Raw genomic sequence first — 576,716 nt, 5'->3', positions numbered from 1 at the left:
TGTCATCTTAATGAAAAATGTCATAAATTCCCTGAAGCATTGTGGAATACATAAACTTTGAATCATAGCTCTAAATCTCTCCATTCACATAAAGGATCATGGGATTTCAATGACCCAAATGGGTCAGTACCTTTGATTTATAAGTCACCTAGTGGGGCACTAACCTCAGCCCGTGCTTGTTTACCTTTACTGTTATTTGGCTATACAGAGAGTAGTAGTGCCCATTATTCTTTGCTTTAGGGGCTCAAAAAGGAAAGGAAATACAAGGGTCTTGTTTCAGTAACATCAACGATTATTGAAGATGTGAAATCCAGCACTTGTAACGTATAGTGCTCAACCAAGCTGAATGACAGATAAATGTTGGGAAGAAATAACCAGGAAAACTGCAGTTCATTTTGTCCATTAGCTGAAGTCTCTCTTGCCACATTCATGGGACTGATCCAATATTAACATTTCTTGTGTTCTTCAAAAGATAATGTTCATCCTTTCCCTTGTGGCCAAATCTCATTCAGCAATCAAAGCAGCGAAGTGATAATTAATTGCAATTAATATAGTAACCCCAAGAAACCATGAGTGGAAATGAAGGATAAGCACTCTACAGTTTTATGATAAAAAGGCAGAGAAGGAGCATGCAGGCCATGTACATGATAAGAAAGCAGGTGCATGTAACACCCAAAAGGAGAATGGGAAGAGCCTGATAATCCTGATGGAACACTGGCTGCCTACCCACTTTTCAAGCACCGCATGGGCAGCTTGATAACACCACTCTGCAAAGACACGGTGTCTAAAATCACAGCTCTTACTCTGCACCATGTAACAGAGTGCAAACCACCCTGGGGGAATGGTCAGCACATACACCTTTGGCTTTTCACTGGCCTTTCAGCACGAGTTCAGCCCTGTTTCCCTTGAAGTGCGTGTGTCTGAGTTAACCCTGGGTTAACAAGGTCTGCTTGGAGGTTGGTTGGCTGTGCTGTATGCAGAGACTTGGGATTCACATTTACATAGGTTCTAGCACATGGGATGACAGATATTCCAGAAGCCCATCACAACAAATTTATTTTGCTGCTCCAAGTCCCAGAGTATCTTTTGTTTTTTTCACTCTAACGTGTTGTCTTTCTGATGCAAACAGAAGTATGATCAAGTACAAACAGGTACACAGTGAGAAAGCAACAAGGTTTTCCTGGAGGGTGGAATTTGTGCCCCTGCAGTGAGTGTTATGCAATGCACCTTCGGCTGCCGTCTGTATCCTAGCAAAATTGGTTTGCTATCTCGGGAGTGGGCAGACATCTACCAGCTCAGCAGATGTATATGCTTCCAGTGCCACATAGCATATAATGTAAAATAAAGGTGACCTTCCAACCTGGGAAGTCTGATTGCCAGTTCATCTTGAACTTCAGTATTCAAAGGATGTAATCACGTGACTGTCAGACTTCTGAAGAGAGGTACATCAAGTTTATTTGCAGCTTGTGAGCCAGGATGGGAAGAATAATAGTGAGAAGGTTAATCCTCATTAGCTTTCCACCAAAAGCCCTACAGAAGATTTTAAAAATTGATGATACATGTAACTTAGCTTTGTCATTGTCAATGCTCTTAACTTACTATAAACGTACAAAACTTTCCTTATGTATGCTGAAATGCCAAAAGCACTTGTCATGAATACTCATAGAAATCATAATACAGTTTTAATATTTTTCATTGAAAGAATCTAATACAAGGGGACATGTCAGAAAAGAATATAATAGCTTCTAAACATTGTAAAAACCATCTCCTATTCTGTTTTAATTCAAGAACTTCATTTTACTTTTATACATCTCAGTCATTAGTGGAACAAAAATTGTGCTTTGAGTTTAGTACACAGTTAATTTGAAGTGCTGCACTCTTTTGCTTCAATCTACTCTTTTCACCTTCCCCTGAATACAGCTCAGGATTTATCTTAGTTTCTCAGCTAAATCCATCCACAGGAAAATAAAAAATTCAGGATGTCAAAAGATTATTTTTTTAAATACCTGAATAGCACAGAATCTAGGGCTCCCGTAGCAAAATTTTCTCAGATAAAGACAGCATTTTTCTTATAGTTTTAACAAAAGTGTCAAAAGTCATGTTTTTTTTCACCTCAAACCAGCTGGTTTTCTCATCCCTGCAGGGTGCGGTGAGTGACTGAGTGACTTTGCAGACTAAAGCGTCTGCTGTGATGCTGCCAGTCGCCTGCCCTTGTACTCGTGGGCGACTTCAACTTGCCGGATGTCTGCTGGAAATACAACATGGCAGAGAGGAAGCAATCTAGGAGATTCCTCGAATGTGTGGAGGACAACTTCCTCATGAAAATGGTAAATGAGCCCACTAGAGGAGGGGCCCTGCTTGACCTGTTGTTTGTGAACAGAGAAGGACTAGTGGGAGATGTGAGGGTCGGTGGCCGTCTTGGGAGTAGCAACCATGAGATGTTAGAGTTTTTGATAGTGGGGGAAGTAAGGAGGGGCAAGAGTAGAACTTCTGCCTTAGATTTCCGCGGGGCAGACTTTAGCCTGTTTAAGAGGCTGGTGGACAGAGTCCCTTGGGAGTCGGTCCTGAAGGGCAAAAGAGTCCAGGAAGGTTGGACGTGCTTTAAAAAGGAATTGCTAAATATTCAGGAGCAGGCTGTCCTGGTGTGTAGGAAGACAAGCCGTCGGGGAAAAAGACCGGCCTGGTTAAACAGAGAACTTAGGCTAGAACTTAAGGAAAAAAAAGAGAGCCTACTTGCTCTGGAAGAAGGGTCGAGTAACTTGGGAGGTCTATAGGAATGTTGCCAGGTCGTGTAGGGAGAAGATTAGAAGGGCCAAAGCTCAATTAGAGCTTGATTTGGCTGCTACAGTCAAAGATAGCAAAAAAAGCTTCTACAAATACATTAACAGCAAAAGGAGGGTCAAGGAGAGCCTCCACCACTTGCTGAATGAGGAGGGTAGTGTAGTGTCAGGGGATGAGGAAAAGGCAGAGGTGCTCAATGCTTTCTTTGCCTCAGTCTTTAATGTCAAGACCAGTTGTACTCAGGAGACTCAGCCCCCAGAGCCTGAAATTAGGGACGGGGGGCTGTGTGAACCTCCCGTAATCCAGGAGGAGACGGTTAGTGACCTGCTGTGCCAATTGGACAGACACAAGGCTATGGGCCCGGATGGGATTCACCCCAGAGTAATGAAGGAACTGGCAAATGAACTGGCCAAACCACTCTCGATTATCTGCCGGCAGTCCTGGTTAACTGGAGAAGTTCCAGCTGACTGGAAATTAGCAAATGTAACGCCCATCTACAAGAAGGGTCGGAAGGACGATCCAGGGAACTATAGGCCTGTCAGCCTGACCTCGGTGCCAGGCAAGGTGATGGAACAGATCATCCTGAGTGCCATTACACGGCACATGCAGGACAATCGGGGCATCGGGGCCAGCCAACATGGATTCATGAAAGGCAGGTCCTGCTCGACCAACCTGGTCTCCTTCTATAACAAAGTGACCCACTTAGTAGATGAGGGCAGGGCTGTGGATGTAGTCTATCTAGACTTCAGTAAGGCATTCGACATTGTCTCCCACAGCATCCTCCTAGACAAACTAGCTGCTCGGGGCTTGGATGGGTGGACTCTTCAATGGGTTAAAAACTGGCTGGATGGCCGAGCCCAGAGAGTGGTGGTGAATGGGGAAAAGTCCAACTGGCGGCCGGTCACTAGCGGTGTTCCCCAGGGCTCAGTTCTGGGGCCGGTGCTGTTCAATATCTTTATAGAAGATCTAGACGTAGGGATTGAGTGCACCCTCAGCAAATTTGCAGATGACACCAAGCTGGGTGGGAGTGGCGATCTGCTGGAGGGTAGGAAGGCCCTACAGAGGGATCTGGACAGGTTAGATAGATGGGCCGAGAACAACAGCATGAGGTTCAACAAGAACAAGTGCCGGGTCTTACACTTCGGCCACAACAACCCCATGCAGCTCTACAGGCTGGGGGAAGAGTGGTTAGAAAGCGGCCTGGTAGAAAGAGACCTGGGGGTGCTGATCGACAGCCGGCTAAACATGAGCCAGCAGTGTATCCAGGTGGCCAAGAAGGCCAATGGCATCCTGGCCTCTATTAGGAATAGTGTAGCCAGCCGGTCTAGGGAAGTGATTGTCCCTCTGTACTCAGCACTGGTGAGGCCGCACCTTGAGTACTGTGTTCAGTTCTGGACTTCAAGAAAGATGTTGAGGTGTTGGAGTGAGTCCAGAGGAGGGCGACCAAGCTGGTGAAGGGTCTGGAGGGTCTGACCTATGAGGAACGGCTGAGGGAGCTGGGGTTGTTTAGCCTGGAGAAGAGGAGGCTCCGAGGTGACCTTATTGCAGTCTACAACTACCTGAAGGGAGGTTGTAGTGAAGTGGGAGTCGGCCTCTTCTCCCGGGCAACTAGCGATAGGACAAGAGGACACAGCCTCAAGCTTCACCAGGGGAGGTTCAGGTTGGACATTAGGAAGAATTTCTTCTCAGAAAGGGTCATTAGACATTGGAATGGGCTGCCCAGGGAGGTGGTGGAGTCACCATCTCTGGATGTGTTTAAAAAAAGACTGGACATGGCACTTAGTGCCATGGTCTAGTTGACATGTTGGTATCAGGGCAATGGTTGGACTCAATGATCCCAGAGGTCTCTTCCGACCTGATTGATTCTGTGATTCTGTGATTCTGTCTATAAAATTTAGCAGTTGTTACAACTCCTAAGTGAGACTGGGGCTGGAACTGCTGCTGGACAGCAAAAACTGTGATCCCCTGGTGGTCAGGGACATCTCCACCATCGTCTGTTTTCTCTGAGGACTGAGTGGCTTGTATTCTTTTACCTGTTTTCAAGTCTAGCTTATGACTGATATATTGAAACAAGCCGAGTATTAAGATTTGACCTGGTCTGCAGAGAGTCCAGATCATTAGGAACCATAAACTAAGCTGTGCTATAAAATTCTGTGATATACTACTTACAAAATTTTGCTACACTGATTCTGCTTATAAAAATCCTGTGCTACCCTGATCATAAAATTCTATGCTATGCTTATCATAACCTTCTGTTAAAAAAATAAAACTTTCATTGTAACTACAACTTAGTGCCATCATCATTCTGCCAAGGATTACCAAAAGAATCTGTCTGTCCCCATAGTGTCAACTGACATCATCTTATCTACAGAATTCAATAACTTCATTCTTTTAGATTGCAATTTTCTTTTAGAACGCATGGTCTGAGAGGGATACCCAACGTCTAATCCATTAAATCCCAAATTTATATTCTGTCAGCATTACTCAGGTAGAAGTGTAAAAACAGCAACAAGTAGACAGAATCTAATTTAAAAATACATATAAAAAGAAACTGCTTCCCTTCCTTGAACTCAAAAGCTTCACTGTATATTTTCAATGCCATTTCAGTTTAATTCAGTACGTTCAATGAAAACTGAAAATATGTTGAATGTTCTCTGTTCCATTCTACAATAAGCATGTAATAAAATGTAAAGCTTTACAAAGTCTCTGAAATTTACATCATACTCTGAAAAGAAATACCTCAGAAGGTCAAAAGTTGGGAACTTTATGTCTGCTACTAGTTGACTATACAGAGAAAAAAAATTAAGGCAGAAATTCTACACAGAAGAAATGTTTGCATATTTAGATAAATAAGATAAAAAGTTGGTTAAACTTGCAACTGGTGTAGTACTTTCCAACCCAATGCTGTAAAAAAAAGATCATGATGACCTCTAAAATGATAGAAACTAAAGAGTCTCTAGGAAGTGTTCCAGCAGCTGTAAGAACAAAAAGTATGCCATATATACAGCAACACACAGGAACTATATTGCCCATACAATAATTTCATTTGGAGTATTACAGATAAACCTGAAATGTCACTGCTGGCTCTCATCTTCTCTCAAGTTATTTGGTCTTTGAGATTAACAGTTAAGGATAATTCCTTAGTGGGAGTTGTCTTCTGATCAAGCCAATGGGAGCTAAGTTGTTTGGATTTTTTTCTTGTATAGCTTACAAACTTGTTAAACTGACTATGGAAAAGATTTATGGTCAGTTCTCAAGTTGTAGTATTAAAAAGCCATCAATCAAATTTAAGCATCATCTGAAGAGAAAAACAGATACAGTATAATCTCAAAGCTAAAACTTGCCATGAAGACACAAGGGAAAAACTGCTGAAGTAACAACAGTAAATGCAGTATCACCAGTTGACCAATTATTAGCAACAGCTGAATTAAAATGAGTGGGAGGAAAACCAAGCTTTTCCAGAGCAAGGTTTCCAGAACATCGAAACTGACGCGCTTCAGAAAAAATTGAGAATTTCCAAGTGAAATAATTTCACTTCCTAGTGAGCTGGACTTCATATCCTTAAAAAGTAAGAGAGGGAGTGAATATATGTGAATATTTATGTTGAAACAGGTAGGTACTTGTTAGCACTGAGGGAAACAGCGTGGCAAAATCAATGAGTTTCTTCCCAGTTTGAAATTACATTTGCTGCAGTATGCAGCGTTGGAGGTAATATTAACCTGCTCACCAAGACTACAGAAATGAAGATGAGACCCCGTCATGCTTACTTGTACTGATCTTTAATTTTAAACCTATTCACTTTTTCATGATAATTCCTTTGGACTACATTGTGACACCTTTAATGACAGAATTAAATCTCTACTCCATTTACCAACTAAGAGCACAATATTGTTCATTTTTTGCCCACAACCTGCACAGGAGGAAGACTGAGGGCACTCACACAACAGGCTCTTATCGCTTTAATGGATAATGTATTCTTATCGTAGTGGCACTCAAAAGTCCCATTAAAGTTTCAGAAATTTAACACCTTGCATAGATTTTTCATGGATTTATCTTGTAATTTAAAAAGTAAAGTCCAAATTGTATTACTCACTGAATTAAAAGTTTCCCATGAGCACTTTAGATAATCTTCATCCATCAGTCATGTAAACACATGCCAGTTTGCTGGTTGAAAGTATTTTTAATAGAGTTTTTTCAAGTTTTTAATATATTTTATATTTGTTGCATTTTTTAAAAAAGTTTGGCTAAATACGTCTATATTCCTTTTTAATTTGAGATCACATCAAAGAAAATAGGATTTATAAAAACAAACTTATTTCTATTGTCCTGAGGGTAGGAACACGTAATTATTTAATCATATGACACACTTCAACCTGAAAAGTTTCTGCCCATTGGCTAAGCCTTCATAAATGATTAGTTTTAGCCTAGTTCATCTGAGAGGCAAAACATACACATTTTAAATATCTTCGTTGTGGGTCAACATGACAGTCTTTTTCTTGTGGTTAGAGTATGCACAGAGGGAAAGTTGGAACTTTTCTGTTCATATTTTTTTTTTAACTTCTAACACTTATACAAAACATGGATCAAAGTGGTAAGGGCTGAGTAACTTTGATTTGAGGCAACTGAATGAATTCGCTTCCTGAATAAACTTACACTATATAAGTTTCCATCTGAGTCAAAAACAGTATCCAACCTTAGAAAAGAAAGCCTTGAGCCTACTGATGAATTACATCAATAAAAACAGGACTGAAGGTTATATAGATTTGCAGTATTGAATAGTTAGCATTACTAGAGCTCTTCAAAATTTTAAGAGCACTTTAGTTTTGAAGATCAAAATGATCATAATAATGTGAAGTGCTCTCCTAATTTTAGATCAGTCTATAGTGCAGATCCCCAAATTCTTATTACTGCTAAATTTCAGCTGCTCATTTGTTATAATCAACATGTTGGTTTGGAAAAGTGTTGCACTGCCTTTTTTACTAAAGCTCCAAACCTCATTCGAAATATATGGTGAAATTAGCTGGGCCTTTTGAAGGCTTAAAAATGAAAAAACAACGGATGAAAAAAACAAGCCACCCAACGACCTTGATAAAAACTTATTATATCAGCTGAAGTAAAAAACGAGACATTTCATATAAATTTGTCATACATTTTTAAATAGAGAAATTAAACAAACTAGGACATAGTTGACATGATAGCTGAATTGGAATTAAGATGAGAGATAGATTCTTCTCAGTAGTGCCCACTGTCAGGAAAAGAGGCAATGGGCACAAACTAAAAAACATAAAACACAAAAAATACTTTTTTACTGTGAAGCTGGTCAAGCATTGGAACATTTTTCCCAGAGAGGTTTTGGGGTCTTTGTTCTTAGAGATATTCAAAACCTGACTGGGTATGGTCCTGGGCAACCTGCTGTAGATGATCCTGCTTAAACGGGGAGGTTTGACGAGCTGATCTCAAAAGGTCCCTTCTATCATCTGGACTGCTGTGTCCAGTTCTGGGCTCCTCAGTGCAAGACAGACATGGAAATACCAGAGAGAGTACAGTGAAGGGCCATGAAGATGATAAGAGTCTAGAGCATCTCTCCTATAAGGAAAGGCTGAGAGAGCTGGGATTGTTTAGCCTTAGGAAGAGAAGGTTCAGGGGAGAACTTATGAATGTATATACATTATCTGAAGGGAGGGTGTAAAAAAGACAGAGCCTGGCACTTTTCAGTGGTGCCAAGTGGCAGGACAAGAGGCAAAGGGCACAGACTAATACACAGAAGGTGTCATCTGAAAACCAGGAAACATTTTGTTACTGGGAGGGTAACTGAGCACTGGTACAGTTTGCCCAGAGTGGTTGTGGAGTCTCCATCCTTGCAGATATTCAAAAGCCATCTGGACATGGTCCTGGGAAACTGTTTTTTGGTGGCCCTGCCTGAACAGAGGATTGGGCAAGATGACCTCCAGAGGTCCCTTCTAACATCAACCATTCTGTGATTCCATTTGTAAGTACCAGGTCCTGCACAGCACCTTTCATTGTTGTCTTCTTCATTACCTGTGTCAGGAAGCTGTCAATGCTCTCTGGAAATCTCCTAGACTGCTTGTGCCCTGCTGTGTTGCCCTTCTAGGTTAAAGTGTGGTTAAAGTTCCCCATGAGGACCAAGGCCTGTGAACTTGAGGCTTCTTCCAGTTGTTTGAAGAAGGCTTCACCTACTTCTTCTTCCTGATTGGGAAGGCCATAGCATATACCCACTACAAAAACTGCCATATTGCTATGCCCACTAATCTTGACCTGTAAATTCTCCACCGACTCCTGACCATGCATTCCTGCTGCTCTCTCACAAAAAGTGTGACATGCCTCTCTTGTCACTTTCCCAGCCTGTCCTTCATAAAGCGACAGTATCCACCCATTTAGGCACTCCAGCCCTGTGAGCTATCCCACCATGTTTCTGTGATCCCAGTGAGGTCACAGCCTTGTAACTACCCACAGAATTCTCATTCCTCTTCTTTATTCCCCAGCAATGCCTATGTGGGTTACAGTTCACATAATGGGAACACTGAAACTTGGGGTTAACTTTAATTCTTCAGTCTGTATGCCTTGGACATCACTTTTTAAGAAGATTTCATCTTCAAACAAGCCCCTTGCCCATGGTACTTAGCTTAGGGGCTCCCAGTGGACCAATACTGAGGTAAAGAATAGCTGCAATTACATTTTTGAATCTAAGAAGAGGGATGATGTCTTTTAAAATTTTGTCAGTATATAACTAATATATAATGGCTGACATTCTGCAGCGGCTTAAAGAGTTGTTGATTGATTAATGCCACAATTGCAAATAGACCAATCAGTTTAAAATGCAGTTATGGCAGAGATACTGTAAAGCAAGTCCCATTATATCTATAAGAGAATGCAAGGGAGACCCAGGTAATCAGTTGCCAAATTTCGCCAGTCATTTGTCAATGGACGTTTTCTTAAGCTGTAAGAGGAAGCAATGTGTGTCACATAGCGGAAACCGTTAATGACTGACTCCAGAGATCCACCAGACCAAACCTTAGCATAATGCGCAAGAATGGGTCTATGGAGATGACAAACTCCTCTAGCCACTGAGGTCTAAAGGAAGGCACTAAGCTTATATGCTAGACATTCAGCAGTGGCCTGGGTGGCTGTACCTGCACCCGTTTTCTTGAGTTGTCAGAAAGACAATGAAGCTCTGAAAAGCACATTTGGCTTGGTCTGGTGCAATGATTACTTGGCACAGTAGCACTGACTGTAAGCACTTCCTGTTTCCTCCCTTGAAATATAAAATTTACCTTATATTTGGAGCTGCTTTACATTCATGCCAGTGCAGTGTCCTCCTATAATCTGTATTTGTTGTGCCCAGCACGAGTGAACTAAACTCTTTAAGCTAATATGAAGGCAGGTTCTTGTCTCTGGATTTAGAGTGGTAAATAAATGTGACCGTGGTTGAATGGGTAAAGGAATAAACTGTAAATAAAGCTAAGAAACTCCTACAAATAAGGTATTTATTTTCTATTTTCTGATATTTTAAAAGATGAAACTCTGAATGACTAACACCATTCCTTTTTAGTTTTATCTCAGAAAGAGTTGACTGTGAGGATTTGCATTTTCATTTGCTACAGAGAGAGAGAGGTAAGTCCTTCTGGCAACATTCACTGTTAGAGAAGGTACTTCTGCTGGTGTGCCTCCCCAGAGGGATGCCAAGGGCTGCTGTGTTAGTGCAGTCTCTCACTGTCCTTAACTCCTGGGCCTTTGAAGATCTCACAAGGCCTCACTTAAGGTTTCATTTGAGGGATGAGGTCTCACTTGAGGAATATGCTCATGTGGTCCTGAACTACAGCTGGAAAACTGACTGGATGTACATCATATCATTGAAGACACCTGTTTGTTTGCAAGAAGGTATTTTTTTTGCTGGGGAATTATCATCCTGTGTTTTCTTTGTGCAATTAATAATAAGGGACAATGTATCCCACATGTCATAACCAAAGTATTTGCTGAAACAGGAAACAAGAAATGTGCAGTGACATTCAGTCTATTTATGATTGAGTATATTATTGAATATATAAGATTTGAGCACTCTTAAACTTTCTGTGCTTCCCTTGGGCACTTTGGTAAAGTAGATATCTATCCACTTGAGTTTGGATTGCAGGTTTTCATGGAGCTTTTGACAGATCTAGGCACTGTCTCCCCAGAACAGGTATTGCTCAGCATCAGTGGATAACTACATTCATGCTCCCCACCTAAACCTTAAGACACAATACAACTTCCATGCATGCTGAAAAGCTGAAAACCAAGAAGTTGCATAGTTCATGCTAGCCCTAAAAGGGTTAACAGTTTTGGAATGTAATAGGTGGAATTTTGTTAAGATTCAGATGCTGAATTTAGGTACTAACTAGGAGAGACTGAGACAGATTTGATTCCCACCCTTCATACGCACTGCCAGGAAATACTTAGTGGTTTATATACGGAAGGAATGGAAAATGAAAGGCTTACTTCTGTGTCTGTATTATTTATTACTTTACAGAATCTGACTGTATATGCCCATGCCTGTGTAGAGGTTTTTTACTTATGTTAACAGCTCTTCAATAAATCTCAATTTTATGATTTTTACAGCAGTGTAAAAGAGAAAAGAGAAATTTTTAATGGACAGTAGGTTCACAAACATTACCAATGCATGTTCTTCCATCTTCTGCCAGCTTGTAAGGATCAGTACAGAGACATTTGTAGCTGCCTTTAGTGTTAATGCATTTAGCAGAAGAGGAGCATGGTGGATTAATTTCATTTTCACATTCATTGATGTCTGCAAAATGAGTACACAGTGATCAATAACCATTACAAATTACAGAGAGGAATTACTACCTTCTCATACACACCTTCTACAAGTATTCATAAATGAAAGGTATTGTACACTTTCAATGACACATAGATACTGCCAAAGATCCTCATTGTTACTGTTTAAAGCAAAAAGCTGGGTTTGTTTTGTTTGGATTTTCAGGTTTTTTGTTTGTTTGTTTTAAAACTGGAAACTATGAAAAAAGAAAATGTTGTTTTGGTAATCCGCCAAAAATGACAAATGGCAATTGGCTGAATTTTGGAAAATGCAGACTGTAAACTTGAGAGCTCTTCTTGCACACGTTTATGTCCTAAGATTTCGAGTTCCTCTACAAACTTTTTCCAAAATGTGCTCTAAAGAGGTAGTGACAATAATAACACTGATACATTTCTATACACTTCTAGGCATGATTTTGAGGAGACATAGATTCAGGTCAGCTTTGGATACAAAATTTATAACAGTAATCTGTGATATCACTGCAAACATGGTTGTTTCTAGATGCTATATAAATTCTGTGAAATGACAACGTCCTGACAGAATGATGAGGAGATGGACAATTATCCACTGGAAAATGTACATAAACGTATTGTTCCTGAGGCTATTCAAGATCTTTCACTGTCACATTCTGATTACATGATGAAATGGGAGTCAGTGTGACATGCGGGAAGGAAAGTACTCAATGAGGGAAAGAATGGAGTCTTTTCCATATTTCTGCATCTTTCTTCTTTCTGTGTGATATTTACTTGCAGGACTTGACTCAGTTGCCTAAAGATAGGTGTCCAGCTCTGTTTTAGATAGTTTCCCATTAGTCCTGTATAATACTTGCCACCTTGCTCAATGTCTCTGACCCATGGTCCTCGGAAGCACTGCAAGCCCATATGTGGGCAACTAGCTGAGACTTCAGTGTCTTTTCCTTTTGGTTATGTTTCTTTCCTTCCCTATCACAATGTTTGATCAGCTACTTCAGGCTAAGTAGCTCTTTTTGATCAGTATTAGAAACTGACCTTGTAGGAATGATTTACTGACTTAGCTTAGTATTGTCACTCAGATCACTTAGGGAATTCTGTCATTGGAAATAAAATCAAGTCTGACCTTCTCTTAAATTTTAATACAAAGCAGTAGCTGTGGCCAAAGCTAGCCATCAACTGAGACAGTCAAGAGACTAATCATGCAGGGAATAATCTTAAACTTTAGAACACTTAAGAAACACTAACTCTCATAACACCTCTCTGAAGCAGGAAAATAATCTGTAACTGTCAGTGTTTAACAAATAAGAAATGAAAACAAAAACAGTGGACAGACCCCAAAGTTAATGAGTTGCAAATGAACTCAGATGAGAACTAGCTTCTTGTGTCTCTCTCAGGAGGAGTATAAAGTTGGGTTTTATTGTTAGCTGCACCTAAATATATATGTGTTTGTCAGAATAGCTCTCGATTTCAAACCTCATCTCCTCTGTGACATCTGTTTCTGGAAATTTAAGCTTAAACAGGAAAAATAATTTCCACTTGCTCTGCACCTCTTCAGGATGAAGATTCCCGAATAAGTATTGCTCCCTTCAAGACTACATTTTGTGTTAACTCCCACTGGCTTCATCATTGCCTGGGAAGGAAAACCCTCACAGTCTTTGCCTGCACTGTAATTCAAATGTGCTATTTCAGCTTTTGTAGATCCATAGTCATGCTATCTGTTAACTAGCTCACTCTTTTTTCCATCACTAAATAGTGCATATCAGATCTTACCAGCCTACTCTACTACTCAAAGAGAGCAGCACTTTATTAAAGCAAAGTAAACAGAGTTATTTATCAAGAGTAAGATAAGACTTAATATAAAGGAAGGTAGCATAGCTTAGCACTGAATGACTTCCTGAATCAATAGAAATGATTTCTGTCAAAGCCAAAGTTAGTAAGCAGGAATTAACAGCTCTCAGATTCCTATGCTTTTGCCAGCAGGCCACTCTGTCTTTTCCAGAGCAGCATATAATTTTGAAACCATCTGCAGAAATGCTAAGCTCTATCCTCCTCATTATATTACTTGATTTATTCCTAATTTGTTGAACATTTAAAAGAATGAGAACACATTGCACAGACATGCATGGAACAAAGTGCTTTCTACTGTAAAACTCAAGTAGCATCTGCATAAGTGGATTTTGATGGTTTTCTTTTAATAAAGGCATTGCTTATTTAATGTATGCAGCAGCTTGTTTTCCTATAGCAGATATACAGTCTTTTGTTTACATTATTGAACATATTAAAAGAAACTGGGACAAGGAATGATTCATTCATATAACTTATTTATTCAGTTTGCTGCCAGAGCATTAATCTATTGAAAAGATTTTATTATAATTCATTTAACAGCTTTAGTTCTTTATATGGTATATATGTGGGTGGAATTCAGTGGATAAATAGGATTTGAATAAAGGGAAGAGCTGCAAATTTCATTTGACTTTTTCCATACCAGGTATACAATTAGAATGAATAGCTTTCTATTCTGCTATCACAGAAATACTGATAAGCAGACTTCATTGCAGATCAGCTGCAGCACTTGCATTCAAATTAATTTAGCACCATTCATAATATATTCCTAAATATGGCCTTTTCAGGTTTCATTTTCTCTCACGTTCTTCTAAAGCTGAGCAGATTGAGAGTGTGTGTGTACATATATATTTATATCTAAAAAATATATATATAAATAAATATATATATATATACACACCATTTTAAGCACACACATTTGAAATGTGAACAGAGAGAATTCATCCTTCATAGCTGTGAAGAGTGAAGGTCTTGTAATTAAATATTTGCCACATTCTTTTTCTTTGTATCCTATTCTATTCAACAGTAAAAATAAGGCAAAAGGAAGAGAGAAGATAAAAAAAATTCAAATAACAGAAAAGTATTCCCCTGAAAATGTGTGTAAAATGTTGAAAGACAATAACTTTTTACTGATTTTTCACCTGCTCTACTTTTGTGCCTACAGAAGTAATTCACTTCTGGCAAATCTTTCCACAGCTATTTGTGGGAGGTAGGTTGGAACTGAAGTGGTAATTAATTTGTTTAATTTCACTTGTTCTCTTCACAGTATTTTTTTATTTGTCATTTTTGCTTAACTTATTAGGATGATACATGAACTACTGGTGCTGAGCTTATTTTGTATCTAGAACGTCCATTGGAACAGTGTTAGGAAAATGTCAACTGTCTGTCTTGCCGTTATGTAGAATGTCGGAAGAAGCAATGTATAAGTCTGATTTGCTGCTTTTTTTCCTGCTGGTTTTTAATTGACTCATTTTTGCTTAATTAAGTAATTTTTAGTGACATTTTCCTGTCATCCACCTGATTGCTGAATCAGGATGGGCAGAGATTGAGATAGCAATTCTGGAGTAAGAATTATACTGCTACCTACAAACCCAGAATGTTAACTACAAGAGAGCATAGGAGAGAGTTCACTTCTGATGAGCTGTGCTGGACTTAAGCTTTTAGAAAATTCAGAAACAACAACAAAAAAATAGATACCTATACAAACAGGGGCCTCAAAGTTCCATCCTTTACTTGTGCAGGTTAATTGCTCTTCTCCTTGTAATTGAAATCCGTATCGACATGAATAAGTCAGTGTAGATATTCCAAATTCTGAACAGTATACAAAATCACCATTTTCCACACTATTTGGTGTTCCACATATTTCCTCTATAAATAGAAAGACTGTATTACAAGCTGTTAAAAATTTGCCACCTTATTCTTGAAAATAGACATTATTCTCCATTACTGCTATAAATTAACTTCAGTGAAATTACATGTTTTAAGGTGATTAAGAATTTAATTGTTCATTTCTGGACAAGAATTTATATGGAATACCTCAGGTTTGACTAATAATCCTTTTAAAATTATCTTTAACTTCTAACAATATATTCTTGGTCAATGTTTTCTGCCTAAGAACTCCTGCCCTAATTGTCATAATGTCTGGATATCTCACAAGCCATTCATGTTATCAGAGTGAAGTTGGCAAACACTGTCTTTTTTACAGAGGAAGTTGAGAAGGAAGGAGAGAAAGACCTAGATCCCATTTCTAAGAGGTAGAAATACTAAAGATCTGCACAGACCAGTAACTGAAGAGCTGCCACAACCAAGGTCAGTGCTCTAACTGCTGATTACTCTTCCCTCCCATCAGAAAAGACTGGTAATTACCAGATTACCTTCCTGATAGAATTCTTGCCAAGCTTCTAAATTCATCCCAGGTATGTTGTCACAATGCTTAAAATCCTGTGGAAACTTTCCAAGTTGAAAGGCATCTGCTGGCACTTCAGAAATCCCTGTATTGTCACAAATCACGCGGGACAATGAGTGTTTTTTGAGTTCATGCTTTTGAGCTTCTGTGAAAACATTATCATTTTCCCACCAAAATCTGTAAAGATTGATAGAAACATTTTGAAAAGATCAAATTCAAAGAGGTGATTATTCTTACTTTCACAGTACCATATGTAAAAGACCAAAAATAAGAATTACAGAAAAATGTAGGTGGATACAACAATAATAAGAGTAAACACCATGATCTGCAGACTTACATACCCAGCTTGAAAGTCGTGAAAAGGCTAGTGTGAGTCTGACGTACTGGTTAATTCATATGATGTGTTAAAAGTCAGCTGGTTAAAACTATTAAGTATTCACATTTGTAGAATTACTATTCATTGAAGATACAGGGCCACAAAAATGTTACAATCCCGAGAGAAAAACTTGGAACTAATTTGTTTGAGCTGCATGCTTAATCTTATGCACACCAGCATTCACTGTGCACTCATAAATTTTTTTAAGCATAAATTACAAGAGTAGCCATAATAGTTTTCCCCATACCATAGCTTTTGAATTCTGCTTGCCATTACTGAATGGTTGCTATGAAAACAGATATTGCTGAATGTCCCTCTGTTTAACATGGGGTTCTTTATTTGCTAAGAAAGCTGTAGATATGCAGATTAATTATAGTAGGAAATTGTAAGACAGTAATTGTGCTTTTGATCACACAAAAAGGTAAGCTAAGAGGACTGTCTGGAACAGAAAGGAGCTGCTTTTTCCATTTTGTCAGATTGAGAGTGCTGTGGCAGAACAGAAGAACCAGTTGGTGCTACAAAGGGGTATCTATTAAATGATATATATTATAATATTATATATAATATATATATGTGCTTACACACATACATACATGTTTAAAGATAAAAAGAAGGGGAAAGAAAACACTGGGGAAAAAAGAAAAGATAAACATTTTGTACATAAAGACACGACGTGAATGGCAAAAACATATTTCTGGGGGGTTTGACAGCATATCTGCATTAGTACATGAAACAGTGTTAAGCACTGCTAAACTGCTAAGGTAGTTCCATGTGGTACTCAGGCCAATTAAGATTTTCCCAAATGCTCGGCAGGATTTGTGGTAACATGTTCTAGGACCATTAGCAGTAGAGTATGGACGTGATCATACTGTACAAATTAACCTCAGGTTTAACATAGGACTTGGACATCCATAATACTGGGGGAACAAGGCTGGGGTTTCTAGAAAAGTCTGTGTTTTTTGTGTTTACATTTTTCTGATCAGAAGGGAACAGTAACGTTGACCGTGGACCCTGTGCAAACTGGTGCATGTTAGCATGTTGGGTTTTTTATGAGCCCCCTGAAATGGTACCATGCAAATGAGAAGTATGATAGTCCTGTTTGTCTTCTGGGGAACGTGAGGGCTGCTAGTGTGCCCTGGGGGCTTTTCAGGGCAAACTGAGCCCTGCTGCCAACAGGAGTGTACTGGTTAACTAAGGTAAGTGCATGTGAAATTTTGGAAAACTGGCTTTATTTATAGGCAAATAGTTACCTACAGAAGGACAATCTGGGGAGAAACCTGCCCTACTTTGTCTATATTGGAGGAGGAGGCAATCTACAAGACCAGGGATGGAGTGAATGTCCTACACCTGAGAAGCACCATGTCAAGAAGTGCAGGAGAGATGAAGGGGCTGGAGAGAGAAAAAAAGAAAGATGCCTTCCTCCTACCCTTCACCTGTACACTGTCCCCAAACTTCTCAGAGCATCCTGAAACTCATTGACCACTCCCAGGTCCCTTCCCATAACCAAAGCTATCAGAGACTTTGCTCCACTCAGCTCTTCCACACCTGTCATTTTCTCTTTCATGTACAAAACCTATTCTACTTTCATCACAAAATTCAGTTTTATCTACACTGCTAAGAAGGCTTGAGCAGAAAATTATTTTTTAAGCTACCAAGCAGATGATAGGTGTTTACTCTAACAAAGGTTGCTCCAACAGATCTGGATCAAGCGACCAAAATTTTCAGGTTAATTTTACAGGTTTAGAGTAAAAAAAGAAAGAAATGAAAGAAAAAAAAAAAGGCTCAAGCCCTCCTATGCAAGGAATGACAAAATCAGCTTCAGCATTTTTGCCCAACTATTACAAACTCTGAGGTCACAAAATGGTTCAGAGTAGGAAGAGATAGGAAAAGAAAGTCCAGGCTGATGGAACAGAAACCATTTGTTCCAGGTGATTTGGATGAGGTTAAGACAGTGCCTGAGTTTAGTACACTGGAAAATTAAATCCATTATTTATCAGGTTACTGACAAAAGGTTTTAAGGCTATCAGGATGGAGTTCAATGAGTCAAAAATTCCACTTAGCCTTGATTTCTGAACTTAAATGAGTATGTTAGAAGAGATGTTTTAAAATCCTTATTTACTGACATGTCAATTAGGGTATCTAGTAAGCATTTAGTGTTACTAGTGCAGATACAGATTATGTCCAATACTCTATCTGACAAGAAACTGCAATGAATATTAGACTTTTCCATTCTTATACTTACTGTGTGACAACTATAACATGTTTTTATGTACTTCTAACTTCTCTTAGTTAATTCCTTATCAGAGAGTTAATGACAATACTATTTCTCATTTAAGTTAGCTGACACACTTTGTGGCAGAAACTTGGGGAATACTTTTATTATTAGAATTATCTTTTTCTCAATTTGAAGTTAATGTTAAATTATGTTTACGTTTGATTAATGCTAGTAGTATCATAAGACACTGAATAATAAGAAGTATCATAAGGCACTGAATAATGGGAACAAGGCTGGAAGGGCCTCGATAGATTATCCTTCCCCAGATAGGGCCAAGTATGTCTGTATGATTCAGAAGACTTCCAGGCATGTTTTTAACACAGCTGAGTGGAATGTTTGTTGTCTATACAGTTTGTACTAATAAGATATCACCTTTATGACTAGCATCACTTTTTCCTGTAAGCTAATTAATTAACATATTTTAAAGTTCAGATTTAAATTCTGCCTCGGATGCTTATTTACATCATGGTTTCTTTTAACAACAGTGACTTATGAGAGGAGCTTAAAGGTGAGCCTAAGGATCAGACGTACTTAAAACACCACTGCTAGCATTGTGTGAGCAGTTTAAAATTAGTCTTCTCATGAGATTCAAAATTGCTGCCACAAGTACATGATGGAAATGAAAAAAAGGTTGGTTTTATAGTTGTTTTAGGAGCAGAAGCAAGATATAAGCTGCATCTTGCACCCCTTTGTGATCTGAAGCTGAATTTCTCCTGCCTTCCTGGTGTGGAAGGTTGAACTGACACAAGATCATGGTGGTGGTTGTGCAGGGCTGGGTGAAGGGACATACTATGCTGTGTCCGATGAGGCAATTCTGGGAGCACTCTGCAGTCCCAGTTCACATCAAACTAGGTACATGGTGTTTTTATTATCCCCTCTAGGAAGCCTGAATTACAGCTCTCTGCCTTTCCTTTCTGACTTTGCTGTGGTAGCCGTGGAAAATGCTGAGGTTCTTCCAGTTAAGGACTCTGAGCTCAGTGCAGATAGCTAAACCCTGCACAGTACTGCATCCACACAGAAGTTAGCTGCCTTTGGCACAATTAACTGTTGCTGGCACCTTGCTTTTCCACCAGGAGTGCAAAGTTGGGCATCTCAATACCACAATCTCCATCTAATTTGTAATTGAAATTATATGCAGACTAAAGAAGAATAAGCAAAAGCTCACCCAACAAAACTGAAGGAGTGAAATTAAAAATGTGGAAGTGGCAGGGAATAATTTGTTTGAAGCCTGTTTAAGTATCATGTTGTCTTATGTTCTGGGAAGTATCCTCACATATTTGTAAAAACTCCATTGCTTCTGCATATTGCACAAATGATTCAACAGCATGAATAGACTCACCGGTCACCATCCCTTAGTGCTTTCATTTGCTTTCCAATTATACACGCAAACAGAGGACCGGTTCTAGCACCTGGAAGAAGGTCTTCTACCAAACCACCAAGCCAAACATCAATATTGCTGGGATTATGGTACAATTCCATGATTTTTTCAGTGACATTGTGATTGGTTATTACTGCATTCAGGTCAGTTTGAGTTTCCAGTTTTGGTAAGCCACAGAATTCTCGCCAGTCATTATAACCTGTAAAAATTATATTAAAAGGAAGATTAGACTTGGCTGTTAAGCTTGATATAGGCAATTAATAAATTTATAAGCACGGGATTCTGACAACCTTAATCATAGTCATAGACAGTTATGTCTAAAAAAGGCATATAATTGTTGGTTAAATTGATTGGGGAAATGATGGCAGGATCTGAAGCTACAGGATTGTAGTTCATTGCTACATCATTTTCATGAAGGAAAACAAAGGTTTAAAACAATTCTTCTATATTTATGTAATGAAAACATGATAATAGGAGCATGCACTTTGTCTTGAGATTTCCAGACTAGGAATATAGGAGTTAGGTGAAGCGTGGGCAAGAAAAACCTGAATGAAGTTAGTAACTGTGAGGGTGGTGAGACACTGGAACGGGTTGCCCAGAGAGGTTGTGGATGCCCCCTCCCTGGCAGTGTTCAAGGTCAGGTTGTATGGGGCTTTGAGCAACCTGGTCTAGTGGAAAGGTGTCCCTGTCCATGGCAGGGATGTTGGAACTAGGTGATCTTTAAGGTCCCTTCCAACCCAAACCATTCTGTGATTCTATGCACTAAAGCACTTTACTAAGGACAGTGTCCTAGGGTGCATGTCCAGCTCTCTGGAAAGTATATTTCTTTTACATTCTTTTACATCATTGGAATTAATCCCCCCAATCTCCCAACAAAACTTTAATTTCTGGTCTGGGAGATCAGCCCTCCATTTCTACCCTCATGTAGCTGAGAGCTTTAAATTCCTGGCTGGAGTCAGACTTCATTTCTACTGTCCAGGGCCAACAACTTGTGTATTCCTAGCTGTGAGTCACACAAGAGAAACAGAGAGGGTTGTCACCCAGAGACATAATGCCCTTTGGCAATCAGTCAGTCCTACCTCCATGGGTGGGGCATTGGGCTCAGAGCATAGAAAGGCAGTCAGCTTTATTCCTTATTCATGCAGACAAGTGGTCTGATCAGGTAGAGGGTCAGGACACAGTTTTAGAAACAAAAAAGAAAGAGGCCCTATCTACCATGCTGAGGCTTGCTGCTTCTCCTCTCAGAAGCTGTGGCATTTTTGTAAGAGGTTTTTACACAGGACTGGGAACCTAATGTATATTTTAACAGCTGATGCAACCAAACTGAACTAAACTCCAGCATTCTTCCTCTAAAACAGTACACCCATGGCCTGATGGGCTAATGCTGCTTGACTCTTAGTTCAATCTTACCCTGGGTTGACTGGAGTAAGAAATCCAGTGCAAAAACCAGGCACGAACATATAATATTTCTCAAAATAAGGTGTGCACCTAAATAAGCCATCTACGCTACTTCTGGAGACACCTCAACACTTTCTACGGTCGGTAGAGCCAATGAGGTTGTGTCTAAGTCATCCTGTCCCACAGGCTGGGAGCAGCCTGCCAACGGCAAGTAGCAGCTGCAGGCAGAAACTTCACTCTTCTGGAGTTGGTCCCAGCAAGAACAAGCCTCAGGTACCTACATCAAGCACACCCAAATCCACTCACTAATACTGTCCTTCCAGATTCCAGACTTAACAGGTTATTTTAATTTCAGATGCTGGGGAACATTTTATTTCCATCAAAATTTAAAATATTAGTTACTTTTCTGATTACTAAAGCAATTACTTAAAAGCTTACGATTACATCCCAAATATAAGCAGTTATAATTCAGTTACCAGTTGGAAGAAAATTCATGAAAAATCAATAGACCTGGGAGTCCGTGATCACGGCCACGCTGTAAATTTAATGATGATAAATCAAGTGAGCCGTTATTGGACAACACAAACAGTTTTTCTGTTAATTCCTCATTCAATAGTTGATCTTGCACCTGCAGTTTTGCTGGATGTGCTAGAAGACCCCTTAGTAAAGGATCCAAACCTCCTTTAAACACAAAAATAATATAACGTTACAACATATATATAAACCCTTATAACTTTCTTAATAAACATGAATGCATGTATGCTTCTATGTCTTTTAAACATTGGCCACAGGCTTTTACATTCAAACATATGCAAAAACGCACTGCAGGTTGATATGGAAGTAGTAGTGCTATGAAAAGGTTCCATCTGCTTCTTCAGGTGTAAGAAAATTCATCCACAAAAAAGATATGAAATATCTTCATCATCAATCATCAATCCATTGTCAATCTACAAAACTGGTTTAACGTGGAGAACTACTTTTGTCTGATTCAGAGAACTATTTAACTCAGAATAATTATTCCAGTTCATGTTAATGCTCTGGAATCTGTTTAACAGCTTAAATCAGTGATGTAATTAAATAAATGTTCCTACTCCTAATTCAAGATAAGTATCTTTGAAAAAAGTTACAATATTCTGAAAAAAAAAAAACAGTTTAAATGAAACCATACCTTCTTTAATGAGTCTCCAGGGACTAAAGAAAACTTCATGCAAAAGAAGATTTGGGAGTTCTGGATCATCTAAATACTGTGCATTCAATCGCCTTACTATTGGTTGGATTGTTGCATGACCAAAACGAAAAGCAGCTGTTGAAAATACGTTAGAAACCGTAGGATTCATTGTGGGATCATAACCTGTATAAAGGCCAATATACAGATTAAAAGCATCTGGACCAATGATTTTGGGAATGTAATCTCTTAAAGTAATAATCTGAAAGAAAAGAAAAAGAAACGTTTATCATTCAGTGTTTTTATAGATGAATAGTAATGATTCCCACATGCTAAATGCCTTTTTCTGCACTCATCTATCCCCAAGCACTTGGCATGGCTAAGAGCAGTATTAGCTGGTAAACAATATCGTTCTTTTTTTTTCAGTAAGGGGACAAATGACTGTAGAGAATCAGTGTCACGGCTCAGTGCAGTATGACAGCCAGGCCCCTGCTAGCTCCTACCATAAATGCTAGTCCAAAGCCTCCTGAGTAGAGATTACCACTGTTGTTCACTTCCAATCCATGGGGCTAATCCAGCTCACAGGAGTTGTGCCGAGATTTAAAGCCCTGATTGTAACGATGTAAATTATAATGCCCTTAAAAATGGCAATGAAAGCATGAATTACTATAAAATCTTTCGAGAATGGTTGTTGATATAAACAGATTCAATTTTCAGATGTATATTTGTGACACAAACCCTCTTTACTGAATTTTTGAAATACCAGCCTTTAAAACACTGGTCCCCAGAATCATGTGGTAGACGTTTTATGCTAAACTCAAGCCAATTTATAGACTTCTAAAAAAAACACTTCAAAAATGAGAACGCTGATAAACATCTTCAGTCAAATGCTTTTATAATGTAATAGCATTACAGTTGCATGAAAAGAGCATGAGTAATCATGCCCCCCAAAAAAAGAGGAAAATGATCTAATGTTCCAAATAAAATGAAAGTGCATTATCGGTTAAAGATTACGCTGAATTCAATAAAGCATAAAGGGATGAATATGAAGCATAATGAACTCAATAAAACACCTTATAGATTCAATATAGTGTGCAATAAAATAAACAGACAAATGTACTTTGAGCTTGATATAGTGCATATTGAAAAGCTAGTTGGCATAAAATGACCTTATGAAAAACTTGTATCTTTATTTTAGTCACGGCACAGAGATAAGCAAACTTTGTTTACTTTTCTCAGAAGGCAGAGGTAACCACCTCTTTACATTTTCAGGTTAGGTCATGCAGTGAACAAAATATTTGAAAGACAATAGGTTAGAATTCCTTTTACAGCTCCTTTAATACAACATATGAAGAAAAGAAAATAATTGCTAGAAATTAATACTGACACTGCCATTTGAGAAGTTAACCTTTTGCTACATTCACAAAGGTTTTGCAAGACAACTATTCTTTCTAATTTTAGATTTAGAGTTAGTTTTTACAACCAAAGACTTTACATAGGACTAGGTTAGCCACAGATAAAAACATCCTGATACGACTGTCATTTTTTGGCTCATTGTAAACGAAATCTTAAGCTAAGCTGCTCGTAAAGGCCAGATTCCCCGAAGGAAAGGGCAATTTAGATTTTTCATTTGCTCCAGAGGTCAGATCTTAATTTCTTGTTTCCTTGGTGGGGGAAGAGGTGTTGCCATTTCAAAACATGAAAATTAAAAGGCTAAGGTAAAAAGGGGTCTTATGCTTGCCTTGAGCTAGGAGGGGCATCTGTTTGATGGAAAGTTCCAATGGCTAAATAAGGCTCCATCAAGTGGAGGTGATTTTTAGACAATACAGACTAAGAAGATGTTACCAATACAGTAGAAGATCATGCTGCCAGAAAGAATCTGGAGTCTGACAGAGAACCACATCTAAAGTACATCAGCATGTAGCATCCAGTCTTTGTGTAGTCCCTGAACATACCTTGCCTGAATATGTCTGTGCGAAGTCAAGGAGAGGCTCGTTACAAGTTCTCATAACTGACGCATAAATAAGTTTTAAACAAGGTGTAAACAGCTGACAAACAACAAAATTATTTTTGTTAAAATTCTTTTGCATTCACTCCCTGTTCTGAGAGAATGATTTGAAAGATTTATTTCCTTTCATATTTGGCATAAATAAACATAATATTTTATTTCAGTACAGTGTTCCTTCAACAACTGAGATTCTCCTGTGGAAACAAAGGAATGTGCTTGTCTGAAAACACATCAGTAAAATCGGAGCCAGAAAGGGACTACATGGAAAAGAAATTGCAAACAGGTACAATGGATTTCTCTACCATTTATTACTTATTTTGATTCTACTTATGAATAATAATTTAACTTTCAGGTGTTTGCAGCAGCATAAGGGATTTATGTGGACGTAATGAGTTTGAACCTGCAGGGTACTGGGTGGTTCCAACTCCTTGTGAGATTTGTGAGATTAGTGGTAATCCAAGCTCCTCTTAGGAGACATTCAGCACCTCATAGCATCAAATCCAAGCTCCACAGAAGCCTTGTGAAGAAATTAATTTAAATCGATAATGTCAATATTTCTACTGTCTCACAGCAGTTATTGTTTCAACAGTATAATTCAGTGAAAAATGATGACAAATGGGCACTGTCTTTTAAACAGAAGCCCATATGCTCAATATTTAAATGACCTTAGTAGTCTATATGACCAGATAGTAACAGAGTGATTGAGAGCATTTAAGCATTATTCATTTAGTCATATCAGAGAAAATAAAATTCTGATTTCCTAGCAATTCAACCAATCATTTGGTAAGTATCCAGACAGAAACAGAATCTGGGTGGCTACAAGACTATCAGAAAAGGCTTTGTACAGATTTTACATCATATCATGAATCACGTATGCACTACGTATAGAAAAGTAACTGAATCCCGACCTGCAAACACAATAATACTCCATGTTAAACAGGCTGTTAGTGTGAAAGGCAACATCCTTCTCATTCGGAAGGCAGAATTACAACAGGGGTTCCCAAGGGTCCTTATGAACTCAGCGAGCATCTTGGCTGAGTTTGCCCCCAGGCTGGGCCACCTCCAGCGGAAGTCAGCCATACTTTAGATTTTTGGAACTAGGTTACATAATTCTAGATTATTGTTGAATTTTTTTTTCATGTTAAATGCTATTTCAAATTAGGTGCAAAAGATACAGAAATTCATATTACTTCTCATAAGCTTCAGCAGACTTTGCTTGCCAAAACCCCTCCAGTATTTTCCAAAATAGGTGTGAATGGGGCACGATGGATGGAAAAGGAAAATAAAAAAGAGGCTGGAAGAGAGTATATAAAAATATGTGAACTATCATAAGAATAAGTAAGACCAAAAGTCCAACTTGTCTTTGCCATTGGCCAGAGCTAACTGCAAAGGAATAGCATCTCACTGAGATAGTGAAGAGCCAATTAAATGAAGCTCTTGCACTTGGGGAAGATTGAAGACATAATAGAGAACAACCAAACATAGCAATGATGTTTAATTCATTAAAGTGTTATGCACAGTTAGTTTGAAGTTCTCACTGTAGCTATTAAAGGATTTACAGATGATGTTGAAGTCCTAAGCTTTTCCGTAAAGGGTGATTGTATGATAATTCAATTTTTAATAAATAATGAACACATTAATAGAGTTCCGTTAACAGTCTGAACTATACTCTTTATAAACATGAGTTATGACAGTGTGCAACACACACTCTTTTATAATATCTATTATTTATCTATATATCCTTTATGATTTCATAGAGTTTAAGCTCTGAGAGTAGTTATCTAATTGTCTCATTTCACAAACAAGTTTCATCCAAGTCAGCCATGTTGAAGCCATTAATTGTAGTTAAATTAAATATGTCAGCCACAGAAGACATTATTATCATTAATATCATAATCATGATATTAATAATGACACATCATTAGGTTCCTTTCTGCCCAACTCTCTAGCCTGTCCAGGTCTCTCTGAATGGCAGCACAACCTTCTGGTGTATCGGCCACTCCTGTGTCATCAGCAAACTTTCTGAGTGTACACTCAGTCCCTTCATCCAGATCATTGATGAATAAGTCAAGACGCGCAGAGAACACAAGAAGATATGGAAGGAACTGAAAAAAACACCTATGTACACACTGAAAACTAAAGGCGGTTGTCAAGTACAATTGGGATCAACTGGCAGTAACTCCATTAATTCAGAGACGGTTCTCTGATACTGTAATAGACCAAAGAGAATTTGATTCAGATTGATCTGCGAAACTCCTGCTTCACTCTGACTAGTGCCACATCATCTGGCTTTCACAATCCAAATGGCACATCAGGGGAAATCGTCTCTGGTAGGAACAGCAGATGTACATGCAATTGCATCCTCCAAACCACGTATATATGGAATAGCAATGTTAAGACTGTAGCAGTTGTATAATTGAGTATTTTTTCCTGTTTTGTCTACACTTTTTGTTTAAAGGAAAACAAATTTAAGCTATTTTCTTTCAAATAGCTTAAAAGGAGGAATCCTAATTCCCTATATTATGTTTTCTCAGGTCAAAACAACAGGAACAAGCAAAAGCAGCAGATCATTCCATTTCAGTTAGTAAATGGCAATGAAAAAATGTCTTTTTGCACAAAACCCTAGGTAAATCAGGGTATGTAGTTTTAATGCTGTATACTGCAGTGTTAATACTTTAGAGTTAAGCATGTGTCATTCCTGTAAAATACAAGGGGAGAGTTAACGACTGTTGTGGTGTATATAAACTACTACTTATCAGTGCAACATGCCTACAATGCAACTTTAAAAATCTGCTTTGTCCAGGTTATCAACAGACAGTTGTTATGCTTGATAACTTTGTCGAGTTTCTATTATGAAATGTTTGTCACTAGAGATATTTATGCTGCCAAAAAAGCATTTAGGAGGGAAAAAAAGGGTCTAGAGAGAGCTTTTTTTCATTCTCCTTATTCTAGAAAGAAGGGAAGGCTTTTTGTTCAATTCTCTGTAATTATGCACCCATAGGTAAAAATTATACGTGAAAGTATTCATTCCAAAAATAGGGAATTTTAGAAATGTGTAGCAACTGAAACTAAATTTTAGAGTTGAAATCTCAAGGTAACTTCAACTACAGCTGTGATTATTGTGCTGGTTAGCATACCACATTATTAGAGGTACTTCAATAATCTCTCTTAAATGAATGTCTCTAAATCAGTTAGATATAATTCAAACACACTTCTAATGAGCCATAGGCAAATCTCATTAGTCTGTGATACTGGTAGAGATAATGAGTAGCCCAGATTCATGCAGCGTATTGCCTTGCACAAAGTGTTTTCTTTCAGGCCATAATCACAGAATCATAGAATGGTTTGGGTTGGAAGGGACCTTAAAGATCATCTAGTTCCAACCCCCCTGCCATGGACAGGGACACCTTTCCACTACACCAGGTTGCTCAAAGCCCCGTCCAACCTGGCCTTAAACACTGCCAGGGAGAGGGCATCCACAACTTCTCTGGGCAACCTGTGCCAGTGTCTCACTACCCTCACAGTAAAGAATTTCTTCCTAATATCTAATTTAAATCCAAACTCCAAGCCTGTGTGTGAAACCTGCCAAGATGAGCCAACGAAAGAAACTAAACCCTGAATGTCATGCAAGCTAAAGGGGCCATTGCCTACAGGGGTAGGGCTCGTGGGGTGCAGGGAGGAGATGACTTTGGGGAACTGTGTAGAATTTCATTAGCAATGTTTGAAGGGATTGTGGGAATGTGTGAAACACTATGGGATGTTCAGGGAAAGGACTAAAGGTGGGGAAAGGTAGGGGTCAAGGTGGACTGGGGAGGAACAAGCATGGGAAAATAGAGGGAAAAAGGGAAAAAAGGGGTTGTCTGAGTGTGAAGAGTTAGCTGATCAGTGTGCTCGTCTGACTGAGCCCTGTGCTTAATCTCTGTAGTTAAAGCTATATTCTCCTGAAATCCTATTTCTGACAACCCTCTCTGTGGGTGTCCTCTCTATTCTGATTGTGCGTGTGTGATCATTAGTGAGTTTCCAGACAGACCAGAGATGATGAGCAGCATAAGAAACTTGAGGACCTGCAAAGAAAGTGAATGGGACACCGAGGCTCAGAAGCCTGTGGGTCCAGGCATCATGAGCTGGACCAGCTCTGGTGCCAGCCACTGTGCAGATGTCTGGGAGACCCCCACGTTGCCTGTGTGTATACCTCACTAATGGGCTTCAATCCTGAGCAGCCACAGAGAACATGGGCCAGGCCATCCGTGCCATTATTTGTGTGAGAACCAGTAGAGGTGCTATGTGTGTGTGCATGTGTATGTGTGTATGTGTTTGGGTGGAGAGGAACCTAATGAAATTCAACAAAGGCCAGTGTAGGGTCCTGCATCCAGGGAGGAATAACCCCATGCACCAGTCGAGGTTGAGGGTTGACCTGCTGGAAAGCGACACTGAGGAGAAGGACCTGAGAGTCCTGGTGGACAAGTTGCCCATGAGCCAGCAATGTGCCCTTGTGGCCAGGAAGGCCAATGGTATCCTGGGGTGCATCAGGAAGAGTGTGGCCAGCAGGTCAAGGGAAGTTATTGTCCCTCTCTACACTGCCCTAGTGAGGCCACACCTGGAGTACTGTGCTCAGTTCTGGGCCCCTCAGTTCAAGAAACATAAGGAACTACTGCAGAGAGTCCAGCGGAGGGCTACAAAGATGATTAGAGGACTGGAACATCTCTCTTACAATGAAAGGCTGAGGGAGCTGGGTCTGTTCAGCCTGGAGAAGAGAAGACTGAGGGGGGATCTTATCAATACTTTCAAATACCTTACGGGCAGGTGTCAAGAGGATGGATGGGGTCAGACTCTTCTCAGTGGTACCCAGTGACAGGACAAGGGGCAATGGGCACAAACTGAAACACAGGAAATAGCATCTCAATATGAGGAAAAACTTCTTTCAGGGTGATAGATCACTGGAACAGGCTGCCCAGGGAGGTTGTGGAGTCTTCTTGTCTGGAGATATTCAAAACCCGCCTGGATGCGACCCTGTGCAACGTGCTCTAGGGGAACCTGCTTTGGCAGGGGGTTGGACTAGATGATCTCCAGAGGTCCCTTCCAATCCTAACCATTCTGTGATTCTGTGTGCATGTGTGTATATGCACTCACATACATGCCTACTGGGCATAAGTGTTTGGTCTTGTACTGGCTGGACCTGAGGACAGGGAGCCACAACACCCTCCCATCTATTGGGCTAGTACTAGAGGAATCCATCTGGGTCCTGATGCCATTCCGGTTTGACTGCCTCTAAAACTGTGAGCAAGCAGATTGTATTTTGTGCAAGAAAAATCCTTTTGAATGTTTTCATTTTGTTTTGTTTATGATAGGGTCATGTGGAGGTCTGCAGGATTTGAAGCTGTCCACACTGAATACCAGAAATGTGAGGAAAAAAAGGAGTTAAAGCCTGTGTAGATAATTCAGGGGTGGGGGACGGAGGGGGAGAAAAAGGAGAAATATTGAGTAGAAATAGTTTTTCCTGTTCTCAGGTCTAACATAAACATTCTAATGGACTCTTCTTCTGTATTTTACTATATTTGTTTCTCTGCTATCTCCTATGAAGAGTAGCCCTTGAAGTTTATGCGTTAATGCATCATTGAGAACTTCACAGGCATTTTTACACAGGGAAGTTATTCATTTATATAATTCCTGTGAGAAAGTAAGCATTTTGAACACTATGTAAATACAGAAACGGTACATTTTAATTGTTTCCTTTACCAAAAAAAACCTACAAAGGAATGCATCTGAAAAGGCTTCTTCAATAGACAAAATAGACACCAGAGAAGCCTGTTGAAAGATGAAGCAGAGTAGAAACTGCTATGAAAATCAAAGCACTGAGGGGTCTGGACAAACTAAGGTACATTGCATACGGGAAAGTGGAAAACAGAACAAACTTTAAACATGCCAAATTTGAAGTGGAGAAATAGGTGGCAAATAAAGAGTAACATCATCTCCAAAGCCACTTGCAGTTTTGTGATCGATTCTGTTCAAAGATATTCACTGCAATGTATAGATAAACAAATAAGCAGCCAACCTGATGCAGAGCACCGACAATTTTTCGTGCTTCTTGGTAGACTGTCTCAGCGGTCCAGTGGCCGTTGATGTTTTTGAGGGCTCTGGCCAGGCGGTTGTGCTCTCTCAGCCACAGCGTGTGCATAGCTGCCAGAGACGTGACCTCGCTGGATCGGCTGTCCCCAGCCATAAAGCATTCAATCCTCTCACCTCTGCTTGCATTCGACTCCTGTGCACAAGGTGATGGGACCCGGTCTGTAAAAGGCAGATACTCCCGATGGTTATCATAATATTTAATGTTTACTCTAAGAAGGCCTTCTTTGCTTGTTAAATTCCTCAGCTTTTTTTCCATGGCAGGCGTACTGCCATAGACAGTAGAAGCATCAAGGAAAGAAGTTAAGCCATTGATCTGTTGTCTTGGATTTAGTGCTGATAGATTTCCAAAGAGAATACCATGATCACCAGTGCTGCATGCCGGAGATGAGCGGTAGAAGGGCAAGCAATCTATCCTTGCAGATAAAGTATCATTGGTGGTCACCTGCATAACAAAAAAAAAAAGGGTATTTTTCTGAGGTGAAGGTAACAGTTGTGGATGTTGAATTAAGGCTTGTGTAAATATTTCCATCATCTGTCTCAGTTTTCAGTTCAGATCTCATCTACTGAAGTGACATATTCTAAGCCTGTAGAGATTGTTTTCCTTCGCATCAGATTTAAGCAAAAAGATGATTCAACCTTTTTTAAGCAAAGACAGAAATAAAACCCAAAACCTTTACTCTGTCTTAAGAGCAAGCTGCTAAGGTAACCCCTTTTGTATAGATCTACACCTAAATTAGTCTGCTTCACTGTCAAAATTGATCACAATGAAGAGGTGAACATCTGGTCAAATTACATTCTACTGAACACCAAGTGAAACAGCAGGTTTACATGTATACATAAAAACGTAATGAAGAGTTTTAATGTCTGCAGCAGCACGCTGTAAAAGCTTTGTTTCAATACTTATTTTTAATCCAGTTTCCTAACTAAAAAAGGCATATGTAATTGTTCACTCTGCTTTCTGCCAGCCCCCCACAGTCTTTCTCCCACATTATTTTACAGCGACAGGTGTCTTACAAGTATTAAATTCTGACTGTCTTTATAAAAAGCAAAGGCTGCACATAGCCTCTGCCAAATGAAAGACTCCCCAGTCCTTTATCGGTTTGACCCACACACAGCTGAGAGACTGAGGTCAAATGGTTATCCATCATTTGGGTGCAAGTCAACATGGATGTAGTCTGAAACAGCCTGCCACTCACTCAGCTAGTCCAAATATAGGTAAAGGGAGTGAAAGAGACGTGGGAATTATCAAATGGGATCTTGGGGTTTAGATAAGAGTATTAGAAGAGAATACAGCCCAAACCAGACAGCTAGAAGTTTTGTCACAGGAGAGCACAAAAAATAGTATGTGAATAATGTAACAGATGTGGGGAGGGCAGCAGAGATGTTGGAGGAGGAGAAAAAGGAAGAGGGAGAAAGGTTTTATTCGCATTGTAGGATATCCAAGAGGAAAGCTCAAACAATCGATTCTATTTCAAAGAACAGAGTTCATCACTGAACAGAAAACTGCCATGTTTCAAAATTACTAAAATCTTTTTGCATTCTCTAATGCAGATTTGGCTTTACAAACTCTCTTTTTCTGAAAAGCACATTATTTCCAAATTCTAACTACTGCACTGTGCACCAACAACAAGCCATAACAGCCTGTGAGTTCCAAGAGTTTAAAAAAGATTAACCTCAATTAAAAATGTTATAACAATCATGGAGTCTGAGTTTCAGGGAACATAAATCTAGGGTTTTCTTATCAATTGTTCAACATGAAGTACGTACAGATAACACTTACTAAAGCTGCTGAAATATCCCAGAAAAAAAAAATCTCAAAAAATTTGACTAAGGTAAAATAAATACTTTGTACAGACACCTGAGCTAACCCTTCTTATTTGTATTCTATCTGCTTCCTTTTCATTTTTTCAGAACTTTTTGGCAGAAGACAGAGAATACTGCAGATGTTATATAAAATGATGTAATTTCTTCTTCATTCTTCTAGTAATATAGAGATCAGTCCATGAAGATAGAATAGTCATTAAATTGGGGGCAAAAGAAACAAGGCAACTTTGGAAAGGAATCCAAGAGCTTCATATAGTAACATTGTTACCTCATTTATTATACCAAGTAAAATTTTCTTACTACTGAGAACTCACATCAGTAGGGATTGATACCAATAAAGCATTTAAGTTAGTAAAGAGTTTCATTTGTTTTTCAAGTTTTGTTTGGTAAAGAAATTTTACCAGTATTTCTTCACTACCTAGGTTTTAGCAAATCAAAGTAGATTATTTTTGAAGGAAATATGTAATTTATTTACCTTTTTCTTTCTTTCTCTGATTGCTCAAATCAGTAATTTCTCTGCCTTGGATTTCTATTTAGTATTTGTCTCTATTATTAAGTCTCTTGCTATTAGTGTGGCTTCTTTTTATCTTCAGCTGGTAATGTAAGCGGGAAGCTCATCTCATGCTACAAATACCTGAACTTGACAGACACAGCATTGTATGTGTTTGAGTGCCTGCTGCTTCTAGTTATCAGGAAAACCTGGAAGAATTCAGCTATCACTGGGAAAAAAATGTATGAGACGCCTTTAAGCTGCTAAACAGCAAGGCTCACAACAAAACATATCAACAGTGAATGAAGTTCATACTGAATAATCTTTAGTTAACTGCCTCTGCAATTTCAGTTCAAACCGTTCTGTGCCCCAGTGGAGAAAAACAGCAGTAATGAACATTAAGGGACTGGTGGAACTGCATAATGCAGTCTTTTCCCCTTTTCATGGGATAAGTAGTGTGCAGCCAGCAGCTGAATGTGCAAATGAGATGTTCCTCACGTTATTATTCAAATGACATCAAAAATAACCTGATGAAAAAAAAATACCCTTTTCTGCTGAAGTGGGTACAGAATCACATTTTTTTCCAGAACTAGTGAATAATATTCATACAATTTTTTTCTTTCCTTTGTACAATTCTAGAGGGAAAAAATCCTCACAACAAAATCCTCTCTGGCCACAATAGTTTTCCTAGTATAGCTGCATGTTGTTTTAAACTGTTATTATATACGCACGATCATGGTGAAATTTTTTATGTGTAAGAAAATGAAAGGCACTAATTGTTTCAGTGTACCACAATGTCTAAACTGTTATTTCAGCTAAGGAAGAATCTTTCTTATTGTGAACTTGTTCTGTGGGAAATGACCTTGTAAAAGGATTTTTGCTGTAGACTTAACAGAAAACCTAGCTTATGGTCTATGAAAGTTTGCCAATAAGGGAAACATGAATGTTTATTTGTGGACATGAAACTCGGAGGTGAGTCAATGGCCCTGTCTGACAGTGAGCTGCTACCTCTGAACCACAGAAGAAAAAGGCAGGCGCTCACTTTGCTGATGGCTGTGTGCACATCAACTGATCCATTCATAGCTGAGACAGTCACTTGTATGTTACATGTCACCTTTTGCAAATCACCTCACTTTCCTGTGGCTCTGTTTCTTTTCTGTCTTTTTGTATCTGAACTGTCTGAAAGGTTTTCAGGATTGTATCTTACTATGTGTATGTGCCATGTCTAACTTATTGTCAGCAATGTAATTAATACTGAATAAAGTCAGTAGGCCTTCTATGAAAGTCTTTCTAATGCCTTATTATGTCTCAGCCCTGAAATAATCATCTGAGGAATGACGGGTTATCTCCACAACCTGTTCCATGTGACAGGCTGCTGTAAAAGAATTATAAACTAAAGCTAGTGATTTTTTCATTTTTTTTTTTTTCACACTATGGGATTATGAAAATATATAGAAAAAGAATGTTCAGGCTCTACCAGAAGCTACAGGCTCAATGTGAGAATCGAGTGAAACTCCATAGCCTTTACTATGAAAATGTCCAGAACAGAAAATCATAATGGTTCCTGCCAACGTATGAATCATTTACCTACACTTGCTATTAATATTTCAATCCTTCATTGAACTGCACTGACTCAGAACATTTTCCAGACAGCTTCCCTAACCTGCACAGGCAGGAGCTTCCTCCCCCTGGTGAAACCCAGGGAGGGCGTGCAGCTGTAAGCATGGTTGTCCTTTTCCATGGGTGGATTCTCCCTTGGGTGCCACTGTTCTAGGATCTCAGCAAGAGTGCAAACTGAAGCCTCTATGTTTACATTGTTGGATAATATGCTATTGATTTCATGGTCTTTGGAAATCAGCCAGTTTCTTCATATACAAAATGAATGTATAAAACTAATCGTGGCAGTTTTCCAAATATTTAATAGGTGGAGATTAGTTTTAATTAAGATTTCAGGAAGAAGGTCAGTTCTAGGGAGTAACAGCATTTTGTTTCAGTGTTCAAAAAATAGTTCCTCTAGTCACACTAATAACAACAACCTCCTTCCTCTTTTTTTTAATACAGTGTCTATTTGCCTTTGACAAAAACAGTCACAAAATACTAGACAAATAATAAAAGCAAAAGAACAACCATCTTCATAACTGTCCCTCTAAGCTGTGAATAACAGAATAATAACAAAATGGAGCTGAAAAATTCATGGGGCTGTGATCATGTAATGGATCCACAAGTTGAGAAACTTATCTAGTACTTAACAGGGTTGTATCTGAATTTCTTTGTATGTCCCCCCACCATGGTCATTCTGAGTATCAGACACTAACTCCCAAAGGTAGCCATGGGTATGCCTTGACCCCATTCCCCTGCTAGGCTACACCGCTGAGCAGAAGCAGCTCCCAGGCTACACTCAGTGTTAGATTTAGCACATGTACACATAACTTGCCTTCAAGAGCATCCTTGAAACATGCTCTGTGATGAATCTCTTCACAGCTCCAAGACAGAAATCTGAAATATGTCTCTTGTTTAGAGCACTGGAGGATGCACTTGTGGGTCTATGCCATGGTGATCTGTGCAGCTTCTTTCTCTTTGCACCGTAATGCCTCTACCACATGAATAATATTAGCCTTGGAGTCCTTTTTTGAAGATCCCTTAAATTGCCTCATTTTAAGCAGATTGGATTTCTAGGCTTGAACTAGTCAGAGTTCAATGATTAGACTTCTATGGTCCCTGTGATCCACATTTGGTTCAAGTTATGGGCAACAGTATGAGTCTCTTCTCAATTTAAAAATCTATTTAGTAACAAAAAAATGTGGGGTTTTTGCGCTTAAAGATCAATAGTAATTGTGCTGTTTAAAAGAATATTATCATAAACAAAAACATAAGCTTCCGAAGACTTTTGCAGTTTTATATCTACTGCAAACTGACTTTTAAAAAGTGAGAGTCAATACATAGCCACATTGTGTCATACAGTGGAGACACACTCCATGTCCTTCATCACATCATGTGAAGCACTGCTGGTCAGGGACTGGACTTCTGCCCTAGCCTCTCCTGATAAGACTTTGGGAATGGGAATTTTTCTAAGGCTATTACTTAATAGCATAAACAGAATAAATAATTTCTTGCCTCATATGGAAATTTGAGATGTAGTAAACTAGAGATTTTTGTCACAACTATGGAAGACTCATTGTAATTATGGCCGTTGTCTCTAAACTAGGTTAGCCAGTCACTCGGTGTCCCGAAAATGTGATTCTTTAAGAAGTCTGTGCTCTTTGCAAATGCTCTCAAGCTATGCTTGCAAACTTGCAAAAGTCCATATCTCCTGGGTGAGAGAGACTAGATTTACCTGCCTGTGGTAAAATTGCAGGCAGTCATGAATTTCACTTAGCCTTCCCTCTGTTTTAGATTCTGTCACGAAATGGAAGATGAGCCATCTTTCAACACAGGACCTGATTCGGTTCCCATTACAGTCAGCCAAATATTTTCCTTTATGTTTAATGGAAGCGGAATGAGGCACTTAAGGCAAAAGGAGACTGTGCCATAGCTATCAATTACTGTGTGTTGAAGGGAAAAGTTTTCTGTTCTAATGTAACTTATTGACTACATTGGATTCAGTGCATAGAAAAGCTGGTCAGTAATCAATCTCCAACCCTAAGGAAAGTCATTTCAGTTGCTCTGGATAGAGATGGGGGCATCAGTCCAAGGCCTGTAATGGGCATGGGGCTGTCCTGTAGCATGAGATGGACAGGCTGCACTTTGAGAAACAAAAAAGTGTTTTGACTTTGCTACTTAATTTGAGCGAAAAAATGATTATACTTTTAAATTAATCAGACAAGAATACAGGATCCTATATTTATACCAATTTATGTTTCTTCTAACCCTCTAACAAGCTTTGAATTCATGTTTTCCTTCTACTCAAAGCAAAGAGGTGATGTATGCAAGTTCCAAAACCTCCCTGAAGATCATTTTATACATACCTTGAAAAGATAGCTCTCTTCAAAAGTTTGCATTAGCTGCTGGAAATACCTTTGCTTGCACTGAGTAAAGTTACAGTCCTTTCACTTTATCTGTCTGGCAATTTAAAAACAGCATTATTTATGACTACTTCCCTATTTTCCCCAATGGAACTCAAAACCTTGAAGCATGAGAACAATAACATTGGACGGGACTAGTAAGGTTTCTCTGCAACATAAACCTGAGAGGTAGAAAAATTTTATGCTTGTGCTAAGTACCTTAGCTATAGTTTGTTATCTCTACAAAACATTTTAAATATCTACCTGTTTCTTTTAATAGTTGCATTTGGTTTCAATTTTTCTGCCACTGTCTGCTCTAATATTTCTGGATGATCTGTCAATTTGCTTTATAATTATTTCACTGTATGTGTATCACTAATGTGTTTTACTTTACTCACCTGTTTAGAGCCTCTTATTTCTCTTAAAGAAATCAATTTAGAATCTTACCTTTATTGGAAAACATGGATTTTGTTTTTCACATGTCATCTGGCACTCCATTCCATTTAGGAAGGTGGTTCTACTTGTGCTCTGGGGTGTGAATGCAATGTCATGGTCTACGTACTGTCCCCATACCATAATAATATCAGAATACAGGTTGTCTTCAGTAACAGCCTCATTAGACACGTGAATAATTTTTCTTGTCACTTCACGAACCTGGGAAGAGAATTAATTTACCTTGAGTGTCAAGTAACGTTTACTTCTCACAAAATGATAAAACACTAAAAAGCAGGGAGAACAATGATAAAAGCTATCTTCCCCCTCCCGCCCTTAAAATACTTTATGCTGTAAAGTACTTTTAATGGATTGCCTAAAAACAAAACAAAACAAACCCCAACAACAACAACAAAGCTCAACCTCTGACAGACTCTTATTTCCATTCAGGAGCAGAGATACCAGCACCACAAGCAGATTCAAAGACATTTCAGCCAGGTTTTTCTATACATTTACCAAATGAGCAGTGTATCTTTGATCTGTTCCTTTCCAGAGAATTTTGAAAACCACACATTTCTTTTAGACTGTCTAAAAGTTTTCTTTATATTTATTTTGTTTTCTGCTCCTTTAACAAAGGATGTGGTTTGCTGGGCAACCTCAAATCACTGTGGATACACAGAGGCTCTGGGCTGCTCTGTACATAAATGGAGCAGCTTATGCAGCCCAGGAGACAAGCTAGGTTGCAAACACATGGTAGCTGAAAGCTCTGCTTCATTTTCCCGGGCAAGGAGAAGCCAAAACGTATTTCTGAGGCACTTCTGTGAAAGCTGCATAGAGATATAGATGCTCTGAGAAGGAACACATGGAGACATCTATGCTACATGTCCAGCCTGTAATAATAACCAAGCAAAACATCAGAGCAAAATCAGCGGTCAGTTTGTGATGATTAGGGTATCGTTAATATCACAGATTCCTCCCTCATGGTGCAAAATATTCCCTTGCACACAGCAGCTGCCGTAGAAGTCAAGCAACTGAAAGACCAGCACATAAAATAGAGTCTGTAATAAATATAAGGGTTATATAATGAATATATAAGGCAGGTGCAGTTAAATAAAATTGCTAAGGACAAGAGGCAACATGGGACTTGTTAGGCTTTATCTTGAAATAGTCGAGAGCAGAGATACATAGAGCTCATCAGGAATATCAGTCTTTATATCTGTATTTTAATAGCTTTGGTGGCCACAAAGCTTTTTTCTTGCAGTTAGTAAGATTTTCTTATCACTGTTAACTTGCACAGTTACACTATGTTCTAATATTGCTTTATAGTAATCCTCACACTTATCTCTCACCTTCACAGTATTTGCATGTTGCTTTTTAAAGGATATAGTTGGATAGCTAAAAGTACAAAAAAAGACAATTATGTAAATGAGGCAAAACATCTATGGCACTAGTTTTATCCTATCTTACTTTGAACTAAAGCAGAGAACCTTGCTGATGGTCAGTTACGATCAGATTTGGTGAAGTCATGTAGTTTTGTTTTCGCGTGTTTTACTTCACAAGCATATACCCTAATGAATCTAGAAAAAGGCAGTTTGTACCATCTACTGGAAATTTACATCTGTAAATGTCAGGTTTTCATCTTTAAGCGCTAAATTGCGCAGCTTAGAGACAATGTTATTTAATTAATAACATGAGTTGCAGGTGACATTAACACTAAATTCTCTTGCTTATCCTTATTAAACATATGGTGGTTAAAATAACAAGACTTTGAGTCCATTAAAAGTCAGGTTTCAAAGCAATGATGACAAACCAGAAATAGTAAATCCAGCCCAAATCATTGCACACTGCACTGGGGACTTTTTCCCCCAGTCCTCTATGCAAATATTTTTCCTCCAAACTTCCCTCTATAGCAGCTCTGCTCTTTTTTAAGTATATGAGCTGCTAAAATCCATAAATATTGCAATGCATTCTTAGCTCAGTAACTCGGACTAGCTAAAAAATGAAGTTATGATTTGACAGTAATACTTGTTCGGTTAAGGTACGCTAACCTAGGAGAAATGGTATACACGCGTACACACATACGCATGCTAACATGTCTGTGTGCTTTATATTTCTTTAGCTAACACAACCCTGTTTTCCCTCTCCTCCTTCCCTGAATAAAGGTACCATTATTGAAAGAAAGAATCACAAAATCACTGTAAAGTCTGGGCTGGAAGGAAACTCTGGAGACCACGTGTTGCAGCTTTCTGTTGAAAGCAGGGATTAGGTTATTCAGAGCCCCATCAAGCCAGGTCTTGGGTATTTCTCATGAGGGGTATTCCAGCAGTTGTCTAGGCAGCCTGTTACAACATTTGATTGTTCTCATAACAAATTTTTTTTCTTGTATCAAGACAAAACTTCCCCTGGAGCAACTTGCAACCATTGCCTCTTGCTGTGTTAGTGTGCATCCTTGTGAAGACCTCCCTCTTCTCTGTAACGGCCTTTTCAGCATGGGAGGGCTGTGATTAGGTCCACCCTGCACCACCTTTTCTCTAGGCTGAGCAATCACGACCCTGGGTCTGCTGGCTGCCCTGTGCCTGGTGCAAGCCAGGCCAGGCACGAGGCCGGTTCATGCCCTTCCTGCTCTCCACCACGGTTCTTTTTGTCAGAGCTGCCTCTCAGGCAGTCAGTGCCCCCCCGCACTGCTCCTTGGGCTTACCCCAGCCCGGGTGCAGGGGTCCTCTCACTATTTGTCTGACTGAACTTATGCTTTAGCAAAGCTAGTGGCTTCTTAACTGAGCTCAACAGATGCTTTTGCTATTTGATTTATTGATGCAAATGGAGGTCTGTGGTGGTGGGTATGGTTATAGCCCCGTGTAAGTGTTTCAAGTGATCTCATGGTGCACTTTCTAACCAAAGGTAGATGGACTCCGTTGTATAGGACACTGGGATCCCATCCTCGAGGCTGGCTGAGTCCATCTTCATAGGCTGGTGGAAGCCACCTAGCCAAGGCCGTGTTGGATGCTCCCCATCTAGGATGTTCCCTGGGAAAAGAAAAAAACAAAGCCCAAAAAAACAACAGCAGCAAACCCCCCAAAAATCCTGCATCTCTGAATATATTCTCAATAGAAAATATTTACATATTTTATAAAATATTTATAATAAATTTATATTCTATATATAAAATAGTCTAAATATAAAATAATATAATCATCAGCCACAGAGTAATACTTCATTGCAATAAAATGTTCATGTAATGATTTTTAAATAAAATACTGGTCTTCATGTATGTCACCATCAGTTTAACTCGAAAGGAAAAAAAAGAAAAATTAAATTGCTAATTAAATATTACTATCTTACTGATGCTTATAATGTAAGTAGGTTACCTTTTGACATCTTTGAAACACAATACTTGCCCCATTGGTGATTTCCTGATAGTGTCCTCATTCCCCATAAAGTCAGATATACTCTTAAGTGCCTTTACTGGCATCTTTTAAAAGATGTTTAGAGCAATAGCTAGGAAATCAAGAATTAGGAAAATATAAAGAAGCCCTAGAATAAAGGTGAAGTAGACTTAAAGGAAAAATGGATACTAGTCATACAGAAGTAATCATTTAGCAAGACCCAAGGAGGAAGGACTGAGGAAAGGGGAACGATGGCTGAAGTTGCTGAATTCAGTGGCAATGCTCCCTCTCATTGCATCTATACTAATTACTTGGGTAAAGCTTTGGGAGGGCCTGTACACAAGCCCAAGCACTGGTCTGCATTTAACTATGCTTGTAAGTTGCTAACACTAACTGCAGTGTGTGTTTGGCTTATGCCAACTAGCATTTCTCTGAATGACACCTGGCTGGGCACACATTGGAACTAGTGCATGTCAGTTTGCCATCCTGCAGCCAGCCTGCTTGGAAGAGGAAAGGGAAGTAAAAGAGTTTAGACAAAAGTCTAAGAGTAAAAAAGGTAGCAAGAGTCAGGTCATACTTGATTTGAGGGCCAGGAAATGATTCCTGGTGATTTTTATTTATTAGTGTAGTCAGTGAGTCTTGAGCTTAACCTAATTAATTTTCCATGTATCATGAAAATTTCTAATATATTTTTCCTAAGAGAATATTTTAGGGTTTTTTTTGTTTGGTTAGTTGTTTTTTTAACATGGCCTGTTCAATATATTTCATAATTGTTAAATATATATAGATATTAAAAAGAAGGAATAAAATTTTTGCAATGTACCCAGTTGAGCAAAATTGTAAAGTAAACCACAAAGAAACAGAAATATTCCCAGAGAGTTAGTAGAACTACATGGTGTTAAAACATACATTTATATGTCTACTGGGATGCTAAAGAGGGAACAATTATTTTATTAATACTTCATTGATCTCTGGCACACTGAAGTGGCTCAATTTGCCAAGCTATATGGTACAGTAATACACTTAATTATTCACAATAATTCACACTTGATGGTTGAAGTATGCTTTAATAAAGCATTCAAATTAGTTACAGTTGATTTGCCTTTATTGAAATTGCATAAAATACTGCACATAGTGTAGTGCTATTTCACTCAATTAAAAATAATGAAATGTTAATTTAACTGCTTAACCAGTGATTTTTCTCCTGATTACTTTTATATTTTAGCAGATCACTGGAATGTTACTTTAGTAAAACCCTTCTCACATGCCTTTTTATTATTACATTAAATGTGTTAATGTCTTGGAATCTTGCTTGAGTTAAAAAGGTTTTTATTCAGGGCAGCTGAAATAATGAGATTTTGGTACCATACAGCTTTATAGAGTAGTCAAATCTGATTACTATACATTCTGTTTATGGGAAGCGTGACTTTTCATTCACTTGTGAAATACTGGAATTGCACAGTTTGGATTTTGTTTTGTCTGTCTTAGAAGGAACCTGGAGTTTTAAGATGCAGCTCACTATCCAGATTTATGTCTTTTGAATGTTATTTTAATGTCTTGCCTAGTTGCAGGTAGAAAGAATGAATGCCATATGGCGATTTAATAGTTGGATTTTGTCATATTTTACATCTCTTTGAGCTGCCATGGACATAACTTCTGGCAAACATGGAAAACTTCTGAAAAATAAGTCTGTCTCTAAACTGAACACTTAGCTTGTATTAAAGTGAAGCAGCTATCCTAAAAGAATCATCTCAATTCCTTCTTATAGTCTATGGATTCAGTCAGGACTGCTCATTCTTTCCACTAGGTGAGCCATATTCATACCCCTGACTCTGATGGTGTTAGAGCTTCAGACTAAGCATCAGGTCCTTACTTGATGAAATGGTTAATGACACAGCAATGAAATAGAAATGCTGTAGATAAAATTCCTCCTAGCTGCCCAAATATTAGACATAGAAAATGCAATCTAGTCATCTAAGCACCCATCCATCAAGCCAGAGAGACAGACAGCTCCTGGGTGCCATCCTGTCATCCCATCCTATCTCACTATTAGGAACAGCTGAAGCTGCAGCCTCACAGTAGACATGTAGCTACCTTGGAAAGCTAAGATTAGGTGAGGTTAATTGCACTGTGAGATTCCATTCCTGTAGTACCTGTAGTTCCTTCACCTTTGAATTCCTCTCATTGCACCAGACACTAAAAACTACAGAGATCAATGCTAGTTAGTTGGGATAAAAAAATGGGGGAAAACGCTATTTGGATGTGCCTTGTCTCTCATTCTTAATTTAAAAATAATGTTGTAAATTTATTTAGCTTATTATCCACACATATGCCTTCAGGCAGAAAGAAAAGTAAAAGCTGTTGGTATCTGTTATTAGTAGATGTGGATAATGATATCATTGCTGGGAATGTCTGACGTAATGTTGATATTCTGCATAGAAGGCCATGTTTATGCTATTCTGTTAATGCCTTTGTTCTAGGAAGTTCACACTAAAACAAGGTAATCTCAGTGCTGTGGAATAAATATTTTGTAATCTATCTGATTTGTCCCAAATATGTGAACTGATTAAGTAAAACATCTCTAAAGAAATTCCATTCCATAGATTGAAATAGATTTTTCTTACAGGTAAACAACTAATTCCACTGTGAATATTGTTTTTAAATTTCACCTATGAATTTAATTTCAGCAGCATTTATTGATCTACAACACATCTGCACATTCCTACTGGGTGACTAAAATTACAAATACAACATAGGTCCTGATACATTTTCTGCCTGAAAGTGGCAGCTGTAAAGCAAGGAAAAGTTCAGACTGGTACTTCATTTACTGTTTGAGTTCTTTGAAGCTGGCTTATATTGTAGAATACATTGTTTACATTATAGTGTAATGGGTTTTTTAAGCTGATGTATTTCAGTAAAGCTTGCGGTATTTCAAGGGGCTCACAAAGTTTTAGGCTAAGATCTGACTTGCTGGTTTCAAAGTCTTTGGTTCTGTTTTTTTTGCTGCCTTGCACCTTTTACAGATGTTTAGAGCACAGTCTAAAATATCACCAAATATGAGTGATCGGTTTAAACATTTATTTGGTGCGAGCATAAAACTATACAACGAACACAGTGACTACAGACTGACCAGGCTCAATGGATCATATTTGCCCTAACCAGCTTTAGAAATCAGACTGAAATGCCTATACATATCCTAGTATTACCATAGTTCACAGAATCACAGAATCACAGAATGTTAGGGATTGGAAGGGACCTCGAAAGATCATCTAGTCCAATCCCCCTGCCGGGGCAGGATTGCCTAGATCATATCACACAGGAACGCGTCCAGGCGGGTTTTGAATGTCTCCAGAGAAGGAGACTCCACAACCTCTCTGGGCAGCCTGTTCCAGTGTTCAGTCACCCTTACAGTAAAGAAGTTTTTCCTCAAATTTAAGTGGAACCTCCTGTGCTCCAGCTTGCACCCATTGCCCCTTGTCCTGTCAAGGGATGTCACTGAGAAGAGCCTGGCTCCATCCTCTTGACACTTGCCCTTTACATATTTATAAACATTAATGAGGTCACCCCTCAGTCTCCTCTTCTCTAAGCTAAAGAGACCCAGCTCCCTCAGCCTCTCCTCATAAGGGAGATGTTCCACTCCCTTAATCATCTTCGTGGCTCTGCGCTGGACTCTCTCTAGCAGTTCCCTGTCCTTCTTGAACTGAGGGGCCCAGAACTGGACACAATACTCCAGATGCGGCCTCACCAGGGCAGAGTAGAGGGGGAGGAGAACCTCTCTCGACCTGCTGACCACACCCCTTCTAATACACCCCAGGATGCCATTGGCCTTCTTGGCCACAAGGGCACACTGCTGGCTCATGGTCATCCTGTTGTCCACTAGGACCCCCAGGTCCCTTTCCCCTACGCTGCTCTCCAACAGCTCTGTCCCCAACTTGTACTGGTACATGGGGTTGTTCTTGCCCAGATGCAGGACTCTACACTTGCCCTTGTTATATTTCATTAAATTTCTCCCCGCCCAACTCTCCAGCCTGTCCAGGTCTCTCTGAATGGCTGCGCAGCCTTCCGGCATCTCAGCCACTCCTCCCAGTTTTGTGTCATCAGCGAACTTGCTGACAGCGCACTCTAATCCCTCATCCAAGTCATTAATGAATATATTGAATAGAACTGGTCCCAGAACCGACCCTTGCGGAACTCCGCTAGACACAGACGTCCAGCTGGACTCTGTCCCACTGACCACTACTCTCTGGCTTCTTTCCTTCAGCCAGTTCACAATCCACCTCACTACCCGATCATCCAGACCACACTTCCCCAGTTTAGCTGCGAGGATGCTGTGGGAGACCGTGTCAAACGCTTTACTGAAATCGAGATAGACCACATCCACAGCTTTACCATCATCTAACCACCGGGTAACATCCTCATAAAAGGCTATCAAGTTGGTTGAGCAAGACTTCCCATTGGTGAAGCCATGCTGAGTGCCCCTAATGATCTCCCTATCCTTGATGTGCCTAGAGACAGCAACAAGAACAAGTTGCTCCATTACCTTTCCAGGGACGGAGGTGAGGCTGACTGGTCTATAGTTACCTGGGTCCTCCTTCCTGCCCTTTTTGAAGACTGGAGTGACATTCGCTTTCCTCCAGTCCTCAGGCACCTCTCCCGTTGCCCACGACTTAGCAAAGATGATGGAGAGTGGCCTAGCAATGACTTCCGCCAGCTCCCTCAGCACCCGCGGGTGCATCCCATCAGGGCCCATGGATTTATGGACGTCCAGGTTGCTTAATTGGTCCCTGACCCAGCCCTCATCAACCAAGACAGATTCCTCCTCTATCCTGACTTCTTCTGAGGCCGCAGGGGTCCAGGGCTCCTCAGGACAGCCTCCAACAGTATAGACAGAGGCAAAGAAGGCATTCAGTAACTCCGCCTTCTTTTTATCCTCTGTCTCCAGGGCCCCCATCTCATTCATCAGTGGGCCTACATTGCCTCTAGTGTTGGCTTTACCTGCAATGTATTTGAAGAAGCCCTTTCTGTTGTCCTTGACCTCTCTTGCAAGGTTTAATTCCAAGGAGGCCTTAGCTTTCCTAGTTGCCTCCCTACATCCTCTGACAACAGACTTATATTCCTCCCAAGTGGCCAGCCCCTCCTTCCACGATCTGTACACCTTCTTCTTCCACTTGAGTTTGCCCAGCAGTTCCCTGTTTAACCATGCAGGTCTCCTGGTACCCTTCCTTGACTTCCTACCTGTTGGGATGCTCTGATCTTGAGCTCAGAAGAAGCAGTCCTTGAATGCTAACCAACTATCTTGGGTCCCCTTACCTTCTAGTACCCTGTCCCATGGGATTTCCCCTAGCAATTGCTTGAAAAGGCCAAAGTTGGCCCTCCTGAAGTTCAGGGTTGTGATTCTGCTAGCTATTCTGTTCCTGCCACATGAGATCCTGAACTCTACCATCTCATGGTCGCTACAACCAAGGCTGCCCTCAACCTTCACCTCTTCAACCAGACCCTCCTTGTTAGTGAGGATCAGATCCAGCAGCGCTCCTCTCCTAGTTGGCTCATCCACCATTTGCATCAGAAAGTTATCATCAATGCACTGGAGGAACCTCCTGGACTGGGGATGGCTGGCTGAGTAGGCCTCCCAGCAAATATCAGGGTAGTTGAAATCCCCCACAACAACCAGGCCCTGTAATTGCGAGACTGCTCTCAGCTGCCTGTAGAAGGCCTCATCACCCTCCTCATCCTGATCCGGTGGCCTGTAATAGACACCCACAACAATATCACCCCTGCCAGCCTGCCCCTTAATTCGCACCCACAAACTCTCAACTCGCTCCTGATCCGCCTCTGGACAGAACTCTATACATTCTAGCTGCTCACTCACATAAAGAGCAACTCCACCACCTCTCCTTAGCGGCCTGTCTTTCCTGAACAGGACATAGCCATCCATGACCACATTCCAGTCATGCGAGGCGTCCCACCAAGTCTCTGTAATTGCCACTAGATCATAGCCCCCCGACCGAACACGGATTTCCAACTCCTCCTGCTTATTCCCCATGCTGCGTGCATTGGTGTACAGGCATTTCAGGGAGCGAGCTGGGCACACCGATTTCATCCCAGATTCACCCCCTGATTTCACCCCAGGGGGATGGGGGGCCTCCTGGTCTACCTCAACACTAGAGCATTGCCCCAGTGGTGCAAGCCCAGCTACCACCACATCCCCCTTCGAATCTAGTTTAAAGCTCTCCGAATGAGCCCTGCTAATTCCTGTCCCAGAACCCTTTTGCCCCTACGACATAAACCTTTCCCATGTATCACTGTCACGCCTGTTGTCTTATAAAACCAGCCATTATCAAAGAACCCAAAGCCCTGCCTGTAGCACCAGTCTCGTAGCCAGGCGTTAATAGAGAGAATCCTACTATTCCATCCCACGTCATCACCTGAAAATGGAAGGAGGGAGGAGAAAACAACTTGTGCCCCAGACTCTTTCACCAACTGTCCTAGGGCCTTGTAGTCTTTCTTCATCCCCCTCAGACTACGGGATGCAGCTTCTTCCCCACCTGTCTGGAAGATCAGCAGGGGGTAGTAGTCTGTGGCCTTCACCAGGTTGGGGAGTTGCCTGGTGATATCCCTGATTCGGGCTCCAGGCAGGCTGCAGACCTCCCTGTGATGGGGGTCAGCTCTGCATATTGGGCCCTCAGATCCCTTTAGAAAGGAGTCTCCAACCACTAAAACTCTTCTCTTCTTCCTTGTGGAGGAGGTAGCTATGTGCCTGTCAGGTTTTTCTGACTGTGGTGGGACCTCTGATATAGGTTGCCTCTCCACCACATCCCCGTTGGACCGGCTGTATTCCACTAGGGCTTCATATCTATTGCTCAGGGGCACCTGTGGAGGCAAGGTAGGCAAGGAGGGCACTCGCCTTTTGCCACGGCCATAGACTTGCCTCCACTCACTCTTCTCTAGGTTATTGTTTTCCACCTGAGAGGGGCAGAGTACAGGGGTCCCTCGATCCTGGGAGCTCTCCGGCAGGTGCTCCCATTTTTGTTGCAGGGAGGGCAGAGCCTGGCTCCACCAGTCTATCTCCATTTCAGCCTCCCGAATGCTCCTAAGCCTTTCTACTTCGGCTTGAAGCCTTTCAACCTGACTTTGCAGCTGTGCCGCTCGGCCAAGCAGATCATCTACTTGCTCACAGCGCACACAACCCCCTGACACCACAGAGACGGTGTAGCATTCCCTGCAGCCTGCAACCTGCACCATCGCCTCCTTCCGTGGGAGCTCTGTCTGGGTTCCCACATCCATTTTGGTCTTCTTCCGCCGGGTAGATACCATTGTTCTTTCACTGAACTGGGAAATACCTGTTGGTGGCACCCCTGGTTCACAGCTCCTTGGCACCTTCTTCGCCTTGTGCACTGGGAGGGAGTCAGTGCCCTCCCCAACGAGTTGCAAACAACTGCAGCCTCTCCTGCCCTGGGACACACCCAGTCACTGCAGATTCACACAGGCACTGCTGAGTCTCCCTCTCCCACTCCCTTCTGGCCAGGGACTAGTCCCTGCCCTCCAGGAGGCTCTTTATCAACGATAACAGGGGGTGGAGTGTTTAAATCGCCCGCGGTGCCTCCGGCTACGCCCCCTCCTCTCCTGATTCATTGCCGGGAACCTCCGGGTCCGGGTCCGGGTCCGGGTCCGGGTCCGGGGTCAGAGGGAAGCAGCTCGGGGCTGATGCTCGCGGGGGGCTCAGGGGGGGCCCAGAGTACGAAAAACCGCCCGGTTAAGCCCGATGTCGCCCTCGCCCCCGCACTAACCTCAAGTCACTGCCGCCGCTTTCGCTGCTGCCGCCGCTTTTCGCGGCGCTTTTCGCGGCGTAGTTACTAAAGAGAAAAAGATGTTTTACCTTACCCACAGCAGAGTGTGTTTCTCTCCATCTCTGGAGAGAAAGACTACAGCTGCCATGACTGCAAATTAAGAGCTTCAGCCATGCGCCTATGCTCAGCTGCATGAATCTTGGCCAATGTCTTCAAGCCCTGATGGAGTTGTCAGTGCAAATATTATACTAGTTGTTAGTTCAGATTCCAAGCAACTCTGCAAATTCCTGGGGGAAATTATGGTTATCCACATAGTCAGAGTTATAACATTGATGCATATCAGGTTGTGTCCTTTCAGCAAAGAGCCTATCAGGCATGTTCCTTGCAAATGACTTGTGATGTAGCAAAATAGATTCATCTCATAAAAACAGACCGATTGAATAATAAAATTGCAGAATTTTACTGCTGTTCATTCACCACCTTGCAGAGTGCCTTAACCTGTGCAACGCTAATGTCCTTCCATTTACAGCTCTGTAGCCCTTCACTTGTAACATCACAGTCTGCCTTTCAGTTTGTGACCTTATGCCTATGTATCCAAAGGCTGCTGAGTATAAATGTCATTTACCCTTGTATTCAAAAGGGCTCTTGTTCTCAGTTTTACACCCTCATTGCATTGGAGGATTCTGAAAAAACAGTTACAACTGTTATGTTCAGTTTTGCAGGAAAAAATTGCCACATATAGTAAGTAACAAGTAGATAATAATATTAAATAATAGTCTTTCAGATAGCCAATAAGCATATATTTATATAAATAGATGTATAAAAATAAATATATCACACAGAATTTTTAGATGCATGCTTGCTAAATGTTAAGGTTATGGGAAAATATAAAAATGAGAATCTACTTGATTTTCTTATTGCTCCTGTTGAATTAAATATATTTTCCTGCTCGATATAATTTTATCCAATTCAATCAAAAATGAATGCTGGTTTAGAATTCAATCTGTTTGATTTATATAGAAAAAGGCATCTACTCAATCAGTCCTCCCTAAATTTCAAGTTTCTTACATAATCTCAGAAGCCTTCCTAGGGAGAGCCTATCTGCAAAAATTAGTGTATCAAAGTTTAGATGAAGAGGTTCTTCTCCTTGGAGCTTTCAGAGGCACCTCATTTTAGACACACGTTGATGCCAAAGTTAGCTGATTGAGGTCACCTCCCCCAGTTTTTCTAGGAAAAAGTAAATATAGCTTCTTGAGTTTAAAGAATAAGAAAGAAGGATTTTTCAGGGCACAATTCTTATCATACATACCTGTTATTGCAGGCACCAGTGATGAGTCGATATTTATTAGCTAAGCAATTGTTTGGACATTTTGGTGGCAACATATAAGGCAGACATCCAGAAATATTAGCAATCATAGTGAGCAGATCAGCTGATAAAAGATCTGAAAAGAAGAACCCAAACAAGCAATTTCCTCTATTGCTTTATAGCTGCTACAAGAGAAAAAGCATTATTGTCAGCTATGACTACAGCAACCCCTCTCTTCTTCCTAGGAAAGAGCACTTAGTGAGAAGTGCTGCAGGAGGCAGTCTCGGGGACTTTGAGGAGACAGAGGGTGAAAGGGAAGAGCTAGTTTTATTATCTGATGCACAGAGAATGAGAAGGAAGTAGTCCAGTCATAGCTGAGAACTGAGGTTGACCTGCTCCTTTTTCTCCTTCTTTAATCGTCTCTTTGCTTCCTTCTTTCCCTGCATTGTAGTCACATTGTTTGGCCAGTCCCTGTGCTTACAACAAAGGTGTAAAAAATGCCATTCAAGAACAGAAGTACATACCAAGGAGAAAAAATGTGGGACTGGAAAGATGCAGAAATATAAAGACACTACAGCTGACTATATAATTAAGTGTGGAGTGGAAAAGGATCAGAATTATTAGTTGGAATTTGGAAGCTAGGTAAAATCAGGGAGCTGTATACCAGTAGGCAGCATGTTATTAATATCTTTGTAATATGATCCCAGAGATGTCTCCCAGTGAGCATTCTGCTGACGAGAGACAAAGTCATGTTGTCTAAGCTCCAGAGAGCTGGCACCCTCTCTCACCCACACGTGTATTTAAACACATGTATGGCCAGTTGGAGGTAGAAGTACACGTGGAAGAGGAGCAATATCCTTCCTGAACTCAGAAAACTCTTGCCATTCAAACTGACTGTTACCATCACATGCTGAAAGAAAATGGTAGAGGCCGCATCTAACTCTTGCCCTTGTTTCCCCACTGGCTACTACAGATCACCCAGTCCCACCACCTATCTGTTCTGCCCATCCAACTCTGAACTAAGCTGCTTTAGTCCGTTAATCAAGACAAAAAAGCAAGCCAGAAAAACAAACAAAAAAAGGTTTAAGAGCCAAATCAGCTCAAAAAATGTTCTGTTGAGTGGCTAGAACCTGTGCAAGTTAGGAGTGAGAACAGAGAGAGAATGGGCTGTTAGACTGGCTATGTAACCTGTCCTTATGTACTAGCTACTCATGCCAAATTTGTGGATACCGCTGCATTTCTATGTTAGTTCAGATTCCAAGTTATGCTCAGAACCCAGCTTCCTACTTATCTGTGCTGCCTAGGTATTGACTCACATGTTTTCTTTAATGTCAATATAGTTCTTTAATTCACATAAAACTACTCTTTGTTATTGCAAATAGACTGTAGAGTGTCTGTTCATCTTCCATTAAAGTTGTTTCAGTTTTGAAAATTAACAAGAATTTTGTGCACTTTTTCTACGGTTTAGAAATTAGATTTCTTTTTAAACTGCAACAGTGGAAAAATAATTGTATCTCTGTGTGTGAATGTCTGTGTATATATATAAATATAAGCATGCATACCCACATATAGATATATTTTTAGTTCTACAACTGTCCCATTAGTTTAGTAAGCCAGATGTTTCCATAAGGAAAAAAAAAAATAAAATAACTGTGGACCTTTATGTTTGTCTACAGCACTCTAACGCTTCTATATCTTGAAATATAATGTCATGTTATAATAATGAGAGAGAATACAAATTATAATTCTCCAGTTAGTGCTGCTCTTGAAAGAATCAGATTATAGAAAAAAAAGTCAATGTTTCTGAATTATTGAGCTATCCAGACACCAGACAGACATCTTAAAACTCATCTCTAATTAATGGCAACAAGAATTTTACTTTACTTAGACAATCATTGAACTTTCTGGACTATCCCTCTCATTCTCAATCTGACATTAAAAAAACTAGTTAAAATACAAACAAAGTGAAAATAAATGTGTAACAAACAGCAATGCATTATAAAATTAGTTTTGGAAATAAGAAAGTATTTTCTTAAAAGAGGGATATTAATAAGGCTGTGAATGTCCAGAGGAAGTCTATTTGAAAATGCCAGTGCCATAGAGTGATAGAATTTGTATTATTTTATCTATAGACTCTAGGCCCCAGAAGCACTAAACCCAAAGTGCCAGGGAAGATAGATATTTCACTGGAAACAAGAAGCTTACAACACTCTGGATATGCAAGCTGATTTATAGGCAATAGAAATATATAGTCATGAGTTCACAGGATGCCAATAGCGAAGTGCTGCTCTCTTCAACTACAAGAACACAGCCCACATTCCAGCAAAGGAAAATGTAAAACAGTGACTATGTGAGGAGCTTTTAAGAACAAAAGAGAGGGCATCCTGGCCCCAGGGTGCAGACAAGATATGTAGTCCTGTCAAAGGTAAAACAAAAGTGAAGCTAACCCAAATTTAATCTAAAAGACAACATTCAAGAAATCAATAGGGTGTTTTGCCAATGTCAATATACTATATTTACCAGTTGGATGCAATGAACGTTTCTGCTTCTGGCAAACTTTTTGTTTCAGCACTTGAATTGACATTTCCATTCGTTCAGCAGCTTGGGAAATATCTTGACTCTCTTGTTCAGGAAATTTTGAGAAAGCCAGCAGCAAAGCAGGAGTTGCTATCCCCCTTCCTTGGATATTTCTATAATTGAGATAAAATACAGGGTTTTTTTTAACGTATAAAAAACGTTATATGTTTTTAGAACTTATTCATGGCTTTATTTGTCTATGTTGGATATGTTCCGAGTTTAAGGTATATTTTAATTGAGGGGTATGCTGGTAAAGCAGGGAGGAAGATTACTTAGTGACCTTGTTCTGCAATGAAAATTCTGGGAAGAAAGAGAAAGTGCCCTTCCATGGGACACATACAACAGGGTTAAGCTTGTGAGAAACTTTCAGGATGAGGAAGAAACTGTTGAGACAGACAGACCCTGCTGCACAAAGTGGCTGGGAAGACCTTGTGCAGGATAATCACAATATAGGACTCCTGCTGTAGACACATCTAAGTGAGTAAGCTTTGTTTTTACGTAACATTTGATAGCAAAGACCACCTTGGTCATTACAGGTGGATTCATTAATTCCTTAGCACCTAGGAGTCAAGTAACTGTCCACAGTCATCTAGATGCTGTCTGCAGTTCATGATAGAGACATGTCTCCTCTCAGAGATTGTCCAAGCACCTGCCTTGCACTGACTGGTTGCATATGGAGTTTCAGCAATTAGTTCAGTAGGACTTCATTAGACAGATATACGGCTATATATGTTAGTTATACAGCCTTCCCTTACCCGTAAATTTAAGGAGCTCAGGTTTGATAACTTCTGTAACGTAAAGTTAAACACTTAAACATAAGAAAAATCCTTTTACTGTGTTAGTAGTCAAACACTGCAACAGGATGCCCAGAAAGGTTGCAGAGTCTCCTTCTTTGACGATATTCAAAGCCCAACTGGAAAGTGCGTTGAGCAACTTGCTCTAGATGACGTTGCTCTGAGTACAGCAATGGCCTAGATGGTCTCCAGATCTCTCTCAACTATGTTGTGATTCATTGCATGCTTTATTTTTCACTCAGCACGGGCCGTCTTTCCACTGTCCTTTTTATTGGCAGAGGGGCCTTGGGAAAAATGCATCACAAAGAACTTCCTTTTTAACTGGAGGTCCCAAGTCCTAAACTGACTCCTACAGCTTAGAAAACACACTCCAGGTCTACTCCATTTCCAGACATGGTCATAGGTTGCAGACATCCCTGAGGGCTTCTCTGCAGCATAGATTTATTTGGACATGCAATTTTCATGAAAACGTTGTGCTGTCATATTCACTTAGGCTTGTTTAAAGCACAAAACAAGTTTAAAATGGAAACAACGGTTTTGATTTGGACAAAGCAAACGTTTAAATTTCTGTTTGCAAAAATAGAAACGTGCTTATGTAAAAAGCGTTAAGAAAATACAACTCCAAGGGTTTGTCTAGATGCTAATTTTGTCCTTAATTGATCCAAAAGAGCCTCAGCTTTCTCATTTATTCTTTATACAGAAACTATTCCTTTCCTTTCAAGAGCAGAGTTCAAGAACTCTTGCAACTATGAGAAAGAGCAGTGTTTCTCCTCAGCACCATGTTTTTCAGGTTTTCCATAGATAATCAGGAATTTGGCTGGGAATATGGAGTATTAAATGTCCTGAGCTGTGTTCCAGTTAAAAAGAAAAGAAAGATGATATAACTAAATGCAAGAACTTAGGTTTAATATTTTAATATCCACACGAGGATAATATTGGTCATGAATCATTTAAAAAAAGCTTATATGAACAGGCAAACATGTCTGTACAAATGAGTAAAATAAGAGCATTTGTACAAATTATCTAGGAGCTAAGAATCAAAAACAACCCACCCCCCAGAAAAAAAAAACAAAAGTGAACCACCATCACCCTTAAGGGCAAAATATGTTCCATTTTGAGATATTTTCTATCTTTTGTCTAATCTCACAGATATTGTAAGATCGTCATAGCAGTTATTATTTTGCCACATTTCCTGTCCATTCCACCCCCTGCCCTTATTCAATGTATGCATGCCAGTCCCTTCTAGTTCTTACCCATGCTCTGAAGCTGAACACTGTGTAAGTAAGTTACAAACTGTCTCATTATTTCATAATGCAGAAATATCCCCATAAAGCTAATAGAATGACCCATGATAGTATCATTATTAGGAACATGAAATCAGACATGAAGTGTCTTTTATACATATTTAAGAATGTAAGTCCTAGTGCAGACCATGGTGTTTAGACAGAAGGTTCTTTGTGTTTGCCAGACTCTCAGTTACTGAGTCTCATTACAGTTCATAATTAAGCATATATGTATACAAAACCCCCACTATACCATAAAATAAATTCTCTGGAGTATAAGCTACACTTTCTTAGTGACAGGACAAGGGGCAATGGGTGCAAGCTGGAACACAGGAGGTTCCACATAAATATGAGGAAAAACTTCTTTATGGTGAGGGTGACTGAACACTGGAACAGGCTGCCCAGAGAAGTTGTGGAATCTCCTTCTCTGGAGACATTCAAAACCCGCCTGGACGCGTTCCTGTGTGATATGGTCTAGGCAATCCTGCTCCGGCAGGGGGATTGGACTAGATGATCTTTCGAGGTCCCTTCCAATCCCTAACATTCTGTGATTCTGTGATTCTGTGATTCTCTTTCATCTTCAGATATTTTGAGTCTGTCATTTCCTTCTGTCTTAAATTAATATATTTATAGAATACCTTGTTTAGAGATTTCTAGCCTGATTTAATGCCTTAGATATTTGTCACCATTCAGGAGATCTCTCAAAACAGTGACCTTCAGCAGAATATAAAGTGATAAAGTTATAAAATTATAAAGACTACAATTTCTTCTTTCCTGTAATGTGTATGTACATGGCCAGTCTGCTTTAAGACCAAATTGGCATGGACTAACTGATCATGCTTAGCGAGTTTCTGCAATTATAACTTATGTCCATATCTCCCAGGTAACAAGCGATAGGATGAGAGGAAATGGCCTCAAGTTGCGCCAGGGGAGGTTTAGATTGGGTATTAGGAAAAATTTCTTCATGGAAAGGGTTATCAAGCTTTGGAACAGGCTGCCCAGGGAAGTGGTGGAGTCACCATCCCTGGAGGTATTTAAAAGACGAGTAGATGTGGTGCTGAGGGACATGGTTTAGTGGTGGACTTGGTAGTGTTAGGTTAATGGTTGGACTTGATGATCTTAGAGGTTCTTTCCAACCAAAACTATTCTGTGATTCTATGATTCTATATAAAAAGTCAACTCTCCTGGAGCTCTGCAAATTGTGACTCATTTTCAAAACACAGAGATAAGTCCTTTAGGAAAGTCTAAGCAAAATGGGAGTGATTGCACCCTGTAAAACTTGGCTGATGTTGTCCAAATATTGGAGAGAAATTAATTTTGTATAGCATAGAAATGTAGTCAGAGCTACACAGAAAATGGTTGAATTTTTTAGATTCATGGCTAGTCATCCTGAGGCACTTTCATCATTCCTACAAAGGGATCACTCTTATAGCATAACTCAAGCACAAAGGAGCTTTCTCTAAGTTGCTCACTACCCACAGTTCAAGATAAATATTTTATTTCCTTTCCCTTATCCTTTCATTACATCTGTTTTAGATGGAAGGGGAAATGTGAAATTCACTTCAACAGTCCCATTTAAGGCAATAGGGTTTTGACACTGATGCCAGAGGAGTCATTCCCATCTCACTCTGCACTGGAAAAAACATAATTAATGTTCAAAAATATGTAATGTCCATAAAAATTACAATTTTTTGAGCCACATGTTAATGGAATGTGGTATGCAACTTAGATCTGAAAAACATTTATTTTCATATTTCTTATTTTTCTCACCTTTTAAGAGAGCAATTTATGTGGTGATATTACACAAGTTTATATTGGTTCAGATGATCATAAACATAATCTATCATTATATGATTTCTCAAAGAAACAGACTGATTTGAAACTTCTCTATTATGAAAGCTTTTTGCTGAATAGATCCTTCACTTTATTTTTTTTTTTTTTTTACCTTTTCAGTGTATAATGTGCAGCATAATCCACCAGACTAGAGCCCTTCTGGATAGCCTCAGTAATGCAGCTATATTCAGTTTCTTCTCAACAGGGAAAAAAACAAAAAGAAAGGAAGAGGAATATGTTATTCAATAACATATTTATTAAAATATTTACATGTACAAAATATACAGGTTTGTAATATTAAGGTATGTGTAATTATTCCCCATATAAATGATCTCCCTATTTCAGTGTTCCTGAAACTCATGTTGTGGCTTCTGACCTTTCTGAAAGATAAGGCGGGGTAGTACATCAATTCTTTGCTAATTTATAAGGCTTGAAGAGTTAGACTTTCTTTCTGTTTCTCCCAGTATAAATCCAGCTGTGCATATATTATGTAGCACCAAATGTAACAGGTCCAGCTGAAATGTGTTATGTTCTATGTAAGCAGTTATGCTCCTCAGGCTTCATATGTATTTTGCATTAATCTGTCCTTGGATTGACAGGACAAATCCGAGCCTCCCTCACAGGTAGTATGAGCTGGCCTGAGCCACATGAAGAATTCAAGTGCATATTCAGGCATAATTAACAAACTTTAAGACCTTCTGGGATCTGACCAATGCATGAAAGTCTTATTCTCATTTCTCCACCTATGTGTGATGGAAAGATATATGTGAACCTAATAATACTTCAGCTGTGCTATTTTGCATAGTGCTATCGCAGAACATGGATTATTTCTCTTTTGCGTAATTCTAGTTTTAAATTAAATGAATCAGTCATATGTAAAGTCCAGTGGTTTAATTCTCATCTGTATTTTTGTGGTATTGCCCCTTTTTTCTTAGAAAATGATTCATAAATAATAATAGATTGCTAACAATCATTTATGTACAATTGCTCATCATTTATGTAAAGTGTAATTTTAGGTGACTTATGTAAAGGTAAATTTAGGTGACTACAGATAAAATGTAGTATTTTATCTGTAGTCCATGTTGTGCCATTTCTGTGTTCTATTTTTTGAATAGGGCACTCAGCTCAAGGGAGAACAATGTGTGATGAGGAGTAATCTTCCCTAGGAAAATTCTACTACACTGTACTAAAGATCTTCTCAGCATCTAAGTATAGCAGTAGTTATTTCTCTTTTTCACCTATGCATGATAAAATATTCAGATGATTCATTTAATGTTATCATTCATATTTCTGTTACATCTGAAAATGTTTTTGAGTCCATGTTAAAAAACAAAACAGACCTTTATGTGCCATACAACAACTAATTATTTTAGAATTTAATATTGCATGATTTTTAATCACTTTTAGGGGTTTTACCTCCAAGAAATATATTATGCATAAAGTATTGCTCTTCATGTGGTGTTGATTCAGACTCTGATCTAAAAGAGAAGATCCACCTGCTATACTTGAATTCCACTGTCTCTCTTCTTTTTCTACTGAGAAGTATGATTTTGGTACCAATGCAGTGTTTTCAAAAATGTGGTTCTTGCAGTGATAAACATTATTTTGTATTGTTCCCATCAGACCAAGGGACACTTACTATATAAAAGAATCATATGCAGCCCATCATTCCATTTATTTACAGTCCATATATATTCATTTTGTATTAACTAACATACAATATAACCTCATTTCAGACCATTTCTTTCCAAACAATTAATATGGAAGCTCCAAGTAGAGAATTCACTATGGAAAATAAATCTGATCCCCTGTTTCACAGTGACGGTCCAAAAACAATTTCCCATCAAAAGGTGATTAGTTTTTTGTTTAATTTATTTTGGATATAATTTTATTTTATTTGTGATTCTACACTAACATCAGGTGAAAACTTTCCTAAGGAATCGTATCACCATCCCTTATGAATCATATCTAAAGCTATATAACTTAACAGAATGTAAAGACTGAAGTCCTCTTTCTTCATCATCTCTGCCCTACTTTAATGTAAAATTGGTCTCTGCAGAATTCTCTTAAAATTCAACCTAGTGTATGCTATATTTCTAGGCTACTAGATCTAACTGATTTAGATTGAACAGATGCAAATAAAATAGCTCTGATGTTTAAAATGGCAAGATTATATTGTTTGAACATAGGCACTACTGCAATCTGAGGTGCTCTAAAATCTCCCTGGCATCCTCAGGGTGCCAGCAGAGAACAGATGCACAGGAGATGTGCACCCTTGTGGGCCAGCAGCAGGGTGCCAGGTGGGACATCCTATGGCAACTGACTCCAGCTCAGGATAATTAATTGTAGTGATTGGCAGCCTGGGAGAGAAATCCAGCAATCATGCTTGTGAACATTTCATCTGACGTACAAATGTCACTAAGAAAGTAAAATCACTCCTAGTCGAAGAATACATAATTGAGATACATTACACATACAAAGTTTTCCTTTATGAAGCTGCATTTTAAAAGAAAACATCCATGGAGTAATTTTCACAGAAGCCAGATAAAGTATTTTGCACATAAAAAGAGTTTAAGCTAAACTGCCATTGCTAACTGTCTGCAACGCCACTGCATTTTCAGCTTAACGGTAATCACCGACAAAAAACAATAACATGTATTTTTTCTGTTACTTACCAAAGACAATATCTTTGCCTATCTGAAGGAAAGAAAAGAAAACAGCTGTGAAGGCTGTAACTGCTGAAATTCCCAAAATAATGAACACTTTCATCTGCAAGAGAGAAGAGATAATTGTTGACAAAATACATACCTTCATCCTCTAATTATAAGCCATACTATAAATAATTTCCCACATATGGTAAATCTTACTTTTAAATGAGATTCGTAGCCACATGCTTTTGAAGTTGAAAATACTAATTTTTAGAAATAACTGTAATTCACTTTCTCTTTTTTTTCCTTCCTTCCTTCCTTATTACTTTTTTTTCCATTTTCCATTTTGAGAAACTTCTAGCACAAGGAGATACATCACTTTATAACATAATATTAGCAACACCTAGCTTACATGTGAAAAATTCAGCAATATTTTAGCACTCATTTTGAACTTCTCTGTGCACTAACATGATTTGATTGGAAATTAGTCACTGCACATAAGACAGTGAAACTGGCCAAACTAATAATGACATTGATCAGACCCCTCTACACTTCTATCCCTGTATACCTGTGATATCAAAGCAGCACAATGAATATGCTCACATGTCAAATGTGAGCTACATTCTCCATTTCAGTGCACCAGTTTTCTGGTAGCTATTACAGCAGTACAAATACATAAACTATCCAAGAGGTAAAATTTTCCACATGTGGCATGTTGATTGGAGATTGAAAGATTTAAAATATTTTTAGTTCTATATTCTATCAAGATAAGAAAATTAATAATTAACAAATCAGCTCTAAACATTCAGGGAAGAAATATTGCCCATAGAACCTCAACGTGAAAACACCCCTTCTTTTTACATTTCATGAGTTAATATGATTAATTTCTTCTGGAAAATGGCAAGCAAAAGTTTTATAGTCCGACCTTTTCTCTGTTGAGCAGATTATCTTCCACAGTTCTGTACTTTATTGATGGCAGTAAGTGTCCTGAAATCTGAAAGTGAAGTACTTTCCAGGGGCCCAGCTTATGCTATCAGCTTTATGCACTGGTACTCACTCAAGCTTTAAAAGTGCAAATGATTTCAAAATCTTTTTGGCCACAGTATGTTCCCACAAAGCAGAAACTGATGTTAATGGTTGATTTGCTTACTTTTGTCCTGCTAGGAACCAACAGTTACCTGTGTAGTCAGTTTTGATATCAGAGTTAGTTTCATGGAAATGTGAAGGACAAATATTCAGACTTAAAAAAAAAATATTGCCATGTTATGCATTGAAGTAAATTCTGGGTACACTTTTCACTAGTTCTCTTTGTCAATGTATTTGACAAAGAAGGCAACTTTGTGTCCTATTTTACGTGTTCTAGCATTGGTGCTTTACCAAAATGACCTTCTTAAACTCAGATGATAACCCCCAGATTACCCACCAACTTCCTTACAGCACTTTTTTGTTTGTTTTATTGGATATTTTATTTCACAATTCTGAGCCTACCTGTTTTTATTTATTTACACTTTTCAACCCTATTGCTTCTTCTAAAGTCAGTATTTTGACCTAAATAATCTAACTGGCTGTTTTTTTCCATTTCCTATATAGGCAGAGAGACCAAAATCAGAGCTGGAATCAGGATTGAGGATTCCCTCATCACTTCTTTGCTAGTCGTGACAGGGAGATCACAAGGTGGAGCCAAAGATCAGAGTTTTGATCTCTGCCATAGGTGATAAGTAAAGGAAGGGTTGGGTAGCAGGGAGCATCCTGGAGCTGGTGACTATGGTATATGGAGGTGAAAGAAAACCTAGAAGCATGTGAACTGACTGGAGGTAAAATGCAAGATTGTTATTATTATTGTAGCAAACTTCAACTCAGGAATATCATCCATAATCCTGTTCCCTAAAAAAGTGAGTGGACATGGGTGAAAAGTAAGCAGAGAGTAAAGGGAAACAGACCTCTACTAGAAAAGTAGGTTTTTGCTCCTTGGTTGGGGGCTTTAGGATTGCAGACAAGTCAAACTTGCAATACCTCTTTAAGCCCATTCCAAATTGCAAATCATTTAAGGTTGTTTCCTTACCTAAGAAAACATAAAGACAAATGACTTCTTCCACAGCATAGCAAAGCATTGAGAAAAGCAGATCCATTCCGAACACCTAATAGAATAAGGAGCTTTCACCTATATCCTTTCATATACTTCGCAAGCATCACAGGTTTCATTGTTGAGAGTTGAGGGGCTTTCTTAAAGTGAAAAGCAGGTCTGATTTTCTTTGCAGTTCCATGGTCAAAAATCAAAGCTTCCCCATTTAGTTCAAAAGGAGCTTACCTACATCAAGGTTTGTTTAAATAAGGATCTCAACCTTTGCTAATTGGTTGCAGTTGAAGTATTTGTCAACAGTGGGCTTTAAATGGTTACATGCAGTAAATTGTTCTGTGATGAAAAATTTGAATGGCAGTATCTATTTTGTGTTTTCCAGATTTTAATTTAAGAGTGTAAATGTTTAAATCCCCACTGACCCTCAAACACAGTTTTAGTTAGAAGGTGTGGGAAGTCTTAATTACACCGGCTGGATAAGACCGACATAGTTTTATTCCTGTTCTCACTGGACCTCATTCAGAATCCTGTTATAAAAATCTGCTGAAAGAGATTAAGAGGGCAAAGTTTAGTATTCAAGAACAACCTTAATTTTTTGAATCAGAGAGTAATAGATTGCCCACGTCAGTGCAGATAATTTGGATTAATATCTTCCTCAATGTATCCCTTTTGTTCTGAATTTCCTGTTAGCTGTCTGTCTTCAGCCATTCTTTCTGCAGAAAGGGTGTCGGACCTTTCTGCCCAGCAGTGAACTGCACAGATCAATGACTGCCTAAACATGGAGTACAAGACAAGTATAAAACAGACCTTATGCTAAACAGCACTCTTAAGAAAAGGAGCAGTGAACCTTAACAGTTAACTATATTAATATTATAAAGTTTTAAATTGACTCATTCAATTTGTTATATTCCCAAGATTCGAATCTGCACATGAGCAGTATTGTATCTGTGTTCTTAAAAGTTAAAGACCTATAAAGTAAATCTTTGAGTTGTTGATAAAAAGATAAATTCTGTTCAAGGAAATACCCCAAAGCAATAGAATTTCAAAGTACTCACACATATGAATTTCTGCAGACCTACTATGGTATTTAGAAAAATTAGTCCATACTTAAAATATTATGCAATTGCAACTGATGTTTGATACAGGGAACAGACACATATATATATAACCTTGGAACAATTCTTACATTTGCACTGTAACAGCCTGCAGCTCTCCCAGGCTCTCTGAGGCATCATCAGTTTTTACAAGCATTGGATTAGAATGAGAGACCTCCAAGATAAATCTGTGCAGCTGCAGGAGCTATTTTTGATAGCAGATTACAATATTTTGTAGTATTTAGTGGCAATTGTGGGCTCTAGCATGGCGTGAAGGACACACTGTTAATATGGATGTTTAATTTATAACAGAAAAGTTAGTCTCTGATCTCTTCTGGCTATTAAAATTCCAACACTCTTTTGCAAGAGGAGAGGCAAATAATGCATATAACTGCACAATACTTCAACAGAAGCAATTTTGCTGAAGCTCCAGGTTAACATCATACAAACAACAGCAATGTCTCATTCTAGTTAGTTCAGCAAAATGTCACCATGTCAAAAAATGCAAGAAAAAGGTGAAAGAAAAGTAGTTTACAAGGAGAGATCAGTTTAGCTGGGTATCATTGATACCATGACTTCTAGTCATCTTAAGCACTTAGTTTTTTTCTAGAAGTAATTCCATTATATTAGAAACATTTTTTGCGACTTTTCTCTTTAGTTAGAGAAGACCTTGCAGAGGTCTCTGAAGCCAGGAATGGAATGAAGAGGGTGAACAGGTAATGATCATTCACTGTCTGTTCCAGTAAAGAAATAGAGGTCAAGTAGGTGGCAGGTTGAAAACAAACAGAAGGCGGCAATTATTTAGACAACACATAGTTGCACCACGAAACAGCTTGTGTCAAGAAGATATGGTAAAAAAATCTTATATCAGTTTATAGAAATGTTTTGACAATTTTGTGGAATAAAAATGGATACCAAGGCCTATGAGATTCCAGATTTGCACCAGGAACTCCCTGAATCACAACTTGACTGTGGCTGGAATTTTTCTTCTTTTACGCTCTTCTCTTAGCACCAACTGTTGCTTTTTGTCAAATGCAAAATACAAAGCTAAATGGCTCTTAGGACTAATTTCTATGGTTTATATTTATATTTGAAGCTCAGCTTAACTGGTATACGTAGTTATCTTAAATTAAAGAATAAATAATAAGTGAAACAATACACTTACAAATAGTGGCCAGATAGTTCTATAGTAACTAAATAGTTCAGATACTATTTCAGTCTTTTTACAAGACAGGGAATGATAGATTGAGGGAGGTGAGTTATTTAATTTTCCTCAGGCTCTGTGATTAAATTGTTGTCACTTGATTAACAAATAGCTAAAAAGATCAGGAAATAAACTGTAGTAGGCCAGTAAATAACTAAATGGCTGTCTATAGTGACTAATAGCACCCAGATTAGTAGTAAGTACTATAAGCAAAGAAGGAAGAGAAGAGCTTTGGACCTTTACTCTTGCAATAAGTAGGCTTGAAGAAGGAACAAGTAGCTTGCTGATCTGTAAGAGTCTGATGGTCTGTGGCTGAATAAACTATTCATCCATCTGGATGACTCGGAGCCAGGTTTTCCAAATGCTATGCTTGTCCTCTAAAATAATGTCTCTACCTTTGCAGATTAGATATGGTCTCATCCTGAAGAAGAGAAGTTGTCCCAGGCTGGTGGTATGTATCTTATATTCTTGTCTTTCCTTAGGCTAATGGTTTGCCTTGAGTAAGATCAACAGGATTTGATCATTACCTACTAATCTTAGTGTATGATGAATTGATCTGAATAAATTGTTTTTCTCAGAAACAGGTGGAATATAACATGTAAATAACTGGGATTACTGAGATTCAATGAACATTAACTGAATAAATCTATAGACCATGACATTGTCCCGTTAAAATGTTGATTTAAACCCAAATTGACATTATAGCTCATGCAAGGAAACAATATTTAAAACTCAAGTTACAGAAAGTATCCCTAAGGATTTTTTTACATGTGCTGTGGTTTATTATACGTTGTCATAAATGCAGAACAAGACTCTGTAAAGTAAATTTAGCTGCAGAGGAGAGTCCACTCAATTTCTTGTGTCTGAACTCGTGCCAACCCAATTCAATCATTGTTTGAAAACTCTGCCTTAACTAAAGAGCAAATTATGATTTATGTGGAAAAATGTGGAACAGATGAACAATTTTTAAGGTCTATAGAAGGTCTGAAATTCAGCTGCTTGAATCACAAAAACTTTTTTTTAAAATGAGACAGAAAATTAATCTTTCATCTTGATAAAGTACTGATTTCAGACCACTCTCATTCTCTTTCAGACAGATCATTTAAATGGCAAGCTTAATGCTGAGATTTCTGCCTTCTTACAATGCATGGCCTTCTTGCAGAGACCACAGCGGTATCACATAATGAAGTTTATGTCTTGGATTTAAGGATGGTAGGTAGATACATCATATGTCATGTAGCCATAAAGCTGATGAGATACTAACAAGATAACAAGCATGATCTTTCTTAACTTAGCAGAAAACAGAAATTGATTTAGGAAAATAAAAACAATGACCAGATAATACAATTATGACAGACCAATTTTAGTATTCTGCCTGCTGTGAATGAGGCTCTCAGCATGGTCAGTGACAAATCCACAAGAGGATTTAAGATTCCAGAAGAGAAATTGGGAGGTGCCAGTACTGAGAGTGATTCATTGCCATAATCAAAGTGTCCACAGAGGGCAGATGTTCTTGTCCTCCTTTTGTAGTGCTTTGCAATAAGTGAAGTATTCTGTGAATATTTCCATGGTGGGAACCATGACACATGGATCTCTCACGTCAGAAGCTCCTTGGATAGCAGTAGGAACTGGATCAATGTCTTTCACCTCCTGCCTCCCAACACTAAGTTACTGTGAAAAGCTAAGCAGTGGCAACATGTTTTCATTTTGCACCCATCATTTGAAAGCAAGAAAAGAGGTGGCGTAGTCAAAGTGCTCAAGAAAAGGACATGGACACCTACAAAAGAAGAGGAACAGAATCATGACTGGACAGAAGCTCTGCCTTGCAGTGAGCAGTGCAAATGTTATACTATGGAACATGTTTTATGGCAGTTGTGTGTTCTCAACTGCTCTTACTAGCTGGGTCAGGTGTCTCAGTCTGACAGCATTGGCACATTCCCATTCCAAAGAGCCTTATTCTCTTTCCACACTGTCCAAAAAGCCTGGGTTATTCTAGGCTGGATACTTTTCCCAAAGTTAGGCATTACAGCTGTCAAGGTTGTGATGTGGAAGCCCCTGTGTGGGCACAAATGTTCCAATAACTTGGAGTAGCAGCACTTGAATTCCTCCTCACACTTAAATGTTTTCTGCTCATCTGGTAGGTTGCATTTTCCCAAGCGTGGCATTGACTTTCCAAAATTATTATTTATTTTTTAATTATTTTTTTTATTAATTCAAAGATAAAGACAATGGTAGATATTAACACCGTAAGAAATCATTTCAGAGGTGGAATTGTTAAAGAGTTTGGAGAAAGAAGTAATAAAGGAAAACAAACAGCCAGAGAAAAATTAGGCTTCTCTTCAGTAAATCAAGTAATAAAAGAACTAAGATGGTCACCAGCTCATTAGATGGATTGTTCACTAGACACATCCTACATTATAAACACATTTTGTTAATTGAAAAACACATTTTAAATCTAATGAGATACTCTTGAACTGTTTTCATCCAAGTTCATATTCACTGAAGCAAATGAGTATGCTTCTGAAATAATCTCCAAATTTCCATTAGTCTGTCACAAATCAGGAAAGTAAATGATCTGAAGAAGTTAAATGAAACATTCTTCATGAGGGCTGACATTAAGAGGTCACACAGCACTACTCTCTGGGACATTTAGTGTTCAAGTGAGCCTTATGACTGACTAATATAAACATCTTGGTTATTTGACGTCATGTCAAGGTTCCACAAAACTTGAGCTGTTATTTTTAATGCCCTGCTGAGTTTGAAGCATTCTGTAGCTACATAAAGTATGTTTTAGAAAACTCTCAGACTGAGCAAACAAGAGATGTTACAGCTTTCTCATTTTTATGTTGAAATATCTAGATGAAAAAGGCAAAAGAATTATCAAGGACGCATTAAATAGTAGCTAATGACAAGAACAAAACCCATCATATTTAAATGAATATTAATGGGAATCAACACTTTGTAAGAAATTAAGCAGAAGTTACCAAATAGCTGAAGGAACAGGGAATAGAATGTGTGTGAGTATGTGTGTATTTCTATATAGGTATATATATATATATATATATGAAATTACATAAAGATAGACACAACAAAAGAATTCATTTTTCACTGAAGTCTTCATATCTGAATTGATGCGAATTTAATAATAGATACTGTGGTAGACTGAAAAATCCAGCAAAATTATTTTAATGCAGCCCAATATAAAGCAATATCTTTGGAAATAAATTGTGCAGATAATATACATATGATGAGAGAAACTTGAAAAGCTGTGACTCAGGAAAAAAAAAGATATAAAGGAATTATCACTGATAAGTTTATCAACAGACCTTCAAGTTAATGCTCTGACAAGAGAAACTAATGTGTGCCCCTGAGATAAAAAAGGAGAATTAAAAAAAAATAATTGATCTAGTGTCAATGCGTGGAATTGATAATACTATTACAAGTTCATCATGTCCACTTCTGAGGTCTGGAGACTGTGAGTAAGCTTTAGCAATGTGAGGCTTAAAGCAGTGAAGGTGCTTGGTTTGGTGACAAAACACCGAGGATTGACATCTGGTGCTGTTAGGCATTTACACTTAAACCCAAACACTATAGGGAGCAAGTTTTCAATTCTGCAGAAAAAGGTATAGCAAGATACAATACCTGTGAGCTATACTGGAGTTAAACAACCTTGGCCATGAAGTAAAACACAACTGCAAGTGACAAAAAATACAATTAAAAATTGAAAGAGGTTACAAGGATGTGCAGTGAGGAAGAAAGAGAAGAAGGAAAGCTTTCTGCACAGGGCCCCGGCCCCCTGGGCATGCCTTGGTTCACGACTCACATATAATCGCCCTGAGTACCAGTGACTGGTATTGTAGTACCAGTGACTGGTATTGTGGCACCAGTGCTGTGCAAGAAGGAGCAAAAATGCAAGAACTGACAGAAAGAACACCAAATTTGTGCTTCCCCCGTGTTCTCATCACTCCTCCTGCAGACTGGTAGCTAACACCTACCCACTGCCCTTCCCGTCCTCCCCAGCACGTGCTCCTGCCCGGCTTCCCGGCCCTGCTCTGCTGCGGGCAGCGAGGAGCTCTGGCTGGGCAGCCCCCTGTTAATGACCACTCTGCTAGAAGGCTTTTTAACCACCAGCTTAATGCAGGGTATATAACAGTATATAGGCAATTAATTATGGGCAGTCTGGGACGAGGTCTTGCCTGGCAGATCAGCTGATACCTACTCATGTGTATATTACTGTAAACCACTTGGATATATTTTGCATATTGCTAGGAGTACTACAGTTAGAAAATATCTAAGTCTATTTTTCCTAACAATGTCTTCAGTTATGCAGTTGATCCCTGATGCACAAGGTTTGCTGACGACACCAAGCTGTGCGGTGTGGTCGACACGCTGGAGGGAACGGATGCCATACAGAGGGACCTTGACAGGCTTGAGAGCTGGGCCTGTGTGAACCGCATGAAGTTCAACAAGGCCAAGTGCAAGGTCCTGCACGTGGGTTGGGGCAATCCCAAGCACAAATACAGGCTGGGCGGAGAATGGATTGAGAGAAGCCCTGAGGAGAAGGACTTGGGGGTGATGGTTGACGAGAAGCTCAACATGAGCCAGCAGTGCGTGCTTGCAGCCCAGAAGGCCAACCGCATCCTGGGCTGCATCAAAAGAAGCGTGGCCAGCAGGTTCAGGGAGGTGATTATGCCCCTTTACTCTGCTCTTGTGACTCCCCACCTGTAGTACTGCGTGCAGCTCTGGGGCCCCCAACATAAGAAGGACATGGAGCTGTTGGAGCAAGTCCAGAGGAAGGCCACGAAGATGATCAGAGGGCTGGAGCACCTCTCCTATGAAGTCAGGCTGAGAGAGTTGGGGCTGTTCAGCCCGGAGAAGAGAAGGCTCCTGGGATACCTTCTAGCAGCCTTCCAGTACCTGAAGGGGGCCTACAGGAAAGCGGGAGAGGGGCATTTTACAAGGAGAAGTAGTGACAGGATGAGGGGTAGCGGTTTTAAACTGAGAGAGGGTAGATTTAGATTAGATATTAGGAAGAAATTCTTGACTGTGAGGGTGGTGAGACACTGGAACAGGTTGCCCAGAGAAGTTGTGGCTGCCCCCTCCCTGGCCATGTTTAAGGCCAGGTTGGATGAGGCTTTGAGCAACCTGGTCTAGAGGAAAGGTGTCCCTGCCCGTGGCAGGGAGGTTGGAACTAGATGATCTTTAAGGTCCCTTCCAACCCAAACCATTCTATGATTCTATGATTCTTGGCTGACAGAAAAATAAATCTGTGCACTGGTAAGGTCAATGGTATTTGACAGCAGAATTTTTTGCCTTCTGAGAGTATCACAGTTCCCATGAGAAATAATGAAATTTGTGTTAATGAGAAATAAACACTTGGGAGAAATGTCATTTGGTGGGAAGCAACTTTTGTAGATTTTTTTAGTAGCACACTGGCAACATGTGCCCCCTAAAAGAGCTCTAACCTTATGGTTTCATGGCACTGCTGAATGCATTCAAAATACATACCTATGTTACTGTAATATAGGTGCTATAAGGTCACACCATGTTTTGTGCTGTGTAATTTTGCAGCATTTTGATACCCAGCTCTTCTTTCTAGTCTTCAGTAATGTCATCAAGGATCAAAGAACTTCTTCTCATCCAAAAGGCACACACAGAAGATGTGGGTGCCTTTCTCTGGTACAAGGTACCAATGCCATATGATGGAGCTTGTATATGAACACTGGAATGGAAAGCTGCTTCTGTAGAGTAAATTCAATGCACGTGAGACACTACAGCTTTCATCCGTACTATTGGAAATCTCCTATTCAAATGAAGATGAGTGCTGCTAAACTGCCTGTAAAAAAGTGCCTGGCCATGCTAATTTTTCAGCCATGCTAATTTTTCAGCCATGCCTAGGGGCTATTCAACAGACTGTTGGCTGGCCTGCGGTAAAATCGTATCAGAGACAATTTTCACACTTTTACCTTAGGGATAATCACAACTCAGATCCTGAACATTTCCTGATATAGTTTAATTTACTAGTATTGAAGTAACGAAAGGGTCTTCACTAGAGGAAAACAGCTCAGGAAAAAAAGGGTGCTCTCTAATCAGTTTTTGAAAGTGATTTAATGTGGCCAGCATGGAAGACAGAAGCATCTTAGTCTCTTCACTGTCTGATGAAATAGACCCAATAACATGCCAAGGCTGTCCTGATGACCACTCTGTAGGACAAAATGAACTTCCCAGAGCACTAACAGGAGGACGCTAATCAATTTGGTGTGGGTATTAATCCATAAATAAGGACACACTATACAACAGGATCAGTAGAAGCTTTGGGATGTGACTAATATAATGTAGTACCTTTGAAGGACCATGAATAAGAAATGACTCCTCTACCTGCAGATATTATTAAGCAGAGTCTGAAGTCATGTGTGTAACTCATACAGATGTGTTTATAATCTTCACATACCATTTTAAACCAAAAAATATTATGACACCAGGTAGCTTTTCTTAATATGCATAAATCTAGGAATAATGTCCATATTCTCTTCCCCCTGAGGCATAGAGAAGTTTAGATCCTCCTCTTATTTTCACTTGCTGCCTAACTGCGATAGCACCTAAGTACCTGAGTTTGCATTAATAAAAAGTCATCACATTTGTGTGCCTGTGCAACAGCGTAACTACCCAGCAGTGTAACACGGGGCCCAAACAGCCTGTGATCTCAGGGAGGCAATCCTCGTTCTCACAGGTTGTTTCTTCTCAAGTCTATCCATAACAGACGAACACAGGGGTCTACTGTCCCTTGTTGTCAACTATTCGGGCACAGGGGAGAGCTATTCACGCACAGGGAAAAGCAGTGAAGAGGAAAGGAAGATGCTGATGAGCGCAGATCTTGTATTTCCTAGAGATTTGGCCACCAGAGGAGTATGCCCTGACTGCTCTGAGTTAACTGTCACCTCCTGAGATCTCATCTGAGACAAACAGCTTCATTTCTCGAGGCAATGAATATATCTGCCTTATCCAAAAGGTGAGTTTTACGCAAGGTTGCATAAAAGATATTAAATACTCCACTTGCCATATCAACATTAGCTTAATATGAGCAAAGTTCTTGCAGCATAGGAAACACATCTTGGGTAATGTGATGTACTTTCACTGTCAGAGAGATTAGCACAGGCTGGGAAAGACAGATGCAAGGAGATAAGAAGGAGGTAGAAGGTAGCAGAAAGAGCAGGTGTATCTTTTAAAGGGGGAACATGCAAAAATTGGCAACAGTAATGGGCAGAAAAAGGCATAACTTTCCTGGAATTCTGCCTGTGCCCGTCGCAGTAATTATATGGCAGGATGAAGCTGCCAGCAGCAATGTTTGTTTTCTGTGCAACAGCCAGGCTGTGGTACGCGTAATTATCAAGCAGATGGTTAGAGCCCCACAGGGACCCTAGTTTGTGACGACTTTTGCACTCCACTGCTTGTGCCATAGCGTTCTTTTTAAAATAGTGCATGTGCCAGGTCTGGGTAATGGTCTAACAGATGCTTCATCTTGGTTTCAGGACAGCAGATGCAGGAAAGTTTCTCTGAGAGCCAGGAAGCAGACATTCATGAAGCTATGGTTGTTCCAGTATGTACAACCTCGTACAGGTGTACATATGCTCCTTTAGCCCTGAGAATGCCAGGGACATACAGATTCAATGTGGGAGTTCAAGGAGGAGGAAGGTGCAGAAGACAGTGGGCTCATCTCTTCCCTTGAGAGCCCAATACTTTGTGTCTCACCTTATACACTGAAATGACAGGTTTGCTCAATTTTTGGACTGGAGAATTTGGAACTGATATCTGGATGCCAGGTGCTGTTTTAGAAGATGCTGGAAGGTTGAACAGGCACAGGCACAATGTGCCTTAGTTACATGGGCCCTCTTACAGAAATATGAAGGGTCCTCTGTTGAAAGTATTATTAGCAATGTCCTATGTCTAATAGTATTTTTTTTTGTATTTCAGAGTATCTTGTATTGATCAACTACAATAACTCTCAAGAATAAAAAACCTGCTCAGAGAATGAAATAGTGAAGAATGAATTGGCAAAAGACAGTTAGTCAAGAGGCTTTTGGTATGCTTGGATACAATACTTGTGTAAAAATAAAGTTGAGGCCTCTCATTTAAATCTGCTTCATGTGTCAGTGTTAACCTGACTGTGTGTAAGCCATTACATTCAGGCAGCTCATCTGTCTCTGCACCCTTTACAGACTGCTCTGACTCCCTGCTTTTCCTTGCTATTTTCTGTTCAAATCCCCAGTTACTTTCTCCTCTTTTCTTTTCAGCTGTATTTTACCTTGAGCTCATTTATCACCTGAAGTTTCAGTTTTTCTCCATGTTCCCCACGTTGGCCAAAGCTTTGAGTTACAACTGTCTCACACTTTCCTTGAAGTGAGTACACCTAATCTCTAAAGTGAGTTGGATAAGAGCACAAATTACAACAAAATAGCTCTGAAAATACGTAAGATTTAAATATGCTGGGCAAGACATTCAAATAAAAGGCCCTCCCCTTTTGAGGTGCTTCCTTCCAGCCCTTATCTTTTTCTAGCAATTTTCAGTAATTTTACAGTTGTAACAAACTCTATCAACTCATCTGCATGACCAGGAAACGTCTTTCCTTGGAACCCCTTTTTGATCCAGCTCTATTCAGTGTTTTTTCCATCCTGCTTCCTCCCCCCACTCCCCAGTGCACACCTCAATATTCTCAGTGTTAATGTATGAAAGGGGACACTACTCTGATTGTCAGTCAAAGGTACAGGCATTTGACACTTTTCCAGGACAGGACACCCTCCCTCCATCCCTTCCCTCACTTACATTTACCTCTCTCACTGTCTTCATGCAGGTCACTCTTGCTGATCTCACATTTCTGTTTCCAGTTTTCCAACCCTTTTCCATGCCCCCACCCTCCATTTGCTTCTCCTTTCTTCATCCCCCTCTCTGTTTTCCTTCATATTCTTTGTTCCTTACCTTACTACTTCTGTCCTGGGTCTCTTTTAATTGTCACTTAACCACTCTCCTGATTTCTGTCATAATTTTGTACCTAACAAGGAGGGTCTTACATGCTTTAAAAAACATGAACAAGTAATATGTGATTAGTTAAACAAACATCCTTTAAGGAAAATCTTTTGATTTTGTAGCTCTCCCTATCAAAATGTCAGACTGGTGTAGGTCTGCAGAAAGGACCTGGGGCTGCTGCTGGATTGGGAACTACAATCCGAGAGCACAAGAAAACACTGTTCTGCAAATCTGAGCTTGTTGCAGCTTCTTAGGTAAGAAAGGGTGGGCTCTTAGACTGACTACCTCTGTGCTGGGTAGGCAATAAGTATTTCATGCAATGGGAGTTTCACAGACGGCATAGATACTGAACAAGTAGTCTTAAACTCTTCTTGCTCTATTTTCAACACCATCAAGTAAAGTTCCCCCTTCAGATGCACAAAAGCTGCACCTGAATCACAGAATCACAGAATCACAGAATGTTAGGGATTGGAAGGGACCTCGAAAGATCATCTAGTCCAATCCCCCTGCCGGGGCAGGATTGCCTAGACCATATCACACAGGAACGCGTCCAGGCGGGTTTTGAATGTCTCCAGAGAAGGAGACTCCACAACCTCTCTGGGCAGCCTGTTCCAGTGTTCAGTCACCCTTACAGTAAAGAAGTTTTTCCTCAAATTTAAGTGGAACCTCCTGTGCTCCAGCTTGCACCCATTGCCCCTTGTCCTGTCAAGGGATGTCACTGAGAAGAGCCTGGCTCCATCCTCATGACACTTGCCCTTTACATATTTATAAACATTAATGAGGTCACCCCTCAGTCTCCTCTTCTCTAAGCTAAAGAGACCCGGCTCCCTCAGCCTCTCCTCATAAGGGAGATGTTCCACTCCCTTAATCATCTTCGTGGCTCTGCGCTGGACTCTCTCTAGCAGTTCCCTGTCCTTCTTGAACTGAGGGGCCCAGAACTGGACACAATACTCCAGATGCGGCCTCACCAGGGCAGAGTAGAGGGGGAGGAGAACCTCTCTCGACCTGCTGACCACACCCCTTCTAATACACCCCAGGATGCCATTGGCCTTCTTGTCCACAAGGGCACACTGCTGGCTCATGGTCATCCTGTTGTCCACTAGGACCCCCAGGTCCCTTTCCCCTACGCTGCTCTCCAACAGCTCTGTCCCCAACTTGTACTCATACATGGGGTTGTTCTTGCCCAGATGCAGGACTCTACACTTGCCCTTGTTATATTTCATTAAATTTCTCCCCGCCCAACTCTCCAGCCTGTCCAGGTCTCTCTGAATGGCTGCGCAGCCTTCCGGCATCTCAGCCACTCCTCCCAGTTTTGTGTCATCAGCGAACTTGCTGACAGCGCACTCTAATCCCTCATCCAAGTCATTAATGAATATATTGAATAGAACTGGTCCCAGAACCGACCCTTGAGGGACTCCGCTAGACACCGACTTCCAACTGGACTCATTAAACAAGGTTGCATACGAACAACAAAGTCCAGCTCCCAGAATAAAGAACAGGAAGACAACCTCTTCTCTTTGAGTACTTAAAAATTAGCCTACCCATTTCTCTGTCAGGTGTAATGCTACCAGTCCTGTGTTCATGGACTGCAATGAAGACTGAGTATGACCTAGTTTACTAAAAGTGAACTGTGAACAGCAGCTCCTTTTTTTTTGGAAAAATTCAGGAAGTTTACAACTAACTGCAACTAGCATTAAAAATCATAAGAAAAGAAATATTATTACTTTAAAATTAGCCACTGTCTAAACATGTTTTCTGTAGTTGAAAAAAACTCCATTTTTTCCCAATCATCAGGAATTTTTTTCTCTTTTGAGCTACATGCTTCAGAAAATAATTCAGCTTTGTCATTCCAAGCATGAAGTAGAACAAACCATCTGAAACAGTTAATATAATTTAGTGCAAAGCAATTACATCTATCGCCAGGAGAAGCACAATTTACTACCACAAGGAAGTGAAAAAGTCCAATATGTCATAATAAATGCAATTTAAGCTGCGCATAACTGAGACCTTCCTCACATCTCTGCATTTTTCTCTTTGGAAAGGGGACCAGAGCTCAGGATTACACCTCCCCAGATGAGTGCCCTGTCTGTCGGCTTACAGAAGCTTGCACCTTAATGTGTACTTACTCTCCCTCCTCAGCAAATCTGCCTCCTCCCCTCAATAGTAGCACAACCTCAGCAGGAGGCCAAAAAGTGCTGCCATTCACAGCAGCCTCTTGAGGTGAAGAAAGCAGCTTTGACACTGCACCCAAGGGCTCCGGCACATGCTGAGGCAAAGAGGAGTATCATAGCATCATAGAAATATTTGGGTTGGAAGGGACCGTAAAGATTATCTAGTTCAAATCCGACTGCCATGGGCAGGGACACCTTCCACTAGACCAGGTTGCTCAAAGCCTTATCCAACCTGGCCTTAAACATGGCCAGGGAGGGGGCAGCCACAACTTCTCTGGGCAACCTGTTCCAGTGTCTCACCACCCTCACAGTCAAGAATTTCTTCCTAATGTCTAATCTAAACCTACCCTCTTTCAGTTTAGAACCGTTACCCTCGTCCTGTCACTATATGTCCTCGTAAAAAGTCCCTCTCCCGCTTTCCTGTAGGCCCCCTTCAGGTGCTGGAAGGCTGCTAGAGGGTCTCCCTGGAGCCTTCTCTTCTCCGGGCTGAACAGCCCCAACTCTCTCAGCCTGTCTTCATAGGAGAGGTGTTCCAGCCCTCCGATCATCTTCGTGGCCTTCCTCTGGACTCACTCCAACAGCTCCATGTCCTTCTTATGCTGGGGGCCGCAGAGCTGGACGCAGTGCTCCAGGTGGGATCTCATGAGAGATGAAGCCTTGATGCAGCCCAGGATACGGTTGGCTTTCAGGGCTGCAAGCGCACACTGCTGGCGCATGTCGAACTTCTCATCCACCATCACCCCAAGTCCTTCTCCTCAGGGCTGCTCTCAATCCATTCTTCGCCCAACCTGCCTTTGTGCTTGGGACTGCCCCAACCCATGTGGGAGTAGTTGCTTAAAAAGCTGTTGGAGTTGTTGGAATAGGAGTAGTTGCTTGAAGAGTGTGTGGCACCCCTGGCTATCTGTCCTGCCCCTCCTGTCCTTCCTGCATTGCTGCTGCTCAAAGGCTGGCACACTAAACTAGCCCCCTTCAGGGACTGCTGGTGTTGAAATGCCAGACTGCAGACCTACAATTCAGGCACATATTCTCCTCTGCTGCCTCTTCTCAGAGGGTGGCCCTAAGCAGAGAAGAGGGATAGGCAGGAAACGATACCATTTAAAAAACTAGCTGCTCTAGGAGCTCACTTGTTAAAAGAACATTTCCCCCTCTGGGTCCAGTGCTGTGATCAACAGGCAATTCAATAATGGGGTCACTCCGCCTCTCCCCACCTGGAAGTACATATTTAAATAGAAATGGCAGTTGCAATGTCATTTTGTGAAGAGGCTGGTCTGACTGCACTCTAAAAATGCCTCACTGCTTCTACGACAAAGTGACCCGCTTAGTAGATGAGGGCAGGGCTGTGGATGTAGTCTATCTAGACTTCAGTAAGGCATTCGACACTGTCTCCCACAGCATCCTCCTGGACAAATTGGCTGCCCGGGGCTTGGATGGGTGGACTCTTCAATGGGTTAAAAACTGGCTGGATGGCCGAGCCCAGAGAGTGGTGGTGAATGGGGAAAAGTCCAACTGGCGGCCGGTCACTAGCGGTGTTCCCCAGGGCTCAGTTCTGGGGCCGGTGCTGTTCAATATCTTTATAGATGATCTAGACGTAGGGATTGAGTGCACCCTCAGCAAATTTGCAGATGACACCAAGCTGGGTGGCAGTGTCGATCTGCTGGAGGGTAGGAAGGCCCTACAGAGGGATTTGGACAGGTTAGATAGATGGGCCGAGACCAACGGCATGAGGTTCAACAAGAACAAGTGCCGGGTCTTACACTTCGGCCACAACAACCCCATGCAGTGCTACAGGCTGGGGGAAGAGTGGTTAGAAAGCGGCCCAGTGAAAAGAGACCTGGGGGTGCTGATCGACAGCCGGCTAAACATGAGCCAGCAGTGTGCCCAGGTGGCCAAGAAGGCCAATGGCATCCTGGCCTCTATTAGGAATAGAGTAGCCAGCTTGTCTAGGGAAGTGATCGTCCCTCTCTACTCGGCACTGGTGAGGCCGCATCTTGAGTACTATGTTCATTTCTGGGCCCCGCACTTCAAGAAAGATGTTGAGGTGTTGGAGCGAGTCCAGAGGAGGGCGACCAAGCTGGTGAAGGGTCTGGAGGGTCTGTCCTACGAGGAATGGCTGAGGGAGCTGGGGTTGTTTAGCCTGGAGAAGAGGAGGCTCAGAGGTGACCTTATTGCCGTCTACAACTACCTGAAGGGAGGTTGTAGTGAAGTGGGAGTCGGCCTCTTCTCCCGGGCAACTAGCGATAGGACAAGAGGACACAGCCTCAAGCTTCGCCAGGGGAGGTTCAGGTTGGACATTAGGAAGAATTTCTTTACGGAAAGGGTTATTAGACATTGGAATGACCTGCCCAGGGAGGTGGTGGAGTCACCATCTCTGGATGTGTTTAAGAAAAGACTGGACATGGCACTTAGTGCCATGGTCTAGTTGACAGGGTGGTGTCAGGGCAACGGTTGGACTCGATGATCCCTGAGGTCTCTTCCAACCTGGTTGATTCTGTGATTCTGTGTGATTCTGTGCACTACAGCATCCAGCCTTTCCCTGGACCAAGCAGCCTTCCTCCCAGTTTTTTGCCCTCTGCCTACATGGAAAGCACATCAGCATACATGGAAATTTGGGATATCAAGGATGTTTAAAGATTTACAGCCTTCAGATCTAGTGACAGATATAGGAAATTTTTTTCTGTGGTTCCTTTTTCAGTCTCTACTTTCAGTTTTGTTGCCTAAGTATTTGGATACACTTTTGTGAAACTAGGATACCTCTTGACTCAAAGACTAAGAGATGGGGTGACTTTCAAATGTGCTAGGTACTTACAAGTTGTCTTTGATTACTCTGTATTGGCATTACCTAAGGAAAAAAAGCTCAGCTCCATTACTAGCACATACTGATTTTCTTTTAGGTTTAAATTAAGGATTTATTTTTCATTCAGAGTATCTTCTCTTCTTCTTGAGATATTGTTATTTCCTTTTGGAAGAATTTATTTCTACAATTAACAGTCCCTACAGGTGGATGATTCCACTATTAATAATATGAGTATTGCCTACATGGTGGTAAATATGTTTTCTTCTTAGAGGCTAGATACACTAGAAGACTTTAAAAAAAATAGTTTATTAAAATTTTCTGAATTCCCTTTTTCCAAACATCTGTCAAGTAGAGTTGACAGTGATCCTAATGCATCACATTTTTCCTCTGTTAGCAAAGCAAGGAACACGTATACAAGAAATCTCAAATTACAAATCTGAATGCTGCCCAGCTTTCAAATCTGTGGACATTTTGCTGTTTAGCAGCTCTTGGTTCAGGATTTCAGCACTGATCTCTGAAACAAATGTACATCATGGTCATTAAGTCTCCCAGTAAATCTCAACTAGCTGCATTTAAACCATGGAAATGGGAGTGCTCCTAATGCCTTATTCTAGATTATAGACAAAGGCCAGTCTCTGACTCACTCTTGTCCTGTCTAAGACTGAAAGCACTTGTTATGTATCCCTCTCTCCATACCTTGATTTCTATGGTCAAAACTGGTCTTCATGGCTGAGGAAGCTGCTGTGGCCAGGACTTCTCAGTGGTTGATCAGGAGAAGGACTGCAGGCTGCATCATGGATCACATCTAGGTTTCATCATAGCAACTAGATCAAGCCAACAATGATTTATTAAACGAAAGGTAAAATGTGACTAAGTTCTTCACTGATCCATTTACAAAACTTTCATTTTGAAAAGCAAGAAACCCACCAAATCACTGATGATAAAATATAAACCTCAAATAGCTGCTAACAAATGCCTTACACATTTCATAAATGAGAAAAAAAAACAGCGATGAGCAATAAATTATTTATTCAAAAACATCTATACAAAATAACACTCTTGGAGATAAACACTTTTACATTTTTAAAGTGCATCTCTTCATTGCTACAATATTTGATTTACTAATTTACACTGTACATTCTTAATTTTTAAAAAAAAAATAATTGGTGAGTATTTTTCCAGTTGGATGTTAGTAACTGTGACAGGGAGCATATATTCCATTATAGAAATCATGTTTGAAATGTGTACATACACAAACTATTCACATCCAGATGTAAAGACAACACCGTGACAATAGCAAGAGTATCACTAGAAAGTGGAATTACAGTATACTGTACGATAATAGGTTCTCTTGTTATAAAAGGTTATTTGAAAGTGCAAAATATATACACTCTGCCTTTATATTACTTCCTAGTTTAATCTTTACTACTTGTTAAATAAATTTCTGACTTCCTGAACTGAACAGATAAAATTTTACACTATGTAAATCTACAATCATGCACATGTTGCAAGGCTGCATTTCCAATAAAAAAAAGAACAAAAGCAAAGCTACACACTCAAAAAATACCACATTTCAGATGCCTTTTTTAATTTGCCAATTGAAATACATAAAATGTGTAACAAAATATATAATGTATACCATTTAGATGTGAAATATTATGAGTATGAAAAAATAGTTAATATTTCTTTGTTAATTATTGGATTACCTATAAGTAGCTCCCTATACTAAGATGATCACATTTACTGCATCATTTTGTTGCACATTATTTTGGCCCTCAATACAACCTTCCACTAAAAGGGAAAGAAACCTGCAATATGCAAAAACTCACAGAAAATCAACAAACATTTAATTGCCACATGACCAAGATGAGTAATATTCAAACAGTCTCTATGTGTCTGTATAGAATTTGGATATCTATTTAGGTCTGGCTCTATTATGAACTGCTGAACGAATGCATTTTTAGGACAGAGCTAGTGGACTGTCAGGAAACATTTAATAAGATACAGCTATTGGCTGCAATAGACTATACTAATTCAAATGTTTTTCTTCTTAAAAAAGAACCTCTGAGTTTATGTTATGTAAAGCTTTAAAACCAAAAATCTTGTGCTAATTACCTGGTGTAGCTCACTTTGATTTTTTTCTCTTGTGCCAGAGACTTCGATATATTTGATCTTTCAAAATTTATGTCAATTATTGAAGAAAAGATGAATTTTCCCTTTCAAGAAACAAAGATTTACAGAGTGGAAATAAGAACAAAAGGCAATTAGAGGGGAAAACCTGACTGCTAAAGTCAGCACTGATGATTTAATCCTAGAAGCCCTGAGTTCTTAGGGAATTTCACTGACACCCACTGACTTTCAAAGGCACGTCTGGAAATGGTTTAAAACATTTCCTATAAAGTGTCCACTGGATATTCACACATCTTCTTCTTCTTTGGGTGAGAAAAAGAAGACATTAAAAAGAATATCTGAAGTATACACTTCTTCCAATGAACAACAGTACTCAGCAATCAGCCTTATGCTGTATTGTGGGTTGCTGATCAGAACGTGAACCAACTCCAGACATCGTTGTTGGTGACACTCATACACAGGAGAAAAGCACTAATTTCATTAAAAACCTCCACACTTCACTTCCATAATGTATTTTTGCAAGTTTTCACCAAGAAGTGGCAATTGACTTTTACTTCGCAAGCAAGATTGCATGATGGAGGGGAGGAGAAGCAATGGCTACATATTTCAAACTGATCGTTTTGGGACGGAAATTCCCACAGCTGTGGTGCATGGCTCTGTTACTGATGGTGTTTGCCATCCACAGTGGACAAATTTACTGTGATATTTGAGACAGAAATTCCTGGAAATGTTGATATAAAAGTACATATGGGAATGCTATTAATATCCATTTCAAATACACATAACAACTACTTTTCTCAAATACAGAGACGTCAGTTAGCTTTCTCTTGTTTTCACTTACCACTTTCACAAAGAATAATGTCTCCATTTTTTTTTACAGTTAAGTGAAACCTGAGCACATTCTGAGAGCTTTAAATCCCCTTAATTTGAAATCATAAGTGATTTATGGAATGTTATCTTTACCAGCCTAAGCCACTTGTCATATTTCTGTTGAAATGCAACTAGTATCAGACTAATAAACTATGAAAGATGTCAAAACACTTGAATTAAAATTAAAACCCCCAATATTATTGCATAATATTTCATTATTCTTCTTGGATTTTCCAGTGGGTATAAAGGGAAATAGAGATCTGAGCATCTAACATCATAAATTGTTATTCCTTTGTTTTTTATAATCATGGCTTATATAACAAATGCTAAATTTTTTTAATGTAATGGAATAAAGATAATGTAATAAGCATAAATAATTAATCATTTATGTACTCCAGATGGTGTCATGTCAGAATAAAATTTCGAAATAACTGACATTTTCTATTGTCAATACAGTGAGCTATCAGAAAGTTCCAAAAGGGGCTAAACTTCTATCTCCCTCTATCTTTGAGAGATTAAGAACTCCAAAATATGGGTTGGAAATAAGAACATTTGAATAAATTGATTAACCAGGCATAACATTTGGTTTCCAGGGGGAATGAACAGAGGCACTAGAACAGATATGAAAAAACCCCAGCCACCCAAGGATACTGATATAGGTGAATAGAGTCAATGGCAGAAATATGACTAGTGAACAGGCACCTGCTGCAGGACAAGCAAACACAAAGGAATGAGATGAGGAAGCTTTCAGTGACCAGCAGTGATCTGACCTCTTGGAGAATGGGATTTCATCCTCAGAGAATGTTAATAATGTTCCCCCAAAGTGATGGATGACATTATAACCTGCGGAACAAGGTAGTGAGATAGCCATTTCCATGCTTCAAGAAGAGATACAGACAGTACTAGCATTTGCAAAATAACTCACTAGCACAAAAAGAAAAAATCCCAAAATAAAACACACAAGGTTTCACTTTCTCTGATAGGACCACTGTAACTTAATAACTGAGCAGTATTTCTGCTCAGCATATTCCCAAGCATGTTGTTCCAGTGGGGCTCATCAGTTTGGATTTTTTTCTGTTCACATCCCAAGTTTTTCATTTGAGAGAGTGCTTTCACAGTTTAAATACAATTTCTTTCCCACCATTGAATTCATATTTAAAATTACTTCTAAGTATCAGTGGTCTAACTGACTGTTTATGGAGTAGAGTATGCAGTCCTTTATTACAAATGTTGTATACAGCTATGGCATAAAGAAAAGTGATTCAACAGAAATAAGTTACCATGTATAAGAGGAGGTTAGAAGTACTTATATATGCTTTTGCAAAGCTTTGTGGTCTACAGACAAGAGCCTTGTGAATGCATTTATCTCATGTACAAGACGGTTTTACTTGTTTTGTCTGTCTGACTGTAATCACGATATATCACAAATATTGTTTTCTCACAAAAAAATTAATTACATAAACATTAAATGTTTGAAACTAAATGACATGTCATTCCAGATGAAGTACACTTGTCTTTCATTAGAAACTTCAAATTAGCCCATTTTTGCTTGTACAGGGTGAAGAAGAGACAACTGCATAAATTTTAGGCATGGAATTAACCCAAGACGTTTCACTCTGTAAGTCTTCTGCATTAGTAGGCATCACTTTCGAAGCGGAGAGAACAGTGGTGGATGCTGTAACCATCATGCTGATGAACAAGCTGAGGAAACACAACTAAAATGGTGGAATAATACGGAACCAAGATGATTAGGGAACACAAAGAGAAAGAGGAGAATCAGACACCTCTCATTTTCAGTACTTCCTGACAGCGAACTAGTTTCTGACCTGATCTGCAGTACGGGAATTGTTAACGAGAAGATGGTATTTCTCCATGCCTGGCTGGTCAGCCTGAAAGCTCTGCTGTTATTAAAATGGAATAACCTGGAAACACCTTTATAATCCAGGGCCTGTTTTCTGAGATGAAGCATGGTAGCTAGCAGGAAAACCGACAGGCTGAGAATTCCCCAAGTGATGGATCCCAGAGCCTCAAGTCTCTGTTGTCTGATCTTAGGCAGATCGATTGCTGGTTGGGAGGAATTGCCAGATGCACAACAGTTATGCTGGGATGCACGGAAATTCACTTCGTTAATTCATCCCAGTAAGCACACTTCCAAATTCAGCTTATAATTCATGTTAGGATATCAGAAAAAGTTTTGTTTGTGGAAACAGATCAGTTCAACCAGGGAAAAAAGCCAACAACAAAAGTTAAGTATAGACAATCAAAACAAGTATGAGAAAAAATCAAATTAATATATGCTTCCCTACCCAGATTCATCCTCCTTTTCCTTCTAATGGTTGAGAACCTTACCTTTGTTTCAGAGATTTACAGTTCCTGGTCTCCCTTCCTTTCTCATATTGCATTACCTCTCCAGCAATACTCTAATATGTTTCTGACTAATTCAAAGTTTTACTGAATACCTTCATGAATTAGATGCTATAGAAAAATATATCTGAGAAAAAGGCTCTTCTGCAAAGGGTTTGTGCTTTACTTTAATGCTTCTTCTATTGTCAACAATATTTGTGCCCCTTGGCAATCTTGTTTGTGCTACATAAAGAAACTGAATAAGTCACTGTGCCTTTTCCACTTTAAATGATCTGTTAATCAAATAATTTTCTTTTCAGCTCAAGCTCAGCCTTCCACTACTTACATTTGTGCAGGGACAATTGAGTTTGCCCTTTAAAGCTATTACAGTGACATCAAGTTTCCTATTCCTCACTGAATTTCACCAGAATGGTATTTACTGAAGTGATTCATTTTATGACAAAGAACAAGAGACCCAGCAGTCTGCTGAACACGTTTCACTGCTGGGTGCTAAAACGACTCTGTGTATGTAGAAGACTGGGGCTGAGGCCATGCTTGCTTGCTAGCACCTTGCTGACGTAAACTGCTTGTAAACCTTTTTGCCTAATGGAGGTTTGGGGGGGTGTAGAAAAGATTTAGGAACTCTGTGCTAAATGAAAGCATTTTTCCCCCCCTTAAAGACAGCTTTTCAGAACATTTGCCCCATTTCGTTTCATTTTTAATTCCAGGAAGGAAAGCATTTTTCTTTCAGGTCTAAACATAAAACTGTTCCTCACTCTGAAACAAAAATCTGAGACAAAATGCATATAACAAATGTTGAATCTTTGCTTTCTGACGCAGCATAGGCAATGTGCAGGCTGTAGGGCCTCCTGGAGCAAGGGTGGTGATGGTCGTGGATAAGGCCACGAAGGAGTTGTTAGGTATGCATTTAAAGAGAGAAACATTAAGCAATGACGCAACTGAACAGGCAGATGCTCTGAATGACCTCTCACATTTGAAAATGTTATAGTATTACAGTTTAAAGTCTGACTTTCCTACTCTGCGTAACCATGTTGCCATGAGAACAAAGTAAATGGCTTAGTTTGATATGAGTAGAAATTACTAGAATTTAAAAAATAAAAAAGATAGTTTTCAATAACTTTTCAAGTGCATCAGCCGTGCTTATTTTCTTATTCTTCTTCTACTCATAATGTAACTCCTTCTGCTTGCTCTTGTCACACTAAGAATATTTTGCAGAAATTTTTCTATATTCTTAATTTTGTTTCAAACCCATCACTGAAGCACATTTCTAGTGGGGTTAATCTATTTGACCTGCAAAGTCAAAGGATAGATTCACAGATAAACAACCAAAGGTAACCAAGCTATTACAGCTTAATGGCTTCCACTCATCAGCTGAGGCACAGCAATCACCTCTATGTGCACTGCCAGTCTGTTGTAGATATTAAATGAAACACTCTCAGTAACCAAATCTGAAGGTCTAGGAATTCAAACCAAGTGCCTGTAGTGAGTAGACAGTTGCATATTTAGCAATTTTAATTATTAGGTCCATTTGGGGGAGTCTACATGATCACTGACATGTAACACTAGAACAGCTAGATCGTTTTCCCACTGGAAGATCTGTTCATAGCAAGGGGGGGAGCTGGTTATGGATCTCTGTCTCCCAAACTGCCTCTGAATGAACACCTAAGGATGTTTAACAGCCTGGAGTCTGGTCTCTGACGTTGTCACTAACGACAGTTCACAGAGGAACTACAATTTTATCCATACCTTAACCTGCTTCCTAACTATGTACCCTTTTTATGGGTGTTTTAAATACATCATCTTGTTTTTTGTTAGCTGGAGGTTGCAAACATTGCAAACAGCACAAAGTAATTGGAGTTGGGTTATACTGTTAGGTGCTAAAGTTTAGATTTTAGAAAGCTTATATACAGTGCTTTAAAATTATGGGGACAAAAGGTCTGTCTACACAAGAGAATTTTTGAAGAGTTGAATCAGTCTGGGAAATTCCTTCCTAAGCATTTGATACTGGTCCCTGTTTTTTCTAGGTTATGCAAATCTTAGATACAAAATGGTAGTTCTTATGTCCATATGGTTTGGATAACATCTTAATATAACAAAACCACATGTCTGATACTGAGATATTCTCTCTTCCTTATTCTATAAAAATGTTCCTAGTTTTTGCAATATTTAATGAAACACCCATTCCCTCAGTTTTAATTTTATTTGATGTTAAAACTAATTAAAGCACATCTACACACAGTTCTGGCAATTTCTAAACACTGAAGTGTCAAAGAATTGTGAACACTGACCTGCCCTATGTAAATACTTGTGGGTATTTTTCATACAGTTTGAACTCATAACATTCAATTTTGGAGGGGAAGTTTTCATGCCAGAGACATAATTAATCCTATTTATCTCTAGAAAATGCTGGGTGTGCTTTGCATGTCAAATTAAAAAAAGGAATGTGGGAAAAAGAGTAGGATGGAGTATGCCACTAAAAATTCAAAATCTTAACTTTCTTCTTATTTGTCAAAAAAAGAGAAATAAAAATAACATTAAAAAAAGAGAAAAATGACACCAGTGAAGCAAATTGTTGCAGAACAACTACAGAGTTTTCTTTCAGGCAGTTGAATTTTTTTCAGAACAAGAGATGAGAATGTAACTATAAAAGAACAAAGACTGATGGATTTTTTTGAAAGAGTTATGACAAATGAACACAACATATAATCTTCCAGAAAAATGACTGTTACATACAGTTTAACATCCAGGCACTTTTAGCCAAAATACTTTTGCAAGCACTGTTGGAAAAGTTGTGCAGCTGTGGATGGTAGAGAAAATACTGTGCTTATTAAAAAGAAAATTGAAAATAGATTTTTAAAAATAACACCTATACCTTGCCTACTTGCCTGTACTGTTAGGAAACAAAATATCAGTCATGTCAAACTAGGAGAACATTTCCTTTGAAGGCAGTGGAGCTAAGCAATTCTGAGTGCAAAGAACCACTTGATTTTGATTGGCAAAGGTATTTAGATAAGAAAGCAAAAAACCCCAGGAAACCTACATGCCTCTTAGCTAGATTAAATAAAATCATAAGAGAGTATGTCATATAAATGGATTTACTGCTGATGAAAAGCCATCTATTGTTGAGTAATGTATCCTAATTAGCAAGGGAAAAGATGTACTGCACTGCTGTACACACACACACAAAAAAAAAGCATATACCACACAAAAATTAAGTAAGGTGCCAGTTTTTCCAAGAGGAAAATCAGTAAAATATCTTAATGATTAAAGCAGAGAAACCTTGTTTACATATGAGCATTCAAAAACTATGGTTTGTGGGGTAATTTCCTGATTGAAATTGCAGATCCTTCTCCATAGGATATAAAACCAGTATGTGAGAAACTTATTAAGAGACTAAAAGGAAATGAAAACAATATTGAGGGAATACAAATGGTTAATGTGGCAACAAAAGGCATTAGAAATACTTGGCTTTATAGAATTAGGATGAAAAAGACTGTAATGAAACACACATTTAAGAGTATTTTGAGATCTTAGTAAAACTCAAAAAAATTAAAGTGCAAAACAAAGCAACAAGCAAATAAACTCAGGACTGTGAAGAAGTTAACTCTATATAAACTAAAATGACCATGAACTCAGAATTTGTCACTGTAATAATAGCATTCTCGCCTACTGTATGGAGCGAGTTAATTGAAACTCCTCAGTGCCTCGATTCAAAGGAAGGTGAAGGGCAAATTAAATACAAGCTTGGTTATGAATCTAGTTCCTTTTCCTTTCATCCTGCTACGAATATCCCAGTGATGGGGAGAAATAAATCTGTAATAATGCTAAAAACGCTGATAAAAACATCACTGACTGCCACAAAGAACTAAAGCCCAGAAATGTCTCTGACATTCAACCCCGCAGCTGTTTTGATGTTACTGTTTCCTGCTTCTCTCTGACTGCATGTATTTCCCCATCTGAGTTCTATGAAAGCACTAGTGTATCTTGAACACTAAGATGCAATATGTGCCAGTAAGTGCTGGGGCTTTTGTGGAAGCCACTGTGCTTTTAGTAGCACGCAGATAGAGAAAACTGCTACCTTTACTCCAAAAATTCTTCACAGTATTGCACGTAGCTAGAGTACAAGATAAATGCAAATCGCAGCACTTCTCCAAGTCTTGGTGTAAAACATTTAAGGAACAGTGTTTTTTTACAGTTTTATCCAAAAATAAAATAATCTCACTAAGCACATTGGTTCAGTAAAGGACTTCTACTTTAAAACACAGGGAAAGCTTTATCCCTAAAGCCAATTAAATATTCATATTAACTCAGCTGGGGAATATTTGTCCAGCTTCTTCGAAAAAAGAAAACCGTGATCTGACTGTGTACTCTGCTTATGGATGTTGTAGGGTATGCTAAAGGGTAGTAATTTAGCTTGGTTCTGAATGTTAATTGAACAAAGTGCTTAAAGACACAGTAGAATGTCTCCAATATTTTTTTTATGTCTAGCTTGATGTTCCAAGAGTCGGTGTATCCCCTGGGACACAGAACTTGTCTACAAATTAATACAACTTCTACTGCCTCGTTTTAGAAATATTTTCTACTAAGCACTAGGTAGTAACTGCTAGCTGGAAAAATAGGCTAAGGCTTTTTCTTACCCCCTCTGCCTGTTTAAAGGGATGACAAACTTCTTATTTACACTCCATTCAGTTCAGGATTGTTTTATTTTATTCTCATAATCCTCCAACGTTGTTCATGAATGCTACTTTTTGTTGTATTAGTGTATAAACCTGACACTAATACTATCTATAGGAAACTGAGCTGTCAAAAAACTATGCTATAGCATAAGAAAATCTAGGCTAGTTGATGGAGAAAGATGCCTTTTCAGAACGTGATTCAATCCACTAGTGTTAGGCATCTACTGCAGGAGGGAGTAAAAAAGCACTCCCTGGCACTGCCAGTCTCTTTCCAGTGATCACAGAGTTGAGACCAGCTGATTAACACAGACTGGACACCTAATTTCTACATTAATTCATTAACAAGCATAGAGTATGATGTTTCCATCATATTTGAGGATTTAGAGACATGCAAAAACCTGGCAGCTACCTAGCATAGAAATACAACAGAAATAATGTTCCAAGAATAATTTGTAACCAGGAAAGAAAAATAAAGTTCTTCTTACATTTAAATTCTTTTCTCTGCTTGGCTGTCTGGCAGTCCTGGAGATCTATGTAGCTGAGACCCTTCTGCCACTCACAGCTCCTGATGTAGTGTAGGCTTGCACAATAGACCATGTTTTTCCACAGAAAAAAAGTCTGAGATACACCTAGAATAGAGGCCTGAATACCTGCATAACTACAACTCTCACAGGGCACCATGGCAGCCTTTCCAAATAAAAGATTACAGCTTACAGTCCAAATAGTTTGCGTTTGATTCCTCACTGAAAAGTCAGCAGTGTTTTCTGCAAGAATGAATCCTTTTACTGACAATGTAGGCAGCTGTGCGCCAAGGGAATATTAGAAAAGAAGAGTTTTTCTTCCCCTGTGGATTATTTAAAATTGTATATCTTTTTGTCATTTTTCAGGTTAAGTCCTGTTTAAGTCACTGGGACTTACAATAGCAGTGGATTTTGGCTATAGTCCATGGAGTTTAATAACTTCAAATTTAATGAAAAGATTCTACTTGTAGAGGTTTTTCTGGTTGAACCAGATTAAAATACATCTTCTATTTCATCTTGCATGCTACATAAATCCCTTTTGTACTTTCTAATAAATTTACTACAAGGCCTTTTACTTCACATAAAATAATCTCTTGTCTACATGCTTCAACACAAAAGTACTTAAACAATTTTGAAGCATAGGTTAAGAAACAAAATATGATTACATGATACATTTTACATTATTTTCTTTGAAATATTTTTCTCATTCAGCAGCCATAATTCAATGAATAGCAATTTTAAGTAATAGAACTGCACTGAAAGAATAATTTCTCCATGAAATTCCAAGAGTGATAGTTACTTTTAGCTTGCAGGCTAAGTAAAGGAGGCTTTTAAGACTGCACAGTCTGTCCATCTGTCCATCCCTCCCCTGCTTCCATTTTTGCAGTGCTTTGGTCCATTTCCCATGCATTGGAAAGAGGGACAGAAATCGCCACTGACTCCTCTTCGCCTCTGATGAGAGCATGGAGGAAAGGGTTTCCTTTCTAACGTTCACCCTCTCTGCCCTCAAAATCTTACTGGAGGATATGGGAAACCATATTAAAACAAAAATCAACCACAGCACAAAAAACACATTGCCATTGCACAGACCCTACTTTGTGATAGAGGAGATATGCAGGTGGGTGGGGAGGTGTCATAAAATACTACAGTATTTTAGTAGAAACCTTTATGGAAATCCACTTAAAAAGAAATTCATGCTTTTTAAAATACTCCTTATGCCACTACAAAGATCAGACTACACATTAAAGGTTTTGTGGAAAAGGCATATTTTGTCTGAAGTTACTTATGAATTAATGTAGTTCAGATATAAGACAGGATTTTAGAGTTATGGTTGCAAAGTTTGTCAGAGCTTAGCCCTCTGCCCTCAGAAAAATTCTTGTTTAAGCTTCAGGCCTACTGGCTCAAGGGTGGAAATCACTTTGAAATACTGTTTCTTAGATCCTAGTGTGAAAAGAATTAAGTCAGATTTCCAGAGCCTGAGCTTTGGATCAGCACAGCCTCAATCGTATAATTCTATGCTTTATGATTATCAGCAAAAATAAAATTAAATAATATAGGTCAGATACAGCTGGTGATGCCCTGCTCCCACTGAAGTCAGTGAGATTCTCTGGCAACATCTTAATCTATAACTAAAACTGCCAAGGCCTGTTTTCTGTCCCTGAGGCCATCTGGCAGGCTCTGGCCACTTCCCCTCTATTAAACTCTCTGGTGTTTTAAACAGGGTAGCACAACCAAGCCACTTACTGGGAATAGACCTGAGCTGACTCCAGTTTATGACTGTGCACAGGATTTTTTCTGCAGATTTTAATCACTGCAGAGCAAAGAATGCCAGAAACTATTTCAACAAACAGTATGATTCAAGTCCAGTGCCCAAGCCCATGCTGTACCACTCCTTAATTCACATGTCACTGATGACCCTTGCTCTGATTTATATCAATGGTACTGCTCGTGTGCTCAAAATCATGTTTTCAAATGGAATTATTTTTAGTCTTTTAACCACGTTTGAGTTTTAAATTAAAGACAAAGAAAATCTGGACATATAGAAATTATCCTATTTTTATTCTAGTCATGAGTGGCTATTCTTGATTTTGTGATGGTGCACAATTTCCTCTCTATGTTTGTATGCTTCTTTCCTCAGCCTGCTGTTTATGGCTCTGCTGTAGCAAATGGCTCTCTCCTCCTACCCCTTATTCAATTCTGGTACCACTTTGTCTCCCTAGAAAAAATAAAGGAAAACTATTCACAAATGAATAAAGAGGTAGCAAGACTAAAGCTTAATATATCACAACTATGTAACAAAATTTATTTTCTGTTTTGATTAGCAATTAAATATTTGACATTCCAGCTGCCCAGTCACAATAAAACAACTGTCCTCTGCCTCACTGTGCAGTTCCTGAGGGGTGACTGTGGAAGGCACACACCCACCAGCAGATCTGTTTACTGTTTGTGAATCCTACTATTTCGAGGTCTTTAGTGAGCTGAAATGTGGTGCAAATACTCAAGACTTCTGAGGGGGAAAAATATACGCATGTTAGATGACACACACTCTGAAGGCAATGATAAAATAACATGCTTTACTGACAATAAACAAATGTAATAAATGAACATAAACAACCAAATAAATTGGAAGCACAACATTTTCACATATGAGGTATATGTTAACCTGTTAAGAGAATTACAAAGAAATGTAAGGTGCTATGGAAGTCCTATACAACCTATATAACAGCTGAGTAACTAGCAGTCCATTAGCTTTTCCCAGGCTCTGGCAACTTCCTCAGAAGACTGGCCTTTAGTCCCTGCCCTGAGATTGTTGCAGAATGTGAAAGGAAGGAAAAAACAAGTGAGCTCACAAGAATCTTCAGGCTCCTCATTAAAAATTACTTGGAGAATAATTTCTAAAATACAACCCTAAAATCCAGAGGGTAAATTTATAAGAACTTTTTCTCTAAAATTTCTTGAGATTGATTTGGACATATCAGAAGAAATCTATGGCCTTGCAAAAATATAGCTCACCAAAAGACTAAAAGAATTTAGAAATTCCATGAAACAAACAAAATTACTTCAAATCAGTATAAGCAACTTCATATAAAAATTATAAAGGTGGCTAATGAAAATGTGCGATATTCATCTGCTTTGCAAAAAAATATTTTTTTTTATTAATGCTCATTTTGGATTGCAGAACTTTTTCATAGAAATGAAAGATTATTTAATAAACTAAGATTAATTTCTTTTAAGTTTTTATTTACAGACATATGTAGCGTTTTTAATCACATGATACTTAAAATATTAAGTCTAGAGGCCTGGCTGTAGTATCAGTTCAGTACTAGCTGGTAGTCTTCTGTACCATAGACTTTGTATATGAGAAAATAGCAGAAAAACAAAATTGAAGGAATTCCATAATTTTTCATACTACATACACTCTGTCATTTATAATGACATGCTAATAGCTGAGAACTGATAGTAAGAAAGCTATTCTAATTTTAATGCTATAATTTGTGAACATTCAAATCTCAATAAATGCAAAGAGCTGAAAATAAAATGTAAAGCTGAAAATTAAATGAAACACTTTGAATAAAAACATCTTTGAGAAAGAAAATTTTTTGATTGATGTTTTGGAAAAAATATAATTAAAAACTGAGATTATATTTATTAAAAAATACCATATTGACTATAAATATTTATTTACAATTAACGAAAATATTTCTCACCTTTGCTAAATATTGTTTTAACAGGAGTTAGCACTCCTACTATGCCTCCTTGCAAACAACATTAGAACTGTAAACACCACTGGAATTGCAAACAGAGTCCATACTGTTCAAATTAATTTCTCTATGCTTAACACTTAGCAACAGGTAATCCTTATGGTAGGATCAAATCACCTACTTTAGGCACTATATTTGTGCCTAAGCTTTAGTTGGACTAATAAGCATCCATTTAAAGTAAGTGCCCGAGGCCCCATTGCAGTCTGCCAAGACAGCTAACTACTTAAGACCTGAGAGGGGGAACTTCTCTGACTAAATTTAAGCACTGAAGTTATGCAAAACCACTCCTCATCTGAGAGTTTTTAAAGGCACCTACCTATTTTCCTTAGGATACAGCAACTTTAGGCTTTTACTTTAGCAGAATACTTTACTAGACTCCTACAATTTAAAGAGGACTATGATGAATTCTCTCCATATCCATTGTATCTATTTAGGATATTCTTCTTGCTTGATTTTTTGATTGTTTTATTTTCTTGGAAAAAAAATTTGCCTGTTGCTGCCTCAAAACTGCATTTGAGAACAACTGAGACTTCTGTCACAGAAACCTGCAATATTTGGTATTACTTACAGGAAATATGCCCTAAAATTAAAATGTCTTCATTTTATATGATTTTTCAATAGCAGGAAGTATTATCTGTGAATATAAGAAGATGATTTCAGAAGAAAGATTAGGAATATGTCAAAAGTAGAACCATGTTATTTCCTTAGTAAGGACAAAACTGACTTTGCTTGTGTATAAGTCAGGGTTAGATCTGTGGGAAAAAAAAAAAGGTACATGGCCCAGAAAAATCTTTATGTTTTGTTACGTTCACCCTACACTGGGAGCATCCTCCTCCAAACAAAACAGTTATTAAAGAAACTGTTTTCAACCATACAGAGCATCTATGAATGAATAAATGAATGATTCACGGAAGCTTTATTAATAGATAAGAAAACTCTGTGGCAAGTTTTCTGAGTGCCTATAGTTAGGCTCCTTAGCAGACTCTAAAGCTCTTCAGTTGATCTACCATGCTATTTAAATGCACACTTAACATTACCTTGTGCATACACTGGGGCTACTTAATATGCTTAGAGTCAAGCATGTGCTTGAGTCTCTTCCTCGATCTGAAATAGAGTACTTGGTGTTTTGCCAGAGCTAAACTCTCAGGCCTTGAAAGAACTGGATCATGGAACTATTATTTTTCAAACATATCAAAGCAAGATAAAAGTCCGATTCATATGGCAGTTGTCTTCAATACTTAGTTCTTTTCTACAGTGAAGGCCGTAGAAATTGTCTGTGCGCTCAGCGCTTTTCAAAACAGAGTTAGAGACCAAATTTTGGATGTACATACACTTTTCAAACGTTATTCCGTGTTTCTACGTAATATGGGGGAGTATGTATGACCATGAGAGCAGAAATGAAAATGCCACCACAAATATTATTGAATGAATATTCACTCAGAATTTTATATTAATGCTGAAGGTGACAAACTGATTCAGTTTGACGTAATATTTGTTAACTCAGATTCAAAATGTTTAACGAATTGTGAAAAGTCTTAACATTACAGATAACACAACTATAGACTTCTTATAAAATCACAAAGTTGCAATATTGTGCATGAAATAACTACTTTTTTTAAGAAAATAATTTATTTTCCATAGTCACAACATATAATCTGACATCAGTTACTGTACATATATTTTCTTGCAATACTCTGACTCTCTATGAATACTGGATCCACAGATGCCACTTTTGCTGCTATAAAGGAGTGAATACAGTGTAAAACTGCTGTCAGATCCTGAAATTCAAGCTCCTGAAAAAGGAAGTAAGAGAAAAAAAAAAAAAAGAAGAGAAAATGTGAATTCATATTCAGGTTTATAAACATTTTACGTAAATACAGAACAGACTAGTCAGCAAACACCAATGGATTTTAAACGAAAATTTGAATCTTTATAGGGAACTGTAAAGTTAAAAGAATAAAAGATGTATATCTGTACCTTGTTCACTGGCAGTGCCACATGTCAATTTAGTTTTCACTCTGTTCTACTTTATTGTTTACATTTTACCTAGCTTGGGCAATGAAAGTGTTCAACTTGCAAGAACATTCAAATATTGCAACATAATTTAAAATATTTGATAAGTTAAGGATATTTGGGGATAATGCGGTGTCAAGTCACAGCTGGGGAGGGTAAGGAGGACTCATACTTTGGCAGCCTCTGAAGGACAGTCAGATAAGCAAGCTGGAAGGCCAGAGGTATGGTGGAAGGTAAGGTAAAGTCACACCACAGCCTACGTATGGAAGGATGGCTGGGTATGAAATTCATATGCCCTAATTCACAAAGAAAGGCAGTTCCTCTTAATCAGTTCTCAATTTCCCTTGACTTTTTATAACACATTTCATCTTCTGTGCACAAGTTAAATTTCTTTTTCCCAATCTCCTCAGACAGAAATGGAGTGATATTCTGACACAATGACAACAAGTATAATACAAGAAACCTGTTCAATTTACATGAAACTACTACTTGTAAAGTAGCTGGTTATTGAAACACAGCTGGTAAATATATTGTTGGGACATTTGGGACAGTTTTTGGTTTGGGGAGAAGGCATTTGTTTTCAACAACGAGTTGGCTACATAGTAGTTTATCGAGGCACACTCTGTATGTTTGCCCTTAAACAAAAAGCAAAGCACTGGACTTCTGCTTTCCTGTCACAGTATCTTCTGGCACCTTCTCAACAAAATTGCCTCAAACAGAATATTTGGAATTCAAGGTTACTGTTCCAGAAAAGCTCACCATCACACCATTTTGCTATCAAAGGCCATGCATTTACTAGGCAGGAGTGGTTTTACTACTAAAGAATGTCTTAAATTGTTCTGAAATTACTGACTGGTTTTCCTATAACTTTCCATGAAAAAATAGCTGAATTCACAAAAAATGCATAGCCATTTTTAATGCGACCAGTTGAAGTAATAAACAATTTAAAACAGGTTATTACAATTCAACATCTAATACAAATTACAAACTGACACATCCAAGATTATAGAAGAACAGTAAACACAAAACACTCCTAATTAAAAAAATAGGGGCATAAACCAATATAACCGATAAGCAGAATGTGCTATTTATCATCATTCATACCTAGTTAAATAAGGTGAAAAGAAGATAACATTGAGGGAAGAGGCAAAACTCTCTCAAACTTCTGCTTTTGCATACTTGCTAGTCAACAAATTAAGAAAAAATTATCCTAAAAGAAGAAAAATCTCTTGAGAACTTGTATCAAACTAAGCACTTGGGTAACTGTTAATAACAGGCATTTGGTTGCTGAAGTAATCATTTGGGCCTCATACACAAAATTAGATCTCTTTGTGAAAGAAAAGTGAAGCATGAATGTTGGTTAAAAACCTTTGAGGAATTTAAGCCCATGTAATCTTTATTCCGATTTTCTGGCGCATAAACCCCTTGCTTTTTCTATTTTGATTGATAGTTATACAGCAAGTATGGGAATGAGTTTCTTAAAATATATTTTATTGACAGTAGATGTCTACTGTAAATATTAATATAAAATTAATATAAACACTTTCTGAAAAAAAATAGTACCATTACTTAGCTCTCATTGTCTAAGTCAACTCAATATGAAATAATACAGGCCTCAATATATCAGTTCGCAGCTCAAGTCAAAAGTTTACATCTCCTGAACTACCATCTTTAAAAACAATAAATTTTAAAGTATAAAATCACTCACATTAATCTTAGATTTGTTCCAAAATGAGCTGACATCATCCAACAATTTCACCTCAGGTTCTGGCATTCAACACACTGACCGAATGCAGCCAAACTAACTGAGGAAGAGAGCCCTTCACAAAGCTTTCCATTTCTCTACTCTGGCTTTATGCACTTCTAAACTATACATCTTAGCAAGATAAGCAATCAGAGGTAACCTAACACAGACTGAAGGCAGGATTTCAGACTGCTCTAACAATGTCATTCTGGGTTAATGTCATTCTGAGTTCTGGGATAAGAAAAGAGCAAAGACAGGAATGGCTCATCACTGGGAGTCTGTCCTTCCCAATGCCCCTACTGCAGAGTCCTCTTTGTTTCTATCAGAGTTCAGAGTATGGATCAAACTGCAGTAGTCCCTCACGTATCTGAGAGAAGTTGTCTAATCTGTTGTGAATAACCTTTTGAATATTAATAATATTGTACTCGTGGGCGACTTCAACTTGCTGGATGTCTGCTGGAAATACAACATGGCAGAGAGGAAGCAATCTAGGAGATTCCTCGAATGTGTGGAGGACAACTTCCTCATGCAAGTGGTAAATGAGCCCACTAGAGGAGGGGCCCTGCTTGACCTGTTGTTTGTGAACAGAGAAGGACTAGTGGGAGATGTGAGGGTCGGTGGCCGTCTTGGGACTAGCGACCACGAAATGTTAGAGTTTTCGATAGTGGGGGAAGTAAGGAGGGGCAAGAGTAGAACTTCTGCCTTAGATTTCTGGCGGGCTGACTTTAGCCTGTTTAAGAGGCTGGTGGACCGAGTCCCTTGGGAATCGGTCCTGAAGGGCAAAGGACTCCAGGAAGGCTGGACGTGCTTCAAAAGGGAATTGCTAAATATTCAGGAGCAGGCTGTCCTGGTGTGTAGGAAGACAAGCCGTCGGGGAAAAAGACCGGCCTGGTTAAACAGAGAACTTAGGCTAGAACTTAAGGAAAAAAAGAGAACCTACTTGCTCTGGAAGAAGGGTCGGGTAACTTGGGAGGTCTATAGGGACGTGGCCAGGTCATGTAGGGAGAAGATTAGAAGGGCCAAAGCTCAATTAGAGCTTGATTTGGCTGCTACAGTCAAAGATAACAAAAAAAGCTTTTACAAATACATCAACAGCAAAAGGAGGGACAAGGAGAGCCTCCACCACTTGCTGAATGAGGAGGGTAGTGTAGTGTCAGGGGATGAGGAAAAGGCAGAGGTGCTCAATGCTTTCTTTGCCTCGGTCTTTAATGTCAAGACCGGTTGTCCTCAGGAGACTCGGCCCCCAGAGCCTGAAATTAGGGACGGGGGGCTGTGTGAACCTCCCGTAATCCAGGAGGAGACGGTTAGTGACCTGCTGTGCCAGTTGGACACCCACAAGGCTATGGGCCCGGATGGGATACACCCCAGAGTAATGAAGGAACTGGCAAATGAACTTGCCAAACCACTCGATTATCTACCGGCAGTCCTGGTTAACTGGAGAAGTTCCAGCTGACTGGAAATTAGCAAATGTAACGCCCATCTACAAGAAGGGTTGGAAGGATGATCCACGGAACTATAGGCCTGTCAGCCTGGCCTCGGTGCCAGGCAAGGTGATGGAACAGATCATCCTGAGTGCCATTACACGGCACATGCAGGACAATCGGGGCATCGGGGCCAGCCAACATGGATTCATGAAAGGCAGGTCCTGCTCGACCAACCTGGTCTCCTTCTATGACCAAGTGACCCGCTTAGTAGATGAGGGCAGGGCTGTGGATGTAGTCTATCTAGACTTCAGTAAGGCATTCGACACTGTCTCCCACAGCATCCTCCTAGACAAACTGGCTGCCCAGGGCTTGGATGGGTGGACTCTTCAATGGGTTAAAAACTGGCTGGATGGCCGAGCCCAGAGAGTGGTGGTGAATGGGGAAAAGTCCAACTGGCAGCCGGTCACTAGCGGTGTTCCCCAGGGCTCAGTTCTGGGGCCGGTGCTGTTCAATATCTTTATAGAAGATCTAGACGTAGGGATTGAGTGCACCCTCAGCAAATTTGCAGATGACACCAAGCTGGGTGGCAGTGTCGATCTGTTGGAGGGTAGGAAGGCCCTACAGAGGAATTTGGACAGGTTAGATAGATGGGTCGAGACCAACGGCATGAGGTTCAACAAGAACAAGTGCCGGGTCTTACACTTCGGCCACAACAACCCCACGCAGTGCTACAGGCTGAGGGAAGAGTGGTTAGAAAGCGGCCCAGTGAAAAGAGACCTGGGGGTGCTGATCAACAGCCGGCTAAACATGAGCCAGCAGTGTGCCCAGGTGGCCAAGAAGGCCAATGGCATCCTGGCCTCTATTAGGAATAGTGTAGCCAGCCGGTCTAGGGAAGTGATCGTCCCTCTCTACTCGGCACTGGTGAGGCCGCATCTTGAGTACTGTGTTCAGTTCTGGGCCCCGCACTTCAAGAAAGATGTTGAGGTGTTGGAGCGAGTCCAGAGGAGGGCGACCAAGCTGGTGAAGGGTCTGGAGGGTCTGTCCTACAAGGAACGGCTGAGGGAGCTGGGGTTGTTTAGGCTGGAGAAGAGGAGGCTCCGAGGTGACCTTATTGCAGTCTACAACTACCTGAAGGGAGGTTGTAGTGAAGTGGGAGTTGGCCTCTTCTCCCGGGCACCTAGCGATAGGACAAGAGGACACAGCCTCAGGCTTTGCCAGGGGAGGTTCAGGTTGGACATTAGGAAGCATTTCTTCTCAGAAAGTGTTATTAGACATTGGAATGACCTGCCCAGGGAGGTGGTGGAGTCACCATCTCTGGATGTGTTTAAGAAAAGACTGGACATGGCACTTAGTGCCATGGTCTAGTTGACAGGGTGGTGTCAGGGCAACGGTTGGACTCGATGATCCCAGAGGTCTCTTCCAACCTGGTTGATTCTGTGATTCTGTGTTTCTGTAATACGCTCTTAATTGTATAAAAGATCATCTACATACAGTTGAAAGAGGAGCAGTATTGCTAAACCTATGTTTTATGTGAAGACAACATTGTATTTTCTCCAGTTAATACTGCAGGTCCCTCAGTCAGTGGGATTATGTTCAAGAGTGGTGCTAGTTTTGAAAGTTGTTATAGAGCTGGGTAGCCAAATAGGTGGCATGTAAGCACTCCTCATGCAGTTTACGAGCTGGTTTGCTTCCCTTGTGCTCTCTGATGTCTTCACTATTTTATGTTATCTGTGGGTGTGCGTGGTCCTCTGGGATCATAAAAGAGGAGCAGAGCTCAGGAGGTGTCCCCTTGCAGGGCTCGGCTAGATGTGGTCAGCTATGGTGATATCAGAGAGGTAGGGTTCACCTGAGGCATCACGCACCAGAAACTCCCAGAAATGCAGCCTATCGCAGTAGTATTTGACATAGGAGACCAGAAATGAGTGTGAGGCTGCAGTGCTTTGTGTTTGATGTCTGCGCTGGCTGCCTTCACAATCCTGAAGCTGGCTAGTCAGGCGCAGATGTTGGGGAATAGTCATGTACATCCAAAGCAGAAGTTGGGGTACAGATTTGTGCAGGCTCCGGACAGAGGTTGCTCAGAGAACTGGTGTTCTTGTGGTGGATATGGCTTGCATGCAGATTACAACAGGGAAAGGGGAAGAGGACTGGGGGTTAGTTTGGAAATATGGATTTGGTAAAAGATAGGGATGGCCTTCTGCCTTCACAGAATCACAGAATCACAGATTGTTAGGGATTGGAAGGGACCTCGAAAGATCATCTAGTCGAATCCCCCTGCCGGAGCAGGATTGCCTAGACCATATGTAGATGTTGCATAGTCAGTGGACATGGAGACAATACATCTCTTAGCAAGAGATCATCTGGAATATGGTTTTAGAGTGGAACTTGGCCTCTTTAGGTTTAGAATGTAATGTGAATTTTTCCTAGAAAAATAACACTAATGTCACTTCTTTCAAACAAATGCATTGCTCTGATAATTTACTTTTTTTTCTTTTCTTTTTTTTTTTTTTTTTGAAGTAACATTTCTTTCCATACTCAGACAGGGAGATGACTGAGTAACTGATCATTTTATTTGCTCTCTATCCTCTAACACCACCCTTCTGCTTGCTTGCCTTACCTGTGATTATGCTTTCTTCTTTAATTAAGATTGTCACTTGATTTTAGGTGTATTTAGAAGAATCTGTGCATGTCTAATATTTCAATAATCAAAGCTATTTCAGTTTACTATATGTATCCTAATAAGTGGATTAAGTACAACACAGGCACTAGAAGAAAGACAGCAGGAGGAGAACATAAAAGATTGGATTAAAGCAGTGGGAGGACAAGACTGCAAAACTGCCTGCTGGTACTGAGAATATAAAAAATGTGCACACTGCACTGGCCTCGATCACTAAAATGTGCACAGACAAGTAAGAAAAATATATGTTCTTGTTTCATCCACCCACCTGTGAGAGCCGTATTTATTACATATCATAAAGAGCTTGACAGGCCTGTTGCATCATTACCACGCACGCACTTAATTTTATTGATTACTTCCGAGAGCTGAATGACTATTTGAACGAGACATGAGGCTGTATCACATAAAAGGCAGATAATTGAGACACTGACAGATAGTGTTATTGTGCCCTGGGCATTTCATTACTTCTTTAAGGACATTGGTAAGCCTCACTGTTTATTAGTTGTTGACAAGGGCACAATTATTACTACTGTATTCTTCAGCATGTTATTTCAACCAGATTGAAATGATAGCCATATCTTTTGTAAAAAAACAACAGATAAAGATATCTAGGCTTTAACTCCATTCCACACAGAAGTCAAAACAGGAGAGGAAATTCTAAATTCAGTTCTATATCTCAGAAGTATACTAGGGCTCTTTGCCATATCATGGTTGAGAAGAACAAATGTATTAGTATTGCGCAGCTTGTTAAGACCATTAGAAACACACAAAGATAAATTATCTGCTATGGTATGAAAGCTTCTTCATCTATAAACTTTTATTTGGCCTCCTCTTTGTGACTGTTATTTGCACAAAGAGCAGAAGGGTAACCTAAAATGGTGCTCTTGCCCTGCAAGCATAAGAACCAGATCTGTGATGCCAATGTTCAGTGCCAGTTGAATTGCAACCCTATCTATCAACTGTACTTAAGTTTTTTAACGTATTCTACAGGGATCTGTAACAGTCAGATGGCTTTTCACTTTCAGCTTGAATGATTCCACATGCTGCTGTCTACTGCTAAATCTGGAACACTTCTAAATGTTGCATTGGCAGATGCAAACTTTGCTAATGCACGAGAAACCCATCTGAAAAGTTGTTTTGGAGATGGTTATCTAGGAGCAGCCAACTAAATTCACCCATTCCAGCAAATATTAAAATATATTTCCAAAAGCAATCAGACTGCAATACTGTCACACAGGCAAAATCTTAACTCTTATCTACCATCATCTTGCAAATGTTTTTCAAGCTCTCAAGATGTTCAGTAGTAAACTGCCAGACTTCAGCAACAAAAGACACATGTTAATAAAAATATAGAGGGGATTGAGTCCTAGATTATGCTCTATTGATGCTAGAGATAAATGTTGCTGTAAAGAGAGTGCAACTCTCCTTAATTTGCCATACCTCTCAACAGTACTAATATGGAATAATATCCTCTCAGATGAATACAGTAAATCTAAAGAAAGAAATACAGTTGCTGACCTGTCCTTGATCACTTTCCTGAAGTTCTCCTGTTTTAAACAGGATAGGATTTGCTGCAAAACTGCTGCAGAGTCTAACTGCAAAATCAGATCATATTGTACCACTGTACCACTGTGAAAATCCAGAAGAGTTGAGGCTTGAAGTCAGTGAAGAAAGAATACTGAATGCACTCAGATAAATATGCAGGGCTCTTAAGTTGTATGTGTAACAGACGAGAAATGTATGAAACCAGCAACATTTAGTGGAAGTTTCAATATGGCTCACAACAGTCTAGTGACACTATGATTTCTTTTCTTTCTTTCTTCAGTGAAATATTTGAGACCAAGTTAGTAAAAGAGAAAATGTAGTGAAGAAGGACAAATAAACGCTCTTTCCATTCTTAGGGTGAATGAATTGTTAAAATATGATTCCATCTTTTCTTTTCCATAGAGTATAAAAGGAACAAAAAAGTAAGATGAGACGAAAAGGGAAACGCTCAATCAAAATATGCTTGGAAAAAAAAAAGTCTTATCTTCCAGGTAGTTACAGTTTAGCTAATGGAGATAAATCATCAATACAATCCTGGAAGTATTAATCTTAATTTTTATTTTGTTTTTTCTTTTAAAGCAATTTTGAAAATTCAGGGTACATGTCATGTGGGCTAAGAATATCTACTATTATTAAGATTGCTTGTATTTTCTCAGTACTGGATCCCGTTTTCAGGCACATAAGGTATATACAACTTTGCCAAATATAAAAAGTTTTGGCTGATATTTACGATACCGGTTTTCTGCAACAGATTACTTTTCAAAAGAAAATTTTAGCCAAAATGGTTTACTTATTCCTGAGAGACTGAAATTTGGCAGGAAGATGAGTTTTGCATCAGGGGGTTGCTTTTTATCATTCCTGTGAAATCTGCTCACACTTGTCCATTGGAAAATTTAATTGGAAAATTTATATTATATAAAGATATAATTTTCACTGAGCATGCTCCAGCTTCAGACTTCAACCAGGTATGAAATTAAAGAGGTGTGAATCTGGATCAGGCAAATTTGGGTATGTTACATTCTGCCATTTCACAAGCAAATGATGGAATCTACTTCTAGAATTTCTTTTTCAATCACCCTTAACATTTTTTATGGTAACTTAACTTAGGTACTATTTACCAAAATTATTTATGAGAACATCATGTGGGACTATGTTTAAGCCTTAATTAAGTCAAGACAGATCACAGGTATTGTTTCCCTCTAGAGTAGTTAGCCTGTCATAAAACAGAAATGAGGCAATTTTGTTATGGTCTTTTCTCAAAAATCCACCTTGATAGTTTCCAATCACTTTATTATTCTCTTGATGAGTACAAATTATTTATTTAATAATCTTGGTGTTTATTTAATAATCGTGTTATTTTTCTGCTATCAAAATTAGGCTGACTGGTCTGTAAGTCTCTCTGTTTCCCCTTGATTCCCTTTTTTAAAAAAACAAAAAACCAAAAAAAGCTGCTATGTTTTCTCTCTCTGTAATCCTACCCATCGAGATGAACTTCTCATACATAACTTCCACTACTTCCTAAATACTGCAAAAAATAATGTTTAAAAATATTTCAACTACCTTCCTTCCATATTCTGGCTTGTGTTTATAACCCCTTGATCTTACTTGTAATGTGGGATGTAATTTCATTTTTTTGATAACTGGAGCAAACAAAAAAGCATGTAACCTATCCTTCTCATTCACTATTTGCTCAGTTTCCACAGTAAACTATTAATTATTACCTGCCTTCATGCCTTCAGCTCTCTCCTACTAGTATTCAGAGATTTTTTTTCTTCTTGTTTTCATGACTTTTTTTAGTTGTAACCACTAAGAAAAGACAAAAGCAAGTATCTTTTGCATATGAACTTCTTAAGTGTAAGAGGCGCATGCATAGTCAACATGCTCCATCTGGCTGCAGAACACACAGGTTTAAGATCCCCCTGCCAAAGGGACATGAAAAGGCACCTCCACCTCAAAGAATTCCAAACTGCTGATCCAAGGAAGAGTTGACCACAGCCCATATAAACTCCACATTAATGCCACAATCCAGGAATACTTCATAATCAACCACTCTCCTGCCTGTTTCAAAATAGTCGCAGAGCTACTCCTTTATACGGATCCATTTACATGCTGTGTTGCAATTTCAGAATTTTTAAGTCCCTCTTCTAAAAAAAAAGTCTGATTTCCTACAGAAATGAAGTGAATCACATATGTGTGCATGTGTGCAATTTTTGCCCTATTTGTCAAAGAGGTGGACACCTCAAAGGAGCTGAATTTCTAGAAGTGTAGCACAAGTTGTTGGCAGGAATTGGGAGGTCCTGTTATTGCCCTGCAGAGAAGTGAAGGCAGGGAGAGCATTGCCCTTTCCTGCCTTGACCAGCAGCCGGGGCAGGGGTCCCTTGGCCACCCATTATACATGGGCTATCTAGCCAGGTAATACACACATACGTACAAACCAGCTGCAAAAGGTTCTTCCCCACTGTCACGCTGGACAAAAATATGCTGGGAGTTGGCAGTAATATGAATGCATTGCAATGACTTTTGGGGGATTTCAAGGAGTCAAAGTGGAGTTACTACTGGAAGTATTAAAGGCAGGGAAGCACTGAAGTGGGAAACTATGAGGGGAAGTTGTAGGGAATATGAAGGACCTGAAGGAGAAACAACTGACGGGAATCTAGGCCTTTCCTCTGGCCTTTAATGAGCTTTTCCTGGGCTCTTCCAACATTTATGACACGTGTGCATTTAGGTACATACACACTTATAATTCTGTATGAACCAATCACATATCATCTTCCATCTGATAATTTCAAGGTACCTCACAAATATTCATGAAAACTTTAACAATTACAAGGTGTTTTCATTAGAGCTATGCAAAAGATTAATTTTTAATGTTTTAACAAATCTGTCTGCTGGACAAAATTTGCTGTAAAATTATCATTAGGACTCACCTTTATCACTATTGTACAGAAAATCAAATTTTCATAAAAATGCTAAAATTTACTATTTTTCTGTATAAAGAAAGAGTAAAATGCAGGTAAAACCAATTAAAAACAATTAAAGTGAGCACAGAAATAAAAACAAAATAAAATTTAAGAAAACCAGATTGTTTACCACAACAGAAAGAAGAATGATCCAGTATTAAAGCAATGGAATTCCATTGCAAGCAACGGAATGGGAGCCCTTTGCCAATCACACACATGGATTATCTAATGATTTAATACACAGATTCAGAGATTCAGATTATGGTTTTTGCACCAGTACAATCTTTCTGTCTGACCTGGAATAAGTTATGTGAGCTCTCTGCAACAGATAGTAGTCCTTTTCTGTCTCCAAGAAGTAATGTGAGAAATGAAGTGGGGATAACCTGCTACTATAGTCAAATTATTATAGCATTGTACCTTTTGTAACAGATATTATACTATCTTTTACAGTAGAGCCAACAGATAACTCAGGTTAAGTTTGCTGATGAAATACTGAATAATTTACTAATATAGGTGTAAAAAGAAAGACATATTGCATTGTCATAACTTTATGATAAAGAATGTTAGAGATTTTCTTTTTAAAACTTTTTTTAAACATTAGAAAGATATGTAATACATAACCTTTGTGTATGGTTACTATAGAAAATTATCACTTTATAAGTGACTTTAACCTGTACAACCCCAAGTAAAAGTATTCGTGAATTTTCATAGATCTTTAGATATTTTCCTGTTGTTTTCATTGGCTCTTGACCACCAAATCCCAGTTGAACCTCACTCTTACCTTCCTCTTCTTTGTCACATCATATCAAAATTCTCCTCATTCTTTTTAAAACTGCATGACTGAAAAATTATCTTTTTATTTATTTATTCAGCATCAAGCTTGGGATCACAGGGCAGAACCAGTGCAGATTAAGGCATTACAGCCAAACCTCCAGAGGATGATTCAAACCACAATCCTGAATTAAAAACTGCTGAAGTTCAGTTGGGAATCTGAATTCTAAGTTTCACAATTTTATTTGATGATTGCTAGAGAAAAAAAAAAAAAAAAAGAGACACCAGTAATATCTCACCTATAGTAGTGACTGGATGTCTCCACAGCTTAATTCCAGATCCTGCAAAGCACTGAGTGCTCTTCATTCATGGTAGAACCAATAGGTTTCAGGACTTGCTTGGCCTCTTGCAAGAATATTCCCTTTTTTTAAGCTAATAAATATTACAAAATCTTTTATTTTATTGGTAAACCTTAAGCACATATTTGCTTAAAATTTTTAGTCTACTATATAGCTGCTTAAAAATGTATTTAGCATTTAAAGTTTTTTTTTCTTTATCCTTTTTAAAAGCAGTTTTTAGATATTATATCTCTTATAGGTTGACTAAACGACTTAACAGAAATCATCTTTCTGAAACAGTAAAACACCACCATAACACAGCTCAGTAACAGGCTTGTACAAATAGTTTAATAAATCTATAGATACTACATCACTTCTGTTTATTGTGGAGTTTCTAGAGAATAGGAAAAAAAAAGATAAACTGTGATGGGAAAAAAAAAAGATAAACTGTGATGTGGAGTTCACCATATGCATGTGCAGCAGTAAATGGAATTTTTGATGCCTTGATAGTAATTCCATTTCATTGTTTACTAAACGGAGAAAGAGGATGCTGCTTACCTTTGTCTCAATTTGTTTGGTGTCTAGATTCTGAAAAAGCAGCTTTACTCTTGTTTTCCCATCATCTGAAGAGCCTTTAAGCTGAGAGAATTTAAACCTCCACAGCACGTTCTAAAGAAAAAGAAATTTGATTAAGGACTCCATTACACACTCTTACCTAGAACTATAGATTGATGATCAATGTTTATGTACTAAGATGATAAAGAATTAGGGCAGTAAACATAGTTCATGATAACAGGCTGGTTGCAGAGCACATAAAAGTAACAGCTCTCTATCATATGTGATACAGATGTGAAAGCAAAAGATGCAATATTAATATTCACTAATTAAAAAATTATTTAGAAATTCTCTGAAATGTAGATGTTTCAGTTGCCTATGTAATATCAAAATCCATGGCAAAAGCTTAATTCTGGAAAGATCCATGAGGATATTTGCATTAGTTTCACTATGAACACAATTCCATACTATATCTTGTTCTTTCATATTTCAGCTGGCTCATCTGCATAATGTAGATAATAATGTCTTACACAGATGTTGCAAAGCTGAATTTACTATGGGTGTTATGTGATTTGAAATCCTCAGAAAAATAAGCTATAGAAATGAAAAAATGTTATTATTGAATGCAGTCTTGCAAACCACAAAAAATATGTTTTACGGTACATAGTTGTTTGTAAAATATATAAGAATTCTAGGCTTCTTGGTCTACAGGTTTATGCATGGTATCTTACTATTGTTGGTAAATCCTAGATTGACAGGTATGTTTTGATAGTTATGGAGATATTTTTTAAAAACAAATATTGGGAAATTAGTTTTGAAACCAATGTCATTTTCTATATTTATTTGAATGTTTTCTATTGATTGCCTGAAAATGTATAGGTTTAAGAAAACACAAGGTAACAATTTGCATTTGGACTTCCTGCGGATCTTTCCTTATATAATCTTGATGAAAATTCTATGCACGTGTTGAAATGTGATTCTGTCCCTGGACACTGCTGAGGAAACACAATTTACATACTTTGAAGGCTATTTCAAAAGCACACACAGAAAAAAGTTTGCTATGTTCCATTTTCCAATATACCTCACCACAAAATACTTTTTTCATGTAGACCAGTGCTACCAGTGGTCTTCAGAACCCTACTCATAGTTTGAAATGTAACGTCCTATAAATAAGTCTTTACAGAAGGCACAAAAAGCCTGATTCCATCTCCTGGTTCCCTGTAGACATAAACATCATTGACTTCTTAAACAAATAAAACAGATGAAGAAAAACCCAACTATGCTACAGCATTGCGATGGTGCTTAAACTTTACATTCACAAATGTATTTTAACTGGGTCCAGAGGGCCTAATTAGACCACCTGAAAAGTATCCAAAGCTTAAATGAGTTTGGATCTAAATAGGACAGATGAATGTTTGCTATGTAATATAACTGCTAGGGTGGAGATGAAACAAGAACTCAGCGACAGTTTAGCAATAACAGGCATTGCTGCAGTCATCATCTCTCTCAACAGTTGACACTGAGTGGAAAAGAAAAGAAGTAGCTGGCTCTGGAAGCTGGAAGAAAATGCAGACTTTGGAATCCCTTTATCTTGGATGAGCAGCTGGAGGCACAGGATAGGGAAGATGAACCAACCAAGCCAACTAGTTACAAAAATCCCTACAATCAGATATAAAGCAGCTGAAGGCCACAAGAGTATGTCTGTGATGGGTCCAAAATGGCAAAAGCTGAATGAGTCAAGCCCATGATGACCCTGGAACAGAACATGTATGAAATGAAGTAATTCTTTCAAATAAATTTAAAAATTCACCAAAACTGTACTAGAGACGAGCTTTCTAAAAGACACTTAAACTCCTATGCAAAATTTCTTGTCCTTTTTTTTTCATCATTTGTAATAAGAAGGTCCTTTTTATATGATTTTACAGGATGTAATAAAGAACATTTTTTAATGAGTACATGAGCTAGTTGCCCGAAATTTGAGTTGTAGGGCAGACAGTGGACTGGCCTTCATTTTAATAAGCCTGTGTGAACACCTGCTGTGGCATAAGACCATTCTTAGCATCAGTAGGTGACTTTAATTTGAAATTTCATTATCTCAAAGAAAAAAGTTTTTCAACAAAACTGCTGTCTCCCTAATGAACTGTTAATTGCTTGACCACTTCAACAATCTATTCAGTGTTGGTAGAAAATATTCTGAAAAATTTATGAGTTTTGGCCAAAACAGTCAGCTCCAGCTGACAATTATGGGAAGTAAGATGAACTGCAGAAGCCACCCATTACTGCCTTACTCAGGCTTGAGGATGTAGAGGACATCACTGTCTCTCACACAGATTAACAATAAATGTCTTCAGCTCTCCAGAATTTTTACAGTTTAACAACAGAATCAAGCTATTTGACATTATTCTGTATTTCTCCTTAGGTAAGCAATAAAAGTTGATCTAAATCCTCCTCATCATCAGTACTGAAGGTAGGTACTGTGGCTCAAAGTCCTGTCTTTTCTACAGGTAATACCTTGGTTCTACCGAAAGCAACAGGAACAAGATTTTAATTATGGCTCATTATCTGATCTTGAAAAAAGCAGTATCAATAGAGAAATTAATAATTTTAAAGGTGGGAGTACACCCAATCAATCTTTGCATTTAAAAGAAACATTTTGTATAGTCTAAACTAATGAGATTACTTTCCATAGTGTACAATTGTGCAAAAAGCACAATTTCAGAATGCAGTATCACCTGAGGCAGAGAAAGGTATGTAAACATATTTCCTGAAATTTTATGCCACCTCATAGGATAGCACACTTAATGCAATCAGTCTGAATTTTCAAATAACAATGATCTTCATCATTACTTCTCTGCACAAAGATTTGTGCATTTTGGTCCAAAAACCCCAAAATACCAACACACAAAAACTAGATCCTGTGTCAATATTTCAAAGTGCAGTATGTTTCCTCTTAAGTCAGAATGACTGATTGAATTTCTTTAATACATATTTAAAAAGTCCTTTCAGTTTGGAGTTAAAGATCGTATTTCAGAGGACAGACTTTCTACTGTACAGCTCTATTAAGGCAGAAATATTTTTTGTATGTATGTTTACATTTACCGGCAAATAAATGTATAAATCCATTTAGAATAATTTAAATTAAAGTATCATTTTAAATTACATATAAAATAGTACAATTATAGACAGGGCTTGGAAGTTGGCATGTATCATAAACCAGCCCCTCTAGGCACTTTATATGTGTCCACTGTTTTGCAAGATAAGTGAATTTAATCTTATAGACTATGACTTTGAAATGCATTTGCCCTTGTTCTGTTTATTTTAGACATGGCTTAAATTTCTTATGATGGAAGAATAATTATTCCTATTTTTATCCGTAGCTTCAAAACAAACAGAATCAGGTGACAATTTTTTTTCATGAGGGGTGATTTTTTAAAAATCTTGATGTTTCTTCATTACTAAGACACCAGGTTCTCTGCTAAATATAACCTTCCTTTGCTTTTATTACTTGAAAAGGAAATTACTTTTTTTCATATCTTTCTCCAAAACTTATCTTTATGGGCTAAGGCACAAGTATAATTGTCCCTTTCTAGTCCCAAACTGACTACATTTTAGTAGTGCTGTACAAATAACAAGTACAGTATGTTTGAGGAAGAAATACTCGACATCAACATAAAAATTACTGTTATTGATCAATATAAAAAATTATGGTTAATGATAACATCAATAATAGTAAAACAAAACAGAGTTATGTTTTCTTTCTTTTTCCTCTTACCTTTGTCTTACTGTCAAAACAGGTAAACCCCAGAGCAAAGTCGACTGTGAAACATAGGGTATCTCCTTGCCAACTGCACATATATGTTTTAGACTGGAAAAAAAAAAAGGATTATTTTTGAGAAAACAACCATTATTGTCCTTTATCATATAAAACCAGTATTTTATGGTTTGGGTTTTTTTTGTGTGTGAGAAGATGCTCAGTTGGCAACACTGGTACTGCTTTATATTATTACATTTTAAAATTGTCAAAAAATTCTGAATGCAGGTCAGTATCAGATCTGTCAGCTAGATATTAACTGGAGTCTTCTGTATTTTGAGTCATTCCAGAAAATAACTAACATATTCTTGGAAACCATCCTTACAAAATGCAACACAGAACAAACAAAGCCAAATCTGACTATTTCAAAGCCTTTGGAAAACTGCTTAGACCTGACCTATTAGTGACTTCTGACATCATGTAACAGTGCCTAAATGTTTACTGGTTGCAATCTAACTATGAAAAAGCTATCTGTCTACTGGACCTCTCCATATGATTTAAACTTTGTAGACAGTCTTTTTTTATTTTGCAACATTTTTTCATTTGTAAACTTGGAAGACATGCTAGTGCAGCACTATGCTAGTTAATGTTAGTGAATGTAATTTAATAATAACTAATAACTATCACTTATTAGTTAGCACTGATACTTGCTAGACTGTGCTATATATACACGAATTCTTTGATCACCTTTCAGGTTAGAAAGAAAAATTCTGTTTTATTAACAAACTCCAGAAGTTCTGTTTAAACTTCTGAATAAGCTTTACAGTAAGAAGTCAATTAACCTTCTTTACATGTGTTTTTAAGGCTAGCTAACTTGGGCATATGACAGATTCTGAAGGCACATTAAAAAGCTTCTGCTGCTGATGTAATATGAAACAGCTTGATGACATCCACCTTTCACAGTTAATAGCAAAAAGCCCACTGCCTTCAGCATGAGTAGAGATTAGATCCTATCTTCAGCCTTTCCTCACCTCACCTTACCAGTTATTTTAAAAATTATACCCTTGTGTTTTATGAAATCTTTGTTTTTTTTTTTTTCTTCCAAGGGAGCTTTACTTGGCTCTCATTCATATTTCATAAACTGCAATGTTGTCTCAAACTTATAGACATTTGTTTATAGGAAATTTTTGATTCTGGATAGTTTCTTTAAATTCAAGAAAATGGTTTTAACACAAGAATGGCCTAATAAACTTGCTTAAGTTGAAAATTGTCCATTTAATTGCTTTTTAAAGATTTTTAGTACAATCTAAACTTCTGTATTTAGCAATTGTGAAGGTTTCCTCATTACACTCTTAATAAAAATATTTATACTAAAATAAGCATTTCTGAGTTGCAGATATGACATTTTATAAAGGATTTTGAAAGGGCTGGGAATGAAATGCATTTCTTAGTATAGATTAGTATTATAATAATCTCAACAATGACAGAGATGTATATTATTTCTGAATAAATTATTTTGCTCACTGGTGTTCAAAGATCATATTATTTGGCGTTTAAAAATATTTCAGTGATTGATATTCAATTAGAATGACATTTAAATATCCCTACATTTTGTTCAGTAATTATAAGGTGGTATTAAGCACCAGTCATAACTTAATTCTCCATTATTTTCCATTTAAAAAAGGTTATACTAGCTGAGTTCTGACTCAGAAAAGCAATTTTTAAAACATAATAAATTAGATTCCCCCAATGGGTAAGCATCTAATTGCTCAGCCACAAATGGTGAATACTAAAATGATCTACTCACAAATAATTAGCCTGGGGTATTTTACAAATATTCAATACTTTCAAATAATGGAACTGGTTCGGAAATTATTTGCAGACAAATACTAGAGACAAACAGAATATGCTTCATTTTCACTATGATAAACATATAAATACTTGTTTATACTTACAAAACACTAATAGCTTTTTCTTTACAACAGAATTAGTTTGGGTTTGGCCATATAAATTTAAAAGCCAGCCTATGGCATTTGCTCAATGTCTTTGAACAGGGGTCCTGCACCTGGGTCAGGGCAATCCCCAATAACAATACAGGCTGGGGCATGAAGGGATTGAGAGCAGCCCTGCAGAGAAGGACTTGGGGGTACTGGTGGATGAAAAGCTGGACATGAGCCGGCAGTGTGCGCTCGCAGCCCAGAAAGCCAACCGTATCCTGGGCTGCATCAAAAGAAGTAGTGGAAAGGTGTTCCTGCCCATGGCAACAGGGTTGGAACTAGATGATCTTTAAGGTCCCTTCCAACCCAAACCATTCTATGATTCTAAGCACGGCCAGCAGGTTGAGGGAGGTGCTTCTGCCTCTCTACTCTGCTCTGGTGAGACTCTACCTGGAGTACTGTGTCCAGCTCTGGAGTCCTGAGCACAGTAAAGACATGGACCTGTTAGAGCAGGTCCAGAGGAGGACCACAAAAATGAGCAGAGGGCTGGAGCACCTCTCCTGTGAAGAAAGGCTGAGAGAGTTGGGGGTTGTTCAGCCTGGAGAAGAGAAGGCCCTGGGGAGACCTTATTGCAGCCTTTCAGTACCTAAAGGGGGTTTATAAGAAAGATGGGGACAAAGTTTTTAGCAGAGCCTGTTGCAATAAGACAAGGGGTAATGGTTTTAAACTAAAAAAGGGTAGATTTAGACTAAATATAAGGAAGAATTTTTTTACAATGAGGATGGTGAAACACTGGAACAGGTTGCCCAGAGAGGTTGTAGATGCCCTGTCCCTGGAAACATTCAAGGTCAGGTTGGACGAGGCTCTGAGCAACCTGATCTAGTGGAAGAAGTCCCTGCTCATTTCAGGTGGGTTGGACTAGATGACCTTTAAAGATCCCTTCCAACCCAAACTATTCTATGATTCTACATACACTCACTATCTTTCCCATAGACATAAAGATTTCCCAGAAATAATTCAGCTTTGATCTATCCTCCTCATTTAGCAGACTGTCTCAGGATCCTGGAGCTCCTGCCCTGCCGATGGCAGGTTCAACTGGAGCTATTCTGCAGAACCAATGGATGTTCCAGCTGTTTCTTGGGCAGACGTGTGGTGGCAAGCATGACACTATTATGCTAGCACTGCACTGTAAATGTAGGCAGTATCATTCAATGCTAATATCATTATGCACTAATTACCATTATCTCACATACCGGCAATACCAGTCTCGAGCAGTCCTGAGCTCTCTGCCTGCCTATCTTGTCCATGCCTCTGCACTGGGTCCCATTCACCAGAGTAGCTCATGTGGGAGTGAGCAAGTCTCTTTGCTCCAAAAGCTGAAAGGAAAGGTTAACAGCAGGCCACAGCGTTTCCTTCTTGCCAACGAAATTTCTGCCTCTCCTCAGCAAATCACTGATACAAAGCCAAATTTGTGTGTGCATGAACTGCAGGGGACTGAGATTCCTGGAGGGGAGTAAGAAAGCTGGGTAGGATAGAGAGTTAGGAAGAAGAGAGTCCTGTAAGCTAAATGATGGAAAAAGAGGGCCTGCATAAAGAAGCAGGAGGTGTTGGCGAGAGTGTGTAAGTACCCTTCTACTGCAGTCTTCAGAATGAAATTAAGTCCCCACATTTACACTAGGGCAAGATTTCAGCCCTCTAACAAGGTCACATCAGCTGGTCAGTAGTTTGCATTTCACTCCCGTCTACAAAACTCTTGACACTTCCATCCCAGCATGATCCTACAATTAGCTAATATTACGAGGCTTGGGGAACTTAGTACTTTTTGTTGTTGTTGTTGTTGCTATCCATATCAATTAATATCTTCCATGACTGTGAACACATCTTGAAATCTGCAGAAGGTATTGAAGGCTTGGGTCAATTACCTCTTAATTGAAAAAACAGAAAGGCTTCTTTCCATCAGTTTTTACAACAAGAAGAGGACAAGGGACAGGTTGCTTCAGTACTCTAAAACAAAGACCGATGTAGGATTCTGTCTAACGATGAGAGGAGACTTTACAAATATGCTCAATGACAGGCCAATTAATTTCAAAACCAGCTTTTATGATCACCCGTTATGATGACTCTTTCCCTCAGAAGGAGGGAATGTGTTTGTGAACAGATCTGCTAACCTAACAATGTTTTAAACTTGGTTCATGGGTGTTAGGTACCCAAGTCATGAGGTGAGTAAATGCTAAAACTGGAGAATGAATGCACAGGAAAAGACTACAAGAGGCACTTTCTTATTTCCACTCAGAGAAGAGGGCATAAATATACCTCCAATATCTGTACAGCAAGAGACAGAGCCTGGGCAACAAACAGAAAGGGGGACCATTTCACGTGTAGTCACTGCCCTATGACACGGTTGAAAGCACAAAGACTTCGTGGGTAATTAGCACTGTTGCAACCCAGACACAGGCTGCTTAGGAAGGAGAGGCAAGGAAGAAAAAGATTCTCTCTCCTCTTGAGTTGTGTTTTATGTGCAGGGGTCCTTGGCCACACAGACCTGTAGTATGAAGATAGAAGGAAGTGAGCATGCCTGCCAGATCAGAGGTCTTCTGATTTCAGCACAGAGATGTGGCTCTCCTGGGTAGGCTGCAGTCTTAAGTTTGGTTGTGTCAGGGACTGTGCAGTCCAAATGCTTCTAAATAAATCTGGACGTGCAATAGATTTTTGCAGTTACTGGAATATGAGCTTATTGAAATGCTTTAGCTGGGGGGGGGCCTAAATTTGCCTAAGTCCTGTCATGGCTGTCCAATGTAGTACCTCTGGAGTTTTTTAAGACATACGATCTTTTAATGTTAATCTGATGTGGGATTGCATTCTAGCCCTGAAATAGGTGTTCTACTTGCTTATGTTCTTCAGGTAAAATTCATTAAAATTGTGATTACTAATAATGCCTGTCAGCTGAGATATTACATTCTGAGATCATCAACAAAGATTCATAGTTAAAAAACCCCATTTTATATAAATTTTAAAGAATCAGGTTAGTCAGCTATCAACCTTTTCAGTCAGTATTCCTTTTCCCAAGATTTCCTTTATTTCCCTGGCAAATAAAGTTTCTAAGGAACAAATGAGATTCAGTGATGTTGCTCATGTAAGGGCAACACAGAAAAATGACATATTCCTTTTAATGGAGTTTACTTTTATAACTCTAGTGTTGTTGTTCCTAATACCTCATCAAGCTCACAGTTTCAGAAATTCAGCTGACACCTGGCTACATTGTCGTTAATTATTGTCTTGCATGAGGAAAAACCTCACTTTTGCTTTAACTACAGCGTTCATATGCAATATATTCATTCTGGACTCAGCTATGGTCTGTTGAGCAGGAATTCTAGTGGTTTTGATCAGCCAAAACACAGAAATAAATACCTGTCTTCTATTCTAAATGAATTCAAATTTGGCATATACATGATTTTGCTTGTTTATTTTCCAACAAGCAATTGGAAAGTAGACAATGCCATTACACTTTACTGCTTAAACTACACATTTCCACTGCTACTCTGTCAACTACTTTATAGATGTATACATACGTTTGCTCTAAGATGAGCTGTAAAGGTTTATTACATGTTAAGTGGGAACACAGACACTATTTCTCATTATACTCATGTTATAGAATTCGACACAATACTTTCTAAAAATAAATTATAAAAATAACCAGACAGCAAAGCATTTGGGCAAGAACCATATCCATATCGATATGCATTCAGTATACATATTGCACGGTGTATTCCTATTATTCATTTATTCACTTTAAGTGAAAATATGTGCTATGCCTTTGTGTGGCAATAATACAACATCAATTTACTAAATGATAAAATCTTAATAAAGCTTTGACTTTGCTTAGAACAAGGGAGTATTTGCATTAAAATTAAATTAACATTGTTTTACTAATCTAATGAATATATTTTTGGAATACTGTTTTCCAGAGACAAGTCATACCTTTTACATCTAAAATAACACATCGGATGAGAACACAGTTTTATTTGTTCAGTAAAAATAGTACCTACTTCATATATTCTAAAACAGCCATTACTATCTGGTTCTGGTCTTTCTCCCTTTTTATAGCTAGCTACCAATGAATATAGATACAAGCCATGAACAATAGTGCATGTGTTTAGCATGTATAATTTAGTAATGACCCCAAAATCTACTAAAGTTAACAGCAAAGCTCTTTTGAGCCATTCAAGATTTGTCTGTTGCTATTTAATGTAGAAAAAAAATAAATTAAAGCTTAGCCATATGCAGATCAAAACTAAGTGACTAAAAATCTCAAACAGAACAACTAGAAATACCCCAAACTGCGCACTTTTTCCTACTAAACGAGATGACTTTTCAACAAAGTTCATGATCTCATAAAGTCTTAAGAAAGTGAATGGTATACAGATCAGGAGAAGAGTGGAATTCTAGTGGGCTAAATGTATATGAAGTGATTTGTTCGTCATTCTCTATTAAATGGGAGATTAACATAATAATTGAATTTAGTTGTAAGAGTTTTCCCTAGAAAGCAAATACTGGTCAACATTTAAATCATATTAACAGAAGACTCCAGGCTTGCCAATTTGAACTCATAAAATTTTAATAGCACCCAAATATCACTGACAATTGTTTCATCTTATTTTTGAAACCAAATCCCTCCTCATATTACATTTAATCTTTTTTTCAGTCTTTCTATCCACGTGGGCATCTGTAAAAAATGGGAGGAAGTTTGTATGAGTCGTCAGAGGAACTTAAATGCCTGAAACAGGCACGTAAATGATGTGCTCTTTTGTTTTGCATTAGAAATAAAATAATGCACAACAGCATTTAAAGCACATTGAGGGTAAGGAAAAAAAATTATACCAACAGCAGACAGTTTGGAACACAGATTCTTGCATGAAAACTTTATACAGCAGCTTTATACAAGCTATTATATCATACAGGAGTGACAGGAGTAAGGTTTTTTAATGCATGCAATGTATTTACCAACTATAACGTTTGGTAAAAGCCTTAATATGGGACGAGCTAGGTCAAAAATGAGCTTTTTTGAAAATTCCACTTTGAGCACAAGAAAACACCAAGTAGGATGTGGAGATGATGATATGAGCAACCAGAGCTGTTATGGTTGTACTGAGAAATATATCTCAGCCCACATACAGAGAGTGAACTAGGAAGCATACAAAATTAAGGCCCTTAATTCTGAAGACAGCCTGCAAAATCTTCTTCAACAGTCTTTTCACGTAGAATTACTTGTGCAAAACAGAAGTGCTTTTTAAACTCTTCGACATTCAAAAACAGAATCACAGAATCAACTAGGTTGGAAGAGACCTTTGGGATCATCGAGTCCAACCTTTGACCTAACACCACCGTGCCAACTAGACCATGGCACTAAGTGCCACATCCAGTCTTCTCTTAAACACCTCCAGGGATGGTGATTCCACCACCTTCCTGGGTAGCCCATTCCAATGCCTAATAACTCTTTCTGTGAAGAAATTTTTCCTAATGTCTAACCTGAACCTCCCCTGGCACAGCTTGAGGCTATGCCCTCTAGTCCTGTTGCTACTTGCCCGGGAGAAGAGGGCGACCCCCACCCCGCTACAGCCTCCTTTCAGGTAGTTGCAGAGAGCAATAAGGTCTCCCCTCAGCCTCCTTTTCTCCAGGCTAAACAACCCCAGTTCCTCCATCTGCTCCTCATAGGACATACCCTCTAGATACTTCACCAGCTTTGTTGTCCTCCTCTGGACTCACTCCAGCACCTCAATGTCTTTGAGGCTGAATTAAAAATGCACATACTTTGGCTTTCTCATATTTAAAAATTCCGATTGTTATTTTAGGATGAAAATTTTTGTATTATAGATCATGATTTTTTTAAAGCAAATCTTTCAGAAGACATTTATAAAGTACACTGAAAGCATTCTCCCTCTGAATACACAATATATATGAGAAAATGAAATGAGAATGAAATCTGACATTTATCACAAGCATGAGAGTTTTCAGAAATTTCATCCCGAACAGACTTTTGAAGCTCAGGTGTATTCCTGTTCCAGATAACTGTGCAAAAGGATCAGTGAAATAATTTCTGTGAGTGCACAAATGAATAGCATCTTCACTTAAAAAGATCTGTGCCAGATCCACTCATTTGGCCATATCTTTAAGGAATTCATCATGTCAGAATTAAAAGGTTACAGAACTGTGACAATTATGGATAGATATAATTAAAATCACTTTATTGAAACAAACCAGATCTGATTTAAAATCTTGTACATCCCTTTAAGATCTGCAGTTGCTGCAATGGAAGGAATTGCATCTAATGCCCTAAAATGACTTTTTGTTACTTACTTGACTGTGTAAGATGCATAGGTATTAGTACACAAAAGTACATTCTCTTGCAAAAAATCGTGCTGTTACCCGATGATTTCAAGAAGACATTATACCTACTTTTTTAAAACTTTCATGCATATCTGTGGTTCAGCATGTATGTATGCAAGAGACACACTGGCACTAAAAGATTTGTCATAGGACTCAAAAAATGGCTCATTATACTTTCACTGAATTTCAAAGAAAGCTTCTATTGATTTCAGTAGAAGTGGTGCTAGCTCAGTGCTTAGTGCTTTAGAAAATAGGACCTATGCTTAATATGTTCATGTTTTACATGTTGGCTTTCTCGAGATGCTGCTACGCTTGAAGCTTTTGCCTTTAGGTCATCTATTACAATCTGAGCCACACTTGTAAGTAAAATTACTGCCACACAACAGCTGTTTAATGGAAATAAATATCTATCTGATCTAATCTATTTGTAATTTGCAATGCTTGTGACATTATAGCAGCAAACTGCAGAAATGGTTTTCTCAGTAGAGCTCTCCTTGGACAGGCTGCCTTTTCAGAAAACTTCAGCATAACTGGCATTAAGCATTAAACCACTATCACAAAGAGACTAGGGCTACATGTGCATGTGGCCTGAAGGAAACGTTCCTCTGCAGGGAATTGTGTTCCTATAGGAAGACTGATACATCAACTAATTTCTCCTACACCACTGTAAGATCAGCTATTACTTGGCAAAACAAACAGATAATGCAGTTATGGATGCCTACTCATGGCCATGGCATTCTCATAATAAGAACCTACAGCTAATGTAAATCTGACAGAAGAAGACTTGCTACCTTCTCTGCTGAACAGCCAGTCTATGGCTTAAATTGGTTGTAGGAAAAGGCAGTGAGAGAAAGGGAAGTAGGAGGACAAAATCAAAGGCCAGCAGCTTAGCAGTGGACATCCTCTAGCAGTGAAATTTCAAAGTGCATTCTTTAGCCTTGGCTTATGTAAGGAAGAGATTGTGCTTCCTCATCTCTGTGCCTGAGCAACAGCTTTGTGGGTTTGTAGCAACTCATTTTTCCATAAAGAAAAGCAATATGTAACAGTGACTTGAATGTTTAACAGTTTCCTACCTGTAGATTGTCCCAAGTATATTTTCACATACCAGAGACAGATTCTCAGTAGCAATCAGTAACCAGGCTGACACCGTTCATCTTAGTGGATCTCTAGTCATCTACTTCAGCAAAGGCACTGACTTGCTTTTGATACAGTTTGTTAATATATAATAAAGGATTTTTCTTTTCTTGTCTTCTATAAATTGTTGAATTTTGCAGTTGAAAAAGGATTTTAATTAGAAATAGTAACAACAGACATTCCTGAATACAAAATTCAGTTCCAAATTCTACGGTACTATTTACTCTATATTGAAATGCCATGAGAGTAACTTCTTGACAGCTTTAATAGTTTCATCCTTATTCAAGGCTGTAAGATCCTCTAGAAAATAATGACAAAACTAGACTCATACCATAGTTGTTATCTAAATCTTTGGATTTATAAATAAATATAAATATATTTTTATATATATATAAAAAAGTCTTTGGATTTACCCTTTCAATAGGAATAATTTATAATTTTAAGAATATACTATTGGTGTAGCTTCACAAAAATCAAAATTTTATATTAATCATATTTAAAATTTAGATTACAGATAGATGTAGCCTCACGTTCACAGGCCCTGGTCCTCATGGGGAACTTCAACCACCCCGATATCTGTTCGAAGGACAACACAGCTGGGCATAAGCAATCCAGGAGGTTCCTGGAATGCGTCGATGACAACTTCCTTCTCCAAGTGATAGAGGAGCCAACGAGGAGAGGTGCCATGCTGGACCTTGTTCTTACCAACAAGGAGGGGCTGGTGGGGGACGTGAGGCTCAAAGGCAGCCTTGGCTGCAATGACCGTGAAATGGTGGAGTTCAAGATCCATAGGACAGCAAGGAGGGCACGCAGCCAGCTCACCACCCTGGATTTCAGGAGAACAGACTTTGGCCTCTTCAGGGACCTGCTTCGGAGAGTCCCTTGGGATAAAGCCCTGGAGGGAAGAGGGGCCAAAGAAAGCTTGTTAGTATTCAAGGACCACCTCCTCCAGGCTCAGAAGCAATGCATCCCGACAAGGAGGAAGGCAGGCAAAACCACCAGGCCTGCATGGATGAACAAGGAGCTCCTGGATAAACTCAGGCACAAGAAGGAATCCTACAGAGGGTGGAAGCAAGGGCAGGTAGCCTGGGAGGAATAGAGGGAAATTGTCCGAGCAGCCAGGGACCAGGTTAGGAAAGCTAAGGCCCTGATAGAATTAAATCTGGCCAGGGGTGTCAAGGACAACAAGAAATGCTTCTATAGATATGTCGGTGATAAAAGGAAGACTAGGGAAAATGTGGGCCCTCTCTGTAAGGAAACAGGAGACCTGGTTACCCAGGATATGGAGAAGGCTGAGGTACTCAACGACTTCTTTGACTCAGTCTTCACCGGCAAGTGCTCTAGCCTCACCATCCAATTTGCAGAAGGCAGAGGCAGGGACTGGAAGGATGAAGAACCTCCCACTGTAGGAGAAGATCAAGTTCGAGACCATCTAAGGAACCAGAAGGTGCACAAGTCCATGGGACCTAATGAGGTGCATCCGCGGGTCCCAAGGGAATTGGCGAATGAAGTTGCTATGCTGCTGTCCATCATTTTTGAGAAGTCATGACAGTCTGGTGAAGTTCCCACTCACTGGAAAAGGGGAAACATAACCCCCATCTTCAAGAAGGGAAAAAAGGAAGAATCAAGGAACTACAGGCCAGTCAGTCTCACCTCTGTGCCTGGCAAGATCATGGAGCAGATCCTCTTGGAAACTATACTGAGGCATACGGAAATCAAGGAGGTGCCTGGTGACAGCCAACATGGCTTCAGTAAGGGCAAATCATGCCTGAAAAATTTGGTGGCTTCCTACGATGGGGTTACATTGGCGGTGGATAGGGGAAGAGCAACTGATGTCATCTACCTGGACTTGTGCAAAGCATTTGACACTGTCCCGCATGACATCCTTGCCTCTAAATTGGAGAGACATGGACTTGACGGATGGACCACTCAGTGGATGAATTGTCTGGATGGTCAACTAAAAGAGTTGAGATCAACGGCTCAACGTCCAAGTGGACACCAGTGACGAGTGGCGTTCCTCGGGTCTGTATTGGGACTGGTCCTCTTTAACATCTTTGTCGGCGACATGGACAGAGGGATTGAGTGCGCCCTCAGCAAGTTTGCCGATGACACCAAGCTGCGTGGTGTGGTTGACACGCTGGAGGGAACGGATGCCATACAGAGGGACCTTGACAGGCTTGAGATCTGGGCCTATGTGAAACGCATAAAGTTCAACAAGGCCAAGTGCAAGGTCCTGCATGCGGGCCAGGGCAATCCCAAGCACAAATACAGGCTGGGTGGAGAATGGATTGAGAGCAGCCCTGAGGAGAAGGACTTGGGGGTGATGGTTGACAAGAAGCTCAACATGAGCCAGCAGTGTGTGCTTGCAGCCCAGAAGGCCAACTGTATCCTGGGCTGCATCAAAAGCAGTGTGGCCAGCAGGTCGAGGGAGGTGATTCTGCCCTTTACTCCGCTCTCGTGAGGCCCCACCTGTAGTACTGCGTCCAGCTCTGGGGCCCCCAGCATAAGAAGGACATGGAGCTGTTGGAGTGAGTCCAGAGGAAGGCCAAGAAGATTATCAGAGGGCTGGAGCACCTCTCCTATGAAGACAGGCTGAGAGAGTTGGGGCTGTTCCGCCTGGAGAAGAGAAGGCTCCCAGGAGACCTTCTAGCAGCTTTCTAGTACCTGAAGGGGGCCTACAGGAAAGCGGGAGAGGGCCTTTTTACAAGGAGAAGTAGTGACAGGACGAGGGGGAATGGTTTTAAACTGAGAGAGTGTAGATTTAGATTAGATATTAGGAATAAATTCTTTACTGTGAGGGTGGTGAGACACTGGAACAGGTTGCCCAGAGAAGTTGTGGCTGCCCCCTCCCTGGCAGTGCTTAAGGCCATATTGGATGAGGCTTTGAGCAACCTGATCTAGTGGAAAGGTGTCCCTGCCTGTGGCAGGGGGCCTGGAACTAGATGATCTTTAAGGTCCCTTCCAACGGAAACCATTCTATGATTCTATGAAAATACGGAATATGTGAACAAGATTTTGTTCATTAGCCTTGTAAATTGGCACATTCTCTTGCTTTTTAAAAAATTGTAATAGGTGCATTGCTTGATTCTCATGTTATCTGAATTGTTGAATTATTAATCATTTTAACAAATGCATTTACAATTAATCCATATGGTTCTCAGCACCTTTCTTTGGGTTGGAGAGTGGTAGGTTTTTTGCATCAGTGTAAAAATGAATTAGAATCTAAAGCATTTCTGAAGATGACCAGTTAAATTGGAATTGTAATGAGCTTTCCATATATAATGAAAACAATCTAAAACTTAATTGTGTAATTAAACTGTGTGCTTCTGGTAACAAACTGATAAGTATCTTTTAATGACTCTATAAATTTAACCTAATCTAACTTCTATTTAATATCTCACCTGAATTTAAGGAGGACATTCACTTTGCTTATTAGTTTGTTTCAGAAATTAGTTCTGAAATTAGCATACAGTGGTGTTCCCATTCTTAAAGGGATTCCTATAGATAATTCTGTTTCATATATGCTTCGTCATCATCATGGAATATAAAATTAAGATAGCATTGCTGTCTTATTAACTATATTAACTGTATTAACTGTATTAAACAGTATTTAACATTTTTGCATTTTAAATGTATTATTTGGAGGTCACAAGGATTACACTGTGAACAACCAATCCTGTTTTACTCATCCTCTCAGTTTATCATGAAGAATTTATAGATTTATAAGCTAGAAATGACAATTATTTCTTATTCAGACTGCCTAATTTCTGCTACATTTTGTTTATTTAGGTGGACTTCTTTTGCTCAGTCTCAGAGGATGATTTACCACCATTTCTCATGCACCACTTAATATCCAAAGATGCCTAGAAACAATGAGTGTGTTTGTTTTGACTGCAGAGCTACTGAGACAACCGAAGTCTTCTGAGCATCTCAGAAATCCAGTAGTCAGAAGAGTTAGATTAGCTGTGATAGAAAGATGAGCTGAAAGATACCTAATCTCTGCCCAAGTCCCAGTGGGGACGCAGTCTCTAAGATTTATTGAGATTACATCTAACTTGAGCGATCAATTCAAAACGCCACGGGAGAATGACTAGAAAACAGTTTTTGTGTAATGTTCCAGAACAGAGATCCAAGAACTAAATTTCTTTTAGGCTGCCTAGATCTGAACATCACAAACCTTTTTCTTCAATTTTCTCTAAACCCAAAATCTGCCACTGGACTTGTATCTTTCACACTAAAAAAATGTTTCAGATGGGGATAATTCCACGCTTCCTTGCAGCTTGGCCACCATAGAGTGGGAATGCAAGGAATACATATCACTGACTAGAGCACATTACTATTCACATTCTCAGTGGCTTGTGGAACACACAACTTTGAACATATATAAAGGAATGTTTCCAAAATATGCATTGATATTCAGTGGCTAAAAAATTGTTTAGAAGCCATTTGAACTTTTATGTAAAGGTATTTCTCCAGCTGGCTCCTAATTTTGAAATAATGAGGAATTTATTGTTATCTCTAGTGGACTGAAAATAAAAGCCCTAATGCATAAATTAATTTTGCCCCCTTCTGGAGCTGCTCAAATTATGGAAGCTATTTGTCAATTTAATTTGGTGAAAATGTAGGTTTTTAAAATGTCAGTGCAGTTTTGTGCAGTTCTTTCTTTTTGATCTCTCATCGTTACAAGTGACCTAACACATCATAGAAGCAAGTAGGTGATTTGAAATATAAACATCAGTTTTCATGTTATACACCAATTATTGCTTAGGACATGTTAGGAAGTATGAGACATGGTGGGATAGCTTACATGACTGGAATGCTGTAATGGACGGCTACATATTTTTTAGGAAGGACAGGCCAGCAAGGTGAGGTGGTGGAGTTGCTCTTTATGGGAGAGAGCACCTGGGATGTATTGAGCTCTGCCCAGGGGTGGATGAAGAATGAGTTGAGAGCTTGTGGGTAAGAAGGGGTAGGCTAATACGGGTGACTGCTGTGGGTGTTTACTACAGGCCACTTGATCAGGAAGAGGAAGTAGATGAGGCCTTCTTCAAACAGCTGAAAGTAGCCTCACGATCACAGGCTCTGGTTCTCATGGGGAACTTCAACCACCCTGATACCTGCTGGAAAGACAACACAGCTAGGCACCCACAGTCCAGAAGGTTCCTGCAGAGCATTGATGATAACTTTTTGACACAGCTGGTGGAGGAGCCAATGCAGAGAGGTGTGCTGCTGGACCTTGTACTAACAAATAAGAAGGGACTGGTTGGGGATGTGAAGGCTGGGGACAGCCTTGGCTGCAGTGATCATGAGATGGTGGAATTCAGGATCCTGCATGGAGGAAGCAGGGCAATAAGCAGGATTATAACCCTGGACTTCAGGAGAGCTAACTTTCGCCTCTTCAAGGACCTACTTGGAGAAATCCCATGGGATCTGTCTCTAGAAGGTAGGGGGGTTCAAGAGAGATGGTTAATATTCAAGCATCACTTCCTCCAAGCTCAAGATCGGTGCATCCCTATGAGTAAGAAATCAAGCAAAGAGGGCAGGAGACCTGCATTGATGAGCAAGGAGCTTCTGGCAAAACTCAAATGGAAGAAGGGACTTTATGGAATGTGGAAAAAGGGACAGGCCACTTGAGAGGAATATAGGAATGTTGTCAGAGTGTGCAGGGATGCGACGAGGAAGGCTAAGGTCCACTTGGAATTAAATCTGGCAAGGGCTGTCAAGGACAACAAGAAGGGCTTCTTCAAGTACATCAGCAGCAAAAGGAAGACTAGGGAAAATGTGGGCCTGCTGTTGAATGAGGTGGGTGCCCTGGTGATGGAGGACACCGTGTCTGTCATCTTTCATAAGTGTGGAACACTGCTTATGCTCACAGATCAAAACAGAGATTAGCTTGACCGAGCAATATTGAAAAGGAATTAATTGTTGCTTACAAAACAGAAAAGGAATTGATTAATTGCATTTGTTTTAACTATTGTTTCTTTTTTTTTTTTTTAGGAATTTTAATCATGGTATTTTAGTAGCACGATATTTGTGGAAAGAAAATTGAAATGGGAATCCTATAGAAACAAAGCTCCAGGTCTGCATGCACAATTATTCCCAATGATTATTTTTGCATTTATCGAGGAACAGACATAATCAACAAGCAATTCTGAGCCACAATGAGCCAGTCTGGCTTACATGTTCAGCATCAAGAATCTCACTACAGAGAACGGTTTTTTGTTGTTAACTCTTAGGAAAATGAGTAAATGTTAAAAATGAATACAAAAAGATAAAACATCCACAGAAGGATACATGTTAACTGAAATATAAAGAGGGAAAACATGGGATAATTGCATCATATATTTATGTTCATTATAAACTGGTTTTGGATTTCCAATAACATTTACGTAACATGGATTTAAGTGAAATATTATTACAACATTCATGAAGAAATGTGGGTTTTTGTAATTTTTAATGTATATTCCTCAAAGGAGGAATTTGTATCATTCCAGGAACATGAATTTTACTGCTAACATCTCTCTTAGCACAATACATTCATATCCCTGTCCTCAACAAATATATATTATATTTTTATTTCCAGGGTTTATTTGTCTGTCAAGATTAGTCACTGAGTTACAGAACAAAATGGAAAGAAGTTCACTAGAAGTACTTACCTTTAAGCACAGAAAATAACCTGCAGTAAAATTTCTTGATTATTGTGTTATGATTGAGTGGATTCCAACTTCTGTCCTATTTTAATTTTTGCAGTAACTCATATTAAACAACTTTTTTTTTTGTCCAAGCAAAGTAAATGGCTTCATGAAACTAGGTTATTCAGCTCTGTGTGTGAATATACACACATATATATATATATATATATATAAAGAGCTTGCAGCATCTGCATCACAGCTGGAAGCATGAAGGGAAATCTTTCTTTCATGTTTAAAAGTTGCTAGATAAATGAGGAGAGTATTTAACCATTATCTCCTCACTATACACCAACTGTAGGTATTTTAGACACTGTGGTAGATTACTTTCCCCTTGCATGTTTTTTTCAGTCTCCTGAGAGCTATTCCACCTTGTGAAGCAGATTCCTCTTCTCTGTCTTCTGCCATCCATGTAACAAGTACAAAGTTTCAAGATGCCAAAACAGTTAGTCCAGCTTTTGTACAGCTGACAGTGAAATGTATTAGTCACTCTTTCCTCTGTCCACTACCAAATACTATTGCAATATCCTTCTTTATCCTCCCATTGAACAAGACTGAAGATCCAAAGATCCAAATCATCCTATTGAGATATTTCTGCATTAATTTAACAATTATATCCAAGACTCAGATGAGTCAAGATAATTTCCTTTGGAAACAATAGTTTGAGGAGAAGGAAGAATACTGAGAAAGTAACTTAAAAAAGACAGCGTGGAAAAAACATGGAATAAAATCCCATAGTATTAACAAGACTACTCTGAAGGGACAAAGAATTATTAAGGGATCTGGAAAACGTGCCAGCCTTCTATTTTTGAAGATTGTCTGCACTGTAAAAAACTTCAAAAAAAAAAGAAGAAGAAAAATAACTACATCTGATCATCATTAATTAGTCTTGCGCTGTTTAGGATGTTCCAGGTGAGACAGAGAGGCTTGCTGGGATTTGTGGGAGATAACTGAACTTCTAGTTACCATTGAGAGGACTTCGCTGCCTATCTTCCTCCACTGTAATGCTGACTTTTATTACCAACCTCACAGAAATACTTTTTAACAGCACTTTTTTTCTGTTTTTCAACTGCCTTCCTGCCCTACTTCTGTTGCATTTTTATTGCCCCCATCTGTCCAACTTATGCCATTGGCGACCACACTATTTTTTCTAGGAAGAAAATATAGATATTTCTAGCATACGGATTTAACATAAGTTTGCTTGCTATCATTATTTGTAAATAGAATCATTTCATCAGGGTCACTGAATTTCAGTTTCTTGGCAGAATCCTTTTTGTAAGCATTTGCAGCTTGAAATACAGCTTTAAGATAGCTGAAAGGGGAATGATATTGTGAGGGGGATTTCTTCCTGCTTTATTGCAGTCTTCCTGTCATTTAATGCTGCTGCCATTTTCAGAAGAAATGTATAAAAGTATCACACAACATGAGCAAATAAAATTCAAAAGCACCTTTGAACATACCATTGCACCTTAACATTTCTTTTAATAAACTGTGTAAGGACAGAATCTTCTCAGAAATACAATTCTTCTTATAGAAACACCAAACACAAAGAATGTGTACAGGATAAGGTTAACCATAACTCTGTCAAAGACAAGATCCTAATGACCCTCAACAGTAAACAGAATCAAGCCGCATTTAAATATGAATGGCTGAAGTGACACGGTGCAATTCAACACATGCCATGAATCTTGTCCAATCATTTATGAATAAAAATGAATTTCCAACTGCAATTATGGTCCTCCAAAAGAAACATTTTTTATGGACAATCTACCCCACCAGTGACAACCTTCTCTTTTCTGGATACTGAAATGCCAGTTATTTTTCTATGGCTTGAAATAATCTATGTGATGTTAAGTTGCACCTCATTCATGCCGCTCTTATCCTTCTGAAAAGAAGGGCATTCAAAGCAGCATTTATATTTTGAAGGAAGAAAGAAAATAGGGGAGTCAAAAGATTTTTCACTGCTGGAGAGTGACGGCAGCACTTTGCATCCTACTGACACAGTGGTTTACAACAAACTTGAATGCATGCAACTGAGCGAGACATATGGAAACACACATATGGAGACTTAAGCACTATAATCAGGATTTTAATTGAATGCCTCTCCTGGAAGTTTCAGATAGGTTAAACCACAGCTAGAAGAAATATTAATGTCTTTTGTGTGATATGGATCTAGAAGACTGTTGAATTTAAATGACAAAAGATCATTCCATAAGCAAAGAATGGTTCCTTAATTTTAAGATTGTCAGGATGTAAAAGAACAACAAGGTCCTCTGAAAAGAGGTTGTAGCGAGGAGGGTGTTAGTCTCTTCTCCCACGTAACAAGCGACAGAACAAGAGGAAATGGCCTCAAGTTGCACCAGGGGGAGGTTTAGATTGAACATTAGGAAAAATTTGTTCATGGAAAGGGTTATCAAGCATTGGAACAGGCTGCCCAGGGAAGCAGTGGAGTTGCCATCCCTGGAGGTATTTAAAAGATGAGTAGATGTAGTGCTTAGGGATATTGTTTAGGGCTATTGTTTAGTGGTTGACTTGGCAGTGCTAGGTTAATGGTTGGACTCGATGATCTTAAAGGTCCTTTCCAACCAAGACAATTCTGTGATTCTGTGGTTCTGAGATTTAACAATAAATACTTCAGCAATCGAACCAGATACAGAACCAGCTGATCTCCACACTTGTTATACTGAATTTTAGTTATATATTATGCTTTTTATATGGATAATAAATAGGACAATTGAATGGTTGGTCAGTCGCATCATAATTTCTTGAAGACTTCATGTGAGAAAATACTTTATGCACACTCAATATGAATTATTAATCCCTCCCTGATGCCTGGCAACTTTTCAGGAAGAATCATTTTTTTTTCCAAAGAAAAGTACTGTATTCCTTCTCAGAAGTGCAGGAGCAACAGCATCACCATTACAAAATCTTTTTCGTTACCCTGTCAGTCCAAAGAGACAATTAGAAGGGTTCTAAGCAAGCACGTGCAAACCTCATTAGAATCCCAGAGAACTGGAAATTTAGAAGAGCTGATTCAACACCTGTGCTTGGACTCCTGCTCCTTGCAAGCTGTCCTAATGCAATGCTGTGATCCAGTGCTCTCACTATTGTAAACAACTTTAGGTGGTCCCTGAAAACCCGAACATACCAGATCAAGCTTGCATTTTGCTAAACTGTGAAAATATGTTTTTAATTGGAGAAGGCCTATACTCTTAATCCATACATTCCCATACCACTGGTCCAGTTCACCTGGGAGTATGGTTCCTGATGTTCAGCAAATAACTTGTTTATATAACAGTATAGAGATGCTTTAAGTTGCAACTTGAATCAAAATCAATTTATCTGTCTTCATATCACAAAATATCTTCTTTAGAATAAAATATCTGCTTTAGGATAAGCACAATCATTCTTTCGACTCCACTCACTGATTCTAATGGGAGCTTAGTCACCACAATGCTAACAGACACCCACATTTAGACAACTATACCAGGAATCTTGATCTTAGATTTAAAACCACCTAATGGGAAGTGCACCCTCAGATCTGAGAAAATAATTGACTTGAGACAATTTTACTAGCCAGTAGAAAGTGATGATTTGCTGTTTAATTTTGAGAATTTAAGACTATCACAAACTTTCCTCTCACTTTTACGCTGAGTTTTCAAACTCTTCCGATGTTAACAAGGATAATCCCAATTTACAATTAACAATGTAAATGCAAAATATTTTTTCTTTGAAAACAGAACCATTATGTAAAACATAACATATTTACCTTATGTGAGCGGGAAATAAGCTTTCTGGAAGAAAATGTTCAAGGTGGACTAAACAGTCTCCACAGAAATTGTTTTACATTGTGGTAAAATGTATTCATTTCCAGTTTGTTATAATCAAGGTCAACTTACACGTTACTACTTCCAGTTTTCAAACTGTCATAACATGCTCACAGACTGTTATTACACAGTCATTGACATACAAATATTGATGTGATGATGATGCTTTCAGTGTATTAAAATGTACTCAGATCCTTAGTCATGGAGCACATCAGTCTGATGCAATTATTAAACACACAAATTATCTAAATATTTGTTATACTTATTTTACTGATGAAATGGCTCCAGGATTTAAATTATTCATTACTTACCCCTGTTCTTTGAACTTCCAAGAAAATAGCTCTTTGAAACGATTTCTCCCACACTGCCAGCTCGCTGCCCAGCTCTGCATTGAAATAATGACTCTTGCCATGTCCAACCATAACACTGAAACAATATGGCCTCTGGTCTTCAAGATCAAAGTCCTGATGAATACCTAAATACAAGTTTGCTTGCAGCCAGCAATCATCAGCAAGCCAGAGCTGAAAGACATGTTTCAGTATGTGATTCTTCATCTAGCAAAAACCAAACAGTTAAAGCAACATTGCATTCTGTAAGTAATGGGTACTTGGATATGTTATGTCTTTATGTTAATAAATACCTTGAAGAAACGTTCTGGGAATTAAGTAATAATTTCAAAGACAGCTTCTCTCTTTCCTTATTCACTTTACCCTGTATCATGTAACCTGAGCTACTTCTGTAGTTCCGAAATGCTGTCAAAGTTACCTAAGCAATACATACATAATTTAAAAGGAGTTTGTACCAATATATTGCTTGCAATGAAAAGGAAGGAAATCCCTGAATTGTTTGAATACAATTCAAGAGCTGTGTACCAGCTCTACAGGAGAACATAACTACTCTGTTCTAATCAGGTTCCAACACGCTAAACACCAAGGAATGCAACAATTTATCAAGCACCCAAGGGTTAATTCTGGAAATGACATGAGCTTTCAAATGTCCCCTAATACCTGCCAATGCTGCTCTGCAGCTACAAGGTGACTGAAGTGAGATCCTGCCATCATCTTCAAGATGAAGAAAAGAAACTTTGCATTAGCCTTGTGTAATGAAAAATATGCCTGTAACAGCATGTTTTGTAAAGGAAAACAAATTCTTACAAGAAACTTCCCTAATCTTTCAAGACTTCATTGATTAGCATGAATGTAGACAAAAAGAAAACTAAATAAAAAAGCTACTGTTTACACCTCTGAGTACTTTCACTGACTGAATTTCCAAATTACGCATTTTTTTTAGTTTCCGTTTATCAGATACGTCCCTTTCCTACCTTCACTTCTCTGCGATGTCATGGGGCAGAAAAAATTGAAAGACCAAAAAAGTAATTTGCAAAGAGAAGGTTATTTCTTATTTTCTAAAGTCACCCACAAACAGAATTTTTTTCTTTAGCATTCCAGGTTAGGTTTAGGAGACTTGAATCTAGTCAAGCAGATCTGAGACAAAAACAGTCTTGTTTGACTGGACTTAAGTGGCTTTGAAAAGACCAGAATGCAGCTTTGCAGTGGTACCCAAGTCCCAGAATCCTGTTGTCAGGATAAGCCTTATAAAGACTTAGAATTTATTTTTCCAGAGCCTTTAATAGTCTGTCATAGACTATTGAGGCTATAGTTGAAACTCCATGCACAGGTAAACAAACAACTGGAATCTGAATATCCAAGTGTAATGTAAAATATTCTGATAAATGTAAAATAAATGCTTAAATGTTCAGGGACTTGTGTCCCTCCTGTTCTAGGTGCACACACAACTGCCCTCACAGGGCAGCAGTGAAGATCCACTTTTTAGTAATGAAAAGCAGAGCAAACATGCTCCGCTAGCACACCCTCCTCTGTACTGGTCTCATATTCACAAATTGGATCAAAATACTCAGATGGGAACTGAAAAATTTGCTTGTGCTGGTGAATTACTGAATAACATAAAGCTGGCAAATGTAACCTTATGCAATTTACTCAAGTCTAGTCTGTTAATCTGCGGATGTTTTGTGGGGCACCTCAGAAGCAGCACATAATGCCACCAGGTACACAGCACTTTGTTGTCAAAAATGGCCCTGCAACCACCCGAGGAGAGAACAGTCTTGAGGAAGTTCAAAGTTATTTTATGATGCTCCTTTGGACTGGTGAAAAGGAAGCTGAACAAAATACCTGTGTATCATCTGGTGTTCAGCAGCCATGGAGCGACAGGTATTACACCTACATCTGCTTCAAGACTCAGCACTGCTCATCCTGGCTCATAGACTACTATATTAATATTTTTTTACTTTGTATGTGAAAATGCGATGCATGAATATACCAGGCAATAAAAGATAATAAAATGTTTTAAAGACAGATGGCTTTTAAAAATGCATTTAAAATTTTCGCCCCTGAAAAATACAGGTTTTCAGTAACAGTTCTGGTAAGTATGGAGTATGAGGCAAGGTATAGGAAAAAACACATGAGACAAGAGATCACATTTTCAATCATCTGGTTGTTATCACTAAATGACCATGAATATGCAAGTATGTGATATATAGATGAATTTTAATTCACATATTTGCGTATGCATGTTTGTGTATGCAAGTGTGTATTTATATGTATGTATGCATACACACACACACAAATCTAAAATATAGCAAAGATTTTGTTTTAAAGTGCAATTTCCATATTGGATTCTTATTTTCCGTGTTTAACTCTTGTATCATAATAAACATAGATTAAAAGCTTACTATTAGGCTCGCCTTAAAATCCATCTTTTGTGAGGAGATATAATAGCACTCTCCAGTACAGCTTTGCACTAGTTCCAACCAGCTTTTGAAAATCCTTAATATCACCCTCCCCAAATGGCAGTTTTTACAACATAAACTCCATGTGTCAGTCTGCAATGTAGAAACCTTAATCTCTTAAGGTTTTTTTCTATCTTTTTGGATTTGCTCAGTTTGCCTCATTGTCATTTATACCAAAGAATCAACAGAAAAGAGGTTGAAGTGTTGAATTTGAGCTTTTGCACTTTAGCTAATGTATTCATGAAGACTGGCAATTAAGCATTCATTTATTAAAATGTCAAGAATATTAAAGAGTTGTCTTGGGTAGTTTATTTCCCACTTCTTTTTCTTAATGGAAAAGTATAATAAAATTTGCTTTAAGGATAGATTGTCCTTGAAATTACCAGAATATTCAAGGAAGAACTGAGTTTCAAATCAGTAGTAACATTTCAAAGAGAAAAAAACAAAACCCAAACCATAGCAAAATGTTTTCAAAAGGCATAATGAGTATATATTTCACTGCTGCCTGACTTACTTATCAGGAAAAAGTTAATTTTAAAAAAGATTAAGGAGACAGAACAAACAATCTGCAACAGAGCCTCTGTTCTTTGCTGCTATCTCAATGATGGGCAGGACCTGCAGTTGCCCATGAGTACCCAGCTGGAGACAAGGTCACATTAAAGTAATGCTATGCCCACAAAAATATGTCTGTGCTCCTGCAGCCTGCATTCAGGAGCTGAGCTCAAGTCCCAAACTCCAGGATTGCTATTTTCCTGGCATGGCACTACAAACGACCCTTCCCTCTCCCACTTTGGCCAGAGACGGGAACTTTCCTCCCCTGACCAGTGACAGCAGGCTTACAACAGAGCAAACCCAGGCAGTGATGGGCTGCAAAACTGACAGCTGACATCAGCAGAAGCTCTTTTAGCAGCTGCTTAATGGGAATGACACCTCTGTAAAATGCAGATGTCAACTCATGTTTGAAAGCTATTTTTTCTAGACTTCTGTCAAGTTCTGTGTGCTCCTTGCTCTGTTGGTTGTAACTTCATCATGTTTTCAATTTATCTTTTTTCTTTTTTTTTAAATCACATTCAACAAAATTGGTGTAGGAAACATGTCCATGTTGTTGAAAGTCAGTTTGGGACAAGTAGTTTGAGCAGTAAGGACATGGACACTCCCTGCCAGCCCATTCTTTGAAGAATTTGGTCATTTAGAACTTCAGAGAACTCCCTTTCATGCTGAACAGGGCAGTAAAGGGGAATGGAGCGTTATTGTCAGGTCTATGAATTTTTTTTTTTCACTTTTCCTTCTGTAAATTTTCCTGAATAATTATGTTGCATCAGAATCCCCCCCCCCCCACCTCAAATTTAAGCAGTCCTCTTTCTGCGCAAAGTCAAGATCTGTAAAGGTAACAGAGCAACAACCTTCCTTCTCCGCAACATTAGTACATGGTCAAAGGAGGAACAGCAGAGAGTAGGACAGCAGGTGGTGAGAACTAAAGCTGACTTGTAATATTTCAGTGAAACAGCATTTTATCTGAAGAGACCGATCTTTTTTGTTTGTTATTTTTTTTTTTTCCCCAATAATATGTTTGTTTTTACTCTTTCAGGCAAGTAGGCTCTCATCTAGCCTTATCTCACCTGCAAAGCAGTTTTTGATTAGCTGGTAGAGAATTAAATTAAAGTATCTGATGCAACTTATTAGAAAATATCTTATGTAAGTCAATTATTTAAACAGACTGCTAAGGTTTTGCCTGAAATCCTTGCTTGGGACAAGCTAAACAGAAAACATGACACTTTCTGTAGGTGGTGGAAAAAAAATGAAGAATTCCATGGTACACAAATGCACCATGTTTCCCTTTGTAAGGTAAAACCTACTACAATGCCACAAAAAACCCCCCCACAATATCCACCTTCATTATGCTTATCTGTGTTTCACCTATATTTCATACGACCAGCTCTAATACTGAAAAAATTCTTCAACTTGCTCACTTGGAGCTTAATCCATTTTCCATATTCTCTTACACTTGCATAGCTAATGCACTAACCATTACAAATAGGTTTTTTTAACAACAGATGAACTATTTGAATGTTAGCTACTCCTAGTTAAGATTAACTTGAGCTTATCGTTAACAGGAAAAGGCAAGCTTTCTTACTAAATATCATTGTAATCGTTAGGAAACCTACCTTGTGAATTTTAAATAGAACCTCACAGAGGTTATAGATTTTTTCAGCTCGTACCCAGTCTAGTGTGCTTACCTATAATATCAAAAGAAAAAATTAACAACACATTCTTTATTCTAAAATCATGTACAGATGAAAAGAACTAAAAAGATTTCATCCATCATTATTCTACTGGATGCTCTAAATACAGGCATATTACTACATTTAATATCCAGCATTTAGAAAAGACTTTCAAATAGCATTCATTTTTTATAGAAACAGCATCCACAGGAGTATTTCTATAATTAAAAGTTATTAAATAATATTTTCCCCATTCTTACTGAAGTATGATGGAAACCTTCTTGTAATCTCTGTGGTGTGTTACATAAGGATATTTATTTTCCAGTATGCTAACACAGAGAGCCCAGAGTCTCAAATCCAGAGTGATTCCGCTTCGTGTCTCAACTTAGGAAAAAATCTTACAATCAACACACCGAGATGTGTTCCTAAATTCAGATCTGAATTTACATACAGTAGGGCACCAAAATCTTAATATTTATATTACAAACTGAAAAGGACTATGTGACTGCAATATTTGAAATTAAGGATGTCAACTATGTGCTTAATACTGAATATGAAAAGACATGGGTTTTGTTTTCTTTTGATTTTGTTACTTTATCCTGTTGACATGACAGGTTATTAAAATTTGACAGAATGATATTTGAAGTTCTTCCCTAAATTCTAGTTCATGATATAATGTGATAAACTATTTTCTTTTAAAAACAGTACATAGCCTATGTAGTTCAAGAAAAAAAAAAGAACACAGGAAAAATACAAGGGGAATACACATTATTTTGATTATATATTTTAGCGCAAAATCTTAGCTCTTGGTGAATGCACAGGAATGGCTGCATAGGTATATGAAGAAATTGACTATATTGTAACTCTGAAGCTTTTACCATACCGAAATAAGTGTTTTGGTGACTCTTAATAGCAACTTGGATACTTTAAAATACTTGGGCAGATGAAGTTTTGTCCTGTTCCCGCCCCCCTCCCAAAAGGAAGAAAGTGGAAAAAATGAAATTAAATTATTTAGGTAAAGCAAAATTTGGCTGTAAAACATCTGGCTTCTGTGGGTGAAACTAACTAGGAAAAAACTGTGAAATTCAATAACAGATTCTTTTTCTCTGTATTCTCAGTAGTGCATAGTTCACCTGTAATAATCTGTCTTGTTCCTACTATTTTGTATGAAGATCAACATGATTTTTTTAAAATTTATTTTTAAGTTGCATTTCCAGGTCTTCATAGATTCTAAACCATTAAGCAAAGTGGTAATAAAATGGTGAAAATCAAAACCACTACAACACTTAGGAGCAGACTGATGTGACTTCTACTGGTTATTAAATGTTATTTCAGAGAGTGCTGTTGGAGGAGTAATGTGAACTTGGTGTTAGTTTCCTCCTAATCTTATATGCTCTTATGTCCACTCCAACTGAAACTAACAAACATTACTATTAAGTAGAACTCACAGCTACGTGTTTCAAAGCAGTGTTTCAGAATTTACCTGAATTCTTTCTTCTTAGTGTGGAAAGCATCTCACCTAAATTTAGACATCAGAAGTATCTAATCTTAACAACCTAATCTAATTCTTAATAATCTAATCTTAATTTCAACATATTGGGGAAGAATTAAAAATAGAAAAAAGGCAGTGCTTTCTCCCAGTTTCTCTAACTTTAGATTAGACCTTTAACTTCTAGATGGTTATATTTAGATGAGATGAATCACCTATTGCAAATGGGACTGAAGCCCTCTAGAAGAGAAAGTTCTATCATCACCACATCTTTTCAGGATATAAAGGGACTTATATTCTAGGGTTGTCCATTTGAGAGTTTTTATATTTTAACAATCAAATTACAAAACATCATTGAATACAATGCATGTAGTAGAATATGTAAAAGCATGTTATATACTATCTCTTTCTGTTTCATTATAAGCAATTTCTCATAACAAATTAAAGCTCAAAACATTACATATAGCTACCTTTAAAAGTACTTAGTACTACTTTAAAGGAACTTTGTCAAATTTAAATCTAATGTTAGCTGTTTTAGAAAATTAATGTAAAGCAATTTTAGATATTATACGTGTCCTCCCATCATTTCATAAAATGTAGCAAAATTTAGGGTCATACATTTCTAATGTTTAGATTTCTGTCACTCTTTTCCTTCTAGTAAGGTCCATTCAATATTTTATTTGACTTATTATAAGTTTAGAAACAACTGAAATGGAGAAATTATAAAGTCGATTCGTAAAAAATATACATTTAAACACACTCACATAGAGCAAGTATTGCAAGTCTTTGCTTAATCCTTATTTACAGGGTAATCTTTTTTACTTTGATGGCTGTTTTGAAAAGAAAATAATGAAATAATACAGGTCTTGACCCATTACTGTTGATCCTCAAAAGGGATCTTCATGCTTCTTGCAAAATAAGGTTTACAGCCTAGAATGGTGGCTAGTCCGTTATTTGGTCTTGAATTTCTTGAAGGGAAAGATTCTTTTCAATCTCAATTAAAAGCAGGAGCATCCTTCACTCCTGTTACTGGCTAGACAAGATACAAAAGCATAAGCACTGACTTAATCCGCTGTTTGTGAACCTGAATTCAGTGACACAGGCTATAACCTGAAAGCTGTTGAGACGTGACTAAACTTTCGTTTGCTCACATCGTTTGTTTTGATTCATGAAGATTAATTTAAACTGTTGGGGTTCTTTGCTGCTATTAATGATACCACAATGGACAATGGTGACACTGCTGTGACATTACATTCACTCTGAATACTTCAGCCTTCTCCCCATTATACTGTGCATCTCTTTCATCCTTTGACTCTCTGTAACCTCTTATGTCTTTTTCAGCAGAGATAGCTAGTGATGATGACAACTGTCAGCACCTATATAAGCCAAGATTTTCTTTTACTATGTACGTCAGAGAAAGGCTACCATACTTAAAGCCAAGAGTGAAACAGTCTGAATATCATAGTGTGCAAGGTCATCAGGAGAACATGAATGACATGTTGAGAGGGATTTTAAGGAGGGGAAACAAACATACTACAAAGGGATACTAGAATCTAGAGAGACAGCTGACATAATTTATAGTTTTTTTCAGAAAATCATAGTATGTCTATGTTTGAAATGTTATTGTTATAGATGTCATTGTTTTAAAAAAAATCACAAATGATTATACATTTCTAGTCAAGGAGGAAAGCTGGAAAGAAGCGGAAAAGTTCACAAAAAGTGCAATATCCTTCATTCGCTTTAAAGGACGTTTCAGTTTATTGCAGGCTTATCCATCATCACACATTAAATCACTGGGAAATGATAGGTAACTAAGATAAATGAGATGCTGAAATATATTCCTTAGTCAATAAAAAAGTTTTTCTCATTATTTCCCCTTGAAATTGTTCCTGTAGGTACTCTATACACTGGAATTTCTTGGGTTTACTTTAGCATGACAAGATGATTATTTTTTAGTAAGGTATTTGACAAATTGTTTCAAAAGAGTTATATTCCAAATGGGTCACTTAATAAGACAAACTTTCATTCATATGAATTCAGTTCTGACGAAGTGTCAAAAATAGTGTCAAAATACATGAAAGTACCAATTAGCATTCACTGAGCTTCCACTTTAATTCTTGTTTGTCTAATATGTGAATTTATGACCAACAGTAGCTGAATGCTATTATTATTGGAAGACCAACTCCTTAGCTAACTCAATGCATTATGTGATGCATTGAATACTTGGTTTTGCAGATATTTGGCTATATGAATCCTTTCAGAAAGATGGTAAAATAACACACTTGTAAACTCACATATAACACTGAGCTGATCACAGAGTCAATAAAAATGAACAAAGATAGAAAAATAGAAACCTGAAGTTACAATTTTAAGTCCATAATGAGAGACTGAGATAAGTATAAAGTATAAGTATAAAGTGCTAATTTTTGCAGAAGTACTTTTTACTTCAGCATGAGTAACTGTAAGTTCCTTGTATTTTAAAAACATGCATTATAGTGGATTTCTTAAAATAAACTACTAAAATCTAGTTTTACTTAGACCAAGAGATTTCAGCATCAGTTCAGGCTCATATTCCAAACATACTCAGCTTTAAATGTGTGTGTTAATAATTGATTTTTCTTTATAAAGTTATGACTTAAAATAGAAAATAATAAAGTTAAATTCATTTTGACACATACATGTAGTAAACAACAAACTGAAAAACAGTTACTCCCCAGAAAAAAATTCTGCAATTACAAAATACGTTTAAAAGACTTTCACGCCTACTCAGAGATCAGCACTAAAGGATTGACTAGACATGAGAAAAAAATATGGGCTGCATGCAAAAGAGAATCATACTTCAAGACTCACTAAAGTCAAAGGGAACATAACATACTCCTTGAATCTCTATGAACACTGAATTGGATTCTAGAAATTTCCAGTGCTCTCCAAAATATTTAAAAAAATGAATACTTTTAAAGAGTAAAACTCAAGGAAAAAAAAAACGTTCAAAGTGGCTGTAATACTTATTACAGAGACTGCTGCATTATCTGACAATTAAGCAGAAGCATCCAACCCACCTAGAAGTACTAAAAAGGTCTAGGCAAAAGATGAAATACTTTTAGGTCAAGAGTAATTAATTTCACTGGTCTCTTCACTCTTCAACGGAAAAAATGAACCAAGTATAAGTTTAAAAAATTATTAAAAGATATTAAAAAGGAAAAAAAAAAAGATTAAGAAATGTTCTTGAGATGAACTACGATATAGCAGTATAAGAAGCCTAAAGACAAACTCAGCCCAAACCAACTCAGACTCGATGGTACAAAACACACACTAAAGCGCCGTCATATCCTAGCAAATATGTGAACAAAATACGTGAACACTTGTGTGTGGAGTCAGAAAGTTCATGAAAAGCATTCATGGTTAAGTCTATGCTCTTCAACTCATTGCCACCTCTTTCCTAATACGTTACATTGACATTATGCATAATGTAAACTACAAATATAAGTATTTAGAACTTACACACCAGTACTCTCTAACATTTAAAGCACTGCTCATGTGCTAATTACATTATGCAAGCTTTTCTTCTCTATCACGTTTTTCAACGGTGGAACTATTTCTGTTACTTTCATATTCTTGTATTTATTCCTTTTCTTAAAACTATAAGCAGCATATACAGTGACTGCCTAGCTGCCTTCACGCAAACCACTTCAGAGCTATTTATTTAATCATGTTGACAAAAATAGTTTTGCAATTAAAGGTAAGACATCACCTCCAAAGATATGGCTACTTTGAGACTGGAATTTAAAAACCATATTGAACTATGAAGAAGACACAAAAAATCAAACAGTACAATCCTCCCCTACATATAGCACATATTCCATAAAAACAAAAGATTTCATTTTTCTGGAAATTTTCAATGACACAAAAAATAGTTTCATTTTGAATGACAATTTTGAATAATGTCTCTCCAATTTCTTCTAGGATATGAATTCAGAAACTTTTAATGATCTGAAAATTGACAGAAATTTATTGGATGCTTTTAGAATGTCATAAAATACTGCTTGTATATTAACATTGACATAAGAATAATTTCTATTTGTGCAATGGTGTTTTTCACATGTGCAGTTTTCAGAAATGTATCACAATTCTAATATAGCAATCTCTAAATGGAATCTGTGAATTTCTTCAATGCAGTCAGATAAGCCACTTCAGGCATGCAGAAAGACCATTCTCTTTTAATCACACCATTCTTGATATTTACTTCTATGGTGAAGCTTCTACATTTTTGGAAACACCATCTGAGATATTGTTGAAATGGAGTATAAATAGAATATTATTTGCCATAGTAATTTCTTCCATATTACAATATCCACATTTTCCCACAATTTTCTTTATTTTTGCCCACGGGTAACTATGTTTTCCATTCTTATGAAAGTTAGCAGCTGTATTTACATTCATACCATCTTCTACACACAACAAAATAGAAAAAGAGTAGAAATTGTACCAGATCATTTTACAAGCAGTTGTAAAGTTATGGGTAAGGTCATTACAACTAAAGATAGCTGTATGACTTGGATGGTCATCTACTCTGTGCACAGTACATTGATACACTGATACGCTACATTGATTCAGGATGTAACTAGCAATACCATCAAAGAAACATCTCTGAAATAAAACATAATGTTAAACTCTTATCTTCTAAAGATCAAGCAAGTTAAAACAGCTGCATTTTCATGATAGAACAATCCATTTTTTTATGTGTCACTTAACATAGCAAAAAAAAATCAGTAGGAGTAATGGTAAGAGCAGTACCATTAAATATCTCTAAAAATAGTGAAACAGCTCCATGCACAGCTTTGTATGGGGACTTGTGTTTCCAGCTGCAGAGCTGGGACATGTGACACAGAACAAATGCCAGGGCACAGCATGGGTTGGTGGCTCCTTGGGTGCCGTGGGAGCTCCCCTGGGGTCTAGCAGGGCAGGGTCCTCTCCAGCCACGGCCCATCCCATCGCCCTGTAGTGGGTTGACTCATCCAAGAGCTAAGCACCCACACAGCCGCTTGTTAACTTCTTGTCCCCCCACAGTGCGATGGGGGAGAGAACAGGAAGCGCAAAACCAAGAAAACTCGTGGGTCAAGATAAAAAGAGTTTAATAAGTGATGGAAAGAGGAAAAAACCAAGAGATACAAAGGTGATTGCACCCTGCCCACCCCAAGCAGACTGATGCCCAGCCAGTCTCCAAGCAATGGCTACTTTTGAAGACCAAATCCCCATTTTTTATTGCTGAGCGTGACATTTTATGGTATGTAATATCCCTTTTGGCCTATTTGGATCAGCTGTCCTGGCCGTGTTCCCTCTCAACCTCTTGCCCATCCCCAGCTGGAGGCAGCCCCAGCTCTGGGCACCAAGCTTGGGGACAGGCTGAGGCTGGACCTGGACATGGGCCCATGGGTGGGCTTGGGTCATTGGGGCTCATGGCTGGGCAGGACAGGGCTGGGGGGAGCTGAAGACCAGCCCTGCTGCGTTTCTGGGGCAGGGGCTGACAGCCATAGGGGGCTGCAATGGGGTCCTGGGCTGTGGGAAGGGTGGAGGCAGCCCCAGGGAAGGGTGTCAGGTACAGTCAGGGCTGGAGGTACCCTCAGGACACTGATAATCAGCTTCAAAGTGTGGCTTTAGATGCAGGTTTGAATTCTCCAGGTGAGTGGCTGCTGGAAACTGCCAATTTCCTGTTTTATTTTTTTTTCCCTGATATAAAACACCTGTGGAATTATTAAATAGCAAGAGAACTGGTCAACAGGTTTTATGATTTATAGGGTCTACACACATATTTGTGTATCTGAGTTCTGGGATGACATAACATATTGACCAAAGGGGTCCCCTTTGTTCATTTTTTTGAAAAGCCACTGTTTCTACAAAAAAAATGTGCATAAACACAATAGAGTGTAAAGGATACTGACAAGTAACATGGTACGAATACTACCAAACATTCATCCTCACTTGTTTGTTCTTAGTAGAGTGCTGAACATGATAAATGAAGTAGTTTATCCCCAATTAGTATCATGTAGATGGATAGTTCTAATTGTATCAAAAATGTTTCTTCAAAAACAGGTCTGAAAACAATAATTCAAATTTATAAAGGAAAAGCATTCATGTGGTGTGTTATTTATTTGTTTAATATTTTTGTATTGTTTTTGCATTTTAATTGGATTGTAGTGATTGAATCAAATTTTAGTTCCTTGACTTAACATATAGACAACTTTGTAGAGGGGCAAAAAAACAGCTTTTCCCAGATGTGTTGTCTCATTTTAAAAAGAACACTATTGGCCATTTGAAAATGCTGAAGTTAACAGGAATAATTGGATTTAGAATTTAAATCTAGAGAGAGAGAAAATGTTAATGATTGCTTCTCAATGACGTTCATAAATAAGGTTTGAAGAGTATGTACTTCCCAAAGGTACTGCAGATGGTACACATGTAAAGGATCAGAATTTCTTTGGATCAGCTGAAGAAATTGGGAGACTGACCACTTTCTGAGCAAAACCGTAAGGAAGCTGTAAAATTGAAATTGCATTCTAATTCCACATTTTATTATTTTTGGTTTGTTTAAAGCAAAGGCTCTCTGGAGAAAAAAGAAAGAAAGGACAAAACAATACAATGTGGTAAGTATGGGTCACTTTCTAAGAATTTAGAATTCTACAGCTCATTTCTGTTTCATTCGTTTAAATTAATTTTTATTAGTTCTTTTAGAGAAGTATTAGATAAGTCATCTGTTGTGAAATAGAACTCTCATTACTACCTATGTCAATTACGAAAGCAAGATGATGTCATTTGTTCAAACTTAGCATTGGATTCTCTGTAACAGTTCAATCTCTCGCCTGTGTGCAAAATCCACAAGCATCTACTAATAGTATGGGTGGTGTATTTCATGATGTATCTTGTCTCTAAGAAAACAGAGTAACTACCAACTCATTACGTCTGTAAAACACCTTAGAATAAATAAGGTAAGAAATATAGGGCCTAACCAACCAGAGAAAAATCTGAACTTGACAACTTTAAAAAGTAAAACACTTACTCCCTATTAGGAACTTTTGGAACTATCCAGATATGGTAAGATTTTCAGAGGACCTTGAAAGAGTTTAAGTATTAAAGCTTATTGAAATTCAGTGGCATCTATGGCTTTAACTTCTTTTGAAATCTCAGCTGACAACTTCACTTGGTAAGGAAAAACAAACCCAGACATAACAAACAGGTTTCCATTTACAATGAAACTGTCACAAAAATATTCTTTTATTACCGGTGGAGTGCTGAAAATGTAGAATGATGAACCCTTCAGTGCCAGAAACTTGAATTTGTAGAGCTGAGATGAATCAGTTCCTTCATGTCTCTCATTTACCCAACCCATATGTATGACCTGTAAAAGAAAATAATTGAAAATTAAAGTTCTGTTTTTCAGTGGAGCATAAGATATTATCTGAATAGGTCAAGTCTTTCCACAAGAGAGAGTAGTCATATTAGAATAGGATGCATCATCCACTTCACATTTGCCTTCCCAGAGTATACGGTATTATGCCAGTGTGTCAGAAGTTCTTGAAGAGACTTAAACTTGCAGTACAGGTGGTCTGAATCTTGTCTGAAATAATCACCATTTTAAAAGTAATTTAATCTCTCAGCAGAAAACCTAGGTGTACTGAAACAGTTCAGCGAGCAGTTTATAAAAAACATGATCCTACTTTATCTATACCACAGACAAAACTTGGACATACCTAAATTTCTGTTATATGTACCTCTAAAGAAATACATTTGAACAAATCACTAGATTTTTCTGAAATCAAAGAGCTTTCTGTATGCTCATGTTTGCCACTGTTAACAAAATGTCTTTGTCATGCTGACTGTCTTTCAGAATCACAGAATCACAGAATGTTAGGGATTGGAAGGGACCTTGAAAGATCATCTAGTCCAATCCCCTTGCCAGAGCAGGATTACCTAGATCTTATCACACAGGAACGCGTCCAGGCGGGTTTTGAATGTCTCCAGAGAAGGAGACTCCACAACCTCTCTGGGCAGCCTGTTCCAGTGTTCGGTCACCCTCACCGTAAAGAAGTTTTTCCTCATATTTAAGTGGAACCTCCTGTGTTCCAGCTTGCACCCATTGCCCCTTGTCCTGTCAAGGGATGTCACTGAGAAGAGCCTGGCTCCATCCTCTTGACACTTGCCCTTTACATATTTATAAACATTAATGAGGTCACCCCTCAGTCTCCTCTTCTCTAAGCTAAAGAGACCCAGCTTCCTCAGCCTCTCCTCATAAGGGAGAAGTTCCACTCCCTTAATCATCTTTGTGGCTCTGCGCTGGACTCTCTCTAGCAGTTCCCTGTCCTTCTTGAACTGAGGGGCCCAGAACTGGACACAATACTCCAGATGCAGCCTCACCAGGGCAGAGTAGAGGGGGAGGAGAACTTCTCTTTACCTGCTGACCACACCCCTTCTAATACACCCCAGGATGCCATTGGCCTTCTTGGCCACAAGGGCACATTGCTGGCTCATGGTCATCCTGCTGTCCACTAGGACCCCCAGGTCCCTTTCCCCTACGCTGCTCTCCAACAGGTCTGTCCCCAACTTGTACTCATACATGGGGTTGTTCTTGCCCAGATGCAGGACTCTACACTCGCCCTTGTTATATTTCATTAAATTTCTCCCCGCCCAACTCTCCAGCCTGTCCAGGTCTCTCTGAATGGCTGCGCAGCCTTCCGGTGTGTCAGCCGCTCCTCCCAGTTTGGTATCATCAGCGAACTTGCTGACAGTGCACTCTATTCCCTCATCCAAGTCATTAATGAATATATTGAATAGTACTGGTCCCAGTACCGACCCTTGAGGGACTCTGCTAGACACAGGCCTCCAACCAAACTCTGTCCCATTGACCACCACTCTCTGGCTTCTTTCCTTCAGCCAGTTCACAATCCACCTCACTACCCCATCATCCAGACCACACTTCCTCAGTTTAGCTGCGAGGATGCTGTGGGAGACAGTGTCAAACGCTTTACTGAAATCAAGATAGACCACATCCACAGCTTTACCATCATCTATCCACCGGGTTATGTCCTCATAAAAGGCTATCAAGTTGGTTGAGCATGACTTCCCCTTGGTGAAGCCATGTTGACTGCCCCTAATGATCCCCCTATCCTCAATGTGCCTAGAGACAGCACGGAGGACAAGTTGCTCCATTACCATTCCGGGGATGGAGGTGAGGCTGACCGGTCTATAGTTACCCGGGTCCTCCTTCTTGCCCTTTTTGAAGACTGGAGTGACATTCGCTTTCCTCCAGTCCTCAGGCACCTCTCCCATTGCCCACGACTTAGCAAAGATGATGGAGAGTGGCCTAGCAATGACTTCCGCCAGCTCCCTCAGCACCCGCGGGTGCATCCCATCAGGGCCCATGGATTTATGGACGTCCAGATTGCTTAATTGGTCCCTGACCCAGCCCTCATCTACCAAGACAGATTCCTCCTCTATCCTGACTTCTTCTGAGGCCTCAGGGGTCCGGGGCTCCTCAGGACAGCCTCCAGCAGTATAGACAGAGGCAAAGAAGGCATTCAGTAACTCCGCCTTCTTTTTATCCTCTGTCTCCAGGACCCCCACCTCATTCATCAGTGGGCCTACATTGCCTCTAGTGTTGGTTTTACCTGCAATGTATTTGAAGAAGCCCTTTCTGTTGTCCTTGACCTCTCTTGCAAGGTTTAATTCCAAGGAGGCCTTAGCTTTCCTAGTTGCCTCCCTACGTTCTCTGACAACAGACTTATATTCCTCCCAAGTGGCCAGCCCCTCCTTCCATGATCTGTACACCCTCTTCTTCCACTTGAGTTTGCCCAGCAGTTCCCTGTTTAACCATGCAGGTCTCCTGGTGCCCTTCCTTGACTTCCTACCTGTTGGGATGCTCTGATCTTGAGCTCGGAAGAAGCAGTCCTTGAATGCTAACCAACTATCTTGGGCCCCCTTACCGTCTAGTACCCTGTCCCATAGGATTTTCCCTAGCAATTGCTTGAAAAGGCCAAAGTTGGCCCTACTGAAGTCCAGTAGAATGTATATAATTTTTTTATATACACTTTATCTCATGACGATTTATGTTCTCATAGAATTAGACATCAAATTTAGTTGTTACACAACTTTGCTCTAACAGTACTAAAATACATGTCTTTCTATTTCAGATAAATTAATTTTAAGAAAAAATAAAATTAAAAAGTAAAACAACATGCTTCCTTTTTGAGGTAAATGCAAATGTATAAAGGAATAATGCCATAGTGCGGTAGCAGAATATCATGAATGTAATTACCCACCAAAAATAACAAACATAAACATTTTAGGCTTCATTTTGCATACATTAAGAGGAACGTATTGCCCTTCTCAGAATCACAGAATCAATCAGGTTGGAAGAGACCTCTGGGATCATCAAGTCCAACCATTGCCCTGACACCACCATGTCAACTAGACCATGGCACTAAGTGCCATGTCCATTCTTTTCTTAAACACATCCAGAGATGGTGACTCCACCACCTCTCTGGGCAGCTCGTTCCAACGTCTAATGACCCTTTCTGAGAAGAAATGCTTCCTAATGTCCAACCTTGAAACAGGTACTTGAACCTAGAGTGATCCACCAATCTGAATATACAGCTCTTGCTGATAAGCTCGCTCATTTTCAAATAAGTTTACACTTATGGAAAATATTAAGTTACAAAAGGGCAGAAATGTCCCAGCCCTTGTAAATATACTGAGCCCACAGAGCTTTGCTGGAAGTCACTGGAAACAGCCTGAAGAAGGCATTCATTACATTGCATGAAAACTTCAGCATTTGTTCTATGGATAGAATTCTGAAAAATGTGATGATCTCAGGAATGCTTTTCTAGTGAAAGCCCTGTGGGCGTACCTGTCGTTATTACCAACAGAGCACAAAGGTGGAAAGAATGGACAGGGAGTAGCTAATAGTATAGATGTATGCTCATACTCTTCTATCATGAAAATCTCACACATTGTTTTCTAATTTTATTTAATATATCAATTATGTCTCTTACCAATCAATTTATTCAGAAATAAATAAGAAACCTATATGTTGAGCCAGACAATCCTTCTCTATACTCTTCTACCAAGCTCCAGCATTAACATTTTAGAGATCTAAGAAACAGCACAATAAATACAGTAGCCCTTCCAATTCTCACTTTGCTATTGTGTAAATTTAATAAATCTCACCAAAACATTGTTTCTATAGGAGTCAGCAAAGGTTTAGAAACAGGATGTTCAGACACTTCATTACTTTAACAAAATATACTACAGTATTGTTGATAATCTACTACAAACAATATTATATATTGAGTTTATCAGTGTGGTAATATAATATCAAATACTACAGACAAAAAGAATAATGTCCAAATCACAGGGCACAAATGTAATATTTTCCTTTACATTCAAAAGTCATGTTTGCTGACTTGCAAATGGACACCATTTATTAACCTGTAACAGTATTAAAATCTTTACTAAAGAGGTAATTTACTGATTAAATTGATAAATTGATAGGGAAAGGATATGTCTCTCTATTATCTTCTTGGTTCATCATCATCATTATCATCATTTATTCTTACAGCAGCACTCACCAAATAATTTTGGAATTATTCACAATGTCAAATGGCAAAACTAAGAGATAGCTTGCAGCTTGCTCAGGTCATTCATCAAACTGTATACTAAAGGAAACTTGACACATTCTGAGAAATATAACTATATATCTTGTTGCAAACCAGAGATATTAATTTAATATATTAAAAGAAGGAAAACATGAAGTTCTTCGTTGAAACTCAGGGCAGGATGGTATCAGAAGACTGGAATTCCACTTGTCAAGATTGTGTTTTCATTTCAAAATACATATTTGATTTCCTATGATTGACAGGAAAAACTTGATTTATCTAGTTGACAGAAACCACGGGCTGGCCCATAAGCACTGGTCTGAAGTACCAACAGTAGTGCAAAATACATATTTTCTTGGAATAAAATTCTAAATTTAGAAAAAGGGCACTGAATTTCTCTAACTGAAGGAAAATGAAGTCTGTCTTTCAATGAAAATGTGCTTTATGTCAAAGTTTTCCATCTGTGAAATGGGACTAATTTCCTTTATTTTACGGAATTCATGTGAAGGTCCTATCACTGTTGCATTCTTATCTATGGCTGCAAGATGTGATAGGAGTGTCAAATGTTATAGCCTCGATTTAACGTAGCACTTTATCTTCTGGATAATTCTCTTCAGTATGTATTTACCTGCAAACACAAGACCGCATTTTCTAACTAGCTGCAGACTTACTTTTTGGGCATGAATTCTATGTGTTTTACTGAAATGGAACTGTATTATTACTATTTTTATTGCAATCATATCATACTGTGATCAGTCTACCTGTGGTAGATCAGGATCAAGAGACTTGGTTTGAAATATACCCTTCTCCACATGACAAACAGTTTTTTATAATTCTTAACAGCTATAAACTCAACGTTAAGTTGTTCTGTATGCTGAAATGTCTTTCAACCTCAGACAAAAAAAATGATACAAAACCACATTAACTGGACTAGATTTTGGGAGAATGGTCTTTCTACTCACTGAATTATTACAACATTGTAATATCACTCTTGATCTATATAGATTGTGATAAGGTCACCTACCCATTCCACTTCAACAAAGTCTACACAAAACCAAACAGCAATACTTCAGTTACATTTTGAATACATTGCACAGAATATTACTGTTTGATTGAAATGACTAACAAAAACTACAATTCCATGAAAAAAGAACTTCAATCAGAAAAAAGCAAATTATCATCAGCAGATCATTCAAAAAAAGTCTTAGAAACCTTAAAAAACATGAAAAGACAGTTTTTGTTTCTAAATTTGATTATAATTCCCAAGAGATATCAGACACTGATTAAAAGTTTTTCAGTTTTCATTTTCTTTAAAACATTACTTAGCTTTGCATTGTCAGTATAATTTGTGGAACAAGGTAACAATTATATACCTCACAGTAGAAATAAGAAAAAATGGTCTGCTGATTCATATCGTACAAAAGAAAATAAAAACTTATCTGGAAAAACTAGCTGTTATGTAGTAGTTCAATGTCATTAAAAAAAAACCCAGCTAAAACCCTTACAAAAGTCTTTTAAATACTAAGATTATGTTTTGTGTAGTAGCATCAAGGAACACTTACCTAAGTATTAAAGGTGCTAGTAAACAAAATGCTGCAGCATTTCCTGAAATTTCTAAAAGACGCCTATAAAATGAATGCCTACATCAACTTGTTCCCTTTTTTTTTAATGAAGAAGGGAAAAGGTTCAACAAGTAGCACATTTGTAGAACAAATTAAAATCTGGAAAAGAGTATCTCTGCAGAATATTGAGTCTCAGTATATATATACATTTAGGAAGAGACACAGAAGCTTTTTGTTTGTTCATTTGTTTTAGAATTTTTGTATATTTAGGAGAAAAGCAAGGGCTGAGTTAATACACATTGCTCCACCAGATATGAAGGACTGAACGAGGTGATAGTTACTTTCTTGGGGAAGAAGCAATAGTCAGGCTAGGTAGCTGAAGAAGGATTGCTACTGGAAGATAAGTGATGAGCTCAGTGGGTTTAGGGCTGTGTTACTGTCATTTGCATGGGTTGGGGATAACAGGACAGCAAGCTAAAAAGTAAGTACTAATGAATATGAAAGAGAAAGAGGAAAAGACAAAGCAAAAGACATTTAGGAGGAGAAAGAAATCAATTTAGTAAGACGAAAAATAAAGAAACAGGAGAAAATCTGAAATTAAAATGAAAAGAATAAAAGGAAGGACACTATACAAGTACATAAAGAGGGGGAAATCAATAAAAAAATATATGGGAGGAAAAAAAGAAAAGAGAATCCCAAATGTACGCTTGCCTCTAAAGACACAAAGTCCTTAAAAAAGTAAACAAGGAAAACAGAAGAATTTCCTTTATCAGATTCAGTGTTTGATTAACATACATATATTGAAAAAATAATAAAATTATGCATCTTTTAATAGATATATTACAAAATCTAATATATTTTTTATTTTCTTTCTGCACATCTTTCTTACCAACTGGTTTATTTAATGGTCATTTAGACCACAGAAATGCAGAAAGAATAATAATTCAGTTCAACGAAAGTCTGTATGGAACAAAAGCAACCAAGTGTGGGTACTATTTGTGGTTCATAAATTGGCTGTTTGTGGTTCGTAAGTAGGCTACTGAGATTTTAATTTGGTATAAGTACATGGGTAGAAATATTAGTCCCGGGATAAAAACTGTTCTGTTATTTGGATTGAAACCTGCTATCTGAAATTTTAAGGAGTGCTCATAAGGCATAACACTACAAACTGTCCCAGTCTCAGCATTGCTTTCACCACTTTATTCCCATACTTCATAATCAATTTGAGACTGCTATTTGAAACTGCGTGGAAAAATTACCCATATATCTGGAAAATTACCCATACATCATCAATGTATTATTAAGTTTCTAACATGTTCTAATATACTTTCCAAAAGTTCCTGTAGGAACAAAATGAGCAATGGCATGCATTATGAGGAGATAAAACAAGTCACTAACAAAATGTAATCCAATCATAGCAGACAAATGAAAGTTCTTATTTGCACTTATTGTTTTCCTACAGCAATAAAGCATCTGGATACTGCAATGACTGGAAACTTAACGTGTTACATTTAATAAAGCAATCAGTATATTTTGTATATAGTACTTTTAGTTAAATAGTTATGAAAAGTAAATGACGCAAAACACTCCAGAGGGAAATGAAGAAAGAAAATCAAGTAGATCTCTGATGTATGAAATGTCAGAACAGATGGGTACACTTATGTAATTAAAGTGGGATAAGAATCTACAACAGACACCAGCTTAGCCTCTAAATTAAGAACCAGTGTTGTACCATGAAGCACAATGGAACAATACAAAATTAAGAAAGCAAAGAGAAGTACATCTTGAGGTAGCTTAAGTAATTATTTTTGTTTTTTTTTCCAAAGCAAGTGGTAGACTACATGTTTTGAAAAGTGCAGATATTGGGGGGTGGGGGGGCGGGAAGCAGTTCTTTCACATACATAATTATTAACTAAAAAAAAAATTAGAATTTGGCATGTTAGGAGTTTTGATGCATTACAGTAATGGTTTTCATGGTACATCGACTGCATTCAGTTATGTCCGAATGGCTACTACTCAAAACTTGTTTCAGAGATGAAACTACAGAGGAACTTAGAAATAACACTCAAGTGTTCTGTGTGCTTCAGCTCAAGAACGAAATTCCTAAATCCAATCTGGGCATATTTTGAACGCCACAAACAGCAACATGTCTCTACTAACCCGAAGGGAACTATGATGACAGTATCTGAATTTGTGTATCTTCCCAGGAACTGGCTGCCTGTGCAAAATTTGGATTACAAATCCTAGTATTAATTGTTTCTCCTCTTTGTTTTAACAAGGAGGCTGGGAAGACTGGGGCTGATATCACTAACCTTTTCCCATTATAGCCTTCTTGTTCAAGATAGGATCCAAAACACAAAACTCACTCTTGAAGACAAGTACCAGTAAGTTGCCTTACTGGTTATGCATTCTTGTATTATTTAGTAAATCAGTAGCACTATTTGTGCATCAGGAACTAACCAAACTAAATAAAAGTGGAAAACTCGTGTCCTTCACATTTTTTTTTGTCTTATGTCTATTTTATTTTTTAGCAATATTACAACAACAATAAAATACACCTAACAAGCTATTCTCCTCTTCACGAAATAAAGACTCGGATTGTTTCTTCTGCAGTTTGGGAAAATCAAAAAAGAAAACCTTTCAAACTACAGCTGTTTGCCATAGCTTTTGCAAAAGAGTCCTCAAAGAGGAAAGCTCAGTCTGAAAATTCAGTCTCAGCTTCCTTCTACATGTTATCCCCCAATCAATAAAATGATAGTTCTGCTTAAAAATGTGTTAACATAATTTTAATTGGATTATAATCCTGAAGAAGGACTGATCTGATAGTAATAATCCAGTGAAATCACAGTTCTGTAATATTGAATGGAAAAGCAATGAGTTCTAAAACCTGTGAAAAGCAGATGCCTGTGCAGAAAATTATATACTATAAAATCTCTCTCACAATCCACAAGGCAGAAATATACAAAGAAAAGGAGAATAAAGAAGAGTTGTTAATATTTTTTTTAATAGTCTAACAGCTCAGGGAAGCTCAGGAAGACAGCTTAATCAGAGACCATGATTCTTCACTGAAGACAGAATTGCCTTGTGCCACTCACTGCCAGAAACACCATAGACCCAGCTGACAGCTGGAAGATGTGGCCAACATATCAGGGTAAGAAACACTGCTTAAATATACTCTTTCGTACATTTTTGCTTAAATAGGTGTTGCGGTTTAATCCCAGCTGGTAACTAAGGACCACACAGCTGCTTGCTGACTCCTCCCCCTCCAGCCCGCAGTGGGATGGGGAGAAAAATCGAAAAAAAGTAAAACTCCTATGTTGAGATAAGAACAGTTTAATAATTGAAATAAAATAAAATAAACTACTACTACTACTACTGATGATAACTGTATGAAAAGGGAGATAAGAACAACAACAACAACAACAACAACAACAAAAGAAATAAAACCCAAGGAAGACAAGTGATGCACAACGTAATTGCTTACCACCTGCTGACCAGTGCTCAGATAGTCCCCAAGCAGCAGTTGCCCCTCCCGGCCAACTCCCTCCAGTTTATATACTGAGCATGACGTCCTATGGTATGGAATATCCCTTTGGCCAGTTTGGGTAAGCTGTCCTGGCTGTGTCTCCTCCCAGCTTCTTGTAGAGAAGAAGCTAGGAGGACAGAGGCAGTACGAGAAACCAAAAAAGTCTTTGGCTCAATGGAAGAATTCCTTGGCAACAACTAAAACACCAGCGTGTTATCAACATTATTCACAGCACAAATTCAAAACATAGCCTCATACTAGCTATTACACAGAATCACAGAATCACAGAATGTTAGGGATTGGAAGGGACCTAGAAAGATCATCTAGTCCAATCCCCCTGCCGGAGCAGGATTGCCTAGACCATATCACACAGGAACGCGTCCAGGCGGGTTTTGAATGTCTCCAGAAAAGGAGACTCCACAACCTCTCTGGGCAGCCTGTTCCAGTGTTATGAAGAAAATTAACTCTATCCCAGCTAAAACCAGCATAATACGAATAGATTTTCTTTGTCTGACACATTTCTATAGAGTTTCTAAAATCCAGTGTTTTTAAGCCTTACAACTTCAAAGGGTAATCTAATATAAACTATTTCATCACACAAAAAAATGGGACATACCATGAACATACTGTGAATGTATTTGTTTCATAAAGCATAGTGAGATTTCACGAAACATGTTCAGAAATGGAAACACAGTTTTCAGAATTCTATTATGTAAACATTTGTTTTGTCGAGTTTGGCACATCTCTTGACTTTTTTTTCAGTTTGGTTGTCTTTAAAATCAGTATAGTAGTAATAGTTATTTACCTCACAGAGGCACTACATATTAGCTAACTGACTGGAGGCTAAAACGTTTAAGTGCTTTAAAGTGGTACTTCTGTTAGAGTAAGTTTTTTCAGTGGAAGGCCTGAGATCCCAGAAAAAATCTCTGAAGCAGACCAAGAGAATTTCATTAGGAATTGCATACTGACCTCCCATATAAATAAAGTTAAAACAGTTACCAAGAAAGATCTCAATTCTATCTCTACATGATCTCTCCATGCTTAAAGGAATTTAGTCCTCCTCCCTTTCTACAGGTGTAAGTTCACAGAATCACAGAATCACAGAATGTTAGGGATTGGAAGGGACCTCGAAAGATCATCTAGTCCAATCCCCCTGCCAGAGCAGGATTGCCTAGACCATATCACACAGGAATGCGTCCAGGCGGGTTTTGAATGTCTCCAGAGAAGGAGACTCCACAACCTCTCTGGGCAGCCTGTTCCAGTGTTCAGTCACCCTCACTGTAAAGAAGTTTTTCCTCATATTTATGTGGAACCTCCTGTGTTCCAGCTTGCACCAATTGCCCCTTGTCCTGTCAAGGGATGTCACTGAGAAGAGCCTGGCTCCATCCTCATGACACTTGCCCTTTACATATTTATAAACATTAATGAGGTCACCCCTCAGTCTCCTCTTCTCTAAGCTAAAGAGACCCAGCTCCCTCAGCCTCTCCTCATAAGGGAGATGTTCCACTCCCTTAATCATCTTCGTGGCTCTGCGCTGGACTCTCTCTAGCAGTTCCCTGTCCTTCTTGAACTGAGGGGCCCAGAACTGGACACAATATTCCAGATGCGGCCTCACCAGGGCAGAGTAGAGGGGGAGGAGAACCTCTCTTGACCTGCTAACCACACCCCTTCTAATACACCCCAGGATGCCATTGGCCTTCTTGGCCACAAGGGCACATTGCTGGCTCATGGTCATCCTGCTGTCCACTAGGACCCCCAGGTCCCTTTCCCCTACGCTGCTCTCCAACAGGTCTGTCCCCAACTTGTACTGGTACATGCGGTTGATCTTGCCCAGATGCAGGACTCTACACTTGCCCTTGTTATATTTCATTAAATTTCTCCCCGCCCAACTCTCCAGCCTGTCTAGGTCTCTCTGAATGGCTGCGCAGCCTTCCGGTGTGTCAGCCGCTCCTCCCAGTTTGGTATCATCAGCGAACTTGCTGACAGTGCACTCTATTCCCTCATCCAAGTCATTACTGGTCCCAGTACTGACCCTTGAGGGACTCCGCTAGACACAGGCCTCCAACCAAACTCTGTCCCATTGATCACCACTCTCTGGCTTCTTTCCTTCAGCCAGTTCACAATCCACCTCACTACCCAATCATCCAGACCACACTTCCTCAGTTTAGCTGCGAGGATGCTGTGGGACGCTGTGTCAAACGCTTTACTGAAATCAAGATAGACCACATCCACTGCTTTACCATCATCTATCCACCGGGTTATGTCCTCATAAAAGGCTATTAAATTGGTTAAGCATGACTTCCCCTTGGTGAAGCCATGTTGACAGCCCCTAATGATCCCCCTATCCTCAATGTGCCTAGAGACAGCACGGAGGACAAGTTGCTCCATTACCTTTCCGGGGATGGAGGTGAGGCTGACCGGTCTATAGTTACCCGGGTCCTCCTTCTTGCCCTTTTTGAAGACTGGAGTGACATTTGCTTTCCTCCAGTCCTCAGGCACCTCTCCTGTTCCCCACGACTTAGCAAACACGATAGTCTGCAAGAATCTAACTTTTCCAGACTAACAATTAGGAGAAAGTAATTTTTTTGCTATATATTTTTTAAACATTTTTCTCTGGTTTTGAGAAAATGAAAAATAAAAAGAGAAACTGATCTTACAAGAGTATGTGCAGGGTTTCTTTTATTCTGCAGGATGAAGTCAAGCAAACATGTTCATGGCATAGCCAGGGCAGCAGTTCTGCTATAAGGAGCATTCAGAAAACCCTCTATATTTGAAAAGTTCCTTATTTAGAATTAGGATCATATAATTATCAAAAACAGTGTGGAAAAGAAGCTTCTGACAAATTTAGTACATTACCGTCTCCAAAATGCAGTACCCATGACACATATTTTGTTTCTAAAAAATGCTTCCCTAATGTCCTAAGAATCCCCCATAATGGAGACTTCATAATGTCTCTCAACAATCTATTCTAGCACTTTATTATCTCTACTAGTGATGAGGAAGTCTATTCCTCATGTTAAACACGAATCGCTTTTGCTGTAACCACAATTGAAGACTTTTTTTGCCCTATCGATTAAAGACTCAAAATGATTTTGGCCTTAGACTGGAAGAGTAAAAAAAATCTTATTCAGTTCATAAACGGAGCAAAAATCCACGAACAAGAACATGTAGCTTGTGTGGCATCATTCTTTGCTTCTTTTTCACGCTATTCTCTGAGCACAAAGTTACCATTCCTGAATATTTATTTTATACCTCCCTCTCTGTCTTTCCTTCAACCCGTCCACAGAGGCCATGGAAAACCTCTGGTCAGTATCTTTTCGGAAACATAGTGCACAAAATCAGATGCACTACTCCTGCCAAAGCCTTACAGTAAATGAAACATTTAGCATGTCTTGCAGTAACTGACTTAGGTACAGCCCATGCTGCTTGCCTCCTTCTCAGAAGCCACAAAGGAGAAAAGGCTGTTATGACATGCAGGTAAATGGTCAGCCCTGGCATGACGTTAAACTCACAAGGTAACAATGTGAGAAACTGCTGGACATTCCATACAATGCAAAGGGAGAAGTTGGCTGGCTATCTCAAGCCTGCGGTTACACTACTAAAACAATAAAGGGATAAACTAGCAGGTGAAATACTTGAAAAGGAAGTGAAGAATGGGTGAAGAATGTCAAAAGATAATGAAGAAGGGGTGCTGACTCACAGACAGTGGTGGTGGTATCACAGATTAAGACTGAAATTACCAAACAAGCATGTAAAAATCAGAAAAAATAAAGGCCAATGCAGAAGTAGTAAAACGTGGATGGGTTCCTTATTTGGGAGGAGGAAAAATGGGGGGGAAGAAAAGGAATATAAGGTAAAACATATGAACAGGGCTTTTGGGGGTTTCTGTTGGTCAGCCGTGTACCTGATCATCACAGGGTGATGTAATAATAAGCCATAATAATAAAACACAACAATGAACCTGTTGTTTTTCTTACTGTCTTTATCTGACTGGCTTCTGCAGACAGGGGCATCTGGGATGGCCTCCCTAAGTGCTAGCAAGGCAATGGAGGATGGACCAAACCTTCCTAAAAGAATTTACATCCCCAGACACCTTACATGTACTTTCCAGTAACAACTTCTCCAGTTGTTTCCCACAGCCTCTCACGTACACTTGATTAATCTTGCCTATATGCTGTACCCTAATTGGCTTCGAACCTATTTTTCAGACTCTTCTTCAATATGTCAAGATCATCCTTAAGTTTAACACTACATTTTAAAGTTTCATGCCTGCAAAACTAGTAGGCTTACTTTTGCTAACACACCATAAAGGAAGTATTCAAGGAATTGGATCCAGGACAGACCTTTTCAGCACTTCTAGTCAATATGTCAGTTTTGAAAGTGAACCATTTGTACCTATTATTGGATTATCCAACAAAGTCTGTAAAACCAAATCCGTATAATGCTTGTTTAAAATATTGTAATGTCAAGAAATGTCATTAACCTTACTGAAGTCAAGACAAGTTGCAGCAACCGCCTGTCACCCATCCACAAGATGTGTTATACTATCACAGGAGGAAATCAGATTGGTTGTCACTATTCATTCTTGACAAATCCTTCAGGGCAGTCATTCATTTGTTATCTTGCAGCTGCATACAAATATTTTGTTTATTTATTTCAAATTTCTTTCTCTAGATTGAAGTTAAATTGACTAGTCTCCAATTCTCCAGCTTCTTTTTCTTTTCCCATAAACAGCCATAATGTTTGCCCTTTCCTATTCTTTTGATATGTCACCTGGCAGACACAAATTCCCTAAAATATCTTGATAATAGCTCTGAGATTACTTTGACCGGTTTTTCAAATATCATCAGGCATTAAAAGCACACATACCACCATAACTTCCTTTTGTATTGCAATCTGAGATTTTATTGGGTTTTGCTAGTATTATTTGCAATAACCATCTTTTGCAGTTGACCTTTTCAGTGAAGGCTGACCTCTGATATGCTGAGTCCTCAGGAGACTCAGCCCCCAGAGCCTGAAGTTAGGGACAGGGGGCTGTGTGAACCCCCCGTAATCCAGGAGGAGATGGTTAGTGACCTGCTGTGCCAGTTGGACACCCACAAGGCTATGGGCCCGGATAGGATTCACCCCAGAGTAATGAAGGAACTGGCAAATGAACTTGCCAAACCACTCTCAATTATCTACCAGCAGTCCTGGAGACTGGAGTTAACTGGAGAAGTTCCAGCTGACTGGAAATTAGCAAATGTAACGCCCATCTACAAGAAGGGTTGGAAGGATGATACACGGAACTATAGGCCTGTCAGCCTGGCCTCGGTGCCAGGCAAGGTGATGGAACAGATCATCCTGAGTGCCATTACATGGCACATGCAGGACAATCGGGGCATCAGGGCCAGCCAACATGGATTCATGAAAGGCAGGTCCTGCTCGACCAACCTGGTCTCCTTCTATGACCAAGTGACCCGCTTAGTAGATGAGGGCAGGGCTGTGGATGTAGTCTATCTAGACTTCAGTAAGGCATTCGACACTGTCTCCCACAGCATCCTCCTGGACAAACTGGCTGCTCGGGGCTTGGATGGGTGGACTCTTAAATGGGTTAAAAACTGGCTGGATGGCCGAGCCCAGAGAGTGGTGGTGAATGGGGAAAAGTCCAGCTGGCGGCCGGTCACTAGCGGTGTTCCCCAGGGCTCAGTTCTGGGGCCGGTGCTGTTCAATATCTTTATAGATGATCTAGACGTAGGGATTGAGTGCACCCTCAGCAAATTTGCAGATGACACCAAGCTGGGTGGCAGTGTCGATCTGCTAGAGGGTAGGAAGGCCCTACAGAGGAATTTGGACAGGTTAGATAGATGGGCCGAGACCAACGGCATGAGGTTCAACAAGAACAAGTGCCGGGTCTTACACTTCGGCCACAACAACCCCATGCAGCTCTACAGGCTGGGGGAAGAGTGGTTAGAAAGCGGCCCGGTGGAAAGAGACCTGGGGGTGCTGATCGACAGCCGGCTAAACATAAGCCAGCAGTGTGCCCAGGTGGCCAAGAAGGCCAATGGCATCCTGGCCTCTATTAGGAATAGTGTAGCCAGCCGGTCTAGGGAAGTTATCGTCCCTCTCTACTCAGCACTGGTGAGGCCGCATCTTGAGTACTGTGTTCAGTTCTGGGCCCCGCACTTCAAGAAAGATGTTGAGGTGTTGGAGCGAGTCCAGAGGAAGGCGACCAAGCTGGTGAAGGGTCTGGAGGGTCTGACCTACGAGGAACAGCTGAGGGAGCTGGGGTTGTTTAGCCTGGAGAAGAGGAGGCTCAGAGGTGACCTTATTGCAGTCTACAGCTACCTGAAGGGAGGTTGTAGTGAAGTGGGAGTTGGCCTCTTCTCCCGGGCAACTAGCGATAGGACAAGAGGACACAGCCTCAAGCTTCGCCAGGGGAGGTTCAGGTTGGACATTAGGAAGCATTTCTTCACAGAAAGAAAGGGTCATTAGACATTGGAACGGGCTGCCCAGGGAGGTGGTGGAGTCACCATCTCTGGATGTGTTTAAGAAAAGACTGGACATGGCACTTAGTGCCATGGTCTAGTTGACAGGGTGGTGTCAGGGCAACGGTTGGACTCGATGATCCCTGAGGTCTCTTCCAACCTGACTGATTCTGTGATTCTGTGATTCTGAGCAGAAGACAAACATTTTCCCTTGTCTTCTTGCTATTAATGCACTTAGAGGGTAATTTTTTGTTACCCATATATCCCTTGCTGGTTGCATCTTAATCTGTCTCCTGGCCTTCCTGGTACTACCATATGCTATGCTTTTACAATCATTGTCTCTAGATTTCATTTTCTGTATGATTTCCTCTGGAGGTCAATGAACAGATCACTGCAAAAAATCAAAACAAACAAGTGAAGAGACATCGTAGGAAGTAGTGAAAATCTGTTTTACAGAATCACAAGAAAAAATATATTCTTAATTAATATCTGATCAATAGTTTCCTGTTTCTAATGAGAAGAAACTATTGTTTTAGTGGAGGACAGGAAATGATCATATTAGTCTTAAAACCATAAGAAAACCACCAGCAAACAAAATAAAAAACCTTGCAAATAGTTCTTCTGTGCAGAGAGAGAATTGCCTAATTTACTGTTTCATTAAAAATATAGAGCAATCCAGCAGTGTGTATCTTTTTGAAAATTGAGTCCCAAATCTAACTGCCTACTGATAACACAGAATCAAGTGCTTTCAAGTCTCTAGAGCACTGAAATAAATTATATCAAGCAGAATCAAAAGATATAATATTCAGAGAACGGTAGCTGAAAAAACCCTCCACATTCAATAAAATAATGTACAAACTGGCTCAATCCCCTCTGTCCTTGTGGAGCAGCAATATGCTTTAAAAGTATCCGGTGCGTAGATGCTGTGTGCTTCGTCATTGACTGAGGTTATATATATACACTTAGAGCCAGAGCTTCAGCAGTGGTACTTATTTAATACTTTTCAAATTCGTGTAATCCCTGAATATTTGTTAAAATCTTGTAGCCCTTGACATGGACTAACTGGAATGACATGCCCTGGGATAACTAGAACTCTCCAAACAATTCCCAAGGACAGTCTGGGATTTAAGCATTGATGGGAATAATTTACAATAGGCAGTTTAAATGCAGGCACCCTGCTTTAGTGGGAGAAGAGAATTTAAAAGTGTGGAAGTAGCCAGACCATGCCATTTAGCTACATGGCCTGGTACTGTTTATTTTAACAGTACAAATATATTCATAATAACTACACTACTACTACCTTTCCTACTACCTCTTTCTAACTTTGTATCATAGACAAAGAGCAAAGTCCAGACTCTTTGTTTGACATCTTCTTTTGGCAAAGAGACACAGAATCACAGAATCACAGAATCAACCAGGTTGGAAGAGACCTCAGGGACCATCGAGTCCAACCGTTGCCCTGACACCACCCTGTCACATAAATACAGCCAGAGAACCAATATCTTAGTCCTTTCACTTTCCAGTTTACTTAGTTGTATGCCGATGAAATTCATTATGTTCTGGAGATGCAGTTTCCAGTAAAAACTGTCAGAGGTTATATGAAAGACAAGGTTCCTTGTCCAACCTCGTTCCTTTATGAAAGATTAAGTTGGACTCTAAGGCAATAAAGAAAACTCACTTCAGGCAACACAATAATGAAAGTCTAAGGACCTGTTTAATTCTTCAGGAATGTCCATACTCAAAAGCAAAGATAAATATGCAGCTATCACCAATTTTACTGCAAGGCAGCTCTTCAAGCGACCTTCAACCTCTTAAGCTTATCCTTTCTCTAAGTTTTAAATCATTTGCATTAAAAAGAGCTATTCAGGTTTGTACAAACATTATGTAGCTGACAATAATAGGCTCCATTCATCTAGGGCAGATCAAGTCCTCTTCTGCTTTCAGTTATCATTGCCAAGTTGTACTTCATTCCTTTGCGGTACATATATAAGAGATTCACATTTTGGTTGCTTTTAAAGCAAATGTTCACAGGGCATTTTAAAGTCTGAATTTTTCACATTTGCTCCTTTAATATTTTTATGTTTGCTAGTTTTATTTACTTGATCTGCCCAAATTCATTATAAACTTTATTCTTCTCACTTTTTGGCAGAGAAGAATCCAATGTTTGTTGCTGTCAGTCCCACCTTAAATTTTCAGCTCCTGAAATTAAGGTCCTAATTGTATCTTCCTTTCTTTTCATATTTGGAATAGAAAAAGTGAGACAGATTTGTACTACCTAACTTTAGGCACCTAATTTAGATGATACTCTAAGAGGCTACTCTTCTTAGGATCTCAGTATAGTCAAGACAGAAAAAGAGGCTCCTGAAAAGGATGATTTAAAGTGTTGATATCAAGTTCCACATTTTAACAACTCTCTGTAACAGAATAATTTTCTGTACTACCTATCTAGGTAGTTCATGGAGACTAGCCCATTTATTTAGGAAACCAAATTAGGTAGTTAGTTATAGGTTGTATGACTGTCCCCAGTATTTTTTAAAAATTGAGGAAGAACATGTCTTCCTTTTTTCAACTGAACCCATTATGTCTGCCCAAACTGATATGAATAAACTTTTTTACTAAAATACTTGTAGAAGAGAGTTCATCCAACAAAAGATATACAAATAAAATATTTTTTCCCCTGGCATTCATAATCACCTGGTTTTCATATCAGTTTAATTAATCATTAAAAGCCATGGCAGAGACAGTAATTAAATGCTCCCTTCTTATACAGAATAGGTATTTATTTTGGTTTTGGGGGTAACTTGATTATCTACTATACATAGAGTTAAAGCCTGTAGTGGTTTTTGAGGTGTATTTTTTTTCAAAGTACTGACCCAAATATAATAAAACAGTTTCCTGTATAAGAAAATGTCAATGGTTAAATACTTTTAATAACTTTTAGAAGTCTATAAATGTCCAAGCACATTTTACAAATAAGACGATGAAATGGTGGCATATGAAAGAATATACAAGCTGTCAAACTAATAAATATTTATTTGATCCCGATATGAAGAATTTTTTGACTCAGTCTTTGATTTCTATAATAAAACTCCATAATAAATTTCTGCAGTAAAACAGTATAAAAGAGCCCTTGCCTACAAACCCAGCGTTCTTGGAAACAGCAGGGATTGGGCTCTTTGTTCCTGAGTAATGATTTAATGCCAGATTGATGCAATGAAAGGACATGTAAGTGAAACTCATTAGTTTTATAACACAAGCTTCAAAGTACTTCTCAGAACTACAGAACTAGCCTGGAAAATGCTACTATTACATTTTACAAAGTAAATGAAGAACTCTTTGCAATGCTAAGAGTAAGTAAGAATACTTCCCAATGCAGTAAATTCATCTGGGTCTTAAGGACATTTGGTTAGCTGGAGCAGAATAAATATCTCATCAGGCTCCTGAGCTCCAAAAGTCCTAGGTAGTCATGACAAACATAGTCTGCACAGCATGACACAAGCAAAACAGATCGGATTTGTAATACACTCCTTGGCTATCTGTGCATCATATGTGATGTAAATACAGAGTTAACTCATCAGACTCACTGCTGCGATATTGCATGCAAACGTAAACTACACTTTCCAAGACCTGGTTGTGAGTTCCATTGTTCCCCTCTCATTTATTTCACGGCTCCACCTAATCCACTTTTTAGGTCTACAGTGGTGGATTCTAATCATTACCGTGTATTAGTAAGGATCTGCTGTATAAAGTAGGTCATTTCAGAACTTCAAAACCATAGAAAACTTGGTTTTAGAATTTTAAAACCAACTAAATGTGTGTATGTAAGCTCTACAAATTTTGCAACTTAACGCAATGACAAGAATTTTAAAAACTGGATAATATAATGAAAATCTTACCTGGTCTGAGGGAGAACAGCATTTATTTGCCATTTTCATCTATGAAAGAGAGACAGAAGAATACATGGAGTTATTAATACACTGAAGAGTTTCTGTGATGCATTTAGCATTGACTTAGTTATTGAATACTATATTAATATTTCCAAATTATGTTTATAAGAAATGAAATAATTCAGTGCATAAATACTAGATTTTTACTGTTGCACTAAATTTACAAAACCAAGGACTCAAAAGACGGGAAGCATTGTATAAGAGTTTTCATTAAAACCTTCACAAAGATTTGTATTTACGAATTTAACTTTGCCTCTCTTAAAATATTATACTGTACTGTAGACACCTCACTTAGGTCTCAGTTAAACAATTGCTTAAGTAAACAGATATTGGCTTCTTTAAAGTGAAACACTTCTTTGAAGTGCAATATTAGTAAGTGTAGTAATGATATGGAATCTAGACAGAAAAAGATTAAATGACTGGAAAGACAGACTCCTCTACATGCAACAATATAAGCTGTGAACTGTCCTACAGTTGATGAGTACTTCCAAAGGATCTTGTCATCAAAAAGCCTGTTTTATAAGAAATGAAAGGCTTGTGATAGAAGACCAAAAGCTACAGCTACGCACAGGAAAAACTACATTTGCCACAGGAAAAGAGCAGAAGAAATCCATGGCTATTGCTTGTATCCTGGCCATACCAGATTTGTAAGATCAAATCTGTGGATAATCTTTGGAAGCAGAGCAATGTCTGCAGCCAGTGTCTGCAGCTCAGTAAATATGGTGATGCCATTGCCTGTTGTGGTGGGATGACTCTGGCCAGCAGCTGAGCACCCACACAGCCACTCACTCCCTTCCCCCTCCCAGCAGGAAGGGTGAGAGAATAGGAAGAGCAAAAGCAAGAAAACTCATGGGTCAAGATAAACAGAGCTTAATAAGTGAAGGAAACAGGAAAAAGCCAAGTGATATAAAGGCGATTACTCACTGCCTCCCACAAGCAGACTGATGTCCAACCAGCCTCCAAGCAACAGCCACATTGAAAGACAAACCTCCACCTTCTTTGTCCTCTATGTCACTTCTGAGCACCATGCTATATGGTATGAAGTATCACTTTGGCTGGTTTGGGTCAGCTGTCCCAGCTGTGTCCCTTCCCAATTCCTTGCTCACCCCTCATGGGAGCAGGAGTGTCAGAGTGAGAAAAAGTCAAAGCCTTGATGCTGTGCAAGCAATGTTCAGCAACAGCAAAAACACTGGTGTGTTATTAATGCTCTTTTAGCCACAAATACAAAACACAGCACCATATGGCTGCTATGAAGAAAGTTACCTCCAGCCAGACCCAGTACACCTGTAAGAGGCCAACAGGATTGGTGTTATGGTAACGACACAGGCCTCAGGATGTGTCAGGGTTTGTCTGGACTCGTCTTGGACTGTCTGGAGCTATATTACAGCTTGTTTAGCCATTACATAAATATCTAATGACCATGAGATTATTGCCTGCTTGGTTTTAGTAAAGTACAGCTTTGAGATGTAATGATATATACAAATATGAAAGTTACAGGTATATATATACACAGTATATAAAGTGTATATACACAAACACACACTTGTAGCTAATAGATGGCAATAACAAGTCATTATTCTGTATAGAGTGAATTATCCATGACCATAAACAAAATGAACCTTGGACAAAACGTAATGTGGAGGAGTATAGGATGACCGCAGGGGCCTTAACTGTACTGACACAGGGTGACACCAAGGCTCAGGGCTATAGGAACTCACCAAGTCAATCCTAACTCATCATGGGCCACTGGGGCTCCTTCTTCCCCATATGCTCACTTTTGCAGCCCGTTTGAATTGAATTGTGTGGTCAAATGGTGCAGGCGTGCTGGTGGGTCAGACAGCTGGAAGTGACTGAGGCTCAGGGGATGAGGTGGCCTGACCTACTGGGGGCCTGGGGCACCTGCCAGGCCTGGCTGTGACCTTGGGTAGAGTGCTGGGAGAGCCGGGAGAGCCTGCCAGCCCCTTGGAGGGGCCCTGCCATGCTCCCCACCACCTCCCTGCCACCCCAGAGGAGGAATGGGGATCTCCACAACAGAGGTGGGTAACAGCCTGCAGGCACAGACACCTGCACTGTAGCACAGACAAGGACTGATGATGAGGACGGAGCTGACATGAGATGGTAGAGTTCAGGATCTCATGTGGCAGGAACAGAATAGCTAGCAGAATCACAACCCTGAACTTCAGGAGGGCCAACTTTGGCCTTTTCAAGCAATTGCTAGGGGAAATCCCATGGGACAGGGTACTAGAAGGTAAGGGGGCCCAAGATAGTTGGTTAGCATTCAAGGACTGCTTCTTCCGAGCTCAAGATCAGAGCATCCCAACAGGTAGGAAGTCAAGGAAGGGCACCAGGAGACCTGCATGGTTGAACAGGGAACTGCTGGGCAAACTCAAGTGGAAGAAGAGGGTGTACAGATCGTGGAAGGAGGGGCTGGCCACTTGGGAGGAATATACATCTGTTGTCAGAGGATGTAGGGAGGCAACTAGGAAAGCTAAGGCCTCCTTGGAATTAAACCTTGCAAGAGAGGTCAAGGACAACAGAAAGGGCTTCTTCAAATACACTGCAGGTAAAGCCAACACTAGAGGCAATGTAGGCCCACTGATGAATGAGGTGGGGGTCCTGGAGACAGAGGATAAAAAGAAGGCGGAGTTACTGAATGCCTTCTTTGCCTCTGTCTATACTGCTGGAGGCTGTCCTGAGGAGCCCCGGACCCCTGAGGCCTCAGAAGTCAGGATAGAGGAGGAATCTGTCTTGGTAGATGAGGGCTGGGTCAGGGACCAATTAAGCAACCTGGATGTCCATAAATCCATGGGCCCTGATGGGATGCACCCGCAGGTGCTGAGGGAGCTGGCGGAAGTCATTGCTAGGCCACTCTCCATCATCTTTGCTAAGTCTGGGCAACGGGAGAGGTGCCTGAGGACTGGAGGAAAGCGAATGTCACTCCAGTCTTCAAAAAGGGCAAGAAGGAGGACCCGGGTAACTATAGCCCGGTCAGCCTCACCTCCATCCCCGGAACGGTAATGGAGCAACTTGTCCTCCGTGCTGTCTCTAGGCACATCAAGGATAGGGGGATCATTAGGGGCACTCAGCATGGCTTCACCAACGGGAAGTCATGCTCAACCAACTTGATAGCCTTTTATGAGGATGTTACCCGGTGGATAGATGATGGTAAAGCAGTGGATGTGGTCTATCTTGATTTCAGTAAAGCGTTTGACACTGTCTCCCACAGCATCCTCACAGCTAAACTGGGGAAGTGTGGTCTGGATGATCGGGTAATGAGGTGGATTGTGAACTGTCTGAAGGAAAGAAGCCAGAGAATGGTGGTCAATGGGACAGAGTCCAGTTGGAGGCCTGTGTCTAGCGGAGTCCCGCAAGGGTCGGTTCTGGGACCAGTTCTATTCAATATATTCATTAATGACTTGGATGAGGGAATAGAGTGCACTGTCAGCAAGTTCGCTGATGACACAAAACTGGGAGGAGTGGCTGATGCGCCGGAAGGCTGCGCAGCCATTCAGAGGGACCTGGACAGGCTGGAGAGTTGGGCGGGGAGAAATTTAATGAAATATAACAAGGGCAAGTGTAGAGTCCTGCATCTGGGCAAGATCAACCGCATGTACCAGTACAAGTTGGGGACAGACCTGTTGGAGACTAGCGTAGGGGAAAGGGACCTGGGGGTCCTAGTGGACAGCAGGATGACCATGAGCCAGCAGTGTGCCCTTGTGGCCAAGAAGGCCAATGGCATCCTGGGGTGTATTAGAAGGGGTGTGGTCAGCAGGTCGAGAGAGGTTCTCCTCCCCCTCTACTCTGCCCTGGTGAGGCCGCATCTGGAATATTGTGTCCAGTTCTGGGCCCCTCAGTTCAAGAAGGACAGGGAACTGCTAGAGAGAGTCCAGCGCAGAGCCACGAAGATGATTAAGGGAGTGGAACATCTCCCTTATGAGGAGAGGCTAAGGGAGCTGGGTCTCTTTAGCTTGGAGAAGAGGAGACTGAGGGGTGACCTCAGTAATGTTTATAAATATGTAAAGGGCAAGTGTCAAGAGGATGGAGCCAGGCTCTTCTCAGTGACATCCCTTGACAGGACAAGGGGCAATGGGTGCAAGCTGGAACACAGGAAGTTCCACTTAAATATGAGGAAAAACTTCTTTACAGTGAGGGTGACCGAACACTGGAACAGGCTGCCCAGAGAGGTTGTGGAGTCTCCTTCTCTGGAGACATTCAAAACCCGCCTGGACGCGTTCCTGTGTGATATGGTCTAGGCAATCCTGCCCCGGCAGGGGGATTGGACTAGATGATCTTTCGAGGTCCCTTCCAATCCCTAACGTTCTGTGATTCTGTGATTCTGTGATTCTGTGACATGCAGTTGCCAAGCAGCAGAGGGGAACCCCAGGAAGGTTCCTCACAGCTCTTGCACACAGCTCTGCCTACAGCAGCCTGACCCCAGGCTGCATGGCTGCACCGTGCCAGAGGTGGCCTGGAGCACTTTGGGATGGAGAAGATGTGGCAGAGCTTCTTGGTGTTCTCAGGGCCCCGACAGTAACAAACCAGCGGGAACTCAAGAACCCCAGACTGTTAACTTGGATAAAACAAATTGGTGACATGCCCAGTGTTGCAGAAGGAAGCAGACCTCACAAGTCTGATTCAGTAATAGGCTTAATCCTGAACTGTTGTGCAGGACATAATGAAAAGGCACCTTGAATACTTTAATGTCAGTAGGAATGCCATCACACCCTGCCCATATTCAGCTCCAACCTTTCTCCAATGCTTCAGAGACAAATACATACACAAAGTAACTATATAGAAGCCATGTTACACACACAGAAAATATTATTTCCTTGCAGATGGCCAAAAACATGCTGAATAATAAGATTACTATAGCATCAAGCAGTGCAAATAAACAGGGCTATAAGGCATCCTGTCTCCTTTCACCCTCCTTTTTGATTCAGTCAAACTACTTAAGCTCCCCATATGATATGAAGAATTTTGTTATCCTACTTTTTATTGTGTTCAGATGTGCCTGGAAAAATGTGTGTGAGACTGGTCATGCAGTTTTTCTGCAGAATGAGGGTAGAGTATTGTGAAGAGCATCATCATAACCAGTTCAGCTTCCCATTAGTAAGGGCAACAGGGAAGAATGCTTTGGACTCCACAGCTATTCACTGCACAGCCTTAGCTCATTCCCTATTCAAAGCAGGGACAGCTGCAGCCCTGATGCAAATGCGGAGAGGAAAGATCTCCTTCTGCATCATATTATGTCCCTATGTCACAGGTCTGAGGAGGGAGAAATATGCACTCCCCACTTCACCTGGCACCACATGTTCTCTACATGCCTCCGCGGCTGGCGCAGAGAGACAGGAATACAAATGGGAGACGCTACACCTTGCTGGCAGCGCACGAGCTTTCAGCACTGCAGTACAGTAATGGGAGTTGGAGACAGCAAGGGAACTAAAACCAAAAACCTGGATCTGCAAAGACTGAAGGCAACTTGGAAAGGGAACTATTAAGCAATTGTAATTCCTAGACTCTGTTCTAAATGAATACATATGGGGCAGGAACAGAATGGGGATGAAATGATTCAGAACCATATACCTAACTCTAAATACCTCCCAGGCTGGGATTTATCTCACTTAACTTTGGTAAGCCAAAAAAGGAAAAAGAGTTATACATTTAATATACCTGTTTTCTCTTTCCAGACAGCAGAGAGAGAGAATTATCTTGACAGGCACCTATTTTTTTTTTTCCTGGCTATAAGACGATCCTATGTGACTGCTTGTTGCTTGGTTAAATTTAGGTGAGGCTGACTTCCCTTTACAACCTCAACAGTTTGAACTGTGATACTTTCAAATCGAAATTTTGTTTGTTTGTTTGTTTTTTAAAAAAAAGTAGCAGAAGCAAAGAAATACTACAATGTTTTTTCACCCTGGGAACAGAATTGTTTGTATAATCATTGAGGCAGTCAAATTTGTATACTGCTTCCTACACACAAGGATTTGTTTCCATCTGCATGTACCCCACATTCTGCTGCGTAAAGAAAGCAAGACCTTCTCAGTCCTCTTTCTTTTTTTATATGCAAGTTCAAAGCTCATATTTCATAAGTCTCTCCCCATTCAAATAGAAATTTCACTCCATTGTGATATGGAGCATCACTTAAATATATGTGTACATGAAGGCGTAAAAGAAAAGGTTTACACACTATGACATACACAATTAAAAAAGCTGTCAAAGACATAAATATGATCCAGATTAATAACGGTGTTTTGAAGCCAAATTTTAAGTTTCTACCATCCTGCAATGAAACTGCTGGAATGATTTATAAAAATCATAAATAATGTTTAAAGTGGAACAACTGCATCTTAACTCTTCTTTTGCCTGCTTATGAACTACTCTTTTATTTGTGAAGATTTTTTTTAAAATAACGCCATTAGAATATACTGGGGAAAAAAAAAACCCTTAAGAAATCTATAAATATAAGAAACAAGTCTCTAGAATGTAAATTAACTGGTAGCATTACCTTTAGGTGTTTCTACTGATTATGACTACATTAATGTTCAGTGTTATGTTTCAAAGAAAATAATTAAGATTCATGAGAACAGCTGAACCTATTTAATAGCTGGCTATCTGAATAGTGCAAAACAGAGAGAGAAATATAAATTATTCCAAAGAACTCTCTCCTAAAAAACCATCTCCAGCACAGCATTGCCACTTCAGCCTACAAAGAACCCCTAGCTGAACAAATTAAGAACAGGAACAGTGAGAAGCACATGCAGATCAACTTGTTTCCTGTGCTTCTTGTTTCGTCATGGCTGCTTCACTGCCAGTTTCTGTTCCCTCCCTCCCCTAGTTTCTTCAACTGTACCGACTTCTGTGAGAAAAGAGCTGTACAAAGAAACAAATGTGAGGTGCTGGTTCATCTCTATTTTCTTCTGCCAAAGGTAAATGTGAAGAGCTTTGAGAACATTGAGAAGGTTGGGGATTGAATCACAAAGGAAGATGATAGGGAAGTTTCACACTGGTAGAAAAGTAAGTGAAAAACAAGAATATGAACAGAGTGATGAAGAATTTGGGCCAAAGGTCTTTAGAAAAAAAAGTAATCCATACTGCTTGCAAAGCTGACAGTTACCAGATTTTCTGAGCTAACCATAGATGGCATATATCAGTAAGGAGGGCTGAAAACATACCCTTACATCTTTCTCCATGTTTCAATATTCCCCGTGCTCCTCTGTCTTATAAGAACTAACTCTCCCCAGGCTAGTACCAGAATCATTATTTCTCATCTACCAAGTAACACTTTCTAGACATGCTAACATCCAGAGGTAGCATCCTTATGCAGTGATGACTTCTCACATCTTCACTATAGAAAGATGACTCCTCCTTTACACTTGATCCCCAGCGAGCTTGCCTTTGCATAGAAGTTACATGTTTCAGTACTTCAAAAGAGTAGTCTGACATTAGCAGAAGTGTCACATTGTGGCAGAGCTATTTTTGTACTGCCTACATTAGGATTGTCTTCTGACATCAGCAGGATACCTGATAAAAGAGCCGCCAGTTGCTGAACGAGACTGTATTAGGGTAAAATAGCAAAACAAAGGATATTAGGGTAAAGTGATACATGAAAGATAGGGTGCACTGTGAGAAAACAATCTGTATCAGGAGCTCCTGAAGAACTAAAACTCTAAAAGAAATTATTCAAAATGGTATGCAAACATGTATGACAAAGGATGTATATAAGAGTAGTACAGATGAAGTAAGAATGACTAAGGAAGAGTTGCTAAAGTCAAGAAACAAGTATCAGCACAAACAAAATCCAAAAATGTGCGGAAGTAAAAAGTGAACAATGGAATGTACTGCTTAAATACTTAGTAAAAGGTCAGGTAAGAATGCTGACATTCTTTATGCCAACAGTATCAGCAAGAAGGTCCATTGTGACCACGTATCTAGCAATTAATTTAGGTACAGAAATGATGGCATAGGACAGAATAGGAAATGAATATCAAATATTTGGAGAATATCAAATATTTGGAGAAGCAATTGAACTTAGAGTCAGCAAGGACTCAAGAAATTAACCCACAAGTAGACAAGAGATTATCTGAAATAATTGCTGAACCAGTAGTGATTATCTTCAGATACTCCTGAGAATGGGGAAGACACACTACAGAAGTGGAGAACTGCAGAAACAGGAAAAGTTCTAAGGAATTACAGATCCATTCCCTAACGTCAATTTCAGAAGTATGATAAGAAAAGAATCATTTTGTGAAATGATAGTATTAGGGTAATAAAAAGCATTCAAAACGGATTTTCAAGAAGCCTAATACAAAGGCCTTGCCCTAAGCACTGTGGATGTCAAACAGTCTGTGTCCTCTGGCTGCCCAGAGGCAGGGAGTGCTCTCCAGCCTTCTTTTGCTGTACACTTAGTAGTTGTAGTTGCACTCTAGCCTCAAAGTCCTGGTCTTAAAAAATGGTTTGCAATAAAAGAGATTCTCACTATTACATCTCCTGTTCTGATGTTCACTAATTAAAACAATGCTCTGGCCAGACCTTTCCAGTTGTACCACAGGCCGCACACCTGACAAAATCTGTAAAGCGTTAAGTCCAAGCAAAAGGTTTTCTTGCTTCTCATATGATCTGTATAGAGTTTACTCTGTATCTCATCAAGAACACAAAATGTGAATTTATCATGGCTGTTGTTTCTCAGACCCTTTCCTGTAACACCCACTTACTTTAACACCAGAACACTACTTTATTTACAGAACTCACTGTTGTGATAGATAACAGAGAAGACTAATGCAAGTACTCAGTATATAATAAAGTATTGCTGCAGACAAGTCACAACACAGTGAAGATACTATGTCAGGACACATGCTACTGCACATAGTGCATTTGGAAAAACAGACTAGAACCCTACAACTAATAAAATCTCCTTGCAGTTATAGCCATTTTTTATTGTCTTATTTACCTATATCCTTGGAGTTGCTTTTATTCAGTGGATTTCTTTAGGAAGCAAAAGAATTTGGCTTAGTAACTATGAACTGGAATTGCTCTAAAAATATTACCATACATTTCTTTTTGCTATTCACACAGAAGGAATTATGAAATTTCATGAATAATTTACATTGCTTTCTTAGAATTATCAAATAGTAATACCCTGTAAATGATGTAAATCACTAAATAGGGAATAGAGAATATTTATGAAGAATGCATCATAAGCAAAAATGTTCGATTTTGTCAAAGACATTGCTTAAGCAATTGAATATTTAAAAAGAATTATTGTGATAAATGAACCATTGTGATCAAATGTCATTTCAAGTAACTTTTGAAGACCAGAAAAATAAATTCAATTTATAACCTGTTTTGGCCAAAGATTTATGTTGAAATCTACCCAATATAATCTGAAGAACTAAAACCTAGAGTACAAAGTATAAATTAAAGACATGCTAATAAATCATAATTTATAAAAGAAATTACAGTCTGAACACATCTGAAGAAAAAAAGATTAAAACCCCGCACAGGTAATTCTGCCAGAGACAGCCATGCTCTTATGTTTTCATCGATTTCTACCATTTCAAAAAGACTGAAATATATTTTCAGTATTGTACATTATTAAGTTCCCTGTTTATCTCTATGATTCATTCTAGAATCTTCAACAGTTTTCAATTGTTCTTTCTTGGAACAATAACGTGCTGTCCAAATAAGAATTTTCTGTTTCTCCAGGGATTATTTAATACTTCTGCTTGCAATAGCAAACGCTACTTATGAATTTACAGGAATAAATTAAACCAGCATAAGCACCTTCATACTTCTAGGGTGAAAGACGGAATAATATGACCTTAAATAAATCAACTCCTAGACAACTTAGAGAGCTAAAAATACTGTCTCCCACTAAGCCTCTGTAAGTCACACTTCACTAGCTACAGAATTTCCACATGCCTACTTCAAAATCAACAAATACTAATTTCAAAGACTTTTTAATCAGAAAAACGTGAAAATTAAATATTTGGTCATACCTAAAGCTCTGTGAAATGGTCAGAAAGGATAAATATTTTGCCTTAAAAAGTCTTTAAAATAATAAATGCAGTGTGATTTTCTACTACTCGCTGCTCTACAACACCACTGCAAGTCTTGAAAACTTCTTGATACTTTTGATTGACCAGACAACCTCTCCCTGTTCTTTCCTTTCTCCTTTTCCTCCCCATACAAATGCGTTTTATATATTGCGTCTTAAATGTGAATTATTTTCTACCCTTGGAAAATTAGAAATAATTTCACAATAGCATAGACAAGAAAATATGCAGAAAGTAACATACATTTTGAAGTGTCAAATCACTGATGTTAGTTGACATTGCTCTCAGCCAGTCAGCACTCTCCTGGGCTGTATAAAACTGAAGTATCCCAGTACTAACTCCATCGAGTGCCAGCACTTCAAATGCATTAGATCTGCAGTAAGAAGAAATACATCCGTAAAGGAAGGTACGTCAGTTTTCTGAAACTGCCCAGTATTTCTCAGTGTTCAAGCGATTTTTACACCTTTTGACAAGTTTTGAGTCTTAACTTTACAAATCAAAAGAAAGGCAACAAAAAGGATAATAATGGGCAGTACCAGGAGCAACACATACAGTAAGTACTTTCTCTGTACCAGCATATATATGTGCTGATCATTTACTTCCCTTGAGTATACATATTAGGTTCATAATTACCGAACTTAAGGTAGTGTATTCAGGAAGTATGCATTCGATCTTTTTGAACAAACATAAAATTTTTTAAAACCAAAATTATTATTTTCTTTACCACATTTTGGTTTCATTTACTAGGAATGTTATTAAGTCGCAAAGAACTGCCTTCCCTAGCTTTAATTTCTTAGATTCCTATACTTTTCTAGATACCATTCTAAGCAACGTTTCCTTTAAGCTCTTTCATGACACAGGAATTTGAAAAATGTACTTAGAAGTTTCTTTAAATAAGTTCTTAATGTAGGGCCCTTTCTCAAAACAGCATTGACACATGCTAATGTGCAATTGCATTTTATTCATTTTTTATGCATATTTTATGTGTTTATAGCAACTTTATTCTGCAAATGCCAATGCTTTCCTTACTATCTGCAGTAAGTTAGGCACTGTGTATGTATCTCTGAAATCCCCCACATGTGGATACTGGTGGGATATGCTTTTTTAACTATGAGATTTTTTCAATAGGAACAACAAAAGTTCATTAAGTAGTGGCATGGAAGTACACTGGTCTAAATTTGAAATATGTGACATGCAATAGTTTCAGCAACTAAACTTCAGAAAGTTACATAGATTATTTAAGTGCCCATGAGTGTAATGAGAATTAGATTTTAGTCATATACTATTGTGAAAGACAATTATAATTATCTGAATGATTTTGCATATGTTTGTTTTGTATATAATATGGAGAGCATCACTGCTACCTTCTACATTTACAAATTAGATATTTATACTTATATGCTATATTGCTTTCTTTTTGGTACTAACCTAGAAGAAAGCAAACTACTGAATCAAGAATACTGCTCTATGAAGTTGCTGGGTTTTCCTGGGATTCTCTGATCTAAGGTGAAGTCCTCTACTGCTTAATTTATGATATATGTCAACATGAGCATTCAAAATGACACATAGAGGTTAATAGGTAGTTACTCATTCATGACTGACTGAAAAAGTTATTAACCTAATATTTGTCGTTCATAGGGAGTTTCATGGTGAAGATGAATACTGAACTCTATATACTTGCTAAAAAAGGTCATATAAAATACCCACCACACACAATATTAACACGACAAAGTGTTGTAATAGATATATATACATTAACTGATATGCTTTTCTGTTAAGACTTGTAAAATGTTATACTTGCTGTTTGCAAAAATAACATTCTTGGTCTGAAGACTTAAATATATATCGGCCGAATGCCTTGTTTTCCTTTCATGATTGAATTATCATGGTAACTACTAAAACTTGATGGCAATGGCACAATTCTGTGTCACTTTCATTTCAATAAATCTGTGTCACCTCTTCAGAAAAAAAGAAAAGATCAAAGCAAATCCTTTTGTTGTCTTCAAGTAAACTGAGTGAAACAATCACTTCTCAAGCATAGTGTTCCTTTTACCTAAGGTTCTGACAAAGATCCCAACAGTGCTGTAATGGAATGACTTATGGTATGATCTCTTCAACAACCCACTGAGACAGTGAAGATCTGTCATCCCCTATGCATTGATACACAGCGGGGCATGGAAACAGACTTAATTTGGTGCCATGAAGATAAGCCATTCACAATTACTAGCTTCGATATCAAATTCAAATATCAAAGCTAAGATGCTAGAGTCCTTAGACAGGCAGAGAGGACAATCCAGAGCATTTAACAGAGCCAAGAAACAGTATGTGCTCTCCACTGAATCCACAGGGTGCCTAGATACTAACTCAGCTTCAGTAGATGCATAAAGGCACACAATGTGAATGCCTTATCGAAGCGGCACAAAGTTATACAAGTTGCTGTTGAAAGATCACAGAAGCAACTCAGAATCACAGAATCACAGAATCAACTAGGTTGGAAGAGACCTCTGGGATCATCGAGTCCAACCATTGCCCTGACACCACCCTGTCAACTAGACCGTGGCACTAAGTGCCATGTCCAGTCTTAAACACTTCCAGAGATGATGACTCCACCACCTCCCTGGGCAGCCCCTTCCAATGTCTAATGACCCTTTCTTTCTGTGAAGAAATGCTTCCTAATGTCCAACCTGAACCTCCCCTGGCAAAGCTTGAGGCTGTGTCCTCTTGTCCTATCGCTAGTTGCCCGGGAGAAGAGGCCAACTCCCACTCTGCTACAACCTCGCTTCAGGTAGTTGTAGACTGCAATAAGGTCACCTCGGAGCCTCCTCTTCTCCGAGCTAAACAACCCCAGCTCCCTCAGCCATTCCTCGTAGGTCAGACCCTCCAGACCCTTCACCAGCTTGGTTGCCCGCCTCTGGACTCGCTCCAACACCTCAACATCTTTCTTGAAGTGCGGGGCCCAGAACTGGACACAGTATTCAAGGTGCGGCCTCACCAGTACCGAGTACAGAGGAACGATCACTTCCCTAGACCGGCTGGCTACACTATTCCTAATAGAGGCCAGGATGCCATTGGCCTTCTTGGCCACCTGGATACACTGCTGGCTCATGTTTAGCCGGCTGTCGATCAGCACCCCCAGGTCTCTTTCCACCGGGCCGCTTTCTAACCACTCTTCCCCCAGCCTGTAGAGCTGCATGGGGTTGTTGTGGCCGAAGTGTAAGACCCGGCACTTGTTCTTGTTGAACCTCATGCCATTGGTCTTGGCCCATCTACCTATCTAACCTGTCCAGATCCCTCTGTAGGATCTGGACTCCTAGGCTAACAACTAACGCAACCAACACAGGCAATTAAGATTAACAAATAACAAGTTTTATTATAAAAATGAACCAATCTTTTATCATCCGAAACATGGTGCTGGCAATAGTGCAGATGACACCAAAACTCCTGTTAGCCTTTACCTTATTAAAAAATGGTGATCAGTTACAAAAGGCAGTTAACAAGATTCAAACAAATGCACCTACAGTTCTGAACACTTCACTGACAGGATATTTGCACAGAATCAAATAGGGTGTGAGGGATCCTGCAAGTCCCCTAGTCCTGGAAAACAGGAGCAGCTTGAATGACTGAAAGCTATATGAAGTATCAGTGTACTACTGTATTCTCTGAGTGCAGAATATGTAGTCGCAACAGTCACTGTGGTGGGCTGGAGAATGGAGTGTATTTATACTTATTAATATGTGTTTTATAATTCCAGCACAATTATCAGTTAGTGGTAATTCAAGTGAGATGGATTTCACCCATTCAACCATACAAAGTTCTGTTGCCTAATTATATGGATGACAGGCAGCAGACACAAGCTGGAACATGGCAAATTTCAATTCAGCATTAGATTTTTGTTTTGTTTTTTTCCCCATGAAGGTGATCAAAAACTGGCACAGGTTGCCCAGCAAGGCTGTGGAATCTCCACCCTGGGAAGTGTTCAAGAATTGGCAAGAGATGGCCCTGAGCAATATGAACTCATTAGACTTGCTTTGAGCAGGGAGCTGGACTGGGTGACTTCCAGGATCCCTTCCAGCCTGAATTATTCGATGATTCTATAAGTGAGTCATGCTAAACTCAGGAACTATTTTATTTTATCATAATCAAGTGCACAAGATAGGTGAGCTGGATCATTCTCTGGAGATGCTTATTCCTCTCCATGGACTCCAAGGTGAGTCCAGGGATTTAGCACATTTGTAGGTGAAAGATTATTAGATGGCTACAGTCAGGTGAGATGAATCTCACCTATTAAACTCCAACTCCACAAAGATTTTAAGCATGTGAATGGTCCCACAGAATTTAGGTGGAATGACATTTTGCCTTAAGTTATTGACATGCAGATGTCTTTTTAGATTCAGAGTATAAGTCACATGTTAATTCTACTCAGGAATTACAAGAAAACATTAGTAAATATAAATTAGCAAATCAAAACAAGGTTGGTTTCACCATCTTATTGAATGCACTGGCAAAATAATTATTATCAAAGTTAAAAACCCTTCAGTTGTATTTTTAAGAAGTCTTAATGCAAGTATTTACAATTTATTTTAATCACTAGCAGAATGGAAGTGTGCAGGAGAGGTTAAAATTTTAAATAATAAATCACTGAACTGTATTTCACAGTATACCTTGTGGGAAGACTGGATTTATCTTAATTATGTCTTTAGAGCTGATTTGGTATGTCAATGGCTTCAGTCTCCGACATAATACATACGTGTCTCTAGGAATTTTTTTACATACTTGGGATGGCCAACAAAATCTATATTTGGATAACAATTATTGGACTGCCTGCCACTGTAATGCCAGTTCAAGTTCAGGTTCAAACTCTGTAAGTCTTTTCACATGAGGAGAGTCTATAGCTCATGACAACAAATCTCTGTCATGACAGAGATCATCAGTGCCATTATCTTTAAATTACATGCAAAAGATTACTTCTTCAAGATGTTAAATTCTCCATTATTTAAATATCCAATTCACACTGTCTATGAAATTCAGACATGTTTGTTCAGGCAAAACAGATGTTCATGTGTTTGACTTACACTTAGTAATGTGATGGATTTCTTTGAAATCTAAATACTCTCTGCTTTCAGAAGAAAGAGCAATAGAGCTTGATCATATAATTATTATTATTATTGATAACACAATGCAAATCAGTTTTTTCCCATAATGCTCCTCTGAAAATATTTATTGAACAAATGGCTATTTTGTAAAGTAACAGTGATAAAGCTATGTAATGAGCATCACAGACTTCAACATGTTCAGCTTGCTCCAGAATTTTTTTCTTTTTTTGCTGTCAAAGTTAGTGGGAAGCAAGCAGGTCTGCTGCAGAAACTCAAGGCTATTTATCCTGAGGCATTTATTGAAGACATCTGGGGGTAGTGTCTTGCTGAGCTAATGCTGGTGGATTAGAATTTAGTATGTTGTCAGCAAGCAGAGGAAAAGACAAAGTAAGTCTCAACTTCTCCAGAAACAAACAAAAAGTAAGAATTATTTGAACTCAGTGGTAATATTAATATGAACAATTCTCTGAGAGTAATAATCTGTGTATCTTTTGTGGGGGACAGGATTTATTTTGCCTTTTCTTCTGCTTGCTGCCAATATGCCATGGTGTGATCCACCATTCTGTCTTCTAAGGCATGCTATTTACTAGATCAAACAAGAGTGAAGAATTGTCACATCAGTTTTCCAGAGCAACACATCATCTTTGGGGGAAAGCGGAAATGGTTCCTGTGTACACACATCCTGAAAAGAATGAAAGTGTTTCATTTTTGCCTGTGCACTTAATTGTAGCACAGATTTTAAAACTAGAAGCTAAATATTGTGAGGATGAAGATTCAAAAAATACACAAGTTCACCCTCCTTATGTTGGTTCACACAACTGAATAGAATTAAAGGGATGTATTTAAGCAAGTGAATGTATTGCCCTAGAGCGCAAATAAATAGCAAGTTGCTTAGTTTTCATGTCACGAATTTTTGATACACTTTTAGACTGCAAGTATATTACATCCAAAAGTATGTCTAATTTCTGGCCAAAACATTTTATGTCACTTCTCACATAAGGAACAGGTGCTAATGCAGTCCAAGTCTCTAATAATCAACACTCAGTGCTGATCTTCTATTCTAACTGTGTGGTATAGCTCCTAGCTTCTTTTTCCTGTCTATACCTTGTTTTTTCTCTGATTTAGCAGCTTATTCTAGCCAAGGGTAAGTCAGTCTCTTATTGTGGAGAGATCTGCAGAATGCCTGGCTGCGTCTCAGGTATCTTTCTGTTTACATTCTGTTGAACACATCTTATTCTGTAGCCTGCATTTACCTGATCACTTGCAATAGATTTCTAGAATGTCTTGCTGTTTGAGCAGAATTGTGACAACCATACTGGAAACATTTATTTTAATGATGCTTTTAAAGAAAAACACGCATAGCAGTCTTCAGGCAGTCCTTAAAATCTGTACACAGCACAGTTTTTCTAAAAAATTCACTTACTTCATGGCTTATTCTTTTTACATATCACCTGAACAATGTAGTAAAAACCAATAAATTGACCTGTGCCTCATATTCCTAAAGACATAATAAAGTGCCTTCTGGAGTGCTCCAAAGACCAGCAAATTCAGAACAAAGGTTACAGAATGGACTCCCATGCAGGCAGATGCCGAGCTAGTTTTAGTACTTTGTAACTATAGTCACAAAATCGATACGCATGGTAGAAATCACAAAACATTGCCCACAGTGAAATATATAAATTTTATTACAAGACTATCAGGTCTAAAAGCCATTGGAAATGAATGTCACTTCCCAACTCTATGCAGAATGGAAAAAAAAAAGTTGGAATTCCTTAAGTGCCAAAGAAAATCCTTGTTGCCAAATCCTAAAATTCTACGGCTAAAAATAGGAACAGCAAGTGACAGTACAATACCTTTTGAGAAAAGAGAAAATTTCCAATAGAAAATTTTATGTTTTAATTTGAATAACCAGAATTGTACATAGATTCTAGATGGGGCCTTAGCAGTGTTTGTATAATGGTTTTAATGCTGCTTAATTCTGGAAAGTGTTTCTCCTGCTATACTCCAAAATATCTATTTCTCCTTTATACATCTGCAGAACAGCAGTGTTCCAGAGCTATTCTCTGCCTAACTACTGCAACCAGTCTTTGCTTTCCTCTGCTGCCATCTACCAAAAGGCTTGACTAGGCTCCCATGAAAAACTATTTCATATGTTTTTTTGTTGTAGTAACAATCCTTAATATCACCCTCCTGCACTCTGTACTATTGTGTTGCATCCCAGTTCCAATGGTTCCATCCTTTCATAACATATTGTGCTCCTCTTCTGTACTGATGATGCTGATTCTGCCACCAATGATTTTAATTAGTGTACTGTTCTCTGCATCACCAAATAGCCCTTAAGGCACCCTATTAATAATATCCCTCCAAACCTATACTTTCTTTTTCATCTTACCTTTTACCAGCTGTTAATCTCTCTGCCACTGTCTCACATCCTAATGCTCCAAATCAGTTTGATTGTGACATCTTTCAGTACACACTCCTTCTTACCCTCACGTTAAACATAATTGTTACTGAAAGCTGTGAGCAAATACTCGTTCAGTTTTTGTAACTCAGAGAGATTGTGTTTAATTCCTATACCTTTCTCAAAATGGTTTATTCAATTTCTTACTTTCCAATTTATTTATCTAATTAAAGGCATTTTGTTAACTCACTGAAATGTTAAAATGGAAAATAGAATCCTTCAGAAAGATTCTGTTAAGAAACGAGGGAGCCATTTTTTAAAAAAAAAAAAAAACAAAATAAAAAAACCCCCCACACATTAAAAAAAATCACACAATACTCTAGTAATCGCAATGGCTGGAATACCAAAAAATAGAAAATAACACCTAAATCTAGTTAAGTTGTTTGGTAATTGGGATCATAGCTACATAGGCTCATAGCTACTCGGCCTGAATTACCTTCAGTTCACTCATATCTTCAATTTAATTTCCATCTTCTAAATAAACAATTTTTTTTCCCAATCTCTAAACACATAATGTTTAAGAGGTTATAGCTATTGTACCTTCACTTAAAGCTCCAGTCAACACAGAAAAAAAAATTATATAATACTTTCAGTATCTGCTGTAAGGATGGAAAATACTTACCTACACATTTTGCCAAATAAGGATTTAGACATTCCGTAAGAAAAATGAAAGATTATAAATGAATGAACTATGTTCTCCATTTTCTAATAGACTACCTCTCTTTTCTATCTTAAAAGTCAAAACACCCCAAATTATGCCATGAACTACAAATTCCTTTGCATAAGAAAGACTTACTGATCTCATTACTTCTCTGTTAAACTTACATCACATTTAGTGTCCAACTCTATCCTGAACTTAACAGTCAAAAAATGCTTCCATTACCAGTTAGCAATTAAGAGTATTCACAGGAACAGAGCTCTCACTATATAAATTACCTTACCTCTTACAGAGAAAAATGACATTGATGGATGGTGAGATGTGTAGAATGATAGAAGTAGTGGCGCTATATTATAAAGGCAAGTGAATAAAAAATTGAATTAATAACTAATAAAAAACTCATCAGCATGCTGCATAGAAGTATTCAGATAGACTCCAATCATATCAATAATATGAAATATACTAATTAAAGGTGATTTTGGTAGTTAATACAATGTTTTTCTTCCATGTTCATACCTTCTGAAGATATAACTGGAAAGATTCTGCATTGAGAAGAGGAAGGGTTATCTACTACATTTCTTATCTTTCTTATAAAAATTCTGGGGGATTTTTTTACATTTGTTTTGTGATACGGACAAACACACTTCACATTCCCACTCTGCAGTATTTTCAGCCATTCCTCTTCATGTATAAGGAAGAAAAAAAATCTATCCCATTCTCTCTTGTGTCTGTTAATATCTATGGTGCTGACAAAATCTAAAATATATGAAAAATATACTCGTGTCATTAAGTCACTAGTCTTAAGACTTCCTGGGAAAAATAAAACGAAAAGTCAAGTGAAATGAAAAGTCAAAGGTAACTCTTTTCTCTTGTAATGAAAAAGAATAATAATAAAACAGATACAGGTGTTCCTGGCCATCTCATGACGCAAGAGCTAAAAGTACGCCTTTTCTTGAGAAAGTTACTGGAAAACTCAAATAAGTACTGAGGAATTTGAACTGTATAGTTTAACCACAAAGTAATATAGCCTTATCTGATTAGATTAGACCAGATTTGATCTAAACCACGTTAAATGTATACTACAGTCTAACCAATAACTCTAGCTGTATAATGTTTCTAATTGAAAAATGATCAAAAATACCGAGCAAGATGCTGACATGCCGTACGTTGTCATGCTCTATGTTTTTCAAAATAAAGGCAACAAAAAGATGTCCTTCAGTACCATCAGACTCCATTTGACCTTATGACAGACAATTTTTTTGTTGTTCCTAAGTTTATATGAAAGTCAGAGCTTATTTACATCACCAGAAAAAGAATGCTGGAAATATGAGACAATCTTGTATATGATGGAGAAGTGAATGAGGTCAGACTGGCTGACAGCAGCTTACCACATCAGAACAGCAAGAGTAGTTGGACTTAAGATACTATCCATAGAATATACAATACTATATATTAAAACAACCAGTCTGTGATTGATTTTAGTAACAAAAATATGCTAAGTCTACTGTAGCCAACTGCAAGAATTTCACAGGTGAAAAAGGTGTTTTTCTATCAATCAGGAAAAGAAGGATTGAAGAAAGCAAAGTCTGCATTATGTGTGAGTGGATAGACAGCAAAATAATCATACAGGCTTCAATATCCTTTCCCAAGCCGTAACATTTTGCATAGTTACATGGGCACATCAAAAGCCAAAGGGATATAGATAATTTTGATGAAAAGAACAATACAGACCTCTCTGAATTTAATTCAGGTAGGGAGTAGGGGCAAAGGTCTTTCATACAGCCCATCTAGCTGAAGAGAAGGCACACAGCTTTGTATGTGACACTACAGAAGATAGCTCCAGTACTTCAACAACACAGACTTAAAAAGTAATCTGGCTGTTCTGGTGCCAATGCACCTTCGCAAGACCAACTGAGATAACTTAGAGGATAAGATGTAATAAAGCATTGCAACAAAACAAAGTTATGACTAAGAACATGAGGGAGACAAAAAGATACAAGGATGACAGATAGACTCATGGACTCATTTAATACTGAAAAAGCAGGCATGCTGCCTACTACATGCCTGTATGTAGATAGGCTCCAAGTAAATATTCAGAGAATGGCAAAATCAGCAAATTAGTCAGCAGGATCCATGATACTGTCAGGGGAACTGTCATGGACTCATTCAAATGACTTTAGACTGATGGCTGAAATGTGAAAGGGAGCGGAGATGTGTAGATATAGTTGAAAGGAGGATTGTTATCTAGACTGATGTCACCATTTATACTTCTAATTGCTTGTAGATTTTATCTCATGCAAAGCAGACACTTGGTTTTAGAGAGCAGTTACTGAAGACAAATGTTGGAATTTATGCTTACACGAACATGGGGAAATGTAAAAGAAAGGATACAAGTGGGATAACAACAAGAATATGTGAATGTATTTCAGAGCAGAACAGAACAGGACAACAGCAGTCTGGTATCCCTCAGGCAAAAATAAACACCTTTAGTAAGAACATGGGAAACACCTCATCTGCAGTTAATCTCAAGGTGGTGTTCCTTTATTGCTCATACAGATATTCTTGTTGGTTTACCAAAACAAGCAAGGAGGACTTAGCATAACTAAAGTATCGTGGGATGGTGATAGGCTTTACAGAACATTTTCATCTTCCTTTAGAGTGTTTACAACAAAAAGGAAAAAAACCACAGTAATAAAGGAGTGCTGTGTATACTTAATATATATGGATGCCAGATGCATCGCAAGAGAATATGTCTCTCCAAGACTGAAACTGAAAGCTCTTCAATCCTTACAAGAAAAATATATCTGTGTTGTGTTGATCCTGGGCCAGCAGATAAGCGTCCACACTGCCACTCGCTCCCTCAACCCTCTCCAGTGGGACAGCAGAGGGAATAGGATGAGAAAGAAAACTGGTGGGTTGAAATAATGACAGTTTAATAAGCAAAGGGAAGAGGGAAAAAAATCAACAAGACAACCCATCACAGAACAAGTGATGCAAAGGCAACCACTCACCATCTCCCACAAGCAGCATGATGCCCAGCCAGTCTCCAAGCAATGGCTAGCTCCTCCCAAACCCCCTCTTCTCAGTTTTTATTGTTGAGCATGACGTTACATGGCACGGAATATAACTTTGGTCAATTCGGGTCAGTTGCCCAGGTCGTGTACTTGCCAACTTCTTGCCCACCCCCAGCCTACTCGTTGAGTGGGAGCAGAGCAGGAAAAAGAGAAAGCCTTGATGTTGTGAAAGCACTGCTCAGCAACAACCAAAACACCGGTGTGTTATTAACATTGTTTTAGTCACAAACCAAAATACAGCACCTGACTCAGTACAATATCAGAAGGTGTTTCACTTCAACGAATTCTCAAAATGCACATGCTACTGTTTTGGGAACTGGAATCACTTGGGATTGCTCCATCTAATGCACAGAGTGCACAGAACAGGACTCAGAGGTTTAAATGTTCTATCTTCTTCCACTTATGCTTCAAATTTAAGAACATTGATGATAAGTTGATGATGACTACATGTCTAAATGTACACACAGAGATTTATTCATTTAATTCACAAGAGAACTTCTAAGCCTTGAATGGCTGGAGGCCTGTGATATATTGGGAAGGGCTGGACCACATAGACTAGTCAATTGAAGTAGGAAGGAAGAAAGTGGTGGAGGAAGTGATGACAGACTAAATAAAATGGAAGTAAGAGTTCAGATAAGGACTGTGGAAGAGCCTAAAACTTTTCTGGCAATTTACAACACCTGTGATGTTTAACACAAAATCTGGGAGAGGAGTTGCCAACCAATTTAGGAGACTAATTACTCTAAATTAAAAGCAGCATAACTGTCCTACTAGAAAAATAATGTTTTTCAGGTCATTTTCAGGAAATGGGTAACAAATTTGGCATAGATCAAGAAAGGTATACACACAAATTTCTGTTACCTCTTGGTAGCAGGTGACCTGTATAGTTGATGCTTCAATAGAGATTCCAATTCTCTCATTAACAAGAATTAGAAGTAAATAAATACTAGGCAACCCACAAAGAAAATGGAAAATAACAGCAATGAATGAACTTCTGTTCTCATATGTATGGAGAACTGTGGATTACCTGGACCACAACTACTGGTAGATTTGAAGCAGTCCTACCACACGGAATGGTTTGCAGAAAAAAGCTGATGCATGCTGCGATGTGTTAAACCCTTCTCAAGCACATTATTTATTGAAGCTTTATTAAGCTCCACTTTTGCTTTCGCCTTTCCTGAAGTCCAGGACAATCACCTCTGACGTCCTATTCCACAGCTACTTCATGAACCATTACTTACGTCTTTGAGGTGCAAAAAGATTCTGTGATCAAATATACAATATTTTGTACCATGTACTTTGCCAAAATCTCTTGTTAATACGAGTTTCTATATGACAATGATATGCAGCATAGTCATGATGATTGTTCACTATGTTATCATTTGTAAAGAAAAAGGACAGTTAATTGACAATATTAGAATTTGGGAATATAGAAGTCTTCTATTAAGATATGGAATGAAATGTAGTACCTTAAAAATTAATTCAAGCAATATCAAGTTTAACCGCTGTACTAGCTGCTTATGCTAACAGAATTCCCAAGATACAACGGATTACAGAAACATATTTGTAGAACCTATATTTACTGTTCTTTTTTATTTTATCTTTGGTAATTGCCATGCATGCCATTAATCTCAAGAGAAGATGGACTGCATAGTTTTTAATAAGAAGTCTTTCATATCTCCACTTAAAGAATTCTTATATAGCCAACACTCCACAGCAAAATATTAGGTACAGCTAGCTAACCCAGTGCTTCCCCTTTTAGATTACAAACCTTAATTTATCTGTTCCAGCTTTGTACCTCGAGATTCGAGCCATTGACAGAGGAACTGATAAGGTGTCTAGCCAGCGCTTCTCGTATTTTGGTTCATTAGCTATGGGTGAAGAAGGTGATGATGGAGCCTGTACAGAATAAATGAGAATCAGTAAGTGCAGTTTATCAGACAATATAGTGAAAAAAACATGAATATGCAGCTCTGGCTGTGCTTGTCTCAGAAGTGAATAATCATAGCAATAAAACTATTCAAGAAACTCAGGATTTAGTGGAGAAATAAAAAGCATTCACGTAGAAAGGAATGTTAGCTATCTTGATACTATGCTTGTGACTTAAATTCAACGTTGCCTTAACATTGAAGATTTCTTTTGTTAATATTTATAACTGACAATAAAAAGGAAATAGTTTTTAGTCATGAATGTCCTGAATTTTCTCTAAATGCAATATAAAATACGTTTTTGGTTCAAATTGTGCAACTTTTCCACTTGTTTCAAACAATCTCATCAGAGAAAAAGACATAAATAATATCCTAGTGTAAAGACTACATTAGAGAATACTGGTTTCTTATTTGTGTGTTGTGACTTTTATCCATAATGTTATTTAATAGTAGATTTAAAATTCTGATTTCTGTGTTATCACTATCCATATACGGACTGATTAATTTTGAAATTTGATCTTTGAGGTTTTCCTCCAAATGTTTCTACTAGAAAGGCAAGATTGTTGATACTATCTAAGCAATAAAGGATGTCTAGTTCTCAGAATAGTGAAAATATAAAATTTTACAGTCTACTCATTTCATGTAACTACAGCATACAAAAGAAAATAACCTTAAATCAAATGTGTGCAAATGCAAATTAAGTTAAGGGAATTAGACTGGATATATAGCTATTGATAAAAGGGTCTACTCAAACCTAACCTAGAGCTTATATACAGACTGTTCAGCCTGCTCATACGTGTAGTATCTTATGTACCACAACTAACAAGTGCACGAAGGCACCCAGAATGAAACATGATAAAAAGAAAATATTTATGAAATTTTAAAAGTTGTCACAGAACCACTAGCACTAGAACATTCAGGAAACTGCAGAGAAATATACATCTTAGTCAATATACACTTGGAGAATACACAGTTTGTTCCTTGTGAAATAATATCCAGAGGTTTACATCATTGTATTGATGTCTGAAAGTACAGAATTATGCCTGAATTGTCAAAAAGGATAACTGGTTTTGTTTGCAAATGATTTCAAAATAGTGTTACAGGCAAAAATCAATTAAATTAGAAACATTAGAAAATGCTGGAAACCATTGCTCAGTGTACCAACCCAGATTTATGAGCATGATTATAAGCTTAAAAAAATGCTTATTAAATAAACAATAGAATGAGCGAGGAGTTTCTTACAGAATGCATAAAAATTGATAAATTGAAAAGTTTTTATTGGTACTTGTATCTCCACATCACCATGACAGCTGAGCATTTCACTCTTTTATAAAGACAGGAATACTATTTACAGAGAGGCAGCTGAGAAGGATTTACAGTCAGATACTTAGGTCAAAGTTAGGCCTATTTTTCCTAATATCTAATTTTTCCTAATATCCAAACTAAACCTTCCATGGCACAACTTGAGGCCATTTCCTCTTGTCCTAACGCTTGTTACTTGGGAGAATAGAATGACACCCACCTGGCTACAACCTCCTTTCAGGTAGTTGTAGATAGCGATAAGGTCTTCCCTCTGCCTCCTTTTCTCCAGGCTAAACACCACCAGTTCCCTCAGACGCTCCTCATAGCACTTGTGCTCTAGACTCTTCACCTGCTTCGTTGCCCTTCTTTGGACTCGCTCCAGCACCTCAATGTCTTTTTTGTAGTGAGGGGCCCACAACTGAACACAGTATTCAAGGTGCGACCTCACCAGTGCGGAGTACAGGGGGATGATCACTTCCCGAGTCCTGCTGGCCATGCTATTTCTGATACAAAAGCTCTGTTATGCCCGGGTATTCAAAAGCCATAAAACTTACTCAAAATAAAGAGCATTCTGGGAATTGTTCTATTTCTATGTTTTTTCCTTGCTCATAAAGATTTAGGGCTAATTTTTCCCCCCTCTAAAGCTCTTTGTTATAGTCAGCAAGGGCTGATCTTTCTATTTTCTTTAAGTAAATCAAAATATTATGTTTCACATTCTAACAGGACAACTGAGAGTTAGTGATTGAGGGACACTTTTCTAGCAAATGAAAAATTTCTAATGAAATTGCCAGAGTTGATAACACTAAAGAATCTTTTAGACTGCAATCTCTTTGGGGAAAGAAATTTCATTTAGAGTATTTGCAATCCCTAGAACAATCCAGCTTTCATTTGATTGAGATCTCCTGGTGTTGTTGCAGTATGAATATTTCATAATCAAGTGCATAGACTAGTTCTATTTCATAGAATTCTGTTTCATAGAATTTCATATTCTATTTCATAGAATTAGACACAAAAGACTAAGGTGTCTCCAAAGCTTAGTATAAGTTTAATAATATCGCAGTGAAGAATCTGATGCATATATTAGAATTCTGTACAAATTAAAATAATTCACAGAACCACATGCAATCTGAAGTTGAAAATGATCAACATAATCTAACGTACCTGTCTGGAAACTGAAATGTCTAATAATAAAGCAGAAGGTAGCTTATTACAGTCAAACATAAATGCTTGAATATGATCACTGAATTTAAATCCAAGAATCAGAATATATAGGAACATAAAAATTCCTGTAGCACCTTCACCTATTGTTCCCATCCTCTCAACTCTCAAGATATAGAAAACATCTAGACAACTTAAACATAAAAACCTGTTTTTTTCTTGTGAACTATTAGCTGTACTTCTTTTAGCAGGCTGTTGAACAATATTCTGTAATATTCTAGGCAAAAAATTCATGGGTAGGTCACTGGCAATTTAATGTTTTCATTTGGTCCCTTATACTTCAATGAAACATTTTAGTAGGACACCAGTGTAAAGAAAAAATGTCTCAATGTAAGTAAAGATCAGAATTTTTGAAAATCTACATTCCAGCTATTCATTAGATTCATGAATTGAAGAGGAAAAAATGGCAAAAACCATTTGGTCAAAATCTATTAACCCCAAAGTTATGATACTACAGTATAGAAATATTCCTGCCAAAATACTAAACTGTTACAACTGATGTAAACTCCTACAGAAAATGTGGCTTCTCCAGACAATTTCAAAGTTTTGATATTTGAAAAACACACTAGAAAGAGTAATTTCTTTTTTCCCCCCACTTCTGGACTACTTATACCTGCAGAAACCCTACTGCATGATCTGAACATTAATGACCAAGAACAGGTAAAGGATATAAAGGTGTCAAACTGGTCCAAGTTTCAAATACCTGTTTCTTACTAAGCCATATTCTACTAACCAGTTTATGGTAAAGCAGAAAGTTGGACTGATCCCTCTTTATCTTCTTAACGACAAAAGAGGGCATACATATGAACATACGACCATTGCAAAGAAACAAAATACTCTCATGGGACCAGCAGTTCATTTTGTTCAGTTTGCCCTATAATATATTAACACTTCAATCTGAGGCTGATCCTTTGATGTATCCCCTTCTAAAGACATGGATAAGAATAACAAACTGGGGAAGAAGCAAGTCAATACAACTGTTGCAAATAGAGGTCACGCCTCACAGATCTTTTAGAGTTGAACAAAACTGTTACTTAATATGAAAGAACCAATTGCTAAGGTGTACTTGGGTTTCCAAAAATCTGTGGTCCCTCATGAACGGTTCTTAACTAATTTGCTGTGAAATAAGGTAAAATCCTCACAAAACTTAATAATTGGCTAAAATATAGCAGGCAAAACACAGAAGTTAAGAACCAGTTTTCACTGCGGAGGGGCAATATCAGTGGGCTCCCACATTACATATGCCATTCAGCATATCGATAAATGATCTGGACAAGACGGTGAACACCAGACTGACCAATTTTACTATGCACAACAAGTAATGAAGGATGATAAAAAGAAAACAAAAATGTAAACAGCTGCAGAAGAAGCTCATGATACTGAATGACTGAGAGGTAAAAGAACTGCTTAAAAATATACTAGATAAATGTATAGTAATGCACATGAGAAAAGACAATATTAACTTTCCCCATACTGTAATGGGATACAAACAGGCGATTAACACTCAAAAATAAGATCTTGCTGTTGTGGGAAAAGCAGATGCTGAAAGGAATGGAATTGTTTCCATGCAAATAACAATTAAGTAAACAAAGATTCATTAGTCTGGAAAAGAAGCAGCTGAGGGAATTGTATGACAAAAGTATGTAAAAAAATAACAAAGAAAAGGATTAGGAAACAGTGGTTCACTTAGGCTCAGGAAGCCCCTATGCTAGAAATCACTGAAGGTGCAGGAAATATAATCTACAAGTAATTTTACATATTTTCTCTGTTCTTGTATTCTCTTGAGGGCATCTGCTGGGGACAAGCTATTTGGCTAGATGGTCCTTTGGTCTGACCCAGTGTACTGAGCTGGCTGACTTTCAAGCCTCCTGCCTACTGAACAGCTGGTGCTGCTCATGTTGAAAACTCTCCACATCTTTCCTCCAAAGCACTAAAAAAATTTGGCTGTTTAGAGATCATCTCTGGAATCTCAGCTTTTATTCTCTGTTTCATTTCACACCTTTGGCTTTCTGCTGAGACCGCCAACGATGTTGCCACTTAATGCCAATTTGTTTGTAACACCTGTCCATTAAGAAATGGATTGAACACAAAAATCTCATTTTTGACAGAACACTGAACAAGAATCAGGTTGTAATGACACATAATCACTACCCACCTGGGGCAGCTGTGTACTGTTGACCTGGAGGAGGGTCTGATTCTGTATCCCATTAGCAATCATTGACCTATGAAGGACAATGTAGGCAAGTGCTTTGTTGTTTTTTTAAAGAGCTATATAACAACTCATTATGGGGCAACCAAAAGTCTTCCCATAAGCAGCAGTCCAGAAAGTCCTCCACTAAGTGGGAGACCTAATCAGACATGGCTCTATAATTTAGTTTCTACTAAGAACATAAGAGGGAAGGCAAAAGATCACAGCGGGCGGGGATTGTCATTTTTTCATCTTTTTGTGACAAATGATTTCCAGAGCTTGGGAAATTCAGTTATTTTACCTTACTTTTTTTTTTTAAAAAAAACCTGTCATTGATTCTAAATCTCTGCAAGAAAAATGTCATGTCCTCAGAGGGAAGTGTTTCTGAATCCTCCCTAGTAATTTAATTTGCAATTTCTGCTAGGGCTGCAGCTTGAAGGCAGGCACAGTGATATTTTAGGTTGATATATCGCTCTTGCTTTAAACATGGGCTTCAGGCAGGTTGAAGCTGGGTTAAGAAACACGCAGGGTCATATTACTCAGCATGCTTAAGCTTGCTTTCAAATATACTTTTCACCTCATATTACAAATACTACCTTGTTTGAAGAAAAGCAAGTCTTTCAAAGTCTTCATAGTGGATGAAGATGAAGGGCGATACCTGGAGCAGCAATGTATCTATTGCAAACATTCTCATACCACAATTAAGCAAAGAGGCAACAATAATTGGTACAGTTTATTCTTAGAAGACTAAACTAATTAGCATCAATGATTTGTTCCCTTGAAAGAAGCTATTTTTTTTCTTTGCTACCACAATGCCTTGCTGCTTTCACTAGCTTTGACAAATAAAAAGAGGACAGGAGATCTTCTTACCAATATCTGAGCTTCCAATTGTAAATGTAAACAGTGCAAATGATTTCACAAAAGCCTTATTTGTGTTCTATAAGAGTTTGATTTTCTATCAAAACCTCTTGCAGTTATTTGCTAAATTACATGTTTGAGGGTTTCAAAAGACTGGCAAGATATACATTTGTAAAACTTAACTTTCAATTAATTTATTTTAATTTATATGAATTTTATTAATAAATTTAATTAACTTGTTTTGCTGAAGATGGAAAGGTAAAACAATCTACAAGGAAATAAATAAGAATCAAGCATGATACCCATTAGGAAAAAATATAACCTAAATCTTGTGATTTTGTCTTGCCTCCTGCAAGACCTTTACCGATCATTTGGAATTCATCCATGTTTTGCTTTACAGGATTTATTCTTTCAAAGTGTATCATTAAAGTCTTGTGCCTGTTCCGTAAGCTGGTGTTTCTTCCAAGCACAGAGTATGTAAGAGGCATGACTAATTCTAGATTGCTGTCTTCGTTGACACTGGTTCATAAAGAGATGATTATGATGATCCTATTATTTATCTCTTGAAGGATTTTTGCTTTTTCCACTTTAGTGAGCATTGCTGAGAATTTCTGAAAAGAATATAAAATATTTCTCTGTAAAATATGTATATGAAAATGCTAGCAACATTAATACACGTGATATTTATATATTGAAACATTTTCCTTGTAAAAACTAATCTGAGGTTGAAATGCTAAAAAATGGCTTGGCATAGCTTCATTTCCTTAAGCTATAACTGAAAACATTGGCCAGTAAGTTTTAATGGATTTGGATAAAAGCTTTTAGATGAGTAAATACTAACTTGCTTTCATCTTTTTGGTATAAACTGGAGTGTATCTTGTCAAAACTCCATTACTAAACTTATTTCAGCATCCTCAAAAGAAAGCCCTCAATAGAGTATGCTTTTCAAAGTAGGCAGATTTGTCTTACACTTATTCTGGAGGAAGAGAATGAGAGTTATGTAATTTCTTGCAATAGCACCAGGAACCATTCAACTCACAGTGAATTGGATGAGCTCTCTATAGTCGTCAGTGAGGTCTGTGACTGAAATGCATGTATATATTGTATGTACACATGCAACATACATAAAAAATAAATACACATAGAGGTAGGATTAGTTTTCAGTGGATCAATGAACTGATCTGACCGATGTATGGCTGAGCATTTGCTAATACTTATTCTAGGGAGTGACAAGAAACAGAGGCTGTAGACTGGTTGGGGAAGAAAACAAGACCACTCCATTTAGCAGTAAGAGAGTCTTACATTAGCTTACTTTAATCTTGGAACAACACAATTAACAAGTGTTCAGCCAGGAGCAGAGACATGAGCGAAACTCTTGTGATGCCCAGCTAAAGAAACACATTGAGACATCTACTGTAAAGAAGAGTCAATAAGAGTGTTCGACTTGTCTCAGAATTCAGATTTAATGATGATATCAAAATACCTGTGCATTCCTTTGATGCAACACCAATTCAGTAGATGGTCTGTGTTTGTTTTTTTTTAATGGAATGTTTAGATGCAGGTACACAATTCTGTGACAGCTTTAAGAAGACAGTAATTATCTGGTAACGTATGCATCACCAGATCATTTCACAGATAAAGGCTTCTATACAGATAACAAGCTCTTCTAGATGAAGTAACAACTTAGATACATAATTTGATGTCTTTAAAATTCAGTGAAAGCAGCAACTTTTAATGATACAGCTCTATTCTACATTATTTTAATTGACAGACCTTGTTTAATTATACAGGAAGAAGGTGAAACAGCATGTGAAACAAGGATACTATCCCTCCCTTTATACCACGGATAAGAAACTTATTTAATTCTAATGCTGCATCACATACATGCTTTTGAAATTTAATGACTGCTCTTGAAGACATTTAATGCTTTTTAATTAATGGATGGGTTTGCAGACATTGAGCAGCTATATGTGCTGTTACATGGGGAGTCTGTATAGCAGTATGTGTTAGGGACTTACGCTGCCCTATTCACTGCAGTAGCTATGCATATAAATCAATGGGGTTACTATTCTCCCAGTGAGGAACAAACTAAAAACCTTTCAATTATGTAAGTTTCTCTAGAAGTGATTTACCATGGAAATATTAATGAATATTTCATTGCAGCTGTGCTGCTAGGTGTTATTACATTATTATTTTTTTAATGAACCAATAAGGTACAAGCCTGACTAAGATATTCTTAGAGAATACATATGGACTATTTGACAGAATCTTGCACCTTTTTCTTTAATTTGTTTCCCTTGGGCTAGTATGTAATTGGTTCCTGAGTAACCTCAGCAACCTTGCTTGGAACACCTTTCCAGATATATTCTTCCTTTGGGGGTATGAAATGGGAGGCAGAGTAGTTTATATTAAATCTCAGCACAAAAAGCAGGAAGTAATCATGATTCTTCTCAAACAGTAGTCAGAAATCAAAGCCCAAAATTAAAGGTATATAAGGAATAGAACAAAATATAATGTTGAGAATATTATGGTGTTATACTACAAATGCAAGTACCCAAACTTCAGCTGTTATAGACAGCTTTTGGCAGCCTTTCATATCCCCAAATGGGGCGTGCTGTCCTCGCTTAGAAAAATTAGCTCAAGGTTAGGGAAATTCTTTGAACTCCACACAATCTGCACATCCCTCAGGACAAATGTGAGGCTTGACTCCTGCTTGTATCATTAGGAGCTCAGTAAGTGCCAATTTGTTGCAGGAACTTATGGAATGATACTGGATGCAACTTTGTGGGAGAACCCGTTGCCTCATTTTTACTATCATTTTTCACTATAAGACATTTATAGCATGTACCTGAACTGCTGGAGTTCATCTATGCTAACACGAAATCTAGAAACAGGTCATCACTATATGCCTCTCTGTTTCCATGTTGATCATTACCAGGGTCTGGTATTTGGAACAGTAATCAAACACTAACTGGGGCAACAGTAGATGGATCTTTCTAGTTATTAAAAAAAAAAAAAAGAAAAAGCTTGCTTTCATTTCTTCTAACACTTCAGTTTCCTCATTCAGTCTTCAATCTCATAAATGCTACCACACGTATTTCGTTCTAACCAAGAACTTCTGATACTCCCTGCTAACACACACGAAAGATGGCTGCTCTTTCTGTTCACCATGTTGGCAATAGGTGAGAAATGGTCATAATTTCATTTACTCATACAACAGAGTTTCAAATTTCTAACATCTCTTTATAATCTAGCTCTGACCTGAAGTGGTCCATTTTGCACCTTTCTAGTCATAGGCAGGAGAACAGAGAGAAGAGGAAAAAGAGAGATGATTTTGTCCAAGAATCAAATGCAAATTTAATTCCTCCACAGCTCTCATTCTGCACTCCTGAATATCACAGGCCAAACAGAAGAGTATCATACATTAATAAACAACACTGCTCCCCAAAACTCATTTGCCTATCTGTGCAAATGAAAGGTATTCAATGCACTTGGTGCAACCTACAGAGCAATACAACTCTCCCTAAAGCAGAGTCCTGATGACTAGTCAGATGAAATGCTCCCTACGATCCATCAAGTAAGCAAAGGGAATCAAAATATTTTAATTGCAGGTGTAATTAAAAAAAAAAAAGGAAATGCATAAGGATAGAGAAAATGACCCAATTCCTATAATAATTTAGTAAAAAAAGTAATAAATTGGGCTTTATCTCCCAAACAATTTTCTTTTTGCTGCTGCTGCAAACTAAAATTCACAAATTCATAAGACCTGTAAGAAATAACGCATTCAAATGAAAGGGCTGTGTATGGGAAAAATATGTATAATTAAAAAATGAAACCAGATACCTAACACATGCAAGTTACTGTTTCCTACTTGGCATATTAGTTTTATTGTGATCCTGCTGCACTTTTTTCTGAAAGATAAATAACAAAGCCATAATCTTTTATCTGATCTTTCATAGAATCAGAATCATAGAATGGTTTGGGTTGGAAGGGACCTTGAAGATCATCTAGTTCCAATGCCCCTGCCACGGGCAGGGACAACTTTCCACTAGACCAGGTTGCTTAAAGCCTCATCCAACCTGGCCTTAAACGCTGCCAGGGAGGGGGCAGCCACAACTTCTCGAGGCAACCTGTTCCAGTGTCTCACTACCCTCACAGTGAAGAATTTCTTCCTAATATCTAATCTAAATCTACCCTCTTTCAGTTTAAAACCATTCCCCCTCCTCCTATCACTACTTGCCCTTGTAAAAAGTCCCTCTCCCACTTTCCTGTAGGCCCCCTTCAGGTACTGGAAGGCTGCTAGAAGGTCCCCCCGGAACCTTCTCTTCTCTAGGATGAACAGCCCCAACCCTCTCAGCCTCTCTTCATAGGAGAGGTGCTCCAGCCCTCTGATCATCTTCGTGGCCTTCCTCTGGACTCGCTCCAACAGCTCCATGTCCTTCTTATGTTGGGGGCCCCAGAGCTGAATGCAATATTCCAGGTGGGGTCGCACGAGAGCGGAGTAGAGGGTCAGAATCACCTCCCTCGACCTGCTGGCCACGCTTCTTTTGATGCAGCCCAGGATGCGGTTGGCCTTCTGGGCTGCAAGCACACACTGCCGGCTCATGTTGAGCTTCTTGTCAACCATCACCCCCAAGTCCTTCTCCTCAGGGCTGCTCTCAATCCATTCTCCACTCAGCCTGTATTTGTGCTTGGGATTGTCCCGACCCACATGCAGGACCTTGCACTTGGCCTTGTTGAACTACATGCAGTTCGCACAGGCCTGGCTCTCAAGCCTGTCAAGGTCCCTCTGGATGGCATCCCTTCCCTCCAGCGTGTTGACCGCACTGCACAGCTTGGTGTCGTCAGCAAACTCGCTGAGGGCGCATTCAATCCCACTGTCCATGTTGCCGACAATGATGTTAAACAGGACCGGTCCCAATACTGACCCCTGAGGAATGCCACTTGTCACTGGTGTCCACTTGGACATCCAGCCGTTGACTGTAACTCTTTGAGTACGACCATCCAGACAATTCTTTATGCACTGAGTGGTCCATCTGTCAAGTCCATGTCTCTCCAATTTAGAGACAAGGATGTCATGAGGGACAGTGTCAAATGCTTTGCACAAGTCCAGGTAGATGACATCAGTTGCTCTTCCCCTACCCACCACCAATGTAACCCCGTCGCAGAAGGCCACCAAATTTGTCAGGCATGATTTGCCCTTAGTGAAGCCATGTTTGGCTGTCACCAATCACCTCCTTGATTTCCCTGTGCCTCAGTATAGTTTCCAGGAGGATCTGCTCCATGGTCTTTCCAGGTACAGAGGTGAGACTGACTGGCCTATTGTTCCCTGGGTCTTCCTTTCTTCCCTTCTTGAAGATGGGGGTTATGTTTCCCCTTTTCCAGTCAGTGGGAACTTCACCAGACCATTTAGCAGCTAGTAAGACTTTCTTTGTATTTTCAATGCCGTATTTCCTTTCATCAGCTTTTGTCAAGGCTCTAAGTTAAAAAAAATAAATCCTAAAACCATATTGGACTTTTAAACTTTACTGGGAAATTAAACAAGTGTTTAATTTCTGGGCAGATGAAATGACCACCCTGATCAATCAGATGTTAAATACTAGAAGAAATAAGTCTGCAGAAAGGATTAGCAGTGACAGTGGGGATTAATCCAACTAAAAGATAAGACTTTTAAAGATACCATGTATTCACTACATTAATGTCATAGTGAAAGTCCCAATCAACTCTAATCAGAATTAGAAAAACACAGCACTTTTGAACAGCTAAATCTAAATCAAAGAAATTCATTACTCAATATCAAAAGCATTTCCTTAACCATTCTATAGTAGTGGAGTAGGAAGGTGTTATTTACTAGGATTTTTCCAGCTTTTACTGCTATAATTTCTGAGACGTGTAATCAGAAACAGAAAATTTGGATTATTTTTCCCTGCAGGTGAAAAGGGGACAGACACTTCATATTTTATTAACTGAGAAAAAGGAGCACACTTATCTGCAGTGTGCAAATAAAGGTCCTCAGCACAGCAGCAGTCCAAAATATTTAAGTGTAGCTAGCTGTGTTCATCTATTTTAAGCTTCTCTGCAGCAGATAAATGGAAGACATGGTGATGGTTACTTTCATGAGAGTAACCAGCACTGTGCCTCTAAGTGAGCTATTTTTTGTATTTATTACATTAATTACATTTTATGCACGTACATTACCAAATGATACACTGTGAACCAGAAGTCAATTTAAAGTTACATTGCTTTCATATTCAGTGAGAAAATCATGGATTTTCAGATCAAGAGTTGGCAGAGTCTATTGGTATCACATGCTAAACCTTTCTAATAGAAAAGGTATTGATCTGAAATCCTGAAACTTTTTTTCTTTAAAGTAAGATACAGGATGATAAAAATGAAGAATGAAATAAAACTTAACAATGATCAATAGTGTCTTTATACTGAATTGGAAGACACTGCACGAACATTAAAAAAGTAAAATTATTGAAGCTTTCAGATGTAGGTTATCAGTTCAATCTCAATTCAAGGGCCTGGTCACACACACCACTAAAGTATCCATCAGAATAGCTTTTACTCTGAGTAAGAGAGTGTCCACCCCCCTTTCTTGGATCCTCTTCCCTTTTTGACTTTACAGGCTTGGGATTGAGACATATAATTCTCTCGCTCTGGAACCAGGATTACCACAGACATTAAAGATTTAGCATCCTATTGGTCCCACCAAGAGGTGAGCATCTGTATTTTTTCTTTTTTAAAAACTGTACTTGGTGATGAAGTAGGCAATGTCTTTTTTATACCAAAACTTTTTAATTTAACAAATGAAACAAAGCCACAAAGGAAAAAAATATTTTAAAGCAATTTAGAAAATTTTAAGTTCCTGTTTAGTTTCATTTAACCAACTAAACTAAACATACACTATGAAAATTAAATTAGAGCTCTTAAATTACATGAACACACAGAACATCATGATTTACTCTGGTCTCACTTCACTTATTAGGATATCACTTTCAGACAATTCAGGGAAGCTGGATTTTCAAACAAATGAAAACCTACTACATTCTCCCTTCGTATTGTAACTATCATGTTATTCAATGGTGTCTTAAACAGGAATTTGTTTTATTTCCGGTCTCTTTTTTTTTTCACCCCCAATTTCTCCAGAGAGCTAGCCTGGACATCTAGGATATTTGGACATCTAGGAGAATATATCTACAGTATTTTCTTCACTGTTTTGTAGTTAGAATCATTCAGGTAAAAAACCTGTAATCACTAGCCTAGAGACCACCTCCTCTGAACATTTTATGCTCCCCTCTGAAACTTCACATTGTTTTTAAGAAACCACTTATAAGATACAGATGAATGTATCTGCCACTACAGGTCTCTATAGTATTTGTCACAGTGCCCAAGCACAAAATAATTAGGTGTGAAGAGAGCACTTCAGCTCATTTCTCTGTGTTCCAGAGAACCCTGAGAAAGTGCTTACTGCAAACTGCTCTGATATTATAAGGAGGATGCATTTAAATCCTGAAGATGAAGCACGTCACATGTAACAGATGCTTCACAGCAGAGGTGACAAAGTTATATCTAACAGAGGCAAGCTAACACCAGAACTGAAAACGGTATAATCATATTAGGCAGAAGCAGCTTGATGTTAACACGGCTAAACTACCGTCTATATGATACAAGCTAGCATCACCACAACATATTCTATTGTATCATGTGAATGTTACAGCCTGAACACAGCATTAGCTCAAGTGTCTCTATATTATTGTTTTTCAGAACAGACATGCTGAATGACAGTTGGTAAAATTGGCATAACAGTAATTCCTTACCTCTCATTCCTGTCCTTTCCTTTACATTATGTGCTTTTTGAAGCAGCATTTCCACTCATAAATATACGTGCATTATCTAATATGGCATGTATCTGACTGTGGTTAGGACGGTACATACAACTGCAACACAAACTTACAAGATGTAATATTTAAAGTGAGTCAGATCTCCCCTACCAAGGTGACATTAAAAAGGGATTTAAATATCCTTAGTCTTACTGGGCAGTACCATTACAGGAACTGTCAGTTCTGCTCTTCCTTTACAGTAAAAATAAAAATATCTAATTAAAAAAAAGTAGAAGCACACACTAGCTGGTGGTTGAAACACATTTATAATCACTTTTGAAGATCTGATCACAGCTCAGTTACACTCACAGCTTAGTTTGATAAAGTTTGACTACATACCTCCAGCAGACCATCTCAAAAGCCAGTCATTCCTGCTCAGACTACTTAGAACCTTGCTGTTGCATTTCACAATAAGAATCTGTCCCATTTTTCATTTTGTTTCCTATGAAGGGAGATCACTACTTTTTTACTAGGCTAGATGCAACGTAGATCGTTTTGCTATTTCACTTCTAGGTCATAGTGTTTGGTGCGTACACAGCTCCTCATGCAACTTTACGTCAAGCTTCAGAAAAATTAAGTGCTATATAAAAACAAGCTAGTACCTTAGTATTCCCCTTTTTTTACTTTCCGTTTTTTCCACTTATATGTCAAGTGTATGCACAGTCTTTCGTGTGCTACCTTGGCAACTAACTCTAAATTACTCTGTTACAAGTCTACAAAAATCCAGCCACTTATTTATGGTTTTATAATGCATAGAATTCTAAGTGTGCAATTCCCACAGTACGTCATAATGATTATTGAAAGTTATTATGGCACACTCATTCTAGCACATAATAGGCATTAATTTACTAAAACATGCTAATGCAATCACAGGCAATCATCTGACCGTAGCCCTCTTATAATGTATGCTCTTTGTAGAAAGGACTTTGTCTGCAGAGCACCTGGTAGACAGGCATCGCAGAATGCTGGACCCTGAGGACAGATGGGGGTTCTTTAGTAAGACAACTATACAAGGTAAACAAAGGTAATAATTAACTGGATCATTAAATACAAATAAACACGAAACCTTCTGTATCTACCATCAGTTTGGACCCCAAACACTAAGCTACAGGTATCAGCACAGAAAAGCATATTTCTATTTATTTATTTATCATATGTATATAATATATTTATATTATCGTATATATATTTTTTTTCAGATGAAAACAAGCCTTAAGGATTAGTTTAGATAGAGACAGTGCTCAAAAAAGTGCAAAGCTTGGGAGAAGTATAGTAAACAGTAGACACTTACATCTCTGGCTGAGTAGGAAAGAAAAGGAAAAACAGAGGAGAGGAGAAGCCTCCACTCCATTCATTGGGCATTCCTTCTGTAAAATTTAATATCTAACTTAAAGAATACAACTGCAATTTGTTAGGAGCTAAATAAGTTTTGAGCATGAAGCTCCATGTCACTGTACAGCTAGTGTTTACATCTTCAATTTTCAATTTTAAGGGATCAACATTGTCACCTACTACTAAGACATCCTATCTTCTTTGGCTTTGGTGAGTAGTATTTTTCCTGAAGAAAGGATTTTTTTTTTCCACAATGCTGCAATTAATTCAATCATAGCTGCTCACCGCAGAAAAAAAGAACTGAATATCCTCTGGATTAAAGAAACAGACCTTTTTTATTCCCCGAAGTCTGCTTTCGCATTTTCTTCCTTTCTCTTTTTCTCCCTTTCTTTCTTATTATGAAAGTTTTCTTCAATACTTCAACTTTACATCATTTTCCGAATTGCACGTATGTTTCAGCATCTCTAGCTGGACTAAATTCAATAGTACAATACTACAATTCAATAAAGTATCACAAAAGTTCACAGGAATTCATGACTAAACAATGATTAAATTTTACTGTGGTCACTCCTACAAGCTTATCAATTGCCTCAGAGTAAGAACCTAGCAACCCAGGGCCCCATGTTGACTACTTTGTAAGTACAGAATTTTACAGTATATGCACTTAAAAATCAATCAATCAATTAATCAATCAATCAAACGGCAAAACCAAAAAAATCAGGGCAGTCTTACAGTTCTACTGGGACTGGGAAGAGAACTTACATAGCTTACACCATGCTTCTATTATTCATTTGCTTACAGTGTTAACTGAGTTTCCATTTAAATGTAAACCGCTGTCAAAGAGAGGTGATGAAGCTCCACTGCTGTGATCACTGGATGGTCCAGGGGAACCTGGAAATCAGATCATGAAAAATAATTGCATATGTTAAAAATATACATATATATCAGGCAATATCTGTACCAGCTGTAAAACACAGGAAGAATTTTTAGTATAAATCACCAAACCAAGCCAGAAGTACTACTGGCATTTTAGAATGACAGCCAATAAAATCTCTATATGCTATGCTTTATGTCTAGAAAGAAAAAAGTTATCTAGATGGCATTTTATAGAGGCTGTGCTCACGGGAACCTCTTGTATGCTTAACTGTTTGCAGGATTAAGCCTTTTTTCACTGAGAATGAGATATTCAAAACCAAGTAACAAATTCAGTTACACAAATCCCATTAATTTAATAAACAAATTTCCTACTGAGTCTTGAAAGTCTCACCTTAAAATATAACCATGGACTGTATTTATAAACAAAGCTAATAAGAAACCCTCAGGCAAGTACTAACTGTACACATACATACACTTTATTAATGGATATACCTTTTTCTTAAAATGCCAGTTACTTTCAAGAATGATGCACCTTCTCACACTGAGAAATTAAAAGCAAACGGTCATCATGAAATGTTAATACTATGTTAATATGTTAAGATTACAGTCCTATTTTTCAAGGTATCTCTTCCTTTAGCAGTTATGCATCATAATCCTGCTTTAGTAGTTAAAGTGACTCCAGGAAAGCCTAATACTTTTGCAACATACAACAATGGAAACAGCACAAAGTCACATCATTGTGTAATTTTTGCTTAAATGTAAAATGTTAACATATAGCACCAATAATATACAATTACTGTCAGACAGCACTTGGTCTTACCAATAAAGCACATAAAATCAATTTCACAGCATTATATTCATCATCACTGAAAACTCATTTCTGCATCTGAAGAAGTCATCTGAAATTGCTTGTAAATCATTTCACATTAATATGTCTGTCAAGTCTAACATCACAAAAGTCAAAAACTCATTCTTACTCATATATTTTTGTATGTATTATACTTACCTCTAAGATTTAGCAAAATGGAACTTAATTCAACAAAAGCTCATTTTCTCCATAACATATCTCTGCCAGTTCAGTGCTGAGGTCTCAGAATTATACCCTGAATTCTGAAGTTTCAGCATGTTTTCATTTTGAGTCCTTTCTGTACAGCATTAGATAATGTCAGCAGAAGGAACTGTTATGCTTTGCTTGTATGGGTCTAACCCAAGCACTGACTTTAGCAGCCAGCTACAACATTTTGTAGCTACTATATACATACAGTAGACCACAAAAATCTATGTTCAGACTCGTAGATGACACAGTGACTGGCTGGAACAGAACATAATTTCCAATTATTTTTAATAAAATTAATGAAATAAAAAAGTTATCATTAAATTCTCCACTGAGGAGCCTGCCTGTTGAGGAATTCCAGCGTCTCCAGCAGTGGATACCTATGACAGGTCCATAAGTCAATCAGATTCTTATCTGAGTATGGAATTATCCCACCTCTTCAGCAATTTAAGCATATCAAAAGACATAAATTTAGGTATTTTCAAATCTCTAAATCCAGGTTTTACCATAATACAAAATAGTACACTAAAATAATTTATTTTTTTTAAGTAGAGAAAACTGACATTAATTGCATGGGAAAGCTAAGAATAAAAGGTTAAGGAACAAATTTCCCTCCTCCCACAGTGTCCCTGCAGACTTGTTTTTCGGTTCAGCAGCTTGCTTTGGTTTTCTGAGTCATAACAAACTACACAGTCTCTCTCAGGCTTTGTCACCTCCACCACTTGATTGCAAGCAAGTTCACAAGTCTTTTAGTCTGCTCCCTGCCTGTTCTGCCTCACTCACTAATGGACTACTCCTTCATGGCCTCATTCAGCATTTCAGAAGCTCCCACTGTATATGCTCAACTGCTTTCATGGAAAGTGTAGTGCTTTCATCTCTCCAAGGAACTCCGTTTGCCTCCCCACATGTCAGCCCTAGAGCGATCAGGTAGTCTTTCCTCCCTGTTCTTAGAACAAAACACAGTATGCACAGACACGTCATATACAGGACACAAAATAGACTAACACAAAGTAAAACTTGTACTGTGCTACTGTAGCCCTTGCCCAAGTAGATGAGACTCCATATCAAGTGTTAGGTACCAGTGTTTACGTAAAAGAAAACATCTGCTACGGGTAAGTGCCCCCTCCGTGACTACAATACAGTATCCCGATGGGTACTCATGCCAGAAAAAAGGTATTTGGTATGTTGTGAGACTTCCAGAAATCATTATTGCCTGGATTGCATTAATGATTCCAGAAATCATTAATCCTCTTACCCCGCCCAAATCATAGTTAGACAGCCAGCCTATGAGGAATGCAAACCTACACTATGACAGGCTTCATCTGTTTAATTTGCTTATTCTCAGCTGTGGCATTTTTGTTATTTTGAGAAGGCTGGGTCAGGAAGGATCCTGTGGGCAAGGAGAAGATCTTTGCCTGATCTTTACCTGAGCAAAAGCTGAGTATGCTCAGAGAAAAAAAACCAAACTTACCCTGTAAGGTGAGAAGGGGTCGGGGAGAGAGAGAGAACAAGGATCATAGAATCATAGAATGTTAGGGGTTGGAAGGGACCTCTGGAGATCATCGAGTCCAACCCCCCTGCCAGAGGAGGACCAGGATATAAGAGTGCAGTACACAAAAGAGACTGAGATGACCCTGGAGGTAGCAGGAAAAAACCAGGTAGAACTCCGAGGTGAAGGAAGAAACTTTGTAAGGATCACAGTGGATTTTGCAGAGCTAGTAGTCACCTAGAAAATCACCAAGATAGCTGACACTAAGCCTAAAGCAAGAACTCATTTGCAGTGGTACAGTCATTTATAAATCCTTTTATATTCTTTTTGACAGAATCACTGAGATTATTCAATTTAAAAAGGTAGGTATTCTACTACTTATTTTAATAAAGCTTGGATTTTATTTTTAACTCTAAAAGCCTTAAGCTTTTTAGACCTAGAAAGGTCTCTACTACAAGTTCTGGTCAACTCAGAGTCCCATCAACAGGTGGTTGTTTATTTCAGTCAGTGAATTACACTAAATCTCTAAATAACAAACAAAACTCCCAAATTACAGGACAGCAGATCAATGTACAGCAAGTAGTCATCAAGACTTTATTCTTTACAACAATTTGTCTTATGACCAACATTGCTGAATGATACTGGAGACCTCTTGTATATAAGTAAAATCTCATTTATCTAACTTGTTAATTACGTCATAGACAACCTCCAATAGACAAAAAGCTCATTCCAGAACAACCACAAAATTAAAATCAAAGGAAACATTCCTGGTAATTTTTAATTACAATGCAAGATTTGCAACTTCAGAATATTCTGATAATTTGGTATAACTATCAAAAAGAAAAATTCTGAAGAGAGCCTGTTTTACCATAAAACATCCTGAAGAGTCTTCCCAGCGGCAGTGAATCTTATCTAAAAGGGTCCTACAAGCCCTGCTCAGCTCTGGGATGGGTAATGGACTTAGCTCCAGAGAATCCTTAGCGACGACACCCAAGGGCCAATGCCATAATATTCTGCAAAAGTTTAACAAATAACCCTCATAGCCACTAATAACTCCCTGACTCAGCTCCAGAAAACAAAACTGCTTCCTTTGGTTTCCAGAAACACAAACCTATCCTCTCTCTAGCTGACAGTGACCTTAGAGCAAACCACAGGCCATGGGATGAGGAATCATTGTAGCCATGGAGCCAGACAACCCAATGAAGCAGAGAGTTAATGACCCTGCTGGTCCATGCTAACTTCTGATCCAGGCCTGATAGTTTTTTGAGAAAGAAGTATTTGCCCTATGCAAAACTATGCCAAGCATTCTGCAATATTTTATAGAACTGCTGATCAAAATCCTGTGGCAGAGAATATTTGCTGCCATAATTTAATTTACTATTATGGATAGTCTAATAATAGTCTAGTAAGGGCCAAGAGTCCCAGGCAGCTGTGAAAGAGACAACGATCAATACTGGCATACCACCCTGGGTTAGGGCCTCCTCCAAATCCAGAAACAAGCAGTCCTTGTCTCATCCTTAAGTGCCAGTTAATCGGTATCCATGTCTAAATCCATGCCAAATCCTGTATTTGTTCACAATAATGAAAGAGTGAAGCAACCAGAAAAATGTGAGAACTGCAGGCAGGTATTTCCCTGTTGTGACAGCTTGTGCTTTTGCTAGCCATGGCATGAGATAATGAAGGGAAGGAAGAGGTATGAGAAGGAAGCAGGGGAGGCAGATGCTACTCCTGATTATGTACTTACAAGAAACAGTAATAATACTGGTTAATAGGAGAGACAGTATGGCTGCATTTGAAGTGAACATACCACAGCACTAAAACTGCCAGCATAGCAGCTGGTCTGACCGAATGCTTGAAGGTAGGGGACCATGTGCCTGAGTCTTCTGGGATGCTAGGAAAGGTCAAGATACTTCAGGTTTATGCAAGTATGCACTTAAATCTTGCCTGCAGTGTGAGTTGGGAAGCACCTTATTGCACAGTAGAATTGCTACTTAGCTTGTTATATATGTCACTGATGCTTCATGACTGGAATTCCCTTTCGTGCATGGGCTTGTGAAAAGCTCTTGAAATGGGGTGCTTTGTCCCACCACTATCCTCCTTAACTTCAGTGTATGACCCTAAACCAGATCTATTTTCCATAATTTTTTACACCTTATTTGCTTATTTCCTCACCACAAGAATGCATATTTATGTCAAGTCACTTACCAAAGATCATCTCACTCATTGAGTACTTTTGACATTTGTATTGGATGGTGTCTTCGTTTAGCCCGCACCCAGGGCTAAACAGTAACAGTTGCTCTCTCACCCAATGTCCTTTCCCCAACTGAGGAAGGGAATTGGGAAAAGGAGGGAGACTCATTTGTAAAGGACTGCAGCGAGTGGGAAGGACCCACTTTAGGAAAAGTACAAAGACAAAACCTGAAGTTTCATTATAAAGAATATTGACCAGACAAAGATCTTCAAATGTAAACATGAGATTTCTTAGAATTTAGATTCCATTTTCAAATGGAAATGATAACGCAGTAAGAACTGAAATAAAGGTTTTAGCATGAAATGTATGGTGCAGCTTAGTAGAGGCCTGTCAAGTTTGCTTTCAATGGGTGTAAGAACCTAGATGAAATGACAAACACTCTTCTAATGACAAGATTTAGACCTATGAGGCCTTATGATGCTGTTGAAATAAAGAAAAAACAAGTACATAGTTGAGCCCAACTTACATTAACCCCCAGAACAAGACACATTTTAAATCTGTTTTGCTTAATTTGGAAAAAGAATCATATGTAAATAAACTGGTGCAAAATTATTTGGTCTGATTAAGTTAGCTGATTCATTATGTACATTTTTCTACTTGCAACATTGATTTCAAGTGAGTAACTCGAATATTTGTATTTGCTAACCAAACGAATCAATATTTTCCCTCATCTGCATTGTTCATAAACAATTTAGTATTGTTACTTTTAAACTACTCAGTTGTCACATCGTAATTTTGCTCTTTGACAAAAATGATCAGCATATCAAAGTAATTTATGAAATATGCACAATTAATATTACACATTTGTTTGGTAAGTGTCCTGAAAATACCCTTCAGTGTGAATGTATGACTCAAATGTTTGTAAACACTACCTTATTGTATTCAAGCAAAGCTTCTGTAGAAAAATTTTCAGATATCACCCATGATTGTCGTGCATTTTAATGAGGTTTTCAGTTTTATTTTGAATAAACTATACAGAAGCAGTAATGCAGTATGCATTAGATTCTGATATGTTAAGCAATAAAGTACACACACAATTTTCTGTTTCTTCCTGTAAAACACGCAAGGATTGAATTCCTATTTCTGTCACTGCCATCTTATTATAAGAATACTGCAAAGAGGAAAACAAATTACTCCTATCCGTTAATTTCCTCTTACCTAATGGGAGCTTTAAAAATGATGGAGCTTCCCTGAGGTACTGAACAGTGATGGTAACTTCATCGCCAGCATTTCGCAGTAGGTGTACCTGTCAGTGTGACAAATAACAGCTACTTTAAACCAAAGAACCACCAGTCATGGAAAGCACATTACTTATAATGAAATCAGCATCTCTGTTGATCTGTAAGAAACTCAGTATGAACATTTCTGACTGGGAAGGAAGAGTATCTTGAGGGTCAAGCCACACCAACAACGGACAAGCGTAGGCAAGAACAATGGAACAACCTGTATAAATAATTTGGAGGGCAACCTGATTTTATATACCAGCTGAACATAACTTCTACGAACAAATTAATTTTATAAAATTGGTATAGGGTAGTAGGCAAATGTGTGTTTATGTAGATATAATACATTAATTGTGTGTGTATACACATAAACAGACACATACATATATATTAATGTCATACATATCTGGATCTTAAGTATTTGGTTGGATTCAGTTCAGTTAAGCACATTTCTCCATTTTAAATATAGTCTTGGTTTTTGTGACTGTCTTCATTATCTACAAGTATTTGCTAACCAGGAGACCACACGTATGTGTACAGACACATGTATTAAAACATCAGAATTTAATCAAAGGCATAGCACACTACTGCATAAAGAGCTTTTTTAAACGCAGAACTTCAAACACCACCTTTAATGAAACTCAATTCCTGTTACAGGGCAGAGTTATTCCCCAGGAATACTTAGGAAACAGGCACTGGGCTCTAATTTGAGCACAACCAGAGCATGAGTGTATCAAGCAGAAAAGTAACTACAGTAAACTAACTCCTATAGACGTATTTAGTGCTCTAATGTTGTAGTTTGAGGAAGCTGGTGCTTGTGTTGCTTCAGGACACTATTTTAGCACAATTCCAGATTGGCCAACATCATGACATGCAGGATTACCTCAAACATTGTAACTCTTCCTCTTGTGTACCTGAAATAATGCTTATGCCAGTGACTGATGTATTAACTCACAAAAAAACGATTAAGCTTATGCCTGATGGATATGAAAACCCAAGACAGGTGAAGAAATCAAGTAAGCAGTCACATAGGCTAAGAATTTTAGACTATAAAAATGTGCAGGAAAGAGTGAGCAAGAGAGCTGACCATAAAACCCCCAACACTAACATGAAGAAAACATTGTCTGGACAGATACATGTTATGATTTGGCTGATTAAGTGAGCAGACATATGAATCACCCATATAAAGTACTATTGTTGAAATCTTACTGTGTGATGTACTTGTAAAATCCATATATTCAATAAAGACTTATAGTGTCTGCCTCCATCCTCCCCACCCATCTTTCAGTCTGTCAAACAATAACTTCCGTTGCTAACAACCTGCATTAGCACTAGGGACCACAGATCAGTCCCTGGGAGGGAACGATAACATTTTGCATTCATGAAGTTATGTAAATCTGGCTCTGCAGGGGAGAAGCAAGAGCTCAATAAGGTCACAGAAAGCACATAACAGGGAGTTTGAGCAGTTTAGAGAGCTTCAGGGACGAGAGTCCAGAAGCAAAGGGGTAAGGGATGCATAAGAGAGAGAGATTTAAAAAAGAAAAGAAGAAAAGGAAAAAGAAAAGGAAAAAGAAAAAGAAAAAGAAAAAGAAAAAGAAAAAGAAAAAGAAAAAGAAAAAGAAAAAGAAAAAGAAAAAGAAAAAGAAAAAGAAAAAGAAAAAGAAAAAGAAAAAGAAAAAGAAAAAGAAAGAAAAAGAAAAGTGCCTGCAGCTTAAGCAAGTTACCCAGAAAGGATGTGCATTTCCTTTCAAATTCTTCCTTCCTGATGGACAGAATCCTCCCTCCCCCAGGGCCCCATTTCTCTGCTCTTCTTGTTCTCTGCTCAGGCATTTTTACTTTTTTTTTCACAGGCTCAATCCACATTTAAATGATTTACTACCAAAAATACAACAGCTAGTGCTACCTACTCTCCCCCAGTACTCTGATATGAGGTGTTCTACTCAAGTCAAAGATTTTGTAGACAATTGACTACAAGAGAACCTGAGGTCTCATTGTGGAAAAAAAACACTGTGGAAAAAACCATGATGATCATTGATTTCTGACTAAACCCTCTCAGGATGATCACAATACGAAGAATCAGGAACTGAAGCACAGTACAATTAGAATGCATCTTTAAGGTCATACAAGAAGGTGTCAGGGCTGCAAAGCAAACCAATGTCCCTTGAGTTCTAACGTATAAGAACAACCATGCCTCCTGAAATCCTCTGCCGCTTATTTCCTGCAATATTTTAGACATTATTTATTACTTACTAAGGAATGAAGATGACTGGTACCTCTGCTACTCCTACCCTACTGTTACAAAGATAGTTTTCCCCTTTATCTGTAGACTATTATACATATTAAATATATATTTTATATATATAAAGTCTATTTGTGTCCTGGTTTGGCCTAAACCAGGTCAATTTTCCTTTCAGTGATTTTTACTTTCAGCTAAGTCTCTTCTAAGTAACTGCACTTTCTGAAAGTAACTGCATGTTTTGCAGACACTGTCTGCTTCCAGGACTGATAACGCTCGAAGTTTGTAGTTATCACTGAGGCACCGGTAGGGATATTGTGCAGAAAGGCTCTTGCTGTACTTGTTCTTAGAGAAACCAAGGTCACTGCTGAATTCCTCACTGCTTACGAGTGAAGAGTCGAAGGCGGGTCGCAGCTGCAGCGGGGAGCGGACAGGGCAGGTGACCCAAAATTGACCAACGAGGGTATTCCATCCCATACACGTCATTCTCAGTATAAAGCGGGGGGATCACGAGGGTCTCGCTCTCTTTTTCTGCTATGGCCGGTGTCCAAGGAGGACTCCGTCTGTTTTCCTGCTGCCCCCGATCCCGATCCGTGCATTCCTGAATCCAGCTCTCGACCGTCGCTAGGCCCAGCCTGGGCCTTCCCGGAGCCTGCCCTGCAGTGCCGGTGGTGACGTGGCTGACTTCAGGGGAGCTCAATCTTGGTTTTGTATATATATTTGTATATATTTGATTATTTCTATTATTGTTATTATACTCTTTTTCATTATTATAGTTTATTAAAACTGTTTTAACTTTCCAACCCAGAAGCCTCTCTCCCTTTTCCCTTTCCCTTTGAGGGGGGGGAGGGTTAACAGAGAGCATCTGTCACAGGTTTAATAGCCGGCCCAGCTTTAAACCGTGACAATTTGATACATATAAAGGACTATTTTATATATACATTAAAATAGACTAATATATATATACACATATGTAAAACTTTTAGTCAAGATTCAGCTATCACATTATTCTTAAATACTTCTGAAATTCTGCAGTAACTGGAAGCTTTGTTTTAAATTTAGTGCCTGATTTGAAGATTCCGGATTTTTATGTTATCTTTAATCATAAGTTCCAGATTATCTTTAGGTGAGGTAAAGGTCAATTGTTTAAAAATAATTAAACTAAAATAAACCAGAACAGAATTAGAATATTAAACTAGAACGTTTGTTTTGTGGATTTACACCAGCTACTTTGCACAAAATGCTCAGAAAATCATGAAACCTATGTCAACTCACATAAACCTTTCCTTGAAAGTAATGCTTTAATATTAGGGTATTTCTGCAGTTCTATCATCACGTAATATTTGGATGCACCAGCAAGATTCAAAATGAATATTCCAGAACATAGTTCTGTTTTGGAATACATCCATGATGAGTCGAATAGGAGCTAAAAAAATACCACGTCTTATAGACATTCACTATCATTCTGCCATATATAGCTGAGCTACATATATATACACATACGTATAGAATCATAGAATCATAGAATGGTTTGGGTTGGAAGGGACCCTAAAGATCATCTAGTTCCAATGCCCCTGCCACGGGCAGGGACAACTTTCCACTAGACCAGGTTGCTCAAAGCCCCATCCAATCTGGCATTAAAATTGCCAGGGAGGGGGCAGCCACAACTTCTCTGGGCAACCTGGTCCAGTGTCTCACCACCCTCACAGGAAAGAATTTCTTCCTAATACCTAATCTAAATATACCCTCTTTCGGTTTGAAACCATTACCCCTCATCCTATCACTACATGCCCTTGTAAAAAGTCCCTCTCCAGCTTTCCTGTAGGCCCCCTTCAGGTACTGGAAGGCTGCTAGAAGGCCTCCCCGGAACCTTCTCTTCTCTAGGATGAACAGCCCCAACTCTCTCAGCCTGTCTTCATAGGAGAGGTGCTCCAGCCCTCTGATCATCTTCGTGGCCTTCCTCTGGACTCGCTCCAACAGCTCCATTCCTTCTTATGTTGGGGGCCCCAGAGCTGAACGCAGTACTCCAGGTGGGGTCGCACGAGAGCAGAGTAAAGGGTCAGAATCACCTCCCTCGACCTGCTGGCCACGCTTCTTTTGATGCAGCCCAGGATACAGTTGGCCTTCTGGGCTGCAAGCACACACTGCCGGCTCATGTTGAGCTTCTTGTCAACCATAACCCCCAAGTCCTTTTCCTCAGGGCTGCTCTCAATCCATTCTCCACCCAGCCTGTATTTGTGCTTGGGATTGCCCAGACCCACATGCAGGACCTTGCACTTGGCCTTGTTGAACTACATGCAGTTCGCACAGGCCCACTTCTCAAGCCTGTCAAGGTCCCTCTGGATGGCATCCCTTCCCTCCAGCGTGTCGACCACGCCCCACATCTTGGTGTCGTCAGCAAACTTGCTGAGGGCGCATTCAATCCCACTGTCCATGTTGCCGACAACGATGTTAAACAGGACCGGTCCCAATACTGACCCCTGAGGAATGCCACTTGTCACTGGTGTCCACTTGGACATCCAGCCGTTGACCGTAACTCTTTGAGTACGACCATCCAGACAATTCTTTATGCACTGAGTGGTCCATCCGTCAAGTCCATGTCTCTCCAATTTAGAGACAAGGATGTCATGAGGGACAGAGTCAAATGCTTTGCACAAGTCCAGGTAGATGACATCAGTTGCTCTTCCCCTATCCACCAGTGCTGTAACCCCATCATAAAAGGCCACCAAATTTGTCAGGCATGATTTGCCCTTGGTGAAGCCATGTTGGCTGTCACCAATCACCTCCTTGATTTCCATGTGCCTCAGTATAGTTTCCAAGAGGATCTGCTCCATGATCTTGCCAGGCACAGAGGTGAGACTGACTGGCCTGTTGTTCCCTGGGTCTTCCTTTTTTCCCTTCTTGAAGATGGGGGTTATGTTTCCCCTTTTCCAGTGAGTGGGAACTTCACCAGACTGTCATGACTTCTCAGAAATGATGGACAGCAGCTTAGCAACTTCATTCGCCAGTTCCCTCAGGACCCGTGGATGCAGCTCATCAGGTCCCATGGACTTGTGCACCTTCTGGTTCCTTAGATGGTCTCGAACTTGATCTTCTCCTACAGTGGGAGGTTCTTCATCCTTCCAGTCCCTGCCTCTGCCTTCTGCAACTTGGATGGTGAAGCTAGAGCTCTTGCCGGTGAAGACTGAGGCAAAGAAGTCGTTGAGTACCTCAGCCTTCTCCATATCTTGAGTAACCAGGTCTCCCGTTTCCTTCTGGAGAGGAGAGGGCCCACATTTTCCCTAGTCTTCCTTTTATCACCGACATATCTATAGAAGCATTTCTTGTTGTCCTTGACATCCCTGGCCAGATTTAATTCTATCAGGGCTTTAGCTTTCCTAACCTCATCCCTGGCTTCTCGGGCAATTTCCCTGTATTCCTCCCAGGCTACCTGCCCTTGCTTCCACCCTCTGTAGGCTTCCTTCCTGTGCCGGGGTTTAACCAGAAGCTCCTTGTTCATCCATGCAGGCATATACACATACACATATACAGGTTATGCTTGCTTTGTTCAAAAGCTGAAAGAGAGTCTTATATTAAGTCATATTGGACCATACGTGAAAAGAGAGTTCAGACATATGTACAAAAATTTGTATGTATTTCATATATATGTATATCTCCATACAAACTGATCCAGAGATGAAAAACACCTATGACAAAAAATGAAGAAACTGTTGGTATATCCTTGTATATGTTTAAATTGGACTGCAGTCACTTTTCAGTCTCCACTTGATGAATTTGTCTTCCCAAACTTCATTAATATCTTCATCAGGCTTGAAATGAAGTGATGTTGTTCTAGCCCAGCCACACCACCTAATGACTTTGCGCTGTTTATGCTAAACTACATTGCGACGGAGCCTTCACAACTACATCAAACGCTTTTAAATGTTTATAAACAATGTTTATAAACCCAAATGTTTATGAAAGACAGAAAGTCAACTTTTTTTTGCCACACTGTACTGATAGAACCACTGAATTTTGAGTCATTGACTAACAAAGTTTAATTAGAAATATCGTCTGTTAGTGTACGCATAAAGTTAACAAATAATTAATTAATTCATTCTCTTTAAAAAAAAAGTAATTAATTATGAATTTACATGTAAGCACTTGAAACAGCAGATGTGCTTCACTTTGTAGTCTTGCGCATAACCAGGTAGTGAATATTATTGTATTAAAAATAAATAGTAAGTTGTTTAAATTCCTGATCCTTACATGAAAGTTGATTCGGTCCCAGAAGTGGAAAGACATTTGGCCTGATCCTTGAAAAGAAACCCCAACCTCAGGCCAAGTACATCTGGCTGCAAAAAATCCAACAAGTAAATACCCTGCAGGCATCCGCACTGACATCTGCACCGCATGGAGGGGGACAAACGCCCTGATCTGAAATTAGGAGGGTAACGCGTGTTACTTTTATGTGTAGGGGGTGCAGGAGCCCAGGCGCTGGCAGTGGGGCTGCGGGGCCTCTGTGAGGAGAGGCCAGGGCTGCCTCGGGCCGGACACAGCCGGTTCCAGCCGGCTCCGACCCACCCACCGAAGGGCACGGCTCCAGGGGGAGGCAGAGGAGCAGGGAATGAAGGAGGGAAGTTGAGCCTGGGAAAAGGGGTGGGGGGAAGGTGTTGGTTCAATTTTTTTGTCTCTGTTTCTCAGTACCCATATCTATTTTAATTGGAAATAAAATTAATTAATTTTCCCAAGTCGAGTCTATTTTGCCTGTGGGCACTGGTAAGCGATCTCCCTGTCTACCTTGACCCATGAGCTTCTTCACCCTATTTTCTCCCCCTCTCCTGTTGAGGAGGGGGACTGAGAGAGCACCTGGGTTGGCATTTGGCTGCTGCCCAGGGCTGACCCACCACCGTGGGTTCAAGAAAGCTTTACCAAAAAAAAAAAAGAAAAATTAAAGGAGGAAGTGCAGCAATGCTATTCACATACAATGGAACAATGCCAAAAAGGTGATACAGTAGGAAAAGGAAAGGACATCCAGAGTATTCCGCATTCCCTTCCAAAGAAAAAATGTCAGAAGGTCAGTATCAGGGTAGCAGGAAGTCAGAATTGGTAAGAAATACAAGATCCTGTCACCAGATGCTGCTGTATCTTGTGATACACAGAATCACAGAATGGTTAATGGTTGGAAGTGACCTCTGCAGGTCATCTAGTCCAACCCCCTGCCAAAGCAGGTCCCCCTAGAGCGTGTTGCACAGGGTTGCGTCCAGGCGGGTTTTGAATATCCCCAGAGAAGGAGACTCTACAGCCTCCCTGGGCAGCCTATTCCAGTGCTCTGATACCATTTTAATTGTCATTGTGTGGTAACTATATTAGTAACTCTGACTTTAGCTTATAATCAGCATAGCTATGTCAGTATTTTGTAAAATCCAACAGGTAATTTCAAAGCCAATGAATTTATAATATAATAACAATACGGTACTAAAATATGTAATGGGAAGAAACATAAACCAAATAAAGTTAATACTGAGAACTCACTTTCTTATTCACAGTTGGCTTTTTAGAAAGGAACAAATGTGAACCATTTTAATTCTTTGACTTTGGAATAACAAGGAAGAATATTAACTTCCTTATAGATATAAGCATTTTGAAGAAAACTTTCAAACACAGCACTAGAACTGTGTTTCCTCTTAAATAAGCAAAGAATGTTTGCACACAAACATTTATATTTGTCAAGAAATGAGAGGACACAGCATGACAGACATACAGCCTAATGTACTTTTGGAAGATCTTAGTCAAATGTTACAAAGATAATTTAAATCCAAAAACTGTATGGAACAAAACAAAACAAAACAATAGATTAGAAACCGCTGCAGAGTGTGAAATTTGGTTTTTAATTCAAATGATATTTTGAAAAGGAAAGAACTGTAATATTAATGCTTTGTTTTAAAATTACCAAGCAGTTACACTTTAAAAGATACTCATACTGTATCATACTCTCCTGGAGCTACTTTGTATTCTTAGTATTGAACCACACGCATACTAAGAAAAAAAAAAACAATTTCAGTGCTCACAAGAATGTATTAACGTTACGGAAGGTCACTAAATAATGCACTGCTCTGTGGTGCTGAAGCTTTCGCCCAAGTCCAGTCAGTCCAAAAAGACAAATCCAGTGGCTTTGGAGTAAATTCACTGTTGCACTGTTGCCTTACCATTGTATTAATACAAAAGGAGAATTGTAAAAGTGAGTGGTTTGGTTTTTTTTTTAAATAGTTGATTAAATACATTTACTGCAATTAACTGTGTGTGTATATGCATTTACTTGTGTGTTGATACGTATGAAAGAGAAAAGGGCTTCAAAGCAAATGCTTGCTTTTCATGCTGGCTCTAATTTCTGGATTTTGCATTTCTCTAAGTGGATTCATCAAGCCAGGGTTTATTATGCTTCTCTTTTTCACATGCATTTCTCAAGAATAGAACAGAGTGAACATTGAAAATATAAATAGGAGCTTCTAGATCTCACAGTCCAGTGTATGCAAATAAAAATGAGAGTCATATTTTAGGAAAACCAAATGACCTTTGTTGCCTCATTTTCACTGTCAACACCCACTTCAGGGAAATTTTATATACCTAACTCAGGCAGGCAAGTCAGCGGCACAATTCATAGCTGATGTGCATTCTTTTTAAATTCTGGTGCCTTGTGTTTACCTTGTTTTGCTCTAAACCTTCAAACATACCTGATCATTAATATTCACACTGCTCAGAGATTTAGACAGGGTTTTGGCTGTTTAAATCAGGTTCTGTCTTATTATAGATCAGAACTGTAACAGCAATTAAAATGGAAAGGGAGCATGTCTTTGATGAATGAATTCACCCATATGGCCCTTTAGCTAAGATCACCTAACTTTGGCCATTTAAAAGATTCAACTCTAAAGTAGCTGTTATTATTTTTTCTAGAAATCAGTAAAGATCTTAAGATAAAAAGGAATCATCACCCACAGGTGTCTGTCTCTAAATAAGGACAGTCTGGATGATAACCTTACACTTCAAACATCTGCATCTGAAGTTAGATGAAATGAATCCTATCTCGCATCTATAGACGAAAATTTAAGATTAAACACCTAACTCAGACTAAAAGTGTGAAGCAAAAATTCTGAAGTAAAAGAAGTGAATCTCCTGAGATAATCTTAAATTTTCAACTGTCTCTATGAGTAGGCAAGGAAAATGCATGAAAAAATGAGACCTCACACAAGTAGTCTTTAAAATGACAGCAGAAGCAAAGTGGTTTTAAAAATAAGTTTATAAAATTAAAATTGGATTTCAAATAGTATTGGAAAAGCATGGAGCAGAATTAAGTTAGTGCAAGAAATAATGATTTCTTGACACTTGTCTCTTTTCCACTGGTCAATTATGAAGTGGCTTCCAATAAATACTTCTGATTCTTATTTTCCTAGCTTTGCAGAACTCAATGAGCAATACTCTCTTCCTTAATGGTTAATTGGCTACTCCAAAACAAGCATTTGTGTCTGAACTAGTTATACAAATATGCTAGGAAAATGACAGTCAATTTATAAATTCTGCAGTGGCTTGCAACACTCTTCCAGTCTTTCCATTTTCACTTAGGTGTCTTATCCTATAATTAGAACAAAAATTATTTTTACAGAAATCTATCATAGATATCCATCATAATTATATACCATGACTCAAATAACTTCTCCTTATACTTCTCTACTTTACCAGCACTATTCTTTGACATTTGTGTATTTGCCTGAAAAGGTTTATAGCTTTCATAGCCATTGAGCAAATCACAGAATGAATTATAAAAGTTGATATAATATTGCTAATGAGTCAATCACAGAATCACAGAATCACAGAATGTTAGGGATTGGAAGGGACCTCGAAAGATCATCTAGTCCAATCCCCCTGCCGGAGCAGGATTACCTAGACCATATCACACAGGAACGCGTCCAGGCGGGTTTTGAATGTCTCCAGAGAAGGAGATTCCACAACCTCTCTGGGCAGCCTGTTCCAGTGTTCGGTCACCCTCACCGTAAAGAAGTTTTTCCTCATATTTATGTGGAACCTCCTGTGCTCCATCTTGCACCCATTGCCCCTTGTCCTGTCAAGGGATGTCACTGAGAAGAGCCTGGCTCCATCCTCTTGACACTTGCCCTTTACATATTTATAAACATTACTGAGGTCACCCCTCAGTCTCCTCTTCTCCAAGCTAAAGAGACCCAGCTCCCTCAGCCTCTCCTCATAAGGGAGATGTTCCACTCCCTTAATCATCTTCGTGGCTCTGCGCTGGACTCTCTCTAGCAGTTCCCTGTCCTTCTTGAACTGAGGGGCCCAGAACTGGACACAATATTCCAGATGCGGCCTCACCAGGGCAGAGTAGAGGGGGAGGAGAACTTCTCTTGACCTGCTAACCACACCCCTTCTAATACACCCCAGGATGCCATTGGCCTTCTTGGCCACAAGGGCACACTGCTGGCTCCTGGTCATCCTGTTGTCCACTAGGACCCCTAGGTCCCTTTCCCCTACGCTGCTCTCTAACAGGTCTGTCCCCAACTTGTACTCATACATGGGGTTGTTCTTGCCCAGATGCAGGACTCTACACTTGCCCTTGTTATATTTCATTAAATTTCTCCCCGCCCAACTCTCCAGCCTGTCTAGGTCTCTCCGAATGGCTGCACAGCCTTCTGGCACGTCAGCCACTCCTCCCAGTTTTGTGTCATCAGCGAACTTGCTGACAGTGCACTCTATTCCCTCATCCAAGTCATTAATGAATATATTGAATAGTACTGGTCCCAGTACCGACCCTTGAGGGACTCCGCTAGACACAGGCCTCCAACTGGACTCTGTCCCATTGACCACCACTCTCTGGCTTCTTTCCTTCAGCTAGTTCACAATCCACCTCACTACCCCATCATCCAGACCACACTTCCTCAGTTTAGCTGCGAGGATGCTGTGGGAGACTGTGTCAAACGCTTTACTGAAATCAAGATAGACCACATCCACAGCTTTACCATCATCTATGCACCGGGTTACGTCCTCATAAAAGGCTATCAAGTTGGTTAAGCATGACTTCCCCTTGGTGAAGCCATGCTGAGTGCCCTTAATGATCCCCCTATCCTTGATGTGCGTAGAGACAGCACGGAGGACAAGTTGTTCCATCACCTTTCCGGGTATGGAGGTGAGGCTGACCGGTCTATAGTTACCCAGGTCCTCCTTCTTGCCCTTTTTCAAGACTCAGTCCTTTTTGGAGTCTTCAATCCACTCCTTTTTTGTAAATCTGTCTATGCCATACATGTTAGTAGCATCTTGTGGTTTTATTTCCTCAGATTGTGATGAATAATTAGCCTAAATGATTAACTATATGGCTACTGCTTATATTACTACAATTTTGAGAAATTTTCTTTTATCTGTTATTTAGCAAACATATAGCCTCTGTTTCAATGAACTAAAATTTAAAAAGATGAGACAAAGCACGTGAGAAAAGTGGTGAAGTAAAAAATTATTTTTATGAAGTAGTTTCCATCCAGAACGTTGTCACTGCTACAACAGAGCAACAATAATGATGACACAGTACTGCACTGTTACTGATGCCACCCATAGATAAAAGTATTCTACTCCCATCCCTCTACTGAAATGTAAAGCCCTCAAGCAACAAAAAGAAGACAGAGCTGACCAGCATCAGACATGTATGGACACTTCGAAATTTTCTAATTACCCAGAAAAATACAGAGAATAATGTTGAATTTATCAAGGATGCTATTAATGATCACTTCGAAAGTGAAATGAATTACACTCAGAAGGATGGCATGACTGCAAGGGTACAGTTACAGTGGGAAAGATGGCCCTTATTGGGAATGTTTTTTCAACAAGCTGATAAATATATATTTTATATTATTATGAATCAGTAATACAGATTATTAAATTATGAGTCCCATGCAAAGTTCGTAGTTAAAAACAGCACTTGCATAACACTGAACTGGGCTTGCTAAGCAGTTACTTATCAGAGGTAGAAGAGATTGGAAAATCTTGCTGACGTGATCAATTTCTTTGAACACAATATAGAGATTTTATACTTCAGAAGAAACAACAGGAAGACAGAAAAGAAAGATCTTAGGTAGGCAGGCGGCAATTCTTCAGCTTGGGCTGCACATGTATTTTGGCAGATATGTTTTATTGGGACGGATGTCAGTGAGTAGGTGAAACATTTAGACCTCAATGAACGAGATTTCTAGCACACGGTGAGCCCTGCACCCAAATCACTGTGCTGCTCCACTCCTTGCTATAATCTAGGAGCTTTCTCGTGATGTTCTTGTGCTTCAGCAGGAACTGGGGTTCACAGCAAGCTTTCACCACAGGTCAGAAGGCACAACTCCCTCTGTGGCTATAGTTATACAAAAAACTACCAAGTATAATACAACTGCACTATACACTAAGAGAAGCCATTAAGTTTTTTGTTTGTCAAAGAATCAGACATAAATTCAGAGGCAGAAAAGGCATTAACTGGAGACAAAACACAGAGAAAAGTAAAGCAGAAGAGGCACTACTGCTTTTCCCAATTCTCCTTGTGCCTGACTGCTGTTTTTTTTTTTCTCATATTATATTCACATGGATTTGCTATCATTCATACCTTGCCAATCAGTCCCTTTGGCTGGATGAGTATCTGAGGAGTCCCTGTCATGGTGGATATGTAACAGCAATTGGTACGTATGTCCCAGACTGGGCACTGAAACTACAGAGAATCTGCATCTTCCAATTTAAAAATAAAACATACTGTTATCTGAGAAAATAAGTCCTATTTATTATCACTTTAAAGATGTCCCATCCCCATTTCCTACCTATGAAGAAAATGCAGCTTCTGTAAATTTTCACAGATTTAAATTAAACTGCAATTTCTCTTAGTTTACTCAGCACTTTTCTCTTATTTCTGCCTACAAATACAGTAAAAGATGTTTTTAACTACAAATCTTCATTATTAATTTAAACAAATAACACTGCTCCTGTATGATACAATTACCAGGAATTATAGATAAAAAAGGAAATTATTTACATGTTTTTTCATTATTTTTTACATTATTTTTTCCACTTACACACTTTAGTCTGTGTTTCACTTCAAAACAATGCTCACACAAATATCTGGGATATGAAAGATGCTGATACATATTGTGCATTGGAAAATACATTCTGAGCCAAATCAGCTGTTCCCTGAAGTTTAAATAAATTTGCTTAAGTCTAACTATTACCTGAAGCATGAAGACCCATCCCTGAGAAAGTAACTTTGCCATCCATCAAAAAATTCCAAGAATATCAGAGCATTACAGGGACTTCTCTCTGAAATTCAGGTCACTCTCAACTGTTATCAGTGTGCTGTAATTGAAAAGAGTTCAAAGCTACAGAACTCATAATTTTAGAATAAGCAGTATGTTTTATTGCTCGTCTACTGTAACACATTACTTGTAAAAAGAAAGAATTGTGTCAGGTATCAAAAAATTACAACAGACAGAAATGGCCAAATTACCGGAAAACAAACATAGAATACTTAGATTGAAACTTTACTGAAACTTTATTAAATCATTACTGACATATCTGCTATATCAGCAACATGTACTATAGTAGCAAAGTGCCACTTCCAGTTCAAATACACATACACGTACACGTATCTGACTGAGCGTGATTGGAAATGTGTATGTTTAAGTGGAATCAGAATCTGTAGAAATGCAAACATTTCTATCCCAAATGCAGGCCTTTTCAAGTAATCAAATTGGAGCAGTCTAACCCTGCAGGTTCTTAATCTTAAAATATATTTGAAAGACTTTCTAGATGGTGGTTAAATGGTTGTATTTATACAAACTCCAATTGACACAGATTAAGTTAAAAAGACTAAATGCAGATTTTCATGTAGCCGTTACTGTTCCAATTTTGTCAGTGTTTGCTTGTATTCATAAAATATCTGCAGAGTTCTCAGAAAAGGATTTTATCTGACTAAAGTGCTTCTGAGGAGAGAGATATCAGACAGAAAACTGACACTGTCTACCGGCAACGGTATGAAATGGTGATGAAGGTAATTTCAGTTGAATAATAGACAATATTTAATGAAGGCTGTCTTGTGCTACTGAGTGCAAAAGCCAAACCAGAAGCTTTTGAAGTTATCAAACCCAGCAGGTCACAGGCTGCATTCTCTGATTTAGAAACTGTTGACAATTTGGGCATGGCTTCCTTTTCTTACATCAAACTTTTCCACAATGATCCTGCTGTACTATGACTTCCTAGTCTAATTGACATTTCACAGGCATCCAGAATTAATACAGGACTAAACGTAAGAAGCACTGAGAACGGCTTTTGGTGTCTACACATTTACAGCTGAAGTACAGACAGAAGTCCTAGACCTGTGGACTGATCAGCTCAATGGACTGCCCTTCACTTTGGATTAAGCATAGAATTTATTTGTAATCAAGCATATGTTCACCGTTTCAGGCTTAAAGAACTGGAGCACCTAGAAAATAAAAAACATTACTATTTTATACTGAAATTCTTACAGCATGTAGAAGAACATAATAGGAATACCTACGGACAAAATGCAGCACTGTTTCATAGTAATAGTACTCCTGTATGTCAGTCTTTAATGCTTTTGTTTTCACAACTCCCCAAGCATGAAAGTGCTACTATCACCATAAAACAGTAGGTCACCTGCAATGTTCAATATGCATCAGCAAGAAATTTGTGTTAGGCAAAGTCCCATACCTAAACCTTCTGCACACTATCTCAGGACCCCAGCGCATGATTCCTTGCAATTGTGCTACTGTACAGGCCAATATTTATTCAGCACAGGTCACCATAAAGTATATTCCTTTATTCAATACTAAACATTTCCTGTACTGGAAAAAACCATTCTAATTGATGAGGGGAACATCATGCAAACCTCATCAACATGTTAAAGTCTTCTGAAGAATTAGTTTCTCCTCCCCCAGAGTACAGATTACAGCTATATTTGTTTAAATACAGGGCTATACTTTTTTCTATTAGACTTTTTGCTGTCTAATACCTGATTAGACAAAAGACAACAGCAAAAAACCTTTTGATTTCCTGATCCAGTTCTTTAATAGTTTTGACGCAATGTGCTAGCTTATTTGCCATCTGAAGTGGCACTCCTGCTCTACGAGTATTTTGTCTGCTATCTATAGTAAGGAAGAAGAGCAGCCTGCTTATTCTATTATCCAGCCTCAATTCAGTAGCTAACAAATGTGCCTGAAATGTGCCTGACAGCTGTAAGACCCATTCACTTTTTTAGATCACACTCCCATTAAGTCAATGTCTTTTTGAAGAGGAACAATACTTATGTACAGCTCATACAGTGATGATACCCTGATGAAATACTGAGGGTCACCCAATATAAGACAGTGAATTAGTCAAAAGCACAAAACATTGTTTAGATTGGCAAAGGAAGGTCGGGGAGGGAGAAATGAAAAAGAGAGGCTACTGCTTTAGAGAAGCTAGCTCAGCCAGAGTGGAAAACCAGCAGAGTGACCAAAAATGAAGACATAGACTTGTTTGTGCACAGGATGTAACCATCACAGGAAGCAAGAGTGGACAGGTCTTCCTAGCAATTGCCAGGGATAACAAGGGACATCGTACAGCACTGTTACTGAATCCATCAAGTCTCTTTTCAAAAATGGGTAATTTCTTTTCCTACCAGCTGTTTCAAAGACCCTCCAGACTTATCCACAGATAGTTTATACCCTTTTGTTCTTATTCCAACATTCTCCTTTAGCTTAAATATTTGATCTCCCTCCATTGTGCTCAATTTTATACAGGTGGGAGGAGGAGATGGAAGAAAGAGCATCTTTATTTTTGACTAAAGAGGATAGTATAATTTGTTATAAATACTTCGTAGGTCTTTCAACATTTATAAATTAAATAAATATAAAATTAAAATGGTTAAAAGAGACACAGCTTTGTTTTTTGGTTTGGTGGGGTTTTTTTAAAGCTCAACTCCTTTCACCCTTAGGAAGTACTGCTTAAAATGGCAGCTGTCCATCCACACTCTCTGTGTGCTTTGTCTAAGAAGTGCTACATTTTGCACCCATAGCTTAGCAAAGACTTTAATTCTTCCTATAGCTCCTTTGTGCCAGGTAGTTGAATTCTTCCATCAGTTTTAATTATAGCAATTCTGCTTTTGTGCTCAAAGATTATGCACATCGTCAATGCTCATAACGCCAGAGTACTTGATGCTTCTCTAACCCATGGAATTAAGTGATTGTGAAATAGATGGGGGTAAAATAGTAGTACTGAAATCTGAACTACTTAATTGTGGATGCTTTCTTAACATGTTTAGAGCTTGAAAGAAAGTCAATTTCCACAAGTACGTTACAGAAATTATGTAATATTTTAAAGTATATGTTTAACACAAGGACCATAATGTGTTACATCATTTTTTAAAATCTTTCTCTGAAATTTTGCTATCCTTTATAAAAGCACAGTAAAGGTGCAAAAGGGTGCAAATTTAAATGGCAAAAAATGTGTTTTAAAGCATGTGAGTTTCATCATTTGCATGTAAAAGACACTGGAGACTAAAAGTATACTATAACTTACTTCTTAATGAGGAATGCTGCCAGATGCATTCAGTGATGAAATAATTGCATTTCTTAGAGCATCTGGAAACAGTGAGGTTGAATTGTACATCCCACAAAATTTTAAAGTTACACTATAATTTGCTCATTTTATGTACCTTTATTTTTATGCAGTGCTGGGATACAGAATACTTACGGCAAATTAGCACCTGGAGAAAGGAAATTCAACTCAGATCTTTTTCATCTAAGCAAGGTGAAAAACACTTTTTAATTATTTGTCTCACTGTCATGATAACAGGGCTGCTGTTCTACTATGACCAAATCCCTAAGAAAATAGCTCAGAAAAATTCTGTAGGGTAACTGAAAGAATAGGAAAACTATGAACAGCAGAACTTCCCTCTGCACTCTAATGTCACAATTTAGCATTTTCTATTAATGTTTCTTTTTTTCCTCTCCTTCTGTTACTGCCCATCTACACAGCAGCAGCAAATTTTCTAAAATACATGGTAAGTCTTAACTAATGAAAGCAACTACATTAAACCCATTAATAAATGCTGACTGAGGCAAAGACAAAGTAACTCTGAGAACTATCAAGATGAAGTTAAGAAAGTAAAATCTTCAGAAGCTTGATATCATAGAATCATAGAATCATAGAATGGTTTGGGTTGGAAGGGACCTTGAAGATCATCTAGTTCCAACCCCCCTGCCACGGGCAGGGACACCTTTCCACTAGACCACATTGCTCAAAGCCCCATCCAACCTGGCCTTAAACACTGCCACGGAGGGGACATCCACAACTTTCTCTGGGCAACCTGTTCCAGTGTCTCACCACCCTCACAGGAAAGAATTTCTTCCTAATACCTAATCTAAATATACCCTCTTTCGGTTTGAAACCATTACCCCTCATCCTATCACTACATGCCCTTGTAAAAAGTCCCTCTCCAGCTTTCCTGTAGGCCCCCTTCAGGTACTGGAAGGCTGCTAGAAGGTCTCCCCGGAGCCTTCTCTTCTCCAGGCTGAACAACCCCAACTCTCTCAGCCTGTGTTCATAGGAGAGGTGCTCCAGCCCTCTGATCATCTTCGTGGCCCTCCTCTGGACTCATTCCAACAACTCCATGTCCTTCTTATCTTGGGGCCCCCAGAGCCGGACGCAGTACTCTGGGTGGGGTCTCACGAGAGCAGAGTAGAAGGGCAGAATCACCTCCCTTGACCTGCTGGCCACGCTGCTTTTGATGCAGCCCAGGATACGGTTGGCCTTCTGGGCTGCAAGCGCACATTGCCGGCTCATGTTGAGCTTGCTGTCAACCACCACCTCCAAGCCCTTCTCCTCAGGGCTGCTCTCAATCCATTCTCCGCCCAGCCTGTATTTGTGCTTGGGATTGCCCTGACCCACATGCAGGACCTTGCACTTGGCCTTGTTGAACTTCATTTTTGTTTTTCTTTTTGTCTCTCTAGTCCTAAAAAAAAACCATCAAAATGCTTTAACTAAACAGAAACATGTTGAATGTTTCATGGTTAAAGAGTTTCTTCATGAAAACTTATTTATAGAAATGTCGCAGTTTCTTGTACAGCTGTATATGAAAACTGCATTGTGTTTGAAAGTGACTTACAAATGCTTTCAAATCTACATGCCTGCTTTGGCTGATCCCAAATTTAAATCTCCTAAATAATGGGGAAAGCAAGTGGTCAGAGTCTGAGATGATTCCAGCAAGCTCCCTCTCATAATATTTAGGGCTGATGGATTCTGCCCATGCTGTTTCTGTTCATGTCTGTGTGTAACTGGAGATAGCCTCTTGGCCTGGAGCACACCACAACTTTATGTCAGTCAAGATACAACCCCTTTATTCCATGCCCCAAAATGACCCAGTTAAAGAAATAATAGTAATGGCAACATATTGGGAAGTCAATAAGCCTAATCACAAACTAAATAAATCATATTTCATACACAGAAACCAGTCATAGAAAAGCTGATAGGCAAAACCCTCTACATTTCTTTTCCAATATCCAGTGACAATGTAGGTCAGTGTTGGAAATCAGCTAGATTAAGAAAAGTAAAATATGCTAAAGTTTTTTGCTTTGTTCTTTTCAAATACCCTTTTATTTTATTTTTTTTTTTGAGGAAACAGCTGTGAAACTATCTAGAAGAAAATTCAGAAAATGATCAAACTATCTTCAAAAGATCGAAAGCACATAAAAATACTTTGGAAAAACTAAAGAGAGACTCAGCTGGTATCCATAATGATGGATCCCCCTAAGTTATTTCATAGCATAGCCCTGCCAAGTTGTTGTAGAGAAATCTCCACCATTTTCCTCTTCCTCTCTCTTCAGCTCTTACGAACAGAGAGGATCTAGAGAAGGGAAGGGATAATGTCAAAGTTGTGAAAGTATGTACCTTAATTTTATTTCCTCTACAAGTTTTGATTAATTAAGGTCTCTAAAAACACATACATGAGAAGGAAAACAATTTTAACTCTACGTTAGTCAATTACATATTTTAAGTTTTTACTTCTTTTTTTTTTTTTAATTTTTATTTAATAGTTACTTGAGAGAGATCAGGGAAAGCATCAGCAAAAGCCCTTTCAAAAAGTCACTGGAACAGATTTTCCGTGCTTTCCTGCTGCTCTTCCCTTTGTTTCCTCTCTGGCATTTCCCTGAGACTTGTTTGTCATCTCTCTGGAAGCACAATGGCTGCTTTGTTTGATTATTCTATTTCATATTTCTTTAGGCTTCCCATGATAAAACATACAACCCCACAAAAACGCACACACGCTTCTTCTCTATGTGTTCAGTACAATTTTTACAGAGATTGATTTCTTATTTCCACTCTACTGCATATGCATTACTTGAACACATACCAGGAAATAAAGAATGTGATGTTGAGGTGATTTAAGACATTACTGGTAAGTTTCTGTGCAATATCACTTTTTTTTTTTTTTTTTTAACTTGCATTCAGACAGTAAAATGTAATTTCAGCTAAACTTTGCAGTAATGTATACAGACTATTTCAGAAAGTGTGTACAATTTTATTGTCCCTTTTTTAATTTTTGGTAACTGTTCATTTTAAAAATGCTCTTTAGTAGCATCCACCTGTTCTTGCAGTGTGTCTAAACAAAAAAGAACAGGAGGAACAGATTGCTTTTGTTAGGGTGTGCGAACAAGGCAGCAAGGGATAGGGAATACAGAAGCACAATTTCATTTAGATGAAAACCATTTATAACATCACTTTTAAACTCTCAACAAAACAATTTACTAAAATGCAGAAATCTAAAAGCAAATTTTGAAAAGTACCAAGAAAATGGGAGAGCCATGAAGCTGACGAAAAAAAATCAAACAGTTCCACGGCATTCAAGGGAATCAGACAGTCTTCACATGACATGAGAAAATCTGTTACTGGTTCTTCTTGATCTGGTAGAATTACCATTCCAATATTAGCACAATATTTCTTCTATGTTGACAGAACAAAAACAACAAAATTGCAGTACAATGGACTAACTATTCGAGTGAACCATGCAGAGTATTGCTCAAAGTCCTAACAATATTCATCTTGGCAGCATTAAGATAAATCTTCAAGAAATGAAACATGCATAGTCTTTCTATGTAGAAAAATATTTGTCTTCATTTAACTGGTCAAACTCATTTTACACTTGTCATATTTCAATTAAACTGTTCTTTTTTATTTCATAAAATTTTCTCTGTTGGGTGAAAGAGCATGTTCAAACTGAAAAGCTTGCCACAGGAAAAACGGTAAAAGTTCAAGGAATAGCCTGAAGATACGCGTCAGTCTTGAGTCAGAAATGTGTGCATGTCTGTAAGGGTATCTATACATTTTAATGTAGAAACTATCTGGGCAATCTAGCAAAACAACAAGCATTTCTCTTGAAATTTGATCTGTACTGCTGATTATTTCTGGCAGGAATCTTAAGGTATTAAACCCTCTACGGATATTAAATGAAAACTTTGTTTTTACTTTCTCCAAATGTCACAACCTTGTTGCCTCATGTATTACTGAATTACATATTCAAATATTAACATGTATTTAAATCTACAGAACATAATACTGCAGTTTTTAAATTGTAAATATATATCTCAATTTGTTTAAAGATAGCAGTATATTAATGATTTTAGTAACAACATAAATCAATAAAATCTGCTCATTAATATGACTATGAGGTATTACTACACAGTAAAATTAGTAAATCACAAGAATGTATATTTGCTATTTCACAAGCATCTATTAATTTGACAAGTTATTTTATAATTCTTTTTATTATTTTATTGATTTTACTAAATGATCACTATAATTCTATGCTTTTTATTATCTTAAATTCGATATGAGATATTTTTTGAGCAGATAAACATTACATACATTTTTAGGTATGTATCTTCTAATTTTTTTCTATTATGTGACCTTTTTCTTTCTGATATTACATGGATAAAATTCATAATCTGTGTTCCACCACTTGTAACTGAGTTCAAGAAGACCATACAGAGAACTTTAATTCTAAAATAGCTAACACAGAATGGATGATGGAATAAGGGATGAATGAAAATAAAATTTCAATATCTCAAGGAAGATATGCAATTTTCAGATTTATTCCTTGTGTCTCAATGAATCAGGCTATTGAAGCACAAGTTCATCACTCCCTGGGAAACATGCCAGTAACACATTAAATAGTATTACAACAAGCACCTGAAGTCATCAAAGATCTGGCAAAACCACTTGATGACTACTGGCTAAAAGCAGTTCTAATTCTGAAAATCTAAAACAATCCTCATTGAATGGATTCTCTGTTTTAATGGATATTGCTTATTTAGTGATTCCCTTCTGTGAGACTACTCATAAATAAAAAAAAAGGTTTCCAAGTACTTTCCTGGGTCAGTAAACAAAATTCCAATTAGATTAACATTTGTGTGAAATACTAAAAATGTGTGAAACACACTAACTTACTAAAAAAATATATGAATAAGATATAGTAAGAATAAAATGTCATGTAGCACCTAGTGCTTCATTTTATATACCCACACCCTCATTTCTGCCTTTTCTAGCTAACAGAAATAAACTGTTTATTATCTTGAAGTGGGATTAGTTTCATTCAAACTAACATGTGAACTAACCACAGAATCATAAAACAGCCCAGGTTGGGAGGGACATCGAAAGATTATCTGGCTCAAGCTTTCATGGGAAAGAGAACCTAGATGACATTATCTAGCACCCCGTCCAATCGCCTTGAAATGCTCCAGTGATGAAAAATCATCACATCATCTACATTTTGCTTACAGTGGATACCAATAGGAGCTTCTAGTGCATTTCATCATAGGGCAGTGCTCACCTTGGGGACTTAGTAAAATCTTTCTGAATCTTATTTCTTTCTTCCACTAAGTACAGAAAGAAGCACCCAGCTTGTACTGCAAAACACCAGACAAGGAAGTATTCTCAGGAGTAGCCTTTAGCTACTTACAACAGCTCAAGGAGTAGAAACTGGTCTAGCATCTGTTCCACTAGCTCCTCATGCTTGCTTTGAATTTCGATTTTGGTTTCATTTGATACCTCTTAGTTCTGGCTTCTCTACTGGCAGAGACAGTCTTTTACTTTTCCTTTCACCCCACTCAATTTACAGGACTCCATAACCTCTCATCTCAATTGCCTCTTTCCCAGAGTAAAGCTCTAGCTGCCCTCTAGCTATTCACTGTTTAGAAGCTACCCAATATCTTTGATCATGCTGCTCAATGCCTTGTTGCTGTCTCTGAAACTTTTCCTTTTACACCCTTCAAAGTGAGGGGATCAGAAATACTGTCAGTACCGAAGTACACAAAGCCACCTTGGATGCATACGATGTTTTTTTTTCAGTTCTGTTTTCCACTGCTTTCCTAAAAGACCTCCAACAACTGATTAGCTTTCTTGAATTCTTAAAGCCCGAAATTTTATTTCACAGCTGCAGTGGTCACTTCGGAGCCCATCATTTTATATGTGAAATCAGGACTGTTCCCTCCGACACGTACCACTTACCTTTCATATACATGGATTTCACCTTCTACTGTATAGCTACCGAATCACTGAATCCCACTGTCAGTCTTCACAGCTCTCCCTTATCATTACCAACCTGAATAATTCTGTTGAATCAGCAAACTGTCATCTTGTGTTTCACTCCCTTTCACCGTTTATTCTGAATATCTTAAAAACTGAAGTCCCAGCCAAGTGGACTCGATGGGGCTATCCCTTCATTGTTAATTTCAACCAAATTACTCTTCCCCTCTGCTTCCGTCGCTCCTCTCCGGAGAACTGACTGTTCCTTTTGTGTTGTACAGGCCGATAAGTTGATTAGCCACCAGGGAAACACAATTAATTTTCCTCTCAGATGAGCAATACAGAAACTATATTAATCTCCAAATTAACATTTTCAGTATTCACAGTCTCTCCACATCAATACACTATTTCTAAAAATAAACTTATTTTTCAAGGAAAATAAATTATTTTCAATTCTCCACAGTTTATTTTATTACCTACTGTAAAAGTGGGATTTTCCTCAGTCCTGATTTTAAGTTATTTATGTTTCTATCCATACCCTTAGCCAGAACTAAGGTGTGATAGTAGCAGCTTGAAGAGTTGTGGAGAAAAGCTAGTAATTAGAAGTGAAAAACAGGAAAGCCAGCCTGTTGTGAAATTGTTGCTGACAGACCAGGTAGTTGTTTGGCTTGCAGAGAAGTAATCACCTTTTAACCTTGCTGGAAGTTCAAGGGTCAAGAAACAAAACTACGTACTTGGTATAATCAGGATCAGCTATCTACTTAAGCATTTCCATAATGCCAGTTGTGAAGATGGTAAGTGGCAGACAGAACAAATTGACCTCCTTTCCTACAATACCCAGATCTTGTAGCCTTCTCTGCTATGTATTTACCCCAGTGGGTCTTAAGTCTTCAACATCTGTGACCCAAACTGACATATAATTACATGTAATCTTCCATTTAGTAAAATGCAGGTTATCTGAGTTTGTGCCTACTCAGTGCAACTCCTCACATGCTATAAGGGTGAACCAGCAGATATTCTAAAATGGTAGAAATTAAGAAAAAAAGGAGAAAACGTCTAAACACAAGGAATCCAGATATGCCACTGTGAAACAACACTAAACAAAAAACCCAAAGGCAATTCTTGAAAACATTTGTTAGAGTTACAATTAAAAATAACCCAAACAAATAATCAAAACACCAAAGACAAACAAACAGGAAAAAAACAGCACCCCACCAAAAACCCCAAGAAGCATATACTTGCTTCTGCCCCTTAATTCCTTATCACTATGGCTGGCACTAGTGAAGTAATTCAGTATCTCTACCTTTGCCACCAGCATCCCTTTTAGTAGTCTGTGGTGGGTGGCTCCCAGCCAGCAGCTAAGCACCCACACAGCCGCTTACTCACTCCCCCCACCAGCAGGACAGGGGAGAGAATAGGAAGAACAAAATCACAGAATCACAGAATCACAGAATGTTAGGGATTGGAAGGGACCTCGGATTGGAAGGGACCTCGAAAGATCATCTAGTCCAATCCCCCTGCCGGAGCAGGATTACCTAGATCATATCACACAGGAACGCATCCAGGCGGGTTTTGAATGTCTCCAGAGAAGGAAACTCCACAACCTCTCTGGGCAGCCTGTTCCAGTGTTCAGTCACCCTCACCGTAAAGAAGTTTTTCCTCATATTTATGTGGAACCTCCTGTGTTCCAGCTTGCACCCATTGCCCCTTGTCCTGTCAAGGGATGTCACTGAGAAGAGCCTGGCTCCATCCTCGTGACACTTGCCCTTTACATATTTATAAACATTAATGAGGTCACCCCTCAGTCTCCTCTTCTCCAAGCTAAAGAGATCCAGCTCCCTCAGCCTCTCCTCATAAGGGAGATGTTCCACTCCCTTAATCATCTTCGTGGCTCTGCGCTGGACTCTCTCTAGCAGTTCCCTGTCCTTCTTGAACTGGGGGGCCCAGAACTGGACACAATATTCCAGATGCGGCCTCACCAGGGCAGAGTAGAGGGGGAGGAGAACCTCTCTTGACCTGCTAACCACACCCCTTCTAATACACCCCAGGAACCTTGGAGATAAAGACAGTTTAAGAAGTGAAGCAAAGACAAAGGTAAAAAACAAAACAAGTGATGCAAAGGCAATCACTCACCACCTCCTACAAGTATACTGATGGCAGCCAGTCTCCAAGCAATGGCTGCTTCCCCTAGAAAACCCTCCCCACAAATTTTATTGCTGAGCATGATGTTATATGGCATGGAAAATCCCTTTGGTCAGTTCAGATCAGCTATCCTGGCTGTGTCCCCTTCCAACTTCTTGCCCACTCCTACTCATTGAGAGGAGGAAGAGCTGGAAAAAGATAAAGCCTTGATGATGTGCAAGCACTGCTCAGCAATAAGGAAAACACTGGCGTGTTATTAACATCGTTTTAGTCACAAACCAAAATACAGCACTATGTGCTATGAAGAAAATTAACTCATCCCAGCCAGACCCAGTACATAGTCCCTTGGATCACACAGTACAACTCATAATCTTGAATTAGGTATTTACAAAAGAGGTCCTCACCACCCAGAATGCAAGCAGCAAGAAGTGTGTTCAAACTATATTGGAGGATGATGCTTCAGAAGTCCCATCTTGAAGGATATGACTGAATACGTAAGAGATCATGGTGCCAGATGAAAATAAAGCAAGCCAAAAGAATTACTCAATAACCTTTCACAGGCTCCCATTGACTAAATACTTTGTATGATGTTAACAATGTTAAGTGTAAAATCCATCCCAGTGTGAACTGAGACTACCCAAGCCTCACTGCTGAGTGTCTTTCGAACAGAATTGCTAGAGTGCCTCTCACCTAACCTGACACACTTAGAAAACAGGGCACTGTTATGGAGATAGAAGATGCAGGTATGATTTGCTAAAAGTTAGATGAGTCCTCCATCCTTAACCCCCTGCTTTCTGGACAAGTACCCTTAATCATTAAGCTACTATATTAACAGCTTAATATGTTGTTCCACCACCTTCTCTGGTGCTATTTTTAGGTGCCCAAACCTACTGCATTGTATGTAGGCCTCAAAGCTGATGGTTTATGTGGTCTCTGAACCCTAAATTTAACTTAGGAGTGGTATTTCCTATCTTATATACCTTAAAAATCTTACATATGAAAGAAGCACTTTCTCAAGCAAACACCATTGCGGTTCTGGATCTGTGCCATACTAGAAGTTTAAACACATCCACTTTCATCAGACAAAAAGATGTAGGGAGTCATGGACCCTCGAGAATGTAAGCTGAAGGCTTCCTTTTTTTCTTAATTAAATAGATCACTCAGACTTATTTCTAAATTCAATATAAGTTTCACTTTAGATGTTCATATGTGCCATGTTTTTGTCTAAGTGCACACACTCAGCCTCTGTAATCCGACAAAAATGAGATGAGAAATATTAACCTCCTGAGAGGTAGCAGACAAGCACATGATCATTGACATGTTCCATCTACAAACAGCAGCTACTGACAAACAACTGATTCCTACAAGCTGAAAGCTTAGGGACATTAAATGAACCCTTCTTTTTGAAGTATTTCTTTTCAATTGCAAAAACACCACAGTCAAATAAGGAGATTTTTATTTTGGATGAGAAATCTCAACTATTATTTCATAAAAATACAACATAACTTTGATAACAATAAGAAATAAAACATCTTCCAGTCTGTCAGAAACTTTGGCAATAGCCTACCTCATCTCAAATCTCACAGAATCAGCCCCTTCCTCTACCACCTGACCCATTTACCTAACTCCACTCTGATTACAATAGTAGGTTGTGGTAGTAGAGAAGTCTCTTTGCAGATCTATCTCCTGGCCCACTGAGATCTCTCTTCCGTTGGGAGCTTCCCTCAGCTACGTGGCCTACAATTGTTCCAAGAAGTTTTGTTAAATGATTCTACTGAATTCCCACGAACAGAGCAAAGGGCAGCATTATGCATTTCTCTGTCATTCCTCACCATTGCAGCATAGCTGTGTTACATGGGCAGTTCTGGAGCGCTTCTTGGTACGGAAAAACAATCCTTAAGGGATGTAACTTACCATCTTGTGGGGAATAACTTTCAGGAAGTTTAGAATTTTCTATGTGCAATAACAACACAAGCAGCAGGAGGGCAGTTCACCAATATACAATAGAACTGACTCTGTGCTTTACTGAGATTGTCTGTAATTATTTTAGAGATTCAGCCTGATGGTATTAATCAACACCAAGAAAGGGACTGCAAGATCATGCAGCTGCGCTTTATCTTGACCTAGAGAGATCACCTCCAAGTAATAAAAGAAAGTTTAGTTCCTTTGCCCATGTAATTTCTGTCTTGCTGATAAGACTGTCAAAGCCCATGTCATTTATGGTTGCTACAGGTGCTATTCTGAGATACAGTTGTCAGTGAATCAACTGATAACTTCCAATAAACAGGCAACAGGGGTTAACATTTTTTACCTATACTGCCTTACAGTGCAGACTGGAAAAGCACTGCACATGGAGTGAATGTGAACTGGCTTTATCCACATACAGTTAATCTGATAAATGAAATAAACCAGATAAAAACTAACCACTATTCAATAAGTTATTTTGTTTCAGGTTAGACCAAACATTGTGGTAAACTGTACTTCGAAACCTCATTAAATAACTGGAAGAGTAAAAGAGAAAAAAAAAAAAGCATATTATTGCTGCTTTTCTTTAAGTCAGTGAGAATGGCAAGTACCCACTACCTTTTCAAATGAAATCCAATAAAATTTTCATAATTATAAGGTGAGGCAAGAATCCTTAGAAAAAAAGCCTTGCAGCTGCTAAACCTTAGGCCATCCATTAACAAACCATCATTCATCACTGCAGCAGAGGCAGTGGTCTATCAAGACTATATGGCATAGAATTGTTGGAAGTGATGTATATGAGAAGGATGGGGCTGAGGTATCAGTGGTTCAGGACAGAACAGAAAGTAGGCAGCACAGGGAACAGATGCTATCAAAGCATGTTATTGCTAGGAGCCATTTGGGTACCCCTGCCCAAAAGCTAGTGATTTGGTTCAGTGGCTTCCAAAATTGACAGGTTCTCAGCCATCTCCCATCCCCTGTGCTTTTCAATGCCTTAGTCTGAGGGCTGCTGTGGAAGTGATTCTCCAGCTAGGGTAGAGTATGAAGTGAAGGAGAAAGTGCAAGAAATGCTGCTGGAACATTGGTCGAAGATATTCATTTTAGGCCCACTAGAGAACATGTGATGGTAAAAATGTTCTGGAAATGCAGCCAGCAACTTCTAGCTTACCTCTTCTCTAAGCTCTGATAAGTAATATAGAGTAACTATTGATATGTGCTTTTTTATTTGAGGTTCAGCTGCAAGCATCTAAACACTGAAAATGCTACAGAAGCATCATTCTGTAGAAGAAGAAAGCAGTTCCATATTTTATTTTTTTCCCAAGAGAAGTCCTTGCCATCTTAATTCTATAAAGCAATGTAAAAAACATTTTAATAATTTTCCTTTTAAGCGGACAAAAAGCTCACCAGAAGACCTTGGTCCATTTCTTGAACATTACCATGAAAATGAATACACCAGTGAGAGTCAGCATATTGTGCTAGAACTAGTCATCATAATTCCATTCTTCAATCTCAATATTCCTCTAAACTGAACATCACCAGATTCAAAAGCTATGCAGAAACTGTGACTGCACTCCACAGTGTGCTGTAAAGTCCTGGGCAAGGGGTCTTTTCAGTGTGTCACAGCAATCCACACACACTGGTTTTCCCATGAAAACCAAGATACAGAGATGTGTGCCTTAATCCCCCCCCAGCCTGAAGCTGAGATCTTTATATGTTTTCTATATTCTTCTCTTTCTTGCATGTGGGTATAGTCTTATTAGGTACAAGATTTCTTTATTATGGTTATTTATTATCTATAGCCCTATAACCTCTGGAAGTACCAGCTATGAATTAGGTGTGCCCGGTATGTGCACTCAGGCTTGAAGGCAGCAAGTGCATTTAGTCCTATGGATACCATCAAAAAGAACCAATGTTTAAGCACATTTCTTGCTTCCTAATAAAGAAACTTCCACAAAATCTGGTACATAGCACCTTAAAATGACTTAAAGAATCAGATGAAATTTAAAAACATGTAACACCACTGCTTTCTCGATTCCTCCCACTCTTGTCTCAGCATTTAGAAACAGTTTAAGTATAACGTTGTATGCAACTGTTATTACTATCTATACTTCTGTAACACTTGAGAATTCTTAACATGAAACAAGAACACTGTGCAGTGCACCACAGCCCACAACAATGATGTATATGGTACATAAATATAAATAGGGCACAACTGAAATTGTTACATCATTTCACCAAATAAAATAACCGTGTTCCCTTATACATTTCCCATCAGGAATCCCCATGTTCTCGCACAATTGCACATTTAGAAATAGGTAGCAAAACATTAATTGTATTTTCTATTTTTCAGTGTACAGAGGGGTAAGACCTACAAAGTTGAGTCCCTTCTAATTGCACTGAAGGCAATGTGAATCAAAGTTTTTAAATACCTGAGGAGGATCATGACACTCACCCCACACATTCTAATTTTTAAGTGTCATTTTTACAGTAGGTTAAATCAGATTCTTTACTAAACTAACTCAATCCCTGTTCCTGCAGTGCTAAGAAGGTGAGAATTTTATTACCATTTAAATGTAGTACCACACCAGGTGAACCCTTTAGGAGCACTTGCAATCCCAATGGATCAGGTACTATACAAAGGCATGATCCATAAAGAATATATGGGTGCACACACATATATATGTTATATATACATATACATTTATTTATATAAAAAGACTATTCAATTTATTTGCAGTCCCTGAAAGACTAATTGTGATCACCCAAAGGACACTTTGTTACCTACAGTAGCATCATAAAAAGGTAATGTTTTTCATATTTTGACCATTTATTCTTAATTAGGAAAGGCCTTTTAATTTTTTCTTTGCATTTTGTTGAATTTTCATGACAAGCAGACCAGTGTACAGTTTACAGGGGAAAAAAAAAAGAAAAGATCATGTGTTCATTGATAAAACTGATATAGTTCCTATTCTGGGAAGAGCAGTTGCACTCTGCTGAACAGAACAGAGGTAACCTACCAGGATTTTGCATTTTTGCCTTATTTTGTGCTTTGAAATACTTACTTTATCTAAGGGATGTAAAAACTGTAAGAAACAATGATGGAGACTCAACTTTGGAATAGTACATTTGTGCCACAAGTGCATATATCTTACTATGAAGAAGAGTCACAGTAAGAGTGTAGAAACTACAACAAATACTAACAGACAAAATTAAACTTTTAATAATCACATATATGACAAACCTGACTATAGCACTGTGCCTTTATAGTAAAAAAGAGTAAACTCATATGAAGCAAGGTTAGAGACAGAACAGTATGGACAAAGGATATTCTGTACACTATTAAAAAATCAAAGTGGAACGACTTACCACTTCTTCATGGGTAGCACTTTCTACATTTATACCATTAACCTAAAAACAGATATGACAGGGAGAAAATGATTTGCAATGTGTAAGTTAGTTAATGAAACAAACATAAAGGCAAGTATCAAACAAATGTCTGTGGAAAAAGTGAATGTTTACTGACCTGCGTTATTGCATCTCCTATAAATAACATTCCTGTTTGGTCAGCTGTGGGATTACAGAAGGAGTACATTTTAATTGAAAGTAGTACTGAAAAATAATGCTATATTCTTTTCCAGCAAGAGGTTTAGTACGCTGTTTGTAACCTTCATTTGAAACTCATCAGGTTGTGAAAACACCAATGGCATAGCAATCAGTATTCATCCTTTAAAGGTAATAGATTCCTAGCAATTTTAAACAAATTAAGAGAGTTACTTTCCATGCACAAATAACTTATTTAATATGGAATACAAATGTAATTTCTCACTAATGAAGGATTTCATTAAATTATGTGGAAAGTGTAATTCACACTTCTCATTATTTTTCCTCAAAAGGGAAATCGGAAGTTTTGAAACTACTTAACAATTCCTTTCCCCCTGAACAAATTTACAGGGACCACTAAAATTAAAGAAGCTGTGCCTAGAATTTAATATAACTCTTTAACATGAAGTTTGAGTTAGGTTTGTTCCTGAGAATAAAAAAATACATTATTCCAGTCTGTAATTTGCAAGTTTCCTGCCTTACAGAATTAATGGGTATAATGTAATGAAACTGCAAACAATTCTGCACAATGACATTTTTGAGGTGTATTCTGTAACTTTTATTTTTTTTTTTACTTTTTAGTGGAATTTGAGGATGTTTATCCCTTGGAATTTATTACTTAATTGAAAGTAAGGCTCTGATCCTGCAAAGACTGATATGATTAAGTAAGGCATATCAGTCTCATATATGGTCTTACAGGGTCACAGCTGGAGGCTTTGAAGAATGCAATAAATGTTAACAAAGACAGTATTTTGAGAGATGGAAAAACGGATAAAAAAGAAAGAAAAAACTCCAGAGAGTATTCTCAACATTTCTGCAATACAGCTTTTGCCACTACAAATGTACCTTTGGTACTAAATAGCTTTTTTTTATATTAAATTTATCTTTCTAATAGATTTTCCATCACTCTTTTGGCAGATAAAAGATAACAGTTCATTAGTCATACTTTTATCAGTACTTAGGAAAGATTTATTTATTTTAAATACCATGCTACAAGTCGTCTTGAAGGTCTTTACCCCACTTCTTATCCTGCTTTGTATTTAAAAATACGCATGCAATTTGTAGCAGCTGGTATAGAAAAGAGACATCTATGGACATGCAACTGAATTAAAGCAGTTCAAAAACATCACGAAGCAATGCGAAGTAGCCTACCTCGGGTACATACATTGCTAGAGGTGCTGAACATTAGCTTGGGCATCTCAATACTAAAATACTTTTCAAGTTTTCAGTAATACATATACCAATAGTGAAAAATATGTGAAACATTGTGAATTCAATGCTTATGTTAGGGCCCTTGGGCTGCTTTAGGAAAGTGGGAGTGTACTCGCATTGGATATAGAAGGAAGAGGGTGTGTTTGAAATTCCAGCTGTGGGAAAGTATAAAAGCATAAAGTCAAAGGGTGCATGTCTTGCCCACTGTGTGTGACTGACTCACAACCAAGCAGATAAATTCTGAGTATGTCTGTATTAGTAAATGATGAGGCAGAACAGAGATAGGTCAGGAATCAAAGCAGTTGATGCTGGGGCTCTTTACGCCCACACTGAGTTTCAGGAACTTTACTTCAGATCAGTTAGACTGGTCTACCAGCCTGAATGCTTGCAGGTGATGTGAAGGTGCCTAAGGAAAGCTATTGCACAAAACTTTATTGTTTTGTGGGCCCCTCAGCAGCTCATCTGAAGGCACACCAGTGCCACACAGTGATGCATTCCTGCTGCCAGTAACAGCTGAAACAGGCCACATACGCAGAAGCAGATCTTGCTTACAAGTAATGCAATTGTCTCTGCAACTTGAATTAATGCAGAGCCTGGACATCAATTGAACGAGGTTCAACACAGGGAGAGTGGGTTCTTAACCTGTTTCAGGAGGACACCCCTAATAAGCCAATCCTGGGATATTATTCTGTCTGTGTGTGGGTCACAGTAGGACTCACACTCCAACCCACTGCAGCAAGGCAGACGTGTTTATTTATACTTCAACAAGTGCCAGTCAGTTGACCTGCAGGCCACAGATGTGATGCAGATGGCACACACCCCAGCAGGCAGTGTTGTTTTCCTGGGACCTCGTTGTTGGCTCTTCTGGGAGGCCAATGCAGCTGTCGCCATTAGGAAGATCAGTTGGAAACATCAACATTGAAAAAGAAGCACAATAAAAGAAAGAGGGGTGGGGATGATTTGGGAAAGAATTTCTGTAAGAGGTGAAAACAGAAAAATATAGGGCTGGTAAGAAAGCAAAGCATGCTGAGCCAGAAAATGTTTGGGAGAAAGATGAGATCCTGATAGAAAAGCACGTCATGAAGATTTGCAGGCAGGTAGGTATCACCATCCTCCTGGATGTTCAGCTGTCCATGACCCACTGCATAATGACACAACAGCACAGTTGTGTAATCTTGTCTAAGTCTTCCGAGAAAACTGCTTTGTTCTAACAAGGGTTATAATAAAATATGTAGACTAGTATCCATGCACAATAGGAAAGGTAAAATTACAGACACAGGTAAAATCGTTGAGATAGGGCTAGTTAACAGCTCAAGGATTGAAGAGGAAAAGCACTGACATGAAAAGGTATAAAATCTCAAGGAAGAAAACCAGGCAGCTGGAGGATGGTAACTCAGCAGCACCAAAGACAAATTCCTTCCAGGGAGCAATGAAGGTTGAACCTTTCCCACCTGACTGTTGACTGCCAGGACAGCAAAGCCTCATTGGTCATCCCACAGGGGTGATGAGCACTGCAATATCCCCAGCTACCTACTGTGTGAGTTAGCCAATAAATTTTATAGTTTAAGAGCACAAAGCAATTATAGTCTGTTTGCAGAGAATCACAGAATCACAGAATCACAGAATGTTAGGGATTGGAAGGGACCATGTACCAGGTTCCCCACGCTGAATTAAGTGGCATAGGGGGAACTGGGACTTCTCTCTTCACTTTTGTCAGTGCCTGTGGAGCAAGCAGAAAGAGATGATTTCATGTTCCTAAAAATAATGCATCTACCAGTCAAGAAGTCACTTCTAGATCTAAGGGTACACAAGCCTGAAGCTCAACACATTTTAAGAATTGATTCAATGTGAAAAGTGCACAGGACAAGAGCGGTAAGACAGGTCCTGGACACAGAAGTAGGCAAAGACTGGATGTAGGAGGGAGCACAGGTTTGGAGAGATAATAATCGGCCTTATGTGAATGGAGGCATACGTTATTCAGCAATGCTACAGAAATTGCAATTTATCCTCAATACCCTGATCATGAATGCCGTAATGGCAGAACGATTCTCCTGCTGACTCACAGATCAGTGAATAAAAATGCTACTCTGTGAATAGGTTATGGGACTGTTGAAAAGGTGAGGCCAATTTGCAGAACAGTATTTTAGCTGTCCCTTTGTAAGGCTGCACAGCACACAGTGCTGTATCTGCAAAGTTAACAAGATAAAACTGTTTTGGCCTGGGAAGTGAGAAGCATTTTCTTTTCAGCTTGGACTATATGAAGAACAACATGAGCTATAACAGTGTGCAGGTACCACAAGCATCACCAGGAAAGACTCTACCTTTCATCCAAGCATCTGAGCAAGAATTGATCACTCTGAGATGTAGTTTTCCTTACAGTTTGGCATATGCAACTGTGCATGCAACAGATACCAAGAATTGTCTAGGACAATGTACATGCTGGCAACTGTAAATTTCTTCCGATTTTGTTCCACAAAAGAATTACTAACACAGTCTTTTTCTGTTTTATCCGCCGCACCAGGTAGGGTCCTGTCGACAATGTAAGGCTGTGTTTTTCTTGTAACACTGGAGTGGGTGGTAAAGTCACGGCGCAGGGATCGTAGCTAGAAAGCTGATGTGTGCAAGGGGTGGCGATAGAGACTGAATGGGTACATTGGTCAAAAGACAACTACTTTTAATACCTGGGTATTAAATCTTTTACCACATCATGATATCTAGTTGCACAAGATTCCAAAAAACCTAGACAGGATTAGGTTGGCTGAATACTTGGATAAGAAACCCATAAAATAACTGCTGCTGCAAAAAGTGATGTTTTCTGAGTCAATAAGTTTTGCTCAAGATATGAATTAATTGTTAAACTAATGCCTTACTATGAGTGTAAGCAAAAGTATACTTCCAGAAGACACTATGCTATTTAAGATGCAACTGGAATAAGTTATGAGGAATTTGAGATGATTTATCACTTTTTACAGTGATAGAAATGTATGTCTCAATAGTTTAGCCAATTCCATGCTAACTTGTAACATTAATTTCTGCCTTTATTTCACTGAAAATACCACTTCTGTGTTTCTCATAATTTCTTAGAAACTACTGTTAAATAAATTGATATTATTTACTGGAAAGGAAACAGCTTTTGCTTTGAGAAAGTCACTTAATTCAAAACAACCGTACATGTTCCTGGAAAAGACCAACTTACCAAGTGTACTGTAGATTCCTTTGTATTTTGGATATACATGAGTACTGCTGTTTTTATCAAAAGGATATTGAGAAGGATCTGGGGGTCCTTGTGGATAACTTGCTGGACATGAGTCAACAATGTGTTCTTGTAAACAGCATCCTGGCCTACACAATGAGGAGTGTTGTCAGAAGGTGAAGGGAGGTGATCCTTCCCCTCTACTGAATCAGAAATAGTGTGGCCAGCAGGACTAAGAAAGTGATCATCCCCCTGTACTCCGGACTGGTGAGGCTGCACCTCAAATACTGTGTTCAGTTTCGGGCCCCTCACTACAAGGAAGACATTGAGGTGCTGGAGAGAGTCCAAAGAAGGGCAACAAAGCTGGTGAAGGGTGTGGAGAACAAGTCTTATGAGAAGCCGCTGAGGGAACTGAGGTTTAGTCTGGAGAAAAGGAGGCTCAGGGGAGACCTTATTGGTCTCTGTAACTACCTGAAACGAGGTTGTAGCGAGGTGGGAGTCAGTCTCTTCTCCCAAGTAACAAGTGATAGGACGAGAGGAAATGGTCTCTTGCACCAGGGGAGGTTTAGATTGGATATCAGGAAATATTTCTTCACAGAAAGGGTTGTCAAGCATTGCAACAAGCTGCCCAGGGAAGTGGTTGAGTCACCACTCACCACTTTAGTGGCGGACTTTGCAGTGTTAGGTTAACGGCTGGACTCTATGATCTTAAAGGTCCTTTCCAACCTAAATGAATCTATGATTCTACTCAGCACTAGCGAGACACATCTGGAGTGCTATGTCCAGTTCTGGGCTCCCCAATACAAGAATGATGTGGTCTTACTGGAGCAAGTCCAGTGAAGAGCCACAGAGATGAAGGGACTGGAGCAACTTTCATGTCAGGAGAGGCTGAGGGAGCTGGGACTGTTGAACCCGGAAAAGGGAAGAGTCAGGAAGATTTTATCAACTTATATAAAGACCCGACAGGAGGGGACGAAGAAGAGAGAACCAGATTCTCCTCAGTGGTGTTCACTGACAGGACAAGAAGCAATGGGCACTAGCTGGAACACATGAAATTCCATTTGAACACAAGAGAACACTTTTTTTACTGTGATGGTGACCAAGCACTTGCACAGGTTGCGCATAGAGGTTGTGGAGCACCCATCCTTTGAGATATTCAAAAGGCATCTGAACACAGTCCTGGGCAACTGGTTCTGGCTGACCCTGCTTGAGCAGAAGGCTTGGGCCAGATGACCTCCAGAGGTCCCTCCTAACCTCAACATTTCTGTGATTTGCAAAGGTGCATACAGAAATATATTTGTATAATAGGCTTATATATTTTAGCATATTTGTTTCAAAATACCACAGATTTGAAATAAGATTAACCTATTAAGGAAGTATTTGTTGCAAATAAAGATATTCTGAATGAAAACAGGAGTTAGTTTTACAGTTTACTTCTCAGGTGTTGACTCTTCTCAGAATTATCCTTCATACTCTATGCAACCCATCTTGGTTTTTAGATTTTTTTGCTGAGAGAAAACTGAGCTTTGATTTTCTAATTCTCATTGCTACAGGAGGAACTGTATTCATAGAAAAGAATAAGCATCATGAGGAGCAAATAATCACAGATTGTGAGCAGACAGATTTTCTTAGAAGTTTTGAGTAAAACTTGCCAGGGAAATTAAGAAGAATCATGCCCCAAAATTACACATGGATCCCATCTGGAAAAAGGTAACTGAATCAGATTCCACTGCAAAAAAAGATGGAAGTGATGGACATTTCTAACTACACACATACTTCTGATTTTTAGTGTCATATCTAGTATTGTGCTGTAACACAACATTTTTGAGAAGTCGTGGGTGAAGTTCCCACTGCCTGTGGCAGGGGGGTTGGAACCAGATGATCTTTAAGGTCCCTTCCAACCGAAACCATTCTATGATGATTCTATGATTTTATGATTTTCTCTTTTCCATTATTGTTGTCTTTTTTCTCCTCTTCCACTTTATCTCTATCTGTATCTCTGTGATTTCCCGTCTCTCTCTCTCTATTAATTTTCAGTGTGAGTATCCCTTATGGGCAGTTCTCTCACTCCATTCTCCACTCTATTCTTCAATGATCAGCAAGTATATAATTATTTCTGGACTTATGACCATTTTATGAGGTTTTTTTTTTAAATAGAACTAGCTTAAACTGGAGTTGTTACAGTTAGTAGTAAAGCACACTGAAAACAAGAGAAATGAATCCAACTTGAAAGGAAAACTACTCTATCAACAAATTTCTAATATTTTTCACTTCAAACTATTAATGGGATAAAATTAGCTTTATTACAAACAAATATTGCTTTATATTTTATATATGCCAAAAAGTAAAATGAGAAAGGTGTATAAGGGTAATTAGTAATCCCAAAAGCACACCAATGGGCATTAAGGAACCTAAACTTAAAAAACAAATCCTTTTATTCCTTGTTCTGACTTTTAGAAGGCAGATGATACTGTAACTGTTTTCTGAGGCCAATTTCAAAATACCATTTTGTTACTATTGCCTAATAATTCAGAGAGCCTGTGTTACAGCCAAAAATTGCCATTTTTTTACTGACCTGATGGGGACAACGGCTGCATGTATACCAAAACTGAGAAGACTAGAATCTGGAAAAGTCCTGGGCGTGACACTATATTTAATTAAATGTGCTTTGAAAGACAGTATGGAAAAAACTTTTAAAGTTCAGTTTTATTTCTTCCCATCTAACTCTTAGCAGTAACTAAAGAAAAAATATTAAAAGGCTTTTGGATGGTTTTCTGATTGCAAACAGGTTTGTGACACAAGATGCATTGCCAGTTTATGACATGATCTGTAAGAAGTACCAGCATACACTGTGATAAATAAACTTTAGACCTGCTTTAGGAAACAAGAGGAGAAAAATTCAGATGGTCTGAGTTTCCTGTAGAAGTCCAGGTATTTGTTTGTCTCGATGCAAGATCCTTAAGCCAAACCAATTGGCAATGTGATTCTTGTAGGCGTTTCCAAACTAGTAACATTACAGTATGAACTCAGTGAAGAAAACTTAGACAAAACAGATTAGTTCTTTAATTAAAGAAAGAGGCCTTATGTAGCTCAGACTAGCTTGTAGATTTTGCAGCAGAGAGAGCCCACAGGAACGGTTATCATGACAAATTCTTACCAAAAAAAAATACTTCCAGTTTTACATGTATTCAGTAAACCAGTTCTTCATCATTTGATCATGCCTTTATAGAAAAATATCAGTTCTCAAAGTAAGGAAGAAAAATTGGAACACTAATAGTGTAAGTACTTAAAATGTTGCCTTTTCAAGAAAAGCCATGACTACTAAGATGTGACTATAAGAAAAGCAAAGCAGATTTTTTTTTTTTTAGAATGTATCTTCAGAAAATTTGAAAGTGCTACATTACATTACTACTGGGATAGTTGCTTAACCACAGCTAAGTCCCTTGAGTTTGAAAATAAAAGTAAAAATACTCATGTATCTTACATAGACAGAATTCATAAATAAGTAGCAATAATTAATAAGCAAAAGCAAAAGTTACAACTGTGAATAAGTTATACTTTGTTCAAAAAAAATGTTCTAGTAGCCAAGCACAGCTATCACTCCATTAAGAGTCAGTGAAAAGCTACTTAAAATTGCAAAAATGTGGTATTTCTAGGAATACGGTTAGCAGTGTTAGAAGCTCTAGGCACTCTATGTGTATAATCAATCTAAACCTGATAATATTTTCAGAATTATTACAATATTTTTCAGGTAAAAATAGTTGCGTGCATTTTCGAATTAATTAATCACGAGGTGAATAAGCTGACAAAGGAATGTAGTACTATGTAAAGGAAGATGAATCTGATCACTCAGTTGCAATATTCTAAGGCATAAGGTTAGCTTTAATAAACATATGATTAATATCACCTGTAAAAGGCTTTCTGAGCTGAATAACATAATATAAAGTTAGAAAAGTTATGAATAGGTAACTTTATATGAGGAAATAAATTATAATCTGTCATCTTCAATCTTTTCTCCCAAAATATGTAACTAAGTTTCCATTAAATTCTATTATAGTATGCCAAAAAGTTTTAAATGTTGTAGGGGTGATAACTGGAAAACAAACTTGGAGACTAAGACGGGATGTCAAAAGTAGCAGAAATACATGCTTTAAATGAGTTACAAGAAAAGAAAAGATGTAGTTCCTAAAATAGCCTACAAAGTCTTTAGTTCAGAAACCAGTAAAGGAAAGATAAGTGAAAAGACCAAAAATAGAAATTCTCTGAAATTGCCAAAGGATATTAAGTTTCGCATATTATTCCATGTGACATTACCTCCAAGCAGAAGGATAGTTACATTTGGTCTGTCCATAAAATATTCCGTATGATTCTTGACTGCTTCAGCCCCAAAATAATCTGAATGAGTTTCATTCTGATATTAATTAGTATCTTCCAATGCAATGGGAATCTTTGTTACAGTTAAAAGATGTTTTCTGTCTTGCTGCTTGCTCCTCCAGTTTCTGTACCAAAGCACTGTGGCAAAAGCAAGCTCCAAATCCAAAGTCCAAAACACCGTCCATCCTCAGAGGGACTCCAGGCAGTTCTCTCCTGAACAAATTATCTGAATGAAAACATACTATAGAGTTCTGCATGGAATAACTATCATTAACCTTTTTCTTCAACCTGGACTGTAGTGGTAACAAATTCAAAAAGTAACTTTAAGTGCTATTTCATTAGATTTCTGCAGTTCATATGAGAACTACATTGTCCATCAGAGGTGGGTGAACGGGACAAGGAACAGAAACTATGCATGTCAGTGGCATCCTAAGGCCACAGTTTATTCACTCAACTGTTACCTGGAACAGATGACAACTAAAACAATATAACATATTTTTCATACCTTTCTCTAGAGTACAAGAATGATAACCATAATATTATACGTCCACTGAAATTACAAATAATGTTTTTCAGATTTTATATCTACCTTTTTGTTTCATAAACTACAAAATGTACCTTCCAAAGATAATATTCATCATAAAACCCCATAAAACTGAAACACAATTTCCGGAAACATTTTATATTTTAACATAGCTGTTAAGCAAAACTAATTATCTTTTATTGAAAGCTGATCTTCCTCACATGCATGAAGAAGAATTTCATCATTAATACACCCTTTGAATACAATTTCTTTATACACTTAACATAAAAACATTTTTCAGTATCAGGAACCTAATGCACACATTTTTAGACACACACACACAAATATACAGATATAAAGCTTCACTTTGACAAAGAACGTAAGCAACTGCCTAAATCTAGAGCTAGACAGCTAATTCACTGTTTCTGTTTTTTAGCCAAACCAAAGGAATGAAAACAAATTTCAAATAGACCTAAAATGGGAATGCTTTGGTTTCCTCCATAAAAAGAAGTGTTGGATTCATCAAGCTCTTAAATCCTATGAAAAAAAAATAACACAAATTCTACAACAAAACAAAACTTCTAAGTGAAACTTACAAATATTTCATCTCAAATTTTCTTCTGTCCAGGAATTATTTATGAATAATTTTAATGCAGAAAAATATGCATTCCATTGTAACAATGAAAACATTACCATCTTAAAAATATTTACAAGACCTGATTTTAAGTATATGACTGTTCAGTTAAACAAACACTTAAAAATTAACTCTTTGCATCCTTCTACCCAAAGAATTCTTTAGATTTAGGTCAGTAATTTAAGTCCCCTGCTTCAGCATTTAACCCTTAAAACAAATCCCAGTAGTATAAATTGTTTCAGAACCTCAACTCAAGAAGTCATCTACCTATATGCTTCTCACTAAATATACAGTGACTGCTATTCGTATCATTGGACCTTAAGTATGTTCTTAGCTATTGTATTGAATAAAAATACCTTCCTGAATAAGGGATCAAAGTACCTTCCTTTTACTTGTTGACTGATCTTTAACAGTTCATTAAGATGTCCTTTCTATTAAGAGGTACTGCCTTTTGCAGGCTGCCTGCCTAGTCTTGAGGAAGCAATGATAAAAAGAGAAATCTAAAATGCTAAGAATCTTCTTCTATGCCTCCTGAAAATAAATTTAGGGCTGGAGGCATAGGTCCAAGAGAGACAACAGTGAGTATATGCTATCTTCAGATTTTCCAGTAATAAAGAAAAAAATAACACTGTCAAATATAATTAAAAATTAGTGATAGAAATACAAATAATCCTAAAAAAAAAATCAAAGAAATTTGTAAGTGATATTACAAAACAAAATATTAAATGTGTACAAATATTAAATACCTTCCAGCTTCAAACATCTTATGTTCAAATGAGGCCTTCTTATGTTCAAAGATGGCCTTGTGTTCAGTCTTCACTTTCATTAGCATAAGGCATAACACAAGTTTTGTTCCATTCTGACTTCCTTATAAATGTAAATACCTCCATTTGGGCTTAACTCATCCTTAACCTTGACCTTGCTGGCTCAGTGGAATGAATCTCCAAGGCTGATGAAGCCAAGGTGAAGTAGTACAGCTGTAGGGATGAAGAACATCAGCTACAAAAATAACCATGCTGTGCAGCTTGACTGTAATCTCACATCATGCCCACTGACTTGCTCAGACTAGGCTTGGTTACCCTAGTTGTACCAGCCTTGTGGATAACTGGAGTCAACACAGAAAAAAATACCTATGGGGGAAGTACCACATATGCTTCCACACTAAACCATCTTTGCTTGGCATGTAAGTGTAAGTGAAACTGTTAAAAGCCCTCATCAAACTGACACCATGTCCTCCAAACAGATGGTCCTGAATGCAGGCAGACAGGATGTGATATTTGGACACCGTCTGTGTTTGCAGAGCACCCGGTTTTAAGCCAAGAATGTTTCAGTGGCTGAATGTCCTGAGTTCGTCCCAATCCTGCCAGGGTACACAGCATCCCCAGTCAGAAAAGGACTAAACACATAAACCAGAAGATTTTTCAATACAGCAGAATGTGAGTTATAAGCCACCTTTTATCACAGAAGGCAGGAAAATGCTTTCAAATTAAGGTTTTAACCAATTCTGGCTCTCAAGAGAGGACCTTTTTTGAAACTGGCAAAATGCAAACTATCTCTGTTCCTCCAGGTTTTATTTAATTTTATTTAACTATTTTCATCATGCCTCTGTGAGCTGAACCCACTGTTCTGTTTCATCATTGCTGCTTGTCTGACTCCACATGTTATATGAGATACGAGCAGAGCTCACAGCAGTAGCCAGATTATTACAGCAGGTCTTGCAAAAATGGAAAGTTGCATCAAGGTAACAAAATGTGATTGATAACTTGACAATTTTGCAACACAAAACAGAAATTCGATTGCTTGATGTTTATACAATTAAAATTTCCACTTCTATATGCAGTAAGTCACTTGTATGTATGATGAGGTTAGATTTCAAAGTCTATTTGTTTTTACAGTCTCCACCCTTTAGATTCCACAAGTTCATAAAGACTCTTTAGTAATTAAAAATGGGAAGAACAGATAATAGAGTGAAAGATGTAAATACATGAAAGCTCATACACTTTACCCATATATTGTGTATAAGGATTCTTTAAACTATATTTAATCGATCTGACAAAATTTCTTACAGATTCACTGTACAAGTAAGCCTGACCTCATTCCTTTCAAAATTCAAGATATTCAGTTACACATGTCTGAGAACAGGACTCTACATATATTTGGCTGTAAACCTACTGCAGTCTTTACCATAAATAAATTGTTAATACTAATTATAACACATATATACAAGCTATTAGAAAATCACCGACTGTAGTACAATGATTTACTCTATCTTAAGCCAGTTTCAAAATGAAAATACAGGAAATGCAATACGGTATTAAATCACATTTTAAAAAACCCCTAGAGAAACCATGAATCTGTCTTAGAAAATCTTACTGAGAAGTTTCAACATCAATAATATCTTTTCATAATCTGGGAGATTATACTGAGTCAACTGGATGATGTAATACACGGATAGGAGGAAAAAATGCTTGCTTGGAAGTGAAAAAATTACCTATGGGATTAAAATTACTCTGTAGCTAATGATACCACTTTTGAATTTATAGATGTGTTTGCATTTACTTCTTTTCATTCTGTCTGGCATAGGACTTTTGTCCCTCTGAAATTAACTTTAGCAAAAGCTTTGGTGGTATGAAAAAAATGTAACTTTTGTTGTGTTGAATAATGAAATCAGATCCAACTGAAATGTTCGCCCTATCTCTACAACTGAAGTGCAAATGCTGCTTAGGTCAATACCAACAAAATCACTGCTCCTATATTTGAAAAATTTAAAGAGTACAAAGATAGCTGACTAATTACATTTTTTTAGGATAACATAAAGGTTGTACAGATGTATATAAAAAGGAAGCAACTGCTTTATTCTATTATACTTCTAGCTTTGGAACTACAAAATAGTAATGTATCAAAACAAAGTAAGGTTGGAAATATGATTTTGCAGTGTTGTCATACAATGGGCATTAAATTTTACAAAAAGTATCACAAGTTACCAGACATTTTAGGAAATCAGTAATTTAATCAGTAAGGAGTATTTTACGTACCTAGGTTCAGATGTTTTATTCAAGGATCCAAAACAGCAAAATCTGTCATAGTAAAATTCCTGATAAGAAATCCCTTTTTTATCAGGTAACTGATTTTCAAACGTTACTGCATGATATATTTTTTTTTTTTAATTCAGTATATTTGCTTGAAGCAGTACTAATCTCACTGCTTAACTCAAAGCCACCTTTGAAGTTAGCCTATCGGTTTCATCATTATTAGTACCTTGTACAATGAAAGTCCACTGGTAATTTATTCACATTACGAACACACAGATGTTCAGTTCAAAATTTAGTTTGAGGTAAATGTGTATAAGTCTCACCTCTCCCTCATGCTTAACATTTCCTCTCATTATATCCAACATGAATATTTTTCCAGATATCCCTTTACACATAAATATAGATATATAAGTATGCATATGTGTGCATTTATATTTTTTTATATATATATATATATGGGGAGAAAGAATGTACATATTTTTAGAATACTTGTTGTTTTCCATTAAATAATATTATCAGATTATTTCCTCTAGAATCTTAAAACAGAAATATTCCTTCAAGGTCATCTATGAGTTAAATTTGGACGTATTCTCTTCATTACTGTTACTTAACAATTAAATACGATACTATCGAAATAATGCTGAGTAGCCTTTGTTATTATCTTTTTCCTATACTGAATACCAGCAACACTTTGAGATTTTTGAGATCATATCCAAAGAAAAAGATATGCAGTATAAGAAGGTTGTGCACTTCCAAAATTTTTTTCAAAATCTTCTGATGCTTTTTAGAAATACTATTTTTCCAGAAGAAACAAACAAACAAAAAAAACCTCTCACTGTTTTGTGTTGCACAGACATTCAGTAATGAGAAGGGGAGCGCAGGAAGCAAAGTGCCACAAAAAGCATTTATACGACATCTTTCTGATCTTTGGCATGTGCAGCGCTAAATGAATTGCAGAATCACTCAGGCTGGAAGGGACCTCAGGAGTTCACCTGAACCAACACACGTTGAAAGCAGGGCTGAGATTCTCTTCTTCACGCCAGTGGCACAACTGATACTATATACACTACTTTCTTCATACCTTGTCAGGTGTGTGGTCTTCATGCCATTCACTGATTCAGCCAGGAACATTACATATGGGCTTACTGTGATACACCATTGCCTCTGGTTACAACCACTACTCACTCTGGAACTTCCTTGGACCAAAGGTTACAAGATCTTAAAACAAGTATCTTCTGAGGAGAGATTTCCAAATTTGAGGTAAACAGCTGACATAAAACTGTTGTTGCACTTGGTACTCTACAAATAAATACAGTTTATGAAAAACTACCTAAAATGTAAAAAACTCTGCACATAAGTGTTTTACATACAAACTCACTACTAACCTTGGTTAAAAGTACTACATCCTAAGAGGGCAGGTGATAGCTTTCCTTGTTGGCGATTCATTTCCTGAATTACTCTCCTTAGACTTAATGCTTATATTCATTTTATTATTATTGTTATGTATTTATTTTCTTGGTATGGTTTATTATGCTGTGTATTCAAGGAGCCTATTATTGTTCCATATACAATAACACAACTGACATAAAAACAGCTTCTCCTCCTCACTACAGAAACAGTACCATAAAAAGAACTATCATACTGAAATATAAATAAGTACTGTACATAGGAAACTTGAAGCAGTCTTTCCGACAGGATACTGCCATAGCCACTCCATTCAATATTCACTAGATATCAGCTGAAAATGGGTTACCAAGTTTGGGTACTAATTTTCAAGCAAAATAAGGACCCACTGACTCTATCTTTTCTCGCAGGAAAGGTTACATGAAGTGGGTAGATTTATTCTAGAGAAGAGAGGAAACACATAGAAACTTATCATAGAAACATGACAGATCTTCAAATATGTAAAAGAATGCCTCGGCAAAGAAAAGAACAAACTAGTCCCCATGTCCACGTCCACGACGGAAGAAAATATGACTTTGTTTTTGATCAGCTAAGACCCTTACTTCACGTTGCAAGGCACTGCCCACCCACGTGTTAACAGTTCTACTTTTCCTTACTGAAGGGCCCCTTTGTTTTCCAGAGCAGTTCTCCAACTTGGCAAGATCAGTCCAAGGTCTGACACGGTCGCCTAGAAGTTCCTTTTGCTAGATAAATGTCAATGTAATACTTAACTGGGTTAGACTACACTGATTTAGATCTTGTGTTATCATCACCATAATAAACATTACAAATCACTTTGTGCCTCCAACTAGGCACAGTTAGTCATACCATATAGCAGTGAATTACTGTGTGGGGAAAAAAATATGTCTGGTTTATATTTTTTTATCCTCTAGGTATTAAAGTAAAGTACATAATAGATTTCGTATGTCATAGTTTTGTTTTCACAAGTAACTTTAAATATTTTGTTTACAGCAAAACTGTCTTACTGCAGTAAAAAAAAATATGTTTTCTGAAACTATTACTTAGCAGTAAAATTTCAAGTACAGGTCCTGAAGACTTGAAAAGATGATAGATTTTAAATTAAACACAAAGGCACATGGACCATTTGGACATTTATAGAAAGGCTTAAAGATAGTGTGAGGCTGAAGGAATGAGCCATACATGTGTGTTAATTCTCAGTTTAAAGAGCATTTAATTAAAAAAAAAAAACATATATACTACAGTACTATATAAGTAAATAACATAAATATAAGTTACCTGCTTGGTCTTTAAATATTTTTGATATGACGACAGGCACTTTGTGCTCAGCACCACCCTGTAAAAGATGCATATTAACCATGAGATCTCAACTGAGACTAAGTGAACTAGCCGTACTGAAAATTAAAAGAAGAAACGAGAAGTTATCCATACCTTTATGCTTAAGCCCAAGCCACCAACTGGTTGTCTACGAAGTGTAACAGTTCTGTGCTTTAAAAAATTGTAGAAAAAATAAATTCAGGTGAAAACACAATATCTGAATGAGCATAGAAGATGCTTCTAAACTGTTTTTTACTTTTAAAAATTCTCAAAGGTATCCTAGAATCTAAGTGATCAGTTCCGAAGTATCATTCATCGCTGATTGGTAGGTACTGATTTAATTCCTTACCACAGAGAGCAGAACTTGAGTGTGAATTGTGCATGCAGACTTTTAGTATGTTTTCCTACTGCTGAAGTGATATTCTTCATGCTATTTACCTGCTTTTGCTTTGTTTTGACAACTGTTTTCATGAGAAAACTATATGAAGAGCTTTGAGATTTTCATAGCTGATTTATCTTCTTTAACCGCTATCGTATATGCACATTATTTATTCTCATTTTTCAATCTCAAATACCAATGTTTTCTAACCCGTATCTTCAGATCTATACCATTTTTTGCAGCATATGCCAAAAGACTTCTAGTGATAGTCTGCTTCAAATGGTTATTTTCTTGCATTTCATGTTTAAGTGCATAAAGAAGATAAACATTTACCAATATTTTTCTACAGCAACCTACCATATGTTTAACAGTATGCTGAATTTGACATTTCATTAATGTGTAACTCTTGGTACCTGACAACATAATAATAGCACTTCATCTGTTGATGATAATTATAGAGTTGAGGGGAACTTTTTTTGCAACATGTTGAACAGTACTGCATAGAATGCCAACTTTACAGTAACTACTGAACATATAAGATATATTTTTTTCTTTTTCTGTACATCAGAAATTATATGTGAGATTACTCCTATATGTATACTTCCTGATTGGGTATTTTATTATTTAATTAATTCAGATAAATGTAAATTTTTATTTCAGTAATCAAGCCCATAATCTTATATTAACAAATTATTTTTAGCTTTTTTCCTAACACCGACCTTACTAGACATATGTTCATATTGACTCAGGGGAAAGGTGAAGACAATAAATCATAAATTTCAGTCTCAGATGGTAAAACTAATCCATATGGTTAAAAAGGTAAGAATACTTTCATACATTTTCAAAATTTCTCTCCTCTGTTCCCATGAACATTATACTACACCAGCCTGTGCTAAAAATGGGAAACTTATATTATGACACTTGGTACCTGATTTATATCAAAAGGTTTATATGATTCCATTTCAGACTATATAATTCAGCTTTATTGAAGTCTGTGCTAATCAAAAGTGTTTTATAGGTTTCTTTTCTTCATTTTGAACTACGTCAAAACTTTTGATCAAAATTATCACACACACTGAGAAAGTTCAGATCCAATCTGAATTAGAATACGTCTCTACCTTTAAATTGAGTGACTCATCCCCAAGAGTCATTTTCTATGACAGAAATCCTGTCTGCTTATTTAATTCATGTTCTTCTCCACCTACACGTACAACTTGTAAACAAATTATCCCAATATATCCCATCGCATAGGGATGATGGAATAAATATTTTGACGGTTTAGATTGCTATAGCATTATCGGACAACAAATACAAAACCACTACACAGATAGCTTTAGCCACTTTATAGAAGACAAGCAATGTATTATTTATCGACATCTTATACATTCAACTACAACTAACGTTTTTTTTTATATGCTTGATAGGTACATTTCAAATTATAATACTGATGATATAATTGAGTTTGTAGACCTATGAAGCAATCTATTTGCATAATATATTTTAGCAGTCTTGATATTTATATTTTCATAGCTCACAGCATTGCTTATTACAGAGCTTCAAATATTCCTATTAAAAGACACTTTGAAAGAAGGTATTAAACATGTACCTAAATGTTTCCTACCTATCAGCTTTTTTAATCAGAGCTATATTTAAAAAATGCAAAAACTTCATTCTTTTAAAGATGTTCAGATTGCAAAGTAAAATGCCAAAAGCTGAGCATGATCAAATGTCATAATCAAGATCACTTACACAAACTTATTTCAATCCTATGATCATATATCATTTGCTATGACTCTGACTAGTGGTTATACAAGACCAAACATCATATTTCATTTTCTATAGATAGATTTTTGTTATTGATTTTGAATTTTAAAAAATTGAACAGTGTACAATTCCAGAAGATTAGAAGAAAGCTAATACTGGGTCAATATTAAAAACATATAAATTGAGCCACAGATCTTCATTATATTACAATGCTTTAAGGTCAGATGATCATAAATCTGGCAATGAACCATCCATTCCATTATGGAATAACAGTAAAACCAGTTCATAACGATTTAAAGAGGAATAATTTTAAAGGGGAAAGTGTTATGGAAAATACCTTTTCAGATGACATGAATACTTGTTATGAAATTTCCAATCTTGATGACAGAGTACCAGTGTTGTAATAACCCTTACAAGGCAGTGATCTGACACCCCACAAAAACTTGTTTAAAAACATAAAACTATACAAAATAATATGATGTATTTTAAGAATATGTAAATTGGCTAGCTGAAAGTTTCCAAATCAAAACGTAATTGAGATAAAGCTAATATTTAGTGGATATGTTTCTTGAGGGATAGTGACAGTACCTGGGTGATTTAAAAAAAAATAAAAATCGGCAATCTGAAAAAAAATCTAAATTAATAATGGTTGTACTTGAGATAAGGTAATGATGAACAGGACAGGTTCTAAGTATACAGCACTTCAAGGTCAAGGTCATTTAAGGTCATCCTTGTAATAAGGAAAACAGCCCAAACAAATAGAGAAAAGCACTCTATCTGGCGAAACGTGGTCTTGCAAAAAAAATAAACATATGAGTCGTGCTGAGTATGAGAAAACCCTATGTTCCTGCACCAAGCCACAGCCAAAATCACTAGTGTAATCCTACATCATCAGGAGACTATTAATAAGGAGCAGAGAGACTACAAATTATTTCTGTATCTGGCAGTGATCCACACACATTAAATATATACAGCTAGTTCTGATATGCTCATTTTGAAAATGATGCAAATAAATTGGAGAGGTAGCAGGCAAGAGCCACAGGAATGCCAAATAGCTTCAGAGATTTGTGTAGTGGAGAAACAGATGCCAGGAGTTAAATATTTTTAGCTTTTTTTAAGCACTTTTCGGGAATGATTAAGCACAGTTTTAAAGCATCATCCTCAGCAGAAGATGGCCAAATCTTACAGACAGATACAGCGAAAATTTCAATGACTTGAAGTGGAAAACAGACACATTCAGACTATAGACACAAGACAAGATTTTAAACTTTTGTAGTATGACACACTATAACTGGATTTTCTAAAAAACCTTTTAATAGTAATATGTCCTTGAGACCTTACAGTGTACAGATAATTCTTTTTAATCTTTATTTAGAGCATGATCTGTCATGTTATTTCATAAATACAAATTTAATTTAGTTCTAAATGTAGTATTACTAAAATACTTAGGGCTTTTTTATGCTAGTAAGCAGTACAATATTTGGGTACATAAATGAAATGAGTTTCACAGCCTGCCACAAGTATCCTCATTCTATGAGTAAGAATGAAAGCAGACAAAGATTTAGGGCCAATTAATTCTGGTTTAGTGATCTGAAATGCCTCAATGCTTTTTCTCAGTATTTGTATGAACTTTATCTGTTCAAAGAATTTTGTTGACTAGCTTCAGCCTTAGCTTTGAATGTTCAGCATTTTAACACATCATAATTTCACATTAGAAGATGAGATGCACCTAATGCCTGATCAGCAGTGTTAATTTGGTGTTAGTTTATGTACATGACACATCTAGGATCATATTGCACTTCAATTTCAGGGGAAGGATCATTCAGCACTAGATATTGAGACTACCCTTTTCTTCCTATAACCCCTCAACTCATTCCCTGTGTATCTTCCAACATAAAAGACAACATAAAGCCAAGATTCAAGAGACAATAGCTTGTATATTTGTAATTTTCTAATATTTGACTTTGCAACTTTATTTTAAAGGAGGAAATTAAAAACAATTTTGTGGGAAAACCCATAAATTCACATGGTTCACTATAGGCTAGTTTCCATTTAGTCTTTCATTTGGACACTTAAATTCATAATACAGATGCTCACTACTACAGCCAAAAAAATTAAAATCTGTGGGTAATTCAGAAGGGACTCAACATTAGGTACCTGCTGAAAGCAAGACACTACAGAATTCAGTTTTAGGTTTTGTAGGGAAATGTGCTAAACAGTAATTATTCTCTTTTATTTGATCTCTTCTCTCTGTCCCCTCTAACTTATCCTGTTGTGGTCCCGTTCTCTTCTCAGTACCTTTCTTTGCTTTCGTTCTTCCCGATCTCGTAACTCAAAATTCAGGAAGGTATTTTTCACTTTTCCTTCAAACCAAAGAAAGGTTATTTGTCTAACAAAATACAGTAGCAGGTCAAAGCTAGTGAGAGATTACTTTTCTCGTGTACATTATTTACATAAGGAATTAGGACTGATTCTAAATCAATCATTTCTATTAAGGAGTAGAACCTTGGGGCTAAAGTAGATGGTTCCACAACATCATCAGTGCAGTGTTCAGTACTGAACAAATCAAATTTTTGGAAGTCTTAGCAGAAGAACAGACACCGAGCAAAGAACATCATTATATCACTGTAGAAATGCGAAGTTCACCCCACCTTTAAAATTTTATACCATTTTGGTCCCCTCATACTTGAATATGCTAGAAAAGGCCAATAAGGATGATGGAAGCACAAAACCACTCTTGCACAAGGGATAACAGAATAGGCTGTAACTCTTAATCTAGGAAAAGAGACAGACTGGGGATCAGGAGGCTCTTACAATACAGTAAGTTGCATGTAGGACAGTGAATGGGAATCAGTTTTTATAGCCTTTTCCAGTAGAAAAACTAGGAGGCATCAAATGATGCTACTAGGAACCAGGATCAGAACAAACAAAAAGAGGTGATTCTTTGCGCAGCGTGTAGTAGATTTCAGAGTCTGGTGAGAAAAAAATTCTGGGTGTTGAAAGACAACCTGTGTTCAAGGGAATATTGGATAATTATAGCAAAAATAAATCTGTTAAGAGCTAATACAAAACTGCATTTTGCTCAAGAAGGCGCTTATAACTTGGGGTAGGGAAAGTGTTAAGAGAAGCATCACATATTCTTGCCCTCTTAGGCTTTTCTAGGGAAACTTAACGGCTGCTGTTGGAAAAAAGGACAGTGGGCTCAGTAGGTTTTTGGTCTGACTCAGTTCTGGACTTTTTATGCAACGACAAAATTTCATCACTCCAAAATTTGGACAGAAACCCGCACTAGCTTTGCAAGCAACTATGAAAGAAAATTCTACTCCAGAACTTCTTTCCAAAACTGAGTTGCAATATTTGTGGAAAAAAACCCCTATCTTTTTGTGACATTAATGATAATGCCATGCAGACATGCAGCTGAAAACCCAGTGTTTATGTCTCAGCCAAACATACAAACAACTTATTTCACTTTTTAGTTGCCTGCAGGCTAGATATCATTTTTCTTTTCAGACTAATTTATTTATGGTTTGAGGCTAAAGTGAGGCAGACATCTGTATCAGTCTTAAAAAAAAAAACAACTAAAAAAATACAGAGCCACAGCTGACTGTATGATGGCTGTGTAATTTTATTTCATTATAGGCAAGGAAAACTTTTTAGAAAGTGTTACTAATTATCAATCTGAACAGGAAAGCTGAAATTAATACTTTTTTTTTGCTTTTTTAAGTAGCATTTTGTTTTGCTAATGATATCCTTTAATAGTATCTACAGTTTATTAAAACTCTTCATTCTGAGGGCTTCCAAAGTATTCGATGTGTATACTATAATGATCACTCATTCCAATTGTGTTAGAAAGCAGAAGTAATTATGTACCTCCCATAGCACACCACATAGTAGGCCTGGTTTTGGTTTTTTTTTCTGTTTTTAGGAGATCAGAGGAAGAGTAAGTGCCCTGCATGAAACTTCAGGATACATTTGAATAGACAGAATGTAATTATTAAAACTGCAATTGGCCAGGATACCAATACAAAATATTCCTATCTGAATCCTTTCATTGTTGCAAGTTGTCGAGGATTTTATTATCTGTATCTCAAAGTAATACTGGCTCTGTCATACCTACCATTATGTTTAAGAACTGTGGTAACAATTCGGCCATGACAGTCTCTAGCATCTAAGTTCTGTGAAACAAACGCATTGACCAGTGTCAAACGTACCAGCAACAGAAAGAGAAGGCACATTTACCCAATAAGTGTTTGACAGGTGGTTTAATCTGCTTGTATGTCCAGCAGTTCCTTGAGCGTGTAGGCTGGCTGTCGCATTTGGACTTAGTCTATGCTGAAGAATATGTATTTTGGAAATGTATTTTCTCTTTGGACAACAAATTGTAAATCTGAGAAGGCCACTAAAATTTTCACTTTTACAATGCATTTAAGTATTAAAGAAAATTCATATTGCCTAATTGCACATGTCTGAGTAAAACTTTCGTCTTGTTTTGATGCATGAAAACACTGGAGCATATAGGTGTTGACTGAACAAACTTGCATATGTTCAAAGACCACCAAACTACATTTAAGAAAGCAGCCTACTCTTTGTAGACTAAGATTTACAGCCACCGAAAGCACTAGCTAGGTACAAAATCAAAAGCAATTTTTAGGGATAAAATTCACAGAGCTGCAACAGTGGAAGAATAGAATTTACATTTTGGGTTAGAAGCAATATTTAGGTGCTATCAGTCTGTCTTCCTCTCAGTCACTATCACCCTCGTGGAATAACGCTTACTCTGCAGAAGAGCCAGAGCACGACTAGTGGGTTTGTATCTCATCAAAGCACGTATCTCGGAGACAGGAGCTTTATCTCAGAACAGTATCATGTTCTGTGCACTGGGGTGGCAAAAAACTGCACTGCAGAACAAGCTGTTAAAGATGTGAACAAGCAGAAAAGATTTTGCCCCAACTTAAGATGCTGATAGCCATAGTCCACAGATGAAAGCAGTGCAAGTAATATATTGTTAAATCCAGCCTGTATCTTTTGCTTATATGTAGTTCCCCCCCAAAAAAAACAGGGACAGACAATTCCAGAAGAGCTCTGGACTGAAACAGCACATATAACTATACATATGGGGAGAGGGGGGCCTTAAAAAGTCTCAGTCATCAATACTGAAATAAAGACCAGTGAGGTAGGAACTTTAAAGAACTCCAAGAATGATGGCAGGCAAGAATATACTGAAAAACAGATACAACATAAATTTTAAAACATGTAAGACACAGACATCATATAAAAGAACACCATGCCAACAACTGTATAGAGAAGAGACTGCTTGGTAACAGGAGGTGTAATGCTGCTTATAACAGCTTCTAAGAATGACATAGCTGAAAAAAAATCCTGTCATTTTAACAGTTCTCTAAATTACATTTGAAAGTATCATTCATTTTGAAATTATATGGTCAAATACCCATCTTTAAGATATGAGATAGCTCTTAACATAGAAAACTTTCTAGATTCTTTTAAAATACAATGACTCAACACAAAAGGTTATCTCTGGAAAGGTCTTTTACATCTTGGTATTCGTTCATATTAAGTGCCATGACTGGAGCTTAATGGGCAACATGAGAAGGCAATTAAAGTCCTTATTTTTGGTACTGTTTTTTAGTGAGATTTTATATCCACCTGTCAATGCCTACCCATTATGTCATTATTACCAGGTAGTTAACACCAAGGACTGGCAGTTGTGGTAAAGGATCTTTCATTAGGAAAAATATTTTTTATATATATATATATATATATATATCTCTGTCTTAATAAACAATGTACTAAAGGGGTTTCAGAAGGAGATTCTGCTTGAAGCACTCCACACTCATTGATATAAACAGATATATTTGGAAAAAGATTCTATATGTACCATATTTCCCTTTCCTGTGCCAGTCTACATGAAAATATTAATGAATGCATATATTATCCAAACATCAAACTGAAGCACATGGTAGAAAGTGGCAGAACACTTGAAACAGGTTTTGTTGAAACTATTCTAAGAAACAAGCACATTCGCAATGGCTAGAATATGTTGGAAGACAAAGATAGCCAACACTGATTTATTTTTATTCTTTTCCCTTCTACTTAATCAGTAAGTGTAAAATTGCTGTGCTGACTCTAGCAGTGCCCTCCTGGGCTGCCCTGACCCCTGCCATGGGGCAGGGAGGTCATGTGGGGAACTGCTGTGTCGGCTTATCTCCTGGGTGGGCATCTCCCCCAGTGCGGGACGTGAATGTCGAGTCACTTGTCAACATTAAAGATAGCCATGACTAACATGCCTGAGCATGTACCTGAGCCCATCTAGTCCCCACTCTCAAACCACAACAGACTATCACCTTAACAGATAACGGACTATTCCTTAAGCAAGGTAAGTGCCTAAACAGAAAGACAGGAAAATGTGAGCAATGAAACCATTCATTGCTGCGTTGTTCAAAATAGTTCAGAGTACTTTTTTCTGTTACATATACAAACTTTATTCCCACTACTACAGTTACATCTGTCATTTATTGGAAAGAGTAGTCTCAAAAGACCTCCTTACTTGTCGCAAGTAAGATGTCAAATTTACTACAGGTACTGCATGGCAGGTTGACAATAGAAAATAAAAGCCAGTCTTAAACAATGATGGCAATAACAGCAGAGCTTGCCAGCCAGGCCCTTGGGAAACATGCAGAGGAAAGGAAGAAGCAAAACAAGAAAGTGCAATATGAAGACTTAAAAGAGAAGCATGCAACCTGTCCCGCATGGACGCAAGGGAAGAAACAGTCTGATACCAGAAGGGGTAAGAAGATAAAGATAGGTACTTAACATACCAGCCATATCTTATATTCCTTTTCTTCAGCAACTCTTGAAGGTACAACAAGGAAGTCATGAGATAAAAAACGATCAAAGAAACAGATCCTATGAGAATCTGAGACCCAGTAACATGTATCAGAAAATGCAGACATCCTGCTGGTTGTTACGTATCAAAAAAAAAGAATATAAAAGGATGCGGTGGAGAACAAGGTGATATCCTTCAGGAAGCTTTCTTCAGCAAATTGTTCTGCATGTGTTTAATGTTCTGCCAAGTACAGAGGTTTCCACTTCTGCTCACACAACCCTCACTTCTCACTGATTGGCAGCACAATTCCACCTTCCCAGTGGCTGCAGGTTGCAATCCACCCTTTGCCTGAGTTTTTTCCTAGAAACATGGATTTTAAACTATAGTAGGGGCTGCTCTTGCCAAAATTATTTCCAGATGGAATTCAGAAGAAACACCATACCGAGGGAAGAGAGTGCATGCAGCAGCCCTCATGAGAGATGGTGCTGGATTATGATTAATCACTGAGTCTAACAATACAGGCATGTACACGATAAGGCTAGAACCATGTAGCCTTATGCTGATATATAAAGACACCATATGATGTATCATGTAGCACATCAGATGAACTGCAGTGCCAGCATCTAGGACTGGGACACAGAGATTCCTTCTTCCAGTATGTGAGAGTCCAGGGTCAAAGAACACTTAACTAGAAGCCAGAAAGCACTGAGTTTTGATTGCCTCCTTACTCATTATTGTTACTACTTATATATGTCCCACAGCCGTTATTAAAAATAGGGAGTATACACAAATCTTAAGAAATCAGTTGAGCATGAAGAAAATGTAAATGTCACAGAGGTAGCCACTTCGGTCACACTGAATGTGCCACACCTGTGCATTTCCACAAGTTGTTAATACTGCCCTCCCAGGGATTGTAACCATCAGAATCTTATAATTAACCAGGTAAACAATCAAAGAATGCAATGAAAAATAATATAACAGCTTTTCTGTAAAACTACATTGGGGCTGGGTTGTCAATCAAAGAACTTTAGTGCAAATAAGATTTGGTCTACTGTTGGTTATAACATGTCTAGCCTTCAGGAAAAGCTTTCTGCTCAAAGGATGCTTTAGTCCCAAGTTTGTATAATTTCTAATAGACTGTTCTATATTCTTAGAAATATTTGCACTGTTTAAAAAGACAGTGTAACTTGGAAAGTATAATGAATTATGGAGAAAATGGAAATGTAAGTTAAGAAACACCAAGAAAGGGAGGGAAAGACACAAATTAGTCCTCGATGGCATCACGTGATGCTTCATTCTCCACTGCCATAAAGAGGAGGCAAGCTATAATAAGGAACATGCAGACAGAAAGGAAAATATTATTTTGAATGGGAAAGAGAGTTTTGAAACTTAGCTCCTTGCGTTGCACAGGATCTCACCTTTTCCCAAAAGGACAGGAAGAATGCAGCTACAAACATCAAATGAGGCATGCCAGTCACTGTTGAGTTTTGTATAGAGACAAAGCAGATCTTTTCACAGTGAAGATCTGGGACAGCTGCATAGAATCCTTACTAAATATGATATAATAAGATATTTTTATTGGTTCATCTTATTATAACTGCTTCCACTACTGTAGATTACATGTTTTTTGGGGGGTTGTTTTTGTTTTTTAAAATAGAGTAAAATTAAGTTACTCATTTTATTTGCAAAGCCTGCCAACCTAAAGGAGAATTATACAAAAGACAGAACCAGATTGTTCTCATGGATGCACCAAAAAAAAGATGAGAGGCAACAGTCACAACTTGCAGTAAAGGAAACTCCAATTGAGCATAATAATGTGAAATAATTTCACAGTGAAAGCAGTTAAGCATTAGCAGTGGCTGCCCAGGGAGGTGGTAGCATCTTCATCCTTGGAGATACCTAAACATGAATGGACAAAGCTCTCAGCAACTTGCATGAACTTGGAAGCTATCCCCGCTTTGAGCAGTGGGTTGAATTAATGGCCTCAAGAGGTCCCTTTCAATCTAAACTATTCCATAATCTATTCTAGTAAAGATGACTGTGACAAACCCCACTGTAGTCTATTCTCCAGTGTGTGGTGATCATATTAAATGTGTCTGAATTAAACACATTCAGGCTTGGTATGAGTTCACAAGAATCCTCAGGAACCCCTCCACTGAGTTTTAAGATGCTGAATTGGGGACAGGAGGTTTTTTTGGCAAGTGGTATGAGAGGACCTGGGACTCAGACTGTTCTCAGACCAATGACACAGATTAAGCCTATGCAGATCATCTACAAATATGGATTTCCAGAGTCACTAACAACATATCTAAGACCCTGAGGCAAGATATAATCATACTTCTTTCTTTTCCCATTAAAAATAAGCTGATTTCTTTCAAGTAAAAAGTCATCCTATAACAATGAATTATCACTAAATCCTGCCAGAACACAGCTGTTCTTTATTTCAGTAATTTCATGTGCATTCACTTTGTGCAACATTTCACATGTTGGCTGGTGTGAAGACAAAGATGAATATTAGAGGTTGCACCCATCAATATCCCACATACCGTAAGTGGAAAGGCTTATGCTTCCATCACAGTCCGATATTTTGCCTCCAACTGTTGAAGACTTAAAACTGCTACACAAGCTCCCACAATATACACAGTTGTAATTTACCAATCCTGACAGTCTGTCATGGCTCCATGTAAAACAGATTAATTGCAATTTTAATAAAGGACACATATATTTGTACATATGCCTCGTTTATCATGTAGTAACACCAATATTGTGCTGCCTTTCTTTTCTATCTTGTTGGTATGAACGCTTACCCTCAGCTGGACTCTTCCCATGTCTCAGGAAGAGATTATTTTTCAGGGATGTCAATAGCGTCCTTTGCATTCTTCTGTTCTGTTACATTTATTAGCCTTTTTACTTAAGCTACTTACTCTTTTTATCTTTAATAGTAAAGGTTTTTTGTCACGCTAATGAATACTCATATTTATTATTTATTTTGTGATACAAACTTTTAACTGTTCTCAAAGTGACAGCAACACAAGCTTATGGTCTTTCATAATAAAGATCCTAAGGAACTACTTGATAGCTATCTTCTAAATATCTAGGTCAGTTTTCCAAAGCACGGAAAACAAATAACAAAAGGTTAAATAATGTATTTTCTCCATACAAGCGATCTTAGTTTCAAAAGGAAGAGTCTTTCTTTAATCACTCACTTAAGTTTCCAAAAAGACAAAAATGTTAATTATTAGCTTTTTTAAAAGTAATTTTGGACTATAATACCATACCAGTGATGGTAGAACAGGCACTGAGCAAACAGTAATATTAATAGTTATCTAGATAGAAAATTCCTTGGGTTAAAAAAAATGAAAATTTTAGACTTTAATGCAGACCGTTCCCTAGAGGTTTGTTAAAATAACATTCTTCTCTGTCCTTATTAGCATCTGCGTTATAAAGAAAAAGTCATAGCAGTCTCATCAGGGATTTAAACAGTACTTTCAGGCACCGTTTCTATTTTTTGAATTAACAAAACAACTAATCTTGCTATTTTTCTTCCCTATTCACTTACCTTGCTTCATTCTGATAAAGTCCAGCTAAGACATAGCTTGCGAAGCTGGACAATTGGGTACCCAGGATGCAAAGTTTTTTTTTGTTATTCTAATTCTATTAGACTCACATAAGCCTCTGAGGAGCCTTCTTCCTATCAAGATGCCAGGAGCCTGCATTAGAAACCTATTTGCTCAACCACTGACCAAGTCAGAGACAATTAAGCTCTGTGAGGAGGACTGATTTTGACAAAAAGCCAGATGCATTTCTTTTCTTTTTCTTACTTTGCAAGTGGAATTAGCAGGAAAAAAAAGATACAGAAATATAATACAAAATAAAAGAAAAAAAACTTGCTTATGAAAAGAGGAGAGGCATAAAACAGTGGGCTGACAACAGGAGAAGGATGATAGCAACAGACATGGAAGAATAACACAGAATATTAAAGGGAGTGAGGGGATGTATGAGCCAAGTATGAAGTTCTAAAATACATCTTGGTGGAAAGATCACATGTTTAATCACATAAAAATAAAAAATATAAATATTATATATAGTTATATAAAAATAATTTTTATAAATGCAATAGTGTATAATAAAACACTGGAAAATACTGTTTCCCACAATGGTTCCACTTCCAGAAGGATTTTTACAGATATTTAAAAGCCATCTTGTCTACTGTGAAAAATTCAAAAACTAAGGAAAAGAAACAGTTGCCTTTACATTATTTCTTCTATACACATCTTGAATTTCACAAACCATGCTCTTCTCTCTCACTACTCTACATTCAAGTCCGAGATGGCAAGTACTTGTGAAATGGGCTGAACTGCCATTAAATTACAGAAAGCCAGCTCTACAATTTCTCATCAAAGGTGAAGCTTGCTTAGTGCTTAAAAGTAGCACCTAAATGAACGGCAGGTGGCAAAATACGGAACAATAATAGATCTAGACGATAGTAGTAAAAGGTATTCTATAGTGAGAGCCTTTTATCTTTGGGAATAATCTGTATTGCTGAAAGTCCAACCCACAACAGCAGCACTAGAGATCACTGATGTCTTTGCCAGTCCTTACTGCAGCATTCAGAGCTGGCTGGAACTAGCAGAGCTAATTACACATGGCTGCAAATCCTGTCCTCGGTATTCCTCAGGATCAACGAACATGTCAGTGAAAGGGAGGCTGGAAGCAAATGCATCCCACGAATGCTGTCCACAAAACTGGCTGGAGAACAAAGTATTACCACAAGTAGACACAGAACTTTCTTTTTCAATATTTTTCCATTCACATAGCCCACCTAAGAGGAAAAGCTACTCTAAAAACTAAAGATTTTTTTTTCCCCTCCTACGTGTTTGAGGTGACTACAGAAAGAAGGCAAACGAGTTCTTTCTATTTTTGTAGCAAATGAACTAGTTTGATGAATGGCCATGTGTAAAAGAAAGATTAACTATGAATACCTGAGAAAGAAAAAATATAGAAAGAAGGAGAATAAATCAGTAAGACAATGTGATTGTTTATGACTGCTATAGAAATGACTTTCAGGTTACAATTTTCTATTAATATTTTGAATCATACAGCACAGGGATGAAAATTATTTTCTTGAACCACTTGAAAAGTAAAGCATTTATCTCTTCAGAATTTATCTTGTATAGCTGTAAATGTAAAACTTCAGAATTACCAAAAACAGTGCTAGAGAACTACCAGCTATTTCAGGCTGATTTCAAATTGTGTTTCTGAGCTCCTATATACTAGCAATTTATATGCTGTAAAAAAGACAGTGTTCACCTCCATGTTACACTCGATTGGCCTTTATATTAAATGCTAGTGTTCCAGAAGATTTTATTTGGTTCAAAGTATAATATAGAAAAAGCAAATACTGCCATGAAGCTGCAGTTTAGTCCATTTTTCTCATTAGAGTTTGACAACAGAAGACCACGAGGATTGAAGATAATGCTTTCAGAAAGGGACATCTGGGGGAGATCTTGCAAGGGACGTTGAAAAACAATAGATCAGAGCCTTAAAATTTTGTTTTCGGAGTCTTCAGTGGGAAAACTTAAGGAAAATAAAGACGTTATAATGTTTTCCAGAAAAGGTGACCTTGGCAGGACCACCCATGCTGTCTACCAACAGTATGACGTGGGAGAAATACCTTCTGAATGGATTTCATACCTAGAGCCACATAATACTTTGCAACTCAAACCTAAATCAACATCTGAATTACACTTGAAATTCCCTCACTTTTACACACTAACGCTACTTCTATATCCTGGAAAAACTGTCTCCATTTGACACAGTCCCAGAAGTCACTCCTCTCCAGGCTTACCCACTGTGCAATCATTACTGGTCATGAAATACAACCAAGGAACTTCAGCTCATTTTGTATGCAATATCCCAGTTCTGCCTCCTCGGCAGGGACTCTTACTTGCCAGAATTTCTTTCAAAATCCAGCTCCTCAAGTATTATCAGAGCTTGTCTTCCTGTCCTATCTTCCAGCAGGAAATACTATTTACAGTACCAATAACATGTAGGAGTAAAATGCATCAAAATCAAAATCAACCCAAATCGTGATACTAAAAGGAAGAGGCAGACTTAGTGGGTTGTTTGGGGTGTTTTTTTGTACTGCTTTAGTTTTGGGGTTGAGGGAGAGAGTCGTATGGTTTTTTTGGGTGGGTTTTTTGGTTTGGTTTGGTTTTGGGTGGTTTTTTTCTTTTTTTTTCTTTCTTGAGTGATCAAAAAGTGATGATCACTACGTATACAGATTTGATACAACATTTTCTCAGATGCAGCCAGTTTGTGCTGATTCAGTCAAGAAGTAATCTGGAACTAGGTAGAATAGAATTTCGATTCTTTTTCTATGAAAGTTTATACCCAAGGCATTTAAACACCACTGAGTCCAGAGCGATCATGTATACTTACACGCACAGACACCATATATTGCAGTCACACGGTATTTTACTACGACTCTTGCAACCGCAATTTGCATACAATTTATCAGCACTACCAGCAAAGTCTGCAGTCAAAAGCTGCAGTTTTTCATGCTTGTCAGTGAAGTAGAAAGTACATGCAAGCTGATGATTTTTGGCTGAGAGTTATATTTATTTCAGCAAACCAACCAGAATGGGACATGCCTTTCACTTCACTGAGTGCGCCCCCCCTTAGTCCCCAACTGATGCAACCTTTTTGAAAATTTTTAAGAGCAAGTCATGTTCCACAGAGTTACATGGACAAGTTTTGAAACCAGTATATTTTCAAACTACTAAAAGCTATTTCAAACTATTTTTGCATGATATTAAACAATTTATATAAATATTTACTATGGCAGAAATGAAATCTGGTTTTGTGTTACATAGGCAGACTCTCTCTCTTACACATAGTCACATATGTATATACAGATACCGACTACATACTTTTTGGCTCCTAATTCTTAGCAGAATCACAACTTAGAGTATCACAAACTCATGTGATGTCCCCTAGTGCCAGATTTTATGTTTACATGACATGTGCAATACAACAAGCAGACAGAAAGGCTTCCACTTGGCCCCCTCTGAGGAGGCTGCCACGCATTGTTCACTCTAGCAAATACCAGCACAGTTCACGAAATTTATTTTACTAAGTAAAATTTAGGATACTTACACTTAGTTTTAAGAGGAACACTGTTTATATGAGGAAAGAAAATAACACTATTTGGGGATGTCCATAACCTAGAAAACATTGCTGTACTGCTTATGCAAAATGCCACCAGTTTTTCTAATGGCATTACTAAATGGTGATACAGAAGATTCCTGCGGTGCTTAGGGGCACCACATGTTTTGAAAAAGCAACATAACTGAATTTAAGGAAAAAAAGCACTACATATATGCTGGCACTGATTAAGCCCCATCTGTGCCTGAAAGAGAATTAAAGTTAAATAAGTGTCTGTCAAGTGTTCTCTCAGCCAGCTCTATGTCCTTGAACAGACATCCTGTCAACACTTGACACACAAATTAAGAAAACTCTGGCGTATCAGTTTACTCTTAAAATGCTTTCAATGGTAAATACGTTTGGTTTTTTTTTTTCTTCATTTAATGGCCTAACAATATTTGGTGGAAGAATGCTCTAATCTCAGTACTTATAGACATTTTCTCTTCTGTTAAGGTTACATATGTGAGAATAAAGGACATATAGCACCAGTCAAAAAAAAAAGGTTTACACGCAAGAATGTAAGTATGCACAAAAAGCCCAACGGATCATTACATGTATTTCTATTACCCAATAAAATCTCCTGTACTCCAATACCATAAACTGATCTCTGCAGAAGACATTAAAGTGCACAGTCAAAAGCACAGAGATATAGAAGCACTTACATTTGCACTGTGATCACTTCCACTAACACAGACGACATCTTGTTTTTGAATTGTTAATACCTCTTTTGTAAGCTTCAGTCGGATGTCATAAGCGTTTTCAGACACCTCATCATACAACAATGCAATACCAGTTTTAGTCTGTGAAAGCAAGGCACAGAAACGAAAATTTACAATATGAACATTTCATAATGATAAATAACAACCTCTACCCCATTCAATATATAAAATGCATATAAATGAGCATTGTTTACAGAAAGTGGAAAACTTGTCTGCTTTTCAGCCTTCAAATGGATTAGACATAAAAAGCCTCTTTGTACTGTAAAATACAGTGGACTTTGAAGTAGAAATTAATATGTAAAAAACCCCCCAAATTCTCCATTGTACTGTTTCACAAAGGAGTGTTGCCTTTGAATGATGTCCTATTTGTTTTTAATTGTATGACTTATTATGAAACTGTATTAGAAACAGATAGGTATGTATAAATGTATGTGAACACATTTTCCAGTTTGAGCAAGAAGTGGGGAAGTGCAATGTTGTTCCTGACTTATATATGTTCCTTCCACTGTGTCAGAAAAACACCTGTACCCTTCATAAACGTTGCCTTTAAGATATAGAGTTCTATTACAGGAGGAAACTATGTTTTCACATTGTAAAACACACAAATAAACAAAGGTGTTACAGAATTTCTATTTGTTTAGGTCAAGATGGACATACATTTCTGAAGTTACATCATCACTGGACTAACAACTAGTATACTATATAGGGTAGTCAAATATTTTGGTATAAACAGTGTTTTCTCCATGAATAGTAGAAAAGAAATTCTATTTTAATTCTTGGTTTATTTATTTATGCACAAATTTCCCACTAATATTCAGTCAGATATTTCCTTAAACAAAAACTGTGGAATTAGGACTGCTTATAGCTATTTCTTAAAATAAGCAGACTAATGCAATTTCAGAGCTTTACAGTCATTGCAAAGAAGAGAAAAAGCAAAACCTCTGTTCTGAAATGAATGACCATATTTAAAAGTAATATTTGTTTATTAATTTATAATGTATATAACAGCATCATCACAATACTGCACTTTCCTCTATGCAAGTGAAGAACAATCAAGAATAATTTAAGGTTTAGCTGCAGCAATTGTTTCTAAAAGACAATTTAAAATCAAGTTTTTCATCTATGTTTTGCTAAATAGTAGACTATGCAACAAACAGAGTAATGGAATTAAAGAAGAAACATGCCCTGTGCACTGAACGAATGCTTAGGGGATTTTAAAATATCACAGAGTCACAGAATGTTAGGGATTGGAAGGGACCTCGAAAGATCATCTAGTCCAATCCCCCTGCCGGAGCAGGATTGCCTAGACCATATCACACAGGAATGCGTCCAGGCGGGTTTTGAATGTCTCCAGAGAAGGAGATTCCACAACCTCTCTGGGCAGCCTGTTCCAGTGTTCGGTCACCCTCACCATAAAGAAGTTTTTCCTCATATTTATGTGGAACCTCCTGTGTTCCAGCTTGCACCCATTGCCGCTTGTCCTGTCAAGGGATGTCACTGAGAAGAGCCTGGCTCCATCCTCATGACACTTGCCCTTTACATATTTATAAACATTAATGAGGTCACCCCTCAGTCTCCTCTTCTCCAAGCTAAAGAGACCCGGCTCCCTCAGCCTCTCCTCATAAGGGAGATGTTCCACTCCCTTAATCATCTTTGTGGCTCTGCGCTGGACTCTCTCTAGCAGTTCCCTGTCCTTCTTGAACTGAGGGGCCCAGAATTGGACACAATATTCCAGATGCGGCCTCACCAGGGCAGAGTAGAGGGGGAGGAGAACCTCTCTAGACCTGCTAACCACACCCCTTCTAATACACCCCAGGATGCCATTGGCCTTCTTGGCCACAAGGGCACACTGCTGGCTCATGGTCATCCTGCTGTCCACTAGGACCCCCAGGTCCCTTTCCCCTACGCTGCTCTCCAACAGGTCTGTTGTTATCAAATAAAATCAAACATGGAACATTATCTTCATAACAAAATTTTCATATCTATAAAATTAGGAAAAAAGGTCTGTGGTGATTGTCAATAAAATCTTTTGATCTTCAAAGGCAGGATCAGTTGAAGCTTAAGGCACTTAAATTTAGACGTGATATAGCTCTATGTAGCAACTGAGTGTCAAAGCCTCCCTTACAGTAGAAATGGAAAATGCAGCCTAGAGAGCAATTCAATTTACCCTGAAGTATATACACAGCAGTTGCTCAGCTGAATTGCTGACGAGGTTCTGCTGTCCCTGAGCTCAACGCAGTTGTCCCCATGTAGGCCACTGCTGCCACTTAAGACACTTTAAGATATCTGAGACCCTCACACATGTAAGGCCAACACAGGCTTTTTAGGACATCCAGGCCCTTCTCTAGCTGGAGGCAAAACCAGATTTCCATGATTATACCAGGATGCAGACGCTGGCCATGCCAGCAGACATCCACACGTAGGCATCTTCAGCTTGAAACAGATCTCGCCAAAGGTTTACAGTGTAGAAATCCACATCCGTTTAGATTCTGTCAAGCCAGTGGTGAGCAACAGACACCTCTGAAGCATTGTTTACCTGATCTCTTCTATATATCCAACTAGAAGGGAACAAATGGCATCATAGCTCTCTACTTTGACTTAAAAATAAATATAAATAACAACTCAGACATAAGTGTCTAATTCCAGGTAGATAAATCTTGTCCTTAGTGTTTGCTGGGAATGCCTAAAGGAAACAAAGTTCAGTGAGGGTGTAAAGCCTTCATCATTCTCACTTGTTTGGAAACCAACATTTCTTCATTTTCCTAAGGGTCTGAAATTTTTTTAATTTCCAGCATGTGTGGATGCTTTATCAACACAATTTTGTGAATGACATCATATGAAAACCATGCCAACACCATCTGCTTAAAAGCCACGCTGTGTAACAGCAAGCATTTTCAAACAGTAGAAGAACTGCCTTGAAAAACCACGGTCTCTGCATTTATGCTGCTGTTCAGAGGCTGTGCCTCACTATCCAACCTAGACTGGCAACTGCTGTTACTTTTCCTGACATACCAGAGCATGCTTTACAGAAACATAGAGAGAACAAAGCTCTAGAGAGATGTTTATACAGCCTAAACCCAGAATATTTCTCTGGCTAGTAATTGTTATGTATGTTTAGAAGTAACACAATGAAAAAACCCCTGAACTTTCATTTGTAACAGATGAACAAGTAATGAATCAAATATATAGAGTGACCAATTAAATAGCTTAGCCTTTCCCATCACACTACTTAAACTGGAAGTTTCACTGAAGCTCATCTATTCCTATTAAAATCCAGTACCTACTTTACACTCCATCTAACTCCTGACGTGATCCAAGATGATGTGCGGCAATACCTTATTTGCTTTCAGAATCAATAAGATTAATCTAGATTTCTCTCAGCCTTTCGAGTTGGCTTTTTTTAGACAATTAAAAATGGCTATGAATCAGAGTTCAGCACGTTCCCTTGTTCTCTCCTTGTGTTAAAGAGATGGCTTGCATAACTCTAGCAGACAAATCCCAGTCCAGACAAGTGCTTCTTCAAACAAGGATCTTTTAATGGGAACTTAGTCTTCGCATGAACATGTATATCCAGCACTTTAACTATACACTATGTTCATCTTGATTTCTCATTTAAAAACTGTCTATACAGTAACTGTTCTAGTAACTGGTATCAGAAAGTGAGGACTGAAAAGTGGAAATAACTCTCCAAAATGACGTAATAATGTTAGAGAACATATACCAAATTTACATGTGTTTTGTAATAAAAAAGAACATGCAGAAAGTGCCAAGAGAGTTGCACCTCAATAGGATTTAAGTGCTTACAATGAGAGGTGGCGAAATATAAATTTAAACTCACTCGGGCAGTTGAGGAAATTAAACGTTGATTTCCATATCTCTGACAGTTTTCTAGACACTGCCCTCAGGAACAGGGGTGTGTGGTGTACATGTGCATGTCCATGTACATGGTGGGAGGAAAAGATCAGTAGCATGAGGCATCACAGTAGCTGCGACTTTTAAGAAAGCTTAGTCACTGCTCTGTTTTTGAAAGAAAAAAAACCACTGAAACCTACTTTCTCAAGCAAGCTGAAAAACTGTCACTCCCACAGAGAAGAAAACGTCAGTCTCTAGAGGGAGTTATAATTGCAGATGAATTCTTTTACCAGTTTTATTGTTGACTACTTAAGGCAGCTCTCTAGCCAGTGTACTTGTGTTAAAGCGCTCCCCGTTCAGCATAATGTTTTGGGACCCTACTCAAAATACCATCATTCTTTCAATGCACTGCATCTGCAGCCTGAAGTCCACACCTGCAAATTCTGTTTCAAAGTAGTCACCTCTAGGCCAAACTTTGGTCTTACTGCCATAAAATACTTGTCTTCACTGCTGTAAGTTTTATTTTGAAAAAGCTTGCCAAAAAATTAACCAGAGTTTAAAAGTGGTGTTGAGGTATACTAGGTTTTCCATAGAAACCATTTACTTGTTTATGTCCATTTGTTTCTCAAGTGCATTAGAGCGGTATTTGTCAGGCTTTTCATGCTAGTAACTGTTTGAAGAGGGGCAGAAAATGTTCACGATTCTTGCACAGACTATTAGAAAATTCAGATGAGATTCATAATAAAATCATTATATATTTGTATCCATTCAGAACAGACGTCAGAATACATGCAGTGTAGTAGTACTATTTTGGTTTAAACTGTGAAGTTCTTGGTAACTGCAAACCTCTCTCTTCTTCCCTCTGCCTAAACATATTTTACCATTTGTGAACACTACTGTTGTCAACTAAATGGAGTAGCAGTGTCTTAGACCCTTATAAAAATGGATCCTCTGGAGTTTCCCCTACATTATCTAAAAAATCCTCTGCATTGAGTTACATTGGTCCTCCAGCAGAAGTCCTCATTTGCTGATCCTCTTCCTTAATAAATATATTCACAGCTTCAATGCCATGACAGTTCAATTTTTAACTGCTAAAACACATTATAAATGACCTTCCTTCATTTGTAATTAAAATTCTTTAAGCACCATATTTGAACTTTTCTTCCCCAATAGAAGTTCTACATTATATTTCCACACAAATATGTTGTCAGTAATATTTACACCTCAGAGGTCTAGTGATCAAATTCTCTAATCCAATTTCATTTTTTTTTTCATGAAAGCAACTCTGTTGAAATTCCATATCCGTAGTATATTGATGGTTGGAACACTTGTGAAGACGCGTGAGAACTGGAGTCACTGATTTTTTATCATATCACTTCAGATTAAGCCGAAAGAGAACTTCAGATGGTCCCACGTAGCCAGTGCTCTGAGCACTAATTTACAGCAGGCTTAAATTTACTTTCTCTGGTTTTATATGTTTTCTACACCATATCTACTATCGTGATCAAAAGACAAAGACATTTTCTCAGAGCAGTTCAGAATTAAATTTAAAATAGCCTTGAATAATATAAAAAATAAAAAAAAAAAAATAAAAATGGGATGAAGTGTAACAGAAAAAGAAGAAAAGCTTTTCTTTACCATTTCTTCAGGAAAGGAAATAGGCAGGTAGCAGTGAGGATTGACAGCAAAATATTGGCATCAATATCTTGTTGCTGCAATCAACTCAAACCTATTTTGGCTGCTCTCCTTCGAGTTCTTTCCTACTGACTTGCTTTTTCTCACTCTCACAAGACAGTGCCCAAAAGTAAACACAGTTCTTCAGCTGGGTAGTACAGAAGGTTCCTTAAACACTGCTGAATGTGAGGGAGGAATAATTTCATGCCCATGAAGTCATCTATCACCAGTATTGCATTTAATACATCCCAGCATATTGTTTCCTTTTATACAGTATTATGTCAGCATTGATTTATGGCTACACTACATAGAAGAGGTAATGAACTGAAAAGGGCCATGAGAAATAGAAAAAAAATTAAAATCTATGAGAGATATGGAAAATAGGACCTGTAAGTAATTCTGCACAAATTCGGGTTGTTTAGCTTAAAGACAGAATACAAGAGGACATAACGACAGTTTTAAGTACTTCAAAATCTATTGCAAAGACAAATGGAACAATCAGACAGGAAAATAATTCAGAAATCTCCTCTTGACATAATCCAGCTACAAGGAAACTGAAGTCCTTGAACAGATTACTGGGACAGATTATGAACATCCGTCGCTAAGGATTCTGAGAGAAAACTGAACAAACATCTGCCCAAATGGTACAGGTACTAATCCTCTCACTGGGCAAAACCCCAGACAAGACAACTTCTGTCAGATTTGTTTGTCTCTGATGCTAATATTCAGAATTATGTGATTTCTTGCATATGACTGAACCTCTGCATCCAGGAGAAAGCCTGACTGGCTTTAGAAGGACACCTGCACTGAACAACTTGCAACTGCCATAGCAGAGATGAAAAATACCTATTAAGACCTGAAGAAGTTTATCATTTAGGGGCCTTAAGAATGGATGAGTGACATTTACAATAAAATTTGTTAATGATCATAACTTTTTAGCACTTAATCTGAAGGAGGACTGTACCCCAAGAAGAACTGTACCTTTGTCTTTCATGATAAGAAGATAATTCCAGGCTTAAGAGGCCTTGAGTGAGAACACAAATACAGGCTTTTCAATGGACCAACATGGGACAAATGGATAAGGACAGCAGATATGTAGTGAGAGCAGTAACACAGCTGTGGAACGCAGAAAATTAACGATTCCATTAGCACTATAAGCACACAAAGAACTGTTGAGTAAAACTAGAAGCAGATACAAGACAGAGATTAATTATAACTTTCCGAAATTAGTTATACAGCGCTCCCTTACACATGGAGTTGTCCTTTTTCTCAGCTTTAGCATACTATGGCTTTTACACGTATTGACACCGTTTCACAACTGCTGAGATAAAAATTCTTAAACTTGATACTCCTTCCTTTAAGATATTCTGACTATAATGATAATGAAGCCCTTAGACTATTTGGATAGGTTACGGTTCCCTGGTACGAGGCTGGTGAGGGGTTCTACAAACAAGTCAGAAGGACCAGCTGTAAAAATGCTATGGAGGACAAAATGGCATGGATTTGTCTGATATCTCAGAGTAGTTCGACTCCTGTAGATCAGGAAAGAAAACATCATTTTACCATTACAGGTGGGAAAAGACCTTGAAAGGTTTGAAGCGTAACCTCAAAGCAAGGGAACTATGCTATCAGCCCAAGCTGAAAGCCTCTAAGGAGGGAGACTGTTCAGCCTTGCTGGGTAACCAGCTCCACAGCTTGGCTGTCCTCATGAGGAAAAGCTCTTCCTTGTATTCGTTTTTAAGTTCTCCTTGTTGTCTCCTGCCCACTCATGTACCATTGTGAAAAGCCTGGCTTCATCTTCTTCGTATCTCAATTGTTGACACGGAAAGGCTGCCTTTAGGTCATGCTGAAGTCTCCTCCAGGCTGAACAAGCCAACCTCCATCAAAGGGCAAGTGCTCCCAGCCCCAATCAGCTTGGTGGCCTGCAATGAACTTTCTCCAGGTTATCAATGTCTTTTTTGTATTGAGGGAACCAAAACTTCATGCACTATTCTAGACGCGGTCTAGTGAGTGTTGAGTAGAGAGGGATAATCCCTTCCCTTGATCTCCTGGCTGTGCTCCTCCTAATACAGCCCAGGATGCTGTTGACTTCTCTGCTGCCAGGGCTCACTGCTGGCTCAAGTGCAACTCACTGCCCACCAGGACCCCCAGGGCCTCTTCAGCAGAGCTGCTCCCTGGACAGGCAGGCCCCATACTGTGTCGTTGCCAGGGGCACTTCCTTCCCAGGTGCAGGACTTGGCATTTGACTTTGTTGAATTTCATGAGCTTAGTTCATGAATTTCTTGAATTTCCTGGAAGTCCGTATCTCTAGCCTGCCTAGGTCTCTGTCAAAGGTGTAATGACTGCACCCTCCAATTTGGTGTCATTAACAAGCTCTCTGTGACCTCCTTCAGGTCACTGACAAAGATGTTAAAGAGGATGGGTCACAGGATAGAACTCTGAAGACCACTTACCACAGGAATCCAGGTAGAGGACAATCCAGTAACTATTACCCTCAGCCTGAGTATCCAAGCAGTTGTCCACCCACCCATCTAAACTGAGGCTATAGCAATAGAGTAGCAAACAGATACATTTATTTCCTTATGTCAAAATAATAATAAACCCAATAATAATAATGTTGATAACAAAACTGACATTTTTTTGTTTCTTTTGACATATCAATGCATAACAGACATAGTAGTTTAACTAAAAAAAAAAAGGAATAGGAAAAAAAAATCATTATTACTGCTTATAGTCACTACCTTCACTACAGATAAAAGTGTCAGAAGATGATATAGAAATGGTTTGGATGAGATGAGTGCTTTGGATCAGGCATCTTTCTGCTTCAAAGTACTACTGCCCACCATCACCAGTATCACGACCATCCTGTTTCCATGTACAGTAGGATGCGGCAATGCTATTCCATCCATTAGGCCCAGCAGTGCTGCCATTACATCCATTAGGCCCACCACTTCTGCTTACCCCATCTCAGAGCCCAAGGGCCAGGACTATGATGGACACACCTGCAGTCGTGGCAGGGGCCACAACCCCCATTTCACCCCCTCCACGTGCACGCAGACACGTAGCCCACCACCAGCTGCTTCCGCCTCCCTTCCCAACGAGAACTGCAGCGGGGACTGCAGCGCCAACAGCTTGCTGCACCGTTGCAGGTGATGAAACTTGTGGCTGCCCCAGCAGTCCAGCCCTTCAGCTTTCGTCGGTGTTTGAAGGGAAATATTTTAAAGTAGTTTGAAGGGAAATATTTCAAATTAACAAAAACCAGGTTAAGACTGAATTTCATTCCAACTGGAAAGCAACTGCCAGTGTTAATTTCTAACAGTGGATTATTTTCAGTATTGCAAAATCAACAAAAAAACCCTCTTTTAATCTAGAATAATATACAACCAAGCTGACTTAATAGCTGCCTAATTTTTAAGAGTGTTTTTCCCAAAAGCACAGAATGTATGTGGAATATGCACCTTGGAAATTACTGTTTTCATAAAGATTGTTCTTACTTTTTTTTAAATGTCTGTATTTATTAATGACGATATTATGGATTGACATCTCACTACATGCAGTTGCAAAAGGTATATTTTTAGAGATTTTAGCTGCAGCATGACAATATCACTTTCTAGTAATTCAGAACAGATTTTTTCCTAAATATTTCCTAAATATTTAAGTAGCATATAGAAATCTAGAAGACAGAATATTAACTCAAGGTTAACAGAAGTTTGAAAAGATGCTCTCAAAATGCAAAATTTAAAATTCTGTTTCGTTGCTTGCATCACAGCCTGTCTACCAAAAGCTCTTTTAAAAATAGCCTTGGGGGCAGATTGTTGGGATTTTCTGTTAATGACATTAGCCTTGCGAGAAAAGTGATTAACAGCTGGCTCTCAATCTGTGTGATCTTAATCATTAAAAAGTAAGCAGTAATGTCTTGTTTAATTCCTGCAAGCACAGTGTGTCATGAGCTAATTAGATATGATTGGTTATTGTCATCCTCGTGCACCTCTCAAAACATCAGACAGAAATATTTGAATCCTGAAAGCATGTTTGGAAAATGAACTTTCAGAATGTCATGTTAAATAAAAATTGCCTGCTTAAAAATTCTAATCAATGCTAAATAATAGTGCCACACAGTCAAATATGTTAGAATACAGACTCTATCCTAGAAAACAGCCAAGGCACAAGCTATTAGAAAAATTGCCTAGTCTTATTTTGATTTAGATAATATCTTTAAGTAAATTCCTTGCTTATTACTACACCTCATTTTTCAGGCAACTGGACAGTAGCCCAGAATCCAATACCCTAAGAATGTAAAGATGCTCCTATGCTTACAGAAGGTTCATACCAGTTAAATAAGAAAGCATAAATTTCACCCTTCAAACCAAACCACTTAGCAATAGACGAAAAAGACCACAAGAACATTCTCTTTGGAGATTATTTAAGAAACCGCTAAGAAATTATCAGAAAATTAATGTGATCATTTCTGTTACTGGTACCATGCAGCTTACCCTGGTAGAACTTCAGCTGATTAATAAATGTTCCTGTTGATATATGAAAAGGTAAATGAAGAACGGGGAGTATAATTAAAAGACACGCTCCCATTTTCTTCACCTAGAATAACCAAGTATGGCGAATATAAAAGCATCATGTTTTTTGTAATGGAATAGCAGGTTTTGATTCATCCCACTCTTGCTATCCTTCCCCTTTACACTGATACAGCTCCACCACATTCATTCTTTGTCAAACTTTTATATAAAATTGTTTTTTTTTAAATTCTATTAAACTGTGTTGTGTTGTTCTGCCAAAACCAACCAAGCAAAGCCATATCTAACTGCTTAATTTCTGAATAAGGTGGGTGTAAATATTCCTAGTTTCTTTCTATATTTAAAGTGGCAAAATTAAATTATATGGTTTCATCACCGTAATGTGAATTCTGCAATGGCAAAGAAATCCATATCACCATTATAGTAACAACTTGTCATATCGTATTGGTTTCTAGTTCTACTGGACATAGCAAGATTTAGGCAAAGATTAATTACAGGAATACAACAGGATTTAAAATAGAGTTTCTAAGCATTAAAGTAAGTCCAGAAAAAAAACAAAACAAACAAAAAACCCCACCACTTTTACTTATATCTGTAGTTATTGTTTTTACAGGCCAGTTACTCAGATAAACCCAGAGGTTGGAAGTGAAAATCCTTTTAGCCATGCATTTGGCTGCTAGCTTGGAAAGAAACGAGACAGTCCAATTTCATGCTTTATCCAAAGACTTAATGGCATGTTTAAGCTGAACCTCTGTTAAACCTTTTTCTTCTAGTCTTGGCTGCAATTCTCAAATGTAATTGTGATGATCAGTAACTTTTTAATACTTTCTGTATTCAACGAACAGAACATTACCGAAGCATGTCAAACTGGCTGAAACACTGAGTGTGGGGGATAAGATCAATAAGAAAACAACCATTTTAATTACTGATATTAATAAAGAAAACCAGAATTTAGAAGCATTATAGAGGAGAAAAGCATAAGCTACATAACAAGATGAAAAATAAAACTGGATTAAATTTATGAGCCTCTACAAAAAGTAGTGGAATTGGCAGAGAACGGCCAAGTAAGACAGAAGCCAAGCAGCATGATGGTAAGTTTCTAAGAAGTTACACTTTAGATGGCAATCTCATATTCAAAAGCAAAAATCAGAGCAGCAGCTAGACAGCCATTATTAAAAGGTGGAGAAGAATCTCATTTATAAACTGATTGCATGTCATGCCATGAAAAAAGATTAAACAGTCTGTTTACACCTAAATTTCAAAATCACGATGTCCTGTAACAAGAGTACATTACCAACAAACACCTACAGTTACATTCTGTTCTTAAGGGAGGTTCCTTAGGAATCATGTCAACAGAAAAAATCCAACAGGTATACATACATATGCAATTTGTATATAGTTGATTAGTATGTTATAAAGTTTACAAAGAATGGGCTTTTTCAAATGGATATACAAGAATTCAACAAATTCTGAGCTTGCTGGGACTGCTCCACACTACTTACTGCATTTACTAAATCATCGTATCAGTTAGTGGTAAGCACACAATCTTCTGCAACAAGAAAGCCTTTAAACAAGCAACTATTATACTAAACCAGTGTTAAATGTAAGTCACTTCAATAATCTTTTAAAATCACACCTGAACTAAAAAATAGTATTCAGAATCAACTATAAACAAATAGATGTTCACAAAATGCAGAAGCTGGAAAAATATCTGCAAATATCAGAGATGGAAAATAAAGCTCAACTCCAACTAGGAAAAAAGTACTAAAGCTTACTCCTGGGGACAAAAACTAAAAAATGAAGAAATAAGCAGATTCAAGATCTTAAACCAGTACTGTAGCAGAACTACTGCCAGATTATCCTAATGATATTTCACAGCAGAAAGGCCAAAGGAGATAACATCCATGTGTGCACAAGTATTTTGGTGATGGGACAGCATGAATACAAAATCCCATGTCGTGTATATTTGAAGCATATTTATGGAGGGCCTGTGTGGGAAAAAGATATATGATCTTAAACACACTATCAACAGTTTCACGTTTTTATGCAAGTGTAAAAGCCAGATTTGCAGGGCAAGAGACAAGATTGAATGTACTTTGTGAAGGAAAGCAGGAGAGTAGACGTATGGATGTGGAAAGGCAGGGGAATGGTCCTAGGCATAAACACAGTGTTGTTAGAGAAGAGGAAGAGAAGACTTAAGAACAGAAAAGGAGAGGCATTAACAGTAATAACAGAGGAAAAGATAAAAACAAAAGAAAAAGAATATTGAGAAAAAAATGAAAAAAAGTAATTTTTAAAAATCACATGTTTAAGAGAAAGAGTAGCTGCCCATTGACAAACACACCTATCTCTTGCAGGAATGATTACCATAGGTTACTAGTCCATAAAAGAATTTGACATATTAACTCTGCTCTGAGTTGGTATTAAAAATCTGTGTGAAAAACTGAAACAGAATTTACAAAAGCTGTATTTAGCAAAAGTGCTATCCAAAACAATTGAACGCGCAGCTAAATAACAAGCCCATAAAACACAGCTGGTGGTAAACAGGATCCTGCCCGAGGTTCACCACTGCTGCTCCCACTGTCAGAAGGCTCACTGGGATGACCATTAACGTAAACTGTGCCATCGCTTTCTACTAATTCCTTCTTGACATGTGCCAGCACACAGATGGACGAGCCACTATAAGGATCACTGTTACAGCTGATCATCGATTATTTAAGCCCATTTACCCCTGCCACAATTATGCCATTTACATATGTGGGTTTTATACCCCTTTTACATACTGTCATACTTTCTATTACCACTATTCTGCACAGTAGAAAAACAATGTACTTTTCTATACAAATGTTAAGAGGTGAAACAGTGAGAACATCACTGTTTCAGTCTTTCTGTAAACATCTATTTCCATTTTGACTTACTGGTTTCAGATCTAACTAGTCCTACAACTGAAAACATATTGTGGTTTTCTTTGCAATGCCTTTGCACATAAGGCATCACATGGAAGGATTTTCTGGTTTGCACATAAGGATTTTTTTATTAGAAGGGGCAGTACTGGGCAGCTCCCCTGTTCCTGCTTAGGCTTTCTTCATTTTAGAAATGTCAAAGGCTTACTTAAGCTTTTGTTACCCTCCTTTGATTTCTGTGCTACAGGGATACACATTTTCTGTATTCAGATGATTCGCACTGATGTTAATGGGCCATTAAAATCCTGGGAGTAATCTTAAATAATCTCCTGCCTTTCCTGGCACCTGAAACTAAGCTATTGTTTTCCTCTTATAAAAGAGAAACAGCATTCTCGCACAAATGCTCCAAAAAATCCTAGGGATTTAATTTTAGTCCCAGTGAAGCTGAAGTCAATTGAAAATTCTCAGTCAAGTCAGGCTTTCATTGTAAAAATAATTAGTTTAAATTTTGTCACAAATGTTGACAGCTTTTCAAGTTGTAACATTCACAGCATAGTTATTACCATAAGTATAAAAATTCATGCAGAAGGACATCTTTCAGGATTTTTTAGATGAAATCTATCTGAACCACTTTGTCACCTGCTATCAAGACTGCACAAACTATGCTGGTTTTCATACCTCATTAACAATTCCTTCAATTCCTGAACAGGTAAAGAGTACATTATCTAATTATAAACATATGCAACTTCATCATTTAGAAATGAAAATTATATTAAAAAAAAAAATCTAAGTTGTATCATTTTAAATGTGACTATTTTCAAGACAATCTCAGAATACCAAGGGCCTAATTAAACACTTCAGGCTAGAACAATCAAAATACTTGCTAAAAAAGAATGAAGAAACAATCACACAAAAAAGTAGCTTTAGTAATTGTGTAAAAAAAGGTGAAAACTGAATATCAGAATGAAAACTATAGCAGACAGTACAGGAACCTTTTTAAAAGTTATAGTTGAGATATAGAATAGATTTCTATAGAGATGTTCCAAGCAAAGTTATGAAAGAGAGACAAGGGAAAAAAAAACAAACCAAAACAAAAAACCTCTAAGCATACTGAGCAATCTACTTTAAGATATGCAGAAAATCCATGTTAGTAGCCCACTTCATTGCTTCTTTTCCTGATTGTGCTACTTTTTTGAGAATGATCAATTAATAAAACAAATGCAATGTGGATTTTTCTTCTGAAATCTGATTATTAGAAGCATGGAAATGCTAATCGTTCCATTTTTCTGCTCTCACAAGTGGGGTTTTTTTTGTTTGTTTGTTTGAGACTGTAAACTTAATTAAAAAAAAAAAAAAAACTTACAGGAAAACACTAGGGCAGAAACACAGAAGGGTTAAGGTTGGAAGGGGCTTCTGGAGATCATCTAGTCCAACCCCCTGCCCAAATCAAGGTCAACTACAGCAGGCTGCTCAGCATCGTGTGCAGTCGGGTTTTGAGTATTTCCAAGGATGGAGACTCCACCACCTATTTGTGACCTGTTTCAGTGTTTGGCCACCCTTACTATAAAAAAAGAAATTATCCTCTTTCACCAGAATTTCCTGTATTCCAATTTGTGCCCATTGCCTCCTTCATTGGGTACTACTGAGAAGAGTCTGGCTCAGTCTTCATTGCTCCCTGCCAGTCAGGTATTTATACATGTTGGTAAGATTCCCCTTAGCCTTCTAGAACTTCTTCAGACTGAACAGTCATAGCTGCCTCAGGCTCCCCTCATGTTCCAGATGCTCCAGTTCCTTAATCTTTGTGGCCCTTTGCTGGACTTATTCCAGCCTGTCCATATCTCTCTTGTAATGGGGAGCCCAGAACTGGACACAGCACTCCAGGTGTGGCCTCACTATGCAGTGTTGAGTGGAAGAGAAGGATCACCTCCCTCGACCCACTGGCAATGTTCTGCCTAATGCAACTCAGAAGATTGTTGGCCTTCTTAGCCTCAAGGCTGTATTGCTGGCACATGTTCAACTTGGTGGCCACCAGGACCCCCAGGTCCTTTTCTGTAAAGTTGCTTCCCAGTCAGTGAGCCTCCAGTTTCTATTGGTGCCTGGAGTTATTCCTCCCAGATGCAGGACTTTGCATTTCCCTTTCCTGAACTTAAAGTCAGCCCGTTTCTCCAGCCAGTGCAGGTCCGTCTGAAAGGCAGCACAGTCATCTGGTATTATCAGCCACTCCTCCCAGTTTTGTATCATCCACAAACTTGCTGAGGTTTTTCTCTGTCCCATCACCCAGGTCATTAATAAAGATGGTAAACTGTACTGGACCCCTTATTGATTCCCTCAGTACACCACTAGTGACCAGTCTCAGGCTGGACATGAATGCCACTGATCACAACTCTTTGAGTCTAGCTATTCACCCAGTTTTCAATCCACCTCACCTATCATCTAATTCATACTTCATCAATTTGTCTATGAGGATATGATGGGAAACAGTGTCAAAAGCCTTGCTATTGTCAAGATAAACAACATCCACTCCTAACCCCTCATTGACCAAGACAATTACTTCATTATGGAAGGCTATGAGGTTGGTCAGGCAGAATTTCTCCTTCATAAATCAATGCTGAGTACTCCCAATCACCTTCTTGTCCATCATATGTTTGGAAATGGATTCCAGGTGAATCTGCTCTATCACCTGTCCAAGGATCTTGCCAAGGATCCAAGGATTCAAGTTTCTTGCCCTTGAAGGAAGGCTTTCCTCCAGTCTGCAAGAGCCTCTCCCAATTGCCATGACCTTTCAAACATTATAACGAGAGGCCCTGCAATAAGATCAGACAGCTCCGTCAGCACTTGTGAATACATCCCATGAGGTCCCATGCACTTGTGTATGTCCCATTTGTTTAAGTGTTCCATAACCTGACGCTCCTCCACCAAGGGAAAGTCTTCCTTGCTCCAGTTTTTCCCACTGGTATTGGGCACCTGGGACTGCAAAAGCATTAAAGACCATTAAAGGTGAAGAAGGCATTGAGTACCTCAGCCTGTCCTATTCATCCTATTGATGCTGACGTATCTGTAGAATCCTTTGTTGTTGCCCTTCATGCCTCCATCAGATTCAACTCCAGAGGGGGCTTTGGCTTTCATAACCCAATCCCTACATGACCATACAGTGTCTCTACATTCCTCCTAGGTCATCTGTCCTTCCTTCCACCTCTTGTATGCTTCCTTTTTGTATCTGAGTTCACTGAGAAGCTCCTTATTCATCTACGCAGGCCTCCTGCTGCCTTTGCTTGTTGGGATGGACTATTCTTGAGCTTGGAGAAGGTGATCCTTGAAAGTGAATGAGGGGTCTCTCCTGGACCCTTCTCTCCAAGACTGTATGTACCCTGTGGGATTCTTTCAAGCTGACCCCTGAACAGGACAAATGCTTGCCAGAACTATGAAGTTAGGATCCTACTTTTTGTCTTTTTCTCTCCTCTGAGAATCTTTAACTCCCATCATCTTGCAGTTAAGTAAGAGAAAATAAAGTGACTGTCTATCTTAAAACGTAAAGGTAAATGCTGATTCTTATCTGGAAACAGGCAGTTGATGAAGAATTGACAGGAGTTCTTGCATTTGGAAGAACTATGATCTTCTAACATTTTTAAGTTTAAATTTGAAGTTATTTATATTTTGCTGTCTACAAGTACCTGAAAGGAGGTTGTAGCAAGGAGGGTGTTAGTCTCTTCTCCCAGGTAACAAGTGATAGGATGAGAAGAAATGGCCTCAAGTTGTGCCAGAGGAGGTTTAGATTGGATATTAGGAAAAACTTCTTCACAGAAAGGCTTATCAAGCATTGGAATAGGCTGCTCAGGGAAGTGGTGGAGTCACCATCCCTGGAGGTATTTAAAAGATGAGTAGATGTGGTGCTTAGGGACATGGTTTAGAGGTGGACTTCGTAGTGTTAGGTAACGGTTGGACTCTGTGATCTTAAAGGTCCTTTCCAACCAAAACGATTCTATGATTCTATTCGATATTATTCACTGCTATGGCTGAAAAGATAAATCAAGTGAAATGATGCAACTGAATTAGTAAACCCAAACCAATCTATTAAATTGAAACAGTCACATGAAATGCTGTGAAAAAAACATTTATTCTCTTAGAGGTTTACTGGTCTAAGTTAAAGAATAGTCTACAACATAACAGTGGTATAAAGATGATTGTCACGGTTTAAAGCTGGGCCGTCTATTAAACCTATGGCAGACGCTCTCTGTTAACCCTTCCCCCACACCCGAAGGGAAAGGGAAAAGGGAGAGAGACTTACGGGGTTGGAAAGTTAAAACAGTTTTAATAAACTATAATAATGAAAAAGAGTATAATAATAATATTGGAATAATCAAATATATACAAAACCAAGATCGAGCTCCCCCGATGTCGGCCACGTCACCACCGGCACTGCAGGGCAGGCTCCGGGAAGGCCCAGGCTGGGCCCAGCGACGGTGGAGAACTGGATTCCGGGATGCACGGATCGGGATCGGGGGCAGCAGGAAAACGGAGAGTCCTCTTTGGACACTGGCCAAAAGCTCAAGCCGCAGAAGCAGCCCGAAGCAGCAGAAACACACAAACACAGCCGAAGCAGCAAGGGAAGGGGGCAGAAGCAGCGCAAAAGCAGGAAGGGGCGAGACCCTCGTGATCCCCCTGCTTTAAACTGAGAATGACGTGTATGGGATGGAATACCTTCGTTGGTCAGTTTTGGGTCACCTGCCCTGTCCGCTCCTCCCTGCAGGTGCGACCCCCCTTCAGCTCTTCACTCGTAAGCGGTGAGGAATTTAGCAGTGACCTTGGTTTCTCTAAGAACAAGTACAGCAAGAGCCTTTCTGCATAACATCCCTACTGGTGCCTCAGCGATAACTACAAACTTCGAGTGTTATCAGTCCTAGAAGCAGACACTGTCTGCAAAACATGCAGTTACTTTAAGAAAGTGCAGTTACTTAGAAGAGACTTAGCTGAAAGTAAAAATCACTGAAAGGAAAATTGACCTGGTTTAGGCCAAACCAGGACATTGATGCAAACATATGGGCAGTAGAGTGGATAATAAAGTATAATGTTCTAAGGTCTGATCCCTTAATGCTTACTCCCATTTTGGGGAAAAATCCTTCCTCCAAAGGTTCTCTGTGACAATGGTGTTTTCCACTCTGGTCAAAATTTAAGGATCTTGTGGGGATGGGTGTTCCTACATAGGAACAATTCAGTCATATACAGTCAAACTGGGAGAATGCTACAATTGTGGATGCAAATATATGACTTGAGAGATCATCTTATCATATCATTCATATCATTATGGAAGAGAAACTAGACATACTGAAGTCCTGGCTACAAAAAAAAGGAAAGAAATGTCTTCACAGAATTAATTCCCTGCTGAAGCCTCAAAGCAATTCCTAATAAGTCTGGTTACACCCTGATTTTGAAACACCATTATTTACAAAGTCAAAATAAGCACCATCGCCATTCTCCTTCAGGAAATAAGCAATGAACATACTGATATGAGTAGTTCTACTGTTTCAGTAAAAGAGAATATAACACTTCCAATACATGCATATATATACACACACACATACATATATGTGTATCTACTTTTTTTCCACAAAACAATACACATATATGGGATATACATAGAGTAAAGTAGCTAACCTTTACATGATCTTGCTAGGATAGTGAAAAAAAATTAGCTCTTCCAAGATGATGAGTTGCACAGACCAGTTTACCCTGTTGCAAATTTTGTCCACTGAGAGCACCATACTGCTGACTAGACTAGGTCAATCACTTCAGCTCTACATGTAGGGACCTTTGTCTAACTGCATACAAGGACAGGAATTTCCATGTTTGAAATCAGTCCTGAGGACTCTTGTGGATTTTTTTTAAGCATTATATTTCAGTTTCCATGTTCTTACATGAAGACAATGCATATATTTATTAGAGATTTATTTGAAATTATTTTGAAATTACTCAAAAATATTCAAAATATGTTATCGCTGTAAAAATGTTTACTTTCAATTTTATTTCTAAAAACCACTTGTAAGTTCATAAACTGCCTGCCAGTCTGTAAGTGAAAGGCAGGTTTTCCTCCATGTTACTATTGTATAATTGTGCAGAATTCTTGCTTTCTTCCAAGGGTCATAAAATTTGTTCCCATCATACAGAAGATAATGCATACGATGGATAATCAGCCCTCTCTGAAATGGCTCAATCTATGCTCCTATGAGCTGAAGGATAAACCAAGTGGAAAAACAGGAGCCTGAAGAGTCTTTTTTACACTAAGCAATAGTTAGGACTGTCAGGTAAAATGAAGGATACATCAGCCAAGAATAATATATTACTCAATTAAGAGCAAATTGGACCCAACAGTCAAATCCTGGAAGATCTTGGTAGAGTCTTGGTTTGTGCTAAGCAGCCTAACTCCTATTGACTATTCCCCTACTTCATCGTCAGGAAGAAAACACTCTAGATTACACAGATTTTTCACATAGAGTATGCAATTAAGTAAGTGAATAAAAGAGGACTTTTGGGAGTCAGGTAATAGAAACCTGTTCAAGTTAACTTAGGGTAAAATTCTGAAATAAACCTGCAAGGAACATGATGGAGATCCAGACTGCCTAGTTGCTCTGACACACTAGCAAGAAATGGTAAGACTATTCTCAGTTATTCAACCAGGTGTCTCTATATAAAGTTTGAGCACAGATCGTATGGAAACAAGCCCTGTGGCATAAGGGTATTCTCTCACCCATTAAAAATCAGGTTTTGGAAACTCTGGCTTGAGGGAGAACTTAGAACAGCTTGTTTACTGTTAGGCAGCAGCTTCAAAACAGCTGACAGATAAAATTGCAGGTTCCCAGGCCACAGAGAGGCATGAAAATGTCATTTGAAGTGTCACTGGCATCTACTTGATGAACTATTTGCCCATCTGACAGACATTTAATTACTTTTTTTTTAAAAGGGCTTTCAGCATAAATGAGTATTTGATTAAAAGTGGGAACTGTGATAAGAGTTATAAATTATTAAAAATATCCAGGAACATTTTCCTAAGTTTATATCTTATAAAACACAGTTCTTAGTTCAGTAAGACTATTGAATTGCAATTACAAAATTTGTTTTTCATTTTCCATTATGTGTGTTCAACATATCTTAGGACTGAAACAGTTAATGGTCTGCGAACAGATTCAGTGCCTTTTACAGTTAAAAGCAGTATGAAGAAATCTTCTAACATTATCGAGGTAGAAAAGGGAGTACTAAACATCCTGCTAAGTGGATTTACTGATTGCACATTGTACGCAGTAACTGGAACTTTAATTATAGACCAAAAGCCCTTGTTCTGTCTGTACAAAAGGTACTAACATAACACAGCCCAAATTCATCACGTCAAATTCTAGGTACTTTGCTGAAATCCCTAAGATAGGAACATCTCTAAGATAAGAACTAACTTCCCTGAGATTTCAGTGAACAAAGATAGCAGTCTCCAAAGGACTCAGAGATTAACCACCCTCTGAAGGTGCCTTTCATTCATTCAGCTAAAGACAGATCCCAAACCAGTAACCCAACACAGAAATGCTCTAATAGAAATTTTGGGTAAACACTTACCAAATATTAAACAGTTGAACTTTAGGGAAGCTCTTTTTTTAAAATGATCCCATTCAAAAGTAAAACTTCAGAAAATATCATTTGAAAATGTATAGTTGTGAGGAAAACAGAAGTTGGCATTATGGTCTGATGACAGGCAAAAGCCAGCCTCATTATCAAGCACGAGGGAACAGGTAAGACAGCAACAGGCACTGAACAACGAGAAAAGTGGTCTGTGTTTGACACGGTACAAAAAGGCAGAAACAGCAAAGAATAGAAAAGGGAAGAAGAAAGCAACGGAGTCTCACAGCCTATTCATGAATCACAGGCCTCCTCAGCTCAACCAGAAATACCACTTTGCATCATCTTCACACAGCATCCATCTAACTTGGGTCTGCCACAGCCGAACATTCCTAATTGTGAAGATCAGGTAAAGAGGACAACAAATGGTTTTCACTTTCTTCAGACATGTTTAAGTCATGCTTACGGCATAAGGGAATCTTCCTAGGGTAGAAGATGAGCTGCAAACCCTGTCGTAACTTCAGTTAAATCAATACAACTATGCCAGTTCCACCAGCAGTGTGATTTCTCCAAGCATATGTATTCAGTGATAGCTCTCTCATCATTCAGTAAAATATCCCTGAAAAACTTTAGCTGGAGACAGTGAAACGCAAGTGAAAGCTTGAAGACTCAGTACTGTCCCAGCTGTGACATCCACACCATTACGGGCATCATACATAAATCCAATTTTTAAAACTATGAAAATTAGTAAGTAGACCATAAATCTTCAGCAAATTACATACACATATAACTAGCCATTGGCTATTTAGTGCCATGGTCTAGTTGACATGGTGGTGTCAGAGCAATAGTTGGACTCGATGATCCCAGAGGTCTCTTCCAACCTGGTTGATTCTGTGATTCTGTGATAAATGTAGCTTACATTTTTGGCTGTAAAGGCTTACCTACACTTAAAGTGCAGGTGTCCATAGAGTTTCTCAATACTAGATACGAATTAAAACATTATAGAATTCTAATTTTGATACTAAATTTGTTATACAACTTCCCAATTCAATGTTATCTAAAGATGGATAAGTGACTGAGTGAGATGCCATAAGCTGTCCTAAACAAAAATAAGCATTCCCCAAAAGATAAATTACCTTCTCAAATGAAATATTCTTTGGTTTATACTCTGAAAAACAGCAAGCTTCCACCTTGACAATCTCCAATAATATATTCTCTCCTGCTTTTCCTAACATCTCTCTACCAAGGCCTTTCTTTCATTTAAAAGAAGGTGTCTGCATAGTTACCTACACCTACTCCAATGTAAGTCGCCTGTGTTTTGTTTTGTTTTTTTCAAATTATCACAAAATGCCACTGTCCTTATTGCAAAGGGTGGGTTTCCTTTTTTGGCAGACTTCTTTCCACAAGCAGTAAAAGCAAAGTTGTTTAAGAAAGGATACAGTTATTTGCCTTTCAACATGCCAATATTTCTGACTCAGTCCACTCCATGTTAAATTAGAGATAATTCATATTTCAGAAGTACAAAAAGTGCATGTTTTTTTAATTGGGAAATTATTTTGGGGAATTGTGTCTTGTTTATACCTGAAAAGCATCCCAGATTATGTAGTTAGAAACACATGTATGAGCATTCTTCTGAATATTTAAATTTGTCATGCATGAATTCAGAAATAAGTCTTCCTATTATACTCTGTGTTATTCATGTAATTGGCATTGAATTCCAGAACAGGAGTGCCAAATTAGAATATAAGCAGACATACTCCTAATATATATAATTTTTTTTCCCACACTGTAATGCTGAGCTTCTGGCATCATTCTCTTTGAAGTACTTATACTGCCTCAAGATGGATATTTTCCTACAGGTTTTGTTTGTTTCTTCCAGGGAAAACAATGTCTTTTCGTGTGCTTGTTTGATATCTTCCCATAGTGTTGTTTTCATACATCTTGAGATAGAAAGTAGTTTGGCAAGAAAAAAAATAAGCAAGAGAGCCAGAGAAAAGAGAACACCATCCTGTTGAAACAACAACACAGCCTACAACTAAGGGAGACTCACTTCGTCACAGACAAGGAACTGACAGAATTATTTTTGGAAGATACTGATGACACAGCAACGGGGTCTCCACTCTAAGAAAAAGTAACCCTTCTTAAGTTTGCAAATCCACCCTCCTAACACAGCCACAGGGATGTACAGACCATATCTACTTGGAATCAGTAAGTTTAAGCTGATTCTTTTAAAGACGTTTGTGTAAGGGGAAAAGACAATAATAAGCAACATAGACATAGACATGAATTGTGTACTCTTAGACTACATGATTTTCATTAGTGAATTTCATCAGTGCCAAAACACTTCTTACATCTGAGACTGAAAAGAATACAGATTTAGAACACTAAAAAACGTTTTGTGCTCTGCAGTCTGTTCTCAGATATTAAAAAGTTTGTGGAAGACCAGCAGTAGGATTTGGTCCATTACATTTGTGTTAGTTTCTCATTTTATGTTCTAGGCTAACACTGCTTTACAAAGTGAGACATGAGGAACAGCATTTGATGAAGGGGGTACACAGGTTGCTTAGCTTAATGACTTCTCAGACACATTATTATGCATGACACCTCATTCCTACCTGATAGGATGGCCAACGCCAACTGAGAAACATGTAATACTAGGATCTGCCAAAATTCACACAGCCAAAATTCATGAAAATGAAGCTAACAGCTCTCTGCTGCTTTCATTACTCACCTATTCCATTTTTTTTTCTGTCTGGAAACACTTTGCTAGTTAAACTGCAGTAGTGTCTACGTCAGAAATCCATAGCACTAAGGAACCGAGTATGAATATTACTCTACAAGAACTACCTCTTGTTTGTATAGAAAAATTTAAGTACTCATTATTTAATATTCGTCTTTCTAACCTACAAGAAATTTATCATTATACACACAATTAACACGTTTTTCCTCCCCAATTGCTATCGTTGAAAGTCTCCATACACAGCAAAAATTTCAGCAAGCCTATTTTTTCTAAAATGCTTCCAGTCACCAACAGAGAATTTACTTGAAGTATTAAAAATATTCTAAAAATTAATTATTAAGAAATTATTTTATTACTAAAGGCACTACACATTACTCAGTTCTTAAAACATCAGTATCCTACATCAAAATACGGTGCAATGGCCAAATTATTTACTGGGGAAAAAAGAAACAAATTGTGTCATTCTTGTACACAATACAAATCGGACATCGGTTTATTTAATTTCTCTTCTCAATGTTCCAACACCGTAATACTAAAAAAAATCACCATCATCATCATGTAAACGTGATCAAAAGTGCCTTGCATCAGTGACTGCTGCCTACATAAGTAAAAGGGATCTACCTTTCAATGCTTTCTCTGTGCCCTCAGAATCACCAACTATTGATAATAAAGACTTCATGAGGCTCATAACAATGGTTAAAGGACCAAGGGAGTTTATCTAAGATGCTATAACTTCTCTATGAAACAAGGAATAGGTAGCATGGATAGAAACGTAGAAAATGCAAATAAAATTAAGGGTAGTTTCTAACATTTCAGCATACCTTTCATTTTGGTTTCCACTTTGAGCGATATGTAGAGAATTTGAATTACACTCCGACATGCAATTTCCACATTTTGCCCCACTGTCTGCCAGCACCTCCATAACTACTTTTACACTGCATTTAGGCAGCCAAAAAGTTAGCTAGTAGCACCAAGCTAAAAACTTAATTATTCACTCGCTGCAACTTTTTATGGCAAAGCCAGGAAGACAGGGTAGACTCTGCACATAAATTTACAAACTGAAACATGGTTTTAGAATGGGGAAAAGGAAGCCACCTCAGATCACCTACATGCTCCATCCTCTGTCTCTCCCCCATGTACCCACTTCCACACAGTGTAAAGCACATCAGCATAATTGATAGCCCTGTACCAGTGCTTCATTCCTGCGACAAAACTTCATAGGTCTTCATCAGGTACTGAACCAAAGCTCAGATCTCATGTGCAAAAAGAATATGAAGACACAGCACACATTCTGCCTGAATATCCGAATTTTGCAAAGCAGTCCCATGGATTTATTTCAGTAGTCTAATTATAACATAACGGTAGCTGGCTCGGGTGGGTCAAACTGGAGGTCAGATTGAGCTTCTGTTGACAAATGTATTTTAAATGATTCTAGGGGATTAATTTAAAAACAAAGTGAGCATTATAAATTTTATATAACACTAACCTTAGTAAGGTCAGGTTTTACAGTCAAGTAGAAATCTTTCCATCTTCACAGATAAGCTAATTTGTAAAATCATGGTAATTAAGTCAGTTCTTCATATGGGGATACATAATGGCTAAAATGAAGAGCTGTCACTGTCCTAAAAAGTACAACAATTTGAGTGTATTTACAGGGAATGGGAAAATAAGGCGACCTGTAAAGAACAGGCGATCTAATAAAACAGGTGACCTCTCAGTGGCTCAAACTCGCTCAAGACTTAACTCAGCAAACTACTTCAGTACACACTCAGGATTTAACAAGAGCATTGCTCATGTCTAGTCCTGCTCCTGAAATCAACAGGTTAGTGCAGGCCACTGTGAGTCTGCACCTGGCCAGGTATGCCATGCATGGGGACCTACACCTTGGTGGGGGGCCTTTTGCCTCGAGTGGACTCTTGCACCTGGACAAGACCCAGTGGGTTGTGGGGAGTGGTGGGGGCACACGCAGAGCTGGAGCACCCACACCTCCAGCCAGAGATGTAAATGTGTGGTGTGTAAATAAGGGCTGTTTAAAAATTTGTGGGTCTCTTAACATTTTGATAAGTGTCCACTATTGTGGTTTATCTGCTGTATTGCTGATACTGATCCTGAACAGGCAGTATTCCAGTCATCAGTTAATTACGTATCATTAATAAAAAAACTGCTTCGAACTGGTGAGGCTGCACCTTGAACACTGTGTTCAGTTTTGGGCCCCTTACTACAAAGAAGACATTGAGGCGCTGGAGTGAGCCCAAAGAAGGGCAACGAAGCTGGTGAAAGGTCTAGAGCACAAGTCTTATGAGGAGCAGCTGAGGGAACTGGGGTTGTTTAGTCTGGAGAAAAGGAGGGTGAGGGGAGACCTTATCGCTCTCTCCAACTACCTACAGAATCACACAGAATCACAGAATCAACCAGGTTGGAAGAGACCTCAGGGATCATCGAGTCCAACCATTGCCCTGACACCACCATGTCAACTAGACCATGGCACTAAGTGCCATGTCCAGTCTTTTCTTAAACACATCCAGAGATGGTGACTCCACCACCTCCTTGGGCAGCCCATTCCAATGTCTAATAACACTTTCTGAAAAGAAATTCTTCCTAATGTCCAACCTGAACCTCCCCTGGCGAAGCTTGAGGCTGTGTCCTCTTGTCCTATCGCTAGTTGCCCGGGAGAAGAGGCCGACTCCCACTTCACTACAACCTCCCTTCAGGTAGTTGTAGGCTGCAATAAGGTCACCTCGGAGCCTCCTCTTCTCCAGGCTAAACAACCCCAGCTCCCTCAGCCGTTCCTCGTAGGTCAGACCCTCCAGACCCTTCACCAGCTTGGTCACCCTCCTCTGGACTCGCTCCAACACCTCAACATCTTTCTTGAAGTGCGGGGCCCAGAACTGGACACAGTATTCAAGGTGCGGCCTCACCAGTGCCGAGTACGGAGAGACGATCACTTCCCTAGACCGGCTGGCTACACTATTCCTAATAGAGGCCAGGATGCCATTGGCCTTCTTGGCCACCTGGGCACACTGCTGGCTCATGTTTAGCCGGCTGTCGATCAGCACCCCCAGGTCTCTTTCCGCCAGGCCGCTTTCTAACCACTCTTCCCCCAGCCTGTATTGCTGCATGGGGTTGTTGTGGCTGAAGTGTAAGACCTGGCACTTGTTCTTGTTGAATCTCATGCCGTTGGTCTCGGCCCATCTATCTAACCTGTCCAGATCCCTCTGTAGGGCCTTCCTACCCTCCAGCAGATTGACACTCCCACCCAGCTTGGTGTCATCTGCAAATTTGCTGAGGGTGCACTCAATCCCTACGTCTAGATCATCTATAAAGATATTGAACAGCACCGGCCCCAGAACTGAGCCCTGGGGAACACCGCTAGTGACCGGCCGCCAGTTGGACTTTGCCCCATTCACCACCACTCTCTGGGCTCGGCCATCCAGCCAGTTTTTAACCCATTGAAGAGTCCACCCATCCAAGCCCTGGGCAGCCAGTTTGTCTAGGAGGATGCTGTGGGAGACAGTGTCGAATGCCTTACTGAAGTCTAGACAGACTACATCCACAGCCCTGCCCTCATCTACCTGAAAGGAGGTTGGTCTCTTCTCCCAAGTAACACGTGATAGGATGAGAGGAAACGGCCTCACGTTTTGCCAGGGGAGGTTTAGATTGGATATCAGGAAAAATTTCTTCATGGAAAGGGTTGTCAAGCATTGGAATAGGCTGCCTGGGGAATTGGCTGAGTCACCATCCCTGGAGGTATTCAAAAGATGTGTAGATGTGGTGCTTAGGGACATGGTTTAGTGGTGGACTTGGTAGCGCTACGTTAACGGTTGGACTCGATGATCTTAAAGGTCCTTTCCAACCAAAATGATTCTATGATTCTTGGTTTGATTTAAACAATGTAAATGAGAGTTTTTCCTGCAACACCTCTCCAAACTCAATCTCTGCCAGCTCCTTGTCAGACACACTGATACTGACAGGATAAGGACATTCAAAAATAAGCAGACCTTGTTGTGTTGCTTAAACGCTCAGGAGCAAACTATGTTTATGAAAGAACAAGCCTTATACTAGAGAACGTACCCTCTAAAAATACATGAGCAAATTAATTGACAGTAAACTACTTCAGAGTGTTCATATCTCCTGTTCTGTAATTTTGCACTCCACTTGATGCATTGTTCATAAAGCTAAAGCCTAACAGAGAGAAAAACAGACGAACAGGAGAGGGGAAGGATGCTGAAAGGAGCAGCAATGACAAAATGCAAATAGATGGCAAATCATCAGCCTAACAAGGGCAGATGTGAGAGGTCAAGAGACCAAAAGAATGAAAAAAAGACCAACATAAGGAAGAAAGTAAGGTTAAAGTCTATCTTGTCCAAGTAGATATTAAAGATAAAAAAAAAAAATCTAACAAATAGGAAAAACATTAGAAATTAGCAGAAATCAGACTGTATAAATTACAAACATCTGAGAAAGAAAAATAAAACCATAATGAAGATAGGCTTTTAAAATTACTACAGTAGCCATCAGATAGCAATACAGCATAACTCATGACACCTCAGGCCACTGATGTTAACTGTTAACAAAGCACGGAATAGCAGGAAAATTCCAAATCACTATAAAAAGCACAGTGTCACCCTTAGATAAGCAACTAGGATAGCCCAGGTAACTACGAATTGATTAGCACATATTATATGCAGGTAAAATAATCATCATTCTCTGACATTAACACATCAGAAAACAAAAAATGTCAGTCACCAAGGTTAAAGGACAACCAGCTTTTCAAAAAACTTTTGTTTCTTAGAGAAATTCACAAGTTAGCTTGATAAAGGTGAGTGCATAATGCAATTTACTTACCCTATACATGCTGGTATACTTGAATCTCCTCAGTGGTCTGGTGAAGGAAGTGGTTCCACAAGCAGCAAAAAACGATTTTATTTGGTTTTACATGGATTTCCATCCAATATCCTCATAAACAGCCTTTTTTTATGTTCCCAGTTCACACTGCTCTCCCTTCCCACTACCCCCCAAGGTGAGAAGAATAGCAAGATCAATGGCTGGCATTTAAAAGCAAGTTAAAAGAATGTTTACAGTAACGTAACTGAAATGTGCAGACAGATTTTTCTTTCCAGGGTTGTCTTGTACCCAACCACACAAAAAGTACTGAGTTTAATACTGAGGTAAGCAGGTAAAGTTAAATGCTATGATATATGTGAGATCAGAATTAGTGACTGACAGTCCTTTATACCTAAATGCTATGAAATTCCAAAAGTAACTAGTGCCTCCTCTGTTAGTTTTCTAATAGTAGTTTTAATCCAGAAAAACTATAGAAAAAAAATGACTATGCACTATTTCATAGTTATTTCTTTGCGTATAATTCTTATAATTTATACCGGAGAGAAAAGCAAGGAAGTTACTTTTAATACCAAAATTGCATTTAAAATTGCACTTATGATAAAAAGAGAACTGTTATTTCTATGCTTAATAAGATGGTCAAGTGAACTTGACTCAGTTTTTTAGTACTATTGTCTATAAAATACTATTTTTAACACACTACCATAGATGTGATTCAGACAGATACGATGAAACAGTGGTTACACAGGTTATTCATGGGAATACATGAACTACACCACTATAATGTACTGTTGTCCAGATTTATGGTGGCTCCTTGTAAGCAGAATTTAACACAAACTATTTCATTTTGATGCCACAACGTTCTTCTAATAACATTGTTAAGTCACCACAATGACTTTTTTTTTAAAAGCCACACTCTCTCAAGTGTAACTCATTCTTTCAGCATTACTTCCTGTGTATAAAGCATCTCGCTGATTTCTTTATAGAGCTATCACATCAGCAATGTTAGCGCGTTCCAGGACTCTAACCTCACCCTGGCTACGTGAAATATGTAAAAGAGAAGTTCCTGGGCTGCCTTCATATGTATCTTAAATACATACTCCAATGCCATTCAAGACTCAATAATCAGTAACCACTAAAAATTTCAATTTAATAAACTTGAGAGATGGTATTTCAGAAAACTGTGCAGATATATTTCCACTTTTTCTTTACTTTACATAAATGCACTCTCTCTCATAAAATTCTTGGAAGATCAGAGGTTCAGCAATTCAGGTTCAAAGTCCCAGTAAGCCATACTCCCTTCAAGAGGCTAAGATAAGCAGCTAGGGCTTAACTTCCAAAATGGATGTCCCTTATTTTTTCAGTATTTATGTGAAAATTCTGTGGGTCCTTCCCTCATTGCTGACGCTTACCTGAAAAATATCAAATGCTTAATTTCATGACCAGAAATTTTCCAGAATCTGCTAAATTTTTTTTCCCATTTGCATCTTCTACTTGTGAAGCTCTACAGTTTTTTTTTCTTCACCTAGCTATCCAAAACTGAATCAAGAAATGAAAGTTTCAGTATAAAAAAAAAAAAAAAAAAAAGATGGTTTCTCCAAGAATGAAAGACTACAAAAGTTCATAAATCTGTGGAAGAATGATGATGACAGTGATTTAAGCATGAATGAAAAAAAAAATTTATACAGCGATTGCTGTGCAACTGAAGCAACAGGCACAAAAAGGTACAATAAACAGCAGCAAAAATATATTAAAAAAAAAAGAAATTTGATTACAATTGATAATAAATCTATGTATGTTTATATTGCATTAAAAACCAAGATTTTTGCAAACTTGTACACAAGATTAAAAATACTACGGAAGACAGAATTTTATATGAAGCCCTCAAAAACTGTTGCATGAAGCTTTTGCTTAGCAGAACATTACAGTAGTCATATTAAAAAAGCAACCTATGCAGTAAAAAGAAAAATTGCATGCTCTGAAATTACTTTGCTTTACTTCTAGATACTTTGAAATTACAAATTATTTGATCAATTGGACATACCACCAAAATGTATATTTGGACAAGTTCCCTAACCTTAATCCACTAGCAAGAATCTTCCTATTTTAAAGAAAATTCGGGGATTTTTTTTAATTACCTCAATCCACCTCTTTCCAAAATAAACTGGTCAGAGGAAAGACTAGAAAACATTAAGTTGTCCCTTAATTGTCCCATAGCACTTATTTGCTAGCACTATTTAAAACTGTGCAGCGTTATCTATTAAAGATTAATTCAATTTGATTTCATGAGCTCAGTTCTGAGACAGATGAGATAAATCTAGCTGTTACTAAAAGAAATAGTTAAGTGGTTTGTTGCATTGAAGGCATTTAGTCTGGAAGAATTTGCATTACAGCTTAATTTAAAATTTTCTTTTCAAGAAGTAGTTTGCCATACTTACAATGAACCATTAGAAAAAGGAATATAGCAATCCAGTATGCATTGAGGCAGATTTCAGTTCTGCTTTACTTTTATGCACACAAAGAAAAATACTAATAATGTAATGCAATATCTCTGTATGAGAGCAATTAGAGATTAATAATAACATGGTCAAGAAAGAACTCTTAGTATATAAAGCAGTGGAAAAATAATTGGATTTCAAATTTCTATCACTTGATCAATTTGTAAAAGATCACACTGAATCAAAAAGTCATCCACAAAATATAATGAAGACATTAGAGCAGGAAAAAAAGAGAACCAATACTTTATTGACACCGTAGCAGCACTATAATTATCAGCATTCTTCTCTTTATTAATCTTCCTCCTTCCAAAACGAAACACTTGGATTCCGCTGTTTTATACCCATGCATGGTGACAGCTCCATAAAACCGTTGTGCCTGGCTGCCTGTATTTGCACAACCATTTGCACTTTGTTTAAAAGCTGTGTTAGAAAGTTGTAATGGAGTTATTCAATGAAAATGTTACTATGAGCTAGCTGTCACCTCGTTTGGGCGCATGACATTGTTGTCTCACCCTTCTGTGCTTGTTTTACTGCCTTTTCATACTGTAAGTCCCCAGTTGGGGAGGAAAAAAAAGGAATCTCTTACCCATTAAGATTTTTCATGGATCAACGTTAATTAGGCTTATGGTATTTGTATAATTCAACTTTCAATTTAAAACACTTTAAAGGGTAATACCCTTCCCTGATACCCCATCTGACCAGAACAAAGTTTGGAAACTACCACTGCAAGCACTACAGCTGGAGCCTCCCCTTCAGCTCTGTGCTGTGGCAGGACGCTGCTCTCCACCAGGGACCGTGCCAGTGGGACAACACTGGGCTTTGCTGCCCTTCCCAGAACAGTCCTCCGCTGTGCCACTGGCCAAAACGTGCAGCATACTCCCCTGAAACAGGATGAGGTGTGTCTCACAAAGCTGCACTACCATGATAGTCTGAATAGATGGTGTTATCTATTCAATTCTTTTAATATTAACTTCTAGAATGAAAATGAATTATTTTGTCACACAAGTACACATATGGAAAAACTTGCCTATATTACTCTAATACACTGATCTTGAGCACCTCTTTTACTAAGTTAACAAACAGATTCAAATAAGAAGAAAAGTATTTTCATAGAAGTAAGATATTTTGTTAGCAATATAAAAAGGCATTATAGTAAAAGTATACACTGAAAAGAGGATATTGCACTTCTCTGTAAAGTCTACTAAATCTCACCAAACCACTCTTCTATTAAATACCTCACAAATGATCTAAAAGACCATATTAAATATTTGATATAAGCACACAATAAAAAAGCACTGAATCTGCAATACAGAGCTATGCACTATATCACAACACAACAGAAAGACTGAAAACCAGACACCGGGAGACTCTTTATGCCTTTTTTTTGTTACTAACTGTTGATACGAATATTTTCTATGGTCCAACATGTTTTTATTAAGTGTAACTAATGCTGCATTCTTCTTATTAAAGTGGAACCACTAATTATATTAGATTGTATCACAAAATTTGCATTTTCAAAGTGGTTTAGCACCTAAGATCAAAAACAGTGCCAGCACTAATAATACAAAAATACAGTAATAAAATGCTGCACACACAGAAAATATAGCATAGTGTGATCACTGTGTGCCCTGCCAAAAAGCAAAATCATTCTGCATGAGAGCGTGTGTGTGTGTGTGTGTGTGTGTAGAAAGGAAAATAACAAACAATAACTAATTAATAAATTGCTAACTTTCCTAAATTATACTGCCCCTCCCAAACACATCACCATTTTCTTTACTGGAATGAGGACATGGGAAGTCTTTTATTTAGTCATCCATATTAACAAATTAAAACCTACTGAGTCAGAAAGCATAATCTAAATATACCACAGTCCTACCAAAACAATAGCAGGCTGAAAACAGTCACAGAGAGCTCAAGAAGCAACAGAGAAAGTTCAGCCACGGTCTTTAAAAGCCTTGTTCCTCAGGAGCAAAGGATTAAACATCACAACCCATTGTAAAGTCTCACTCTGCTACCACATTAGGTATTCCCTTCAACTCTACTGCTTTTTATTTCAACAAAAAAAAAAAGACTTTAAAATTTTCCGCTCCCAATCATGACCTGAGAGCTGCTATTCTCAGCATGTGAAAACATGAGAAAGTCTAGATAGGACTCTACAGTTTAGTGGCTCCTCCACAGCAGTTTGCTCACTGTGGTATACTATTATCCTCAAGTAAACAGAGATATATTATGAAACGAGATAAGTCACCATACATTCATCATCATAGTGCAGAATGATAACGAGGCAGACTTACTATGGAATAAATCATCCATTTTAAATTCACATACTCTTTGCACCTTCAAGACAAACAAAAAAAATGTACATTCAGCTGTAAACAGCTGGTTGTATAACAACAGTAGGAAATAATACTGAAAACAGTATTTCTAAGTTTACCAATGATGCTGGTCTCAAATATTATTTGAGCCTTTTATCATTCCAGCTGTAACTAAACTTTGCAAAAGTAGCAATGCCATAATAGGCACTATTTTAAAATCAATTATGAACAAAACAGCTCTGTTTATATCTGACATCTCCACAAACCATAATTAACAGACCTATTTTTGCCACAGGCATGAATGCAGGTGTATGCACTCTGAAGCCCCTCTCCCACAACACATGTGCATACAGCCTCCAAAAGCCTGCAGAACACAGACAGAAATGCATTATTCAGCATTTCCTGGATTCACCAGCAAGTTATTTCATTTAGACCTAATAATGTGAGGCTCTGTCACCCTAATTAGCATCAGTGAGACGCAGCAACTATCTGATTGACAGAAGAGAATGAGAGCAGCACAGAGCAGCCTGACAGATGGAAAATCAACACGTTTCAAGGTCGACAGAGCAGCTCAAGTTCGGACGGAAGCATCTACACAAACTGGAGTTGTAAAGAGGTTCTGCACCACTAAGTTATACAAAGCAAGTATAACTGTACAGCTTTAAGAATTACTTTTGGTTGCACAATACAATACAAAACATGCTGAGGTTCTGAATAAGCATGATCTAGCTCTATTCTCCCTGTCCATACTCAAATTGACTAAGAAGTAGCTTTAATCTTATTTCTGGTAACTGACTATTGCAGAGCCTCATAAAGAAAAACCCATAATACAAACACGAAGTTTCAAGTCAAAGTAAAATCTTAAAATGCCTTGCATTTTGCTAGCCCACCAACACGTCTTCACAATCCTTGAAGGAAATAATGTCAAGAAATTTTGTTGAGTGTACACTGAGGGCTAAGGATCCTGCATGTGGCAAGTGGTTTAGCTGTTTAAATTTAAAGAAATATTAGACCTTTTGAAATTTTATCTTTCACATTTGCTGTTAGATATTGGTACCGCTGTTGTCAATGGCAGTATTATCACTGAGTCACGATCTTGCTTTTAGTACTTCTTTTGCTAGAGTTAAGATTTTGCCATTGAGGCAGCAGGATCTGTTTGCTTTTAGATGTTACTGGCTACAAACAGATTAGTTCGTTTTGCTGCTCCTTTTATAAAAAAAGACCTAATAAGTATCTATTAAGTTCCCCACCCCCTGCTCCAGTCAGGTTCTGATTTTAAGTATGTCTCAAACCTCTAACACATAAGAAGCAAAATTAAAGGTACTGCAAAGGTAAATATGTAAAGGCTTGTAAAGTCCCAGATAATATTCAATATAAAAAAAACCTGTTGGTTATAGATGGAGCCGTCCAACACAAGAGATGCCTGTTTTGGCATTTCTGAACGAACCAGAAGGTACTCCAAATTTTACAAGGTCACTCAGTGCTAATATATGTATCTATATTTATTTACGTATTTATGTCTATATGCATGCATACCCCCAACAGAATATATTTCCTGAAGAAGTCAAAGTGAATTCATGATAAACTTTAGACCAGAATGTGATTTTTCTACATGCTTCTGTACAGCAGACCTCTTTGCCTTTTGAGATTCAGAACATGTTTAACTCAAATAAAGACATAGCAGAGAAGTTAAATAGAAACTCTGGGGGAATGTATGTTTAAGCAAGCTAAATCTTCTGAAAGTTGTGAATAAGTGCAATGCCAAAAGCATCAAATTAAGAAAGCACTGCTGTTTTTGAGGTCTGTTTTCCTGTCTTCCTTCCCAATTGCCCTGATTTAAGATGAGGTGGTTCGGTTCCGTTCCCATTTTAAGCTTTTGTTTGCTTACTCTGTGTAACAGGGGCAAAGCCAGCTTGACAGGCTGCTAGGGGTGAACTGCAGCCATGCCTGTTCGTGGGCCGTCTTGCATTCCTAGCTTCCTTTATTTCTACTACTTCTCAGTTTCATACTACTATATTACAGAATTCCTTTTTCTGAGTTACATTGGCCAGATTTTCCACCTATATTTCTTCAGCCTGCCATTTATCCTCTTTTACCTTGCTCTTTTTCTTGTTTGCCCCCTCCCTCCCCTTTTGCAGTTTCACAGAGGGTACTATTCATTGACAGCATTAGCCATTAGCTTTATCTGAAAACTGCAATCAATAAACACCTGATTTTTCATTTTTGTTAGGAAATGTGGAATAGAATTGGTGTCGGGGACTTTTTAAAGGGATTTTAAGGGAATTCTAGCAGAAGATCGTATCTGAAAAATAAGCTTGCTGAAGTCCATGTCACAAAACCCCCCCTGCCTCCTATTTAAGTGTGACTTAGTTTGTAGTGCACTATTAATTTCCACACCAGTAATTAAACAAAAGAAAACTACTCTGATGCCAGTATACGTCGATATCTGTATTATAGCACACCTCCTATTATATTCATGATCTTTTACAATTTATGATCATGCAGAAGGAAGAGTTTGCCAAATGAATGAAAATAATTTCCCTCTAATTGTCTTTGCCAAATGTAAAAAAAAATCTTTGGTGGGTCTAGGGGGAAATTAACTAAAATTCAAGGGAGAAACACTGGAGCTGCAGTACAGATGCCTGCTTAAAGGGATTGTATTAAGTCATCTCTACCTGGAGTGCTTTTGGAATTGTGGTTCATGATGGCCTGCATTTGTACATAGTGTAGCTGCTAGTCGGCTTATACATAATAACTGTTTTTTCCAATTATGTCACTTTTCTACCTTCTTCTTCTGGCAACAGGAGAAAACCAACCATAAAACAAACACAGAAGCTACAAAATGATAGAATGAGACCACCTACCTAAAGTGAAACCATTACAACAATAATTAAGCAAACAATAATTAAAAAGTAGAACGTGCAATACAGAAAGCAGCCACTGTTTTGAAATAGCGGTCGCCCCTGCCTCTTCCAGTTTAGCACACTATTGTCTATGTAACTGCCTGTATGATCTACTGTGAAGAAATTTAAGTCCTACTTCAGTTAACATTGGTTTTTCTGCGTAAAACCAATATTAGGCACAGATCCCTATTTCTCTGCTTGGGTGTTTAGCTTGGTGAAACTAGTAAGATTGAGGTAGTAACTAGATGGCAATGCACCTAATGATTTTATTTCTATACTTACAGGAACTGCAAAGTTTTCACAAAATGTCCATCTGTAGGCTTTGCAAAGAATGTGAAATGCGAAGGATTATATTTCTCTACTCTGATAATCTCAGTGGTGCTTCTTATTTAAGAAGAGACTGTAAAAAGGTAATCAAATAGGACATATGATTTAAAAAGTCTTTTTTTTCCCCTCTCCCCGAATTTAGAGGTGTATGTTGGATCTCCCAAAGAACACACTAGATTCTATTATTTCACAATGAAAATGTGACTCATAATAATGTAAATAGCTAGTGCGTTCTGCAAAATTGTGCCATTTGCTAAAAAAAGCCTAATAAATTTTCCATTTAGAAAAGAGGAAAGAGCTGTTTTGACAGCTTTATGCTGTAACATCTGACTGACTAACATGGCAAATAGTGGCACTACAGACTAATTCAAGTTGTGTTCTCAAGACTTGAAAGGATTTTAGGTTTTTTTTTTTCTTGTTAAGTATAGGACATTTTTTTTCAAATACTGTTGGTAATTTTTTTTATATCTTAAAATATCATTTCACAAAAAGACAGTCTCTTTCTTTGCGGAAATTGACTTTTTACTCCATTGCTCTGCGGGAGACTCAGCACGTGAATTCAGCAAAGGCCACCGCAACAGTTGGAGCAGGCCCTATGGGGAGAGGCTGAGGGAGCTGGGCTTGTGCAGCCTGGAGCAGAGATGGCTTCAGTGGGACCTAACAGCAGCCCCAGTGCCTACAGGGAGATTTGTGAACAAACTCAGCCAGGCTTTTCAGTGGCACACAGCAGAAGAACAACAAGCAATGGGCACGAATCGGAATAAGACAGGACACAAAGCAAAACTTTTTGCCTGAGAATGGTTCAGCAGTGGAGCAGGTTGCCCACAGATGTTGTGCGGTCTCCATCCTCAGAGGTTTTTAAGAACTGACTGAAGAAAAACCTTAGAAATCTGGTCTGATCTCAGAGCTGACCCTGTTTCAAGCAGGAGGTTGGACTAGACCCTTACACTGAGATCCCTTCAACTTGAATTACCCTATCAACCTACAAAAAACAAGAAATCACTCTTCCAGATGTTTCTGTGAAAATATTCTAAAAGAAACAATCAAAACCAGCAGAAACCTGTCTAATATTCACATGACCTGCAAAGTTTGTTGAGTATTTTATGATATTCTGGTGTCTAAGAGTTATTTTATTTATGCATCCTGAAACTAACCTACTAGGAATTTGGTATCTTTGGCATACAGAATTTTGGTATTTTTCTCAGAAAATAAATTAGTCAAACACAACCTCACTGCACTGAGCTCTTCACAATGTAGCAGACAACTAGAGGCATCCTTGAATTTAATTTTCATCTGCAGCTTTTCTGCAACTGAGCACTGAAGATGAGAGCAACTGTCCAGTTAACTACAATCTGATACCAAGTAGACCCAGGCAGCGTAACAGCACAGGTGCTTGACACTAGTCATGTGATGGTGAGCCTGACAAGCATGCAGAAACCACTACAAAAGCAAAGCACTGCTTCATTATCCTCTGCCATGTTACGTGTGGGCAACCTTCATATCATTGCAAGCGTTGCCAGTAACCCGGTCCACCCTCCCACTGCTATTCCCTCTAAAGAGTGAAGTTCAAAGCATGTTTCTCATTTTCTTCTTTAACTCAAGTCTCAATGGCCTCACTGGATCTGTGGCAGGTGAAGAAATTACACAGCTACTTAACAAATGAAGCTGCTATAAACCATTTGCCTTCAGACTACAGCACTTCATAGAAGCACAGTTAAAGTTACCAGAGCAAAAAGTGGTCTAAGCTGTTTTTCAGGGCCTTAAAAAAAAAAAAAAAAATCATGAATCAGTACCTACTCCTTTGCAATTAATCCTACCCTTTTGGAAGAAGTTTTCCACTAAGTTCTACTACATTATCTTCCTTAATTCCTGCAGGAAGCAAGCACAAACCACTATTCAGCAGGCAGCAGGTATCTGATCCTTTTCTTTGTTGAAACTCGAACTACCCCAATTCACCACAGGACGTGCTTATCGTAATAGTGATACAAAAAGCTCACCCCAGCTACTACAGCTGCTTTTAGTGTCTGAGGAGCCTCTCTGAAGAGCTATTTTTTATCCAAGCCCAGCTGCTAGTGTACAGAGAACTATTACTTCCAGCCTCAGACCTTTTGCTGACAAAATAGCAACACCAGACTTAGTCACCTCATGAGATACAGATTTAATACCATCTAATTTTGAATCACCAGTAACTTTGTTGAATTCACTGGCAGATTCCAAAGTTCTCCTTCTCAGGTCATTAATGAAAACATTAATTTCAAGATAAATACTACAAATACTTTTCCCTAGCAGAGTACTTAACCTTTCAGCCTGATGGTGTCTTCTGCACAGCTAGTGTTAGCATTTTTACAATTCTTCTAAATTATGAATACAAGTTACAAACTTTTTCACCCTAATTTTTCCATCTAGCATATTATCAAAAGCACTCTTGTAGGGCTGATACACAAGTTCCATAACTCAACCCATACAAGTGCTTTGACAGGAAGTAGTTTAACCTACATAATACCAACACCTTTAGTAGACCTCAAAAAAATAAATCTACTTCTTTGGCAAGGCACCTGGCACTATATTAGACAATATCAAATCCAATTCAAAAATAAATTATTTTCTACTTTAAGAACACCTCTGAACTAGTTTTTCGTGGATAGATCACGAAAAGTTTCCTAACAATTTGAAACTATCTGTTTTCCTCTTGTCAGCCATCACAGATTTGGGATCTTGACCTCACTATTTACACAGCCAAAGAAATTCTTCATAGAATCTCTGGAGACCACTGACTCAGAATCCATTTGTAACCTGATAGCTTATCCTTCTGCTCTGACTGCATTCACTGTCTTTGTCAGTCAGATAACCAACCCAGCAAAGCTTTTAGAATAGAACGCCACAAAAATTATACACTCAGTTATGGACTGTAATGCACCTAATCACATTAACCTATGAACAGAAGACACAGACAAACAAGGTCCTTTCACTGTATCTAAAGACAATTGGGTACAGTTACGCACACTGCAAGCCTTCATTTAAGTGGGAGAAGAACAGGGCCAGCAGCTGAGATAGTTCATTGCACACATTCTTCTGACGAGGAACAAAGCTTGCTTCTTGGCTTGCTAACTGTGCACACCTATGCCACAGAGACCACCATGGAGACAAAGCCTTCTTCAAAGATTATTGTTAGAGGTAGCTGACTGAACTCTCCCACAAACAAGTTTCTAACAAGATATGGTCAGTCTCATTTCACCTTTATTTTAAATACTGAGAATTTTAATACTATGAATTGTTTGTTTCATTGTTGAAGCTCAGCCAGGGAAGCATCTCTTGGGTTTCAGCTGTCACAGGGCAAAGAAGCTGAGCTAGAATCAAAGTGATGTCTTTTTTTTTTTTACCTACTTCTAACCTGTTAATAGTAAGACAAAAGATGTTCCATTACAAGCAGTCCATCATTTGAGCATTTACTTAATCAAAGTTAAAGATACTTGAACGATGAAGAGACCAGGACAAAAAATCTCTAACCAAAAAACTTTTCTTTCAGACAGAAGTGACTTGATACACGCAATACGGTTCAACTACAATATAAAATGTCATGGCTGTTATATTTTCCCCTCAAATTCTAAATAAGAATTCAACATCTAATGTATCACTTCACATAAGTAACAACTAAAAATATGCCTTAAAGAATGTTAAGGAACAAAATGATTATGTGGTTATATCAAACCCCATAAGTCTAATTTTATTTTTTCTGATTGCTAGTCTCCACTTGCCCCAATTTAACTCAATGCTAAGCTCCCTGTGTATTTTCACACTGAAGCAAAAATACAGTCTGTTAGAGGGAAGATATACCTCCACCAGTGCTATTAGCAGAAAGCTTTTTTGGGACCAGCTAGAAATTTCAGCGCATCAACTTGTCTGTATTCATTCCTTTTTTTCCTCATAATCAATTTTACACATGTCATTGTGTATCTGCGTCAACTCTACAGTTGTCAAGGAATTATTTTCACTATTTATTTTATAGAATCATAGAATGGTTTGGGTTGAAAGGGACCTTCGAAGACCATCTAGTACTCCAGGTGGGGTAACATGAGAGCAGAGTAGAGGTGCAGAATCACCTCCCTCGACCTGCTGACCATGCTTCTTTTTATGCAGCCCAGGATACGATTGGCTTTCTGAGCTACAAGTGCACATTGCCAGCTCATGTCCAATTTTTCATCCACCAGTATGCCCAAGTCCTTCCCTATAAGGCTGCTGTCAATTCCTTCATTCCTCAGTCTGTACTAATAGTGGGGATTGCCCCAACCCAGGGACAGAACGTTGCATTTGGCCTTGTTGAACTTCATGAGGTTTGCACAGGCCAACTCCTCAAGCCAGTCAAGGTCCATTCGGATAACATCCCTCCAGCCAATCAACTGCTCCACTCAGCTTGGTGTCAACTGCAAACCTGATGAGGATGCACTCAATCCCACTGTCTATATGTCATTGATGAAGATATTAAATAGTATTGGTCCCAGTATGGACCCCTGAGGGACACCACTTGTTACTGGTTACATCCTGGACATTGAGACATTGTAACTCTTTGGATGTGGCCATCTAGCCAATTCATTATCCATCTAACAGTCCATCCATCAAACCATATCTCTCTAATTTAAAGGTTAGAGCGTTGTGGAGGGATCAAATCAAAGGACTTGCTGAAGTCCCAGTAGAAGACATCCATTGCTCTTCCTTTGTCCACTGATGCAGTCACTCCATTGTAGAAGGCCCCTAGATTAGTCAGGCATGATTTACTCTTGGTGAAGCCATGTTGGCTGTCTCAAATCACCTCTCTGTCTTCTGTATGTTTTGATGTATCTTCCAGGAGGATCTGTTTCATGATCTTACCTGGAACTGAGGTGAGGCTGACTGGTTGGTAGTTCCTGTCACGGTTTAAGGCTGGGCTGGCTACTAAACCGGTGGCAGATGCTATTAACCCTCCTCCCCGCCCCAGAAAGGGAAGGGAAAGGGAAAAGGGAGAGAGACTTCTGGGTTGGAAAGTTAAAACAGTTTTAATGAACTATAATAATGAAAAAGAGAATAATAATAATAATGGAAATAATTAAATATATACAAATATATGCAAAACCAAGATCAAGCTCTCCCGATGTCAGTCACGTCACCACCGGCACTGCAGGGCAGGCTCCAGGAAAGCCCAAGCTGGTCCCAGCATCAGACAGGAACTGGATTCAGTGATGCACGGATCAGGATCGGGGGCAGCAGGAAAACGGACAGAGTCTTCTTCGGACACCGGCCATAGAAGAAGGGGTGAGACCCTCATGATCTCTCAGCTTTATACTGAGAATGACGTGTATGGGATAGAATACCTTCGTTGGTCAATTTTGGGTCACCTGCCCTGTCCGCTCCTCCCTGCAAGTGCGACCCTTCTGCAGCTCTTCATTCATAATCAGTGAGGAATTTAGCAGTGACCTTGGTTTCTATAGGAATAAGTACAGCAAGAGCCTTTCTGCATAACATCCCTACCAGTGCCTTAGTGATAGCTACAAACTTCAAGCGTTATCAGTCCTAGAAGCAGACGCTGTCTGCAAAACATGCAGTTAGTTTCAGAAAGTGCAGTTACTTAGAAGAGGCTTAGCTGAAAGTAAGTATCACTGAAAGGAAATTTGGTCTGTTTTAGGCCAAAACCAGGACAGTTCCCAGGGTCCTCCTTTTTCCCCTTTTTAAAAATGGGTGCAATGTTTCCCTTTTTCTAGTAACTGGGGACTTCACCTGACTGACACGACTTTTCAAATATGATGGAGAGTGGCTTAGCAACTACATCTGCCAACTCCCTCAGGACCCTGGGATGCATCTCATCATGGACTTGTGTATGTTCAGGTTCCTCAGGTGGTCTCAAACATGATCTTCACATACAGCGGGATGGACTTTGATCCCCCAAGTTCCTGCCTGGAGTTTCAGGGACCTGACAGATGTAGGAAGAGTGACTATCAGTAAAATCTGAGGCAAAAAAAATTGCTGTGCCTTCATATTTGTTGCCACTAGTTCTCCTGTCCTATTTATCAGAGGAGTACATTTTCTTTAATCTTCCTTTTCTGACCAATGTACCTATTGAAGTTTTTTTAACAGGTGGTGAATCACTGAGCTAAACAGAAAAAATAAAAAAACCTCTCTTCTTCACTCCATCCTGTGCATGTAGAACAGTTCTTCCCATACATTTCTTCACATGCAATAATGGCATGAAATTTAACAAGTCCAAATGCCAGATTCTCCACCTAGGACAGAGTAATGCCAGACACAAGTATAAATTGGGAGAGAAGTGGCTGCAGATCAACCCTGCAGAAAGGGATCTGGGGGTGTTGGTCAACAGCAGGCTCAATATGAGTTAGCCGTGTACCTTAGGGCCAACCACATCCTGGGGTGCATCAAACAGAGTATAACCAGCTCATCAGTAGAGGTGATTATCCCACTTCATTTAGCACTGTTGCAGCCTCACCTTGAATACTGCATGGAGTTCTGAGCCCCACAATTTAAGAAGGATGTTAAGGTACTCGAATGTGTCCAGGGGAGGGCAGCAAAGCTGGTGAAAGGGCTGGAAGGCATGTCCTATGAGGAGCAGCTAAGGACTTCGGGTTTGTCTAGTTTGGAGAAAAGGAAGCTGAGGGGTGATCTCATTGCTCTCTACAGGTTCCTGACAAACGGAAGCGGAGAGGGAGGTGATGATCTCTTCTCTCTGGTATCCAGTGATGGGATGCATGGGAATGGTCCAAAGCTGCGTCAGGGGAGGTTCAGACTTGACATTAGGAAGTATTTCTTTCCTGAGAGGACGGTCAAACTCTGGAATAGCTTCCTAGAAAGGTGGTCGACACCCCAAGCCTGTCAGTGTTTAAGAGGCATTTGGACAATGCCCTTAATGTGCTTTAACTTTTGGTCAGCCCTGAATTGGTCAGGCAGTTGGACTAGATGATTGTTATAGGTCTCTTGCAACTGGAAATATTCTATTCTAATTTAATTTTTGCCACACTCATGAAAAAGAAGCATGACTTCTGTGTGTGAATCATTTACTACACCAAGAGACAGCTCAGCATAGTCCAGGTCTTCAACTGTGTCCTGAAGTGTGTGCTTGCAATGGGATTAGAAGAGACATAATCACTGTTCAAAGCACTGGCTGGTTAAAAGAACAGGAAGAATGGGGTAATTATTTCTGATGTTTTATAAACACTTGGCAATACTGAGCATCCATAGTACATGTTTTCTTGCCACATCTCCCATAGCTCATGGTAAGAACAGTTTCTTGGGATGATTAGATTGTAGTTCTCAGAAGTCAGGAAGAGAGAAGTGGATTTACGCATTTTCAGACTACCTCTCCATTTCTCTTTTAACATCTTATCTTCTTTCCTGGCAGGCAATATTTTGGTCTTATATCCTACACAGAACATCTTCAGGGCTCTTCTAATGAACATGAAGTGTTGATGTAAAAACTAGGTCAGGACTTCCAGAGCAAAGAACGTTGTACCAAACTCTCTCTGTAACAACACATTCAGAAGTGTCCCATTGTTACTGAAGGGAAGTAAGTAAAGGGGAAGAAAAACAGAGAGTCACAGAAGCAGCAATTGGTGGTATTTCATAAATTACATATTTTTTCCCCAGCCAGCTTCATTTGGAGCCTTTTATAATAATTCCTCACCTGGGAAGTGAAAATTATTCTGGGTTTTGTCATACATGTACAGGGAACAAAGTCTGTGTGGCTAAAAAAGAAGGAGGAAGATTCCTAATCTCATAAATCTAATTTAGGATTTTTACTAAACATTTGAAGATTTTCTCTATTACAGATGATTTCCAAAGGAGATAATGTTGATATTCCCAAATATCAAAAGCAGCAATTCCAATATTGTTATAAAAACTGCAATACAAGGTTAATGATTTGTTAAACATCATGATGAACAGAACTTGTTTTGCAACTGTAACTATAATGCTACTTCGAATGGCACCTGAGAAAAGGCAAAAATGGTCAGGCATCTGAATTTCTAAGTGTGACACAAACTTTTAACTTACACTAACATGAAAATCAGAAAACACATAATTAAGAGAAATACAATGGCATTATCAAAGTTTTTAAAGAGCCTACAGGTGGTAGTGTGATGCTTATTTCACGTTATATACAAATAGATAATGCAGTTGAATATAAAATAAAACTTGCAGTTGAAAGTCTTCACTAATACCTTCCATGTGTGACTCTCCAAAATTTATTAAAATAAATTCCTCCATGCTTCAACTGAAATTATTCATGGTAAAAAAGTGGCTGCAAAACTTCGATTTATCTTTCCCTTGGTAGGATATTTTATTATTTTAAAGTTATGAGAAGGTTAGAAAATAGGTGATACACAACACCTGACTGCAAAAGAACTTAAAATGATTGGCCCAGTATTAAATACCTTTTCCTTAATATAATTAGCAAAACAATTTATTAGCCATTCAATACATTGAATAAAACATTGCTCTAAAAATAGGAATTTGCTTTTATAATAGCCTCAAATTTACTTGACTTATCTAGGCAAAATGATTTTTACTCTCCCACCCCACCTGATCCTCATTTCTCCAAAAATCAGTCTTTGACTTCAGACTTTGTGCATTATATATATATACACACACACATACATACACACTATTGAAGGCAATAACCACTGCTACAAACAAATAGTTCAGAAACCTGAGATAATTTTTCCTGCAGCAGCTCAATATGAATAAAAAAAACACAAAATACAAGCAAAACACTAACAAGAAATTATGGATATCACAAGGCATCACCATAAACTCAAATTACAAAGGAGAGGATCAGCACAAAGGCACATTTGTGTTCTACACAGTAATTCATGTACTTAACCTATTGACCATTATAAAGTCTTACCAAAGAAACTCAAAACCTTTTTGTATAAAGACTGCTCCTCTAATGGTCTCAGCAGTATCATACCAGATCCCTCTGTGGCTATTTCATTATTGCACTTCTGAAACAGAGACAGTAATTATATTTTAATTAGTAAAGTAAGCTTAAACTTGTCAATTGTCAAGTGCATCCCTAAGGCAACAAGTCTGGTTGTCTTCAACTCCCAATGCATGGGAAAGGGAGACAAAGGGCTGGAGTATAACTCACAAACTCTAGGAACAAGTTAACTGCACTAACAGGACAGGCCCAGAGGCACTTAGTACCCATATAAAGCTCTACATCAGTTGTTAATAAAAATTAATATATTGAGAAAAATTCATTCCCTCATACAAAGCATCACATTTATCTAAAAGAGTGGTAAAGTATGAATGGTTGCCAAATGTTTTCCAGCCCAGCTACATCCATCTCCAACATCCAACCTCTAGTTTTATGGTAGTACTGCTCAACAGGGCACTCCTACTTCCACATCTGTCTTTGTTTCCCCTCATGGCAACACTCTGCTCAGTCTCATTTCTGTATCACCAATGTTAAAGGTTTTACTGTCCTCTTTGGTCCTAGAACAAGTCAGCCTGGCTGGAGCAAAGCCAGGAGTATTCCCCTACCAGTTACTTATCCACCGTTTTCTCAAGCCCCTTGGTGTTTCCTGGATTTGTAGCAGTCATATTCAATCATGTTCATCACTTCTTGTTTCAAACACACCAACTCCAGCAGCCTCCTTTAAATCACAGAATTATAGAATCATTTTGGTTGGAAAGGACCTTTAAGATCAAGTCCAACTGTAACCTAGCACTACCAAGTCCACCACTAAACCATGTCCCTAAGCACCACATCTACACATCTTTTGAATACCTCCAGGGATGGTGACTCAACCAATTCCCCAGGCAGCCTGTTCCAATGCTTGATAACCCTTTCCGTGAAGAATTTTTTTCCTAATATCCAGTGTAAACCTCCCCTAGTGCAACTTGAGGATGTTTCCTCTCATCCTATCACTTGTTACCTGGAAGAAGAGACTCACACCTGCCTTGCTACAACCTCCTTTCAGGTAGTTGGAGAGAGAGATAAGGTCTCCCCTCAGCCTCCTTTTCTCCAGACTAAACAACTCCAGTTCCCTCAGCTGCTCCTCGTAAGACTTGTGCTCTAGACCCTTCACCATCTTCATTGCTCTTCTTTGGACTCACTCCAGCACCTCAATGTCTTCCTTGTAGTGAGGGGCCCAAAACTGAACACAGTATTCGAGGTGCGGCCTCATCAGTGCCAAGTACAGGGGGACAATCACTGCCATTGTCCTGCTGGCCATATTATTTCTGATACAAGCCAGGATGCTGGTGGCCTTGGCCACCTGGGCACGCTGCTGGCTCATATTCAGCCGGCCATCGATCAACACCCCCAGGTCCTTTTCCTCCAGGCAGATTTCCAGCCACTCTTCTCCAAGCCTGTAGTGGTGCATGGGATTGTTGTGACCCAAGTGCAGGACCCAGCACTTGGCCTTGTTGAATCTCATACAGTTGGCCTCAGCCCATCAATCCAGCCTGTCCAGATCCCTCTGCAGAGCCTTCCTACCCTCAAGCAGATCAACACTCCCACCCAACTTGGTGTCATCTGCAAACTTGCTGAGGATGCAACTCTTTGGGCCCAGCCATCCAGCCCATTTTTTACCCACCAAAGTGTACACTCGTCCAAGCCATGAGCAGCCAGTTTCTCCAGGAGAATGCTGTGGGAAACAGTGTCAAAGGCTTTACTGAAGTCTAGGTAGACAACATCCACAGCCTTTCCCTCATCCAGTAAGCGGGTCACCTTGTCATAGAAGAACATCAGGTTAATCAAGCAGGACCTACCTTTCATAAACCCATGCTGACTGGGCCTGATCGCCTGGTTGCCCTGTAGGTGCCACGTGATGACACTCACAATGATCTGCTCCATAACCTCCACTGGCACCAAGGTCAGACTGACAGGCCTGTAGTTCCACAGATCCTCCTTCTGGCCCTTCTTATAGATGAGTGTCACATTTGCTAACCTCCAGTCAACTGGGATGTCCCTGGTTAGCCAGGACTGCTCATAAATGACGGAAAGTGGCTTGGTGAGCACTTCGGCCAGCTCCCTCAGTACCCTTGGGTGGATCCCATCCATCCCCATAGACTTGTGTGTGTCTAAGTGGCGTAGTAGGTCACTAACTGTTTCCCCTCGGATTATGGGGGCTTCATTATGCTCCCTGTCCCTGTCCTCCAGCTCAGGGGGCTGAGTACCCAGAGAACAACTCATATTACTACTAAAGACTGAGGCAAAGAAGACATTAAGCACCTCAGTCTTTTCCTCATCCTTTGTCACTATGTTTCCCCCTGCATCCAATAAAGGACGGAGATTCTCCTTAGGCCTCCTGTGGTTGCTAATGTATTTATAGAAACTTATAGAAAAATCCTCACACAGAAACAGGTAGGCAAATACAAAGCATCTGATAGTAAAAAAAAATAGTACACTGCTCTTTTCTTCATAAATTCTTACAGATGCAAAACAAAGCCATTACACTCTAATTAGCTTTTTCTGAATAACACAGATCATACTATTTTATTTCAAAATACATTCTGGTGCATGTAGTTCTTTTTGAAAAGCAGCCTTTTAAGAAAAGCATCCACTTCTCTAAGCAATTTTTGAAGCATACTATATGAAGACAACTAAATTAAATTTAAAAACACTCTAAGTTGTAACAAATCAAAGTGGGTTAGTCATCACTAACCCCTTTCATACAAAATGGTATATTTGCAACTTATTTCTCATTGAAATTCATTTGCCTTCAGCATCTTACAGTCTTTTTGGCTAAGAAATCCAACATTTAAACTTAGTAATATTTTCTAGTCAGAAATGGACAGCTGATTAAGTTGATTGGAGCCAATAACTGCCCCTTGTAAGAGAACTGCAGTGGAACAGAAAAATCATTGCAATTAATGTGACAGTAAATCACTAAAAAATGAACTGCTATACCAGTCATTGAGAAACTATGTTGAAAGGTTCTGCTCTTTGACCACAAATTCAATGTGTCTGCTGTCTTAGCTTCGTCCTGAGGTATGTACTGGTTCTTGAGTTCACACGACTATTGCATTTCTATTAGTTTCTCCAGAAGAAATTGACTGGATATGTGGATACCTCCACACACCCACCATTTACACAGGATGTAAATACAGTAACAGGACATACAGATCTGCTCCTTTTTCAAGTTTTCAACCACTTTCCCTGAAGCTGATATCTTGCAAATTGCCCCAGTATTCTCATCCTTGCAAAACAGAATTATCTTAACTCTCTATCCCCATTCACATCCCTTTGGAAAGAAGAGTAGGCCCTGCACAAAGCAGAACAAGTTGAAATATTGTGCTCACAAAGTATGTTGTCACCCACATTTAACTGAACATGATTAGTTTTTTTAATTAATTACTTCTTAATACACACCCTTCGTATGGTCTAATTGAGTAATTTGTTGCTCTTTATTGGTAAGACAGGTGAAGGGGATTAATATTCTGTATTAATATTGGTAATTCTTGTGAGCCCTGACCTCCGATTCCACACTATTGAGGAGAGCAAGTGGAAAATACAGATCAATTCAAGATGCAGCTGAGGGCACTACAAATGTAGTAGACTTCAGAAGCTCAGCTCCATTTAATGTCTGTTTATGAAGTTTGCCTCTAAAGCAGACAGTATAATAGGAACCATGGCAACTGCTCGACTATAGCAAAAGAGGCAAGAGCATGAACTATATATATTCAAATTACATGCAGTTTATAATTTTACTTTTAAATATATGAAGAGTAAAGAACTATTTAACTTCATACAATGTATGTTTTCCTGTAATTTGCACTAATGCTAAAGCCTCAGAGTTTTCAAATGCTTCTGAGGCAGACAAGAGCCAAACTGCCAATGAACCTAAGTGGCAGTGAACTTATGAAAGTATTAACCATGAGACATACTAAATGTGTTTTATAAATGAGGTTGTTATCTCATGAACACCACACATAGCACAGCCTAGGACACCCCAATCAATAATTAGCTAAGAGGCCGGAGTTTCTCCCTACCAGCAGAAGGCAGCAGTTCAGCCCAAAGATGCCCTTCTCCTCTGCCCTGGTCACTTGCTGTGGAAACTGAAAATCTGAATTTGAACTAACTGTAATTACCTGGCCTCTTTCAGCTTCTCAACATTCTAGAAATAAAGAACTTAATTAAAACTAGTCTTTGACTGCATTATTTAGAAATTACATCTCAAAACACCCGACTGTCACTCTACAACAGCTTAAATGTATCTAAAGTAAGACATACCATTACTTTTTCTTTTCTACTACCACTTGCATATTCCACCTCCTCCTTCTCACTAACACTACTGCTTTGGCATCAGACTGACACGAAAGAACACTTGTATGTTTTTCTAGGATTAATTTTCAACCAGACAAACTGGATCACCACAAAGTTGTACAATTTGACTGCACTAGTAATCTCTGAAAATAGGGATTAGCTTCACTGAATGAGATATGATCTTCTCAGAATCTAGATTAAAGTTATCAAACTGTGAATTTTTTGTCTTTTAAGCAACCTCAATTGTTTTAAGAAATAAAAATTAAGGAGAAATTATATGAGTTTATGCAGGTCAGGAAAGCATCCCATATCTTAATATGATCAGCTGCTAACACAACTAATACAAAATGAGACTCATTTTCCTACTGCAGGATGAGATGGCAGATCAGTTGTTTTTTACAGATGGCAATTCATCTTCCAAAGCTAGACAGGATGACTAGTTTAGCTTTAGAAAAAGAACATTTAGATGCCTAAATCTGGATTACAAACAAATTTGGAGCAAAATGAGACACTATTTTTCCTTGTTTAATCCCACACAATTTTCTCAAAGGACACAGAATAGAAAACTGGTACCTCTATTTCACACTTGGTGTGAAGGATTTTCAATTCAAGAGGTAGCATCGTGTTCAAATTAAACAACAAGAAACTTCTCAAAACACTGAGAACTATTTTTAATGGATTATTTTCTTGTGTAGTTAGTAATTGGCTATTTAAAGGAATTCTATCTTGAAATACGTCTTCTGTAAATCTTCTAAGACCTCAAAATAAATATTTTTTTGGCTTTGTTTCAAGGGAGTACTGGCCAAAATGTAACAATGGTATTTCCCTGTTTTTAAAATCAAAATACTCAGTATCAGTAACATTTCTCACTTTTATTATCCCCAAGTTGTTCTAAGTAAATAAATTGATATAATTCCACAGAACACTTAGGAAACTCATGGAAATAATTCTTCAACATAATGAAGGATTGCAAGCAATTCTCATTATTACTTACTGTCAGACATGCAACATTTCTTCACTAGACATACATATTCAGCAGGAATGGCTTACTATAAATAACCTATTTTAAAGTACAAAAACTCTGCCCTAAGAAGCTTTCTGCTTAAATATACTTACACAGAGATTCTAACAGATAAAAGAAACACTAGGGTATATATACTGATTTAACATCTAACTCCTGTCCCATAATCAGACATATGCATTAGTGGTTTATACAAACACCTGTGAGATAAGTCAGTAAAAACGTTGTCAAAACACATACCTCTGAATATGCAAGTTTTATTTGAGAAAGAGGAGAGTATTTTTACAATCCCAAATTCAATACAGAATCAGTCCTATACTCTTAAAGCATCATATGCAGTTAGGCCTGTACAAAAATATGCACTGAAAGATAATCCATCACTTAATTCTTCATATAAGAAGCCTCAGATACTTCAAAACTCAAATTTTGCTCAATAGAATCATAGAATGGTTTGGGTTGGAAGGGACCTTAAAGATCATCTAGTTCCAACACCCCTGCCATTAGCAGGGACACCTTCCATACCAATAAAATTGAAGCAGATGACCACAATCAACTTAACTCTTCAATCTGCTTATGATCTTTACTTTGATTTACAGTACATTTAATAGAAAATATCCTGAGTCATGTTGCTTGTAAATACGCTTACTTATTTCTTATTTTTCCCTTAACATTCCTACTCCATCTTACAGATTTCCTTATGTGAATTATCAAACTCTGCTTTCACTCACATTATCATAATAATCCACAACATAGCTCTTGAACGTTATTATAAGGATATCCACCTGCTATAACTTGACCACTAACAATCCCCATTATACATCAGCCATATTATCTTCCTAGACAGAAGTCACGCATTAAATCAATACATGATACACTTCTAAATTACTAGTCTATAGCCCAGGAACTTTAATGGCTGGCAGTTCAGCAGAGTATCGGGTATCTTCTACTTGTGAACGCAAATCAAGCTTCTGTTAAAGGATGCTAGTATTTCACGTTAAGGACTCATTATCCGTGCTTCTGAATCAACGTAAATTACTATTCTATTGATACAGAAGTGATAAAAGAAATGGCCTTTATTACAAGAGCATCATCATAATTAACGAAGCACTTATTCTTCCAGACCTAGTGTTCCCTCTAATTATACTCAAGATAATTAGGATCTTTTTACAAGCACAAAGGGTTATTGTTCTGCTCATTTGCCAGGATGGCCAGACAGCAGCCAACCCTGTCTGAGAAGGGCATTTGGCTACTTTAGTAAAGTGCTGCACTCAAAACCTTTCAGCAAACTGGAAACTATTCTTTGCTAACAAAATTATACTACTTGCACAATGAAGCTGGACTCTCTCTTGCTGGCACAGACTACAGATAACAGCAACACACATTTATACCCATCTGCTAAATGTAACTTCATAAAATCATTGGCCTGTGTTCACAGAGTAAGTGGTTTGGAGAGCTTGATTTTAACTTGTGTCACCTTTCAATTTTATTTATACATTTTTCCCAACAGTGCACTCTAATGGAGTCCAATATGCAAACTCCCTCTTGATTCCATCTTTGATAACAGTGTTGTGAACATGGAAGAAGAATCAGATATTGAGCAGACAGTAAACCAAACTCACAGCTTAGTTCAATACTGTAACCTGCTGAAGTAGCCAGACAAAGAGTTAATTAGAAAAGGCATTAAGCAAAAAAATATTTTTTTCCAATACAATGTTACTTTCACAGTACCTATTCATTGCCAAGGCAGACAAAGCCAGTACGATCAAGGCATAAAAACACATTTTAGATGCAAATCTAACTGCTTTTATTCTAATGCTTCCTTCCTTGTACTCATGCAGGTAAAAGCTTCTTTCATATTGAGTTTATTCAATACTCTGCTCACATGTGCTTCATCTTCCTGTTACATACTCCAATGAGACTCCAAGCTTTAAGGAAGATGAACTGGGCAGTGGCTGGAACAGTCAGGTCATGCTGATGGACAATGTTTCTGTTTCTACTTAGTGTAACAGAACGTTTCTTTCCGAGTCAGTGGACATGGCACTTAGTGCCATGGTCTAGTTGACAGGGTGGTGTCAGGGCAACGGTTGGACTCGATGATCCCAGAGGTCTCGTCCAACCTGGTTGATTCTGTGATTCTGAGTCTTGCAACGGGTCTTTACACATCCCTTTAATTTACTAAAAGCATAATGCTGAAGAATACTTTTCTCCAGAGCAGTATAAGGCTTATTTTTTTTCCCCTGGTAACTTTAAGTGGGGATGAGGTTAAAAAAAAGGAAGGAGGCAACTGCATTCAAATCATTTGTACCCACATTTCTATGCACATCTATCTATACACATATTTACACCTGCACACAAATACATATGTATGTGTGCATAAACTTATGGCAGTGTTAATAAGCAGAAGGGCTGAGGTTTTTCTAGTTATATTTGCTCAGTCACTATAGTGTAATATAAACTAAGTACCATGTCAAGAAATTTGAAGAGAATATCCAACTCTGTTAACTGCCTGTACTCCACCTGCACTTCCCCAATGCTAGATAACTGATAATTAACAGCTCTTTTGACATGCAAGCCTGCATTATTATGGGATGTGTCAGTTATAAAAAATAATTACAAGCAACACGATGTATGTTAGCCCACAAATATTCTTTTATACTTTCCTTTGCTTGTACAGACAGAGCTTGGTTGTTACAGGTAATCATGTAAGTTTATTTCCTGTATAAAGATCTGGAGAAACTATCGTGTATTGGGAGGAAGGTAATGGGCAAGGACAACCTCTTACTCTGACCTCACTGATCATGCAAGGAAACAGTACCATTTATAAAAGCAATAATTATTAAAGGACCGGATAAACACAAAACATGATAAAACACATTATAAATGTAACAACTACTACCTTATACAACTTAATTCGATATTTACCCTGTCATTCTAGACAAGAAGTATTTGATAGATCTAACCTGCCTAGATGTCAGTAAAACAAGAAAATAGAAAGCAGGAGACAAGTAAAGAAAATGACGACACACTGCACTGAAAAGGTACAAAACTAGAGGGAGGGTACTTGGGGAATTCCCCAAAGGACATGCTTCTGTTCAAATGTACCTAATACTGCATTTATACCTTATTACGAGGGTCTGTTAAAAGAAAATTGGTAATGGCACAAGGGTAGGAGAACCTGTCAGTACAAGAAAGGCTTAACATATGAAGAGCAAGAACTATACTTCCTTAAGGAAATAGTTAAGATTTGGTAGTATGGTTAAGGCTATGAATGTCAGGACTAGAAAAAATAAGATCTCTGTGGCTGGAAGAGAAGGAATTCTGCACAGAGTTTCTCTGAATCATCAGTGTAGCACAATGTCATGGTTTAGGCTCAGCCAGCAACTAAGCATCATGCATCTGCTCACTCACTCCTCTCCACCCCAGTGGGATGGGGAGAAGAATTGGAAGAAAAAGGTAAAACTCGTGGATTGAGATAAGGACAGTTTAATAGGACAACACACGGAGAGAATAATAATAACAATAACGCTAATAAAAGAATATATGAAGCAAATGATGCACAATCAATTGCTCACCACCTGGCATGCAACGCCCAGCCCGTTCCCAAGCTCGGATCCCTCCTTTCCCCAGCCAAATCCCCCAGTTTACATACTGAGCATGACGTCATATGGTATCAAATATGCCCTTGGCTAGTTCGGGTCAGCTATCCTGGGTGCGTCCCCTCCCAGCTTCTTGTGAAAATTAACACTATCCCAGCCAAACCCAGGACACACAACCACAGCACAAATGAATGTCGCAAGGAGATTTCAATAAGAGCATTAAAAAAAAAGATTCAAAATTGTGCTTAATTCTAGTCAATTCTGTTCAAGGAGGACTGAATTAAAAATAACATTACAAGAAAATAACTTGTTTTGCACAGCAAGAAAAGGAGAGAGGAAAAGAATACGATTGCTGTCAAACACGCCTCAGGTTTAGGGAACGTGCAGGAGGTAAAAGCTAGTAAAGCCGAAGGCAGCATTTTCATCAGAATAAGTGATACAAAATAGCAAAATTAAGTGGCCAACCCTATTTCTAACTAAACCTATCAAAACTGTTTAACACCTAAGTAGAAGCAACAGAAGATGACCCAATGACTAGGAAATTTCCTTCTGTTCAATGTTCCTACCTATTCAAACACAAACTGTAATTGCCAACTTCCTTGCAGTGTTTATAAGCCCTGGCAGGGAACCGATCTGTGTCTAGAACACAGAAATATCTCACCAGTTCCACTAGCTGTCTGGGAGCTGGGCAGAGCAGTGTGAGGGACTGAGGACTTTGAAGGATTCGTTTAAGCTTTTATTCTAACAAAACTTGTTTTTAGAGTTCTTCAGTTTCATCAGTATTTTCCAGATATGAACAAGAAGAACTGATTTCAAATGAAGAAAAATATATATCCCTATTTCCACCATCTTCTCTGACCTAAATACAATCACGGCGCAAGATTCTTCAGAACTTACTATTTAACTTGAAGCAGCAACATCTGTTCATAGACAGAAGTTTCATTTTTTGACAGAAAACATTTGATAGTGACATTTTAATGAACTACTATATAAATAGAAATTGAATAGATGTAACAGTAGGCTACACTAAACACATCAATTTCTAAAACGCACAAAACCATAGACTGAATAGTTAGAAATTATTTACCAAGGATTTATAAATAAATTTATTAGTCTTTATTTTGAGCTTAAAGGAAAAAAAAAAGAGAAAATTTAAATATATATTCATGGAGGCCAGAGTTGAGAAAAAAAAACAGAAGCTCCAAGCTTCACTACTGGATACTTCAAGCATTCCCTATTCATCAATATTTAAGTTTAGTTAACAAAATATCACCAGCTTGCTTTCAATATTGCTTCAATTCTCTACTTTCCATATATTATAGTATCATAGAATCATAGAACGGTTTGGCTTGGAAGGGACCTTAAAGATCATCTAGTTCCAACCCCCCTGCCACAGGCAGGGACACCTTTCCACTAGATCAGATTCCTCAAAGCCTCATCCAATCTGGCCTTGAACACTGCCAGGGAGGGGCAGCCACAACTTCTCTGGGCAACCTGTTCCAGTGTCTCACTACCCTCACAGTCAATAATTTCTTCCTAATATCTAATCTAAATCTACCCTCTTTCAGTTTAAAACCATTCCCCATCATCCTGTCACTACTGGCCCTTGTAAAAAGCCCCTCTCTTGCTTTCCTGTAGGCTCCCTTCAGGTACTGGAAGGCTGCTAGAAGGTCTCCCCGGAGCCTTCTCTTCTCCAGGCTGAACAACCCCAACTCTCTCAGCCTCTCTTCGTAGGAGAGGTGCTCCAGCCCTCTGATCATCTTTGTGGCCCTCCTCTGGATTTGTTCCAACAGGGCCATGCCCTTCTTCACTCTTAAATGGGTTAAAAACTGGCTGGATGGCCAAGCCCAGAGAGTGGTGGTGAATGGGGCAAAGTCCAACTGGCAGCCAGTCACTAGCGGTGTTCCCCAGGGCTCAGTTCTGGGGCCGGTGCTGTTCAATATCTTTATAGATGATCTAGACGTAGGGATTGAGTGCACCCTCAGTAAATTTGCAGATGACACCAAGCTGGGTGGCAGTGGCGATCTGCTGGAGGGTAGGAAGGCCCTACAGAGGGATTTGGACAGGTTAGATAGATGGGCCGAGACCAACGGCATGAGGTTCAACAAGAACAAGTGCCAGGTCTTACACTTCGGCCACAACAACCCCTGGGGGAAGAGTGGTTAGAAAGCGGCCCGGTGGAAAGAGACCTGGGGGTGCTGATCGACAGACGGCTAAACATGAGCCAGCAGTGGGCCCAGGTGGCCAAGAAGGCCAATGGCATCCTGGCCTCTATTAGGAATAGTGTAGCCAGCCGGTCTAGGGAAGTGATCGTCCCTCTCTACTCGGCACTGGTGAGGCCGCACCTTGAGTCCTCTGTCCAGTTCTGGGCCCCGCACTTCAAGAAAGATGTTGAAGTGTTGGAGCGAGTCCAGAGGAGGGTGACCAAGCTGGTGAAGGGTCTGGAGGGTCTGACCTACGAGGAACGGCTGAGGGAGCTGGGGTTGTTTAGCCTGGAGAAGAGGAGGCTCAGAGGTGACCTTATTGCAGTCTACAACTACCTGAAGGGAGGTTGTAGTGAAGTGGAAGTTGGCCTCTTCTCCCGGGCAACTAGCGATAGGACAAGAGGACACAGCCTCAAGCTTTACCAGGGGAGGTTCAGGTTGGACATCAGGAAGAATTTCTTTTCAGAAAGTGTTATTAGACATTGGAATGGGCTGCCCAGGGAGGTGGTGGAGTCACCATCTCTGGATGTGTTTAAGAAAAGACTGGACATGGCACTTAGTGCCATGGTCTAGTTGACAGGGTGGTGTAAGGGCAACGGTTGGACTCGATGATCCCTGAGGTCTCTTCCAACCTGGTTGATTCTGTGATTCTGTGATTCTTACGTTGGGGGCTCCAGAGCTGGACGCAGTACTCCAGGTGGGGCCTCACGAGAGTGGAGTAAAGGGTCAGAATCACCTCCCTCGACCTGCTGGCCACGCTGCTTTTGATGCAGCCCAGGATACAGTTGGCCTTCTGGGCTGCAAGTGGACTTTGATGGCTCGCATTGAGCTTCTCATCAACCATCACCCCCAAGTCCTTCTCCTCAGGGCTGTGCTCAAGCCATTCTCTACCCAGCCTGTATTTGTGCTTGGGATTGCCCTGACCTGCATGCAGAACCTTGCACTTGGCCGTGTTGAACTTCATGCAATTTGCACAGGCCCAGCTCTCAAGCCTGTCAAGGTCCCTCTGGGTGGCATCCCTTTCCCTCCAGCATGTCGACCACACCACACAGCTTGGTGTCATCAGCAAACTTGCTGAGGGTGCATTCAAACCCACTGTCCATGTCACTGACAAAGATGTTAAATATGGACCGGTCCCAGTACCGACCTCTGAGGAACGCCACTCGTCACTGGTGTCCACTTGGACATCGAGCCACTGACCATAACTCTTCGAGTGCGACCATCCAGCCAATTCTTTATCCACTGAGTGGTCCATCCATCAAGTCCATGTCTCTCCAATTTAGAGACAAGGATGTCGTGTGGGACAGTATCAAATGCTTTGCACAAGTCCAGGTAGATGACATCAGTCACTCTTCCCTTACCCACCAATGCTGTAACCCCATCATAAAAGGCCACCAAATTTGTGAGGCACAGTTTGCCCTTACTGAAGCCATGTTGGCTGTCACCAACCACCTCCTTGTTTTCCATGTGCCTTAGCATAGTTCCCAGGAGGAACTGCTCCATGATCTTGCCAGGCACAGAGGTGAGACTGACTGGCCTGTAGTTCCCCGGATCTTCCTTTTTCCCCTTCTTGAAGATGGGGGTTATGTTTCCCCTTTTCCAGTCAGTAGGGACTTCATCAGACTGCCACAACTTCTCAAAAATGATGGATGGCAGCTTAGCAACTTCATCTGCCAGTTCCCTCAGGACCTGTGGATGCACCTCATCAGGTCCCACAGACTTGTGCACCTTCAGGTTCCTTAGATGGTCTCGAACCTGATCTTCTCCTATAGTGGGCGGTTCTTCATCCTTCCAGTCCCTGCCTTTCCCTTCTGTGACTTGGGCAGTGAGGCTAGAGCACTTGCTGGTGAAGACTGAGGCAGAGAAGTCATTGAGTACCTCAGCCTTCTCCATATCACAGGTAACCAGGTCTCCTGTTTCCTTCCGGAGAGCCCACATTTTTCCTAGTTTTCCTTTTATCACTGACATACCTATAGAAGCTTTTCTTGTTGCCCTTGACATCCCTGGCCAGATTTAATTCTATCAGGGCTTTAGCTTTCCTAACCTGATCTCTGGCTGCTTGGACAATTTCCCTCTATTCCTCCCAGGCTACCTGCCCTTGCTTCCACCCTCTGTAGGCTTTCTTTTTGTGTCTGAGTTTGTCCAGGAGCTCCTTGTTCATCCACGCAGGCCTCCTGGTGTTTTTGCCTGCCTTCCTCTTTGTTGGGATGCATTGTTCCTAAGCTTGGAGAAGATGGTCCTTGAATACTAACCAGCTTTCCTGGGCCCCTCTTCCCTCCAGTGTTTTATCCCATGGTACTCTACCAAGCAGGTCCCTGAAGAGGTCAAAGTCTGCTCTCCTGAAGTCCAGGGTGGTGAGCTGGCTGTGCACTCTCCTCACTGCCCTAAGGATCTTGAACTCTACCATTTCATGGTCGCTGCAGCCAAGGCTGCCCTTGAACTTCACATTCCCGACCAGCCCCTCCTTGTTGATGAGAACAAGGTCCAGCATGGCACCTCTCCTCATCGGAAGACTTTAAAACATCTGATCTTATACTACTATCAATGCTTCTTATGCAAATATACTCCCAACAGCAAGGTATTTCACTTAAACTAAGGAAAGCACAAACATATACAGAGACATCCAAGAACTGAAACAAAAAAACCACCTGACTTCAAGAAAACTACGTTTTCTTCATAAATTACGAAGGCTTTTAGAGCAATGCAACATCATTAGAATTTCTAAATTTTTTTTTTTCCTTCTTTAAACCGCCCCCCTCTACTTCACTACATTAAAAGCACACAGTCACATCATTAAAGTAAACCTGGAAAGATGAAATTAGGATTTACTACTAGTAACTGGACAGAATAAAGCTTATTGTTCTACGAAAAATAGTTTTGCATTTCTCTTTTGCTTGGAGACATACTACTGAATAGATATGAAACAACAAAAACAAAAAAATTAAGTTGTTTTTTAAAAATTTTATTTTATTCTTGCTGTGGTTTCCACACTGGAAATTATAGGACTGCATGCCTGAAGCCATTTTAGAATCCTAAAGAAAGAACCTAAGAGAAAACAATAAAGTAGCTGCTGTACAAACTGTGATTTAAAGGGTCAACAACCTTTTTTCATAACTACTAAACCTGAAAGGACAGACATTTACACCATTTCTTTCTCCAATAAAATCTATACCTTTAGTCTTCTGGGGAAAAAAAAATTAGTATTTAATTTGCGCAAGTTATTGCCAATCAGAACAGTGCATTAAGGTGATATTAAAGCCAGCACCCCTTAGGAAATTTTAGATGTTATTTTTGAAAATGAAAGCTTAACTGACAAGAAAATAAAATAGAAATGGACTACAGGCTAAAGGTACTATGAAAGACTGAGACGCCGTTAACTGTTTGAGGTGACCTTATTGCAGTCTCAACTACCTGAAGGGAGGTTGTAGTGAAGTGGAAGTTGGCCTCTTCTCCCAGGCAACTAGCAATAGGACAAGAGGACACAGCCTCAGGCTTCGCCAGGGGAGGTTCAGGTTGGACATCAGGAAGAATTTCTTTTCAGAAAGGGTTATTAGACATTGGAATGGGCTGCCCAGGGAGGTGGTGGAGTCACCATCTCTGGATGTGTTTAAGAAAAGACTGGACATGGCACTTAGTGCCATGGTCTAGTTGACAGGGTGGTGCCAGGGCAACGGTTGGACTTGATGATCCCTGAGGTCTCTTCCAACCTGGTTGATTCTGTGATTCTGTATCAAACCATGTACTGCCATTTTTCATTTCAGACAGAAGAAAATTAGCACTAACTGCCTTCCACAGGTTGAAGAAAGAATACACTACTACTGAAGTTCTCCCAAAGAGCTTCTGTTCTTTGTACTTCAGCAGCATTTCTTAAATCTTGACAAGAATCTGGAGGACTGTGGGAGTTAGCATCAAGTGGCTCACAGAAAGCAATTTTTGCCCACTTTTCCAAGCACCAAAGTGCTCAGACATATCTCAGACACAGGGCAGAACAAGTTAAAAGGATGTGGAAAACAGCCAAGAAAGCAGGCAAGAGAACAAGGCACTGCAGGATGGGATCAGGAGAGGGTGTTAGGCTTGTTAAGAAAAACTAGACAGAGCTCCAAGTGTAGTTATCTAGGTAGCCACATAATTCATAACTCTACCCCACCACAACAATCTCAGTAGAGTTAAGGTTGGAAGGGACCTCTGAAGACTGCCTAGTCTAATCCCCTACTCACAGCATATACAGAATCACAGAATCAATCAGGTTGGAAGGAACCTCTGGGATCATCGAGTCCAACCATTGCTCTGACAAATCAGAGCAGGCTGCACAGTACTGTGTCCAGACAGATTTTTAATATCTCCAAGGATGGAGACTGCACAACCTGCTTGCGTGACCTGTTCCAAGGTTTGACCAAACTCACCATAAAATGTTTCTTATATTTAAACAGAATTTCCTATGTTCCAGTTTATGCCCATTGACCACCAGTGTGCACCACTGCCTGGCTCTGTCTTCTTTACTCCCTGACCAGTGATACGACACGTGGAAATGTAATGAAGTTGCATCAGGGGAAGTTCAGATTGGACATTAGGAAAAGGTTCTTCACTGAGAGGGTGGCTGGTCACTGGAACAGGCTCCCCAGGGAAGTGCTCACGGCACCAAGCCTGTCAGAGTTCAAGGAGTATCCGGATAATGCTCTTAGTCACATGATTTATTTTTAGGTAGTCCTGCGAGGAGCAGGGAGTTAAACTCAATGATCCTTCTGGGTCCCTTCCAATTTGAGATGTTCTATGATTCATTAGGTATTTATACACATTGATAAGAATCCCTCCAAGTCTTCTCCATGCTGAACAGACCCAGCTCTCTCAGCTTCTCCTCATATGAGAGATGCTCCAGTCATTTCAGCATCTCCATGGCCCTTCATTAGACTCTCTCCAGTATGTCCATGTCTCTTGTACTGGGGAGCCCAGAACAGGACTCCAGATGCAGCCTCTTCAGTGCTGAAGAGAGGAAGGATCACCTCCCTCAACCTGCTGGCAACACTGCTCCTAATGCAGCCAATGATGCTGTTGACAGGCTTTGCTGTGAGGGTGCATTGCTGGCTCACATTCAACTTGCTGTCCACCAGGACCCACAGGTCCTTTTTGGCAAATTTGCTTTCCAGGTGGTTAGCTCCCACCCTGTATTGTTACTGGGGTTATTCCTCCCCAGGTGCAGGACTTCACATTTCCCTTTCTTGAACTCCATGAGTTTTCATTTCAGACAGAAGAAAATTAGCACTAACTGCCTCCCACAGGGTGAAGAAAGAATACACTACTACTGTTCTCCCAAAGAGCTTCTGAGTTTTCCTCTTCTGCCCCTTTTCCCATTTCTCCAGCCCTCTGAATGGCAGTGCAGCCATCTGATGCATCAGTCACTCCTTGGTTTATATCTGCAAACTTGCTGAGGTGGTACTCTGTCCTAGGTCATTAATGATGTTAAACAGTACTTACTCCAGTATCAACCCTGGGAACACCACTAGTGACCATTCTCCAGTTCAACTTCCTCCCACTCATCACAACCGTCTGAGCCGAGCAGTTCATCTAGTTTTCATCCCAACTCACTGTCCACTTATCTAATCCATCAGCTTGGGCATGACAACATGATGAGAGACAGCACGTAAAGCCTTCCTAAAGCCAAGATAAACACTCCTAACCCCTTATCCACTGAGACAGTCATGGCTATGAGGCTGGTCCAGCCAGACCAACCCAGGGACAGACCCTTCATGAATGAATGCTGAGTACTCCCAATCACCTTCCTGTCCATCATATGTTTGGTAATGATTTCAGGATTTTTCCCTCCATCATCTTCCCAGGAAAGGATGTGAACTTGACTGTCCTGTAGTTCCCCAGATTCCTGGAGACAGGGGTGACAATTGCTTTCTTCCAGTTCACAAGAACCTCCCCTACTAGCCCTGACCTTTCAAAGAAAGAGAGTGGTTCCATAATGACACTGGTCAGCTCGCTCATGGGTACTAGTGGGTACATCTCATCACAGAATCACAGAATGTTAGGGATTGGAAGGGACCTCGAAAGATCATCTAGTCCAATCCCCCTGCCGGAGCAGGATTACCTAGACCATATCACACAGGAACGCGTCCAGGCGGGTTTTGAATGTCTCCAGAGAAGGAAACTCCACAACCTCTCTGGGCAGCCTGTTCCAGTGTTCAGTTACCCTCACTGTAAAGAAGTTTTTCCTCATATTTATGTGGAACCTCCTGTGCTCCAGCTTGCACCCGTTGCCCCTTGTCCTGTCAAAGGATGTCACTGAGAAGAGCCTGGCTTCATCCTCATGACACTTGCCCTTTACATATTTATAAACATTGATGAGGTCCCCCCTCAGTCTCCTCTTCTCCAAGCTAGAGAGACCCAGCTCCCTCAGCCTCTCCTCATAAGGGAGATGTTCCACCCCCTTAATCATCTTCGTGGCTCTGCGCTGGACTCAGGTCCCATGTACTTGCGTATGTCTAGTTTATTTAAATTTTCCCGTAACCTGATCCTCCTCAACCAAGGGAAAGTTCTCCTTGATCCAGACTTTCCATCTTGTCTCAGGAACCTGGGATTCCTGAAGGCCAGTCTTACCAGGGAAGACCAATGCGAGGATAGCATTGAGTACCTTAGCCCTTGCCATGTCCTGCATCACAAGGTTCCTCACCCCATTCAGCAGTGGGCCCACATCTCCCTAGTCTTCCTTTTGCTGCTGATGTAGCTGTAGAAGTCCTTCCTGTTGCTCTTCACAACCCTTGTTGGATTTGACTCCAAAGGGGCTTTGGATTTCCTAACCCTGTCCCTACATATTCAGTGTTTCTATACTCCTCTCGGGTCACCTGTCCCTTCTCCCACCTTTTGTACACTTCCTTTTAATGTTTGTGTTTAGTGAGAAGCTCCTCTGCCGGTGGCCTCCTGCCATCTTTGCTTGTTTTTCTGTTTGTCAGGACAGACCATTCTTGAGCTTGGTGAAGGTGATCCCTGAAAAGCAACCAGCTCTCCTGGAGCGCTCTTCTCTCCACAAACTGCACCCCATGGGATGAATCATACCATGTTGATCCCTGACCTCAGCAGCAGGTCCCTGAGCAGGCCAAAGGATCTGGTCTTCAGGAAAGCAGACCAGTTTCTTCTTTATTACCTTACTTCTTTCTTTATTACTTTCTTACCATAAACCCAGATCCTTTGTTACTTTGCCATTTCTCACCTTTATTTCACCATCTGTCTTCTACTCAAGATAAGAGATGGTCTGGGAAAATATACAATTGCTCTGCCAGCTTTTCTCAAGCAGCGTGAAGAAAAATCTTAAAGTCTTCCTGCCTTCCCAGCAAGAGACGACTAACTTTATTCTCCCTCCCTTATCTTCACTAACCCAGTAAAACCTTTACTATCTTTTGGATCTGTTCCAGATTTCAAACTAGACACTGATTTCCAGAATGCCTTGGGCAGAACAGGAAGAAGTGACAGAAAGTGGAATATCAAGTGGAGAGATAAGGAATGGTAGAGAATTTATTTTTGTGAAAAATTGTGGCAAAACGTTGTCCAGAGAACTCAAAGAACAATCAAAAGCATTAAGACAACTTCGCAAAATGGAAAATCTTCCTGTAGCATCACAGTCTTACCTTGTTCAGACAGGGGAACTTACAGACTTGCTCCACCTTTTCCAACTTCTCTTTTGAAATTCTGTGCCATAGCAATTCAAATGCTTCGAATTTAAACTCCCATTTTTTTCTGGGAAAATTAAAATTCATTCACTGAAACAGATTATTGACAAATGCTTATTTACAAATTAAATCCTTCTTACAAAAAAAAAACAAAGAAAGAAATTCTGAATTAAAAGGACATGTTGTGCAACTTGAACATAAAAAATCTGTCTATTTTTGTCTGCATAAAATACAATACTCCAAGACATTAAGTGTAAAAATATTTGCTAACTTGAAAGGTAAGAAATAAATTCAGATTATTCTTTCGACAAGATAAAAGATGGGAGTAAATTCCTGAGTACTTTGATCAGAGTGATTATCAAAAATCTATGGTTTAATATTATATGTGTTATTTATGTGATTGCAACAGGTACTTAACAGACTCACTTCAGTACATGAAAAGAAGGATAAAATTTTCCTCCTCTGCTCAGCCATAAGTAGATATATTTGTAGAAATGCAGGCATATATATATATGCTCACTTTTTAAATATTCACAGCACCTTTGTTTATGACATATGAATATGTATAATCAAATGACAGGGATGCTGGCAGAGAGATGTGTAAATGCAATAACTGCTGCAAGATATGGAAGCAGATAGTATGCAGAGGTATAAATACACTGAAATTGCTATGCTTTCATTGGCAACTGCTGTCTGCTGAGCCTACATCACTTCCCTCTACAAGACAAAAAGCCTCAGCTCTTTAAGTTAATAAACCTAGATGCAAACAGCCATTAAAAGTTACCCTTGCTAAGATATTTTGAAGATATAAGGGGAAATATCCCAAAATTCAAATTGTGGCTTCATATAAACTCAGTTTAATTTCTTGTAAGGCATTAAAACTTCTAAAAAGACAAAAAAAAACCCCAAAGAATACAGGAAAATAAAACATAATAAATCTAAATAAAGTACAAGAAATAGTAGGCTGTATTTGTAATTAGAAAAGAGAAATATTTTGCCTGGCAATTTCAAAAAACATTTTGTTAGGTAAATTTAATTATTGCAATTAGTCAGACAACCCATATGCTTTCTTACATTGTTTGCATTGATATCTTCCTTGAATATATCAGTTTTCTTAAAAACTAAAGTGTTTGCAACTATACTTCACTCTAAACTTCACATACATACCGCCTCAAAACGCTTAACGCCTAAGTTATCATTGAAATAAACTTTTAATTTGTAGTGTAATAATTCCACACCACCACGGTACTGTAGAGATGATCTTCATGACAATTTGTTTTCTAACTTGCATTTAGATACAACTAACCACAATTGTCAGCATTGTTATGTCAACTTATAGGAATCCTCCTCATCCTCCAAATGATTTTCACAGGGGTCATTCAGCCAACTGTGGGGTGACTGTGCACCAAAGGCTAAAGTCTGAAACAGTAGGAAACAAATCTGTTATATATATGTTCATATAATCTACTGTTTAGGTCACCTCACGCAGAAATGTATCAAATCTTGATCTTCAATCTGTTCTCCAGGCTGCCTTATCAGATTACTACTTAGTCTCAGGAAAGTGTTCCCTCTAGAGTTTTATCTTTGGGTATTATTGCAACAGAAGATAGGAAGAGTCTGCTTCTTGTCCAAACCTCTGCAAAAATGAAGGCTTGAGAAAACTCATGTAGTCACCACATACTTAATTCCTTGAAAAATCTAAGCTTATGACATCCAAAAGCCTCCTGACAGTGGGAAATAGCAAAAAGTGCCAATTTCTTTTCTGTGAATTGAACAGTATTAAATGTTCATGGGCTCAGTACAACACAGAAGTAAAAAAGTAAAATATTTGGAAGAAATGATAAAAATTATTTCCTGTGCTCCAAAGTATTCAGTGTGGAAAATGGCTCCATTAAAAACATTTGACTTCATATTGATTATAATTCTAGAAAAGCCAAGTACAACTCTATGAGAGCTGACTAAACTAAAAAGCAATCCAAAGACACCTTTGAGGGGGAAAAAAAAAAACAACAAAAAAACAACAATGTGAGAGAAATACAAATATTCAAAACTGCCCTCAGCAGCAAAGAATATAATTTTTCAAGCCATTATTAGTACGCTAGATAAAGTTTGTGAGGTATACAGTTTTCTGTACCAGTCCCTTTGTGAAAGAAATATCTCTTCATATTGAAGATGACTTTATACACGGAAGGTTTCTGAACTTTTGCATAACATCAGAAAAAGAACAGAGTCAATAACGAAGATGCTTATTAAAGACAATTTATGCTAACGTATTATTGTTTTAGTACTGCTGTGTGACAGAGCCAATGAATAAGAATTCACTACATTTCAGTGGTCCACCCCTTCTCTAAAATTCATTTTTACTATTTCAGTTTGTGCTCAGGGGATACAGTGTAATGCCAAACTCTCTTTTTCAGCTAGAGGTAATATGATTACTTAAGATTTTTGTTGCTATTTGTAGTCCATTTCACAAAGTCTCCACAGTAACTCCAGGTTGTAGCAATTAAGTCATTAGGAAGATTGATTATTTCTTCTTTTTCTCAGAAATTCAGATTTCTGAGAATGTTCAGAGGACAGATTACTTTCCTTCCTCAGCAAATATTCCAGCCCCGGAGGATACTGTTCACATTCCCACTTGTTCCATTGAAACAATAAAGATGTTACTATGTGCCCTGCATGTTATGTGTATTATCCTCCTAAAAGAATATTTATGGTACCATTAACTCAGAATAACACACCAAATCCATTACTCTTTGCTGATTACTGTAAAGCACACTACGTGCAACATGCATGATAAATGTAGCTATAAAATACTTATGGTACAAGGAGTTTTACTCGCACTAGCATTCAATCTGTGTTACCAAGAAGCGATATCATATTCCCCCCCTGAGCGAACAGCTACGATAAAGGCCAGTAAGAATGAAGCAGAAATTAAACCTAAATATGAAGCAAAAGAAGTCAGCAGAAAACTGATTGCCAAGCTCCACTCAGCTCTTAATGCAAGACTGCACAAGGTTCCAGAGGTGTTTCTGCAGCCCAATACTGTAATTTCACAATGAATACACAGAAGACCATACTGGAGTGCCCGTAAGGAAGATCCTTGCATTATACCCCATAACAAACATTTTCCACTACATTTGACTTCATAAACAATGCTAATTATACCACGTAGAAATTGCCTGCAAGAATTCCATCCCTCTTGCAAGTGAGTAAGCAAACCATTGCAAGCAAACCATTGTCACATGATCCATCTTCGTTTGAAACTTATGTGATTGTACCTCTTTTCTAGTCCATATGTTACCACGTATAATCAACCTAAAATATTCAGGAATGAGTAAAACTGCAAACAAGTTATAAAAATTCTACATGTCATTCATGGTATCAAACATCCTATAGTCACTAACATCACAACAACAACATGCCACGTAGCTGTTGGAAGATATACGGAGCATAGGCATGGGTACCTATATACTATCCTTCAGCTACAGAATGTTACAAGACAAAACCTCAGTAATCTCACAGAGACACATACTACTATTTTTTTTTTAATACATAGCCTGCACTGAATGCAAAGCAAGTAACTATGATGATACTAAGGCATATAACTTCATGTATATAACCTCTGTCCTAAACCTGCAGCTTTCTGTGAACTTCCACTTTTTAAAAAAAAATCCAACTACCATTTCATCTCCTTTTCTCTTTTTCAAATTCCCTCCCTCCTTACTGTATTTTCCATTTCTCCCCCATCTCCTGAAAAGCTCTTACTGTCTCCACTGCACACCTTTTCTAGACTTTGCATAGTCCTTCTGGACAACTTAGTCCAGATTCACCTGCCTTATAGCAGAATTATCACAAACTCTTGCACTATTCTTAATACCTATAGGCAGCAAGAAAGAAGATGCTGGCAAATTAAGACCATGCTGGTCAGTCCTGCCAGTCATCTGAAATTACATAAACACATGGCTATAGATAAATATGTACCTATAATTCAATGAATTTAGTGAAAACAATTACACTTCATAATATTAAGATCAATAGTTTAATCAAAACATTTTCTAGTACTCCAGCATTTTATTTTTCAGAAAATCAGACTATGACTATATCCAACTTGAAAACTGTTTTGACCATATAATAGTGCACAAAATCAACACTACTTTTTAGTCAGTTACTATATGGCAGAAAACACATGATGCACATTTAAAAATTATTTATCATACAGATATTAGTTAAAGGTAACCACACATGACTACTGCACAAATTGTTTGGGATTCTCTAATACGCTGGACTTTTACAAGGACTTGGCCCAAAAAATACCTTTAAGAAAAGCTGAAATATTTTCCCAGCTAATTTCTTTCATCATAAATGCCTTCTCATTTGCTAAGAATATTTTGTTTCTCAGTCTTTGATAGAGGTGCCTAAAGGAATCTGGGGAAAAAAAAAGTGGAGACCAGATGCAATACTGTAAGAACTTTGTTAAAAAGTCTTGCCATAAGCTTTACCTAACAGATAAGTAACAGTTATAATTTATGAATACTTACTGAAATTATGATTATACGATTCATAAATTAATCAAATATTTTTAATGTTACCACACAATGCAGGTGAAGGCAAAACAGGGAGATTATTAGCAAAAAACACTTGGAAAAAAACTTGATACTGTTGTGCCCAATACAAATGCAAGATGGTGAAAAAGTCACATGAATTCATACTCATTTTAAAAGCATTCTTTCTAAGCACTACAGGGGGACATTGTTAGGTAAACAGGACTTCAAGATTTAATTATAACTTGTTTGGTGGCAAAGACAATGTAAGAAGCCAAACCAACTCTCCCATCCCCCAATTTGCAACCTCTTCAGTTATTTCAATACAATTCATTATGGAGCCAAGCTTTAAATCAGATTCATGAAAATAACTGGTCAGCAAGAACTCAATTTCACCTCATTGCCAGAGAAAACAGAACGAGAAACTACACTCTCATGCTCAGATTCTCCTCGATTTTTATGTCTGGGTACACGCCTACACAGTCCTGCTGAAGTTAAGCCAAGACTGAGCTCCTGCCTTGGAATTTTGCTCAAGTATCTCATTGCACAGCCACCTTTTCTACTCTTTCTCCACAGAGAAAGCTATTAACTTCAACCAACTCAAACAGAGGAAAACATTAGATCATGGAGAACTGTAGAAGGGAGAACAGAATCCCTTTTTCTTCTTTGGTCTTCAATTCAACACACCATTTAACTTTCACATAATGGTACACTTTACGTTTTCTATCTTGGATGCTTCTTTTTCTTTTTTCTTTTTTGAATGCCTGAAACCCATTCTACTTTGTTTCAAAGAGTTCATTCCCTCCATGATCAGTAATTGAACGCCGGTGAACTGTTTATAGCCCTGGGATCTGTGTATCATCCTCTGTGCTCACAATTTAATTCGCTTTCTCTCATTCCATGCCTCTGCTCCTCTAAGCTACACCTTTTTCCTATGGTCATAGACAGTTCATCCTATGTGGAGTAGCAACTTATTCTTACTACATTATTAGTCATAGAAGTGTATGAAATTCTATGCAAAAAATGGCTTTTTACTACACAATCCTACAAAACTAAATTAAAACCAACTAAAACTAAAACTAAAACCAAAACAGATAAAGAACCAATTTCCTGCACCAGGCAAGCCTAAGAAAATTTTGGACAAAGTATGCCTGACAAGTCCCTGTCAGGAAGCCAAGTGAGGTAAGACTAGCCTGTAGCCTGTCATGGACAATGAAAATATTTCTTGTGATACAAGCATGAGTTTGCTACCCAAATAGGGTTCCTGGTTTGGAACCAGCAGCTGTGAGACTGGAAATGGCTGGTCTGCATGCAGTGCAAATACAGAAAATAACACCATAGATTTTCGACAATGCTACTTGGCCAAAACCAGTTCTACCCACTTTTAACACTAAAGTACAGTTATATGTCCCATAGCTGTATTTAACTGGATGCATACCAATCCCTAGGCACTGGGTGCACATATACTTTTTCAGCCAATTAAACTAAATGTTCAAAGTTAGGCAGCTATTTTGCTGCAACACAAACCCCAGAGCACTCCTAGGAACTACTGCCAACTTCAATCTTCCGTAGCAGCCAGAGTAAGGAGTTGCAAATCAGGTTCACTTTTTGGTTTTAATGCTTAAAATGGGAATACTTCTATAATCAAAGGTCCCTTCCTGTGCCCTCTGTACCACCTCTGTCTTCTGGATTGATTCACCTTTTAGCCAGGTATCTATTTGACTGTGAGCAAACTAGCCATGTCAAGTGTGATAAAATATTTCTTGCCAAACAGACAAAACATCACATTTCCTTACTAATGGTACTAATTCATTCCCTATTCATATTGGAAAGGGCTGACAACAGAAAAGACCTCTGGAAAAAAGAAATCAGTTATGGGAGATGAACATCTGTATTATTTCTTCAAAAGAAAGTGACGTAAGAATACCTTTTTGGCCTTCAACCACTTATGTGGGAAAAGTTAATAAAATCTGTATTTTGTAGCCGACAGCAGACAAGGACAATGGCAACTTTCAAGTGAAGATAGACACCTACATATTCTTCTAAATCCAGAAGTATCCAGAACTTAAATTCCCCAACATGATCTCTGATGAATACCAATAGCATTTGCTGTATGGATTTTGGCTTTTTCTTTTTTTTTAATTATTCAATTACAGAAGCAATGTACCTTTTTTTTTAAAAAAAAAAAATAGTACTAAATTGAGATAGAAACAAGGGGTTCATTAGAAACCTAGTTCTACACATAGCAAATCTGCCAAAATCTTATTAATTCACTGACAGGTTGGTCTGCAAGGAATGCAAAATCATCTGTTTCAACGAGATTATTGTTCTGAATCATTTAAATATCCACACTCCATTTTTTAAGCAGTTATGTTTTGTCTTCAATGAAAACAAAGTAATACAAATATCTCGTTCCATATATCTGATTATTTTTTTAAACTATTCAAAAGAGCCAGCTAATATACTTGCAAACTAAAACATAAACTAGAAGTTTATAAACATCTGTAATGTTACTAGATCAGTAATCACACGCATGAGCAGCTGCTAAATATTCCCACATAAAAATACTGTTCAAGAAAATAATTTTTAAAGGCTGCTCTTAATACAGCAGGTTTTCATGAGAAGAATAACATTTAAGTAATTTAATTTTATCTGTTAGAACCATGCAACTTGCCAAGGATTAAGTTCTTTCCTTCAGCATAAAATGAAATGTATTTTACTGAATGCCTGAAGCCCTTCTATATTTATCTGTTATTCAGAGGAGTTACTGTTTAGTAGTCAGTGATATGCCCCATCACTTACGTGAGACAAAAGTGGGCTCTGAGAAGGTGCATAGTCCATGAATTTGGATGAGAAAAGGCAGAATGTCTCAAACAAGTTACATTCTTTTGAGAAGCAAATGTTTTCAGTATTAGAAATCTATTCCTCCAGATGATCAAATGACTCATCACCTCCTCCTCTAGCACAGAGGACAGCCTTCCTGCTCTCAGTTCCCATGCCCAACATTAGAATAATCTCCACGAAAAAAGCACTCCGAGAGATGTTAAACTTGCTCAACTTTGTCTGTTTATCCATAGGAAAGCAAAAGCACTTTTTCTCCCAGGTATTGCCCTTCCCAGACTTCAAATAATTGAAAAACTACATCCTCCCAAAACAAGCATCTTCCCAGTAGTTTTTAAAAAGAAACTGTAAATGGGTGGCAGACGGTACAAAAGCAACAAAACCAACAGTTTCCAGGAACATGAATTTAGACCCTTCAGAACCTTAAATGCATATGAGCCCACTACAGAGCCTGGGAACATACAAGTCGTTTATAAAGATTTGGAAACTTTTACACTGAGTCTAGTAGCCAGAGTGTCCTGGTTTGGCCCAAACCAGGCCAATTAGTCTTAGAGAAACCAAGGTCACTGCTAAATTCCTCACTGCTTACGAGTGAAGAGCCAAAGGGGGGTCGCAGCTGCAGGGGGGAGCAGACAGGGCAGGTGACCCAAGATTGACCAACAAGGTATTCCATCCCACACACGTCATTCTCATTTTCCTATTTATCACTAACCCACTGCCTCCTGGAGGTGGGGCCCAGGAGGGAGGGGCCCTCCTGTCTCCCACTGATTGGTACCAGCTTTGCCAGTTTCCAGTTAAAAGCCTGCAGGTGTGATGGCAGGGAGCTACTGCATTTTTCCCTCTGCCCGTGCTGGGGGGAGCTACTGCATTTTTCCCTCTGCCTATGCTGGGGGGAGCAACTCTGCCTGAGGAGGATTTTCCAAGCTCTCAGTCTTGGTTTTGTATATATTTGTATATATTTGATTATTTCTATTATTATTGTTATTATACTCTTTTTCATTGTTATAGTTTATTAAAACTGTTTTAACTTTCCAACCCATAAGTCTCTCTCCCTTTTCCCTTTCCCTTTCACTTGGGGGGGGGGGGAGAGGGTTAACAGAGAGCATCTGCCACCTGGTTAATAGCTGGCCCAGCTTTAAACCGTGACAGATTAATTGGTGCCCAACGTGGGGCACGAGAGAAACTCCAACAGGTTGCTCTGATAAGTTGAATCCTGGCTCTGGTGGGAGGAGACCCAGAGAGCTCAGCTGAGAGAATATCAGATTTCTTCCTTTGAGATTTACGAGGGGTTGGAAATTAAAACAGATAGTGAAGATGGTAATGTCATTTTTGAATGCTGTGTTATCTCATCTTTTTATGGAGTTTCTTTCACAATTGAGTATTGCAATGATGCCTTACCTGCCGTGGGCACTGTGTTATTGCTTGCTTCTTATGAATGTTTACATGCAGTTTAGCAGTGGGTGCTGGTCGAAATGTATTGTTTTGGTATGGGGTTTGATACTGATTTATGCTGTGATAAACTGGGCAGTTAATATTCTGATCTCTTATCTCTATGACACAATGATGGGCAGCTTTAATCGCGAATCAGTAGCAGCAACTTCATCTGCACGCTCCAGGCGTCCTTTAGCTGATTCTGTTAATGATTACACTTCCAGTTTTACTTTGGGAAATAGTACCTTCTCCTTTTCTGCCAAGCTGATTCCACTAGATTTTGCGAAATTAGGATGGTGCTGTCTAGGTGGCATGTTTTTATTTTCGGTTGTCCTGAATGTGTTTCTGATGTGGGATAAGATTAAATATCGGTGCAGGGACAGTTGTAGGTGTTATGCAGCCACCTCAGATCCTACAGTGTGTACTGCCGCTACAGCCACTAAATCCACTGAAACCTCAGCAGCCTGCACCACAGCCGCTACACCCCCCAAGATGGCCACTGCAGCTACTCAGACTCTCAGCACTCCCACGACAGCCACTGCATCTACTCAGACTCCAGCATCTATAGCATCTGTACCAATTGCTCCTGTAACCAGGAAGAAATACCAAAAGAAATCAGCTTGTGAAGAGAAGGATGATGACTCAGAGCCTTCTAAGGCAGAGCCATCATATGACCCAGGTGAGGGCCCTTCTCAGGCAGAGTTAGGGCCTGACACAGATGGGGGTTTCCTTGATCGTCCTTTTAAAGCAGACCCATCACAGAAGAAAGGTCCTTCTAAAGTAGAACTATCACAAGAGGAGGACTCGGACATAGAGATAACCTACCACTCTTTATCCCTGAAGGACCTGAGAAATATAAGGAAAGACTTCAGCCGTTATGATGGTGAACCTATTATTACCTGGTTGCTCCGATGCTGGGATAATGGGGCAGACAGCATGCAATTGGATGGCAGAGAAGCCAGACAGTTGGGATCCCTGTCCAGAGATGGTGGTATTGATAAGGCGCTCGCAAGAAAGTCAAACACTGTCAGTCTCTGGAGGCGACTCTTGTCAGCTGTAAAGAGCAGGTATCCCTATAAAGATGATGTTATGAGCCACCTAAGCAAATGGACCACTATAGAAAAAGGTATTAACTACCTTAGAGAACTGGCTGTGCAAGAGATCATTTATAGACACCCACGGGACATTGTAGATCCTGATGAAGTGGAATGCAACCGATCCATGTTCCGGAAGGTTGTGAAGAATGCTCCACCGACATATACCCACACATTGTCAATATTAGTATGGGGAGAAGATGCTATGGCAAGATCTAGTGTGGGCGAAATGGCTAACTGTATGCGACAGTATGAAGATAGTATTTCTTCCCCACTGCAGGCACGCATCTCGGCTGTGGAAAAACTGACTAAGGAGAACAAGGACTCATTTAAACAACTGTCAGACAAACTGTCCATGATCGAGAATAAACTTGACTCTCTACCTACACAGGCGCGCGTTGCAGCTGTTAAGAGGAAACGCTCTCCTACAGGACCAGCTCAAAGGAAACGGAACACATCACGAGGTATCCTGTGGTTTGCCCTGCGTGGTTATGGGGAGGACATGAGCAGATGGCATGGACAACCTGCCAGTACCCTACAGGCACGAGTACGTGAGTTGCAAGCTAAAAGAAATACCAGAGAGAATTTTTCTAGAAGGATGGCTGCTCCAGTTACCAGTGAGCAGGACCCCAGCCAGGGTAGATGGGCCTCAAATCACTTTTTCCAAAGTGTGAATAGGAGAATTGAAGGTCCAGTCCCTGTGAGCAGCACGAATCCATTTCTTAATTAGGGGGGCCCTGCCTCCAGCCAGGTGGAGGAGAGGGACAACCGGATTTATTGGACTGTGTGTATTCGATGGCCTGGCACATTAAAACCACAAAGGTATCGAGCCCTGGTAGACACTGGTGCACAGTGCACCCTAATGCCATCGGATCATAAAGGGGCAGAATCTATCAGTATTTCAGGAGTAACAGGAGGATCTCAAGTGTTATCTGTATTGGAGGCCGAAGTGAGCCTAAGTAAAAATGAATGGAAAACGCACCCCATTGTGACTGGCCCAGATGCTCCGTGCATCCTTGGCATAGACTACCTCAAGAGAGGGTATTTTAAGGACCCAAAAGGATATAGATGGGCCTTTGGTATAGCAGCTGTAGAGACTGAGGACATTAAACAGCTGTCTACCTTGCCTGGCCTCTCAGAAGATCCTTCTGTTGTGGGGTTGCTGAAGGTTGAAGAACAACAGGTGCCAATTGCTACTACCACGGTGCACTGACGACAATATCGCACCAATCGAGACTCCCTGATCCCCATTCATAAACTGATTAGACAATTAGAAAATCAAGGAGTGATTGGCAAGACTCGCTCACCCTTTAATAGTCCTATATGGCCAGCGTGAAAGTCTGATGGAGAATGGAGATTAACTGTGGACTATCGTGGCCTAAATGAAGTTACACCACCTCTGAGTGCTGCTGTGCCAGACATGCTAGAACTTCAATACGAACTGGAGTCAAAGGCAGCCAAGTGGTACGCCACCATAGACATAGCTAATGCATTTTTCTCTATTCCTTTGGCACCAAAGTGCAGGCCACAGTTTGCTTTTACCTGGAGAGGTATCCAGTACACCTGGAATCGACTGCCCCAGGGGTGGAAACACAGTCCTACTATTTGCCATGGACTGATCCAGACTGAACTAGAAAAGGGTGGAGCTCCAGAACATTTGCAATACATTGATGACATCATTGTGTGGGGAGATACAGCAGCAGAAGTTTTTGACAAAGGGGAGAAAATAATCCAAATTCTTCTGAAAGCTGGTTTTGCCATAAAAAGAAGCAAGGTCAAGGGACCTGCCCAGGAGATCCAGTTTTTAGGGATTAAATGGCAAGATGGGCGTCGCCAGATCCCGATAGAGGTGATCAACAAAATAACAGCCATGTCCGCACCAACTAACAAAAAGGAAACACAAGCCTTCTTAGGCGTTGTGGGTTTCTGAAGAATGCATATTCCAGATTACAGCCAGATTGTACGCCCTCTTTATCAAGTGACCAGAAAGAAGAATGATTTTCAGTGGGGCCCTGAACAACGACAGGCTTTTGAACAGATTAAACAAGAGATTGTGCATGCAGTAGCCCTTGGACCAGTCCGTACGGGACAAGATGTTAAAAATGTGCTCTACACCGCAGCTGGGGACAATGGTCCTACCTGGAGCCTCTGGCAGAAAGTGCCAGGGGAGACTCGAGGTCGACCCCTAGGATTTTGGAGTCGAGGATACAAGGGCTCCGAGGCCAATTACACTCCAACTGAAAAAGAGATACTGGCAGCATATGAAGGAGTTAGAGCTGCTTCAGAGGTAATTGGTAGTGAAGCACAACTTCTCCTAGCACCTCGATTACCAGTACTAGGCTGGATGTTCAAGGGTAAGGTTCCCACTACCCATCATGCAACTGATGCGACGTGGAGTAAATGGATTGCATTAATTACGCAGAGGGCTCGAATAGGAAACCCTAATCGCCCAGGAATCTTAGAAGTGATCATGGACTGGCCAGAAGGCCAAGACTTCGGAATGCCACCAGAAAAGGAGGTGACACGTGCTGAAGAAGCCCCACCATATAATGAACTACCAGAGGATGAGAAGCAGTATGCCCTGTTCACCGATGGATCCTGCTGTCTTGTAGGAAAGCATCGGAAGTGGAAAGCTGCTGTATGGAGTCCTATACGACGAGTCACAGAAGCCACAGAAGAACAAGGTGAATCAAGTCAATTCGCAGAGGTAAAAGCCATCCAGCTGGCTTTAGGCATTGCTGAACGAGAAAAGTGGCCAAGGCTGTATCTTTATACTGACTCATGGATGGTGGCAAATGCCTTGTGGGGGTGGTTAAAGCAGTGGAAGCGAAGCAACTGGCAGCGTAAAGGTAAACCTATTTGGGCTGCTAAATTGTGGCAAGATATTGCTGCTCGGCTAGAGAAACTAGTCGTGAAGGTACGTCATGTAGATGCTCACGTACCTAAAAGTCGGGCAACTGAGGAACATCGAAACAACCAACAAGCAGATCAAGCTGCTAAAGTGTTCCAAATAGATTTGGACTGGGAACACAAAGGTGAACTATTTTTAGCTCGGTGGGCTCATGACACTTCAGGTCATCAAGGAAGAGATGCAACATACAGATGGGCTCGTGACCGAGGGGTGGACTTAACTATGGACTCTATTGCACAGGTTATCCATGATTGTGAAACATGCGCCACAATTAAGCAAGCCAAACGGTTAAAACCTTTGTGGTATGGGGGACGGTGGTTGAAATATAAATATGGGGAGGCCTGGCAAATTGACTACATCACACTCCCTCAAACCCGCCAGGGTAAACGCTATGTGCTTACCATGGTGGAGGCGACCACCGGATGGTTGGAAACATACTCTGTGCCCCATGCCACTGCCCGGAACACTATTCTGGGCCTTGAAAAGCAAATCTTGTGGCGACATGGCACGCCAGAGAGAATTGAGTCGGACAATGGGACTCATTTCAAAAACAGTCTCATAGACAACTGGGCCAAAGAGCATGGCATCGAATGGGTATATCACATCCCCTATCATGCACCAGCCTCTGGGAAAATTGAACGGTATAATGGGCTGTTAAAAACTACCCTGAAAGCAATGGGGGGTGGAACCTTTAAAAACTGGGATAAACATCTGGCACAAGCTACCTGGTTAGTTAACACCAGGGGTTCTATCAATCGAGCTGGCCCTGCTCAGTCAGACCTTCTACATCCAGTAGAAGGAGATAAAGTCCCTGTGGTGCATGAAAGGAATCTATTGGGAAAAACTGTCTGGATTCTTCCTGTAACGGGCAAAGGTAAACCCATTCGTGGGATTGCTTTTGCTCAGGGACCTGGATGTACTTGGTGGGTGATGTTGCAAGATGGTGAAGTCCGCTGTGTCCCTGAAGGTGATCTGATTCTGGGTGAGACTACTTAATTCTGAACTGTATTAATCTGTCACGGTTTAAAGCTGGGCCAGCTATTAACCAGGTGGCAGATGCTCTCTGTTAACCCTCTCCCCCCCCCCCCCCCCAAGTGAAAGGGAAAGGGAAAAGGGAGAGAGACTTATGGGTTGGAAAGTTAAAACAGTTTTAATAAACTATAATAATGAAAAAGAGTATAATAACAATAATAATAGAAATAATCAAATATATACAAATATATACAAAACCAAGACTGAGAGCTTGGAAAATCCTCCTCAGGCAGAGTTGCTCCCCCCAGCATGGGCAGAGGGAAAAATGCAGTAGCTCCCCCCAGCACAGGCAGAGGGGAAAATGCAATAGCTCCCTGCCATCACACCTGCAGGCTTTTAACTGGAAACTGGCAAAGCTGGTACCAATCAGTGGGAGACAGGAGGGCCCCTCCCTCCTGGGCCCCACCTCCAGGAGGCAGTGGGTTAGTGATAAATAGGAAAATGAGAATGACGTGTGTGGGATGGAATACCTTGTTGGTCAATCTTGGGTCACCTGCCCTGTCTGCTCCCCCCTGCAGCTGCGACCCCCCTTTGGCTCTTCACTCGTAAGCAGTGAGGAATTTAGCAGTGACCTTGGTTTCTCTAAGACTAATGGGCCTGGTTTGGGCCAAACCAGGACACAGAGGCATCAAAAAAAGAAAGGTATGCATCTCTCACAGTAAGGCTGCAGTGTCTTGGAAGAGATCCGTGCCAGAGCCATTTGAATACATGAGGACAAACAGTGGAATAACTGGAGGCTTTAAGTGAACCGTGACAGCAGATGGTTATACATACTGGACAGCTGAGCTGATTAGACACTGAGTAAATTACTAGAACAATTTTCTCCAGCCAGTGAGGCTGTGTCTCCATTGGTGAGTGCTCTCTCCACCCTGGAGAAGCTTTTGCTGATTTCCGCTACCTTGCGGAGTCTCTCCTGAGATCCTCTGCAAAGATGCAGCTGCCAGAGTAAGGTTGTACCCAACTGAAACTGTAAAGCCTTCAGGCAGTCTTCTCCACTAGAGTCACTGGTAGCTTTTCTAAAGTAAACAGGAGTAAATAAATAAATAAAAGAATTGTTCAAGATAAACAGACTTAACATTTAAAAATATAACTATAAACTTTGTAGAAAAGCTTACCAAAGAGTATAAAAGCACACGGTTTAACTAGCACTTGTAGCAGATGTATCTAAAGCAGAGCTATAATTTTTTTTTGGTACGGAGAGGACACTTCTGCCAAGGCATAAACAAAAGACTCAGCACATGTGTTGTTATGCTGGCACATACTTCAGGGTCTTTGTCACAAAGTGAGGTAGAATTAATTACTGAAATATAATTAACACTCCATAAACTCAGTGCCAAATGACCATTTCTGCTGAAAACACTTTTTAATTAAAGATAAAAATTCCAAATCTGAGCTGACTTTATGTAATTCAAATTAATATGGGATCAACTACGTAGCATGTATAAACAAGCTTGGGAAAAGGATTTTTCTTTAATTTTATTTGGCAGTGGTTCTCTTTTTCAGGAGAAAGTTATTTACATGGCAAAGAATGGTTTGTAGCTAAGTCTAGAAACACCAAATAAAACTGGAACCTGTACAGCACAGACTCCAATATTTGTTCTTCTAGGACATTTTGCCACTCCTAGTTGGTGGGAGGTGATCCTAGAGCCATCTCTTCTACGGTAAGAAACTTTCTGAAGGAGTCGGGAATGAAGTTTAGCTGGCAATTAGTTCTATTTGTTCTCATCTTCTGCATCCCCGACAGTCAATTCCCCTACATGAAATTAGCATGGATTTATTAAATTAGTATTCTTTCACATCCTTCTTGCTGACCAGAAGTTTTTGAATTCTAGAAATAGAACTAAAATTCACAAGGAAAAATAAGATTCAGGTATTCTACCGAAACTAATCCCAATTCATTTGTAAAGAACAAAACAGATTAAAAGTTGACAACGATCACAATACATGATTTACAGTATATAATTAGAAGTATAGTAAAGGTTATTTTTGTTCTTTTGTATTATTGTATTTTTACTGACTTTAAGGGAAGGCAGAAATAAGAAAGTTTGGGTCACTAACATCACAAGCTGTGATACCTCTGAGAAAAAGTAGAGACATGAAATTACTTTTATGGGAAAACATAAATTGGATAAATCCTCAAACACATTATTCATTTGAACTCACCACCTGGATCTTGTTGCCAAACAGAACAATATTCATGTGATAAATGAGATTTGAGAGCATCATAAGGGACACTTGCATACTATTTATATTTGAAACATTAAACTGTATAGGCAAAATAATTGTCGTAGAGGAGATGTGCTACTCTTCCCCTCTACGAAGAATTATTTCAAGGTTTTGGTTAGCATTTTCTAGTTTACTACAAAGTTTTACATAAAGCCTACACAGATCAACAACACCAGTTACTGCATTATCATGGCAATTAACCAACACAGTTATTCAGTCAGAACCTCTCTAACCACACATCACTTTTTCCTTAAGATTGCAAAAATGCATAACCAGCATGTTTTGGGTACTGGAATTTAGCTATTTTAGATTCTTAAATGCATTCAACCATCTATGGAATTCAGAATATGAGTTGTTTATATTGAGTTAATGATATATAAGACTCCAATACTACTATTTCCTAATAGCATAATTCTCTTATGATTTCTATTACACTGTATGCTTTGCGGAAGCAAAGAATTAACACAAGTCCAAGAGATGTCACTGCTTCTCCATAAAAATGAGGCAACCCCAGGACCAAGGCATTCTGGCATGAATGCAGAACCCCCTATGAGCACCAGGTAAGTGCCTCTAAAGAGCCAAACCAAGACAAAAGGGGTAGATGTTTTTTCCCCTGCTGCTGTGCTGTGGGATGCCATGGTAACGATTAAGATTGGAGTAAAATAAAGCACGCAAATATTTTCTGTTTGAATCCAATAATCCTCTATCAGTTAATGTAATCCTCCAAACTTTTTGGACAATTAAGCTATCCCGAAGAGAAAGGCTGGTGTCAAGTAGCCAGCAGCACTCTGAGGGTGGGGTACAACTTCTTCATAATTTTCTTATGAAAACAAATGCACCAGCATTTCAAACTGGCTTCTTAGATTTCTCGCACTTAAATTGAGAATTTTAATGTGATCAGAAACACATCACTCTTGTGTATCAACAAAAACCTGCTTAGCACAGAAACAGGCCTTTAACAGTCTGCAAATATTTTCAATAAACAATATGACTAAAGATCAATTCAGAACCTACTGGGAAAACAAATATTATTTTAACAGTGTAATCAAATTCTTCAGTTGGATACAACAGTTGTCAGAAGTCAATAATGTGAATTTGTATTACTCTCACGTACCCTCTCATATCCAACTCTTCTGTTCAGGAACACAAACAATGTAATGACGGGAAAATTCTATTTCTATTATACTATTAAGATGCTATACTCATTGGGGGTACCATACAAACCATAAAACAGCTTAAATATAAATACTACAGTCCTGACATCTCACTAAGTATAAAGAGTAAAAGCCATCAGGGATCTCCCCACTATTCCCAGAGCAAGCTTAAAGATACAATGGGATAAAACCCAAATGAATTTGATGGAGCCAGGATCATCCTCTGTCACTGAGGCCAAATGTCAGGGTACAGCTCAGGTCCAGCCTGCCAATCCCATTTACTCCCCCAGAAGAGGAGGAAAACATACCTCTTGCCAGCTGGGAACAGCCCCCATCCCAGTGAACTCCCACCCCATGCACAGCATGACAGATCGAGAAAGCTGCACAGCCCACACCAAAACCAAGCCCAACACCCCTCCAGCAACCCATGAGGGCAGAAGGCTGACCTGTCTGCCCAGAAGCATCCCCTGGGGCAGCTCACCTTCCTGCTGCAGATGTCATCAACAGAGCAGAGAGGTGACACACTGGCAGAAACAGCATGGCATCCAAGCACTTTGGTTGGCAGTTGTAACAACTTCCATTATTTATACATTTTTCCTTTACCACAGTAAAAGCTTGCTTTCTATTTGTCAATCCATATGTCTTTTCTACCATATCATATAACCCACATGCAACTCCTGAGGAAGGGAATCTTAAAAATAAGGCTAGCTTAGTTTTATATATGTCCTAATAAAGAAAATAATATGTTGATTTTACTACAGTAAAACAAAATGGTGAGGTTTTTTTTCTTTCCCTCTGCAGAAATTCTTCACAAATCAAAATTTGTGGAAAAAAGCTTTTAGGTCAAAATTGTTAGAAATCTGAATTTTTAGCCTTTCCTCAGCATAAAATTTTCTGCTTTTCCCCCTTTTCATAGAATCATTTAGGTTGGAAAGGACCTTTAAGATCATCAAGTCCAACCATTAACCTAGCACTGCCAAGTCCACCACTAAACCATGTCCCTAAAGAAGAATTTTCTTCCACTTTAAAAACCTTCAAAACTGTAATATTAATAACTAAAGATTTCTTAATTTCATTTACAGCTTTTCCCCATTAAAAAGGTACATCAAATCTCAAACTATAAGAAGTTATGAGAATTTAAATATTTGCTTACATTTACCAAATACATCTTCCTAAGTGACCCCAACACTTACAATCTGTAAGGCAAATTCAGTAACCTTCAAACCATTAAAGCTGAAGATAAAAGAGTAGAGGAATAAAGACAAATACAAATGTGTATGTGTATGTTCTGCCTCAAGTTCATCAAGTGCATTCACAAAAATATAGTGGTACGTCATAAGAAGAGGGACACAGAGATGTCAATAATCATATATTCTGATATGAAACCACATGATACAGAAAACATGAGCTGAAGAGTTATAAATATCTCAATTTGTTATAAATAACAAATCAGCCCTCTCCAACACAGCTCCTCCTTTCGTCGTCTCCTGGCCTCTTCCTCCTTTCTTCATCTGGAAAGATAAAAGCACTGACACTGCTGAGACCAGCCTGCCTTCTGAACTGTTAGTGCAAGATCTCTTTGTATTTCTATACCCATCACTCACCAGCAAAACACCCTCCCCCACAGAAGATGATCTCAGTCAAAATTAAATCATACACGCTCCTATTTTTCTGTGTTTGCTTCTTAATCTTTTTTTCACTTGGAAATATTAAAAGGCATTTTCCGTTCACAGTTACACTCTAACTGAATTAGACTTTGGCATTAGACAGATGCTGGGGAAAGATCAAAGCAAATACTGAGACTAGGGCTATCCCTTAATTAAACAGAAATCCTCCCAAACTTTCACTTTCCCCATCACATGCAAAAACTCGTCTCTTGTCAAAGAAAGTCCTAAAAGTTAATCTAAGCCATCAGCCTATGAGCAAGTGCCATTCCCCATAAAAACACGGCAAAAAGTTCTCATTTATTCCCAGGGTTTGACTTCACTGACAGAAACGCAACAAACTCTATTGCATGTGCTCAGTCTTTGTTCCTCCTTAGTTGCTTTTCTAGCTCTCCACAGGATTGCTCCTCTTACACCCTAGGCCCTCCCATCTTTGCTAAAATCTGCATGTGATCATTTACCTTAATAAATCACCAAAACATTCATACTTTCCCAGCAAGAGCTATGATTCCTTAAGCAATGACAACCAAATGTTAGGATATCTCTATGGTAGTAAACTCAACCCTTCCAAGGGCCTTTCTCTGACCAGGACACCAAAAGGCATGGTGTGGCAACAGCTGTTTCTCCAAAGCCTCTTAGCCTCCAAAATTAAGTCTACACAGCCAAACTGCCAAGTGTAGACAACCTTTGGCCAACGCCAGCTCCTAAACTCGGAATTCTGTCCAGTCTAAGCCCAAACACTTTTTAACATACTAGTATAATGTAGACTGTCATTGCACTATTGTATTGATAAGCAGTGATGCAACTATAGGACATTAGTAAAATATATATCTGCATTTAGGTCAATTTTCATAACCACACAGACATATACATGCATACAAATCTCCAAACTGGAAATAAAAAGGCTAACATCTCCAACAGATCTAGATTAAGGCTCAAAGCTTCAGAATTTTTATTATAAATAAACTTTCAGAACATTCTGAATCTAATACCTTTTGGGTGGAAATTGCTTAATGTTTTAATTAGAGAAAGAGAAAAGCGGTTTAGAAAACATGCCAGGTGTTAGAAGAACTTCACTGTATTTCCAGGTACTTCAAATTGTTTTCTTACTTTCATAAGCAAATTTGAGTACTAAAACATTTGAGATAAACACTGAAATCTGAGCTTTCAAAACACTGCAATGTATCTTCTCAGAAATGATCTAGGGGTTTCTAAAATACATCTTATAATATCTGATTTCATATACACATATGTTTCAAAAGTATGTTTGAGGCAAGAGAAGATTTTTTGAAGACATTTAGATAGGCTGACCTCACTTTGGAATGAGTTCAGCGGTCGCCTCAAGTTCCTCAAAGTTATTAAGACACAAATTAGATGATAACAAGTATCAAAATGCAGCATCAGCATGTGCTAGGTAATACACCTGACAGCATCAGGAATTAAATAAGGCTGTTCCTATGTTGTAAAATCTGCAATCAATGTCTGAGCATCACTGGTTACTGTAGAGCCATAAGCTGAATCGGACAAACCTTCGTAAGAAGGAAGTAGCATTTAACTGACTTAAAAGAATACAATCCTTTTCTGAGAAACTAACTCAAAAAGGTGTTGTCGTTCAAGTAAAAAAGTCAAGCTTCATCTGAGACATTTCACTGCTCCAGGACTTAGAACTTTTCCCCCAAAACCAGAAGTTGTCATGTAATGGAAGGAACCTGCTGTCCATCTTATACTAGCAGTCACTGCACTAACTGGTCATTAAGAAACACATAAAGCAAAGGAAAGATTCTTCTCTCCTATAAGGCATACTTTCCCTCCTTCAGTGTCAAAACAATTTGTGGCAGGACAGGTACCCGTGAATTGCATTTGTGCTATCAAAATGAGAGTTCACATTATATATCAGACATTTAACAAATTAAATAACTCTTTGTCAAAAATAGTATTATTTTTACCAGTGTCTGGCACAATGGATTAAATCAATTAAAAAGAATTCTAAAACTAATGAAATCTCTGTATAAATACAACTTAGTAAAATCTCTACAGAGACACACAATTTATTATTAGATCCGAGTACCCCACACAGACCCTTTAAGTTTTTTTTCTTTTTATTGACTTTTAGTAAGCTTTAGCTCAGACAGACTTCTTTTATAGCTCTACTCATAACTTTTCTGTAAAAAACATGCTCTGGTTGGGCATGCACAGGCCAGACAGCCTTTGCTGCAGTGACCATGAGATGGTAGAGTTCATGATCCTGAAAGGAGGGAAGAAAGCAAAAAGCAGCGTGCTAACACTGGGCTTCAGACAAGAAGACTTTGGCCTGTTCAGGCATCAGCTTGGAAGAATCCCATGGGATATAGTCCTGGCAAGGGAAGTCCAGAAGAGCTGATTGATTTTCAAAGACTACCTCTTCCAAGCTCAAGAACGGTCAGTCCTGACAAACAAGAAGTCAAAGGTGGCAATATGCCTGCATGGGTGAACAAGGTGCTCCTGACTGGACTAAGACAGGAAAAGGAAGCATCCAGGAGGTGGAAGCAGGGACAGGTGATCTAGGGGGAATGAATAGAGAGACACTGTCCAAGTGTACAGAGATGGGGTTAGGAAACTCACAGCCCATCTAAAGCTGAATCTGGTGAGGGGTGTGAAAAGCAACAAGAAAGTCTTCTACAGGGCATCTGACATTAAGAGATGCTCAGAGAACTGGGATTGTCCAGCCCAGAAAAAAAAGGCTCAGGGGAACCTTATCAACATATATAAATACTGATGGGGGCAGTACGGATGACAGACTCAGACAGATCCAGAACAAAGAGGTAATGAGCACAAGTTGAAACACTGAAATACCAGCAGCAAAAGGAAGATTAGGCAAGAACATTCATTAGGTAAGTGGACTGCGAGGCGAGGTGGACTGAAAAACAGCTGAACTGCTGAGTTCAAAGAGTGGTAATGAGCAGCACGATGTCCACTTGGAGACCAGTCACTAGTGGAATACCCAGGAGGTAGATCCTGGGACCACTACTGTTTAACACTGTAATTTATGACCTGGCAACAGGACAGAGCACACCCTCAGCAAGTTTGCAGACTACATAAAACAAGCAGGAAGGGTGATACACAAGATGCTTGTGTGCCATTCAGATGAACCTTGACAGGCTGGAGAAATAGGTCAATGGGAATTTCATTAAGTTCAAAGGAACGTGCGAAGTCCTGTACTTGGGAAGGAATAACCTCATGCACCAATGCAGGCTTGAGGCAATTGGTGCTGGAAAGCAACTTTGCAGAAAAAGATCAGGGGTCCTGGTGGACACCATGTTGACCATGTTCAAGGACCATGAGCCAGCAATATGCCATTGTGGTAAAGAAGCCTGGCAGCAGCCTGGGCTACACGAGGAAGATTGTCCCCAGCAGGTCAAGGGAGGTGACGCTTTCCCTCTCCTCAGCACTGATGAGACTTCTGGAGTGCTGGCTCTAGTGCTGTGCTCCCCACACAAGTATAACATGGAGATACTGGAATGAGTGCAGGGTACTTCATGAGGAGACAGACAGCTGGGGCTGTTCAGCCCAGAGAAGAGAAGGCTCTGGGGAGATCTTCTCAATGTATATAAATACCTGAAGGAGACAGTAAGGAAGACTGACCCAGACAGATCCAGAACAGACAAGACTCAATGAGCGCAAACTGAAATACAGCAAACTGCATTCAAACATCAAAGAACTTATTTTACTGATAGAGTGGTTGAACGCTGGAACAGTGTTGTGGAGTCTCCACATAGGGAGATACTCAAAACTCAACCAGACACAGCCCTGAACAACCTGTTGTAGTTGATCCTGTTTCGAGCAGAGGGGTTCAACTAAATGATCTTCAGAGGCCCCCTCCAACCTAAACAGTTCTGTGATTCTTGTCATTATGTAGGTGTACCACTTAATTATGCCTAAGCTAGAAACAGTAGTTTCTTTGGATCTAGAAGCATGATTTTTACTATAGTACCTACAGTATTTTGAGGTGGAACAGATATTTCCTATACTCAGTATGAATATTTAATTAATCTTTTGTATAAATTATTAATTTTAAATATTTTGCTGGGACTTGCAATCTAAGCCTTTCTGAAAAAATCATGATGCCAGAAATGAATTCTACAGTTACTGCTTTTGAAATCCTGTTATATTTACCTTAAAAGATGTTGGAGTGTTATATCTGCAGGGAGAGTTTGCTCTTTTGCATATAATCATTTTTAAATGCAAATCTGCTGGAAACAATGAGGACATGGATCTATAAAACAATGAAGTGAATAAATGTCTAGTTTATAAATTTCTTATCAGGCATCACTATTCTAGTTATTTCCTCATTGTTTATAGCTATCAGATCTTTCTCATGTTGAACAGTATTTATCTTACACATTATTAGAGATCCATAACCTGAGTTGCAAAGAACAAGGCCACAGCAAACCCCTCCCCAAACAATTCTTACAGATTTGGCTGGGATTCAAGAAAATATATGTTCTTAGCATGCAATCTAATAACAGCAAGCATGTTTAAAGTGACAAAAATTCAGTATGTTGCAGAAGGCCTGCCATTTTAATGGACAAGGCTTTAGTATCAAACAATGACAAGAAGCCTGAAACAATCAGTCAGATACATGCTAAAAGTGATGACAAGTTGTAGATTTTTTTTTTTTACAATATTTCCCAAAGCATATCCATTCTAACAAATGAACCAAGGCCAGGACATGGACAGAAATCACTCATACTAATTAAATGTTAGCTTACTCCTTGGTACAGTTTGGCCTGTGCTAACTAGCATTCCCCCAGCAAATGCCCCAGCACAGGTCAGGAGACAGCACTGAGGAAAGACTGTCTAAGAGGCAGTACGCGTGGGGCAGAAAACAAACCAGTTGCTTCTAAGTGAGCTGTTATTTGTCCTTGGGTAGCATCTTCACAGCATTCACTCTCCACCCCTTCCTTCCTGTTTTTTTTGGTTGGTACTTAGTCTCACTTGCACCTCATAACCCTGGAAAATTCAGCCAAAAGTTTCATCAGCCCCAAGCATAACACAAGAAATATTAAATGTACTATCATCATTTTTAATAGAAATTGTAAGTTAAAAATATGCACTAAACATTTAATAAATTGCAGAGATATTTACCCTTCTCCCCAAATTTTTATGAAGGAACTGCTATTTCAAAAAAGAAAAAAAAACCTCAACTATGAATACTAGGAACACTGCCCTTTTATGAGGCAGTAATGGAAGTAAATTGGAATTATACTCTCTAGTATGGTATATAACTCACTAAATATTTATATTTTAGCATACACTAAATGTTAACAAACATTATGCTCCTTATTTATAAAAATGCCTTGTTAGACAATAGTCATATCAGAGAATATAAAAACTCATTGCAACATACTAAGAAAGTATATCATTCTTAAACCTTATAAAAATTAACATAATGCTTTTACCAAGCTATGAACAATTTACCCTGAAGAGACACAGCAGGACCCAAAGCTAAAAAAAACCAAACAAAACAAACACAGAATGCTAGTCAAAACAGAATTCACTTATATTTTAATGGCTCCCAAAGTTTTCTTCAAAATCCCAGTCACTATTAATTAATACATGGCAAATGTTCTAAAGCCACTGTAGATCTGGACTGCTAAACACTTTACATTCTCAATTAGCAAATGCATTCCTCAAAACTGCAACTAAGAATCAGGCTAGAAGAATGCATTGGCATATGTTGGCTTCATTTGCAATTAAAGTTTATTGAGCACAAGTCCAACCTCTATTTTCTGTTTTATTTTAAGAGCAGTTTGTAAGCAAGGATTACTTTTTAGTTCTCAAAGAAAGTGAGATGGGCATATTTTGACAAGAAAGGAATTCAGCTTGCCAAATAGCTGTGCAAAAGTTTATCCACAGCGTACCTTTGCCAATTAAGACCTAGATTCTGTCATCCTTTAGTCTGACTCTGTGGACGTTTTCAGGCAGTCCTTACAAAATATTTATTAACATTTTTTAATTAAGCCCATACATTTCTTTTAGAGTTGGTTAGTTCAAAGGAACTAAGAATTCCATTCCTGTACCCTGAATGACACAAAATACATTACAAATTCCCCCATTAGTATTACACTTCCAAAAGAGTCCCTTCCAATTATTAAAAAAAAAAATTATTGTTGAATTTGCAATCTGAAGCAAAATATAGGCGTCTTCCTGGTCTACATACTATCTGAGCAAGACAGCACAACATATGGCACAAGCATTATGTTTTCAAGATTAAAGAAAATTAATGAAACAGATGATGCCTGCTGAAAACCAATGAATATAATGAAGCATCCATTAAAACAAGATATATGCAACCTTTTTAATTTACTGTAATGCTACTCCTAATTAGCACCACATGCTTATGTATATTGCAGATGCCTGAAAAGAGTTGCCATTCTAACAGATCATTCTCCTATCACTGTGTTATACTACCTAGCTATAGGCTGCTATCTAATACTATAGGACTCCTCCTTTTCCCATTATCATCTGCTGTATCTTCCTTAATTTTCAGCTCTGCGAAAAGAATGGCACTTCAAAGACCTCTCTAATATCTTAAACCTTCACTAGATGTCCAGACAACAGAAAAGCCTTATCATATTGCTGCAGGGACTATGAAACCCAGAAATACGTTATTTTTGTTGCTAGTACTAGCCTCAGAAAATAATTTGCAAGCACATTCATAAGGACTTCTAAGAATATCCTACGAATACCTTTAGTCTACGATCTTAAAGAAAAGAGTGTGTTACCCAAAGTAATTAGTCAAGAAACAAGCTACACTCAGTGTAGTTTTATTGTGAGTGGCTGACTAAAGTACAAGAGAAATATGAAGACCTCAAGGGAAAACACTCCCTCAGGCACACTTACACCTGTCTTGGGTCAGGCTGGGTCAAGGGACCTGGAGAATGATCCAACAGAGTCAGAGCTGATCACCTTGGAGCAATGCCATCCTTTCCAGGCTCTCCTCCCAGTCCATCCTGGTCCCAGCTTCAGTTTGCTCCATCATCCATCCCCACTTCCCTGCATTGCCAGCAGCTGCTACATCTCCTCACAAGAAGGCCTGAGCCCCCAGCCTACAAGAAGGCCTAAGCCCCCAACCTACAAGAAAACTCAGTCTACTACCTACAGTTGAAAAAGTTAGCCCTTCCCTATTCAGACCTTATATATTTATCTTGCCTGATCCTTTTCCTCCTTTAGCTGGAATGAACAACAGCTGACATTAAAATAGCAGCTCGTACTGTCAGTAGCCCTGTCTCTTCATGGTGATGACATCAAAGAGAGGAGAGCTGGGCAGGATTATGGCATTAGAAAGGTGCCTGAGCATCTCTACCCCTGTCCTGGGAGGAAACAAGAGTTGTTAGCCGGTGATGAGCACACCCCCAGGACATGTTACAGAGAAACTATCTGTGTCAAAAAGGATGGTGTTTGGCTTCAAAGCTTGCTGACTGCTGCGCACCACTTCCTGGTGCTCATGTTCTGTCTGTTCAGCAAGCAGGAGCTTGCTTGCTCCATTTCCACGGAAAAGTACTTTGCGAGGTGAAGAAGAGTGCAGTCAGCTGTCATTCGAAACAGGAGTGACATTGCAGAAGTCTGTAGTCTATGCATCCCTTATCTACTCTGCTGGCTGCTGTCCCGAGTATGGCTTCAGTCCAAAAGCTATGTCTAGACTCATGAATTAAATGTGCCAAGACTGTTCTCTGGCCTGAAGCGCTGCTGACACGGCCCGTGTCCTTACTATTAAGCTCTTGCTCTCTGTCCCAATCACAGGGGCCTCACCCAAACTCCTCTGGCTCCTGCTAAGCTGTGACTCTGCCTGAGGAAGCTTTGGGTCAATGCTAGTTGGTTTGGGTCAAACACTGCTAGGCTTCATGCTGACAACATCCCACTGCGGACTATCAAGGTGCAATGCCCTGGAATGGTTATCACTATAGCAAGATGCTGTACCTTTGTACCCAATCAGAGAGAAAGGCGTGTATGATTTGGCAAGATACCAAGACGCTGCCTCTGCATACACTATTAGACTGAACAAAGCAAAAGCCTAAATGGACCTTATTTGAAAAATTTGCTAACTTACAGTTTTACCCTTGACTGTCATTCTGTTTGGTGCTTTTGTTATGGCACCTTTATTACTGATTCAGTGTTAAAAATAGAAGTAAATACATAAAAAGGCAGCACTTTTCAAGGCCATTTATAAGGCTTGGAACACACAGGGCTTTGGAAAGAAGGATACTCCACATCCAGGTATGGTGGCATCACCAGCTAAACAACTTTGTTCCCTGGCCCCAACCCACTGCACTGAGAGCTCATAAGCTGTAGAAGGACAAAACAAGACACTCACTGTGCCATGGATGTGGCACCAGGGTCCACCCACATATGAGACCCATCAAGCAGCCTTCAGTCTCCTGCATCTAGAAAACATCCAGATGACAAAATGCTGGGCTTTTCCGGAACAGCCCAGGAAATAAGCTTTTGTCTTTCCTTTAAAAAGTCACAGGGTCTGCACTGACCTGATGGTGCCAAGTCTCCGCACTTCCAAGGGTTTGGATTTGCCTTGGCCTGAGCTTATTTGAGCTTGTTTTAGCTGTGCTTACAGTCGTCTAGCATTCAGGTGATTATTGCCCCACTTGTCCAGGTTAACTTGGAATCTCCATTACAGCCAGGGTCTAATAAACTTGATAGAGTCAGCCTTGGCAGTGGCCATGCCCTGGCCAGAGTAATGGTGAACATGGGTCAGGGACCATTCCCAGGAGGCAGCTGGGGAAAGGAGAGTTTACCAGCCTGGCCATGACCCCAGGGGCCAGGCGTGCTCCAGGCACTGGTTTAGATGGAAACTGACACTAGTGCTGACATGTAGCCTAAGTAATCCCATGAGCTTCTCCTGATCTTCCTGCATGCACAGCTCCTTGCTCAGGGGCATTTAAAATACAGGATCAAATGAATCCCAAAAGGAGTGACTTGCCCCTAACTCCAGCTCTGGACTTTCAGGGATTGTCATCCCTTGGCCCTGGCCTGCTCTGGAGCTGCAATGGTGTCGTCCCCTCAGCCCCTAAATGTCTGTGCTGTGTAATCTCCAGTGTTCCACCTAATATAACAGCATCACTGAGAACTTCACCATGAACTGGAGGGTTGAGAAGCACCTGGTTTCACCACCCTACCTTTAATAAACCTCAAATGCAAACAATACACTTGTCTGTGAAAATCTTTTTTCCTAAAATGTGTTTAGTTGGAGTACTTTTTTTTTTTTCCAGTCTCTTCTGTAACTCAGTCCTGGTTTGTACACTAACAAGAGTTTCACAAAACTAAGTTTAGTTTTAAAGAATTATGGAATACATATTTGCTTTTCTACTTAATTCTTAGAGCCACATGGATAATGAGTATTACAAAAAACAGGTAGGTACACTGAATCAGTGCAAAGACAAAACTACATTTCAGACTAAATATTCAGTCTATCTCAAATTGAGAGTGCAAGACCAAGTCAGCTTATATTTATCCAAAGAGTGGCCATAATTTCAGGTTACATCCACAGAGCTGAGTCTCACAGCAGCAACCAACCTCATATATTCTGGCAATGCAAACTTCATTCATGTTTTGTGCAGAACAGTAATTCGTTGCAGTATTGGATAATCTTAATTTGGAAATATAGTCCCTACAAGAAAACAGAGTTGTTGAATTAAAGAGTAAGGGGTAGGCCAGATAGACTTTTCAATGCATTAGAATTTTTTCATGACAGCAATAAACACCAAATCTCAAAGGTACACATGAAAAAATATTTTTGGCAAACAGGCAATAGAAATCAAAGTTCAAAACAGAAAAGTTAAACCATGACATAACAACAAATCTTGTCTTTAGTAATGAAACTGAACAAACTTGCAAATAAAAATCTAGCATATCTTAAATCTGATTTAAGATATACTTTTTATTTTTTTATATTTTTAATGAATTTCAGATAACAGTATTTGATAACAGCTGAAATATCATCTGCATCTCTTTTCCTAAAAATGTTACATAATGAAGTAAATCAAGTTTTTAGAAGATAACAGCAAGAAGTAATGATGTTAGAAAACAGTTCAGTTCTTCCTGGGACATTAGATTTTTTTCCTGAAACTATTCAATTTAAAAGAGACAGAGAATTTATGTTGCTATTACAGGGGGTATATGACTTTCTATCACAATCAAGCTATAAGCAACAATGGCTTATTCTGTACCATACTCAGTTAAAATTTGTTCCCTTCTTCAAATTTAATTTTGCCTTACTGCAAGTAGAAATTGTTCCGCTGATAATGTTTTCCATATGCATTTGTGCAAACACCTGATCTCAGGTCAGGATCTTAGATGTCATTGTAAAATATGTCACAACCTTGGTTTTGAGCTAAGAGTTATTTCAGCACTCCAGGCACAGATAGAATCATAGAATGGTTTGGGTTGGAAGGGACCTTAAAGATCATCTAGTTCCAATCCCCCTGCCACAGGCAGGGACACCTTTCCACTAGACCAGGTTGCTCAAAAATCAAAAAAAGTTGTAGTCCTTATTACAGAGTATTTTTTAAAGACCAAAATTATAGCAACTAGTCATTTTACAAAACCAAAACACTAGTATAAAAGAAAATAGATATATACACCTATTGCCAGTCTTACATACTGACACATTCTACAGACTAAAACATACCATGAAAGTAACTTTGGCCATACCTTCATCAACATCTGAGCAGATATGCATTCTTCATCCCTTTTAAAACCATCAGTATATCATACCAACGTGCAACAAAAAATGTGTCCACCTGACACAGACAAGGTATTTGATGTCTACATGAAAACAACGAAACAGTTCACAGTTGTGTTGGTATGTAAGGAGCAGAAGAAAAATTAAATACTTCAATAAATCTCTCGTTTTTTCTTTGCATTTTGTTTTTCTTATTTTTTTCAGTTTTGAAATCAACTCAGAAAAACACCTTGTATCTAATCCTGCTATATATAGAAAAAAATGCACTGAGCTGCAGTGACAGCAAAGCCCACTTAAAGCTCCGCAGGATAAGGTATTACTGCAAACTTGCTCATGAGCAAACTCTGCTGAGTATCTTCATGAATATCAGAAATCAGTTAAAACTCTACATGCCAGTTAAGTAGGATTTGTTTGACTTTAATGACTGCTCTGTTGGAATATATCCCAGGGAATCAATTTAATTTCATAATTATGGAGAGTAACATAAGTGCTTAACTGAGAAAAGATTTTAAGCATCCAAGGCCCCTTAAAAACAGGTATTTGATATTCTAGCCAAAAATGGTGCTTTGGAATGAGCAGAAGTCAATGCTCAGGCTCTCAGCAGACTAGGTACTTGAGCTAGCTTGGCTCTGAGAAGCAGCATATTAGAGTGGCTCCAAAAAGGCTGAAGTACTACATTTCTCAATAACAATAATTGGTTGAAGGACACTAATGCATCTGTATTGCTTTGGGGCCTAAAATACCTGATTCAGTTAGACCAGGTATCTCTTCAGCAAATTGCCTTTCCTTCCGTCAAAAACCTTCAGAAGTGGAGTCTAGAACAGCTTTGCTCAGCTACACCAAGACGGTGGAAAATGTTGGTGTTTTAACATTTACAAATAAATGTGAAAGGCTATTCCACCCCTAAAGCCTGATCATTTTCAACCTTCATAATTCCTTTTCCTACCTTCAATTACACTGAGTCTTTTGATCTCAAAAGAAAATGAAAGAAAGCCTTCAGTCTGTAAAATATTGAATACTATTCTGAACTGGTGGAAATAAGAATCTTAACCTTAAATAAATGAATGTGCAATATACGCTCACACAGACTCAGACTAAGAATTATTTAGATAACAAAATTTTTCTCCTGGAAGCAACCATCACACCAATGGTACACATTTTTCTGCTTAACAAGTGATAGCTCTATCTCTCCCCAGTCACTTCTCGTATCTACTTTTCCCTATCATTTTTCTTTCTCTCCACCACACTCATCTTCATATTATTATCAAACATCAGACAAAAATTCAAATAACCACTTTCCTCATAATCAGTGATAACAATCTTATCCACTGAATTACTGACAAGATTTTCTCTATCCTTCTGTGTGTAGAGTAAATGTGTGTTTATAATCAACTTTGCAGTGTATTTTTAATCATTTGTTCAAACCAACGAATTCAAACTAGCAAAAATCTTTTCACTTACTACATTTGGCTCAGATCAGGTGTACCCAAATATAGTCCAGCTACTTTATCAGGACTAATCTATCATAGAGTATTCCAGATAGAAACATGTCCTGACATCACTAATTTCATTATCGTATCTACTCCCAACCATGTCAAACGAAACCATGCACATGTACTTGTTTAGAACTGCCATACTGAATAAGGACTTCATCCAGTCATTACGAAATGATGTACCTGTTCATGGTGCAGTGATCCTCTTCCTTTCCAATTATATATATTATTGAGCTTATTTTTGAGAATTTTGGGAATCAGTATTCACCATTCTATTGATTTTGTGTGGTACATAATTTGATACTTTTGCATATTTAAGTTCCCATCTAGAATATCTTTTTAAAGGCATGTTATTCTTCTTGCATATGTTCTTCAATGCCCTTTACATATGTATAAATAAGGGATCTATGCAATGCAAGAGAATAAAAAAATCTTTGTTTGGAAAGGAAAAGTACAGCATAATCATGTAACACCTTTTTTAATAACATTCTGCTTATTCTCTCTATGTATTTATATCTATACTACTATTCTCTGTACATTCTCTCTCTCTTATTAGCCACGGCTTCCTTTTAGGTACTACAATACAGTGTTAAACATACGTTAAGTACTCTCAGCCTTACTTTGCAGCCAAGAATGGTTTCCTATTGAAGGGATAATACACTGCTTTACCTCTTTCAGTTTATTACATTTAGAAATCCTAGACTATTAATAAACTAATTTTGCTCTTCTTGCTGCAGGTTTGACTGTTTTCAGAAGAGAAATGCAAATGAAAACAAAATTTATATACTAAATAACACATTTTTCATTAGGATTGCTTGAAAGAACTAGACACAGAATAAGAGTCCTGATCTTAGGCATACAATGAAATTTTCACCTGGGATAAAAGTGGTGGGAGAAAATACCAAACAGACTTTCTTACTAAGAACATATTTTACACAAAAAAGCTAAAAACTATGCCAATCAAAACCACTGTAATTACTTTGGGCAATATCATTCAACAACTCACACAAAAATTTCTAAATTTCAATCACCTCATTCTTTCAAAGTCACACTGAAATTACATTTTAAGCATAGACAGACGATCCTCAGAGATTCACATTCAAATCCCAAGAACAGACCAAGAATATATTTTCCCTGTGGTGACTTTCGGTATCACTTTGAGGCTGCTCTCTCAGCTACTTCAATACTACATACATTCACAACTGCCCCACATGACACTGAAAAGTTAAAAGGCAACATACAGGTTTGCACACCTCCACTGCAACCCTCTTAACACAAAGGTTTTCCCATGCTGAAAGGAAAAAAAAAAGTGGTTTTCTTATCCTGGTTTTCAAAAAAAACCCCTGTATACCTGAAACTCTGAACATATACAGAATATCCGTATGAGCAAGGTCAGCTGAATTTCACCCTAACCTGTATTTCAACCTCCTGTCTGTTCAGGCAGCAGGCTTACAAGTAGGTATGTAACAGGTATGCTCTTTCTTATACCACTTGCCTTTGTGATTAACTGCTCTCAAAAATACTGGAGCTTTGAAAACTGATATTTTCGGAAGGTTCCTTACAGTGTGAAAGTTGTGAAATAAAAGATAAAGAACCACCACCCTGTCAAACACTTTCCATTATCCTTCCTCTCGCAGAGAAGGGTAAGATTTTATAGGATGCCCCAGGGATACGAACAATACTTGAAAACATACAAAAATAGCATGCAAGTTTCTGTCTTTTCTATCTGAACCACAAAAGTTATATAGTATGATTATTGCAGCCCTCTTTCTTTTTGAGGTTCTTGGCACCTAAATTCCTTCCCCCAAGCATTTTAGAAACATTCCATTTAAAGGTTCCTGTTTTCCTCTCATTCTGACTTCCAAGCAACATTAAAGCTTTCCAAACTCCTTTTTCATTGGAGAAGTATAAACATTTTGTCCTTATTCTTTAGAGTCCTATTTTTTTTCTCCACAAACTCAGCCACTCTGACTTTTGTGCAGCCTCCCTCTCCAATCTGCTCTGCCAGAGCACCAGCAACAAGACATTGTTTGCATTCAACAGCACAAAGCAGTCTCCATACATTTTCCTATACTATTCAGAACATACAAGAAAATCTTTCTGAGCAAAGCTGCTCTCCTCTGTCGATGACCAAGAATATTTGACTAGTTTTACATTACTGAAATCACTTTGTGGACATGAAATCAAGCATGACACCCTGAACTAATCTAAAACTGTCATCCCTATAAGGATTTAAAAGGACCACTGGAATAAGGCCAAGCACTTCTAATGACACGTGGAAGAGAAACCATAATTCTGTTTAGGGGAAAAAGAAAAAAAAAAAGCAGGCAGCAGTGTGACAAACCACACCTTAGCCCTCTACTTAAACTACAACTGAATATACTAAGTAAGGAAAAGGCTTACTGTGTACAAGGTAAGTAGCAAGTACGGTCATAAATTGCTCTGGTCCTACTTTTGGTAATACTGAGATGTACTACCAAGAGGTTTACTGTGAGGGTGGTCAAGCACTGGAAGAGGTTACCCAGAGAAGCTGCGCGGTGTCCAGCCTTGCAGATACTCAAGACCTGACTGGACATGGCCCTGAGCAACCCTCCTCCAGTTGAGTCTGCTCTGAACAAGGGGTTGAACTAGAGGATCTCCAGAAATGCCTTCCCACCCCAGTGGGTAGACCCTAAGAATTTACACAACCTCAACCACGGTCCGCCTGAAAGACCTCACTGAGATGTCTCCACACTGGCTCAAATGGGCTTCAGTTCAAACATGTACGATGAGCTCCTGAGACACCTCTTTTTTCTTTCTACAACACTTCTAACTCCTTCGACTTTACACCATCCTTTTCTCCTTTGTCTTCTTAAAAGGTCTCGTTTACAGGCCACAAGGATTAAAAAATAACTACTTCCATGATTTTATTACCAGTAATTTTCCTTTCCATACTAGAATTTAAGTTATAATCTGCAAATATATCATTTGATAGTGAAAATCTGATGTTTGTGTGTTTTGCATACAAAGAAACTGTATGTAAAAAAATTTAAAAGGTAACAAGACAAAATTTAAACAAAAATAGTGCTGAACAAGCAACATGAAGACGTTGCTGTATAGCTCAAGTAACACAAGCAAATAAATAGCTAGAAATAAGCATTTATTATGTATCTGGATGCAGAAAGTCTTTTAATCAAAAGTCACTCTTACTCAAACTTAAGCAGGGAGTTTCCAGAAATCTGGCCTACTTTCATTTTTAGAACAATTTATTTGTGTAATGTGAATACATTTCAATAACTCATAGTTTAAATTTCCCAATGCAGTCTAAAATAGCTGCAGATTGACTTAAATCTCTGAAATAAATGTAGAGTAACGTGAGAATTTACTTCTTGGTTGTAATTATTTAAGATTATATTCTGCAGTCACATATAGGTGCTGATCTATCTTACAAAATGTTGAAAAGTCAGTAACAGAAGACCTAAAAGCAGAGCACTGTCATGAAATCTTTTCTTAGAAAGAATGAAGAGATCAAATTTTGTGTCTGAATTATAGAGTGGGCACATGACAAATGCAAATTAGCAAGTTTCTGCTGCATGCATATATTTTCATCATTTAACAAACTAAACAGAGACCACATGCTCTTTCCCCAACACTGAAGAGAGACTGTTTTCCTGGTTCCATTTTATTGCTTGCTGAATTTTAGACATGCTAAACTGGCATTGTAAAAAGTAAAATTACAAATAAAATTTGAGCACATCAGTTGCTCAATTGCATATTGAGCATATTAGTTCAGTATAATCTAGAAAAAAAATCCCAAACAATTATATTTAGAGAATTTGATAATGTGACAAGGGTATTTACACGTAATGTGTAATGATATATTAATGGTTTTATAGAGGCCTTCGAGGATTTCACAGCAGTATACATTAATGAATTCTTCCTGACATCTGTTACACAGAAATGCGTTGAAAGGTTTAATGCTCCAGTGGATCTGATGTACATTCAGAGTAGCCAAGTTTCCTATCTGAAACCTCCATGTCTAGCCAGATGGCCAGTATTTCTTCCTTTTCACCAAGTCAGAAACCATTTTGAGAACATCTGTATATACCTATACGTTCTGAAAATCTAAATTCAATGGTTACCGGAATCAACAGGATAATTTATACTGATGTTACGCTGGCTTTAGAGCAAATCTGCAATGTCAAGTTTGTTGAGCATTAGGAGTTTCAGAGATCTAATCCTAATGTTAAACGTAACGATTTCTGAAATGAGAACATTTGACGTTCCATCTTGTTTCTTCCTTTGTAGCTCATGATGTAGTAAGAGAACTGCTGGTCAATAGGAAGTAGGCAGAATAATAAGCACATAGTACAAGTGGGGAGGAAAAAAAAAAAGAAGAAAATGCTTACTTTGGTAATATTCATGCTTTTAAGTTGCTAGGTAGCAATGTAAAATTTTTCAAAGATTTAATCTAAATCTCCAAAAGGAAGAGCAGAGTGTGCACCATTGCTATGTTTTAATGGACTTAAAATTAATTTAAAAGGAGAATTTTCTTTTAAAACAGACTGAATAATAAAATATTCATCGCACATTCATCAAGCAAAAGCATTTTGCATGTTTTAATTTTTTTAAAGTACAACACAGCACATCCAAACTGCCATTCTGAAATTAAATTAGTAGTGTTTGTAAGCACCTTAGCACAAATTGTTTTTCTTATAAAACTGTAGTCTTAAAAAAATGAAAGTAATTAAGTTGCAGAATGTTGCTAAACATGCTTTCCCTTTCTTCTATAAAAATAGAAGTTTAATACAGACTAGATAAATAAAACTAAACTCTCCTCTTTAGACACAGTTTAACATAAGTGCTTTTGGAGTTGTCCAAGCTGAAAGAAAACCAACCCAAAAACCTGCCTCGTGTGAAAAAAGATACCCTGAAATTTCTTTCATTAGAGACATTGAGTTGTCAAAGTTATACATCAGTCACGCAGAACAGAACAAACAAAAATCCCTCCACACCTTCTCTCCTAGCTCAAAGTTTAACATTTTCATGAAGTTTCATGTGACTTAACACAGGACCTACCCTGGCTAATTTTAATTCACCATTAAAGAAAGAAAAATTGACAATAGCCCTCACTAAACTGACAAAGGCTTTCCTTTCCAGGAAGAAAAAGGAACAAAACTGACAAGAAGTGACAGAACACAGTTGTTTGTCATGTCATTCTCTAACAGAGCTGGACTGAAAAAAAAAATAAAAAATTTTATTTTTTTTTTTGAGAAAAAGCTTAGCTTTTAGAAATTTGCAAAATACTTCAAAACCTTACTTGGCATGAACTGAAGCAGATTTAGAAACAGAAAACTTGTGAAAGAAATATAAAAGCATTGGATTCTACACCAAAAATATCATGAGAAGTTATTTCTGACATCCAGAACATGTTGTAAGGCAGTATTTTGGTGTGCATTAATTGAGCAAATTATCTGGCAAACAGCCAACAGCTGGATTAAAATACAGGACTTAATAATAGCTTTTTGACTCATGCTGAACACCTCTGTTTACAAACTTGAAAGACCACAAATCCACCCCTTGACAGACAGTGATTATGAGAAAGTGGGAGTATTTGCACAGATTTTGCAGGATCGTCCCCACTGATGATCATTAGGAGGAACAATACTAACCCCAGTGAAACTAAGATCTTTCCCAGGTAGCAACTCACAGATGTATTAGCTTTTCTTTGAAACACATTAACTCTACATATATTTTTTTTTTCCCTTTTTAGCCTTTGAGTAGCCATCCAGGACCTCTGTCAATTAGGAACCGAGAATGATTTCATACGCTTTGCCTTTCTTCTATCTCTGTAAGAACTGTGTTGAGGGAAGACTAGAAGAGCAATGAATTAGGCTATGCATCTTTTTAACAGCCTGGTTTGTCAAAAGGAATCTGTTATCAAATTATGCCAAAATATTTCTTTATGAAAAACATTAATAGTATGAATATATCTTTTCTTGTATAAAATGTGCATTTTCCCATTTTATCACTATTAAACAATACAAAAATGCTGTTTATTACAAGCGCCTAGAGTATAACTCATAAGCCTTTGAGATGCATATTAACTAAACAACAAGTTTCACTAAGATTTTATTGCTCTGTTCTCCCAAAAAGTATAGTGATGTTCTCTTTCAAAAGCTGATTTAAATATAAAAGAAGGTCTCTTTAAAGCATTCTTCACTACAGAGATTTTGGTATTTGTTTCTAAATGAAACAGAATGCTTTTTTATTAAAATAAAACAGAATATTTTCATAACTAAGTTACTTTTAGTCATAATATGGCCTTAAAGGATTGCCAGAAGTATTGTACTTAACACATTAGTCTTTCATTGGATTAGCAAGAAAAGCCTGAGTGACAGCCACAATAATATAGCATTACAGAAATTGAAACATTCATATTTTTCATCTTCTTGGAAAAGTAAGATGGATCCATCAAAAATTAATTTAAATTTTTCTATTTTAAGCTGATTAAGACTCGTACCTGGAACACTCAGTTATTTTTCTGTCTATGCAACATCAGAAGGACAGTCAACTAACCAAAAAAAATCTGATTAAAAGGACAAAAGAGATAGAAAAGTCAGTAAGAAAGATACTGTCTTCCTGAATACGTGAAGAAAGTACAAACGCATTACATGTCAGCAATCCCTCATGTAAGGTACTTTCACACAACATCTAATTATTTTACAGTCTTGAAAGCATTACACACAATAGGCTTTTGAGGCAGAGCACTCTTTGCTAGTTGTGTAGATACCTGGACAAGGAAGGGAAGGATGGGCATGGCTGCTGACTACCAAGGAGTCAGATGTGAGCTTTCTCTGCCTTGCTCCAGAAGGCCCTACCACAAGCAAGTTCCAAGCACGAAATGGTACAGATGTAGTTAACCTCAGAGCTGTTCCTAAATTTCAAAATAACTGTGATTTCAGGGCATGCACCTGCATAGTCCTACATTAAAATTTACCTTTGTTAAGAAAAAAATCCAGTGCTGAATAAAACAGTTAACTCACACTCCTCTGAAGTACCCAGGCTATACCTTCACCAAGGAGACAACACTCTCGCTTCCTTATGAGTGGAAAGACTCATGAACCTTGCACAACTATTATCAGACTTGATTTTTAAAGCTGTTTTGCATGATTTTCAGACACATAAGATTGGCAAGCAGCTGACTGGTATAACCGTTCAGTGTGAAAAACTGGATGTGCATCATCCCAAATAATTTGACAGAAATTATGTGCATGGAATACTGGAATTTTCAGCTGTACAAGAGATATTGACTTGCATGTTTTGATTCTCCTTTTACAAAAATCAGTTCACTCAATTCCACTTAAATCAAGATTGTACAGATTGTGCATAAACTTTTCCCACTGCTCATCTCTTTTAATCAGATATTCATGGCTACTGTATATCAGTCACATGTTCTGATAAGACATACAAAATCCTTGAGAGGAGGGCACCAACCGTTAACCATACAAATCTTTTTTTGATGTCTGTAATGGCAGCTAAAAATTTATTCTCCACATTAATCTTGATCAAGTTCCAGAGGGCTATAAATCCAATTTTACAAGTAGAGATTTCTTAAGTAAAAGATATGATGTTTAATGTTTATTCTGTCTTTAATTTTCTTTGAAAAAAAAATTCTTGTAAAGTCTTTCATGTTACTATCACTGCAGAGAGGCTAATCCTAAAGGATGAGACATTTTTATTCCAAATCCCTATTTTCACTCACTTCTTTTTTTCTTTTTTTTCTCCAAATAAGCAGCTGTCTGCACACAATCATCTCTGGAATCAGAAAGGAAAGAGGAGTTGGATGACAGCAGAAATGCTAAAAGCACTAATAGAATCTACTGATGATGTAAAATCTATGGTTACCACCAGTTAGGGCCTTCCAGGAAGATGCTAACAGCCTTGGGGACACGTATAAAAGGTAGGTACACAATTCATTAAGACACAGTGCAGGGCCATACAGCCAGGACAAACAAAGAATTTCTTCTCTAAGTTTACTCATTGGACAAGAAAATAATATTATGAGAGTGGAAGCTATAAAACCCAAATACCATTCTGCAATATCAGACAAGGATGAAAGCCAGATGAGTAAACACTTGTAAAATGTCATCTGTATGTCAAAATTTTGGCTATATTAAAGAAAAATGAAGTCAGATTAGAACAGATACAGAAGCTGGGTAGGAGGAAGATCAGAGGAATGGACAGTGTTTCACACAAAGCTGAAAAGACTTGGCTTTCTAGCCTAGGAAATGAAAAACAAGTGTATTGGTCATTCTCCACAAATAAACAAGAAAGATCTGCTCCATGTCTGGTGACACAGGAGGTTCCACACATATATGAGGAAAAACTTCTTCACAGTGAGGGTGACTGAACACTGGAACAGGCTGCCCAGAGAGGTTGTGGAGTGTCCTTCTCTGGAGACATTCAAAACCCGCCTGGACACGTTCCTGTGTGACATGATCTAGGTAATCCTGCTCCGGCGGGGGGATTGGACTAGATGATCTTTCGAGGTCCCTTCCAATCCCGAATATTCTGTGATTCTCTGACTTTTATTTCTCCTAAAACCCACTATCAGCACAAAACTAATAGGGATAAAATAGTTCGGGGCTAAAACCACAAATATTTCTAATCAAAAAATGATACAGCAGCTTTCTAGAAAAAGGATGGGAGATAAGGAGAAGCAAATCCCCACCTGCAATACAGTGTTTGATCATAAGGGTATTGCAGCTTACCTGAAGTTAAGAAAGGAATTCAGCTACAGTAAGCTCATTTGTCTTATTTTCTCACCAACCGCAGTTGTATAAATATCAGATATCCACACTGTACAACCTTAAAATGAAACTGATGTCCAACTAACAGTTAAAACAGCCAAATATATTTAGTAAATTATGGCACTTGAACATGGTAAATATGGCTTTCTTAAATATTTCAAACATGGGGTTTCCTTCACATAACATTTTTTCTTAGGCGGTATATTTCTTTGATTCAGACACCTGCTTACCGATATTTTTAAGAATAAAGAGTGCCGATTTTGGTTCTTAATACATTCCGTGGTCTTAGACACACAAGTAAAAGTTATTATCTTTCCTTAATCAACTCTCTTTTCCAATGTAACAAACAGTTGTACCTAGGACATGGTATTTCCATTGCCAACTGCTTTTCCAATACCAGAGACAGAAGTGAAAATTTTATGTATTTTAATGGAGCTGGAAGAGATGTCATTTTCTGCTGAGCATTCTTGCAATAGCACAGCCTTACACATGGTTGTCTGATCTGCACGGTTACATGAAGCACTGCAGAAGTCTTCCAAATCTGCAGTACATCCAAACAGAGGCAACTGAGATAGCCCAAGAGAGGATGTGAGAATTCAGTGGGGTAAAAACAGGATGATCTGAAAAATACCAATGTATGAGTTTCTCTTCAGAAGGCATTTGCATGAGTTAGTGTGCACGCAATTACGACATTCCTATCTGTTTGAAGCTTCATTTAAAGCTGGCTGCATGGTACTTTACATATAAGAGCTTTAGCTATCAAAATTTTCTCATTGACCATCTTAGTCTGTAATCTTCACACAGAGGACATCCTTTTTCCGAACAGGTACAGTGGCTGAAAAAGCAACTTACTGTTGATACAATAAAAATCAAATTAAAAAAAGTTTCAACTATTTACTTTCACAACTAACTGCTTAAGTGCTTATTAATTCACTATTAATTGTATTTGCACTTTTAGTGAGGAACACACTTCTATAACAGTGATCAGATAAGAGGCTGAAGAAAATAAATGTTCTCTCCAAAGCTGTAACAACTTTTTTTGCACTGTCTCATGGTAAGAGAAAATAGACACTGAACTTTCCTACCATTCTGTTTTTTTTCCTTCTTGAACTTCAAGTAACTATCGTTTGCCCCTGTGAGATCAAACGAAATACCATCTGAACTCATGAGCTAACAGTGCATAAGAATGCCACGGTACATATCTCAGTACAGCCCACACCTACTAACCAGTGTTTCAGTGAAAGATGAAAGAAAAACGCAAAACCAAAACGCATCATTTTATAAGCCGCTCCCATTACAGAAAGTGTGCTTGTTCCTTGCAGTGAGTCAGAAAAAAACCATCATCTAGCCTGGCCATCACCCTGGGCTTCTTGTGCAGCTGCTCGCTCTCACTGCCTCTGCCATACACAGGCTGAAGCCCGACAAGCTCGGCACTCTGCTGCACCAACTCTGTGCTAGTAAGAAAACCATACCTAAATGATACTGCCTTAAACATGCTGCATACACGTCAGTGGCAGGCCATTTCATGACATGCAAGTTGCATTAAACAAAACAGTTCCTGGCACCCACCCCACATATTTCTGAATTTGAGTCATTTCACAGCATCACAGTATCACAAAAATTATGTTTTTCATAGCATTCATACGAATTATCACTATACGAGTACTCACAATGTTTTCTCAAAGTAATGTGAATTGACATGAACTAAGAGTTATTTCAGAATTTCAGACAGATGATAAAAACTTTTCTGGAGACACCTACATTTTATGCCCTTGTTGCTTCTTACTGTCTATGAGTAAGAAGACTGGGAGAACACAGGCTGTTCACGCGGCCATGAACAGGACCTACCTGTGATGATGCAAATGAGCCTCTGTATCCCACAGAAGCATCCTCAGACAGTGAATGCAACCACAGTCTACAGGACATTTCTTAAACAGGTGAAAAATCTGCAGCCATACATGGTCAAGGTGAGAGATAACAGTGAGGACAGTGCTGATAGCACATGAGAAGTCCTGCAAGGACAGGAGGAAATAGCTGGACAGGGAAGTTTTCAATAAGCACTGGTAAGAGAGAAATATCTGACAGTGAAATAGAAGCAGCTCACTGCATCTCACTTTAAGTCAGATATAATTTTCACAGAATCACAGAATGTTAGGGATTGGAAGGGACCTCGAAAGATCATCTAGTCCAATCCCCCTGCTGGGGCAGGATTGCCTAGACCATATCACACAGGAACGCGTCCAGGCGGGTTTTGAATGTCTCCAGAGAAGGAGACTCCACAACCTCTCTGGGCAGCCTGTTCCAGTGTTCAGTCACCCTCACCGTAAAGAAGTTTTTCCTCAAATTTAAGTGGAACCTCCTGTGTTCCAGCTTGCACCCATTGCCCCTTGTCCTGTCAAGGGTTGTCACTGAGAAGAGCCTGGCTCCATCCTCTTGACACTTGCCCTTTACATATTTATAAACATTGATGAGGTCCCCCCTCAGTCTCCTCTTCTCCAAGCTAGAGAGACCCAGCTCCCTCAGCCTCTCCTCATAAGGGAGATGTTCCACTCCCTTAATCATCTTCGTGGCTCTGCGCTGGACTCTCTCTAGCAGTTCCCTGTCCTTCTTGAACTGAGGGGCCCAGAACTGGACACAATACTCCAGATGCGGCCTCACCAGGGCAGAGTAGAGGGGGAGGAGAACCTCTCTTGACCTACTAACCACACCCCTTCTAATACACCCCGGGATGCCATTGGCCTTCTTGGCCACAAGGGCACATTGCTGGCTCATGGTCATCCTGCTGTCCACTAGGACCCCTAGGTCCCTTTCCCCTACGCTGGTCTCCAACAGCTCTGTCCCCAACTTGTACTCATACATGGGGTTGTTCTTGCCCACATGCAGGACTCTACACTTGCCCTTGTTATATTTCATTAAATTTCTCCCCGCCCAACTCTCCAGCCTGTCCACGTCTCTCTGAATGGCTGCGCAGCCTTCCGGTGCATCAGCCACTCCTCCCAGTTTTGTGTCATCAGCGAACTTGCTGACAGTGCACTCTATTCCCTCATCCAAGTCATTAATGAATATATTGAATAGAACTGGTCCCAGTACCGACCCTTGAGGGACTCCGCTAGACACAGACCTCCAACTGGACTCTGTCCCATTGACAACCACTCTCTGGCTTCTTTCCTTCAGCCAGTTCACAATCCACCTCACTATCTGATCATCCAGACCACACTTCCTCAGTTTAGCTGTGAGGATGCTGTGGGAGACTGTGTCAAATGCTTTACTGAAATCGAGATAGACCACATCCACAGCTTTACCATCATCTATCCACCGGATTATGTCCTCATAAAAGGCTATCAAGTTGGTTAAGCATGACTTCCCCTTGGTGAAGCCATGTTGAGTGCCCCTAATGATCCCCCTATCCTTGATGTGCCTAGAGACAGCACCAAGGACAAGTTGCTCCATTACCTTTCCAGGGATGGAGGTGAGGCTGACCGGTCTATAGTTACTCGGGTCCTCCTTCTTGCCCTTTTTGAAGACTGGAGTGACATTCGCTTTCCTCCAGTCCTCAGGCACCTCTTTTTCTCAATTTTGTTGAAATTAGGATTACATGACTGAGACAGAAAGGTATAAAGTGTCATAATTCTGTCTCAAGACATTTAAACAGAAAGTAAATGTGGGGCTTATATAAATGTTGCTTTAACAGATGTTATCATTTTCATTGAAATTATTCTCTTTTCTTTCTCTTAACCCCCTCGCCAAGAGTACAATTCCCAAATGACTATGTGAGTATCAACCCATTCCTATTCCATGACATGAATAATAAAGTTAATCTATGGATATCCATTTACTCAATTTAATCAAGTCAAACTCAGCTATGTGTATTATGAAATGTAAACAGCTCCTGGGAAACACAGCTTAAAAATATGCCCTGCTTCTTTCAGATAGCCTACAGCATATGCAATTACCCAGCAACTCACTAGGGATAGAAAAAAAACCAGAAAAAGGTTAAATGTTGCTTCAGTTGCCTGACTGTATTCCTAAGAAATTATTTTTACTTATCAACCTTTACTTTGTCTCTTTCAGTAGTTGTTACCTAATTGTGTTCGTAAAACTTGCAACTATTCTGCAGATGAGTACAAAACATAAGCACTGCAACCATCCCTTAAGATACTTCTGATTTTGTGTTAACTACTATGTTGTACATATGTTAAGCAGTCTCACTCCAAAGACACTGAGTCAGCTTTAATTGTTTATGGAGAGTTTCAGTAACACACTTTGAAGCTAGACAGCAACTCTGATATTTAAAAACTTAAATCAGAGACTCAAATGTATATCCTCAAACCTGCAGTTAATCTGGATTAAGACTCAAAATGAGGGACTGATTCACATTTCAAATGAACCAGGCATTTTAAGATGACACCGGCTAACTGATTAGTCCCCAAAATATGTCATTCTTAAAGAGAAATAAATCTTAAGAAACATTTATCCTGGGTTGTTTTTTTTTTGTAACATTCTGATAAAAAGACCTCATTCTGTAACACACTCAAAGGGAAGCAATTTCAATTCTTCCTGGAGTCAACAGACACTACAAAGTATTCAACTATTCACATGACAGAACTTAGCAACTTCAGCATTGTTCTTAGAACACAGATAAAAGAGGCAGTATTTCAAAACTGCACCAGTGCATTTCACATCTATGTAGAAAATTCCACTATAACTGAAAAGTAAAATATAAGACTAAGTGATTTTTTTTTTCCTTTACATAATGGTAGTTTTTCTCCCCATTATTTCCGAAAGGAAAGAGGTTCCTTCACCTCTTTCCTCTTCCATAATTATGTCCCAACATCACCCTCAGCACACACATACACACACATGCCTTTTCTAAATGATTAAACCAGCCACATCTAGGTTTGAAAAAAAGATGAAAAGGACACCAGTACAATGATTCCTGGTATTTCAGTAACATCACATAATACTCTTGCTTCGAAAGGACAACACACTTAGAACAGGTGTGCTAGACTATTTAAACATATGCCTGGTAGGCTCAAAGAAAGCACACATAGATACCTGGATTTACAAAGAGACTATGGTTAAGTCTGCAAACAACCTTAATACAAGAAAAGTGAGCCTAACAGTGTCCTGTCATGACTCAACTCTTGAATCTTGGGGACCCATCAATCTCTCATCAGAGCAAGAAGGAGACAAGTACGTTAGACTTTGCCAGGCAGCTGCAAACTGAGCGTATGATATGGCCGAAAGCAGCAAGTGAAACGCTGAGGAACAAGGTCTATTCAAGAGGTGGATACACAGGCGCACGCACACACTGAGCTGAAACTGCAGAGCTGCTGGCCCTCTCCCAGAGTCGAGCACTCCAGAAAAGTCTCTCTCCTCCATCAAATGAGGAGACCACATCTACTGCCTTGTACAGAACAACAGGAAAAAGATAAAAGCATTCATCTGAATTGAATCTTAATATAAACAGAAGGATCCTACGACGCTATAAAAAAAGTAAATGGTTTGGAAGAAAGGAGGATAGGGGTCTACACAAACACCCAGCTTGGAATGCTTTCTCAGTCTTTGATCGCCTTCACTGGAGGAGTATTGCAGGATGTATTCAATATACCTGCACCTACTTAGCCATATTCCTTGCTGTGTAGTCTTTTTTACATGGAACATGTGGGACAGTAATCCCAAAATCCTCAACATAGTGTCATCACAGAGTCACCAGTTGACACTTATTTGTGCTACAGATGCCTTACATGCTCTGCACTGGCTGTAACCTTCAGCTTCTAATCACATCATGACTGCAGAGCCATGTTAATATAAAGTATACCCTTAAAAATGAGATATAATCCCTTTATTTGGCACTTATTGCAAAAGTCCTGAGGAGCAGCTCCAAGTTTTCCTCTATTGTTGCTAGTTTCCTACTATCTTATTTTAATATTAAAGCCTTATGAGCCTGACAACAGGAAGATACAAAAATACTTCGGTTGAGTATTCAACCAATTTTCATTGACTACAGGTGGTTATGAAAAACACTTGCATGCTCAGTATAACATAAAGTTGTATTATCAAGTATAGGAAACATTAGCCGTACTTACACATAATTGATTTCAAAGTATTAATTAACTTTAAAATGAGGACTGTATAGCTCCTCCATACAGAATACAATAACTATTTTACTACCCAGTGAGACTATTTTGGGACCTCTACACTGCTAGCTGACACTCAGGCACTGCAATCACATGGAAAAGTTGTGGTCTCAGATTCAAGATTTCTGCACTACATCTGTTACGGTGCTAAGGACCATCCGTCAGTTCAATGCAAATGTGGACGCTCTTTGAATCACAAGACAGACTTAAAAAAGAAGTCTGAAAAGAACATACAAGCGTGTACTGTAGTCGCCATTCATCTCAGTGGGAAGGTAAGTAGTAATAAAACATTGTCGCTGACATTACCAGGTTTCCAAATGAATTTCCTGATAAAAATAGTAAGATTACACATTATAGCACTGTCTTCAGTTGCCATGCTAACTTTGGACTCCCATGAAAACCAAACACCACCCTATATTTGCCCTAATCTTTCTCATCATCATTTCAATTCTCCCAACCTATTTCATTATGAACTTGTGAAATTTCAATGCAAAGTGTTATTGTCTACAGAAACAACTTGAAATGATCAAAACAGATATGCTGTATTATTTGCAAATTTCAATTAATACCAATTTCCAGTATTTAAATGAGAAAAAAAAAACCCATACAGGTTGCTTTCTCCTGGGTTTTGGTCAAGCTTCCTCCAGAACACAGCAGATTTGCAATCAGAAATACTGCTTCTCTATGGAAACATGAAGATGAAATATTTCTCATTTGACTTCTTATCTCCAGCTACTGTGGTTATTTTATCAGACCCTTTACTGGACAGCACAGACACATTAGAAAGAAAATTCTGACAGGAGAGCTGACAACTATTTTATAATGTACCATTACAGATCTGAAAGAAAATCGGAATCAATTAATTTCATTTGTTCTTAATGACAGAACAAGAGACTACACTTCAAGATGCAGTAGGATACATTAGCTTCCCTACCAGAGGAAAAAAATTACAGTCACCAGATCATTAAACAAACTGCCAAGTGAAGTTACAGACTCATTATCACTTGAAGCATGACACCTATCAGAGGAGCCAGAAATAATAAATCTGTCTTGCCAAAATGGTACTGGGTTGTCCATAAATTCCAGAAGAAACATGTTCCAAAACTGAAATGGTTTGATTAGATTACAAAAATTACTTGTCATTACAATCAGCGTTATTTTGTTTAGTCGGTAATAATGAACACGAGAAGTGCTACAGCAAACAGCCTCCTGGAAGATTAACTTGACTGGCAGTGTATTTAATAAAGCTTTTTGTTATAAACCTTCACTTCTTTTCTTACTGTTTTGAAATTCATAACTCCGGAGAATATAATGCAATTCGAGGCAGAAAATAACATTCCTTCAGTTGTATTTTTTTGCATATATTTTCTACACATGCAAACAAAATCAATACCATTTGCTTGCCATTTATCCCGCTCTATACCTTATTTGAGGAAAAACACCAGCTGGTACAGGACTAAACGCAGCCTTGGGCAACCACTGAAGCAGTGGCAGGCGGCCAGCTGCCAGAGTCAGCTCAAGCACAGTGGGCACGTTGTGTCGGGGGGCAGCAGGAGGAAGGGGTGGTCCCGAGGGGGAAGCCAGCTGGCAGTGAGGGTGGTCCCGGCAACAGACCACTGAGCATCAGGCAAAGGTGCAAGCCAAGGCCAAGCCAGGAAACCCAACCGAACGAGTCAGGAGGAAAGCTGGCGGCAGCCAGTGCCAGAGTGGCTCAGGTGGGGATGGAGGGTGCAGGACCGGGCTCAAATGGGGCTCCTGGGCCTTGGGCGGAGACACTGTGGCCCAGTGCTGCCCTCAGAGTTCGAACGCTCAACTCCCACCACCAAAACGCATTGCTTCTGGTTTTGAAGACACGAGGGCTTTGTGAAATGCTATACTGTAACTTAGATTTTACATTCTGCTCTTTCTCTCAGCCTTAAAGTAAGTTCCACTTAAAACAGCCTGCTGATTGTGAAAATTAAACTATTTCAGTACAACTAGGCTATCCTCTGTCATCACGGCACAGCCATTACAGTACAGAGTGGGTCGTGCTTAAAATGAGCATCTCTGCAGACTTCTGCCACGCTGGGAGGCCGTTTCCTGCATGCTTTAGTGATTTAAGTAAACAACACAGAAGTCTAGAAGACACAAAGTTAGAACTGTGAAAATATTAAGTTCAGCTGCATGCATATGTTAATTTAGAGAGAAAGAAATTAGCAAGGGCAGTAACTAGTACCACAGCAGTGACAAGCACCCCACTGCCTGCTTCACTAGCACTGCCTTTGAGCAGGTTTCCATGGTTTAGGAGAGTGACTAGGAGGCCTGGTATTTAACCCTAAAACTCATCAATTTTATTACAGAGATCTCAGGTCACACATTAAGTGGCTTTCACAGACAAAACATCGAAATATGTACAACAAAGTTGCAACATCAGTCCTCCTCCAAACAGAAAAATAATGGCAGGTTGGCGAAGAATTGATCTTGGTCTAGCAGATCACCCACTTCAGTTCCTAGGACAGCCCAGAAAAACATTTTGAAAAGACCATGAAAAGGAAATATGTAAAAAATATTAAAAGATAAAATCTTTTTTGCATAGAAAACTGCTAGCTGTAAAATGACAACCAAAGTTACAAGGACTGACAATTTAGCAAGGTTCTTTTTTCTTCTTAGATATTGAAGTTAATTAAAATTGGTGAAGTCATGAAGTCATTTGTGACCTATCCTAAATGTAATAAAATCTCATCTGAAAAGCATGAAATTACTCTGCCTACATCTATTACTTCAATTCTTGATAACTATTATAGTCATTCAATAATCCAATTACTATAAATTACATTGCAGAAGTAGGTCCATGCAATAGCCAAAATAGAAAAGATTTGTGACATTATCTGCACAACACTAATGGACCAAAATAAACTTCTTAGGTAAAACAAACTGAAAAAAAAACAAAACTTGCTTTGACTTCCCACAATACATGTATCTGAAAGTGTTTGACTTGCTGCAGAACAGGAAACTATGAACATATATATACAGTTACCATTTTCAAACGCAAGAGTCAAAATGTATACTGAATCTAGAACATAATGCTAAAATTTTAGTGTAGTTTGGAAGGTGCCAAGTTTGACATCAGTAAACAGGCACTCTTGGACGCTGGCCAGACAAACTTCCCAGAATGCAGGAACAACATACTCATTCGTGTGAGGGTCCATTTTCTGGTGCCCAACACACAAGGACTTCACCTAATACTCAACAGTATGAAGCCACTGAGAGTCAAGCTTTGCATGCTAAACCCCAGCTAGAAAAAGGTTCCCAGAGGAAGGGATAGTTAACAAACACTGCTGGTCACTGACTTTTTCCACTGGTTCAAAAACTGTTTCTGATTCAGAGCTGTTGAACACTAACAAATATTTATCTTATGTTTATAAACACAAGCAATAGTTTAATTTGGCTAGAATCTAGCCCAAATGTATGAATCAGATCAGGGATCAAAGCCAAAACCACACGTTATGGGAGAAAAGATGATATAATCTTAAGAGTACAAGAGCGCAAATGTTTGACTGAAAGGGTGGATGAAGGAGGGAGATTAAAACAACAATTGTTTAATTTTTCAAACCCTTTCAATCAAATTTTAAAATGCAAATTCTTTAAAGAACCCCTAAACTAGCTAGTGAATCTGCTAACTTCGAGTATGAGCCCGTCTCATAAACAGCAAGTTTAGAAAAATCAGTAGCTGTTATGCAAAGTTAGAGGAATCCAAATAGTAAGAAACAACATTTGTACGTATCCTCAGTTTTACACTTCAGGTTATGAGGATGCAACGTTCAAACGAACAGGTGACTGAGCCTGATGTGAACCTACTGTCATTGCTGCCCTCAGCCAGTTGGGATCCGTGATCTGATGGCTCATATCTACGATTAGAATCCCTAAAACCCAGTGTCCCCACTCAAATCTACAGAGAGATCTCTTTCTTCCTGGTACAGAAAAAACCACTAGAATTATCCTAAAAAAGTTAAGAGCATCCACAATTTCCTTCTCGGCTAGGATTTACAGAAGAGAAGCACTTTGTAGAACATTTAAAATAGTCCTGTGAAACGGAAAGAATGGGGGTTTTATTTATTTTGTTTACAGATTAATGGAATATAATGATCACACAAATAACTTTTCACTATATATTTCACTATACGGAACTAATGAGTTTTGTAAAATCTGGATCCAATAAAAGAAAGCCTCCAAACATGCTAGGCATTAACTATCACCATTAGCAACAGTAAAAAAAAAAATAAATTATTTCTTTTCCTTTTTGAAATTCTGAGCAATTTCAGGCAAAAATCTGAATTGCACACATTTTTTGAAAAAGCAACTTTTCAGAATTTGTCGAGTGTTTCTTACTTCTATGCTGTGGACTAAACAGCCCAGAAAACAAACTGTTCCCATACATTTCTTTAAGGTATTTACATTTAGTCTTCATATGCATCACAAATGAAATCTATGTTTCATGGAACATGAAAGCATGTCCTCTGAAATTCTCCATAAATGCAAAGCACAATCTGGCTCTGTAAATCTCCAGAACTACGGAGGGGTAAGGCAGGCAGGAAAGAAATAAAATATGCATATGCACATGGGAAAATAAGACTCAAGCCTAACTCTGACAACTTAGTTACAAAAATTCATACAGGTGTATGTACTGCGCACCCTCATTGAATTTAACACTTCCCACAGAAATGGCATTTGTATTAATGAGATCCAGTGGACCTGAGTAACTGCCACAAAAGCGTAACAATCCATGTGGAGTGATCGGTATTATAAGGAAGAAAATGAAAAAAGAAATAATTAAGCTTTAGTTGTTAACCTAAGTTGTGAAATAACTGCAAATGTTATTTGCTCAGATTTCCACACAGCATTTCATATAGAAAAGAGATCTACTTAGTGTTTTACTGCTTGACATCAAGAAAATATTTCAGTTATATCTAGAAAATCGAGACAACCACAGCTGCAAATGAAAAAAAGTTTTGCTGAAAATAATTAATACGTCTCACTTGTTCTTTTCTGCTATTTCCCCTCTGTATTTTGCTCAGTCTGCTTCTTTCTTTTTGTATCTCTGTATGTTTTATTTAGTTAGTTTTTCATTTTTTTAAATGCACATAATTTTTCGCCATGGTTACAAACCAGGTTTGTTGTTTTTCTGTCCTGATTCGAGGGGAAAAAAAAAAAAAAAAGTTGAGTTACCAAGTTCTGTTCAGCTGGTTCATGATTTGAGTACTTCAATTATAATGTAAAACCTGAAAAGCACCACACATTTAGATCACCTTCTCAGCTACCATTTTAAAAGATCTGATATTAAGTAATTAAAAACTGTAACAGCAAAGCTGGGTTTGAATTTGAAATGTAGTTCTGTCTGTCCCCAATAATACATCTTTAATAAATTTTGCCTTCTTTAAATTGCTAATATGAAAATAAAAATTCATTACTGAATGCTGGCATTTTCAAGGTTTTAATAAATTAATTGCTGCAGAAGAGTCACACATTTGACACTGTAGAAAAAAGAAATTAAAAATACAACATTAGCTTTCAAAAGGCTCCTAGAAAATACTTTCTCCATCCTATTGATATATATCCATAAAGTTACATCTTTATATTAGAAGATAAAATATTCCTAGTTGTTGTTTAATAACACAGTGTCCATCTGATGTGGTATTTCTAGATTAATGGCCATTTTATTTTGTGGCTTTCCCATGTTTTGATTGGGGATTAGATGTCCTTCTGTCCTAATTCATTTTATTTCCAGCATCTTCAAAGGAGCAAGCACCTTAACATAACATGATGATTATATTTTTCACTGACAAAATATCAGACATTATTAAACTAATTAGTACATTGCCTGAAAAGAAAGTATTGGATACTAATTCTGTAATTCCATCCAGGTTATCTTACTTACATTTCACTTCTTGGAAGCACCACACAAACGCATGGAATCACAGTATGGTTGAGGGAAGGGACCTCCAGAGGTCTCTAGCACAGCCTCCTGCTCAAAGCAGGGTCAGCTATGACAGGTAGAGTTTGACCCGTAACCACCGTCCCCAGAGTCCAGCCATTCAGTTTGTTTCTCACCCACATGGTTGTTCACCCATCCAGACCATAATGTAACTGAGTCCTTGATACAAAAATACTGTGGAAAACAGTTTCAAAAGCCTTACTAAAGTACAGGTAGACAACATCTGCTGCTCTCCCCTTGTACACAAATACCGTCATTTTATTATAGAAGGCAATCAGGTTGGTCAGGCATGATCTACCCTTGCTAAGTCCACACTGACTGTTCACAATCCCCTTCTTCTCCTTCATGTGCCCATGAAATCTCCTTCACATGTTCCAGAAGGACTCACTCACGATGTTGTGAGGGCCCTAAATGAGGCTGCCAGCCTATATCTCCCCATATCTCACTTTAGGCCTGTTTTTAAGCTGGGTGCAACATCTGCCCTTCTCTACTCATCCAGGAGCTCCTCTGATGTCTATGCTCTCTCAAAGATGATAGAGAGTGGCCTTGCAAGGGCATCAACTAGTGCTCTCAGCACCCTTGGATGCAGCCCATCAGGTCCCATGGAGTTCTTGCAGGGAAACTCTGCCTTGACCTTCATCCACTACTGGTAGTTCTCCTGAGACTATCCTGAAAAGCAGAAGCCTTGGACACCTGATAGCTGAAGACTGAGGCAAAGAAGGCATCAAGTACCTCAGCTCTGTGTCCACTTTTACCTGCCCCATTCAGCAACAGACTCACATTTTCCTTGTTCAGCCTTTTATTACTAATATAGTGACAAAAGCTCTTCTTGTTGCCCTCAGTGTCCCTTACAAGTCTTAATTCCAGCTGAGCTTTGACTGTCCTGACACCATTCTCACACAACCATGCAGTGTTTCCACATTCCTCCTTTGTAGTCCATCTTTGCTGCATTTTTACAATGAAGCTGAGTCATGAGTTCCCTGTTTAACAAAGCTCTTATCCTGCTAAGTCTACTTGACATCCTGACTATTGTGACGGATATTCTTGTTCATGGAGGAGGTTTCTAGTCTGTCACTCCACTCTGGCTGGAGAGATGGTTGGACCTAATTAGCTAGAGATTTCATCATTACAAAAGTAATCTCATGCAGCAAAGTAAGTCACAGAAAGACAGAATATAATTATCTTTGTTTATTAGTATGAAGATACACTAAAATCTTACATCACTTAGATCGAGAAGTTTCCTTAATCAAGAAGATAAATGTCATGGCCAAATCTTTATTTAATATACTCTGGAAAATCTCTGCAATTGAGGCTTCCTTTATTCTCCTTCACAAAATAACTCTAATAGCCAAAAAATTCTGGAGAAGAAGAGAGAGAGTGAAGAACATTTCCTAATCCTCATAATTGTACTCTTCTACAGATTTTCTCCTTTAGACGAAAAGACAGTGAGTGGTAAAACAAACCATTCAACTTTGGAAAGGTGGTCTTCATCTACTTGTGCTTCTCCATTTTCTTCTTTTAGAAATAATTATTAGAATTACAACTGGAATGAATGAAAAACTCCTTCACCATGAAACTGCATAGAAACAGATTACTCAGATGACCGTGTGCATCTCTAAGGACAGAGATTCCACCCAATCTAAGCTTGAATTTTGGATCTTGGAATCATGATCTCACATACTACCTAGATATTTCAGGTATCTTACTTTTAAGAGGCAGACTCTCCTAGGTCCAACTGAAAATTAGGTCCAGCCTGGCAAAGCAGCAAAACATAAAATATACACACATACATACATGTGGGTGTAAGTAGCATGTTACATGGCGTACTATTCCTGAAGGGTTTCTGATTCCTGAATCACAAATTCCCCAGTTTACTTTGCTGCAGAAAAATTAAGTAGCAGCTTAAGCAGAAACATTCTCCCATGCAATTCCTGAAATAAACTGAACAGCAATGAATAATCCTGTTCTGCCCAAATATACCAAGCAAACGAGTGGTAGCAGATCTGTGGACTTCGTTGGTGTGTATAGCTCTGAATACTCTTTATAGAACATGCTACACAGAAATCACACAAGTAGCCGTAACCCAAACATCTAAACTGGTTATCACTCCTACAAAAAGAACTAATGTTTAAATAAGTATTTAAACTTTGTCGTGATCAATTCAGTTGTGAACCTGTTAATAATACCCAGAATATCATGATTATCCACAGAATAGTGTTCACTTTGCAATCATATAAAGGGATTCTGCTATCAAAAAGTCTGTAAATCTGGATACTAAAAAACAACAGTCAAGAACACAAAACTATTTTAACAGAAAGAAACAGCTACAAAAACATCGGAATCTTTCTTTTTTCCATAGAAGAAATTCCAGGATTAGGGAAAATCACAAGCCAAACATAAGTCAATCGTCTATTTCATGCTCCAGGATATGTAATTATGAGTACTTCAGGAGATACGTCTAGAGTAATCCTGCTCGATTCAGCATATTGACCAGGCCACAGCTGGGAGTCCCGTAAACAATTCTTAGAGCCAGATATAGGCCAACTGAAAAAAGTCAATAGCAAAGAAAATGCGTGACTCAAAAAGTCAGCGGATTGATGGTGATTATACTACAGAAGATATATTGACAGTCTTCAGATACACAGAAAACTGCTGCAAAGAGCAAATATCCTACTGCAATGACCAAATGAAGTAACAGCAGACTTCAACTGCAGCAAAAAAAAAAAGGAGTAAAGCCAAAGGAGTGAAGAAATACAGATTAATCAACTCAATCTGATCCTGATCAACTTGGGGCTACAGGTGCCAGCGAGCAGCAGGACGGGGTGGCTCCACCAGGGAAGGTAAGCAGGGAGCTCAGGGTGGTCATGAGGCAAGCAGGGGCAGTGTCCTTACACACCAGCAGTGGGCCCCACATTACGTGAGCAAGAAAAGTAAAGCAAAATGACAGACAAACTACAAAATCAAGCCTGACAAAATAGCGAGGAATGTTTATAAACAGACACAGGTAATGCATGAAGAAGAGACATGTATATTCTCCTTAAAATTGATCAAATCAGGAAAGTTCTTTCTCCCGCCGTTTGGTTGATCCATAATGAGAAAATTTTGTGTCATATACTCACTTCTCTTCACTACCACTATAATCAAACTGTTGGCAGACTAACAGTCAAGATACCAGCAAGACCTGGCAACCTGCAACAGGAACTGAGAATAACTGGGAATTAAGTCATTAGGCTACTGGGAACTGCAGTGACATTTATATATTGCTTTTTGTAGTCACAAAAAGCCCTACGTTACTGCTAGGTTATGGGTGTTATCTCTTGTTCAAGGATGCTTTAAACCAGAATTAAAGTGCCTAAAATATTCTTTTCAAAAGATTTTTTTTTCAACTCTAATCTCCCTCCAATCTTTAGTTTATTTCCTAACTTCTCCTGATGAATTAATAGGAAGAATAATTTCCCCTAGAAAAAAAAGAGGATGCTTTGCATGCCTCAAAAATTACCCATGTGTACTGCCTGGAATATTCTTCACTAATCTGCTCTGCCTCACTTCTTAAAAGAAAGAAGTAATGATGCGTACTCTGCAGTCCATGAAGAAGAAGAGCAAAACAAGCAGCAGAAGCTCTTTCCTCTATAGAGTTCCTCAATTTGTGTAACTAAGGGAATTTGCTAATTGAGGGAATATTTTCTTCCATCTTACTTCTCACAGCACATCTGAGAATAATACTCCAAATCACACCCTCAGATGTAAGAAAACGGGAAAGGAGTAGTAAGAAGGACAAAGAGAAAGAGCTGACAACATTTATTCTTTCAGCCTGGTCTATAGTGCTATGCATTACATTAGAGCCTAAATATTCTAAAGAAAGTGGAGTTTTGGCGAGGGAGGGCAAGGAAGAGACAGCTACTCTCCTCATTTGTGCACTATTGGAGGGCCTGGGGGGAGAGAGGGAGAGAGCGCAGATAGTAAGAAGGATGCATCTTTTATTCATATTCAGAATATAAAAACACAGAATCAAATTTATTGAGCCTATACCCAGACATTACAAGAGAAGTAGGTTTGCAGAGCAAAACTACTTTTGTCAAGGACACAACATGCCTACCACGGGCATTTTGGACTTACTATAGCATGGTCCCATGGACTGAACCCTCATTAGTGGCTGCAGTTAACCAGGTGCATCTATGAAACACCTTTCAGTTTAGTTCCATCTGAAAGACATTCAGCTTAGATGCTTTTGTATCACCATTTTAGTTCACACTAGTAGTAGATTTTTTTAAGCGAATCTCTCCCAGTCATCCCCACTTCTCATGCTGTGGTCTGCACTGTAGCATGGTCTCAGAGCACACAAGGTATGCCCCAGGGGTAAACATAGAGAGCCCAGATACTAATGGGTGTTCAGTCCACAGGATCAGGCTAGAGCTAATCTGAAATAAAACCCCAGAGATTCTTATAGTGTGAATGTTCAGTTCTCTGTCTTACTCCACAAATCTGCTCCTATTCAGATTCACAGCTTACCAACATAGGATGTACCTTTGGTGCACTCCAAACCACTTTACAACACAGACTAAACGGCAATAAATACAAGATGATGAGATTCACCTGAAAACCATGTCCCTAATCCAAAGTAAAATATCAACGCACATGTCCTAGGACAAAATAAAGACTCTCTGGAATGGAATATTTTCCATCACCATTTTATGCTTTGTTCTGCAAGCCACAGAGTATATAAATATTTGTTGTTTTGAAAAAAACAATTCCTTTAGTCAGCTCACTGGTAGTAAATTCCCCTAAATAAAAGGGTCAGCAAGTCTCAAACACTTCTGAGCACATCAGGTTAGTATCACTGACAAACGAGACAGCTACAGCGAAATGGACAAGTCTAAGCAGTGGCATCTATACTAGCACATAAAGCAGCTGAGGGCCTGGAGGTCAGCTGGCACAGCTCATATCAGTGAATCTAAGCGCTTTTGCCCTCCCTGAAGACATGAACCACAATCGTGCTGCCCACTGGAATGGTCTCAAGTCACAGTCTGGATATTGCTTTGAAGACTGCTAATTAGCCTAAGACAAAATTATGCTAAGGAAAATACTAACAGTTTAACAGTACGATCAAATGCATTTTAGTGCTTGGAGCTATGCCATGGCCACCTTAGTGCAATCGGTAGCCAGTAATTCCCACCTGCAGAAGGGAAAGGCTATCAAAACCTATCTTCAGAAGGGTATGGTCTGAATGGAGTATTATTCTGCTTCTATAGCAGTTACTTGACCACATCCATTGAAGCTCCCAGACCTCGAGGTATGGCTGTACCTGTAAATCACAGGTTACCCTGCACCACCAGTGGAGGACTGGAAGACTATTAAAAGTCTTGAAAAACTACGACAAGTTGTTATGTTCCAGATAACTGAAATAGTCATAAAAAGTATCTGTAGAGCTCATTAGTGAAAGCACCTTAATTTCACATGAGAACATGAAACTAGTTCTGCAAGATATTTGATCTGTAAATATCAAGCAAGCTGATAAGAGACTATTTAGACTGCAGTTTACAATTAGCGTATGTAAATTTTTGTTCTGTGTAATAATGTTCAAGATGACAATTTTCCATTGTATTGAACACAGGCTACTGCTTGGATTGTTCTTCTAAGTCACATCCAATTAAATGTAAAATAGAGAATTAGAGCAGAAGCCCTCCTAACAAAACATCAACACTAGAAATAAAAGCAGAGATTACAGTCAGACAAGTCAGAGAGAAATGCTATTCTTAGCCCTAAATAATGTTCCCTCATCTTTCATTTTGGAGAATGTTTTGATTACTTAATTTAAACGGAAAAGATCCTTTCTTCCCAGGACAAGAGTTTTTCAATTTATATCAATAATACTCTCTTGGCTGCCCTCTGTTTGCCAAAGTTTCACAGAAATACTTGAAAAATAATGATGCTCTACAAAACAATCTACTTTTTACCACTTATAAATTCCATCCAAAAGGAATTTATCAAACTGCATTATGCTCATCTCACACTTCAGTGCCATAAACCATGGCAAAAGGTTGGTGGGTTTGTTTCAGTTTTATTTATCTTACTTCTACCAGATATGCTGGGCTAAGTCATAACTTTTATAAGGCAGAATGGTCTGGAGCTAATTTTCAAAATATAAAAATATTTTTAAAGTTCTCCCAGAGCAGATAGCTCTAACACTAATTGCTTGAAAAATATACGTGAAACATTCTTTGCACTTTTTTTGTGGCACTTGGTAATGAATCACATATTGGAGTACAGAGAGGAAATTTTATAAATTTTAAAAGATGAAGTCTTCATTTTATGCTATAAATTGATGAAGCAAGATGTTTTTGTGGAACAGAATCAGATTGACCCTGGTCAGATTAAAATGACACTAGAATTATGAGAATTACATAGTCAACTCAAGCACGTTTGCTACATTTAATTATATTTAGTTATGAAAACTACAGCCAGTAGACATTAAGTTAACCTTACTGACATTCATGGAAGTCTGTCAAACTGATGAAAGCTGCAAGGAAACAGAGATAGCAAAGACTTAAGTATGGACTTTACCTACTACACACAGATAGAAGTAACCCAGAAAAAAACAACCCAGTGCTCCCTGAGATCTAGGTAACACCTGCCTGCCTACTCACTCTTTTCACATCCATTCTCTTTAACAACTACCCTATAATGTTTCTGTTCTTTAAAAAAAAAAAAATATTATTTCTCCTCTATTCATTTTTGTTTACTTCTTATCAACTGGTGGGATAAACTGTGAAATGGAGCATCTACAAAGAGTACATGTTCAGCTAATGAGAAAGCCTGAACTTTTTTTTTTTTTTTTTTTTAGAGGTAAGGCAGTGACTATAAAGAAGGAGCAGAAATGAGTGAAGTACAGAAGTGGAGGGGTATATAAGCACAATAGTACATAAGCACAATTAGTCACACAATAAACTAAAAAATGAAGAGGTGACAAAAAACAAATCAAGTCAGATTGTTAATTGTGGTTGGTTTGGGTTTTTTCCTGACTTAGAGTCAGTAAAAGATTACCTATTCTTTCTTCTTTCCTGACATGTGAAAGAAATATTCTTGAGGGTATTAGTCACAGATGGTTCCAACTGCTACAAGATTGCCCTTGATAAGAGTTACAAATTTAATGTTTGTTTTCTTACTCTAAAGGTTCAATTACAGGCAGTAAAAGTCAGGAGAAGGAAGCATTCTTCCAACCTACAATTTATATTGTCTAACTGTCATAAACAACAGAAAACTCTTTGGGGTTGTGTGTGCAAAACAGATCCTAATAATTTCAGTTCGTTAATTCTCACCAGTAGGTTGCTGTGGTAGCATTTTGACAATTCAGACTTCTGACTTGCTTCCTGGACCACCTGCCTTTAGAAGTACCCACATATTCCTATGCTAGATATGCTTAAAGCAGACTGCTTTCTGGTTGGAATCAGTATGTTTTCTGAAAAGATCATGTTGCTTTTGAAAGTCCCTTGGGACCAAGGCATCCTGCTACATCTCCAACCTTGATTGCTCACACTGAGTAGAGATGGTGACATGCTTTTGTTAATGTCCCATTTAACAAAGAAAAAACCACAGCTGTTAAACTTCTGGAAGTCTAATTTCAATGAAGAAAATAATTTTTGCAAATGGAAGGTACATTGGATAGATTTAAGCCTCATCTTCTGAAACTTCATAAGTAAAAAGGGTGATATATATTGAATTTAACTTGATTGGGAGCAAAGATGTGTAACTGTAAACTGTGAAAAAAATAGGCCCATATCCAATTTCTGCCATCCTTCCCTTGGAGATAACACTATGTAACAAATTAATAATTCAACCTTAAACTGGTGTCAGGTGGTAATTTTGGCTACGGCAGATTTCAGTAATTTTCTAATGTAAAATGAGTGTGAAATTTGTCTTAAGTATACCAAGGAAATTGGAAGTTTGTGTGGAGTTAGATACAAAGGATTGAAGTGCATCTATTACCTATAGATTATCTGAAAACTGAGAAAGTCTTCATTTAGTGTTTGATAACCTTGGAGGATATATGATTTCTACAGAGAGTAAGAATAAAAAATTCTTGCCTTATGAATTGTAAATGGAACTAACCATAACTCATTCTGTGATTATCACATGGAAGAAGTATCATATAACTAGCCCAGGTATAATACAGTTCTTGACAGAAAACAGTGTCTTTTTTTCCCCCCCTCTATTTTTCATATATTACAAGTAGAGATACATACAGGTATGCACACTTGTTCCCGTAGAATCAAAGATTCCTTTAATGACCACAAAATCCTGAATAACAGACTTGGAGATTTTAGTACAGTAAATTTACTCTTCAAAGCACACTAAAAAGTCTAATCCTTTCATGTAATCTCATTTTTCTCTTATTATTTAAAAAAGACTATTCTGTTTAGCACATGCAGCATATGCACCATATGACGCACCAGATGCCTTAGTAATTAATTCATCTTTTAAATGAAAAGTACAATAAACAGTTGCATAAAACAGTGTGTTGATGCAACTGGTAAGTACACTGACAATTCAAAACTAGGAAAGGAAAAGATTTTATAAAAAGCAATAGCTACATCACAAAACAAGACTGTCAGACTAAACTGGCAACATACACTTATTTAAGCTTCAACTGTATTCCGAAAATGAGCACACAGCAGAGATCACTGTATATCCTTATATACACTGCCATCAGGGCTCGTGAACAGTGGCAGAAAAACATCTAAATGCTACATTTACAAAAATGCTGCATAAGACAGCAGGTTATGTTGAAAAAAAAAAAAACAGAGGAAAAGACACATGATAAAAAATTAGATTGTAATGACTGCTTGAAGAGAGTAGAATATTTTGCTAGCATAGAAGAAACTTGCATTTTATTAACACAACACCTACGAGCAATTCCTTAAGCCCTTCTCAAAACATAACTTAATACTGTTAGACGGGATTTGTATGGAAAGGTATGTGCCTATGAATTTCCTTGCAGTATCTACATCTTAGCTGCAGCCGGTGAAACAAATGAAAAATCTATTTCTTTCCCCGTTGATTGAGTAGGCTTTGCTGGAGAGGAAAATGGCAACACGTGCTTGTGACAGACAGTTTTCAAATATGCATGCGTCCTCATGATATCCAATACGAGATAAATTTTTCTGACACCTTCCTCCAATAAGCTTAATAATTTTACATACACTCAAGAGGAAAAGACAGCTTCTATAGAGGAAACAAAATAAATATTCACTACCACCTCCCATATTATTTAGCACTGTTTTGAATGTGTATGCTCATTATTGTGTATTTTTCATGTAACATATAAGCTATTATATAAGCTATATAATATATCCCTATTATAAAAAAAGAAATCTAACTCCAACCATCCTGTGATCCTATGATCTAATCTTTGGAGAAGTTTCATCATGTATTAAGGAAATGTAAAGTACTGAAAGACAATTTACTCAATCCAAATTAAAAAAAAACAAATGAACAAAAAAACCCCTGAACCCTCTTTTCTTCAGCTTCTGCACTAGTGAAGTAGGAACTAAAACGCTCACCCACTTCACGGTGTACTCTGAAACTCAGTATACTATTTACAGTTTATCCAGTGTACAGACGGATGTTAACAACTGTTAGCAGTATGAACCAGAATATTAGCACTGAGGAAACTCAGTCCACCAGCACACACAGTGCAGCCAACACACTATACTGCCGCTAGCTATGAAAGTAGCCCATCACAAAACACAGGCCCGTTTGAACTTCTTCCATTTGTTGTTAGTCCTCCCACAAAACTGGGCATAAAAAGAGATTCCCCATCAAAAGGTGCAACCACCAAACTTCCATTTTGTGGCAAGGAAGAATCATAAAGAGCTGACGATAAAGATTTGACACTGAAAAACTTTGATTCCATCTCTGGATAAGACTGCTTCTGTGGTCCTCAACAAATCAATTAACCCCTCTCTGCTACACATCTCTGGAAGTAAAGTGCAGAAGTCAGTACTCCTTTAGAATCATAGAATCACAGAATCATTTTGTTTGGAAAGGACATTTAAGATCATCAAGTCCAACTGTAACCTAGCACTGCCAAGTCCATCACTAAACCATGTCCCTAAGCACCACATCTACTCATCTTTTAAATACCTCCAGGGATGGTGACTCCATCACTTCCCTGGGCAGCCTGTTCCAATGCTTGATAAGCCCTTCAGTGAAGAAATTTTTCCTGATATCCAATCTAAACCTCCCCTGGCACAACTTGAGGTCATTTCCTCTCGTCCTATCATTTCTTACTTGGGAGAATAGACCGACACCCACCTCGCTACAACCTCCTTTCAGGTAGTTGTAGAGAGCGACAAGGTCTCCCCTGAGCCTCCTTTTCTCCAGACTAAACACCCCCAGTTCCCTCAGCCACTCCTCGTAAGACTTGTGCTCTAGACCCTTCACCAGCTTCATTGCTCTTCTTTGGACTCTCTCCAGCACCTCAATGTCTTTCTTGTAGTGAGGGGCCCAGAACTGAACACAGTATTCGAGGTGCGGCCTCACCAGTGCTGAGTAGAGAGGGACAATCACTTCCCTAGTCCTGCTGGCCGCACTATTTCTGATACAAGCCAGGATGCTGTTGGCCTTCTTGGCCACCTGGGCACACTGCTGGCTCATATTCAGCTGACTGTCAACCAACACCCCCAGGTCCTTTTCCGCCAAGGAAGTGCTATGAGACTCAGTGGCTCAGACTCTGGGAAGTATGTTTATAGTGCAGATGATAACCACCCATGAAAAAGCTACTCTGGATGCAGTTTGCACAGCAGATCACATTACATAGAACTTGCTTGTTCAGGGGAAAAGGTTCTCTTCAGTTTTTATTCATCTGGTGATATTGAAGTCTCATATAAACTGTGCAAAGGCAAAAATACCAAAAAACCAGGCATGAACAGTCCAGCAAGTTTGTCATGGTGGAGGGAAGAATTATAAGGCTAACAGTTTTACGATATCGTACAGCGTAAGCATGTACTATGCTTCTTTAAATACAGTATAAAACAACTGAGGTTTTGCATCAATTTCCCTGCCTGGAACTTCTCTAAATACTACAAATGCATTTTGTCCCTACTACAATCTGAATTTCACAAGGAGATGATAAATGAGATAATATTGATTAGATTGTTCTAAAGGGTTCCAGCTCTTCAAGGTTATATCCTTTAGAGAGTTTGTAAATCTCATTACAGAAATCTGCCTGCTGATATACATAAACAAAGAGTGCCAGAAGTGTTCCAAGCACAACAGCTCGTGCTGGAATCACACTGTTCTTCAGACAGAAAGTTCAGACAAGCAGGTACAGAGTTCAAAATGGGAGAATCAGCCTGCATTTTTCAAAGAAAACACACCAAAAAAAATTAGATCATATCTGTATTAAATGAGTGTTACTGAGAAAGGGTGTCTGGAGTGAAGCACAATCTTGGGCCTCTGTTGGCTTTAGCTGTCAGCTTCTTCAGTAATATGAAGAATGATCAAATCCACTAAATTGTTCCAAGTACTTTACTTTAACATGCAGGTTTTATAGTAAATGAACCTTAACTTTAGATGAAAGTCAGCATCATCTTTTCCCTGCTTTTAGTGGGGAAAAAAAAACATACATGAAACAGCATGAAAAAAAGCAAGTAAAATAATCTGCTAAATTCCCCTCAAGTTATGCATTCATTCTTAAGTAATGGAGGAAAAAAAAGCGGCACTTTTACTAGCCATCTGCTTTTTATAAACTTTCGCTGCCTAGGATTTCTCTCTGAGATATCGGGGGGGTGGGGGAAGAGTAATACTGAAAAGGACCAGGGATCCTTCTGTCCTTCTGTTTAGTGGACAGAAGGCTGTACAGAGTTGCCAGTGCACTCTGCCAGCCACACAGGCTAACAGCATCAGCAACAACAGAGACATGATCCATTTAATCATTTCCCTTTACTTGGCATTCATTAGACTGCATCCAGTTTTGGGCCCCGCAATACAAGAAACACATTGACAAATGGGAACAAGTCCAATCCATGCCAGCTAAAATGGTCAGGGGGCTGAAGCACTTCCCCTGTGAGGAGAGACTGAGTAAGCTGGGCTTGCTTGAACCTAAGGAAGAAGCGGCTTTTAGGGGGAGCTAACAGCAGCCCCCCACTTCACTGTGAAAACAATCCAGTAGGGAGCAGGTTGCCCATAGTGGTTGCACAGTCTCCATCCTTGGACGTTTTCAAGATGCAATGGGAAAAGTGCTGAGCAACTCAGTCTGAATTCAATACAGTCACTGTTTTCAGGAGGTTAAGCTCGTGGACCTCCCAAGGTCTCTTTAAACCTGAATGAGCCTGATTCGTGTTTGCCGTCTATTATCATGATGCCACTGACAAGCAATATTAGGTGTCAGTGTTGTAGGAATATAGCCATGCCCTGTTCCTTCTGCTGAACTCTGCTACCGTTTCTATTCTCAGCAGTCTCTGCACTCCTAAGTGAAAGTAATTCTATTTATATTCATCTTATATAATGTTTAAAACATCAGAAAAAAAATGCTTACAATATGAAACACAGATCTGAGGTGTAACAAGAATACCAATGCTGTTCTTTTTCTGAGATCAGACATTGTTTTTCAGAGCAGAAGGTAGGGACAAGTCTTATTTCCATTAAGACATTAAAGCCAGAAGCTTGAATATGCTTTGTATCAGTTTGATAACTTTTTTCATGGCGATATGTATAGGTAGAAGCAGGATTCAGATTTAGTTTGATGGTAGGGAAGCCAAGTGAAGAAACGTGAAATGTTTGCATACTCTGGTGTTTAGTAAGTGCTTGGTAAATTTCTTTAATAGGATCTCAAAAATATTAATTTCACAGATTTTTAGGGGAAAAAACATCTTCCCAAATTAGTGGGAAGTCAACAAAATTTGCACTGGAAAGTAATTATTAAGCCTCACACAGCAGAATACATGGACACCCCCTCCCTATCATGAAGCTCCGTCATCTGTTTTCACGTGTTCTCCATCCCAAAATCAGGAGACAAATTCTGTTCACTTCACGACAAAAGTTTCTGAAATCAGCTTTTGCGCAGCAAGGAATTCTAATAGAAAATGAGTGTGTGGGAGGAAAAGCTTCAATCAATAAGTATATCCTATTGATTTGTATTGTGGCGTAGACAGATCTCGGAAATAATCTTGAAATCCATGCCGCCTTAGTGCTGATAAAACTTTTAATAAAAAACATAGGAAAGTTGAAGCTTCTTACGGTCACATACAGTATGACTGAATGCAGTCCAAGCCTATCAAAATACTGCCGTGGAATATTAATGGTGGTCATCTGTTTTAGGAAAATGGCAAGATTAAACGTTGACCCTGAAAAGATAGATAGGGAAAAGGCAAGACACCGATGTTTGTGGTAACATGACACCTAGTGTTCACTTTCAGGAAGCTTCTGTATTGGTGGGTGCCAAATTTTGAAAAAACATCAATTGATGCCCCAGGACTTGCATTCCAAAAAAAAAAAAGGTGATGGGTAAATATTTATATTAGCATCTCTACCCAAGTATCTAAATTACATAGACATAGTGAAAAAAAGAGGAGGAGAGGAACAAAAAAATCTGCTTGTGCTGCATTTCCTCCTCTTATTGAGTTCACAGTTTGGGTAACTCCAGAAAAGAGTGCTATCTAAAAGAAGTTCCACATCATCTTTTTCCTTTGGGTTTCCGCTGACTAAAAAAAGTCTACTCATAACTTTCACACACAGGCACAAAAAAGCTATTAGAAAACTAGGTCTACTACATATAACGTGCACAACAGAAGTTTAAGAGAAGAGTCCCTATTCTAAAAAAAAACAAAAAAAGCTAGTGACAAGGTTTATTTACACATAGCAATGAGTGATACACTTTTATTTCTTCATTTAAAATTCTGTCATATCAACAGTACAAGTGCAAGGCTATTGTTCCCTTTCATGCTTCTAGCAACACTGTGAAAAAAAACACAGTATCTAATGCATACTAGATCAATGAGACCATAAAATCCACGTAAAATCACAGCACAGGCACACTGACAGACATAGCAGGTAACAATTCCAAAGGGATTTGACCTCTTGAGTATTTCTGAGGGGTAAAGAGGAAAGAATTATATGAGAAATCAGAACAAAAAGTTCACTACAGAGAGAGGAAACATACACTGCTTTCTGAAATCAGCTCAATAAGAACATGTATCTGATCCTGAATGAAACAAGTATCAGAAATTACACTAAGAGACTGGCAAAACATTAGAGACAACGTCTGACTGAAACTCCAGTTCTATAGAACAGAACATAAACAATGGCACTTCAAGAAGTTTATAGATATATTGGGAGAAACATTCTTAAAAGAGCTTGTTAGTGTTAAAGATACAAGCATACAAAATACATGAGTATTGTATTTCCAATCTAGCATGCTGTCTTTAATTTAAAAGTATGCCGAGTTACTTTCCAAAGAGTAGTATTTAACTGTCATCCTTCTGAAGAGAAAAAACCAAAAAACAACTTGTACATTTAAGTATTAAGACTGCCTAGCTACCACAATCCCAAACAATTAATTGGACTCAGCATGCAATATGTAGTAGTTAAATGGTAACTAGTGTTATTATATCTTATTTCTGAGAAAAATGTGCACACAGTCAATACATCAACACTAAAATATACATTTTTCTTTTAGCAAGGTAAACAGACCCAGATTCCAATACTGTTAAATAACTCAAGAAAATGTAAGTCAAGCAGTTATCCCACTGTTAATTATAAAACAAGTCTTCATTTTTTTAAGACGTTGGGGGCATACTTCTCTGCAGAGGCTGAGGGTGTGGCATCTCTGGGAAGCCAGGAAGTTATGAACTCACCTAAATAAATATCTACCATAAGATGTCCCTGTTGAACTTAAAGTCTATATGGCTTTTTTTTAAGACTATATATACATGCATTCTTTCAATCATACGCCTCTATTCAAAATACTCCAGAAAGTGAGACTAAGTTGTTCCGTGTTTATTTGAAACAGACAGCTTGCCAAAGCTTTCGATTCATGGTACTATTTCCTATTTAGGGTCCACGTAAACTATAGCCACAAGCCTTTAGTTCCTACCACTCTTGTCCAAAAGGTCAGTTCACTATTCACTCAGTGTCTGTCTAGTTTGGCCCCAGGCAGAAGTCCCATGAATATCAGCAGGAACAGCATGTCCTATTGGCCTTAAACATATATATTTAACACCACTACAAGAATACCAGTCATAAATTTCACCTAACGATAGCGATTATCCCTCACCTTTAACACTCAAATATTCTGAACTGCCATACAACCTACTCAGCTGTTAACATTTTAGGTAATTGCTGCACACATTATTTTTGCAGTTCAGGAACAGGTCTTACAAATTAAGAGCTGTGGAACAGCTTTAAAACACAGAGGATTCTACAGTAGGTTTAATTCAATTGATTCCTTTTGAATTACAGAAACTGTAAAAACCCAAAGGTTAAACGTTTGCGTCTCTTCACACACAGTCAAAAGAGAGATGGAAATATACAGTGCACACAGTGCAAAAGCTGGCTAGGACAAGACAATAATTTGTTTCCACAGATTTCCGTGCAGTTGTCACACATGCTTATGATGTCAGGTATCCTCTACCCTTTACTCCCACACTTGCATCTTCAAATATTTATTTTCAGCCTTATGATTACAGAGGCTCAAAGCAGTTATGAATTCACTGTGAGGGGGAACGTGTCTTTAAGTCATCCTTCATGCAGCTGATAGGAGACACCTTCTAAACAACACTCTGGATAAAACAAGAGGAAGTTAACACAGTTTTCCTTCAAAAATTGCAAGGCTGTGGTCACAGAAATAGCTCAACGGACAGGGAAAAAAGAAAATAAAGGGCTGTTTATTTCAGCACCAGTGAACTACTTTATAACAAATGCAATGACTAACTTCTTAGACTGAAAAACACTGCGATTACATTTCAACAAAACAACTTTACCTGCCAAAAAGAGCAACACATTAAACCACAGAGCCTGTGATGATTTTAAAAGGTACACAGGGCATATCTACTACATTTTATATTAACCAGGGACAGCTGAGAACCGCCGTCAGAGAGCATCATTCATAAATTATTTTCCAAATACGCTGCCGTGAAGTAGCAAGTTATTTTCCAACTCCCTCACGGGCTTTCTCTTAAAAGTGCGTGAGGTGCTAAATCCGCCGAAGTAGCTCTTTTTTTTTTTTTTTTTTGTCAGCACAGGCTTGCAGCTGGGTTACAAACCGAGCGATTCAACGCTGTCCCCGGGAAACTCGACCCTCACGCTGCAACCTGTCACGGCGGGTTGAAAATCGCGATCACAGCAGCTACAACCCCCACAGCGGCGGGGGACAAATCCCACCCGACCGCGCCCGGATCGCCGGTGCCCGCCCGGCTCCCTCCCACCCGCGGCCGGTTGTCGGGCGGAGGGGGCGAAGCGCGGGGAGGCGGGCACCCCACCCGAGGGAGCCGCGCTGAGCCTCGGGAACTGCCGCCTCGTCCCTCCGAGCACCCCTCGGCGTCGTGCGGGGCTGGCGGCCCGGCCTGCGCCGCCCCGCTTCCCGCTCCTCTCACGCAGGCGCCTCCCTCCCGCCCTCCGGGCAGCCTCGTCGGCGGGACCCTCCCCACCCTCCGCCCCGCCGCGGGAGTTGGTACCGGGACGGGCTTGAGAGGGAAAGCGGGTACTTGCCCAGGTAGGGACGAGGAGGCTGCCGGGGCGCTCGAGCGGTGCTGGAGGAGGCTGTTTCCCCGCCACGCTCATCTCCTCCCATGCAGCTGGCGTAGTCCTTTCACACGGGCGCCTCGGCGGGACGCGGCGCCTTAGGCACCGACTCCCAAACGCCCGCCCCTACCAGCAAGCGCCGGCTGCGCGGGGCAGGCTCGCACCGCACCGCTCTGCGCTCTGCCCCGCGGCCCGGGCGGGGCGGTGGCACCGGCAGGGCGGGCGGGGCGTGGGACGTGGGGGTGCTCGCCGGAGGTTCGGAGCCAGGAGGGGAGAGGAAGGTGGCGGAGTCGCGCTGGCTATTTAACTTCGCTCTTCTCGGGGGGGAAGGCGCCGCCGCCCTCGCTCCCCTCCCCTCTGCGGCCGCATCCCGAGCAGCCTGTCTCTGGGTGCTGCTACGAACCCTGCCACGCTCCTCCCCGATACGGCACGGCACGGCTTGGCTTGGCCCGCTCGCGCCGCCCCGCGGGGCTCCTGACCGGTGCCGCTTCCCGGCGGGGCGGCGGCACGAGGAAGGGCGGGTTTGAGCTCCATCCTCCCGCACCCTTACCCCGGGGAAGGCCGTCGGGCAGGTGAAGTTAAGCCCGTGGAAGGTGGGAGGCTGGTGCGGGGGATGCTGCCACACGCAGCGGCTGCCCCCCTACTGCTCCCCGTACCGGGCAGTTTCGCCTGGCATCAGTGTCATGAGCCACAGCCATGCATAGCCCTCGCTCGTTGATCTCCGAATCAAAACCAAGAGCGGTTTGACATCCCTCGAGTATTCTTGGTACCCTTGACATTGGATAACACAGGGCAATCTGTCTTTCGGCAGGAAAAGTCCCCACCCCTGAACATTGCCATCAGATTTTGCTCTTTGGTTGGTCTTTGACCTTCATCCAAGTGCCTAACCACAGCCCATGGCCTGGGCCATCAGTTTTAGGGGAAATTTTTGCAGGTCTGTGGTGGCAGTGCTGAGGCTGATCCTGAGACGACATTCAACCTAGTCCTTGACATACTACTTTATTATAGACGTATTTTTCTTCTCTGAGGGAAGAGAGACGAAAGCTCAACTTTTCCCATCAGTTTATTTAAGATCAGTGTTTCATGCACATACCCTTCTGTTTTCTTATCTACGTGTAATTTGAAAAGACACCTCTATTCCCTTTTGAAGCCTCTGCCTTTTCATGCAAGGATGGGAAGCTATCGCACACAAATATATAACAAGAAAAAAGGCTGAGTGGAGCTGGCCAGACTTTTTCTAAAGTTAATTTTAATGGTTTTCTCTACATAATTTTACTATTTATTTTTTTTTCAAAAACTTTTGTAAAAGCAGCACAAACAAGAGTTAATCAGGAAAGAAATGTGCATCATCTGCTTGGAGGTAACTTCATATAAAACACTGCCTGCCGCTGCTATATTTTACCCTAGTATGAACTCTCTCCCCAGGTCTTGTTCAAAAACACCTGACTTCTCTGAAAAACGACATAATATCACAAGTAAATGCTGCTTGCCATCTCTGTCTACTGATTAATCTTTGCATGTGTCAGAGCCCCGCAAAAGATGGAGAGATGTGAACAAGATGCAGTTTGCTTTGTGGGGTTATGGGGTTTCTGTTGTTCTCCAGGGGTGCTTGGGTCCGTCCGGCTGTGCCTGAGTTGTTTTCTTTGCCATGCCCAGAGGCTTGGAGTTTGCCATGCAGCAAGGAGTCAGCACCATTCTCCTAAAGAGTTGGAGCTTGCACTCAAGCCAATCTGCTCTGATCCATCCTGTGCATAAAAAACCCGCCATTTATCTCACTCCATGCCTGTAGAAAAGTGTGTGACAACATGCTGGCAGTGTGAAGTTTTAGAGGAGATGAGTCTGGGCCACAGCCTAACATGACCATACAAACTTACGGCACAGAGGGTACTGGCACTGTGAGAGGTGTGTCTTTCTGCTTAAGGTTAAAGACAATCAAGGAAAGCAAAGCCACATGGATGAGCTGCAGCCTCTTTGGAGATGGATTGCCTCAGGCTCCAAGGGCTGTGAATTGCCAGGAACCAGCAAATAACAGCAGTTGTCCTGATGGACATTTGCTAGTATGGATAATAGTTTTGCTGTGATTACAAACTTGTTACCACATCCAGCTTTTCTTTTCATGGTTCTTCTTCGTGCTCTTCTTTCATAAATATGGTGCACAAGTGGGGATTAAAAAGTGGAGATGCAAGTTAGTGTAAATACAAAATAAATGGCATAGTGGTATGATAATGTACAGGGCATATATATGGGAAATGGCTTAGAGAGAAAAGTAGAATAGAAAGCCCTTACTTTTCAGAATGTTTCTATTTATCTACAAGCTGTACTTTTTAAACTTAAAAATCTTTGTGAATTGGATATAATAATATATGGCTTCCTGAGAAGCTTATCGTAACAGTGACAATTACATAATTGATTTATGGAATTCACTGAAAACTGGATAACATCAGACAGTTAAGGAACTACTAATGCTTAGTTCTTCTTGGATTTAATGAGTACACTTCACAAAATTATATTCTCCTACAGTATCGCTGTACTGAAAGTAAGTGGGTACATATGATTACAGGGAGGATTAGGAAATTATTTTGTACGTAATTAAGTTACGTACAAATTAAGTTCATTATTTTGTACGTAATTTGAGCTAAGCCAATTTGTGATAGTGTCATCTAATAAATTTCTTTGTTTCAAGGGACAATCAGGTTTAATAGCTTAAGAAACCTATGAGATTTTTGGGAGTTGATGCCTAGTTCAGTTTGTTACTAATGAAAAGCTTATATGCATTTTTCCCTTTCTTCTGTTCATATCTTTTCAGTTTCACTGCATCCCTGATCCTGCAAAAGGTTTTGCTTTTGCCATTCCTGAAATATAACAAATGTCAGTTGGCTCTCAAGTAGCTGTTTTAGTGATGACAGTTTTTATTTTTCTGGATGACATTAAATCTTATAATTTGGAATAAGGCAATTATTTGAAAATTTCTGGCCCTTGAGAGTTCATAAAAAACTACAAAATATCAAGAAAACCATTGTACAAAGAGACAGTAAGTCAAGAGAATGCTGAATGTTTTCAATAATATACCATGATTTTAAGTCAAACTCATGATTTTTGGGTGTTACATTAGATAATGCCCAAGAAGTTTCATTAAGATCTGACTTGGCTGACAATAGGAAAATTGCAAATTGTGCAGAAGACTTGAATAAAATCATCATTCAAGAAAACAGACGCAAACTGCTGAATTTGGAAGATATCGTAGTACACACCTGTCTTTATTTCCTTCTGTTTTCATACATATGCTTGCATTTGTACATACAAACACACACCCAGAGATGGTACTTGGCTTAGAGAATGACTATTACCACTAATAGCAGAAGACTATTACCACTAAAACAATAAATATTTTACTAAGCCAAATAGATGTCAAGGTTAAAGGCTTTTTAAAGAGAAGTGGATGAAAGAATATAATTAGATTTTCCAGGAAATGTAAGTATGTCTTATGCAGACATTACAAACATTTTTCTGTATATACAAGAATATTCACACAGCTATTGAAGTCAAGTTGTCTTAATATAAACTCCAAAATTTGCAGATGTTCCAGTTTTAGTTTTTATACATTAATATTTGCTGTATTCATCAGGAAAAAGGCCCTTTTGTAAAACTTAATTGCTTTGTGAACTTCATTATACTTAATATTTTACTACCAAAATAAATGCTCCTTCATTTAATGTTGTGTTGTGGGAAGAGATCAAAGCTACGGAAAATTAAAGCATGCTTTTCGAAGGAATACAAGTTACAAGTTTCTGACTTGGAAATCACATGTAAGGCAAGGTAAAAATGCCACACGTCCTAGGGAAACTGCTGCCTGTCTTGATGAGGATGCTGCCATTTAGCCACCAGTATCCCCCAATTTAGAAGAAGGAGTAAAGAAGCCACTAGTACACTGACAATCAGCATTAGGCCCCTATCTCAATCTACTCTCCGCTTGCCACTTTTCTTGTGTATTAAGCTCATGAGTGAGGGGAAAATTACAGGGAGTAACAACTTGACAGCCCATCAGAGGACAGTAATGTGCTAGAGGCTGCTTAAAATATACAATGATAAATCACTAAAATTTCACAGGTATGTTACTTTGCTTCAAAATACAAACAGTTCTTTGCTCTCATGAATCTATAATGTACATCAAATAAATACCCTGTAACTCACTGTCTCAGAAATTTCCTCCGTTCATTGCATAGGGTAAGAAACTGTAACTGTACATACGGCAGTAGCAAAATGGAATGAGACAGTAAAATTATCCGTAACATCAAATGAAAGCAAGAGGCTGCTGTACTTCAAACAAACAAACAAACAAAAACTTCCCTTGAACAACTGTTCACTGAGAAAGGGTGATTGAAATAAGCATCTTATGCTTTTACGGTGGACGACTTGAGCAGCAGGTGGGAGAGTCGGTAAGGAAGTTTGCCGAACCGTGTCTCCCTGCTCCTGACCCCTTACTGAGGCACAGGTACACGTTATCAGGGCACCCTGCTGCCAAAGTCAAGGATTGACTAGGGAAAACCAGTACTGTTTTGGCTGTCACTATTGCAGGAATGAGTATTGACTGCATCAACCAGGAGTTCAGCATCCCAGGCTATTCAAGAGAGCAATTCGTTGTTGCTGCCCTGAGTAGGGTATTATGAAAGATGATCAAAAGTGGGTATCTGAATGACTGGACATCTGAAAGATGTATTCCCAGCGGGTGTTTACAGAGTGATCTTGGACTGATCAGTATGTATTCTTCAAAATCAGACAGTTTTGATAACACTGAAAACATCAATGTAGACTTCCAGCGCTCATCACCAGCTGAGGAAAAGAAACAAGTAGCAAATGGCATGCAAGTGACTAAATGGCACTGTGGAACCAAGCAGGATTTTAGTACTGTTTCTTGCAGCTGCTGATAAAATACTCATTCTTAAGCACTTTTTTTTTTTACTTGCCTGTCCTTGAAATGTGCCTTGTATTACCAAACGGAGGAGCTGATGTTCTGCAAACTGTGGTATTTTGTGTGCTGTTTCTCTACAGACAGCAGCATGCCAAGATGTTCTGTGGAAGCTATGCCAATATGCGAGAAGGAATACAGTATTTTGCGGCCAAGGAAAGCACAAACAAGCACTCAACTTGTGAACAGGGAAAGAGCTGAGTTCTGGAAACCTATTGCCACTCAGTTTTATCCAGTGATTGCTTGGCACCAAAATAATTACCAGTTCTGAGAACAGGCACTAGGATATAGAAATCGCTCCTTCTTGGGAAGTGCCTGTGTCACTGCGATAGCTTGTGATGCTCCTTTCAGCTTTCCTTTTCACTCTGGTTTCTGCTTGTTACATTTGGAGGCGAATATATAAGCTTAATTGTGAGCTATTTATCATATCACATAGTTTATTTGCTTAGATTTATTATTTATATTTCATCAGTATTTGACCAAAATCTATCTGATCATATGAATGTGCACAAGTAGCCAAGACTGATTTAATTAAGAAAGAAAATGTGTTTCACAAAGAAAGTAAACTTGATTGTAAGTCAAAGCACTGGTAAGTTATAATCAATGAACAGAAGCAATGTTACGTGGTTTGGGCCACCAATAAATAAATCAGATAGAAACTTCTGAGTACATAATTCATGGCCTACTTCTGCAAAAAAATCCATAGCCTTGTGTGTTGAATAATTTCAGTACTGATGGACATAGTTTTTATGGATTTGTTTATTAATTTGTGGGTAATTCATGAGCAGAATCAAGGGGTCAATACATTTCTTGAATCGCTCAAGTAGCTGCATTACTATACTATACTATACTATACTACACTGTACCTTTTTGAATCAATTCTCAGCTCATTTTCAAAGGGATGTGGCTGCAGCTTCATTTGAGACAGACATGCTTTGTTCAAAAAAAAAAGTAGAACTGGACAATTAGAAGAAAGTATGAATTTTACTGCTGGTTTTATTGCCTGAAAAATGCTGGGAGAGTCTATATTTAATAGTTCCCATGCAAAATAGAATACGAAATAAAAGACAATGTTCATTGCATATCCCTTTTCAGCTCATCTTTCTACAATAGTGCAAAAATTTGCTATGTGCTCTGGCACCACAAAATATGCATTATTTTTTTTTAAATCCAATCTTTCTCTAGCTTTTAAGCTCTAAGGTTTACAGTCATACTTGTATTCTAAGATATAGGAAGAAGTGTGCCGAATATTCATATCAAATGACTTTTTCAAAGACATTTAGCTATCTTTACGAAGGTATTTGTAATTTTATTTTATTTTTACATTGTTCAGTCGTATTCATAGAATGGACAAATAAAATGTTGATTAAGCTTATTTCCTGTCTTTACAGAGGAATTAAATGCAAACATCAAGTGAACCTAAACAAATCAGCCAGTATTTTTTATACACCCTTGTGCTGTGAGCAGCTGACCACAGGCTTTCTAAGAAACTTAAAGACTAACCAGGGCTTTTCAGCAGTTATCTTAGACAGTTATGGGTCTGTAACAGCAAAACGGTGTAAGAGCTAGGAGGCTATTGCCCAACTTCGTTTTGCTTTCACTTAACACTGGCTCTGCAGTTGTATGGTCTAAGTAAGTATAGCAATGAGAAAGTAAGCGGTCATTGCGTAACTAACCTCAGGGGAATAAGAAGAGGCAGGGCAGTCGAACAGACCTGTATGAAAATAACCCTAAGCAGACTCAAGAGCAGAGAGAAAAGCAAGAGCAGGTTCTTCGCAGCAGAGAACTCAGGTAACTGGTGACTCAGTGCAAACCCTTCCTCTTCTCAAGTGAGGCTGGCAGTGTCAATTTTAGGATCCCGAAGGTTATGGGAAGGGTAAGCGTAACACTAGGAGATAGGGTTAGATTTCAGAAAGTCAGCGTATAGCTGAAAGAATAAATTTAATGGGGATTAGCGATAATTGTATAATTTGGAATACATGTGTTAGTATCATTGTAACTGGATTAATGTATGTCTTTGTTGTATTAGGCTGCCAAGGCACTAATTAGACTACTAATGAATTCATGGGTCTGCATATGACGAGTGCTCTGTTAAGCCAAAATAGATTGCTTGTGGTTTAATGCAACGAAGTGGTGAAGTATGAAGGCAATGTAGGCAAACCTGTAAGGACTTGCTGAAAATTTAAGAGGGAGCGAGAGCAGAGAGCGAGCTGTGGGAAGTCTCTGTTTTGTTGATGATGAGGAGTGATCAGAACCCCTTTTAAATGTTCTTGGCCAAGGACCAGACTCTTCTGCTTCTTCCCTAGAGGAGAGAAGCTCTGAATTTATAGAGGAGCCAACAAAGCTCAAAGAGATAAGAAATGAAAACCTATAGCTCTATAGAGAGGATAAAATGTGCAAAGGGAGAATAAAACTCAAGGGGATAACCACCCTTTCCACTGTATAGGAGAGGCAATAAAACCCTGCTGGATCAGTATTTCTGAAGAAGCTCCTGGGAGATTCACTCTGCCTCATACACTCACACACGCACACACAGATGACCTGGTTCAGTCCTGATTTGGGGGGTATGGGGGAGGTGCTTGTTCTGGAGATCAGACTTTTTCTCTAAAGTAAGGTAAAGACCAAAAAGCTGGGTGCCAATTGAAGATGATAAAATGTCTTGTACTAATAGTAATTGGGGATGCATGTGTGGAGCTACCAAAATAAATTTGCATGCAAGCAAGGTGGCATCTGGTTTAGTTGCATTAAAAATAGTGTATGGCCCAGTATGGCCCAAACAATCTTAGTACCCCAGTGAAGGGTAGTTATTCAACCAAAACTACATAAAGTAGAAATAACTTTGATAGAGTATAAGGGGAAGAAAGAGCCCTCTCAAATTCAGAGTATTTTATATGAGGTGATGTTCTCAGACTTTTACCATTTCAAGTGCAAGACCTGTATCCAATATGCTGCAACCACACAGATATCCTGTATGAAGAATGTAAAATCATATAGGTTTTCTAGATCCCAGGTGGGATTTAAATAGTAGAAGCAGGGCTTAAATACAGTTTTGTGTGCATATCACGGCAGAAGTTCCAAATTTAATCAATATAAAGTACTGTGTCTATAATCCTGTTACTTGCTTTTTTCCCCCCACCTTTCTGTGATTACCTTTACGAAACTGGCATATTCAATAACAGATTTATTCCATTCAGTTCTTTCAGATTTTCTTAGAAATTTTATTTTAATGTACTGAAAGACAATACATAAAACTAGCCATTAATTTGATTGCTACTCTTTCTGTCAGAGATGAGCTGTTTACTCTGAATTTTTATTAGCATAAATGTCCACAGGAGTTTGCAGTGAGCTTCAGTGAGACAAAGATCCCAGCTGTAAATGTCATACTTTGTGTAAAAATGCTGTTACTATTCTGATCGAGTCAGTGGCCTCTTCTCCATACGCTCAGACGTAGTTTTTATTAAGCAAGAAACAATCATTTAGTTAAAATATCCTGAATATAATTATTATCTGATGTTTTATATGTAGTTTAATTGACCATTCATGACCTTGAATTCTTCTAATTCTTCTTGTAATCATCATCGACTTTTGTGGCCTCTTACCAGTTGTTAGCTTCCTTCTGCTTTTGATACCAATCGGAATTTATGGTTTTAGGTGGGTCTGAAATTCAGTCCAATTCGATATATATGGATAGGCCATACACTGTAAACAGGAAATCAGAGAGCTGAAGAAGTCTCCACTCACCATGGATATATTACAAAAGCCATTGTTAATGTTTTATGCAAGAGGATCACTTGGGCAAAAGGTAATTAATATAAATAAGTTTCTTTTTGACTTAGAATTTGTCTACTGAAGAATGAAAGGGGATTGTATGGATTGCTGTTTGTATAGTAAGCATAAAAAATACTGCTTCAAAAATATTGACAGCACTTTTTTGTTTGTTTACTTGCTTCTAGCATTCTTCATTCTCTTTAATTTTATTTCTTCTCCTTTGAAAGCGAACTATACTACTTTGGGTTTTATAAATTAAGGAACTGCTTTAGTCTTCTGTTGCAATATTTAAAAATGAATGGAGTGATATGTTTACCTGCATTATCATTGTGATGGAAATAGAAGGGAAAGTGTTTTTCAAAAGCTTGAATGTGGTTTTGGCCCCGAAGATGCTACTGTTAATTATGCCCAGAGAAAAACAACATCAAGAAAGAGGAATTTGAATTAAAAATGAAATATTATAATATTGGTTTTGAGGAATTGTAGAACTCTGGAAACAGTCTGGGTTACCAAATAGTTCAAGAAGATCTGCCCAGAGACTCCAACCATGTATAGTTTGGACTTTTTCAAAGTGCTAAACAAAATGAAGTTCAGTTCTATGCTCCTACAAAGATGAATGAGAAAAGAGGCTTCAATTCCAGTAGTAATACAAAGTAATAAAAGAGTAATCAGACTTGATTTGGAACTGAAATTTCTTGTCTGTCATGTATAAGACTTCAGTGTGTGTCATTTGTCACTTATAGACAGCAGTCAGTTACAGCAGAATTCCTCTACAGAAAAAAGGAAAACTCAATACATGGTAAAGAAAAAAAAAACAGCTTCTCTTTTTTTTTTTTTTTGATAAAAAGATACATGCAGTCACAACAAAGTTTGTGATTCAATCTATAATGACATATTTAAATGTGATTCTAAAATTCCAAGAGAGGGTTGAGGAAATAACATTTCAATGAAAGGAGAGCTAAGAAAGAACCATGAAGAAATCTTCTCACTTAGAAAAGTGTCATTGACTTCTTAAGTGTCAATGGGCAAACCACTTATTATCTCTATTTCCCTATTTTTCTTCTGTACAATTAGGCTTATTTTTTATTAGAAGAGTATTATTGGGACAAATGAACTAGGAATTTTGAGGAATAAAACTAACTTCAGGACATAGTTAACAGAATCAGATCAAGACACTTATTACAATAACTAGTATAGAAATTAATCTCCTCTGAGACAGTGCCTGCAATTTTACATTTGTGGAAGAATAGGAAAAAAATCAATAATAAATTATGTAAAGAGAAAAGACATTAGCTTAGGCTGTTTAAAAATTAAGAATAACAAAATAATGTTAAATAGGATGAATTACTGGGCAAAGTCATATGATTCATTCAAAAGCGAAGGAGCAATCTATTTATTTTGGGTGTGTATCCTATATGTGTACCTAATCTGAAAAGGAAACTTTTGCAAGGTGAGAAAGCCTTTTTAGCTTTAATAGCTGTGCTATATCGGTCCATAGTTCCACAATGAGAGCAATTTGGTGAGAGCACTTGATTAAGAAACTTCCATATCCATCCTGTGTGTGCTACCCCTTGGCTTGTGCGAAAGCAATTTTGTTGTATTGCCGTAGACCATATCCCTGAACAAATCAACGTTAAAAATAACCTACTGAAGGGGAATGAGCTGCTGGTGGATAGAACAGAGAATCTCCAAAGCCAGTATTGTTAGTAAATCCCTCATAAACTGAAACTTGAGACAAATGATTTGAGTATGTCCCAGGAAATAGAAGATTTGAAATGCTGTAAATAAAAACCAAAGAGCCAACCCAAAATGTCCCCTAATATTCTATCACTCTTTGAATTTACCAGCTGTGACTACACAAGCAGTAACATAATTAGTATGGTCCAAAAATATGGTGCAGAAATAGAGAACAGGTGTGAGGACCTTATGCCTACACAATACATGTTTCAAGGAGAGTAGTTTTTGTCTGGTCTCCTGAGCTGAACACTCCAGCAGTTGGAGAGCACCTTTCAATTTATTTCCAGCCAACACCTCATCATTCTGGATGAATACCCAAAAGCAGTTTAAGCACTCTGAGACCACTCCACAATGCCAACCCAAGCATGATAAGTCAGAAGATTCACTTTAGAAGTGAATCCAAACTAAAACTCTAATGTAGATATATTATCTTTTTCCTTCGAACTCTCTCCTGAGAAAGTATCAAAAGATCTGCAATTTGCTTAGGGCTTTCCTCTAAGGTAGGAAGGAAGATCCACAAGAAAACAGAGCATGGTGAATGGCATAGCAGTGAGAACTAACAGTTTGTGCTCAATATCATCTCAGTGCAAAGACCTTTGATAAATATAAAATACATTAGTAAATCTCAAGCTTGTCTGAAACTGAATGATGACCTAGAAGCTAGAATTCTGCTCTCCTCTTGACTAGGAAGAGAATCCCAGAGCAGAGGGGGCTTCCTTTTGTCCTCTCACCATTACAGTATTTGACCATAGGTCATCTCCAGTTTTGCAGTGTTTCATAGGAAGAGTGAGATGGACTGATTCTGTTAGTTAAGTGTTATAAATATTGGGCAATTTAATGAAAATGCTGGAGGCCAGGTCAATGTGTTGGGCTATGACTTTTAACTACCCAATAGAAAAACATTTTGAATAATCTTGCTACCCTGTGTTTTGTTATATGCAAGTTTAAAAATACAATATCACACCGAATGAAACAGATATCACTTTGAAGAAATGGTAAATCACCTCCTAAAGAGCTATGTCTGTATAACTACTTCTCCATACATCTATGCAGTAACCATAGGGTACTGATTAGGCAACATATCAGTCTGGGTTAATTTAGCAGGAATTTATATGAACCATACATTTATTTGTAGTGAGTGAGTCATGTGCACTTTTAAGAATCTGTTCATGCAATGCAGTAATTCATCAACACTTTTCCTGTTATTGGGATTTTCCTCATGTAACTGCCAACATCAAAGATTACTCCTGAAATAAAAGATCATCACATTTCATAGCAGAAAGAATTAAAACATCAAAGTTTGCTAGTGGTTCAGTAAATTTGTATGTTAATTTTTAGTGCCTGACAGAAATGCCTCACTAGGTCAGAATTTGAAGCTTTTTCAGAAAGGAACAGTTTGCCTTACAGAAATACAGAATAATTAGTGCTTTCATAATTAATCTATTAGGTAAATATTTTACCTGAAAGAGTTGATGCCAACCTATGCCAAGTGATTTGATATGCTCAAAAAGCATTTGTTTAGTTTTAAACTAAGGAAAACTATAAAATACCGAGTACATCTTTGATCTCAAAAGTGTATTCTTTATAGCATAACAGGGACCACAGTGTATCCTTAAAGAAAGTTCAAGACACAACATCAAGACATTCTAGTTATAGAATGGTCAGATGCTTTTGTTAAAAAAACAAAACCAAAAAACCCCACTTTTCCTTTAATGTAAAGATATCTACCATAGTCAAGCATATTTCTCCACTGGATCACAGAATGACAGCTTAACCCTAGTTCCAACACATATAGTATGGTAACCTGGTTCATGAGGTTTTGCCCCTCTTGTATTTCAGGGTCATTCAAATCCAAGAGCTTCAAAGCAAAATACAACTAAAATGATAAGTTTTGTTTCCCTAAACCACTACTTTGTATTTGAAGCTGTTCTCATTTGTCAAAAGATCCATCTTCTGCCTCACTGAGATCACGAAGAAGTAAAAAGTAAAATCTGAAGCTAATGATCCAGTGCTACTCTCTTTACTTTAAAAAGCTCAGGAGAATATGGTATTTTCCTTCAATATTAGAAAGCAATAATATTAGGCCATTCTACTCAAATTCATCAAACTTATCCACTATGATCAGGTTTTGAAATGGGCCACATTTTCAAAAGTAGTCTCTAATTTGCAAGCCCGTTTTTGTGTGTATCATTGATAGAATCTCTGAATCTGCAAATTGTGTTTTGAATTGTGTCTAATTTGTGCTATTACTATTTTGAGTAAGTGCTTAATGTTGGTCATAAAAAACCTTCCAGGAGCTGTGTTTGGAAATCCAGTGTAGGTATAATGTTATAGGTAATGCATTTTGCACTAATATTAAAACTTCTTATGACTATTATTTATCTTGAAATAGACCTTTCATGGTAAAAAAAGTATGAAAAGACTGCACCTCCTCTGAAATTCCAGTGTTATTTTTGAAACATACTTTAGAGCCTCTGTGTTCATTTGCTGACATTTTTGCAGTTCATTGTAAATTGCAATTTAGATCTAAAATGTAATGACCAGTCATTGTTGTTCCATTTTCCGTATTCTGCCTCAGCTGAAATAGTGTATTCATTTGAATAAACTGAAAATAATATGTCTTACAGAAATTTACAAATAGGCCACCAAATTATGTAGGATTAAACCAATCTGGATATTATAAAAAAACCCCACCATGATTTGTTGTCATATTAGCTAGCATAGCTGAATAATCTCCCTAAGCACGATTGCTTTTTGTTATTTAGGTGCATATTTTGTATGGAGATACTACTCCATCTAGCTCCCATTGCCTGGCTAGGGGAGTTGACAAAGAGAATTGCAGCCCCTGCAAGGACTTTCTCCTCTCCATCCCTGGCGAATGCACTGCACCTTGACATATGCAGGTAGAATCATAACTATAATTTTAGCTATGAGTAAAACTGGCACTAAAAAAGAGAATGTAAGTGCAATCTCTGAGCTTTGCAATCTTTCACTGTGGCAGAATACCTTTTAAAAAACACTGTCATTTTTGTAGGGGAGAAAGGAAGTGGAAAACACCAGGGTTTGGTTTGGTTTTTTTTCCCTTTATACAGGGGATGTTGCCTCTGCTTCTGCTGCTGCTGATAATACTTCATCTTTTTGGCAGCATAATAACATTTTTCTCAGTGTTATTACAAGCAGAGATGCTTAACGATGAACATAGTATCAGTCAGTGACAAGAATTTTAGGCCTCTGTATCTGCAGACTTGCAGTCATCCTAAATCTATCTCATTTGATGGATTTAGAATTAGTTAAAATCTTGTAAAAGCGGTCACCCAACTAAAAACCATTTCTGTTTTTCTCTGCTTTCAACCTGCTCTCCAGTGTAGCAAAAATATATATTTTTTTTGTGTGAGAAGATTTGCAGGGAGTTTACTTTTCCCCTTTGGTACACAGAAGCTCAAGTAAACAGCATCTGTAATATCTGACCTTCTGTGCACAGACTCCCCGGTGTGCCCTGAATAAACCAAAAAATCCAACCCTTTTGTATTTAGATCCCTCAAAGTGCAGGGATATGCTCTAAGTCAATAAACATCAAAATATTTAAATAAATTTTGAAGATTTGAGCGTTAAATAAAAGAAATAAAATCCATGGATTTTCTTACATTTTCAGAATTTGTAATGTGTTTTAGAAAGGTCTGCTGCAAATGGATTTTTCATGGCAAAAAGCAATAACTGCAATATAATCTCAAAGCACATATTTCATTTGCCCATCACTTTCCTAAACTTCAAACTTTGAAGAACAGTTTCCTAGACCTAATCTCTTCCCACAGGCTTGTTCTTTCTCTTCAAACATAAATTAACCAATTTTTAGAACACTGTGAAAAAGAAAAGTGAAATATGTTTCTCTCACACTAAAAACAAAGCAAAGCAAACAAAAAAAAAAAAAGTTGCAATTTTTTTTACCAAAATGCTAAAACTTGGCATGCACAGACCTCTTGCTGTGGAAAAGTGCCTCTGCATGTTCTAGTAAACATTTGCTTTGAGTTGACCAAGTTTGTGAGAGTTCAAAAATCACATACTGCATACGTACAATGGGTTTACTTTGTACATTTTTGCTAAGTTTGTAATGTATGGAGGTTATTGCCTATGCTGCATAATGAAATATATTCTGCAGGTGCATAGATGAGAGGAAGAGCTTCAGCAAGAGTCCTGCTGTTGGTAGCATTCATCAAAGAAAATCCATCGATTGCAATGCAGACTCTGAGGTCTGTGGCAACTGAGTCAAAAGCTCCCTGTTCTCTTCTTCCCAGGAAGCCTCAAAACTCTCAGAGCTATCATTCTGCTCCCTTCCCCTCTTGTGTAATTTGGGAGTCCCATGGATGAGAACTGTTCTTGTGGCCCTTTGCTCAGTGGAAGTAGTTTCTGTGCTTATGGTGTGGGGGCCTCAGCCCCCACTGAAGATGCCTCCCAGTTTGACAGCTGTCTTCAAGGATGCCCACACAAGCCAAGGCTGGGCACCTAGTTCAGATAAATAGAGTGAATCTAGGTATTCTTCCTCTGTTACATTAAGAAAATCACCTGAAGTCTCTGCCCTAAACATAGGCTTCCTTTAAAATTACGTGTATGCTGTGATACCAAGTCTGGTCCTGAGACAATATTCAAAATATATTGTAGTGATATCTGGTACAAAGGCAGGGGCAGAAAATAATGTAGAAACCACAGCATTAATGGGCACTTTTAATTAATAAGCATTTCCTTTCAATAGTTTTATGTGGTAAGACTTCTATTTCAAAAGTTTTCATTCTTTGATGTATCTTGACTGGAATTAATTTTTCATGTGCAACTGTTGTTATAAGACATTTGAAATATTTCAGGAAAAGCATGTAGCTGTTTGAATGTGTGACTTGTTCAAACTGCTTTAGACATGCTCTTATTAATCTTTCAAGGACAGGAAGTGTTTAACGAATGAGGTCTGGAATGAATGAGAACATACTTGAATATATGAAGTGTATTAGAAAAGTAGAAAGCTTTAAATGTGGAAGCCATTGACCACTTCTGTGCTGAATACTCAATGAAAATTTTTGCATGTCAGTTTTGAATAATGTACTGATATTTACTAAATTATACAATGATGTTTCATCTTTCTAATTTTGAAAGTCCTGTTAGGGGCAATGCATACAATAAGAGAATTAATACCTTTGTCATTAAAAGTGTAGGAGGCGCTTAATGTTGTCTTTTTTGGTAATCAGAGTTACAAACTTTTATTCAGCTCTAAGTGCAGAGACTTTCTACAATGTAACTTTGGCGAATCTGGTTATTAAGATTTTTTTTTTAATTATTTGTGTTATGGTAGTGTATAGAAGCTCCCAATCCTATGCACAGACATGTTTTAATACAACATATGGGAAAATGCTGCTCTTGAAACTTAAGGAAAAGGCAAACAGACTTGGGATGAAAAGTCTTGGCAGGCAGAACTTTCAATAAGCTCTTAATTGACTTAGGATAAGAAGTCCATTAATAGTGAAAGGCTTATGCATTTTTGGAAAGGACACGTGGCAATTTCCCTAAGGTTGAACAGAGGGATAAAAAAAGGTGTGAAGTGTTCTCAAGTCTTGTAACAGATATTAAAATGATAATTTGACTGGAAAACTATTCATACAGTTCACATATTATCTGAAAAATCACTGTCAGAAAGCCAGCTGTCCTTAATGCATTATAGGAATGGCATTAGCTAAAGATAAAGCGTCACTATCCTTATCTCATTTTTTCTTGTCCACATGACCTATAAAAGTCACAAAGATCTTTTGCAGAAGCTACTACAAGACTATTCCCAGATAATCCTTCAACATAAACTCATCTGGGTTTATGGCAGCTTTGTACACCAGGAGAGGGAATAGAAAAAGCATCCTTTATATTCCTGACCTGTAATCCAACCCTATAGCAAACAAAGATGTCTGCCTGCCAGTTAGTAACATGTTTGGGGCTCTTTGCAATCCTTTTTTTTTGCTACTGGAGAACAAACTGCCAATCCAAGGGGTTTGCATTTTCTTAGTATTGATTTTTCTGCCTTAATACATATAACATATGCATTTATAAGAATCAGTTATCGAACTGAAGCGATTGCAAACACTAACCTTTTCAGGCACTTGTGCTGATATACTGAGGGCTGGATCTCAGAGGAAACTGTCTACAAAATTAGCTCTAACACGTTTAAGGCAAAGGTGAATCTCTTAATCTTGGAGGCATCAGCTCCTCCCTGTGTAAAATACATCAGAAAGCTAATGAAATAATTTCTTAACAAATTAAGTAGTGTCTGTAACTTGTAAAACTCTAAAGCCTACTGTAACAGAATATTTTAATAGATAAGGAGAATATTATGATCTGAAACAAATATAAAATTTTATTTAAGGTAGTTATTTAAATACAGTATTAGTTTAAAAATTATAAAAAATCAAATATTTCAATGTTTCATGTAAAGAAACATTTTCATGTAGAGATAATCATCATAAATAGAGGAAACAGAGAAGCAGAAACAATAAACAAATCACCAAAATAACATAAAACGAGTAATCATAAAGCACTATCAAAGTGAATTCATTTTAACCTCAATGTCTCAGCAACAGGATGCCTTTACTCACGCTGGGGTAGGTGCCATGCAAGAGATGATTGCTCTTTGTCACACTGGCTCGCACTCAGAGCTGGGTAGACTATAGTAATGTTCAGAATACTGCAAGGTTTAAGATAAGAAAAAAAATGAGGAAAGTGAGATTAGCACTGTGAAAAACCTGCATTTTTTAGTTTTATGACAGTGATACAGCAAGAGGAAGCATGAAATCCCCAGAGAATATGCCAAGAAGAGGAAAACAATGAATTAGGAAAGAAAGATGAGATGTAGTTACTGCAGCTCTGTGACCAGGCTGTATTTGTAATTCCATGAAAGTAAACAGGTTTGTAGGTGATCTTTAGGGAAAACAGGTAATGGAACACAGAAACAGCAGACCAAGAAGTGTAAAGACTTTAAGAATATTGAGATTGTAAGTTAATTCTTTTGCTGGCATTTTGGACACAATTAGGAAATTATTAATATTTTGAGATAATGTATTTAAATATTTGGAACTCAAGAACTCTTAAATACAATGAAAAAATGCACCTATCAGAGAGTACATTAACAGTTTTTGTCTGTTTATTTTTAAATGTGACTGCTTTTTGTGACTGCAACAGACCCATCACTCATTGAATTTAGTTCCCTTCTGCCATAGTTGATATAGTAAATAAAATCCCACAGGCAGTTTTATTGAAAAAAAAAAAAACAATAAGGAGTAAGTCTGAACATAATAGCAAGCTTGATAGGGTTGAAAGAAATACACAAGCACTATCTTCCAGTTCCTTTCAAAATGTTTAGCTGTTCTCTACCTCCTCTGTCCACCAGCTTACTCTAATCTCTTTTTGCTCCTTATCCTGGAAAAAAATTGTCCCAAAGTTAGTTTTAAGTATCAGATTAGAAGCACTGAGTAGTAAAATACAAGTGCTATTTAGTTCAAAGGTGTATTATTAGACCTAAAAGAGAAGAAACGGAGGGAAGGTTTATAGTCGATGATTTACAGGTTGTCAAGCTATGCAGTTTCATGGCACCTTTTAATGTTATGTTCCACTGGAACTACTAAGAGGTGCAAATTGCAACATCAATGTAAAAAGTTTGAAGGTTCAAAGCATATTCAATATTCAAAGGTGACTATAACCCGACGTGAATGTTTCACCTGATATTTTTTACTGTGCTCATGGTTGTATGGTACCTCTTATTCGTTAAAAGGATTTTAAAATCCAGGGATGCAGTCATATATTTTTAAATATAACTGAAATGTTATTCTCTAAATTGACTCATTCACTGAAGATTATGTACAACTAAGCAGTTTGGGGTGCTCAGGATTTCTAATTTTAGACATTAACTGTTGCACAATAGGACTTGCCTTTAACAAAACTTACTTTGTTCTTTATCAGCACACAGGGCTGATATTCACATTTGCTGAATAGCAAATCTTCTAAGAAATGTAACTCCGAAAAAAGTAGCTTTTGGAAGTAATGCTTATACATGTGATATACACACATCTCAACAGTAGAGAATGTAACCTCCCTGAAAGGGTTTTGCACATTATTTTGACATCGTTGTGGCAAGGTTTCATCCTGCTTCAGTCATCTAAAAGCTTGGTATCTAGTCCAGGCCTATCTAAGCTTTCTCGATAGTCAAAGGAAAAAAAAGGCACAATAAGTGCCGAAGGTATGAATCACACTAGATGTTGGTGTGTTTGTCTGGTGTTTGCAGAGACTCTAGGTAGTTGCTTGAAGAATAGCTAAAGGTAGGTTGGACAGAGCATTGTAATCTCCCTTTTCTGATAGCAGGTTGAGCTGGGGGAAAACACAGATCACAACCAGAATTTGTTAGAACCTCCTTTAGTCATTAAGCTGTTATTAATAAAATCAAGCTGCTTTTGTTAGCAGCAGGCAGCTGCTCACACAGTACATGTGCTTCTTCACTCGTGCACTTCGGTGACACACTTGCCCACTCGCTCAGTTGCCCTCCGGTGCACGGCACGGGGGACAACCACAGCTGTTTGCTCAGAAGCACAGAGTTAAATTATTCCGTAGCAGATAGTAGAAAATAGCCATAGCAATGCAAAATCACCTCTCAATCACAAAGATAACTCTCATGAAAGATGGAAGCCTGCACTTTTCAATACATATATGCAGTGTATACAAGTACGACCATCTATTGTGAAGACAAATGCCTGATCACGGCTAGATGTATGACAGTGTCTTTCACAGTCAATATTATATAAGTAGCATGAAAGATTAGTGTTCCAGCAACCACAGTCTGTATCAGCTGGCCTAAACTCATTTTTCCTCCAAAATCTATGTAGCGGTTATAATGATTTTACGTAAGAGTACTTTGGAAAGGTTATAGGGTGAATGCAAGGTACTGAGCACCAAGATTTTCCCTACGGGTCTGCTTCCCACTCGCTGATATGGACACAACCATTGTGCTGTGCTTAAAACCATTCTCTTTTGCGAAATGTTTAAATTCTTAACAGTCTAATTGTGGTTTATTTCCTGTCATTATCAAAGTTGGAATCCATGTCTAGTAGATATCAACATTACACACTGGCCTGCTTGTTCAACAGCTGCTTTTTCAGGTCCCTAAAACAAACTAATATGAGATGATAGGAATAATAATCCAGAAGCAGGGTATAATTATTTCTTCAGCATAAACAAACCTATGCAAAACTTGCAGCATAGATCTGACATTTCTTGAATGCATTTTCACAGAGAGTTTAAGATTCGGATATTTCTTCTTTGTCGTAGGCTTTAGCATGATTTCACTAGCTTACTTGCTGTGGGATTGTCTTCCCTCTTTCTGTTTTTAGGTTTTACATTTTTTGCATTTAATTTACTTTCATTTAGTTTGTTCTCTTAAACTGCATTTTTGTTTTCTCTGTGTGTGTCTTCTGTTTCTGTCTTCATGAGCTCTTGTGATGCCCGAGTTAAAATATGTTTGACTAATGTTATACAACTTACCTAAGCTATATCTGAGTGATTCATATGGACTTTTGCAGTTGATTCAAAGATGGAAAGAAAGTAATTTTCAAGGTGGAGTTCATATCTTCTTAAAGCAGACATTTAGAAGGAGTCAAAGGAATTATGTTTTTAAGAATAGTTATTTGCCTGACACTGACTGCCTGAGTAACTTGGGGGACCATCTCAGAGGTCTAGCAAGTATACACCTAAAATTAGATGAGATATCCAACCCTGAAAGTTTCCTGAACAAATTCTGTGAAGAAGTGCAGTTGATGCTGATGCATCTAAAATCATTCCTGGTGATCAGAACTTCCCTTGATTGCTGCCATCTTTATGCAGCGTGCTGGTGTTCTGGGACACTTCACTTCTTTGTATGCTGTTCCAGTCTGAACATTTTAACTACCTTCCTGACAGCAGTTCTATTTAAAGGAAGGACGCTGAAACGATGTTTTATTCCACATCTACTGTATTAATTGTCTCTTGCTGAAAAGGCTAAGCTGTTACTATTTTGTGCACTTAACTGGAGTAAATGGCTGTGTGGGAGCCTGATTTTCTGTTCTGCAGCATACTTCTCCTTTGTGCCTTGCTGGAACATGCAATCCAAGCTGAGTGCTCTGGCTTTTAATTCACTGTGGTATAGTGAACTTACATCAACCTCTTCTAATGTCACTCTCTTCGTTTTAGGCTACTGAGGCCCATTAATATCTGATCCCAAGTGGGGCCTAAAGATTCATCAAAACTGGATGTTTAACTCAAGAACACAAAAACCTGTTTTAAATATTTCAAAGGATTCTTACCTTTTCCTGCTTTATGAAATGCAAGTAGGATCTTTCAAAAGCTTTATTTTTGTGAAGAATGCAATGATCTGGAAGCTTCTGTGGCACAGTCTGATAACTTGTTCTTCCTGACTTAATTGAAGGTAGTTAAATGTCTCGGAGCCAGCAATTTATTTTAAAAAATATGTTTATGCTATTGCTTTTTGTGACTCCTCTCACCTTCATGAAGAGATCAGTGTTTTTTTTTTTTTCATGTCTTTATTTCACCTGCATTCCCAGTACTGTATTTGAATTTTAAATTGCTTCCACATTGTAATTGCTTTTTCTTCTGTGCCAGCATTTCAAGATGCTTTCTTCTGTTTCTCCCCTTTCCACTTTTGCTCTAACATCACAGTTAGTGAGGTTTTTTGACATGTTTATGAGTGAAAAAGGACTGTAATGTACAAACAGTTAAGCTACCAACATGGATAGCAAGCTTTTAAAATGGAGAAATAAGATTGGTGGACCTTGTCTTTGCATATTACATCTTGTGTAAACCAGGAAACTTATTTTAAGAGGCCATTTGAACACTTTGGCTATATATTGCCTCCTCCGGTCCCTGAGGCTGCTGAAGCTTACTTTTCAAAAATCCGTTATACTTATTTTCTATGCACTATTAAACAAAAATACCAATTGTTATATATCTATGCATTACAAATACTTGAGGGATTATTTCTTCAGCACAATGAAATGAAAATAATTTGGGAAAATACAGTCTCTCTATGCTTTAAGCAGCTCCAAAAATATTAAGCCATTTTATTTTACTCCAGAGGGACAATGTTCTTGAGCTCATTAATGGTCTTATATTCCTTTAGCAGAAAATTAAAGTTGTAAGTATTGGTAAGCCTATTGATGGCTTTGTTATTGCTTTATGTTTGTGTTGGAAATAATTCATTGGCTAAAGTACCATTAAAATCTTATCTTTAAGAATCTGAGCATGATATGTGGTATATGTACAATGCTATAAAATAAACTCTCTGCAGAACTACTGTGCTTTACTTTGTTTTACTTCAGAGTTGTGTTCCTCTGGTTTCTAATCAACATATATAGATTTTTAAATAAATCAGTAGAATGCTTTCAAGCCATATTTCAAATTTTCTTACATTTAATTATTGGCTGCGTGTATTACAATCCCTACAAGCCTAAAGAATCACAGTAGTTCAGATGACATCTGAAATCTGCTATACTCCTGACAACATTCTTTATAGATCTTCTGGCTATATCTATACTAGGGAATATTACCATTCTCTGGCACTGAGGCTGTTAGCAAGCAACAATTAAAAGCTTAGCCTCAAAACTGGGAAGAGGGATGCAGGAAGCACACTTCTTTCAAATACTCATGAATTCTTTGGGAGCTCTGTTACCTGACCTGGACCAAAAATGTGCCAAAGTCTGGTAGCTGGTTGTCTACTGACTCTATATAGAGATCCAGTGACCTGGAATATTTTCTGGTGCTGGTATAGATGTGACCTCTGAATCCCAAATCAGGAATTAATTCTGCTGTAAATATGTTGGGCTTTTTCCTAGCTTTGAGGAAGTATTCACATCAGTCCCTTTCTGTTTAACCTCCTCCTTAGGAGGGCGGCCACATGGCTGTGCAGCATAGAAATTTTGCTGTGACTGTATTGGGTATTTTCAGAGATTTTATATGACTTTCCCGAACTCCTCTGGTCCTTGTTAATAGGAGGCCGCTTTGATGGCTATAAGCTTTTTGAAGAAGCTATAGATGGAAGGATAGCATCTACTTTCAGAGATCTCTGCTATATGCAACAGTTGTACATACATGCAATACTGGTTTAGCAGGAGAAAGTGTGAGCTCGGATGTTTCAACACCTGATATAGTCACATGCTAAGAATTAAGTCAGAAGCAAGTATTAAACGGTCTAAAAATAGGGATTTAAATTGAAAGAGTAAAATAATTCTAACCACAATGAGGCAAATATCACTCAAACTGTGGCTCCAGCAGTTTTTAGCTGGTGGGATTCCCACTGGGCAGTGCTATCTGCTTCTGGCAGTGTGTGCGTCTTGTCCTGGTATGTTGTGGTGTTGGGCTCAGTGCCGACATGTGACATCCATGCTTAGCAAGGGGGAGAAAAAAAACACAGTAAGATTTTATTGAGGGTTAGGAAGTTCCTGTGGGGATGGATCCACCTGCTGTCCAGATAAGAACTGCCCCTTCATTTAAGTGAATTTCTAAAAAACAGTCATGGAGGTTCCAGTGCAATACAACATTTTCTAGTGACATAGACAGCTAATTTCTACTTATGAAACAAAATAAATGGTGCTCTTAGGCTACCTTTTTTATTCCTGATATCACCTCACTAGTATTAGTGATAATGAGTTATGGAAGTAGGGGAAAGTACTGAGGAAAACCTGTGGGAATTGCTCACATAACTTACATTACAACTTATTTTACCACTTCAAGAACACTGTCATTGGATATGTCTGTCTAACACCTGAGGTCAGCCTACTTCCTAAAATGCCAGTGCTCTACCTGTGGCATAAAAACATTAGTATTTTTAGATTCATCCATTGCAACTAATGTTAAGTAGCAGTTTCTCCTGGAAAACCAACTGTAGAATAAACATCTAGTCTGAGACTACCCTAACTCCAAGAAGCCCTAGAGGAATGATTCTGAATAGACTCTTTGGGGAATGCTTCTCTCTAACGTGTATGAATCCTGTGACAGGCTAAAAGCTCTGCTGTGGTAATGTCACTCCAATCCTTTAAACACCAAATTTGAAATATATATATATATTTGTAATATATTATATATACACATTTATTTCAAATATATTTTATATATATACTTGAAATATATATATGTGTTTCAAATTAAGTGAATATATTGAATATATTCCAAATACATATGTATAAATCTCTCTATATATTTATGCTTTTATATTTCTCACGTAAGTAGCAACATTTATGTATTCAGCTTCTTGTCTAATAGGTGTGCATTTCTTAAACAGACCCAGCAGCTGGTGTCTTGAGAAGACAAACACTGCGACTAATGCTATTTATAGAGAAATATTAAACAGCAATTCCTTTCAGTTAATGCCCTTGGCTAATTTTTGCAAGCATCTCTGTTTCCAATAATGGGATTTTCTTTAAAAGAGCAATGTGAAAGCAGCAAATTTTCAAACTATAGAGCTCACAGCTGAACACCGAAATCAGAAGCAGCAACTCAGAAATATGGGTGTAAGGAGGTTCCTACCTACTGCTAGTTCCCTAAAAATAAAGTACACTAGTGATAGCTATGAACACTTTTTTAAAGCAGCAGAAATACAGAAAAGCCACAAATATGTACAAAGAAATAGGAAAACTTCTCAACAGAAGTTGAAAAGAATGCTTTATTCCTGATGAGTGGTTTGTAATCTTTCTGTCTCCAAGTCTGACACCTGATGTCTTCTCTTCCTGTTGTTCCATGTACCACTTCCTCACTTCTCCCACACTACTCCAGGTGCTTTGCCCCTTCCTTTCCTTGACGGTAGACCAGTCATTGCCATCCCACTCTCTGCCGAGCTTACACTTCATATCACTGTTGAATGTCAAGCCGCCACATTAAAATCAGATTGGTAGCATGAGTTTTGTACAAAATGGTTTTATGGTTTAGTTATATTTTTCCTGAGTAGTTTTTTTTTTCTTTTTCTTCTTCTACATTGTCACAATATAATAAGCCAAATGCAACAACTGAAGGTGAAATGAAATTTTAGATCACATTGTAAGACTGACATTCTCATGTTCCATAGAAGAAAGTTTGATAGCTGGTTTTAGTCACCATTTTAAAAGCAAGCCTGATTTTATTCTATTTGACTGTAGTATAATCCATAACTGTGTCCTATATATGCCAATATTCCTCACTTTTGGTGACAGTTTTTAGAGTTAAATAAATAACTTCCTGTCTTATTACTTATGGAATCTTCCTTTTTATCATGGCAAGAAACACAGGCAAAATGACTACAGCACCTCAGTTGAAGCAGGATTAATTAGCTGCATCACTGCTTTGTGAAGGAGTAGGATTAAGCAAGGCTGAAGTCTAAATGAAAAAATCTTGAACAACAAATCAGGTTGCATAACAACCTTGTATTAAGCAAAGTAGTCATCTAAGTTTCTTAGAACGTGTTCCAAAAAGCTGGGTTTATGTAGGACAAGGAGGTAGCAGTATGGGTGTAGGGAATACAAGTTCACCCGCATTTGATCCCAGATTCTGAAGACAGTCAGGGACAACTTCTGCTTTTCCACATATAATTCAGTGGCAGAATGAAGTACAAAGAATTACTTACCTGACCTTTTTTTTCAAGATCACAGCAGCTTTCATCCGTTCCGGCTTTTCACAAGCTAGCTGATTCACTATCTGACCTGCTAAACTATGCCAAAATAGTTTTTATTTCTTACCAAAATAAATAATTCCAAAATATGTCAGTGGCTGCAATAGCAGTTAAATGTAGTTGCATGCTCAGGAATTAATTAATTCACAAAACAAATCTGAACTTGGACCCATTTTGCTTCAGACTTGAAGAAGGACTTGGTTTATAAACCTTATTTTTTCCAACTGTATCAGTTGATCTAGTAATGACATTTCTCTTTTGTGGTGGACTGTGATCACCATAGTTACCCAACAACAAACAATTCAAAATAATTTAAGATGCTAGAATATCCATTAAAAAATTGAAAAATATATATGCAATTTTTTAAACAAAACACTTTCTTTTTTTGCCACCACTTCTTATCAAGAATTTCAGAGGTTAGGTATGGAAATAGTTACCTCTCTGAAAATACAGACTAAGAGTGGAAAGAATAATCTTAATCAAAGTTTCTTTGTGTCTACAGAGACACTTGCTTTAATGTAAATATCTATGGCATCATACTGCATATATTGGTGACATTTTTCCAGTGAACATTCAGTGTAATAATTTTTTTTCCAGTTTATATACATTTTTAATAGATTTATTTTGATCTTAATGTGTCTTCTTGAGTACCGTGATAAGAAGATGATGGAGGGCTGCTAAGGCCCGTTAATAGCAAAGGAACCAAAAGGTTTGGGGAAATTAAGGCTTGACCTTGTCTCCTCCTTTCAGCTTCCTTGAGGTGCTCAGTGAAACCCCTGCCATGACCTACTCATCTGCCATCAGGATGGCAGCACATGCTAGAAAGAACTGGGCTGGGAGAGGTCTTCAAACACTCACTTCTGGAGTTTAAAACAGCTGTCTACATCAGAGCCTGTTCATGCCAAGGGAAAGAGTTTTTTGTCTAACAGCCTCAGATGTAAACATTTCATAATTTTGTCCAAAGAATGATTATTTCATTGGGCAGTGCTGGAGATGAAGGAGGAGATATAGGGAATAAAGGTGATACTACCAGTGCCAAGCTGCAGGAGAAGGGAGTTTGGCTGGGCAAGGGTGGCTGCAGGTTACTAAGGCACCCAGAGCCCTTTTCCTCCCAAATCTTTACTTCAGGGGTCACTAGAAAGGGGTGAGCAGCCTCAGTGGTGTGTATGAGCCCTGACTGTGTTGTCTGGAATCCCACAAGCAAGGTTGTACCTCAACTGGTCTGAGCAGGCGGGATGGAAGTTTTGTCTCTGCTTTCTTCTCCAGTGAGCGCAGAGCAGCCGAGAGTGAGAGGACGTATCAATGCCAACTGAGCCTTGCTATAGGTTTACCACAGATTAATTTATTAGCTGGGATTCATGGGTCTAGACATGTGTCTTGAATGATTAGTAGTGTAACAACTGCACTGCAACCACTCAGAGGGTGCTAAAAACCATATGGATTAAGCAATCCTGAGCAAAATTATTTTATTCTGAGATCTAGGTGAGTTATTCCTCACACAGAGCTAGATGGACCCAATCTAAATGAAGATAATTTTCTACTGTTGCTTTCATGACTCCATTTATTTGGCACCATGGAAAGTACCTAAAATGCTGTGCTGTAATGATTCAAATATCTGGGAAGCTCTTGTTCGGACCAGCAGGAGACCATGAAAAGTCAAATAAAATAAGCAAAAATGTAATATAGCTGAGGAAAATTGGCCATTAAAGGTTAAGTATTGAACACTGAAGGAGAACATCTTTGAAAGAGGATTTTGTTCAGAATATGTTCTTGTCTTGTGCACATCTAGTGCCTGCTGACTATGTACAAAACTAGCTGAGCATTTATTCACAAGTAGAGCTATCTCCAAGAAAAGACAGAAGAATTTTCTACCAAAACGAGTAATTTCAGCAAGACTGTTGTCTGTCTTTCAATCTTATCTCTTTTGATTTCAATGTAAGAGTAAAATAAGTTACATTTATAAAGTATAACTTCTCACAAATTGCTAGAATCATCATGGTTTAGGCAGGAAAAAATGTTAGAAATCACATCACTGCAGGATGGAAATCTGTGAGCCAAATCTTCCTGGGAGTGCATTGAAAATAAGACTAATTTTTTTCTCTTTCTTTTTCTCCATATGTTTTTCAGATTTTCATGAAATAGAATTAAACATTCCTGAGTCTTAGATGAGAAGAAACATATAGCTGAAAGTTAGGGTACTCCTGTATTCATCTCAGTGGTGTGCTAACTCTGAAAACAAATGGTGACAGATTCACTGCCAGTACTGTTTACGTATGTAGTTCGATTTAATCAAAACTGCATAATTACTAAATGTTGAGGATCATCTAAAAGCATATTTCAAGTTGATGAAATGAAACATACAAATCTGTTTTAAATGACTGTCATTTAATATTGAATTCTTCTGTCTTAAGCTTGATAGGATCACATTTCTATTTTTTGGGAGTAGTATAGTTTCAGAATATTTGAAATTTCTTAGGTCGTCTTAGCCAGAATTGGTAGTGGTTGTGAACAGTCAAAGGGAAGAAGAAACGGCTAGAAATGTGTCACTGAGCAGCTGCTGCTGATAACTATAGAAAGCAAGGGCAGAGAACATTAAAGGGACGGCCACAGCCTCATCGCCTGAAATAGCAAGCTTTATACAATCATGGTGCACATGTATAAGTGCTTCCCTACATTTCTTCCTGAATTTTTAAAATGCCACGCAATTAAAAATAAAAAAAATGCACAGCTTTGGCATGGAATAGAGAAAAGAAACCATACTACTGTCATAACTGAAGGACAATTAGACATCAATTATCCAATGAGTTATAATGCCACCACCATGGTAAATATTTTTCCTAAGTTCAAAGTTAACCAGCAGGCCCAACTCTAAATGAAATAAAAAATCACTGGTTCCAGTGTTCACAGAACTATATGTTTCTATTTTAAGAAAAATGGGGGGAAAACAATTCCTTTTGTTGATTCTGGGGCTACAAATTCAAAGTATGGATCTGTGGCACTGAAGTAAAATCTCTATGGCTCAAGCTTTCTCTGGCTACATTCGCTAGCTATATAGGTCAAAGGTCCATACAGAATAACTCAATGTCCTACCTCAGATACTGATCAGCAGCAGATATTTAGGGAAAGAGTATAAGAACTATGTGATAACTAGAGCTCAATAAGCCTTCCTGTCTTTGAACAAGGTGTGCTTTATTGAATGTAAAGAAAGAGGTTTCTCTGGACCATCAGACTTTAGAGATACGATTGAGTCCCATCTTCTGTGAACATCCCATCCCTTTTAAATGCATATATACCTTTGGTTGATATCCTGTGGTAATGAGTTCTGCAATTTAATCATGCACTTCTTGAAAAAACAAACAAACAAACAAACAAGGAAACACAATGCTTGTTGCAGGTTTTAAACTTACTGCATGACCTTTTATTTAAGTGCCACCTACTTTTTGTGTTATGAAAAAAAAATGAGTATTCCCTTCACCTTTTACCTTCTCTAAATTTTCATCATATCCCAAAATATTTTTTTTTTCAGGTGCAGAGTTCTGGTTCACCTGCAATCTTTCCCCGTATAGAAGCTGCTCTGTAGCACTGACCACCCTTACCGACATTATCTTCACAGAAGTAGTTTAAGATTTTAGAAGTTAAATAATTTTAATTTGTCTAATATTGCCTGCACTGGATAACAGCTCTAATTCCTAACGAAGCTAATGTAGCTCCTGCTGCAGCTAAGGACGTTTCAAGGAAGCCATCATCCAACAATTGTAGTGGGAGAACTGAGAAATGAAGGATGGTAGAAATATGTGAGTCAAAGGGAATGCTGATGGGTCACCTGCCTCAGAGGAGAAGCAAGGGCAGAAGAACTGAAGTTTCTGCTTGGAATATATATACTTTCCAGGCCCATTCAACTGGACATAGTGAGCTGCCACTGAGAACTTACATCTTCATGTAGTCACTTGGCTAAGAGGAAGTTGGAATCCAGCTGTCATTACTGGCCAATGCCAAAACTAACACTTCCACTTACTTTCACAGATTTTACCCCATACTGCAGAAGACAAACTTTCTGCTTGAGATTACCTTTGCTCACCAACAGAAATAGTTAACTCTTAACAAACTGTTATCATTTTAAACTGTTTTGGTTCATCTGTTAGTTTTTGTCCAGTTTAATTTCAAATAAATACTATTGCCCACATGATTCCTGTGAATTCATAACATTTGTACAGTTATTTAAGTCACTGTAATTGGACAAGGTAATATTATCACTATCGAGGCATCAGTTGTTATGCATTCAAAGTGATGCTCTGTCCCAGAGGAGATCTTCCTATACTTATCAGCTGTGCCGGGGTTTATGATTCTGGTGCACATCAGAAATACATAACAAATCCTACAAAAAGCAGGACTAATTAATTAATTAAAAAAGAAGAAAATCTATGTGCATCACTGAATATATCTGCACAAAAGCCTTGAACAATGCTTCAGTGGCTTTAGTTTGCATAGCAGTTGGCAGTGCAGCCTCCCCTGTTAAGTAAAATTTTATTCATCCTGAAACTTTCATTCTTGTATATCCTAAAAATATGTCTATAAATTAATTTACTGATAATTTGTTGATAAGCTTGTATTAGCTACTGATGATAATTGCAAAACAGTAAAAGAATGAACATAAATTGTATTATAGCAAGGGGGAATACAGAATCTGGCTATTATCTCTTTTCATGAAACCAAATTATATTTCTGGGCAGTTCAGTTATGACTTGCTTAGGCATGGCATTAAGTCTTCTGCATTCAGGCATGGCATTAAATCTTCTGCATTCTGCAACATGCTGCCAAAATGAGTGACATCACCAGATCATTAGATTTCATTTAAAATAGAATTTCAGGAGTGTAAAATTTGTGCTACAGCTATACAAATATCATTATTCATTATAGAGTAACAGCATATTTATAGTGAGGTCTTTAGGATATGTAATTAAAATAACACAAATAACCTCTACTGTACTTTTAAACCACTGACAGTTTTACCACAGTAAGTGCCAGGGTGAGGCAGTTACAAAGCTGTAACACATTTTAAAACATGACATAACATTCACATATTTTTCAGAGTAGTCATTTAAATTAAAATTTAATTGTCAGACTGTGTCACTTTTAAGAAAGCTGACTGAATCACAGACCAAACTTATTAATGGTGAAGGAAAAAGACAAAGAGTGTTCCACAAAATCATAGAATAATTTAGTTTGTAAGGGGCCTCTGGAGATCATCTAGCACAACCTCCTGCTTGAAGCAGGGTCCGCTAGAGCAGGTTGCTCAGGGTCTTGTCCTGTTGAGCTTTGGTTATCTCCGAAGTCGGAGATTCCACAAGACTTAGGGGCAGTCTGTGACAATGCTTAACCATTTTGTGTGGAGGGAAAAAGCATGGTCAAAATTTCCCATATTGCAACTTGTGTCCATTGCGCCCCCATCACATTGCTACAAACTTCCAAGAAGTACCTTCCTCTTTACTCTGTATCCTCCCATTAGATAGATAAAGACCACAGTAAGATACCACTGTTTGCATAGATATTTATTTATTGTTGTCTTGCAATAACTACAACTTCCTTAGATTTTTATTTTTTATTTGTAAAGTAGCTCCTTGGCCTTTGTCATAATACATGTGTCTCAGCCCCAGACACTATGGAATTTGCTGTTCAGACATCACCCTGTCTATAAGTGATGAAGGGAAAATAATCTTTCAAATTCCTTCTCAACAACCAAGTATTCTGGGGTAGGAACCCCAGAACAGTACCTTTTACCTTTAGTCCACTTGCATCCAACGTGACAAAAAGGAAAAAGTAGGCTGCTCTGGAAGGCTACATCTAAAAAAAATTAGACTGGAGGATAAGAGAGAAATATGGGAGACTTACATACCACTTAAAAATGAAAAAGAGCAGTGTCACCTCACCAAACATAGCAGTTAGTCAGTCAGCCATAGCCAAAAATTTCTCCTATTGATAACTCTTACATAGAAAATTCTAATAATTCTTTTTGAAGATATATATAGAGCTAAGGACTTTGTTTAGATATGATAACTGTCTATATATAATACTATTACTCGATAGTGATAGCGTACTAGTAATAATTCTGTTAGCAAAACGTTCCCCTATATAAAAAAAGCATACTTATAGCATGATAAAACAAACATTATATACATTTTAAGACAAGTTTTATACATCCATGGATAGAAAGGAATTATTATTAAAAGTAAGAAACCAGACAAACATAAATATACAAAAATATATACACACTGTACTATGAAAGTAATATGATATTTGAAACTGTGTTAGAGGCACTAGGCACCCAGGCAGAGTGTTCCATAATTCTTGTCCTTTTTCACATATACTCAGGAGTGATTTTGCACACAAGACATCCCTTGCCCAAAAGAGAAGTTGTTACAGCTTTGCAGCCTGTGCATCTCTGTCAACTTGAGCCTGTTGCCAGTGTCTGAACATTCACTGATTTAGCAGGTATAGATGTAGCCCAGGGAATCAAGGCTGTCAGGGTGTCTAACTGAAATAACTCAGATATAATGTCCACCAAAGATGGACAAAAATCTCAACCCCACAATGCACTGAAAAAATAAAAAATTCTATTAAATTTCCATTACCACCATCTTAACTGGTAACAGGTATACTTCGAATAGATGCATGATTCATGAAAATGAGTGATTAATTATAAAGACTGTCTCAAAATGCACATAGCAGATGTCTTCACAATTATTTAAGTGCCACTTCGAAGTGAGCAACATCAGCATTCTAATTATCCCATGGAAAAAGCTTTCTATGTTAATCTAAGAAGTACCTTGTATTGAACTTTGTAGAGCCTGACTGCAGGGTTGTAAGCATATTCTTCCATTAACCTTTAGACAAATCCTTGCATAATGCACCCAGATGCTACACTAGGAAACCTGCATCTTGGAAATGTTTCCCAGGAGCAGAGATAAGATGGAAAGTTACTCAAAATTTGCTCATTCTGAGTATTTGAAAAATATTGTGGTACTTCAGTGTAGTACTTGTGCTGCCTAAATACAAAGAACTTGATGAAACAAACAAATTATGCCTACTAATTTTAGTGCCTGCATGATCTGCACTGATTAAACGTCATATTGCCATTCTGCACCAGGGTAGGGGTGAAGAGAGAGAAATGGTGCAGGGTTCTTGCCGGATCTCAGTAAGAAAGGCCTGGCAACAAATGGCTTAATAAGATAAGTGTTTTACTGAGACAGAAGAAGAAGAGGAATATAGATAGCAAGTAAATTTTATGTCCCTTAGGATGCTGGGCACCCTGCGTTCATGCAGTATCAGATGGACCCCAGATGGATTTTCCCACGGCACTGTGCAGATCCTGTCCATGGAGGAAGGTTCCTCCTTTTTGGTAATTTGAGCTATTATATAATTTTCTTAGAAGAGAACAACTCTATTCATAAAAGGTGTTCACTTGAGAACTTCTTTCACTTTTTAGATAAAGGCAAGACTACGGAGGTGACATAATTTGTGGTACCAAGTGGGAGCTGCCTGCAGGCCACTCTGTTACAAGGCGCCGGCTGAGGTTATCCTGAAGCCAAGGCATTTGTGCAGCACAACACAATCTGAAGGTGCAGCACAGACCTACTCAGGTTAACTGCTATGTGAATCACTAAATCCTCCATATACAATGGTCTTCTGGTCAGGATCACTGCAATCAGCTACGTGGACTTTTATTTTGTACAAATGTTTTCAATAAATGGCATCCAGTCTTGACTCTCCTAGAATCTGTAGCAGACCAGAAAGCTGAACCACCCCAGTCGTGGAGTGCTTTGACTGAAAGCAAGGAAGGTTTCCTTTTTGTTCGTAGCACTGGAGTGGTGGAAAAATCTTTCTGTTATCTATAGCACTGGAGGACAACCCTGGAACTGTGGTCTGGCATTGACAATGATCACAGAATCACAGAATCACAGAATGTTAGGGATTGGAAGGGACCTCGAAAGATCATCTAGTCCAATCCCCCTGCTGGAGCAGGATTACCTAGATCATATCACACAGGAATGCGTCCAGGCGGGTTTTGAATGTCTCCAGAGAAGGAGACTCCACAACCTCTCTGGGCAGCCTGTTCCAGTGTTCGGTCACCCTCACCATAAAGAAGTTTTTCCTCATATTTATGTGGAACCTCCTGTGTTCCAGCTTGCACCCATTGCCCCTTGTCCTGTCAAGGGATGTCACTGAGAAGAGCCTGGCTCCATCCTCATGACACTTGCCCTTTACATATTTATAAACATTAATGAGGTCACCCCTCAGTCTCCTCTTCTCCAAGCTAAAGAGACCCAGCTCCCTCAGCCTCTCCTCATAAGGGAGATGTTCCACTCCCTTAATCATCTTTGTGGCTCTGCGCTAGACTCTCTCTAGCAGTTCCCTGTCCTTCTTGAACTGAGGGGCCCAGAACTGGACACAATATTCCAGATGCGGCCTCACCAGGGCAGAGTAGAGGGGGAGGAGAACCTCTCTTGACCTACTAACCACACCCCTTCTAATACACCCCAGGATGCCATTGGCCTTCTTGGCCACAAGGGCACATTGCTGGCTCATGGTCATCCTGCTGTCCACTAGGACCCCCAGGTCCCTTTCCCCTACGCTGGTCTCCAACAGCTCTGTCCCCAACTTGTACTCATACATGGGGTTGTTCTTGCCCAGATGCAGGACTCTACACTTGCCCTTGTTATATTTCATTAAATTTCTCCCCGCCCAACTCTCCAGCCTGTCTAGGTCTCTCTGAATGGCAGCACAGCCTTCTGGTGAGTCAGCCACTCCTCCCAGTTTGGTGTCATCAGCAAACTTGCTGACAGTGCACTCTATTCCCTCATCCAAGTCATTAATGAATATATTGAATAGTACTGGTCCCAGTACCAACCCTTGAGGGACTCCGCTAGACACAGGCCTCCAACTGGACTCTGTCCCATTGACCACCACTCTCTGGCTTCTTTCCTTCAGCCAGTTCACAATCCACCTCACTACCCGATTGTCCAGACCACACTTCCTCAGTTTAGCTGCGAGGATGCTGTGGGAGACCATGTCAAATGCTTTACTGAAATCAAGATAGACCACATCCACAGCTTTACCATCATCTATCCACCGGGTTACGTCCTCATAAAAGGCTATCAAGTTGGTTAAGCATGACTTCCCCTTGGTGACGCCATGTTGACTGCCCCTAATGATCCTTTTATCCTTGATATGTCTAGAGACAGCACCAAGGACAAGTTGTTCCATTACCTTTCCAGGGATGGAGGTGAGGCTGACCGGTCTATAGTTACCCGGGTCCTCCTTCTTGCCCTTTTTGAAGACTGGAGTCTTGTGCTATTGAAGTGTACACATGGAAGTGAACCTTTTGGCAGGGCTGAACACCTTGTTGTATAGCTGAGCCTGATTTCTGGAGACAGAGGGCTGTATCAAATAACTACTAAATAAGATCCAGAATATTTCAGTGTTTTGAATATTCCAGTAAACTCCAAGTCTGTTAATAACTTACCAACAAATGGTGAGAAAAGGCACCTAATTGAATAATTTACTGCTAACACTGTGAAGAAAACAGATGGCTGAAGCAGGCATAGACAGTAAAATTTGATTGAATTTTTAGGCTTGAGGAAGCCACAGCTCATTTCACACTTTGTCCTTCAATGTCATCTCACTGTCAACCACTTGGAAAGTTGTGTTTTGGTTTCTTTCAACTGTTTTTCTGCAATGTGTTATATTTCGTCGATGCTATCCATCATCACATTGTTCAGATAAGAAGTAAATATCCCTTTGTAATTACAGCTAATAATATTCTAGTGTTACTCCCAAGTTTGAGTGCATTTAGATAGATCTGCTTTTTAATTAATGACTTTATATATTTAACAGTATTGCTGTGAAGTCAGTCTTTGTTACCACATCTAGATCTCCAGAGAGACTATTTGGTTCAATGATCATAGTTCTTGTTATTCAGCATTTTCCCCTGAATATTTGGATTCTAAGCTGCCAGTCTCACAGTGGTGTGCAGTATTTTGTCATCTTCACTCGGAATGCACAAATAGCAATATAAGCGTACAATGCATTTTTGAATGACATACAGAGAACTGTTAGAGAACTGCTTAAGAAGTGAATTGTAGTGTGTCATGGCACAATTCTTTAAAGGCAGATGAGGAGCTGGTCTCACGATCAGAACTAGGTACAAACCAGAAACCACATAATTGCATTTGTTTGTGACTGATACTAAGCTTCTGCAGTCAAAATCACACAATGACAGTGAATGGACTCTGCTACCCATTTTCTTGGTTGTGACATTTCTCATTTGTGTATTTGTACAAGTTCTACCTAGAGAGCAGTTTGTTCTTTGTCTTTTCAAGGTGTTTGCTTTCCCTCTGTTGAATGCTGACTCTTTTGAAACTGAAGGGCCCAAAAGTTTTCACTGTGAATGTGCAGTTTCAATTATATATAGTCTCAGGTATCTTGCCTCACCCATGATTGGTCCAAGTGTAATGGCAGATCGGTGCTTGCTTATGAGAGTGTCTACTAGTACCTTCATGGCTTGGTTCTTATTTACAGCACCTATTCTTCAAAACTGTCAAAAACCCCGTGTTACTGCTAATTGCCTCCAAATCTACCAAAGTTATGTAAAGAAGAATACAAGAAACAGACGTAAAAACAAAACTGGTACTATAGCATCTAATTTCCATGTTGGTGGAAATCTTGGAACATCACATAGAATGCGAAAAGATTCTGTTTGAGCTTGACATACCTGTGTCTACATGTATGTGGCAACAGGTACACTGGGTGCTTGACTCACCCTCATCAAAACTTCTAGTGCCTCTTGAGATTTCTGCTGGTGTGAGCTCAGAAAGGCTCACATCTACCCAAGTCCCTATGTCATGTTACCAGCTACATGTAGATGACTCATAATCATAGAATCATAGAATCATAGAATGGTTTGGGTTGGAAGGGACCTTAAAGATCATCTAGTTCCAACTCCCCTGCCACAGGCAGGGACACCTTTCCACTAGACCAGGTTGCTCAAAGTCTCATCCAATCTGGCTTTAAACACTACCAGGAAGGGGGCATCCACAACTTCTCTGGGCAACCTGTTCCAGTGTCTCACCACCCTCAGTCAAGAATTTCTTCCTCAAGAATTTTTTCCTCATATCTAATCTAAATCTACTCTCTTTCAGTTTAAAACCATTTCCCCTCATCCTGTCACTACTTGCCCTTGTAAAAAGCCCCTCTCTTGCTTTCCTGTAGGCCCCCTTCAGGTACTGGAAGGCTGCTAGAAGGTGTCCCCGTAGCCTTCTCTTCTCCAGGCTGAAGAGCCTGGAGTGTTATAATCTAGTGTATAATCTAGTGTTATATCAAATTACACTTGACACTTCTGTCTGCATGCCCTAATCAACCCCTGTGCCTAAGAACTAAGAACCTGTCTTAGAGTTCTAGTCAATCCAGTCAATAGAGCCTTGAGAATAATTCAATTTACTGCCTAAAGAAGACACTTTGTGACTGGTCAGATTATTTGCAGTGTAAATTCATTGGTCTGTACCAGCTTAACTCAGATGCTTAAACATGGAAGTTCAATTCACTTTCTTGGACATATACATCTGGTCCTACTTGTGATGCCTAAAAGTTGCCCATATGGCTTTCAGGCAGAGCTTTAAAACGCCAAACATCTCTTGTAAGTTATGTGTCAGATCTGCCAATGCTACGCATATATTTCCTGTACACCGGAGCATCTCAAATGACACCAGATGCCAACATTTTGGCAGATGAAACTCAGCCCATGATATCCAGTAGGTAAAATAGGAGCTTAGACTCGAGCTGCACACTTAAACATCTATGTGCAAACACCTAGATTTGGGTGTCATATTGTGGTCCACTCCGTCATCAGAGAAGAACTCTGCTAAACCGCAAAATATACTTGACTCATTCTGATACCTCTGAATGTATCATTTACCATCCCAACTCATGGATTCTGAAGAATTAAAAATGAACCAGAAAAACAGGGCTGGAGAATTTTGCCCAGTGTAAATAACCCGTCATTAAATAATGATCCTATTTCTTTTCTTGATTCTGTCATATGGTTATCTGGTATAAAGATTCTTTAAGGAAGTAACTTAAGATCATAGACTCATAGAACCATAGAATGGTTTGGGTTGGAAAAAACCTTAAAGATCATCTAGTACCAACTCCCCTGCCATGGTCAGGGACACCTTTCCACTTGACCAGGTTGCTCAAAGCCCCATCCAACCTGGCCATGAACACTGCCAGGAAGGGGGCATCCACAACCTCTGGGCAACCTGTTCCAGTGAATCACCACCCTCACAGTCAAGAATGTCTTCCTAATATCTCATGCAAAACTACCCTCTTGTGCAGGTGCCTTAATTCAGAACTGGCTGTGCAAAACTGGTCACTCTCATGTCTAGTGTTGCTATACATGCTATGGTTTGCAACACAAACCATTCTATGATTCTATGCTTCTCTGTAAGTATTGTTATCATCAAAGGGAAATATATATTCCATTGGTTCTGTTTGACTTAGCCTTCAGTTGCTTTTGTTTGCTCTGACATTGTGCCCTGGAGGTGTGGTTGTAATTTTTATGCTATATTCTACAGACAAACCCTTAAATTTGGCAGTATAGTTGAAGGTAATAAACTGTCAAGAGACAGTAGTATGCTGAAGGTCAAAGAACAAAACCACATTTACAGATGGAGGAGAACATTTTTTATTTCTGTTCTAAAAGGAGATTCATCTTTGGCCATTATGAAAATAACTGGTCAGTATTTACCATATTACATGGAAAGAAAAAGCCTATTTTTTTTTAATAATGGAGTTTGGCTTGCTGAAAAGTGGGAAAGCAAGAAGAAAGTGAGATCTGTCATAGGAAATTCTACTTAGCCTTGCCACAAAAACTATTAATGAAAATGAGTTTCCTCTAGTGCTGCTTCTCAGTGAGTAAGGTCCCTAATCTAATGACAAACTATATACTAGAAGACTTAGCCTGGAGGCTGAACATGGCGAGGGCACTATATGCTAAATTTCTTTTTATTCAGTCTATTTATAAGATTAGTCAATGTCACAGATTAGGTCACATGATGTTACAGCTGTTTCTGACTTTCTTTAAGGTAGCTCTTTCCCCCCTTTCTCTGTTTAGCATTTGATTGATAATTCAGAAATTGTAACATATAATTTTTAACTACTTAAGAACTCCAATGTAATTTAAAGCTGCTATAATGAAATATATTACACCACCTTAAAAATTATTTTAAAAACAAAGATCCATTTTACAATCTGGAAAAAAAAAAGAGGATATCTGGCTAAGTCCTGGTGTCCTGGGTCCTGGTGGACTGTAAATTGTACGTGAGCCAGCAATGTGCCTTGCTGCCAAAAAGGGTAGTGGTGTCTTGGGCTGCATTAGGCAAAGTATTGCCAGCAGGTCAATAGAGGTAGTCCTTCCCCTTTTTTCACCACTGGTGAGGTCACACCTGGAGTACTGAGTCAAGTTATGGGCTCCCCAGTACAAGAGAGACATGGACATACTAGAGAGAGTCCAGTGAAGGGCCATGAAGATGATGAAGGGACTGGAGCATCTCTCCTATGAGAAAAGGCTGAGAGAGATGGGACTGTTCAGCCTATAGAAGAGAAGGCTCGGGGGGAACTCATCAATGTCTATAAATACCTGAAGGGAGGGAGCCATGCTGTGGTCAGTGGTGCTCAGTGACAGGATGTTACGATAGGCACAAACTGAAACACAGAAGGTGTCGTCTGAAGACTTGGAAACACTTTGTTACTGTGAGGGTGACTGTGGGAATATAACGGAAGATTGGCGAGGAGGTTTGTAAACACCCTCAAGTGACTTGCACCTGGGGTATCGAAAAACACATATATCATACTACTAACGGTTGTTTAGTCTTGTGAGCCTGACAAGTAGAACATCTGCAGTTAGATAACAGAGGCCTGTGATAAGACTCAGGGGCACCTAAGTGCTGAGGCCGGAGATTCCGGTCCTGCTGCAAGAAGATCAAAGCACAGTGGAAAACTACCGCCTGCTAGAAATCCTTTATATACAGGTGAAAGCAGCAGGCCTGAAATCTCTCGCTCTCAGTCTAGCAAGAACCGAGCTCCGCGGTGCCTGCGTCCCCGCTTGCGTGCCTTTGCCCCAGATGCTGCTTCGGAGATCCCCCAGTTTGCGAGGTAACAGGAATAAATTTGCTCTTTGCATTTTATCCGTGGTCTTGTGGCTGTTCCCGCGTCCGGCCTGTGTTGGCTCACACAGTGAATGAGCACTGGCCCAGGTTGCTCAGAGAGGCTGTGGAGTCTCCATCCTTGGAGACATTCAAAAGCCATGGTCCTGGGCAACTGGCTGTGGCCCTGCTCGAGCAGGAGGGTTAGACAAGAAGACCTCTTGAGGTTCCTTGCAACCTCAACCATTATGTAATTCTGTGATTTTTTGTTTCTAAGAGTTGTGTATCCACACTGAGACAAATTCCCTCGATTAATAAATTCAAATAGTATTTTTCTTCAAGATCTTTCTTGATCCTATGCTAATTCCACAGAGCTGCAATACAATTAATCACAGAAATACATTTTGTGTGTAAAATGTGGAAGAGATGACAAAACTCACACGTCGCGTGACATGAGCTTTCCATTGATGGCAGCAACTCTAATTCCTGTCTGCAGACTAATGTTTTATTTTGAATTATTCATTTATCACTTGTTTTAATTGACCGAGTAGAGAACCTGTATGATTGAAGTAAGCTTAAGCATATAGCATCAGGAATCTTCTCTCACTTGCAAACTTAGTGATAATGCCAGAGGCAATTGCTCCTCTGTTGGAGGTGCAAACCACCTGCAAAGGTCAGTGCTCCCAGTGTACTAACTCAAGGAAGTGGACATGTGTATTTTCTTTTTTCAGCTGTAAGTCTTTAAGGGAGTAAGTGCAGCATGTATTCTAACACCCTTGGTATAGCGCGGCTTTCATTCTGGTAAGAATTAGTACTACTACAATATGAATAATAATACCTATCAGTGAAGCCTTATCACATATTCTTTAAGTAACACCAAAATATGAGTGGAAAACAATTTCCAGATACCAGCTATTGGTTTTACTTGCCATAAATTTCCCAAAGAGATAATGCTTTGTGAATTGCTCAAAAGTTTGCAAGTCTGCATTCCATAGATGCAGGAATAAACAAGCCAGATGGATAATTTTCTGTAGAAATTCAAGTAAAAAAACTTGAATTTCAGCACTATCCTGAAAGAAAAAACGAGCCAGCCTCTTGTGTGTGTCAAGAACAGACTTTATGTATAAAAGCATAAGCAGTTGCAAACTTTAATCGTACCACAAAGATTCACACAGGAATGTACAAAGTTTGTACCTTTGCTGTGAAAATTTTCTCAAAGGAAAAAAAAATCCTCCCTTAGAATGAGCTTCATAAAAAGTAAAGGAAAGTAGAGTGGCATTGCTGAAATTTCCATGCTCCTTTGAAATGCAGTACTGTTTCTAGAAGAATTTTGCAAACAGAGAACTAAATTCATGCTGGGATTTGCATAGGTCTCTAATTTCAGACATGAAATTAGTCTCAGTCAGTCAATATGTCTGTGTGTATACAGGAATTTAGTAACTATATTTAAGTGTTTTGCTGAATTGGGGTCACATAACAGCAAACCAAGAGCCCAAGCTTTGGCAGATCTTAACAAGGAACTCTCTAAGAGTTGATATTGCTGCTGCAGCTGACAGAGACAACTTAGAAATTGAAAAATCATTAATGAAAGTTTAACACTTTTTTAACTAAAATTGAATAAAATCCCTAAGGCAGATAACTGTGGAAACTTTCATGAAAAAAGGAGATTTGAGACATGATTCTGTTTCATCACTAAGGACAGCAGTAAAACCTTATGCCATAAGCCTTATGCTGGTATGGCATAGCATAATGTATTAAAAAGAATTCTAATGTCTTTTTCTCTTTCATCTTTTTTTCATGTTTTCAAAGATAAGCACTGTAAGAGATTAATATTAGAATGACAGGGACACTGAACTGGAAATTCATCATGGATTTAAAATACCACGTTTCAGGATTTACTGAAGGAATGGGGAAAATAAAACAGGAAATGGCATATTCAGTGCAGTAGAGGGGTGAGCTACTGATATATTGCCTTTTAGGTTGAAATAATAGGCAAAACTGAATAGAAGTTAATAGTAGAAAAAAGGCATACTAAAAGACCTTTTTAAATTATTTATTTATTTACTTTAGGAGCAATTCTAGGAATTTTTATACTCCTAGAAAAATTAGAACAGTGGTAATAATTCAAAGTAATGGAAGAAAACCTTTCAAAGAAATCAGAAATGTAGATCGCCTTTGAATAGGCAAATTTGGCTTTTTTCCATAGGTTACAGTAGTTTGGTTTTGTGCAAAGCTTCTTAAACAGTTTTCATAGGAAGAGGATATTCCAGAAACAGTCATAGAAATAGAGGACGAAAACAAGAATGGTGAGGAAAAATGAATGTTGGGGGTAGATGGAGGAACACATACCTTACTGTATGTGACAGATCTCGAAATTGTCTGTGTGGGAGGCATAAGGATGAAGTAATCTGAGACATGCTCTGCTGTGTGTAGTTAATGTTTTTCATTCTAATGGCCATCAGAAAACGACCAGAAACTCTGAAGGTAACTTATCTTAGCTCACAAACACCTCACCTCCTGCTCATCATCATAAATAATTTATGACATTCTGTCTGTCCTTACTGCTGACTTACTTACACTGTCTATAATATATATGTGTAAAAATATGCTCACATATATTCAAGAACTTTGTTATTGGGGTTCTTTAAGAACAATATTTTGTAAACAGAGCTTTGTAGACTCTTAGATGGGACTTCTCTGCATATGGGGGTAGGCAACAAGGAAAATGAAATGTGAAATGAAAATAACTAATAAAAGCTGAAGGTATATATATATGTCATGAATATATTCTGAATGTATACATACATTTATATGTGCATATATACACGTGTATGAGTTTTGATAGTGTTTGAATAGACAAATGTAATACTGAGGTCTGCTCGACCAACCTGGTCTCCTTCTATGACAAAGTGACCCGCTTAGTAGATGAGGGCGGGGCTGTGGATGTAGTCTATCTAGACTTCAGTAAGGCATTCGACACTGTCTCCCACAGCATCCTCCTAGACAAACTGGCTGCCCGGGGCTTGGATGGGTGGACTCTTAAATGGGTTAAAAAGTGGCTGGATGGCCAAGCCCAGAGAGTGGTGGTGAATGGGGAAAAGTCCAACTGGCGGCCTGTCACTAGCGGTGTTCCCCAGGGCTCAGTTCTGGGGCCGGTGCTGTTCAATATCTTTATAGATGATCTAGACGTAGGGATTGAGTGCACCCTCAGCAAATTTGCAGATGACACCAAGCTGGGTGGCAGTGGCGATCTACTGGAAGGTAGGAAGGCCCTACAGAGGGATCTGGACAGGTTAGATAGATGGGCCGAGACCAACGGCATGAGGCTCAACAAGAACAAGTGCCGGGTCTTACACTTCGGCCACAACAACCCCATGCAGCTCTACAGGCTGGGGGAAGAGTGGTTAGAAAGCGGCCCAGTGAAAAGAGACCTGGGGGTGCTGATCGACAGCCGGCTAAACATGAGCCAGCAGTGTGCCCAGGTGGCCAAGAAGGCCAATGGCATCCTGGCCTCTATTAGGAATAGTGTAGCCAGCCGGTCTAGGGAAGTGATCGTCCCTCTGTACTCGGCACTGGTGAGGCCACATCTTGAATACTGTGTTCAGTTCTGGGCCCCGCACTTCAAGAAAGATGTTGAGGTGTTGGAGCGAGTCCAGAGGAGGGCGACCAAGCTGGTGAAGGGTCTGGAGGATCTGACCTACGAGGAACAGCTGAGGGAGCTGGGGTTGTTTAGCCTGGAGAAGAGGAGGCTCCGAGGTGACCTTATTGCAGTCTACAACTACCTGAAGGGAGGTTGTAGTGAAGTGGGAGTTGGCCTCTTCTCCCAGGCAACTAGCGATAGGACAAGAGGACACAGCCTCAGGCTTCAGCAGGGGAGGTTCAGGTTGGACATCAGGAAGAATTTCTTCTCAGAAAGGGTTATTAGACATTGGAATGGGCTGCCCAAGGAGGTGGTGGAGTCACCATCTCTGGAAGTGTTTAAGAAAAGACTGGACATGGCACTTAGTGCCATGGTCTAGTTGACAGGGTGGTGTGAGGGCAACGGTTGGACTCGATGATCCCTGAGGTCTTTTCCAACCTGATTGATTCTGTGATTCTGTGATTCTGTGAGGGGAACACACTTCACTGAATTACCATATGCTACAATTCTTCAAGTGTCATTAGTGCTGCTGGTTAAATTATTCTCTGGAAACCAGTTCTTGGCTGAACTTAAGTCTTCTTTTTTGTTTCTGTTTATAAAGATTATGCAAAACAGCCTCTCTTTCTGGCTGATGTGTTCATGGTTCATAAAGAGAAAAAGAATTATTTCTCAAAAATTTTCCACCTATGTATTCTTTGCAAAGTATTTACATTGACTACTCAGTGAGTGTGATACATCTCATAAATCAAATTATATTTTTATTTTCTTTAATTGGATAACTGAAACTTTTAAAAACTAGAGAATAATAAATGGCAAGGAGTGAAGGATAACAAAACACAGCTCGAGCGAATTTTTGATACACCCTTGTTTATGCTTAATTTTATAATGCTTTAATAATTTATTAATATTTTCATGAATATATAACTAGTCATAAGTGACAAGTAATATGACCTGTCATAAAACAGTAGAATGCTTTTTCAGTATAATATTAGTGAATTAGTTCTTTGTGCATTTGACCAACCCAATCTACACACAGAGAATGGAGCTTAAATATCCCAAAACCTTAGTCAAAAGCTACTAAAATTGTTGTGACTGTGGCATCTGAGGAAAGTTTAGCATAATAAAAAAGATTACTTTTTGTAGTGCAGATAGTTCTACTGTAATTTTTAACTTTTCAAACCTTCACATTCAAAGTTTATAGCACAAGAAGTCTTTTCCAAGATATCTTTAACCAGTACATCTGACCATCTCAAAATCCCCATTAAAAAGTTGACACAGAGGGAGCTTTGGCATGTTTGCTGTTTGTTATGTTTTAGTGGGTTTTTTTTGTTTCTTTCTTTCTTTTGAATGTCGATTGCTGGACTACACAGGACGATATCTTACAGCTACTTTTGAATTACTGGATCAAAAGCTAGCACTCCTTCCAAAGATGGAATAAAAGTAACAAAGAAGGAAAACTGTACATTTGTACAATGCAGTTCAAAGGTTGAGCTCTCCATGGACCAGTTCCTCACAACTTCAGAGATCACTTCTCTTTCCATTCAGCTGTAGTCGCTGGCACAGATGGAGAGGTCAGCCAGTCCTGGGAGGCTCATGAGCTTCTGAGGATGGAGTTCTTGTTGTGGACAGGAACTGATGCCCACTGATGCAGCAAATGAGAATCACTTAAATTTTAACATGTCTTAAAATAAAAACAACTTTTATTTCTTTCACGTATTTTCTCTTTGTAACTTCCTGTCACAGCAATCCAGCTGTGTCTACTTCAGAAGGGAGATAAGAAGAGAAATGCAATTAGATATGTCACTCTGTTTCAATAGTTGGGAAGCAGTTAAATACTGAGATGATAGCTATCTGAATGCTTACACAGATAAATAGGTGACGCTTTAATGTGCATGGTAAAGAACAGATTTTTTTCATTATGTGTGATTTTTTTTTCTCTTTAACAATAACACTACTGCATTCCCTTCCAAGAGTTATAGATTGAAAGGGTGGTCTTCAAATCTTGAATGCAGGTTAGCAGAGCTTTTTGACCTCAGAGTAAAATATTAATGTAAGGTTTTCAAACTACAAGCTGTTTGCTAAGTAGACATAAATATGATCAAAAAAATACTAAAAGGAGAATCAGGGACACAAAAATACACTAATCATTGAATTGCAGAGTGCTTTTCAGCTAATAGTAAACTGTTTTTCAAATATATTTATGGGAGACTGAATATAGAAAATTGCTCCACTGAAATTATAGCTGAGAAGGGATAGAAAGGATAAAAGAGTAGCAGATTTGCTGAACTGGTGCTTTACTTAAGTCTTTTCAGAGGAAAATGAGGATGGAGTGCAAGCAAAGACAGGAATCATATTTCTTGATATAACCAAGAACAGAGGTATTAGATACAGTGTGGATAATAATAGAAATAGTGTCAGATATAAGATAGATGACTTTGCAATTGGTAGTTTATTGGTTTTCTTTTTATATATGCATTATATTTGTACATATATTTTGTCTTTTACTTGTCACTGTCCTTGAAAGCCTTCACTAATTTAAATTTGATGAAAATTTACACCTGAAAGAACAGTTAAATTAAAAAAATTATAAGCAAACTACAAGGATTATATACCTAAGAGATCCTAATGACATTTTGCAAAAATAAGAATGTTATTAACAAAATTTCCGTTTGTTATTTGATAAAGTTCATGTATAAATTTTATTTGCCAGGATCAGAGTAAAAATGCATATGCATACATTTCAGTGTAATGCAGTGTAATCCTGAATCCTTTTCCAAAAGAATGAAGAAGAAGAATCTTTTCAAAAGAATGATTTGTTCAATTTGAACTGCATCTCATTTTGTGTGCATTGCTACTCTTTAACATAGAATAACGTAAAATTGAATAGACAATATCTTCCTACTAATCAGATAAATTAGGAAAATGGAGATTAGCCCACTTAAAAGGAGTACATAACTTCAGATACAGAAAATAATCACTGTATAATTCTTTAAATATATTTTTTCACTGTCTTTCCCCAGGTTATTTTTTTTTTATTTCTTCTCTGCTAAAATGAAACATGAAAAACGTACTCTTGGTTGGGGAATAGTGTCCTAAAATTCAATCTAGGCTTGCTGAAGAAAAATTATTACAAGTACACAAGCAAAAGATAATTTCAACTCCCTCATTCTCAGAGAAAAGTTTAGAAAAAGGTAATTTATTTACACCCAAACCAGAGCAATTTGCACAGTATAATCAGACATATCTCTACTTGTACTATGCTTACTGATAAGACAGCCTTTGATTTGTTTATGTTGTAGAATGACACAACTGATATAATAATATAGAATGTGTTATGTAACAAGAATGTGTTATGTAATGAGAAGTTCACATAGGTGTGGACAGGATGAAAAAAATATTTACCTGAGTTGAACTTCTCAGATTTTTTTTTAATGTATCTGAACCTGTAAGGTTCTTAAATGTATCTTTAGTAAAGTCACCCATATGTCCAAGTGCTTCGCTAAAATAGCTTTAAGATACTTTTTTCTATCATTAGTGCACCTGTTATGCTACTTCTGTATTAAAGTCAGTCTTAAACTTTTTCTTTTGCTTTTTCTAAACAATTCTCACTCAAAAAGTGTGAAAAGTAGTCTGAATCATATAGCAAGTATTAACATTTCTACAAAACACTTCAATAAAAAGAAATAAAACCCCTCTTGTATAAAGTTTCAGAGACATGGTTATTTCCAAAGTAAAATCTAACAAGACACATATCTTTATGTAGGGCTACTTTAACATCCTGAAGAATTTAACCAGACTTTCAATATTGTAATACAAATTAAGAGGTGCAGAAAAGCAAAGAACTTTGTCTAGAAGGTGAATGATGGTCTCTGCAAAATATAAGATTCTGAATCTTACAACCTGCAAGATTCTGAAAATGTGTGTCTGGATAATAAAAGGGGCTTGAAAAGGGTGTGCTACATTCCAGGTTTGTTGGCAGATTCTGGTGTAGGTTCATGACATTGCTTATATGAAAACCAGATGCTCTCTGCAGAGTATTCAATTTAGAGGACTCTTCGGTTCTATAAAAAGTATTGGTAGTGAAAGTTTAAAACCATCAGAAGACATTGTTATATAAAAATGGCAATGCTAAGTCATACAGGAGTCCATCTCCTGGAGGGCAGGGACTAGTCCCTGCCCAGGGGGTAGAGGGAGATTCAGCTGTGACTGTGTGAGTAAGCAGTGACTGGGTGTGTCCCAGGGCAGGAGAGGCTCCTCCAGGACAGGAGAGGCAGTTGTTTGCAGCTCGATGGGGAGGGCACTGACTCCCTCCCAGTGCACAAGGCGAGGAAGGTGCCAAGGAGCTGTGATCCAGGGGTGGCACCAACAGGTATTTCCCAGCTCAGAGGAAGAACAAGGGTATCTACCCGGTGGAAGAAGACCAAAATGGATGTGGGAACCCAGACAGAGCTCCCACGGAAGGAGGCGATGGTGCAGGTTGCCGGCTGCAGGGAATGCTACACCGTCTCTGTGGTGTCAGGGGGCTGTGTGTGCTGTGAGCAAGTAGATGATCTGCTCGGCCGAGCGGCACAGCTGCAAAGCCAGGTTGAAAGGCTTCAAGCCGAAGTAGAAAGGCTTAGGAGCATTCGGGAGGCTGAGATGGAGATAGACTGGTGGAGCCAGGCTCTGCCCTCCCTGCAACAAAAATGGGAGCACCTGCCGGAGAGCTCCCAGGATCGAGGCACCCCTGTACTCTGCCCCTCTCAGGTGGAAAACGATAACCTAGAGGAGAGGAGTGAGTGGAGGCAAGTCTATGGCCGTGGCAAAAGGCGAGTGCCCTCCTTGCCTACCTTGCCTCCACAGGTGCCTCTGAGCAATAGATATGAAGCCCTAGTGGAATGCAGCCGGTTCAATGGGGATGTGGTGGAGAGGCAACCTATATCAGAGGTCCCACCACAGTCAGAAAAACCTGACAGGCGTATAGCCACCTCCTCCACAAGGAAGAAGAGAAGAGTCTTAGTGGTTGGAGACTCCTTCCTAAAGGGAACTGAGGGCCCAATATGCAGAGCTGACCCCCATCACAGGGAGGTCTGCAGCCTGCCTGGAGCCCGAATCAGAGATATCACCAGGCAACTCCCCAACCTGGTGAAGGCCACAGACTACTACCCCCTGCTGATCTTCCAGACAGGTGGGGAAGAAGCTGCATCCCGTAGTCTGAGGGGGATGAAGAAAGACTACAAGGCCCTAGGACGGCTGGTGAAAGAGTCTGGGGCACAAGTTGTTTTCTCCTCCCTCCTTCCATTTTCAGGTGATGAAGTGGGATGGAACAGTAGGATTCTCTCTATTAACGCCTGTCTACGAGACTGGTGCTACAGGCAGGGCTTTGGGTTCTTTGATAATGGCTGGTTTTATAAGACAACAGGCGTGACAGTGATACATGGGAAAGGTTTATGTCGTAGGGGCAAAAGGGTTCTGGGACAGGAATTAGCAGGGCTGATTCGGAGAGCTTTAAACTAGATTCGAAGGGGGATGGGGTAGTAGCTGGGCTTGCAACACTGGGGCAACGCTCTAGTGTTGAGGTAGACCAGGAGGCCTCCCATCCCCCTGGGGTGAAATCGGTGTGCCCAGCTCGCTCCCTGAAATGCCTGTACACCAATGCACGCAGCATGGGGAATAAACAGGAGGAGTCAGAAATCCGTGTTCGGTCGGGGGGCTATGATCTAGTGGCAATTACAGAGACTTGGTGGGACGCCTCACATGACTGGAATGTGGTCATGGATGGCTATGTCCTGTTCAGGAAAGACAGGGCGCTAAGGAGAGGTGGTGGAGTTGCACTTTATGTGAGTGAGCAGCTAGAATGTATTGAGTTCTGTCCAGGGGCGGATCAGGAGCGAGTTGAGAGTTTGTGGGTGAGAATTAAGGGGCAGGCTGGCAGGGGTGATACTGTTGTGGGTGTCTATTACAGGCCACCGGATCAGGATGAGGAGGGTGATGAGGCCTTCTACAGGCAGCTGAGAGCAGTCTCGCAATTACAGGGCCTGGTTGTTGTGGGGGATTTCAACTACCCTGATATTTGCTGGGAGGCCTACTCAGCCAGCCATCCCCAGTCCAGGAGGTTCCTCCAGTGCATTGATGATAACTTTCTGATGCAAATGGTGGATGAGCCAACTAGGAGAGGAGCGCTGCTGGATCTTATCCTCACTAACAAGGAGGGTCTGGTTGAAGCGGTGAAGGTTGAGGGCAGCCTTGGTTGTAGTGACCATGAGATGGTAGAGTTCAGGATCTCATGTGGCAGGAACAGAATAGCTAGCAGAATCACAACCCTGAACTTCAGGAGGGCCAACTTTGGCCTTTTCAAGCAATTGCTAGAGGAAATCCCATGGGACAGGGTACTAGAAAGTAAGGGGGCCCAAGATAGTTGGTTAGCATTCAAGGACTGCTTCTTCCGTGCTCAAGATCAGAGCATCCCAACAGGTAGGAAGTCAAGGAAGGGTACCAGGAGACCTGCATGGTTAAACAGGGAACTGCTGGGCAAACTCAAGTGGAAGAAGAGGGTGTACAGATCATGGAAGGAGGGGCTGGCCACTTGGGAGGAATATAAGTCTGTTGTCAGAGGATGTAGGGAGGCAACTAGGAAAGCTAAGGCCTCCTTGGAATTAAACCTTGCGAGGGAGGTCAAGGACAAGAGAAAGGGCTTCTTCAAATACCTTGCAGGTAAAGCCAACACTAGAGGCAATGTAGGCCCACTGATGAATGAGGTGGGGGTCCTGGAGACAGAGGATAAAAAGAAGGCAGAGTTACTGAATGCCTTCTTTGCCTCTGTCTATACTGTTGGAGGCTGTCCTGAGGAGCCCCGGACCCCTGAGGCCCCAGAAGAAGTCAGGATAGAGGAGGAATCTGTCTTGGTTGATGAGGGCTGGGTCAGGGACCAATTAAGCAACCTGGACGTCCATAAATCCATGGGCCCTGATGGGATGCACCCGCGGGTGCTGAGGGAGCTGGCGGAAGTCATTGCTAGGCCACTCTCCATCATCTTTGCTAAGTCGTGGGCAATGGGAGAGGTGCCTGAGGACTGGAGGAAAGCGAATGTCACTCCAGTCTTCAAAAAGGGCAAGAAGGAGGACCCGGGTAACTATAGACCGCTCAGCCTCACCTCCATCCCCAGAAAGGTGACGGAACAACTTGTTCTTGGTGCTGTCTCTAGGCACATCAAGGATAGGGTGATCATTAGGGGCACTCAGCATGGCTTCACCAACGGGAAATCATGCTCAACCAACTTGATAGCCTTTTATGAGGATGGTACCCGGTGGATAGATGATGGTAAAGCTGTGGATGTGGTCTATCTCGATTTCAGTAAAGCGTTTGACACGGTCTCCCACAGCATCCTCGCAGCTAAACTGGGGAAGTGTGGTCTGGATGATCGGGTAGTGAGGTGGATTGTGAACTGGCTGAAGGAAAGAAGCCAGAGAGTGGTGGTCAATGGGACAGAGTCCAGTTGGAGGTCTGTGTCTAGCGGAGTCCCGCAAGGGTCGGTACTGGGACCAGTTCTATTCAATATATTCATTAATGACTTGGATGAGGGATTAGAGTGCACTGTCAGCAAGTTCGCTGATGACACCAAACTGGGAGGAGTGGCTGACACAACGGAAGGCTGCGCAGCCATTCAGAGAGATCTGGACAGGCTGGAGAGTTGGGCGGGGAGAAATTTAATGAAATATAACAAGGGCAAGTGTAGAGTCCTGCATGTGGGCAAGAACAACCCCATGTATGAGTACAAGTTGGGGACAGAGCTGTTGGAGACCAGCGTAGGGGAAAGGGACCTGGGGGTCCTAGTGGACAGCAGGATGACCATGAGCCAGCAATGTGCCCTTGTGGCCAAGAAGGCCAATGGCATCCTGGGGTGTATTAGAAGGGGTGTGGTTAGCAGGTCGAGAGAGGTTCTCCTCCCCCTCTACTCTGCCCTGATGAGGCCGCATCTGGAGTATTGTGTCCAGTTCTGGGCCCCTCAGTTCAAGAAGGACAGGGAACTGCTAGAGAGAGTCCAGCGCAGAGCCACGAAGATGATTAAGGGAGTGGAACATCTCCCTTATGAGGAGAGGCTGAGGGAGCTGGGTCTCTTTAGCTTAGAGAAGAGTAGACTGAGGGGTGACCTCATCAATGTTTATAAATATGTAAAGGGCAAGTGTCAAGAGGATGGAGCCAGGCTCTTCTCAGTGACATCCCTTGACAGGACAAGGGGCAATGGGTGCAAGCTGGAACACAGGAGGTTCCACTTAAATTTGAGGAAAAACTTCTTTACGGTGAGGGTGACTGAACACTGGAACAGGCTGCCCAGAGAGGTTGTGGAGTCTTCTTCTCTGGAGACATTCAAAACCCGCCTGGACGCGTTCCTGTGTGATATGGTCTAGGCAATCCTGCCCCGGCAGGGGGATTGGACTAGATGATCTTTTGAGGTCCCTTCCAATCCCTAACATTCTGTGATTCTGTGATTCTGTGATCTATACAAACTTTCACAACGGACAGTTGCAAATATCTAGGGAGGGGTATAAAAGCATACAGTAATGTTTTCCCATGTACTGTTTTTTACTGGGATAGAGTTAATTTCCTTCATAGCAGTCTGTGTGGTGCTATGTTTTGAATTTGTGATTATAACAGTGTTGATAGCACACTGGTATTTCAGCTATTGCTGAGCAGTGCTTGCACAGAGTCAAGGCCTTTTCTGCTTCTCACACCACCCCACCAGTGAGTAGGCTGGGAGTGCACAAGGAGTTGGGAGGGGACACAACTGGGACAGCTGACCCCAGCTGACCGAAGGGATATCCCACACCATATGATGTTGTGCTCAGCATATAAAGCTGGGGGAAGAAGAAAGAAGGGGGGGATGTTCGGAGGAATAGTGTTTGTCTTTCCAATTCACTGTTATGTGTGATGGAGCCCTGCTTTGCTGGAGATGGCTGAACACCTGCCTGATGATGGGGAGCAGTGAATGAGTTCCTTGTTTTGCTTTGCTTGTGGGCGTGGCTTTTGCTTTACCTATTAAACTGTCCTTATCTCAACCCACAGGTTTTCTCACTTGTACCCTTTCAAAAAAGGGTAAAATTGAGAAGCGAAGCGGGGGAGTGAGCGAGCGGTTGCGTGGGGCTGAGCTGCCTATGGGGTTAACCCACAACACCCCAGAATATTCTTATAACATCCAGTGACATGGGGTTCAGGGGTTCCTAAAGCACAGATGCTAAACTCTCTAGGTTTTTTTATTCCATCAGTTTGTTCAATAATACATTAGATGTTTCAGGGCTAAATTTTGAGGATGTTGATGCCTGGCTAAAGTCTGTATCTGGTCCTTGTCATGACTTCATGGTCTCTGAGAGGAGCAGGACATTTGGAATCAAAGCTTTGCCCCCATGTTGGGATTTATCACTTTCCAGCGGTCATGTTGGTGTAGCGATATCTGTGGAGATGCTATATGGTCATGCTGGATGGCAGTTCTAAGTAAAGGCAAGTGACAATGTAAAACTGATGCACTTAACACTGTTCTGGAGTTAAGGAGCCTTGAGTTTGGACATGAGTACTGACATTTGAAGTGGGTTTTTATAAGGTGCTGTTCTGGAGGCACCTTTTAGAACAAGAGTAAGAAGGCAATTTTGCCCAAATATCAGTAAATACTGCATACTTAACAAAGATGAGAAACCCTGCTTGAGAATATTACCTTTTTTCCAGTTCACTAGGATTGAGTAGTTGTTTTGCTTTTTAGTTTAGGCTCTTGGAAATCAAAACCTACCAAGAGTAACCTATTGACACCTTAGAGACACTAGCTAGATTAAATAGAGAAAATTAATCTTTCATCTGCAAAACCACAGCAAATTAATTTCTGTTGAGCATAATCCCAAAGGTTACTCTGAAAAAAAGACATTACAATAGTTCAGGAGAGTTTATGGCTTGATGATTTTAGCTTCAAGATACAGAAGCATTAGATCTAGGCTGTAAAGCCAAGTTTTACAAGGAGGGGAAAAAATAGTTTCAGGAGCCTATATATCCCACCATCTCCACAGTAGATTAATTCATGATGGTAATGTCTAGATTTCCCCTCTGATTCTTGATTTTGTGGCCTCCCACAGAGCACCACCTACTGTTGAGCTGTGCCTTTCACAGATTCACAGAATGATTGAGGTTGGAAGAGACCTCTTGATGCCATGTAGTCCACCTGCCCTGATCAAGCAGGATCAGGTAGAACAGGTTGTAAAGCACCACATCCAGTCATATTTTGGATATCTCCAAGACTGGAGACTCCACAGTCTCTTGGTGCAACCTGTTTCAGTTTGACCACCCTCAGAAACTTCAGATGGAATTCCATGTGCTTTTATTTGTGCTTATTGTCTCAGTGGGCTCTGTCTTCTTCAATCCTTCCCATCATGTATTTCCCTCTGGGCCTTCCAGCTGAAAAATCCTGGCTCTCTCAACCTTTCCTCACATGAAAGATGCTCCAATCCCTTCATCATCTCCATGGCCTTTTGCTGGAATTGTTCCAGTACATTTTTCTCGCACGGGGGAGCTCAGAACTGGACACAGCACTCCAGATGCAGCCATACCAGGGCTGATTAGAGGGTAAGGATCACCTCCCTTGACCAGCTATCTTCCTAATGCAGCCAGGAGGCTGTTGCCTTTTTTGCCATGAAGGTGCGTTGCTGGCTGATGGACACCGATCCTGTTTTCCCTACATGGACATTTATTTCCATACATAAGATTTCCCATTGAAGCTGCCAAGGAGATTGTAGGCCTCTCATTAGTCAGTATAGCATGCAACATACAGGTATGACCATGCCACAGGTCCCTATAGCTGATGCTCTTAATCTACCTTTGAGATGTACTTCCAGAAGAGTGAAAATAATATTTTTCCTTATATGCCATCTAACTTCACCATCCTCTTGCCCTGTCTTCACATCTGGTTCTAGATTGCGTGTGCTAGTTTTGGCCCTTAATGTTCAACTAGGGCAAGTGAAAATGAAGCCCATGGTAGGGATTTGATTTCATAATATATTAGGAAATTCTATTTTATTGGCATAGAAATGTTGATAAGGAGGAAGGTCCTATGCTGTTTTCTACCTTATAAAACTGCAATTACAAAGACATGGAGCTAACGCATGGTGACTCAAATTGTGTTAAGCTTCTGTAAATAAACATAGAAAAAAACTGTTGTCATTAGGTGAATGTAGTTCTGTTCCAAATAGCTTTTACACCAGTAAAATCAGAGTAACTTCATGGAGTCATTCCAGCTTTATCTGTAGCTAAGGTCAGACGAAAGACCTGAAGTTATCTTACAGTAGCATACCACAGGGACCAACTGTGTTGCTGTAGAATAGCCGAGACAAGTGTTATAGAATTTTACAAGAAAGAATAATTTGTTTCATGTTCAAAGACTTTATGAAAATATAATATACAATGAAACATGAATAGACGTACAAGTTTCAAAGAGAAAAAAGGCAGAAAAGCTTTGAATAATGATGAAGGCCCATGAAGATCAGGTATAACAAGCACTTAAAATTCTGGATAGTTGTCCAGCTTATCTAAATACTTAAAGTGTAAGACCTTGCAGAACAGATGATAAAACAATTTTCTGTGACTTCTCATTTCATGTTTGCAGAAGAGTCATAGTAATCTAGAAATAATCACGTGGGGTTTTCTTTTGTTTTGTTTTGTTTTCTTGCAAACTTATACTTATGGGATGGCAAGGATGAATCAGAGGTTTAAAATAATAGATAGACTTACATTTGAATGCTAACATATAGAGAGTAATAAAATGAACTTAGAATGCCCTGGATACCACTAAAGTGCATCCACGGGTCCTGAGGGAATTGGCAGATGAAGTTGCTAAGCCACTATCCATCATTTTTGAGAAGTCGTGGCATTCTGGTGAAGTTCCCACCGACTGAAAAAGGGGAAACATAACCCCCATCCTCAAGAAGGGAAAAAAGGAAGACCCAGGGAACCACAGGCCAGTCAGTCTCACCTCTGTGCCTGGCAAGATCATGGAGCAGATCCTCCTGGAAACTATACTGAGGCACATGGAAATCAAGGAGGTGACTGGTGACAGCCAACATGGCTTCACCAAGGGCAAATCATGCCTGACAAATTTGGTGGCCTTCTGCGACGGGGTTACATTGATGGTGGATAGGGGAAGAGCAACTGATGTCATCTACCTGGACTTGTGCAAAGCATTTGACACTGTCGTGCACGACATCCTTGTCTCTAAATTGGAGAGACATGGACTTGACAGATGGACCACTCAGTGGATAAAGAATTGGCTCGATGGTCATACTCAAAGAGTTACGGTCAACGGCTCGATCTCCAAGTGGACACCAGTGACAAGTGGCATTCCTCAGGGGTCGGTATTGGGACCGGAACTGTTTAACATCTTTGCTGGTGACATGAACAGGGGGGATTGAGTGTGCCCTTAGCAAGTTTGCCAACGACACCAAGCTGTGCGGTACGGTCGACACACTGGAGGGAAGGGATGCCACCCAGAGGGACCTTGGCAGGCTTGAGAGCTGGGCCTGTGCAAATTGCATGAAATTCAACAAGGCCAAGTGCAAGGTCCTGCACATGGGTCAGGGCAATCCCAAGCACAAATACAGGCTGTGTGGAGAGTGGCTTGAGAGCAGCCCTGAGGAGAAGGACTTGGGGGTGATGGTTAACGAGAAGCTCAACATGAGCCGGCAGTGTGCACTTGCAGCCCAGAAGGCCAACCGTATCCTGGGCTGCATCCAAAGCAGCATGGCCAGCAGGTCGAGGGAGGTGATTTTGCCCCTCTACTCTGCTCTCATGAGACCCCACCTGGAGTACTGCGTTCAGCTCTGGGGCCCCCAACATAAGAAGGACATGAAGCTGTTGGAACGAGTCCAGAGCAGGGCCACGAAGATGATCAGAGGGCTGGAGCACCTCTCCTATGAAGACAGGCTTAGACAGTTGAGGCTGTTCAGCCTGGAGAAGAGAAGGCTGCTGTGGGGAGACCTTCTAGCAGCCTTCCAGTACCTGAAGGGGGCCTACAGGAAAGCGGGAGAGGGACTTTTTACAAGGGCATGTAGTGATAGGACAAGGGGGTAGTTTTAAACTGAAAGGGGGTAGATTTAGATTAAATATTAGGAAGAAATTTTTGACTGTGAGGGTGATGAGACACTGGCACAGGTTGCCCAGAGAAGTTGTGGCTGCCCCCTCCCTGTCAGTGTTTGAGGCCAGATTGGATGGGGCTTTGAGCAACCTGGTCTAGTGGAAAGTGTCCCTGCCTGTGGCAGGGGGGTTGGAAGTAGGTGACCTTTAAGGTCCCTTCCAACCCAACCATTCTATGATTCTATGATTCTATGAAAGCTTACCAGCAGTCACCAGCTTGTAATATTTGTGACAGGTCTATGGATGAGTAAGGTATAAATGTATTTCCTTTGCAAACTATGTTTTATTATAGGTAGGAAATTAAAATTAAAGAGCTGTGTCATTTAGGTGTGACTGCATAGTGAAAACTTTTGGTAAATACTGACTTTCCAATTTACATGCTTTATTTATCTGAGGAAGACATTCTCAGTAAATGAAGCATGAGTCTCCTAGTCTTTTATTCGAGGTGGTTTTAGTGCAAAGGAGGAAGGTATCTTTAGGAGAAAGGATCAAACTTTGTTTTAAATTAAGCTCCGGATTTAGGTTCAGGCTTATGGAGTTCTAGTGTCTCTTCTCTTGAGTTACTGTGCCACTTTGAGAAAACACCTAATTTATTAATTTTTCATTTTGCTGCCAGCTTTTCAGTGGAGTTAGATTTAACTGGGGTAGTGAGGATTTTCACTCCACTTTTTCCACAAATCCACTAATTCTTTCTATGGTTCTTCAATGTTCAGTGTCCAGTATTTCGTATTCCCTCTAGCTCTTAAAGCCTGTGCACCAGCTGTGAGGAACTAGAGAAACCCTGCATCACTGTGTAGAGCTGAGGAAAGTGTATTCCTCCCATTAGCACTTGCCTGTTAGTGGCCAACATTTGTGTGGTTCTACATCATGACAGGCCTCTGTCCCAGAATGAAATTTCTGGAAAAAGGAAATTTTTTAGTCCTTTACAGATACTGCACTACTTCTAACATGTATAAATGTTAATGATGGAGCCAACTGAATGCATCTAGTTTTGTCAGTGCTTTTGCATGTGTGAGGTTTTAAGATGAAATGGTAATCTTAACATGGTGAGCCTCCATTCTTGGAGATATCTCAACTCAAATAAACAAGGCCCTGAGAAACTTGCTTCAGCTGAGCATGCTTTGAGCAGGGGTTTGATCTAGATGGGAGGTCCCTTACAACCTCAATCATTCTCTGATAGTGTGTAAGCTATGAAAATCTATGCCAGCATACCTACATCCATTTGATGTATATTATAGATCTATTGTGAAACCTGGCATTACGAGCACTTTATTGCCTCACTACTGGAAAAAATAGTGTTTATAGGAAGTAATAGAACAAGAAGCATTTTACTGATGGATTAGTAGTAGTTTCAAATGTTGCAAGACAAGCCCTTAGTCCACGCCTCTCTGTACCCAACAACTCTGTAAGCTTGAGGTAGAGCTTCCTTTGGCTCTTTTCCCTTCTGGGAAATTTATTGTGCACAAATATACTCCAAGTATGCTTTCTCCTTTTTATTTTTCTTGGTCATTTGTCTTAACTTGTTAGAAAGTAAAGAAAAGAAAAAAATTCTTTTGCTGTTTGCTGAAAGTCTCCCCCTTTTGAATGCCTTTAGACCTTTGAACTACTCTTAACCTACACCAGGTCTATTTACTGAGATATTTTGGAGGAGTAGGGGAAGTCAAAGGATTCATCTTTAAATCTCTGATGGGATACCTAAAGGTAAAGATTTCAGCATGGTCTCAAGATGCTCAGAAGATCTTTTACCTCCTTTTTACCTGAATAGGTTATGATGCAAGAGGGTGCTAGGGTCAACTCCAGGAATTGTTCCATGGTGTCACTGACATTGTGAAGAACAGTTTTCTTCTCATCTTTAGAGGTGAAACCTTGGAGAAATGAGAGGTACCACGAGACTGATTCTGTGGAACTGAGTTTCAGCAATGAAGGTCAAAAAGACTTGGAAAACCTTTGCCTTACCCACCCTGCAGCATAGATCAAAAATGTGCTCTTATTAGGAAAACTGGTCAATCTGGAAAGTGACTACTGCTTGTGACAACTTCATGGAACAGTTTCAAGTGGAAAACTAAGTAACAGTTGCATAAAGTGATGTGTATTAATCTGTTGGTTAGGAGCAAATTTAGAGACTTGTTAGCAAAAGTAATTTTATGTATTATTTTGCATTAATATTTCCAATGACTCCAAATAATAAGGTCTATGTATAATTTTCATCTACTAATGAAATAAGCGATATGTTAGTAATTTCATGAAATGCATGATTTCAAAGTCTGACTGAAGCATTTACATGACACCTGACAGACACCTGTATGGAATTAATTTTTACTGCTCCAAACTTTTAAAATAGTTTTGAAAGTCTTTGCAGATTATTTTCTTCAATCAGAACACTTTATTAAGAGTGGAAATTTAGAAAATTGCATTGAAATTAATTCTTTAGAATTTAATCTCAAACCTAATCCCACAGTTTTCAAGAGAAAAATTCCATCTAAATAAGTAGTCTAGGTTAATTTGAAAAGGTATTAAGAATGCTATCTACGATTTGTTATTGGAAATTATTTTTAATTATAAGTATTACAATTTCTTGTTAATGATATTTTCTAGTAATATGGCTGTAACCTCACATGATTGATACATTGCTGGATGATTCATTGTTTGTTATCATGTTTAAAGACGAAAGTCAAACAAACCTAATGGAAAAAAAATAAGTTTATTCATATTTATGAGCTTTTAAAGTGATTTAGATTCTACATATGATTTCAGGACACATAGCGAATGCATTAAAATATTTTAATTCTGAACTTCATTGCCAAAAAAGGTACTAATTTCATTTGATATAAGAGATGAACTATCCTTGCATGTTAATATACTAAAATAACTTTCAAGACATACTTTTTCATATATGACATAGTATATAAACTGAAATATATTTTTGTCTAAAATGGTGAAACCAATTTATTTCTTTTATATCAGACCTTGATTTAATTGCTAATAGTCTTTTATTTTTATAATAGTGTTTATTCTGTGTAAGCAAAGTCTAACAAGGTTCAGTTCTGTTTCTGTTTTTTCAAGGAAAAATAAGCCTGAAGAAGTAAGAGGAATGACAAAACATGTTTAAAGCAAAGCTAATGCTACATCTCCAGAAGCTCTGTCTTTCTTTAATAACCAAATGTTATGGTATATCTGCAGAGAATAAATCACACAGCTGCTCAGTTCTGGACAGTAATCTCTCCTGACAGTAAAACATTAATACTGTCAGAGAAAGATAGGAAGACTTTTATTTTTAATTTTCAAAAAACAAATAGGGTGTTACACTCTTAAAAATATATTCTCATCATGCAGAAACAGGGAAATGCTACGTTTCTAGTTCAGTTTAAAGAATTTTGTACTATTTTCATAACAAATAGATAACACCCACTAATGTACTGTCCAGCTTGCACATCATGGACAGTGATAGTGCAAATGTGAGAAAAATGGATAAAAATGTGTGAATGTTCTCTATTCAGTGAGAATGTAATATTCATCAGATGAATTTTAAGAATGTCTAGTGTTCACCTTCATTTCAAATCCAGTAGTATTTTATCTTCAATGGGATAATGAAGGTAAACATTAATGAAGAAGTGCATGCAGGAAGATATCTCCGTGCACTTATTATGATGGTGTGCATGACGTTTCTTTTCATCACTTTTTTAAAGAAAAAAAGAATCAGCTTCTATTGAAAAAGGCAATGCAGACATTAAAATTAAATTCACTGTTACTGTGAGAATTTAAAAGGATTTTTTTTTCTGAAGATAGGATTAAAAACTCTCTGTAATTACCAAATCTTAGCTGTTATTTTATTTTAATTGGGTTTTGGGCTTTGTTGAAAGATGAATACTTTCTTCAATTTCAATACTGCTAATGAGCAGAAGTTTTCAAAGTCTCTGCACAGATGACAACTGAAGACAGACTAAGTAGTTATAATGTCTTTCTCATCCCTTCAATGGTGATTGCAATTGCTACCTGCAGTGAATATGAGACTAAGTGAGGATCTTCTACCACATAGATTGTGCAATATTTCAACATCTGAAATACCTGCTCTGTGTGAGGGGTAGCGTTTTGGGGCCTGTGGAGGTAGTCTCACCTCTGTTCCCTTTTCTGATCCACGCGTACCTCTTTGCCCCCAGACACTTGCTTTCCAAGGTCTCAGAGCTTTCCCACAGCCAAATGTTGCTGAGAAGGGCTCTCTTCTGCTCAACTGCCTTCAATAGTGAGTGAGATTAGGAATTAAGTGAAAAATAGGGGAAAAAAAATAAACATAATTGGAAAAGCAAACGGTGAATATGGACAAGAACTACAGTGACGTATGGCTGCCTGCCCTTCCAGAGAGGCATTTTCCCCGTGTTTGGCTTGGACAAACTGATCAAGGAAAGAATAAGTGTTTCTCTGGGAAACTTATGTATTCTGCTGCAATTCCCTTCTGCCTATGTTGTAGTTACAATGGCAAAGTTTCTGTCAAAGGCACATTGGAGAAAAGTGTGGAGCCACTGAACATTATCCATAGATGTCCATTCTAAAGTGACAGAAGTTAGAAGTTCTCACCTTCAAAGAAGCAATACCTACCTTCTATGGTTTGCTCAGAGATGTTGTATGAAGTTGTGGATCCTTTTCAAAAGATTTCAGCAAAATCATCACTAGTAATATCTATATCCTCTACTAAACAGTGAATATGTACCAAAGAGGACTGCCCAGAAAAGCTTGCAGTTAAAGTACAAGACCAAAGATGAATATGGATACAATAGACAGATATTGCAAAAGATAATGAGGCCTATGATGTTTTTCCATGATTGGCACTTTCTGCCTTTGTCAAACAGAGATGTTAAAAATTTTAAATTTTTTCTTTCCAAAAAGCTTCTTGACAAGACTATTAGTATCTTAATAGCTTCAAGTAACGTGTTTTTTTTTTTTTTTAATGTGATATTGTGCAATGAACACTGTATTTTACAAGCATTCCTCTGCTACAGCCAGAATAGGTTGCACAATGGATATTGTACTGCTCTTTCTTCAGTATTTCTGGCACCCTAATTACCAATTCTGCTAGTGCTGTGCAACAGGTGAGCTTGTTATGGCTTGTGAAAATGTGAAGTTGCTGACAAAAAGAAACTGAATGTAAGTATATGCTGCTTAAATTCAGCATGTCACTTAACATTTTTGTCTGGTTCAACTGTCTATAGAATCTAAGTAGAATTAAGGATCAGGTTAGACAGAAATTACATCCTTGATACATGAGCCTCTCTTGCTGCACAGTATTAAATATTTCATATCTCAATAGAATTACCTTCACCTGAGAGGGAAAACCTTCTCTATATCATACGAGCATGCTGTAAAGAACACATAAGGGGCAGAAATAAAGAGTGGTTGATTGATAAAAAGAAGTATCAGCTGGGGTAGGCAGTATATACAACCACTAACAGTGTTTTAAGGCTACTATACCTTGACTTATATTGCTTTTATTTGCAGAGGTGCTATAGCAGATCTTAGGATCCTCAGGAAAGTGAGAAATATGCGATAGGTATAATCAGCAAGGAAATATTTCCTTGCTTTTGTTAATAAAAAATTCTAAGGATTGGGAATGTAAACTTCTCTGGAAAATATGAAGGCAGCTGGATTTAGACTTTGCCAGAGTTAGTAGCCTGCAGTTACTATTGATGTTACTCTTATTGGACACTAAGGGCAAAATTACCATGATTAACCTTTCCAGAGATTCAGTCCTACCACCTCCTCCGTTGTGGCAAAACAGAACATTAAACATGCCATGAGCTATACAGTACTAGTGATAAAATGTGATATGATGTTTTAAAAGCAGAAAGGAAGAATGTCTGGTGTCAAAACTAGAATTAATGCCATAGCAGAGGATGCCTATCTGGTCCCAGAGGGGAAAGTATGGTGACTCCCCTCTTTCCCCCACCCCAAGTGCAATCTCTCCTGCCGCTGCCTATGCCATCATCTCCTCTATCCACTATGCAGCTAGGAGAGACAGTGAAGAAGTGGGAGAAAGAAGGGTGCCTTTTGGCAGGTGGAGGCTGACAACTCCTGTTTCTTTATTTGCTTCCTTTCCAACATTTTAGAGTCCAAAGAAGGGCAATGAAGCTGGTGAAGAGTCTGGAGAACAAGTCTTATGAGGAGTGGCTGAGGGAACTGGGGTTGTTTAGCCTGGAGAAAAGGAGGCTCAGGGGAGACCTTATTGCTGTCTACAAGTACCTGAAAGGAAATTGTAGCGAGGAGGGTGCTAGTCTCTTCTCCCAGGTAATAAGTGATAGGACAAGAGGAAATGGCCAAAGGAGGTTTAGATTGGATATTAGGAAAAATGTCTTCACGGAAAAGGTTACCAAGCAGTGGAACAGGCTGCCCAGGGAAGTGGTGGAATCACCATCCCTGGAGATATTTAAAAGATGAGTAGATGTGGTGCTTAGGAATATTGTTTAGTGGTGGACTCGGTAGTGTTAGGTTAATGGTTAGACTTGATGATCTTAAAGGTCCTTTCCAACCAAAATGATTCTGTGATTTCTCCCCCCTACAACCACAAAGGAAATAATGAAGAAAGTGGAGAACACTGGTCCAGTTTGTTTCAGGCATTAACCCATCTCAGAACAATTCCAGGAAATGAGGGGTAAGTTGCTGGAGGAATAATTTCTGAAGCTGGAGATACCAACTGAGGCTCTTTTTTTACCTACCTCTACCCTAAACCCTTGCAAAATATGCTGGATCTGGTTTTTGTCAGAACTCTGAACACCTCTGAGCATATCCCTTCTCTATTGCCTTTCTTGTGTTGGGAATGGCAGGAAAGGGCGAGCTGTATAGAGAAGGACTGACAAGGAGAAGTCACTAGTGCTAAGTGTGGGATGCAGAGAGATTCTTTGGCAAAGTGAATAAGAGCAGTTGGGAAGTGGTAGAAAATGGGTGGAGGCAATGAAATATTGTGCAGAAGCTAGTTTTGAAGAAAAGACATTTGAAAGCAATACAGCAGATAAAAGGAAATCAGGGAGAAGGTCACACCTAAATAATACAGTTATGTGAGTTTATCAGATTATGAGCTGCCAATGACAAGGTATTTCAGTAACAGTCAATGTTAGCACAGAGAGGAATCTTATTAGACTTAGGAATACAGTAATACAATATCCAATAATTACTACTTTTATCTAAGCAGGTCCTGCTTGACTAACCTGATCTCCCTCTATGACAAGATGACCCACTTACCGGATGAGGGAAAGGCTATGGATGTTGTGCACCTGGATTTTAGTAAAGCATTTGACACAGTCTCCCACAGCATTCTCCTGGAGAAACTGGCTGCTCGTGGCTTGGATGGTCATACACTTTGGTGGGTAAAAAATTGGCTGGATGGCCATCCCCAAAGAGTTGTGGTCAATGGAGTTAAATCCAGTTGTCAGCCGGTCACAAGTGGTGTTCCCCAGGGCTCAGTGTTGGGGCCAGTTGTCTTTAACATCTTTATGAATGACCTGGACGAGGGGATTGAGTGCACACTCAGTAAGTTTGCAGATGACACTCAGTTGGGCGGGAATGTTGATCTCCTGGAGGGTAGGAAGGCTCTGCAGAGGGATCTCAACAGGTTGGATTGATGGGCTGAGGCCCACTGTATGAGATTCAACAAAAAATTGTTGGGTCCTGCACTTGGGTCACAACAACCCCATGCACCGCTACAGGCTTGGGGAAGAGTGGCTGGAAAGCTGCCTGGTAGAAAAGGACCTGGGAGTGTTGATCGATGGCCGGATGAATATGAGCCATCAGTGTGCCCAGGTGGCCAAGAAGGCCAACAGCATCCTGTCTTGTATCAGAAATAGTGTGGCCAGCAGGAAAAGGGAAGTGATCGTCCCTCTGTACTCAGCACTGGTGAGGCCGCACCTCAAATACTGTGTTCAGTTTTGGGCCCCTCACTACAAGAAAGACATCGAGGTGCTGGACAGAGTCCAAAGAAGGGCAACGAAGATGGTGAAGGGTGTGGAGAACAAGTGCTATGAGGAGAGGCTGAGGGAACTGGAGTTGTTTAGCCTGAAGAAAAGGAGGCTGAGGGGAGACCTTATTGCTCCTTACAACTACCTGATAGGAGGTTGTAGCGAGGAGGGTGTTAGTCTCATCTCCCAGGTAACAAGTGATAGGACGAGAGGAAAAGGCTTCAAGTTGCACCAGGGGAGGTTTAGATTGGATATTAGGAAAAAATTCTTCACGGAAAAGGTTACCAAACAGTGGAACAGGCTGCCCAGGGAAGTGGTGGAGTCACCATCCCTAGAGGTATTTAAAAAATGAGTAGATGTGGTGCTTAGGGATATTGTTTAGTGGTGGACTTGGCAGTGCTAGGTTAATGATTGAACTCACAGAATCACAGAATCAATCAGGTTGGAAGTGACCCCTGGGATCATTGAGTCCAACCATTGCCCTGACACCACCATGTCAACTAGACCATGGCACTAAGTGCCATGTCCAGTCTTTTCTTAAACACATCCAGAGATGGTGACTCCACCACCTCCCTGGGCAGCCCATTCCAATGTCTAATGACCCTTTCTGAGAAGAAATGCTTCCTAATGTCCAACCTGAACCTCCCCTGGCAAAGCTTGAGGCTGTGCCCTCTTGTCCTATCACTAGTTGCCTGGGAGAAGAGGCCGACTCCCACTCCACTACAACCTCCCTTCAGGTAGTTGTAGACTGCAATAAGGTCAACTCTGAGCCTCCTCTTCTCCAGGCTAAATAACCCCAGCTCCCTCAGCTGTTCCTCATAGGTCAGACCCTCCAGACCCTTCACCAGCTTGGTCGCCCTCCTCTGGACTCGCTCCAACACCTCTACATCTTTCTTGAAGTGCGGGGCCCAGAACTGAACACAGTATTCAAGATGTGGCCTCACCAGTGCCGAGTAGAGGGACGATCACTTCCCTAGACCGGCTGGCTACACTATTCCTAATAGAGGCCAGGATGCCATTGGCCTTCTTGGCCACCTGGGCCCACTGCTGGCTCATGTTTAGCCGGCTGTCGATCAGCACCCCCAGGTCTCTTTCCGCCGGGCTGCTTTCTAACCACTCTTCCCCCAGCCTGTAGCGCTGCATGGGGTTGTTGTGGCCGAAGTGTAAGACTCGATGATCTTAAAGGTCCTTTCCAACCAAGACAATTCTGTGATTCGTCTACATTACCTTCATCCCTGTCTCAGCACATTTGTCTGTCTACTTTTAAAACAACCTATATAAGACAACAGTACACATGTCCTCAATGCTTTTTGTTCCTTTTTGATCCAGTAGTTATCAAGGTGATAGATCTGTTCTTTGAATCGGGCAGGATTCTAGAAAATACCTGTCTTTTATGGAAAACTGAAAACCAATGGGACAAATGCAAAAATGTCTTTGCCTTGTAGACAAGGTACCTTTATGCTGTTAGTGTGCTGCAGTACAGAAATCAGATATGATTAACAGTTAGATTCTGGAACAATAAAATGACAGTTTAGCTTGGAAAGGACAATTACTCCTTAACCTATCTTATTTCAAAGACAAAGAAAATTATCCAGTGTAAGTGAAAAAACTCTTTAGAGAGAAGAAGTATAAATATGCTATAAACATGTACACCTCACATAGCAAGTTCAATTTAGTCTGTGTTCCACTGTGGTATAGCAGTCCATAGCTGAATGCTCTGGAAGCAGAATAAACTTGGCCACCAATGAATGAAGGCTGGCATGCCATTCCATTGGAAAGGGATAGCTTAGAGGTAGTAATAGATTACTAGTTGAACACAAAATCCCTGTATGATGCTGGAGCGCACAGGAGCATTAGCTAAGTAAGCAGAAGAACACCAGGAAGAAATAAATAATGTTGCCTTTTTCGGTTACATCAGTGCAACTGTTATTTCATCCAGTTCTGAAGTGTAAATAAAGTTGGAGAGATTTTGGAAAAATTAGAAAGAGTTCAAAACAGGTAGAAGAAGGAATATGGAAAAAAAGTGGGGTAGGGACAAAGTGTTAAGATGCTCAGTTCAAAAACTAATATGTGGCTTTTTTATGGACAAAGTATTTCCATAAAAAAAGGCCCTTTTGATAATAAATCATCAGGTCAATAGATAGAATAGTCAGGGATCAAAATGTTTGGGCAGGAATTTAAAAAAGGATATTAGAGGAATAAGACAAGAATAGACCACAGATACTGGCAAGCTTCTCTGCAAGTCATGCCCCTATTGCCCCTACTGGGGACAGGCTATGGAGCTAGAAGACAGCTATTGTAAAGCAGTATGACATTTCTTGTGTTTACGTGTTCTTTAATCTGGAAAAAGGCCTTCCACGAGGATAACAATAGAATCATAAAACAAGGCAGTACTAAAAAAAATAAGGCATAGTTTCCAATATTGATGATAATAAACACATCTTGACTTACATGGGAGATTACATAGAGATTCATTTTTTAGCAATTACAAGTCATTAATGAATCTATGAAACTGTAACCCAGCAATCAGGTTGCAATGATCTAAAAAAAAGAAATCATTCTTTAAGATAGCTATGACAAAAGTTCATGTGTATACTTTTAGGCTGTGGCAAATGAAGGGAGGTTGATCTTTCCTATTTCTGCTTTGCTGTGTTAATAAGTAGAACTATAGTAATTTTTTCTTTGATTACATATGGATAACTTTGATAGAGCACATAAGGAACTAATATTAGATTGGATAGGATAATAGAACATGCTCGCATTGGAAAAAAATGTGCTTTCTCCTACCTTGTTTAATCCTTAGTATTGAAGAAAGGAACCTCCTTTTTTTTTTTTTGAACAAAGTACTTTGTCTTTAAAGCTATTTTCATTCAACTCTTTAATAGTCTTTGTCTTCATGTCATGTATCTTTACCAATGAGTTGTCCTCAGTGATAGATGCTCTAGCTGTTAAGTGTTGCAGTAAATCTGGGGAAGTACTGCTTTGTTTTGTGTTTTGTTCTGACAGTACATTTCAACTTTGTAATATGTTTCATGAAATTGTGGGTTTAGTTCATATCTACCAATTACATCATTGAGCTAAATCACACAAGTCCCTGACAAACAAGGACTGTTCCCTTGTCTGACTCTGGGAGTTTTCCTAGCTAATGCCATGAGCAGTTATGTAGAGCAGTTATCTTTAATTAGTTAAAGCCAAAGGGAAATAAAGTTCATTTGAAGGAACTTCAGAGATCTACAGCTGCAGGAATGAGATCCATTAATCTACACAATGTCTAAATACCGTGCAAGCAAGGATTATAAAGGTTAATCTTGTTGACATAAATCTTTAATATTTGGAGCCAATTTCCACAATGCCTTTGCCATTTGATTAGTGTATGTTATAAGTAAAGAGAATTTGTTATGTGGAGTACATAAACTGGACAATAATGTCAAGGAACAATGCCTTCCAGGTTGAATAAATTACTGAGTTCTTGAATATATGGTCTATTAAGACGCTAAATAAGTTTGTAGCATTCTGCTAAGGTCAATGAAAAGAGTCAATATATATAGAAACAAGCTAATTAGTGGAACTGATGAAGGTATCAATGAAATCAGTGGGTATGTAATATATCTGTGATACTATGGGTACAAAGCACTATTGCATAACAGTGTCTTGTATTATTTTAAGATGGCTTACTCTATATGGCCCATGTTATAGCACATTGACATTATTAACAGATTGACAGAAATAAATTCCTCAAAGAATGTGTTTTGTAGTGAAAAGTAATGTCAGTCTTAGTTGTACAAACTGATGCACATGTAACCTGGACAAAACATAGTGATATACCACTTGTGGGATGGTGACCCAGTTCCCAATGATATGTTAACAACCTGAAATAGTACATGCACAGACAGCTACCACTTTCACCTTCACATCTGGAGTGTGGTGTCTGGTTCTAGGCTCTATGGTACAAGAAACATATGAACTTAATGCAGTGTGTCCATCATAGAACCACAAAGATGATGAAGGGACTGGAGCATCTGTTGTGTGAGAGGCTGAGACAGCTGGGACTTGTTCAGCCTGGAGAAAAGAAGAGTTGAGGGAATCTCATCAATCAGTGTAAATACCTGATGGGAGGGAATGAAGAACAGGAAACCAGACTCTTCTCAGTGGTGCCCACTGGCAGGACAAGAGGCAAGAGGCGCAAATGAAAACACATGAAATTCCATCTGAATACAATAAAACATTTTTTGTTTTGTTTTGTTTTGTGAGGAGGTCAAACACTGGCACAGGTTATACAGAGAGGTTGTAGAGTCTCCATCCTTGGAGATATTCAAAACCTGACTGAATGGGGTCAAATGGTGACCATTTGACTTAAACTAGTTTGCTTATTTAAACTAGATGAGTTCCTATTCCCACTTGGAAAGAATTCTTATTTGAATGACAGTTATAGTTTTATAGATCAGGCGTTCATAAAGTTTTGCATGTGTGTTGAAATACTTTCTTGTAACCTCTTTTCTTACTTAATGTTATGAATGACCAACAGGCATTCATTTGGATCAAAATGTGAAGTTTTAATAATTTTAATTAAATATTGTTTCTTAGAATTGTTTTATGCTTTATACTATTCAGTGTCCGCTGTTAATTTGTTTGTAATTCAGTGTGACAAAATAATTTTTTAAAAGGATAATTAAGCTTTTCTACAGTAAATATTTTAGTCAAGTAATGAAGAGCTGATCTGCATACACTCCTCAACATGACTGAAAATCAAAAACTGACGTGGCCCCACAGGCTTATTCACTTATATCTGGCTTTCTGAAGCAGTGAGCATTATCAATTATATATCAAGTGAATGTAGTCTGTGGCTGCCCAGCATCACGAATAATCAATCTCAGTATTATCAATCTCAGTATTACAGTATGCTGTTTTCTATATAATAAAGAAAAGAGGCATAGAACTAATTATATGGACCGGTAGATCTTTGAGTGTGTTTAGTTTCTTTGGAAACCAAAAAAAAACACCTTTATTTTTAACCCATTATACCACAAATTATACTTGTTTTGAAGCCACTGTTAAAGACACTCTATTTGTAACAGAGACTGAAGCAAAATCAGTTTTGAGTTACCTTACCTTGTTCGTGACTTGCTGTCCTGTGCAAAGGGACAGGACCATTGCTCTGTGTGTTCAGGAGCATGTTGTGTCACCAAGGGACAGAAGGTATCAGTGGGACAGCAGAACGCATCCCACCCAAACGATGATACCTTCAGGCATTCTCTCTTCTTGACATCCTATAAGAAGCCATGGGCTGCAGTGATCAGCGGTCTAGTAGAGAATTAGAAAATTATCCCTGCAGCAGAATTGTCCTGAGCAAAGCTGACTGGAAAACTTCCAGGAAAAGGTAAGTTTTGTCTTAGAAATGTCAGATGTCTCTGAGCCTTTGGGGTCTGGCATGCTTCAGTTGAGCAGCTAGAATGTATTGAGTTCTGTCCAGGGGCGGATCAGGAGCGAGTTGAGAGTTTGTGGGTGAGAATTAAGGGGCAGGCTGGCAGGGGTGATACTGTTGTGGGTGTCTATTACAGGCCACCGGATCAGGATGAGGAGGGTGATGAGGCCTTCTACAGGCAGCTGAGAGCAGTCTCGCAATTACAGGGCCTGGTTGTTGTGGGGGATTTCAACTACCCTGATATTTGCTGGGAGGCCTACTCAGCCAGCCATCCCCAGTCCAGGAGGTTCCTCCAGTGCATTGATGATAACTTTCTGATGCAAATGGTGGATGAGCCAACTAGGAGAGGAGCGCTGCTGGATCTTATCGTCACTAACAAGGAGGGTCTGGTTGAAGCGGTGAAGGTTGAGGGCAGCCTTGGTTGTAGTGACCATGAGATGGTAGAGTTCAGGATCTCATGTGGCAGGAACAGAATAGCTAGCAGAATCACAACCCTGAACTTCAGGAGGGCCAACTTTGGCCTTTTCAAGCAATTGCTAGAGGAAATCCCATGGGACAGGGTACTAGAAAGTAAGGGGGCCCAAGATAGTTGGTTAGCATTCAAGGACTGCTTCTTCTGAGCTCAAGATCAGAGCATCCCAACAGGTAGGAAGTCAAGGAAGGGTACCAGGAGACCTGCATGGTTAAACAGGGAACTGCTGGGCAAACTCAAGTGGAAGAAGAGGGTGTACAGATCATGGAAGGAGGGGCTGGCCACTTGGGAGGAATATACATCTGTTGTCAGAGGATGTAGGGAGGCAACTAGGAAAGCTAAGGCCTCCTTGGAATTAAACCTTGCAAGAGAGGTCAAGGACAACAGAAAGGGCTTCTTCAAATACCTTGCAGGTAAAGCCAACACTAGAGGCAATGTAGGCCCACTGATGAATGAGGTGGGGGCCCTGGAGACAGAGGATAAAAAGAAGGCAGAGTTACTGAATGCCTTCTTTGCCTCTGTCTATACTGTTGGAGGCTGTCCTGAGGAGCCCCGGACCCCTGAGGCCCCAGAAGAAGTCAGGATAGAGGAGGAATCTGTCTTGGTTGATGAGGGCTGGGTCAGGGACCAATTAAGCAATCTTGACATCCATAAATCCATGGGCCCTGATGGGATGCACCCGCAGGTGCTGAGGGAGCTGGCGGAAGTCATTGCTAGGCCACTCTCCATCATCTTTGCTAAGTCATGGGCAACAGGAGAGGTGCCTGAGGACTGGAGGAAAGCAAATGTCACTCCAGTCTTCAAAAAGGGCAAGAAGGAGGACCCGGGTAACTATAGACCGCTCAGCCTCACCTCCATCCCCGGAAAGGTGACGGAACAACTTGTTCTTGGTGCTGTCTCTAGGCACATCAAGGATAGGGGGATCATTAGGGGCACTCAGCATGGCTTCACCAACGGGAAGTCATGCTCAACCAACTTGATAGCCTTTAATGAGGACGTAACCCGGTGGATAGATGATGGTAAAGCTGTGGATGTGGTCTGTCTCGATTTCAGTAAAGCGTTTGACACGGTCTCCCACAGCATCCTCGCAGCTAAACTGGGGAAGTGTGGTCTGGATGATTGGGTAGTGAGGTGGATTGTGAACTGGCTGAAGGAAAGAAGCCAGAGAGTGGTGGTCAATGGGACAGAGTCCAGTTGGAGGTCTGTGTCTAGCAGAGTCCCTCAAGGGTCGGTACTGGGACCAGTTCTATTCAATATATTCATTAATGACTTGGATGAGGGAATAGAGTGCACTGTCAGCAAGTTCACTGATGACACAAAACTGGGAGGAGTGGCTGACACACCGGAAGGCTGTGCTGCCATTCAGAGAGACCTAGACAGGCTGGAGAGTTGGGCGGGGAGAAATTTAATGAAATATGACAAGGGCAAGTGTAGAGTCCTGCATGTGGGCAAGAACAACCCCATGTATGAGTACAAGTTGGGGACAGAGCTGTTGGAGACCAGCGTAGGGGAAAGGGACCTAGGGGTGCTAGTGGACAACAGGATGACCATGAGCCAGCAATGTGCCCTTGTGGCCAAGAAGGCCAATGGCATCCTGGGGTGTATTAGAAGGGGTGTGGTTAGCAGGTCGAGAGAGGTTCTCCTCCCCCTCTACTCTGCCCTGGTGAGGCCGCATCTGGAGTATTGTGTCCAGTTCTGGGCCCCTCAGTTCAAGAAGGACAGGGAACTGCTAGAGAGAGTCCAGCGCAGAGCCACGAAGATGATTAAGGGAGTGGAACATCTCCCTTATGAGGAGAGGCTGAGGGAGCTGGGTCTCTTTAGCTTGGAGAAGAGGAGACTGAGGGGTGACCTCATTAATGTTTATAAATATGTAAAGGGCAAGTGTCATGAGGATGGAGCCAGGCTCTTCTCAGTGACATCCCTTGACAGGACAAGGGGCAATGGGTGCAAGCTGGAACACAAGGAGTTTCCACATAAATATGAGGAAAAACTTCTTTACGGTGAGGGTGACCGAACACTGGAGCAGGCTGCCCAGAGAGGTTGTGGAGTCTCCTTCTCTGGAGACATTCAAAACCCGCCTGGACACGTTCCTGTGTGATATGGTCTAGGCGATCCTGCTCCGGCGGGGGGATTGGACTAGATGATCTTTCGAGGTCCCTTCCAATCCCTAACATTCTGTGATTCTGTGACGGGCTTCTGAAAGAATTGCCCTGACTCCCTGGCCGAACACATGAAGATGAGGCACCCCAAAAACATCTTGGCCTTGCAGTGGAAGCAGTGGATCTGGTGATGGCACATCAGGATTTATGGCTCCAGGATAGCTTTGCCAGTGTGACTGCAAAAGTGGGGGCTCAGACGGTACAGCTGTGCCCCAGCTCCCAGTCTGCCTGCTGTGATGCCAGCACTCTGGACAGGCATCAGCTGGATTGGACCAGATGCTGGACCTACAATGTGGACACCAGCTGTGCTGTATCTGTAAACTACATGAGCCTAGACTAGTAAATAAAATAGGCCTTGCATGATTCCCTGCTCATGAGGGTTTATAGAATACAGCTAAATGTTTTTTTCCCCCAAAGTGGTACAGACTCATCATGGACAACAGCTTACCATAACTTAAATCCCTGCCCTGGCCCTGTGCAGATTACTAACAGAGATGTAGCTATGGAGAAGCCCAGGCAAACCCCTGTTCACAGCATTTCGTTCTGCGGAATGCACCGGGGCTCTCTGTGATGGAGCTGAGGGCCCATCGCTCTCAAACGGGCTGCAGAGAGAAGGTATTCTGGAGCCATAGCACCTGGGTAGAAACAATGTAACAGACATTCTTAACAGACTGCTAATAGTGTTTTAGGTCATAGCAGAAGGATGAGACTTTTAGCAGAGGGTTACTACTTATAAACACTGACTGAGAAACTTGCCATATTTTACATAGTAACTTCATGGAAGTCTTAGATTCCATCTGTCCCTTGAATTGTCTCCAGGGACAGTGAGAAAATTCATAAAAATAATGCATAAAATGTGTCTATGTGTATACTAGATGAATATAAAATAAGAACAACATTCATTTATTTGTGAAATGCCACACTAAAAAGTGTGCTTACACCTTTCTTGCATAACAATCATTGTGGTCCTTCAAAGGGCAACCTCACCCTAACAATTGTTGTGTTGTCTTAAATACATCTGTACATCTTACGTTAGGCAAGGGGTTTTCAAACGCTTTTGAATTTTAAGCATGGTGTTAAAGGGTTACAAGAATGCAGTTTTTTAAGAATCCTTGGATTTTCTTTTGAATGGTTATTAAATGCTCTTACAAAATGAAGCCGCTACATTTCAAGCAATTCTATTTAAAGCAGTTGTGATTATCAATCTTATTTTCAACAGATTAGAATTAATTGAGACTAAATAAACCAAAATTTGTCTTTTCTCATGAATTTTTTGGGAATCAGACCTGCTTTTTATGAATACGTCTGTGTTGAACATGTATTTACTGGAACAAAGCACAAATGAGATAATCTGAAGTTTCTCTACCTTTGTTTTGATAATTTACTGTTTATTTTTAGTGATATTTCAAACAATATGCACAGGATATATTCTGCTTCTTAGTTAATAAATATGCATTTTGTTAAAAGGAGACAAAAAAGTGAAAAAGCTGTGTGATAGATTAGTGATTAATGGCTTCCTTTGAACTTAAAGAAGATTAATCTGTTAAAAATGCATTAATTGATTACTAGGGTTGTGCCAGTGTTCTGGTCACCTGGTTATATACTATTTTTGAAATAAATTAGTTTGTTTATTCATAAACATTCTTGGATGATTGTTAATATTTTTTGACCAGTCCGAATTCCAGTTTGAAAAATTGTGTCTGGTTTCATGGCTGGATGGATTATTTCTTCATCTTTGAAAAATTTCTGAACGTTGACTAAGATTGAACAAAAACCTCCAGGCAACAACATGCAACAATCATTTATGAGATGTTCATGCTTACTGAGTATTATTTTACTTTAATAAATGAATATGATAGAGACACACAAAAGTTTGTCAAATGTTATTAATCTTTTGTAGGACATCCATAGTGGTTTTAATAGGAGGATAATGCAAAGTTAAAACTGACATGAGCCACAAACCTAAAAAGCAGCAAAAGGAAGATTTTAAAGTTCTGTATGGTTTTTTGAAAATAATGCAACTTACTCAATTGATCAGCGAATGTGCTTTTTTACTTTCTAAGACCATCAATATTCATTTTTCATTAGTCTTTAGTCAACTCTGGGCTATGGAGGACAGAGAATCTGAAATTCAAACCCATTTTCCTACAAATAACTGTCATCAACATGACACTCTAGGAATGCATTGTGTGATTTTCATAACAGAATCTCTATCCATTTATAGAGCAGAAATGTTCACATGTGACAATGCATACTATATACAACTACTAGCAAATATCCAAAGCCCACAAGCCATCTCTGAAAAATATTCATCTAAACTTTTTAGTGAACATCCATGAATAATGGATACAAAGACAATCAATCAAACCTGGTTTAAGTGGTTTGCATATGATTTGCTAACCAAAGGAAAGTAGGTAAGCTGATAACAAATAGAGAAATCATCTCTGAACAACTCAACCAGTCAAGATGTTATCCCTTCTCTCAGGAACTAGAGATGGAAAACTGTCAAGCTTGTCTCCTAGTCTCTTGGCTCTCTTGATTGCTTTTTACAAGAATCCCCTGTCTGCTTAAGCAGTTCACTGAGTAGAGAAAATGGTGAAAACGCGAGTTCACAGTTCATTCCGTGAAGTTCAGTCATTTTACTTCTGTTACAGCTGTCCTTGAATACCTTGACATCTAGTATGAAGATCTTCCCTCATGATGCTCCTAGTTAATTTTTAGCTGTCTGCCCCACAGGTTTAAATACTTTGTGTTTTAGACTCTCTCTGTCTACCCACTGTTTATAGTCATAGCTTATCATATAAACCTGGCTTTAATTTCTTATAAACAGGACTAAATCTGAAAGTATTCTCCATTTGCACATTTTCCAAATTTCTGTGGAATTTGCATAGGAAATTGGGAAATCGAAATGTAAATTAATTACCTGGCAATATTATCTATTAGATTCTTCTGAAATTAGTGAATTTTAAAATTTAGAATTCTGATATTCAGATAGTAAAACTTTCAGGAAATTTTACCTTTTCTAGAAGACCAGATGTCTTATTGTCTTATTTCATGGTTTATATTTGGTAATAACGGATACCCTACACCTTATTAATAAGCTTTTTTTTTTCTGAAGTGGCTACATCCCTAAACATATATGGAAAACCTGCCAGCTCCTTAGTTATAGAGATGTAAACGAGTGATTGCATATGGTACTGTTAGAGAACATTAGGAAAATATAATAGTATTCTAAGTTGGTGGATTGTTTATGGGTTTTTTAAGATACAGATGCTTAGGTAAGTGTAAACAACAAGAATAACTCCAGGACAATCAATAGATTATTCACTATTCATGTTAGCAAAAGCAAGAGTCCACTTGCCAGTGTTTGTTATTACATTCTTCCTAAAAATCTGAAATTTTTCTCTTCTGAAAATCTTTCTTATGAACCCGTCATCACTGGAAGAGAAATTGACGTCTCTCAGTATAACCAAAAGAGAAATGTAAGCATCATTATATATTTATGATCTCTTCACAACCGTCACACTTACAAATCTGTTCTTGGTAGTTTTTGAGGATGAGGAAGGTAAGATATTTAACTTAAATCAGATGTACTATTGCACAGGCTTGGATAGAATTACTTGAGTGATAAAAATTGCTGAGATTTACTGAATTGCAACCTTTTTTGAAGTTAATAAATAAGAAAAAAGTCATACTGAAATGATGTGTTTACCAGTAAGTTGACTGTAACTGAACTGATCACACTAATTATTCTGCCCCTTTTACCCTGAAGTACTATTCATGATTCAAATATTTTTTAAATATTGAAATATATGCTATTTCCAAGATAGCATGGAGGAAGCTGCATGCTTACTCGGCAAAAAAATAAAATTATAAACTGTTGACTTGACTAACATAAACTACTTGGTGTGCATAAGCAGCATAATATCCCGTATCCTTGCTTCCTCCTGACTCAGTCTCTTGTTCAGAGACTTAACAAATGGCTGCTGATATGTAAAGGAGGATCTTGGCCATGCAACTCATTTTCAGTGATACTGAGTTGTTTAATATATTCTATAGCAGTGAGTCCGTAGTTTTTCACTAAAAGGAAGCATAAATTCTGTGTTAGAATTTTAAAGGTTAACTCTTCCAGCTTTCAGATGCTAAAGTGTTGACAACAGTGTATTCAGGTAATTATTACACCACCTAAAATATATTAACTTCAAATGTGTTTGAAAAAGTGTATACAACTTCCATGTGAAAAGCTGAGTGTGTGCAATTTGAAGGCAGTATGGAGCTCATTAGAGAATTTAGCTTGGGATAGTAGAGGAAATGGAGACATATTATTCAGAACAATCTTTTACAAAGATTTACAAAAATTTTATTTAGATACAATCTTTTTACATTCAGGTCCTACAGATGTAAATCATTATCATAATGTGTGATTCTGAATGCTCTGTGGATATGTTTGCTAGTTCTTCAGACATAATTTATACAGTCTCCTTCTGCTTTTTACTTTTCTCTTCATAGGATAAACTACTTTCTTCAAACTGCAATATGTAACAATTTATACTCTGATGCCAAAGACAATTCACTGCTGTAGCAGCATATACCTTTCACCATCAGTTGAACGTGCAGAATCCTCCGTATATAATTTAATGAGCCCCTCTGCCTCTGGGTCCCATGGAGTTTTCCTCAGCCAGTTGCTGATTAAAGCTATTCTGGTTGAATGAGAAAAAAACCCAACTAATTATAATAGTGTAACAATTTTGGCTTTCAGGTTTTATCGAAAGTGTTTAGAATACTTTCCTGGTTGCTAATGATCCTTAATAGACCAGATGGAATTCTCCAGTCTGAGCAGAAGCTGCAAAAGAGTCTCTGAGGTGTATGATGTGTCATTTGGTTCACACCCAGCAGAGTAAGCCAGAATAAATCCGAAAAAGGAGGATGCTGAGGGGCTTTGATTGTGTTGCTGAGCTATTCCCTATATAACATGTGTTGTGCTGCTAATTTGCTGACTTGGAAACACCAGCAAAGAATTGTATTGGGAGTTTTAAATTTTAAGCATTGCAATATTAAAGAGGTGGCATGCTGAGACACAAAACTTAAAAAAAAAATGTAGGAATTCTCTTTCTAAATTGCAGCTTTAAGGCATTCTAAGGACTAATACCCACAATCACTCCAAAGGCCAACTGCCTGATTAAAATTGCTGGTCCAGACCTCCATAAATAGATGAAATTGCTTTATATTAAAATAATAAAATCATAAAAATCATTTTGACAAATTCAGACACTTCTGAAAATTGTGACCTCTAAACCTTTGTAAGTCATAACCACCACTGAATATAGACCCAGATTCCCAGTGTATATCTGTTTTGTTAGGTGCCTAAATGCTTAGATGTCATTCATATTATAACCTCTATGAAGTGGTTTCTTTTTAAAGACCTAGGCACTTAACTTCCCCAGGCAGCTACTTTTCACTGTTCAGTCCCAGAAGTACACAGACTTTCTTGTGGGGCATCAACAAAAACCTTCTTGGAGATCTAGCCTTCAGATCATGAAGAGAGATGCTCAAAATATGTGTTTCTGCTCCATCTGGACAGACCCTTTAGGCAAGCTTACCACACACAGAAATGTGCATTTGATAATGGGATGTTTCATATAATATTGGAGAAGCTGAGGGTCAAATCTTTGTTATATAGACCTGACCTGGGACTCCCATATTCTGCCAAACTAGTCTCCTGAACATGATGATATTGGCTATTGGTGCATCTTAATCAATATTTTCCTTTCAGCCATTCCCCAAACACAACAACAATTACAGGTGTATTGAACAAAATAGAGAGCCCAAGACTCTTAGTACCTGTTCCAGTGTTTGACCACCCTCAGAGTAAAAAAATGTTTTCTTGTGTTCAGATGGAACAACATGTGTTTTCACAAATGTGTTTTCATTTGTGCCCGTTGCTTCTTGTCCTGCCAGTGGGCACTGCTGAAAAGAGTCTGGTTTCCTCTTCTTCATTCCCTCCTATCACATATTTATACACATTGATAAGATCCCCCTGACCCTTCTTGTAACAAGGCTGAACAGTCCCCACTTCCTCAGCCTTTCCTCATATGAGAGGTGCTCCAGTACCTTCATCAGCTTTGTTGCCTTGCACTGGACTTGCTCTAGTAAGTGCACATACTTCTTGTACTGGGGACACAGCACTCCAGATACAAGCCCACCAGTGCTGAGTAGAGGGGAAGGATAACCTCCCTTGACCTGCTGGCAACACTCTGCCTAATGCAGCCCAGAAGACTGTCAGCCTTATTTTGCCACAAGAGTGCATTGCTGCCTTATGGCCAGTTGTACACCAAGATCCCAAGGTCTTTCACAGAGCTGCTTTCCAAATGGTCAACCCCCAGCTTGCATAAGTGCATGGGCTTATTCCTCCCCAGGTGCAGGACTTTTCATTTGCCCTTGTTGAACTTCATGAGATTTCTCTCTTCTCAGTTCTCCAGCCTGTCCAGGCCCCTTTGAAAGGCAGCACAACCATCTGGTGCTTCTCCTAGTTTTGTATCATTGGCAAACTTGCTGAGAGTGTATTCTGTCCCATAGCACAGGTCATTAATGAAGATGTTAAACAGTACTGGATCCAATACCAACCCCTTGGGTACACCATTAGTGACTTGCTTCCAACTGTACTTTGTAACACTGATCACAACCCTCTGGACCTGGTCGTTCAGCCAGTTTTCAATCCACTTCATTGTCCACTTATGTAACCCATACTTTCTCAGTTTGTCTATGATGATTTTTAAGGGTGACAGTGCTAAACGACTGGAGGCAGCATCAAAGGCTTTACCAAACTTAAGGTAAACAACATGCACTGCTCTCCCCTCATAGAATCATAGAATCGTTTCAGTTGGAAAGGACCTTTAAGAACATCAAGTCCAACCATTAACCTAACACTACCAAGCTGACCACTAAACCATGTCCCTAAGCACCACATCTACAATTCTTTTAAATACCTCCACGGGTGGTGACTCCACCACTTCCCTGGGCAGCCTGTTCCAATGCTTGATAACCCTTTCAGTGAAGAAATTTTTCCTGATATCCAATCTAAACCTCTCCTCGTGCAACTTGAGGCTGTTTCCTCATCCATCAATCTGTTCACCTCATCGTTGAAGGCAATCAAGCATGATTTGCCTTTCATAAATCCATGTCTTTTCCATGCTCAACAAAGCAACGACTTAAGATTTATGAGGATTTAAAAACTATGTCTTTTCACAAGGAAATTACTTGAGTATCTCTAATAGAGAATGTTTGCAATGGTTTCCATCAATGATGTAATAGAGAGTGTAGCGCTGCACATAACATCTTCTCTTGTCCCTTGTCAGAGGTAGGACCCTGCATCACAGGAACATTTAGTCTGGCCTTTCTTGTGTTCTTTTAAATTTTAAGAGCCACTGAATATTTTCCTTATAGTATTCAGTCATACTTGTTTACACGTTCCAAGTTGGTTTAGTTAGAAGTTATTAAAAAGAATGCTTTTATACTATGAACAAAAGTTTAGACATTTCACTGAAACTGAATCAGTGCATCTTGTTCTTGGATAAAGTACTTTTTCTCACCAATCAACCATTCAAAATTTCCTAATAATGCATTAAAATATATTCAAGGCTGAAAACCTGCTTTATTTTCAGATATGCGGCTAGTAACAGCTGATATCCTTAGCCAGAGTAATCAAGGTTTATAATGGAAATGTTAATGAGCCCTGAACTATAGCAGAGCAAATTGAAGAGTCAGCTGTTATAGAAAGTAAAGTTAAAATACCATACCTGAGTAAGCTTTATGTTTGTTGAATACCTCTCTGATAAGAACCTTAAGTCATAAACACTTGCGGAAGAAAGGATTTTGAAAATATTTGCTGTATGCAAAAAGTTTTTTAAAAAAACCTTTGTGTGGGATTGTTCTGAAGTAATGTCATGAACTTGAGAGGGCACTGTAAGTCTGGCTCCAAGGTTAGAGTTGAAAAACTTAGATTGAGTTATCTAGAGTAGCCCTTTGTCTTACAATACTGACAATTCACATGAAAATGTGAATACTGTTAGTTTAAAATCTTAGAAGGAAGACATAGCTTGGAAAATCTAGGCATGTTCCTGCCATACAAGCTTTGAAATGCAAGACCTATCAGTGGGAATCTGTGTAGCTTCCCATAGGAAGGAAGAGATAAAAAATAGTAGACTTTCATAATGCTGTTTAACCATTAAATCATCTGAAAGAACAATGTGCTCACATGGCTCTCTTTCCTACTCAAACTCTTCCCATGGATATTTGGAGCCTCTGCAGGATCAGCTGGGGCAGAAAACAACTATTTATACACATTCTCCACTTCTGTATTATTCAGATGCGCTCTGTGATATCTCTAAATTCATGTCACAAGGGAATCATTGAGTCCTGGTCACTTAGCTAGGTCTAGAAAACCTTCTCCAGAAAGTTCTTCCCTAGATTAAAGGTAAAAATTACAATAATTATTAAGAACAGTAATTTCAAGTAATGTTGAAGGAAACTCAAAGCTATCATGTTAACAATTTTTCACATAATATTCTGTGAATCCAAGAGCTTAACTTCTCTGCAAAGTGATTATAAACTATTTCTTCAATAAGAAACCAAGGAAGTTTCTCTTTTCAACCAGCTAAAGAATAAAATTGTTACTATTCAAAATATGATGAAAAATAATGAATTGCATATATTTGTTATATTTCTTCCGAGCATGAAAATGTTGGAAAAGGAAGAATTTGTTCTCAAATGTGAGGTAAGACAAACCTGGTAAACTGATTTGCAGGAAGCATTGTGTGGTTTTATGCTCTCTAAGATCAAGGGCTTTCAGAAAAAAAACATTCTGGTATTATAAATCAAAAGAAGGAGGAAAAAAATGAGGGACACAGGAAGAACTGTGAAGCATTTTCCATTATTATGCAATTTATTTCTGAAATAATACAAATTGTAACACAGACTATCAAAAGAAATATGCTTTCTCAAAAAATGTTGGTTAACTTTACTTATAATATCTAGTAGCCTGAGGTGTGGAAAGAAAAATAATAGGAGTTACTAAATTCTGCCCCATAAAATAAAACTGCTTGTATGAAATACTAGAAGTGAACATAGAATCATAGAATCACAGAATCGAATCATAGAATCATAGAATCATAGAATCATAGAATCATAGAATGGTTTGGGTTGGAAGGGACCTTAAAGATCACCGAGTTCCAACCCCCCTGCCACGTGCAGGGACACCTTTCCTCTAGACCAGGTTGCTCAAAGCCTCATCCAACCTGGCCTTAAACATGGCCAGGGAGGGGGCAGCCACAGCTTCTCTGGACAACCTGTTCCAGTGTCTCACCACCCTCACAGTAAAGAATTTCTTCCTAATATCTAATCTAAATCTACCCTCTCTCAGTTTAATCATACCAATCATACCAATGGACTTGCTCCAGTACAGTAGGAATGAGCCTGGTATCAAGTTTCTTTCCTTCCTGTACTTCAGACTTGAATTTAAGGACTGCACATGACACGCTTCCTTACTTGGTGAGCCAAACTTATAAGTGCAAAACACTGCAAACGCGACCTCGGTATTTCTTGAGGTGCTGGAACAAGAGCTTTTTAGTCCTCCCAATGCCAGGTAGAAAACCCACTGACAGTTTAGAACATTTGTAGTTTGCTACGACCTTTGATCTTTTCAATAGAAGTTGCTTTTCTTTCAAAGCCTACTGTCCCATGTGGTTATATACGGTGTCTTAAAAATAACAAACAAGTCTACTTTTTTCCCCTAATATTAAAGGAAAGAAAACAGCTTTTTTATTGAAATCCAGAACGGTTTCCTACACTAAGAATATTTCCAAGTTAGATAGGTGGTGTATCTGCGTCTTCCAGGAGGAGTTAGTAAAAACACCTGTCAGATTAGCATTAGTAAAATAGCAGTCTACAAGCACTTCTCCTGTTTTCCTATGTAGTCAATAAAAAAATGACAAATAGCATGTATACAAGTAAGTAAGCCTGCAAAAGTGTTATTTTGGTAATTCTGATGAAGCAAATAAACTTGAATAATGATGCAGACCATTGAAGGCAGCCAAGCCAAATAAACTCTTCTGGGTGATGCATTGCTGTTGGTGGGTAGGTGCTGGGACGTGAGAAGGAGATGACAGCAGCTGGGGATGCTGTGCAGGAGCAGGAAGGAACTGTGCAGGAGGTTTACAGGGTGACAGTCCAGTGAAATACAGTGGGAAAGCAAGGTTTCCATCGAAATGGAGCAGGAATACAAGAAATCTCTCTCTGCCACTAGCCTACTGCCTGGCCTCATGTACTCCAGGTCTCTGGAGACTCATCTTCTCTGTCTAGCTTACCTCTAGGATAGATTCTGTAAATTTCCCAAAGCAGATTCTGTAGTTTGTTTTGTGCTCTGAGCACAATAGTTCCCTGATCACAGAAGCAATTTCGATTTTACCATTTTTCAGGGGTTTAGGGCAAACGACCTGGTTTACTTAGGGTCTCTGTACCATCTATGAAAAATAGAAATATTTTCTTACTCTTCAGCTAATAGAAGGGTAAAGTAATGAAATAATCCAACACAATGAGAAAATACCTTTGAAAACATAGATATGTAGATAGGAAAGACAACTTCTTTTCAGTAAATACCAACATCCCCCTGCTCTAGAGTAGTGACAACTTAAGTCAGTCTGGCCTTTTTTAGGATTTTGTAATGTCTTCTTTCAGATTTTAAGTAAAATAAATAGTTTTCTGATCAAGTTTAGAATGTAGAAGAACAGTGAACTTTGGAAAACATGATGTTCCCATTTGTCAGATGTAGTGGCATAGTATCTTGATAGGTTTTTCTTCATGGTATAGTGCAGAACTGTCTGACAAAGAAAAAAGAGGGTCGTATGAGAAAGATTTGTTTTAGTAGACATATGCTTACCTGCTCTGGTCGTTTAAAATAAAAATAGTTTAAAGCAATAGCATATGTTTGCAAATTGGTCAGTGAATAATAATGCTTTATATCTCTCAATAAAAGGCCCCAAAAGTCTTTGAACTTCACAACAGCTCCGAAGCTGGTATTTAGACATAACATTCTTTTTGCTGATAGATAAATGGATCTCAGGGGTTTTCAAATCCCTCAATTTTAGGGTCTCAGTTGAGAAATGCTGCAGCATTTGCTTGCTTACATTTCTTCTTAAAGGGAAATAAAAAGGAGGAGAATTCTGATCTTCTACCATTCTCTTGCTTTGTTCATAAGCTATTCCCAGTCTAACAGATGGCTTGCACCTCATTTTTGAAAAAAATACATATATTTAGAGTTTGCAATTTTAAAAATAACATGTTGAAATTATAAATCTTGAAAAGTGTTACTGAAACTTGTTTCAGAAATAACTTTCGTTATACCCTTTTTGGGAAAAATATGTAATGCCTTCAAAGGAAAAAAAAGTCATTAGAAATCTAACAAAACATATATGCATGCATATCATGAATAAAATTATTAGAAATTATTATCAAAAAGTTTATATCTTATGCTTCTTTGGGGAAAAAAAAGAAAAATTTCTCAAAATCATCCAGAGGGAAGGAAGAACAGACAAAATGTTTTGCAATCAATAGAAACTATAACATGAATGTGAAGTACATAATGAATAATCTCTTAAACTATCTATAAAGGACATAGTCTGCCAAACCAGACATTAAGCTCTGAAAAATAATGTAGAAGTTCTCTGAGAAGTTCATGTAAGGGCTACATATTTTGTTCTTTTTAACTTCCTTTGAACTATATAGAATATAACAATTCCTTTACAGATGTGGGTGTCTGCTGTCCATCCTGTAGCTGGCCCTGCTGTGAGATATCTAGATATTTATAAGGGAAGTGAAAATGCATCTGCTTTTTGAAATGTAGTAACCATATTTAGAGTGCTCTGTTTTCTCACAGAACCAGGATACATAACCTAGCATCCTTAAATGTAAAAAAAAAAAAAAAAAAAAAAAAAAGATAAAATCATTACATTGTGGATTTTTAGCATAACAAATATATCTGAATCCACACATGGTGCACACAGTTTCACTTCTGGGCAGCTCCTTATATAATCTTGTCCCAGCTCATTTTTTTCTGTATAATTCTTCACTTAATATGTCTGTAACCGGCCTCTTATTTTTCTTTCCAAACTAAATAGTGGGTTTTTTGTTATTTTTCAGTATTGCCCCGCTCTCTGTCTCTTGCCATAGTAAACAATTTGTCTCTTACTACTACCAGTTAAGAATCACTAAGCAGAAAGAGGATTTATTAACAATCATCTTGGACTCACAAGCCCTGCTGTAAATACACACAGAAAATGCTCTTCGTGGTGAGAAAGTAAAAAAATAGAAGCTTTCACATCACTGCTGCAATTGCCTTTCTCCAAGGGGAAAGATACAGTGTCCACGCCTCATTGAACATGGATTCAATGTATTTCTATTACAAGGAACAAGAACTTCATTATTCCTACTGCTATAAACTGATCAGACAAAAAACTTGAGTTTTTGAAATGGTGCTTTTTAAAATGAACCCTTAGGTCATTATGAAATAAGAATCTCTGTCACTATTTCTGCCAATCAGTGTCAGCAGAGTGTTAAATATAATTGCCTTGTTATTTTTTGTGTTGACATTTATTATTTCCCACCTGATAAAACAGGCTCCTTTCCTCTAGGGATTGATGGTCCTCCCGGAGTTTACATCAATGTAACGTTAAGGCAAATGATAAATATTTCTGTTTTTCTTTATAAGAAATGTGCTACATTTTTGATAGCACAATCAGATGATTCCCTTGAATAAATCCCTTCACACAACAACTTTGAAACTCTGTATATATGAAATATTTTTTCCCTTGAAAACTACATCAAGTCAGTATTTCAGTTTCTCTTAATACCATTTTTTTCTTACTGTCCTGTGATGGGTCTGATTTTACAGTAGAGTTGTACAAAGCTGCTCGTATAACCCTCCTTGAAAGTCATTGATATTATATATCTTTTTAACAAGACACTATATAAACGTGTAATGATTACTTTGCTCGCTACAGCCTCATTTCCTGTCCTTTAAACTGGTAAAGCACATGCACCAAAAGACACAAGTAAAAAAAGACATCCACAGTTTTATATTTTTTTCCAATTCATCTGTCTATATTAATGGACCAACATTTAGTGATCCATTTATAATGGAAATATTTCATGTCCAGAAAAGGGTCCTTAAAAATTATTTCACATATATGATAAGGCAGCACGGAAGAGGAACTGTTCTGGGATTCAGGTTGCTGGTCCAGTGCCTATTTACTATGTGACTTTGTACAAGCTCCTCATCTCTCTGACCCTCTGTTTCTCTGTGTTCAGATCATAATCTCTGCCTGACAAGGGCTGCTTCTTGCTCTGTGTGCGTGTGTGTGAACTGAATGCCCAATACAATGGAGCATTGAGGTGCTTTTGCATATCTACTCTATTCCAATACAATAATTAATTATAATTATGCAGGAGTTAATGGTCTGAGATATGTTTGCAGCTCTCCCATTGTAGGAAATGTCTTGTTAGTAAACAAAATCTTTTTGTTAAAAGCAAATTATAATTTACTTTGACAGGTATTTTTTTCGGAATCTTTAAAGTACAAAAGTCAGTAATACTGGTTCCAGTAAAAAAGATTAACTACATTTTTTAATATATGAGACTTGCTAGTGGATGTTGAGATTTTAATATATCATTAACTTTCAATGGCTTTTATTTAACCTCTGTTAAAGACCTGAAGAAAAGAAAGTTTCAGCAATTTTTCTGGAGTCATATAGATAAAAATTCACTTTTCTTAAACTGTATTTTTCATCTGATCTCTGATTTCAGGGATCTGAGGTTATAAATATTGTTCATGTTGCAGTTTCTCCATGCATGTTGGAGATAATTGAACAAAACTACTTTTGTCTGGATTTGGGAATACAACAGTTTCATTCTGCCCAACAAATCTACGAAATTCCAACTTTGTAACAAAAAGCTGATAGTACATAAGCTAGAGATCACTTTCCCACACCAGAAAATGAGACCAGTGTTTACACATCAGTTGTCTGTTCCAAGTGATTCAGGAATGGACACTCGTCCTGTTTTCGGTCATTTCCAGGATAGCTGTTTGCAGTGTTTGAATACCATTGCAGTAATCACAAACATTTTCACCTGTAGCTGCCCAGTCAAATTTCTGACAGACAGCTACCCCTGTGCAGGACAGTCTAGCAAACTCCAGCAAAAATGATACAGCCTTTCCTGATGTACGAGGCTTGAACTGACAAAGGAAGGACTGTCATGTGGTTTTTCTGCTTCTTTTTTGTGTTCAGAATCACCCAGCAGTGATGAACCTGGTGAAGGGAGATAAGCAGGGGTAATCAGTGAGGACACCAGGTGCCTGGGAGCAGAAGAAACTGTGGGAGAGGGGGATGCTACTGGGAGGAGTGCAGAGGCAGGGTCCTGGGGCTTTTAGAGGAAAGGAGGGTCGATACTCCAGTGACATGCCTGGGATGCTTTTCCCAGCCTACCTGCAACATGGGGCCACTCTGTTGTCATGCAAAGATCTGGTCTCAAGTTCATGCTATAGAAAGCTCGTGCTACATGTCTGGGTCAAATTTTTATTACGTCAGTTATCATGGCTCTGCTGATATCAGTGGAAAGATGCTAGTTTGTGTAACCTGTGCTCTATCTTTTGAACATCTCATGTTTCAAAAGCCTTCATCCTGAACAGTGCTGAGTGCCTCCCCTCCCACAGATGCCATTAGTGATCGACTACCTAGAAAATCCAGCCCTTAAATCTGCCCTGTGTTACCCTTCCACCTCTATCATCTCATACAAGGGCAGTCCAAGGATCGGGAACAAGATAGTACATTGAATAAGCACAGTATTTAATACTCCTCTTCTACATTAGCTCTTGTAGAATTTTCCTCTTACCATCTCCAAAAATGAAGAGTATTAAAACATTTTAGGGAACTTTTAAACATTCATTCTTACAGCAATGCTATCAGAAAATACTGAACTTTTGCTGTGTTGAATTCCATTTAAAGTTTGTCAAGAATTTTTTGACTAGCCAGTTTCTGTAATAAAATACCAGGCTGACAAAAGGAAAACTTTTTTTTTTTTTTCCAAATGTAACAGTTTCACCAGCAATCAAGAAAGGAAAGATTCTGAGGTTCAGGATAGATTTTTCTGGTCCAAATGGCAAAGGGTAGTATTTCAGTAATTACTAGCTTAATGGTTAGCTCCCGATCCAGCAAATGGGAGAGGCATGTTCAAGATGCAAATAGGATCAAGTCAATAACATTTAAGCATCATATTATTTGTATAAGAAGTGCTCTCTCTTTCTCTCATTTTGGAAATGTTCTATTGTATAAACCTAAGAGTTAAATAGTCAGTAGCTCACAGAAGTTCACTCTGCCTCTGATAAAAGTGATGGTATCTAAGACTACATCCCTACCTCCTTTTAATTTTTGATGGAGAACAGAGAAACTGCAGTGTGAGACACTGTCAGTGATACCAGCTGGTATGTGATGATGAGTGCATCCCATCATGCTGCTAGAGAGTAACAGAGAGAGGATTTGATCTGGGATCTCCCACATCCCAGAGGAATAAAAAAAACACCACTACTACTGCAAGGTGAATTCTTTCAATAGTTTCTGGGATGGGAAAACTTCCCAGTTCCATGGGATATTATATGATACAAGGCCCATAAAAGTGTATTTCAATATACTTACTAATACTTGAAAGGCTGCCCAAGCCTAACTGGACTGATTTGCCTGAACAACAGATATGGTGTGGGTAAACTTAAATTCTGATATTGAATGAAAATAGAAACATGGGCAGAGCAAGAAATTAATCTCCCAGTTCCCTCAGAGTGAAGGATTGTTTGCAGCAGCCATTTATAAGTTGTTTATAAGCCTTAAAATGTTTATTATTTCACATTTTGTGTTGACAAACTAGCCTGTCAGACATGATCAGTGAGGTGACAAAAACTAGTCTTCTTTTCTTCCATTGGATACCCTCTCTCAAACAACAGTAGCTGAAAGAAGAGTTTTCTAATGAGAATTGGGTAGCATTTTCCTTGACAGTTATTTTACTCTTCCTTTCCACAAAGCCACTTATGATCCCTCCCGCCCCCTGATTTTCCTTTCTCATTAATACTTTTAACAACTGAGTTGTTCTTTGAACTGAATCAATTAGCATATAAAGGATAACTTTTTCATTCAAGGGAATTTTTAAAATTAGGGGTGCTGTGCGCTCTGGAAATAAGCCTGCTTTTACAGCTTCCTTGCCTCAGAGCTCCAGCAGAGTGCATGTTGCTTTGCTGACACTTCTGTATCAAGGTGAGCTGTTTGTTCTGCACTTCTTGGACAGATGTAATAGCTTGGGTTCAAAGGACACTTCTTTTGTCCTATTAATTTTAATGAGCACTTCCTTAAAAAAGAGATCTAATGCCTTCTTTAGGGTCATCTAATATTTTATTGTGGTAGCATGTGATTTTTCTACTGCCATCTGAAACAACAGGCAACAGAGAAGCCAGAAATAAATAATGCTCACCCCTTTTTAGCTCTTTTCCCTAGATATTCTGGTTCCTGCTTCAGCTTTCTGAGTTTCACAATGTTTTAATTTGAAAGTTAGGTAGTTTTTTAGGCCAAATATTGGAATAAACAAAATTGATAAAAACATTTAGTCACTTTCGGAATGTATTATTGTTCCTTCAGGAGACCCTAAATAGTTTGCAGTGTAACAAAACAGTGTGTTGTTTGTTTGTTTGTTTGTTTTTTAAAAAAGCCTGTGTTTTTGCATTTCTATCCATGAAATATCACTTAGCCTGTAAGGACTGATAAAGCTGGGATTTAAGATAGCCACCGATACATTTTAGGTAGATAATCCTCATGGCACGAATTCCTAGAATTATCAAAATGTGCAAAGGAGAATGGGAAAAAATGCTCTCAATGCATGAATTCCTTATTAAAACATCATTTGTGGTCTTTGTAAGAGTCTCAAAGTAAGCCAGAAACTATGATTTTTGGAAAGATGTACACAAGGAGATCAAATCTTATGCTCATTAAAGTTGAAAGGAAAGTAGTAATTATTGGACACAACAGGAGGGTACACCTTGGGAAGCCCACAGGAAGGACAAAAGTTCTCCTTGTTAAACCAGCAGTTTGTAACACAGCAGCAAAGAATGAAGAATGATGATGTTAATAGTGCTCTGTGTTACTGAAGCTGCATTAATGCATGATAAAGAGACCAGGAAAACAGTCTTGGAGACAGCAAGAATTCTGCCTTGGAGAAAGTGAGGAGAAGGTGCAAGACGAGGAAATCTCCCCTAACTTTATCTGCCTTAGAGTCAAGGAGGCTAAAGTGCTATGGGGTCAGAGTACTATTGAACAGACAGCACTCCATGTTAGTTTAAGTTTGGGGAAACCTGGAACAGCTAGAGAGAAATCCAAGGATGACAGGGATAACAAAAAACCCCACATTTCTTGGTTTATTTTTTGTTTTTCTAATTTTCCAAATTTTATAATCTTATAAAACGTTCAGAAACTTAACCTCTTCCTTCTCAATCAAAACATATTTTCATTTTAAGCTTAACTAGCTTTTAAAATGAACCTGACATATAGGATTCTCTTCCATGTGAAGAAAGCAAATCTAAATAAAGTGAACTGTGAAGACAAGCCCTTTTTAAGGTTTCAAGTGAAAATTTAGAGCATTTCTGTGGGCTGGTTTTACAGCTCTCCGTATTCATTCGAATGAAATGGACCCTCAGAGAATGCACTAGGAAATAATAAAAATTCTTTAGTTGTTTAGTTGTTTAGTCATTTTAATATCAAAAATTTACAGCATAATTGTCTTCTGTATTTTCTAAGTGTGGAATTTAAGATTCAATTATATTCAAATTAGGATTTCATTATAACAAAATGATATTGCGTGTGATGTGGAAAAGGAGACTATTCAGATTTAATAGGTCCCCAAAAAATCACAGAATCACAGAATCACAGAATCACAGAATGTTAGGGATTGGAAGGGACCTCGAAAGATCATCTAGTCCAATCCCCCTGCCGGGGCAGGATTACCTAGACCATATCACACAAGAACACGTCCAGGTGGGTTTTGAATGTCTCCAGAGAAGGAGACTCCACAACCTCTCTGGGCAGCCTGTTCCAGTGTTCAGTCACCCTTACAGTAAAGAAGTTTTTCCTCAAATTTAAGTGGAACCTCCTGTGTTCCAGCTTGCACCCATTGCCCCTTGTCCTGTCAAGGGATGTCACTGAGAAGAGCCTGGCTCCATCCTCATGACACTTGCCCTTTACATATTTATAAACATTACTGAGGTCACCCCTCAGTCTCCTCTTCTCTAAGCTAAAGAGACCCAGCTCCCTCAGCCTCTCCTCATAAGGGAGATGTTCCACTCCCTTAATCATCTTCGTGGCTCTGCGCTGGACTCTCTCTAGCAGTTCCCTGTCCTTCTTGAACTGAGGGGCCCAGAACTGGACACAATACTCCAGATGCGGCCTCACCAGGGCAGAGTAGAGGGGGAGGAGAACCTCTCTCGACCTGCTGACCACACCCCTTCTAATACACCCCAGGATGCCATTGGCCTTCTTGGCCACAAGGGCACACTGCTGGCTCATGGTCATCCTGTTGTCCACTAGGACCCCCAGGTCCCTTTCCCCTACGCTGCTCTCCAACAGCTCTGTCCCCAACTTGTACTGGTACATGGGGTTGTTCTTGCCCAGATGCAGGACTCTACACTTGCCCTTGTTATATTTCATTAAATTTCTCCCCGCCCAACTCTCCAGCCTGTCCACGTCTCTCTGAATGGCTGCGCAGCCTTCCGTTGTGTCAGCCACTCCTCCCAGTTTTGTGTCATCAGCGAACTTGCTGACAGCGCACTCTAATCCCTCATCCAAGTCATTAATGAATATACTGAATAGAACTGGTCCCAGAACCGACCGTTGTGGAACTCCGCTAGACACAGACCTCCAACTGGACTCTGTCCCACTGACCACTACTCTCTGGCTTCTTTCCTTCAGCCAGTTCACAATCCACCTCACTACCTGATCATCCAGACCACACTTCCTCAGTTTAGCTGCGAGGATGCTGTGGGAGACCGTGTCAAACGCTTTACTGAAATCGAGACAGACCACATCCACAGCTTTACCATCATCTATCCACCGGGTAACATCCTCATAAAAGGCTATCAAGTTGGTTGAGCATGATTTCCCGTTGGTGAAGCCATGCTGAGTGCCCCTAATGATCCCCCTATCCTTGATGTGCCTAGAGACAGCACCAAGAACAAGTTGTCCCATCACCTTTCCAGGGATGGAGGTGAGGCTGACCAGTCTATAGTTCCCCGGGTCCTCCTTCCTGCCCTTTTTGAAGACTGGAGTGACATTCGCTTTCCTCCAGTCCTCAGGCACCTCTCCTGTTGCCCATGACTTAGCAAAGATGATGGAGAGTGGCCTAGCAATGACTTCCGCCAGCTCCCTCAGCACCCGCGGGTGCATCCCATCAGGGCCCATGGATTTATGGACGTCCAGGTTGCTTAATTGGTCCCTGACCCAGCCCTCATCAACCAAGACAGATTCCTCCTCTATCCTGACTTCTTCTGAGGCCTCAGGGGTCCAGGGCTCCTCAGGACAGCCTCCAACAGTATAGACAGAGGCAAAGAAGGCATTCAGTAACTCTGCCTTCTTTTTATCCTCTGTCTCCAGGGCCCCCACCTCATTCATCAGTGGGCCTACATTGCCTCTAGTGTTGGCTTTACCTGCAAGGTATTTGAAGAAGCCCTTTCTGTTGTCCTTGACCTCTCTTGCAAGGTTTAATTCCAAGGAGGCCTTAGCTTTCCTAGTTGCCTCCCTACATCCTCTGACAACAGACTTATATTCCTCCCAAGTGGCCAGCCCCTCCTTCCATGATCTGTACACCTTCTTCTTCCACTTGAGTTTGCCCAGCAGTTCCCTGTTTAACCATGCAGGTCTCCTGGTACCCTTCCTTGACTTCCTACCTGTTGGGATGCTCTGATCTTGAGCTCAGAAGAAGCAGTCCTTGAACGCTAACCAACTATCTTGGGCCCCCTTACCTTCTAGTACCCTGTCCCATGGGATTTCCCCTAGCAATTGCTTGAAAAGGCCAAAGTTGGCCCTCCTGAAGTTCAGGGTTGTGATTCTGCTAGCTATTCTGTTCCTGCCACATGAGATCCTGAACTCTACCATCTCATGGTCGCTACAACCAAGGCTGCCCTCAACCTTCACCGCTTCAACCAGACCCTCCTTGTTAGTGAGGATAAGATCCAGCAGCGCTCCTCTCCTAGTTGGCTCATCCACCATTTGCATCAGAAAGTTATCATCAATGCACTGGAGGAACCTCCTGGACTGGGGATGGCTGGCTGAGTAGGCCTCCCAGCAAATATCAGGGTAGTTGAAATCCCCCACAACAACCAGGCCCTGTAATTGCGAGACTGCTCTCAGCTGCCTGTAGAAGGCCTCATCACCCTCCTCATCCTGATCCGGTGGCCTGTAATAGACACCCACAACAGTATCACCCCTGCCAGCCTGCCCCTTAATTCGCACCCACAAACTCTCAACTCGCTCCTGATCTGCCTCTGGACAGAACTCAATACATTCTAGCTGCTCACTCACATAAAGAGCAACTCCACCACCTCTCCTTAGCGGCCTGAAAATGAACTTGATCAAACCAGATCATTAACATGAAATCTATAAACGGAAAATAACAGTTAAAAATTAAAATAAGAATTTGCAACAATGTATGCGGTAAGAAATAAGTTTCTAATTTGTGCATAAATTTGGCTTACTCTAGTAGTAAGTAAAATTCATACTGCCTATTACTAAATTCTGGTTCTTTTCCTCAAAATCTTTTATATATACTGTTATAATGAACAATACTGGCATGACCTTAAATTCAAAATTCTTACATTGACTTAACTTTGTGTTTATCCACCTCCTTTGACTAGTATCCAAGGTGTGCCTCAATTTATAAATGTTAGGCCCCTAGAATGTGGTCTGTCTTCCCATTACTGAAATTCAGCCTGAGCCTTGAGTATTTCATGCTTTGCCTACTCATTCTCTTGACTCCTCCAAACTGCTCTTGCGTAAATATTCCAAAATGTTCCTTCAAAGATCACAATGGTTTCTCATATTTTGGTTAATTATACTGTCTTTAAATCATTTAGCAATTTTCCCTACTATCTTCAACTCGGATCTCTTCTTCCTACTGTATATTGTTACTGGTGGTAGTAGTAGTAGTGTTAGTCCACATATAATCCTTTGCTGAGTAGATGGTTTATTTTGAATAAAAACCATTTATGGAACATTTCATAAGACAGTTTTACAGAGTATTTATCTGTATCTTATCTATAGCAATAGCTCCCCTGAAATGTCATGTATATTATCTATGCACATTTTCCTTCACTCTTGTCTGTAAAATTAATTTAAGAAATATATATGTGATCCTTAAAATAAAATACTGAACAGTTCCATCTTCTCTGAAATATCAGTTCCTTTAAGAGATTTGTTTTAAGTAGTCTAGTCTGGAAGATTTTACTTCTCCTATTGTAGGATCATTCTACTTTTTCTTCGAATATTGAAGAGAGACTATTTTTCTGATATATCGTGGAGCTTTTTATCATCTTTTATGGAAATAGTAAAAGCGGGGTCACTGAGCTTTAGTGAGTTTGCATTTATCACATCTGTTGCAAAGGTAGATTCATTACACTCAGTGAACGTGCTATGAAAAAGCTATTGTAACTTGGTTTTATTCTAATTGCCTTTTATGATAACAAGTACCTGATAAGCTCTACAAAAATAGCATTTTTAATTATAAATTCAGTATACTATTTCTATTTTTCTGATAGATCTAAACCCATTTTTGATGGCTATAATTTAAGTGAGGATCTCAAATTGACGTTTTATGTATTTATTTTTCTCTCATCATGTTAGGCTGCTCTATGACATGATTAATATGTTTCTCTTGCAGTGGAGAATGAAGATGACTTTTCTTTAAACTAGACATGTGATTGCAGTATAAATGACTCTTAGAAACTTCAGACACTTTAGTTTTCGTAATAAATGTTGTCAACATTATCTCTTTAAAACATGTGGAAGAAGAAGAGTCTTTCTGTTAGTTGCAACATTGAAAGGCATAATTCTGTAAAACTTGTCACATTCTTTTTTGTTTCCAAATCTGTTTTCAAAGAACTGTATGTAATTTTTCAATTCAGCTAAAGCTATTTCCATGGGAAAAATTCTAAACAAAGGAACCTGCTGATGAGGGACTTGTTAACGTATAGTTCATATATTAACATCCTGTCTTGTGTTAAGAGCCCATGGAAAATATCAATTGTGTGGATAACAATTTCTGTGTAAACTGAAGGCTTTTGTAAGATCTGGTCTAGAAGATAAATTATCTATCATCTCTGGCTTTTTAGGTTATTCTTTATATGATATAGTTGCAAAGGTATACCAGTAGGACTATTTTTCTTGTTTGTGGATCTTCAAGACTGTTTTGCAAGTTCTAATCATTCTGTTTGCATTGTAAGTATTTTAAGAGAACAAAGAGTAACTTGTTGCTTCTGTTTTATCAAAAATTATCAAATTAGCAAACTCAGTGATTAAAAGATGGAATTTTCAGCTCATATTTTGAATTCTTCAAGAGAGTGAAGTTCACTCTCTTTATCATACAATATTCTATGTTCTACCTATGAAGTTCATGATCTTCCTAAATGATGAGAGAGGTTGTACATGCCCTATCCCTGGGAAACATTCAAGGTCAGGTTGGATGGGGCTAGTTGAAGATGTCCTTGCTCATTGCAGATGACCTTTAAAAGTCCCTTCCAACTCAAATCATTCTATGATTCTATGATGATTTCATGACAAATGAGTAAGCCACCATTGATGTTAATACACACAGTTTGCATGAAAATTATTCAGTAACAGTAAGTGTAACAAAGACAGTATCTTCTCATGAGGATATGTCTTATTCAGTGGAAATGAACAGTAAATTAATCTCAGCAGAACCCAAATTCAATGTAGATGAGAACATCAAGTGTGTCACAGTAGGTAAAATGAGAATAATTAGATATTAGCATAAGTAAAATACTTGCTAAAATACTTGCATAAGTAAAAAAAATGCTACAAGAATATTTTCAGATAATAGATAATACGGTTTTAGTATTTGGCCCATAAAGGTTTACCCCTTGCTAACTGATCTGCCTATAAATGATACTGTTAATACTAATGAATATTTTATCAGTACAAATTCTGTATCTGGTTGGATACCTGTTTCTTCCTAATGAGATATTTATGTGAAGATTTTCACATGCAGATTTTCATGCTATTTTTAACGCATCCTTTGAATTCAAACACATGGGGAAAAAATGTGATACTAGCACTTGTTTGGAAAGCTTGTTGCAAGAATGGCATAAAGTTTATGCACACAGAATCATATAAAATAAAGCAGATTTTCCAGGAGGATTTTGTCAACACTTTTTGTTGGGTTTCAGTACAGACTTCTTAGAAGGCAAGGGAAGGGAAGACAAGGGAAAGGAAAGAAGTGTCGTTGGACCAAAAGATGAAAATGTGTATTAACACTTAAAAATGCAGGGTAAAGTTAGAGTATGAAAGAGTGACACAATATACAGAACATATTAAATTGTCTTCAGAAGGATTTAAACCAGTGGCTGTCAATCTGAGAGTCTGGCTTTTGTTTGGAAGCCATTCACTTCATCAAAGTAGCTTGTGTCCCTTAGCAGAAAGACCATTATGGGAGCTCTTTTTCTTCTTCCCATTCCCCTCCTGTGAGGAACAGAAAAGAGGAGGAACCAAAATTAAATAGGTGGGAGAGGAAAAGTGCTTCAGAGTGGGGAAAATGGTCACTAATTAACCCAAACTAAGAGCCTGAACATAAATTGTTAGTGTCATACTGTGCTCAGGGTGATGAATCTGCAAAATATAATAATATCTGTAATCATGACTGTACAAGAGCATAGATATGATTATGATTATTTTGTGGAAATACTTTGGAACTTCATTGTCATATAAGCTTAATGGAGAGAGAAATGAAGACCCTAAATTTATAGAAGAGAGAAATGCAGAAAGTGCTCTGAAGCTCACTTGATAGATTGTTCTGTAAAGGCATGAGTGAATGGGAAAGCATCTCCCACTCTTTTTGAAGAAAAATATTTTACTTCTGAGGTAGGTAGTGTATATGAAGTATAGAGGTTCTTGCATTGGCTGCACCAGGATAAAAAAGCTCAATCAGGTTAACTTATATTGTGCCTTTTTGAAACCTAGGGGATGCATTTTAACAACTATGCACTCACTCTATTTGATCCTATTGTGGCTTAGAGTAAAACAAATGTGATTTTTTTTGAAGTACTTTTAACCTGTGTATATACAAACACTTCTATGTTTCAGTAGCAAAATCCAACCTCAGAAAGATATAACAGAGTAATAGTCCATATTTCCTCTGTCTTGAGAGTTGGTTCACAGCATTAAGTTTTATATTCTTGTTCATAAAGCGAGCAGTTCTTTTATTAAAAATAAATAAAATAGATTTTGATGAACTTCTTAATGTACACAAATAGTGCAAAAATGTGGTTTTTTTTTTTTGTTAACAGTATACTGGGCCTCCAGGCAAATAGTGAAAGTAGTAAGAACTTGCCAAAATAAAGTAAGAAATGACAGAATTAATGTTCATACAGCTAAGTGAAAACATGGGTTACTTTTTGTTTGTGAAATATGAAATCATCAAACAAAATACTTTAAAACCATGCTAAAATGTTTTAACATGAAACTAAGAGTACATCAGCAATGATTTTCAGACGCTTTATTTTTCTGAGTCTTTTATTTTTCTTCTTTTAGCCACAGAAGAATGGCTCACCTAAACCACTTTCCTCATTTTGAGCAAAGGAGACAGAACTGACTCCAAAAGAAACAGTTATTTGGGCAATGACTCCACAAAGTGTGCATGATAAAACATCACCACTGGAATTTTTGTTTTGTTTTGATTTGTTTTCACTTGATTTTTTTTTTTTTTTCCCTGAAACTGAACCGGGGAGCTTACCAGAAAAACAATTTTTCCATTTTCCCCCCCTCTCTTTATTTTTACTTTAATTTAACTCTTCCTCCAGAGCTTTCCCTGGTTCCTCTCCCCATCCGCTTACCTTGGCACTCCAGGGTAGCAGTACATTCTGCCCATATGCCCAGAGGCAGGCGCTTTGTTCACTCCCAGGATGCTAAACTTATTAATATTAAGGACAATGTTGCTATGCATCTTCTTGTTGTTGTAAGTTTGGGCTTTTTTGCTGGAGAGATGTCAGATCTGTCTCAGTGATATAGGTTTAAGTGGAGCAGTGAGTGTAAAATTGTTATTCTAGGTGATAATATGGAACATGTAGCATTGCCTGAGACAGATATTAATGTTCTGTTTACTGCCTCCTGGGAGATGCAACATCTCCATCATTTCTGAAGATAGCTGAATGCAGAACATCTGAGGGATTAACTAGGAAAGACCAGGAAAAACCTGCAAATGAACATACAATGAGAAATGTAAGACAGAGTGTAAAAATTAAATCAGCTGCAAAAGAGCAAACTTGAAAGGAAAATAAAAGGAGGAAGGAAGGCACCAGAAACATCAAGAAGTCAGATATGTGTTGATAATCATAGGTGTACGATATCCAGCAGAATGACATAACGCAATATACAATTACATCCTTGCTTTCCATTCAAAGTGTTTCCCTGAACAAGCATGTACCCTTGACTGTACACTGTGACTGATATATTCAGTGCTTGTTTCTTCTCTTATCTTCTGCAGCTTCTTTTTCTTTTGACACTTAAAAGCACTATTTTTAGCATTTTGAGGCAAACAACTAATGCTTCCTTTAGCTGCTATTTTGCTGAAGTACCTCAGGGTGGGATAAACTTTACACCACAAACACTAACAGAGCTCCTGTACTGAGGAGGAGTGAAGGGGGCATCTTCCCACAAATCCCTTTAGCTATCACAAAAACATAGGTCAGAAAGTTACAAGTCCTTGTTCCAGCATTTTCCAGCTGCTACATGTGATCTGTGTAGTTTTAGTGATGGCAGCAGCAAGCTCCAGTGCTTGGTGCAGCTTGTGATATTTTGACATTTTAGTCTGATTTTGTTAGCATATATCATCATGAGCTGATGATCTTGAGTGTTAAAACTGTGAGCTTTAGAGAGAAATAATTTGCTGCAACAACTCTTAAAGAGATGATATTTTATATCTATGGCTTTTATTCAGCGGGTAGATAATGAAGTAAACATCTATTCTCTTCCACCAGTGAATAATGTGGAGAAATGTTTTTCCTCCAGATGGAACATTGTCAGGATCACACTGGCAAAGTGCAGTAATCAATAACGAGCTAATCAATGCACAGTGACTGCACTGAGATTCTTTGGTTTAGATCTCCACAGATGTTAATTTCTTCCTGAATTTATCTCTCTCTCTATAATACCTATATCACATGTACATACACATGTGTGTATACATCCACACATACACAAATGGTCATAAACATAGGTGGTTACTATATTTAACCTTTGAAACTTTTAAAAAAATATTTTCTGTAGCTTTAGATCAATGCATATGCTGGTGTCTATATATCGTTGGTTTTTTTTAGCTGTATGCTATCCTTAACAGCAATTGAAACAAGCTATTTCTTTTTCTACATCTACAAATTCAAGCAAAGCATAAAATATCCAGAAAGCCAAAGCAAAATCTGGTTTGTAGTAAGCTTGATAGTAGTATGTAGCTAGACAGATAGAAATTAAGTAGTCTAAAGTATAAATATGCACCTTTGCACTGAGTTGCCCTGAAAATGACCAATAGGCTAATGCAAACTTATTTTCAGCGAGATATAGGGAACGAATGTTAGAATAATTGTATGTATTAATAAATGTGTTATATTAGATACATTATTTATTCATTTTGCTTTATTGATATATAGCAATTATTTTACAGAGTTACTGTATGCATTCAGAAGAAAGCAGTAAACCTAAACTAAATACTCATATCAATACAATGATTAATCTATTAAGCATTTATATTAAAATTGAAAACTATCTTGCCTTTCTTTATTATTAATCGTAACAAAAAAAATACCTTAAAAGCAGAACAAAGCAGTAAGAAACAAAAATGAAAAAGTGGATTAAAGTAATTCTACAGTAGGAAAAAGTGAAATAGAAGATAATATTCATTACAATTAATAGTGGGACAGGTTAATTATTTAGAATATTCAAGGTACCTTGGTATCATGGTGATTAGTTAAGGAGTGAGTTGTTAAATATCTATAATTGCCTTCAAGTTTCTTTTAGGAAATTTGTCAGCAGACATACTTAACCTGTGTAAATAAAACAAATTTATTAGAAGGGGTGTGGTTAGCAGGTCAAGAGAGGTTCTCCTCCCCCTGTACTCTGCCCTGGTGAGGCCGCATCTGGAATATTGTGTCCAGTTCTGGGCCCCTCAGTTCAAGAAGGACAGGGAACTACTAGAGAGAGTCCAGCGCAGAGCCACAAAGATGATTAAGGGAGTGGAACATCTCCCTTATGAGGAGAGGCTGAGGGAGCCGGGTCTCTTTAGCTTGGAGAAGAGGAGACTGAGGGGTGACCTCATTAATGTTTATAAATATGTAAAGGGCAAGTGTCATGAGGATGGAGCCAGGCTCTTCTCAGTGACATCCCTTGACAGGACAAGGGGCAACGGGTGCAAGCTGGAACACAGGAGGTTCCACATAAATATGAGGAAAAACTTCTTTACAGTGAGGGTGACCGAACACTGGAACAGGCTGCCCAGAGAGGTTGTGGAGTCTCCTTCTCTGGAGACATTCAAAACCCGCCTGGACGCGTTCCTGTGTGATATGGTCTAGGCGATCCTGCTCCGGCGGGGGGATTAGACTAGATGATCTTTCGAGGTCCCTTCCAATCCCTAACATTCTGTGATTCTGTGATTCTGTGAAGTCTGTCAGCACCAGTTTTGTGTGATAACTTAAAGAAGATTTGACCAAGTTAAGAATCCTTTGACTCATGGCTGGATTTCCAGCATGCTTTGATTTGTTAAAAAACCTGAATTTTCAGCTGGACCTTTGAAGTGTACAGCAGGAACAAAGAGAAAGCCCAGTGGAAAGTTGTCTCTGGATAGTCAGAAGTGAGACTAAAGCTGCCTGGTATAAAAATTTCTGCATATATTCTGTAGTTACTTTAATATTTCAGTTCCTCTTTCTCTCCTTTCTTTTCTCGAATTATAAACTTTAATTAGGACAAAAGTATTAATGAGTATTAGTTTATTAAATAGGGTTATGAAATAACTCAATTTTATTATTTTGAAAAAAGATCATCACCACCACAATTCCTTTCCCAGAACAGAGGATGCCCTGGGTCTTACAATACTTACTGACTTTCCGTGGCAGCACAGTATTTCAGGAACAGTAAAGCCATTATCGTTGCCCATTTTTACCATTGTTATATTTTATCATACTTAGGAGTTACGCGCTGCAATTCCATTTGTGTATGTCTTGTATTCAGTAAGCAGGCTTTGAAATTGCAGTTTTACTTTCAGCAGAGAAAGCAGTGTCAAGTAATCTTTCTGTCACATGTACTTCACGGCTGAAAATAAAAAGGAGGCTTTTAAAGAAATATTAATCTAACCAACAAAGGATGATGCCTAAAACTAAAGCAACCTCTATGGCAGTCAAAATACATGAAGTTATAAACTAAATGTCTTTGTGTTATGTGGTACTGAGCTAATGAATAGTTAATGAACCCAACCCTAGTCCCTTCTGTCACAGTAGACTTTACCTGTCTGACCATAAAAAACAGATGCTTTTTTTCACCTGATTTCCCTCCCATGTTCTGAATTTTGTGGTTTTGCTCAGTTTCAATAAGAGAGGTGCTGTGCCTTCTGCTTGACCTGACCTGTAAAACCTGACACTTTCCTGGAATCCAAGACATACATTTAAAGACAACGTGGAAGATGATAACTTTTCCTTCTTGGGTAAATGCTTTAACTAATTCTATAGCAAAAACACAAATCAGGTATTATGTCTTCTGGTCCTGTTTTTGAGTCAGTGTGTATTGTAGAGATCAGAAAGATGTCAGCATCTTTTTATGCATAATCAGAACAGCTTCTGGAAGAGCTCTTTCAGGAAATTTCGGTGAAAGGATGTCTCCTTTGTGAATCCCAGACTTCTTAGGAGGCTACAGATGTTAGTGCGATTTAGTTTTCAGGTGAAATCCCAGTTTTATTGGGATTAATGCTTTGGATCTGGTTCTAAAATCACTCTGAGTGCTACTGCTGATACCCTTATGCTTTGCCTGGGTCCTCCCCTAGCTGACTAATTGCACAGCAGTACTGACTGGTATACTCTTTGGCATGACCAGAAGGCGACTTTGAGGTACTTTGAAACTGTGTGTTGAAAATGGGGACACTCAGAGATCTGAAGAATCTCTCAGAGTATGTTAGGTTAAAAGGGAGTTTTGAATTTGTTTCCCTAACCTGTTAGTTACATGAGTACTGACACCAAGCTGGGCAGGAGGGTTGATCTGCTTGAGGGTACGAAGGCTCTGCAGAGGGATCTCGACAGGTTGGATTGATGGGCCGAGGCCAACTGTATGAGGTTCAGCACTCACTTGGTCCTGCACTTAGGTCACAACAACCCCATGCAATGCTACAGACTTGGGGAAGAGTGTCTGGAAAGCTGCTTGGCGGAAAAGGACCTGGGGGTGTTGATTGATGGCCTGCTGAATACAAGCCAGTAGTGTGCCCAGGTGGCCAAGAAGGCCAACAGCATCCTGGCTTGTATCAGAAATAGTGTGTCTAGCAGGACTAGGGAAGTGATAGTCCCCCTGTACTCAGCCCTGAAGAGGCCACAACTCGAATACTGTATTTGGTTTTGAGCCCCTCACTGCAAGAAAGACATTGAGGTGCTGGAGCAAGTCCAAAGAAGGGCAACAAAGCTGGTGAAGAGTCTAGAGCACAAGTGCTATGAGGAGCGACTGAAGGAACTGGTGGTGTTTAGCCTGGAGAAAAGGAGGCTCAGGGGACACTTTATTGCTCCCTACAACTACCTGAAAAGAGGTTGTAGCGAGGTGGGTGTCAACTACTTCTCCCAGGTAACAAGTGATAGGACGAGAGGAAATGGCCTCAAGTTGTGCCAGGTGGGATTTAGATTGGGTATTAGGAAAAATTTCTTCACTGAAAGGGTTATCAGGCATTGGAACAGGCTGCCCAGAGAAGTGGTGGAGTCACCATCCCTGGAGGTATTTAAAAGACGAGTAGATGTGGTGCTTAGGGACATGGTTTAGTGATGGACTTCGCAGTGCTAGTTTAACGGTTGGAGTCGATGATCTTAAAGGTTCTTTCCAACCAAATCAATTCTTTGATTCTATGATTCTATAATATTTGGATCCCTACTGTTCAAGTATAATTCAGTGTAAATCCCCTGGATACTTTGTACTGCAGTATTTTGTGTAGTCATAAAGTGTAAGACACAAAATAGTATTTTTTTAACATGACCACGATTATTTTTGTTCTTATTCTCTAACCTATAAAAGTCTCATTCCACATATCTGATGAATGATTTTCCTGACACACAAATCTAATTGCATAAATTTTCAGTAAACATGATACTTTATTTCACGACACTAGCATCCAGCTATCCAAGAGCAAGGACGTCAAGGTCCTGGAGTCAAGTTCTTTTAAAATGTCAATCTAATGAAAATGGCACACTAAAAATAAACAAAAGATTGTTGATCTGTGGGCTTCTTTCTTTGTATTCAAATATTTTAAACTCCTGGGTACCAGAATTCTGACTCTGAGACACAGTAATGAGATCTGACATAAGTAGACAGCTACACTGTAATGAGAAATAATTGGTTGTAATATGTACTCTGTGCAAACTGCAATTGTACAGAATAAAATGTATTTTGCATTCAACAGAGTATTAGACAGTGAAAAGTTTGTAATCTGTGAAATGACATGTAGAGCCACAAGACACAAAAACATCAAAAACTTTGCAACACTAATAAAGAAAAAACTTAAATAAGCTGACAAGAATAAAAATAGTTACTATATTAAACTGGTACATAATACAACATCTATATGATTTATGAGTGCAGCTCTTTTGAAAATATGATAAAAAAGGTGGATTATACTTTGCAATAAATATCATATACTTTTTTTACTCTGACAGAAATGTTTAAAATGCAGTCAATACTGTAAAGATACCAACATCCTTTTTTTTACACTGGACTAGAGTAACGGGATGTCTCAAGGTCATTGCTGGTTTACAGTTCTGTTACTGCCAGTTCTATGCTGCATTCAGAGCAAGCTTACTTGGCTCCGACCCTATTCAGTCATGTCACTGAGGGTGAGATTCATCTGGCCAAATCTAGACATCTCTTTGTACATGTGGCTAGTGATCTAAAACTCTTTATAATCAAAGGAGAGATTGACACCTCTAGGGTGCAATTCATCTCCTCCTGAAGTAGATGCTTAAAGTAGGTCACATGAAGCATGCCCTAGAGTGTCTATTTCTTTCTACTAATTATGAAGGGATCACAGAGAGGGAAGGTCACAGGTAGGTATCTCTGCAGTAGATATCTAAAGATAGGTTAGATGAAAAGCACCCAAATGTCCACCCACAGGAATAAGTGATTGTAGCAGATGACTATTTATCACTATTTCCAGTGAGAGCGGATTTTCAGTGAAGTGGGTCCACCCTTGACAAGCATCCTGCAGAAGTACTTTGGTGTATTAAAGGGTATGAAAATACTGATTAGAAACATATGATAGTACTTCTAACTATAAACAGCAATTTGTTGATACAAGTACTGCTGTAATGAAAAAAGTTACATTGTCATAGTATGGCCATCTTTGAGTATCAACAGCTAATGAACCCTTGGTGTTGACTCATCAAAACTTCATGATAAAGAACAACAGATCTATATCTTAAGTTGATAATTAAATTTTCTGAAACTGCTGTATTTTTATTGTATGAAACAATAAAATTGTTTGTATTGTATTGTATTGTAAAATTGTACTGCATCATCTTAAACACAGAATTTAAGGCCTTTTCCCACCTTCATACCCTCTAACAGCAGAAGAAATGCAAAGGCTTATTGAAAGATGCAAGTATTTAAGAAGTCAGTAATCTCTTTTATTCTCAGAATTCTTTGTAAAATGAATGGAGGAACTGTTTACTACTGTGCTGACAGCTATAGATTGAAATTCTAAGAGTTTATGGATGATGAGAGAGTCTGCACGTACTTTGGCAACAACATGTGACTGTGGTGGACGGGCTGGTATTTATTTCTGCCACATGCTCTCATATTTCTCTGGGTGAATGATATTAAGGAACATATGCAATTTCATATAAGGTTGTAATGCAGGAGAATGAACTCCTAGCTCCCACAGTACTTGTTTGGTTCTAAAATTTTATACTGCAGTTTTCCCCCTGTGTGTGTATTTTCAGAGAGCAGTGCAGGCTGGCACCTCCCCAGGGTCAATGTGCTGCGGGGCAGTGGAGGCTCCCCGGGATGGAAGGGTAGGGCCTGGCAGCCAGGGCACATCGTGGGGGCCAGGGCATGTCCCACCTCACAGCCAGGAGCAGGGGAGCCGCGGGGCTCCTGGGGCAGCCCCAGCCCCAGGTGTTGGGCACCTCCCTGGGGACAGCTTGGTGGGGCTCATGGCCAGGAAAGGCCGTGCTGTGGGGACCTGGAGACTGTCCCTGCTGTGACGTTACTGGGACAGGAGCTGACAACCCCAGGGGGCTGAAGTCATGTCCTGGGCTGTGGGCAGGGTGAGGGGACCCTATGAAGCGGTGTAAGGGACAGTCAGGGCTGGTGGTTCCCTCAGGCCCTAACATGTATATTTCATGGTTTCTTTGCATTTGCTTAATTAGTTTACCCCACTAACTTTTTGTCTAAACTCAATTTTATGTTTCTTGATGAATCAGTTCCACAGCATGCTAAAAGCTTGTGCCTATAATTATTTCAAATTAAATTTAATTAATTTAATAACCTTAATGGAATTAATTTATCATCTTACCCTGCTTTCAGATTTTTCCACTTTGTTTTTCTTTTCTGGTGGAATTTGCACACACAAAGGCTGCAGTCACTCAAATATACTGAATTCAGGCTAATGCTTGTACCAAAGACAATCCCTACATGTTTTACTACACAAACATTTTTAGCTTTTGATATTTACAAAAGAGAATCCTCTAATATTAATCTATCATTCCACAAACAGCTTAAGGAAGCTCTGGGATGAGAACAGAATCACATGTCAGCCTTCGAAAACAGGTCTTTCCTAAACGGACTAGGTCAAAAGGAGCCCTTGCTGGTTTCCATGTTATATTTATGTAACCAAACTCTTCTACATTTAAAAAGCCATTAAGTATTTTTTCTTAAAATATACAATGTGCAGTATTTTCTTGCATTTTCTTCACAACTGATGTTTTCTTAAAATAACTGAAAAGTCACACTTTGAGTAAAAATATTAATCTTATATTTAATACCTATGTAGATATTTAAAATTTAGTATTAATAGATTATATTTCATCATTGTTATGTTTTTCTACATTTCACAGGTGGGTAGACTTCAAAATCAGGAGAGTCTGCTGTGACATCTAAGCAAAACAGAAAAGTTGTAGAATTGGAAAAAAAGAGGTACATGATGTCAAGGACAAAAATAATGTCAGAAAATGAGATATATAGTCCACTGCCAACAGGCTTAAAACTTCTGATAAACTTATAAAAGTATTTATCAGTATTTTACAGGTAATGTTGTAGCAGTGAATAATGCATTAGCAGTCTATTATGGATCTCGAACATGGAAGACATTCGAAGTAGAGAAGATTACCCATTTACACTAATGTCGTCTAGACTTTTTGAGTCTATTAGTTCTGTTGTTTATTTTTGTAGCTTACAAGATATAAATAAAAAGACTTATGAAATTATCTAATTTTTGCTTATCAAAACCTGATGTGGCTCATCATTGTTGAATACCTTAAATGCTTCTTCTATTATCTGGTTATTTACATCTTCAAATATTTGTAAAATACTCTTGGTTTTTGTGTGCATCGTCTCTTTTCCATCATTCTTTATCAGATCTGTTACTTAAACTTCCTAAAAGCCTAGTCTGCTTTTCTCTGAACTTTTCCTAATATATACTTTCAGAAAGACAGATGTCATGAGAGAATAATTATTTTTTGGGTGTGTCCTGGTTTGGCCCAAACCAGGCCAATTAGTCTTAGAGAAACCAAGGTCACTGCTAAATTCCTCACTGCTTACGAGTGAAGAGCCAAAGGGGGGTCGCAGCTGCAGGGGGGAGCAGACAGGGCAGGTGACCCAAGATTGACCAACAAAGGTATTCCATCCCATACACGTCATTCTCACTTTCCTGTTTATCACTAACCCACTGCCTCCTGGAGGTGGGGTCCAGGAGGGAGGGGCCCTCCTGTCTCCCACTGATTGGTACCAGCTTTGCCAAATCTCCAGTTAAAAGCCTGCAGGTGTGATGGCAGGGGAGCTACTGCATTTTCCCCTCTGCCCGTGCTGGGGGAGCAACTCTGCCTGAGGAGGATTTCCAAGCTCTCAGTCTTGGTTTTGTATATATTTGTATATATTTGTATATATTTGATTATTTCTATTATTATTGTTATTATACTCTTTTTCATTATTATAGTTTATTAAAACTGTTTTAACTTTCCAACCCATAAGTCTTTCTCTCTTTTCCCTTTCCCTTTCCCTTAGCGGGGGGGAGAGGGTTAACAGAGAGCATCTGCCACCTGGTTAATAGCTGGCCCAGCTTTAAACCGTGACAGGGTGTTATCTGTTGTACTTAAATGGATGGTAAGAACATCCATTGTAAAGTCAGAATACAGCAGAAGACCAGGTGATGTAGTGGAGAAACAGAAATGAAAAGTAAAAATGACCACTAGAAAAAGCTGGATAATGAATGTAATCTAATTAACCTGAGTGACACTGCTAACTATTTTTATGTAATTTTTCTCATTGCCAAGTGGTCTTTTTTGTTCAATCTAGGTATGAAAGTCAATTCTATTATAAACTAATCTGGAGAGAGAATGTCTGATTCTTCAGATTATCCTTCAGCACAGTGTGTTAGAATTTGATATACATTTCTCAGTGACAATAACAGGAGCTGCATTGCTAAATCCTCGTTTGCCATTACTAAGCACTATCAATCACAAAGCACTTGTGGCACAGGCCATTCAGCCTGGAAACTACTTGTATTTAAATACTTTATAAATAAAACTTGTATATGAACACATGCATCCTATTTTAAGCAGAATTCCTCTAAAATGACAATGAGAAATGTTTTTAAAACAGTCAGACATTTGTGAAATTCTCATAACAGTTCAGTTTGAGCTTGGTAATTTAAAATGAAAAGAAACTGGGCTCATTTCACCAGGAAAACAGAAGCAGAGTTCCCCAAACATCCTGCAGTAGCTACGCCAGCAGAAAGATCCACTTCGGGTGGAGGACAAGCATAGCATTCATTACTTAATTCTCTCTCTAGTTAATTCTCTGTAAGTATCATCAAGGCAGTTATAATACTGCCTTCCCTCCATGCTTTTCCTTGGCCTCATCAGAAGGCAGCAGGATTCAGTTTTGGCTTAGTAGATATTGTACACTTAGTTCCTCTTCAAGACTCACCATATTTCTTTGGAGTTTCTGGTCCAATGCAGTTTGGTGGCTTCTTGTGCTGCTTTCTAAAGCAAACGGTTTGTCATGATAGTACTATCTCAGAGTCCAGATTCTAGAAATTCCTTCTGAGACACATCTGCATTGGTCAACTCTCTCTTTTTCAAAAGTGCTATAAAATATAAAGCTCCAAAGACAATATTTAATATTCAGTACACACTGTCTGACTGTGTTATTGGGATGCTGGCGAGATTAACTTCAGCATCTAAGGTTAAGCCTCTTGTCTAACTTAGTCATACTTAATCATACTTCCTATGCTCACTTTAGAAATAGGTTCCTCTGGTAGGCAATTAATATAAAAATAAATTTGTCTCGGTTGCTGAGAGACCCCACACAGAGCTTAGTTTAGCTTATAAGTGTAACTTCTAAATAGCTAAAGTCTATTTTAGGTGAGATGAGTTCTTTCAAGTGCTCCAAGGAAATTAAGAAAACAGTAAGACAGAAAAGCTACCATGACTTTACTTCTATTTGCAAAAACATCTGTTTCCAGAAAGTTAGGAAAAGTGACATTGCTCCTCTGCAAGCTCAAAGGTTTTATGAGATCTCTGAGAACTCATAAAAGAACAGTTCTCTTCAAGAACATAGGAAGATGCCCAGAGGCAGTGAACTGCAAAGAAAAAAGAAATAACACACAAAGGTGCTCTATTGTTTACAAATGGTCGAAAACTGTAAGACAGGGAGGAAAGTATTTAGTACTTTTCCTCTGTTATTATTATACTGCATTCAATGAGTTTCAAAGCTGTGACACTTTCAGTCTAGGAGGATAACACTGACCTGTTGTAGCAGTCCATATTGTCTGTTCTGGATGGGTGTTTCCAGTTCAGGCTACCACACGCACAGAAGTACATCAATAAGACCTCAAAAGCTGCACATTAAAAAGATAAAAAAATAAACAAAAAGAGGCAAAGACAATGAAAACTGGATGAAATTCATACTCTACATCAGGGATGGCATGATGCCAAATATTAGGCTTAGGGTTTTGAAGCTGAAATTCACATATTTAGGGAATGTCCTAGAGACTCTACATATTTTCTTTACCAATCATGTGAATATTAATATTCATAAGTAGAGATATACTTCATATCTTTGCTTGGGGGACCCTGACACAGAAAGTTTCTGATATAAAAAGCTCTCCTTATCTCAAAAAACACTAACAATAGAAAAGATCCACAGGTTTCAAAGGACGCTTTTTTTAAAAAGGAAAATATATGTTCAGAATTATTTGTCTAAACAATGTTTACTTATCTGTTTACTCAGCTCTACCCAGACAGAACATCTGACAGATTCTAAGAAATAGTGGAAGTGAAGAGAAATCCAACATCTGCTAAGCGTGACTCGAGACTTCTTTAGTAGAGGTAGCTGACCAGTTTATTCTGAAAAATTTATTACAAAGAGCTACTATTTTCACGATATTGAAATTCTGAATGTAAAGGTCCCAGAAAAGATTTCACCTGCAAAGAAGCAATATATGCACATGTTGGTTTTTTTTTTCTGTTGCATCTGACTCTGATGTTTTTTTCTGTTACAAAAACTGTTGCTCTTTTTATTGTTCTAATAACACCTACCTTCAGTATTAAGTGCTTCTTTTGGTGTTGCAGGTGTTCTTACTGTAAGAAAAAAGTACAGGAAGATCTGCCTGAAAACTGTGATTGAGTTTCATAAACTCATAGCATCATACAAGAGTGGAAGGTAGAAATTGTGAGTTCATTTTTCCATACCTTAGAGACTGACTTGAACATCCCTTACAAGATCTGAAGTGAAGTCTGGCATACAATGTTACACAAGTATGCAAACCCATGCTTTTCAGTAACTTGGAACAGGCTCTTACTAAAATATGAGTATGAAGTTTTGATATAATACATGAAAGCAGAGAAAAATCTTTAATGATGCATGAAAGTTGTTGTTTTTTTACAGGAGCAATGAGAATTGTTCATATGAAATTAATTGCATGGGTGAATAGAGAACCTACTTGGTAATACTGACCTTGAGACTCATCACGGACAACAGAAAGGTGTTTCTTGGGTGGCTTGCTATGAAGAATTTATATTAACTAAGGCTCAAAGTAAAGATAAACACATAGTTCTCATGATTTTAACTGAAAACTAACATAAATATATCCATAGTGACACAGGGATCATCTGTTTATCCAGCTCTGTTCTGAGATAGTTTATATTTGCAGGATGGGAGAAGGAATTAAAACTTGCTTGAGAGACTTAATAGTGGAAATTTACAGGTTCATGTCTTTAGCTGTTTGAGAAAAAAATAAGTTCTTTTGCTTTATATGAAGCAGAAACAAAGGCAGAAAGAATTTTGAGTAAGGATTTGGAAAAAAAAAAGGCGTGGGTGTTGGGAAAATATCTCATTAGCAAATCAGTTGATTATATAAAGTATGATTGTTCAGGAGTATTTTTGTAGCCAATAGTTGCCTCTTTCCTGCACAATTAAGGAGAGAGGGTCATTTATAAGAGTATGGTAATTTTGTGGGAACAGTGATAGTGCCTCTAATTTAAAAAAAAAAAGAAAAAGAAAAATATTTTCTTTGCCCTGTATCCCTAAGAAGCTTAAATTCTCCAAAATCTTGTAATTTTAAATAGGCTAGTGCATTCCTCTTGCTACATATGGAATTAATAAATGAACAGGTAAGTATTTACAATATGCACCACTGCCAATAATGATTCTTTTATATTTGAGAAAAATAAGTAGATTTTTCACCTGAATAAGTTTTTAATAGGAATAAGCAGAAGTCCTTTTACTTATAGCTTTCAATTGACCAGACCATTTAATTTTTTTTCAGCTGCAGCCAATGTATTTATCCCATACTACATTTTGGATTATCTCCTTATTGTCCCCTTTCTCTCTTCTTTGGTATTCGAAGGAGCCTGTAACATTCTGATCATGAATTTGCTGACAACCACCATATCCCATGCAGCTACACTGGGACAAACTTAAGCAGTTCTGTTTGAATTAGCATCAGTAGATTCACATATTTGTTCAGACTTCTGTAAACCTTTTAATAGTCTTCCCTCTTCTTTATCCCTCCCACAAATACCTTCCATTTATTCTTCTCCAACTTTTTTTTAATTTTATTTCTTATTTCAGATGTAAAACTTACATCCTTCTTCAACAAACCTTCTCTGAATTTAGTCTGCTTTGGCTTTTTTTATGATATGAAAAAAATACGAAAGACCTATTAATATGGCTTAAAATATGTGGGAGGAAGGACAAAAGGAGATTGCTGACTCTGTGGAATTTTCTCAGCTGAATACTGTGCAGTAGTGCTCTGAAGGATTAGGGTGAAGAGCTGGCGAGTTTAAGGAAATTCTGCCTGGCAACTGTTTCTTTTGACAACATCTGTGCTGTCCAACAGGGAAAAGCAAGGAGTCACAGAATATAACTTTGGGAATCCAGGGCAGGAAGGTTGTTGCAGAAAGAGTTACTCTGCTCTCGTGAGACCCTACCAGGAGTACTGCGTGCAGCTCTGGGGCTCCCAACATAAGGACATGGAGCTGTTGGAACGAGATCAAAGGAGGGCCATGAAGATGATCAGAGGGCTGAAGCACCTCTTCTATGAAGACAGGATGAGAGAGTTGAGGCTGTTCAGCCCGGAGAAAAGAAGACTACGGGGAGACCTTATAGCAGCCTTCCAGTACCTGAAGGGGGCCTACAGGAAAGTGGAAGAGGGACTTTTTACAAGAGCAAGTAGTGACAGGACAATGGGGAATGGTTTTAAACTGAAAGAGGGTAGATTTAGATTAGATATTAGGAAGAAATTATTGACTGTGAGGGTAGTGAGACACTGGCACAGGTTGCCCAGAGAAGTTGTGGCTGCCTCCTCCCTGGCAGTGTTTAAGGCCAGATTAGATCAGGCTTTGAGCAACCTGGTCTAGTGGAAAGGTGTCCCTGCCTGTGGCAGGGGGGTTGGAACTAGATGATCTTTAAGGTCCTTTCCAACCCAACCCATTCTATGATTCTATGATTCTAACATCTGTGTGCAGCCACACAGAGAAGGAGGATGCACCTCCAGAGTTCAGTTTAGGGCAGAAGACCTCTTGTATTACCTGAATTGCCTTCTGGCAGAGCTCATTGCTTTCTGCTGACCACAGAGGGAGACTCGCCCTAGGCACAAAGGGAAGATGGCAAAAACAAGCAGGGTGAATGCTCCTTAAGAGAACATGTAGACTGCTTCTATATCTATGTGACCTGTGCTACAAGCACAGGTTATTTGTGGGTCTTGTGGATACCATGGCATTCCTATTTATTGACTCCCATTTTCATACTGATCCTGTTTTGCTGGGTAAACTGGGATAGCTCTGTTGGATTCAGTGGAGTTGTGCTAATTCACGTGAACTGCAGCTCCAGCCCATGGAGCACTGAAGGTACTTTTAGCATTTCTGTGGGTGTTCCGAGTGTTCAGATATCTTTTTTCTCAATCATTTGCAATGTTAGAACAAGGTTTGATCTTGTCATGGACTTGAAGGCACCTACATCTGTACTGGCTAGTTGACACCAGCCATTTGTCAGTTTCTGTTGCTGCCACAGGCAACATGCATTCACTTGTTCTTTTTAGAGATTCTCTCTGCCTCTCTGACATTCCTGTTCATGCTGTTAAATAAGAGAATTTCCCCTAAATCCTCAAATCGTGAAACACCTCATCTCACTGATGTCTTTAAAAAAATGGGGAAAGAAAGGAACACAATTTCATTGAGGATGCTTTCTTACTTGCAAACTCTTAGTTACTTCTGTGGCCTTGTTTTGAACTGTCAGACATTACAGGAAAAAGGTGGTTGTGGTCTGCATAAACATTTCTTCCCTGTTTCTGTCCTCAATTACAGCCATAAATAATAGATGGATTTTTTTACTGCTTACATTATTTTTGTGTCAATCAACAGGTTCCCAGATTCACAAATTACTTTTACATAACTTGAGACAGCTGATTTATTCACACTCTTTTCACAAATACCAGGCATATTTTTCTGTTTATCAGAGGATCAGAGCCTGCTGGGGAATTTGTATACTGCATATTTGCATATCTACTTGTCCCTTTGCATTCTACCTTAGCTAGTAATAAGAGATATTTTATTTTATTTTATCTAATATCTTTTCTTTTTGGTGTTTGCCTCCCTGTTTTTGTCTCCACCTGTTTTTGTCTTCATGTTAACACAGCGGTTGATTTACATTTTAAAAGCAAGTTTTCTTTTGAAACTCCCTGTGGGAACAGAAGGATTCTTTTTGCATTTCTGAGTTTCATTTTCTTTGCAGGCAGATAAATGGCAAATGTGGAGAAACTGGAAAAAGAAAAGCCAATGACTTTGATTTGTTTTGTGGTTTCTACATGCCCAAAAAAGGTTTTGATCTTTCTGTTCCAATAAAAGGATTCAGTGCCTTTCAGTAAACACATTGGTACCTTATGGGAAGGCATAACACTACACAACATTCAGACTAGCTCTTTTTCTGAGTGCTTCAGAGTACTTTGCAAAAATAGTGTAGGATTATCAACAATTAGGATGTTTCCTATATGTTTACTAATGCTTTCTATCATTTAGGGTACAGGCTTTAAAAAATAATCCATTTAGGGCCAAATCTTGCAACTAGTATGCAAACAAAGACCACACAATCTGATTCTTAGAAATCACATCAGTGATTAAGTGTGTTAGGTACAATGTGTAACCATCAACGTTAGCTTGTATTACCCTCACTGGCCTCTCCTGTGATCTGACCCACAAGCTATCACTCAGCTAGTCCCGTACAAGAGGTCCATAAGTCTGAGCTGCTCCTTCACATAGAGGGCAACCACTGCCCCATCCTTGATTTCCCACCCTGTACTTTCTGAAGAGCTTGCATCCATCTATACTAGCACTGCAGTCAAGTGAGCTGTCCCATCTCATCCCAGCTGTACCTCTGGTTGCTGTACTGTGGGAGCTGTGATCTTGCCTATTGCTTATATACACCCCTGCCCTGCCACCCCCCACTGCAGTGGGTGAATGTGTGCTTGAGTCTGCCTCATCAGAAGTCATCTGCAGACAAAAGGTGTAGACACTCCCTAATCAATGTATTGTCAATAGTATTAATAGTGATACTGCTCTGGGAATCATAGAATCATAGAACGGTTTGGGTTGGAAGGGACCTTAAAGATCATCTAGTTCCAACTCCCTTGCCACGGGCAGAGACACCTTTCCTCTAGACCAGGTTGCTCAAAGCCTCATCCAACCTGGCCTTAAACATGGTCAGGGAGGGGGTAGCCACAACTTCTCTGGGCAACCTGTTCCAGTGTCTCACCACCCTCACAGGAAAGAATTTCTTCCTAATATTTAATCTAAATCTACCCTCTTTCGGTTTAAAACCATTCCCCATTGTCCTGTCACTACTTGCCCTTGTAAAAAGCCCCTCTCCCACTTTCCTGTAGGCCCCCTTCAGGTACTGGAAGGCTGCTATAAGGTCTCCCCAGAGCCTTCTCTTCTCCAGGCTGAAAAGCCCCAACTCTCTCAGCCTGTGTTCATAGGAGAGGTGCTCCAGCCCTCTGATCATCTTTGTGGCCCTCCTTTGATCTCGTTCCAACAGCTCCTGTCCAACAGTGGCTTGTTGAAGTAAGCAGCAAATGTATGGAACCAAATCTGTTTTTACTTGTGGTTGGTATGCAGTTTTCCAGAATCTAGAGGCCAGTGCACTAATCCCATGAGATGGATCATTCTTCGAATGTGTATTTCCATTTGTATGTATCAGTACAATTGTGTCCTTAAAAAGACAATTCTTTGAGATGTATTTTTGACATTGAATATGGTGTATTGGTGTAATTAAAGCCCAGCCAATGTTTTCCTTAATAGGTAATAAAGTTTTGGAATGTATATTTGTCAATAAGGCCATTAGACTGGGTTCTATTCCTTCATGGTGCTGTGTATCATAGGGCATGCCAGCAGATAGTGCCAGCTGTAACAGATGCTCTGTTACTTCCAGAATCAGACAGAAAAGATGCTGATGTTTTGTAATCCCTGTTACCTATCTTTTACCTACAGAGAATGAGAATACTTCTTTTGGGCAAGAAATTAAAAGTTTGTCCTTATTGCTGGTTTATTATACTTACTTGAAAAAAACAGGTAGTACTTTTGGATGTCCAGAAAACAGCAAAATGTCTGCTTCTAATTTGCTTACAGATTTCAGAGAAGGAAAAGCTTTTAAAAGCTAAGATTTGCATTGCTCACCTGCACCTCTGTAAATTTAACATCAATGAAACTAGTAAATATATACCCCTGTGCAACTGAGAAGAATATTCATTATCCCTGTAATGAACAATAAGCAGTTTATCACAGTCTGATTAAGACATAGCATTAGTGCCTAGAGGGGCATACCAAAAGTGATGCTACCTCTCAATTCTTCTAGGTGTCAGATGTTTCAAATAGGCCACTACTGGGACTTTCAAACAATAAGGAAGAGATGTAGGTTAAGGAATACTGAGAACATGATCTTCATAACAACACCTTTTCAAGGGACATTATAAACACCTTATTGGCCTTTGCTCATTTTTTTAGTGAGTTCAGTTTTCCACTTTAGTTTAATCAAGAATGCCTCTGACAGGCTGTGTGAAGGTGGTGATAAGTGTCGAACAGATACTTCAGTGTGACTAGGACAAGTCATAAAACAGTGTTGGCTAGAATGCTCTCTAAGTGCAGCTGTGAGGAAGGGATTGTGCATGTGCTGTACAGAGGCAAGACTAGCCTGGGAAGCATTTTGAATCAGACATACAACACTGAAACACAACTCCTTCTTTGCTGTTTCATTGATTTACATTTAATGCTGGCAATAATTTGTTTCTAGACTACGTTTTTTTGCAACTTTTTCCTAAAAACCAGCTCCACACCAAGGAAAACATAAAAATGATTGGCACCATTCTCTCAGTTTTGTTCTGGCAAATATGATGTTTAGAAGTTATGATACTCTCCTGAACAACACTTGGGTCCAGAGGGAGCAGGAAGCATTGTCGCAATGCTGGTGCTGAGTGCTAGCACCTGGCAGAGACTGTCCAGGCAGTAACAGTAGGAAAAGAGTAGCCTTTTGAAGCCAGTTGTGATGATCGAGTACCAACACAAACAAGCAGGGCATGTTAGAGTCAGATTTTGACAAAAATTAATGAATCACAGTGAAATTATTTTGTGTGGCTGCAATGTCTTTGATCAACAGATTGTGGTAAACTGCTTATTGTTTGTTGCAGGGTCTTATTCTCCTCCATTACGCAGGGGCATATACATACTAGTTTCACTGATTTTGAATGTACACAACGTTATTGTACAGCTCTGTGGTGTTATAACACAATATTCTCCTCTACCTTGCTAACATATGTAAATGGGAATAACCTGGATTATTTTTTAATCTATCCTTGTAATGTCTAGCTAAACAGGTTTGTGGGCATCAATAGGTCTTCACTCTCTCTGGGATACCTTCCTTATTTCTATTATTTCTATTACCTCCGTAGCCCAGAAACTGTACTTAACCAACATTCATCAGTTCTTGTATATTTTGGTAGGTAAGTGGATTTTACATCGGTGAGGTAGATATAAAAGTTCAGGAAGGAGATTATGGTGTTAGGAAGAGCAATAGGGGCCACTATATTTTATGAATTGATAGTTTGAGTGTTAAAAAAAGTGCAAGTAAGATTTATATAAGTAAGTCGATTCAGTAAGCCATACATTGAATTCAATCTTTTAAGTAGCTTTGTGCTAGTCTGTAGTTCTTTTACAAAAATCAGAAACATTTTATTGCTTTTCAGGCAGTAGTGAAGTTACAGTCACAGTGAGATACAAATTGATTTTCTTTTTTATATGGTGATGCTTTTATCTGTTCTTCAGAAACATGGCCAAATGATAGTAGTACAAATTTTCAAATAACGTTGAAGAAAACTATTTAATTAAAGACACACCATAAACATTGATGTAAACCAACATTTTAAAAATACACCTTTCTCACTGGGTGTTTAAGGTATGAAACTGGGGATTACCCTACTGCAAGAATACATCTTGGGGGTGAGAAAGATCTTTCATTAAAATAATTTCTTAAAATACTTCAATATGAAGTAATCTAATTGCCAGTGTACTATTTTATGAATACTGTACAAGATGAAAGTATTTCTATGTGTGTTTTAATCCTGAATTTTGATGCTTTTTATTTCATATTAAATGAACAAAAAATGAGATAAATTTAGGTATTCCTCCTCATTTTGCTTGACAAAAATATTTTAATTAAAAATTATTTTAATAATTAATATTATTTTTTACCATCAAACATGAGTTTACCTTTGTCTGTTAGTCATTTAGTTCTTGATCTTGCACCATGGTCTGTGAAACTTTTCACATACTTGAAATAAAATTATGCCGAGCTATTTGCAGGATCAAGGCTCTAAGAAATGATTTCCTATAGGTGCACAAGCATCTATCCAAATCTCTCACTTGATTAATGAAAGAATACACTTTTTAGCACAGAGCAATGGCTATTCTCCTTAATATCATAATAAAAAGTATCTTATAACAAAACAGTTGTGTTTTATTGACAATATTATTTGAATATACTGGAGATGTTGTTAAACATATTATGTTCTGAAAGAAAAACTTTGAGTAACATTAAGTCATTTTATTGTGAAATCAGTCAGCCCAGTTTAGTGTTACTTTTTAGATAGGTCTATTATGCTCTGTTTTGATTAAGATTTTGTGTGGAAATTTTTCATACCTTCCTATATGTTTATTGCAGAAGACATGTAATAAAGGCATAAAACAAAACTACCTTCTCGTCTTGGGAGGGGATATTCTTACTGATACTATCTGGAAACCTTTTTTAGGTAGTTGCTGAGAAACAAGCTTTCAATTTTTCTGATGCTAATATGATTTCACAAGAAAAATGTCCCAGTAGAATTTGTTATGTACTCTAGAATCCCATTAAGCAAATACTTGAATGGATTTGGCATTGAAGCTGAAGGACTTGCAAGAAAACAACTGCTGATCAGAGAAGCAAAGGGTTTTCTAACTTTCAGGTACTGGAAATGGTTATTGGGAAACATAAGCTTTTGTTGAATGAAGAAATGAAAGTAGAGAAGCTCGTGAAAAGGGAAAAATCTTGGGAAAGAGGTTTTGAAGGGGTAGAAAAAAAAATCGACAATGAACTTGAGTTTATTAAAGTTCTCCCACTATAAAGCATGGTTGTATGTCCCCGTCTCATACAGTAAATAAGACTTGCTTTTACTTGGCACAAAATACTGTGCACAGCTGTTATAAATCATATATGGAGGTCTTGACTGTTACATCTGTTGCTGTAGGTATAAGAAGTCACCTTAGATATAAGAAAAGAATTGTAGAGCTGAAGGGGTCTCAGAAGGCTATCTAATGCTCGATCTGGTTCCTAATTCTGTTTCAGCGCAGTATCAATGGTGCTGTTCCTGATAGATATATTTCTGGAGATTCCAGAGGTCTTTAAGAATGGGATAGACAATCTTTTCCAGTGTTTCACCATAAACCACCTGTTGAAGTGGAATTCCACAGAGCTCTGGAAACAATGAAATGGATCCTTGCGAAAAACTTGGAGCTTGGTCTGATCTTAAATGTATGGCATCAAATTTGATTATCAAACACTTGTCTTTATGCCAGATGGATTATAGAAGACATGATAGAGTTTCAGGATAGAAAAAACATTTGTATCATGCCATCATACCATCTGGATTTGATTTACAAATCACACTTAGCATTTCAATGTCTCTGATCTCATTGAACATTACACATGATACACTTTGGTGAAACTACTATTTACTGATCCTGTCAAAGTGACATCAGCAGGAGATGGATTATGCATTGCAGTGAATTTGCTTATGAATTTACATGCAGTTCATGAGAAGATCGGCGTTCTATCACACCTTTTTAAAGTAGCTCTGAGCCTTTTCGAGCAAGTGATTCCATCCTATTATTCATTATATTAAAATGACATTAAAAGACATCTTTTTCCTTCAACCCAGTAGCTGAACATTTCCTTTGAGGCTAGACACATGCTAACAAAGAGCTGGGAGTAACTGCTGCTGTGGTGCCATAAAATTTCTCCCAACAGTGGTAAGAAGAGAATAAAATTAGTTTTGAAAGCCCCTTTCCCTTCTCTCAAAGGAGAGATTTGCTCTTTTCTCTTAAACTGATTTCTGGTTGAGATTAGAATATTATATTAGATCCACTACCAAAACACATAACACTATGTCTTTCAAACTATAATTGAAATGTACAAACACCAACAGACAAATTCTGCTGTGAATTGGAAAACGACAGATGCACATTACAGAAAATTCTGTGCTTTTTCTTTTTTCATACGTATTTTTTTTTCTCTCTCAGTTTTAGGTGTAATTATATTATGCTTCGTACTTTGGGATCATTTACTGACTTTAGAGCTGTATAATTTAGAAAGTTATTGTTAAATATGGGTGCAAAGTCCAATGCATGCAATATTTTACAAGTCTGTTCCTATTCCTATCTGGAGAAACGTATCCACAAGAAATGTGCTGTGACTGAAGTGAAGGTAAGTATTGAAATACCTCTGAGCCAAGCTTGAGATAACAAAGAGATGGGGTAATGGCTTCCAGCTTAGCAAAAGGTGGGCTTTCACAGCACTCAGCAGGAGCTGGAAACCAGGAAGGGCTGCATTTTGAAGAGTCTATTTGATTCTGTGAGAGTCCAAGACTCCTGCCGAGTTTTGAACTGTATTACCGCCTCCCTGAGCTCTTACAGCTCCTGCTGAATTCAGAATGAACTGGGAATTGCTGTGTGGGAGCCATTCGCTTTAAAGAGGAAAGAGACTGAACCTGCCATATTCCTTCAGGGATGGATTCCACATAGAGCATTCACTTCTGAAAAAGGTAGGAGGTGAAGGCCCATCTTTTAAAAGTGTGGGGGGAATAGTCGGTGAGGGGGCAGGAATAGCATGTCTTCTCACAGCTCTCTCTTAGGAACACAGGTTGCAAACACACTTAACAGAAATCCTTGTGTGTAGAACTGAATGTAGCCTTGATGTTAATGGCCAAACTGCACAGTATCATGAGCAATCTCATTGTGTGATTATCAGTTACCAGCAATGCTAAAATAGAGACTAAACTACCCTAATATACCCTCCTCATAATCTTTCAGTCACGCAGTAAGTCTGTGTCTGGAACAAGTAGATATTTTCACTTTATTTAAAAAAAAATGACTTCTTCAATTTATCTTAGAACATTTAAGACAGTTTTTAAATGAATCAGAATACATTACTCTTGATATGGAATGAAAGTGTCTAAATGTGTGCTTTATACATGTTTAGTCCAAAAATGATTTAAGGTTAAACCACTTGAATACAGATGAAGTCAGACTCATATTAAAAAGCTGTATGACTCTATAGCTGTCCCTGCCAATGGTTTCCTCTAATTTGTTACAACTGAACAAGATAAGAGAGGAGAGAGACATGCCAGTGGACAAGCGCCGGCTGGTGACTCTTGTGTGCGTTTCTCAAATTAAAGCACAGCAATCCAGTACCCCAGCTCAATTAACTCGTGATAGTATATCTATCCTGGCAGTTGCTAATGTGATTGCCTCTGAGGCCAAATAATCCTTGCTCATCTGACATACGCTTGCTTTTGGGCATTCTGCCTTTTGCTCAGAATCTCCTCTTATTACTCTGCCAATGATGTGATGGAATTTAGCTTGGCAAAGGTGATTGTAGAAAATATGGCTAAGCTTCCTAGGGAGAGCACATCCTTGATGCACCTTCCTCACTTGGTGAATGGAGCCCAACACACTTCTGACATAATGCTATAACATTTCCTGAAGAAGTCTCCCAAGGACACAGAACTCTGGCCTTGCTGCAGTGCAGTTAAAGATGCTAGACCAAAATTATTGTTTTTTTCTTATTTCCTGGTTTATTAGAAATAAAGTAAATATTCATCACACACATTCTCGTGTAGTTTAAAGTCCAAGGACCAAAATCAGACTCAAGTAAGATCAGTAGGAGAACTAATGACCATGCCATATAAATGAGTAAGAATATGTCTGTCAGGATCTGTGGAAGATAATGTGAGTTCTGCCATGGATTACAGTAGACTCATACATACCTTGATGTGATCTCTGAAGCTTTAGAGAACTAGTCATAATTCAGTAGAGGATTCAGAAGAACCATCACACCAAAGGCAAATTATTTCTGTGTGTCAGTGGTAAAAGGCTGCAAACTGCAGTTTTTCTTCTCAAGAGAAAAAATACTTCTTTCTGGACAGATCTCACCTATGAACCTTCAGTTTATCATCTACTGAATCTGTAGGTAGTATTTTGTTGTAAAAATTTGATCTTAAAGGTGCTGCCTGCAGTATGCCGGAAAACATAGCTGTTAATATGGAAGTTTAGAATATGCAGTATTTCCAGAGGTCGTTTGAACACAATAGATTTAGACCCGAGAACACAATAGGGCACATCTTAAATCTCATGCTTTACTATTTATGAACATAGTTGATGATGAAAAAGAGATGAGTTTTCCTGCTTATAACTGTACTAGTTGTGACTGAAGACAAAGTCAAAATTGTGATAAGCGCTGAATTCAGCACCGGAAAGCAGCTGGGGAACACACCAGTACCAAGATGGTTACATATATTTTATTCCACATTTAAGTGGTAAATTGACCCAGTTAGGGATTTTAGGGTATTTCTAATGTAGCCACAAAGGATGATAGCCAGGAATACTCCCTGGATAAGTAAAATAAAATATCCTCCAAGGTACGCATATGATTAACACAGAACTGCACTTTGACTACACTTGTACCATTTTCATCTTTGCTTTTGGCAATTTTAAAGAAGAATTCAGTTTTATTCATAATAATATCAGAGAATCATAGGACAATTCAGGGTGAAAACAACCTCAGGAGGTCTTTCTTCCAGCTTCCTGGTCAAAGCAGGGTCAGCTATGAGGTCAGACAGGGTTGCTCAGGGCTTTACCCAGTCTCTTTTTGAAAACCTCCACGGATGGACACCGCACAACCGCTCTGAGCAACCTGCTCCACTTCTGGACTGTTATAATGGAGAAAGTGTTTCTCCTTATGTCCTGTCAGAAACTCTCCTATAACAATTTATGCTGCTGCCATGCACCACTGTCAAGGGTCTGGCTCTTCCTGATAACCTCCTTGTAGGTACTGGGGGCACTGCTGTTTGTTTCCACCCAGAGCTATCTCTTCTCTAGGCTGAACACACTCAAGTCCCTCAGCCTCTTCTCACAGGGCAAGTACTCCAGGATCTGACCATCCTGTTTATCAATGTTCTTCTTGTACTATGGGGCCCAAACTGGATGTGGTATTATAGGCATGGTCTCAAACTATTGAGAGGTCTCAAACTGCTAGCACAGTCCAGGATGCTGTTGGCCATCCCTGCTGCCAGGGCTCACTGCTGGCTCATGCTCAGCTCTCTGCCCAGCAGGACCCCCAGAGCCTCTTCAGCAGAGCTGCTCCCTGGGCAGGCAGGCCCCAGTCAGTATCATTGCCAGCAGCTCTTCCTTCCCAGATGCATGATTTGGCATTTGTCTTTGCTGAATTTCATGTAGTTCCCATTGCCCCATTCCTCCAGCCTCTCTAGGGCTGTCTGGGAGGCAGCCCTGCCCTCAAGAGTATATCACCTGCGTGCCCCAGACTGTTGTCTTCTGTCAGCCTGATCAGAGTGTGCTCCAGTGCCCATTGCCTACTCCATTGTCACTGATGACATTAATAGGACAGGTTCCAGGATGGACCCCTGAGGAATTCCAGTTGTTACCCACCTCTGGGTAGAGTATGACCCATGTGCTACGCTGAGATAGACAAGAAACTATTGTACTTTTATAAAAAGTAGAACAAAACCGAAGAAAAAGTCTCTTAAGATCATTCAAGACCAGAGCCAGACCAGCCTCTGCAGGACTTTGTAAAACTATCTGAAAAAGGTCTTTCTGCTTTATCCATTGCTATCTAGTTCTGTTCAGTAAGCAGTTAGTAACAACATATGTGAAAGGAAAGTAAAAAGAAAGCCTCAAAGAATTCTAAAAATGCATTTTACATAAAAAAATACTAGTCCTGGTAGAGCCTTAACTATGAAAAATAAAGAAGCTGCAAGAAAGTACTATTGTCATCAACTTTGTGTCTGCTACTCAAGTTTTGTGGTGAAGGGCAATAATATCTATTAGACAGGATAAGGGTTTGCACACAATTATTGGCTCTCAGATACCTTTAGAGTCACTGTAACTCATTTTATAAATGTGGTAACTTGCCAAGGCCCTACAACTCAATGATTTGGCTGTGTTAATGGTTAAATAAACCTCTGCCTGTGGGGCAATTTGAACTTCACAGTACGTTTTAAAAAAATCTCATATTCTTCTGGCAAAGCTGGGCACTTTTTTTGTCAGAACATGCTTCTATTCTAATTACAATTTTCTATCCATATCAGTAAATCCCTTCCCACTCAGTTTAATGAATGGAAGTGTTTTAGAAACACAGCACAAATTCCCTTTATTCAGTTTCTTTTTAGTAGAGAAATACTGGCTCTAGAATGACTGTGAAGAATTTTAACTCAGCACTTAGGAAAAAAACAACTAACAACTTTCAAAAACAACCATTATTTTATCCATTTAAATAAAATATATCCAACCATATGTAAGACAGAATAATATATAGTGAAAGAGATGAGTGATCGAGGGTTAGAGTAATAAAGGGCAGGCAAACTGAAAAAACCTGTTGATAAGGGAAAGATGTAGGAAATGTAATGTTAAAATGAAAGACTATTTGGTATCAGTATAAAACCTTTGCTAGAGAGCAGCTCACCTCTGTCAGTCTGACCATGCTGAAAAAATAAAAGTGAAGGTGCAATACATGGTAAGTGCTTTGATAAAAGGCAGCAGGCCAACAATTATGCTTGATTATGAAAGTGAATATTTAAAAATGGCTTTAAAAATATTAAAGAAAGGCAGTTTTATGGTAGAGATGGAAAAAGTTCTGCCTGTACTATAAGATTCAGGATCTATGAGAAAATGCATCTTAACTAAACAGATGAATTTCCAGAACTGCACTCAGGTATCTATTTGTCATTTAAATGTCATCTTCATGCACTCACTCAAATGCAGTGGATAAAAATATTTATTTGATTGGTTTTACTTTTCAAGATTGGTGACTCAAATGTACATAATTCCATACCTTGATAGATAAAATTTCTTGATAGAAATCATTCCAATATCTTTTTCTGTCAAGAGTCTTCCTGGACCTCCAGTGTAATTCAATTTCCCATTTATTTTTCTAATGTAAAACCTAGGAGATGCGTACTGTCAGGGCTGCAGGCAGGTGGCTAAGTCTCTGGTCTAAGGTTAAGCCCACCAAACAGGACATAAGATACAATAAGGAATGACATGAGAAATTGCCAGACATTATAGATAACCATGCAAGAAACTAACAGAAGTTACAGATAGTGCTGCAAGGGATACCTGAATTTCAAAGGTGATTATGGGGGAGTTAAATGAGAAGCAGTTGTACTTCCCAAGTAGTTGAAGGGGATTAATGGGGACCTGCAGGGCAATAGACACTTGTAAGGTTAATACTACTTAGATAACTGTAACAGTAGTAATTTTTATATATATAAAACCAAGTTTATTTGTGTGATTATATAAAAAATACCAAATTTTGGTACAGATGTAGCAAAAATGGGACCAATAGAGAAAAAGGACTTATAGGGCAGATTGTTTACAAGTGTGCTGGAAAGCAGGATGAAGAAATGGGAAATGTCAGGATGACATGGTGGGATGGGATACTTCCCTGCCCAGCAAGGGAACTGATGGCACAGCAAGAACAAGCACCCTTACATCACTGTGGCAGTGCCTGTTCCAAGCCTTGTGATGTTGGCACATGTCATGGTTTGAGACTGAACTGACAGTGTGGGGACTAGATGGACTCAGGTACCAAAGCAGGTACCTGAGTACCTAGATGGACTCAAGTACCATGACATTTAGTCATGACCACGTTTGATGTTGATGAGTGATTCAACATCCAGGTCCTGCAGTGGGGCAGATGCCCACTCCAGGAGAGAAGCCAGCAGAGGGATTCCCACACAACCTCTCTGCCATGTGTCAGGGGGATGGGGCAGCCCAGGAGGGTGCTGGCAGAGTTGGCACAGGGGTCTCTGCCCACGGGCAGGGCTGCGGCCTCCCGCCCCCCACCATGGGCCCATGGGCACTGAGGCCCCGTCTTGTGGGCTCTCTGCTGAGTCCTCCCAGCAACCCCAGACCCTGTCACTTACGGGACTGGGCAGAGAATACCTGGTTCTGATTGTCTGAAATTCCTGTGGCACCTGATCATTGGCTGTCACCATGGAACGTTCCCAGCCTGCCCCTCCAAGAAGGTTCTCTGCTCCGTGGCAACCGTGCTGCCATTAGCACTTAGTTATGGGGGAGTCATTGGAAGAAAACAATGTGCAACCTACCCCAACCCTTTGTCATCTGCCATGGCACCTCACCAGCCACTTCGAAACACATTCTGTCCCTGCAGCTGACCTGAAAGTTATTGCCGTGTGTGATTTTAGAGCATGTCTCTCACAAGGTCTTAAAGTAGGGATACAATTATAGGATTACAGGCATCCCCCATTTCTTCCAAGGTTATCTGACTGACCTTCAGCTAATGGGAAATTGTTATTTATGACTATATGTCTAATAAATTATAAGTGCACTTCATTCATTTCTTGAATGCATTTCAAAGGCCAGTAACTTTGCACACTCAGATGAGTGCCCGTACAGTTCATGGGGAGCTCTCTTTGGTCTCTGTCTCTGCTTGCCACCCTCTGATGGTCACAGAGGTTCACAAAAGCTTTGTTATTGCCATGCAGAATGTGTCCATGAGATATCCCAAAAGACCATGACTGACTGGGGACAGAATGATCTTCCTTCACTAGTGCACATGGCTTTGGATGTCGGGGATGATGGTGTGGTGGTAGCAGCATAAGCCTTGAAGATCTCTACTACAGAACCTTTGCCATTGCCTGACATACAGGGCAGCTCAGAACAGGGACGTTACCACAGGGAGAGAGATTATTGCTACCTTCTTCCTCCTGGTGAATGTGCCCCTGAGCACTATATATTAGAACTCTCCAGCAGGATTTTGCAGTGCCTAAATGATGGGGATGACAACCCAATCTATCTGTTGCAATTGTATTTTGGGCAGATTTTCCTTGTCACTACCTCCTTAGCTTGAATTCACATCTTCTACTTCCTCCTCTGATTGGAGAGAAGGGTTCTTCCTGGGTTTAATTTCCTCACCTGGCTCTACTAATAAAGAAAAGAGATATAATTTTATTCATTCTACTTTTTCACTATCTATTTTGATAACTGTCCAATTTTATTTTCTTACAGTATTTGGAATCTCATTTAAATCCCTCACTCCTGAAATCATATAATGATGTCATAAATCTCAGATTTCTTTTAAAAATATTAATATGCAGTAGATTTCCCATTCCCTTGTGGCTGCACAAGGAGTCTTGAAGAGCTTAAGATATCCTGAAGTGTCATATGACAAAAACGAGCATTTTGCTTAAAACATTTACATGAAGAGCTATCTGTCTAGTACTGCAAACTAAATTTAAAAGGAATGTAAGAATGTGGTTTGAACACAGAAATGCTTTTGTTACAGTCTTACTCTAATTATCAGAAGGCAGAAGCTCTGCCTTTTCAACTCATTCCTATACTGCTATTTGTTTTCATTAAATCTGACAAACCCACTGTAATAAACAGTCTCAGTACATGATTCCTTCCCTGCTTCTGCCATTGTATTGAACAGGCCTATCACCAAGCTCATGGTACACAGCACCTTGTGGGCCTAGTCCCTAGAATGACAGCTACTTCCATAGTTAAAAGAAGGAGAACATTTTTTTTGGCTGATTTGAAGAAATAATGCGATGTCATTAAGTTTCCCATTCTGCATTTCATTGGAAAATGCCTTTTTTTTTTTTTTTTTTGCTAATGACTGTTTTGTTGTTGTTTAAGAGATTCTTTTTACAAAAGGCACTGAACTCTGAATATTCAAGAATATTCATATTTTTTGTTCTCCTTTGGACCCTAAGTATAAACAGATTATTAAAAAGGCTAGAAATACCTGTATGTTATCACCTATTACACAATGGAAATTGCTAAAAGATGCCTGCCACTTTTTAGGAAACACCTCCCTCCACAAATACTAAATTGCAACTTTCACTTAAAAGTTTTGGTGAGAACCTGAATTTCTTCCATATCTTTAGCAGTCACCAAGTTTCTTCTGTTACTGGTAGGGAGATGGTGTATGTTGTCATTGACAATGAACATTTCGTTCATTTCATGGCTAAAGTAGCACAGAGTGGCTGGGCTACTAACTGTTTCCAGGATTGTGTTGTAAGGGTAGACCTCTCATTTCTCCAGGTCAGTGATCCTCTGGCCATGAGCAATAACACTGCAGAGAGAACAATCCTTAGACAACATCATGTTTTGATCAGACTTTACACCTGCTCAATGACACTGGCATCAGTTTTATGTTTTTAATGTTCTGTGGCTTGAGCAAGCTCAGAATTTCACAGATATCTACAAGCCAAGGTCAGAGTCACTGCTTTTCCAGGGTAAGAGAAAGACCGGCCTTTGTATCAGTTTGAAGCTAGATGACTTTTTCACTTTTGGAAAGAGAAGCCATGAAGTATAGAGTTTTTCAAATCTAAAAGGGAATTTTTATTATCACTCACCTCAGTAAGTGGATAGGTAGATTGGAGAGAAGAGTCCTCATTTTTCAGGAATATGGCTTACGGAAATAGTCTCTTTTCAAACTTCAATTATACAATGACTTAGATCACCTTACTCATTCAAGTTGGCTTATTAGGTTTCCCCTTACAGTTCCTCACTCAGAACTTTGTTTTCCAACCCAGGCTTTGAATAAAAGTCTTTGGTTTCTTATGAGAAAAATACTGCTATATCCTACTGTTGAGTTCTTTCATGCTCTCCTTCTCTAACGCTTCCCAAAACCGCCAGGAACTGAACATACGTGCTACAAGGACCTAGCCAACAGAGCAGAGGAAGTTGGGATTTGGGAGACAATGAGAATAAGAGAGTCTGAAATGGTAGATGCATTGTGATTCTCTTCTTACCCAATATCTTCTATCTATATCTATTTTGTAGTGTGCATCTTTTTGTAATACCTACAGTGTCCGCTTCAGAATTTACAAAATAAGTGAGAGCACTTTTCATCTTTTTTTTTTATTATTACACATAAATGAAATCTAGGTCAGGTTCCACATGGAAAATAAGAGAACATAGTTTGAGGTAAGAGATAGATACCTTATCCATCCTTCTGCATTGTGACAAAATAGACTTGATTCATTTTAGAATACATCTGTCAGATGTCTTGACTACATTGCACTTGTGTATCTAGTAGAAGTTTCTAAATGATCATTTGTTCACTTGTTTTGCTGCCTGATGCACTAATACAGAGATTTCCACACACACACACCCTGCCCTTGAAAATACATAACCTAAATGCAGCTGGCTATAGCTTTGTATCACTGTTTCTGTTATTGGCAGCTCAGTAATGGAAGTATCTAAACCTTGTCATAGAATCCCTATATCACTCTTTTCTGTCTTTGTGGGTAGTTATTTCCCCTCTTTTGTCTTTCTTCTTCCATACTGAATGTAACATTTCTTCTCATGTTCCCCCACCGGTCTTACTTTCCAGATAATTTTATAGCATCCCTGACCCCAATTACAGTTCAGTTGCACGTAGACCTTAGTTTTATAACTCTGAGCTAGAGAAGATGGAATATGCTTTTGCCCCATAGAAAAGGGTAAAATAATTTAAAAGTCTTTTAAAAATATGAAAGTAAATGGATTGTGTTTCTCCAAAAAGTTGAAAACCCTTTTTTTCTTAGTAATAGAATCTGATTCCACTTTACTAGTTAATAGTCACAGTGCTATTTGAACTTCGTAAAACTAACCAGGACCGTGCAGCAGATGTAACTTTATTCACCATCTCTGTGCAACAATAATCAGACCTCAGCAGCTTTGAACTCTAGGCATAGCTACAGTCACTTGCCATCTGCCAGCTGCTGGGATATAAGATAAAGAATACGATTTTGAGTGGACTAAAAGAGTCAACAGTATTAAACAGAATGCGATAGTAAGACTTAAGAAAAAATCATAGCAACTAAAAACATATATTTTATTGTTCCTTACTTTTCAATTCCTTACATTTCCTTATTTTCCTTTCATACCATGACAGTAAGAGATTATATACAAATAAATCAAAGAGTTTGAATTTTATAAAAGCTTTTTTAGCCAGACCTCTTTTTTTTTTTTTTTTGCATTCTTATTTTGGTAAGGCAAAAGTTCTGTTCTGTTCAGAAGTAGTTCAGATAATTTAGGTGTCTCAGTACTGATGTGAAACTCAGTAGATTACACTTGAAGCAATACCATGTAAATTTTGTTTGCAGTTGGTATGAGGAAGGGAAAGCCAATCTCCAGTAACAATATAGTCCACAATTTAGTTCTGTTCTAGTTGCTTTTTAAGGTGGCCAATAGCTGCTATTATAGAGAGCTGATACAAAGGTTTGACAATGAGGCTTAACTGAAAGAGAAGATATTGAGGAAATAATGGAATTTAATCCAAAGAGTGTGGGTTTTTTTTTTATATAATCCTGTCTGTAGTTCATGGATATACATAAACAACCCACAATGTGTGAAAACATATCAAATATCCCACAGTTCATGCAAAACTTTAGATATTACAGATTAAAATCCCCAGTTTAGAAATTTGCATTTAATTCTGTAAAGTATTGAGGAGCTGACTTTGATTCAGGAAAGATCCTATGGGTGAACATACCCATGTACAAACAATGCTAGTCAAACATTTAGTACTATTAATTTGCCTGTATTTTGAAAGCTGCATACTAAGTCATAGTATCTTAGTAAAATCAAACCTTATTTTTATTTGATGAAATGTTACATAATTTTTAAAAAATGCGATATAAAACTAATTAAAGATAGCTTTAATTTTAATAAAAATAGCACAGAGGACCAGGGTTATATTTTTGACCTAGATTCTAAAAAAGGACAGATGGTTAATAAATGGGTGAGGGAATGAGAAAGCAGCAGTGGTACTGGGCCAGAATTTTAATTTTTGGGAAAATAGTTCCCCTTAAAGTGGAAGTTACACGTGCAACCAGAGGATGTCTGAAAGCATTCTGACAGGAGCCATCAAGGAATCTTAAGATCTGAAATAAAAGAATAACGTGAACTCATTTGATAGTGTAATACTGTGCCTTCAAACTGCAAGACAAAAAGGAATCTTTATTCACAGTTTATCTGCCATACATAGCATCAGCATTTCTCATTTTCATTGTATATAGTCTTAAGTACAGCACAGAGAGGAAAAAAGAATCTTGTTATTGAAAAATTGCTATTTTCATTTTTCTTATATTAGCACTATTTTTTTGAGTACATGTGATTATGAAAATCCCTATGGAATATGTGAAAGTATTTTGTTTTACATGAAAATTATAACATATAAAATAAATGCTTCCATTGCTGATTATTTATCTTTGTTTGATTCAATCTTGTTATGGATTTATTTAAACAATAATTTTTCTGTGCTACAGAAATGACATATAACCTTGTTAATTACCTAGGTAAAGAAGCTTTATTATGTAGTTCAACTCTATTAAATGTTATTTCAAGTGATAATTACATGGACTGTGGACAGTGAGTTGAACAAAGCTCCTTTTAATTATAACCAGGAAAGCTATTAAGCCATTTTTCTATTTGAATTGGAGCTTTCATTTCCTCTTATTTAATGCTCTTTATTACAGGTTTCTTTGTACAGAAAAGTTTGTGCTACACCACAGGAACACAACAAGTGGTTTAAAATGTGGTTGTATCATCAAATGTGTTTTTTTTTTTTTGTAAAACTAGTAATTTTCTTGCTGATGTGCCCTATTATGATTTCTGTGTATTAATTTTAAAAGAACTACATATCCCGCTTTCCAAATTTTAAGAAATGACTTAAGATCTAGTGTTTCTTTAGATGAGATTTAATATCAAATTCAATTCTAGAAAAAAATGCTGGGAAGAAGTCATGTTATATGCCCCTTTAAAGACAACTGATCTTACAGCAGTGTAACAGCATCTAGAACATAAATATAACTACAAGCAGGTGCTTCGTAAATTAATTTTGCACTAATTTACTGTTACTGCAAGAGTACATTTTTCCAAGGGGCTGGTTCAAACAGTGCAAAAGAGCTTGTTGTATCTGATAAAAAATTAGCACAGTAAAAATATGTTATTCTATGCCATGAAATGACACCTTTTGAAGAATCTGGGTATTTCTGAGCCATCATACAGTTTGCCTTATTTGGTTCTCAGAACTTCAAAGTACTGAAAGGAAATATTTCCTACAAGCCTATATAAAATCGTGGCAGCCTGGGGCTAGAAATGCCATGGAATAAACAAATGCAGGAGTGATTCTGTGCATCTTATCCTCCATTAACACAGATCCAGAAAAGAAAGCTTATGAGCCTCATTTATTACAAACAAAATTCAGACACCGTGTTTTGTCCTCATTTTTCAGAAAGCCTAAGGAAATGTTGCACATTGGCAATGCTTCTGTTTTGCTTAGCATATTACAGCTTTGTCGCCCCATGAAGTCAATGCTCTAGGCAGAAGTAGATTTCCACCCATGTGGAATTCACAGAAGTATCAGTGTGAGTGCTGCAGTAATTCAGTATTACCTTCATGAATATATTGTCTCCTAGAGAGAGAAGGCAGCACTGAAGAGGCTAGGAGAAAGGAAGAAGTGAAAAAGTATTTCAAGGCAGCTTTGAAACATTTACAAAAAAAGAAAGGAAGAAAGGAAGAATGAAAAAAAAGAGGAAATTAAAATGAGTTTTAGGAAAAAATCCACTGATTTTACAGATGCATAACCAATTCTTCAGAACCCATATCTGCCCCTCTTTATTTTATTAACCTGAATGTCACTTTTTCCATTCAGATTTAGATCATATTGGACAGGAAGACAGCAATAATCTTGAAAGTCTGGTTACCCAAGATAAAAACTTTGATCTCATCCAGTTATTGTAAGACCATTTTTCTGTTAAAATGCTGGGGCCCCAAAGCCCAGACTGGAAGAGTCTAGGTTTTCTCTGTCTTACCTAATTTTTTGTTTATTTAATCTATTTATCTCAAGTGGTGGATTGCAAAAGGGGAGAGATTTGGTAAAACAAGTATCTTTTTCGTTGTCCTTTTCACATGTAAATGCTATTAAGAACAGCTTTAGGTGTCTATCAATTGCAAGATGTCTGTTTGAAGCTGAATGGATATTCTCCTTATCTGCACTGGTTCTGATGCTTAGTAGTTCACCCATTGTCTAAATCCATAGGGTTCTTTTTAGTGGTAAATGGCTTAAGTAGTATTGCTGCCAGGGTTTTACAATGGCAGGCATGGATGTTTCAAAAACATTCATTTTTCATGTCTTACTCCCACTGACTGAAATATTTTGGAATTTTTCCCCATACAGTGTAGAACTCTGGTATCTTTCCTAAAGTTCTCTATAAGAGAATGCAGTGTGTTCCTCTTGAAAGCTATGAATAATTTATTTTCTCAAGTGTTCCACGTTTCTCGAAAAAAAGATATTTTCATAAAATAAATGTTGAAAAACATTTTAAAAATATTACTGTAGAACTATACATGCCTCACAATCCAGTTCTAAATATCTTCAAAAATATATGTGCTTGGAAATTGGCATAACTCGTCTCATAAAAGGGAAGAGTAGTTTCTGGCTAAATCTTGAGCTAATGCAAATAGTTTGATTAAATGTTGTTTACTCATTTAGCATTCTATAAGACACTATGAGGATAGAGACCAAACTGTGTAAAGTTTTTGCACATTTATGATAAAATTTGTCACTGAATCAGCAAAACAAATTGTATGTTGATTACGGACTAGGCTTTGATTCCAAGTCTGAATGTATCTCTACAGGGGAAGAATTGGCTGTAGGATCCACCTATCTTCCTTTGAAGTCCACAAAAGGGACCTGATTAATTTTTACTATACCACTTTTGGCCCCAAACCTGATTCAAATTTATTACCTTCTGCAACTAACCCTTCATTGCTGTAGCCAAGATGCAACTGTGATCCAGTTGTACTTCCTTCTCTGGGATGCCTGCTGCTCCTTATGCCAGTTATTTTATAGCCTTAATTGTATGTAATTCATGCCAATGATCTATGAGTGGGGAGTCACATTTTATTTCAGGGTCCCTAGATATCTATTTACTATTTTCCAAACATCTTCTTCTAAAAGTGTTTTTGTACTGTAGGCCTAGAACTGTGATGAAGTGCTTCCAAGTAAAGACTTGATAGTATCTCCCCATCCATAGTTCCTCATCAATTGACACCACCATAATTTCTTTTCTTTCATATTAAAAGGGCAGTAACACAGCTCATTAGCAACTGGACATGCTCTTCTACACTTTCTGTGAATGGAAGACTAACTGTATGTCCCCAGTTCCCAAGTTCCATTCTTCTCACTTCATTGTCTTAAATAATATTTTCTATCCCTCTGTTCTCCTTAGCTTATTCCTAACCACCTACTCCACCTGTTTGGATCTAAATATACTGTAAAATCTCTACAGAAAAGATGCAATTTGCATACACCTTCTTTTGTCTTTTGAATCATGAAATTGTAAATATTCATCATTCCCTGTATATCCATAGTGTGTACATTCTTTGCTTACCACACAGTGTTCCACTTGTATAGGTATTTTTATGTGCACCGCTTAGATATTTATCAGTCCTCTAGTAAGAAAATAAGAGAACATTTTTTTTTATATAATTTATCATGTAAATATCTTTGTGTGAAACATTCATCTCCCATACTGCACAAATGAAAATACCAAAGTCCATTAAATAGCCCTTATTAATAGTGTTGGTCTTTCACAGTTCTTTGTTAAAAGATGCAGAGAAACAGAGAGATTGATAGTGGCAGCAAGAGAGAGGGATGCCATAATTTCAAGGTACATTGATTTATGTAAAATTAAAGAATTTCAAGAATTCTATAAACCTGTGGGTTTTATATACTTTTTATGAGTTTTAAGCTTACATTTTACAATTATATTTTTTGGTATTAGAGCCTCAGGACTTGTAGCAGAAGTTTCAGTATTTCCAAAATATTTGTGTTAGTATTGAAAACAGATTATTTTTCCTGGTGAATGCAGTTTCTGTCTCATAGAATTGCTTGTTTCTGTTAAATTCCCAGGGACTAGGATCAAGTTATTAGATGGAATATTAGTTAAGAACAGAATTATGTTTGGTAATGCCAGGGAGGCAAGCTTGAAAATGAAACCTCCCAGTTTTTCCCAGTGAAAAAGTTTGTGATTTTCTCTGGTGTGATTGGTTTTTGAACTGCTTTGGACTCATTTTTGAAGTCTTAAAGTTGGCAATACTGGCTTCCCTCACAAAAATTTCCAAAAAAAAAGTCCCAAAACCAAACCGCACCCAAAACCAAAAGTCCAATGTAGAAAGTATTGTACAGAAGCCACTCAAAACATTGGACTTTAAAACACAGGGAAAAGCATTTTCAGGATCTTGGAGATTCCTTTTGGAAGCTTACTTCTTCCTACTCAGTAAGACTAAAATGAAATCATAGTTTAAACCTCAGTGTTGTCTTATGAATACATTTCAACAAAGTTCATTCATCTCCACAAACTAGCAGAGAGCATTTATGTCAGCATTATATAGGTCTGATGATAAAATATGAAACTTTAAATCTCATAGAGTCACATGCCTTAATAGATTTAACACTTATAACCCTTTTAGAATGACACAAAATAACATCATGATTGTACAATTATATCATCAAAGTCTGAGGATTTCTTCCTTAAAAAATAACTCCCTGAGCAAGATCTATAATTTTTAAAACTTTATTCAGATAATTCCCATATTAACTGGATTAACAACACATAAAACTGCTACATATACTTAGAATCATAGAATCATAGAACCGTTTTACTTGGAAAGTACTTTTAGGATCATCAAGTCCAACCATTAACTAACACTGCCATGTCAACCACTAAACCATGTCCCTAAGCACCACATCGACTCTTCTTTTAAATACCTCCAGAGATGGTGACTCCACCACTTCCCTGGGCAGCCTGTTCCAATGTTTGATAACCCTTTCAGTGAAGAAATGTTTCCTGATATCCAATCTAAACCTCCCCTGGCGCAACTTGAGGCCGTTTCCTCTCGTCCTATCACTTGTTACTTGGGAAAAGAGACTGATACCTACCTCGCTACAATCTCCTTTCAGGTAGTTGGAGAGAGCAATAAGGTCTCCCCTCAGCCTCCGTTTCTCCAGACTAAACAACTCCAGTTCCCTCAGCTGCTCCTCATAAGAGTTGTGCTCTAGACCCTTCACCAACTTCGTTGCCCTTCTTTGGACTCGCTCCAGCACCTCAATGTCTTTGTTGTAGTGAGGGGCTCAAAACCAAATACAGTATTCGAGTTGTGGCCTCATCAGTGCTGAGTACAGGGGGACTATCACTTCCCTAGTTCTGCTAGACACGCTATTTTTGATACAAGCCAGGATGCTGTTGGCCTTCTTGGCCACCTGGGCACACTGCTGGCTCATATTGAGCAGGCCATCAATCAACACCCCCAGGTCCTTTTCCACCAGGCAGATTTCCTAGGCCTTCCCTAGTTGGCTCACTCACCAGCTGTGTCAGGAAGTTATGTCCCACATACTCCAGGAAACTCCAAAACTGCTTCCTTTCTGCTGTATTGTATTTCCAGGAGACGTCCGGTAAGTTAAAGTCCCCCACGAGAACAAGGGCTAGCGATCGTGAGACTTCTCCCAGCTACTTATAGAATATTTCATCTGCTTCTTCATCCTGGTTGGGTGGTCTATAACAGACTCTCATCATGATATCTGCCTTGTTGGCCTTCCCCCTGATTCTAACCCATAAACTCTCAACCCTGTCATCACCATCCTCAAACTCTAGACAGTCAAAACACTCCCTAACATACAGGGCTATCCCACTGCCTCTCCTACCTTGCTTATCCCTTCTGAAGAGTTTGTAACCATCCATTGCAGCACTCCAGTTGTGCGAGTCATCCCACCATGTTTCCATGATGGTAACTATGTCATAATTTTCCTGCTGCACAATGGCTTCCAGCTCCTCCTGCATTGGTGTAGATGCACTTCAGTTGGGCTATTGATGTCACCACCTTTGTGGAGGGAGAAGCCCTAATTCATACATGACTATTCTCAGGCGCTTCCGTGGTTTCTAACCCATCAATAACCCTCGTGTCTCTGCTGCTGCATCGCTCTCCATCCCCTACGTCCACCAAGGCAGCAGACCAAAGGATTTATGGCTACTGTAAACTTTTGAAATATTTGGAAACTACTGTATATTTACATGTGCATTCACTTGCATATACAATTTCAGTTGCTACCATGAAAGATGTTTTGTGTGTTTTAATATAAAATCTACATATAAATCCATGTGCATATCAGGAGTATTTATAAGATATAAATGAAGTCCAGAGTGACATTTTTGTAGTATAATATGGCACTGTGGATTTTGCAAATGAAATTAGCACTGCATACTTGTTGATAAAATGTAATTACATTAACTCCACAGATTCATGAAGAAGTAAAATGTAAACAGGCATTTTGACATCTGATTATGTCTTGACAATGTTTTTCATGACTGAAATCCATGTATATGCATCTTAAAAGGTGTTGATTGCATTGGGTAGAGCTGCCTATATTATTTATCATTTTTGGTCTACTTTTATTTACCTACATGTTTCCAGGTTGGCTAATCATCATATTTTTAGAATGTTTGTTTTCCTGTAGTTGAATTTGGTTCACCTCAGTGTTTTTGCTATACCAGTACAGCATGCAGTACTTTCAAGTGTTGTGCTATTAAGGGCAAGTAGCTCTAACAGTTGTGACTTAATTATCATAACTGTAGAGACAGTAAAGTGTTCAACCACTAAAAGTTCGTCATCACTGATGACAGATGGAATATTATTGAATATGCTACTACACTTGTAGTATTTTTTCATGTGTCTATGATGTTTTCTTCTTTAGCCTTTTCTGTTAAGGGTAAAGTTGTTTCATAACCTATAAATACATGGCATATCAGATATGGTAAGATGAACCTCAGTATGCAATTTATATTAATATATTAGAAATTCTTTTCTGTGTCAAATGCAATGGATAGCTTTCCTATTAAATGCCAGTTTCAATATTAAAACTTATTAAAACCAGCACACCACATAACAGCACAATTAATTCTTTTTCTTTAGTCACCATCCTGTTTATACCTGTGGGAATATAATGGAAGATTGGCGAGGAGGATTGTAAACACGCTCAAGTGACTTGCACCTGGGGTATCGAAAAACACATATATCATACTACTAACAGTTGTTTAGTCTTGTGTGCCTGACAAGTAGACCATCTGCATTCAGATAACATAGGCCTGTGATAAGACTCAGGGGAACCTAATTGCTGAGGCCAGAGATTCCGGTCCTGCTGCAAGAAGGTCAAAGCACAGTGGAAAACTACCGCCTGCTAGAAATCCTTTATATACAGGCGAAAGCAGCAGGCCCAGAATCTCTCACTCTCTGTCTAGCAGGAACCGAGCTCCGCGGTGTCTGCGTCCCCGCTTGCGTGCCTTTGCCCCAGGTGCTGCTTCGGAGATCCCCCAGTTTGCGAGGTAACGGGAATAAATTTGCTCTTTGCATTTTATCCGTGGTCTTGTGGCTGTTCCTGCGTCCTGCCTGTGTCGGCTCACACAATACCAAAGTATATTATTATTTGCCTGCTTATGGCGGGCATTTTTAGGCAACTTATATGCTTTGTGCAAGTGACCACAACATGTTTTAACTAGATGGAATGCACATTAACTACTGGCTTAGAACTCTTAAATTTCAAATCTATTAAATACAAGAACATCTGTGTCTTAGTAGCACTATGATGAAGAAATGACCACTTTCGGTCAGTCAGGTTTTCATAATTTGTTTTCAAGACCCCTGTCTGTGATATATTCTGGTGATATCTCTGAAAACCCCTGTCTGTGATATATTCTGGTGATATCTCTGAGGAGAGTCTGATTTATAAACATCAAAACATAACGCTGAATCTCAGCACGGTTTACAACTATTCACTGAGACAGAGCACAGCCTTGTTTGATGCATAATTCTGAACGTCATATTGCTGCAGAAGGCATAGGATATTGATAACTGAATGCCATGAAATACAGTATCAGCAGCAAGTTGATCACAACTTGGTATTTTTTCAGATTGACTTTATTGCCTTATCTCAATTGGCTATTTTTACAAGGGAGATGGGGGATATAACTGTATTTTATGATAAAAGAACTTGTATTTGGCACCTCCTTTCTTCTTATAAGGCAGGAATAATCTCTGCAATAAAGCAGTGTCCTTTTTAAGGAGAGATACATGATAGCTCTTTTTTAGCTAACTTTTTAAAATAAATGAATATGAACATACAGTTCCTGAAAATTCTGGAAAATATTATCCTTACAAAGCTTTTATAATGTTTTTGACTAACATCAGTAATTACCCTTAGACATTCTATAATGTTGATATATGTTACTGAGAATGACTACAAAGATTGGTGTTGTGACAAGATTAGTAACAATCATTGCTGGGAAGCACTTAAATACCACGTTAAGAAGTTTGATATAAAACTTCAGAGTGGCATTCAATATGTGTGTATCATGATAATAAGACTTAAGGAGATTTACAAAAAGGAATTGAGGATATGTTAAAGTATTCAGATTTTAAGCAATGAAGCATATTAAGGTGTTTATGATTCAGATGCATACTCAAAAGCCTTCATAAATGGATTCCAACTGGCATCTATGAATAATCTCTGCTGCTTCTGCAGTGGAATGAATTGAAGTAATTGGCATGGTAAGTTCTCCCTATTTTAATCATTTCACTGTCATTTATTCCTCCCCACCCAAATTCTTGCTTTATCGTGAACATTTGTAGCAAAACTGAAACATGACATTCAGTCTCAGATGTTCCTACTGATTCTAAGCGTCATCTTGGAGAATCATCATAAGAAAAGGAACTTTTTCTTAAATGTATTTTCTTAATTACATCATTACTAAGAGCAACATTTGAGAGTGCAGAAGGATTTTCTCCTCAAGTCACACAGGGACACATTTAATGTCTTCTCAATGTAGATAAATAGTATTTTAACTTAGACCTAAGACATTTTCTTCTGATAATGGACAAGATGGCCCTTACCTCATTTACACCACTTAGCCAAAGCTGAGGAGTTGGCATTCTCAGTCCACTGAGTGCACAGAACTTCACTGCAAGTTACACATTTTGTCTCAGCATCAGGCAGTGATGAAAAATTAGTCTTCATGGCTCTTCAGTTGCTCACTTCTTACTGTCTGACAAAAAGCTAAAAGATTCCCTTGACTATAAATGAGATATATAGGAAATATTTTCAACTCTCTCAGACAAAGCAATTAGAACTACTATAGATTCATTTGTCAGTTTAATATATTTCAGAACTCACACTTTGCTTATATTTCACACCATGTTTTTGGTATACAGAAAGAATTTCCATGTACTGGGTGTTGGTTTTGAATAGCATATTTGCTAATGCAGGCTATGCTGAACAGACAGTGACTTGGTGTTTGCCATCTTACACAGACTTTAGTAGCTGAGAAAAAAAATAAATTCAATTTAGAGCAGACAGAGGAACTTAATTATTGACTTCTTTTACTTCTAAGAAAATTAATATGAAAGACATTTTAATATACTTTGTTTTAAAGAACAGTTCCTCATGTACAAATTTAGCTTGGATAGAAAAAAACAAGTTGCCCACATAGAATTAAAAAACAATGTCATTTAAAAATTACATTATAAATGAAAACATAAAAGTCTATTAGTTTCAAACCATAAACATTTCACAGAATCACAGAATGGTTGAGATTGGAAGGGACCTCTGAAGGTCATCTTGTCCAAGCCCCTGCTCAAGCCAGTTGCCCTGGACCATGCGCAGAAACCTTTGGAATATCTCCAAGGACAGAGAGTCCACAACCTCTCTGGGCAACCTGAGCCAGTACTTGGACAGTCTCATAATATAAAAGTTTTTCCTTTTATGCTGACAGAACCTCCTACATTCATCCTTAAGAAGAATTCATACCTTTTATTCTCCCAAACATGTTCTCCTAAAAGAAAACAAAAATAACTCCTCACAGCAAAAGACACTAATCAGCCAGTGGTTTCATGCTGTACCCTTATGAGAAACTATTCCATTTTATGTATATAGAATTGCTTTGCTTTACTTTTTAGATATGGATGGAACAAAAATTAGACATGTTCTGTTAGCAGAAAGGCAAGTTGGTCCACAGTTTTCCCAGAAAGAACTTTGGGTTTACTTGCCTCTCCCAGGCTGAATCCTCCCTGAACCGTAATCACAATAGATCTGGTCGTTGTTGGATGTAAATCAGTACAGTTCCACTGCCATCAGTTATTTACACTAGCTGAAGGTCTTGTTTAAAATATATTCCCCAAATTACTTCTTTATTTATTCATTTGGGACAGGAAGGCAAAATATATAAAATGGAAGTTACTAGAAGGCAGTGCACTGATCTAGAACTGTGAAAGAACGGGAATAGGGATGGGACCAGAAAAAGTGTGGGAATGAGAATATGAGGCTGGACATATTCTCAGGGGATGAAACTATTCTTCAATAATGCAATCAATACAGGCCATGCACTCTGTTCATTTGTTTTAAGCTCAGTTTAATATTACCAGACTGAAAACCAAGAGACTTTTATAATCCAGAGAATGTAAAATAAATGAACAGAAATGCAGTCATGTCTGATTTCTTAATTAAGACAATTCCTTTAAAAGGTCCCCACTGTGTTTTCAATTATTTTTAACAAGAGAGATTGTTTTATTCAGAATTACATTATTAAACACATTATGAATTACAGTAATAACATTAAAATAGCTTAAAAGCTGTAGGAAGTGTCCCATATGGCTAGAAAATTAATCATTTTTTACAGTGATATGGAATTAGAAGACAGTTTTGTAGAAAATGGAAAGTACATTATCAAAAGCCATAACAAATAAACAAATTAAAGGAAATACCAACATTATTAGAGAATGAAACATTAGCTCTGCAACCAATTAAACAGATGTTTGATTTTCAGCAGATAAGTTATCTTACAAAAGTATTTGGAATATATGCTGAAAATGAAGCTCTGTTGTAATAGTTGGCAAAGCCGAGACCTGTGTTTTTTGATTTTCAATTTAAGCATACTACTTTAATAATGCTAAAATAAATAATGTCTTTATATCCAGGTAACTTTAAGTATGGCTATAAGTCTAGCCATAAGTTAATAATGGAGTGTGACACATTCAGATAAATATTTGAAGTAGTAAAGGATACATGTCAATGCCTGACAAACATAATTAATAAAGAACAGAATATGTAAGAGGAAAATATAAGAAAGAAATCTTGGAGCAAAACCTAAAGAAGGGGTGTAAATATTTCCTATTAAGATAGAATTGCATATTAAATGTGAGACCCTTAGGCAATAATATTATAGTGCCATCCCAGAAGCATCCTGAGCTTGTGCCACTACACTAAGACTATAACATGAAACAAAGAGCTTATTTTCATTGTCTCAGTTACAGCATTGAAAATAACTCAGTTTGGAAAGCTGTATTCAAATAAAATTTCCCTATGATTTCAATGAGAGTTTGCTTAAGAAAACAGTATGAAGTAGGAAAAAATAAACAGGACAAAACAATGTCATTTCCACACACTTCATAACTATGTCTCATGTCCCACCTAAAATCAGTGACAGAACTGGATGCTACCAAGCATCCTTTTCAGCTACCCCTTTGAACTGGGATAGCTGGAAGAAATGGGTAGGCAAAAGCTGTATACGAGATACACATTAACCAATAAAGGCTGTCATGAGAAGCAGCAGAGTGCTGGTGAGGACGGTACAGTTCTCAGAGTTCTCCAGTTCCCAATGCAAACTCCAAACCTAGCCTGCTCTGAGACTACAGAGTGCAAGTTACGACACCCGCAAAATCCTCCCAGACTCTCTTAATCCGTGTCAGGGAGTCAGTCATTCTTACACATTTTTTTCTTCATTTAATGTAGTTTTTTATTCTTCCATTGAGCTGGAAGAGAAAGAATGCCAGCCAGAACAGAACTCTAGGGAATTTCCTTACTGTCAGCACAGAATTTCACAGCAACAGGGGGGTTTCGGTGGTGATTGAATTAAACAGGGAGGGAGAAAGTATACAGGCAGCCCTTTGGGGACCACAGTTGCAGGGGTGCTCTGGATGGTGGAGGGAGCTTCCCTATCCCTATTCAGACTATTTTGGCTTTAATGTCCTCCAAACCTCTTTGTTCCTCAACAGGCCAGTTTCTGTCCTCTGGTAAGTGCAAATGACGGGACCTATTTTAGGCCCTGCTCAGAGTGCCCAATAGGAAGACAAATTCTTCCCCCCCCATTCCCATTTCTCCCTATTTGTGCTGCTGTTTTCTTGTCAGGGACAATCTGACACAGAATCAGCAATTCTGTGATACTACTTCCCCTAGCTGTTTACACACTTTCAAAAGCCTGTATGTGCCTTTCCTAGAACCCTGCTATCTCCATCATCATTCACAGCTGTAAGGTATATAGGCTCAATACCTTTACCATGTTTAATAGACCACTTTGAACTGTCTGCTCTGGTACAGACATAAAGCCTCTAAACTATCCCTGTTGCACAGTTTTTAATTCTCTCCACAGGAAAATTTACTGTTCCGTGCTCTCTGGGATTTGACCCTCCATTTATTTGTGTGAATAATGAAGCAAAGAATTCTTTCAGGCTGTCAGCTACAGTATCTGTCACTAAATTCCCACTCATCCTTTGTTGAGCAATTCGAGTAATTCCTGACAGAGCTCTTGGCTTTTTATATATTTAGGTTACTTGTCATGTTTTATATTAATTCCCTTGCAATACTGTTTATTATTTTCATTGCCAGTGTTGCCATTCTGCATTTCTCTTGCATAACTGACCACAGAACTCATGAAAGAAACATGAACATAAAACCTAGAGATGTAAAACCTTAAAATGATGAAAAAGGAAGAAATGTAGTGCAGCAAACAACCAGGCAAATCAGTATCCCTGTTCTTTACCTAGGTCCTTAGGCATTTCATGCTGACAGTAATGAATGAAGAACCAGCTCAGATAAATCAAAGTCCTCTCAAACTCTCATATCTTTCACCCTATTTTAGATTAATTTGTGGAGAAACTTCCATGGATTCTACAAAACCTTGCAGAATGCCTTTTTCTGAGCTTCATTTCAGTTCAGAAAATTTCAGTAGGGTCTGTATTTGGTTTGCAACAGAATCTACAGAGCCCCTAAGTCTCTAAGATCAAAGCTTATTTTTCATAGTAAAGACTGCCTTCATGTCAGCTCCCTGCTACTTGCTGAACAAGTTCCATCCTGAGGAGGTATCACACTGTAGCCCTCTAGGAATTTCTCACATTTTATCTCAAGGAACAGTCAGTCTCCTTGTATGAGTTCCACCTGCCCAGGGTGCCCCAGCCAAAACACAGTGAACAGCCAGTCTTCCCCCTGTTGCTCAGCCATACTCTTCTGAAGGAAGATAACATACAGCAATCTACAAAAAAGGACAAAAACTATTGTCCATGACAAGAATACCTGTGTAATTCAAAGATTTCAAGTCTCTATGTATACTTATCATTTTTATCTCTGGGATAGAACTATTAAATAAAATCCTAAGGCCCTGATAGTTTTTAGATTCCTCCTTCTTTTTCTCAGTTCTTATCATGTACTTCATATTACTTTTTGACAGAGCCTTTTTATAAGCTGACACTTATATTGGATAAGAAAGCTATACAAAACTATATCCAATAATATAACTCTTAACTGATTTGCTTCGTGAATGCTACCAAGATGCAAAGTACAATTAATTTAATAGATTTTAAAAGCAGAATTTATAGAATCATAGAATGGTTTGGGTTGGAAACAACCTTAAAGATCATCTAGTTCCAACCCCCCTGCCATGGGTAGGGACACCTTTCCACTAGACCAGGTTGCTCAAAGCACCATCCAACCTGGCCTTGAACACTGCCAGGGAGGGAACATCCGCAACATCTCTAGGCAACCTGTTCCAGTGTCTCAACACCCTCACAGTAAAGAATTTCTTCCTAATATCTAATCTAAATCTACCTTCTTTCAGTTAACCACTTTTTAAAATTAGCAGTGGAAGTTAGGTAGTAAGTCCTAAAAGCACTAAAATTATCCTTTCCTGTTATTTAAATCTTACATATATGACAATGAGTAGTTAAATATACTCCTCCTGTCTGTTGCCCAGAATTTTTAACATGAAAAGGAAGGACTTTAGACACTTGAAAGATTTACTACTTGGAAATAAACGTTCAAAAGAAGCAAACCATTTCTTTATCAGCTGTGCATGATTTCAAACTGAGCACATCCAACTATTTTACCATTCCTCAGATTTCCTAGACTTGGATTATGGCCTGCTCTGCTTATAGTATCTTCATTGCCCTTGATGTAAGAGTAAAAAGTAGTTAATAGTTAAAATTAGCTAGTAAGTTAAAATCAGCTTATCTTGCATAAGAAGCAATAATTCACCTTAGTTTTGTCCTTAACAGTCATACTAAGGTCATCACAAACATTTTCTGACTTACATCCACTACCTTATCTATATAGTCCTATGCATTTTTCTCTTAGAAAACCATAAACTTGAAAGTTGAATACATTTAAATCTTTCTGTATAAAGATCAGACTCCCCAGCATGTTACATGTCCTGGCAAAGGAAAGCCATCTAAAAATTAATCTGGTTTGTTGGACTTAAATTGTACTTATAAGTCTAGTTTGCAAGAATGCATACATACGCTCCGCATATTTACAGAATTATGTCTGTTCAGGAGTATAAATCTAAGTCTTCTAAAAACATAAATTGAGTGCAGTAGTGGAAAGCAGAAGGTGTGAAAAGATAGGTTGTGGTAGAGTGAAGTCTTTGAACTGTTTTTTTTTTTCTTAAAAAAACCTCACTGGTGCCAGTGACAATATAGAATATATATCTAGTCCAATCCCCCTGCCGGAGCAGGATTACCTAGACCATATCACACAGGAACGCGTCCAGGCGGGTTTTGAATGTCTCCAGAGAAGGAGACTCCACAACCTCTCTGGGCAGCCTGTTCCAGTGTTCGGTCACCCTCACTGTAAAGAAGTTTTTCCTCATATTTATGTGGAAACTCCTGTGTTCCAGCTTGCACCCATTGCCCCTTGTCCTGTCAAGGGATGTCACTGAGAAGAGCCTGGCTCCATCCTCATGACACTTGCCCTTTACATATTTATAAACATTAATGAGGTCACCCCTCAGTCTCCTCTTCTCTAAGCTAAAGAGACCCAGCTTCCTCAGCCTCTCCTCATAAGGGAGATGTTCCACCCCCTTAATCATCTTTGTGGCTCTGCGCTGGACTCTCTCTAGCAGTTCCCTGTCCTTCTTGAACTGAGGGGCCCAGAACTGGACACAATATTCCAGATGCGGCCTCACCAGGGCAGAGTAGAGGGGGAGGAGAACCTCTCTAGACCTGCTGACCACACCCCTTCTAATACACCCCAGGATGCCATTGGCCTTCTTGGCCACGAGGGCACATTGCTGGCTCATGGTCATCCTGCTGTCCACTAGGACCCCCAGGTCCCTTTCCCCTACGCTGCTCTCCAACAGGTCTGCCCCCAACTTGTACTCATACATGGGGTTGTTCTTGCCCAGATGCAGGACTCTACACTTGCCCTTGTTATATTTCATTAAATTTCTCCCCGCCCTACTCTCCAGCCTGTCCACGTCTCTCTGAATGGCTGCGCAGCCTTCCGTTGTGTCAGCCACTCCTCCCAGTTTTGTGTCATCAGCGAACTTGCTGACAGCGCACTCTATTCCCTCATCCAAGTCATTAATGAATATATTGAATAGTACTGGTCCCAGTACCGACCCTTGAGGGACTCCGCTAGACACAGGCCTCCAACTGGACTCTGTCCCATTGACCACCACTCTCTGGCTTCTTTCCTTCAGCCAGTTCACAATCCACCTCACTACCCCAACATCTAGACCACACTTCCTCAGTTTAGCTGCGAGGATGCTGTGGGAGACCGTGTCAAACGCTTTACTGAAATCGAGATAGACCACATCCACAGCTTTACCATCATCTATCCACCGGGTTATGTCCTCATAAAAGGCTATCAAGTTGGTTAAGCATGACTTCCCCTTGGTGAAGCCATGCTGACTGCCCCTAATGATCCCCCTATCCTTGATGTGCCTAGAGACAGCACCAAGAACAAGTTGTTCCATCACCTTTCTGGGGATGGAGGTGAGGCTGACCAGTTTATAGTTACCCGGGTTCTCCTTCTTATGCTTTTTGAAGACTGGAGTGACATTCGCTTTCCTCCAGTCCTCAGGCACCTCTCCCATTGCCCACGACTTAGCAAAGATGATGGAGAGTGGCCTAGCAATGACTTCCGCAATGAATTATAGAGAGGTCTGATGCTCACTGGAAACAACCTGCGTAGCTGCAAATGAATGCACAGATTTTTTTAATGTATAGAAGATTGTTGGCTGCAAGCTGAAAAATAATACCAGGAATAATAATTTTTTGATTGAAAAATTTTTGGAAGACAGATTGGGCTATGGCAGTTGAAAAATCTGTACCTTTTTAACGCTGACTGCAATATATTTCTATCATCCTATTTTACTATTCACATTAGTTCCACTGAAATCATCATCTGGGCAAAGGAAAAATACACATGCATGAAAAATTCTTTTTGATTTATCAGTATGTAAATCACGTGCGTTATCCAGCTCTTGCGGCCATTCAAAGACAAGTGGAAACTATCTGTTCAGTTCTATTCAAAGTTAGAGTAATTTTGTGATATCACTGCAGACAGAGAATAGAAATGGAATATAATTATATCTGGCAGGTTTTTTTAAAGATATTGAAGCATCAAAGTTAGGAGGTAAGTTATTTTCCTCAGTTCTCCGTAGGTCCATGGAAGGGAAAGAGGTGAATTCCCCCCAGGAATACAGGGGAGTATTAGGCAATCATGTTCCCAGTTCAGACGGGATGAATTCAGAGACCAAATTAGAAGTATGTCGTGTTTACACATAACCTCCTTCTACTGTTTTCTTTTACCATTTAGTGTATCTTAGCCAACTTAGGTCAATCAATGCTTTACAAAGCAATTTGAGTATCAGAAACATCAGATTAATCGTCTGCTTTTGTTAGCACTAATATTGTACAGTTTGACAATCCCTCTTGCCTTGAAATACTATTTTAAGATTTTTTTTTTATTCCTTTTTTAATTCCCTTGAGTGTATGTCCAACAGCAGTTTATGCTCTAGCTTTTATACTAGTAGTCTTTTCATTAACTGCATGGGAGTCTGTGTATAATAACACCTCCGGATTTTAGAACATTCCTAATCCATGTTCTCAATGCTGTATACTGAGTCTTGTTCCTACGTTTTTAAATTCTTTAATGAGTCTCCTCCTTAAAAAAAAAAAAGTATTTTGATACATACTGGTCAGCAAGATATAAAAATCTTGTCCTAGCATCTACTTTCAATAGTTTCTTTATCATGAAAGCACACTAACAGGATGAAACCATCTGATAAATATATGCCTTTATTTTTTCTTTATTTTCAGGAGCTTTCAACAAAAGAGCTCTTGCCTATAGAGATCTGGTTTTAATTTTAACTTGTATGTAAAAATTAGTTTGATCACGAGACCTCATCAAATTAGTTTTTAACTTCCATCATAGAAATATTACAGTCGACGATGTAATGAACGGTCTCTTGTTAATGGTATTTGGAAGTACCATAGATAGATAGGGATTTGTAAATGAAGAGTGGCATGCATTGCAAGTATACAGATGCAAATAAAATCAGTCTGCACTGCTACTCTGTAAATGCATTGTTTTTTTCTCCAGAAAAACTGTTAAATTGGGGAGAAACATGGAAAACAATGAAGTAATGAGGAGAAATTAAACATTTTTTCATGTTATGATGATTATGTTTTATAAGGGCATGCATTCTTCTTTGCTGACAATTAAAGGACATTATGAAGTTCTGTAAAATAAAAATCAATGTAAAAAAGAATGCATGTTGGAGGATTGTTTTATTTTTAAGTTGGCTAGATAATATAGTGTACAGAAAGGAAGGAAGAAATGATCTTCCTAACCCTTAGTTTCTAATTGATGTGCAATCTGGAGGGGAGGTTTGATAGCTTATCATAAGCAACACAGAAATTGAAATGGTCATCTCAGCTTTAATGCAACTTATGTGTGTATCCATACTGGAGTTCCCAGAATTATTTCATTTGTGTCACTGTCTCCTTAAAAAGGTCTTAAAGAGCTTGTGTTAATAAAAGGGATAAAGCAATAACAAAATGAAAAATAAGAAAGATGAGAAATATATTCTTCTTTATAATGCCAATTTGTTACAAAAAAAAAGGAAACTGCTATACTAAATTTCAGCATTTAACAAAATCACTCTAGTCTTTGTTTACAGTCAGTATAGAAAAATGGGAACTCAGAAGTAATTTTGCCTCCTACTAGGATAGATACCTTATTCAGGTCACAAAAACTAAATACAGTTTATAAAGTTAAAGTTAAGTGGGATTAACTATACTCATTGTTTGGAATAATAATACTTTAATTGAGTTTCAGTTTTTTTATTTATTAAATGCACCATATATGTTAATTGAACACACTCTTAAAATAGTCTTCTCTCACCTGATAACTAAAATAAACAAGACTACTTAAAAGAGTATCTTCTCTTTGTATATAATTTTTTATTTATCACCAGCTTCAATTGTAGACTTTGGACAACAGTTTTAAAATTCTAGATTTAGTGTAATAATGTATGGCATCTTTTAAATAATATGAGAAAAATATATGCATATATAAGAACTCTGAGTTACCAATTAACAGTATTTAAGCTAAGCTGTCTTCAACCATATGAACTGTGAGTAGTGCTTATCAGATTTTAATGCTGGGAACTCCCCATCTCCAACTGTCTCCTGTCTCCAAGACAGGTCAGCAGGAAAGCACCTGAAAAGCACCCCAAAGAAATCCCAGCCAGTCAGTCAGCTTCATTGGATGCCCAACTTAAATGCCTCTGTGCAAACGCACATAGCGTGGGGAATAAACAAGAGGAATTAAGAGATGTGCACATGCCTGCAGGGCTATGAACTTATTGGAGTCATGGAGGTGTGGTGGGACAGCTCCTATGACTGGACTGTTAGAATGGAAGGATAGGAAGGGGAGATGAGGAGGCGGTATCGCCTTCTATGTCAATGACCAGATGGAGTGTATGGAGCTCTGCCTGGGGATGGATGAGAAGCCAACTGAAAGCTTATGGGTCAGGATTAAAGGGAGGGCAGGGACAGGTGACATTATAGTGGGGGTCTGCTACAGACCACCTGACCAAGAAGACCGAGTAGATGAGGCCCTCTACAGACAGATAGGAGTCGCCTATCTGTCACAAGTCCTGGTACTCATGGGGGACTTCAACCACCCCGATGTCTGTTGGAGGAACAACACAGCAGGGCACAAGCAATCCAGGAGGTTCCTGAAATGTGTTGATGATAACTTCCTTCAACAAGTGATAGAGGAGCCGACAAGGAGAGGTGCCATGCTGGACCTTGTTCTCACCAACAAGGAGAGGTGGTGGAGGATGTGAAGCTCAAGGGCAGCCTTGGCTGCAATGACCATGAAATGGTGGAGTTCACGATCCTTAGGGCAGTGAGGAGGGCACACAGCAAGCTCCCTACCCTGGACTTCAGGGGAGTAGACTTTAGCCTCTTCATGGACCTGCTTGGGAGAGTACCATGGGATAAAGCCCTGGAGAAAAGAGGGACCAAAGAAAGCTGCTTAGTATTCAAGGACCACCTCCTCCAAGCTTAGGAACAATGCATCCCAACAAAGAGGAAGGCAAGCAAAAACACCAGGAGGCCTGCATGGATGAACAAGGAGCTCCTGGACAAACTCAGACACAAGAAAGAAGCCTACAGAGGGTGGAAGCAAGGGAAGGTAGTCTGGGAGGAATACAGGGAAATTGTCCGAGTAGCCAGAGATCAGGTTAGGAAAGCTAAAGCCCTGATAGAATTAAATCTGGCCAGGGGTGTCAAGGGCAACAAGAAAAGTTTCTATAGGTATGTCAGTGATAAAAGGAAGACTAGGGAAAATGTGGGTCCTCTCTGGAAGGAAACAGGAGACCTGGTTACCGGGTATATGGAGAAGGCTGAGGTATCAATGACTTTTTTGCCTCAGTCTTCACCAGCAAGTGCTCAAGCCACACCACTCAAGTCGCAGAAGGCAAAGGTATGGACTGGAAAAATTAAGAACTGCCCACTGTAGGAGAAGATCAGGTTCGAGACCATCTAAGAAACCTGAAAGTGCACAAGTCTGTGGGACCTGATGAGGTGCATCCATGAGTCCTGAGGGAACTGGCAAATGAAGTTGCTAAGCCACTATCCATCATTTTTGAGAAGTTGTGGCAGTCTGGTGAAGTCCCCACTGACTGGAAAAGGGGAAACATAACCCTTGTCTTCAAGAAGGGAAAAAAGGAAGATCTGGGGAACTACAGGCCAGTCAGTCTCCTGGTATCAAATCTCAAATTTCAGCCATACTAGAAGATCTGAATAAGTAACAGTTACAAACATTGTTCACTGCCTCAGTTTTACTTGGGAATTGCTTGTCAGGCTTCTTGTCATTCTTCAACAGTTATTGCCAAAACACAGAATAGAAGGTTGTGTTCCTATCCTCCGCCACATGTAATGACTCCACTTGTTCTCTGGAAACAAGTGATTCTTCAAACAAGCAGACATGCTACTGCCCAATGCAAAACATCAATTTTCAGATCTGGTTTGAGCACCAGGCACTGTGTAAAATCCATTAATTTGAACCCTCTCTTCAAGAAAAGAGTTATATTAATGAAAGGACTCATGAGAACTCACTAATAAGTCTATTTTTTAATTCACCATTAAGAAATTTTATGAGGCCATCACCAATTTATTTTTTTTGTACTTTGATCCCTTCATTAGTATTTTTGCACTAAGATAAAGAATCCTTCATTAAAGTATTGTTGAGAAAACACTGGTGTCCAGCTTGTGATTAAATTTATTATTAATAAATGAAACAAAAAATTAAAAAGGTATTACAGCTTTGACAATAGTAAATAATATTTTATAATTAAAAAAACCATCTTAAATGTATGGGAGTTTAACTTGTCAAACTGAATATATTTAATTGCAATCTATTTAAATAAGATTTTTAATCAGTTCTGGGAAAACTAACACAAATTTGCAATGGACCAATTTAGGATAAAAAATAAAGAAAAATGAGGGGAAGATTAGACATAGAGGGAAACTGGTGATGTGGCCTCAAAACAGGAGGCCAATGGCAACTTAGAAAACAAGTCTGTATCTGCCAGGAGAAAAAAAACATAAACACTATGAAAGCAGAGAGAAGACTGAAGGTCAGGTGTTTTTATTGATTAGTAGTCAGAAATACCCATTTATGTCAATGCAGGTTTCTACTTAGAACAAGACAGCATGATCTCACCACTGCAAAATTGCTAAAGCACAAGTCCCACTGTGATGCTACTCCACAGAGTGACTTGCCCCTTTAAGTTACAGATTGTTGGCATGTGATATCACCTATCATTCCTATAGTAGGGCACATGGGACTGATGAAAGATACAACCAAGGTCATCCTTACAACTTTGTGAACAATATTTGTCAGCTCTCCAACCCTCAAATGTGCAGCAAGGTCCTGAAAGTTTTTAAAGTGGAATACAAAATCCTTCCTGTAACTTTTTGAATGAGAAGAATTAGCACCTCCCCTGCTTTGGAAATGGTACTTGACACTTTGACAGGTGTTTGCCTTGATGTCAGAGATATCTGCACTGGTGTAAATGTAATTAATATGTACTCCAGTTGTAAGCCTCTGAACGATCTTCATTTACAGAAGCATAACAGTTATCAGTTGAATGTCAGCTGGAAGTCAAATTCTCAGATGGTTTTTCCAGTAACGTGTAGGCACGATTATAAGAAAATGCTGGAACAAGAAAGTACCATTATAGCATAAGGTACCAAAAGTGGATGATTAGCAGGGGAGAGAGAAAGGATATGATAAGTAGGTAGACTGATGGAAGCGATGAGACCAGAATCATAGAACAGGCTGGTGCAACAATAAGGAGTAGATTTTTGAATATTTTAATAAGTATTAATCTTAAGCATTTATTCAAATGCCTTGAGTACTCTTGTAAAGCTTCACCGAGAACTCAAAACATGTTTGTAATACAATCTTTACACTTAAAGTGCATATAAAGAGATTCCCTGAAGTGGCATACTTTCTCATTTCTGCTACAACTTTTATTTTAGTTTTCTGCTGGTGGGGTATATAACTTCTGCAGCAAAGTTATAACTAATTGTCTTCGTTTAGCCCGCACCCAGGGCTAAACAATAACAGTTTTTCTCTCACCCAGTGTCCCTTTCCCAACTGATGAAGGAAATTCGGAAAAAGAGGGAGACTCATCAGTTAAAATTAAATTGATTTAATAAAATAAAGAAACCAATATAAATGCTAACACAAGACACACAAAAGTATACTTAGCTACAGGTTGCAGCAAGTTGTCCAGGAATAGCAATCATCAGCAATGAAGAAAAAAGGTAGGCCAAAAGAGAAAAGAGCAAAACTAGACTCACCTCTCCCTTTTATAGTGAACTTGATTGTTAATGATATAGAATATACCTGTGGGCCAGCCTGGGTCAACTGCCGTGCATTTAACTGCTAATGGCCCTGATCACCATGGCTGGCCACAAACTGAAACAAAATCCCAATGAAACCAGGACACTAGTATTTCAAAATAATTTTCCATGGTATTCATAAGATCCCACTTTGGATATTTTCCATCTAACCTGGGCATCTTGCTACAGACTGAGTATAAATAAAATGGAAAGATGTAAATAATAATTTAAGTAAATATGTTTAAAATTTACTAAAGTGGAAGACTATTTTATCTGTGGTGGAGAATAATCAGGTAACTTGGACAAGAGTTTAAATCCATGAATAGGGGAAATCAAGTATTTCTACTATGTATTCCATTAAAGAAATGGGCAGAGAACACAACTGGTGGAGCTGAGAATTAGATCTTGGAAAGTAAGAAAAAAAGTAAGAGGAAGAGTCCATGAGAAGTACAGATTTCAGTATACTACTGCTTCAGGGAGGACAGTTACAACTATCAAGGTGACGGATGTGAGATGAATCACGTACTTGGTTAAAGCAAAAAGTAAATGGAAGTAGAATATTAGGGAAAAAGATCCAGGTCTGTTTAGGAGGAGGAAAAAAAAAAGAAACAAGAAGAAAAGGATAGTGAGGGGAGAGTGAAAACTCAGGGTCTTATCTCTTGCTAAGTAGAAAAACCCATTTATATTAATGAGGATATCTGCTTAAAAATTGATGGTATTGTCTTGCCCACAGTAAGAATTGTTGAAGTACCATCAATAGCAAGGAACGAAAAGAGATTAGGTCATCACTCAGGAGGTTACTCTAGATCTGTTCTCTCAACCTTTTCCAATGACTAGTTTCAGAATCCCCTCATCATCAAACCATAAAGAACTGGAGTTATCACAAACCTCTGCAGATGGCTTTCACATTCAAAATTTGTGATCTTGACAACTTGCATCACTTATAGACTTTAAAGATGTGATCTATGAGTTCTTTTCTTTCCTTCTATCACTTTTACAAAATCTCAGAATCATAAGATAATTCAGACTAGAAGGGGCCTCAGAAAATAAAGTTCAACCCCCTATTCACTTTCTTATTTTTATATTTGAACGTAGGCTACCATTTCAAAATACAATGAAAGTCATCCAAAAATAGCCAATACCCAGTTAAGTCAAATTTCCTGAGCACCATTGGTAATACATATAAAGACATTAAAAAATTCCACTCTAATATTCAAAGCACATGGTTTGAGACTCAGGTCGATATAAAACTGAGTCTAGTACTTGGCTGACTATACTAGAAAATCTGGGTTAATTCTGGACAGTCTAAATATTTATTTATTAATCTATTTATGTAAACAGCCAACACCCTCACGTATCTGAACCAGATTTACAGGAAGCAAAAGCCTAATATGTTTTTTTTTTCCTCTCTATCTTTTAATTTCCTGTCCTTGAGGGTAAGGGGATATTCCTTCTTACATGTATCCTGCTGACACAGTAGGAAATATAGGAAGTTATGCCCACCTGGAGGAAGTTAGAGGTCTTGCTGGAAAGTCAGAAGATGAAGTTTCTGTTTCTAGGAGTTTGGGGGGAGTGACGGATCGGATTGTGAAAATAAGTAAATTATCTCCGTACTTCAGAAAACAAAGCATGTTAGAAACTGTGGAATAGCTATTTGCATAAATTGGAAGAAAGTTAAAAAATCCAAATGCTCCAAATACCATTGCAGGGCAGAGAACTGTCCTAAGGCATCTATAGCAAAGGCTATTTCTTTCTTTGTAATGTATTATAAGAAAATTAAGTTTAGGAGAAAATTCCAGTAATGGATTTTCACTCTTGACGCTGAATTTCTAGGAACTATGCTTTTTAAATAAAACCTGACATTTTTTAGCTTGGAATTGCTAAATTATTATTATTTAGCAATTATTATTTTTTTTAAGTGAGAAGAACCAAAAGAAGAAGAAGAAAAAAAGACAAAAATCACAGCTTGTCTCTTAGCTATTCTTCTGTCAATTCTTTAGGGAATATGCAGTAATATCTAATAATTTCACAGTATCTACCGTACTTTCTCCTCAAAGGTACAGAGACAATTTCCTTATTTTTCACAATCAGATCCATCACTCTCTCCATAATCCATAGTACTTTGCCAATATTATCAAAGAAGAAAATACTTGTTTCTAGTTTTCTGAGTCTAAGGCTAACATGATAAGCACTCTCTTCTACAGAGCTCTCCTTTCTAGTTAACACTTTGTTTCTGGAAAGATCATAGCCTGTTCAGAGTAAATAAACTGAAAAACAGTATTCACCTATCAAACTTTTATAAAGATGCTATATTTAATAGTTACACACCATATTCTGTTCAAGAGTGTGGTAGGTTAACCTTGGCTGGCTGCAAGGTACCCACTCAGCCGCTCTCCTCACTCCCTCTCTTCAGCAGGACAGGGGGAGAAAATAAGACAAAAAAGGTCACGGGTCAAGACAAAGACAGAGAGATTGCTCACAAATTACTGTCATGAACAAAACAGACTCAACTTTGGGAAGACTAACTTAATTTGTTGCCTATTAAAAACAGAGTAGGATAGTGAGGAGCAAAGGCAAAACTAAAACCACCTTCCTTCCACCCCTCTCTTCTTCCCAGGCTCGTCTTTGCTCCTTCTTTCCCAGCTCTTCTACCTCCTACTCCTGAGCAGCACAGGGGGATGGGGAATGGGGGGTTGTGGTCAGGTTATAACACTTCATCTCTGCCACGGACTGTCCAGGAGCTGCAGCTTCCTTCAGGGCACCAATTGCTCCCACATGGAGTCCTCCGTGGGCTGCAGTGTGAACACCTCCTCTGACATAGTCCTCCATGGGCTGCAGGGGACAGCCTGGTTCACCATGGTCTTCTCCATGAGCTGCAGGGGAATCTCTGCTCCAGGACTTGGAGCACCTCCTGCCCTCCTTCTTCACTGACCTTGGTGTCTGCATAGTTGTTTCGCTCACTTTTTTCTCACTTCTCTCTCCCAGCTGCTGTGCAGCTTTCTTGTGTTTTCACAGAGGTGCCACCAGCATTGCTGATGGACTCATCTTTGGTCAGTGGTGGGTCCGTTTTGAAGCCAGCTGAAAGTGACTGTGTCTGCCATGAGGCAGCCCCTGGTCTCTTCTCACAGGGGCCACCTCTGCAGCCCACTGCTGGCAGCACCTTGTCACGTAAACCTGATATAGGGAGCAGTGTTGAGTGCCAATGTTAGCGGCAAGTGCAAATGGCCAATAGCCCTAAAAATAGGTATTAATAGAAATTTTAAAAAAATTACGCCTCAAGTTTTCCCTGGAGTTCAACAAAGAAACCAAGCAAAGTGACACATTTAATCACTAACTGATATTTACTAATAGGTATGGTAAAATGATGCTGTTTAATGCCCTCTCAATTTAACAAGCTTAAAATAAATTTAAAATGTGTGTTTGTAGTTTCACTTCCTAGACTGCACATTTTTACTTCCTGCCACTCACAACACCGAAGTTTCCATTTTAATAGTTGCAAAATTACAGATTTTCTGTCTTGTGCTTTAATTTCCTCATTAGACAGCCAGGTGTCTCATAATTTATTTAGAACTGATTGTGCTAGAAACTTTCCTTGCAGATTTTGCAACTGTATAGAACAAAATTGATTTAGGATGCAAGTCTGAGCATATTAGAGTTACTCTGCTAGAAATTTGCAAGACTGATTACAAGCACCTTGAGTGGTCTTCATCAGTTGCTGACAGTGCACTCTATTCCCTCATCCAAGTCATTAATGAATATATTGAATAGAACTGGTCCCAGTACCGACCCTTGAGGGACTCCGCTAGACACAGGCCTCCAACTGGACTCTGTCCCATTGACCACCACTCTCTGGCTTCTTTCCTTCAGCCAGTTCACAATCCATCTCACTACCCCATCATCTAGACCACACTTCCTCAGTTTAGCTGCGAGGATGCTGTGGGAGACCGTGTCAAATGCTTTACTGAAATCAAGATAGACCACATCCACAGCTTTACCATCATCTATCCACCGGGTTATGTCCTCATAAAAGGCTATCAAGTTGGTTAAGCATGACTTCCCCTTGGTGAAGCCATGCTGACTGCCCCTAATGATCCCCCTATCCTTGATGTGCCTAGAGACAGCACCAAGAACAAGTTGCTCCATTACCTTTCCGGGGATGGAGGTGAGGCTGACCAGTCTATAATTACCCGGGTCCTCCTTCGTACGCTTTTTGAAGACTGGAGTGACATTTGCTTTCCTCCAGTCCTCAGGCACCTCTCCCATTGCCCATGACTTAGCAAAGATGATGGAGAGTGGCCTAGCAATGACTTCCGCCAGCTCCCTCAGCACCCGCGGGTGCATCCCATCAGGGCCCATGGATTTATGGACGTCCAGATTGTTTAATTGGTCCCTGACCCAGCCCTCATCTACCAAGACAGATTCCTCCTCTATCCTGACTTCTTCTGGGGCCTCAGGGGTCCGGGGCTCCTCAGGACAGCCTCCAACAGTATAGACAGAGGCAAAGAAGGCATTCAGTAACTCCGCCTTCTTTTTATCCTCTGTCTCCAGGGCCCCCACCTCATTCATCAGTGGGCCTACATTGCCTCTAGTGTTGGCTTTACCTGCAATGTATTTGAAGAAGCCCTTTCTGTTGTCCTTGACCTCTCTTGCAAAGTTTAATTCCAAGGAGGCCTTAGCTTTCCTAGTTGCCTCCCTACATCCTCTGACAACAGATGTATATTCCTCCCAGGTGGCCAGCCCCTTCCTTCCATGATCTGTACACCCTCTTCTTCCACTTGAGTTTGCCCAGCAGTTCCCTGTTTAACCATGCAGGTCTCCTGGTACCCTTCCTTGACTTCCTACCTGTTGGGATGCTCTGATCTTGAGCTCGGAAGAAGCAGTCCTTGAATGCTAACCAACTATCTTGGGCCCCCTTACCTTCTAGTACCTTGTCCCATGGGATTTCCCCTAGCAATTGCTTGGAAAGGCCAAAGTTGGCCCTCCTGAAGTCCAGGGTTGTGATTTTGCTAGCTATTCTGTTCCTGCCACATGAGATCCTGAACTCTACCATCTTATGGTCACTACAACCAAGGCTGCCCTCAACCTTCACCGCTTCAACCAGACTCTCCTTGTTAGTGAGGATAAGATCCAGCAGAGGGAATCTGAAAGAATTTCTTAAAACAGCAGATTCACTTCCTTGTGCTGGATAAAGCAGTAGACTAGTTGACATGAAATAAAAAAGTAGCTTTTCTTATTATACTTTCTTACAAGAGCACCACATATTAAATTCTCTCTTTCTTGAAATCCCCTGTTATTTCACCAATTCAGGTGTGAGTAACAAAACTGCTTTGAAATTTGCTTTCGTCATACAGCAAAAATACATAGCCTGTAAAAGCAAACATATCTCTGTTTTTCTTTTCTTTCACTGAAGTCATTTTATTGAAAGTGTGTAAGAATTTATCATTTTAATTGTTCACTATTATTGTGAAGCCAGTTTCCAAAGAGGGAAAAATTCTGAATGGATGACACACATGTACTGAATATTCTTAGGATGACAGAGATGAATCAGTCATGAATAATCCAGAGACCAGGACTATTACTAAATGTATTCTTAAAAGTAACTTTGAAAAAGTAAAATATAGATAAGGCTTTAAAGTATTGGCAGAAATACAGCAAAAATAGGGAAGTCAATTGAGTGATATTTTTTTATGAATCATTCACCTGGCCCTACAGATTATATGATCTAATAAACAAAATCACAACCATTTTAATATTATAAACAGGTGATTAGCTTCTGTATTAATTCATACCAGTGAAGCAGATTTTCATTTTTTAAAAGATTCGTTGTAGTGAAATGTTGCAGAAAAACTGGAGTTACAACATCAGGAGAGACAAAAACCAGCTGTGCTCTACGCTCATACAGACATGAGCTACTCTCTATTTTGTGTGTTTTCACAACTTGTCAGCAAACACTACATTTTCACATGGGATATTAACTTTAAGAGAGAAATGAGGAAGCCAAAGTTGAGTTGGTTTTTATTTTTTTGGTGGTGAGGGGGTAATATTTTGTGTACATTTATGTAAGAGATGAAGGAGGAATAACAACAATCATGGCACAGAGATACTGGAGTGACACCTATAGGACACCAGTAATAAGAGGTGTCAGTGCTTTTCTTCTGCTGGACGGCTATTCATTCATGTATGTTGCTGAACAAAGCAAACAGGCAATATAACTAAATACTTCCTCAGGCAAAGTCAAGTCTGTTGCAGAGAGTTTTGTCATATTCCCTGCATTGTCTTTCATGCTACCTTTCACGCAATAAAAGGCCTTCCCAAATTAGTCTATTACTTTTTACTGCTCTGAATGTCTCTTCCTTTTTTTCATGATGCCTTTAGAATAAATCATTCCATTATTTCTAGCATCTCTTTTTATACCAGTAAGGAAATGATGCTCAGGGAGATTAAGCACAAGACACAAGCTGCCAGGTTATGAATGAGGCAGGCTTAAGTGCCTGTGCAGAAAAGAACGATTCGTATGCAATCAGGTGCCTGCTCATCCTGAAAATCCCTAAACATCTATATGCACCCGAGCATATTCAGAAACATTTAGTAGCACGCTGTCCAAGAGTGCTGGGCATTTACAAGTTGCAAGTTTGCAGATAGCACCAGACTTGGGGGGAGTGGTTGGTACACTGGAGACCAGGGCTACTGCTCAGATGGCATAAAAAACTGGAGGAATGTGCCAAGAGGAGATTTGTGAAGTTCAAGTATGAGGTCTTGCACATGGAATGGAATAGCCCTCCACATCACTGCGGACTGGGAACTTAATGACTGGGAATTTACGGACTGGGAACAGGACCTGGGCGTTTTGGTGGACAAGGAGTTGTACATGAGTCAGCAGTGTGTCCTTACAGAGATGAAGGCTAATCTTCATTGCCATATACATAACCAGCAGGTTAAGGAAAGGGATTATTCCCCTCTATTTAATGCCTGTTAAGCTACATTTGGGATTCTGTGTCCAGTTTTGGTCCAGTAGTGACTAAGTCAATCAAGTCTAGCAAAGGGCCACTGAGATGATTAGGAAGCTGGAGCATATTACGTATGAAAAGTGACTGGCAGAAATGGGTTTATTTATCCTTGAGAAGATTAGGGTAAAAGGGGATAGGAAAAACCAAACTGTACTCCTAGGGGTACTTCAGTCATAAGAAATCCAGTCCACAGTATTTACAGTTAAAATGGTGATAATTGCAATAGCTATTGCAATAGCAATAGCAAATGGGTGCAAGCTGGAACACAGGAGGTTCCACTTAAATATGAGGAAAAACTTCTTTACGGTGAGGGTGACCGAACACTGGAACAGGCTGCCCAGAGAGGTTGTGGAGTCTCCTTCTCTGGAGACATTCAAAACCCGCCTGGACGCGTTCCTGTGTGATATGGTCTAGGTAATCCTGCTCCGGCAGGGGGATTGGACTAGATGATCTTTCGAGGTCCCTTCCAATCCCTAACATTTCATGATTCTGTGATTCTGTGATTCTGTGATTTTTGTTACTCACAGCCACCTGTTCTTAATCAGAGATATCTATCTTTAGTTTAGGAAGAGATAGATTCCTGTTTGAGGGTATCACATGAAAATGAGTTTGTTGGTACCATTCTAGCTTCGGAACTCATAGATTGATATCAAAGAGCATTATTTCCCTGTGATAAAAAAAATGGGAAAGTTAAATTGTTATGTTGTGCTTTATTTCCTGGTCTGGAGAAAGAAAAAGGAAACAGAGTAAAATATAACTCATTAATTTTCCCTTTTTTTTTTTTCTTTTACAGGAAAACAGATTATATTGACACTGAAAGAATGAAATTCATATTATGGAGTTACTTCTTAGAAACAGAATCTGAAAAAGTTGCAAATTAATGCTGAAACTTGCTTTAACTTGGTTTTGCACAGAATCAAGACAATGAAATGCAGATGAGGACCAGTAGCAACTAAAGCTGGATACACTCTCATTTTCATGTGCTAGTAATAAAATCACACAGAAGACAATGCAGAAGAATGAAAAGAACAGTAACAGCAGCTGCATGCATCAAAGTATTTCTCCTGGCATTTCTCTGTCTGAATTATTCTATATTCTTTTGTGTTGCCAGACTGATATGATTAATGAAAGAACGGAAACAATAACTGCAGTATAAGTGGGCAAACAGATCCTGGATTGGCATCAGTTAGGCTAAGACTTACATTTTTTTGTTATTTTGACCATTGTATACTCAGTGACGTACAGGAGTGTATCCAACAGTCAAGACAGAGGTATCAATCTGAACAAGGAGTTTTACATACAACTCAAAGAAATCAAAAACAGGCTGGGGACCCCCACTGCAAAACCTAAGTAACCCTATCTCACCATTATGTATAAATCCTACAGGTGTATAAAATGCATCCTTTGAAACAGATTTAGAAAGAAGGCTGGAAGTTTGTAAGTCCATTCGCTATGCAGAAACAGCTTGGTGATTATAAGGAGATGCAAAACTAGTAGATATTTCATTATCAGAGAGCCAGTTCATGAATAAACTTTCAGATGTTCCTGCACAGAATGGCCTGTAGTGTTGTTATTCTGAGAATTTTCAAACTAAGCCATTTATTTAAATACACAATGTACTACCTAACCTTCCCTTAGGGTGAAACTCACCCTCTGCAGAAGACTTGCACAAGGCTATGCATCACTGAAGTCATGTTAATGCTCTGTTTTCTTAGCTGGAGTGGGAGCTAAATGGTGCATACACCTCTGTACTGTTCTGAGGTAGAAGGAGAACTACATTCATCAACCAAATGATTCTCTGAAAAATGTTGGACATTTTGTAAATATCTGCAGGATTCTTCAAATTAGAGGACCATAAATAAGAGATGTTTTATTCAAAATCATTAAAATTTCTACACATATTTTAGTCTTTTCTTTTTTTTTTTTTCTTTCTGTCTCTTTTATCACCTTTTTGTTGGCTAAATAAAAAAAAAAGATGGAGGAAGAAAAGTTTATGCATTTTCTTTACTTAGCATTTAAGCAGTTAAGTTGAAATAGAGTGAATTTACTAAGGAAATTAAACTGCATGAATCTGCTGGTTATGGGGGCTATCAGATAGGAAAAGGTATCATGGGAATGGAATAGAAATTTCTGCTGAAAACTTGAGTCTGAGCTACAGAACTGCTTGATGATTTTTTTAAGATATATGTCATGCTATCAATACATTTTATAGATATTATAATGTTGACTCAATTCTCTCATCACTTCCAGTAATTTGATGCCAGTGTTGTCTGCCATATTATTATTATTAATGTTATTATTATTGTTATTATTTACTTATATTGCAGTAAGACTTGTGGATTTCACACCAAACCTTGTTACACTGTACGCTCTAGAAACAACTGATACTATTTAAAAAAAATACCACATATTTAAATTATCTGGGCTAAACTATGAGTATATTTTATTTGGGACTAGAAAATGGCAGTAGAAAGTGTGAACTCCCATCTCTGCTGCCTGATTTAACCAACAAAGGAAGTGCTTGCAGGTGAACTTCAAGGTGAGATGAGCAAAAAGCCATTCAAAGTAACTTCCAAATAATGACTTTCCCCTATCACTATATTAAAGTCTGTTTAAGGAAAACTTTCATTAAGTTATGCTGGTTACAGAGTTAGTCACATTCATACAGAGACAGTCCTGGAAAAGCAAATAGTGTCAGAAAATCCACCTTTTCCCCTTTTACTGTTCAAGGACTCTTGTAAATGCTTTGGGGTTTTGCAGGGGCTCTTTTGTTCAGCTGATTTTTTTTCTTTTTTCTTTTTTTCTTTCATTCCTGTTCTTTCCTCAATGTTTTCCTTTTTCCCTTGGGAGAGAGTGATGGTGATGCTACTAGGAACTCTACTGAATCATTCTATGCTCTGCCTTGCATGCTGCCACCCAACAAGACTCGATGCTACCATCCTGCTTGTGTGTATGTGAATCTGTGCTTCAGCCATTGTTTTGCTGAGCAAGTTCATCCCAAAATGACTCTGCCCTAGGGGCAGAGGCCGTGCTAACAGATCCAGGAAAGGATCCTTGCATGCGCAGCCAGTAGATAGCACATGGAGGCTCAAGTCTTGGCAGTCAAACCATCAAACTAGCTACACGTTTTAGAGTACAATCTGAAAATACCATGACAGCTACTATGTCCAACTTTGCAAACCCCTGCTATAACTAAGTGTTCAGTCTTGGTAACAGCTCGGTAAGACTCAGGAGTTTATACAGTTGAAGCTAGCTAAAAGTTTACTGCCAACCTAATAAAAATTATCCAACCTATTGAGATGCCCATCTATAACTTTCAGGCAAGCTCCTAGGATCTTCCCTTTCAGTTAGTGCAACAATTTTTTGTGACCATTTAAGGCTGGGCGGGCAGTTAAATTGATGGCAGATGCTCTCTGTTAGCCTTCTTCCCCAGAGGGGAAAACGAAAAGAGAAAAGGGAGAGAGACTTACAAGTTGGAAAGTTAAAACAATTTTAATAAAGAATAACAAGGAAGAGAAAGAGTATAATAAATAATGAACTATACACAAAGCTGCTACTGAGCTCCCCCTGATGATGATGATCTCATCACCGCTGACGCTTCAGGGCAGGCACTGGGCAGTCCTGAACCAGACGCTGCAGCAGGTGGGAATCAGGTTCGGGAGCAAGGGCAGGACTGAAGGCAGAGTCCTCCCAGGATGTCGGCCATGGGGGAAGAGTACAACCATAGTGGTCCCCTAGCTTTAAACTTGGTATGACATGGGTGAGATGGAATACCCCATTGGTCAAGTTTGGGTCACCTGTCCTGTCCGCCCCTCCCCACAGGTGCGACACTTTGCAGTCTGTTCCTTTGTGAAACAAAAAAGACTCAACAGTGACCCTAATACCCACGGCAACAAGCACGTGTAGTCAACTTCAGGAAGCAGTCACTTAAAAGAAACTTAACTGAAAAGTGTCCTAGTCCAAACCAGGACACTTTTCACTGGTCTTCTGCATTTTTGCCTTATATTGCAAAGCCTCTACATCCCATCTCCATGCCTCCACCAGTTCCCTTCTCTTCCAGAGATTAACTACTTTTCTTTTCTTCATCATTTACTCCTGGGCCAATTAACCTTCCAGTCACTGTCATAAATGGTCATTTCCTACCCTTGGTTGATATTTGATTCTAGCCTCTCCCAAACTCCTGTTATACTTTCAAACAAGCTGCTTGGACCTCTGTAAATCCTTCTAGATATCTGCAAATGTACGTCATTATCTTGCTAATCCTCCTCTGATCTGCATTTTGATAACTATGCTGCTGAGATTCTGGCCTCTCATGTCAAATATAGATAATGTTTATGGACAGTGTAAAGAAGTTCAAGTTCTGTCCTGATTCAAGGCTGAGTTTATATGAGGCAGACTTAAGGATGTTTACCAATAAGTACAGGATGTTACTCAACCTAATAATAAATTTTGCTAAGAGGCTGGGTATGTTGCTTACATAGATCATGATATGCATTTGGTTGTATGTGTTCCTGAGTGGATATAAGAAGAAATGGACAGCAGTATTTTTTCCCCCACTTATCACCTCCTGTAAACTTTTCTATTTTGTCTCCATTACCTTCTTTTCCAGTTTCTCCATACTCTGCTTTGTCCTTAGATTGCAACTGTCTTTACCCTTAGATTGTAAGTGGCTGAAGCAGAAACCATGTGGGGTTTTCTAGTTGTGTTTTTTTTGCCTGACTTTTGCATACGAACTAACGCAACAGGATTCAGCTCCATTACTCTGGTTCATAGGGGTTCTAGACGTACAAATTCAAAATAAATCACATCATGCTGATTATTAATAATAAGCGAAAAAGATTTGCTATCCAAACAACATTTTAATGGCTATTTAAGTGAGCATTTGTGTTTCCACGCTGCTTCTCTGATTCCAGTAGGCATTGAGTCTTAACTAGAAATAAAATCCTTACAGAAAAATGCCGCTAAATTACATGACCGTGGTTGAAGCAACATGGCCTGAGTTTTTCAGTGCCAAGTCTCAACTGCCCGTTTGGGGCACCTTTCCAGACAATACACAGAAACATAATGTGCTTTTCCTGTCACATGGACAGGGTAACAGCCTATGGCCAAATGTCTCAACATGCCCAGGCATATCAACATAGGCCCAGCAGCTGTTAAACTTCACACGGAGCTGAGAACAGGTTCTGGTCCCAGCATGAGACAACAGTAGAAGGTATTTGACAGAATGAGTTTATGGCCTATCTCTGGCAGACAGGATGCCAGCTCGATTATTTGCAGCTGAAACATTTTCTGGTATTTCAGATCCAAACCTACAAAATGCATGGACAGCTCCTGAGGAGCTCTGTGTACTGACAGGGTGCAGCTGCTAAATATGCATACAGCACAAAAAAACAAACAGATTTTAGCATCAGATCTAGACTAAAATGAAAGCAAACACACAGCTACTGAGTTCTTTAGATTAGGTTTCCTGTGGCACTTCTGCTTTTACATGTTTTTGGCTACAACTGTGGCTGTGAGATAGTAGCACAACATTGACAAAAGTTGTATACATCCCTAGCAAATACTAGCCTGCCGCCTTAATATTCTGGCTACCTTGAGCTTGCTCAGTAATTCAAGGGTTAACAAAATTTACTCGGACCCAGAGCTTTGTAAAAAGAATCTGTATCAGGATCCAAATCAGATCTTATTACAGATACACTTAGAAACAATCATATTTGTTTGACTGCTGCCTCCCTTATTGGTCACTTGTGATTTTAAAGTTGTCTTGTTAAATAGGTCAGTGAGGAACATGTGACAAAGATTCTAAAAAAAAACCATGTGATGAGATGGGATGTGATCATTACGTAGCAACTTACCCCAGGAGTACCACATACACAGAGTGACTTATGTCCTCTGCTGTTATCTATGCAGGTGTAGACTTCTACCAAAGATTATCTGCCCTAAAGAAGAAGAATATTCCCTGAGAACAGAGAGGAATCTCTGGGCATTTTCCTCTTCTTTGCTGTGGTGTATTTTCTGAGAAGAAACATAAATAAAAAAGTAGTACCGTCATACATATTTGTTAATCTAGCAATGTTGAACTAAGGCTAATTTCCCCAATGTCAAGAGCTGAAACAAAACCTCTGATCTATTCTGTGTATCTTGGGAAAGGAGTGTAAGCTAGTATCAACAACCATTGTTCACAAAAGTGTCATATAGAAGGAAAAACAGAACTATGAATACAAAGATATGTAATTTCTATGTTCAGTTATCACTAACACTTTACTGCATGAATCATCTGGCATTTGTGTTAAGGTAAAGGCCACTGAAGAATAATTGGAGAGAATACATTCTAAGTGAACTGATCACTGTATTTTCATCCAAATCCTGATTCTAAATGTTCGTGTTCATCTAATCAGAAACACAGAGCTATAATTTTCTATTGAAATTCACTGGGAGCTGTGTGCCTAAAAATGCCCTTATAATCTGTATCCTACTGTTCAATTATACTTTGAGGGGCAAAGATGATTCTATCCTATTTACAGAGGATGCAAGAGTTATCTCATTGAAGGCAAACCAATGAGTTAAGTTCTGCTAGTACTTACCTGTAGATTTATTAGGACACTCAATATATGTGCATTCTTACTATTTAAAATGAATAAATATGTTTATAATAATCACTTGAATGAATCAGGATATTGGGAAAAAATTCCAGCAGGCAATTCCAGATCAATAAAAAAGGATTGCTTTCTAAAACTTCTCATTAAAATAATTCTTTCAATGCTAACTTATACTAACATAATCAATTAAATCCAAATCAACTGTAAAATTATAAGGATTGCAGATGACAGTAACTCTAACGCAACAGATTTTATTTGAATAAGCAACCTCGAATTCGACACAGAATTCCGAGCTTGGAAATAATCAAGGAAAGCCTGTGAAATAAATTATTGTCTTGTTGGAAGGGATAGGGATAAACAAAAGCTTGCTTTATATTGCATTTGCTTTATGCTAAGCAATAGAAAGACACCATCTAGGTGACAAGGTGATAGAGTGTGACTTTCAGTCCTTTAGAGCAATAGAAACCAATTTCAGTCTCTTTCAGACTGGTTGTAGAATCACAGAATCATGGAGGTTGAAAAGGACCTTTGGAGGTCACCTGGTCCAACCTCCTGCTTGAAGCAGGCTCAATGGGTCAGGTTGCTCAGGGCATTGTCCAGCTGAGTTTTGAGCATCTCCAATTATGGAGATTCCATAACCCCTCTCGGCAGCCTGTTCCAATATTTGACCATTTGAATATTCGACCATTTGAATATCTGACCATTTGGATGGTGAAGTCTTTCCTTATATCTGTCGGGAATTTTCCTTGCTCCAAGTTGTGGTTTTTACCTTTTCTCCTGTTACTGTGTGCCTTTAAGAAAAGTCCAGCTCCATTGTCTGTGCCCTTCCATTAGGTAGCTGAAGACAACAATAACCTAGCTAACTTCTTAAGGCTGAACGAAACAAATTCTTTTGCCTCTTATGATTTCGTATGTGTGCCAGCCACCCAGAACAGGAGTACTTTGATCCTTGGCTATAGATTGGAGCACATGACATGGAAGAATATGTTTTAAGATGTTTGTGTGTCTGAGTGAACCTGAACAGAAATATGGGCCTGTGTCCTGTGCACTGACAAGTACTGCACAGGTAGAAAATGTGCACAGGTCGTCTACTATACAATTGCAGAGAATTCACACTAAGTGGAAAGAACACAGATTAAATGCACTGCAGATCTGCAGATCAGCTTGTACCTGCAATGGAGAGTTGCCTAGGATTTCTGGGAGCCACGCAGCACATTCTAAACTGTTACTACTGTAAATGGGCTGTTTGGCATTGAGAAATCCTGGACAGACATACTGTATCAAGCAGGATCAGTGAGAGCACTATATCCACTTAGTTCCACTCCACTACATCTTCATCTGCCACCTATCATTGCTGTGGGTGATTAGAGCTGAAAGGATTAGTGCAAAACAATAACACATGATTTACAGCTGTTTTTGTTTCTATGCAGAAGCTTCATCTGAATTACATTCTTCTGGCTGACTATACTTTTTGCCAGAATTTGTCTATATTTGCTTTATATTCTGACATGGGAAATTTGGGAGTGTTGCTTTAGTATCATAAGAACTTTTCTATTTTATACATAACACATTTAATCAGAGAATAGACACTATAACATCTCATGTAATAAGGAAAAAATACATTTTATAGGCAATATATGGGCACAGAAAGTGTCCAAGATAAATAGTTTTTAACCTGTAATTCAAGCACCTGTTGTATAAATACATACTGTGATTTTATTTACATTACAAATTTTCAAATCATTGTTAAGCCCATCAATAACCCTCAACATTGAGCATTCAAGCACAGAGAGTCCACATACCAAAGAAACAGAACATTCTGAGTGGAGAGGACAATTCCATATAAACAGTATTGATAGAAATCACATAATATAATAATATAAGCATATTCTATCTTGTAGAACAAGAAAGAGAAAATGAATATGCATTTTTGATAGTGAGTGGAAATGTGGCAAAAATTGTGATAATGAGGAACTTACATAAAGATTTTGAATGACAACAATACCTATGATATGTTTTAATTTTCTCTCATATACATGCACATACACAGATATTGCTACAGTATTGGCTGAATCCTGTTCTAGTGTTTATTGTCATTTGTTTTTTGTGATAAACCTACCTTTGTATCCCACATGAGGATCTTAAGGTTAGTTCTTTGTCTGTGCACTTATACATACCTTAGAGGTGAAGTCATGTCACCCAGTCCCAACAGGAATCTTGCTCTTACACAACAGGAGTCAGATCTGTACAAGAGGTACTTTTCAGGTGTATTTCTTCCAGCTTTACTGGTACTGTCTACACAGGTCACAGAAGTAGTGGCAGGACCAGCCAGCATATTTGTGCTCATATGGTTACCTCTGAGGTACCTGGAGCAATGCCCTTTAGGCTTTGCTATGATCTATTTTGGGTAACTTTTCCATTCCTGATTCTCTCCTCTCCCTGAAGCCCACCAGATTTTGTTAGAGTTGTGAGTTAAGGGAAAATCTCTGCTCACCTCTGCATTCTAGCTTGTAACTCTGTTAGTGGTGATGCCATTTCCCCCTTTGTTTTTACAGGAGCTGCCCTTTTTGTAGCCTCTATCTCTCTCCTTTCACTCAGATGGTCTGTCAGAGAAAAATGCAAAGCCTATGTTCAAGTACTCATGGAGATGGGAATGGGAAGAAGAAGACTCCTGTCTTCTCTCCAAACAAGCTTCTGTAAATGCAACCTATTAATTTGAAGGCAAAGGCGGATGGGAGCTATTCAGTGCTGACAGCTCCCTGAGTGCTCTGGTGAGTGTTTCCAGACATCTCACTTTGTGCCACTAAATGGAAGTCCTAATCCACATTGTCAATGCCACACAAACCTAGAAGTTATAAATTGACAAAGATATAATTGTTAGTCCTTTCAGAAAGAGCCAGAATTACTCAGCGGAGCTGGTCAATTTTTACATTTCCAAACTTTTGATTAAATATTTCAAAATGATTTCAGAAACCACCTTGCCAGGTGAAACTCTTTCATTCATTGCTGGGCAATGACCCAAAAGTCACAGCTATGGAGTCCATTATTTCTGAACAACCTAAGACTGAATGCCAGTTCTAGGTTTATTGCAAAAGAGAGTTTTTCCTTTCCAGAGGAATAGTGTTAATTCTGTTGGTTCCTCCAGTTACAAGCTAAAAAACCTGAAATCGTTACACTGAACAAAACTGATCTTTATTATTTCAATGCATGTTAAGTAAAAATATTGTTTTGATATTTTAGTTTGTTTTTTTCTTTTTCACTGTTTCTCTTCTAATAATCCCTAGCATTTAGTATGCTTTTCTGGCCACTACTGAGCACTGAACTAGCATTTTAATAGAATTACCAGTTGTAATGCTAAGGTTTCATTCCTGAGATCTCAGGACTGTCACTGTGCAGATGAAGTTGACTCTTTTTTCCCCATTCACATCATTTTGCATTTAATATATACTAAATTATTCTATCAGTTACTCAATACTCAAAGGTCTTTTTCACAGTTCTTCCCAGTCAGCCCTCAACTTTACTACCCTGAAAAGCTTAGTATCCTCAGGAAGTAAAATCAACCCCTTCTCCATATTATCTGTGAATCCATTCAACGGTGCATGCTCTATTTTTCTTTATCAACTATAAAGGGAGAGCATAAAATGGATAGATTAGACTTAGAAAACTACATTTGAATAAAAATTGTGCAAATATTATTTTATCTAAAGTCTTTTAAATTCCTTATGTGGGTTTTTATTTATGTATTTGTATAGTAATGTTTTCTACTGCATGTTTCACAAGACATCTAAAATAAGCCTGTAACTACAGACATGAAATTCAGTACGGAAGGAGAAGCAATTTGTGAGCTGATAGCAGATCCTGAAGCAAAACTCATTCCTTACCTTCTTAACTAGACATGTCAAGTTCCATTCCTGGAAAAAACCTTCATCTGCTTTGGTCATATACTGGATAAAAGAAAAAAGCGTCAGAAGAAACAAGTAGAAAAAAAAAATGGGAAGCATGATCTTGCACCTGCACGCTAATTACTAATCAGAACTGATCTACTAGGACATAAGCTGGAAGAGTGTTCCATAGTGATTAATCATAGAGAGACAGAGGATGGTATTTATCTTATCCAGATATACTATCTCCATGTTAGGCAACCAAGCTGATGAACTATACTACCTTTCTAATCAAAGGAGAGACAGAGACATATTCTGAGAAAAGTTCACCCCATCCCAATGTTACCGAAAATAGTAACCAAGAAAACTCTCCAAACCAAATGATAGTTTAGAAAGACGATATTGGTTTATTGCAGTGCTGGGTGCATAGGGGATCTCTCCTCCTAGCATGCACACCTAAGAACAAAAGCTTGCTCCTTATATACATAATTCCAAGAAAAAGCCCACCCATTTTAAAAAAAGCTTATACATAACACGTTATATAATGCATTACATAATGTCTTTACGCATGCGTACTAAATTGGGGAAGGGGTCTTGGGTGGTCTCTGGGCATTGCTGGTGGTCCCAATCCCCCTTTAATCGTGCTTGTGCGCAAGCGTGGTTGAGGCCTTCTTGTTTACAAGTACATGTGTTCTCAAGAAGAAGATATCGTTTTGGACTTATCTCTCCTCTGACACAAGAGTTTATGAATCAAGTTAATTTAGACATCACAAAGTTGTTCTTTACAGTTTTGTTTTGTCTTTTGGCCCTTTTATAATTAGCAGAGACCTTTCTTTTTCTAAGACTAAGTGTAAGCAGCATGAATCATTGTTTACTAGAACCTCGTTATCAATCCCATAAACAGACTCTATCTACAAAACATGTAGTTTGCTTCAGAACCTATTGTTATTCTCTATTATTCTAGCTAAAAGGAAAATTACTGACAGGAAAGCTAGTTCTGTGTAAAGGTAACACAGAGCAGCCCTTTTAGAGCCTACTCTGAGGCCTACTCTTGCTAAACCGTTGCTAAACCTGAGGCCTACTCTTGCTAAACCATTGCTGAACTGAACCGTCTGGTATCACCAAGATAAATTTGCGCTTGGAGTGGACTAAATCACCCTCTAGAGTTATCTGTCTCCTCTACTTACAACAGAGGCCTAAACAATTATCTTCAACTAACCATTTAAATTTTATAAAGCTAAAATTAATGAAGATGAGTCCTATCTGGAAAGCAATGAATATGTTTACCTCAAACCTTCACAGTGAAAAAAGACAAATAGACTAAACAGATAAAGATGAATGAATCAATAAATAAGTCTAAACACAGAAATTGTTAATTTATTCCAACCAAGCTTGATTTCACGAAGCTGATGCCTCTTATCAAGTATCACAGCTAACCTGAAATTTTGTTTTCCCTGTTCAGATTTATGAACATGAGTAGCCCCTCCTTCCATCAGTTGTGCAAACATTATAGATACGATCCATATCACTGGTCTGTGCATGAGCAAAAGGTCTGAAACAGTAATATGTTTGTTCAGCATAAAGCATAAGCAACCGGTGTGCAGCAAGAGAGCCTTATAGAAATTTCTTATGCTGAGCACTGCATACTCAGAGTAATTCACAGTTCTTTATTTCATGTCTTCCATCTGGGTGCAACTGATTGCAACAAGATCCTTGTCCTAAAGCAATTAAAAGTTTGCTTATGAGGCAGCAGAAATATATCTGAGCCTTTTGTTGTCTTTTACTGGAAATCTAATTGAAAGATCATGTCACTTATGCAAGTAGATCAACCACTGTAGAATTCTGAAGTAAAACCCAAGTATCTTATAAATCTAAAAGCATTGGCTTAACTTCGGGAGAAAATTCTTCTCTAAATAATCAGATTATTTATAATCTGACATTATTTGGCTTCGACTTGGATGTGTAAATTGGCTGAAAGGCAGTTTTAGGGTGGAATGGCACGGAGATAGTGCCTAAGTGAAAGAGAAAGGGCATAGTGAATGTTTCAATCGCCAGCTCGTCCACCTCACGCTTAATCTGGTCTCTACAGTATTTTCCCAACCAGCTTTACTAACATCCTTTTAAACTGCTTTACTAATGCTATTTCTTCTTCATTCTTTAAGTACAGAGGATCACTCCACAAATGCAGACCCAGGGCACTCTATTCTTTAACTCTGAGGACTTGGACAATGCTCAAGGTGTTACCACATCATTTTTAATAGCAAGAGAATCTCATAGCATGAGTCAGGTATTTATTTGGTGCAAAACCTGTTATTTAAATATAATTTATTTGAAGATTTCTATTTTCCTTATAGTTATGACAGATCTTAAAGTATGGTTGGAGATTCCATCAGTTGATGTAAGTCTATTCTCACTCCAAAGGGAAGGTAAAGATCAGAGAAAGTCATCCCATTTTATACTTGCAGAAATCATGGTTCTCAATTTACAATTTTATGTTGAAGTCTTTACATTGTTATTTACACATTGTCTTACAGACTGGGAAAAGACATTCTACCCTTCCGTGATTTTACTATTTATGGCTAGTGATTTGACAATAGTTAAAATAAGCATGCAAAATATTCTAACCTGCCTCCCAATGTGTCATTAGAACTTCTG

At 38.8% G+C, this 576,716-nt stretch overlaps 2 protein-coding genes across 2 annotated transcripts; both read right to left on the bottom strand.

Annotated features, from left to right (window-relative positions):
- Window positions 1-11,420: 11,420 nt before the first annotated feature.
- On the bottom strand, window positions 11,421-75,220 carry TPO (thyroid peroxidase). Its single transcript, XM_068396515.1, has 14 exons — window positions 75,057-75,220; window positions 57,685-57,746; window positions 56,381-56,462; window positions 52,302-52,471; window positions 49,785-49,917; window positions 40,199-40,328; window positions 37,321-37,527; window positions 30,485-31,000; window positions 22,428-22,686; window positions 21,770-21,940; window positions 19,823-20,060; window positions 15,801-16,009; window positions 15,124-15,294; window positions 11,421-11,581 (listed from the first exon to the last, which is right to left on the bottom strand). Exons 1-14 carry the CDS (start codon window positions 75,218-75,220, stop codon window positions 11,421-11,423), a joined length of 2,673 nt encoding a protein of 890 aa, XP_068252616.1.
- An 18,040-nt stretch (window positions 75,221-93,260) lies between these two features.
- Window positions 93,261-403,817, bottom strand: SNTG2 (syntrophin gamma 2). The gene is made up of 17 exons (XM_068409305.1): window positions 403,746-403,817; window positions 271,041-271,178; window positions 254,300-254,356; window positions 254,147-254,204; window positions 238,402-238,445; window positions 238,245-238,286; window positions 207,888-207,975; window positions 201,859-201,950; window positions 186,119-186,246; window positions 173,305-173,434; window positions 162,959-162,997; window positions 143,139-143,255; window positions 134,317-134,388; window positions 129,657-129,899; window positions 109,396-109,488; window positions 105,627-105,737; window positions 93,261-93,392 (listed from the first exon to the last, which is right to left on the bottom strand). The coding sequence occupies exons 1-17, from the start codon at window positions 403,815-403,817 to the stop codon at window positions 93,261-93,263; spliced, it is 1,656 nt and encodes a 551-aa protein (XP_068265406.1).
- Window positions 403,818-576,716: the final 172,899 nt, after the last annotated feature.

The sequence above is a fragment of the Nyctibius grandis genome, chromosome 1 (genome assembly GCF_013368605.1).
Source record: "Nyctibius grandis isolate bNycGra1 chromosome 1, bNycGra1.pri, whole genome shotgun sequence".
NCBI lineage: Eukaryota > Metazoa > Chordata > Aves > Nyctibiiformes > Nyctibiidae > Nyctibius > Nyctibius grandis.
Note: the sequence above shows the minus strand (reverse complement) of the source record. Positions and strands in the feature narration are given on the sequence as shown.

Bases quoted from the DNA above. Each gene is read 5' to 3' on its own strand.
- SNTG2 (XM_068409305.1), bottom strand. From the start codon at position 403,817: ATGAGCGTGGCGGGGAAACAGCCTCCTCCAGCACCGCTCGAGCGCCCC. The intron at 238,446-254,146 runs GTAACTTATATT...GTAATCCCACAG, and splicing joins AATATTTAAAGACCAAGCAG to CTGACCAAACAGGAATGTTA. The intron at 162,998-173,304 runs GTATGTTACTTT...TCTCTTTCATAG, and splicing joins GTGATTTGACACTTCAAAAT to ATGAAAATGGCAAATAAATG.
- TPO (XM_068396515.1), bottom strand. From the start codon at position 75,220: ATGGTGGATGAGAAGTTCGACATGCGCCAGCAGTGTGCGCTTGCAGCC. The intron at 22,687-30,484 runs GTTGGCTGCTTA...CTTTTCTTTCAG, and splicing joins TTGTCGGTGCTCTGCATCAG to ATTATTACTTTAAGAGATTA. The intron at 16,010-19,822 runs GTGAGTCTATTC...CAATCTTTACAG, and splicing joins GCACTAAGGGATGGTGACCG to ATTTTGGTGGGAAAATGATA.